General features: G+C 43.9%; 13 protein-coding genes across 25 annotated transcripts; 7 read left to right on the top strand and 6 right to left on the bottom strand.

Moving 5' to 3' along the window:
- Positions 1 to 48,189: 48,189 nt before the first annotated feature.
- On the top strand, positions 48,190 to 91,190 carry GAD2 (glutamate decarboxylase 2). The gene is made up of 16 exons (XM_066629042.1): positions 48,190 to 48,265; positions 49,240 to 49,299; positions 49,572 to 49,721; positions 51,062 to 51,295; positions 64,309 to 64,399; positions 66,578 to 66,690; positions 68,880 to 68,995; positions 70,560 to 70,639; positions 73,974 to 74,028; positions 77,492 to 77,608; positions 78,689 to 78,753; positions 82,945 to 83,023; positions 84,424 to 84,573; positions 89,369 to 89,476; positions 90,292 to 90,381; positions 91,017 to 91,190. Exons 1-16 carry the CDS (start codon positions 48,190 to 48,192, stop codon positions 91,188 to 91,190), a joined length of 1,758 nt encoding a protein of 585 aa, XP_066485139.1.
- Positions 91,191 to 147,401: 56,211 nt separating this feature from the next.
- Positions 147,402 to 206,175, top strand: APBB1IP (amyloid beta precursor protein binding family B member 1 interacting protein). Its single transcript, XM_066629028.1, has 14 exons — positions 147,402 to 147,530; positions 170,175 to 170,246; positions 172,512 to 172,599; positions 172,712 to 173,016; positions 175,197 to 175,274; positions 179,233 to 179,392; positions 180,863 to 180,984; positions 185,710 to 185,784; positions 186,906 to 187,049; positions 191,755 to 191,865; positions 198,515 to 198,613; positions 199,918 to 200,035; positions 200,521 to 200,612; positions 204,398 to 206,175. Exons 2-14 carry the CDS (start codon positions 170,175 to 170,177, stop codon positions 204,914 to 204,916), a joined length of 1,983 nt encoding a protein of 660 aa, XP_066485125.1. The 5' UTR covers positions 147,402 to 147,530; the 3' UTR covers positions 204,917 to 206,175.
- Positions 206,176 to 207,140: 965 nt separating this feature from the next.
- LOC136652130 (protein adenylyltransferase SelO-like) lies at positions 207,141 to 268,402 on the bottom strand. 4 transcript variants are annotated; one of them, XM_066629029.1, is made up of 22 exons: positions 268,166 to 268,402; positions 255,085 to 255,213; positions 252,123 to 252,237; positions 236,060 to 236,313; positions 234,336 to 234,454; positions 232,128 to 232,256; positions 230,311 to 230,375; positions 229,799 to 229,855; positions 228,327 to 228,425; positions 225,634 to 225,701; positions 223,965 to 224,052; positions 221,399 to 221,468; positions 220,748 to 220,820; positions 217,716 to 217,799; positions 216,551 to 216,680; positions 214,334 to 214,378; positions 214,145 to 214,226; positions 213,954 to 214,046; positions 211,323 to 211,402; positions 209,512 to 209,555; positions 207,555 to 207,634; positions 207,141 to 207,328 (listed from the first exon to the last, which is right to left on the bottom strand). In XM_066629029.1, the coding sequence occupies exons 4-22, from the start codon at positions 236,274 to 236,276 to the stop codon at positions 207,206 to 207,208; spliced, it is 1,746 nt and encodes a 581-aa protein (XP_066485126.1). In that variant the 5' UTR covers positions 236,277 to 236,313; positions 252,123 to 252,237; positions 255,085 to 255,213; positions 268,166 to 268,402; the 3' UTR covers positions 207,141 to 207,205. The 4 variants fall into 4 exon arrangements, 3 of the variants coding, with proteins under 3 accessions (XP_066485126.1, XP_066485127.1, XP_066485128.1); XM_066629030.1 differs by lacking the exon at positions 217,716 to 217,799; XR_010794559.1 differs by lacking the exon at positions 207,141 to 207,328 and having other exon boundaries at positions 207,613 to 207,634; positions 211,309 to 211,402.
- On the top strand, positions 238,437 to 263,653 carry LOC136651327 (all trans-polyprenyl-diphosphate synthase PDSS1-like). Its single transcript, XM_066627611.1, has 12 exons — positions 238,437 to 238,496; positions 242,515 to 242,579; positions 244,739 to 244,859; positions 244,988 to 245,118; positions 246,252 to 246,393; positions 247,132 to 247,238; positions 247,330 to 247,444; positions 249,371 to 249,451; positions 249,557 to 249,670; positions 252,152 to 252,232; positions 253,567 to 253,749; positions 263,147 to 263,653. Exons 1-12 carry the CDS (start codon positions 238,437 to 238,439, stop codon positions 263,651 to 263,653), a joined length of 1,707 nt encoding a protein of 568 aa, XP_066483708.1.
- Positions 268,198 to 277,801, top strand: LOC136652136 (all trans-polyprenyl-diphosphate synthase PDSS1-like). 2 transcript variants are annotated; one of them, XM_066629045.1, is made up of 11 exons: positions 268,198 to 268,409; positions 269,425 to 269,489; positions 270,082 to 270,202; positions 270,351 to 270,481; positions 271,722 to 271,863; positions 272,670 to 272,781; positions 272,876 to 272,985; positions 274,732 to 274,812; positions 274,961 to 275,074; positions 276,441 to 276,521; positions 277,348 to 277,801. In XM_066629045.1, exons 1-11 carry the CDS (start codon positions 268,275 to 268,277, stop codon positions 277,486 to 277,488), a joined length of 1,233 nt encoding a protein of 410 aa, XP_066485142.1. In that variant the 5' UTR covers positions 268,198 to 268,274; the 3' UTR covers positions 277,489 to 277,801. The 2 variants fall into 2 exon arrangements, with proteins under 2 accessions (XP_066485142.1, XP_066485143.1); XM_066629046.1 differs by lacking the exon at positions 268,198 to 268,409 and adding an exon at positions 268,504 to 268,666.
- ABI1 (abl interactor 1) lies at positions 277,627 to 376,556 on the bottom strand. 7 transcript variants are annotated; one of them, XM_066629032.1, is made up of 12 exons: positions 376,270 to 376,556; positions 342,757 to 342,924; positions 307,283 to 307,459; positions 302,626 to 302,640; positions 301,793 to 301,893; positions 297,989 to 298,129; positions 294,535 to 294,635; positions 293,090 to 293,170; positions 289,547 to 289,723; positions 286,254 to 286,340; positions 283,531 to 283,716; positions 277,627 to 280,271 (listed from the first exon to the last, which is right to left on the bottom strand). In XM_066629032.1, the coding sequence occupies exons 1-12, from the start codon at positions 376,384 to 376,386 to the stop codon at positions 280,096 to 280,098; spliced, it is 1,527 nt and encodes a 508-aa protein (XP_066485129.1). In that variant the 5' UTR covers positions 376,387 to 376,556; the 3' UTR covers positions 277,627 to 280,095. The 7 variants fall into 7 exon arrangements, with proteins under 7 accessions (XP_066485129.1, XP_066485133.1, XP_066485131.1 ...); XM_066629036.1 differs by lacking the exon at positions 286,254 to 286,340; XM_066629034.1 differs by lacking the exon at positions 293,090 to 293,170.
- Positions 376,557 to 384,411: 7,855 nt separating this feature from the next.
- On the top strand, positions 384,412 to 412,158 carry ACBD5 (acyl-CoA binding domain containing 5). Of its 2 annotated transcripts, XM_066629040.1 has the most exons (13): positions 384,412 to 384,485; positions 386,772 to 386,919; positions 388,101 to 388,221; positions 394,066 to 394,138; positions 396,268 to 396,379; positions 402,693 to 402,818; positions 404,012 to 404,221; positions 405,687 to 405,793; positions 406,838 to 407,099; positions 407,307 to 407,506; positions 408,263 to 408,313; positions 409,595 to 409,704; positions 410,059 to 412,158. In XM_066629040.1, the coding sequence occupies exons 2-13, from the start codon at positions 386,811 to 386,813 to the stop codon at positions 410,069 to 410,071; spliced, it is 1,494 nt and encodes a 497-aa protein (XP_066485137.1). In that variant the 5' UTR covers positions 384,412 to 384,485; positions 386,772 to 386,810; the 3' UTR covers positions 410,072 to 412,158. The 2 variants fall into 2 exon arrangements, with proteins under 2 accessions (XP_066485137.1, XP_066485138.1); XM_066629041.1 differs by lacking the exon at positions 408,263 to 408,313.
- Positions 412,159 to 413,754: 1,596 nt separating this feature from the next.
- On the bottom strand, positions 413,755 to 427,491 carry MASTL (microtubule associated serine/threonine kinase like). Its single transcript, XM_066629022.1, has 9 exons — positions 427,418 to 427,491; positions 424,938 to 425,044; positions 423,946 to 424,090; positions 422,672 to 422,829; positions 420,282 to 421,517; positions 418,741 to 418,876; positions 416,117 to 416,230; positions 415,931 to 416,032; positions 413,755 to 413,978 (listed from the first exon to the last, which is right to left on the bottom strand). Exons 1-9 carry the CDS (start codon positions 427,485 to 427,487, stop codon positions 413,821 to 413,823), a joined length of 2,226 nt encoding a protein of 741 aa, XP_066485119.1. The 5' UTR covers positions 427,488 to 427,491; the 3' UTR covers positions 413,755 to 413,820.
- Positions 427,492 to 432,535: 5,044 nt separating this feature from the next.
- On the top strand, positions 432,536 to 461,056 carry YME1L1 (YME1 like 1 ATPase). Of its 2 annotated transcripts, none has more exons than XM_066629027.1 (19): positions 432,536 to 432,718; positions 438,536 to 438,667; positions 440,459 to 440,621; positions 441,724 to 441,822; positions 443,327 to 443,436; positions 444,284 to 444,434; positions 444,526 to 444,609; positions 446,202 to 446,284; positions 448,080 to 448,170; positions 449,678 to 449,830; positions 450,312 to 450,444; positions 451,745 to 451,807; positions 452,294 to 452,406; positions 453,381 to 453,536; positions 454,300 to 454,451; positions 456,024 to 456,150; positions 456,238 to 456,311; positions 457,847 to 457,933; positions 459,218 to 461,056. In XM_066629027.1, exons 1-19 carry the CDS (start codon positions 432,686 to 432,688, stop codon positions 459,359 to 459,361), a joined length of 2,148 nt encoding a protein of 715 aa, XP_066485124.1. In that variant the 5' UTR covers positions 432,536 to 432,685; the 3' UTR covers positions 459,362 to 461,056. The 2 variants fall into 2 exon arrangements, with proteins under 2 accessions (XP_066485124.1, XP_066485122.1); XM_066629025.1 differs by having other exon boundaries at positions 444,526 to 444,633.
- Positions 461,057 to 465,934: 4,878 nt separating this feature from the next.
- LOC136651326 (phthioceranic/hydroxyphthioceranic acid synthase-like) lies at positions 465,935 to 478,645 on the top strand. Its single transcript, XM_066627610.1, has 6 exons — positions 465,935 to 465,989; positions 467,555 to 467,708; positions 468,531 to 468,691; positions 470,077 to 470,280; positions 472,343 to 472,524; positions 473,120 to 478,645. Exons 1-6 carry the CDS (start codon positions 465,935 to 465,937, stop codon positions 478,643 to 478,645), a joined length of 6,282 nt encoding a protein of 2,093 aa, XP_066483707.1.
- Positions 478,646 to 486,388: 7,743 nt separating this feature from the next.
- On the bottom strand, positions 486,389 to 498,447 carry LOC136651324 (patched domain-containing protein 3-like). The gene is made up of 4 exons (XM_066627603.1): positions 497,686 to 498,447; positions 494,157 to 494,278; positions 490,489 to 490,634; positions 486,389 to 487,929 (listed from the first exon to the last, which is right to left on the bottom strand). Exons 1-4 carry the CDS (start codon positions 498,445 to 498,447, stop codon positions 486,389 to 486,391), a joined length of 2,571 nt encoding a protein of 856 aa, XP_066483700.1.
- Positions 498,448 to 507,518: 9,071 nt separating this feature from the next.
- Positions 507,519 to 523,322, bottom strand: LOC136651323 (mycolipanoate synthase-like). The gene is made up of 6 exons (XM_066627602.1): positions 523,268 to 523,322; positions 521,425 to 521,578; positions 517,875 to 518,035; positions 516,818 to 517,021; positions 515,471 to 515,652; positions 507,519 to 513,020 (listed from the first exon to the last, which is right to left on the bottom strand). The coding sequence occupies exons 1-6, from the start codon at positions 523,320 to 523,322 to the stop codon at positions 507,519 to 507,521; spliced, it is 6,258 nt and encodes a 2,085-aa protein (XP_066483699.1).
- A 27,336-nt stretch (positions 523,323 to 550,658) lies between these two features.
- Positions 550,659 to 576,415, bottom strand: LOC136651320 (patched domain-containing protein 3-like). The gene is made up of 5 exons (XM_066627596.1): positions 575,606 to 576,415; positions 574,872 to 574,993; positions 571,428 to 571,573; positions 567,248 to 568,773; positions 550,659 to 550,766 (listed from the first exon to the last, which is right to left on the bottom strand). The coding sequence occupies exons 1-5, from the start codon at positions 576,413 to 576,415 to the stop codon at positions 550,659 to 550,661; spliced, it is 2,712 nt and encodes a 903-aa protein (XP_066483693.1).
- Positions 576,416 to 576,716: the final 301 nt, after the last annotated feature.

Below are 576,716 nucleotides of genomic sequence, written 5' to 3'. Positions count from 1 at the left end.
TCAGAATACTAGTCTAGTCTAAGGCTGCTGAATCTATGCACTCATCCTTTGTGTTTAGACTTGAAGACGTACTTTCCAACTCTTTGGTTTTTACCTCCCAGTGAACACGTGAAACTGCCTTCCACTCACACAGACCAGTGATCCATCTAACCTAGTATAGCCTTCTCTCACTGGTAGCAGCTCTTCAGAGTCTTGGCAGAGGTCTCCTCTAACTTTGCTCCCTGAGATTTTTTGATGCCTGTTGCAAGGCCCCACTACACTAAGGCCTTCTCCTTTATGTTGCACGATGAAGGGGCTTCTGTGTTTGAAATGGTCAAAGAAAGCTTATTCTAGCCAAGGGAAAAGCCATAGACTGGTTTGTGAGCTCTTTTCCCATTGTAATCATGCACCCAATTATTGTCTCAGGGAAAAACACCCTCCACTGATATATTTGTCTTCCAGCTGCTGTTTTGTTTCTGTGTAGAATTGGAGGTGTTACCTCACCCATGGTTTCTGTGAAGACATCATCCTGTTGGGAAATAATGACAAGACTTAGTTTCACATCAGTATGTGAGTTTCAGGACCCAACTCTGCTTTTTGTTCTTGTTGGTACCTCAGGGCTGCCAAGTCAAAATGCTGCAGTAATAGTTGCAAAATTTCTCTTTCAAGGTCTAGTATCCAGAACAATAGTTCTCAAACTTTTTAGCACCAGGACCCAATTTTTAGAATGACAGTCTACCGAGACCCACTGGAAGTGATGTCATTAACCTGGAAGTCATGTCATGGCTGGAAGTGACATCATCAATTTAGGCTTCAAACCTAAGCCACAATCAGCCAAAGGTCTCATTACCTTTAGTCCCATTACCACACAGCCCTCTCCTCTTTCCAGTGTCCCATCCAGTGTTCCATCTTCCCACCTATTCAGGGCAAAGCACCATATCTCTCTTTCACCATCCTACCCAGCAGCTCTGTAGCCTGTATTTTCAGCTTCAGCTGGGCTAGGTGCTTCAAGACCCACCTGAATTTGACTCCCAACCCACAGTTTGAGAAACACTGGTCTAGAGCTAGCAATGACTTCCAAATCTGCCTCCTTTTGACCAGAATCTCTGCCAACGCCTGTCTCTTTCCTCATAACAAACCTCTTCCAGACTGAGGTGCAAAGAAGTCCTTTCTTAGCCCCTTCTTACCTCAATTCTCCATTTCCTCCACCCTAATCAAGCCATAAACCATCCCATTAGTTTCCTATTTCTCAGTTTACTCATTCTTGTCTTTCCTCTGCACTGTTCCTTCAGCCTTGTTGCTTTTCTTGGCTCTCTGGTCCTTAACTTCCCTGCTGCCTTGGACTGCTTGCCAGTCCTAAACCTACCCTTCTGTGAGGTTTTAATTCTAGGTAAACTGATGATTTTCTATCGCAGAATTTTAGATAGCAAAATGCATGCCATGCATGTCCTGGGCAACTGAATAAGCTCTGCCACTTTACCAGCTTATCGAATCTGAGTTGGAAGGTTCACTGCCCCCATGTTCAGTGTGGCACTTGAAGATGTCCATGCCAAAGCTAATTGGGCTTCTCTGGTACTCACTGATGGTACTACAGGTCTTTGGTATCAGCTCAAATTGGCATTGTATATTCAAGGAGAATGTAATATACTTTTTGAATTTACATTTGAATAATGCACTATCAAGCTACTGCAGGTACTATCAAGCTTACATTATTGCTCGGATTTTCTTTTGAGTCTGTCTGATGCTTGAATAATCAGCTTGTTTTCTTTTGTTCTTGTTTTGAATAAGAACCTGCACCAGAACACCTTTCAGATCACCATTTTGTGCTACAACTGCCATTAATAACTTCATGCCAATAGGCAATGATGTTTCCATCTGTTCATAAAGGGAGAAGAATTGGCAGGAGGCCGGGCCTGTTAAAGGCCCTATTTTCAGGGTGTTATTTAGGCTATTGGTTATAGCAAGATAACACTGGTAATACTGACCATTAAAGGCTATCATAAGACATTCAGCATAAATGTACACAACCAAGAAATAGTAGTAAAAAAAATGACCATTTGATAGTCAACAAGAAGGTGACATAAATATCCCTAGGAGAACTGACTCACAACAACAGGAACTGATTTCAGGCCATTATTGAAAATCTCCATAACCATTTCCAACACCCAGGGCCCAATCCTAACCAACTTTCCAGTGCTAGTGCAGCTGTGCCCAACAGGGCATCTGCTGCATCTTGTGGCAGGGAAGTCATGGAGGCCTCCTCAAGGTCAGAGAACAAACACTCAGGCTTGCATTGTGGCTGCAAAGTTGAATAGGATTAGGCCCAATGTCTTCCACAAATTTCAGCATTGTTTTAAAAGCCAGTTGAGTAAATAAAGCAACTCTGTGTCTTACAAACTATCATTTACAGAACAATTTACTGCCAATTGCTTTGATTAGTCAAGAACTGAAGAAGAGAAAAATTCTGTGAATTCCATGTATTCTTCTTATTCACATTGAGGGTCCTTTCTCCTTATGGTCTTTTCACATTTGTTTCTGACATTTTCATGGTTCTTTTATTTGATTCAGGTCTGTCTCCAATATGTGCTTTTATATTACATAACATGAATTTGGTCCTTAGCATTATACTGTGTTCCTTCCCCCATTGCCTTTTGGTTAGCAGCCACAAGTTTCTTATTGTTAGTACTTCAGGCTGCAATTCATGGTGTAAGTCCCATTGAACTCACTGAGACTTACTTCTGAGTAGACATGCGTAGGGTTGGGCTGTCAAACTTCTTTATAATTCTACTAATATTACTGTAAATAATGGAGAAATCCTTGTGTCAGTAAAAGCAAAATGGTCTGTTCAGTAAAATCAAAGCAAACAGCAAAGGAACCTGTTTAAAGAAGCATTAAGTATTTATGGAGTCTAGGAATATTATCCATGAACTGCAACTTAAGTAATTAATAACAGCAATTTTTTGTCTTTAATATAACCAAATGGTCCCCAATTTCTAGTGGAGATGAAAATAACTCATTCTGAATTATCTCAAGAACCTGTTAAGTACAGCATCCTTGTATTTTTGCTCCACTATATATTTTCTAAGACAAAATACCTGAAATTGCACACATGTGAGTTTGCGTTATCTCTTATTCTAGCAGTTCTCAAAGTGGATTGTTTTAATTTCACATACAGATACCACAAATTCAGAACCCTTTCCATAACCACCTTAGGATTTTCTCATTCCCATATATGGGAGATTTCCGTTCATTCTTTGGCTTGCACTGTTTTTCTGCTGTCGTACCTGCCGAAGCATATAGCTGTATCCCTCTTGATTCTGACTTTGCTTTTTGTTTTTGGCCTGTCAGCATGTGACAGTAAAGGGATCTTTTTTCCTAGAGGCAGTAGGCAGCTGTTTTCAGCATGAACGTGCTGCAGCTGTAAAACTAGGTTCTGTATGTGATCTGTCTACATATTTCCAATCAGATGCATGATTCAGAACTCTCAAATACCATAGAGCTGCCTGCAGAAAGACACAGGCTGGTCCACAGTTGGATTAGTTCAGTGCAAGAAGAATTCAAGTGGGTTTGAAATAATGGCAAAGTGTTTGCTCACTCATAAGGAATGTAATATATAAACGAGTTCTGACCATTTGTCTCCGTATTTCCTTTCAGTACTCGTTAATGGATTTATTATCTAAAATGGTGGTTGGCCAACCTCACTTTGTCCGTTGTATCAAGCCAAACAACGATCGGCAGGCGAACAAGTATGACAAAGAAAAGGTCCTGGTACAGCTCCGCTATACTGGAATTTTGGAAACGGCACGAATTAGGAGACAGGGTTATTCTCATCGTATTCTCTTTGCTAACTTTATAGAACGGTATGCCTTTTCAAGGACAGTTGATATTTGTTGTTCTCCCTAGACTGTGACCATAGGGAACCTTTTTCCAGCCTCATGTTGATACAAGCTTCACATTGACGCTAAGTATGACCTGGTTGACACAGACATGTACAGTTGTGCACCACTTAATGACCATCTGCTTAAAGACGGACCACATATAAGACGGTGGTCAAAGCACAACAAAGAGGCTCTTAATGAGGCAGTCAGGTCTCCCATGGCTTGCATCAGAGTGTCTGTTTACACAACAAAGGGCACAATCCTAACCAGGTCTACTCAGAAGTAAGTCCTATTTTGTTCTTTGGGACTTACTCTCAGGAAAGTGTGGTTAGGATTGCAGCCAAAGAGGCTCTTAATGCAAAGAAGAGGCAATTTATCTCCAGTAGCCAGTGCAGCCAGCTAGTGTCTGGCAGAGAGTGTCTGTTTACATAACAAAGGCACTAGATTGGGCTGAATGTTTGCTTAATGACCTAATCACATAACAACAGGGGTTGGAGAATGTATGCTTGTTGTTAAGTGGTGCACACCTGTACATCAGTTGATTTCTCTTTTCTGCATTTCTGTATACTCAATGAGTGCGAACTGAATGTGTGAACCACTGAAAAATATTGCATTTTAGGTGACACAGGGTGATAGGAAAGTTCCGTCTGCAGTACTTATAGATCTCTGATGGACCATCCACACATGAAAGCCATCACTCAATGTCGCAGTCATCAAGTAGGTTACGTGCATGTGAGAATCAGAATTGAGGTTGAAAGAGCTTTTGAGAACCTCATAAAAACATAAGAAAAGCCCCACTGGATCAGGCCATAGGTCCATCTAGTCCAGCTTCCTGTATCTCACAGCGGCCCACCAAATGCCCCAGGGAGCACACCAGATAACAACAGACCTCATCCTGGTGCCCTCCCTTGCATCTGGCATTCTGACATAACCCATTTCTAAAATCAGGAGGTTGCACATACACATCATGGCATGTACCCCGTAATGGATTTTTCCTCCAGAAACTTGTCCAATCCCCTTTTAAAGGTTTCTAGGCAAGACGCCAGCACCACATCCTGTGACAAGGAGTTCCACAGACCAACCACACGCTGAGTAAAGAAATATTTTCTTTTGTCTGTCCTAACCCGCCCAGCACTCAATTTTAGTGGATGTCCCCTGGTTCTGGTGTTATGTGAGAGTGTAGAGAGCATCTCCCTATCCACTCTGTCCATCCCCTGCATAATTTTGTATGTCTCAATCATGTCCCCTCTCAGGCGTCTCTTTTCTAGGCTGAAGAGGCCCAAACGCCCTAGCCTTTCCTCATAAGGAAGGTGCCCCAGCCCCGTAATCATCTTAGTCGCTCTCTTTTGCACCTTTTCCATTTCCATAATATCTTTTTTGAGATGCGGCGACCAGAACCGGACACAATACTCCAGGTGTGGCCTTACCATAGATTGTACAGCGGCATTATAATATTAGCCGTTTTGTTCTCAATACCCTTCCTAATGATCTCAAGCATAGAATTGGCCTTCTTCACTGCCGCCGCACATTGGGTCAACACTTTCATCGACCTGTCCACCACCACCCTAAGATCTCTCTCCTGATCTGTCACAGACAGCTCAGAACCCATCAGCCTATATCTAAAGTTTTGATTTTTTGCCCCAATGTGCATGACTTTACACTTACTGACACTGAAGCGCATCTGCCATTTTGCTGCCCATTCTGCCAGTCTGGAGAGATCCTTCTGGAGCTCCTCACAATCACTTCCGGTCTTCACCACTCGGAAAAGTTTGGTGTCGTCTGCAAACTTTGCCACCTCACTGCTCAACCCTGTCTCCAGGTCATTTATGAAGAGGTTGAAAAGCACCGGTCCCAGGACAGATCCTTGGGGCACACCACTTTTCACCTCTCTCCACTGTGAAAATTGCCCATTGACACCCACTCTCTGCTTCCTGGCCTCCAACCAGTTCTCAATCCACGAGAGGACCTGTCCTCTAATTCCCTGACTGTGAAGTTGTTTCAGCAGCCTTTGGTGAGGGACCGTGTCAAACGCCTTCTGAAAGTCCAGATATATAATGTCCACGGGTTCTCCCACATCCACATGCCTGATGACCTTTTCAAAGGATTCTGTAAGGTTCGTGAGGCAAGACTTACCCTTACAGAAGTCATGCTGACTCTCCCTCTGCAAGGCCTGTTCGTCTATGTGTTCGTCTATCATGGCGGCATTGCACGTTGTTTCACAAACACTCCATAAATTCCAAAGCTTTTGCTATAGTTCTCTCTACTAGGCAGATGTATGGGAATCAAAATGACTTAGTTCAAGGTGCGTGCGTGCATGTGTGTGTGTGTCCTCTAGTTAGTGCTGAAGAAACCAAATATGCATGATTTCAGCAGTACATTGCAAAATTAGGAATGGAGGAATAATTTAAAAAGGATCATTGGGGCAAACACATACATACAAGGTTTAAAATAAGAATTTTGGAAGCCAGCTGTGTACCTGTGGCTCCACTGCACCATCATTGCCAGTGGTACTAAGTATAGCTTTGTTGTTCACGCTCCTATCCAGTCTTTGAGGCTGTTATAAAGCATGCCTTTATTGGCTTGTTTCAAACATCTTTACTGATGGAACCATTATAATGTCAGAGGATGCTGCCTTCTGCTGAGTCAGACTCTTGGTCATTTAGGCCAGTATTGACTTTCCGGAATTTCAGATAGGAGTCTTTCCCTGCCTTGTGTCAATATACTGGGGCTTGAACCTAAGACTTTATGAAGGCCACGTATGTACATTTCTGCTAAGCTGCAGTCCCTCCTCATGCTGTCAAAAATGCAGCATAGTTATCTTAGTTTTAAGATACCAAAATGATAGTAAACTTTGGGTCCAATCCAACTTTCCGGCACTGATATAGCTGCAATGCAACCCCAATCCCTTGCCTTGAGGAGGCTTCCATGACTGCCTCTCTCACTGCTGGATGCATGCCCTATTGGCACTGGTAAGTTGGATAGGGTTGGTCCCTTTAACGATTAGCATTAAAAACATTGTCCCTATTTGTTCTATTGTTTTATATAGAACTACAGCTCAAGATTACCTTTGAAGACTCGCTTGTCTCCAAAAACCATTAAGATGGCACACATTCAATCAAAGAGCCAATCTATATCCAGAAAAACGAAACTTTATGGCAGTGGTTCCCAAACCTTTTTGACTGGCTTATCTGCTTCCTGTTAAGATAATCTTGATCTAGTTTTTTTTTTTTTCCACCCCAAGTGTCCAGGTTGCTGGGAGGCTGCCTGAAGGTCACTATAGGCTTGTACACTTATAGCGACCCTGTTAAGCAAGACCATTTTTGCTTGGTTAAGTCTCAAAAACATGTTAATGGGTACATGGGGGGAGTAAAGACAGGCGTCTCCCATATCCACAGTTTCTGACTCTGGGAGGGTCCATGGAATGGCTGTCCTGTGGATAAGGGGGCACACCTGTATAGGTCAGTTAAAATGCACCCACAGTTTAAAGATGCAGATGGTTTGCAGCAGTTTTCATCACAGTTGCTTTTTGTATTCAACAACACTGTCTTTTTTCAACTTTTGGCTTGGTGTCTAAATGTCACGCATACAAATGCACAACGGTGTTGACAGCACTGTATCAGTTCATACAAAAAGAATCAGATAAAAGTGAAGGTAAATGATCCGCATTAAGTGCCTTCTGTATGTGCAGGGTTGAAATATATGTTCTTTTTCTCTTAGATACTATCTCCTTTGTTACAAATCCAGTGACAACCCCCCTGTAAGCCCTGAAACCTGTGCTGCCATCTTAGAGAAAGCTCAGCTTGATAACTGGATTCTTGGGAAAACAAAGGTAGTATTTTCACATACTCGCGCTGTACTGGAACATCTCCTACTCGAATCCCATTGAAATAAGTAGGATGTATGGGCCTATATGTTACTGTATTGTAGGATTGTTTTGCCAACACACTCTCCGTTCGTGCAAATGTGAATGAGGTTTGCTTTGTGTTGCTCTGGGTGTCAAACTAATATCCTAAAGAGCAGTATCACTCAGGAAACTTCTAATTAGAGATGACAGTGAAATTTGTCAAGCTCATCCTCATAAATAAGCCTGACGGGTTCCTAATGATAGCCAGAAAGAACAGGTAAGCATCCTGATAGAACTTTTCCAACCTGGAATAAAATCTGAGTCAGAAAAGAATTCCTTACTTGTTTCCCAACTATCTTCCCCAACTTGCGGCCCAATCACAGTGGGCCGCAATATCTGCTATCTTCAACTCAGTGCCAGCACAAATGTTGCACAGTGGGCAGAAGTGTGGTCTGGAGGTTGAGCTGTCACCTTGCCTGAAAAAACTCAGCAGGATCAACTTGGGTTTAACCTTGGATGGGAGACTAAAAGCAGCAGACAAATGTTGCACTACTGTCACATGTGACAGAGCCGCTGGCAGAAATGGCCTGAGGCTCCATGCACACACCAAAATTCCCTGGACGCTCTGCTGATCAGGTAAGGTGACGGTGGAGAGGCTTGGGGTGGAGAGCAATCCAAAATGGGGGCAGTTCAAGGGCAGGAGGGGAGGATTTTGATGATAGTTGTGCACACCAGATGCTATCCCCCTTTCCCAGCCTGGTCCCACCCCTTCTTCTCCTCAGACTTATGCCAGTAGAATAGCTGGTATTGGTCTGAGGAAATCCATTGCAGTCAGGCAGCCAGAACTAGATACCTCTACCTACCTCTCACCACCCCCACCACAGCATGCAGTGTTCACCCTATTGGTACAGCTATACGCTGTGGACTGGCAGGGGATAGGATTGGGCTGTTAGGTTGGCAGGGGGATAGGATTGGGATCAAGGCAACTGGGAAAGGAAGGAAATCTTTCTCTTTCCTCCACTCTAAGGCGTACTTGATAGCATTCCCGAACAAAAAGATTCCAGAAACTTTTGAAAAATATAGTTGCTACCAGTGGGTGAATTTGGATTGGCTTGGAAAAATAAGCCTAATTATTTCCAGGTTTCTTTTAAATAGGTCAGTATTCTTGCATGAGCTTTGGGAGGTTTCCACTCATCTCTACTCTTCCTGCCCTTACAGATCCTTCCTTGCCCCACCCATACTACATCATACTGCTGCTATGGTTCATTCTGTGCATTGGCGACCATCTTTCCCATTATAATGATCTAGCAGCCAGAGAAAACAACACCTAATTCCTTGTCTCGTCAGGGTCAGAATAGCAGCCTGCAATAGCAAGTGTGACCATCTCCTCTTTTATTTTTCTTTTTTTTTAAAGGTGTTCCTCAAGTACTACCACGTAGAACAGCTTAATTTAATGCGAAAGGAGACGGTCAACAGGATTGTTTTGATTCAGGCGTGTGTCAGAGGGTGGCTTGGTTCAAAAAGGTACAAAAAGCTTAAGGAGAAAAGGGAAGAAAGTGCAGTTAAAATTCAGTCAGGTAATTGTTCAATTTAATATGGGTAATTATGTTTGTGTGTGCATACAAATCAGATATAGAACATACTTGGTGTCAGGACTGAAGCTCACAGGATCTTGAATTGGTCATCTGAGAAATGTTGGATGAGGGTCAACTTATAATCTAAGGCAAAAAATGTCTATTAAGAAAGTCTTCATGGAATCATAGAATTGGGAGGATCCCACAAAGTCATCTAGTTCAGGGGTGCCCAAACCCCGGCCCTGGGGCCACTTGCGGCCCTCAAGGATAACCAATCAGGCCCTCAGGGTGCACCCAGTCTCCAGTGAGCCTCTGGCCCTCCGGAGACTGGCTGGAGCCCATGCTGGCCTGATGCAACTGCTCTCAGCATGACAGCCAACTGTTTGACCTCTCACATGAGCTATTGGGAGAGGGCTCCCTCCACTGCTTGCTGTTTCACGTCTGTGATGCAGCAGCAGCGAAGGAAAGGCCGGTCTTGCTTTGTGCAAGGCTTTTTATAGGCCTTGAGCTACTGCAATACCTTCATTCATTCATGGAAGTTCCATCTCTAATATATTCGTTTATGTAAATTTATTCAAATTTGAAATGTAAATTAATTCTTTTTTTTCCCCGGCCCCCAACACAGTGTCAGAGAGATGATGTGGCCCTCCTGCCAAAAAGTTTGGACACCCCTGATCTAGTTCAACCTGCCTGCCTGCAGCAAAAAATCCTCCTAGAGCAGGGGTGCTCACACTTTTTTGGCTCGAGAGCTACTTTGAAACCCAGCAAGGCCCGGATCTACCAGAGTTTTTTTTACAATGTTCGCGCCATCATAACATATAACATTTATGTGTACAATGTATGTTGGTGTACCTTGAGCCCCACTGAGTATAACAGGACTTACTCCTGAGTAGACATGCCTAGGATTAGGCTGTGAGGCTGCAATCCTAGCCACACTTACCTGGGAGTAAGCCCCATTGAGTACAATGGGCCTTACTCCTGGCGTTTCCTCCCAGAGGCACCTGAGGGGGGGGTTCGGCACTCCGCGATCTACTCATTTTGCCTCGCGATCTACCGGTAGATCGCGATCCACCTATTGAGCACCCCTGTCCTAGAGCATCCCTAGCAAGTACCTTTTGAGCCTCTGCTTGAAGATCTCCAGTGAGAGATCTCACCACCTCCCTGCCCCTCCTCCTTATACCAGTTGCCCAGAAGGAGTGCTCCCTGATCCCTATTGAAGCTTCCGTGTCATGCTTGTTCTGTGACATGAGAAACTGGGAGAATTCATCATTCAGGTCTTACTTCTGCTCTGCCAAGCCTCAAAATCAGAGAACCTGCCTCTTTAAAATCCCATCCTTTACATCGGTTATCTTTATTACGATGATTGGCTTGTTATCTTCTAGCATACACTCTTAAAAGGTGGCATTTCCAGCCAAGTACTGGTGTCTGCTAGGAGAGATCTATGGCAGGTTGCAAAATAAATCCATAAAATGTAAAATATAAATGGTCCAAGTTGATAAGACTAATTAGGCTCTCAAGTGAGCAACCGTATGATGAACTTTAGCACAAAATATGGAGCATCTCGCAGCTACAGATTCAAGCTTCCAGACTTTCAGCATGATGAATGACACTTTGATCCACTAAGCACATTTCAAATGTGATCCCTATTAAACTGAGTGGGCCTTGTGCCAATAGAGTACTTTAAATAGTTTCATCCTGAATTTATAGCACAGAAAACCATCCTCCACCTTATGTTGAGACAGATTGTGCTTTCTCGTTGTGTGCTTGGAGTCCTGCATAACACCATCCATTTATAATCCGTATTCCGAAGGGCTTGTCTTCCTGGGTGGGTGTTTTCCCCCAGTGGGCATGTAGCAGTTGATTAGCAAAGAGCAGTATAACTTCAACGTCTCACCATCTGTTTTTAGCTTTCAGGGGATATGTCACGCGCAAAGAGTATACAAGTGCAAAGAAAAAACAAAAAATGGAACTGTGCATTGCCAGACTGCAGGCTGGTAAGAAGTGACATTTAATTCCTTCAGGTTTTTCTTGAGGACAAATTTATGCAGTCAGTATATGCAGAATTATTCATCAGGATTTGAGAGGAGACAAGTGTTTTCTGCTTTGCTTAATATATCTCTCTCCCTGTGCAAATGAGGGGTCAGGAACCAGGGATTGGAAGTCAATGCCAGGAGTTAGAACCAGAAAACAATAGAACTAGTGCCAAGAAAGGCTATCATTGCCCAACAAAGTTACAACCAGAACAGGAAGCCCTTATAGCCTTTCCTGTTGAAGGGAAACCAACCATTTGCCAGCCTGGGTGAGTGGAACTTTTGCAGCCTAGGGAAATTCTCCCCTGTCTTACACTGGTTGAGTACTTTCTCTCTCTCCATATACACACAGCTGTGCACAGAGCATTTCTATCCCTGGCAGTTCCTGACACATTTCACAATATCAAAGAGTTGGACGGAACCTTGGAGGTCATCTAATCCAACCCCCTGCTCCATGTAGGCAACCGCTCCAGTGTCCCTGACAGGTGGCCATCCAACCTCTGCTTCGAAACCTCCAATAAGAGAAAGCCTATAACTATAAACTGGAAACATGATGGTATTCTTCTCCTTCCATCCTTTCTTGTTTGGAGTTTTAATACTGTATTGTGGCCACATGCTCAGGGAGGAGAGCGGTCCCTTTCAGCAAGGAAAGCTAGGCTTCAAGCATTTGGCTCAAGAGAGCTAAACCAACCAGGATGAGGTCCGAATTCAGTGAAGGGCCAGCGAAAGAGGCCAAGTGGGTGTGATGGGAAACAGGCAGCAGCACACTCATGACTGAGGAACTTAGAAGAAGCATGTAGGGCCAAAAACAGCAGCATAGCAAGAGCAAGCAGAGTATGGCAAGAGCATAGCAAGAGCAAGCCTGGCCTACAGATTTAGGGCTGCACAAACCGGATGGGAAAGTTGCTACAAAAACAAGAGAGAGCAGAAACGGATCCTGATTGAGAGCAGTGGAGCAAGGAAGAAAGTTGACAAGGTGACTTGAACCCTGAAAATCTAGGGGTGTCCAGAAACCCACTTATACAACATTTGTTTGACTTGAAAATATTCAATATTTTGTCTTGGGAGGAACCATGAAATTTGCTTCTAATTTCCTTGTTTCAAAATTTCAGCAGCAATTCTAATAACATTGAAACGCAAGCGTTTAAGCCACTGCTTCCCTCGTCACCTCAAGCCTGCCCTCCACCATTGCCTATAGGATGGTGTCACTGGGAGCAACAAGAAAATTATATTTATTTACTCTCCAAAACAGCCACTTTCATAATCTACACTTTCTGTAATTGGCTTAGTCTACACATGCAGCAGAATGAAGTGGTGGATGAGGTGGCAGAGTCCAGCAGTGTTGTTGGAATGGGCTGTATCATTTCAGGAGCAGTTGGAGGAACACATTTTTTTTTAATTGGCCTCCAATGGGAAGTTCTCCTTGCAAGTAGAAAATTAGCACAGCATGCTAGGCTAGACCATTGGTTTCTTGTTGTTGTTGTGTTTGTTTGTTTGTTTGTTTGTTTGTTTGTTTTTACTGACAGTATTTACATGCGGAGTGCATAAAAAAATCCATCTGTGATCTGAAACAATGTAGTCCATTCTTCCTCAGAATTTTACCACCTCATTCTGCTGCATTCATTCTATAGACCAGGGGGCAATGGGTGGGACAGACCATTTTAGTTTTGAGGGAGGAGAATGAATATACTGCATTTCAGACAGGCAAGCAACTACTTTCTGAGGAAAAAACTAGAAGTACCTCTATCCAGAGCTAATTCCCACTTTGACTGTCTAAACATACCCGAAATCTATAATGGGTTCTATTTAATGTTGTTGGTGAGCAACAATAGCATGAAGCTGCATTCTTATTGTAATTTTTGACAGTTGCAAGAGGATACTTAATCAGAAAGAAAATTAAAAAAATAAAGAATGCAGATAATAAAGCAGCCACAACAATTCAGGCTCACTACAGGGGATACCGGAAGAGGAGGAGCTTCAAAAGGAAAAGGTACTGTTTCACGTTGTTCCATTAAAATTCCATTGGTTCATTAACATGCCACCTAGTGTTTCTCAACCAGTGGTACTGGTTTCACCAGTGGCATCTGGTGGTACACACAGAACCCCTAGGCACCTGCTAACCAGCAGTGAGACCAGCAACACAATGCAACAAACAGTGGTAGGAGGCTTGGCTTGGCAGACAGAGCTCCAAAGCATGCTTTTCACAGCCCTCCCATCCACCCTGAGCCTCTTACTGGTGTTTGTCATATCACTTCTGGCCTCCTAATCTGGAAGTAACTAGCGAAGACGCCATCCCCAGTTACTTCTAGTGGTACTTTCAATAGGTGGACCATGTAAAATGGTATGGTGGGTGACAAATGTTGAGAAACGCTGACCTAGATTGAATTCAGTCATTGGGTTGATGAGGACCATTGGAGATGGGAAACACTCCATTGTTTTGTTAAAATTGTTTTTCCCAGACTCAGGAACCCTTAGAGCCCAATCCTGTGGTCGGCGGCATGGAGCCGTGCCTCTGACCACAGTTGCAAACGTGCCATAAGGCACGTTTGTGGGGCTCACTGTCGGGCTCCTGCCGGTGCTAGCCCAGCACTGGCTGGTGCTGAGCTAGCATGGGGTAGTCACCCAGTTTCCACAGCTCCTGGACCTCAGAGCAGCGGAATGGGATTTGGGGGTGTGGATGGGGACAGTGAGGAGGCATTCCAGGAAGGGGGGAGGCTGGCGGGGGCGGAGAGAGGGCGGGGGGAGTCATTCTAGGGGGCAGGTGGGAGGCGTGTCAGGGGAGGGAGGGAAGAAGATCCATGGAGCTCTGCAGGATCCAGGGCGCTCGTGGAGGGCTGTGCACTCTACACGAGCGCCTTTACCTAAGGTTGGCGGTAAAGTGAGTAGCCCCATTGTGGGGCTGCTTACCTTACTCAGGGGAAGGGGACAAACATCCCCTTCTCCCGAGGTGCCTCCCGTGGTAGCACAGGAGGCACAGGATTTGACAGCAGCCCTTTGGTGCCGCCAAGCCTGGGTGCTCCAGGCTGCTCAGGATTGGGCTGCCCGGTGGTGGCTTACGGTCACAAGGCATCAGATCCACTGTGCCAGCAGGATTTGGAGTTGGGCTGCTTCTTTTGAACTTTGGAGCTGTGAAAACTCCATTTGAATTTAAGGAGTAAACAGGTCTTCATTCAAATTTAAAGCATTGAACTGATCCATCTATTAAGGGGGTGCGTCATTACATGGCTGAGACAAAAATGTGGCTTTCCTAGCCTGTCTGTGGCCTCTTGCCATCATTCCTGCAAATAGCCATGTTACTGGTTTTGCCCTTGTTCTCCTTGCACTAGTGTATATAAATGTGTGCCTCCTGCATGTCTTCAAATAAACAGAAATAGAATATGGACCATGTAACGTGGCCACATAATTGCTCTGGAATGTGTAAAGAAACATGTACATTGATGGTGCAGTAGAAATAAAAACTAAAGTTAGTACAGTGGCACATAAATTAGCTCAGCTCAGTTGATTTCAACAAGCCTAGACTGGGCTGAGTGGTTTATGAGTGACGCTAATTGCCTCTTAACCCATCTGAAATGCTTAGACTTTGAGATACTGAGTAATGTTGCTATTCAAAAATGTGTGTCTTCATTTTTTCAGACCCTGTTGCTTGCTATAAGCAAAGAAAAAAAAAACCTACTTTTGTTTTCATTTTTTAAAATTTATCACATTGACATTTTAATACATAGACACTGCCTTGGGAGCATTTTAAGGTTACAATATATCTGTCTCCTGTAATATCTCCTAAATATATGTCTTTTCAGGGAATCATTTCTCAAGAAGGAGCAGGCTGAAACTGCAGCTACCTCAAGTGAAGAGGTAAAAGCAGAGGAAACCCCAGAGACTGAGGGAAGTGCAGTGGTTGCACAGAGCAATCCTCCTCGAACCAAAGAGGAAGCCGCCGTCATCCTTCAGAGTAACTACCGGGGCTACCGAGAGCGTAAGAAAGTGAAAGAGCAGTGTAAGGGAGGCGTGGTTGTTGCACGGAACTCTGCTCCAGAGGTTGAGGAGGGTGCAGCTGTGGTCCAGCGCAATTCTCCAGATGTGGAGGTTGTACTGCAGAGCTATCCTCCACAAACCGAAGAGCAGGCAGCAGTCATTCTTCAGAGTAACTACCGGGGCTACAGAGAACGGAAAAAGGTAAGGGGGCAGTGCAAGGAAACAGCAAAGGAAGGACCATCTCCACAGCAAAACCTCAAACCATCCAACAGTCCAGTTGAAAACAATCTAGCTCAGGAAATGGAAGCTGGAATAGACCAAGAAGATACAGCGGCTGGTCTTGCTCAGAGCATCTCTTTGGACCAAAAGACATTGGAGGAAGACAAGGTGATGCTACCCCATAGAGGAAGGTCTTCAATTAAACAAAAGCCTCCAGGAGAGCTTCTAGAGGAAGACACAAAACAGGCCCGCTCAAATGATGTCTCTGACAAAGCATCCATCAGACGGGCAAGTGGACCCAGCCAGCAGACAGCTTGGGAAATGAGTGGTACAGATGAGAAAAATCAAACCCCTGTTCTTCCCTGTGACAGCCGCCAAGAAAGAGGTTCTCTGAAACATGGCCGGTCAATTCCCTGTGAGAATAAAACCAGCACAAGGAGAGGCTCGGTGAGAGGCTCTCAGAAACATATTGAAGCCAGCAAGCAAGGCTTGGGAGACAAAGAGAGGGCAGCATTAGTCATCCAGAGTAATTACCGAGGGTACCGGAGAAGGGGGCAGCTCAGAAAAGAAGGAAAATTGCCTTGTGAAAATACACAGAGAGCCCACAGTGAACAGAAAGCCGGAGGGCATAGCCAAAATCCTGCTTCTAAGGCCATGAAAGAGAGGCAGAGCTCCTGCGCTCAGCCTGAGGACCCAAAGAGTGTGATCAGAGATGGTGCAGAGAAAGAAAGGTCTGATTTGGCAGCTTTTTCCAGGCAGGTAAGAAGCTTCTGTGTGTTCGTTCTCTCTCTCTCTCTCTCTCTCTCTCTCTCTCTCTCTCTCTCTCTCTCTCATCAAAGCCAACTGAGTATGGTGCATTAAAGGATAATCCTCTGATAACGCAGGCCTACAAAATTGAGGGTTAGAAAAGTTTTTTCCAAACTTTATGGTGGTTTGATATGAATTTGGGGTGCCGATTCAAAAAATGGCATCCGTTTTGCCCTATCACATCTAGTTTGGGAGATGTAGTATAGCCTTATTAGTGAATGGTTCAAGCAGCTTCCTCATGAGGAAGCCATGGTGTAGGCTTCCTCATGAGGAAGTTGCTTGAACCATTCACTAAAGAGGCTATACTATATCTCCAAAACTAGACATGAGAGGGCAAAACGGATGCCATTTTCGGAATCGGCACCCCAAATATACCCAGGAATTGGTGTGACGTTTAAGGAAGCAAAATGTTTGTTGGCCTGTGTAATCAATTATTGCTGTAGTTCATTCAATTCTTGAAGATGCTTTTAAAGCTTTTGAATTTGAGGTGGGGCATGAAGTTCTGCCTCAGAATTCCAGATTTTAATTCTCCTGAATTTGGAAAGGGGACAGCTCTGTATTCTGGTTACTTATGGGAAGAGATAAACAGGAGCTGTTGTATTTTGATTGATCCTGCAGCCTAATCCTATGGGCACATTCCGCTGGCTTAATGTGCTTTGCGGGTGTTGTAACACTGCCAGAGCTCGTGGCTCAACCACTGCCACAAGCAGTGAGTGGCCAGGTCCGTGCAAATACAGACCAAGGATGCTTGCTGGAGCAGGTAAGGTGGAATAGAGAGGAAATGGGACAAGATGGAGGGAAGACCAGGTCTGGAAAGGGGGTGGGTTTGGCCACAGCAGCACCTGTCAAATCCTAACCCCCTTCCTAGATCTGATCCACTGTCACAAGTCAATGCAGACTTATTCCAGCAATATCTCTGGCACAGGTCCAAGTTGACCCCTGGTGGCAGCTGAGTAAAGTACAAAGCGGCAGTGCAGCAGAACAGCAAGTGCTGCTCGGGAGGGGGAGGGTTTGAGAGACACTTCTGTTAAAGCATTAGTTGTTCTCACACAAGCTGAATTTGTGGACGTTTCTCAGGATGCTTTTGAAAGCTAAATGCTGTGACAAAGTTTTCCACTCATTCTTTTCCATGATTGGTTTCCTCTTTTGAATTTGCTGTGGAACATGACCGGCTTTATTATATTTCCCAGATATCAAAATTATCAGAAGACTATTTGGCACTGCAGCAGAAACTGAATGAAATGATTCTATCCCATCGGTTGAGGCCTGCGATGCTCTCTAACGACAAGCAAACAAATGGTCACCTTTCTACTCGGGTGTGTCAACCAGGTAAAACTCAAACTTGCTAGTGTAAATTTGACTTACTCAGTAAGCACAACTGCTTGGACTGTGGCTCTGGTATAGTGTGGTTTTGCAATCATGGGGAGAATGTCATACTTGGAAGAGCCAGAGGCAGTAATGTGCTCCCAATTCTGAAACTCATGGAAACAAGGACCCAGAATAATCCAGAAGGCCATGCTGACCTGCCCCTTCTTCAAAAGGTAAGATTATCCCTTTGCAAGTCCCCATCAAGTGCAGTTTGAGCCACTGTGTGCCACAGAATGGAGCTACTGCACGACACAGAGGTGTCTTCAAAGCAAAACAACAGAGCAGAACTCAGAATGTAGAAGCTAAATAACATCTCCTAAAACAAGTTAATTGGATGTGTAAGAAGCCTCTTTTCTGAGTCCCCTATGTGGAAAAGCACTGTCCTGTCCTTTTCTTTTTGGGGGATTTTATTTTTTAAGGAAAAAGTTGTGCATATACAGGTGTTCCCCTCCCTTGTCTGTGGGGGGATCCATTCCAGGGCCTCCTGAGGATAAGGAGGAACCCTATTGCCACGCCCCCAGCTTCCTGTTAACTGCTTCCTGTTAATGTTCAATCTAGTCTCTTCAACCATTCAGGCTACCTGCAGCCTGCCTGCACATTGCACTGTAAGCTTGCATGCTTATAGCATAAAAGAAAGGAACTCTTTGCCCTGTCATAATCTAAACAATGTTATGGGCATGGGGTGTATGGAGAGCCCTGGAACCACAGATCTGTAGATAACTAAACTCATGGATACTAGATCTGTGGATCCGGGTTGCGGGGGACGGATGCCTGCACAGTAAGAAATAAAGTGAGTGTTGCAGGCTGTGGTAAAAGGTGGTTTCTGGCTCTGAAAAGATTGAGGTATATCATGTTAGGTACTGGTAAAAAATAATGTTATAGTCAGAGGGTCCATAACTATCCAGACAATCAGAATGGAAAATTAGCTTTATCCTTTAGATGCAAAGAATGAAGTCAAATGAAAATGTACAGCTTAATTCCTCACTATTAAAGCAAATGAATAGCCTCGTTTAGACATTTGTGATCTACATTATCTGGGCAGATGCATAAGGTGACAACTTTTCCAAAACTGTCTCTGGAAACAGTCTTCAGGGAGGTCCTTCACTATGCATCAAGAAACAAGTTTCTTCTCCAGCCTCAAATTTTGGACATCATTTTTGACTACCAAATCATGGCCGGATATTGACCTCTATCAGATGCCACATTCCCAATCCTCCTGTTTGAAGGATCATCAAGAATGTGCAAGCCACACTGTGGGCAAGAAAGCATCGAATTCCAATGCCATGGCCCTCATTCAGTTTGGAGTCCTACAGGCATGTTTTTAGTAAAAGAAAAAGGCATCAGGAGATGCATTCATGCATCTCTCATGTCACACTTAGTTTGGCCCTGTGCCTGCTTAAATGTCAATATTGTGGCTTGCCAATGCTAGCACATCCAGAAACCCAATTCCTAGTGCAAGCCCAAGAGGATGAAATGTATGTTTTCATCTACACTTAGGAAAAACCTCTCCTCTCACACACAAGTATTGCATTATTGCTTCATCCCAACGTACATTCTCTTAGCTATTTCTTACCAAAATTGTTCATGTCATTCTTTTTGAAACTCTTATGAAAATAATGTGACAAACGAAAGCATGATTTGATTGAATTCAATGGCTGTTTGTCCAGCACTGTAGAAACACATATTGGGCAATTCATTTTTAAAAGATCTAAGTGCCCTTCTAAAATATCTTTTTTTTGTTTAAGTACTGTTTTCTTGGTATCTAACTTTCTGAAATACTTGATTTTAATTTTCTTTATCTGCTTATGGGGGTTCGTCATTTTGGAGTGGTAAGGTCATTGGGAGTTCTGAAATACAAAGAAAACCTATCTCTTTTTTCACGTGTGTAGCTGCTTTTCTTTGCCTGACAAGGGCACAACATAATTGCTTTTTGGAATGGAAACAGAAGCAACAACGTACAATTATTAATAATAATACTTTTTGCAAAGTACAGCATAGTTCGGTTTTTGCAAAAACAGCATAAGAGCCCCATAGGCTCACACTCGTTAGTTATTCATATTTTGAGGTCAAGGCGTATCACGTGAGGAAATTCACTTTTTGAATGTTAGTCTGTGTTTTGTTTTTTAACAGAAACAATTCACTGCTGATCTTTGTTGGGAAGAGAGAGTGGCCGATGTTGGCTCCCTTTCAGAGAAAAAAAAGTTCAGTTTTGTATTATGAAGACTTTCTAGCATAATCATTACCTCTTACAAGGAATTGAAAGGGGAATAATTTTGACCTCTGTTGTGCAATTGGGGCATTTACCACTTGGTGCTACTGCTGTATGACCCCCTTCCAGTTCTGTGGGGATTCCATTGAATTGAATGGTGTCATGAAGGAATGTTATGCAAATGCTTTACTCTTAAGCACTGATATTTTCTTGAAAAGGTTGACATCACAGACTAGTGTAACCAAGGGATTTAGGTAAGGATATCTAAGAAAGGAAACTTTATAGAGAAAAGAGAGAATAAATATTTTGTAATTTTTGTACGTTGGTATATACAGTCAGCCCTCTGTATAGTCTGTTCCAGGACCCCTGTGGACACAAAAATCAGCAGTTATTCAAATCTGCAGGGGAGGGCCACAAAGCATCTCTGAACACAACCAGAAGTACCTTCCAGTCACATCTGGATGTGTTCTGAGGCATTGGGAGGCGCAATCTCCTTGCTCCTCAGAAGGCCTCCTGGAGAGTTCTTAGAGGCACTTTGGTGAAGTGGGAGTTTGACAAAAAACTGAAAGTGCCTTTCAGAAGCCTTGTGCTTCAGAAGGCCTCTGGTGAAAACCGGAAGTGCCTTCTCGATGCCTTCAGGAGGCTTTCTGAGGCATTCTGACTTCTAAAAGCAGTCTATCCGTGCAGTGCTAAAAGTTGAAGGAAGTGAATCAGATGTTGCTCCTGTCTTTCATCTTACATTTAACTGTATAAAACTCACAGAGAAGTCCTTGGAACTTTACAAGCCAAGTTGGACTCTCCTTCAGAACTCCTGAGGACATCAGCATGGCATCTTCCCACGACACATAGGCCCACCAATTGTGCAGGAAGTAATCTGGAAAATCTCAAGCCATTACCATGCTGGCCCTAAGAAACAGACCATTCATAATGGCAGAACTGCTGCTTGTTCCACAGCCACCCTGGTCAGTATTGGGAAGAAATGTAGAAGGAGTGATGGGGTGCAGGAATGAGTGCTCTCAGCTTCTCAGCTAATTGCTATAAGATGTATGCTTTTGTAGGTTCAGGCACCCAAGCCCACTGGACTGGTGCCATCCCTATAAACCCTAAAAGAAGCCAAATTTCTGTAGTGCTTATCCATTTTCCTTAATACAACCAATAAAAATAAAAATTTTCTCCTTATTGTAGTAACACAGCCCATGCCATTGATCACACAGGTCTACACACATTTGATTGTCTTAAAAGTTAGACCAGCGTTTCTCAACCAGTATTTGTACCACCCCTGGTACTTGAGGTGATGTCTGGTGGTAGTCGCAGGACCTCCAGACCATCACCACCTGGCAGTGAGACCAGCAATGCAACAAAGAGTGGCAGAAGGCTTGAATAGGTGGATAGAGCTCCAGCGTGTGCTTTTTGTGAGCTTCAAAAGCCGTCTCATTTGCCCAGAACCTCTTACCAGCATTTGTTGCATCACGCCTGTCAGGGCCTAGGAGAGGGGGGTAAAGGGGGTAATTTGTACCTAGGCCCAGGGTCAAAAGGGGGGCCCAGGAGCCAAAGGAGGGGGCCCAGAAAGTTCCTGAGATCTTACGTTTTCCTATCTACTCAGACTTGCTACCCGCACGGGATGCTGGGGACATTACCACGACTGGGGATGCTGAGAACCCTACTGATGCCACATGGGTTAGTAGACCTGGGCTCCAGAGATTTTTCCAGCTGTCTCTACCCTCTCCCCATTCTGTTTCACCCCTCTGCTTTGCAAAGGTACCCAAAAGAAACTTTGCACCCCCTGATAAAATTCTTCTCAGAGGCCCTGGTGCCAGTAGATGTGGTACGTGGGGGACAAGCATTGAGAAACACTGAATTAGACCTATTATTGGATATTATATTTGGGGCGCTGACTCAAAAAATGGCACCGGTTTTGCCCTATTGGCTCTAGCTTGGGGGTATGGCATAGCCACCTGATATGCTGAATCAAGCAGCTTCCTCATGAGGAAGCCATGCCATCTGCGTTCTCACGAGGAAGCTGCCTGAATCAGCATATCAGGTGGCAGTGCCAAAACCAATGCCATTTTTGGATTCAACGTGCCAAAAATATCCTAAATGTAGGTATCCTTGACAACTAAAAAAACCATTTTTTTTTCAGTCCTGTGTCATAGTTGAACGTCATCTGCAGCAAACACAAAATTGCAATAGGGAAAAGATGCCTCTGTGTGTGTGTGTGTGTGTGTGTGTGTGTGTGTGTGTGTGTGTGTGTGTGTGTGTGTGTGTGTGTGTGTGTGTGTTGACTGCTAGTGACTCCTGAATATGCCAGGCGCTATCTCCTATTTCAATGTACAGTTGTATGTTCTTTTTATAATTGGGCCCCTGCCTAGTAATATAAGAATCATTGTCTAAGAAGCATTGATGACATGATAGCAGTAAATTAAATGGTATTCTGACCTTTTCTTAATTGATGAAGGGAAAAAATGTTTACCTCTCGTAATGCTTGTTCTTTTCATCCAGACCATCTATCAGAGGTAAGGATTTGTCTCAGAACAGAATATTAATTAAAAACACTTCTCCTCACACCTTCTTTTCTATACTTGAGAAAAGCAATGATTTCTGAGGGAAATGTACTCACCAAGTTGAATAGTCAAGGTCCTCTTTTCCAATAAAGGCATTAATCAGCAAGTGGCAACGACCGCTGATCTTTTGTTTTCTTTTAAGTCAGTTGGCATTTCGATTTCTGCAATTACTATAATAGTTCAAGTGATAATTGTACATGTTTCCCGCGGTTTCACTTGTTCAGTCCGTCATTCTACAGCTGTGATGTGTGAATCCCAAAATAGTACTTTGTATGCCAAACAGAAACTCTTGCCTGCCATTAGCTATAAATAGAGCTGCATTATTCATTCTTGGCAGCCTTCAGCAGCTCCAGCAATAAGTTTTGGGTTTTGTTATATTTCCTGTAGATTATTTTTGTTGACCACCCAAGGTGAAAGGGTAAGCAGGAAATCGGGCTGATGTGTTGCAGCTGAGAATGTTAATGTTTTTAAATAGTTGTGTTCAGAAAAATGGCTCTTGGGGAGCGTCATCTGACACTCTGCTGCAAAGGGGCATAGCAATGCATGGAATTGGTTTGAAGAATCCTAAATGCAAGGAGGCCCCTTCTGCTCTTGAGCCTAGCCCTGTGCTGGCCAAGGATATTTTCAGAATAATTCTAACTAGCATTTCAAATGTTCAGAATGTTATACGTACATGATCACAGTAGTTTTTGCAAAGGGCTGCAAGAAAGGCCATTATAATCATATTGCAGATAAGGCTGGAAAAGAGGCCTAGTTCAGACATCACATATCCATTCTAAATCCCATAGTTTCTGGGATTCAGAATGGGCCATGTATCCAAATGCCCCTTCCTTCCCTTCTCTCTTCATGAGCCTCTTTTAATGCAATACTTCCTGGTTTGTCCAATCACAGCTTGTTGCAACAGCCAGACCAGGAAATAGTGGTTTGAGCATTCTCAACAAACCAGGATTGAAAATAGGATCAAACCATGGTTTGCAGTTCTGATTTGAAGGGAATGCTCAAGCCATCATTTCCCAGGACAGAGGAGATGAACCAAGTCTTAACAAACTAGTAGGTTGTCTGTGAAGCTGAGAACATCAATGGAAGGGAAGAAAAAGCCTTCAAGCCTGTTGTTTGTTCCTTATCCAATAAACCATGGTTTGTTGAACCAGGAATGTGATATCTGAAAGAAGTCATAGTCTTGCATAAGACCATCCAATGAACCTGTGGCTAGAGCAAGATCTGAACTGAGGAAGTTTCATTTCATAGCTCTGATTCCTAGCCATTGCACTACGCTTGTTTTCTAAAATGTATCTTATTTTGAATATATATTCAGGGCCAAATCCTATCCAAATTGCCACTGCTGAAGAAGCACTCAAACCACTATTTCCTGGTCTGGCTGTCACATGGATTGTGCGCTGCATCCTACAGTGGGAGAGGGCAGTCTCAGAGACCTCCTTAAGATAACATTTGTTCCTTTACTTTGGAACTGCATTGCAGCTCCATTAGAGCTGGAAATTTGGATAGGATTGGACCCTTAGTTTAACACAATGAAATGGTTTTAAGTGGGATTGTACTCTGTCTATCTGCTTTAAATTAAAGATATGGTTCATATTTGCTTTCTGTTTGCTAAAATGAATTAATTGCATTGAAATCCTATTGTCTAAAGCAAATTGTCTGCACCTTGGTTTTGAAAAGCACCTTTGTTCTTCCAAAGGGAAAGCGTTAAGAGATAATTGTCCATTCATTAAATTAGGAGCCGCTGCATTCCAGATAAGAAGCTAGAACAATAAATGTAATCATTACTCAACCACATTGTAAAATAACATTATTTTTCTTGGTCCTCCAATATATCAGTGACCTTTTCAAGGCTTTATTTAACACACATAACAAAGAAAAAAGTTATACAGCTAATTTTACTGGTGCTTACACTGATGTATTGCTGATCATTTATGGTTATAAATGTTTGTGCCATTTTCTTAATTAAAATGGTATTATGAGGTGTTAGAATAACACTTTCCTTACCACCAGGGAGGAAAAGCTTTAGGGAGATGTTAGCGATTATCTCCCTCCTTCCCCTGCCCATGTGTGGAATGGGGCAGTGGGCAAACCATGATTGATCAATAAGTCATGTTTCAAGATCAAACAAAGGTGAATGCAATAGCTAGCTGTGGAAGACACCATTCAAGTGAGCAAATTGACTTAGTGCTAGGAGCATCACGAACTGGGAAGACCTGGGTTCAAATCCTGCCTCTACCATGAATGTTACCAGGTAACCTTGAGCCATTCATTCTTTCCCTCAGCCTAGCCTACTTCATAAGGTTGTTCCACCGGTAAAAGGTAGCAATGGGGGTAGAGAATCAGGAAAGCCATCCTGAGCTCCTTGGTGGTTAAAGCAGGATAAAAAAATAATAAAGAAATGTAGCCTGCAACTACAGTGGGGGAAAAACCCAGAGAGCGCCACAAAATGGATGTCAAATATCATGTAACCATGGCCTAGCTCTCACTGAGGTGGTAAACCTGTGTCTGGGCTATACTACTGCAGACTACAGATGGGAGCTATAACATGATTGAGTGGTCCTCTGTATGAAGGATCATTCCCTTTTGCCAGGTTCCCCCTGCAAATTTAAATGGTACATTCAAGACATGTTTACTGCCTTTATGAAAAACAAGCCCTGACTACACGTGAAATGATTGCATCAGAAACCCCACTTACTAAATGTAAAATAAGTGTCATGACAATATAGTATACTGGCTTGGCCTGCCCCTTTCCCTTTGAAGTGGGCTTTTGAGCCAGCTCCATTGCTTTCACCCTTCTGCCTCCCTGGTACCACCACCAGGCTTGCCCTGCCATCCTTGTGTCTCTGCAAAGGATGTCCAAAACAGTTCATCACCCCTCCACCTGGGCCAGCCAGGGCTCTGTAGCCTCATCAATCAACCGGGAGAGGCGCTGTGATGTATCTGAACCAAGGCTTAAAAATACAAGTCTTGAGTCAAGTCAGTGTGCTTCTTTTACTGACAAGTCGAGTCATTGAAGCAACTTGAGTGAGACTTGAGTCTGACTTAATAGACTGGAGCAGGGGTGCTCACCCTTTTTTGGCTCGAGAGCTACTTTGAAACCCAGCAAGGCCCGGAGATCTACCAGAGTTTTTTTTTTACAATGTTCGCGCCATCATAACATATAACATTTATGTGTACAATGTATGTTGGTGTACCTTGAGCCCCACTGAGTATAACAGGACTTACTCCTGAGTAGACATGCCTAGGATTAGGCTGTGAGGCTGCAATCCTAGCCACACTTACCTGGGAGTAAGCCCCATTGAGTACAATGGGCCTTACTCCCGGCGTTTCCTCCCAGAGGCACCTGAAGGGGGGTTCGGCACTCCGCTATCTACTCATTTTGCCTCGCGATCTACCGGTAGATCGCGATCCACCTATTGAGCACCCCTGGACTGGAGTCTACATCACTGGGCCCAGTTCATGCAATCTTGTTGTGCGTAATCGGCTATTTCCTCTTTACAGAAGTTTCTCTGCTTAGCGCATCTCAGAGCATTGTATTTTTCTCATTAAAAAGGGACATCTTTTATTGATAGGCTTTTGTTGTATGTGGATATTTTTTGCAGTTGTCTCCAAACCAGTAGATTCTCGCCCTGTGCAGAGATCCCCAAGAAGACCTCAGAAACCCAAGATGCTTAACACACCTGAAGATTCTACATATTACACTCTAATACATGTAAGTATAACAGCCAGAATATATGGTTAAAATCTGTCGGGTCGAGCTCATTGCTCTTCTTTTGTAATGAGTGGGTTCTACTCAGAACTTCTGGGTTTGGGCCATAAACTATCTCTTGTGATTTAGAGTGTAATGTATACCTAACCAGAGTCAATATAATAATTTCCTATGACTTTCAATAAATCTGATTTGTACCCTGAACACCCAGTTTTAGATGTAATTCCACACCCAGAATTCCATTATTTTTGCGTATATACACAAATATTGCATTGTATACTGCATCATCTTTCCACACAGTAAAACAAATCTTGCAAGGGTTGGACTGAGGGTCCCCTCTATTTGTCTTGAAAGTCACCTATCCATGATAGCTTTCCAAGCTTGACCTGAGTGCAACTAAATAAGGGAAAGGATGAAAAAGTGATCAAATGTGTCAAAAGCACATTGAAGAGGCTGTTTCATGAGATCCTCTTAAGAGCAATTAAGAGCACTCGCTAGAGGCATTTGCATACTATTGACCTACTTAGCAGCAGGTGACAGAATGCATTTGCTTAGTCAGGCTACTGCAACTGCTGGCACCCAACAGAAATTATAGCAAAGGGTTTGAAACAAACAAAAAACGAGAGCAGGTACAGATGTTATAAAAGAACACAGAGCTTCTGCCACTTCGTATCTCTTTGCTCTTTCCTTTAACACCTACGAAATGCATAGTGTGACATCCATGCACTTCCTCACCTCCACCAATCAGTGAAGTGAGTCAGAGGAGAAAAAAAACATGGCTATGTCACATCATATATTGTGCCGCAGTAGACATTTCAAGAAAGTGACAGCAAGCCATGACAGCTCCATGACTGTCCCATACTGGAACTGAACAAAAAACAAAAGTGGCCTCAATCTCTAGAATACAGACAGCAGGCAAAATGAGGTTTAGGCCAGGGGTTAGATCAAAGCAACAATGAATAGGGTACTGGCACAAAAAATTACTCCATTCCTTTCTTGATTTTCAACCATGTAGATCAAAATTTTCCATCCCAATAACAAAAGGAACAACAGCAGTCCTTTAATCGGTCTTAGGGCCCAATCCTATCCATTTTCCTCCATCCCCATCAGTGCAGTGGCACCAAAATGGCAACTGCTGCATCCCATAGGAGGGGAGGATAAACTTTTGCATCGGGTTGGGGTCTGCTTTGACTCATAAATAGCTGGCATAGGTCTGTGTGGACCCACACTGTGGGTTTGGGTCCGAGAAGGGGGATAGGATGTTGGTGGCACTAGTGTCACCAATCCCGCCCCCCTCCCTGGGCCTGATCTGCCCATCCCTTGTTCCCTGCCCCTTTCTGCGCTCCATCACCTCCTCCTGCCATCTCTGTTGACTTACCTGGTCCTGCAAGCGGCAGGGAAAGCATTGACACAGGTGTGAAAGTGCAACCTTCCCGCTATTACTCCTGGCAGAGCACCGAGTGGCATGCTGTTGGAGTGCCTTTTACAACTGGTGCTGACTGCTTTACAGCAGTCAGTCAGCACCAGTATAGGAGGCATGCTGCCAGCAGGCAGCACACATAAGATTGGGCCGTGAAATAAATACCTTAAAAAGTGGGACAAAAATCCCCATTCAAAGACTTGCGTGTTTCAGCTGTTTGCTGCCTCCCCACTTGCAAAAGAAAGAATAAAGGCTCCTGGTGCACATGTATGGATTGTAGAAAAGGCCTGTAAATTCATTTGTGCATAATATGCACCGAGTTTGTCCAGGAAGTGGCTACAGCTCAGTGGAAGAGTACAAGTTTTGCATACAGAAGGTTCAAGGTTCAATCCCTTCCATCTCCAGAAAAGAAAAATTCCCAAGTGAAACTATTGCAAATTACTGCCAGCCTGTGTTGACTTTTCTGAGCTAGTTGAACCAGGGAAAGTCTGACTAGGTATCCGGCAGCTTCTGATGTTCCTAACAACTCCAAAAATTATTCTTTCAGAAATCAGTCCAGGAGGAGAAACGGAAACCAAGAAAGAACAGGTAATTTTTCTTCTGATTGAAATAGAATGTAGTAGTCAGAAATGTTGGTATGACTGCAATCCTGTACACATTTTCCTGGGAATAAGCTCCATTGAGCACACTGGGACTTACTTCTGAGTAGACATGCCTAGAATTGTGCTGTGTTTAACTGCATTGTTAACTGATATTTAAGGCAAGGAATATTGCTTGGATCATCATTGGAGAATAATATGTGTAGGATCAGATTCTTGCCCAATGAAGGACAAAATTCATTACTGAATTGTGAAGGGTCAGTTGATTTGTACATCAGTGTCATATGGGGCTGGCCAAGGTCTCCTGGTACCTGAAGAGGTTTGAAAAATGCTGTGTCCATTCACCTGGTGGTATGCAGTCCAGAGGCATATCTAGGGTGTAGGGACATGTGCCCTGGGCACTGCTTGAAGGGGGGCACTGCTAAATAGCAGCTTCCCAGCTGACTCTTGGCTTCCGCCAAACTGCTGCAAACCTGCAAGCGCAATGCTGTTTTCAGGGGCCTTTAGCAGCTCAGCAAGAGCCAAAAGTTGACTGTGAAGCTGCTGGAGAAGGAACTGGGGTGGCAGCCACTTTGCAAAGCTGCTGCCTCCCTTCTCCAAACCCAGAAGTGACATTATGACATCACCCATATATACCTCTGGGGTATATATACCTCTGATGCAGCCTCTGGGGATATACCTCTGATGCAGCCTTTCTTCCTCCCACTCTCTGGGTTGGAAGAAGGGAATGGAGCAAATGAGTATGTGCGAAGAAGAGAGTGGTGGACTAGAGTGAGATGCTCCAGGCTGCCAGTCTTTTCTCCTACGCACTTCCTCTTCTTCTCCACCCCTCTTTTCCTTTTCCAGTTTAGTGGGAGGAGCAGAAGTGGAGCTGTGTGAGTGGATGAAGGTGGGCACCCCCCCCCGTCAGTCTTCTGCCTGAAATGGACATCTTATTTGGCCTCATGGGTGGGTGAGTCATTTGGCCGTAGAGTCACAATGACAGCACAAATTTAATCAATAATGTAGATTAAGTTTTCTTAATTGAAGTCTCTAAAACCCAACGAAAGTTATCAATGACCCTCAAAAGCCCAGTTCAGTGCATATCAACTTAAATGTAGTAATCCTGCAGAAACAATTTATTGAAAAACAAAAGAAATCACTGATGCACTTACTGTTCATGGAAAGGTGTAACTAGGAGTCCATTCTGTATGTTTTTCCCTGCAGAGTGGAATCCGGTGTCTTGTAGGTCATTTTATATTCTAACTACTCATCCCACCGTGACGAGATGTCAGCTCATAGCTAGTGTAGCAGTGTCCTTGCACAAGGAGCTGCCTGACCAGCTCTAAGTGCTGACACAGCAGAAAACGAGAAATACTCCTAGGAGCAGATTGTCAAGTAGTGCAGATGTTTAGAAGTACAGTTGCTCATTTTGGCTTTGCCTTCCCTCCTGATCCAAATATCTGTTTCGGATTATCAGTAGCCAGTATAGGGATAAGAATCATCCTCTTGTTGCTGGTGGGTGTCTGGAATGTCCTTATGTACAGACGGAGCTGGGTTGAGAACTGAAGGATTGCAGTAAAACGGACAGGGCAGTGTGTCTTATGTAATATCAGGTGTGCTTGTTGTGATGGTGGCAGGCCTATTGTTATGGAAATAGTCCTCCAACTGCAGCTTATCTCCCTGAAAATCTGACCTTCCAGGTGCTTTTCTCCCAATTGGAAGTGAGCTCAGTTTATAGAAAAAAGCTCCTGACCCCAGTATAAGGAGACAAAACTAGAGGGATGCAAGTGGCAAGCATGAGGAAGCTCCTTTCATCGCTCTGCGCAAAAAAAACACCACATCTCCTAGTCTTACATAATTGGGGTCAATCTGGGCTTAGAACAAATGGAGTTGCAACCATGACATGTAATTGAGAGCCATCAGTGTTGAGAGGAAGTCATTTTGCAGCTGGTGAAGGGCACATTCACCCCTTTCTGGTCTCCTGATACAGCAAATCATAAAGCTTGTTCCATTGCGCCAGCACACTTTCACCTTTTTGTAGCCCCCAGTAATAATGTCCACTGGCATCTACCAACAGCCAAGGGAGAAGAAAAACTGACACCACAAATTGTCTTGGTGGATTTCCTATGCTGTAGCCAGATCAAATCCATGTCTTTTTATATATGCTCGCTGGCCCTGCTCTGAAACAGTTAAGCGTACCAACTGTGATTATCTCTTTGTTCCATATTGATCAGCCTAAGCCATTCATTCATTTCTAAGCCTGACGCACCCCTGATAATGTCACATTTCCACTGATATCGCAAAACGCTGGCATCTGAATTTAAATGCCTTGCAGCTTTCGGCTTGGCGGCAGCCTTGCCTACAAAATTGCCATGTAGAGTGCATATTGGTGTTAAATGCATAAATCCTGGGAAGTAAGGGGCTTATAAGGGGAGCACTAATACAGTCCTAATTATATCAGCAAGAATGGCATTGCGGAAAATTGCCCAGTAATTGTAGAGCTTTCAGGCTCAGTAGAGCTCTGAAGCACGCAGGTGCAGGGTTCCTGCATGTCTTTCCAAAGCTGCCTCCCCAGGCACGGTGAAGGACATTATAGATGGTTGGTGTTTTTTGATTGTCTTGTGGCAAGACCTGGGGCTTGGATATTTTTATTTTAAGATTCTGTGTTTCCCTAGTCCATGCCTCCAGCACTCAAGGGCTGTGTTTTCAGGGGCTAATAGAATTTTGAGAGTTATGTCGATCACCTTTAAACAAAACAAAAAAACACTCACAGGGAAAACAGCAGCTCAAGATTCATTTCTCCTAGACAGTAGTTGCTATCTTTGCCCAAAGAAGTGTGAGGAATGCAGAATAAGTAAAATAGCACAATAATTATTCATCAGATCAGATTTTCTGTCTGATTGAAGCATAATGTTTGTTGTACCTCAGGAGCTTGCCTGCTCTTTTCTTGTTAAACATGGCTCAGTAGAAGATACTTGATTTAAAAAAAAAAAACCTATCAAGAAAATCTTAACATCCATACTTACGAGAGCCAGGGTGGTGTAGTGGTTTGGGAGGTGGACTTAGACCTGGATGATCCAGGTTCTAATCCCCCCTCGGCCACAAAGCTTCCTGGGTGACCTTGGGCCAATCACTTTCTCTCAGCCTCACCTATCTCACAGGGTTGTTGTGAGGACAAGAAGGGGGGGGGGAGCAGCCGTGTAAAACCACTCTGAGCAAGGGTGGTATAAAAATGTGAAAAATAAAATAAATACTGCTTGAATAGTATAGTGCGAGGCACTCTTGGCAATCCTCACCATTCCCAGATACAAAGAAGTTGGGGGAAGGCACTCCCCATTTGTAACTCAGAGGTATGATTTCTGTGTTTCACATGACAAGAAATGCAGGTTCTGCTTAATCATGACTCCAAACTCTATACCCAAATCTCCATTCATAGAGTTTTGGACTATAATGGCTATGTAGAGCCCCATGTTGAAAAAGCATGTCAGGTGCAGGGGACAAACAGAGCAGTTGCTTTCATATTCTGCTTGTGGACTTCCTGGAAGTATCTGGGTGAACACAGGATCCTGGATTAGATAGAACTTTGGTCTGATCCAGCAGGCTTGTTCCTATATTATTACATCCATGTTGCCTAGCAGGAAAAAAATAACTAGAAAAACTTACTGGGCCTTACCGCTGCTTCAGATTGTCTTGGACTTTTATCACACCTTGGTTTAATTTAGAAGTAACTACAGAAAATTCTTAGTATCCGCTGGGGTTAGGTTCCTGGAAAACTCAAGGGATACCAAATCAGCAGATATGGAATCATTGATCCTATGTGATCAGAGATGTTGTGGGGTAGCTAGCCTGGTCAGGAATGCAAGTAGAAGATAGCATCAGAATGGTGTGGATAGTGTCAGAATGCCTGCCACAGATAGCTTCAGGATGACTAAGGATGCTTCCAAATGGCTGTGGATAGCTTCAGAATGGCCAAGGATAGCTTAAGAACGGCCACCCGCAGATTCAGAATGGCCAAGGATAGCCGAGAACAGGCCGTGGATGGTGCAGCAGTAACAATTGTGTTCATGTGTGTAAGCGAATCCTCAAGAACTGAGTGCTCAGTTACCGAGTGTTGACTGTATATCTGTAATCCTAACTAAACTTTCTAGAAAGTTAGAATATTGTGGAACTTACGGCTGCCTAAACATTCATAAAATTACTGCACATTTGTGAAAATACAATGTGCAAAATTTCTAAAGTAAGCAATGGCCTTTGGAGCTGTTTGAGGGCCCAATCCTATCCAACTTTCCGGTGTAGCTGCAATGCAGCCCCAAGGTAAGGGAACAAATGTTCTGTTATAACATATGCCCCAGGCCTATATGAATTTACAGGCTGGATAAGGCAAGGCTAGGCCCTGATGTCTTGGCCTGAATACATACAGTGTAGCACTGTTGCATCATGGGATTGGCTGATGCAATACCCTGCAATACCAAGTCACAAGACTATGAGTCATACTGTCACCAGATCGTAGCCCGCTTCCCATTGGCTAGTGCCAGTATATATTTGAGCCTTTACAAGCTCCTGTGTGGGAGATGTTATGTGGAGTGCCTGCGGGAAGCTACGTTGGTGGAGTTGGTGATCAGAGATTGTGGAAAGTGCTATCTTTGCTGTTCTGCCTCAGCACTGTACATACTGTACATACTTCAGTAAAAGGACATCTGGTGGTGGAGCACTGCCGTGTCTGTGCCTCGTTATTTCCCGGGAGTATCTGCCTGACCTTGGGTCTCTGGAGCAGCGGTGCTATCTGCGTTACTCAACATGTTCCCATACCTTGAGGAGGCCTCCATGATTGCCTTCCCACCACAGGATGCAATGCACACCCCATTGGCACAGCTACACTGGCACTGGAAAATTGGATAGGATTGGGCCCTGAGATGTGCCTCCTATATTTGTTTAGATGTCTTTATTTTGAAGGCTGTTTTTCTCAGTGCGTTTTGTTCTGTGACTTTTTTGGTTTGTAGATATAGTCCATCAAAGGTATTGCGTGATCACTTTTGTATCTCTTTTGGCTGATGAGATGGTGTGGATTGTGATTTGCAACTTGTTCTGATTTTCTTTTTTGCTGCAGTCTGGCTAAAGTGCTGGATGTAGAAGATCCCTATTACCAAGAATTTTCACCCAGCGATGCCTTCTCAAAGGATAACAGAACCAGCACAAAAGAAAAAAAGGCACCAGCAGAACCTAGAACAGCAACATTAAAAGTTAGTGAAGGGTGAGTAACGCCAACCAAAAGCTGAACATGTTGAAGTTTCATTGGGTTAACTGAGAGGGGAGACAGGTGCTGCCCATCCTTCTCTTCCAGTGAAATCAGTGGGGACGTGGGAGTACTTAACTGTACCTGGCTTGTGTCAGTTCTGAGGAAGACAAAGTTGTAGCCAGCTTCAGCTATGAATGTTCAAATATGTTTATGTCCTGCTTTTCCAAGGTGCTGCTGGCAGCTCACAACATAATTTCAAAACATTTATTTAAAAAAGAATCAATATAAGGGCCACATTAGATGTGTGTGCTAACACATGTTATTAAAGCATGCATCCTCTTGGAAGTGTGTTTTTTGTTGTTGTTGTTTGGTGGTATTTAAACTTTACAATGGGGGGGATTCGAATACCAGTTGGAACCAAGACACATGGGAAGGTTCACTCTTCTCCCTTGCTTTGATCCTGTGTAAATTTTCCCCTAAAGTGGTAATTTGCCTTTGAAGTGACTCATTGAAGTGGATTTGAGAAAATATTTTCTTCAAAGGCAAATCGCAGCTTGGGGGGGAGCCGGGGGGGGGGGAGAAAGTGATTTTTCACCTTTAAATTGCTGCAGAGAGCAAGGGCTAATCTTCCCTCTCCCTGCATAGCCCAGTGCTAGCTGGAGTTGTCATCCCACCTACACATCTCAGTCAGCTGGTCTTAACAACAACAAAAAAGAACCTCTGGTGGGCAACAAGCGTTGATAGCACATGTTTGCCTGCACCTTTCATGTGACCCTAAAAGATAGACTGGTGGGGGAAGGATTATAAATCTTTCAACCCAATCCTATTGGGCCCAGCTGCCAGCAGAATGTGAATTCTGCTGGCAGCAACTGCCTTGTAACTGTCATAAAAGGCACTCCAGCAGCACACAAAGTAGCATGTTGCAAGAACACCAGCAGGAAAGCTGGAGCATTCCCACATACGCCAGTAGATCACTCCAGACCTGCTAAAGCAGGTAGGACGTTGGGGGAGGCAGAATGGGTTGGGAGAAGGGCAGATAGGTCCAGGAAGGGAGTGAGTTTGGCAGCAGCCGAATTCTAGCCCTCTTCCCAGACCTGATCCCATGGCACAGGGGCACGTGGACCTCCAACAGCAAATTTGCCAGTGCTGACTGAGTAGGCTTACTCTACACTATGGAGGCTTGCCCTGGGTAAGGGAACAGAGGAGACCTCCACAACCGCTCCCCTGCAGGATGCAACAGTAAGCATTTTGGTGTTACTGCATCAGCGGTGGAGGAGAATAGGATTAGACTATGAACCTTGTAATTTTGAAGCACTCAGTGAAACATGGAGTGTCTCTTTTTGTGAGGTAGAGCATATGCACATTATGTAATGTAGAACAACTGCAGCATATGCTAGAAGGAGGGCAGGGGTAGGTAGAGACCCACAACTGAGATTTCAGCCAAACCCATGAAGTGCAGTGCTGCAAAGAGAAATACAGCTGCAAAATTAATATTTTTCTCCATGTGTTAGTGCCTTGAAAGACCTTTTCTGTGGGTGACCTAGTTTAGCATGCAACCTTGAGTTAGGGACATTAATTACCTGGGAATAGGGATCAGAAAATATGAACTAGTAAATTACTGTTCCTTTTTTGTCCACATTTTGTCTTTTGGGGATGCCTTGAAAAAGTTTTGTTTGTGTGAATTCCTGTACCACAGGGTTTAGTCCCCTCCTTCAGTCTCTAGCAACTCAGTCTCTGAACAAGAAATGGATGCATCATCTCCCTAGTATTTACATGTGTATATGAAGACTCACTCCCGAATCGGCCTTTTCAGCCACACTAGACGCTGTTCCAGAACCACCTTTCAGAGCGCGATACCATAGTCTTTCGTGACTGAAGGTTGCCAACTAGTAATGAAGACTAAATGTGCTACCCTCTACAGGAGTGCTTCCCAAATTCCTACAAGGGGGTTGGGAACACTGTAAGTGTGTGCACACTGTAAAGAGTGTGTGGGAGAGGGCAGTGGCGTCACTAGGATTCGCGTCACCCGGTGCGGGAGGCCTGCGCGTCACCCCATGCAGTGGGCGTGGCAACGCCCCAGGTGGTGGGCGTAGTGATGTACCATTGCCCCACCCCCACTGGTTTTTTGGCTGTACCTTTTGTTAGAACACAGATATTTCAATATGGTTTGTTTCATTGCATTCTGCATGAAATTACGCATTGATTAAAATGATGGTATTATTCCTCCAAACTCTGATTTTAGTGATTTTGAAAACTTGTAGAGTCACATGCACACACCCGGGTCAACTTACTAGCACCTTATTGCAGCAGTTCTCAAACTTTTAGCACTGGGACTCACTTTTTAGAATGACAATCTGTCCAGGACCCATTGGAAGTGATGTCATGGCCAGAAGTGATATCATCAAGCAAATTAAAATAATTACAAATAATTAAATTAAAATAAAAGAAAGAAATAAGGGGGAGCCAGTCCTGTTCCACCAAGTGAATCTACTCTGAAGTAAGTCCTATTGTGGTCAAAGGAGCTTACTCTCAGGAAAGTGTAGGTAGGATTGCAGCCTGTGAGCCCAATCCTATGCATGTCTACTCTAAAGTAAGTCCCATAGTGGTCAATGGAGCTTACTCTGTAGTCTCCCTGTAATAACAACCCCCCTTATTTTGTAAGAACAACCCCCCAACAACTTATAGGTAAGTTGGGGAAAAACCCCTCCCCCGCAGCAGCAGCAGCATGATCCCGGAGATCACATTGCTGCCTTCCTCCTCCCTGTCCTTTGGGGCAGGGAAGAGTGCTTTCCTTGCTAGTAGGTCACAATCCACCAGTTTGGGAACCACTGCTGTACATACTTTGCAAGGAATAAGCCTTACTGAACACCATTTGGCTTGCTTATGAGTAGAGATGCATAGAATTGTATTGTAAGGCCCCATGCAGTACATAGCCTCCCATTTCGCACACTGGCAGGGCTTATTTTGAGTTGTAATGGCACGATAATCCAGAATAATGCAGTAGCCGTGCTGTTATCACTGTCTGTGAATTTTGAATCTTGGAATTTTGTCTCACTGTAATTATCTGTAACTATATTATTTTTAAACTCTGCTTTAAGAAGTGCTTCATCAGGGTGGGGGGGACTCAAAGTGCTGTGGGGAGCTGCTGCAGGGCCTCCAATAACCTGGTACTGGTTGGGTGGGGGTGCCATCTTGTCCTTCACCTCAGGCAGCAAAATGTCTTGGGCCGGCCCAGTGCATCCCTTTAAATTCTGCACAAGAAAGGAGCAAAGAAGCCAATTACCATTTCCCACTCAGTTTTAGTGATCAGTGCAGCTTTAGTGATTAGTGAAGCTTAGCTGCCTGGAAGCAGGTAGTGGTAGACTTGGCACCCCAGATCTGCCACTCTCCTGCCACCCATGCTTGACACAAGCTGCATCATCCACTTAACGAATGGGCAAACCCTGAATGTAAAGCACAAGCTCTTTCTCGTGCGTTCGCCTTGTGGTTCATGAAACTGTATGTGTATAGCATATTGCAGTCCAATCATGATTTCTTAATAAATTTGCAGTAAGTAAATGCAAAACATCTGATGTTGATGAATGTGACTCGTTTCTCCAGTATTCAATAAAGGAAGTCCAATCTAATGCACAATAGTTTTGTTTTTAAACCTGGATGTAACAAGTCAATTTGGCCAGCACAGCATGTTAAAAATAACTTATTTTCCCATTCCATAATGCAGTATGGAATCCATAAAACTCTCTCCCTCTCCAGGAGAGTTTGAGCCATTGTAAGTTCTTGCGGGGGTGGGGGTGAGGCAGCAGGGGTGGGTGGAAGGCAGCGGGGGTGGGTGGAAGGCATCGCACCGCTCAGGGGACTGCAGGGGCTTGGGAGCACTTACCCAAGCCTCCTGCAAGCCTCCCCAAGGTGCAGGGAGCCCAGTAGGAACCTTTGTTAGAGCTCCCTGCAGCAGTGAATGTAAAAGCGGAGCGATCACACCCTGCCTCCACTAAAGCGGAAGTGGAGTGCAATCACTCCACTGCCTCCTCCCTGCCTCCTCCCTCCACTGCCTCCAGGCTGCCCCCGCCCCTTAAGGGGGCAGAGGCCAGGGCCCACAGGCTGGGGCGTCGCGACGCCCCAGTTTGAAAAGCCCTGCCATAATGGATGGAGTTCTTGGGTTTTCAGTATTTTGTGTAGCTTTTTCTTGCTGCAGCAATCATGTATGAAATTAGTTCACAAGATACTATAGGGATATTTTAGGGGTAAGTCAATTCCATCTTTTCCTGTTGGGTCACATGTGTTTCTATGGCTGTTTTGCTGTTGCTGATGTGGCATTCATATTATATTATTAGGGTTTACGCTGAGTTTTTTGTTATAATGTAAGCCACTTTGAACCATTCAGAAAAGCAGTATATTATTATTTTAATAAATAAATGAAACCCTGGTGCACGTTTACACAAAAGAGAGTCTCTCTGTGTACAAGGGGTCTTACTCCCTAGTACGTGTGTTTGGAATTGCTGCCTAAGGCTGTGATTCTGTGCCCACTTTCCTGACTGTAATCCCTACTGAACATGGGTGTGTGTGTGTGTGTGTGTGTGTGTGTGTGTGTGTGTCTTCCTATTGGACCTATGCAGGATCAGGCTACATAAGAGTCACACTGGCATTTGTAGAGGCCATAAGTAGAGGCATTTGAAAACTGTTATATGTTTTACTCAGAAGTTGATTGTGTTCAGTAAGACTTGGGGCCCAATCCTATCCAACTGCTTATGCAGCCATGCCAACGGGGTGTACTTGGCATCCTGCTGTGCAGGGGCAGTCAGGGAGACCTCCTCGAAGTAAGAGAATGTCTGTTCCCTTACCTTGGGGCTGTGTTGCAGCTGCATCTGTGCTGGAAAGTTGGATAGGATTGGGCACTTCGACTGTAACTGTATCTTATTGGAAACAAACATCTTTAGTCATAAGCCATTTTCACACCAGTAGCCAACCTTTTTAATGCCTGCTTTCAGTCTATCCAAATGTCACTGTAAGAAATTTGATCTTATCTTCCTGTCTGAAACTCAATAAAAAGGAAAATAAATATACTGTAGATACTTGCCTATAAGGCAATAAATTTCTGCCAATAAATCAAGCATAAATCATCTCCACCTTATCTGGAAGGTCACTCAAGGGGTCAGGGCTGTTCAGTCACAATCCTGCAGCAGAGATAATTATAGGGCAGTTAGTTTCCAAGTAACCAGGCTCAGGGCAAGCTGCAGCCAAAGTTAACCTTTTCACTGCTCCTGAGAAAAAAGTAAGTCAGGGCTCAACATTTCCATTTAAATCAAGCAAGCCTTGTTCCCTTTGGCAGGATCACATCCAACCCTTCTTCACCCTCCTTCTATTTTGCAAATGTTTGGCAGAGGTCTGTTTCACATGGAAATGAGGATTGACTTCTAGTGTTTAAAAAACCAAAGTCCAAGGCTACAATTCAGTGCACCATTAACACCCATGAAAGAATAACATGGAAAGCAATGGGTTTACTTCTGAGTAAATCAGGATGCAACTGTGTGTGGCTGCACTTTTTTTTACCGTCATTCCTTGTTGCTTGCCTCTCCACTGTGAATTGAATTGCACACTCCCAGTTATGTGTTATATGTCGTATGTTATATGTAGAACCTCTGGCTTAACACACCAGGCTCAAGAAGGATTTGATTAATGGTTCTACTGATCTGTTGTTCAGAGTGCACTTACTCTGATAGTGTTTTCAAAAAGGTTATGAAGACCAGCATTTAAAAAGTTAATGAATAAAAATGTTTCTTATGATCTTTTACTGTATTTTAATAAATTAGAGGCTGTACAGTTCTTGGGTCATAACTACTGGTAGGTCATTTTTCAGGATCTGGCTTCAGTTAAAATCAGACAAAACTGTAGTTAAAACCTCCTAAGTTTAACCCCCTGATTTATCCAAGGTTAAAGAAAATTCCATAATTTTGGCTCAAAACCTGCCTTTGAATTATCTGTGAGATCAACTTATACTTGAATATCTTCAGTGCCTCTGTGGGGGTCCTTCCATGGGGCAATCAAGTCCCTACTCCTTGTACTCCATGTTCTGAAGTGAAAATGCAGGAAGTTGGAGTAGAGTGCTCAAAGATTATCTCATTATGTAAGTGAGATCATATAGGGAATGCTCTCTAATATATGAGGATCCCAGGTCATCTATAGTCAATGTCCCATCACAGTATTGTGAAACACAGTCACCCAAAATTCTGAAATCGTGAATATCCTTCTCAAAGTCAAGAAAGCACACTGTTCACTATCTAGTCCAGAGTTAAGCATGATTCATTTTCATTCATTTAAAAAAGAGCCCTATGGCACTTTAAAGACCGAACAGATTAATTGTGGCATAAGCTTTCCTGGACTGGAGCCCACTTAATCAGATGTATGAAGTGTTATTCTCAGTTGGCAGATATATACCCAGACGTATAAAGATTTCTTGATACACTATATATATTTTCAAACTGAGGATAAGATTTCATTCACTGATAAAGTGAACTCTAGTTACTCCACAATATGATTTTTTTTCTGTTTGCTGTAACAATCTAAGGGCCCAATCCTATCCAACTTTCCAGCACCAGTGCAGCCTGAAGGTATGAGAGCAAATGTTCCCATACCTTGAGAAGGCCTCTGGGACTGCCTCCCCACCACAGGATGCAGTGATTGCCCCATGGGTATGACTGCACTGGCACTGGAAAATTGATTAGGGCTGGGCCCTAAAATGGTTACTCCTTTAGAACTTACTTCTGTTTAAATCCAGTGGAATAAAAATGAAGATCATTATGGCCATTTTGGAACAGTGGTGGCTGCTCCAGGACTTCTGAACTAGGGTACCACTACCTTGGAATTTGCCACCAGCTGGCAACACCAACTCTGTTGCCACCAGCATGTGATCAGAGGCAGGACTTGCTCAGGACATTGGCTCAGCAAACAACTGCATGAGAGTCATATCCCAGCATTCTTTGTGATGTTGGAAGGGTCTTGGGGCACAGGCTGGTTCATCACCACCCCTAAGCATATTGCTACCCTAAAGAATAACTCAGATTGTTACTGGTCCAGTTGGTTGGGCCTTTGTCCTGAACAAAGATAGTTGTGCTGATGGCTTTGTCCTGAAGTCATATTGAAATACCAGGTGTTTTTTTTCCCCATGTGGATTCAAGGCAGGTCACATGTCTGCATAATTCCTGAAGAGCTGTATTCAGAAATAACCCATTTTGCTAACTGTAAATAGCCTCTATCATCGTCCTAATGCAGGCTGATTGCTTCGTGACTCATCGTCAACACCAAGTGATGATTTGAATGTATGAACAGATGAGCCATTGTAAATCTTACACCACAAGACTCGCATTGTTTCAAACCCAATGTTTTACAATGGGGCTGTTTCACACCTGTCAATTTTCAGGTGTAATCAATGAGTTGGCATCAAAGGGTTGGAAAGACCCTCTGGATCATCTGGTCACAATAGGATATCCTTTATCCAAGACATCCTTGAGCAATCACTATCCAGCCCTGCACTTGTGGTTGGGAATCACAGGAGTAAGGAAGACTGATACACAGCAACTGAGGGGCACCTATAGGCCCTTCCTAGTAACATGATAGACTCAATATTCCTTTTAGTTCCCAGTGCCCCACCTATTAAGCATGCACAGTTTTTATTTGATGTTCCTCCCCCCACTCTGAATACAACATGGTTCTGTCTTCTCAGAACCATGTGTGGGGGGGCATGGTGGGGGGGACAGCTGAGTGTTTTGCTGAGATGGTGGTTAAGCAGTCAGTTAGTAATGTTTACCTAAGTAAATTTTGGACTCTTCTAACACACTTCTGTACTTAACCCCTAGGCCGAAGGTCATCGTAAGCCCACTAGAAGAGAACAAAAGCAAAGATAATCCTTATGACTACCGAAAACTGCTTCGGAAAACCTCTCAACGCCGGCGCCTTATCCAGCAGCATTAGCTGCCGTTGCTGCTGTTTTGGCTTCTCTAATGCAGTCTTCTTTTTTTATATGGTTTTATACTGTATCCTTTCCTTTTTCAATGCTTCTCTCTCGAGAATTTTAAGTCAACAGTGTGCTTGTAGATGGGAATGAGTAGTATTGGAGAGTCTGACAGGAAAAGTCAGATTTATACCATAATTTTTAAAAACAAAAATGAACACCAGTGTGGAAATTATTTTATTAGTATGCCATAACTCATTAAAAACTAGATAATTTCAAGGATAGAAATGATGTTTCTCCTTTTTCATTTTTCTCTACTGCTTGCACAGGGAATGCTCAAAAAGTGGATTTTCTATACACAAACCCTGCAGATTTTCTATACACAAACTATTATTAAAATGAAGTTCTTTCAATTACTGTAAATAAATGAACAAAAAAAAATGAAATCACCTGGGAATGAGGCCAACAGTGGCTGTTCCAAATGTCTATTTTGTACAGAAATAAATGCAAAATGCATCATTTATGCGCGATAAGTTGAACAAAAATGTTTTTTTATTTAACCATTGATTGTGATATGGTTTGCACAGAAACCCTGTGATATTGTACATTGGAATGACTAGTACTTTATATCCTTTGTCAATGTGCGTTCATAGGTAGATATACTGCATTCTTGAATTTTGTATATTTTCCTATTCAAATGCTCCTTCTAGATATGATTTTTTTTTCTTAAAAGTTCTTTTATTCATGATGGTTCAGAAATATGGACTTCTCCCCAATACTGCAAAATACAGGAAAATACAGAATCCTTGATAATCTTAGCTATATTGAAGAAAAAAGGAAGAAATTTTGGTTAACATTCTAGTTTCTACATCAAGGATTAGTAATTGATTTGAAGGTTTTCTGCCCAGGCAGAATGTTTCTCTCCCTTATTCAAATCAAGTGTTCCTCAGCAGACAATTGAAATGACTGGTGTAAGCAACATCTCCATTGGAGAACTGTTCTTTTACACACATATATACACAGATATACCCTGTATTGCCTGCGTTGCCTGACATCTACTCAAGATTTTTCTAGTGAGTAGTAACTAGAAACATCAGTTGAAACAGTTCTCATGTTACTTCTAGTGAAGTTTAAAAGAATGTGGAAAATCCTCTTGTATTGACACACATGTTCCTTTTATTCTTTGCTGTGTTTGTCAATTGGAAGTCAGGAACAAATCCAAACAAGAGCTGCCCTTCCACAAAGATAATCTCTCGTTTTTCCCTCAAGACAGTTTTAAAAGCAAGGAACTGCTTGTTCAGTGAACTCAAGGTTCACTCAGTGAACTCAAGGTTCACATGCTAGCCCCAGCATGCCCCAAGGATCTGCCCTGGGACCAGTGCTTTTCAACCTCTTCATAAATGACCTGGAGACAGGGTTGAGCAGTGAGGTGGCTAAGTTTGCAGGCGACACCAAACTTTTCCATGCGGTGAAGACCAGAAGTGATTGTGAGGAGCTCCAGAAGGATCTCTCTAAACTGGCAGAATGGGCAGCAAAATGGCAGATGCGTTTCAATGTCAGTAAGTGTAAAGTCATGCACATTGGGGCAAAAAATCAAAACACATATAGGCTAATGGGTTCTGAGCTGTCTGTGACAGATCAGGAGAGAGTTCTTGGGGTGGGGGTGGACAGGTCGATAAGAGTTTCGACCCAATGTGCGGCAGAAGTGAAGAAGGCCAATTTGATGCTTGGAATCATTAGAAAAGGTATTGAGAACAAAACAGCTAATATTATAATGCCATTGTACAAATCGATGGTAAGGCCACACCTGGAGTATTGTGTTCAGTTCTGGTTGCCGCATCTCAAAAAGGACATAAATGGAAAAGGTGCATAAGAGAGTGACTAAGGGCACAATCCTAACCCCTTATGTCAGTGCTTTCCAGCACTGGCATAGCGGTGCCAATGGGACAGGTGCTGCATCCTGCAGTTGGGTGTCACTCACGGAGGCCTCCTCAAAGTAAGGGAATGTTTGTTCCCTTACCTCGGAGCAGCATTGCCCTTAGGTCAGTGCTGGGAAGCACTGACATAAGTGGTTAGGATTGCACCCTAAGATGATTACTAGGCTGGAGCACCTTCCTTATGAGCCTCTTCAGCCTAGAAAAGAGACACCTGAAGGAAGACATGATTGAGACATACAAATTATGCATGGGAAGGATGAAGTGGATAAAGAGATACTCTTTACACTCTCACATAACACCAGAACCAGGGGACATCCACTAAAATGAAGTGTTAGCAGAGTTAGGACAGACAAAAGAAAATATTTCTTTACTCAGCGTGTGATTGGTCTGTGGAACTCCTTGCCACAGGATGTGGTGATGGCATCTGGCCTGGACGCCTTTAAAAGGGGATTGGACAAGTTTCTGGAGGAAAATACCATTACGGGTTACAAGCCCTGATGTGTATGTGCAACATCCTGATTTTAGAAATGGGCTATGTCAGAATGTCAGATGCAAGGGAGGGCACCGGGATGCAGGCCTCTTGTTATCTGATGTGCTCCCTGGGGCATTTGGTGGGCCGCTGTGAGATACAGGAAGCTGGACTAGATGGGCCTATGGCCTGATCCAGTGGGGCTGTTCTTATGTTCATATGACCTTGGGCCAGTCACACACACATTCTCTCTCTCTCTCTCTCTCTCTCTCTCTGCCTCACCTACCTCACAGGATTGCTATGAAAATAAAAGGAGGGAAAGAAATGTGTCAGAGCTCACCACCCTGAGCTTGAAGAAAGGGCAGTACAAAAATGGGCCGCTGTGAGATACAGGAAGCTGGACTAGTTGGGCCTATGGCCTGATCCAATCAGGCTGTTCTTATGTCCCTGAGCCCAACTGAGGCAGTTGCCTTGGGCAGTGTGCTCTGCCCTTCATCTACCCATTCATTTTCACTGCTCCTCCTTGCTCTAGCTTACCACCCTCCCACCCTCCTACAGTAGCATGGGGGGCAGCATAGTAAGTACTTCAGGCATTGCAACCTCTCACTTGCTGTTGGAGCCATTCTGGGCAGCAATGGCAGCACCTGTGTTACGTAGCTGCCTGGAATGGCTTGGACAGCAAGTAGGTGAGGCTACCCCCATGGAACATTGTGCTGCCTGCCCCCTCCCAGCTTAGCACTGCCTCCACACTTTCTCTTCTGCTCTCACCCTCTCTTCCTTTTCCAGTCCAGGGAATTGGTAGACCAGAGGCTGTTACATCACCAAGTAAGTGGGGGCTTCATTTGACATAGGACCTCAAGTGCCAGGAGGTCTTGGGCCAACCAACTGCACATGCATAAGGTCTCTACCAATTGGTGACACTGATCACACATACAGATCTTACATGTGTTCAATTGTGTACCCATAAAGCCCATTCTTACCTTCAGCTGAATCCTGTATATGGAGGTTGGGGGCAGGGGCAACAGACACATGTTGGCCATTGTTGGGTCCATTGGGTGTGAATGGATATGATGGTGAGAGCAGATGGTCACTATGGCAGTACAGGCCTTGATGTGACTGTGCACAATGCAGAACTGAGGGAAATCTTCCAGGTGTTTGCTAAAGCGAATATGTGTATTCTTTAGATATTAATGGTTTCATAAAGCATTATATTGTTCATTATATTAAGGTTATGATAAAACACATTCTGCCATTCCACATTCCATTCTGCTATTCCTATACCCACCTCTTAAGAGCTCCAGCTCTTAAGCTCCAGCTCAGCTGCCTGTAGAAGAGACAGAAAGGAGCACCCTGAATTGGAGACCTGGTGTCTTCTCTGCAAGTATTTTGCCGGCTTCTAGTCACTCCAGAGTTGGTACTTAATACCTCCAGCATAGCTTGATGGAGAGACTAATACATTTGTCTCTGCAGTTCATTAACTCACAAATGTGTTCTTCAGCCAGCCAGCTGAGGCCCCTCTTCATGCCACCTGTTTCCTGACATACTGAGCCAGAAGTGACTATGTGAACAGGGCAAAAATGGGGCAGGAGGCCCATTGATAAAGGGACACTACATTCTCTCTCTCTCTCTCTCTCTCTCTCTCTCTCTCTCTCTCTCCTGTATTAGATGGCCCTTCTATTGACTACACAGGGCATACAGAAGTACATAGTCCCAGGTTCTGGGACTATACATTGTCCCAGGTTGTGCCACCTGACTACCACCCCTAGTAACCTCAGTGTATGTTCTGTGGACTTGCAGTCTACCAGTGGGATATTTTTGATGCATATTGACACATGAACTGCAAACTGTTACAGCTTTTACCCACCAGAGAGAGAGAGAGAGAGAGAGCCAGAACTTTCCATGTCTATAGCCTTTCCTCTTGTCATATATACCCTCTTTGTTCAAAAGCTTTCCTAGTTCTACATTTATTCAAGATCTTTCAGTCAACTCTCTCGGGTCTTTTTCAACTCCAGCTTACCGACAGAAGTTACTATGAATTAATTGCTATTATTGTGTGGTGTGAATCAGATCATGAGTGGCAGCTCAAGAAAAAGGATAGAAATAGAAGTGATGGAAAATTCTAGTCATGCTTTAATGCAGTACAGATGTGCCCAACCCCTCTCCCGGCCCCATGTTAGAGCTGAAAATGCTTGTGGGACAAGGTGCAATGAATGGGATATCAACAAAAGAAAGCCCCTCAGGAGGAAAACTTTGGGGTCCAGCCATGAACTTGAAAAGGAAGGTCTACATGTGACATCCACCATGTGGTTATTGCTTGGGGCTGCAATCTTATCCATACTTTCCTGGGAGTAAGTCCCATTGAACACAATGGGACTTACTTCTGAGTAGACATGCTGCTATCTTCACATCAAGCAATTGTATATAGCCAAAGCCACCCCTCTACTTAACGAAGTAAATGGGGATGTTGTGTCTCCACACTGCTACAATTCCAAGGAATGCATGAAGAAAGCAGCATTTGTTTGGAGTGATGCTGCATGTAGATCCCTCTCCTGGTCATGGAAATTTTCAGCACATTCCTCAGTTTGCAGCTATTTCTGGTGGTGTGGAGAACATGCCACATAAGAGGGGCTGCTGTTTGGCATCATGTCAGATCTATTGTTCCTAATAGAATGTAGCTTAGCAATGGGGCATTCAGTTGCAAAGTAATCCTAGGAGCAACCAGTACAATATTACTATTTTTATTAAGAATATTTATAACCACTTTGCAACCCAAACAAGTTGGCCAAGCAGATTACAGAGAAAATCAAATTGCAAGATGGCTCCCTGTCCCAAAAGGGCTCACATTCTGCAAAGACATGTAAGGGACATCAGTGAACAGCCACTAGCAAAGAGACTGCTGGGTGAAGAGGGAGAGTTACTCTGTTCATCTGATATGAGCCCCATTTGAAAAAGTGCCTCTTTGCCCTGTTAGCAAGGGTCAAATTTTCCCCTTCGCTACAGCTGTTGTCTCACTGGGCAAAGCAACTGGTCTTGCAATCCGCATCACCCTTACTGGGTCTGCAGTCATCTCCTAGCAATCTGGATAAACTGAATTAGGAGATCTGGATATACCATCAAGCCCTGAAATAAGTGTTGGGGGGGGGGAGGGTTAGCTTAATAAGTGTTGGGGGGGTTAGCTTCCAAGAGGTGGGTTGGCTTTGGCTTTGGGTGGAGGAGTGCATCCACCCAATTTTGCTTGATAGTTTCTCCTTAAAATCCTGCTGCACATTGGCTGGATCTTTCCTTCCCCATCACTGGGTCTTTTTCTATGATCTGACCTAGAAATGCTGTTGAGTCCAAACGACCTCGTATGTTTGGATCTCTGAAAGGATGAGGTCAGATAGGAGTTGCGCAAGGCAGGCTGCTTCTGACACTTCCCCTCCCCGCTTTGTGGTTGGCTCTCTTTGGTGGTCGACTACGTGTGGGCAGAGACGAGTCATCCCCCGCTCCCCCAAGAAACCTTCCATAGATTGGGCACATATTTTTTTTAATGGTTTTCTTTGTGACAGTCCAGGCATGATCCTATGCATGTCTCCTCAGACGTAAACCCCATTGGGTTCAATGGGGCTTACTTCCATGAAAAGGTGTCTAGGATCGAAGCCTTCCAAAGCTCTGCCACCGCCTCTGTCTTGGTCCCAGACAGACCTCCGTTGGCTGTGCATTTTGTCCACTTGTGGAATCCCAGATGTTCTCATCACCAGGCAAGGTCATGGATGACATCTATGTGCTCTGCCAAATATGATGAGAGGCTCCGCTGCCCCCCCTTTCCCGCCTGGCAAGACTGGCTGGAACAACAACTCAACACGTCTCTAGCCCCCCCCTCCAATTCCTGAATTCCCCCGCGTGTGTGCACGCAAGTGCCGCCTTCCCACGGTGCCCAGTTCCCTCCCTTCTCCCCTGCTACACACCAGCACCAGTGCTTTCTGTCCGTTTCTCCCCCTACAGCCCCCCACCCCGCCCCAGTCGCCCGCTGCCTTCCTTCGCTGCCACTTCGAAGGGAGCTGCGATCGAGGCGCGGGCAGTCGTGTCCCTTCCCCATCCACGTCGTCAGGACACCCAGGGCGCCCCAATAAGAAGGCTGCCTCCCCGCGCCCGCCTCCCCACTCCCCTTGGCTCTGGAAGCGGACGGCGAGCGGATCAGCACCGTGGACAGTGCCTGGCGGATCAGCACCGTGGACAGCGCCTAGTGCCGCCCTCCCTTGACCTGGCTGTCTGGAGCCCCGCAGAAAGCCGCGCTCCGCTGCTCCTCGTCTAGCCCTCACCCCCCTGCTGCCCTCGCATCCACACCCGCCCCGGCCCTCCCACCACCCCTCCTCCCCCCCCCGCGCGTCTCTCTCTCCCCGCTAGCTCCGCTCCATCCACACTCGCATCCACGCACCCTTCGCCTGCTCCTCGCCAGCTCCGCAGACCAGATGGCAACCCCCGGCTCAGGTTTTTGGTCCTTCGGGTCTGAAGAGGGATCCGGAGACCCTGATAACCCCGGGCCAGGTAGGAGCTTCCCGGGAAGACGACCACCTCTGTCCCCAGGTGCCTCGGCCGCTCACCTCTTTCATCTCACTCTTGATCGCCTCTGGCGTCGTCGCTCCTGCTGCCTGGGCTGTCCCGACTGCCCCTGCCTGAAGAAGGCGCCCCCCACCAAGAATGGATTTTTACCGGGTCTCCAACACCGACGTGCGCACCTGCTCAGCAAGAGATCCAAAGGAAGGCGCAGCCCCCGGGCTCAACTGGCCGCTATGGAGAGATTGGAAGCACCTCGGGGCAGGGGCTGCTCGCGGGCACTGGATGACTATCGATCAGGATCTTACAGGGCTGAGACGCACCTAAGCACAGCTGACCCTGCTTGGGGGGGGGGGGTAGAGGGGCACGAACCGTGAAAGAGAGCGCTTAGGATGGCATGCAGCTCCTCCTGGAGTTGGGAATTGTGAGGGTGTTTGCAAATAGGACTGCTAGGGCTGGTGCATTTATTGGATGCCTTTGTCCAGCTTCATCCCGAGGGCTTGGGGCGGGTAACAACAGGTGTGCAGTGCAATCCTAAAGGTGTTTATTCCAAAGTAAGGCCAACTGATTTCATGGGGACCTGCGCCCATGTCAGTGTGCGTAGGATTGCAGTCTAAGAGCCCAATCCTATGCATGCCTACTCAGAAGTAAGTCCCATTAGAGTCAATGGCGCTTACTCCCAGGAAAGTGTGAATAGGATTGGGCTCTTACAGCCCTGTCTACACCTGTCTACTCAGAAGCAAGTCCCACTGTAGTCAATGAGGCTTATTCCCAGGAAAGGGTGGAGAGGATTGCAGCCTAAAGCCATCACCACCACTCTTACCTGAGCAGGGAACAAAGCACCTTTCCGTAATGGTGACCTTGAGGTGGATTTGGGGAGGGGGAGTGAAATTGATTTCTGGTGGTCTCCACTCGAACCAGCCCATCTGATTCTCTATTTTTGTTTCTCCCCCCCCCCCCCCCAGCCAAAGCTTGGTGTCAGGCTGCTCAGAAGTTTACAGGAGGCATTTCAACCAAACTCTGTGGTAAGCGCTGCTGGCAACAAAGTCTGGTCACCAAACCAGGAGGAGGCTTTAAATAACGCGGCGGGGGGGGGGATCGCGTAATTCCGAAAACAAAAGCTCCCCCCCCCCCCAAAAAAAATAAAGCGTTGCGACCCGAGGACGTCTAGAGTAAGTGGAAGCTTCATTGAGAGACCCGAGCTCGCCTTGAAGGCACTGCGATGGGGGCCCCCTCGTTGTCGCGCTCCCGTCTGGCTGTGCTCCTGAGGCTTCGCCCTTTGTGTGTTCTTTGTTAGCTCTGCTGTACGGCGATGGGGACAAGCCCATGGAAACGGGGGCCAAGGAGGACCCCAGCTCTGGCGCCAGAAAGACCCCCTGCAACTGCAACAACAAGCCCTGCTCTTGCCAGAAGGCCAATATCAATTATGCTTTTTTACACTCCTCAGGTAACAATCCTAGAGGTGGAATTGGGGGGGGGGCTGCCTGACTGTATCTAGGGCCCCAGCTATCCGTTGGTATCATTTTCCAGCGTGGAGCTTTAGGCAGGATGCAATGCCATCCTGGTTCAGTCAAACCCGTGAGAACGTGGCCATTGACTTCAGGGAGATGTGGTCAGTGTCCTTTTCGCTGGCAGAGGACAGTAAACAGCGCTGTGGAGCCAAACACTGTATCTTCTTTTTTGCCAAAACAGACTAGGCAATCCATAGACATATGCCTATATATGTTGTGCATGTTATGTACACACATATATACGTGCCTATATATGTTGTGTGTGTTATGTACACACATAACCCCTTTGGGATAAACATTTGGGATAGTATACATATAGCCACAATCCTAACACACCTACATTTGTCCAAGGAATTGAATGAATAAGAGGGAGAAGGAGTGTGTGTGTGTGTGTGTGTGTGTGTGTGTGTGTGTGTGTGTGAGTGAGTGAGTGAGTGAGAGAGAGAGAGAGAGAGAGAGAGAGAGAGAGAGAGAGAGAGATCTAGGAATTGGAATCAGGCTGTTAAATTGAGAAGTTCTTGCCAAGAAACCCGTTTATGGGCTATGAATCTTTCCGTTTCAATAAATCCCTCCAAAATATTGTAGCTGAATGGCAATCTATATACACAGCGCTTATATGTAAGCGATAAATGGCCTTCCTCGAAATCACCAAGCCTGGCTAGACACTGGCAATTACAGTACTGAGAAGGGGGTGGGGGGACTGAAGAGCAATGGCGTGTAGGTACGTTACCAAAGTTACGATGGTTTCAGCACCACTTGGACGGACAGCTCCCAAGAACTGTTCGAAGTCCATTTGGGGAACCGGACGTTTTCTATAATAGAAGATATACATATCAGAATTATTAGGAGGTGAGGGACTGGAAGCCTCGTTACAAGGTGTCCCACTCCCGATGTATATGAATGCTTTTTATTATTGTGAAGCCATTTTTTTAAATCTACCTTTTGCTTTTAAAATTCGTTTACAGGAAAATAGTTCTTTAAAAAAACACTCTTAAATGTTTTTAATTCTTAAGTACAGAATTAATTCCTAATAATTTAATTCATAGGTATGGAATTGTTGTTTTATAACAAAGAGATCAACGTTTATTTTATATGGTCGGGAAATATAAGTATAAAAATAATGCCATTTCCATTCACTGGTTTTTATTGGTGCTCACACCTCTGAATGAAACACAGTGAAAATGAATTTCGATTGTTGGCCGTTGGTAGAAAAATGTAACCAAGAGACCCGAATATGAAATCAGTCTAATATTTCATCCCTTTTCGAACCTTCTAGATCTTCTGCCCGCCTCGGACGGAGAAATAGCCACTTTGTCTTTCCTCCAAGATGTTGTGGATATTTTGCTCCAGTATCTGGTGAAAAATTTTGATCGATCCACCAAAGTTATTGATTTCCATTATCCAAACGAGCTGCTTCAGGAATATAACTGGGAGCTGTCCGATCATCCCCAGACCTTGGAAGAAATTCTGTTGAACTGCAGGACTGCACTGAAATATGCCATTAAAACAGGTAATAATATGACCTGGTTCATCCATCTCAGATAAAGTCTCTCTCTCTCAAACGCATCCGTTTGTTCTCTGGGTTTAAATAGCCCGGATAATTTACAATATTTTATTGTGTAGATATCTGAAGCCAACAGGAGCAATTGCTGATTTGAAAGAGAATACTGTGCTGGGAGATTGCTCACCGTTTTTAGTTTACCAATCTTGTTTTGTGGGATCACCAGATTGTCAATTTTATTTTTATTTGTGATGATCCGTAGTGCTCAGGTTTAGAAAAACTAGATCACCACCAATGGCCAGATTCAAGGAACTAACTTTGATTTGTGGTCGTGGCAGTAAACCCTGCATCAAAAGTAGCGTGTTTGGGGTTTGGTAGTTTTTAACAGCAGATACACGTTTTTAGAACATACCGTTCTTGTTAGACGGATGTAACGTGTCCCAGGCATTTAAAGCAGTATACAGTCGTCGTCCCCCCTTCATACAGTTGCTGCTACCAGGAGAGGGAGAAAAAAAAATTCGCCATCGTACATCTAAGGGGCCGTAACTAAGAGACCATTCCCCTTTCCTTCATGTTCCAATGCTGCTCAGTGTTGCGGATCGGAAGCCACACCGAATTGACACCGAATTAACACTCCAGGCAAATGAAAGAGAACTCTTTGCCACTGGACAAGAGTTGCCTGGCTCGGGAATAATTCAAATGAGGATTGTGGAACCTACTGGAGGGTAGGGGGTTATTGAGATGGGCATTAGGAGGTGATCTGGGGGTGGGGGTGAGTAGAGAAATAGGGGCAGAACTAGAGGTGCAAGAAACCACCAATGAGCAGAGAGCCCTCTGGAACCTGGAGCTGTGTTTTCACCTAATCCATGGCAAATTTCGGAGCGATGTGATGTGCTACTGATTCTCTGAAATGAGCAGTGGCCCAAGAGACTGGGGCTCTAAAGGCACTTGGGTGAAAAAATGCCAGGTTGGCTGCAAATGCCACTTGGTCGCCCAATTCAGTGGCAGAGAATATGAGTCACGACCCACTTATTGGGGCGGGGGGGTCGCGTTTATCTACCTGAACGGTTGCGAAGTCATCCAAGAGCAGGTGAAGGCCTCAATCCTACACACACTTACTAGAGAGCACACCATGTTTAAGCAAACATTCCTAAAATTGCTCTGCAAAGCTGCAATCCTGTGCATACTTACTGACGTGCACGAGCCTCCGCTGGACTCGGTAGGATATTTCCGAGCAAATACGCACAGGATCAGGACCACATTTTAATGTTAATGAATTAATATTAATATCCTAACATTAGGGGCATTAACATTAGGAGGGGTGAATATAGGGCTGTGAATGTGGTGAGGAAGGGGTTTTGAGGTTTTTATAGGTTTGGGATGCTTGTATCTTTTCAATAGGGGTTCCTTTTACTAGTACTGAGGGAACTGGTTTGGTGTTGAATTTTGCTTGGTGGTGATGATGTATTTGGTTGAAAACCCTCTTCCCTATATACGGCCTCCCCCGCCCATGTTAGCTTGTTACCTTCGAAGAACATCCTTGTCAAGTCCATGTGTCCAAGCAGAGGAGCCATGATCCGTCAGAATATTGTTTGACGCCCTGATTGACTGCCCATCAATGGATCACCCGCTCCGCAATCAGCTGATTTAATGGCTTAAATAAAACAACCTCGTTTTGGACAGGATGCCATAGCCTGTAAAATCAGTGCCTTTTCAAACGTGACTTTGATTTCAGTGAGGCATGGAGCGAACCTTTACAGCCCAACAGGCACGTGCACTTAGAAGTAAATCCCACTGGTGTCAGTGGAACTTACACCCTCAAGTATAGATGTATGGCACCCTTAATTCAATTGTCAAATAGATACAGATATAGAATATAAATTCTCTCTCTCTCTCTCACACACACACACACACACACACACACACACACACACACAGAGACAGACAGAGAGAGAGAGAGAGAGAGAGAGATGGTCACTCGCTTCTCAGCAGCACACATTTCCTGCCTCTGAACATGGTGATTGGATAGGAACTTGAGAATCGGGACCCTTGGAGAGCAGAACAGAGCTGTTTAGGCTTTAAAAACTGGGAGGACAGCAATCACTTTGGAGAAAGACGTGGGAGAGCAAGAGATACAGGCAGGCACGAAGCCCAGTCTGTTGGCAGCTTAAAACCCATTTCTGCCCAGCCCACAGGTGTACGCATTTGATCTCTGTTGCGTCTACGCAACGTTGGACAGAAATGGCTTAAAAGGAACGATTGATTGCGGATTCGGCGTTTTTAGGCTAGAGTTCACTTCATCCGATGATTTTCAGTTGGCAGAAAGATACTGGACACACATGGAGAGTGGTAAATCGAGTCTGTGGCAGCAAAACAGCCCCGGAGATTGAGCAAAATCGAGGGTCTCATTCCAGCTCGGTTCTCCCCAGTTGAGGTATGGATTGAATCTTTGCAGGCGAGGCAGATGCAATTAGGAATCCCAAAAAGCAGGGATCATAGCGCAAGGACGGATTGTAAGCAAACAGCATGGGCAGAAGGAGACTGGGCGCCCTTCTGCTGGCATTCCTGAAGATAGTGGCATAGCTAGAGGGGGTGTAAAGCCCAAGGTTTTACAGGGAGCCTCAGCTTGGCATGCAGGTGGCCCCTTCCCCTCCCCTTTGGAGTCATTCTGGGTGATGGGAGCAAAACGGAGGCGAATGGCTCCACAGGGGAAGGGGAGGGGCCGCTTGCACGCCAAGGTGCGGCTCCCTGCAAAACTTAGTGCTTTGCACCCCCCTCTAGCTACGCCACTGACTGCAGCTTACTGGGTTCGTGACCGTATATATTGCAATTTCCCTCCCACCCACCCCCCAAAATGAGCAGATATACGCAGGCAGCATGTCCAAGGCGTAATTGAACCACCAGAGCTGACTAGGAGAGAGTCCCCTCCCCCCGCAAGCGATGGGTGAGAGATGATCACTCCGAATCAACATGGTGTATCAGACATTATTGACCATTTCCATTAGACGTTTATTATATTAATTCGATTCCGCGTTTATGAACACATATAAATCCTCCTCAACGTTGCCTGTTTGGGAGGGCGGGGGGTCTCGTCTACCCTGTCTGGGCGACAGAGAGAAATGCTGCCATTTTGAGACCCGGCAGTGATGAGCTTTCTGCCAGGGAGTGACTCCCACGCTGGGTTCGCGCACCTCTGGTGCATGAGATGCTGGCCATGTTCCATCTCGCTCCCAACTCTGTCTGTCTGAGAACTGTCGCTCTCCCCCCACACGCGGGCACTCATCGACTGGGCTGTATTCATAGTGCAATCAGTTCCCTAGCTGGGGTTTTAAAGTGTGGGGTTTTTGAGAGATGAGATGGTTGCTCAGCACAGGAATCTCCGCGGCTAAGGGACTTTCCCATGAACACCGCGTAAAGCAACAATCGCGCATAAACTGCATAAATAAACCCCGCATAAAACAAGCAACGCACTGTTCCAACTACTTAGGAACCTATCGGAGTGTACCTTACTTAGGTACCTTAGCGGAGTCAACCAACTTGTTCATTTCAGTCCCTAAATATATTGTCTTTGTTGTGCTGAGCTGTCTTTCAGGCTCTTTCCCTCATTGGTTTGGGTTAAAATCCTACACACACTCCTTTTTAGGACATGCCAGAATGTCCATTTCATTTTTATAGATGATCAGACTCGGTATTTTCTGGTTATCTGGGAATCCATCCGCTGGCAGACAGCCATGTTGATGGATTAACTTGTAATTTCAAGCCACACACCAGCGACAGCAAAACATTTGGATAGAAAAAGGGCAGAAGACCCACTGCCTTTGGAAACCTCGTTATTTCGAATTATACCTCTTCGAAATGGGATGGAAACGACTTCCCAGCAAGTGTAGCTAGGATCGAGTCGTGACGCTGGGCTACAGGGAGACAAGGGCTATTGGAACCAGCAGTGGGCACGCTTTCTTCCGAGTAGCTCCGCCGGTGTAGGACGTCGTGTGAACGCACTACGGTGACTCGGGTATCTGGTAATTCTGGAGTACCAATCGCACTGAAGTCGACCGCTCTAGTTTATGCAGTATAATCTGAAGTGTGGAGGTGACTGGGGGGAGAGGAGGTTACTGGTTTTTTGTCCTCATCCAGTGATTCCACAGTGATCTATTGGAAATCCTATTATTCTGGCTTAATCGTTTTGTGGATCGCAGCCACAGAAAGAAAGAAAGAAAGAAAGAAAGAAAGAAAGAAAGAAAGAAAGAAAGAAAGAAAAATTCAGCATTTGGATCTCCAGGCAGCAGCATTCAGGGACATCTGTCGGAGGTGAAGGTCTCCTCTTCCTCTCATTCTGGTTGGTCTATGGATGGCTTCAGAGTCCTGATCAGCGGTGGAGACTTGTGCAGCCTTTCCATTCCTTACATCCCACTTACACAGGACGTGGCTTTCTGGGGATGTGCACTAAAAGCCACCCAGGAAGAACCAGACACACTCCGAGCCAAAAGCATCACGAGGTGTGGCAAAGGAGGGGCGATCTCGGGCCAGAACTCTTTGGCTGCTCGCCAGCTTCCAGCAGCTCCTCATCTCTCCCGGCATCGCCACGTGTCATCACGTCACCCACTTGGAAGTGCTCTGGAGATGCTTGGCCACAACTGAGGGCTCAGATGGGGAAAGACGAGGGGGAACATTGCATGAGAGCTCCATTGCATTAATGATGTTGCGTGTGTATGCGTGTACACGTGTACTCAATAACCACATATGGTTGGCTCAACACATATACAGTAGAATATCAAACTGGTCGAATACTGAGCTGTTCTAAATGTGATACTGCGCAGGGGGGGCTTCAGTTTTTGTTTAAATATGTCCCATGTGAGAAGAATTCCATGCATGTGATAAAGTGCTAGTGTGCATGTTGACCACATGGACCTGTGGAATGAAGGACTTTAACAGGAAGGAAGCACTCAAAACCTAACAGTCCCCCTTCAAGAATTGCCAAGTGGTACAAGTTCAGAATTCTACAGTTCAATCTATGCAGAGTCTAAGGCTGCAATCCTATACCCACTTTCCTGGGAGTAAGCCGCATTGAACGCAATGGGACTTACTTCCGAGTAGACATGCATGGGTTTGTGTCCTAAATCTCCTCCTCAAACCTAGGGTTGCCCAAGACGGTTTAAGGCTGCAGAGTTTCTACCACCTCGTTCTGCTGCCCACACCTAAGTTGAGGAAGGACGAATGTTCTAGATAACCAGAAGGGTAGCTCTGTCGTGGGTAGGATGAAACCCAGCAGCTCAAGTTTCTTTTTAATAGTCCAGGATAGGGTCCTTAAGTAGCAATCCTGAAATCGCTTCTTTGGACTACAATTCCAGGCGTTTGTACCTCGAACTTGCTCCTGAGTAAGGCTGAGATTCTGATCACGCTCACTGTGCAGAGGGAGACTTCTTTTCAAAGAAAGCATGAAGCAGTCCAACTGCAAATCCGTGCAAAATTGCCACCGGGCTACCCGATCCTAACCATTGACGTCAGTGGGAATTACTTCTAAGTACTGTACGTTCTCTGTTGACTTGCATTTCAACGCATGGAAACAGAGAGTTCCTTTCGTTCACTGTCGTGGCTAAAAGACTCGATGCCACTCAGTGGCGTAGCTAGAGGGGGTGCAAGGCTCTAAGTTTTGCAAGGAGCATCACCGCAGCGTACAAGGGTCCCCTCCCCCTCCCCTTCGGAGCCAGGCTTATGTCTTTTGCTCCCCCTCCCGGAATGGCTCCTAAGGGGAGAGGAAGGGGTCCCTTACACGCTGCGGCGAAGCTCCCTGCAAAACTTAGTGCTTAGTGCTTAGTGCTCTAGCTACACCACTGGTGCCACTGAATGTCAGGTGCCCAAGAAGCGGAGTATCAACTTGGTGATCCTCCTTTGAAATCAGGATGTAATTTACTCAGCAAAGACGCTTGCAACTCGGTCATTCCCATGCATATTTACTCAGAAGGAAGCCCTACTAAACTCGAGGACTCATTCTACACCCAGCCTACTTATGAGCAGACAACGCCAAGATGTATGTGATGACTCCATAGCGCTGCTGTCCATGAAGGCCACTTAGAGTCCATTCCTAGGCATGTCTACTCAGAAATAAGTCCCATTATAGTCAATGGGTTTTACTCCCAAGTAAGTGTGGCTAGGCTTGCAGCCTTATAGCACAAGCCTGTCATAGGATTCCTATGTATGTCTACACAGAAGTAAGCCCCATTGTGTGAAGTTGGACTTACTCCCAGGAAAGTATGCTTAAGGACTGCAGCATCAAATTTAGCATCCTCTAGAATAATAAGCACTACGGATCTTTGTGGGGGCCAAACTTATGCATGTTTCCTGAAATAAGTTCCCCTGGGTTCAATGGAGCTCACTCTCTGGGAGCTTACTCTCTAGGAGTTTCCCTGGGTTCAATGGAACTTACTTTCTGGGAGCTGTCTCTCTCTCTCTCTTACTCTCTGCCCAGCCTACTCTCTGGGCACAAGGTTCCCAACTTACAGCCCAATCCTAGGCCTGGTCAACTTGGAAGCAGTGATGTCTAGGGATGCAGGATGCCAGTGCATCACCCCCCATGCAGTGGGCGGGGCAACAACCCAGGTGGTGGGCGTGGTGATGTACCATCACTCTGCCCCCACTGGTTTTTGGGCTGTACCTTTTGATAGAACAAAGATAAAACACATTCTGCATGAAATTACGCATTGATTGATATATAACATGCTGGTATTATTCCTCCAAACTGTGATTTTAGTGATTTTGGTCACTAGTGGTGTCACACCCCCTCCCAGGGTGTCAACTTACTAACACCTTATTGCAGCAGTTCTCAAACTTTTAGCACTGGGACCCACTTTTTAGAATGACAGTCTTTCCAAGACTCACCAGAAGTGATGTCATGGTGCAAGTGACATCATCAGGCAAATTAAAATAAATAAGAATAAATAATTAAATTAAAACAAATAATTAAATAAGCAGAAGCCAGCCCTGTTCCACCAAGTGAATGTCCTCTGTAGCCTGCCTGCAATAACATCCCCCTCCAAAGCCAGTAAGGTTTTCAGCCCTACCCAGTACCCAGTTCAATTTAAGAACTTCTGTTTAAACCAGATCACTGTCAGGATCCACCTGGCTTTGCAAGTCTCAAAAAAGTTCACCTTATCAGCTGAAGCCTCTGCTTTGATTCTTTTTAGTGGGGGGGGGGGCTTCTGGAGCATTTGTTGAGCTCCAGTTCCATCAGATCAGGACCATTCTGGTGGCTTCACATTCCCCTTTGCCTGGCCTGACCACCAGCCAAGGCACGTTTGCTTACTCGCGAGTAAACACAACAGTGAGGCTTAGTTTTGCTTTCCATAGGGCACAATACATTTGTCTGCTTGGAGGGAGGGACTTCCTTCTCAGGTGTTTTTGGGGGCTGCATTCATTGGATCAGGACCATTCTGGTATCACTGGATTCCTCTCAGCCTGCCCTTTCCAATGGATTAAGGCAAGTTTGCCTACTCATGAGTAAATGCACGATACAGCTCAATTTCACTTTTCTTAGGGCTCCATGCATTTTTTGTTCTCTGGTTTTTTGGCCATAACTTTTGATAGAAAGGGAATATTTCACTCAAGTTTTTTGCATTGCATTCCACTCGAAATTCTGCATGCAATGGTATATAACATGATGGGGTTACACCTAACCACCACTAGTTTAGCACTTCACCCGCCCTTGTGCGTCACCTGGTGCGGTCCGCACCCCTGCACCCTCCTAGCGATGCCACTGCTTGGAAGTAAGTCTCATTGTGTTCAGTGGGGCCTACTCCCAGGAAAGTGTGCAGAGGCCTGAAAGTGTGGTGGCCTTATTATTCTGTTTTGTTGAACAGGCGTGGGAATTTGAACTGGGCAAGGAACTCGAATGGAATGAATGGCATGCCCCGTACAGTTGTACAGACTGCTAGAGCAACCCTAAGGGCTCTCCTCCTCCAACCGCAAAGAGGGTGGCTTGGCTTGTTCTTTATCGCCCTACTCCCGGTTTCCATCAAGCAGTGGCCTGCTTGATAGTGATTGGTCGGTGGACTCACAGGGAGTAGGCTGTTTTGTTCTCTGCTGGATGAACCCAGGCTGCACTGATGGAGCCAAGAAGGAGCACTTGGCTCCTTCAGTGCTCCTTGCTTGCTCTAAGTTGTGGCAATGGTTTGGGGGTATAATTAACTTGTGGTCTGGATCACCCTGGGTGTTGACTCTAATCTGGGAGCAAATCAACCGGCTTAAAAAATTAGCTTAGTTGTTGTGACTAATTACTGGAGAGGGGAGGAAGGAATGCTGGCCTCTGAGAGCCCAAGCCTATCCATGTCTACTCAGAAGTAAGTGCCATTATAATCAATGGGGCTTGCTCCCAGGTAAGTGTGGAGATGATTGCAGCCAAAGTTCTCATAGGAAGCCAACATGGAATCCTGAACAAAGAGCAGGTATGGGTGGATGGATTCATTGCCTGCTCTTGGAGAATTGATGCGGGTATGGGCCCTTTAGGAGTGCTAAAGGGGACATAGATGGGGTCTGGGACATTAGGAGGAGGAGATCTCCCTAGTTCTTACTAGGGCTACAAGTTTTGGTTAGATCAGGTTAAAAGGCATTCTTAGACTTAGCTCATCATCATCATCAATAATAATAATCATAACAACAACAACCACATAGGACACACAGAAATTACTATCAATCAACTGCAAAAAGCAGCGTTACTGGGAACAGTATTTCTAGCAGGGGTGTCAAACATAAGGGCCAGGGGCTGAATGCAGCCCGCAGAAGCTTTTTATCTGGCCCTCAGGCTCTTAGCTGCTGAGCAGTGCTGAGGTATTACTGCTGAAAGGTGGCCTGCATGATAATTGGGCTCTGCTGTATCTTGAAATATGATCAAGATTTTCTCTTTTGTCATTTGCAGCTAATGTGTTCCTAAGTGAGAAAAAGGTGCTTATTTCTGGTTATGACCTATTTAATGACATCACTTCTTGTCTATTGACATCACTTCCAGCCCTCAGAGGGCATCATAAATGCTATTCGACCCAGTGTATGAAATGAGTTTGACACCCCTGATTTATAGAATTAAAATCAGGCATTGGGAAGGACTCAATGTCTGGACAACAACAACAACAACAACAACAACAACAATAATAATAATAATAATAATAATAATAATAATAATAATAATAATAACAGTATTTATATACCGCTTTTCAACTAAATGTTCACAAAGCGGTTTACAGAGAAAAATCAAATAACTAAATGGCTCCCTGTCCCAAAAGGGCTCACAATCTAAAAAGATGCAAAAAGAATACCAGCAGACAGCCACTAAAACAGACAGTGCTGGGGTGAGGTGGGCCAGTTACTCTCCCCCTGCTAAAAAAAGGAGCACCCACTTGAAAAAGTGCCTCTTACCCAATTAGCAGGGGTTCACCCAATTAGCAGGGGTTCCCAATTAGGGATAAAACAAACCTACCTGACTGTATGAAAATCTCATAATAATAATAATATCAAGCCTACAAGGCCAGTCTCATTGGCCAGTGTCACCTCTTTTGAGGCAAGTGTGAACCCATCCGATGCATATCTACTCAGGAGTAAATCCCATTATAGTCAATGGAGCTCACTCCCAATTAAGTATTGATAGGATTGCAGGGGAAATGTTCCACGGTTAGGCTAGGAACAGGTAGTAGTAGCTCAATGGCAGAACTTCTGACTTGCATACTTGCCTACTTAATACATTCAATACCCAGCGTACTATGGAATGTCAGGTAGCAGAACTGGGGGGGGGGGGATCTGTCCCAGAGAGCCTGATAGTATTGAATTGGACCCATCACACCTTTCCTCCTGCTCTTAGGAACCTCTGTTCAGAATGGTCAGCATAATTAGGCTAAAGGAGCAGAGGCAGAGGGCTGGACTTTGACTCTGTTTATAAAAGGCTAATGGATTTTACTGCCTCCTTCCTTTGCCTTCACCCACACAGCCTGACTGCTGAGGTTTTTTTTCATATTGCGGGATGGATGACAGATGAACCACAATGCTGAATTCTTTGCACCATGTGCGTGTGACTGATAATCCGGTCACTGGAAATGTATCTAATTACTTTCCTCCTGGTTTTTTTTAATAGGCCTATTCCTGATAGCAGCATCTTGTGGTTCAGCATATAGGCAGCAATGATTGGTATTTTCCAGGTGTTTTCAGTCAGCCTCCATTAACCAAATGCTCTTTAAGCTGCTGTTAAATCTTTCTTTTGCTGGTTCTGAGGTCCAGGCAAGGCTTTATTTCAGATGGAACTGGAAAGTGGGTTTTTGTATTGTTTTGTTTTTTCTTGGCTCTAACAGCTTCAGAACCTCCACAGATCCACAAACCCATAAAGGAAAAATGCTAAAAGCCCATGAAAGTCGCCATATAGATTGAGAATAATTTCAGATCCTGACTCAATATCTTCCCATTTTTCAACCCAGCAACAGTGCTGACTTTAATCAAGTTTATTTGGAATCACAATTACCAAGGCATTTGGCTATTTATAAACATGTGGCCTGTCGCAGCAGAAATAATATGTCTTTCTGCCATCTGGGCAATCTCCGTACCATCTTCAGCCCCTTCACTCATGCACGAGGCAGGCCGAGTTCCATTTCCTCATTTTTGCCCTGTCTCTTATCATCATTGGCTATTCATCACCGAGGTTATTATAAGCTCTGGCAGGCTCCTCAGCTGGTGCGCCTGCTTCTGCCTCTGAAATATAGCATCCATTGACAACGGGTGGCACATGAACAGGAAGGTCTTCAGAGGCTGTTGCTTGAAGGCACCACTGAGTTCATTTGCAAGGGAATGAGGAAAGGCAATCAGAGCCAATGCTGTGTTATTGCTTCAGTTTTTCTTAGCTGGGATTAAAAAGAAACATGCTTACAGCGATCCTGCTTCTGCTTTGGTCTAGATTAGACATTATGCTAAGCCTTAACAGTGAAGGATTTTGTAGAATAGCAGCCCAGCCCTTTGTGCCCCAACTCTGCTATAATTATCTTAGCCTGTAGCTATGCCTTACCTCAGTGTTTCTCAAACTGTGGGCTGGGACCCACTAGGTGGGTTGTGAGCCCATTTCAGGTTGGTCACATAGAACCTAGCTCAGCCATCATTGAAAATACAGAGCTACTGGGCAGGGCAGGCTCCCTGTGGGGGAGAGACATGATGCTTTGCCCTGAATAGATGGGACTCTGGAAAGGGGGGAGGATTGTGTGACTGGAGAAGGATCCAAGTCTGCATTCCACTTTGACTTCCAAGCTGGAATGTCTGAATTCTGAGCTATGAAAAATAACAGCATGAGCATGCTGTGTGATGGAACCGTTAGTTAACTGCAGCTTAGGTTTGAAGCCTAAATTGATGATGTCATTTCCGGCCATGACATCACTTCCAAGTTAATGGCATCACGCCCGGTGGGTCCCAACAGATTGCCTTTCTAAAAAGAGGGGCCCAGTGCTGTAAAGTTTGAGAACCACTTTCTAGGGAGTTACGTCTAGGGCATCACATCCTAGCCTTAAAGCCTGCACTTTATCAGCCCTGACAAATTCATAGGCAGCTTTTCTGGGTTTTGGTGGAAGATAATAAAATTTGAGCAGGACTTTGGTGATTCCTCTAGGACAGGGGTCTCCAAACTTTTTGGCCAGAGGGCCACATCAAATATCTGGTGTGGTGTGGAGGGCCTGAAAAAAATTGTAAATATAAAATTTAAATAAATAAATTAGAGATGGAACTTAGATGAGTGAATGAATGAATGAATGGGCTCATTCATTCAACCTCTCTGGCCCTCAGAACACCCTCCAGACACAATCAGAGCACAGTTCTGGTCATGTTCAGTTGAGTGGGCCAGGGGCTTTCAGGGGACAAGAGGTTGGCCGCGGGCCGGAAGGAGGCTTGCTGTGGGCCGCATCTGGCCCCCAGGCTGGGGTTTGGAGACCCCTGCTCTAGGGGTTCAGACACATAGTATCTAAGCTACTGTTTGATTCAATATCGATTCAATATTGGTCAAGGCAGGGTGTCTGTCTTCAGTATCAGATTCAGTATTGGTTCTCCAATGGACAAAGTGGCATGAACATAGGGCCTTCACAAGTTTTCTGGTAACCTGTCCTCTGAACTGGTGTCCAGGACACTCTTTGATGTCAAGACTAGTGAGTAATTCAAAGTATTTGCCCTGCCAGCACACCTTTCTCTGCAATACACAGTACACCTCTCACTTCTGTTTGTGGCACATTGAAGGCTAGACCACATGGACTCAGAACATAAGAGCAGCCTCACTGGATCAGGCCAATCTAGTCCAGCTTCTTGTATGCCTCAGGGAGCACACAACAAGATTCACGGTTGGGGGGGGAGGGAGCTATGAAGTCTGTGTGCATGAGCAGGGCTGCAAAGTTGGCTTAGAAACATGGCTTCTGAATGTGATTCCACTACTTTTTAATATGCTGTTATCTTTGGAATTATTCACTCATTATGTTGTATACGTGTACAGATGTCTGTACATGCATACCCATGTCTGTGTGCATGACCGTACACGTGTTCATTTTAAAGTCAGCTTGGTGACTGGACCTCTCAGAAATAGAGTATGTTGCTACTGTACCCATTTTCAATGTAATGTGTGTACACATCAACTATTGAGTGTGGTGTATGCAGATATAGTACAGTGTGTGGCAGTGAAATTGCTAGTGGGCCACACCAGGTGATGTGCACAGGGGGGGGTGTGTGACACCACCATTCAACAAAATTTTTAATCTTTGTATTTTCGAATAATACCATCATGTTGTATATCAATGTGTCATTTCATGTAGAATGCAGTGAAGCAAATTGCACTGAAATATCTCTATTCTATCAAAAGTTGATGTGTGTGGTGTACACTCTTGAACATAACATGTGAATAGGACTTCTGTTTCATACTCTATTTGCCCTTCCCAGCAAAGTTAAACAAACAGTTCTCTTTTAAATCATGTGAATTATTAAGGCAAGTCATCAACATGAAAAATATAATCATTGTTTTGGCTGTTGTACAGGACATCCCAGGTATTTCAACCAGCTGTCAACTGGATTGGATATGGTTGGATTAGCTGCCGATTGGCTCACTTCTACAGCCAACACTAACATGTAAGTGCCATATGTCCTTTTTGCTGCTGCTCTTAATGATGGGCTAACGTTAAACTTAGTTAATACGGTACTGAGTCCAGGCAGTCTTTTCAGCATGTTAGTCTAGCCATTGTGTCTATTGTGCTGTTGCCTGTTTCAAAACAGTGGAGGGAGGCAACAGTGTCAGCAATGGTGGCAATCAGGAAGAGGACCCATGGTGCCCCCATTGTCCTCTTAGTTCACCTGCCACCATCGCCTCTTCTGTGAGTGAGGAAGAGGTGGTGGCAGGTAGGCAGGCGAAGAGGAACATTGTTGTCTCTCTCTCCCTCCCTGCTTGTGGAAGAGATGGCAGGTAGGCAGAAGTGTCCTTTCCTTTGCTGAAGTGGAAGAGGTAGGGTCACACACCTGGCCACTCCCCTTGCAGAGGAGAAGGTGGAATGTGCCTCCCCACGCAAGGGTGGCAGCAGCTGGGGGAAGGTGGCTGTGGGGGTGGTCTCAGGTGCCATTTCCCCTTGAGATGAACCTGGCAGAAGTATTTACATATGTGGTACTAACTGTATAGTACTAGGGCTACAATCTTGTGCACACTTACCAGAGACTAAGTCCCATTCAACCCAATGGAATTTACTGCTGAGTAGGCATGCATCAATGCCTCTTCCCCTGGGGGCCGGGGATAAGAATAGGCCCTCAGTTTGGCTGTACTTGTCGTAAGAGGCGACTAAACAGCCACCGGGTAGATGGGACTCGATAGCCTGGGAAGGCAGCTCATCTGAGAGAAGGAAAACTCTGATCCCAAACCTCCACTGCCTTGTGGCTACATCCAGTTCTGGAAAAGGCTTCAGGAGTCAACCTCGAGGCAAAATCCGGAGCCGGAGTCCTGAGGCAGTTCATGGCTGAACACAGTCACGTTCTGGCAACTCCTGCGACGCCGCTGGAACCAACCGTATTTGCCTCTGCCTTTCCATTGGACCATTTCAGCGACGTGGAGAGGGGGGATTTGCTGCATGGGTAACAGCCTATCCTCCATACCTACTTTACCCAGGCTTCACGCACTGGAGAGGACACTCTGTTCCAGAACCACTATTCAGAGCGTGACACCATAGTCTTCCGAGACTGAAGGATGCCAACAGACAGGCATGCATCAGCTTGTGATAGAATCTACTTCCATTATTAGGTCTCATTATAATGAAATCCGATACACATCTACTCAGAAGTAAATTAAATTCAATGGGACATACTTCCAGAAAAGTGTGAACAGGATCACAGCAGTAGAGATTCATTTACTTATTATTTATTTACATTTTTCCCCATTCTCTCCTTCCTCCAAAAAGTTTAGGTTGGTGTGCATAATATGTGAACGTTGGTATGTACAGCATTGTGGCTAAGAGACTGAGCTGTGAATCCAGACTTTCCCAGTTCAAATCTTACCTGTACCATGAACTCTGTAAGTGGCAAGCTTCTCCCTCTCAGCCTGTGATATTAGGACAATACTTACTTACCTAACAAGGTTGTTGAGAGGACAACATCCTGAAAAGACACACGAAAGGTTTTGCATACTCAGGAAGTGCTGTGCAAATGTGAATGATGATGATTTACTCCTTCTTCCCATTGATCATCACAACAGGCCCCATAAAATAGAGGTGATGTCACCTCCAGCTTTGGAGGCACCCTGGGAAACCACAGGGCTCTTCCAATGGCATGCACCCCCCAAGCTACTCCCCCATAATGTCTGGGCAACAGTTCTCGTTCACCACTATTGCTGTATTTGTGAGTGTATTTGTGTGATAGAGGAGTTCAGTTCACTGCTGCAACCAGCTCCCCGTTGCCTCTTGGAAAACTCCCAGCTGGTCCCCAGAATGACTCCTCCCTGCCTCCCCCCGCCCCAGCTTTCTTCTCGGCAGTCCAGACAACCGCCAAGCAGCGGAGACCGGGCACTCACCTAGCGCGAGCCCAGCGCAGGTCAGCGCTAGGCTAGCACGGGCACTCGCCTGGCGTTAGAGATCGCAAACGTGTCTTACGTTTGCAACAGTGCATGCAGGTGGTAAGCCCAGGATTAGGCTCTGAGTCTCTGCCACTCTGCTGACAGCATATCATATCAGTCTTGTAATGTATGTCCTATCTGAAGTCTTTGATGATGAAGTAGGAATTATGAAGATGTTTGCACTTCACTAGAAAATGATGATCATTACTACATTTCAGGTTCACCTATGAAATTGCGCCCGTGTTTGTACTTTTGGAATATGTCACACTAAGGAAAATGAGAGAAATAATTGGCTGGCCAGGAGGTGCTGGCGATGGGATATTTTCACCAGGTGTGCAATTTTTCTTGACGTGCTTATGACTGCTGTGAATTATGATGTGCTTTAATTTGAGGGAAAAAGAGAAGCAGCATGCAGGTTCCATGGGACACACGCCCATAATATTTAGCATCCTCTTTTAGCAACCTAAAATTATTGTATACAGGCAGGACTTTGGCATCCACTGATTTGGCATCCACTGATTTGACTCACCACTGATTTGACTCACCACTGGTCCACCTTTAAATGCCTTGTAACAAGGAAAAGAAAGCACCAAATCCAATTTCCTACCTTTGCACTGCTAAATAATTATAATTTCATTCCATTAGATTCCATTATTCACCCCATCTGGTAGCTGAATGCAGTGTAGCGCCTATACCAATGCATTCTGGGGTGACAATAGAGGAGCAAAAAACCTGGAGGTGGGTCTTTAAAGCTATTTTTTTCACTGATTTGGTATCCACTGCTTTTTCTTTCTTTTTTTAATCCACTGGGGGTTCTGGAATGGAACTGTAGTGGATAATGAGACATATCTTGTATTCATTATATTTGATGGGTGTGGTTATTAAGGACTTTAATAACTGTCCTTGCTGAGTACTTATTTCAGACAAACTGCTTTGGTTTATAAATAGCCAAAGGAAACCAGGAAAACAATCAGAATATACATTGCCCTATGTTTTGAATATCTTCCAATAATTCCATGAATTGTATGAAACAAAACCATTACAGGGTTTTGTTTTGTTTGATTGGTTTTTTTTGTAATGAGAGAAGATATTTTTTGTGCCCTTGATGAATGGAGATAGAAATTGAAGTGTCAAAGGTCAGTAAGTTTATTCATTCTTTCGGGCTATTTCAGCATAAGAATAACCCTCCTGGAACATGCAAAAACTGCAATCCTATACAGTACATCCCAATGAACTTAGTGGGGGTTGCATGTGAGCAGAGAAGCATAGGATTACACTGTAAAGGTCTGATCCAGTCCAGTATCCTGCTTCCCACAGTGGTCAATCAGCTGCTTCCAGGAATCTGATATTTCTGTGGTTGATTGATTATTGTATATTGCATTGTTTTCTATTACAAGCCATCTTAATAATAATAGTTTTAAAAGGTACAGTAAAAATGCCAAAAATTAATAACTGGAAAGCACAGAAGAGGGACTTAAGGACCCTCTTCCACTGTTGTTGTCCAGCAGCTATTTTCAGTCATGACTAACAGTGTTTGATAGACCTAGACCTATCATATGACTTTGTCTATGCTTAATTTCTAATTATTATTTAGAATACTTACATAGTGTTCATACAGCAAAAAAATTGAGAAGATGGCTCTGTGTCCAAAAAGGGCTCACAATTTAACAATCAAAATTGTGATTCTGATCTAGCAACCAGAAGACAAAATCGGATTGTGTTTCACAGTCAAAAAAACTAATAGTCACTGGAAGGGATGCTATGCTGGGGTGAACTGGGGCATATGTGTTGTGTAAAGAAGTATTTCTTTTAGTCATATTTAGTAATAGTAACCTGACTATTCTGCAAATCAATCTCAGCAGATGATCCTGAGTTGTAATATTACGAAAGAGAGAAGAATAAACCTTCTAAAGTTCTCACAGTTTATCTTCTACTTATCCACACATACCTGTGATTTATCAGCATATTTATACAACTACAAAGAGAATAAAACTCTACCTTCTATATAGTATCTGGTTTGTTCCCCAAAATGTTTGACTGTCATGAAAGGGGTTCAAGATCCAGAAGTAATATTCAAGCCTCAGTTCAGAAAAAATTAGTTTTGTAATGGGACAACTGAAACACAAATAGCAGTGCTTGAGGGGTACTTGACCCCATACCTCCCACTCTGTTTCCCAGATTTAAATCACTCCTCACAAGCTAACAGCATCTTTGGTGAAATCAGATTAAATTTAGATCCTGAAAATAGCACTGGGGGAGAGATAAAGCAAACCTTCATCTCTCCAGCGCTGCTTTCGTAATCGCATTTGGAGCCTGCTTTTAATTTTATTTGTCTTGTCGTGGTGAAAGAGTTTGGCAAGGAAAAAAATAAAACAAGAAGTTCCTTTACTGTAAAGTCAAGTGATGGCCTCTCAACTAGAAATGTGTCCGTCTTCGGAAACTTGCATGACTGTTGTAGCTTGTGCTTAAGCAATGTGACTTGGAATAGAAGAAGTAACAGTGTATTACTGTGAACTCCAGGTGGTGCCATATCTAACATGTATGCTATGTTGATTGCACGTTTCAAGATGTTCCCAGAAGTAAAAGAGAAAGGGATGGCAGCTATTCCAAGACTGGTTGCCTTCACATCAGAGCATGTAGGTGTTTCTGTGGTTTTTTTTTCCCCCATCCTGCTAATCACACCATTTGCTAATTAGAGATTTTTTTTTTTTCTAATGTCCTTTTGGGGAATAAGTAATAGCTATATCTTTCCTTTTACAATATATTTTCCCATTTGGAGAGGTCTGGTTTGTCATACAAAGGAGTGTGTGCTATGCTCCGCTTTCTCTGAAATGCATGGTATTGAACAGGGATGTCCTGTGACAACCAAACTACAGTATATGAGATCCAGAATTGGATGACATGACCCAATTATGATCTAATTATAACATGATTGGATCTCCTGGTGTATTTTTCTTTTCATAAATCCATAAGAGAACCTGATTTGGATTTTGACTACTGCATAAGCAAAAGAATGTTTAATCTTTTGCCTTGTATCAGTTTACCAAGGACATGCATAAGTGTACACACATGTGCCCCCCACACACATCCTTGGAGTTGCTATTGGAGGAGAAAACACAGGTACAAGTGCCCAAATGTTTTCCCCTCTTCAGTGAATAGTTACAGGAGCGTGATTTGCATCACATACTAGGCACAAGGGGTTAAACCCTCTCTGCCCCTGACCCAAGTCCCAATCCAAGCTGGGTCTTCCTACAGCTGCTTTTAGCAAAAGAAAAATACATCTGGAGATCCAATCATGAATCTTGCACATGATGTGTAATTTTAGCCCTGAATCTGTTAGTTTATGTGGTGACCTTTGTAGCTTCCATGAAACTCCCATGAAATATGTTGTGATGAGATCAATAGTGGCAATGCGATAGTATTAAACAACAACAGCAATACTTAGCATCTTTATAGCCCAAAGTTTTTCAGTGGTAGGAGCCATAGCTCATTGGAAGAGCATCTGCTTTGCAGGCAGGTAATCCCAGGTTTGCATCTCGAGATAGGGAAAGAACACATTCCTGATGGAAACCTTGGGAAGTCAGTGCCAACAATGCTGGATTAGATGGACCAATGGCCTGACTCAGTATAAGACAGCTTCCTGTGTTTCACATACATTGTTTTGTAGTAATCCCCATAACAACTCTCAAGGTAGGTCAGTGTTATTACTATCCCCACACTGCAGATCGGGGAGGGGGGGGCTGAGATTGTAAGCAGGGAGGTTGCCTTAAGGTCACTGAGTGAGTTCTTGGCAGAACTGAGATGTGATTTAATGGCCTCCTAGTTTGCTGCTTTAATGCTCAGCTATTAGTCCAGTAGCTCTCCAACATATCAATTCAGAAAATGATTTCCATTCATTTTCAAAAAGCACATGTGTCAATGCAATGAATAAGAAGCAGCCATGGCTAGTTTGATTATTAAATGATATTCAATGGCTGATCAGAAACCTAATCAGCGGTGGTTCTAACATGCTAGTCATCAACAGGCTACTAGAAATGTCCCATTCATTTCCCCAAGGCTTGCCCCAGAGACTTGCATAAATGTACAATTTCTACATGGGCCAGGAAATATTTCTGGTGGATTGTTCCCTTGGGTACTACGTCCCAGTTCTTTTGCAGTTGAAGATGCAGTGTTGCTATCCACATCCATGTGCTTTTTCAGAGTCATTTTTCTGTGAAGAAAGGAGCAGCTGCCTTAGGAATTGGTACTGACAGTGTGATCTTGATCAGAACTGATGAAAGGTAAGCATCTCCTTAATCACTGTGCATAGGAATAACCATTCATTGAATACAGTAGGAATACTTAATGGCCCAGTTCTATGGTCAATTGACAGTTGTGGAACTTGTATTCTGCTGTTGTAAATGCAGCAGCGCTGCTGTAGATGGTGTGCTGCTTCTGGGAGCTTCAGAGCTGCCAACGCAAACAGTTGGCAGCTCTGTGTGCCCGCCACTGACACACCTGGACTGCACCAAACTAGGTAAGAGAGTGGAGGAGGTGATTCGTGTGCAGTTCAGGTTGGAGAGTGGGGTGGGCAGAATTAGAATTATCCTTATAATAGAATAAAGTTGCAGTCTTATGCATGCTTATTTTGGGCTAAGGACCCAATCCTGAAGTTCCAGTGCTGGCCGTTCCACTGGCACTGAGTTTCACAAATATTCCATAAGACTCAGGGGCAGAAGAGGGAGCGGAGCTGGGTGGGAGGGGGCAGGAGGGGGCAGGGACCAGCAGAGCTGTGCTCCACCAAATCTAGAACCCTACATCAGGCCTCCCCGCAGAACCCAGGTCCTCTTAACTCTGTGCTGGCTAAGCCAGTGCAGACTTGAGCAGACCCATTGTGGATCCTACTCACTTACTCAGCGGAAGAGGATGAATACCTCCTTCCCCTGAGGAGCTGGCGGCAGCCCAGTGTGCTCAGGATGCAGTGGTCGCCATTTTGGCACTGCTGCTCCTCTGGGCACTGGGCAGCTCAGGATTGGGCAGGACTCCCCATTGATTAAAATGGGACTTACTTCTGAGTAGTCACATATTGGGATTGGGCTGTAAACTAGTTAAATCAATGATAAAATGAGAATGCAGTCATTGAATCTTCTTTGAGGTCACCGAGCCTTCTGAAAACTAAGATCCAATTGCAAAGTACCACAGCTGATGCGTGGTATTTAAAATGACTTCTTGTCCACACATGACTCAAGCTGATATACAGATGCATAAAATGAGGGTCTCTCTTATGCTTTAGTGGAAGTGCAAGTGCACCCACTTAAAGAGGATCACATTAAACATATCATCTTAATAAGCAGTTTGGGGACTTCAGTTCTGAGGCGGAATCTGTACATTCAGAAACATCGCGTGGTACAGCCCTTCCCAGTGTTGAAAATTCTTGTCTCTGAAATGCTTAGCCTCTCAGGGAAAAGGATTTTGTGAAGCCTCACTATAATGTGCTAATTTTTCAGGTGCAGAGCATTTGCAGGATTTAGTCAATCATGCAACTCTCCCACCTGCATTCTGAAATGGTACAATCTCCAGAAAGCTGGTGGGATTCTTTTGAATATGTAGCTCAGCTCTCATTAATGTCTCAGGAAAATAAAGTTTCTGTATGTCACAGGTGTTGAGCTAAGCTTGTAGCCCAGCAGTACAAATTACACATTATTACATGTTTAAAAGTAATGTGCCCAGGACTGGTTTGCTCTCTTAGACAAAATGAGTAATAATAATAATAAATAATAATAATAAACGTTATTTTTACCCCGCCTTTCTCCCCAAAGGGACTCAAGGCGGCTTACAACAGGTTAAAACAGATTTAAAACATAATTTAAAACAAATGCAAACATATTAACACATATCATAAAAACAGCAGTCAGATAAAAAATAGTCAGGTAAAAAGAGCATAGAGCAACAGCAAATCATAAAAGAATCAGACCTGTAAAAATATTAAAAGATGTTAAAAAGGCCGAGAACTCAGAAGGCTTGTTTAAACAGAAGGGTCTTCAGGCCTCGCCGAAAAGTCTCAAGAGAGGGAGCCATTCTTAAGTCAAGGGGAAGGGAGTTCCATAGTGTTGGTGCCACTACTGAGAAGACCCTATTTCTTGCCGCCACCCCACGTACCTCCCTAGGTGGCGGCACTTGCAAAAAGGCCTTCTCTGATGACCTGAGAGGACGAGCCAGATTGTACGGGGGTAGGCAATCTCTAAGATACCCTGGCCCAGAGCAGTACAGGGCTTTAAAGGCCAAAACCAGCACCTTGAATTGGACCTGGAAACGAATGGGCAGCCAATGCAGCCGCTGGAGAAGCAGACTGACAAAGTCGAACTGCCTACCTCCAGAAGCCATGGTGACCCTGTTTGGGTTGGAGCCACAGTATGCGGGGGGGGGGGGGGGAGAGATTTACCCATTGCATCATGTTCCCACCAAAAATCTCCTTCCAAAGCTTCTCTTTGCCCCAAAGGTACTATTTGCTGCAAATAGTTTGGGGGAAAATGGTAGCTTTGGGAATGATTTTTTGGCAGGAAAATGGCATGGAAGGAAAGTGTTACCCTCCCTGTATTTATTTATTTATTTATTTATTTACACATACAGGTATTTATATACCGCCTTTCTTTGGTCATCAGATTTCTCCTCAGACTTTAATCCAAGGCGGTTTACATAGACAGATTGTTCTAAACCCCCGTAGGGATTTTTACAATTGAATAGTTCTAATCTTTCATAGAACTCCTCCTTGCAGCTGGATTCCTTCCCAGTCTGGCCTCTCTCTGGCCCTTTGCCTCCCACACCCCACTTGATGGCAACTCCTCTCAGCCACCGAGGATCAGCTCATCAGTATATCATATCAGCGTGTCGTCAGTTCTCGGGTTCTTCCGGTTGTTTCAAACTGGCAGCCTCAGATCTTCAGGCATACAAGGCGTCAGCTCTACCAACTGAGCCAGACCTCCTGCCCAGTCTGAACCTGGATTATGGCCCCAAAGTTTCATTTTCTTTAAATAGAGAGTAGGTCAGTCCTGAGCACATTGCTTTAAATTATAAAACATGTAGTTTGAGCCACAGCAGCTATGAACATCACAGCCCACCAGGTTCTTGATAAATACCTGGATTTTTCAGCTCTCAGTGGATTGTTAAAACAGGGGGAGTATCAAGTACCTTGAGGGCATCAGTCAGGGAGCCATGAGTTTGACATGTCTGCTTTACAGAGAAATTAAAGGAACTGTGGTCTGTAGAAGACGAAAGGAAATCGTAAACCATAATTCCACATTAATTTGCTTGATTCCCTTCCCCTTCCCTAAGGCTAAGGGTTAATTCACATAAATGAGAGGTCAGGGTCACATATGGAGAAAAAAATTCTTTAAACCTTGTCATTTGATGCAAATTCAGGCAATAAGGCAGATATTGCATGATGAAATGCATTGCTCTTCTGCAGATGGTTAGTTCAGTATCTGTTTCTGAAGGCTTCTGTGTTCTGAAGGTGAATAGAATTTGTCATAGATCGGTTTAATCATCATCTTGGCTAATAAACTTGACAAGCAAGTTGACTGAAAAGTGGTGGATATCTAATCCAAGTCTATAATATTTTATTTTTGTTTATTCCAGAGGAAAAATGATCCCATCTGATCTTGAAAGAAGAATTGTGGAAGTAAAGCAAAAGGCAAGTACATCCCACTTACAGTAGGAATCCTATGGGAAAACATGGTAGGATAACCCTACAAACCATATGTAGGAAACACAGTTTTTCAACTAAGGGGGAGGGGTGACCAAAATCACCAAAAAAAATTTTAAATCAGAATTTGGATTTCCAGTGGCCTATTTCCAAAGTGGGAAAGCTATTCAGTTCCTGAATCTGTCCAAATGTGTTAAAGTCGCTCCCCATCCTTACATTCTAGAGCAGTGGTTCTCAAACTTTGAGGGAGCTTTTACACCCTCAGTAAGTTCTTGCGGGGGACAGACTAAGGGGGATGAGGGGGATGCTTTGAGGTAGGCAGGGCTGCAGCAGGCTGCAAGAGGTGTAGGGAGCCTTGCGCAGCCCTGTGCAGGGCTCCCTGAGGCTTGGAACATTCGATAAAAGCAGGTGCAAAGCACCTCCTGCAAAACAGAAGTGCTTTGCGCCGCTGTTAGCAAATGTTCCAAGCCTCAGGGAGCGCTGTGCAGGGCTTCCAGCACCTCCTGGGGATCAGTTGCTAACTCCCTCCCTTTCCCCCACCCCTTAAAGGGACAGGGGAAGCATTACACGAACCCATCAGTCGCGACCCATCATTCTGAGAACCACTGTTCTAGAGTCCTTGAACCTGTTCAAGAACTCTAAGTTACAGAAGCTAATCCCAAGAGTTCAACCAATCTTCTTTTATATGCCCTGTGTAAAACTGTTCCCCCTCATTCATTTGATGGGGGGGATAAGTCCAAAGCTCAGTAGTATAGCATGTGTTTTACCTCTAGAAGGTCCCAGGTTAACTTCATCTCCAATTAAAGGATCATTCTCAGGGAAAAAGTCACTGAAGGTCAATTGAAGGGAGCAGTGCCTAGTGGTTGGTACTCAGTGCACTCCTTCCTTCTTTCTGGTTCCCAGGTTTATTGGGTGAGTAATTGAATCAGGGGGAACTAGTAGAGCTATCTAAGGAGAGACAGGCTGTCTGGGAGAAACCACTCTTTAGGAATGCAGTTTTTGTTTTTAAAATAAAATTATAGTAGTGTCCACCAGCAGTGGCAGAACCCATGGGTCAATGGGCAGGTGGCTGTATGGGAATTGTTTGAAAGGAGGAAAGGCACCTGCAGGGGCATGTCCCAGCAGAGGAAACAGGGCATTCCTCACAGGGTAGTTAGCAACAGAGCCGGGAAAGAACTTTCTCTGCCCAAGACCTTGGGATGCCACTGCCAGTCACAATAGACATGGACAAAATGAACCGATGGTCAGATTCAGCTTCACATTTGGACCACGTGAGCACAAATTGTGGTTTTGCACACCAGCAGTCAGCAGAACATCACGGAGGTTTGCAGCCAAGTGTTAAATACCAGCTTGTGCTCAAGGAGAAGGATTCTCAAACAGCTTGTTCACCCTCAGCATGGCACAATCTGAGAATGAATAAAAAGAGTAGTTATAGGAATCCACTCATAGTGCAGTTGTGCGTCCTAATCCTTGGTTTCAGCAACTGGAAGCTGAAGGCCGGTGTTAAACTAACTGCCATTTTGTTGGAATTTTTAAACTGAAGTGATCCCTGCTAGGATCAGATCAAGCAGGGTAGTTTTAAAGAACTATAAACACTTTGGGGAGGACTGCTTATAGAAGGTTCCCTGCATCTTTCAAAATCTGATCTGTCTAGCTTCAAGCACTTTGGTTTGTATGCTGTCCAGCTGAGGCCAGCAGAGTGATGCCAGACTGTGTAGTTTACTCATTCCACAGAGCTCAGAACTGAAGAGCAGACATGGCCTTTCCAGATGGTTCTTTTATGATGTGTCAGGAAAACAAAACATTGATATGTTTCTCACCTTGGCAGTTTGCTGCCACCTGTGTGCCGGACCGGTAATGACATTGGCAAATAAAAGGACGAACAGAGAATCTAAATTGCAGTTGTGACGTCTGTAAGGCCAGAATTATATGATGGAAATTTGCTCCCCCTTCCTAGTAACATCGAATACAGCACATCATCATCATCATTAACAACAACGACAAGAGTTCTGTATGAGACTGATAGATTGGGCCATATTAGGCTGTACCTTACCAAATTCACCAGTTACCAATTTGTTTTCTGGTTCAATTCAAAAGAACATAAGAACATAAGGAAAGCCCAGCTGGATCAGGCCAAAAGCCCATCTAGTCCAGCCGCCTGTATCTCACAGTGGCCCACCAGATTCCTTAGGGAGCACAAAAGACCACAAGAAACCTGCATCCTGGTGCCCTTCCTCGCACCTGGCATTTTGAGTTAGCCTACTTCTAAAACCAGGAGGTTGCACATACCCATCATGGCTTGTAACCCATGATGGACTTTTCCTTCAGAAATTTGTCCAAAGGTATCCAGGCCAGATACATCACCCTGTGGCAAGGAGTTCCACAGACTAATCACATGCTGGATAAAGAAATATTTTCTTTTGTCTGTCTTAACTCTCCCAACACTCAGTTTTAGTGGATGTCCCTGGTTCTGGTGTTGTGTGAGAGGAAAAATAACACCCCCCCCATCCACTTTATCCATCCCTTACATAATTTTGTATGTCTCAATCATGTCCTCCCTCAGGCGCCTTTTTTCTAGACTGAAGAGCCCTAAATGCTGAAGTCTTTCCTCGTAAGGGAGGTGCCTCAACCCTGTAATCATTTTGGTTGCTCTCTTCTGCACACTTTCCATTTCCACTACATCCTTTTTGAGATGTGGTGACCAGAACTGGACCAATCCTTACCATCAATTTGTATAATGGCATTATAATATTAGCCTTTTTATTCTCAGTACCTTTTCTAATGATCCCAAACATGGAATTCACCTTCTTCACCAATTCAATGTGTTGGTCTTGACCAGTAAACCCTTAGACCAGTAGTTCCTAAACTTATCCTGGTCATGGCACCATTGGTCATGAACCATTTAATGACATCACTTCCTGCCTAATGACATCACTTTCGGCCCTCAGCAGACTTCATGAATGCTATTCGGCCCTCTGAATGAAATGAGTTTGACACCCCTGGCCTACAGCCTTCTTTATGTACCCTGTCATAGGAGTTATGGTGGGTATGCACAAGAGCAAGAAAGGGGTTTTTCACACATTGTGTCGTTGCAGTAGATGTCATGTGGATAAGGGAGCAAAGAGGTACAGAGCTCTGTGTCTCTTTCAGTGGCTCATTCTGCCCCTGAGTATCCCTTCACAATGTAAATCACAGATGTTACTTATGAAACAATCCTATGCGTATCTACTCAGAAGAAAGTCTCAGATAAGTAAGTTCTAGTCTTTTCCATGAGGCGTTCTCTCAGGAAAGAACGTAGGACTGCACCTTCAACGATGATTTTTGGTGTACTACATGCCTCTTTGTTAAGCCACAATCAAGCAGGACTACTGCAGATACTTGGTTGCATATCGTTGCTGTTATGTCTAAAAAATAATATCTTCATTGCCTCCCTTTCCTGGTTTTCCTGTAGGGATTTGTTCCCTTCTTAGTGAGCGCTACAGCAGGAACCACGGTGTATGGGGCATTTGATCCACTCATAGCTATTGCAGACATCTGCAAGAAGTACAAGATCTGGATGCATGTCGATGTGAGTATTGCCTTACTATCTTTACGCACTTTTGCAAGAGTAAACCTACAGGCAAACCATGCTGCTCAGTGTAGAAACTGGCTGCCGAGCAGAGTCTCTACAAAATCCTGAGAAACTGACAAGGAGGGATTTGGACCATCCCTGTTCTTTGTCAGCATCATCTCATATTCAGAGGTGTAATGCGAGGTTTTGTCTGTCTGTCTCTCGAGATGTGCTTGGCGTATTACATAGTACAAGGAGATAGGTGTTGTTTTTTACCCTGAAGAGCTCACAGCAACAGTGGTGCTGGGTTTTTTTTTACAGGCCTCTTAAAGGCCTTAATCTGCACACTTGTACACAGCCAATCCTGGCTGAGCAAATTGGGAGGGGGGGGGTATCATAAGTTAGCCTTGTCTGCGCATGCATGCAGGTGAACTGGCATTTTTTAAAGTCATCTAAGCTAGTGGCCATTCTTCCATTTAGGGCGCAATCCAGAGTTGACGTTCGGCTCCTGAGTGTCGCAAACATGCCGTAAGGCACATTTGCGCTAATTCAGGAGTCAGCTGGGCCTGTGTAGAGGCTTGGGCTGAATCCGGACCCTTAACCGGCCAGGGTAAGTTTGCACCAGGCGGCACTGGGCATGGGAGCAGGTGGCGTTTTTGGATGGGAAGGGGGGAATGGGAGGCGGGTTAGGCCTAGGTGGGGGCTGAGATAGGCTTTGGTTGCGCAGGCCTCATCCTAACCTGGGCTAAATATAATAGCTGGCGGAGATCCAAATAGCTCCATAGGGCAGACCGGGGCACATCACAGGGTAAGGGGAATATCTCCTTACCCCGAGATGACTGGCAGTCTGTACCTAACCTATGTCGGCCTGGTTATTCTAGCACAGGTTACGATTGGGCTGTTAGTGGTAGTAAATTTCAAAGGTAGAACTGGATAACTGTTTTATCAACATTCACATTTTACAATTTTCTCTCCATCTTTCTGGCTGCTTCCCCAGTTACACAGAGAGCAGAGCCCAAAGTGACTCAAGCATTTGGATATAAGCCCCAGAAATCAATACAATAGAGCACAATTAATGGTTATTATCTTCTTTTGCAGGGAGCGTGGGGCGGTGGGTTGCTGGTGTCAAGGAAACACAGATGGAAATTAAATGGTATTGAGAGGTAGGCCTTATGGAAATAATTATTAAATACTATTCATATATTGCAGTAACTGACATTAATGTATCTGCCAAATTAAATCAATCAAGGCATTTTTGTTAAATGTTGCTTTAAACCATTTTTCAAGTTCTGATCACTGTTGAAATAATGGATTCGATCTTTGCAGAGTATAAATATTCTGGCACTATTTCTTTGATCTCTATTGCTGTCTCAGTGTCTCTTTTTTGTGACCTACTACAATGAAAGCTAAAATGGCCTGGTTTTTTGGTTTTTTAAAAAAATCTTATAGGTGATACATTCAAGTGTGTAATGAACAAGGGTAAGAAAAATGTGCAAATCCAAAACAGAGCAGGAGGGAGATTTTGAACTGTAGCCAGAAAAGCTTGCAGTTCCTACAGTTACCATGGAAATCCAGACACATGGGCTTCACAGATTACATTCGTTGCGCTCTAGCTCCTTTCAGTTGTGTGAACTAGCAGGGATTAGCAAGAGCTGATACAACATCTGGGCTGCCAAGGTCAAATGTGCTGAAAAACTGCAAATTAGATGCTCAGAATGTGATCATTCTGGGCATCTCTCATTTCTCCCCCCCCCCCCCCCCCCCCGTGAACTGCAGATTTATATTCCAAGCCAGGGGTGCCCAAACCCCGGCCCGGGGGCCACTTGTGACCCTCAGAGGCTCCCAATCAGGCCCTTGGGGTGCCCCCAGTCTCCAATGAACCTCTGGCCCTCCGGAAACTTGCTGGAGCCCGTGCTGGCCCGACGCAACTGCTCTCAGCATGAGGACAACTGTTCGACCTCTCATCTGAGCTGTGGGATGAGGGCTCCCTCCACTACATACCATTTCATGTCTGTGATGCAGCAGTGGTAGCAAAGGAAAGGCTGGTCTTGCTTTATGCAAGGCCTTTTATAGGACTTGAGCTATACCAAGACCTTCATTCATTCATATAAGTTCCATCTCTATTTATTTATGAAAATTTATTCAAATTTTAAATTGTAAATTAATTATTTCTTTCCAGGCCCCTGACACAGTGTCAGAGAGATGATGTGGCCCTCCTGCCAAAATGTTTGGACACCCCTGTTCCAAGCCATGCTTTTAAAAATTCTGTTTTACTGATGCATGGATTGCAGTGTATGCTCCGTTCCTTGCAGAGTTAAGCCAGCCTAATTCCTCAGTTGGCTTAGGTGTGCCTAACTTTGCACACCATTGCACACTTTGTGAACAGATAGATGTTTTTTTAAAGTATTTTATATTATTATATATTGAGTGGGTTCTTTTTACAAGGGTATATTATGTGATGATTACAAGATGTTAATATGCTTACATGTGTACATTATCTTTTGAAAGCCACACACTCAACCAGTGGTGTAGCTAATGATCGTGTAGCCCAGTGCCAAGCTCAAAATGTTGCTGCGGAAGTGAAGTCACAACTGGAAGTGACATCACGCCCGGGCTTTTTAAAAAGCGAAAATTGGGAGGAACCCACCTCCTCCCCCCAGCAGCTCACCACCCACTTGCTCTGCTGCCTCCCCCCAGTCAGCGACATAGCTAAGGCATCTATCTGCTACCTGGGGGTCAAAGAAGATTTGTAGCACCCCCATACGAAATCAAATTTAATTAAGTAAATAAATAAAAAGTGTGCCCCTGGTTGGTTTGAGACACTGTGCTAGGGTGAAGAGGGACAGTTATTCTCCCCTGCTAAATATAACAGGAGCATCACTTGAAATGGTGCCTTTTACCCAGTTAGCAGGGGTAAATGTATTATGACACATGGAAATGTGAGCTGACTCGTATTAACACCTTGTTGGTTTCATGCTGTATCATGATAACATGACATTGCAACATGTCAATAACATAATATGTCATTGGCTCTTAGAACAATCAGTCTCATAGATTGGTTTTGAGTTAAGAAAATTCACTTTTTGTTCCGTAAGGTAGTTGGGTTTTCATTTTCTGGTTAATTGGCCATAACGTTTGATAGAGTATGGATATTCCAGTGCAGTTTGATTCATTGCATTCAGCATTAAATTACCTTTTCAATGATATATAACACAATGGTATTATTCATACATACCAAGATTTTCACAATTTTGGTCACTAGTGTCAAGCTCAGCTTGTTGCCCCCCTGAAGCTTGATGCCCGGAGCACCTGCTACCCCCTGCACCCCCTTAGCTACACCACTGCGACTCAACAAGGTGTCCTGTGAAGCTGCTTATGTAGAAGGCCATTTTACTGGATGGTTATTTAGCAGCGTCTGACTATCCATCCCAATATGTAACTTTAACTACGCTTGTTAGTAGTGCATTTACTGCAGCAGTCATGCTTTCCTGATACAATAGCAATCTATGTCAACTGGAATATGAGAGTCTGTGATTATATGTAAGGAAGCAATTTTTGCTCCCTTGTGAATTTGCACACATACAAGCACATCATTAAGTTGTCATTGCCAGTAAAACTTTCTCTCCAAGATCTTGTTGCAGCCAATAAAAAAGAGAATGGCAAGTAGCTAAAAGGCAGCATGGTTTAGTGGTTAGAGTGTTGTATTAGTTCCAAGGATGCCCAGTTTCAAATTTTCATTCAGCTGTGAAGCTCTTTGGTGACTTTGGTGTTATTATCTCTCAGCCTAAGCAACCTCACATGATTGTGAAAATACAATAAAGGGAGAGAGCATGTATACTACCCTAAGTTCCTGGGACCACCAAAACAAAGCTGCTGCCAATGCCACTGCTATCCCCATCTAGGGTGGTTCCTGAGGGGCATGTGCCCCGGGTGCCATACCGAGGGGGCATGACTGTCCCCAGGCTCTGCCCAGTCACCTTGGGGCACTGCAGGCTTTGTTGCGCCTCCTCCTGGTTTTGGGAAAAGCTCCGAGGCTCCCCAGGAGTCTTCTCCCGTTGGAGGCTCTGCAAAGCCCCGCCCTCGGAGGAACATTGTGCCACCCCCTGCCACTGCCGTGACCCAGATCACCCACTTCGTGATGGGCTAGCCTTGCTGAGCTCTTCTGAGAAAGGGTGAGATTAAAAAATAATATAAAATAAGAACTGGGAAGTACTGCAATTTGGAGAATTCTCTGTTCATTATCATGACAATTCCACCAAAACATTGGACAGTATTCAATAAATCAGTGGCTCCCAAACTGTGAGTCGTGGCTCCCTGGGGAGCTGCAGAAAGCAGCCTGGGGACCTGCGAAATCCTCACAAAAATCCTGCTGCCCTCTACAATGTATAGGATTGTAGCCCTAATGGGGAACCATGGCCAATGGCCCAGCAGGTCAATGGGGCTGCCAGTCGAAGACGTTTCGGAACCACTGCAGTAAATTCTCATTTATTTAAAATCCTCATTTATTTGAGGAATCCAAAATCTTGATAGGGACTGATTTTTTTTAAAGGGTTTTTCACTTCTTTATTTGGATGTGAATATTAGGAGTGCAAAACAGGTCTTATGTACATTCAAATTGTGTCTTCTTTTGGCAAAAGTTATAGCAGTTCAGGTCCAAGCCATTGTTTCTATATATTGCCAAAAAAAGAGCAGTGATTGAAAAGCATCAATTCCAAAGCTCTAAACCCCTCTTCAAGCATGTGTGTTATACATATGTGTATCCATACCAGAGTACAAAATATAAAGTGAACTCAGGTGGGTGGGGAAAGTGTCACTAGTTGAAAAGACCAAGTATTGGAACTGGGTTCAAATGTCCACTTATCTAGTGGACAGTTGTCCATCATTTGCATTGTCTCAGCCTCAGTTTCATAACTATAAAAAGGACTAATAAACACCTCATGTGTTATGTGTGGGCATCAGTGAGAATGCACATCTTAAAAGTACTGTATAAACAAAATTAATATCCAGGGTTGAGATAACAGGGAAGCCTTATTCTTCTCTGCACAACCTTGTTAAGTTTCCAAAACAAAGTCCAAAATCCTTAAATTAAACTCCTTAGTCCTTTCCAAAGCACATACACTGTCTGAATGAATAAGTTTGAATGATTTGCTCTTTGATGTTCATAAAGGACCTGATTATGACACCAAACAACAGTTCTGCTTTTTTTTTCAGTTCAGTTTATTTTAAGACTTGGTTGTAAAAGATATGAAGGCCCCATTTTTTTAATGTTGGCTGCTTGAATTTATTACTGAGTTTTTCTCTCACTGTAGTCCATCATTGTAATGTCTCTTTATAACTTTTGGTTTTTGTTCCAGGGCCAATTCCGTGACATGGAATCCGCACAAGATGATGGGGGTTCCCCTGCAGTGCTCTGCCCTGCTCGTTAGAGAAGAGGTATGTTTCCATTGAGTCATTTCTGGCGCCTTGCCTTTGAATGGGCTGGACGCTTCCATCATAATTGTGACACAGCTAATACATGCAAATGTGATGGAGATTGCATCTGAAAGCAAAAAAGGAAGCTGTAGTCACTTGTTCAAAATCTCAGCAGGGTTGCAATAGCTGTTTGTCAAAGAAATTAGAATGTATTTAATTCCACTCTGCTTAAGAGTGGCTATGGTTTCTCAAACTGTGTTTTGGGGAGCTCTCAAGTTCCTCATAAGCTTTTGTTCCTCAGTGAGAAGAAGGGTAATAGGGAGGGACTAACTTCCCTGAAAGATAGTTTGCCTGTTACAACTGATCACTGACACTTGAGTAGTATACATTAGACGTTGTCCCTGCTTCTATGAATTGTAGGGAAACCCATTAGGGCAGGCCTATTCATGAGGCAGACTGAGTCGGTTGCCTCAGGCAGCAGATTGATGAAGGACATCCAGCTCTATCCACCCACTCACATCATCATCATCTCCTCCTCTTTTCACTCCCAGACCCTGTTTTGGAAAAGGAACAAGAGCATGGAGTGGAAGAGGAAGTGTGGAAGAGAGGAGAGTAGTGGGCTAGACTGGATGAGTCAGAGATGCTCTAGTCCACTATTCTCCTCTACTCTTCTACTCCACTCCACTCCCCTCTTCCTTTTCATATCCAAGGAGTGGGAGAAGCAGAGGCTGGCACGTTACCAGGTAAGGAAGAGCAGCACTTTGTATGCTGCAGGAAGTCCTGGGCTGGCCCTGGAAACCATAATGCAAAAAAAGTAGTTCAGCAGATCATAGGGTCCCAGCACCAATACAAAGATGCAGCTTTGGGATCCTGACGCAAGCACTGGAATCTCTGCTGCATCCATTGGCCATCAGTGTTCCTGCTCTGGCATTTGCTTCCGCATTTGCCACAGACCATCTGCTAGGAGCTGCTCAAGTGGGCAAGGGGTGTGGGTGAGAAACAGGACCAGTAGTGTAGCTACAGGGAAGGTGGCATGGTAAGCATTGCAGGCATTGCAATGTGCTGTGTAAACGGCCCCTCCCACTCGCCATTGAAGCCATTCTGGGCAGCAAAGGCTTGCAGGACAACAAGTGGGAGGGACCACTTACACAGCGCATAGTGGCACCTGCAATATGTACTATGGCGCTGCCTGTATCTATGCCAACGAACAGGACCACAGTTGTTGAGGCTATCACAGGTATGTCTCAATCATTCCTTGTAGCATGGCCCAGGAGGGGGAGTTGTGTGTTAAGCAGGGTTTGGCATGCAGTTTCCAAAGCTGTCAAACAGCCTGTGTTCTACTTGTCCTTCAGAGTCTCTCTCTCTCTCTCTCTCTCTCTCTCTCTCTCTCTCTCTCTCTCTCTCTCTCTCTCTCTCTAAAGGGGCTGATGCAAAGCTGCAATCAAATGCATGCTTCCTACCTCTTTCAACAAGATAAGCACTACGACCTGTCCTATGACACTGGAGACAAGGCCTTGCAATGTGGGCGCCACGTTGATGTCTTCAAGCTATGGCTGATGTGGAGGGCCAAGGTAAGAATTTGCATAATGCATTCAGGGCTGAAGCAAGTACGCAGGAGGCATTGCTCCTTCTAGTGCAGAACTTGTAAAGTCAGATGGGCAGTGACACTGGGCCACCCACAGACAATGTATGAGTTCCTACACAGTCAGGTGATTCTTCAGGTATACAGAAAAAATGCACTACTTGTTTGTCAGATAAAAGGAGGGGAAAACTTCAGATAACAATCCAGTGAGGACCCATGCTCAGTGCCTGTAAGGGTATAAGGAATACTGAGGACAGTTGAATGCCAGGACAAAACAAAGGTGAATTATCTTCCATAAGCTCCTGTCAACTCATAGTATCCTGGAAAGGAAATTAGGGTGATGGGATGCATAGCATTAGATTGGAAAGATCCTAAGGGCTGGCCTTAGGAGATGCAGGGCCCAATGCAAAACATTTTTCTGGGCTCCCCGCCCCCATAGGTCCCCCTATTCCCCAGGATAAGCGGTGGTGTAGAGACACCTGGCAGCAGCGTCACCACCAATTGATTCTGGGTGGAGGGATTTCAAGCCAATCAGACCCAGGGGTGGGCGGGACAAGGGGCCATCCAGGGGCAATACTTCATTCACCCCACTTTCCTCATGATGCTTCAGAATTGAAGATTCCATGCCAGAGCACCAGCTGCAGAGGCAAGTGTTGGCTGCAGCTGCAGGTGCTCTACTTGTCACCCCCGTGTGGGGCCTCTCCAGGTGCAGGACCCAATTAGGCCAAATTGGTCAAACTGGCCCTGGGAGGAAGGAAAGGACCTCCCCCCCTTGCTAATTAGCAATAAAGCATTAAGGTCTGATGTTCAGCAGCCAAACTGCGGCTTTATAATTATTTATGGGGTATAAACTGAGAGACCACTGGATTAAAACATAAGTTTAATGTTCATGGTGAGTAAATATATTTAGGAACGTAAATGCTTCTTCATTATTGCAGCTCTCGGGAGGCTCTCAAACATCTGAAGGTTATCATGTGGCTCTTATGTTCAGCAAGTTAGGCCAGCCCTACTATCCAGTACAGTGGGAAAGGTTTCAAAAAAGGGTGGGGAAGAAAAGTGGAATCCTTTTTCATCCCTTCCCCTCACCATGAACCCTAAACAAAAACCCAGGCTGATTTGAGGGCTCAATCCTAACCAATTTTCCAGCACTGGCATAGCTGTGCCAGTGGGGCATGTGCTGCATCCTGCAGTTAGGGGGCAGTCACAGAGACCTCCTCAAGGTAAGGCATGTTTGTTCCCTTACCTTGGAGTTGCATTGCCCTTACTCTGGTGCTGGAAAGTTGGTTAGATTGTGCCCTAAATGTTCTTCAGGGCTCAGGTTGGACCTGTGCCCAGCTCTCTTCCATGACAGCCACTGATTCCCTTTCCCCCATCAACTGGTAAGGCTTCTGTGGCTTACTGGGCAATGGGAAAGGGAGCAGCAAAATGGCCAGCCTTGAATAGTAGGAGGACTGATGTGAAGGCTGCTCCTCTTTTTGTCACCAAGTAAGCGACAGAATGCCTACTGGGGGGAAGGGGAGGCAGCTGCCACAGTGGAAGCAAGTTTTCCTTCATGCCACCACTGTGAGCCATGGCCCAAAGGAGAACTCTCCACCAGCCATTTTGGAGCTTGACTTCCTAACAGCCAGGCAGCTAAGGCCCGAGATGCAGCTCTTTCCGTTGTGCTGCTGACATTGTGAGCTGCGGTGAAAAGGAAAGTTCTCCTTTGGTTGCCTGCATGAGCAGAAAGGGTTGGTGGTGCTGGCACATGCATTCTCATGCACACATATTGGGAGATTCACAGCATGACCTGTGTCCAAAGGTTGCTACCAAACTGGCATCAACCTGCCCCATGTGTTTGGATCCCCTGGCTATGGGTTCTACATCCTGAATCAACCCTCTCTTGCCATCATCACCACCACCATCATAGCTCTTTGGCAAAAGCAACAGTCTTTCAGTCTCAGCCCAGTCATTGCAGTCGGCCACCGGCAAGGAGTGACATGTTGCAGTTGCTAGGCAACAGGATGGCTATGGGCAGACCAGGCTGCTGTCACACAAGCTTTCTGAATGAGAAACAGGCACAAGCCCGGGAGTAAACAAATGAATAATAATTGTCAATTAACATTTTAGCCCTGAGGAATCACGTGCTGTTTTCAAGCCTCCGCTCTGTGACATCATGGAGCTATTACAGCTCGCACCTCAACCCTACTGATTTGGCAGCATAATGATTATGTTTTAATGTAATCAGGCTAAAAGCTTTTGAGAAACACAGCGGATTTCGCGGTAGGAATTCTTAAAACGAGACGTGGCAAAATTGGGACTGGAACACCTGCTTCCATTTTATGCAGCAATTAAGAACGGGCATATTATTGATGTGGGGAAACTAATTAAAAATCTGTTCTTTTCTGGGACATATTTGTAAGGAATCTCAGAGGACCCGTTTATTTGCAGTTTGAAAATGTTGCCAAATAAATGTTTCCTGCTCAATGAATTCAAGTTGCCATACCAAGGTTTCCCTAAAAAAAAAAATGAATGAATAATCGCCTGCAAGAAATGCATATTTCACGTTATTTCAGCATCCTAATGTTGGTGACCTTGGACCAGTTTTCTTTCGCTATAGGTCTTGCTGCTTTGTTGCCTGAATATTTTTGAAACTTAGTTTTAAAAAATGACAAAAGCTATAGACACTGTTTCAATGAATATAGAATGAATTTTTTTAATGAGGTGTGATAGAGGAACGATGACCAGTGAAAGCCTAAGAGCCCAATCCTAACCATGTCTACTCAGAAGTCCCATTATAATCAATGGGGCTTGCTCCCAGGAAGGTGTGGATAGGATTGCAGCCTGACTGATGTAGCATAAGCAGGGCTGGCCCATCCGTGAGGGCAACTGAAGTGGTTGCCCAGGCAGCAGATTGAAGGGGGGGGGGTGTTCCCGTCTCTGTTAGCCTACAGTTGGGGCTCTTTATCCGTGGGTTATGAACCCACAGATTTGACTCAGCACAAGTTCTGGACCCACACTAGAAGTCCTCACCTGACCTCTGCAGCCGAACCGAAAGCACCTTCTGGTCACGTACAGGAGACTTTCTGAGGCCGTGCATGGCCTCTCCAGAGGTGTTCTGAGGCATGGGGAGGGGGAAATAATCAAAATAAGGTAAGAAATAGAGATATTTTGTATAGATTTTAACATAGATGAGGAAGAAAATAATGGAATTAAGATTGGCTGTCAGAGAATTATTGGAAATACAGTAAGAAATAAATAATTGTAATTTGGGACTTCACTATTGCTGTAATTTAAGAAGGTGTTTTTATATCTTTGATTGTTTCTTTGTTTGCTTTGTTTAAATAAAAATAATTGAGGGGGAAAAAAACACACCTCTGGATGTGACCGGAAGGTGCTATTCTAGGTTCTATTGGACCCCACCTGCAGCTTTGATTATCCGTGGGGTTCAGTATCCATAGGAGTCTGAGAGCCCATGGATATCCCACTGGGCATGCTGTGGATACCAAGGTCCAACTGTACTTGCCTGCTCAGGCCCCCCTTGTCCTTCTACCCATTGGATTTGAAAAGGAAGAGGAGGACAAAGAGGAAGATGAAATACATGCCCAATCTCGTCTGATGTCAGAAGCTAAGCAGGGTCAGGCCTGGTTAGTACTTGGAAGGGAGACCGCCTGGGAATACTGGGTGCTGCAGGCTTATACCATAGTCTTTCGAGATTGAAGGTTGCCAACCAACCAACCAAGGTTTGCTGAGCTAGAACATTGGAGAGTTGAAGAAACAGAGTCTTGCTCATCATTGCTTAAGGCAACTGTACTTGGGTTGCTACCTCAGGATGTCTTGGGCCGGGACACAAAAGTCTACTCCACGGAGACCCAACAGCTTGATTATGAATGTGGAAATAATGATGTCAATCTGGAAGAGAAGATGGCTCTGCTGCATTAGGGCTTCCACTGCACAGTTTTTATGCATTATTCACATTTTGAGAATTCCCTCCACACCGCATAGAACATGCATTACTGACTTAGGGCCCAATCCTATCCAACGTTCCAGTGCCAGTGTAGCCGCAATGCAGCCCTGAGGAAAGGGAACAACTGTTCCCTTATGTGGAGGAGGCCTCCATGACTGCTCCCCTACTATAGGATGTAGAGCATGCCTCGTTGACATGGCTGCCCCAGTGCTGGAAAATTGGATAGGATTGGACCCTGAGGGCCCAATCCTATCTATCCCAAGCCATTTATGGTTCAATAATCAGTATCTTGAATTGACCTTGGAAACAAACCAGAAGCCATACCTAATGTAGGTATTTTTATCTCTCCTATTGATGTTAAAAGCTCTCAAAGTGGCTTACAAAACCAACACTGCAATCCTGTGCAAGGCTACTAAGAAGTAAATTTTACTGATTTTAATGGGTATTACTTCCAGCAGGTAAGGGCGTATAGGACTGCAACCCAAATAACCCAGAACTTTTCATCATCTCTGAAAGAGGAGGTCCGCTCTCTGACTGCTCCCCTTGTTGCACTTAGATGAAATGGCTGTGGTTTGACCATTAATTGGTAGACATGTCCTTCCAATGTCTGTATAATTTCCTTTTAAAGCCATCTGAATTCTGTGCATGCAGTCATACAGAAAACACACCCCTCTTTTGTATTCTCTGCCACTTTGCTCTTTGGGAGTAAAGCGCTGCAGGTGTAAAAACCAGCACAACACTTTGAAATGGGGGTGGGTGGGAATCGTCAACTGTTCAGCCTACTTCAGGATACTTGCTTTAGTTCACTTCAGCCTCTCTCATTCTTTTTTTCCCAAAGGGCACTACAGGATTTGAAGCACACATTGACAAGTGCTTGGAACTTGGAGAATACCTGTATAACAAAATAAAGAACAGAGAAGGTTTTGAAATGGTGTTTGATGGAAAGGTATGTTTTTACTGTGGCTTTGAATAACACATTCATCACAAATCACAACTGAACTGTGGTTTTGTTAATAAGGAAACCTTCCCTGCACTGACCAATCAGAAATGGTCTAAGAAAATGGTCTTGGTACTAAAGGAGTTGTTTGGAAACAAGGGCCAAACCATGTGTTACCTTAAGGCCGTCATTAGCACTAATAGGCTTAATTTCTGTTTCAAAAACAATAGCCAGATTGGAATTGTGGAGGGGGGAGGGGACTTTAGCCTTCTCCTGCTACCCACAGTCCCAATCTGGATGAAGCCTAACAGGAGATAGTGTTTCACAAGTTTTTAAAAATTTCCAACTGATGCCGGTAGGACCTTTTTTCTTTCTTTCTTGAAATAACAGCTGCATAAGGTCCTGATCCAGATTGAGACTGTGGCACAGGATAATCAGAGCTGGCTACTATATTTGAAAAAAAAGAGTTAGTTTGACCCTTGTTGTCCAACCTACTACCCTCAGAGGAATTAACCCAAGTATTGACTGAACAATCACACTGATTCTTGAATGAGTTGCAAGACTGGTAGAAACTGGCCCAGCCTGAGGCCAAATGCTGCTTGACTCAGGCACAAATTCTCCTACTGTTTCAGCTGTACTGAACCACCTCAACCACAAGTGTGCCCCCTGAAGGCAGTGATCTGGTCACCTACCATATTGACAAAATAAGTCTGCAACCAGCAATAGTTGTCATGGGAGGAGCTACTCCTTTGAGAAGGGACAATATGAACATTAGTGCAGTTGAACTGTATTTAAAACTTAACATATTATTGTGCTTCTTATAGCCTCAGCACACAAATGTCTGCTTCTGGTATGTGCCTCCCGGTTTGCGGAATATGGAAGATAATGAAGAAAGAATGAACCGTCTTTCAAAGGTAAAAAAGACAAAAGGATTTCTTTTTCAGATCCTGAGAATAAGCTCTTGATACCCAAAATCAGCCTAGTCCAACATATAACTGGAGTGGCCCCATAACTAGTTTTTACCAGCCTGTACAGTTTCGGTAAGCATGTGTTGACTGGCTGGATATTGATTCAGGTATGGAAAACAGAGGCTGCAACATAGAGATACAGGTCAATGCTAGTACTCACAAAGGATTGCTCTGATAGTGTACACAGCTTGCCTTAATGCAATATGCATATTCAGACTTACATTAGAGGGTAAATAAGCCTACCCAATCAATGATTTTTTACAATCAGTAATTTAAAGAGAAAAAAAGTCTTTAAAGGCGTATGCTGTAAATCTAACAGTCTCAAAAGCAGCTTTTAAAAATCAACTCAATTCAATGAAAAGTGCTAAAGCAGTAATACGTCCCTGAAATTTCCCCATCACCTGCCTGTGGCAGCCCCTAATGGAGGGAGGGGAGACAGCGGAATGTTTTGACATCAGGGCACAGGTGAGTTCTTCTAAGTGTCACGGAGGGGAAGTCACATGTCTTGTTTTAGGCAGAGAAATAAGCTCAGCCAAGGGACTACTCAATATTGATTTGCTTCTCATATTGTGCCTGTGAAGGTGGCCCCAGTAATTAAAGCCCGAATGATGGAGTGTGGCTCCACCATGGTCAGCTATCAGCCCTTGGGAGACAAGGTGAACTTCTTCCGCATGGTTATCTCCAATCCAGCAGCGGCTCACCAAGACATTGATTTTCTGATTGAGGAAATAGAGCGCCTCGGGCAAGATTTATAATCATGTGTGGTCTACCAGACTCTTCTGAAACCTCTCTAGGTAGACAATTAAGTTGTCACAAACTGTGGTGAATGTATTTGTAGTTTGTTCCAAAGTGAATCTCTTTCTATATTGTGGCGTCAAAGTAGAGTATAATTTAAAATTGAGAACATTGCTCCTTTTAAAAGTCTTTCTCTTTGCCCCTTCAGTTTGTAAATACCTCTTTGCCAGCTACATAATACTCAAAAGACAGCATTCAGATCAGGATTAAAGATATGCAATCATCCCACCCTCCCGGTTTCTTAGTAAAACTGACACTTTATGTTAACTGTAGCCAAGCAGAACTTTGCCACATTTGTCCCCAGAATGGCCACAGAATAAAACTAGGGGCAGTGTGAAGCATAAAGCAAGAGAATATGCTTTAATATGAATTCGTTATGCCTTTTTTCTTAGTATATTAGAACAGAATTTCTAATTTACATATAACATTTCAGATGTATTTAAATACATATAATTTTGCAAATGAAAATATATATATATATAAAAAAGATCCTATTTTGTAAAATATAGATTTTTATTTTATATGGGTCATCAAGACTGCAAGGGCAAAATAAAATATATAGAAATAATATCCTTTATTTTCCTTCACAAGAGGTGTGTCAAATATATTTAAGAGTGCTTGTTCTGAGACATAATAAGCCCTCGTAAATTCTTAAAGCGAAATGTACATCTCCTGGGTTGATTTTGTCTTCAGAGAAGACAAAATAAAAATAAGTTTAATGACAGTGAAATTACAAAACCTTGCTGATCCTAACAATATTTCCCATTTGGCCTCCCTAAACGCACAATCATTGCAGAGTGCTAACCAAGACTAAACTTGGGGTTATATTTGGAGTCTTCTTCAAACAGGACCACAGTTGAGATTAACTGCTTGTGCCTCTAGCAACTTTTATGAGTTGCAGATGAGGGAGAACTTGAAGCTTCTTACCATAGCAATGGCGGGGACAATTCAGTCTACAAAATGTACCTGTAAGGAAGCCATCTGCCAATATTGCTATCCTTCATATGGGAAGAAAGCAGAGCTACACTGGATTCACAGTCCCAAAATTTACCAAAGGATCTCAGTTAGCAGCCAGCTAGGGTTTAGGATTAGGAGATCTTTTTGCAATCCAAAACACAGATTCATAGAAGGTACTGGAGTTGTAGATCCAACATAGTGGGGTCTTGCCCAGCCTGCCTGAGACACTCCCCTCTAGCAAACTGGCCCCTCTACTTATGCAGAATCAGAGGATAGGATTACCTCCAGAGAAGATTTTAGTCTATGGTGTATTCTTAAGCTTCAGTTTACCTCTGTACAGTGTTCATGCACCAAGTGACCACCAATGGCCACTTCTTATAAATGTTGCATGTGAATTACTGAGGTCAGTATCTATATTTCTGTTAAAATTGAATTTTCCCCCAAAGGGGGGGAAAAAAGATGAAGCATGATGCATATTGATGTTCCGTTTTTTGTAGAAAACTTGCATTGGGAGTTTCCACAAAGACCTTCTCCATGCATCCAGTATAATCCTTGTAACCCAGGGGGTATCTTAATCCATTATCAAGGGCCTCGATAACTCAGGAGGAAAAATTTTTATGACTCTCTACATGCACTTAAGACAAAAGAGAGAGGGAGAGAAAGCAACTCTTTGGCAGCAGGTGCTCCAATTCTCAGCCCAGGGTCTAAGCAGAAAAAGAGTGAGAGAAGGGTCTCTTCCTACTTTAAAGGTCTGTTTCTTTAAAAGGGGGGAAATGGAGGAGTATTCCCATTCACCCCCCCTCCCCCGACAGCACTGCTAATCAAAGTAGAAGACTTCTGGTACTGTTGTAGGTGGGCCATGATGAATTCACATTTCTTTTCATGCCCCAATTAAATGAGAACTGAAAACATTATACCACCCAACACACATTTTGGTATCTTTAAAGTTAAACCTATTCTTAAATAAATTTAGGGTGCTGATTCCAAAAATGGCATTTGTTTTGCCCTATCAGCTCTAGTTTTGGAGATAAGGCATAGCCACCTTATAAGCTGGTTCTGCCTGTTATCTACACATCCGCATCTAAGGTGGATATGCCATATCTCCAAAAGTAGAGCTGATACTGCCAAACGGATGTCATTTTTGGAATCAGTGCCACAGATATATCCAAAAATAGGTCTAACTTCCAAAGTTGCAGAACAATTTTGTTGTTGTTGTTAGGCAGTGTTATTTATTATTAGCACAGGCCAATTCTATACTGTACATCTTCATTTGGTAGCAAGTCCTTCTAAGATCATGTGCATAGAACATCAGCCTTAATTTGTATCCTACCATACTCTTCCTCATTTCAGCCTCACAACAGACTCATGCATAACTTGAGAGAGAATTGTTTCCAGAGCTAACCAGTCCATGGCTGGGCAGATATCTGAAGCTGGTTTCTCATATCCAAATTCAATAGAGTAGCCATATTTCCATCTGCTCCCAGAGGTCTCCTTAGCAGAATAGCTGAGCTATAAAACAGCAGTCTTTGCTTTGATGTTCTGCTATGTGCTCCCTAGGTGGCTTTCACCAAACCACTCTCCCTCATACCCCAATTGTAATATTGGAATACATACTGACCTTACATGGTTGTTGTGGCAAAGGTATGTGGAGCACTTTGAACATTTAAAAATATCATATAAAATGGTACCATAATTTATCATTAGTGTGTCAAGCCACCGTCCATACACAAAGAAATGCTCTTCTAATTAAGAGGACCATTGTTTGGCATGTTGGACCCATCTAGACTTTAACATGCTACATCTTATGCAGAATGGGTCATACTTGCGGGGGGGGGGGGGGAAGATATGTACTGATTTTCATGTCTTTGAAGTTGTCTCTACTTGTAACCCTGACCAAGTTTTGGGTTGTAGCTTTAACTAGAATGGAAATGGCCACCGGAGTTTGTAAAGCAGTACTGTTTTACACTCTCTCCAAATACTTGAAGTAAACAAGTGCGGTGTCATACAATTTGATTGACAATACGTAACTTTGGGTCCTGGCTCATAGTAATGTTGCAAAATAAGAACAAGGAGATAAACTGTGTGTCTGTAATTGTGTTGCCTTTTAAATTCTATTGATAGTATGGTTTTTGTCACCTCAAGACTGAGGCTGTGCACTTTAGATTTAAAACTATACTGTGTTGCCAATCAACATGTATTGCTGTATAAGCTTGTACAAATATATTACTGAGATGTCCTTATCTGTGTGGTAGCCGTACTGAATCTTGATGTTGTGAGAACCGCATCCATTCTGGTTTCTCTATTGCTAACCTGCTTTAGAACACAATTTCTTCCACGCTAAGCTGATTTCCATGAATGCTATTTAATTCTAGACACTAAACTTAAGGACTAGGAAGTTAACAACTCTGTCAATGAGATCCACGGCAACTCGCTCCAAGTTGTCACCCTTTTTCAGACCACAATGGGGCAGTAGAGAGTTCCCACACATATGGGCTTTCCTCACTCATGTCAATGGAGGGGGCAACCGTGTGGGTTTGATGCAGTGTCTTCATGGATCAGGGCAGCTGAGCACCACCCATCCAGTGCTGTTGTTCTCAAATGACAGTAGTGCAACCACCACTAAAGGAATGGAAGGCTGGCCAGCCGTAGCACTTGGGATACCAAAACTGTTAATTGCTAGACTAGTTTCCAACTCATTGACCAACATTCCTGTTTCCACCGAGGGAAGAAAGGAACAGGGATGGCGGCAAACTTGATTACTCACCTGAGGGCATCCTGCATGTGCATTCTAAAGAAAAAATAAAGCTAATTACCATCAGTGTAGATATTACTTCTGTGTGCCAGTCCAAAATCTTCACCTGCTATTTCCACGTGGACAAAAGCAGCAGGGTTTTCTTTTCCATGTTACTCTGTTTGTTGTATCTGGAGAACGAGAACTACATGGCAACCTGTTCTTCTTGTATTTGATTAAAGTATTTTATCTGTGGTGTCACTTGGAACCCAAATAAAAGTGTAAAATGTGGTTATGTCATGTCTGTGCAGGATTTGCTCCCTCCTTTCTTTTACATTACTGGCCTGAAAGACCATAATCACCAGGAACATCTGCCATTCCGTGTTTCAGCAAAGGTCATGAGGACTAGAGTGTGTCATTCCAGCTGTCGTCTTGTAGTAGCTTCACCATAAGACATGCTCCGCTAAACGTGATAAGCGCAGAAATAATGGCATTCTATTGTCATCACTTCCTGAAATGTTTCTATGCACACAGAAATTGTTTAGCGGTTTCATTATGTGATCATTTGACAAAGGTACATAGCAGTTTTCAGAGATCTTATGTATGTTTGTTCCTAGCCTTTTACAAGCATTTTCTTTTTTATTTGTAATTCTCCCAAAGTCTTTTTCAGCAGTTGTCCAGTGTGGTGCAGAACAGATGACAATCAAGCAACAGTCCTAAATCCTCAGCCATTCCACAAACATTATGCAGTCTTCTCCCTGTCTGAATGGGTTGCCAGAGCCAGACCATAGTATACCACCATGAAGTCTGTGTGATCAAAGGCAACTCTAAATCCAAAACCAGTACAGGCATCCCCCTGTATTCACGAATCCCATATACGGGGATTCACTTCTGTGGTTCTCTGCCCTCTCCAAGCTCATTGTACTTAACAATCTTCCTTTGCAGCCTTTCCTGTTACAGAATGCTAGAGAAGCAGAATGTGAGAAGCAGTCAGCCAGAACACTAGAGGAGGGAGACAGCCAGAATGCTGAGGAAACAGGAAGCTGTAAAACATTTGCAGCCCCATGGTAGGAGGGAGCTCTGGGGCTGAGCCAGTGCCAGTAAGCACTGGGCCTAGCACTGGAAGGATGCCGCTTGGAAGTGAGTGAGACTTCTAGGTGGTAGTGCGGGCTTTTGGGTTCGGGGAAGAGTTCCAGGGTGGTGAAGGTGGGACTGGCCTGGGAGGGGGGTGAGACAGGCAAAGACTTCCTCTGCAGGATCCTACCATGTCAGGCTGAAAAGCCCAACACAAAGCTTCCTCAGTCAGTGCCAGCAAAACAGCCAGCACAGGCTCAAGGAAGCCCATTGCAGGGCCTGCACCCTTACTCAGGGGAAGGAGACAAGCATCCCTTTCCCCCAAGGAGACCTCCAGTGGCTTCCTAGTACCCACAGGATACAGTGGTTGACATTTTGGCACCTCTGTTCCTCTGGGTGTCAGGGAAGCTTAGGATTGGGCTGTTATGTCCCCAAGCATTCTGGTTGACTGCTTCTCTCATTCTGCTTCTCTAGCATTCTGTAACAGAAGAGACAAGAGAAACAATGAACCACAGTAAGTATATGCAGGAATGTATCCCCCACAGATATGGAGAATACCTGTTTTTTTTGCTAAGTGATTCACACTTGCTTGCCATGTGATTCAAAGCAAGCTGGTGATTGGCCCTTTCCCCTACAACACCTCTTTTCCTGCCACTCCTTAGTCTGAGCAATGTCCTTGAAGGCAGGTCAGTGATCATAAAAACTTGATGCACAAAGGAACATGCCTTACACTGAGTGGGACCCTGGGGTTCATCTAGATCACTATTGTTGACAGTGACTGGCTGTGACACTCCAAGGTTTCAAACAAGAATTTTTTCCTTCCTGGAGGTGATCCTAAGACCTTCTGCATGCAAAGCTTGAGCTCTTCCATTGAGCTATAACATCTCCCATTACACTGCCTCAAGCAACCTCTCCTACAGCCAGAGCCTTCATTTTCCCCCTGGCCAATAACCCACCAATCAGATAATGTTCCTGGAGTCCCAATCCACCTGAGTCCATGAGAGCTATTGTGGTATAATATACAGTACTTGGACTGAACTTTTAAAGAAGCCTTCTAGTTAGTCTCTTGTCTAGCTGAGTATTGTCCACACTGCCCACAGCAGATTTCTAGGAGGTTCAGATGGGGAGGGGGTCTTTCTCATTCCTACCTAGAGATACAAGGTATGACCCTGGGATTTTTTTTGCATGTGAAGCATGTGCCCAGCCATTGAGCAATGGCTCACAGAGCTGTGGGTTCAAACCCCCAACCAGCCACACTGAATTACCTTGCCAATCTGAGTTGTGAGACCTTTTCTCAGTCTAATTTGCCTTGTAAGGTTGTGAAAATGAAATGGGTTAATAATCCCTGTGCATACCACCCTTAGCCGAAGAGGATACAAATGTCATAACCGCAATATTATTAGCACTCTTCTGTTTAAAAAGGGATTTGATATGAGCTACTTTAGTTAGCTGCTTGAGCCCTTCAATTGACAGTGTGTTATACATGTAAACAATAAAGTTCAATTAGGAAACAGCTGGCAGGGGCTTAGACAGCTGAAATTCAATAGCCATGTTAGGGTGTTTTGTTTTGCTTTTCCAGCAGATGCAAAAGTTTGGATCTCAGGCCCAAATTAAGCCAATTCCAAAGCTATTATCTAAAAGCATGCACACAAGCTTTAGATAATTATCACCTTTCAGGAGAAATGAGTAGGAGTCATTTATCTCCTGCTACTCCTTTGAAATGGCTAGGAAGGGGGGGAAAGCAGCACAAAGGGTATAAATGGAAGTTTGAGCTGAGCAGTGACTCAGAGCAGTCTGTCTCCAAACCTCACCATCTGTTTGCTCTTCTTTTCTCGAAAGGTTCTCCTGTTGCCAAGTACAATAAGAAAAGAAAAACAAAACAATATTGATCATCCACGACATGCTGAAGGCAAATGTGTCATATCAGATGGCTGGTGGAATTTCCTTTTATCTGGGATTATTTACACACCTACTGCAACAGAAAGAACTTGCCCTGTGGTTTGCATGGCCTGACAAGCTTGTGTATCAGATGACCCAGTGCTGGCTCCAAGTTTGAGAGGGTCCTGGACAAAGTACAGGTTGGGCATCCCTTTTCCAGTAGTCCAAAATTCTGGAACATTTTTTAGAGCCAACATAACTTTTTAAAAGACTTTTTTGCCTAAAGAAATAAAATCACAAATTGTGTTTCACACACAAACCTTGCCTCATGCATACAATTATTAAAAATATTGTATGAAATTACCTTCAGACTATGTGTATAAGGGGTATATGAAAGATAAATGAATTTTGTGTTTAGACTTGGGGCCCCATCCCCAAGATCTCTCATTATGTATATGCAAGTATTCTGAGATACAGAAAAATCTGTTAGCTAAAGTGCTTCTGGTCCCAAGAGCTTCGGATAAGTGATGCCCAACCAGTACTATCTGATGGGCTCCCTCTACGGGTGCCAACCCTCCAGGACTTGCCTGGCATCTCTGGGAAATACACAACACAAAAAGTGGTTTAACTCAGATAAAACAATACATCATCCCAATCCTGTGAAAGAAAAAAGATACGGAAAATTAAAATCATTATGAACAGCAGTCGTTGGAATGCTTTGGTTCCTCACTTTAACACACCTTTTAAGAAACATCATCCACAACTTCCTGGTGATTACATTTTTAATCTACTTTTCTTCTATAACAGAACGCAGGAAGGTGAACATGGGGTCCCAAGAAGTTACTCATCCATGCTTGGACCAGATCTAGACCCGCTTAGGTTCAGCAAAGTAGGTGCTCATTCTTGCTCTGGGACCAAAGATAGCTAAAAATATCCCTTCAAACTGCGGTTTTCAAAACTCCCAGGTTTTCAAACTCCCCTTTGAGTTTAAGGGGAAACTGTCAGGGAGTTTAAGGGGAAACAAGGCCTGTTTCGCCTTAAGGGGCAGGGGCAGCCAGGAGGCAAGGAGGAGGCAGGGGGGCTCAGGGGGGCTGCAGGGGCTTGGGTGCACTTACCTGAGCCCCCTGCAGCCTCCCAGGGGTGCGGGGAGCCCTGTGTGGCTGTCCGCAGGGCTCCCCGATGCTTCACAAGTGAAAGTGGAGCGATCGTGTTCCACTTCTGGTTTAGCGGAAGCAGAGAGTGAGGATTGTGAGGAGCTCCAGAAGGATCTTTGCAGACTGGCAGAATGGGCAGCAAAATGGCAGATGCGCTTCAATGTCAGTAAGTGTAAAGTCATGCACATTGGGGCAAAAAATCAAAACTTTAGATATAGGCTGATGGGTTCTGAGCTGTCTGTGACAGATCAGGAGAGAGATCTTGGGGTGGTGGTGGACAGGTCGATGAAAGTGTCGACCCAATGTGCGGTGGCAGTGAAGAAGGCCAATTCTATGCTTGGGATCATTAGGAAAGGTATTGAGAACAAAACGGTTAGTATTATAATGCCGTTGTACAAATCTATGGTAAGGCCACACCTGGAGTATTGTGTCCAGTTCTGGTCGCCGCATCTCAAAAAAGACATAGTGGAAATGGAAAAGGTGCAAAAGAGAGCGACTAAGATGATTACGGGGCTGGGGCACCTTCCTTATGAGGAAAGGCTACGGCGTTTGGGCCTCTTCAGCCTAGAAAAGAGACGCTTGAGGGGGGACATGATTGAGACATACAAAATTATGCAGGGGATGGACAGAGTGGATAGGGAGATGCTCTTTACACTCTCACATAATACCAGAACCAGGGGACATCCACTCAAATTGAGTGTTGGGCGGGTTAGGACAGACAAAAGAAAATATTTCTTTACTCAGTGCGTGGTCGGTCTGTGGAACTCCTTGCCACAGGATGTGGTGCTGGCGTCTAGCCTAGATGCCTTTAAAAGGGGATTGGACGAGTTTCTGGAGGAAAAATCCATTATGGGGTACAAGCCATGATGTGTATGCGCAACCTCCTGATTTTAGGAATGGGTTAAGTCAGAATGCCAGATGTAGGGGAGAGCACCAGGATGAGGTCTCTTGTTATCTGGTGTGCTCCCTGGGGCATTTGGTGGGCCGCTGTGAGATACAGGAAGCTGGACTAGATGGGCCTATGGCCTGATCCAGTGGGGCTGTTCTTATGTTCTTATGTACTTTCATTTGTGAAGCATCGGGGCGCCCTGCGGACAGCCACACAGGGCTCCCCGCACCACTGGGAGGCTGCAGGAGGCATGGGTAAGTGCACCCAAGCACCCCCTGAACGATCCTGGGGATCGTGCCGCTGCCTCCTTAAGGGGAAACAGGCCAGGGCCCACAGGCTGGGGCATCGTGATGCCCCAGTCTGAAAAGCCCTGCCTTCAAGGGTAAAGCATGCCTCTTGACAGGGTCTCAAACCTCCTGGTGCCTGAGGCAGCATGCCATGTGCTGCCCCCCAAATCAGGTAATGTGCTAGCACATGCCTGATCTTGTCTGATCTTGGAAGCTAAGCAGGGTCAGGCCTGGTTAGTACTTGGATGGGAGACCGCATGGGAATACTGGGTGCTGTAGGCTTATACCATAGTCTTTCGAGACTGAAGGTTGCCAAACAACCTGTTCCTCTCACTTTCTGGATTGGAAAAAGAAGTGGGGGGGGGGGGCAGAAAGAGGAAGTGTGGAGGATAGGACAGTGGAGGGCTAGAACATTGAACACCAGCTGCTGCCTGAGGTGGCCACCTCTGTTGATCTCATGGATGGGTTGGCCCTACCCCTTTCTTGTGACTGTAAAGTGGGGTTGTTAATCTGGGCAATTTATCACCATGGGAGATTACCATGGGTGATCTACCTCAAAAGGTGGTTGAGAACAGCGTGGGACAATTTTCCACTAGATTGCGGTTTGTAATCAGTTATTCTGTGCAATTGACCCTGTCTTTATATAAATTCACTCTGAGTGTTGCACAATTCTCTATAAGGTTTAATAAAAATATAAAAGCAGACTATCTGTGATGACCTGAGGCTAGTGGACGTTCCCCCTCTTTATCAATAGAAAGTTTGAAATCTTCCTCCATCTTAAACAATTAAACCCATTTCAGAACACGGGCGGGAAAAGATGAATAGAGAACCACACGCACCATCATTGATATTTTCCACAATAATGCTGAACTGGAAATGCAATCTGTGGCTTCCCCCCTGCATCCGTCCAGCCTATGTGGTAGCTAAACAGCCTCACAAATTATTCCATGACAAGTGGATGATAAATCATGGCACTTATGAAAAATGGCAAGTGACTCCACGTCTCACTCTGTCCTTGTACAATACCTCAGGCAGAGATGAATTATGAAGCGCAATCTGAGTAACTTCTATGCTCCAGCTGGCAGTTCTGCCACATCCTAGTTTCCCTGCTTGTGAGTCACAGAAATGTTCACATTAACCCATTTTTGCCCAGCCTACAGGTGTACACATTTGATCCCTGTTGCGTATATGCAACATAGGGCAGAAATGGCTTAAGATAAAACCATTAAAAACGACAGCTTACCACCAAACTGCCAGTTTATGCAAACACTGTGTTGAGCACGTTATTTTCTCTTAGGGCAATATCACTTTGCTTGAGAATTTCCTCACGCCTGACCATATTTAAATCTCAAGATAACAAGACAAATCATTTCTGCGGATGGGATTTCTTCTGCTATGCCTGAACTGGCAGATATGCAAATCCAAATAAGCTGTGGCTAAAATTACCGGACACAAGTATGCGCTTTGATTGTTTGTTTGTTTATCTTTTCCCTTGATGGGGTTCATCAAGGGAATGAATGAAATAAATGAAAACTTGTGCTGTGCTATGCATTTCTAAAAATATATTGTAGGTTCTAGTTATCTCTCTAGGATCACTTGCATGTGTAATGGAAATGCGCAAAATCCCCCAAGGAGATAGAGTGTGGTGTCAACAGTAGCCCCTTGCTCTGGCAGGCGGGCATAGGGTTAATCCCAGGACTAGCGGTGGGTCTGCTGCACAGCTGCAGCCACTAGAGGCAATTAGGTTATTAAGGGATAAAAGCAGCACCTGATGAAGGGAGAGTTTGGTGGGTAGTAGGAGGAAGAAAGCCTGAGGAAGAGAAGAGGACTGAGGATCTAATGGCGGATGGATCGATGGATGGATGAACTTCTGAGTATCTCTGCTGGAGATACTGAGATTGGTTTGTAGCATGCCCAAGACCTGCTGAGGACCAAGGTGTTGCTGTAGTGGCTGGAGCAGCTGCTGGCAGGAGAGAGGAGGAAAGAGGACCTCTGCAGGCTGAACAGGCAAGCTGCCCTAGTGGTGTGGTCCAGCAGTGCAGAACTAGGGTCATTGGTCAGAGGAACGTTATATGAACTGGTGGGTTGTGACCCACCAGTTTGAGAACCACTGTTCTAAGCTGTGTTGTAGCTGAAATACAAGTTTCTGCTTTGTTAAGGCCTTAGTGCATCTGTCTGATTTCTGCTTCTGGGAACAGACTTTATGGAAGCTGTCCTATTAGCAACTACCAAATTAGGTACTGATTAATTCTGCTATTCACTTGCTTCCTCATTTTGCTGGAGCTACAAGTTAGCAAAGAGGACTAGGGCCTGACTCTTTCTTAAAGAGTTTTTTCTATTACAGTAGTACTCTATTATTATGACATCAAAGTACCTGGTCTCAACTGCCACCCACCTGAGAACTGGAGCACAGTCAAGGGGGAGCAGGGATGAGCAAAGCTCCAGGACTTCTCCTATAGCAGGGAAGTGACATCAGCGTGAACACTCAGATACTGCCTTTGAAACTTTTTTCAAAGGAGAAGCAGCAGCAGCATCTGACTCAGCAGGAGGTTAAGTTTGCCTTGCTGCATATACCCAGTTGTATCGCTAGGGGGTGCAGGGGGTGCTGGCTGCACCGGGTGAAGCACACTGGGGGTGACGCACACTGGGGGGTGACACACTAAAATCATGGTGGTTATTAGTAATCCCATCATGTTATATATCGTTGGATGTGGAATTTCCAGAAGAATGCAATGCAAAAAACCAGAGTGAAATATCTTCTTTCTATCAAATGTTATGGCCAAAAAACCAGAGAACAAAAAATGCATGGCGCCCTATGGAAAGTGAACCTGAGCTGTATTGCGCGTTTACTCGTGGGTAGGCAACCTTGCCTTAGTCTGTTGGAAAGGGCAGGCTGAGAGGAATCCAAGGACACCAGAATAGTCCTGATCCAATGAAGGCAGCCCCCAAAAACACCTGAGAAGGAAGTCCCTCCCTCCAAGCAGACAAATATATTGAGCCCTATGGAAAGTGAAACTAAGCTGCACAGTCATGTTTACTTGTGAGTAAGCAAACTTGCCTTGGCTGGTGGTCAGACCAGGCAAAGGGGAATCTGAAGCCACCAGAATGGTCCTGATCTGATGGAACTGGAGCTCAACAAATGCTCCAGAAGGCAGTTGTCGTTCCCCCCCCCCCACTAAAAAGGATCAAAACAGAGGCTTCAGCTGATAAGATGAGCTTTTTTTGAGACTTGCAAAGCCAGGTGGATCCTGACAGTGATCTGGTTTAAACAGAAGTTCTTAAATTGAACTGGGCACTGGGTATGGCTGAAAACTTTATGGGTTTTGGAGGGGGGGTGTTATTGCAGGCAGGCTACAGAGGAAATTCACTTGGTGGACCAGGGCTGGCTTCTGCTTATTTAATTTTTTGTTTTATTTATATGTATTTATTTTAATTTTCCTGATCATGTCACTCCCACCATGACATTATTTCTGGTAGGTCTTGGACAGAAATTCTAAAAAGTGGGTCCCAGTGCTAACAGTTTGAGAACTGCTGCAGGGAGTTAGTAAGTTGACACCCTGGGGGTGTGTGTCACACCACTAGTGTCCAAAATCACTAAAATCACAGTTTGGAGGAATAATTCCATCATGTTATATATCAATCAATGTGTAATTTCATGCAGAATGTGTTCTATCTTTGTTCTGTTAAAAGGTACAGCCAAAAAACCAGTGGGGGTGGTGTGATGGTACATCAACAACAACAACAACAGTATTTATATACCGCTTTTCAACAAAAAGTTCACAAAGCGGTTTACAGAGAAAATCAAATATCTAATGGCTCCCTGTCCCAAAAGGGCTCACAATCTAAAAAGATGCAAAGGAATACCAGCAGACAGCCACTAGAACAGACAGTGCTGGGGTGAGGTGGGCCAGTTACTCTCCCCCTGCTAAAAAAAAAAGGAGCACGCACTTCAAAAAGTGCCTCTTACTCAGTTAACAGGCTGAATCACTATGCCCACCACCTGGGGTGTTGCCCCGCCCACTGTATGGGGGATGATGCACTGGCATCCCGCACTGGGTGACATGAACCCTAGTGATGCCACTGCATATACCTATGCCATCATCTTTCCCCAGGGCTATCTGAGAGACAGTATGTAGCTCATATTACTTTAAGGCTACAATCCTATACAAATTTACCTGGGAGTAAGCCCTACTGAATATAGTGGGACTTACTTCTGAGTAAACATGCAGAGGCTTGCAATATAAGAGCAGAAACCTAGGTATGTCTACGCAGGAGTACATCCCACTGAAACTGGATGAAGAGGTTCTTCTCTTTCATAATTGGTTGGCAGAAGATTCAGGACAGGCAAGTCCTTCTTCATACAGCATAGAATTTTATTTAAAGCCATTACATGAGATGGCTTTCAAAGAGGATTCAAAAAAACCACGGAGGATCATTCTACCACTGGCAACTAATAGCGATGGCTGTATGAAACTTCGCTGTTCAGTTGCAGGATACCTCTTTAAGCAATCAGTTTTTGACTGGAGGTGTGGGGAGCTACAACATCTCTCTAAGTAAAAAATCTATTGCCACATTTAAAAACTCAACCGTTAACAGTTTCCCCTTCCTTAAATTGCCCTTAACCTTAATTAAGTGGGAAAAGCATGATTAGAGGCAATATTTCTGTCTTTCAATTCCTGATTATCAAAGATAGCGAGGTGATTGGTTTTTCTTGTGGCATTTTTTTCTCTTTCAGTGGTTCTTTGAGAGAGAAAGAAACAATTCTGCAGATCTAGCAAATTCTGGCTATTCCTTACTGTTAATTGTGCAACTTGACCTCTTAAGCTAGGTCTACTGTCTGGAGCAGCCATTTTCAACCAGTGTACCATGGCACACTGGTGTGCTGCAAATGGTCTGCAGGTGTGCCGCGAGAGTCATTTGTTAATAGGGCCAATGGGGTTGTGAGCTCCCCACCAACAGTCCAGTGTGCCTTGTCAATTGTCAAAAAACTGATGGTGTGTCTTGACAATTTTAGTACCCTGTCAGTGTGCAGTGAGATGAAAAAGGTTGAAAATCACTGGTCTGGAGATTCATTTGTAACATTCAGTGCTGGGACAGGCATGTGAAACAAACAGTCCCTTCCTAGGCAGGTCTACTCAGAAGTAAGTCCCATTGTGTTCAATGGGACTTACTCCCAAGAAAGTGTGCATAGAATTGCAGCCAGAGTTGCCTGGTGTATGGTGTGTACAGCAGTTCTACTAATGTGGTTGTATAACAGATTTTATGAGGATGCACTAAATAGGTTTCTAATGCTGACACAAAAGGCACGAAAGCTTGTTGTCTTTCATGTTGCACTATCTGCCTGTTTACAGTGGAGGCCTCTGGAGGCCAAAATGTCCCGGTGGGGCACAATGGTTGCCATGTTGGTGCTGCTGCATTGCCATGTGGGGAGTTAGGGCCCAACCCTAAAAGCTCATAGCCCCAGTGTTGAGCTCTAGTGCCAGTGCTGTAAATGTGCCATAAAGCACATGGCGTACACTGCCATGAGAAAGGTGAGACTGTCTGGTAGTGTTGTAGGCTTCCAGGCAGGGGGAGGCATTCCAGGAAGGGGTGAGGGTGGGAGAGGGGAAAGAACTGGACCAGGAGGAGGGTGGGACCAGCAACAGCCTCCGCCGGATCCTATCTTCCATATTGGGCTGAAAAGCCCAACATTGAGCTTCTCAAGTCTGTGTGGGCAAAATAGCCAGCGCAGACTTGAATAGCCCCATTCTGGGGCCTCAACTTTACTTGGGGAAGGGGACAAACATCCTCTTCTCCCTCTGGCGACTTCCCAGCATCCACAGGATACAATAGTTGCTATTTTGGCACCACTCCAGGCTCTGGGCAGCTTAGGATGGGGCTATTAGTTGGGATTGGGCTACCCATTTCCCACAACTGTTACACATGTGTGTGTATTTGTATGTAAGGGTCACCACTTAGAGATTGGGGTCAACATATTGTCTAGAAAACCTAGAGCAATTTTTAAGGCTGCCAGTGCTTCTGTACAGAAATTCTGATTCAAAGTACACTTGAGCTGAATGCTCTGCTGCAATTGCCTAGCATTACCCCTGCATACTTGAAGTCTTGTTTGCTCTTTCCATCAGTAGTCAAAGGAGTTCACTGTCAAGAGCCACAGGAACTCTGAATCCAAATAAACTGAGCAACCTTGGCTTAAAGATGCAGCTAAACCGTTCAAGCATAGTACAAAAGATCCCAGAAAGAGCCAGTGATATGTAACATGGTATTTGAGGAACTGACCCCAATCTCCCAGGTAGTGACCCTTATCAGGCATGCCGCTACTACAGAAAGCTCAGTGAGCTAGAGGAAGAGATCCCAGTTTTGATAAAGGTAGCAAATGTAGCTTCTACAGGAGAAAATACATTGCTTGCTATTGATTCAGCTTCATCAAGTCTGCTCAAAAACCTGGAGGACAGAGTCAGGTGGATTCTTGGAAACTGGTGTTTTAATCCACCTAGTCTTTCTCCCTGTGAATACAAGTGTATACATTCTGGATTTGCAATTGGGGTAGGTTGCTTACACATTTTTGTGTACTTACTGAGCAGCAAGACAACATCTGTCTATAGGAAACCGTTTAGAAAATTGCAAGACTCCCGTTGCAAGACTCCCGTTATCAGTGACTGTACAGATAAATCTGTTCATCGCTGGACTGGGAGATGGGGTCGAACTTGTGTCATCTTGTCAGGGAGTGGGAGTACACAGAAAGTGAAGTCACAGAGCCCCATAGCACAGCAGCCTTAGTAGCAGGTAGCTGTGTTCAAGCAATCTTAAGGTAACATAAAGGTTCTGAGTGTGCCAGTCTCTGTTCCAAATTCTGCCCCTGCTCCCAAAGATGCTATTGGTCACAGAGGGGAAACATGGTGAAACAATAGCAGGAGACAGGGGAGTGCTTTACCATTTTGCTCCCACCACAGATCCGATCCACACTAGTTGCAGTAGGAAACAAGCTTCAAAAGGCTTTCAACTGACACTTTTCCCCCTACTGTAAGTACTGTAGATAGTACCTGAAATTTTTGCCATGTAATCAAGCTCCAATTCTCACTTTGCCTTATCTCCGGGTCAATCAGAGGGCAGAGCCTTTCAACTCTGAAAAAGATTCCTTTCTCCACTCAGCTCAGGCAGGCATCTCCTTAGTTGTATAGTAATTTTCCTGGGACATTCCAGCCAAAGTTAACCATTTATTCTCCTTCCTTCTGCTGCAACCTGGTTCTGGTTCTGCTTGGCAAATGCTTGCAAAGCAGGTCTGTTTTTTGAAACACCAGGATGGGAATCCTCCTTTCCATCTGAAGCAGGCTACAATTCAGTGCACCCTTACTTAAGAATAACACCCATGGAAAGCAGTGGGTCCACTTCTGAGTAAAAAAGGCTGCAAAGCCCTCAACCAGACTTCATGTATTTATTACAGTGTTTTCTCTTTTCATCCGTTTGAAGAACAGAAGACTCTTCCTTTGCACTGTTTTGCACCAGAAGTGTGCTGAGAAATTCTGGGTGATTGATCACTTTCCATATTATGTTTCAGTTTTTTTTTACTGTGTTGGTTTTCAATCACTGGTTCATATATGTATTGATTACCAAAAACTAGCTATTGGTGGGGCTTTCACAGCCATCTAGCTACCTCCCTTCCTGCCTTGCTGGTCCTTGCAAGGCATTCTGGAGCACAGCCTGCATTTTTCTGCTATTCTGCCATTCTTTTTCAAGTACCCCTAAAGGTCCTGTTGAGTGTCCCTGGGAGTACGTGAACACCAGGTTGGGAACCACTGTTTTACGGGTATGTAGTTTACAGTGCACTTACTCTGACAGTGTTTACAAAAAGGTGGTGAAGACCAGAATTTTAAAAAGAATAAAAATGTATCTTATGATCTTTGACTATGTTTTTAATAAATTAGAGGCTACAGTTCTTGGGTAACAATTAGTGGTAGGTTATTTTTCAGGATCTGGCCTTGGGTAAAATCAGACAGAACTATAGTCAGACACCCCCCTAAGTTTAACCCCCCACTTATTTGAGGGTCATAGAAAATTCCATGATTGTTGGCTCAAAACCTGCCCTCTGCTTATCTGTGGGGTTCACTTATAGGCAAGTATCTACGATAGTTCACAGGGAAAGTGTGCAATATGGAGGTGAAATGTTAAGAGCTCCCATAAATCCTGAAGCCGTTTTGCCATGTTTTGTGTATTCTCTCTCTCTCTCTCTCTCTCTCTCTCTTTCTCAGGGGGGATACAAAAACAGTCCAACATACATACATTTTGGCTCTAAGAATTTAGGCACAGGGGGAAAAACAAATGTTTAAGGCGCCATAACTTCTGTATCATGTAAGCAGTCAATTATACAGTCTCATCTGTTGAACTCATATTCAACCTATCTTCATGCATAGGAAGGGATAGGGAAATTAGAGTGGCAGCCCATGGGTCCCACACTTTCATGACCACAATATGGTCATGGGGGGGACCCACACTGATTGAGTTGCCCCAGGCCCCCCCCCCTGCCCTCACCGTGCTAGGGATGGCTATTCCTCCATGCCACTCAGGAATGGGGGCTAGGATCTAGCATAAGAGCCGGGACCTCGCCCTGCCTGCCTGTCCCTGCCTTCCGCCTTCCCTTCCACCCCCTGGAACCCCTCCCCTGCCTCAAGGGAGAAGGGGAGCACACCCTTGCCCAGTCAGCCGGGACCTGCCTTGCTGGGCAGGGCACCTGGCTATGACATTGGGAGCCCACAGCTGGACCTTCCGATGTCATCTGCAGAGCTACAGGACCCAGGTGGGCAGAGCCAGCCCACCCCCCAAAGGCAGAGACCAGAGCAGAGGCAGCAGCCTTCCCAGTCCTCTCAGGAACAACCCTGGCAGCTCCAGGTGAGAGGGAAACAGAGAGAGGAAGGGGAGGAGTTGTGAAATCCCAGGGGAGGGCAGTTCCAAAGACACACCCTTTTTGTACCATTCCCTGTGAGGGGAGGGGAGGGGCCAAAGGGGAGGGGTCTGCCCTTCATAAACCTGGAGGCCAAGGAGGACAAGGCAGTTGGGAGTTAGAAGAGCAGGCAGGAGGATCTGCTGACAGCAGCTCTTGCTCCTGACTCTGGCAAATGCTGCCCACCCAAAGAGGGGGAGCTGGGTGATACAACCCCTCTTTCTTCTGGGGAACTAGCCTGAGGCCTCCACAAGGGGGTCCCCCACAGAAAGGCTGGGCGGGCCCTCCCCTCCCCCCACAGGGTGGCCTCACAGTGCCATAAGGCATGTTTATGGCACCCTCTGTGTAGGGACCACTAGTACCTGTTGGCACTGAGCCCAGCGCCAGATGCCGCCCAGAGCAAGGAAACAGCTCTGGGAAGTGGTAAGGATTGTTGGGATGGTGGGAGGTGTTCCAGGGTGGGAAGGGAGGGAAGAACCAGGTAGGAGGGGGTGGAACCTGCAGAGCCCTGCTCTGCTGAATCTAATGCACCATGTAGGACTGAAAAGCCCAACACAGGATTACTGCAGTTTGTGCTGGTAAAATAGCTGGCGCAGACCTGAGAGGACCCAATGAGGGAATTGCACCCTTACACAGGGGAAGGGGACTCCAATGGCTGTCGCAGCACCCATAGGATGCAGCGGTAGCCATTCTGGTGCTGCTGCTCCTCTGGGCGCCAGGCAGCTCAGGACTGGGGAGTCCTCTTAGCTCTGGCACACATCTGTTGTAGCCTCTCAAAAGAATGCAGTGCACCACTACCTCCCTTGGGTTCAGAGTGCCACAATCAAGTAAAAATAAAAGTGAAAAAGAGGGCTCTTCAAGCTAATGGTCTTGACATGGTCAAAAGGTGTATGGAATTTGGAAACCAAGTGGTGTTTCGCTGTCAGATGAAAAAAATCCAGAGAGACAGACTGATTTCCAGACTACAGCATTTGGCAAAGGCTTTGCTGCCCTCCTAGTACTGGATACTCACAGATGTTAAACATCTGTATAATGCAGAACAGAATTTTTGGCACCCCAAAGGCAACAGGAGTAATGTTTCATTCGTGTAGACGTTGGAAGGAAGTGGGGTCTTTCCAAGCAATACTGCCTTACCCACTCACATTTATCTTTATCTTTCATCTCAACTTCAAATAACAGCTGGTTTCTTTACCTGAAAACACCCCACCCCTTTCTGGTGGTTGGTATACCATTATGTTTTTTTCTTGTGTGAAATCCTGAAACACAACATTCTAGGTTGGCATTTTTCAGCTGGAAGCAAATACAACACAACACAAAGGAATGTAGTGGCATATACAGCAATAATGAAACTGAAGTAGAATTTCAAATTTTCCTCTAAGGAGGCCCAACGTCTGGCACACAACAGCTCTTTACAGGACCTCTCCCAGGGTCCACTAAGTAGAAGACTTTTCTTCCTAACTCCTTCCTTGTGGAGGTACACCATTTGGAGAAAAAGCTGTCCAATTTGACCCTGGTACATCATTCTTAGCCTAGTCATTGTCTAAAGCAGGGGTGCCCAAACCGCAGCCCTGGGGTCACTTGCAGCCCTCAAGGCCTCCCAATCCGGCCTTCAGGGAGCCCCCAGTCTCCAATGAGCCTCTGACCCTCTGGAGACTTGCTAGAGCCCACACTGGCCTGATGCAACTGCTCTCAGTGTAATAGCCAACTGTTTGACCTCTCGTGAGCTGTGGGACGAGGGCTCTGTCCACTGCTTGCTGTTTCACATCTGTGATGCAGCAGCAACAGCAAAGGAAAGACTGGCCTTGCTTTGTTCAAGGCCTTTTATAGGACTTGAGCTATTGCAAGACCTTCATTCATTAATATAAGTTCCATCGCTAATATATTCATGTATGAAAATTTATTCAAATTTGAAATGTAAATTAATTCTTCCCCCCCCCCCCAGGGCCCCTGTCAGTGTCAGCGAGATGATGTGGCCCTCCTGCCAAAAACTTTGGACACCCCTGGTCTAAAGCATAGATGTCAAACTCGTTTTGTACAGAGGGCTGAAGTTAGCATTCTTGGTGCCTGCTGAAGGTTGAAAATGACATCATTAAGCAGAAAGTGACATCATTAAGCAGATGACAGTCAGAAACAAGAACTTTGTTTTTGCATAGAAACTAATTAGCTGCAAATGACAGTAGAGAAAATGTGCAAATTTTGTTCATATTTTCAAGATATGAGGGAGCCCAATTATCAAGCTGGGAGAGCCCAAATATAAGGGGGGTCGGATAAATTGCTTCCAGGGGCCACATTCAGCCAGCAGGCCTTATGACACCCCTGATCTAAAGTTTGGGAGACAGGCTCACAATGCAGAGCCAGATACAGAAGTTAGGATTATATACCATTTTTCCCAGAGTGGTTGCCATTCTAAGTCTAACTTTTATGGACTGGAATGAATTGGACTGTAGTTCATGAAAGCTTTTTCTACACTACATTTGTTGGTGTTGAAGATGCCACAAGATGCTTGGTTTTGTTCCTCTTTTGTGTTTCTTTCCTAAACAGCCTGTTTTTAGTGATGCCCTTTTCTGCCTATAATAAAATGAACAATTTTTTTGGTTATAGACTGATGAACAGATAGTAATGTCATAAGCCAGGCTAAAGACTTGAGAGAATGACTAGGTTAAGATGTATTCATTGTTTTAAATACTGTTGTATCTCACCTGTGGTATATTTAATGAGACTTTAGGTGGTTTGTAATAATGGAACAGTCCAGCTCTCTTCAAATAATTGCCTGAGGTGGTTCATTCCTGATGGATAGGGCTCTTGTTATGATCTTCCTCTGTACGTGAAGGCACTCTTGTAAGGCTGTGAGTCACTGAATGGGTTCCTGTGAAGCCTTCTCTATAAACAAAAGTTTTCAAGCCTACCAGACTCTGCTGAGTGCTGATCTGAGAGCAAGACCTATCAGGGCTGGAGAACCTGAGTACTCCACCATTGAAACCCACTGGCAAAGAGGAAGACATCACCTAAGCTCCAAGGAGCTTAGTCTTGCCCTAATGAGGAGAATAAAAAGGAACATAAACTGTGGCAAAAGAAATGCAAGATGGTGATACGGGAGGCCAAGCGAGACTATGAGGAACACACGGCCAGCAGCATTAAGGGGAATAATAAAAGCTTCTTCAAATATGTTAGAAGCAGGAAACCTGCCAGAGAAGCGGTTGGCCCTCTGGATGGTGAGGGAGGGAAAGGGGAAATAAAAGGAGACTTAAAGATGGCAGAGAAATTGAATGAGTTCTTTGCATCTGTCCTCACGGCAGAAGACCTCGGGCAGATACCGCTGCCCGAATGGCCCCTCCTGACCAAGGAATTAAGTCAGATAGAGGTTAAAGAGAAGATGTTTGAGACCTCATTGTAAATTAAAGATCAATAAGTCACTGGGCCCTGATGGCATCCACCCAAGAGTTATTAAGCAATTTAAGAATGAAGTTGCTGATCTCTAGACTAAAATATGCAACTTGTCCCTCAAAATGGCCACAGTGCCAGAAGATTGGAGGATAGCAAATGTCACGCCAATCTTTAAAAAGGGAAAGAGGGGGGACCCGGGAAACTATAAGCTGGGCAGCCTGACATCTATACCGGGTAAGATGGTGGAATGCCTCATCAAAGATAGAATCTCAAAACACATAGATGAACAAGCCTTGCTCAGGGAGAATCAGCATGGCTTCAGTAAGGGTAAATCTTGCCTCACAAATCTTTTAGAATTCTTTGAAAAGGTCAACAGGCATGTGGATGCTGAAGAACCCGTGGGCATTATACATCTGGACTTTCAGAAGGCATTCGACACGGTCCCTCACCAAAGGCTACTGAGAAAACTCCACAGTCAGGGAATTAGAGGGCAGGTCCTCTCCTGGATTGAGACCTGGTTGAAGACCAAGAAACAGAGAGTGGGTGTCAATGGGCAATTTTCACAATGGAGAGAGGTGAAAAACTGTGTGCCCCAAGGATCTGTCCTGGGACTGGTGCTCTTCAACCTCTTCATAAATGACCTGGACACAGGGTTGAGCAGTGAGGTGGCAAAGTTTGCAGACGACACCAAACTTTTTCGAATGGTGAAGACCAGAAGTGATTGTGAGGAGCTCCAGAATGATCTCTCCAAACTGGCAGAATGGGCAGCAAAATGGCAGATGCGTTTCAATGTAAGTAAGTGTAAAGTCATGCACATTGGGGCAAAAAATCAAAACTTCACATATAGGCTGATGGGTTCTGAGCTGTCTGTGACAGATCAGGAGAGAGATCTTGGGGTGGTGGTAGACAAGTTGATGAAGGTGTCAACCCAATGTGCGGCGGCAGTAAAGAAGGCCAATTCTATGCTTGGGATCATTAGAAAAGCTATTGAGAACAAAACAGCTAATATTATAATGCTGTTGTACAAATCGATGGTAAGGCCACACTTGGAGTATTGTGTCCAGTTCTGGTCGCCACATCTCAAAAAGGATATAGTAGAAATGGAAAAGGTGAAAAAGAGGGCAACTAAGATGATTGCTGGGCTGGGGCACCTTCTTTATGAGGAAAGGCTGCGGCGTTTAGGCCTCTTCAGCCTAGAAAAGAGATGCCTGAGGGGGGACATGATTGAGACATACAAAATTATGCATGGGAAGGATAAAGTGGATAGTGAGATGCTCTGTACACTCTCACATAACACCAGAACCAGGGGACATCCACTAAAATTGAGTGTTGGGAGAGTTAGGACAGACAAAAGAAAATATTTCTTTACTCAGCGTGTGATTGGTCTGTGGAACTCCTTGCCACAGGATGTGGTGATGGCATCTGGCCTGGATGCCTTTAAAAGGGGATTGGACAAGTTTCTGGAGGAAAAATCCATTATGGGTACAAGCCATGATGTGTATATGCCACCTCCTGATTTTAGAAATGGGCTATGTCAGATGCAAGGGAGGGCACCAGGATGCAGGTCTCTTGTTATCTGGTGTGCTCCCTGGGGCATTTGGTGGGGCAGCTGTGAGATACAGGAAGCTGGACTAGATGGGCCTATGGCCTGATCCAGTGGGGCTGTTCTTATGTTCTTAGGGTAGCATACATGATTCTCCCCAGCCCCAATTTCCACTTTACCCTAACAACCCTGTGAGGCAGGTTAGACCAGGGACAGAACACCAGAGACACTGCACATTAGTCCAGGTCTATCACTGCTGCACCTTCCACAGTATGAGAAAAACAAGCCCCTTACCCAGCTCTATTGAGTGGTTTTCACAAACTAAGAAAGGCGGAACTTCAGGTTTTATTTACAGATTCAAAGAATCTCCTTTGTTTGCGCAGTCCCTTGAAATAAAAGCAGAAGTCCTGCATTTCCCAGTGTGCAAATACTACATAATGGACTATGGTAAAAAAAGCAGATCAATGCAGCTCACATCTGCAGGGAGCTGGAGGAAGGTGGCAGGTGGGGTGAAGGTCACCCTGAATCTTCCACCCTTTCCGAATCTGCCACTGATACAAGCTGCTGGATGGGCCTGAGCTACTGAACACAGACACTAGCCCAAAGTCAACCTGCACTTCATGGCCAAATAGGAATTTGAGGTCAGGCATCCCTAGTCCTACACTAATATAACCACTGCACAACCCTAGCATCTGTACTCTCACAACTTTTGACTTGGAATAATTCAAATATTTCCTAAAGGATTTCTTGCAGAAATACCCATGCAATGAGAGCAAAGATGGAGGAATTTGGCCATGCCGAAATGCAAAAGATTCCAAGCATCTTGATCTTTTCAAAAACAAAACAATTTGGTTTATGTGCGTACACTGCGCAACACAGGTGAAAGCAACACAGCCCATTCCTAAGGCAAAGATTGCAAGGTTTGCCATGTCCATCTGCTGGTGGTAACAGATGGCAGCACTAATTGTCGTTCAAACAATTCATATTTTAATTTTCTCAAGGGCAAACTAGGAAAATAGTCATGAGGCTTTTCTTTAAGCCACATTTTTAGGGTTGCACGTTATTTGCAGTGAGATAGGTGTGTGATGGTCATGTGTTTGTCTGCTAGTAATAAAGGAAAATAGAAACAAAATGAAATGTCACCCTTTACACTGCAGCAGGGTCTTGTTTTTTGATTACATTCAGATTTTGCCTTTCCTCTAAGGAGCTCAGGGTCAGCAGTGTCACTAGGGTTCGCAACCCCCCCATGATGAACATCCTTCCATGCAGTGGGCAGGCCAATGCCCCAGGCGGTGGGTGTGGTGATTCACCATTGCCTCATCCGGCTGGATTTTTGGCTACAACTTTTGATAAAACAGAGATTTCAATGCAGTTTATTTCATTGCATTGCTCATGAAATTACACTTCAAGCAATATATAAAATGATGGTATTCAAAAATACCAAGTTTTAAAATTTTTTGGCTAATAGTGGTGTCACCCCTCGCCCCTGTTCATACCCCCTGCTATGGCCCACAGCCCCTAGTAATGCCACTGCTCAGGGTGGCATACATGGTTCACCATCTCATCCTCACAACAACTTTGTGAGATGGGTTCAGCTAAGATAGAATGAGAGGCCCAGTTCAGATGATCCAACAAGCGATACTTTAACTGGGAGCAAGTATAAAAAACAGCCCAATCCTATCCTCTGCTAGCCTGAACAGTGCAGCGCCTCTGGTGCAGCATTCCCTGCATCCTGCAGGCTGGCTGGGGACGTGGCTTCTTAGACAGGGGTGAAGATACTAAGGCAAAAGTACAGAGTGGCCGGCTGTAGTGGGCTTCTCAAACTGCTGTTCTGTCATTGACAGAGAGAGGAGCATCCATGCTTCACTCTCTGCACACAAGGTTCAACTCAACTGTACCCTTAATGTTTGCAAAGTAAATCAAATGTATAGAGAAAGACATGGTTACCTTTAAAAAGGCATCTTGTTAATTACTCCTGTAATACAGGCCACTGTAACTCATGTTGGGCCCAACTGAGGGCCCATAACATAATAGCAATCCACAAGGTTTACATAGAGAAGGTCCCAGTTCAGTCCCAAAACCAACTTTGGCTAATGAATCTGTGGTCCATAGTGTGAAGGGAAGCCACAAAAAACGGCAATAAGATGTTGTAAGCAGGTTCTGTGTTCTTCACCAAGCGAGAACGTCCTCATCAGGCAATGAAGCCTCCCAAGGCCTTACCAACAGCAACACAGTCAGCAACACAGTCACGGCAGGGAGTGTGGAAGGGAAAGTTCAGGTGGGGCACGTGGGGGGAGAGTGGAGGAAGTGGAAGTGGAGTTGCAGAGTGGAGAAGCTGGGGCTGGTGACTGCAGAGGACAGGAGTACAGCTGGAGGAGAGGCAGGGAGGAGAGTTAGAGCACCACAGAAAGGAGGCAAAGTTATCTCCTAATTAAAGAAATCTTAGTTGATTACAGAGGATTTGCCTCTGTTTTGGTCTCATGGCCCAGAATGGCTTCAAAGGGGAGGGAGACAGACCACTTGCAAGCCAAGGTGACGCTCCCTGCAAAACTTAGTGCTTTGCACCCCCCTCTAGCTATGCCACTGCATACATCTACCCAGATGACAGTCATTTTCTAGCCTGACTTTCCAAACCAAAAGGCACAGCCAAGATGGCTTACAAAGTAAAATGATGTGCTAAGCTACAGTTATTTACAAACACTAAAAAGAGAAAAACAGGAAAGCAAAAATAGCATTCAAGAGCCAGCAAGGTAACAACTTAACTCAAGTTAAGTTAAGGGGCTGTCTATTTGCCCCCCCCCCACTGCAATTTATGCAATTGACAGCTCAGCATCATGCAAGTTGGTGGGGATAGGGCTGGCCAACAGCTATCTAGGGACACTTATCTTGGCAAAGTAGCACAGAAGAAAAGGACGCTTGCCTTGGTCTTTTGCACTGCTTGCAAGAGGGCTGGCTTCTCACTCAAACTGAATGCATGGCTCAAAATTTTCTGCAGTTATCCAAGAGAACTGAAAGTAACACTCACTCTCTCTCAGCCAGTGTAATTCCCCTCCTGCCCAGATATATTTTCATCCCACAAATCAGCAAAAACACATCAGTCTGAATTTGTCCCTGGAGCAGAGGAAATTCCCAGGGCAGCTTTTATAGTTTCAGTTTTTCTGGAAGGGGAGAATATGGAAAGCTGATGGTGGATTCCCCACATGATTACTACCAAAACTGTGTTTTTGTATTTAGGCACAATGAATTAACTATGTCTTACATATAACTCAACTTTCAGGCTCCCCTTCCCACCCCTCTTCCTTCAACCTAGACAAAACCCAGCTGCTGGCCTGTGAGTCTGCCACAGAGCAGGATATTACCTTGCTGAACAAACCTGCCACATTACTAGTACCTGTATGAATTCAGTAATCCAGGTTCAACAAAGAATGCAAATTGAGCAATATATAGATGTAATGGAAAAAAATAATTAGGCAAACAATTGATTAGCCAGTTAAGAAGAAGAATTTGAATTGATAGCCCTAGTAAATCATGAAACAATACTACTGACTGATAACCCCATAAAAGTAAACTTTTTCCTCCTTGGGCTCAAGACTCCCTTATATGCTCTTTCCTGAGCTGCCATCAAGTAGATTCTGTTTTCTCATTACAGCTCATGGAAAAAGAATGATGCCCCTTGCACAGAATATTCAATTATTGGCATTGTAGAATAGGATCATAAGAACGGCCCTGCTGAATCAGGCCAAAGGCCCATCTAGTCCAGTTTCCTGTATCTCACAGTGACCTACCAAATGCCTCAGGAAGCACACAAGAGATCTGCATCCTGGTGCTCTCCCTTACATCCGGCATTCTGAGGTAACCCACTTTTAAAATCAGGAGGTTGCACATGCACCTCATGGCTTGTAACCTGTAATGGACTTTTCCTCCAAAAATTTGTCCAAAACCCTTTTAACAGCATCTAGGCCAAATGCCATCACCACATCCTGTGGCAAGGCATTCCACAGACTAACTAAACATGCTGAGTAAATTACCTAGGTTCAATAAATGACCTAAAAGGCTAAATGAAGTTGCCTTCCAGGACTTTTAATGCTCTTATAAGAATATAAATAAAATACATTTGTTTCAAGTACCTTTATTTATTTGGCACAAGACAAAGCCTTCTTCCTTGCTTTAAAAATAAAAACCTTTCTTTGACCAAACAAAATATTTTAAAGTGTATACTAAATCCTTGTCCTTTTTTTTTCCCTTTCCGAAGCGAAGACGAGGACTTCTATTAGTGTCAGATGCCAAGCATCTGTAACCCTTATCTGAAGCCACCTGCTTTCAATCTCTCAATATTCCCTGAAGTCTTTTGCATTTACTCTCAGCCAAGGGCTGCAGTCAGGCAATTTCAGTGTGATTACCAGTTTAAATCACTCCATACGTCATATTTGTTTCAAAGCGATTAGAAGATGAAAAGCTTCTATGCATATAGCACAGGAGGTTCTTTAACCAGACTTGTTTGAAATATAGAACAACCGAGAGAGATAAACCCTTATGTTGTGGTACAGGGGTGCCCAAACCCCGGCCCTAGGGCCACTTGCGGCCCTCAAAGACTCCCAATCCGGCCCTCAAGGAGGCTCCAGTCTCCAATGAGCCTCTGGCCCTCCGGAGACTTGCTGGAGCCCACACTGGCCTGATGCAACTGCTCTCATGACAGCCAACTGTTTCAACCTCTTGCGTGAGCTGTGGATTGCGTGCTCCCTCCACTGCTTGCTGTTTCACATCTATGATGCAGTAGCAGCAGCAAAGGAAAGACCGGCCTTGCTTTGTGCAATGCCTTTTATAGGACTTGAGCTATTGCAAGACCTTCATTCATTCAAATAAGTTCCATCTCTAATATATTCATTTATGTAAATTTATTCAAATTTGAAATGTAAATTATTATTTTTTTCTTGGCCCCCGACACAGTGTCAGAGAGATTATGTGGCCCTTCTGCCAAAAAGTTTGGACACCCCTGTTGTGGTAGGATACACACCTGCCCTAAGTAAAGGTTCCATAAGCAAGGACTGTTCCACATATTATAAAAATCCTGTACAGAAATTACTCCTATGTAGGCCTTATCAGACAGCAGGGCTGACACACAGGATTGTGTTTTGTAAAGTACATATACGTGTCAAAAACATGTAGGAATTTTGTAATGTTTGAAGCACATCTTCCTGCTACGGCAGGCAGCCAGAGGTCCAGCTCCACCGTTCTCTCCAGTGCTTCAGCAAAATGTGCTGCTGGAAGTGTGCTTTAGCCAGCACTGATGGAATTCGTGTTCTGCCAACTGAACATGTACCTGTACATGTATAAACGAGAGTGAGATGATGTTATAGACCAGTGTTTCTCAAACTGGGTTGGGACCCAATTTCGGGGGGGGGGGGGTCTCATTTCAATGTTTTGTTTTACTATATTAGACTTGATGCTACCATGGCATGTGATTGCATTTGGGGAAATGTTACAGGCCTGTACTTTTAACAGGCTATTCTTTTAACAATGATAGTAAATGGGACTTACTCCTGGGTAAGTGTGAGTAGGATTGCAGCCTCAGATTGTTAAAAATTTTCCTGCTTGATGATGTCACTTCCAGCGGGTCCCGACAGATTCTCATTCTAAAAAGTGGGTCCCAGTGCTAAATGTGTGAGAACCACTGTTATAGACACCACTGTGCAAAAACACTAATGTTTCAGAACTTGTTCTTGTATCCATGCTATGATGGAGCTGATGTCTTAAAAAGGGCCGCATTTGAGAAATGGTGTGATAGAGTTAGTTGACTGTTAAAGTTAGGGCTGCTTCTCACGCTGGCCAGACTCCAACCAGGGCCTAAGAGAGGGGGGTAAAGGGGGTAATTTGTACTCGGGCCTAGGGCAAAAAGGGGGGCCCAGGAGCCAAAGGAGGGGGCCCAGAAATTTCCTGGGATCTGACATTTTCCTATCAGATCCCAGATTTGTTGCCTGTACGGGATGCTGGGGACATTACCCTGACTGGGGATGCTGGGGACACTACCGATGCCACATGGGTGGGTAGACCTGGGCTCCAAAGACTTTTCCAGCTGTCTCTACCCTCCCCTCATCCTGCTTCGCCCCTCCCTGCCCCTATTCTGGTCACCTGTCACCACCCTCCCCTGCTCTGTTTCACCCCCCCTTTGCAAAGGCGCCCAAAAGAAATTTTGTACCCCCTGATAAAATTCCTCTCTGAGGCCCTGACTCCAACACAGAATGAAGTATGTTTAACCTAACTGATTTCAAAGACCTTAAGCACACTTAAATTCCTCGAGTCAGGGCCATAATGTTTGGTACTCAGTTACAGATGCCTAAATATGAAACACAAGTGTGCGGCTTCATTGTGGGTTAGAGATATAAATCATCACTTTACAACGATAAGCTGCTTTGAGCCTGAATATCTTAAGGATTGCCTTATCCCATGCACCCCCTATCCCCTGCACTTTGTTGAATAGCTAAGATCCTGATCCCCTGCTGGGTTCCCCTGCTGACTGAGGTGTGGTGTATGAAGGTAAAGAGCAGGGTCTTTTCAGTTATCGTACCAATGTTAAATCCCTCTCTAGAGAGCCCCATATTGCCTTATCATTGTGTGTTTGGCAACTGGTGAAGACCTAGATCTTCTAGGAGGTGTGAGGGGGACAGTGCTAGACCTATAACGATTTTGTGCAGCTGATGAGAGAAATCTTTTGAATGATTGTTTTCTGACTCCTGATTGAAAGTTAGAGGGCATGATCTAGCACTTGTTGAAACCCACACAGTTGTATTTTGTACTAGCTGAAGTTTCTAAAGCAGGGTTTCTCAAACTGTTGGTCAGGACCCACTAGGTGGTTCACGAGCCAATTTCAGGTGGGTTGTGTAACATCTAGCTCAGCTACCATTACAGAGCTGAAAATACAGTTACAGTTACAGAACTCCTAGGCAAGTTGAGCCCCTGGTGGGATAGAGGCACAGTGCTTTGCCCTGAATAGTGTTGCTGGAAAGGGCAGAGAACTGTGTGTTTGGAAAAGGATCCAAGTCTGCTTTGACTTCTGAGCTGGAATATACAAAATAACAGCAAAATAACAGCAAAATGAGCAAAAAGAGATGAGCAAAATAACAGCACAAGCACACTGCGTAATGGGACGTTTGGCTGATAGTGACTTAGGTTTGAAGCCTAAATTGATGATGTCACTTCCAGCCATGACCTAACTTCAAGGTTAATGACATCATTTCTGGTGGATCCTGACAGATTGTCACTTGAAAAAGTGGGTGCCAGTGCTAAAAGTTTTGAGAACTATTGTTCTAAAGAATCTTCAAGAGCAGTTCTATACACAGACCGTTGCAGTAATCTCGATGGCGAGATTAAGTATAGTCTGGTCAACTCCAAACATTACCAAATATGGCCAACTTTTTGCAAATCTGACTACTGATAGAATTTTGCAAGTGCTTTAAATTGGGTCTGTGCTCTTTGGGGTCAGAAAGAATGCAGCTTATTTGAATTTCTCTGGGGCACGGAATGGAGAGTCAGTGCTTTATATGATCCCCTGTGTGCCGATGGCCTTTAGCCTCTGCCCATTGAGATTACCCCTTACTTCTTTTACCCACCACAACAGTCCAGCAGCATTGGATCCACCATTCTTGTTTTACCTGTTTGCAAGGAGTATAAGATATAGTGGCACAAGCATAGGAAACGGTCAGCAGCTGTAATGAGTTCCAGATCCCCCAAAACAAGATTTGGTCATAAGTTTAACTAGCAATTTTGAAAAAAACCCAAATTGCATCCATGCTTTCAGGACTTGAAGGAATGTCTTTTAAGATGCGAGTGTGTTGATGTCACTGAACAGCTAAAGCTGTATTTGCAAAGATGAAAAATTAGCCAAGAGAGAATCATCTAGAAAAATGGCTGTGAGCTAAATATTGATCCTCTGCCAGCTTGCAGCACAATTCTATGCATATTTACTCAAGAGTAAGTCCCATGTGTTCAGTGGGGGTTATTGCCAGGATAGTGTGCATAGGATTGCAACTTTAGTGTCACCAGAAGTAGCAACAGTTGTTTTGTCCATCACAGCTTTGCAACTGGGCCTGCTGCCCTCGTCTCCTACACACGCTTGTACATTTAGAAAGCTGCATGCTACAGCCAGTGAGGAAGGAGGCAAGACACCACAGTGCTTTGTTAAGAGAACCACACTATATGTTAAAGCCACAGCACTACCCTCAAAGTTCTGTCTAGCTCTGCAAAGAAAAATGGACATGACACAATTGAGGCATTTTTTTTGCCACAAATGCAAATCACTTTGACTCCAAGATAATTATTTTGGTCCTCAGTTCTGGTGAAGATGGATCTCTAACAATTCTCAGGAGCCTTCCAAACAAATTCCTGTGATTCTTTCTCCAAATAACCACATTTGAAGGGTGTTACTGAGCAGTCTATATTTAGAGCGTAGAGTTGCTCATGAGATTGTCACCTCTGCCTAGCCAAAGTCAGGGTATCTGTGCCTTTCACAAGAAGGAGAAATGTGACAAGTGAAGTGTATTCATTTTAAAATATTTATATCCCACTTTCTCATTAAAATAAATCACCTTGGTTCATTCCAGCATGAGGATTCAATGATGGGGTAAAGATTCACTTGTTGACAGTCTGCTGAGAGAGTAATTAAATACAGAAGTCTTCCTCGTACCATTTCGGCAGATTTTCTCACACTCCCCGGTACAGCAGATTGTGCTCCTTCTGTCACCTCGAGCCGGACACATTGGAGCACATCCTGATTTATTGCCCAGCGCATTGTCCACTTCGAAAGTTGTTTTTGGATCCCTTTTTACGACATCCTCCTGTCCCATTTATCGATCCCTGTTTTGCTTTGCTAAGTGATAATCAGGCAGATTATTACCTTAGCAGTTGCCAGGTTTTTATTCCTAATTATTAAAATATCTTCTATTTCTTAAATTATTTTCTATTTCCCCTTCCATCATGTACATCTTTTCAGTGGTCGATTATTATTTAGTGACTGTTGTAATTTTATATGCCAATAAAGGTATTATTGTATTGTATTATTGTAATACAGAAGTCTAAAAACCGGTCATACAGGCAATCTTATGGTCCTGTTCTACCTATGAAGTTATGCCAGCATAGCAGTGATGGTGGCAGAGTATCCCTGAGACACACCAACAGAAGGGACATCCATCAAATCCTGTGAAGCTCAGACTGGCTTTTGGGAAGCATCAAATTGCACTCAGTGGCATCTGCAAGCATTAGAAAAAATGACAATTATTCTAAAATAGTATCTTTATAAAATCCTCCTAAATGGACAACACAAGAAAACATGCTTCTTCTATGTATGACTACAACCTCATATCAGACCACAGACAGTAAATAAATCCATTTGTTTTATTTGTCTTCTCTTAATGCAATATTAAAAAGTTCAGTGGAGTCTGTGTAGTATTTTAGGATCAGAGTTATAGGTGCAGACAAAAGCAATATAAACTAATATAGTTTCAAAAAGTACTGTACTAAGTTCTGCATAAATGCCAGCAGAAAGCATAAAACCAAAACATCAGTCACGATTTGCATATTTTAAATTAACATACTTAAGATAGTTCCCATGTTTGCATACTTTAACAAATATATACACTTTGTTAAACATAATAAAATATATTCAAATAAAATCTGTAAAATGCCACAAATATTTAGAAACACCCCCCCCCCAAAGACTAATACTTTGCCTGTTATAAAATGGCAGCTGATAACAAACCAAACCTCCTTGTTCATTCACATAAAAAGTTTCTCATTTTTCTTAAAGGAAAAATATCTCAAATGGCTAATGTTTAAAAAAGGCAGACTTATAGTGTAATAAATGTCAACTTTTGTATACATCACATTAATTAGCTTATTTTAAAAGTGGGGGCACCAGCCTTCCCTGGGGTATAACATGTACACATGGACGGATCATCATAGTAATAATAAGGCCCAACAGGGCATGTACACCCTCCCTCCCTCCTCTGAGAAGGTGTGTAAACCCTGAAGCATGCTGGTCACTACCCAAGGTCAAAGCTGTTGTGTCTCCTCTTTCCCCATTCAATCTTCATCAACCAATATGGGAAACAGATCATGATTTACTTTCTGCTTCTAGGTTGTGATGAACTAATACAACTCATATAATTCCATCTTATAACCCTAGACTGGAGAGAGAGGGCTGAATGGGAAAACAAAATGTACAGGTCAGTCCTCAGCATCAGGGATGTTCCGTTCCCAGAAGCCAATGAAATCTGCAGTCTATTTTTTGAGGTGCGGGGAGGTCTCATATGACCTCTCCGTACCTTAGAATGCCTGCTGGAGCCTTCTGGCAAGCACCTCTGGTTTTCATGAAAACCAGTACCTGTCAGGAGGTCCTCTGTGAGTCCTCAGACACAGGTTCAGAACTCGTGGTGGATCAAATCTGTGAGTTCTGAACCTGGGGAGAAAGAGGACCAACTGTACACTAGTTCCCATTCCAGGCAATGACCAGAAGGGTTCCATTAGTCCCTAACAGTGATTCCCAGGCCTTAGTTTATAGTTATGGAGAAGCACTTTGGCTGCACTTACCAGAGCCTCCTGCAGCCTCCCAAGGGAGCGGGGAGCCCTGTGCAACTTTCTGTAGGGATCCCCAAAGCTTCAAAAGCGGAAGTGGAGCGAGCATGCTCCACTTACAGTTTAGCGGAGGTGGGGTGCAGTCGCTCCGCTTTCACTTTCAAAGCTTTGGGGAGCCCCGCAGAAGGTCGTGCAGGGCTCCCCGCTCCCTTGGGAGGCTGCAGGAGGCTCTGGTAAGTGCAGCCAAGCCCCTGCAGCCCCCTGAGTGGCGCGATCCTAGGGATCGCGTTGCTGCCTTCCCCCTGCCCCTGCTGCCTCCCCCCGCCCCCGCAAGAACTTAGAGTGGTTTTCAAACTCCCTCCCGCTGGCCTGTACTGACTTCCTACCCATCTGAACTACATGGGTATTTCAATGGTAGCTCTATTGAAATGAGCAGATCTTAAAAGTGCTAAACTTTGCCTAGATTGTCCTCTAACTTTTTCATTTGCACGTATACACACATGGAAACAAGTCATTTCGTTACTAGGCGTTCAACCTTCCAACCTTCATTGTTAGTTCTTTAGTTAATGTGTTGCTATGGTGACCTTCAGCACCAAGCAACTTGCCCTCCCAACATGAAGGGATGCTGTCCTTAAAAGAATGACTGCATTTGTGAACCACTAGCAATGCTGGGTTTTTTTGTTTTTTGTTTTACAATACCAATTTCACTGAGCAAAAAATTGCTTTGTCAGAGTGGGAGTCTAATCTGGAACTGAAGGTGCTATTACTTCCAATCATATACAGACCCTCTCTCCTAGGTAAGCTAAATGTTCTTTCCTAGCTTAAATACTTGCCCTGCCAGGATTTATCTTGCATAAACCATTTCTTAGCATGGATTATATTTCTATGTGTTTATATAAATTATAAAACTGGCCACTAAAAACTGTACAAATATCAAAATTACTTTTCACCTTATTATTACAATACATTTTGATTTTTTTTTGTTTCTTTAAACTTTCTGTTCTAATTGGGCTAACTTCTGAAATTCTGCAGTAAGGAGAAAGATGAACAGCAAAGAATCTTCTTAGGATGAACGCATACTCTAAGTGGCAAGGGAGCTGCTTAAACATGACTGGATCTGACGTTCCTCCGTAAGCACATGGGAGAGCCCTACTGGATCAGACCAAAGCTCCATCCTCTTGCTTCCCACACTGGACAAGCAGAGCATGAGAGGAGCCCAATCAGGAACTTATCTTTAGAGGCACACAGCCTCTAGGGTCCATGAGAGGCATGCAGGGGATACATCATAACTGGGCCCAGGGCCAAAAAGGGGGCCCGGAGTCAAAAGAGGGGAGCCAGAAATGTCCAGGGATCTCAAAAAATACTGCATTTGCATATACAGTATTGGGTGAAGACTGGCATTCACATTTTGTGTAAGTCTACATAGTTTTATAGTAATTCATATAAATTATGATCCAATGATTGTATGAAATTATTATCCAATGGAGAAGGGGCCCAAAAGAAACTTTGTAGCCCCTAATAAAATTCCTCTCTGAGGCCTTGACAGCCTCTGAATGTAACAAGAAAAAATTAAAATAAAATAAGATGGAACAAAATATATAATTTGGACTTAGTGGATGCCACCCATCACCTTTACTTATTCCTTCCATTTGTTTAATCCACAGTTTTCTCCTGGAATAGCTAAGATGAAATCCATAAAATAGATAAACTGGTTCCATGTTCATAAGCAATGTAGTTGACCCTGCCACGCACACAGTCAAGAGAAACAGACATCCTTGTACCATTGTGAACTTCAAAAGAGGAGTGGAGGCTAACACTGGTCCAGATACTTCCTTCCGGCATTTGGCCTCCAACTTGCTGGGCTATCGTTGTAGGCTGTGCATGATCACTGAGGAGCTGATTTAGAGTCACTCTGAGTACACTGCATGAGTGGATCAACTTTAAATTAAACACAATGCTGGCAACTCCCCTTTTGGTAAATACAAAATATTTCTGAGCGTGTTGTCCAGTAGAAACTAATTGTATATGTTTCTCATTGGATGAGACCCGACTGAAATCCAGTAATTTGTTCCTGACAGCACCAGTAGGTAGCCCTGTACTGGAGACGGAGGCCGTAAGAGCAGTGGAAACTGCCGATGGGATCCAGATGAGGCTTAGCGTGCTAAGTCCAGAGCTGTCCCCAAAATAGCGAACATTGCATTGAGCTGGAGAAAGAATCTCAAAGCTAATCAGATCCCCAGCTCCAACTTTAGTGGCCCCAGAGACAGAGATGGATGTGTCTCTATAATTGACACCAGTCTTATGCACAGTCACTAATTCTGCATTGGTGCCATTTCTGTTGAGATAAGAAACCAAAGAAAAACCTTCACGGACGCAGGTGTGACCCATGGAATAGAGCGCTTGGCGGAAAACAAACTTCACAACACCGGTTTCTGTAAACTTGACAGCCCTGCCATCATGGGACAATGTCAGCATGTAAGGGTCAGAAAGAGAAGTTAATTTAAAGGTGGGTCGATAGTTAGTTTGGTAGTGCATTGCAGTTGACATTTGCGCCGTCATGGCAACCGCCCCCGTATCATGGGACAACCAGAACAAACTGAGAGGTGTGTTGAGGTCATAAATGTTCAAGTCTTTGGTTTGGTTGCAGAACTGATTAGGGCTCTTTAAAACCACGGAAAGGGTTTGGCTTGGTTCCACCTCCGCCACACTGCTTAGACTAACGCTCTGGACAATTTTTCCTTCTGGCTGTTCAATGCGAACTCCACTCAGCTCGTACCCTTCCTCACTGTTGTTGAATTTCAAAGAAAGCTGGAGAAAGTTTCGGCAGTTATGTTTCACTGCGAAATTGACGTCAGTCCACATTAAGCCGTGCTGCTTGAACACTAAGCTGTTCTCTTCAGTCATCACTATGTCACACTTTTGCTTGCCTTTGATCTTCAGGTTTAAACCAGGATAGATTTGAGAGCTGCCGGGCTCTGCCAAGGGCAAGACAATGTTTGCAGCCCAGGATTCAGACAGCTTGCTTTCACTGGCTCCTGAACAAACGGTATCACTGACCATGGAGCAAGGGAAAGAAACCACTCCACCATCACACGTGAGACAAGCTTGGCATTCTTGCAGCTCTTTGTTAAAGAAATACTCCTCTCCACACAACCCCAAAGCAGCATCTTTTTCTGCAATTCCAAGACACCGGAAGCCTCCTGTTTATAGAGGAAAGGACATTTCAGTCACAGAACTTTATTTCCTTAAAACATTCATCCTGCCTCTCTCCAGGCACAAGGACACATGTATAAATTGCAATGGCAACAAATGGCAAGAATATATCAGCAATATGTTTTAATGCCTTATTGTCTAGGACTAGGTTACTAACTTTTCCTGGCAGGGCTGCTCTGCTGTTTCAAAAGCTGAAATTCAGCTGGTAAAGTTTTACCCATCATTATATCTGAATGCCATGAGATGCTTCACTTTCTAGATGCAGGTATCTTGTTGTCTTGTATGCTCCCAGAGCCACCTGGTGGGCCACTGTGAGATACAGGAAGCTGGACTAGATGGGCCCTTGGTTTGATCCAGCAAGGGTGGTCTTATTTATTTATTTATACAGGTATTTATATACCGCCTTTCTTTGGTTGTCAGATTTCTCCTCAGACTTTAATCCAAGGCGGATAATAACATAGGCAGGCTGTTCTAAACCCCGTGGGGATTTTTACAATTGACTAGTTCCAGTCTTTCATAGAACTCCCTGTTCCAGCTGGATTCCTTCCTGGTCTGGCCTCTCTCTGGCCCTTCGCCTCTCACGCTCCACTTGACGCTCCACTTGACACTTAGGTTTGGAATGTCTGCCTGTCACATAGTTCTTAAAAGGCAGAGGAGCCCTGCCAAGGGAAAAAAATGGCATCCCTGTGTATGTATCAGCAACCAATCAGTCCATCATTCTCAATGTATCTCTTCAATATCATATGGACATTCATGAATATGTTCTGTGATCCTAACCCCTACACAAGGGCAGCATGACCTGGGGTGCTGTCCACTGCTGGCACTTCTCCTGTGGCACTCTGGGAGAAAATTAAAAAAAAACCTCTCTGGCTAGGCAGAGAGGTTACTGCACTCCTTGAATGGTTTCCTCAGATCCAGAAGTGCAGGAATTATGGTTTTATTTAAAGGGACCATGCAAAAGAAATTTGTTAATTTACTGTTAAAAAACTGGAAGCACTGCATTCTCAGGTTTCAGAAAACTGCATGAGGAGCACAATACGGAGGTAGGTTACAACCCACCAGTTTAGGAATCACTGTTCTAAGGATTGCAAAGTATCACTAAAGAGTTCTGCCTATCCTTTTAAAAGTTGAGGCCCAAAAGGAGGATTCAACCACTGTGCTCCCCTGCTTAAGATGACAAACATTTCTTCTGGATGTACTCTTGTGCAGACTGACATGCAAAAATTAAAGACTTGTCACTTTATTTCCATGTCTGGCAAAACTTTGTCGACTACTTTTATGCATCTCTGGGGGCAATACCTAGGTCAGCCAGGTTGGGCACTGGCTGGCAGGTGGGATACCAGTTTCTGCACAGAAGACAGAGGAGAGTGCTCTTTTGCACTGCCATTACATCCACTGCAGCTGCTCTTTCTCCCTCCCAGTATTGATAAGTACTTCTGTGGCCTCCTGGGTGATGCAACAGGTGCAATGGACAGCATGCCCCTTCATGCTGCTACTGTAGCAGTGGCACAAAGAGAACTCTTGTCCAGAAAAGGGGTGGGGGGGGGAGAGCATATGTAAAGGGGAGGCCACATGTCAGCACATGTAAAAAGTGTATGCCTAGGGGGTCTTCATCCTTCATTTACCCTCTTCACTTACTTCCTTGCTACAGTGATAGAGAAGGGTTAACAAAAGGTTACTGAAGCCCCAGGTTGAAAGACATAGCAGCTGTGTCCTCTCTGAGGCTTTAAATGGATATACTCGTGAGATCTGCACCGAGATCTGCACTGACACCTGGCAGTCATTATCATTCCTCTTGCAGATAATACAGACAAACCTTTATAGGCTTGTTTATAGCCTTGTATCTGCAGAACCAGGAGCTTTACATGAATTATTTGTACCAATCTGTCAGCATGGCATTTCTCAGAGATCAAGCCTGATTAAAATAATACAGTACATGGCCCAATTCAGATGTAGTGTGGGGAAAAAGGTCTGTCGCTATGTGCACAAGAAACAAGCCTGAATTCTTCCCCCTCCTCCTCCTTCTTCAGTACAAAAGGAAGCCATTTAAAGATTCCCACTGTTGCCTGTAACAAACTGCTGTTCTGCACTTTATCTGAATGCGGGAAACTGTGGTTTGTGCAAACTACCATTGATTAACAAACCAAGATATCAAACCAGCCACAGACTATGGTTTTCCTGTGGTTTGTACAAGCCATAGTTTCTGATAGTCAGACACAATTGTGAACAGAATCTTCCGATCTCCTCCCCTTGTGTGTGAAGGCAGAGGGAAAGAATTGGGGAGAGTGCAAGGCTGAGGCTCACCATGGAATGTTTTCACCGCAACAAACCATGGTTTGGTGTGACATCTAAACTAGGCCAATATAAAGAGGACTATTCCCTAACAAGCAAACAATTATTTTAAACTAGACCAATAAAAAGAGGACTATTGCCTAACAAGCAAGCAATTATCCTAGAAACTGTTAACATTCTTTCTACTTCAATGCCACTTCATACATCATATTTTTAGATGCACAATAAGCACACATTTGTGTTTTCCATTCATTCTGTGTTTTTCATTCATTCTCAGAACACAATTTACCTGGGGTATTCAGGCATTTTATCCTTTCTCCACAGATGGTTGGCGATTCAATGCACTCATCTCTGTCCTACAAATAAGAGAGCCAAGTTCAAACACAATATTTTCTATACCTTTCATCTCCACAATAAGGAATTTAGGATCAATTATACAGACTTGAACAATGTCAGTGTTCGAGAGTTACAAGCATGCAGTCACTGACTTTGATGTTTCTATTCAAAAAGTGCTACAGTTTGATAATACATTAGTTTTATGTAACAAAGTGCAAATGAGTAAGGGTGGCTGCGTCAAAATGTTTGCAAAATGAACATTCTAGTACAAAAGAGGGCATTCCGGAGGACCCCCAAAATGGTTCCCAAAGCTTACAACAGGCTACAGTTTGGTGCTTTTTCATGCCTGACTCGCTTGACCAGGGGTGTCGAACATAAGGAAGCTCCTTATCCAGCCTGCATGACAATTGGGCTTGAGCGCAGCCCCTCATTCTGAGTCAGCTCTAGCTAAATCCATAAGAACAAAAGAAAAGCCCTATCAGATCTGGACAAAGGTCCATCTAGTCCAGCATCCTACTTCCCACTGAATCCCACCCAGCCAGCTCTTGGAATCTAATAAGCACGAGAGAAAGGCATACAATACTTCTGTCCTGCCAGTTGCTTATCTGCAACTGTTATTCAGAAACATACTGTTGCTAAGCCTAAAGGTAGCACATAACCATCATGGGAAGAGTCATTGATTGTCCTGCCCTCCATTAATCTGTCCAATTCCCTTTTAAAGCCATCCAAGCTATTGTTCATCATTGCATCTTATGGCAATGCATTCCACAGTCTCATTATGCACTATGTGAAGAAGTATTCTTTTTGTCTATCCTAAATCCTCCATCAATCAGTTTCATTGGCTGACTGCTTGTTCAAGTACTATGAGAGAGGGAAATTTCTTCCAAATGACCCCTAGCATGGAATATGCCTTCTTTTCAGCTCCCATGAACTGTTGTTTTCATTTTCCACCATGATCCCAAAATATCTTTCCTGACTCATCGCTGACAGTTCAGATGCCATGTATACGTAAAAGTAAGATTTTTGCCCCAATATATATCGCTTTACACTTATTTGTACTGAACATTTGGTTGCCCATTCAACCAGGCTGGAGAGGTTTTTTTGGACCTTTTCATCTGCAAATGTAGTCGCTTGGCTGTTTACCCCTAACTTCAGATCATCTGTAAACAAATTAAAAAGCACCAGTTCCAATGCAGATAATTGGACAACCCCACTTCTAACCTCCCTTCACTGTGACAATTTCACATTTATTCCTGCTCTCTGCTTCCTGAAAAGTTAACCATCTATAAAAGGAACTGTCCTCTTATTCCATGACTGCTAACTTTGGTGAGTTACGTACTTTGCCAAAAGCCTTTTTAAGGCCCATGTATACAGGGTCAATCACATCCCTGTTGATACTCCCATGTTAGTTGTGTGAAGTATTTTATCCATCCTGAACAAACTGTTAGTCAATTTCATAGCTCTAATATTATGACAGAGAAAAATGTCTCCACAGCATTTATATTTTTTTTCCAGCCTCTGTTATATCGCCTCAGCCTTTTGAGCCACAGCTTCTGAACACTGCGATCTTTCATCATTAATAATTGGGTAGCCCGATTCTACGTAACTCCCCACTTGGCGATGCAGCCACACCAACAGGGCGCAAGCTGCATCCCACAGCAACTTTCAGTCCTTGAAGGCTTCCTCGGGATAAGGCAGTGGTTCCCAAACTCACCCAGCCAACAACACCCTCCTCAGGCTCCAGACCCAGAAATGAGTGCTGATGATGCACAATGTACTGACAAGATGACATCAGCGACACTTATTTCCGGGTTGCACCTCCTAAAAGCCCCCCACAATAGTGCAAAATGGTGCAGGGAGGGAGGATAGGCTCTTCTCAAGCTAGTGAGCCCAGCCCACCGCTCCAGACCTCCACACAACACTCAAGAGTACACTCATTCTGGCAGTGTAGGGTCCTTTTAGGGTGACTGTTCCCTGTATCCTACAGCTACTGCAGCTATTTCCAGAGTTCCTTGCTTCAGGTCATCCTTTGAAATTAATTGCTTAAATCAGGGGTCTCAAAGACACCCCTGGCTTAAATCATAGGATTAACAAATCCTGGGAGTAGGCATTTTCTGCCTTGCTTTCTATTGAGTCCTGAATTAACTGTCTTCACCCCAAGGAAGGTAGTCTTCACCCTAAGGAAGGCATCATCTAACTACCACAACAGTCTTCAATTCAAAAATAGATATCAATACTTATTTTTCACCACTGTGAAAATGATCAATTAATTCCTATTGCTTACTTCCTTTTTTTAAAGCAGTCACTGACCAATCCCAATGGTGTTATCTGAACATTGTTACATATTTCAGTTACAAGATCAGCAAATTTGTCAGGAGGGTATATAGCAAACAGCTCACCACCAGAGTTCATAAACTTCATGGATCTGCAATCATTCTTATATAACACAAAGCAAAAGGCAGTCTAGGGGCAGCATGGCGCACCGCAGACAGAGAGAAGACTAGAAGGCTCAGCTTTAAAGTCATTTTAGTAGTTCATTTGAATCATAAACTACAAGGGTGCAATTAGTACATGTGTGTTGTGCATGCAGACAAAAGCCCAAGTGTTAGCAATGCAGACATAATAAATGTCTTGTTTGTGCAAAGAATAATACAACTAAACCCAAGAGTGCACAATGCAGAAATCTGGATAAAATCTTGATCTTTCATCACTCTGAATGTGGCATCTCACTGGGTCTCTGCTGCATCTATTTGGAGAAACTACCACTTAAATGTAAAGCATGATAATATTTCACCTGGCATATCCGATCAGCACTTGCAGAACACTCAGACAGTTGGAAAAAGCCAGCAGGGCACAAGGTGCATTTTTCACACTGTGAGGGTGTCTTCTGAAAATTGCAAAATTCATCACTTTCACAAAGGCCACAGTCCAGTAAAGGTTCCCCAACATCAATCACTTTTGTATCCACTTCTACTTTATGCACAGAGTATGACTTCTTGAGATGATTTCTGACTTGGTTCTGAAGGCCTTGGAGATTGGCTTCAAAAAAATGTTGAATACCCTCTTGCAAACTCCTCAATGACATTTGCTTCACCGTGTCAAAAAGCATTCCATACTGGACCTTTATCAGATCCATCTGCTCATACATTTTCCTTTGTTGTTCAATCATTTCCCGCTGCTGGCTGACCAATGTATTCTGTTGTTCTGAGAGTTTTTGCTGTAAATCCACAATTACCGCCTGCTGGCTCTTTAGCATTTCAACAAACATCTCCTGTCCTTTCATGAGCTGAAGTTGTAGAACAAGTGCATCTTCCGATGGAACCTCATTTTCCCCTAAAATACAGACAGCCAGGAACTTTCAAAAACTTATAAAAACCAGCATGCTTGTATTTCCCAAAATTCCATCAGACTTTCTCCTAATGAAATTCTAGATCATCAGGGTGTATCACATGAGCATTATCGGGGCTTTCAGATCTGTGCTGGTAAACAACAACAACATTGATATACCAAATGGCATCCAAGGGCAAGAATTAACCAAAGGAGGTACATTTTTAAAATGGAAATTCCATGTGAGGAAATGGCCTCATCTCTAGCTATACAAGCCAAACCATCTTTTTGCATATGATTACACAAAAGTTTTCTCAGGCATAATTGCCCGTTGAAGCATTCAGCATAAGTCAAAGCTTGCAGACCACAGTCTTGGGAAGCAATAGCTTGTTACAGACCAACTCCAGCTTACTAATTTATTATTTTGGCATGTGATTTGCCTGTTCTCTCCCCATTTCCAAGACTATTACCTTGACAACAACCACCAACATCTCCCCAATTGGGTTGGGTGATAAGATTTTAGTCCACCCAAACACCTATTCTGAAAGATACATGACAGAAACCAGGAAAACCATGCTGTCTTTTTATCTCATGGAATACATATTCTCGATTAGAGTTGGAGCCTAACCCAGAGCCAATCCTGAGCTGCTTTGTGCCATGAGAAGCCACTGCATCCTGCATCTAGGCAGCTGCCAGCAACTCCTCAGGGGAAGGAGCCATTCGTTGAGTAAGGGAATGGCTCCAGCACAATTTAGCCAGCACACAGTTATGAGGCCCTATGTCAGGCTGGGAGGCCCGACATGGGGTTCTGGATCTGGCGGAGCAGAGCTCCACTGGTTCCAACCTGCTCCCTCCCCTGCCCAACCTCCACCTCAACTCACCTCTCTACCACTTGGAGCTTGTCCCTTGCTCTGGGCCACATGCAGTGGGCCTCCAGCTGGTGATGGCTCAGTGTGGACTGGCGCTGAGCCAGCGCTGAGTGTCACAGGCATGCCTTACTGCATGTTTGCAACACAGCACCAGCAGAGGGCCAGCACTGGGGGTTCAGGATTGGGCCCCGACTCAAGTTAGGGGATTGGCAACTCAAGGGCATGCTTTCTCTGTAGTAGCGCCATAGTTATAGAATCCATCCCAGGGGATTTATGAACTCTCTCTTCTCTGACAACCTTTTGGTAAGGACTAAAACATTTTTATTTTTGTTTAGCTTTTAACTGATGGTTTTTGAATTTTATTTATATTTCACATTTTTATACCACCTGTCCTCCAAGGAGTTCAGGATGGTATACATTGTTCCTTTCTCCCTTTTGTCCTTACAACGACCCTGTGAGATAGGTGAAGCTGAGAGATAGTGAGTGGCCTAAGATCACCCAGGAAGCTTCATGGCTGAGTGTGGATTTGAACCTGGATCTAACTCCCAAATCACTACACCATATTGACTCTGTGCCTCCAATAACTGCATGTTGGATAAAGACAAACATTGTTTAAAATAACAGCCAGTGATAGACCTCTAGTCCAAGAATATGTTTAATGTAATCTCCTTTTAAAGCCATCTAAATCAATGGCCATCACCACATCTTCATTGGATGAGCCCGAGTTCTAATATAATTCCTCTATTTTCTCCATACTAGCCTTTATAGTTCAATTTCTTATCCCTTATTCTCTAAAACTAACATAAAACATTTCTGATTGTGCCTTTTCCTCCAAAATTATATTTTGCTACAAAAATCCTGGGACTGGGTCTTGCCCATTCCCACTGTGGGGAAAGGTTTGAACATGCCTTCTTCTTACCTTACTCTACTCACTTATTAACCAGTAAGCTTATTAAATAAAGCTTACTCTACCCACTTATTAACCAGTCCGGAAGCCAACAGCATTTGGCAGCACAGATCTTTCTGTCATCTTATACACATTACTTACCTGGTTTAACATCACAGGTAAGCTGAACACCCAGAGCAGCACCACCCAGATCTGAGGCTGTGTAGGCTAGGTCTTCCCCAATGAACTGGGCTGCCCTCTCTGTTACTCTGAACAGAATAGGCTCAGGGCAGCCTTCCCCCTGATCTGGGGGACATGGGATGCTCTGCACCACAGGCCGAGGCTTCTGGCGAATGCGCAGGGGCAACCTGCATTCAATGCCCTTGCAGTCTCTTACGGTGCCATTGGGAGCGCTAGTGGTACAGTCTCCCCCTCCAGAACAACTCTCTCCTGCATCCCTTGTGGCCACAGATGTGTGTCGCAGGCTGCTTCCCATTAGGGGTTGCTGCTGTTGTTGGAGGGAAGGCAGCAGCTGCTTGCTATCAGGCTGTCCACGCACAGATGTAGCAGTGTGAACAAAGGCACGGGAGGGGCGGCTTGCCCTGCCTGAGCATCGGGGACCCTGGCATTGCTGCCTGCGGGGCTGATGTTCGGCCTCACTGTTACTGCTGCATGGGGGGCTCGGGCAGAGATCAGAACTAGCACAGCCTCCACCTCCAGTCAGCAACCACAGGCAAAGTCCTAGCCAGCAGTAGAAGGTCCAACATTGCTGAATCTCCAGCATCTCCAGTTGCACCTGAAAGAGGAAGAGTTCTAGGGTCAGTGGGAGCAGGGAATGAGAGGCTCATGCAGCCAGGAATCCTGGTTTCTTTAATGTTGTGGGTTCCGTAAAGCCAAGAACTGTGGTTTAACTGCTGTTCCAAGCCAAGGTGAGATTGGAGCTGGGTTTCACATTCTGGTTTGGGAGTCAGAGTAAAACCACAGTTTCTCTTTTTCTTTGTCTCTATGATCCCCACCTAGTTCTAGGACGTGAAGCGGTGATTTTAAAAACTCTGATCTATCAGACTCTAGGGGACTAGCACAATACAAAAACAAGAGGTTTGGTCAACACATGAAGAATGGGGTGAGAGAGTAGATTTCACCACTTCAGATTCCAGGTGGATGATGTTTTTTGTTTAATGTTCTTTGATGTTTGTAATTATAAAAATATAAAAAAGAACACAAGCAAAGGGTTTGGCTGGACCCTTTCTTCCAAGGGAGCCGTCAGTGTGGGGAAGCATCCAAAAGTAGTTGCCCCACCAGAAGTAGCGTGGTCCTGTCAATCAAGCCATCTGGTATTATTTATTCATTTCATATATTTGATCCCATTTTTTGGCCCCATCAATGTGATCTCAAGTTGTACCCCAAAGCCAATGTTGTGTCTGGTCATGAGTGGATCAAGTGCCAATCTCGTTGGGTAGCCTTGGGGCATGGGACCATCTCTCCCTGTCTCTCTCTGCTAGCCTCACAGGGTTTTGGGAAAGGAACAGAAGAAGACACCTAAAAGGCCTTTGCTGTAAAATGGTTTTGCATTGATTAAATCATAAAAAGGAACTTTTTTGAACAAAACTGTATGTTTCTTCAACATGCAGAATATTCAACTGGTTGTTCAATGCAGCAAATGTAATGGTTCAGAAATTCAGAACTACATGAAGCAATATCTTTATTTCCGTATAATGGAACAGGGTGGAGCTAGCCCCGCTTCAAGGTAGTGAATGAGGCCGCCATATGTTTTATTAACAGTAGGTAGCAGATAACCAAGTTCTGCAAAAAGAGAAACACATTCTCTAGAGGGGAAAAAAACATGAGGGTAGGTAGAAGCATCATTGAAAACTGATTCAAGTTCAAATTCAAAGTGGCCTGGGCAAATGAAAGAAGCATTTGTGGCATGCCTGGCATTGATTCCACAGATGCTGTCCAATACGGGCCTGGGACACAAGCGCAAATCCTATTATCACAAAACCACTCGCACGCGTGCACAAGCTCCTGCTGGTGCAAAAAAGCCAGCACGTTTGTTTTTTTCAACAGTAGTTGTCAGTGATCTGAGTGCTGTGAATGCAATTTCTGAATGAGATTGTTCTTGAAGCAATCTTACCTAGGATTATTAGTGGTGCCTGCATGGGCAATAGCCCTCTTCAAGCCATCAAATGTGTATAATCAGTGCCAGTAGTAGGAGTGGGATGGTCCCTGCTGTAGACCTTCACACACTGATCAACTCAGGGCCAAATCAGATAATACTTTATGAGCTGGCCCATTGGTAGAGGGGAACATGCCCTCCCACTCAGCAAGCCCACTAGCTCCTCCTACACCATTCCTGTAGGTCTGGAATATGCAAATGCTGCCTACATGCATAAAATCCAACACATGTAGCCTAAAATTGCGCAGTTAACTTCCAGATTCTATGAAGGAAATTAACTACACAATTTTATTCTACACACAGATTATATGCATGTAGGTGGTACTTGAATCTTCCATCCTCAGGGGGACAGAATGAAACACCAGATGGGCAAGGGTGGTGTGGCACAGAACATGCAGTAGCTTCCATGCAATGGGCTAGATCAAGAAAAGCACAGTCTCAACCCCCCTCCCCGAGCCGGTATAAGTCCCTTGTGCTGGCTCCTGAGTATCGCAAATATGCTGTAAAGCACATTCTTAGGAGTGGACCTCAACAAGTGGGAAACCCTGGCCTCTGAGCGGCCCGCTTGGAGTCAGGCTGTGCAGCATGGCCTTTCCCAGTTTGAAGAGACACTTGGCCAACAGTCTGAGGCTAAGAGGCAAAGAAGGAAGGCCCATAGCCAGGGAGACAGACCAGGGACAGACTGCACTTGCTCCTGGTGTGGAAGGGATTGTCACTCCCGAATCGGCCTTTTCAGCCACACTAGACGCTGTTCCAGAACCACCTTTCAGAGCGCGATACCAAAGTCTTTCGAGACTTATGGTTACCAACAAGTAAGTAAGGTTACTCAGGAGCAGACTAGGTCAGTACATGGGCATGCGCTGGCCTAGCAGAGCCAAATTTGCACCGGGACAAGGTGAGTTTGTGCTGGCCCAGGAAGGTTGGCACAGGGGGTGGGAGAGGGGAGTGGGAGGAAGTGGGACTGGCCGCGGCAGTGCAGGCTAAATCCTAACTCACCAAAGCAGGGCCCATGAGAGGGGAATAAAGGCGGTAATTTGAACCCGGGCCCAGGGTCAAAAAGGGGACCCAGAAATTTCTTGGGATCTTATGTTTTCCTATCTCACCTGGACTCGCTGCACACACGGGATGCTGGGTGCGCAGCTTCTGCTGCTGCTGAAAGCCATATGGGCTGGGCTAAGGCAGGCATACATGACACTCTTTAACACAGTGTCAAATCCAGGAGGAAACTGGCCCGCTACAGTAGCTCTTTGGCTTGTAGATTCGCTTAGCACGAAGGAGTGTCTAGGAGCTCAGGGATACAGCTGCAGGACTATAGCTGATGCAGAAGTCAGTTTTGGTGTACACAGGACACTTTCCATTCCAGTGTGAGCCTAAATACGATGATGCTAATTTTCAGCAATGATTTTCTATATTTAAAAGATGTCAGGGAGACTTAGGGATGTGTTTGGTTTTCCATATTACTGTATCTAGCTGCTGATGCTGTACAGGCAGGTAGACCTGCTCTGCATTCGGAAGCCCAGGAGACCAGTGTGCTGAAGATTTTTCCAGCTGTTCCACCATCCTACCCCTGCCCTGTTTTGCTTCCACCCACCCACCCCCGTTCTGCCCACCCTTGTCACCACCCTCCCCTGCTCTGTTTCATCCCCTCCCCCTTTGGAAAAGGGCCCAGAAAAACTTGGTGCCCCCTGATAAAATGCCTCTCGGAGGCCCTGCACCAAAGTACATCTTTTGAATCCACAACACCCTCTCCCCAGTTGGGGAATCCAAGTTGCAGGGAACTTTTCCACTACCCCCTTTAGAATAAAGATTTCCCTCTCTTCCCCATAGGAGTTCATGGTCAAACTTTTCACAACTTTTCCAGCAAATGCTGGATCCAGCCAGCCTAAAGAAAGAACTGAAAAGGGTTACCTAAGAAAGGCGCAGATGAAGGAGGAGCAGGAATCTCAGCCTTTAGTCCTCTTCAGATCCAGGTTTCAGATCCAGGCAAGGAATCAATGACCCAAGAATCAACAAGCAAAGTCTCTGGCCCCAGCAGCAGCAGCAGGGAGCTGACCTCCTCTGAAAACCTGGCAGGGAATGTGAATGTGTAGCATTCCTTTTGGCATCCTGAGCATCAAATTTCCTAAGCACCTCCCTTTAACTCTGTAGACTCCAGGCAGTTCTGCAGGCAAAGGGTTAAAGAAGGGACGGACTGGGTCTCACTGCAGCTCTTGTTCTTCGGGGATGAGCTGCAACATGAACAGTTTTCATAACTGCAGACTTCATAACTTCAGGGGACTGGCAGAGGATGGCGTTGGGGCAAGAGGGAAGATCCCTCCTCAGCCAGACCAGGAGGCAAGGTGCTTCTTAGCCTAAGGGACTCCCCATCCGGCTCTGACACGCTGATCTTGGCTTCAAATGATGGGAGAAAAGCAATTGATCCCTTCCAGTGCTCCTACACAGCCTCTCCAGTAACACCAAAAAGCAGTGATCTCACCAGACTGGTTCCCAAACTTTTTAGCACTGGGGTCCACTTTCTTAAAACGACAGTTTATCAGGACCCACCTAGGTTTACCAGACTTAAAAAAAAAAGTGGATCTATAAAGAAATAATATTTTTTTTAATTAACAATAACCAGAAAAAAGACCCTGAAACATTTAACTCTCTATATTTACACATTCTTGCAAACTGCAGGAACTGAGCACCAGCACCAAAGCAGCTGCATCAAAAAGATGCATCCTGCATCCTTCAGTTGGGGGGGGGGAGGAATCAGACAGCTTGCAGGAGGTAAGTGAAAAGTTGCACTTACATCCTGGTAGGCTGCCAATCACCAATCTGTCTCATTGGACATTCACCACCTATTTTGGTTACAAATAACCACCCTAGGTGTAACTAGGGTGTAGCCTGAGGGGCACCTGCCCCAAGCACTATGCCAGGGAAGAACACATTGTGTACGGCAGTCACTTTGCTGCAACTGCCCAGAATGGCAGATCGCATTTTGCAACCTCCCTAAAGCACACTGTGCCACCGGAACATGGCATTCCAGTGTGCAGAAAGTATTGTATTGGCAGCCTTCAGTCACGTTCCAGGACTGTGTTGTTAGGAACTTTGTCCTGCCAGGTGATGCCGAGAATGCGTCGGAGGCAGCGCATGTGGAAAGCGTTCAGTTTCCTCTCCTGTTGTGAGCGGAGAGTTCATGACTTCTGTACTGCAGCAGAAAGTGATGTTTTGTATTTTTATTCAAAATTAACATTACAATTATAAATTATAACTATAAATTATAATCACTCGACTGGCACAAACCTACCTCCTCCAGGCACAGAACCGGATCTGCGAGGCCAGCACACATTCGTGCACTCGCTTATTCTACTCCCAAGTCATCAGGAATGTGCTTTGCAGCATGTTTAGAACGACTGGGAGTTTGCACAAGGGAGCTGGCACATGCCAGCTTATGGGGGGGCTTAGGAGTGCGCTGCCCATTGTTTAACAGTAGCAAAAATCCCCTGGGGGGCTGGGGATAAGAATAGGCCCTCAGTTTGGCTTTACTTGTCGTAAGAGGCGACTAAACAGCCACCAGGTAGATGGGACTCATTAGCCTGGGAAGGCAGCTCATCTGAGAGAAGGAAAACTCTGTGCCCAAATCTCCACTGCCTTGTGGCTACATCCAGTTATGGAAAAGGCTTCAGGAGTCAACCTCGAGGCAAAATCCGGAGCCGGAGTCCCTGAGGCAGTTCGTGGCTGAACACAGTCACGTTCTGGCAACTCCTGCGACGCCGCTGGAACCAACCATATTGGCTTCTGCCTTTCCATTGGACCATTTCAATGACATGGAGAGGGGGGATTTGCTGCATGGGTAACAGTCTATCCTCCATATCTACTTTACCCAGGCTTCGCGCACTGGAGAGGACACTCTGTTCCAGAACCACCATTCAGAGCGCAATACCATAGTCTTCTGAGACTGAGGGATGCCAACAAGAAGCAAAAACAAAAATGCCTTGTTCCTTAGGACATGTTTATCTTTGAATGTTTCCTTTTGACATGTAAATAGGAGCTGCTAGGGGCAATCCAGATTGGGACTTTGATAGGAGAAAAGGGCTTTGAAAGGCTGCAGTCCCAATTCAGATTGAGGCTCCATACAGCTGTTCTTTATATTAGAATAAAAACAAATATGCAAGGCCAAATGATGTGATTAACACCCTATCTAGTCTGGCCCTAAATTAGGCTGGTGGGGGAAACTTGGAGTAACTTTTTGTCTGAAAAGACCATGAGTTGTTTGGGTACTGCCAACACATTTCTGGTCTGATCCTGTGCCAGAAGGATCTGTCCCTTAATTTTATGTCAACCACCTCATCCCATCCCAAGCTGTTGCACATGGCTCTGGATGGTGAACATGGGGGGGGGGGTCCTTTTTTGCAACCTTGAAGTCAGCCCACCCCTGCTTTAAAATCCATAGCTTGACTCACTTGCTTTACTTACTTGAAACTATTTGCTCACATTCTACATTTTGAGAGCTGAGGCTAGAACTCAGCTCACATCTCTATACAACTGTGTTTTAGTGCATTTTAAAGGAAAGTTTTTTCTGATTAAAGTGGCACTTGGCCAAATCCTAGAAAAGTCCATAAGAAGTATCTAACTTTGATATGAGTTGGACCTGTCCCAACAATGGCAGGTTCATTTAACTCTTTAGAATAAGTTAGATGGTACCAGCATGCTCATATATACATTCAAAGCCAGAATCTTACATGATCTCATTCACAGCTAATTTTTTTGTCTTGGTTTATTTGCCATCAGAATCCAGCAATCTGACTCCTGCATGAAATGCCACAATTCTTTATATTCTTCTCTATTCTGCATCCCCTCCATCTCATCTTGTTTCCATATGGTTATGCAAAACGACTTTCAGACACATAAATGAATCACTTTTTTGAACTTGCTTCCAATAATTTGGGGTGTATTGACTCCATATGAGCTTCAGAGTCTGGGCTCAGATCCCATTTTCTCCAGAGGAATGTAATATTTCTGAACTGAATGTAGATGCAATCTTTCCTGTTCAGACAAACAATAGAGCACGGAAGCAACAGAAAATTTTAAAGGGTCCCACTCTCACAAAGATGTAAGAGGGCATGCCTCATTGTAAGTCATATTTGCAATAGCACTAAAGGTAAGGTCCAACGCACTCAGATGCTCTTCAGAGATGCAAAATGTGTTCTCTTCCTATTTGCCTGACTCATTGCAACTTATCTTCACATCTGACCAGCCAAAATGTAGACAAAATCCTGGTGGACCAAGATTTGATGAACAAGGTCTCACCGTTATACATTTTCATCTGAATACAATGCATATGCTGAGGCAGGAGTAGGACTTTGAATCTGTGCAAAAGCCCAATCCCGTGTGACATGCGCTGGCTCACCATGCAGTGTGGCAAACATGCTGTAAAGCATGCTTGCAGCAATCATCATTGGCCTAGCGCCAGAATAGGCTTGGTGCGAGCCCGCTTTGGACCGGCTCTGGTGAGAAGCCAGCCAGACACCACCTAGCCCTCCATGTGAGGGCCAGGTGGTGGAACAGTAAGTCGGGGCAGGGAGGGAGGCATTCCAGGGTGGGAGAAGGCAGGGGGAAGGTATGGAGGGGGAAGGGAGTGGGGCAAGAGAGGACAGGACCCGTGGAGCTCAGCTCCACAGGAACCAAAGCCCTGTGTCGGGCCTCCCAGCCCGCAGCAAGACTACCTTAGCCAGTGCAGAGACGAGTAGCCCCATTACAGAGCTTCTTACCTTACTCGGGGGAAGGGGGCAAATATCTGCAGGCAGGCACCAGGCAGCTCAGGATTGGGCTGCAAGTCTTTCATGGTACATCTGTATGGATAAGAGACTCTCATTGGTTAGTCAGCACTTGGGTTAGATGTTTGCACAAGCAATGTGTTTCCACCCTAACAATTTGATATCAAGGGCCAAGCTAGATGTGATGTTTAAGCACAAAATTGTCCCTTATGTAGGAAGAATGAAGTGGCTTTGACTTTGAAAGCAATAGGGTGTAAAGTGCCAAACCATCTGTGGCTTAGGAATGCCTCACTTCAAAATCTATTATTTTTTTTCTTCAGTTCACTTTTAAATGGCAATGTCTGCAGTGTCAGGTAAGCACTCATTAGAGCAGACACCTACATAGGGCTCTTTCATCAGTAAATTTATTGTTTCTCGATTGATGGGGTTTTTCTAATGCAACCACCCTTCTCCACAATTTCAGAATGTCCAGAAAAATTAATTCCAAGTATTTTCAAACTTCCAAAGAAGTTTCTGCTTCTTTGACCTAATGAGAAAATCTGTGCAATAATTTATAAAAACTTCTGCAGGAAAATCCTTCATAATTCGATAGGCTTTCAAGCAGCCTCTGAAACAGTCGACACTGATATTTGCTGCCGACTGTGTCGCTTCTATGACTTTGGAGGCTTTATGATTCCAGTGTGGCTTTCTTTCCAGACTCAGACACCACACCTCACATTGATGACTAGTACAAAATTTCACTGATTGGTTTTGAGATATATAGTTATTTCTTATTACTGCATACACAGAATAAACATTCTGGCAGAAAGGCATATTAATTGCAAACGTTTTGAACAAGGAATGCTCTGAAAGGCAGTTTTGCTCCTTTTCTTCAGGGTAGATTTTCATCAGATGGTTCAAGAGGAGTGTTTGTTTTGGCCTCTGATATCAGAGATAATAGCAAGCCATTGAGAAAGCGATTTTTCTATTGAAAATACAGTTTTGAATACGCTTGTCCCTAACTTTGGTGTACAGTGTTACTCAGTGCAGCCACATAAATTACAGAAAGAGCATGGGGAGTAAAATGGAAGTAAAATATGGGTGCATGTGAGCAGTGGCGTCACAAGGGTTTGCACCATGCGGCGCAGACGGCCAGCTCATCACCCCTATCTATGATGGACGTCCTCCCATGCAGTGGGCGGGCAGTGCCCCAGGTGGTGGGTGTGGTGATGTACTATTGCCCCTCCCTCCTGGCTTTTTGGCTTTAACTTTTGGTAGAATAATTTCAACATGGTTTGTTTCATTGCATTCTGCATTAAAGAATGCATTGATTGATATATAACATGGTGGTATTATTTGAAAATGCCAAGATTTTAAAAATTTTGACCAGTAGTAGTATCACGCTCCCATGCACGTCACCCGGTGTAGTCCACACACACACCCCCGCACCCCACTAGCGACGCCACTGCATTTAAGAAAAATTGACATGAGAACAATACATGAGATAATGCATCTGCACTGCGTCAACAGTGCATGACGTAGGCCATGCCTTCAGTTCAAATTTCCATATGTGTTAAAGCATGAATGAATTTGTAACAGCCGGGTGTTATCTTAAACCAAAGGCTTTTAAATTATAATGGCATGCATGCCTCGGACCGAGCCTCAGACAGTCCCAAACTTGTGCTGGATACAGTGCAGGCCAACCAGCCTGCCTGTTTCAGTGCAAGTTAGGACTGAGCTGTAAAACTGCTCACCATTTCATGCTGATGTGTGGACAGGGCTACTTGAGCTTAAAGTGGTGAAGTGAGGCAAGCAAACTAATACTGTACAAACTCAGATACACTTTTCTTGGAAGTTTCAGACAGTTCTAATGCTACAAATCTATCTCTGGGCTGAGCCTTGATGCAAAGGCTGGGCTGAGCCAGGACTCGATAACGGAACTGCACTTTTTATGCTGGGCTCAGCCCTACAGTATGTGATATGTTGTAATCGCAGCCAGTAGTCACTGGGTAACCACAGCTGGTTCTCACACATATCTGGGATTAGGGCAGGGTTTCCATGTAAGAGAATGTGGTTTTCAGGCAAGCTGAAGCTCAACTCAGACACTTCTCTGTTTAGAAATTAATAATTGACAGTCCCTGACTTGAAAAGTGGTACTAGGTTCAGGGCTGGTGCCCAATTGCTGAGGGTTCAAACGAGTTGGAGATTACCACTAGTACTGAGTAGTCAGGGAACTCATACCAAATGATCACTACCTCCCCGTGTGTGCACACACACATTTTTACACACACACATATATGGTTGACATTTCTTTTCCTGCTGCACATTATAAATCAACCACAGCAATTTCCTAACAATGTTTAGCAAAATGTTCACTCTCAGCATGGGTTGTCAGGGCAGATTCAAGACCTTCTGACACTCAAGGCAGTGTGTCAAATGCTGTTGTCCCGTCCCCGCCACCCCATATTGACCAGTATCTGCTCCTCCCACTGCCTGGACTGGAAAAGAGGGAAACCGAACAGAACTTGTGAAGAGGCATGTAGCCCACCAGTCTCCTCTCGCTCACCTTTCTACTCCAGCCCGCTGTTCCTTTTCCAATTCAGGCAGTGGGACACGGAGGAGTGGCATTGGGTGGAGGTGGGGGGTAAGAGAACAGATAGAGATGGGCATCTTCCACCAATCTGCTGCCTGAGGTCTCACCAATGGGCCGGCCCTATTAGTTGCACTTGCTCTAACAACTGCAGTTCAAATATATTTACAATATATCATGCATATGTACTGGAAAATGCATTGACATCCCCCCCCCCCCCACACACACACACATTCAGATAGTTAACTTCTAGGATGCAGGAAAGATGGCTGAAAAATGAAGAATAGGGGTGTACAGTGTGTGTGCTAACAGTTTTTATTCAGAAGGCAAATCTAACATCGACACAAAGGAAACTGTAGTCCTGCTTTACAGTGATGATAGGTATAAACAGATAGGTCCTGTGCCTTGTAAAGAGGGCCAGCTGAATGAAATGAGAATAGTTTTCACTCAGGACTATTTGGGAGAGCCCCACCCACACATACACACACACTACAACTGTATGCAGAATGAATGTGCAAAGGGAGAGATTGCATTTCTTGCCCACTACCCCATTTCATCTAGACGCCTGCATATGTATAAGTTGTGCATAGGCTTTCTGCACATGATGGGGGTGGATCCTCAGCTGCGCATGCTTTGTCTGCCTAGGCATAGATGCTGTTCAGGGGATAATCATGTTGGAAGAGGAGAATGCATGATCCTGCTGTCCTTTCCACATGTTTATTCTACAGCTTTGTTGTGTGAATGGGGTTTAGGTAAGCGACAACAAAAACGAATGAGAGATGCAATAGTACAGTGGGTGGCAGGGATCACCACCCCAACCTATGTGAATTCATGCACAAACTTGGACCGCACAGGAGTGCTAGGATTGTCCATCCTACGGGACGGACCTGAAGACTCCAGGAATCACCATCAATTTCCAGACACCTACCAAAAGCAGTCCTTGGCATTTCAGTGGGGCCTCTGCTCCACTGATATTCAACACTACAAGAAGTTTAGGGTGGGGGTCACTTCCAGAAATAGGTGGAGTCAGAGTTGGCAGTCCTAATAGAGCAGGACCCTCTGCACATTTTTGTAGGTCTTTTGAACGCCTGAAAAGGGCAGTAGACGCAGCGATGAGAAATCAAGCATCTCTCTCAAAAGGGGCAGAGCCAGGCTGCTTCTTGCTTGTTGCCCCTCTTTGGAAAGCAAATTCCCTTTTTATCTCATTCCTTTCAGCAAAACGTCTGGGGAAATTTCCCTTCATCTATCAGCCCTGCCCTGCCTTGCCCTCCCACTCCTACACTGCTTCGGTGTAGTGCGTTCAGCTTGTGATAGGCCAACACCACTTCCTTCCTTCCTTAGTGCGAAAGAGAGAGAAAGCCACCTCGCTCAGGAGAGGGGTGCTTCTTGTATGCCGGGGAAGGGGCTGACCGGGCTTAGTTTGCTTGCCTGACACAAACTCCCTCGCCTCGGCCTCTGAAGAGAGCAAGGCCGGCAAGGTAAGCTCAACGGCTCCAGGAGCTCTGCGCGCTAATGGTTACGATGGTGGAATCTCAGCACATGTGGGTTGCTTATTATTTTGGGGGGGCAGGGCTGTTACAAGGACCTGTGGGGAAGGGGCTTAGTTGGAAAGAGCAGCTCAACTTGAGAGGGGAATTCTCTTCTCTCCCATGAAAGGAGGAAGGGGAAGAAACACGTTCAGTGCAACTGAAAGAGAGGCTCTTTGACAAATGGCACTGCTTGTCACCCTTGTTGGTTAGCTCGAGAACCTGTTTCCTGCACTGTTGTTCCTATTCCTGGGTGCAGCCGTTGTTAGAACGTGGGAGACTTGGATCAGAAGCAACTTGCTTCTAACCCTGGCCTGGCTATGAAACTCACTGGCTGACCTTGGTGCTGTCACCATCCGTAACCTAGCCTACCTCGCAAGGTTGCTGAGAGGCAAAAATGGGGTGGGGAGTTGCCCTGTATACTCTGCCCTGAGCTTCTTGAAAGAAGTCAGGGAGGATATACTTAATGTGAGAAATTATATGACATGGATCCTATGCTCAGGGATGTTCAGAGTTCTTCCTTCCATTCTTGAATGATGACTGGAGAGGGCATTTTCTTAAGCCATTTTGTGGACGATTTCTTCTTCTTATATGCTTATTTCTGTAGCTTTTTTTTTTTTTTAAGTGGATTATGTTGTTGGGTGGATTTTAATTTGTTAGTTTTATTCTGACTGTCTTAGGGCACAAGCCTAACCAGGTCTACTCAGAAGTAAGTCCTATTTTGTTCAATGGGACTTACTCTCAGGAAAGTGTGGTTAGGATTGCAGCCTTAGTAGTTAAAACATTTTATGCTCCATCCTTCTGTCAACTAAGGGCACAATCCTAACCTAGTTTCCAGCACCGATATAAGGGCAATGCAGCTCTGAGGTAAGGGAATAAACATTGTCTAACCTTGAGGAGGCCTCTGTGACTGCCCCCCAATTGCAGGATGCCGCACATAGCGGTACAGGCTATGCCAGTGCTGGAAAGTTGGTTAGGATTTCGCTCTAAGTAAGGCTGCAATCCTATGCACACTTGGAGTAAGCCCCTATACTTCCTATACTCCTGGGAGTAAGCCCCCTGGAACACAGTGGGACTGATTTCTGAGTAGACATACCTAGAAGTGCTCTGTAAGCTTTTGAGCATGTTCTGAGTGCCTTTTCCTCAGTGGTGAACAATTGCTGCTTCTCCCAGCCCCCTTATTGATTTGAACTTCCTGACAGTCTGTGCTTCAGCTGCACTTATTTTATAAATTAAGCTTTGCCTAATTAACTAGAAAGTTGGAGGGGGCAGGAAGCGATCTCTCCCACACTGGTTTGAAAAAGATTTTGTGCGTTACTTTAGCGTGGTTTTGCCAACTCTGCAGAACTTCCTGCCGCAGAAATTGCAAGAACGGGTGTGTAGGCCACACCAGCAGCCCTCTTGCAACACAGGGAAGCAAGACAGTTGACTTCTACAACACTCACTGGAGAATTTTGAACTATAAAAAGGAATTGTCAGCACACCTCGTTATAAGAGGAGCCATTTCCCCCCCCCCCACCCCACAAACTTCCCCTTTCTGCAGTGGATGTTCCCTTTTTGAGTGCCACTGAATTCAAGAGATCAGCTGCTTCAGCTCTGCTCCTTCACTCAAACACCTCCAGAAAACCTACGAGTATATGTGTTCCTTTTCGTGTTTTATTCCACTTTTATTCAGCCTGGATAGGAATGAATGATGATAAGCAGTGGAGACGGAGCTTTTCTCTGCTTTCAGAAGGCTGCACACTCCCCCTCCCCCCTATTTCTACTAATTTTTTTCCCTAAAACCTTAAGTTTCATCAGTTGGAGTCAGGTTCAAAATAGTGGCAGGTGGGGCAAAGGAAGAAACCAGACCAGGATGACCAGATACAATGGAGGAAAGAGTGCCTATATTGTGTCTTACAATGCAATCCTACGCCTATCTACTCAGAAATGTCTCATTGTGTTTGATGGGCTTACTCCTCGGTAAGTCTGTATAGGATTGTAGGCTGTTTAACTGTACACTGGAATAACCCTCAAATGAATACAGATCTCTATGTGACTACAAATCGAGAATTCCAACACACAATTTAAAACTTGACAGCAGAAGGGGTTGTTAAGCTGAAATAGAGTGTAATTATTAGTTTAACGTATTAACTAGTAATTACACTCTATTTCATCTTATGGTATACTGACAAAGTGCTAAAATTGTCAAGGCACTCCATCAGTTTTTTTTTGCATTTGACAAAGCAAACCACGCTGCCAGCAAGTGGAGGGCTCATGTCTCCCAATGGCCTTACTAATAAATGATCTTCCCCAAACTCCCATGACACACCTGCGGGCTATTCGCAGCACACCAGTGTGCCATGGCCCAGCAGTTGAGAATTGCTGCATTAAACTGCACCCAAGTACAATCCTGCCCTCTCTGTGCCCGAGTACAGTTATTCACCCATTCCATCCAATGAAAGTACAATATGCGCACAAGAATTGTTGAGTTGTAAAAATGAACCCCCCCCCCTTCCCCAGACAGTCATTCAGTTGAAAATATGCTGTAGCGTATAGGGACACAATATGTACGCAGCTGGGCAGGCAGTGGCCCATTAGAGGATCCTCTCAATGGTGGTTTCTTGCTCCTGGAAATGCAGCTGGCCCTTTCTTTATACTAGTGGTTCCCAACCTTAGGAGCCCACGGACCACTGAGGCAAAAATGGGAATCATCGTGGACCACATGCAATGCCAGCTATGGGTGGTCTGTTTTCCACTCTCTCTGGTGGTCCGTGGGGAAGTATCTCCCAAGTGAGCACTCCCCCACTTGTTACCAGAGAGGGTGAAGAATGGACCACCCACAGCCACAGGCTTAGGTGTCTCCATCCTCTCTAATGGTTCATGGGGAAGCATTTCCCAAGTGAGTACTCCCCCACGGACTATCAGAGAAGGCAGAGAACGGACTGCCCATAGCCAGCACTTCAGTGCCGGCTGTGGACAGTTTGTTCTCTGCCCTCTCTAGTGGTCCGTGAGGGAGTGCTTGTTTGGCAAGATGCTGAAAGTGATCAAAAGTGATTTTTTTTTCCTCCTAAGACCTCAAGGACCACTTCTCAGGGTCTTGTGGACCACCAGTGGTCCACGGCCCACAGGTTGGGAACCAGTGCTTTACATTGTATATTCTTTGCCCGTTGGGCAAAAAGGCGGGGTAATAATAATAATAATAATAATAATAATAATAATAATAATAATAATAATAATAATTCTTTGCCATCCCTTGAAGACTTGACTTTTTTTTGGTCAGAATTTCATTAATTATTTCTAAATCTTCAGTAAGTTTTGGTAGACCTCTGTCTTTTTTTTCTGGTTTTATCTATACATTAGTTTAATGTAAACCACCCCAAGACCCTGTTAAGAAGGCTAGATATAAATGTTTATAAAATATTTAAAATTATAGATGTTTAAAATAAACACATAGTCTTAGTGCTGAACAAAGAACGGGTTAAAGGTGACCAATTCATACTCATATTTTCCAAGTGAGGAATGCTGAGTGATGAAGCTATGAATGATAAGCAAGGCCAGCCATGGGAGATAATTTTTATGTTCCTTGCAGTTTTAAAGAACAGCAAATTGAGTCAGCATTCTTAAGCTCATAGTCCCATTTTGCAACTGGGGAACCACAGGCCAGGAGAAATACAACTTTTAACCGTGGATTGGGCAAATAGCAGTGCAATTGCATATACGTGGGCAGCCCGATCCTATAGTCAGGCAGTGCCAGTGGCCTGCGCGCTGCCCTGGCAATGGATGTTGCAAACATGCCATAAGGCTCGTTGTAGTTACCAGGAGATGAACGGTGCTGATCCTCTGTGCAGGTGGGTTGAACTTCAAGAGCCCATGGCAGTGAGTAGATTGCCAAGAGGCAGGAAGGCATTCCCGGGCAGGGAAAGGGTGGGGAGGGAATACACTAGATGGGGTAGGCAGGCCGGGGGGGGCAGGAACAGCTGCTGTCATCTCCTGTCCCCACTCCTGGACCTTGGGGCAGTGGCCAGGGATAGGATTGGGCTCTTAGAAATACTGTACATAAGAACATAAGAACAGCCCCACTGGATCAGGCCATAGGCCCATCTAGTCCAGCTTCCTGTATCTCACAGTGGCCCACCAAATGCCCCAAGGAGCACACCAGATAACAAGAGAGAAATTCCCATTTCTCTCCCATTTCTGTAAGTCCCATTGCATTCAGTGGAGCTTAAGCTAATACTTATGTATATGCTAAGTGTATTTAGATTGCAACTTTTTTGTTGCAATTCAGTGTCAGAAACCCTTTCTGCACATTACCCATAGATTTACCAGTAGATTCTGATCTATCCTGTGCCCACTGCTGGATTATTAAAAAATAAAAGGTATGGTATGTCCATATGGAAATTTCTTGAAATGTTCTTATCAGGTACCTGGACAGATCTACAGAATTTATGACCCACTTAGGAGGCCAAATTCAGTCCATCAACAGTCACTTATTGATGACTTGATTACCAGGTGCTTCATTATTCCCATCTTTGTACTCACATGCAGCAATTTTATCTACACTTATCTTGGAGTGTGGATAAAATTGGATAAGCCTAATTGACTATAAAGGGATTTATTTCTGAGTAGACATGTGTAGGCTTGGGCTGTGAGGTGTGCAGCAAGAATGGAGTGTGTTTATCAGTCACTCAACAGGCCATCCACAATATAAGGACGCCACTGCTGGGCTGCAGTCTGCATTCTAATGTTGGATTGTTAAGGTGTTTCAAAAAGACGCATGACCTGTGCTAACCTCTTTTGAGGTTTGTTTCAGAAAACAAATGCAGTTTGTTTCCTTTCAGAAAACATTTTGGAAAGTGATTCTGGTTAGCAGAAATGTTAGTAAAATAGCTTGGTATATTTCAACAAAATTGCTGTTTCCAAGGTTCAGTATTTTTGTGCGGCTGTTACAGTACATGAATTATGGACTGGGCTGGATTTAATGTAGAATGAAAAATTGTAAACAAAGCTTTTGGCCTCTGTATAGCTGAGTAAATACTTTGCCGAGCCTTGGTTAGCAGAAAGCTGATGATGCATATTTTCATTCAGCCATGAGTACTCTCCTTCAGCAGAAAAGGGAGAAGTTAGATTCCATTTCCTTGTGCCCGCTGGTACTGTTTCTGTTTTCAGAGCTGAGCAGCCATTAAGCAATGAGAAGGTGTGACAACAGTTTTGGAGTGTCCCTACAACGCTAGGGAGAAAACTGTGGCAATGCCAGCATGTCCACCTTAATACATTTTGAAGCTTGTACAGATTAGATAATTCTTATTTTGCAGTCCTTACATGCAGTGGGTTTCAGTCTACGCTAGTCTACCTTGTGTCAGGATGAGCTTGGCTCATACATGTTTTTATGACTAGTAACAATAGTATCTTCAGAAAAGAAGTACATGTTCTCTGCCCTCTCTGAACTCTTTCTGGCACTCCTGGCTGTGCATTACACCACACTGAAAGTACAAGTCTTTTTCAGCAGCTCTTGTTTGTGCAGTTAATATCGGTACCTGGTTTCCATGGTTTGATGCATTCAGACAGAATGGGCTTGCTGTTGACTTGTGATTACAGTCAGACCTCGGTAGCCATGGGGATCTGTTTCCTGACACCACGTGGATACCAGAACCTGTGGATCCAATTCATAGAACCTCCAGACATGGAGCTGGACCTGAGCTCCAGGACACGACTAGAGATGTTCTCCGGTCATCATCCAGAGGCCTCTACAGGCCTAAGAAAGGCCTCCAGTGGTGCCAGAAAGGCACGTCCAGTTTTTGGAAAAACCAGCACTGTCTTTCTATCACCTCTGCGGGCCTCAGAAAGACTCCCAGATGCGACCAGAGAAATCTCTGGTTGCATCTGGGAGCTCAGGTCCAGCCTCCATTGTGGGTCCCAAATCCCCGTATAAGGAGGCGGGACCTGTTTAGTGACACAAGAATGAAAGTACAGAATACAACCTAAGTTTCAGAAAGCTAGTTGCTTCTATTAATTATGACGAAGATTCAAGAAAATCAAAGAGGTATTTCTTGAATCCTTCTTGATTTTTCCTGCTTTCTTATGGTTGTGAGTGTTTTTAATAAACTTAATATTAGGTGGAAATATGTGGGAACAGGGTACTAGCCTCATCTTAAGCCTTACCTTACGTAGCCTTAAGTACTGATATTAGTTAGTTGGCAACCTTCAGTCTCGAAAGACTATGGTATCGCGCTCTGAAAGGTGGTTCTGGAACAGCGTCTAGTGTGGCTGAAAAGGCCGATTCGGGAGTGACAATCCCTTCCACACTGGGAGCAAGTGCAGTCTGTCCCTGGCCTGTCTCCCTGGCTATGGGCCTTCCTTCTTTGCCTCTTAGCCTCAGACTGTTGGCCAAGTGTCTCTTCAAACTGGGAAAGGCCATGTTGCACAGCCTGCCTCCAAGCGGGCTGCTCAGAGGCCAGGGTTTCCCACCTGTTGAGGTCCACTCCTAAGGCCTTCAGATCCCTCTTGCAGATGTCCTTGTATCGCAGCTGTGGTCTACCTGTAGGGCGTTTTCCTTGCACCAGTTCTCCATAGAGGAGATCCTTTGGGATCCGGCCATCATCCATTCTCACGACATGACCGAGCCAACGCAGGCGTCTCTGTTTCAGTAGTGCATACATGCTAGGGATTCCAGCACGTTCCAGGACTGTGTTGTTTGAAACTTTGTCCTGCCAGGTGATGCCGAGAATACGTCGGAGGCAGCGCATGTGGAAAGCATTCAGTTTCCTCTCCTGTTGTGAGTGAAGAGTCCATGACTCGCTGCAGTACAGAAGTGTACTCAGGACACAAGCTCTGTAGACCTGGATCTTGGTATGTTCCGTCAGCTTCTTGTTGGACCAGACTCTCTTTGTGAGTCTGGAAAACGTGGTAGCTGCTTTACCGATGCGTTTGTTTAGCTCGGTATCGAGAGAAAGAGTGTCGGAGATCGTTGAGCCAAGGTACACAAAGTCATGGACATATTACTGATATTAAGTTCAATGGAATAAAATGAATGCATGTGACGGGTGGTGGCAGTGATGGCTGTCTCCAACCTACGTGTATTTCTGAAGAATCCTCATTTCTATAGCTTCACATGCAAAAGGCCCTTTCCAACTGACTGAGAATCCTGCTTTTCCTAAGTTCCTAGCTGAATGGAATAAGCCCTCTGTGCCTACAACTTGGGGAAGGTTAACCTGACACTCCCCAGTATTTCTATTCTAATCTGAATCCCCATTCCCTGAAGCTTCAGTACCACCTTTCCAAAACCATGAGAGTTAACAGATCTTCCTCTTTGTATGTTGTATTGTGCTTGAACATTTGTCATTCTTCAAAGGAAAGGGACTCACACCCATTTTTAAATGGGAAACACCCCATTTTCAAATTTAGATCTTGACCTCATGCATCAGTGGTGTTGACATTTCAGTTAACATGTGAAACTATACAAAAACTTAGATGAGTAATTGAGAGAAGGGCGATTCATGTTTATCAGAGTATGTTTCCGGAGTGTGTTTGTATGACTGAACGGGAGATTTGAGTAGAAGTTAAATCAATGCAATAATCTTATAAAACAAAAAGGTCACCTATGACCTTTAGTCCAAAGAGGGCTTTGGGTACAGACAATATGGCTACATTATAACTGAAAGGAATAGCAGAATCAATATACAGAATAACCACGGAACAGATACCACAGAAGATAAGTGGTATATCCCCATCAGAGAGCTCAGATTCAAAACTGTAATTCTTAGCATGCAATCCTATACTCCCCGCCCTCCCCCCGTCATAAATGACTCAGTAAAATCATTTCATTGGTGGCTGAGACTATAAGAATGAGGATTAGGTCTGCACACACACACACACCCCTCTGGGACTTCCCCAGAAATGTCACTTCCAGTTTCTCCATAAAACCAGAAGTCGCGGGTGAGCAGGGGGGCATGGACATGATCCATGGATATGTGAATCCACAGATACAGGATCCAAAGAGGGGGCCCCTGTAATTCACACAGGCTCCTTATCTCAAAAGAAAAAGTTTGTTGTTATAAGCCCTTCCCACAAGGAAATGGGAGGGGCACAATACCCATGGCATTCCAAAGAAACATTAATACATGCATCTACAGCAGTTACAACATAAAAAAGCTAGCTTAACATAAGAACATAAGAACAGTGCCACTGGATCAGGCCGTAGGCCCATCTAGTCCAGCTTCCTGTATCTCACAGCGGCCCACCAAATGCCCCAGGGAGCACACCAGATAACAAGAGTCCTGCATCCTGGTGCCCTCCCTTGCATCTGACATAGCCCATTTCTAAAATCAGGAGGTTGCACATACACATCATGGTTTGTAACCCGTAATGGATTTTTCCTCCAGAAACTTGTCCAATCCCCTTTTAAAGGCGTCCAGGTCAGATGCCATCACCACATCCTGTGGCAAGGAGTTCCATAGACCAACGACACGCCGAGTAAAGAAATATTTTCTCTTGTCTGTCCTAACCCTCCCAACACTCAATTTTAGTGGATGTCCCCTGGTTCTGGTGTTATGTGAGAGTGTAAAGAGCATCTCTCTATTCACTTTATCCTTCCCATGCATAGTTTCGTATGTCTCAATCAAGTCCCCCCTCAGGTGTCTCTTTTCTAGGCTGAAGAGGCCCAAATGCCATAGCCTTTCCTCATAAGGAAGGTGCCCCAGCCCAGCAATCATCTTAGTTGCCCTCTTTTGCACCTTTTCCATTTCCACTATGTCTTTTTTGAGATGCGGCAACCAGAACTGGACACAATACTCCAGGTGTGGCCTTACCATCGATTTGTACAACAGCATTATAATATTAGCTGTTTTGTTCTCAATACCTTTTCTAATGATCCCAAGCATAGAATTGGCCTTCTTTACTGCCGCCGCACATTGGGTCAACACTGTCATCGACTTGTCCACCACCACCCCAAGATCTCTCTCCTGATCTGTCACAGACAGCTCAGAACCCATCAGCCTATATGTGAAGTTTTGATTTTTTGCCCCAATGTGCATGACTTTACACTTACTTGCATTGAAACGCATCTGCCATTTTGCTGCCCATTCTGCCAGTTTGGAGAGATTCTTCTGGAGCTCCTCACAATCACTTCTGGTCTTCACCACTCAGAAACGTTTGGTGTCATCTGCAAACTTAGCCTCCTCACTGCCCAACCCTGTCTCCAGGTCATTTATGAAGAGGTTGAAAAGCACTGGTCCCAGGACAGATCCTTGGGGCACACCGCTTTTCACCTCTCTCCATTGTGAAAATTGTCCTCTGACACCTACTCTCTGTTTCCTGGCCTTCAACCAGTTCTCAATCCATGAGAGGACCTGCCCTCTTATTCCCTGACTGTGTAGCCTTTGGTGAGGGACCATGTCGAACGCCTTCTGAAAGTCCAGATATATAATGTCCACAAGTTCTCCCGCATCCACATGCCTGTTGACCTTTTCAAAGAATTCTAAAAGGTTTGTGAGGCAAGACTTACCCTTACTAAACAATGACTAAGAGACCCAGAGTTGGGTGTCTTCAGTCCATCAGACAGCATGCTCCACTCAGTGTTGTAGCACTCAGTTCAAAAGCACACGTTCTAATTTATAGTCCCAACAGCCAATGAAGTGATTTTACTGAGTCATGCTCATCCCCCAAGCTGGCATTGCGCACCATGTTACATAATATTAAGTTAGATACACCTGTGTGATCTCTCATACTGGTCAGCCTATGGTCTTATTCCTCCTGAAAGGCACAGAAGTATTTAAGTCCTTTAACTGTCAGAAAGACAGGCTAATTTACTGTACATTAAATTTCAAGGAATCCCCCAAAACTCACCACTTCCATGACACCTGCTCATGCAGCCATGCCAAAAAGGCGTTCCGTATCCAGTGGGGGGGGGCATTCGGAGTCTTAGGCAAGGAGATTTAAATTCCCTTTCTCCTCCATAAGCCTCCACTCCACAATGGATCTCCTAGGGCCTCCACCAGCTATTTCACTGGTGCACCTCTGAGGAGACAAAGAGGGTGGGGAAGCTTGAAAAAGAGGGGACAGGTGCATGCCTTCTGTGGTAGCACTCCCAAAATCCCCACTGATGGAGTGTTCTGCATTCCATTAGGAGCCATTTCATGACAGTGGAACTGTGTTCCACTGTTGTAAAGCCCTGCGCACACCAGCCCAAGCCTAGATGGGATGCGGCCATTAAGAAAACAACCCCTGAGTTGGGGGTTGTTGGAAGTTTTTTTTAACCTTTTTCTTCTTTATTCAGTATAACTCCCCTTGTAGCAGTGGAGCTGCATCATCAAGGTGCACACTGTATCCTGTGGAGGAGTTTCAGGCCTCAGAGTTCTCCTCTGGGTAAGGGAACATTTGTTCCCTTGCCCAGGGTAAGCCCTCGCCACCTGAATGGGTCTACTCAGACCTGCACTGAGTGCACCCAGGAAGGCAAATTGCGGCCAGGAAGGGGGATGTGATACTGAAAGCACCCTCCATCCACCCTGTTCCTTCTCTCTCTGCCCTGCTTTCTTCCATGACTGGGAGTATACCACACTATGCCATATTACACAGCAGGAGCTGGGGCTGAAGAAATATGACTTGCTTTTGGCCCAGATAATAAAGCGACAGACCCATCTCTTCAAATGTGGATCCTTCTCCAACCAAGTGAAGTCAGGAATGGAGGAATCTGATTTAAGCACCAAAAAGGTCATGAGAATCTGTGAGCAGGTAATCTGTGAGCCTGAGGAAGGTCAGTGGCAATACATGATTGAGCCAGGCCTGTGTTTAAAGAGATCTGTCTGCCACCCCCTTGTGTCGGGCCACATTGTGCCAGGTCCAGTCACAGTCATATTAGTTGCAGGCTCTCCAATTTGAAACTTAGTCTTAGACTCTATGCAGCACATTCTCCAAAGTCTATAAAGATTTTACATAGTAGTGTTTTTCCATTAGGTGGGGGAAAAGTACCTGTAGTTTTATGAATTTTGGGGAATACTTTAGCCAGCCAACAGAGGGATTTTAAAACGAGTGGAAAATATCTTCTACCACCTGAAGATGGGATTTGTTTGTTTCTGGAGGTGGACTGCTTGCCTCTAGGTAGTTCTGCCAGCATGGCTTCTTTTGACTTTTCTAAACACATTAATAATCTCTAACTTTGCGAACAGAAAAGGACTACCATATTGCATTTTTACTTCTGTTCTCTGCTCTACAGTGTTTGCTTTGATTCACAGTGGAGAAGAAATGGATTTATTTTCTAAAAATAGGGTACAGTCACGACTGGTGCTTCTTCATTCCAAAAGCCTGTTAGATAACCACATCATTCTCCTGAATGTGGAATAATTATCTAGTCTAGTTAGTATAAATTGTAGTACAGTGAGAGCCCAATCCTGTGCTTGGCGGCACGGCTCCGTGCCGCCGAGCACTATCGCAAATGCGCCATAAGGCACGTTTATGAGCATCACTGCTGGGCTCTTGCCCGTGCTAGCTCAGTGCCGGCCGGTGCTGAGCTAGCGCAGGGTGGTCACCCAGCTTCCGCAGCTCAGCGGTCTCCTGGACCTCCGAACCGTGGCAAGGTAGGCGGGAGCGGGGACAGGGGTGGGGAGAAGGCATTCCGGGGAGGGGGGAGGCTGGCAGGGGGCGGAGAGAGGGAGGGAGGGAGGCAGGTCCGCGGAGCTCTGCTCCACAGGATCCAAAGCACTTGCAGAGGGCTCCACACCCTACACGAGCACCTTTACCTTACTGCCTTTTGGTCGGCGGTAAAGTGAGTAGCCCCATTGCAGGGCTGCTTACCTTACCTTGGAGAAGGGGACGACAGTCCCCTTCTCCTGAGGTGCCTCCCATGGTAGCCCAGGAGGCGCAGGATCTGGCAGCAGCCCTTCTCGGCGTCGCCGAGCCTGAGCGCCCCGGGCAGCTCAGGATTGGGCTGTGAATGTTTTCCGATGGCAGGAAACTGGCTAGAGATGCCCATGTGACTGAAATAGCTTGGTATCTAAGGAATGGTTTGTTTGTTTAAAATATATATCCTGTTTTTCGAACGAGAAGTTGTCTAAGGTGACTGACAATGTATATACTCAACAACCCCAGTGCAAGACGTATTAAGATGCAGCAACAAACTGCATTAAAACAAACTCAGTGCAACTTCAACTAGTTACACTAGCTATTAAATGTTTTACAACAGCAAAATTTAAAAATGTTTTGGTTTGATGATGAAAGTTCCTTAGGGAGAGGGGCAAGAGAAAACTTCCTTTGGAAAGGTATCATGCAACTTGGGCCTGCCGCTCTCCTCTAGTCACCTTCAACTATTTTGTACACATGCAAGCTGTCTGTGGGCGTGTGAATTGGTTTGTGGGTGTGCTTTGCAGCATGATTTCCACCACTGTGGCAACTCCAAGAAGACTTCAGATTTTGGAAACCGCTGCAAGATGTTTCCACGTTCTTGCTGGTTTACATAGCACTATGCAAATGAAGGCCTGAGCATGCCCACATCGGGTGAACGTGCGGAAAAACATTGGCAGGAAAAGAGTACTGTGTGAGCTGGCTTTAATACTGGCCATTTTGTTTCATGTGCAACTGCCTGTGAGTGACTCAGTCACTCAGTGAGTGACTCAGTAATGAAAGCAATCTTTAGTCATTGTGGTTCCTTTTCGTTGCAGTCGAATTCATCCCAGGCCTACCGTTTGCCGCTCTGTGGTACACTTCCCCTCTGCTCCCCTCCCCCAAAGACCATTTCATAGCAGGGCTTCTGCACCACCGCAGGTGGCTCTTGCCTCTCTGTTTTCCTCATCCTCTTTGCCAGACTTCAGAGAATGAAGGCTATGTGTCAACAGATCCGTTACCAGTTGACGCTGTTGTTTGCACCATTGAGAAGGCGCCCTGCAGGGAGACTTGATGAGAACAGTTAACTAACCGGTCATCCAGCAAGCCACATGAGGGGCGTGGGAGGATCCCAGCTACCAATGGGAGAGAGAGGCTTAACTTTATAATGGTTAAACAATCATCTTGCAAACTCCTACTTCAAGGAGAGAATTGTGTCTTAGAAAGTGAGTTGTATATCCTGTTGAGCTCACAAGTTGAGAGAAAACCTGGATGTGGCAAGACAAAGGAAGTGTCTTTGATAAAGACCTGCAAGGTAGGATTTGAATAAATAGATGGATTTTCATTTTGAGATAGTGCCCTCTTAATTTGCATTCACTTTGTTGGTTGTATAGACCAGGGGTGCCCAAACCCCGGCCCGGGGGCCACTTGCGGCCCTCAAGGCCTCTCAATGCGGCCCTCAGGGAGTCCCCAGTCTCCAATGAGCCTCTGGCCCTCTGGAGATTTGTTGAAGCCTGCACTGGCCCAACGCAACTTCTCTCAGCGTGAGGGCGACTGTTTGACCTCTCACATGAGCTGTGGGATGAGAGCTCCCTCCACTGCTTGCTCTTTCACATCTGCGATGCAGCAGCGGCAGCAAAGGAAAGGCCAGCCTTGCTTTGTGCAAGGCCTTTTATAGGCCTTGAGCTATTGCAAGACCTTCATTCATTCATATAAGTTCATCTTTAATATATTCATTTATGTAAACTTATGTAAATTTATTCAAATTTTAAATGTAAATTAATTCTTCCCCCCCCAGCCCCCAACACAGTGTCAGAGAGCTGATGTGGCCCTCCTGCCAAAAACTTTGGACACCCCTGGTATAGACTGAAGGTAAACTGAAACGTGGAAAAGTTTAAAATTGGAGGAGAGAACAAAACAATTACAGCGGTTTTAAAACACACTAAACAGGGAATAGGCCATTGCCTGCGCACTGTTCAGGTGGCCAGAGGGAGCCTCAATAGCTTCTTCATACTCAGTTGGAAACTGGGTAAGCTGAACATTGTAAATGGAGATCAGGATCACACCCACCATCCCTGCTCCTGAATATCATGTGTTCATGGGTGGACAAGGTACACATGCAGGTGCTGTGCACACAGAGCTAAACAGAGCTTGTGGGCTCTGAGTGCACAGGGAGTTTGGGAGTGCAGTCCCCCTTCTCCCTATGCCACACTTTAACTGGCCTGCGGTGCAGTTCAAAGGATAAAATCCAGTTTAAGCAATATTGCAGGGATTCAACTAAAGAGATAATTGGGAGATCAGAGGAAGCAGAGACATGTTCAACTGCCCACACAATCCTATGCATTTCTCGTTAGAAGTAAGTACCTTCTTAGAAACACCAATGAACATTGTGTTCATTGAGGCTTCCTCTCAGGAAAGTGTGAATAGGATTGCAGCATGCATTTGTGCCAGACCCCTTGTTTACAGGATTCACTGTAGAAATGCTTTATACTGCAGTTGTGTGCTTGCTCCAAGTTAGTCTGTAGCAGCAACAAACAGAGCAGCAATTTTCAACCCTTTTCATCTCACGGAACCAGCAGTGCAGTGTGCCTTGCCAATTGTCCACATTGGTTGGTTGGCAACCTTCAGTCTCGAAAGACTATGGTATAAGCCTACAGCACCCAGTATTCCCAGGTGGTCTCCCATCCAAGTACTAACCAGGCCTGACCCTGCTTAGCTTCCAGTTTGTGGACAATTGGCACAGCACTGCTGGTGGGGGGGTGGCGGGGGGTCACATCCCCCATTGGCCTTACTAATAAATGACCTCCCCAACTCCCTCGGCACACCTGTGGATCATTTGCGGCACACTGGTTGAAAATTGCTGCTATAGAGTCATAAAAACTAGCCAGTTTATTGTAGCATAAGATTTTCTGGATAAAAGCTCATGCTGCACTAAGGGCCCAATCCTATCCAGTTTTCCAGTGCCAGTGCAGCTGTGCCAATGGGGCATGCACTGCATCTTGTGGTGGGGCAGCAGTCATAGAGGTCTCCTTAAAGTATGGGAACATTTGATCCCTTACCGTGGGGCTGCATTGTGGCTGCACCGGTGATGGAAAATTGGATAGGATTGGGCCCTAAGTTGATCATCTTTAAAGTGCCACAAGACTCTTTGTTGTTTTTACTCCAGATAACTGTTCTTTTGAACCAGTTGAATATGGCACAATTTCAGTGCAGACACTGCTAAACCTTTTTCCCATCACTCCCATCAATCACAAATGTCTTTGTTTTTCTTGCATCGCAGGCCATACTTCTTTTTGTTAGTTTCAGGTAGCCACTTGTACATTCAGTATTCAATAACTTGACATCCCCGAGCCTGGTGGAGAAGGAAAAGCTCTATTAGCACTATTAAGGAGCTAATTGCAGGTTATGTGAAAATGGAGCTCTGATGCCATTTAAGACAAGATTAAAGGAAGGCAGCTTCAGTGGAGGTGGAACGGAATTTTCAATAGGAAAGCAATACAGGAAAGGAGCACTTTTTCTTTAAGGACTGGGAGAATGGCCCACATTTAACATAAGATTCTCGTCTACATTTCCTCTTCCGTTTCTTTCCCCACTGCTTTTCCAGTCTAGCTAGTTTGAAAGGCAGTGGAAGTGAGTGAGTGAGTGAATGAACAGAGATGAGGATTTGAGTTCTGGTTTGCCTCTTCAAGTTGACTAACCACAAAACCACATTGGGTCTTGCACACTTTTTGAAATTTATGAATTGGTAAAACAGCAATCTATTCCTTGCCTGCTTTTCCCTGTTGATTTAACTTGGGATTTGCATTTCTGTCCCCTCCCCTGTCACTAGAAGTGTGGACTGAAACTAGCAGCTGAGTGCTGTGCCTTTTATGACACACTACAAAATTGAGTAGCTTGAGATTCTTTCACATTGTTCAGCTGTGACTTCCTTTGTTTCTAAAGTTATTTGCAAGGCCACAATAAATGCAAAAAAAAAAAAAAATCAAGCCAGTGAAGGGGCCTGCACTAGTCAACAGAAAAACTGTAATACCTTCTAAGGCATGCTGCAATCCTAGCCACACTTTCCTGAGAGTAAACCCCATTGAACAAAATAGGACTTACTTCTGAGTAGACTTGGTTAGGATTGTACCCATATATTAATCAAGCCCTTGCGCTAACTTTCATGTAATTACTGCACACCTGTTTCTTATCATTGGTGCAATTCTAGGTTTCAGTTCTGTCCTCACTGTCAGTTGTGTGTTTCATGGTACACACCAGCATGTTAATAATTATGCTGTGATGAATCCTATTACAGTCCTCAAAATTGCTGGAGAAATACATCTCTATGTCATGCTGACTTTATTCTAATCCCCTTCTGTCCCCACTGGACCCAATTCCTCTCTTGATGATTGTTGTTGTTGTTGTCATGTGTTTGAATGTCTAGATTACAATTTCCTGTGCATTGTTCCTGCACAACTCCTACTATTTCAACAGCATATTTCACTCCTGTATTCTTTCAGGTCGTGAAAGTCTTGATTACAACAGAATCTTGCTTAAGGTGATGTGTTTTTTTTTTCCTGTTGAAAATTGCACAAAGCTTCCACTTGTTTTCTCGTTAATAATCAAGAACTTGAGTCCCTAAGATATACTCTGTAGAGAATCACTTCCTCTTTTTAATCGTTTCCATGTTGAGAGCCATGGTAATGAAATGATCTATAGATGTGTTTATGCCTAATGCTTTCCAGTGGTGCTTCTGCAGCCAGAATTCAGCTGTCACTTGTGACGTTGAAATTCCTAATGTCACTCTATGTATTAAATGAGCCTTACAAATTTTGAAATGACTTTTTCCAGCAACTACCATACAGAAGGAACTAAAGCTTTTTTCCTCTCAACACCATATTTGGTATTCCTCTTAAAATGGCTGCAATTTCCACTTCTTTGGAGCTGGCATGGATCCAGCAAGGTTGTTCTGTTTCTTTAGTTGGATTTGTATTGCTGTAGAATGAATGGTTCCACCACTGAATATAGCTGTTAAAAAAGGAAGGAAACTGGCACATGCCCAACCAGTGCCAGTGACATTTCTAACATGGTGCAAATACAGACACCACTGTTGCTGTAGCCATTGCACCCGTCTACAATGCAGATTGGATGACTGACACACCCAGGGTGCAAATCACGTGCAACTAATTTGTGTTAATACTAATGAAGCCAAACCCAAACAGGAAGTACTTCAAGATACTAAAGACTCATCCAGATAGCCTTTCTTCGTGGAATCAGGAGTAGTCCTACAGTCTTGTGTACAGTATTTATTATAGTCTACTGTTTACGTGATCTCCTGTCCAAGGGATTGATCAGGGACATCCCTGCTTTCCTTCAGTAATACAGCAGCATCAGGTCAGGCTGTGCACTGAGCTGCTATCTCCCACAGTCTAGATTTGCAGGACCTTTGATGGTTCCCATCTGGTAGTATGTCATTAGGAGTCAGCCAGCTCAGGCACTACCCCAGGGCCCACCTTATCAGGTTGACCTCTGAACCTTCAGTACCAGTGGTGGTAATAATAGCACCCAGTGTGCAATCAGGGGCCAAATAGTGGGCGTATAGGGTAGGTGCCAGTACAGGGCTTTGTCCCATGCCCTCCAGCAACCTAGTGCTAGAACCAGTCCACATGGTTGATGGGAATTGCTGCTGGCCTAGGTGCATGGCTGGCTCCACATACTTGCAGAATGTGGGATGGTCCTCCCTTTCTGAAATCCCCCATTATATTCAGCAGTGCCAAACTACCCGAAAGATCCTCTGCCGTCTTGTCACCCATCAGAAAGATTCAAAATAAAACTGTTGCTCTCTTGTTTTCATCCTGCTGCTGCACAGCTTCAACTCTACAAAGCCTGTCCTGACACCTTCCTTGAAAGAGGTACAAGTTCCACAATATTAATCTTGCAAAACTGTATCCAAACTGAACTTCAGGTTGAAGAAATTTTTTATAGTCATTCATAAATAAGAACAAGGAACACAGGCAGAGTTCTTCTATTACAAGTGCACAACTGAGCTTTGTGTTGCCATCAGCATAAATATGAATCCTCAAATATCTCTAGATCTAAGATGGCCAAAAGGTATGTTTTTATTTGACTTCACACTAATCCATTTTGGAGTGTCAGAAATTATCACTGCTGATAAAGTCTTATCCAGTGATAAGATTTCAAAGTGCTGTTTTTTCTAATAAGAATCAATGCAATTAAAAAGAAACACAACTGTCTCTTATATTGCTAAATTTTTCTCTACAATTGAACCCCTGAGTGCTAAGTGTTATACCTTAAGCATTGTACAATAAGCATAAATTTAATAATGTCTTGAAGCGGCATAAGAAAGGGGAAGTACATTTTCTTGCCAGCTTTCACATGTACAGTCGAGCACTTTGCTGGATCAGCCATTAGGCTAAATCTTGTATGGTATGATGATCTGAGAGCACTTCTATGTTTCTAAACATTCTTTTCACCTTAGAACAGGGTTGCTGTTCCCTTAACATGGGAGGTGGTGGCAAGCACTGTGTTCCCAATTCTTAAGGAATTTTGAAATACTGTACTGGTAATTTGCTCAGCAAAGTCTGTCCATGCTACACTGTGAAATGGTCACTTGTGGAAGTGATAGTTCCGCTAATAGTTCACTTGTGTGAACTAGTTCACTTGTGGAAGTGATAGTTCTGCTAATCCCCCAGCACCTTAACCCATTTCTGCCCAGCCCACAGGTGTACACATTTTATCCCTGTTGTGTATATGCAATGTTGGACAGAAATGGCTTAATAAAAAAAGTGAAGATTGCCTATATGTCTGCCCCCCCATGAGAGAGAGAGAGAGAGAGAGAGAGAGAGGAGAGTGCAGTGTATGGCTCAGAGATAGCTGTGTGTGTGTGTGAATTTAGGCAGAGAAGAGAGTGTGGTGCATGGCTCAGAGATAGGAGCTATCTCCTTCAGTGAAGATAAGAGATGCTTTGATAATGGGCGAACTTACTACAATGAAGAAAATGGATATCCAGTTTAGAGCCATATATCTTATGGCACCATACTGTGTGCTGATGCAGTGGCTCATTTAATGGGATGGCAGGAACCCAGCACTGGCACAGGGAGACCGTCCATCTCTCTTTGTGTGGCTGCTTGAACCTAATCACATCCCTGGTAGACAGCAGAAGCTATTGGTGCACAGCATGCAAGAAACTTTCTTGTAGAGGGAGTGAGCTGCTGAAAGTTCCTCCTGCCCCTCCAAATGCCTCCTGGCCGTTTTACTGTTTTTCTCTTTTTCCTCGCACTGTACTAAATGGGTTTCAGTGAAATGTGACTCCGTTTCTAATAACCAGTTCTGCCTTAGTTGCCAAGGCCAGGATGCCAGTTCAGACGCTGTGGTGCAAAACTTTGTTTATGCTGCTAAAAGTAAAACAGCTCCTAAGACTATGACTGCCCAGATGATAACCACATATTTGTCTCATAAATATTAACCAGCTTGAACTGCGTGTTACTTGGCTACGCCTAGGGGGCCTTGCTGACTGTTTTCTCCATAGCAATTACCATATCTGCTTGGATCACTGGTCCATTCAGTTTTTTCAGTAGCCTATTGCTTCCTTGCTGTTCATTTATGGTAATTGGAGTGTTTTGCAGTGTGCTAAAGTATTGAATAAATTTTGATTTTCTCAGTGTATGGATGGCAGCCACAAACTGATGGCTTAGGCTATTTTCTTTCTAGGGCAGAACAGATTACTCTGCTGTCTATTAAAGCAGAGGCTGCTTAATTTTTCTTCATGATCTCCAACGTGTTAAAAAGCTGTTGGCCAGGAAAAGCTAATTAGAATTCTCGGGGGGGGGGGGCGGTCAGAGTGCTGAATAAATAGCTACTATTATTCATCAAGTCACAGATTTTCTTTGCCATGTGAAATTATTCTGACAGCCTGATTCTAATCATGTATCTTCAGAAACCTCAATTTCAGTGGGACTTACTTTCGGCAGCAAGTAGGCTTAGACATGGCCTGTGAGAGGAATTATCAGGGGGTACAAAGTCTCTTTTGGGCGCCTTTGCAAAGGGGGAGGGGTGAAACAGAGTGGGGGAGGATGGTGACGAGTGAGCAGAATAGGGGCAGGGAGGGACAAAGCAGGGTGAGGGGTGGGTAGAGACAGCTGGAAAAGTCTTTGGAGCCCAGATCTACCCACCCATGTGGCATCAGTAGTGTCCCCAGCATCCCCAGTCATGGTAGTGTCCCCAGCAGATAGGAAAATGTCAGATCCCAGGAAATTTCTGGGCCCCCTTCTTTGGCTCCTGGGCCCCCCTTCTGACCCAGGGCCTGGGTACAAATTACCCCCTTTACCCCCCAATCCTAGGCCCTGGGCTTAGACTGCTAACCTGTGCTTTTTTTTTTATTCTTTTACCCTTTAAAAAAAAGAACAAAACAGTTTTACCATTCTTTTGAAATGCACGAATGACAAATATCAACAAGATATTAAATTATTTGTCAACCATTTTCCCATAATGATAGCATATAGAACTGCAGGTATCAGAACAATTAACTTTTTCTCCTATTTTACAAAGGCTTCAGCTAGGGTTGGGAAGGCAGTAAACCAGTGGTTCTCATACTTTTTTGCATCAGGACCCACCTAAAAGTAAAAAGTTTCACTTTACCAGCTGCTCAAGCCTCTGTAGCTATAATGTCGAGTGGGCAGCATTGCTCCCCACTCATGTAGCAGGTTGTTTAAGACTTGATGTACAAACTACTCCTGAACCACCAAAAATTGGGTCATGACTCCATTGGTCAGGAGGCCTGCACTGTATCCAGCACAAGATAGGGGCCCAGAGTGCCTCAGCCGGAGGTAAACTCTTCTCCTTATACCTGGGTAAGCCACTGCAGTCTCAGTTGGTCTCCTTGGTCTTGTGTCCCTCTGGCATAAGTCAGAGGAGAGTGAAGCAGCTTGCAGCCACTCCACGCTGCTTGGAATGGGGCTAGGATCAGGCATATCTGCTGGGTCCCAGCTCCGCCTGCCCGCCTCAGGGACTGCCCTCCCCTGTCCGCCTCCACCCCAGAACACCTCCTTCCTGCCTCCTCCCTGCCCATCCCAGACCCTTGCGTCAGCTGAGCTTGGCCAACGCAAGCCTGCCCACCCAGGTTGGCGTGGAGGCTAAATCCAGCCTCCGCGGGCCAGCACACATCCCTCTGCCAGTCCAGCCGACTCTAGAGGAGGCACAAACGTTCTCTACGGCACATTAGTGACCCTCCTGGGCCGGCGCAAGGGACTTGCACTGGCCCAAGGCACACTTAGGGTTGTCTCCTTAGGGAAATGGCATTATTGAGTAAGGGCCCTAGGTACCTGAAGGCCCATGATAACACAGCTTTGCTGAAGCAAAGCATGTGTGATGTGGTCAGTAGTTGGGAGACCACCTAAGAACTCTGTGATAGGTCACTGTTAGACTCAGTAATAATGATTAAGAATACTGTACCTGTGGAAAATTTCAGTGTAAGTTCTCTGCACGTTGTTTTTCCATGTGTCGAGTGTCCTCCAAGGAATGAAACTTCTTCAAAGATTGACAAAACCATGCACAGTCAAAGAGAAAGTTTTGGATTGTGTAGGCAGGACTGATGCCATCATTAGGCAACTAGGCAGCCGCTAAGGAATAGACCTCAGAGAGGTGCAGTACTGAGGGTCACTGTTGTTGTACAGAAGATTAGCTTTTTTAAACCATGTTAAAATGCAACTGACAGTTTATATATTTATTATATATAATTATAAAATATAATTATATTATATATAATTATAATTATATATATATATATATATATATATATATATATATATATATATATATATATATAAATTTTACAATAAATGCCACAAGAATGCTGTGGAATGTAAGTAATTACAAAGTCTTGGGGGGAAAAAATGGGAAGAGTGTATGTAGTTAGCTTTGCCTAGGGTGCAAAGTAGCCTGGCACAGGCCCTGTGTATAGGGGCTTATTCTGTTGGAATCTGACCCAGAGCCTGAGAATATTTTAGGCAGCTTGTCAAGTCTGTGCTGTTCCAATGAATCTTTGGTTTGGAATGCTATCTGGCCCAAATCTAGCATCCAGTTGACATGATTTGTTGCTTATTGCTTATTTGTTGCTTATAGCTTCTATTGACAACTGGTAATTTTTGGGTTGCATATCTCATATTTTGTTTTAATTCATGCATAAAATATTCCCTTGGAGGAGAAAAGTAATCCAGAGACCGGGAGGGGGGATCAGTAACCCATGCTGTATGATGGTCACATGATAGGAAATAACTCTGAGAATTGGTCTTCCAAAATGTTTTACAAATGAAATTGATTCAGCACTGGTTGGGAAAAATTTATCACTAGTTAGAAAATTCCAAGTGGAAATCACTGTATGTATGAATATCTTTTACAACTCAGGCTGGAATCCTATCCACGCTTACCTGGGAGTAAGCGCCATTGACTATCATGGAACTTACAGCTGAGTAGACATGCATGAGGTTGGGCCTTCAGACCATTGGCTAACTAGGTCATTATTGTCTATTCCCTGGAGTTCTCCAGGATTTGAGGTAGGATATTTCCCAGTATTACCTGGACTTGAACCTGGGACTTCTGCATGCAAAGCAGGTGCTCTGCCACTGAGCCAGAGCCACTTGGTGTAGGATAGCACGTCTTGAACCAGGAGTGACACACTGAAAGCCTTGACATCCAAGGAGAATCATAGGCCAAGGCACTTTGCTTTCTTGTAACTGACAAGTTTGTGATGTTCTTAGTAGACAAAGTGATGTGATGTTTCGTCCTTGACTGATTTTTTTTTTCCTTCAGATGGAGGAAGCCTGTGATGACATCGATCAGATGTTCAGCGACTTATTGGGAGAAATGGATTTACTGACGCAGGTAAAGCATGCATGGTTTTAGAAAACGAGTGAAGGAGTTGAGAAGCAAGACACTTATTTTCCATTTCCCCCTGCAATTCCTCAATGTATGTTCAGCAGAAACTTAGTATCAGCTTTCTTTCCCCAATTTTTTCAACATTCAGAGAGAGATCCTGGCATCTGGGTGTTAAACTGTATGTATGTATGTATGTATGTATGTATGTATGTATGTATTTGATTATTACCCCACCTTTTTCCCTAAAGGGCACTCAAGAAGGCTAACAACCAATTAAAATTCATCACAGATAAATACAAACTATAAAATGCACATTAAAAGCCAGTCAAGAGCAAGCAGTTTATCTGAATCTTGGTAACCAACCAGCTCACTTGCCTGTGAAATGGCAAAGATGGTGGCATGTAAACACCTGCAGTGCAACCAGTTTCACTCTTAAAAGACGTTTGCACCAGAAAGTATCAGAAACTCTTTTCTGTACAGGCCGAACACTGCATTTTTAAATGAGGAAGGGCATTGAAAAACCTGGCAGCCCAATCCTAGCCTGCGGTGGAAGAGGCAGGTCAGTAGGCCTGTGCTGTATCCAGTGCAGGGTTGGGGCTGGCTGCGGCTCAGTATGGGGCAAAGGGAATTAATTCCCTTACCCCGGGTAACATGGCAGCAGCCCCAGTGGGACTACTCAGAGCTATGAAGTGGCGCAGATCTGAGCAGCTCTGTGCTGCACCAGGTCACCCGAGAGTGGGATTAGGATCTGGCCCCAGGCTGCCTGCAGGCCTACCTAGTGCCCACCCTTCCCTAGCCCTGGAATGTCCCAGTTCTCCCCCCCCCGACCCTTTGTTCCTTTGCCCAGGGGTAAGCCTGAATGAGTCTACTTAGACTGTGCTAGCAATTTAGCTGGTGCAAGTTCAAGTGGATCTGGCAATCCACTCGACACCACTGATATCTTATCCCACTTCCTTGCTTCAATCTGCCCCTTTCCCCACCCTGTTCTGCCCCCTTCCTGTCCAGTTCCACCTACCCTCTGCGTTGACTTGCCAGTGCTCCTTTCCTTGATCCTAACTATATTGCATTTAGGATGGATGTTTTGGAGATGCACCTTTGTTCTTATTTCAGTGTGAAAATATAGTTAAAACTACTACTAAGAAGGCAGAAGCCGTAGCAACTGTTCAAACAATGAATGAGGGGAGCCTGAGGAAAGCTGTTAATGATGCTGTCAGTGTGTCTTGGCACTTGTTAAAATCTTAAGCCAACTAAATGGAAATGATGTACAATAAATTCTTTTCTTTGTCTCTTCTGTCATATTTGATTATGTTAATCCTTGTTCAGTGCCTAGTATAAAAATACTGTATTGTATTTCTATTCCTTGATTTTATCAGTTTCCTCTTTCATTGCATGAGGAGGTCGTGTCTTTTTTTTTTGCATACTTCCATTCCTACCATTCCTTTTTTTTAGTCTGGGCAGATATGCAACAAGTCTACTGAGAGACAACTTGGAGGAGTCAAATTTCCACATATGTTTGTGAAAGAATTCCTCCATCAGCTGATTCTGCCTGAGCCAGATTTCACCTCAGTGAGGATTACAGACAGTAGGATTTAAAAATAAATAAATAATTGTGCACACCTAATTTTTCACTAGCCTAACCTTAAGGACCCGACTTGACGAGATGCAAGAGATTCTAGAGGGGTAGCTATGGGGCAGCCCAGTCCTGTCCTTGGCAGCTCTGCCAGTTGCATCAGTGCCAAAATGGCTGCTGCGGCATCCGGTGGCACCGCCAAGGCTGCCAGAGGTCTCCTTGAGGGAAGCCCCAGGCCCCAAAATGGGACTTCTCAAGTCTGCAGCATCTGCACACTCCATGTTGCTGGAAATAGGAGCACTTGGATTTCTTCCTGTTTTGATATAGGGGAGGGTGAAATAGTGATTTGGTCCAAGCTTCTCCTTCTCCAACAAATCATCATTCTTGGGACTACTTTACAAATTATGGTAAAGATGGGTTCTTATTTTTCACAGTTTGGAGGAAAGGGGCATGGTAAACCTTCACTTGGGAGTCATAACTCCTAAGCAGATATATCCTACATGCTTTCAGATGTTTGTATGGAAAACAGCATTTGTAGAGAGAGATTTGTGAAGTCGCAGTCCTCATAAAGCAGTTCATGTTCTGAAGAAAGAAATCTGCCTAGCCTGACTGCACACATGTTTCTGACCCTAGGGACAGAAGAACTAATTTTGACATGACTGGTACTTGTAGTAATGCTCACTTTTGTTTTTTGCTTTCAGAGTTTGGGCGTGGAGACTCTCCCACCCCCACCTGCAGAGGCATCAAATGATGACTTTAATTTTGCAGTTGGTTTCAAAGATTTAAATGGTAAGTACCACTGCTTTGGTCTTGGAGGAAATTTTAATGCCTTGTCAAGTGTGCCAAGAGTACTAGTGGGACTGGAGACCCTCACTTTGGGGGAATTTTTTTTTTTCCACAGAATCTTTAAATGCTTTGGAAGAAACGGATTTGGATGCTTTGATGGCTGATCTTGTAGCTGACATAAGCGAAGTGGAAAAGACTGCATTCCAAGGACAGAAGGCTGTCTCGTGTGATCAGCCAGCTGCAATGACACAGCCTCCTGCAAATGTTGCCACATATGGGTATCAGTCAGGCCTCACCAATCTTGCTATTGCACGTGTTGTGGATGATTTACCACCTCCACTTGCAGAAGTAGACTTTGATCTTCTTCCGCCACCGCCACCGCCCCCACCTCCAAGCCCACCACCTGAACCACTTACTCAGGTGAGCAGACAGAAGAACCTCATTTCAGATCGCTCCTAGGGCTCTTGTTTTTGTTTTGTAAATATGTTCATAAAAGCAATGAAGAATCTAGAATATGCAGGTGACAGACCCTGGTGTTGAAGTAGTATGAGGTTAAAGTAGTATTTTATTTGGCAATGATTAGACGGGTTCATGGAAATATCCAGCTATTCAGAAATGTTGTTTGTCCAGAAAGAACAAAACTAGATATAACCTGCACAAATTATGCAGGGGATGGACAGAGTGGATAGGGAGATGCTCTTTACACTCTCACATAACACCAGAACCAGGGGACATCCACTAAAATTGAGTGTTGGGAGAGTTAGAACAGACAAAAGAAAATATTTCTTTACTCAGTGTGTGGTTGGTCTGTGGAACTCCTTGCCACAGGATGTGGTGATGGCGTCTGGCCTAGACGCCTTTAAAAGGGGATTGGACAAGTTTCTGGAGGAAAAATCCATTACGGGTTACAAGCCATGATGTGCATGTACAACCTCCTGATTTTAGAAATGGGCTATGTCAGAATGCCAGATGCAAGGGAAGGCACCAGAATGAGGTCTCTTGTTATCTGGTATGCTCCCTGGGGCATTTGGTGGGCCACTGTGAGATACAGGAAGCTGGACTAGATGGGCCTATGGCCTGATCCAGTGGGGCTGTTCTTATGCTTTTATGTTCTTATGAAACAGTATATTGGTTCTTAATTTGAGGCTGTGGACCAGGAATTTCAAAGACCCCTGCAGCACTTTTCCATATTGCCTGAGATCTTGATGAGAATGCTAAAATTTTCCTGCTGAGGAGACAAGTTACTTGTCAGTTACAACTTTCAAAATTAAGCTGAAATGTAGCTTGCCTCTTCAGTACACAAGACGCTGCAGGAAAGACGATAAAAAATGGAAAGAATAATATCTATCAGGAGAGGAACACGTTACGAAGTGAAAAGCAGTTGAGGAAAAAACCTTTTAAATGTGTGTGATGGCCATGAAAATATGGTCAGCCACAAAAACTCCCAACTAGATTAGTGGTATTCAGTGCAGCAAAGTGTAAGAACCTCTTCATATTAAGCAGTGGTTCTTACTCCTTTAGCACAAGGACCCACTTTTTAGAATGAGAATCTGTCAGGATCCACCAGAAGTGATGTCATGACCAGAAGTGACGTCATCGAGCAGAAAATTTTTTAACAACCCTAGGCTACAATCCTAACTACACTTATCCGGGAGTAAGTCCCATTTACTATCATTGTTAAAACATCTTCATAGTAGCCTGTTAAAAGCACAGATCTGTGACAGTTCCCCAAATGCAGTTACACACCATGTTGGCATACAGCCTAACATACTAAAAATAAAATATTGAATGGGGGCCCACCTGAATTTGGCTCATGACCCACCTAGTGGGTCCTAACCCACAGGTTTGAGAAACGCTGATATAAAGTATTCTGATGGTGGGAATGCAGCTTGTTTTGGGAAGTGAGGGAAAAGATTGTACTTTTAAAAACAATATGCTGAACATTGGAAGCAGTGACAGAACTTTCACAATTAAATTAAAAAACAGAAGAAGAAATAGGTAGAGATGTGATTTTTTCCCCCGGTGTCGATGAAATAAAAACACATATCACCACTTTTTGCACTTCTGATTTTCGTAAAAGAAAAAACAAAACATTTTTTACAACTAATTAACTGTGTAATGACTGTGGGCCCAATCCTGTCCAACTTTCCAGCCCTGGTGCAGCTGTAATGCACCCCCTAGGTGAGGGAAGAAATGTTCCCTTACCTTGTGGAGGCCTCCATAACTACCCTCCCACCACAGAATGCAGCGCAAACCCCATTGATATGGCTACACCAGGGATGGAAAGTTGGATAGGATCTGGCCCTCAGGCTGCATCCGCTGACACTATGCCACCTACATCAGCTACTTAGTACACTTTTAAAGTTATTATAATTTATAATTATAATTTTATAAAAATGTACCCTTGGAATAAAAGCACAGAACACCACTTTCTGCACTTTTTCCTTGGGAAAAAACCAAATCTGCAAAAAAATAAAAACATCTAAGAACACCTCTAAAAATAGGTGTGTTGATGAAATAGTAAGGAGAGGAGCATCCTTGCTGGTTTTGTCAGGTTTGAAGAAAGGCATCACAATCCTACTTTGCCCTCTTTATTGCAGGAAGAACAAGAGGCTCAAGCAAAAGCTGACAAGATTAAGCTTGCACTAGAAAAACTGAAGGAAGCCAAGGTTAAAAAGGTAACGTTTGTGAAATACTGGCATCCGCACCTTAACCTTAAAGTGCTGTTGTTGTACTGCAGTCTGCATTGTCCCATTTCAGGTATGTTGATGTCTGCCTTTTAGACAAAGATTTGTCACTCAGGACCCAATCCTAAGGAGTGCGTGCTGGCTCACCGCTGGCCCGCAATGTCACAAACATGCCATAAGTCACATTTGTGGGCCCTAGTGGCCCATAAGTCACATAGTGACCCCTGGCCAGTGTTGGGCTAGCACCAGTGGAGCACCGGAGTGCCGCCGCTTAGCAGTCATCCGGACTGCTGAGTAGCAGACAGGTAGGTGGAGGTGTGGGGGGAGGTGGAGAGGAGTCTGAATTCAGAAATATTGGGAAACTATTTGCCCTCCCAGCTAATTCCCAGGGGGTGGGAGAAGAGTAGAGTAGAGTTTATCTACTCATGCCACCAATTGTTCATGCCATCAATTGTTCATCCTTGAGTAAATGCCTCCTGGCTTGATAAGAGGTCTCCTGCCACGTGAGTGAAGTCCTTCTCTTTGATCCTCTCACAGTAATAGGCCTGGAGACAGCAAGCCTGGGAGTGGCATGTGGGGGTCTGGAAAGGCTGTTTCTGGACGCCGTTACTGCATGAACTGTGATTTGCAAATCAACCTGAAACCATGGTTTAAGATCCTAGTTTGTTTTCTTCACATTATTGGTTGGCAACCTTCAGTCTTGAAAGACTATGGCAGGGGTGCTCAAACTTTCAACTTTAGGGATGCTGGACCTTTAACAAGTGTATAGAAGAGAGAATTGCAGCAGGTGCAACTTGTCATCCCACAGATGACAAGCTGCACATGCTGAAATTCTCTCTTCTATACACTTGTTAAAGGTCCAGCATCCCTAAAGTTGAAAGTTTGAGCACCCCTGGACTATGGTATAAGCCTACAGCACCTGGTATTCCCAGGTGGTCTCCCATCCAAGCACTAACCAGGCCTAACCCTGCTTAACTTCCGATATTAGGCATGTGCAGGGTAACATTTGCTGCATATGCCATCATTTGTGGGCAAGCTTGTGTTCAAATATAGTGTAAAACCATGGTTTGGTTAAATCAATCATGGTTTTATGTTGGGTCTGAAACCAGCCCAGACACAGTCTTGATGGTAAGCAGAATGGTTTTATATTGACACAGGAATTTTTATATCTGCATTTAAAAAATTCATTCATTCTATAGGCCACCTTTCTTCAGTTTAAATGAACCCAATGCAGATTACAGAATTGCAATTAAAATAACCAACACAGTTGCCCAAAACCTTGCATGCATCCGTCTTTAGTATAATAAAGACTGACACATGCAAGGTTTCAGGTAACTGCATTGGTTACCAATTTACCTTTGATCCCAAAGCAGCCTCTAGTGTAAGCTAGGCATGTTAACCAGTCATTAAAGCAATGTAACTTTCTTAACTGTCAAAATACAGATCAAATGTGGTGCAGAACAATTTAGGGCCCAATCGTATATGTTCCTAGCACCAGCGCTGTGCCCTCGTGCTGGTGCTGGGTGCTGTAAACATGTCGTAAAACATATTTACAGCTCCTGGAGAGCAGGGAGTGCTGGAGTTGGGCTGGCACTAGTCAGATGTCAAGGCCCAGCACCATCAGGAGATGAATGCACTGCTGCTGGAGATAAATGAAACTGCCAGGTGATATTGCAGCCTCTGGGGGATGGGGTGAGGGTGGGGGAGGGTGGAATGAGGGTGAAGGGAGGAACTGGTGTGGGGGGGGTGAGTGGGACTGGTGGAGACTTGCTCTGCCAGAGCCTGAACTTCGTGTAGGGCCAGAAGGCCTAACATGGAGGCTCCTGCATCTGCTCCAGCAATTTTGCCAGCATGGATGCAAAGAGACCCATTGCTGGGGCCAAGGCTTTCCTCAGAGGAAGGGGACCGTCTCCCCTGAGGAGACTTCCGGTGGCTTCTCGGCACTCACTGGATACAGTGGTAGGTGCTTTGGCACCGCTGCTCCAGCGGGCACCAGGAAGCATAGGATTGGGCTGTTAGGCCTCTGAAGGATCAATGCTTCATGCTAATGATGTGCTCAAAACTAGGAACTAGTGTGTGATCAGTTTAAAAAGATATTATGTATCCTATAGGGACATGCTGCTGTATATAAGGAAAACACAGCATGTTTGTTTAAAAAAATAGGTGAAACAAATGTACACACAACTTTTAGAGCTATAAAAATAGAGAGCAAAGAGTGATGTGCTATGAGGTTAGCATTCCACGGACACTGTAAAAATGTTGTTACCATATTTCTAGGCAGTCAAGAACCTGCTTAACTGCCTCACTTTTTTTTCCAACAGTGCTGGAGATTATTAATGCCTAACATATTTTTTTAATACCAGATGCTACCCCCCAAAAGGGAATTAAACCATTTTTAACTAGTTTAAACCATTAAACTTCTTTATTTTTCAAAATGAGGGCAAAATGTCTATGTATTATTTCTTGTCTGCAGTGCCGAACCTGTTTCTGTAGAAGTTTTAAACTGAGCCTTTGATGAAACTGCATTGAATTTTCATGTAGGGAAGCGGTCTTTATTTCTCCTTATTACCAGGCAATTTGACTCTTTCTACTGCTCTTCTCCATATCTATCTAGGAAGCCATTTTCAGTTTATGCCTCATTCTTTTTCCTTTTTGCCAAAGATTGCATATTGCTTATTTTAAAATCATGAAGTGATAGAAGGGAATCTCTAATGCTGCTTCCAAATATAATATATATTAACAGGTTATAGTGAAGACAAACAAATGGAAAGCATTTCTTTATCAATCCCGTCCCACGCTTCTACTCCATAATTTTTCTACTGGGGATCATGGCATTGTCTCTCTAGGTCCTGAACTAAATTAAGAACTAAGAACAAAAACTATGAATTGGCAGAGATGCTTCACAGCCTCCAAACTCTGGCCCCTCGGCTGGATCTGATGTGCCCAACAATTGTGTCCAGGCACAGTGCCGATGTGCCAAAGCCTTACTGTTCTGGCATGAAATGACTCATTTGCACCAGGCAGCCGCTTCTTCCAGGAAAATGGGGTGTGGATCCTCCTGGGGTGATCAACAGCATTCGTGGCTGCCTGGTGCAAAACTTTGCCAAGTCATGGCAGAAAAAAACAGGTTACTTTGCGCCAGAAGAGTAAGGTTCCACCCCTGCCACGCTGTGCCTGGTCGCGATCGCCGGGTGCACCATGGGCCTCGATTTGGAGACTGCTGCTCTACAGCACGTTCAGTGTTATTTTCAACTAAGGACAGGCACCACAAGGCCTCTCCCATGTTTTCTAGGCCCAGTTACTTCCTGCTTCTTTGGAAAGGTAAGTGGGTCTAGGAAGAGGGCACTTCAAGCTCCACCCAAACTTGAAGCAACCTGGGTTTCAGATGGTCAGGATTGTTTGAATGGAGTGTGTTTGTTCACCAATTCTAAGTTCAGCCTCATATTTTTAAATGGCTGCAGGATGGGTAGCTAATTGACATAAAAAACACATCTTTGTCTGCTTCTGTGCCTTTTATCAGCAGCTTGATCTGCAGCAATTCAATTCATGAAGCTTTTCATGGCAGGGATGTTAACTACTGGAACCTGCTGTTATTTGCAGATCAATCGGCTGTTAAAGCTGGTTTAAAAAAAATGACAACCCTTTTGCTATGCAAACTGTGTCCTTAACAGTTTATCAGAGAAAGACAGGATAGTACCCCTAGGATATTTCACTATGTTTTTGGGATACTCTTTACCCAAAGCATAAATTAGCTCTTATAAATGGAAAGGGCGGGTGGACTGTTCATTGGTGATGCTCCCTGAATGTATTATTTTCCCAGTCCAATTGTGGACACGCAATGCTTTTGAATCAATAGTGATCCTTCTTATCAGGCCAGGCAGATTCTTGACCACATGAGCCTTTCAGTCAGTGCTGAAATTAACTGACTCATTTATTATTCTTTCCTTAGCGTGTTGTCAAGGTGCACATGAATGATAACAGTACGAAGTCTCTGATGGTAGATGAGCGGCAAGTGGCACGTGACGTCTTGGACAACCTCTTTGAAAAAACCCACTGCGACTGTAACGTGGACTGGTGCCTTTATGAAATATACCCAGAACTACAAATTGGTAAAGCACCTAGCAGCATAGGATTTCTCCTTCTCACGTTGTATTTGCACAACTTTACCAGGGAGACAACTTGCTGTTGTTGCATCATGTGACATTTTACAGTCCAGAACCTATTATATATGTCTATATTAAATAGCAAACCCCTCGTCCTGGTGGACCACATCCTGACCTTACAGTTGCCTGTACTGGAAATGTGCCCTCCCATATGCACATGCTTGTATATTCAAGCATGCATATACGCAGTGTAGCATTTGACAAAAATCAAAATACAGTATATACATTTTCTAAAATTATAATAAATTATGCTTGCCTTTAAAAAAAAAAATCAAAGTAGCTAACAAAAGAGTAACAACCATCCAAAGAAACCCAAAAATTCGAAAGACCAAATTTTTTAAAAAGACATACAATATAAAATACAGAATTGAAATTAAGAAAATTACAACAAAACAATTCAATGCTCTGAGGGAAAACAAAAAAACCTCAGCAAAGTAGCAAGAGAAGAAATGCAGTTTGGGAATTCCAGAATCCTTTTAAGATAATGCCAGGATAGTGTAGTGGTTCTGCTGTTGGGCTTACTTATTTATTTACAAATTTATACACTGCTTTATCTTTTATTTTTAATGGGCATTCAAAGCAGCTTAGACCTAGAAGTTCCAGGTCCAAATCCCTGCACAGCCACGAAGCTTCCTGGATGACCATGGGCCAGTCACTATCTCTCAGCCTAACCTACCTTACAGGGTTGTTGTGAGGACAAGAGAAGGAAAGGAACTATGTACACCACCCCGAGCTCTTTGGAGGTATAAAAGTGAGAAAAATAAAAACAATGATCATAGTGAAGTTCACACCCTTGACTCCAAATCCAAGGGTCTTGCATCTTGCACTGGCCTGTCGCAGCTCAGTCATGGGAAGAAGAGAACTGTGGAGTAGGATCTTGTACGCACTTTGAAAAGTCTAGGGAATTTTAGTGCAAACTAAACTTTAAAAAAGAGAGATTTAGGAACTTCCTTCTGTTTTGGAGAAGCCATTTTTGTTTGGTCTAGTCAGTGTAACATAGTTCTAAGGACGTGAATGCTAAGGGGAAAAAAATATTACTTTGAACCCTTTTGGCCAGAAATTATGTCTCAATTAACCCCTGCTAATTGGGTAAGAGGCACTTTTCAAGTGGGTGCTCCAAAAGGATATAGTAGGGGGAGAGTAACTGGCCCACCTCACCCCAGCAGTGTCTGTTCTAGTGGCTGTCTGCTGGTATTCCTTGGCATCTTTTTAGATTGTGAGCCCTTTTGGGACAGGGAGCCATTTAGATATTTGATTTTTCTCTGTAAACCGCTTTGTGAACTTTTAGCTGAAAAGCGGTATATAAATACTGTTAATAATAATTAATTACAGAGTATTATATTTAAGGACAGGAATGTGCTGTGGTGGTGTTTGTATATGAACACATCTTATGTTCACTTTTTTGTTTCTCTCTAGAAAGGTTTTTTGAAGATCATGAAAATGTGATTGAAGTTTTATCAAACTGGACTCGGGATACTGAGAATAAAATTTTGTTTTTAGAGAAGAATGAAAAATATGCTGTGTTTAAAAATCCTCAGGTAAAGTAGCATGATATGGACAAAGCAACCTTCTGTACGTGCATAGGGTTTACCACATGCAGTGATAACTAGATATTTAATTTGCAATCCAGTTTAGAAAGGTTATAGAAAGCCCTGTGCCAGAGTTGCTAACTCAAAGGAGAAGGAGGCTTGAACGCTGCACTGGCTTCCAGGTAGCATTTGCAGTAATGGTTACTTCATCTGTGAACTCTGCTAACTCCAAATGACATTTTGGGCCCAGTACTATCCAACTTTCCATCTCTGATGCAGCCCCATAGTGCATAACATAGTACATAACATAGTGCATAACATGGATTAAATAAGCCTAGATTCTTGTATGGTTGGAGTCCCCATGGTTATCATGTGCATAAAACAAGAAGCCCCATTTCACTCATTCTGTACACTGTGGACTCTAGTGATTGTGGGGAGAAACACTGGCAGACCTCCCCAGCCCCGTGCCAAAGGTCCGCAATGGTGCCCCCCGCAGGATGTCGCCACCTCCCATGCGCAAATCCACACCCCCCCCCCAACTTACCGAAAGCTTATGGAGCTTTGTGCGATCCCAGGCTGCATCAGGGAAGCTTCCCCGACACTTTAAACGGTGCTTCCGGAAAAATGGAAGCACAGTTTCCAACCCCATCGGGAAGCTCAGAGAGGCTTCTGTGGGATCCTAAAGGCACACGGTCAGGGCATTTGCCCCATCAAATGAATAGGCAGTCCGCCACCATGGAGAAGGACATTTTCTCCCATGTGATAAATGCACCACCTGATATGTTAAGTATGGTATCCTGTATTCTGAACCAGTAGGAGAAGTTTCCCTTCTTGTACGTTTGAGCAGGATGAGATACTGGTACTGTAGGAAAGCAGTAATGGGATGCTTTGCAGCTCCTGTGTGGATTGACTTGTTTACTGAGAAACCCTGTCATGGGAGAGCAACAGGGTGTGATGTTCTGATGCTTCTGCCCTTGACTCTGATGTAACTTTAGTACATATTGCAATGGAAAAACTAAGAGATGGGGCAAGGAAATCAGAGTTTCTCTGGAGTTTTCCCAAGATTTACATGCCAATAAACTGAAGATTTCTTGCAATACCAGTATTACCTAAGGGGAAAACACCTGAGTCCTGCCCAATAGAGGTGCTAGTACAGGGAATGTAACTTGCGTCCTTTGCTAAGAACCTTTGAAGACTTTGCTTATTTCTTTTTAAGATGTGAAGAAGCCCATCCACTGGTTAGGCCTTCAATTGGAATGCAGAAGGTCTTACAAAAGAAAGAGGTTTTTCACTGCCTTTTGAAAACTGAGTAAAGAGATTGTCAGGATCTGCTTGGGGAGGAGTTCCACAGCAATGGGACAACCATTGGAAAAGCCCATTCTGGGCCCAATCCTATTCAACTTTCCACTATTTGGTTGGCTAATTAAATGGCCAGCCCTCCTATAGAGAGGTAGCGGTGGACCAGGGAGAGAACTTGGTCTCCCTGGCCTATCCATTTTGGCTTTTTCCTGGATATTGGCCAGTTTGGTTCTCTTTCATTTGTGTGCATCAAGCTTGAAATTGGTAGTTATCTCCCAGCTGAGTCCTGGAGCATCTGGGATGGGAGCAACTGGGCTATTAAATAGCCTGCCCCAAAGTTCAAAGCTCATATGGAAGCTTGGAGCCTTTCCTCACTTTCATTTTCAGTTGTTTCTGCAGAGCCAAAATAGGCTGAATCGGCAGAGAAAGCTCTTCTTGAGCTGATACTGCAGAACAGAACAGCCCCATCCTTGGACAGTTGGACATCAACTTAGGCATTTCTAGTGTGGAAAACAGACACTGACTCTTCTATCCTGAAAACAAAAGAGAAACTGTTAGCATTTTTTATTCGTTTATTTAAAAAACACTATTCCGCATTTTTTTTTAAGAATCTCTGGACAAGAACTACCATCTTAGCTAGACCCAAATCACTAATGGCCCAATCTATCCTCCCCACCCCCCACTGGGGCTACCACACCATAAAGGTGCATGCTGTATCCAGCGGGGGAATGGAGCAGGAAGCTTTGGAAGGGAATGAAGATTTAAGCCTTCTGCCCTGCAATGGGTCTCCTCTGACCTGCTCCTCTGACCTGCTCTTTAGCTTTTCCGCAGGATGATTTCTCTAAAAAAGAAACTTGGTTTTACTTGTTTGTATATTACCCCCAAGATACTCTTCACTGAATACACTGAACTGATCATGCATGTACCTTTAAAACATGTTTAAGTGGCTTTTAAAATATATTGTACAAGAAATGGTGTTTTTCTTTTCTTTCTACTAGTATACTATTTTTCTGACGTTTATCACTCAACCTGTTCATTACAGACATGGTATATTTTCTGAGGGACATTAAGACTATGTGTTTCATAGAATCACTGCCAATGACTCAGTGAAAGGGAAGGTCACAAGCCCATGACTAAAAACTGGAAAATTCTGGTCAACCTTCTTTAAAATATCTTTGATTAGATAAAACTGAACTTACTTTGTAATGTGACTGTTGGCTCAACTGTATGGGTCGTTTCCACCACCGAAACAAATGTTTGTTCTGGTGGTGTAAACAGCACCAGCAAGTGTGGCTTCACTGCCGCCACAAAGAGTGAGCTGTTGGGTCCACGTGACACTGGACAGTGGCCTCCTTCCACCAGTGGTTGAGAAGAAGGTGGAGAGGGGTGGAACCGGGAAAGGGGGTTGGGGAAGACCCAGGAAGGGTGGTGGTTTCAGCAGCAGCAACGCCTGCTAACCCAGGGCCCAATCTGGCTTCACCAGTCAATGTGGACTTGTTGTCCCATGGCCGGTCAACCAGTTGATGATGGTAGCTGGGGCTTCCCCCAAGAAGGCCTTGGCATGCTGAAACTCCCTCTGTAGGATACAGCGGATGCCACATTGATTCCACTGCATTGTCATATGGGGAGTTAGACAACCCAATCCTTGATGTGATCTTTTTGAAGATTAGTGAGCAAACTTTTGCAGCTGATTCACATTGCCAATTAAATCTCCCTTGCCCTGTATATTATTATAATAATTTATGTTAATGTTCCCCAGGGTGTAAGAATATTGTCCATAGTGGCCCGTGCTATAGGTACCATCAAGTTTAGGACTGGGGTGACCAAAAGGCTGCACACCCAAATTCTTAGAAGCTATATTGAAAGTGAACAATCCAGCCTCTCTTTTTTTAATGCCTTGCCATGATCTTGGAAGCTCATAGTGACATGGTCTCATTTTTGATAGAAAAAAAAAGCTTCATTTGGTGTTTAGTCTGTACAGGGAACAGCAAGCCAAAGAATCTTTCAATGTAATTGGCTGGATGTTGTGCAGTTAATAGGGAAGAGCCAGGTGCAATCACTCAACAATGAAAATACAGATAATTACTACACAGCTGCTTCATTCACGGCACACCAACCTTCCTGTGTACAGGTGGATAAAAGATGACCAGGAATAAATAACTGTATACTGCAAGGCTGTAATATATGCTCAGGAAGCTAGAATCAAGAAATGTTTAACAATGATATGTTCCGAGAGACTTTTTTAACCTTCACTTTGGTCTAGCTATTATCAGTTCTGCTTGTTATGCCGGGTCTTGTAAGAGACAAAACCTGAAAGAGAATTGAATGTCACCTTGTGAATTTGTGTCTTAGGCACTAACTATTCTGTAGTTCATCAAATTTAAGTAATCATTTGGTTAAAATGAGAAGAGGAAGTGAACATAAACGTAAGAGATGGTGTTTTTGTTACAATTCCAGGAGAATCAACAAATGTATTAAGTGTTCTGCACAGGCACACAATCTATCTTTGCGTTTAAAAAAATTGCAGTCAAAAAATTGCAGTGATATTTTTGTATGGTGCAGTTTGCAACAGTGACATGTTGCACTTTTAAGTTTTGGGGAGAGCGGGGAGAGGAGTCTTAGGTGCACAAAAATAGATGACAAGTGCTGATGAGACTCAAGATGGCACATCTGTCTTAACATGAGTGAGAGAAGCAAGGTTATATGCTGGTGACAGAAAGCAACCTTGTCAGTTATCCTTCCTGTTTGTCAATAGCAAAATGTAGCCTGCCAAGTCAGGGTGGTCTGCTTCCCCCCTGTATAAATGCCAGATGCTCAAATGTAAATTGTTGTAGTTCTTTGTTTTTCATTTAGGCTGTCAGCAGCTGTTTTGAATTTGTGCAGTGGTAATCATGGCAAAAGTTTGGACTTGTGCATACACCTGGACAGAGACAGGCAAACAGCTTTATGACTTTTTGGAGACAGTAATGGATCTAATGACACAAGTTTCCTGTGCAAACCTCTTCCAGGTTCTGCTCTGTTTCTAGGACAATGAATTGTCTGTCCCGCTTCCTTCCATGGAGAAGGAAGATCAGTTCATCAAGATCAATTCCACAGATCAATTCATTACACACAGTTGGCCTAGAAACCTGCAGAACCTGGAAGAATTTTTCAGCTATTTTTCAACTGCTGTGCTCCAAACTGCCATGGCATATCTGTGGACCTTCTGTGGCACACCAGTTGAAAATGGCTTAGAGCTTACGTGAGCCACCTGAGTAAGAACCTGATGACAGACTTGAACTAGGCATCTACAGAAACGTTCACTTGTTTGTTAGGCCCAGTATCTGCCCTCTCGCACTTATTATTTTGGGCAATAGGCTAAAAATATTTTTTTAACAAGAGAGGGATTAATGGTCATTTTCTTATACTCGGAACTCTTCTTTGTATTTTAATTAGAATTTCTACTTGGCAAACAAAGGAAAAAATGAACGCAAGGAAATGAATGAGAAAAGCAAAGAAGGTCTGCTGGAGGTAAGCCAGGTTTTGGGTGAATAATAGTGCAAACTTGGTTATGAAGCAGACTCTTCCCTTTAGAAGCATTTTGGTTCTTCTTTTGTGGCCGTACAAAAACAGGAAGTTCTGGGATAACAGTTACTCCAAAGGCCGTGTGTAAGTTCTTAAAATGCTCCACCCACCATCGAGTTATAGCCAATACAACAGCTAGTTAATGCATTCTGAAACAATTGGAAAATAAGCAAGTTCATGGACATAGTGAAATTACTGTCTTATCCAAAGGTACCTAAAGAGAATCCTCATTTAAAACATTGTAAAACTGCTCCCAGCAGGAGGAGTTATGATGACATAGCTGCCAGCCAATCAGCACTGCACAGAGCTAGTTTTCCTGAGAAACGTTTGGTTATGGTTTCTGCTGAACTAGATAGCTGGGAGGTATAGGTCTATACCTATCTATAAACAGAGTGGTGGGTGTGCTTCCAGTGGTTTATTATACATGCCATCATGTATCTTATCTAGTTGCCTTCTGAGATAACAGTGTGCCCTGCAGGTATCCACAGGGGATCTGTTCCACAGACCCCACCCCACATATATGGAAACCGTGGCCAAGGAGGACACCTGTCTTCATGCTCCTCCACCCATTAACTTGTTTGACAGACTTACCCCAGTGAAAGCATCTTGCTTAACAAGGTCTCTATAAGCTTACAAGCTTATAGTGATGTTCAGGCTGCCTCCTGGCAGTTCTGGGTGCTTGAAAAAAAACTAGATTGATCTTAACAGGAAGCAGATGATGTGTTAAGATCAATCCACTTTTTCCAAGCATCCAGGCTGCTGGGAGGCAGCTTGAACATTGCTATCAGCTCAGAAGTTTATAGTGACCTTGTTAAGTAAGATGTTTCCACTGGGGGAAATCTGTAAAACAAGTTAATGGGCTCTTGGGGGGGGCATACAGGGGCCCCTTGCATCTGTGCATACTTGAAACCGTGGATACAGGATCTGTGGGTATGGGGCCTGCCTGTATGCTTTCTTTGTGATCATGCGTTTTTTCCAGGGAAAATGTGGCCAGTGTCTTGCTTCTGGTATTAATGGGGCTACTTATGGCCACTCCTGTTTTATATAACCCAATTCTCTCTCCATAGGAGAGCTTCTGCGGCACATCTGTCATTGTGCCAGAACTTGAAGGGGCCCTTTATTTAAAAGAAGATGGAAAGAAGTCCTGGAAGAGACGTTATTTTCTTCTCCGAGCTTCTGGAATTTATTATGTACCCAAAGGAAAGACCAAGGTCAGGCAAGTCAAAGAAATCCTTTCAGGCAATAAAGCAATTCTTGAAGATGAAAGTAAAGAATTCCTGAGGTGATGCTTTGAACAGGGCCTGGTGCACCTAAGAGGGTTCCTTCTTTGGACAGAAACACTTGTGCAAATATTAGGATGTCCTTATCAAACTGTTTTTGACATTTTCACCTACAACTACCAGCCTCCATTCTTTCTTTTTTGTAGTCAGATAAAAACATTGTATTTGTTTTTAAAAGCCAGGTTTGAAATGAAACTCTCTCTCTCTCTCTCTCTCTCTCTCTCTCTCTCTCTCTCTCTCTCTGGGATTTAACAAAATAATGTGGCTTGGACTACAATCTTATCACACTTACTTGGGAGTAAGCCTCATTGACTATAATGGGACTTTTTTTTTGAGTAGCCATGCATAGGTTTGGGCTCTTGGATTCTAATTATCATGAGTAGAGTTCCACTCACATGGTGGGTTTAATGCCACCTTCCTATTGCAGCCCCTCTGCTTCCCCAGAACTATCCCTGGAGCTCAGCGTGGACCCCCCAGAATGGTGATCAGATGCTGCTGGAGGTAGATAATCTAACATTTGGGAATCCTTCCCCTTTCATGAGTGGAACTACCTTAGCGCCATTGCAAGCACTCCACCAAACCCAAGCCTGTATGTTAAATGTCTGAGGGCCAAACCAGACATGATGTCAAATGCATTGTCATCTATAGGGATTAATTTTTAAGATAAAATACCCAGGCATGCAGGAGTCCCATGTATGTTGGCTATGGCATGAGGACAGGGGGGTGTTTTGCTCTTTTTCTCTGCTATTTTCCCACCCAAAACTGTCCCTTAAGCTGTAGCTGTTTTCCAAAGCTGCTGTTGTAGTACAGAACCAGGCTACAAAGTTCTCAGTCAGCATGACTTTCCTCATAACCACCCACACAGTTCAAGCCCAATATAGTTAAAGCCCATTATAGGTATGCCAAGGTAGCCCTTCATTTTTGGGGGTTTTCCTGATATAATGCCCCAACCCTACCCCCAGCCACTTGTATCGATGCAGCCATGGCATGGAGATGCACACTATGTCCTGTGGTAGAGGGGAGCAATCAGGAGGCCTCTCCCTTACCTCTAGGTAAACCCACTGTTGCCGTAGGGATCTACTTGGATCTAAGCTAGCCCTTTAGCTGGTGCAAGTTTCAGTTAGACCCAAGGGGGTGTGGCAAGGCCAAGTGGGGGCATAGGATATTGGCAGCACCTTTGCTTCTGATAACCACCCCCTGCCCATCCTGATAGCCTCCTAGCAGCCCCAATCCTCCCCCTTACCAGCCATCTTCCGTGTCAAATTACTGGCACTGGGGGGAGCCTTTTGCAACTGCAAACCAAGCTGCACTGCTGAAACTTGAATACTTGCTGTGTGGATGGGGGTAGGATTTTGCAGTAATTGGCCCAAACAATGTAGGTGCCTTGTTCTTCCAAAAGATGATTTCATGGAAATGTCCCTACATGGCTTAGGGTCACAGCAGCAGCTACACTGCCAGCAAATTGTGTACTGTGGGCCTGAACACCCAAAGGAGAGTGATCAGGGTGCAGAACATGCATCTAGCTGAGTTGGGTTTTTTTATATTTGCCTACAGATTCATTTATATCACTCTTTGCACATCAACCCTCTTCTCAGTAATTGCATACATATACAGGTCCAGCCTTTTTATACACGGATTTTTTTATACACAGATTTGACTCAACACGAATGGCCGCTGCAAATGAGAAGGAATGTGCTGATCCCTGGAGAAGGGGAAAAATGTATCCCTTTAAAATCAGTTTTAAAAACTGAACAGCCCTTTAACAACAGCCTCCTTAATGAGAGAGGGAGGGCAGCAGGCTAACAATCCATCAATCCTTCTCTCTCCTTCGGACCCCTCCCTTCCCCCAGCATGTGAAAGAAACATGATCATTTTGCACTGGTGAAGGGAGGGGCTGAGTGAAGTGCTGATGGATTGTCTTCTTAATGACTCCTATCTTAGAGTCTAAAGGTCAGCAAGGCTGTTTTTCAATCACTGGAGCAAAGAAACTTTCTTTTTTAAATTGATTTGCTATAGTGCATTTTTTTTTATCCATGTGAGTGCTTGGAAGGGAACCCACACAAATAATTATTAGTCTCAACCTGTACCCTATTATTAGTCGAAAACAAAACAAAATCATTTACAGCCCAATCCTAACCAGCACTGGTGCAGTGGGGCTGCTTGGCCCACACTTTATCCAGTGCTGGCAAGGAGCAAGCTGGAGATCTCCTTGAGGTATGTAAAGCTCCAGCCTGCTCAATGGGGCAACTCAAATGTGCGCCTGCTAAATAATTGGTGCAAGTTTGAACTGCTCCATGTCAGGCTTTCAGGTCCAGGAAATGGAATAGGATTTGTTAGCCGCCACCACCAATCCTGCCCCCTCCTGGCCCTGATCGGTCTCCACTGTCCCCCCACCATGTAACACCCCTCCCTGCCCTCACCCCACCCCTACACTTCCCAGCGCTGCTGCCCTTCGCAGCTTCCACACTGCCCTGCACTTCCCCCTGCTGTTCAGTTCGGTGCTCTTTGGGGATATGGCACCAGTGGGACAGTGCAGACCTTCCTGCTGGTGGCGCTACTGAAGCGTAGGATTGTGCCATTACTCGGGCACACATTACGTTACGCATTTGCATTTAAAGATCTGGCTGCAGCCATATTTTGTCTTAGGGTGGTATACTTATCACATGCTAGATGATAGTTCTGTTATTGTGATTCCTTATAATATTTCATCTGCCACAGAAGCTGTCCCTAGGAAACAAGAACTTCCTTCCATGCGCGACAACAGTCTAGTAATAATTGTCTATGTCGGATCAGTTGATTTTTATTTCTTATATTAGATTTTCTTTATGAGATCCATTGATTTGATTGGACTTGGGGCCACCTCTTATGAGTAGAGTTGTCCAGAAGAGGGCTGCATAGAAGCCCCCACCTATTTCTGCTACCCTCCTCAAACTGCTAGCCAGTGATGCCCAATCCTATTCATGTTTACTCAGATGTATGCCCTATTATACTCAATAGGGCTTACTCCCAGGAAAGTGTGCACAGAATTGCAGCTTTAAACTAAATGTGGATAGTGTCCCCTGTCTGGCAACTCAGATCTGCAGGCTTAGAAATATGCGTATTGGTTTGCTTAAAGCATGTCGAAACACAGGAAGGTGAGATCACATTTCCACTAACATGGAATATCTGGATATGTCAGGCATTTTACTCACGAACCCTTAGCTCAGAAAATAGGTGCATTACTAGAATAAACGTTGTTGCCATAGCAACCCATTAAGAACAAGCACTGGTTATTTCACAGCAGTAGACAAAAGACTGTTTGAGGTGAGAGGACTATTTGCTCCTTTCAGGCAGCCTGGAGTAGAATTACAGATCACGTTTCCATTTATGTACAAATAGATACATAAACTTGGAACACAAACCTGAAAAAAGTAATTTTAGGAAGCTACTTAAAAAAAACCTCCACATTGATTTTTTTTTTTTTAATGTGATGAGAACAAGGTTTGTGGTTTCTTCCACCCTTTCTCCTTCCTAAATCCTGGAAGGAGAAAGACTGGATTGCCCTTTCAATGGCCCATTTCCTGAAAGCCTTTCTGGAACTAGCTGCAATCTGTGTGTGTTCCTTATTTTTCACATTCACCGCCCTCCCATGTTTTGGCCAGCAGCGTAGCTAGAGGGGGTGCAAAGTGCTAAGTTTTGCAGGAAGCTGCACCATAGCATGAAAGTGGCCCCTCCCCCTCCATTTTGCTCCCACCCCCTGGAATTGCTCCAAAGGGGAGGGAGTGGGGCCAACTGCAAGCTGCGATGAGGCTCCCTGTAAAATTAGCACTTTGCACCCCCTCTAGCTATGCCACTGGTTTTGGCATCTTCAACCAGAACCCATCAACCAGTTCTGTAAAGCAAAACCAGTAGAAAGAAGGCAAGCTAAGTTTTCACCCTGTTTTTAATTATGATAGAGGACATATTGGAGACTGGATGTGTTAATAACCAGTCTAGTCCCCTGAATTGGAGCCTTCTGACCCTGTCCTATATATTGTGCTATAATTAAAAGTGTAATCTCTGAGAAAGAGCTTAGACAAAGGTACCAGCAGTAGTAGATGCTATGACAGGATTCCCCACATCCCAGGATTTGAAGGCTCTGGTGCACTGCATACTCATTGCCCAGAGAAACAGCAAGCTGTAGAGATGTTAACTTAAGTGTATTCATGTATTCACACAGCAGACACTCATTCTGCTGTGTTGCCAGCCCTGCATCCGTTTCTTCTGAAACTGGGAGCCACCAAAAATATCTAGCTTCATTGGCAGTATGTCTGCCATCCTGCAAAGGAAACAGAAGCTTGATTAATTGTGCTTAAATGCACTGAGATCTATTTAAGAAAGTTCATGATATTAGAATAAGGGCCAAGTAGGTTGTCCCAAAAATTAAAATGCACCTTCTAATGTGAGTTTCTAACCTACGCAAAGAAATGAGACAATTGCCCAGGTGAGTCCTTGTCATTTTTCACGTAAAGCCTCAAGTTTAGCAATCGTTCTGCTTTCATCACATCTGAAGATTTTGCAATGGAATCATTATCAAATTCACATTGATTTCTGTTTACCCTCCTGGGTTAATTCCTCATTGCAATACTTAATCATATGTTTGCTTTCAATTTTGTAGACATCTCGGGATTTGGCTTGCTTCATACAGTTTGAGAATGTAAATGTTTATTATGGTATTCAGTACAAAGCGAAATATAAAGCACCCACAGACCACTGCTTTGTCTTAAAGGTATGTATAGAATCTCACACACTGTACTGTCTTAGAAATGGAATTGCATTTAATTTGTCTTGCTATTAACTAAGTAATGGCATTTCTTCTGTTTCTGGGTGGGAATGATCATGAAATAGTGGTGAGAGACCCAATTAGATGTGGAAAGCTTATTTGGATTTCTACCATTTTAAAGTGTGACTCGCAGCCCAGGGGTAGGGGGACTGATTCAGATAGGGACTGCAGCATTGGAAAAGGAGAGATCATCCATTTTTCCTGTACTATTTTTCCTCTTAAAATTGTCCCTGTAGCTGTGAGGCTCCCTGCAAAACTTAGCGCTTTGCACCCCTCTTTAGCTGTGCCACTCAAGGATAGGATTAATGCTTGACTGCTTAGCTTGCCCCCTTTTCAACTGACCATGCTGGGCTGGGAGTGTGACATTTGAACCAGGGCTGTATGTTATAAGCAAACTTTTGAGCTTCATCTTACCTGTCTGACAGTCCAATTCATGATGTGCATTTAGTGTCCCTGCAGACAGCCTAAATTCCTTAGGCTGCCATTATATTCCAGTTCTCCAGTCACTTCTCTTCACCGTCTCGGTCCTACTTCTTATGCCATCAATTTCAAAATCTCTGGTGCAGGGTGTGTGCAAAATAAATCTAGTTCAGGGCACACACCAAAGGCAGGCTTTCAACATTTTATTTTTAGGGCACAATCCTAACCAGGTCTACTCAGAAATTCAATTTTGTTCAATGGGGCTTACTCTCAGGAAAGTGTGGTTAGGTTTGCAGCCTTAACCACAATCATAAATGCTTGAAATAATTCTTAGGACTGATTCTCCTGTACAGCTTTGCATCCCAATTCCAAGCATATCTAACTGGGAGAGATAAAGCGCCATGGATTTTAATGAAGCTATCAAGTGTGTGTGTCCAGCTCTTTGTTTCTTATGCAGCCCAGATAGATTAGTACAGTGCAGTATTTGCAATCTTGCTTTAGACCCAAATCCTGCAACAGCTAGCATCTTATCCTAAGCATACTTTTCCAGGAGCATCTACTGCTGTGTTGAATCCAAGTTATAGGCATTCTGGAACATAACATTTCTTTGGGAGACTCACTCACGTAGAATCTTAGCCCAAGATTTAAAAAAAAAGAAATCTTCACAGTTGACAGTAGCAAGGTAATCTATATGTAAATTGGCTCGCTTAGTCAGTCTGTTGTGTCTCAAATACCAAGAGAATTTAATTATGCCTTATTGGTGCAGGTTTTGCTTGAGTAACCTGAGAGTAATGGTGCATAGTATGGAATTAATCTAGGGTGAAAGAATTGGTGCCCTGGGAACAAAATGACACAATGGCATCATCATTGTGCTATTTCCATGGCTTTGTACATCTGCCATTGTGGCCCCTCCAGCTGGGTTTTCCTCATAAACTGTAGTGATGCCTTTCAGATGGACTCTTAAGAAAGGTGTTGCCATGTTCTTTGCCGTTCAAGGGCTGGCTTACATGAACTATTTACTGAATAGAACTTGCAGGTTTATGTAAACTGGAGCATAATGCTGAAATGCAGGATTTGTCTTATGTCCCAACATGCCACCTCTTGCAAACTGGTCTGATCAGAGGAAATAATCTCTATTGATGATAAGAGGGAATGATCTCTATTGACGAAAATGACATTACACAGTGAAACAGTTCGAACTGCAGTGTATTGCATAGTAATAATGTAAATGCTCTCACCTCTTACAAAGTCAGTGGAACTTTATTCTTGCTGCAGGGCAGTGTGTACCTGTAATGGTAACTGGTATTCAAATTAGGTTTCAGAGCTAAAATCTGGGATTCTCAAGTCCAAACAAAGCCCTGGTTCCAGCAGAATAAGGAACTGTTAGGAGGTATTAGTACATAAGAACAGCCCCACTGGATCAGGCCATAGGCCCATCTAGTCCAGCTTCCTGTATCTCACAGCGGCCCACCAAATGCCCCAGGAAGCGCACCAGATAACAGGAGACCTCATCCTGGTGCCCTCTGTTGCATCTGGCCTTCTGACATAGCCCACTTCTAAAATCAGGAGGTTGCACATACACATCATGGCTTGTAACCCATAATGGATTTTTCCTCCAGAAACTTGTCCAATCCCCTTTTAAAGGCGTCCAGGCCAGACGCCATCACCACATCCTGTGGCAAGGAGTTCCACAGGCCAACGACACGCCGAGTAAAGAAATATTTTCTTTTGTCTGTTCTAACTCTCCCAACACTTAGTGGATGTCCCCTGGTTCTGGTGTTATGTGAAAGTGTAAAGAGCATCTCTCTATCCACTTTGTCCTTCCCATGCATAATTTTGTATGTCTCAATCATGTCCCCCCTCAGGCGTCTCTTTTCTAGGCTGAAGAGGCCCAAACGCCGTAGCCTTTCCTCATAAGAAAGGTGCCCCAGCCCAGTAGTCATCTTAGTCGCTCTCTTTTGCACCTTTTCCATTTCCACTATGTCTTTTTTGAGATGTGGCGACCAGAATTGGACACAATACTCCAGGTGTGGCCTTGCAGTAGAGCCTCAAAGTAGAGCTTTCAAAGATGCTCCAGAACACACTAATCTATCTGTACAAATGATAAACCTACTTATAGTTAAACAGAAATAATCTAGAATTGTTTTAAAATGGAATTCTTTACTCTCCAAGGAAGACACAAACACAACCCTCTTGTGTAGTAGTACTGTAATTGTTTCAGGCAAGGCTACTGAAAACATGAAAATAATAAAATGCAGCAAACTACCAGAGCTGTTGATCTGGTGAACAGTACAGGTGGGACCTGTGTATCCTCTTTTGGTCTGTGTTGGACCTAGAGGTGGGCAAGTGGGGCAAATTCCCCCAGTGCCAACCCTTTGAGAGTGCCTCCACCAGCCTCACCCTCCCGCCACCTGTTTCTCTTTTAAGGTGAAATAAGCCAGCAGTTCCGTCAGCTTCTTTCACTAAAAGAAACCCCTCCTCCCAGTGGAGGAGGGGGCAGGCTGCCCCTCCCCTCCTCCTTTATAGCACCAAAATCCAATTTCCCACCTTCGTGCTGTTAAATAATTTTCATTTAATTCCACTAGATTCCAGTATTCACTCCATCTAGTGACTGAATGCGGTATTGTGTCTATGCAAATGCATTCTGTGGTGACAATAGAGGAGCAAGAAACTTGGAAGTGGACAGCTGTTTTTCCGCTGACTTGATATTCACTGATTTTTTTTTATCCACTGGAGGTTTCGGAATGGAACCCTAGTGAATAATGAGGGACAACCTGTATATCAAAGCCAGTCTAGGAAATCACTGAATTAGTTGATGTTCATAGTTTACATATGAAGCTGCTATTCGCAGAGTCAATTGGTTCCTCTGGATTCGTATGACTGCAGCAGCACAGATTGGCCGTAGCAGTTCTCAGGGGTCTCAGACAGAGGTATTTTCACAACTCTATCTGCAGATGTCATGGACTGGATTAGGGACTTTTGGGTTTCGAATTGCTTTGCTGAATTTCTGGGAGTTCATTTATAAGAGTCCGTTTTCCACATGGCATATCTTTTCCAGGTGATTATAGAAGGGTGGTCTTCTGAAATTCCTCCTAGATTATTGGTTTTCCCCAATTACCTTCATAATTATTGTTAGTGTGTGCTGTGAGCCGTGAGGGCATGCAGTCCACACTGCAATTGCAATTATTTATTTTTGTTTAGGACCAATCACACCCATAACATGATATGCACTAGCTATTATTGCTACTTTTATTTTGTTGAAGCATATTGTTGTGGATTTGGGGGTATTACGGATGACTGTGAAAGCTGGTGCACTCTTTTTCACTTGGAGAATTAGAAGTTGCATGTGGGCCAGTGGGTTATCCATGTGCCATGGTGAGGTGATGTTAATACATTGTCTTATTAAACTTCAAGAATATAGATAACCACATACAGTGCATCACAACAAGCAAAGTGTGAACAGGATTGGTGGGGCAGGAAATACACTCAGACTGACACAAAACAGCCTAGTAGTTTTGGGATGAATGTGTGCATACAGAATTGAAACCCAGTGGATTAAAAGTTCCAGCAGAGTATCTGAATTTAGAAAATAACACACATCAAAGTGATATAATCACAGTTGATAATCTGGAAGAATCCTGAATGTCCAGTATGTTTTGAGAGCACAATTATCGCATCCTCAGAAACCACAAAAGGATGGTGACTCATAATATATACTAGAATAAGGCACCCCTGACTTCTGGGCACTAACCCTGATAGATTCCTTAGAACTGTTTCATACCCCCTTATACGGAAAGGCTTCTGTGTTAAACTAAGACTATATCATTGAATTAAGCACACTCTCAAATCTGTGTATTGCTTTCTGAAGGAAGTCCCTTTAGAAAATCTGTTGTGAAGACAGTTATTTGGAAGATAAGGAAGATCTGCAAGGGTAGATGAAATCTGTGTTTCGGTTAAAAGATATCCTAAAGAAATGGAAAAGTATCTGATGCCATCTGCTGGATGTAACTGATTATTACATGTAAGAATGGGTGCATTTTTGAAAGTGTTTCTCTCTAGTTGGCAACCTTCAGTCTCGAAAGACTATGATATCGCGCACTGAATGGTGGTTCTGGAACAGCGTGGCTGAAAAGGCCAATTCAGGAGTGACAATCCCTTCCACACTGGGAGCAATTGCAGTCTGTCCCCGGTCTGTCTCCCTGGCTATGGGCCTTCCTTCTTTGCCTATTTGCCTCAGTCTGCTGGCCAAGTGTCTCTTCAAACTGGGAAAGGCCATGCTGCACAGCCTGCCTCCAAGCGGGCCGCTCAGAGGCCAGGGTTTCCCACCTGTTGAGGTCCACTCCTAAGGCCTTCAGATCCCTCTTGCAGATGTCCTTGTATTGCAGCTGTGCTCTACCTGTAGCGCGCTTTCCTTGCACAAGTTCTCCATAGGGGAGATCCTTTGGGATCCGGCCATCATCCATTCTCACGACATGACCGAGCCAACGCAGGCATCTCTGTTTCAGCAGTGCATACATGCTAGGGATTCCAGCTCGTTCCAGGACTGTGTTGTGTTTCTCTCTAGCCCAGTGATTTTCAACCTTTTTCATCTCACGGCACACTGACAAGGTACTAAAATTGTCAAGGCACACCATCAGTTTTTTGATAATTGACAAGGCATACCATGCTGTTGGTGGGGGCTCACATCCCCTAGTGGCCCTACTGATAAATGATCCTCCCTCAAATTCCCACAGCACACCTGCATACCGTTCGCGGCACACCAGTGTGCCACGGCACAGTGGTTGAAAATGGCTGTTCTAGCCCACGGGTAAGAAGTAGTATTTGGCATTCCCATTTAACTAGCTAACATTTCAATTAATTAAAAGTAATAAGAAATACCAGTCAATGACTTCTACGCAGTGATAGAATACTTGGTTAAGCAATTTCAAATTTGTTAAATTTTTGTTAAAAATTTTGTTAAAAATCTTTGTTAAAAATTTGTTAAATTTTTACACCATGCTTCATTTGTGGTAGCTATCCTGTGGCTTCACCCCTTATTCACATGATCACATACCTTACAAATTTCAGTTGTTTCTCTCCACTGAACAATTCTTACTATCGTACATGCCTGAAAGGTATTTCAGTTTATATTCTTCCACATGCATATGTAACTTGTATGTAGTACTCTATATAAGTACACTGGAGAAAAACCACCAAGTCTTTATCTGGAGATAATGTTATTGCCACACAGATTAAAGAATGTGGTAGACCAAGTACCATGGACACCATCAAGCTGTAGTTAAGCACTTTTAAATCCAATTTATTAAAATTTAAACTTGTGTTTTTATTATCAGATTGAAATAAAAGGGCCTTACAGTGCAATCTGTGCATGTTTACTCAGAAGTAAATCTCACTGTTCAGTGGGACTTATTTCCAGGTAAGTGTGTATAGGATTGTAGCCTTAAGAGTGCTTAACTTTGGCTGGATCATACTCTGTGATTTCCTTATCTATGAAGCCAAACTGAGTGGGTTAGACATAACTTCTAGAGAAATCATCAAGTAAAATTTGCGCAGAAAGGATATGCTTTTGTTGAGCAGTAATGAAGACTGACTTGCAACTTTCATAAAGAACAGGTAGAAGAAATTCCAAATAAATAAAGTGCCATTCAGTATATTTGAATGTTAACTGGCCCAGATCTTAGTAAAAAGAGATTGGAAGACTTGGACTGCAATCCTGTACACACTTTCCTGGGCATAAGCCCATGGAACACAATGGTACTTACTTCTCAGAACATTCAAATAGAATTGTGCTATGAACTAGAGATCTTTTGGCAAAGGGTTTGTGCTTCTCAAAAATGTGTTCTTGTTTGCAAACTACAGATACGGTACATTGAATTTCCAGTTTGGACAACTGCTTGATGTAAAGCCACCATAGGTATCTTCCCCCTCCCCACAATTAAGCAATACGTGTTAAGTTCACTCATGACATGTCTCAGATTTACTAAACTGAAAGTCACATTGTAGCTGTTCCAAACCAAACTGCTGTCCTCATATATGAATTTTGAAACCTGCAGCAAAACGTTCATAATCCATCGTATTCTAATGTGCAGCATTTTGTGATTTGTTCACAGGTGCATGTCTTAATTAGCCAATCTATCACTTCTTTCTACCTAATTTTGATGTTCTTATTTCTCAGCACCCCCAGATTCAAAAGGAATCACAATATATCAAATACTTGTGCTGTGATGACCGGCAGGCTCTCCATCAGTGGGTAACTGGTATAAGAATTGCAAAGGTGAGAAGGAGGAGCTGTGTGTTTTGATGATGACATGAAAACAGCATGATGAAATCCAAGGAGCAGTTGTGCTGAAATGGACTGCAATGGCCAGCAATACCCACAAACACAGTCCTAGTGCTGCTTCTGTAGATGCACCATAGAACTTGCACTGGAATTGCAACCCAAAGAGCGATTTATCAACAGTTGCTGTAGGAATTCCCCACATTCTGATCTTTGGGGCTGCCCAAAGCCTTCCACCCATTCTCGATGTTAGTACAAAGGTCCTAAGGCCTGAGACAAATTATCTCCCTTCCCAATTGGCTGTGCTTTTTCTTGCTGCCGCGTTCCTTTTCTGACAAGTGCAGCTGGTTCTGACTTCAGTGTAGATTTTTGTACACACACCTCTATGCTTCAGGCAGATTTGGGGTTCTTCTAACCATTCCTATATTGTACTGAGCTATACTATACAGTGAGCTACAGTAACCCACCCCAGCCTGCTTTGGAAGGCACTACAGCTTTTGAGCTGCATTGAATGTGTGGGGTCACTCTGGACATAAGAAAAAAATAAAACAAGTAGGTACACAAGAGGCATCTGCCAACCTGATGGCTACCACATTTCAAATCCTAGTTCTTCTTAAATGATACTTGTCAAGCGTTACATATGCAAAAAAGCGGCATTCTGGTTTAGGTTACTATTCATGGAAGAGCTAATGCCCTTCTCTTAGGCAGTGTGAAGATGGCTGAAATGGTTTGATCTCATATTATTCTTTGTTGAAGGTGTGGCCCTCTTTCTCCTCTGCTTAGCTCTCTTCCCCTGTCCCCATAATGAGAAAATAAGACTGCTACAGAATGTGCCCTAGTTCTGTCAGTCACTGCCTTGTTGCATTCTGGGAAACCAGACTTAATTTTCTGTTATGTCAAATACACATTGATACGATCTACAGGAAGGGTTCATTCAAAGCACTTGGTTTTAAACTGATTTTGAACTGATGGATTCAAGTTTTTTCCATTAGACTTCCATTTATCAGACTGGGCTGCAACTGCAAAGAGAAAAGTCACTGTCTAAATGTGTATCAGATGCACACCCATGTCCCTGTGCTAACGTGGGTTTAACTAAATCCCTACTACTGTGGGTTTACAGCTCCCTAGCTCTGCAGAGACTATAAGAGATGCTCTAGGGCAGCTTTGATATGCTGGATACGATTCTCTGTAGGTAACTATCAAAAAGTAGGAAAAAATGTTTTCCTTCAGTTGGAAGCATTTTCTAGGATACTGATGGTCATTTACAGGATGAAGTCTAAAATGCTGGTATGTGTTTACAGTATGGCAAGATGTTGTATGATAACTACAATCGTGCAGTGCAGAAGGCTGGCTTGGCCTCTCGATTGGCAAAGCTAGGAAATACCGAGTCCACGGCTACTCTGGGAACATCCTCAAAAGGTACTGATTTACATCACCTCTAAAATGTGCTATAGAGAGAGAGAGAGTCTTGTGACATGTTTTCTGCACTGTAATGTATATATAGACTAGCCACATGTTTGCACTTCCCAGTTTCTACTTCAGTTCAACATAAACCAAACTAGATGTCAAAGCACCATAAGCAATTCTCTGAAAGCAACAATTTCTGGGTAACCCAGAGTAAACTGGAGAATTCATACAATCCCTGGCCAGTTTCTTGTTCTAGCTAAAACCCCAAGACTTTCTTCTGGTCTGCTTTCCCTTGTTCAGTTGGCCAGGAGTCATATTGTTGACAGCTCCTTGCAGACATATAAACAGCACATAAAACTTGTGAAAGGGCACTCTAGCACACTAAAAAGATCTGTGATGTAGTGATCTGATAAATGAGAATTGGTTTCTTTTCACTTAAATTCGGTTTTCTTGTACAAACCATAAACAAGCCTATTTGTGTTTATTGCATATCCTAGGTAGTACTCAAGCCAACGGACAGGTTCCTCAAACCATAACCCATACCACAATAGACTCTTCAGAGACTGGGAAAGCTGCTGAGATACCACAGGTAAAAATCAAAGTTAATATAAGTATATATGAGAATTGCCTTGCTAGGTCAGGCAGTGCTATAAATCTCATGGTATTTGGTGTCCCTGTTTCGTGTTGTGCCTGAAGAGAGTTGTGAGACCCATGTGCACACAGTTCCAGGAGAGGGCCCAGACCTGTGGTTTATGCCCTGCATCCCTTGATACTTATGAACATTACTGAGCAATGTGTGATGTTTGAAGAGACAGCACAGGTGATTCTATTCCATCTCCTTGCAATGAAGGAATGTGTACATTTCCCTTCAGGTTTTATGCCGTTTCTGCATACCTGCTCAATATAAACAGAGTGGGACTTGAGCATTTAATCGTCACAGAAACAGTTCCACAGATGAATACATACAAAAGCAAGAAATGCTTAGGAATCACTTGGAAGTATGAATGCATGGTAACCTTTTAATGGCTACCAGCTGCTACCGTCAAATGAAAGAAGAGCACATTTATTGCCTTGCCAACTGGACTCTTTTCGTCTTAAGAATCTGGCCTAGCAAACACATGGCAAAGACAAACTCACCCTAATACCCTGCCAGAGCGAACATGCATCTAATGAACTGCTAGCTTAGATGTAATTTTCCTTTAACTTTTGTGAAAGATGCTGTGGAAGAGATCTAATGTTTCATATCTCCACTCTGTCTGTGTATACTGTGTGGCTAGAGGTTAATAAGCTCCAGTCATCTTTTGTTAGAAAAGAATATAGAGGGGGGGAAAACGTGGTTATGGCTAGTACAAAAGAAAGAATGTAGAGGACCAGCTTGTTCCTGGCCTTTGCAAAATTCAGGCAAGGCTCATTTCCAAACATCAACTTCTAAAAAAGAGTGCAGACGGAAGATGTTAGTTCATCTGTAGTGCACTTATTGGTTCTATTGGTTCTGCCATAGTTCACAAGGTGGAGAGAGAAGAATGCAGGCTATGGGACGAGTTCAGCAAAGCATTTCAATGAGCCCTGCAATTTTCTACTTGGTGGGAGCGAAGTCACAGAAGTCTTTGACAAACAGCTCAGTAGCTACACTCCCTCTATTTGAGCACTGCACTAGGTTCATCATGAGAGAAATGCAGCAATATGCTGGACAGCTTTCTTCTAGTATTAAGGGGAGAAACAGATAATGAAAATGGATTGCCCAACCGGGAGTTGTAGCATAGGGCTTCGTTTTGTTCTTGCAGTGCTCTTTAATGGAAGCCAAGGAGCAGGGAAGTGGCATTGAGTGAAGCGTGGGCAAAGCCTCCACTATTTTTTTTTCCAGGACTGGTCTAAACTCACCAAAGAGACAGATGTCTTATTACACTATAATTACCACAGCAGGACTTTGACTTGTCACTCCTGTGCACTAGTCTCAATATATCCTGGGAGTTCAATTTTTTCTAGGATACAGTGAGGACCCAATCCTGTGGTCCGTGCTGCACCTCCACGGTGTGGATCACAGTTGCAAACTGGCAGGTGCCAGTGTTCCGTGGCTTGGCGGTGCCTGCGACCGCCGGGCTGCAGAACGGGAAATGGGAGCGGGTATGGGGGCATTCTGGAGAGGAGGAGGCCAGCGTGATGCAGGGAGGGGGCAGGGAGGCCGGCGTGACACAGGGAAGGGGGCTACCAGAGGCGTGCCTGGGGGCGGGCAGGAGGCGGATCCTAGGCGCTCGTGAAGGCTGTGTGCCTTACATGAGTGCCGTTACTTTAGCGGCGACCTTTTGGTCACCACTAAAGAGAGTAGCCCCATTGCGGGGCTGCCTCCCTTACCCGGGGGAAGGGGACCGAGGTGCCTCCCGCAGTAGTGCGAGAGGCGCTGGATTCGGCGGCAGCCCTCGCAGTGCCACTGTGCTGCGGCTCCCCGGGCAGCTCAAGATTGGGTTGCCCGTTAGGATTGGGCTGTGACTCACAAGTGAACATGAAATCTGAGCTTAAGTACTGGTCATTACAGTTAAATTCTACTGGACAGTGCAGGTGCTTATGTAAGTATCTGGCTAGCTTTTCATGGGATAAAGTTTTCTAGCTCCAAGCAGATAAATTTCCCATTTGTAATCCTCAATTTATAAGTAAAATTCTCAGACTAAAGCCTTTCCTCCAAATGGTTTGAGTCTGGCTTGGGAACACTCCCCTCCAGCTCGGGACTAGTGTGCAAATGCAGCTGTAATAATAAATATAAAATGTCAAAAAGAAAAGTCACTAATCCAAAAATACCATTTCCCCGAAAATGACCTACTCCGAAAATAAGACCTAGTGTTTTTTGAGAATTGCTGAAATATAAGACCTACCCCGAAAATAAGACCTAGTTGTGATCAGGGCCGGGACGGGGAAGGGGTCCTCGGGCGGGGGCAAGTGGACAACGTGACCAGGAACGCTGCACTCCCGTGCGCACCACCTAGAAAGCGCCTGCTGTGCTACCTTGGGCAGAGGACGTTGAGGAGGAGTTGAGGTGGGAAGCAGCAAGCGAGGCAACCCTGCCTATGGGCCCTGAGGCTCTCCACACTTTCCAGGGAGTAAGTCCCATTAACTATAAAGGGACTGACTTCTGAGTAGACAGGCAGGCACGCATCCTCCTGGGCGTTGAGGGGACACCCACTCCACACCTTCTAGGGAGTAAGTCCCATTAACTATAAAGGGACTGACTTCTGAAAAAAATAAGACCTACCCTGAAAATAAGACCTAGTGCTTTCCTTTGAGCCAAAAAAAATATAAGACAGTGTCTTATTTGCGGGGAAACATGGTAATTGATTACAGTATGTGACTGCCATCCATGCCTCTATTTTCTTAGCCAATATCTATTTGTAAATCTCTTCTGCATTATATCCTACCTATACTCATTATACTATACTCTCCCCTTTATAGCCAACTCCTTTTAAAATTACAACATTAGTATCTTTTTTGGAAAAAGCATACACTTTACAAGTGACGTGAGGTCTGATGTGATCAGGAAATTCTTTAGGGATATTGTCTCCTTCAGAACAAATGCTAACAAATCCTGTTAAAGAACAGTAATGTGCTATAAAGGCAGGAAAGCGGGTGGGGGGGGCGGGGGAAATGAAATTATCATGTTTTAATATCCCTGAAAAACAAATTTAAAATTAGCTATTCTCAGTAGTGGTCTGGGATTCCCCTTAAATTGCTAAAGCTGCAAGGCCATGCACTTGAGAGCACTTGAGAGCAAGTCCCATTAAATTCACTACAGCTTACTTCTGAGTAACATGCCTAGGCTTAAGCTAGAAGAGTCTTTAAAATTTCATGTCCAGCATGGGAAATGTGGTCGAAACTAACAAATCTCAGAAAGCTCCTGTGCCTAGTTTCTTCTTTGTCAAACATCAACCAGGAAATGGTACTAATGTAAATTTTGAGCATTAATTATAGGACAAAACTAACATAAAATATTAAAGCATAGGAGTGAGATCATGAGTGCAAGCTTTTAAATGTTTGGTTTTGTCTTAATTGCTACTAATAGATTTTGGAAGCTTATATTTTGATGGTTTCTCTGTTGCGTGGCAGATGGTGTCACCAGCAGGACTCTCCTAGTTATGCATTTTTCCTTTCAATACTGAATAGCATCCAGAGTTATTCTTCAGAACAAGAACCCCATCTTAACCCATTTTGCCCAGCCCACAGGTGTACACATTTGATCCCTGTTGCGTATATGCAATGTTGGGCAGAAATGTCTTAATCTAAAGCAAGCAGCTCTAGATGTTAAGCCATTCTATTGGGTCGTAATTCATGCTGTGTCTACAAATTTCATAACAATATTTCATTGTGAAATGTTTTCTCTGTTAAAAGGTTAAGAAACCAGAGAGCACTATTGATGCCAGTCGACCACCATTACCTACCACACCACAGCTGAGAAAGCATCATAAATCTGGTGGGTTATGCCCACCACCACCGCCTCAAAGACGATCTTCTGCTATTACTATGTCATTCCAACCACCTGGCGGTAATGAGAGAGAAAGGATGCCTTCCCTAATGGATTCAACAGAATTTCCACCACCTCCTCCAGTGACACTCCCACCCCCTGAATCAGAGGACCTGCCTCTGCCACCACCGCCACCACCCGACTTGTGTGAAGCACCTCCTGATTTTATTCCTCCCCCACCACCTTCCTTTGCTGCTGGTGGTGGCACCCCAGAACTACCACTACCGCCACCCCCCTCATTCTCTGCCCCCGGTCCACTTCCACCGATCAAGAAAAAACCACCACTACCCCCTAAAAGGCAAGAAGAAAGTGCCCAGCAAGCAGGGGGAGAAGACTTCATGTCCGATCTAATGAGAGCTTTACAAAAGAAAAGAGGTGACACATAATGAAACAGTTTAAATATTGGGGTGGCTTGTGGTTGTTGAGAGATTACAGAGAGGATAGCTTGGAAAGATCAGCCAGAGCTTTTCCTAGTGGGGACAAGCATGTACAAAGAGGCACTTATCCTGATGTGTGTTCCCTTTACCAGGGACTTATTGAAACGGTGGCTTCCCATGCTCCTGGTCTAATGCTGTAGAGCCCAGCTAGAAGCATGGGAATTATCTTGGGGAAAGGCAGACTCCAGAAGTGTAGCTCTTCCTGTTGCAACAAAATATTCAAAACATCACCTGACAAAGGTTCACTAATTTATTGCCAGGAAGGAAGTGCAACATCAGATTTCCCCTGGGCCATTGCATGAGTAGACTGCACAGCCTATTCTTGCCCTGCTGAAGGTCTTGCCAGTTGTGAGAACCGGCATAGGCTAAAGCACTCTACCGAAATAAGAGGCAGAGTTCTGAAGTGGTACTCTCAACATCTGAAGTGAGAGCTGCCTTGATAATTCTGAAATTCCTTTTGTGTAATGACTGGAAATCATAAAAGAATTAGTTGTGACCTTTTGTTTTTTGAGTCCCCTATTTATAGAAAAAGTATCTTGTAGAGCTTAAAATACAACTTTCCATTTTTGTAACCGCATATGCAGATGGAGAAAAACGGGGAAACCATTTGGTGGAATTTTTAAAATATACCCTGCAGTTCATCCTACGCGGTTGCCATCCCCCCCCCAAATCTGCCTCCACATCACCAGTTTTCTTCCATACAGCAACTGATGATGAAAAAGATAGGCTCATTTCATCCTCTTTGCCCTCAAAAGCTCCCCACCACTGAATTATTTTTTCTGTGCAAAACAAATTGTGCTGAAAGTTATTCTTGAAAACTTGGTAAAAAGTGGAAGATGCTACCTGAAATTTTATTATGCACATGTCTTGTCCCATCCACATGTATTTTTCTTTAGTGGTTTTGAAGCTAGGACCTCCCACCCAGAATGAATATTTTCAGTGATAATCTCCCAAGTTACATATTATTTATGTGTTTTAATGTTAGACTAAACCAACTGGAGATACAATTTTGGGTTCTTCCTCCTACTTAGTCTACTAGGTTTATCTTATGTGACACCTAAACATTTTAGACCTTGTGATTCTCTGAATATTTTAATGTAATTTATCCCTTCCTACACTTTTTTGTCATTTATGATTCATCTTAGTCCTCCACTGTTCCTTCTGACAGTATTCACTGCCAACTCCTCAATAAATCCTCTTCTGTGTCATCAGAGTGTCAGTTAATCAGCAAACACTACAGTTATATTTAAGCTTGTAGCCCTCAAACCTTTGAAGCCTTTGGAAAAGTAGACATTTGTCTCTTGGAACTTTTTTATTTGATTTCTCAAACTTTTATATGTGAGATTATGGTAATCAGGTTACTAAAGCTATTTGCAATTACATTGGGCTTGTTTAAGATGGGTACCAGCAACTGGCGGCACAAGGGTTAAATCAGACCCTTGTCACTTGACTTTCCAACTTCATATAATGGCTCTCCTGCAAACTAGTTTGCCAATCAGAAATTTAGGCTGCAGTCCTGAACAAATCTGGGAGCAAGTCCCATGAAATTCAACAGAGTTTACTTCTGAGTAGATATATGTAGGACTGTGCTGTTAATCACAAGGAAACGACACCAGGAATGAGTTTTGCACTAAAGGGTATAATAAATAAGTCAAAGTGGTCCTTGATGTAAGCACACCTGTGCTGTATACCATAGGCATGGCTGTGACTGATTTGCTCATATCATCACATACTTTCCACTTCAGACTGTGAGCTTGTGACCTTCTGCATGAAAGTACTCCTTAAAACATGGCTGGTTGAAATTCTTTTATAGTGTGTTTCAATCCTGGTTTCTAGTTTTAATTATCTGATGGACCCTAAATCTAGGGTGCTTTTTATAGAACAAGCCCATTCGTTGAATGATGAACAGAGTTGACAGTAGTTCTTATGATCGTGGGGCAGTAAGGGCAAAATAAGACTGGTTCTTAGGACATTCAAAAGGTGGAATGGAGCAGTAAGGAAGTGCTAAACTCTGCTTCAGTAGAAGCTGTTCAACACTGAGAGGGAGACCACTGGGTTTTCAGTAAATATAGACGCAGCCAGAACAGAATGGTCTTGAAAGAGGAAGGGGGGAGTGGAGACACTGAATGACACACACAATATACCTTTTGTACAACTGAGCAAAGACCTTTGTTGATGCTTTGGTTTTTATTAGAAAGACCGGTCTCTCTATTTTGTCTTGCTTACAGGTTCTTTTTGTCAAGATGAACAGCTCACTTTAATCTCTTTAGCCCAAGCAGGAGGCCGTTGTGCATAACCAGCCCTTTCTGCCACCGTTTGCATCTGAAACGGATGTTGCAAAACCTGCTGCAAGAGGCGAACCTAAAAGCAAAACAGAGAGAGAGATTAACTACAAAGCAAATCTGGTGTGTGCTTTCTGCATCCTATAGCACATGTTTAAACCATTGCATAACTCAGTTTCTGCACAGCCTGTAGCTGGATCTGTCTGCCATGAATGTACGCTTATGCTTATGTATCTTATGCTTTAGTATCTTAAGCAAAAGAAGTTAAAGAAGGCCATAAATGTGTACATATAAGAACATTTTACCTCAGAAAAATCATTTCTTTCAGCCTTTTGGACAGCTGATTCTGCCATCCAATTTCTGAGCACATACCTAGGATTAATACCTGCAATCAAAAGGAAACACCCAATTGCATATATAAGCATGAGCAAGGCAGTGCATTAGAAATTTACTGCAGTGAAATTCAAATCCTTTCTTTCCACAACTATAAGACAGCAATGCAAGATTTCAAAGGACTGGAAATGAATAGGGACAAGTCTACCAGCTGTCATTCATCAAGATTCCATTGTCAGAGTCGCTGGCATTCAGCATGACGTTGCCTGCACAGGAACAAAAAGTCAATTTCCTCCCTCCTTGTCTAGTCCTTTAGTTGCTGCTGGGAAGGGGCAAGGAGGAGTCGGCCATAATGTTCCAACTACAAGGCACCTTGAGAATTTTCAGACCCATGAGTACTGAGAGCAGTCCTAAGTATCAGCCAACAGAAAGCAAATTTACTACGACTGCTTGTTTTTCTATAGAAAATAGCAGGAAGTGGCATTGCTAGCATGCCTCTAGCATGCTTAATCCCCCCACCTTATATACAGCCCCATGGAAATGATTAGTGAAGTTACTCTAGGGCAGTGTTTCTCAAACTGTGGGTCGGGAGTCAATTTCAGGTGGGTCCCCATTCATTTCAATATTTTATTTTTAATATATTAGACTTGATGCTACCATGGTACGTGACTGCATTGGGGAAAACATTACAGACCTGTACTTTTAACAAGGTGCTATGTATATTATTTGAACAATGATAGTAAATGGGACTTACTCCTGGGTAAGTGTGGGAAGAACTGCAGCCTCGGATTGTTAAAAATTTTCCTGCTTGATGACATCACTTCCAGTCATGACATTACTTCTGGTGGGTCCTGACAGATTCTGACAGATAAAAAGTGGGTCCTGGTGCTAAATGTGTGAGAACCACTGCTCTAGGGACTTAGTAGACAATCTAAGGACACAAGCAGCAAATCATGTCACTGTTCTATGTAGACCAGAAGTCTGTACCTTGTCTTCCTGTGGGCTCCCCAAGGTTTCAGGCAAGGCCTATCCCAGTCCCACTCCTTGAGATCCTTTAACCAGGTATGCCAGTTTGTACCTCATACATGCAAAGCAAAAGATCTACCGCCAATTTCACCCTTTTCCATGGGCCAATTTACACCAGGTTTTTTCCTTCTATTCATATTGCATTTTGTCTCTGGGAAACTGCATATCGAAGCATACCACCCAAGGCTTGGACTGTTGACAAGCACACTGCTGGGGGCAACATTACATTTTGAAGGTCTGTGCCCAACTGCAGTGCGAGCAGCTGCATGTTACTAAGAGGCAAATGGAAACCAAAATGTGACCTGGGCTGAACTCACAATTAGGCCATCACAGGCAAAATGGTTTGTGTATCTTTCCTGCTGGGTTCGTTAGCAGCACTGCTGTGGAGAAGGAGGGTTGCACAGTAGCACTAGACTGGTCTTTGGTTTTCATAACTCTTGAGTCCCAATGTTTAGTACACAAGAGGAAACTAGTGGTAGTAGAACTGTGAGAACAATATGATGAAAAATTATGCTCTGTGCTGTTGTACTGCTGTAGCTAAATGTTCTGCAGTTCTTAAACTGGTCCATTGTACCCCAAAAAAGCCAAGTGGAAGGAACTATTGATTTTAAGGTACGTGCTTCTTAGCAGTAGGTACTAAGAAAGCGTATCTATAATTTATGTGATGTGCTATCAATACCAGGTCTTGCAACGGAGAGCATATATGACATTATTCTACATAGGTGTAGGGGGAAGTACTATACATCATCAAAGTGTGAAACTCACAAGTGTTTAGTACATCCAAATATTTGGAAGCCCAAACTGCTCTCATAATCTCAATTACATTTGTATTGGAAAAAAAGATCAGCTGTATAAACAGGACATGCTTTTAAATTTTTGAAAAGAGAAAAATTCTTGACTCACCGATCATTCTTCTGCTTCGCTCTGAATATGAATCACCTGTGTTCCTACAGTACACATAAAACAGACAGATTTAGGAAGCTCCTTTTATATCATAGTTCTGCACTGCAAATGCTTTTTTTTTCAAACACATATTAGTGAAGCATTCAAACTTACATGTGAACTGACACCAGAAATATACAAATACCATCCAGAGTTCATAGTGGCCATGCACTACTTTATAATCTTCATAATCAGAAATCTTGAGAACACAGAAGAATCTGCAGTACTTACTGGTTCAGATACACCATTCAAAATTCTCAGGGAGAGTAATAATTGTTTTTATTATCTTTTACTATGTAAGCCATCTAGAGCTCAGCCCCCCCCCCCAGATCTGTGGGTCCCATATCCGTGATTTCACATACCTGGTTCACCAATTTCCTCCCCACAGTCATTTGTGATATCTGTTTCTGACAGCCTTTCTGTTGCTGTCTCCTGTACTCTGGTGACTGGCTGACTTTATGCTGTCTGCAAACACTAACAGGAAGCCAGTTGAAGTATTGCATTGTTTTCAGCCCTCCAACCCACTTCCGATTAGCACTTCCTGCTTCCTGTTAGAATCTGCAGGCACCACAGAGACAGCCAGACACAGGAGATAGTGATAGGAGGGATGCAGAGACAGATACGTCATCTGCACAGGGGTGGGGAGGTAATTTGTGAATCACTTCTTATAAGGTTCGCTACTATCCATAGTTTCCGTTATCCACAGGAGATGGCTATATATGTATCTTTTAAGTAAAGAAATTGTACCATTAGAACAGAGTACCAGAGTACCTCATACCATTAAAACACCAGCACCTGCACACATATATATGCATACTTGCATATAAAAAAGCATACTTTTGGGGGGGGGGGGAGGGAGTTTGGATTAGTAAATCTGGGTAGAGAATGTTCTATAATTGTCACTAAGTATGTCTTTTCTATATACCCTTTTGCATGGACTTGGTTGGAAGTGTGGTGTGGTCCCAAGGATGTTTTCAGTAGAACCTCAAAAACAAAACAGTATGGAGAAACATGAGCCCTTAAGTTATACTCTACACTAGATTCCTCCAGAAATTCAACATTTTCCAGATTAAGCACATTTGCAAACACTTGCTTTCTATGAATAAATTATTTTTCTCTCATTGGTTTGTACAGAATTGGTTAGTAAATTTTTGTTGCAAAGGCCAGGAGAAAATGAAAGGAATGACTTGAGACTCCTAATTTGGTTAGTAAATTTTTGTTGCAAAGGCCAGGAGAAAATGAAAGGAATGACTCCTACTCCTAGCTTCAGTAGGAGTACAACTGGATAAGGAGTCAAGGAGGTATGCTAAATGTGAGCAGGTCCTGTCTTTAAATAAAAATACTCAGTGAACCATATAGGACAAAACACAAATCCTTGGATTACTTTTTCTTAAATACTGGTATTTAATCACCCCAGCAGTGTCTGTTCTAGTGACTGTCTGCTGGTATTCTTTTGCATCTTTTTAGATTGTGAGCCCTTTTGGGACAGGGAGCCATTTAGTTATTTGATTTTTCTCTGTAAACCACTTTGTGAACTTTTAGTTGAAAAGTGGTATATAATAATAATAATAATAATAATAATAATAATAATAATAATAATAATAATAATAATAATAATATAAAGGTAAACCCTAAATCTATCTGCAGAATTGTTCAGCCCCTTACAAAATTTCTAGGGGGGGAGGGTCCAGTGAGCTTCTTTTTCTCCCCCACCCCATCAGTGAGTCATGCACCTGCAGTTGCCTTAAATGAACATACCTGTATTTATTTACCTTTTTAATCTCAAGAGGTACATAGCAACCCAGTTGGCAAAGAATTTGTGTTTAGCCACATCTTGAAGAGCCCAAAATTCCTACATGAAAAGAGTTGACTACTTAAAAATAATTTTTTAAAAACACTCTGTGACATATAGGTTACATTAACTGGGTGACCAGAATATTCCTAATAACCTACAACATGAGTGAAGAGTTCTTCACACTAAAGTGTTCTTCACTTCCAAGTTCTAAAGTGACTCAAAACTCTGCTGCTTTTTCCTAAGCTCAGGATTCTAAGACTTGCTTAACATTCACGTGCACAAGATATAGGTAGGAAGGAGTAAAGCTGTGTGCAGAGACCACCTGTTCAAAACTACTTCTCTGCCAACATGCACACCAATCCTACATTTGCTACTCAGTGTCTGGTTTCGGCCTCAATGAACCTGCACTTCCATCTGTAAAAGAAACTCTGACTTCAGTCTAACCATTCTTGACTTTCAGCCCAGTCCTATCCATTCCCCCACCATAGCATGCAGCCATACTAAAAAAGGCTGCGCTGCATGCTGTGTGGGGGGGGGGGGGAAGCTGATCAGGAGGTTTGGGAGAGGCAAGGGGAAATATCCTCCTTAATCCCCCAATAAACTCCTTGATCACTACTTTTAGGAACTTACCAATGAAGATGTTATCTATCTTGAGGAGCAAAAGCAGGCTGAAGATGACTGCCCAACTGAAGTTGTGTCTTTCACAAGGCAGCACCCAAGCTGTTGAATGAGACCTTTAAACTCTTGAAAGCTGCCATGACAGTGTTTCAGAACATGGAATGCAGCACCAAGACCAACAACATGATCTTTTAACACCTGTGCTTGTCCCAGGGAAATTTACCAAAGAGAAAAAGAAGGCAGCTGAACAAACTTTTCAGGCAGCCTCCTTCAAACAACCACCACGGCACCCTCCTTCTCCTCAAAGCAGCCCTTCCAAATTCCATGATTCAGAGGACCCTAAAGAACATGTACCATCTCCTTCACATTTTTTGCAGTAATTTGCCTTCCCTCCCTAAACAGCAAACACTAAATGTGACACTACTGTATTACTGTATATGTGACTGGTAGTTAATGAGACATATTTTTAATCTGAGTTGGTATCAGAAGGAATGTAACCCCCATTATATCATTGTCCCTAATCAGTCTCAAATGGCATCTTTCCAACTTATAGCACATTTTCTAGGATTGCAATATGTCATATGTATGAAAACTCCTTTACTTAAGATTGATAGAGCAGCAACTAACAGGCCTTTGAGGCCCAGAAAGAAGACAATGAAATCCCCATAATCTTTGGGGCCGATTGCTGATTGCAAACGGGAACGTTAAAATAGGAGTAATCAATATCAACCAGGCCAGTATGAATCAAGTCCATCACATCACACAACAAGAAAGGAACACACAAAGGAAGTCACATGCTCCTTAGGGACAGAAACTTTGTGTTGATACAATGACCTCAGGACTCGAATCTATAGCCAACTGTCACAACACAATCACAAAGTTTCTCAGAATAAGAAATGGAAGAAAACAGAGGAAGATAACTGAAAAACAGAAGTAATTTGGAAAGTCTGCCTACAAGTGAAAAGAAAGCATTCAAGTCTATTGTCCTGGGATATAGAAATGGAAAAATGCTGCTTTTGACAGAAGCAAATGCTGTATTGCCAACAAAGAATTAGATTTTGGCCACGGATTCTCTCTGGAAAGAAATAAAACTGTCTGCAAGGGAACATAACTTGCCATCAGCAAATTATTTGCTCAGGAAAAGGTAGTAGCTATGTTTATTTTTTTAAGTTTGGTCTCTCTATAAAAAGTACTATGTTGTTTTAAAAGGTCATGTTTTAATAACAAAAGATATTACATCTTGCTTTTCTGTCCCTGAATTATTGCTCCTTCTTAGATGATACCATCTACAGCAGATTCGTTCCAACCGCTCAACTGAGGCATGAAAACAAAATACCTTCAAACAAAATATCAGTGAACTTGCTAGGCTGTATGGAGACATGATGATAAGGCACGTTCCCTTGGTGGCACAGACTTGATTCCAGAACTACTGGAATCTGCACACACTGTAGATGTGCAGAAAATTAAGTGTTGCGGGAAAATGTGCCCCAACAGTCCATAACAGTCTAAAAAGAACCCTTTGCAGTAAAAAAAAAAAAAAAAACTGCCATAGATCGGGTTTTACAAAAACAGGAACTGCCTGATTCTTGCTAATGGCAGAAATATGTACAGCTTTTCAGACCCAATCTAGAATGCAAGTGCTATACTCCGGCAATGTTTGAAATCTACCCAGTTCCTGAATACTTTCCCATCATGAAAACAGAAACTGAAGAAGACCCACAATGGAACAGGCAGCTATTCTACTACTACTACTACTACTACTACTACTACTACTAATAATAATAATAATAATAATAATAATAATAATAATAATAATAATAATAATGCCATGCTCTTCTTCCAAAACTTAAAAAAACCTGACCCAACTTTGAATTCTTCATATCCTACATATACAATTCAATCTTAATCATGAATATTTTCTTTTAATATCACTGTGATCAATACAAGATTAAAAACTATTCACATACTTGTAAATGCAATGAACCAATACCTGAGGAATGCTGAGCTCCTTCAGCTGGTCTTGTGAAATCTCACTAAGCTGCCGAAAAGTCATTGTAAAATCAGCTTTTGTATCTTCCATGAGCTAATAAACATAGAACAATTTTTGTCAGTGTAACCTTTTGGTACCAGGTCAGACAGTGGTTCAAACATTTAACCAAAGGGGGGGGGGGGAAATCTCACTTTTAAAAGGAATGCAATCAAATAGCCATCATCCTCACTGTCACCCAAGAGGCCTAATTTTGCTTTGAACAGCTCTGTAAAACTAAGAGGAATGAAATAAATGTATTAATATGACAACACTGGAAATATCTTGACATATTTTAAAATGTGTATACTTTGTTTAAAAGAGGAGCCAAAACAATTACGTACTGTTTATAATATTGCTCAGGGTATCCCTCAAGTATCTGAGAAGCCCTATTTGAAAAAGACGTGAAATGCTATATTAAAAAAAAGAAAGAAAAAGATGTACGCAAAATTCACAGATTGGTATGCTATTCTGTAACACTTTTTAACCAATCAGAAAGTTTGTATTGTTAATCTGAAGAAAACCCTGACTTTCCAACCAAATTAAGCTTTTTCTGTTTACATCAATTTCAAACAACATCATGGATTCCTTTCACATTTCTGATGCTGTCACTGCTATTTAATCAATGAAATGTTTATATACTGCAAGACTGAGCATGTGTAGTTTAGAAAACACTGGATATATGTTGCTTCTCTATTTTAGCTGGGCAGCCCAATCCTAACCTGTTCAGGAACAGGCAGGCTGCCTGGCCTATTTAAATCCTGCCTGGCCTGCACTGTATCCAGCATTGGGGCTGGCTGTGGCTCAGCCTGGGGCAATGGAAATTAATTCCCCTTAACCCGGGTAATGCAGCAGCAGCCCCAATGTGACTACTCAGATCTTGGCAGATCTGAGCGGCCCAGCACTGCACCAGGTCACCCAGGAGTGGCGTTAGGATCCATCCTAAGTGCCAGATCCTGCCCCACTCCCTGCCCAGACCCAGGCCACCCATGGGCCCACCTGTCGCCCACCCCCCCTTGCCCCAGAACACCCCGATTCTGCCTTCCCCCTGTCCTCCTCAGTCCCCCATGTGGCCTGACTCGGCCAGTACGATCTCATCACACTCAGCGCAACAACACTAGATTTGGCCTCCCTACTCCTGAGGTGGCGGCATTTTTGCGACTTCCGGGGAAGTTCAGGATTGCACACTAAATCATATCACCCTCAGGATGTAATCTATTCACTAAGTGAGGCAATACTGAGCATAAGAGAAACCCAAAGGACTCAATAGCTTGGTTTAGACATAACCAGAAATGATGGTTTCCTGCTCCATAATGCACCTTGGTCAGCCATAAGTTTATGCACCTCTTCTCCCTCCCTCACTTACCTCTTCTGCTCAGGCAGCCAGGAATCCTGGTTTCTTTAAGCCATGATGCTGTGGCTTCTGTAAAGCCCAGAATTGTATTTTAACTGATGTTCCAAACCAAGATGTGGGACCAAAGCTTGGTTTTATATCCTGGTTTGGAAGCCAGAGTAAACCACAGTTTCTAGCTTCACATGAGCCATGAAGTTGTGGTTTAAGAAAACAAGGATTAAAACATCATGGTCCCACAACAAAGCTAAGGAGGCAATGAAAGGAGGGAACTTTCCAGGACTTATTCACACAGCAGGGAACCATGATTTCCAATTACATCTAAGGGCCCAGTCCTATCCAACTTTCCAGCACCAGTGCAGCCATAATGCTGCCCTGAGGGAAGGGAACAAATGTTCCCATACCTTGAGGAGGCCTCTGTGACCGTCTCCACACCACAGGATGCAGCACATGCCCCACTGGCACAGCTGCACTGGCACTGGAAAATTGGATAGGATTTAGCCCTAAGTTGGCCCACTGTCATGACCACAGTTCAGTTCCTCTGAGACATTTCTCCTTCTGATAAAAAAGCCTAACACTAGAGCAATTACTTTATACTTTCCACCTAAATCCTCAATGCGTGGCCACTACAACATAACTGGTGAGCCCTAAAGCATAAGAGAAAAGTGTGACATGGAGACACTTAAGGGACTGTTAATTGTCTTGAGACAGTGGCATGCTTGTGACAGTACTAAAAATGTTTTTCTTTCTTAAGAAAACTGATGTGACACTGCAAATGAAAACATAATATATGAAGATATTGGTGCTCAAAGGCATCTTTTCTACATGGGTTTCAAAGCTATGGCTGGAACAAACTTCATTAGAAAACCTCCTGCTGGATATATCTGGCTGATGTTTCCATTTTTGCTTTCCACTTTGGCTGATAACTGCAAAACCAAGGATTCAATCCAGTTTATGAAAAATACTTAGGCCTAGACTCATTTTTGGCTGTCATGTTTGGCAACCCATGTTTGCTTCTCTTAAATATGAATTTCTAGAACATCTTCCTTTTTTTGCCCAGGTGCTTGCTCTTAAAAACACTCTTGATTCTCTCCCCCGCCCCCCAAATTCTTCCAAAGAGCCATCCTCTCTTCTGCACATGTGGTCATTAAAACATGTCTCATCTCACTAGCTCTTTTAAGTGTGGAAGACATTTTTAAGGATTACTTACAGCTGCTTTTGTCTGATATCCAATAAAGGGTTTAGAGCCTGAAACAGCTTGTTCAGATTAAACATTCCAACATTTGCCTGGTTTCCTATTTTATACCGCCTTTCATCATCTGACGTGTTTGGGACAAAGTCTGAAACAAAATGATATTTTTGTTCAACAGAGTATTCAGAATAAACAACCAACTTTGAAAGATTTAAGTACGCTCATTTTTCATGTTGATCCAAGCTAACAAAATCCTTTAGGCACTGAAATATTTTACTCGAGTTCGCTAAACACAAGGATATTTGTTTATGCTGGATTAGCCCAAGGTCTAATATTTGCCAAGGGGAAGAATCATTGTTAGCTTACAAAAGTTTACAAATGCCAGTGTGTTATTTCAAATGCAAAATAAATTCAGACATTTAAGCCACTAATATTTTCCCTCCACGAAATACAATGTTCAGTTAATGTTCTTGCACAAAAAATAGGCTGCTGTAACATATCTCAGAATTCCAAAGAGTTAAAAGTTTTAAAAGTTACACATTAGTGGCTTTAGGAGCCAGCCTTCATTAGCAAGGTTTGAACAATTAACAAAACCATTTACAATTCTTATAGCACTAAGATTAACATAATAGTTGTGCATGTACATACAGTATAAAGTATACACATGAACATATAGAAGGGCTGTGTTTATACCTTGCTTCCAAAAGCATTCCATGCAAGTCTGGAATGTGCTAATTAACATGGAAATTAGTGTCATGAGAATTCCAGCTTTCAATTTCAATTACTGTTTCAGTGTTTATAATTGCAAAGGAAAAACTGGAGTGTGCATGCAACTTCTTATGAAGGTTCAACTATAGGGCTCCAGTATGAGCAGATCTAAGTTGCTCTGACCAAAGCTGGTACTTTAGGTTTACATTTTCATTGTCAGCACACACCTTCTATTTTATATACTGCTAAAATAAGATGGGGCTTCAATACACTCCAATAGCTACTGGCCATCTGTAGGAATCACTACAATCCTGCCAATTTTTTTTCTGCTCAGACTTGGGTAAAACCCAGCAACCATGTAAACTATGCAAACTAGGCCTACGTATGTTGCTGTTAAACTGCACAATTCATGTAGAATTCAATATTTCACCTCCAATAAATATCAATCTTTTATTCACCCAAAGACTATACTCACCTGGGTCATAGGAGTCCATAAAACCAAAAGGGCCATAGTCGATTGTTATGGACAACAGGCTGAAGTTATCTGTATTACACACACCTGATTTAAAAAAGGGACATCAAAACAGCAGCGTCATGCATGAGAGGAAGCTGCCGCGTGGCCTAGTGTAAATCAGTACTGCTCAGCTTTACCTACCTCACAGGACTGCTGTGAATATAAAAGCATATTCCTTTGCGCACCAGCCTGACTGCCTTGGAGGAGGGTCAGTATGCAAACAATAAATGGAAAATGTGCTGAAATGTCTGATGGGTTTCTGACAAAATCAGACTCACAGCCCAATCCGAATGAAATTCCCCTGTGCTGGCACAGGAGTGCTGGCATGGTCTAAGTGCCTCTCGCGGGGGAATTTTGACTGCTGGAGGTGTCCTCACGGTAGGGGGATATTTGACAATGGGTCAATGATGCCACTGGCACAAGTCCACATTGAGCCGTGTTAGCAGATCAAGCCTGGGAAGGGGGATAAGATATGGCATGTGCTAGTGCTGCCGATCCTGTCCCCATCACCCTCTCCCCATCCTGGTCTTACCTGCTTCAGTGAGTATCCTTCTCCCCACTGGCATAAGTAAGAAGGCTCTGGCCTTCCTGCCAGCATGTGTGGCCTTTGCGCTGTCTCAAAGTGCTTTACATCGCTTTTGTGAGAGTGTGAAGACCATGTGCGCCAGCAGAATATGCATTCTGCAAGCACACCTCTTCCTTAGGATTGAAGCCTCAGTCTCTTTTTCCACAGCTAACAAGAAGCTGTTTAGACTAATATCAGCCACTAATATAGAAAATTGCCGTATACGGAATCAGATTCTTGGTTTATGTGGTTCAGTATTTTCTACACTAACTTTCAGTGGTTCTCCAGTGTTGTAGGCAAGGAAATTGCCTACCTGGAAATTCCAGGGATCTAGAACCCCCAACATGCAAAGTATGTGCTCTTCTACTTGGGTAGGGTCCTTCCTCAATATCTCACTTTGTGCGGGGGGGGGGGGGGGAGGGTAGTCATGCTACCCTACATGCTTGCACATCCTGAGATTTTCTTCACTGTCTGGTGAAACTGCTGCAAGACTTTTCTCCTCCTCATGCAACTTGCACTGATAAAGGAGGGAAGCTAGAAGAGAACTGCAAATATTAAAATGGAACCTAGATACAAGGCCCATGGAATTATTATTATTATTATTATTATTAACAATATTTGTAAAATGCTTTTCAACAAAAAAGTGCACAAGTGGCTTACTGGGAAAAATCAGATACTCTGCATTCTAAAATTAGGAAACATACAGCAACTCCTCATTTAAAGTTGTTTCGTTATAAGTCTAATATTATAATGCCATTGTACAAATCTATGGTAAGGCCACACCTGGAGTATTGTGTCCAGTTCTGGTCGCCGCATCTCAAAAAAGGCATAGTGGAAATGGAGAGCTCTCTCAAAAGAGAGCGACTAAGATGATTACGGGGCTGGGGCACCTTCCTTATGAGGAAAGGCTACGGCGTTTGGGCCTCTTCAGCCTAGAAAAGAGACGCCTGAGGGGGGACATGATTGAGACATACGAAATTATGCAGGGGATGGACAGAGTGGATAGGGAGATGCTCTTTACACTCTCACATAATACCAGAACCAGGGGACATCCACTAAAATTGAGTGTTGGGCAGGTTAGGACAGACAAAAGAAAATATTTCTTTACTCAGCATGTGGTCGGTCTGTGGAACTCCTTGCCACAGGATGTGGTGCTGGCGTCTAGCCTAGACGCCTTTAAAAGGGGATTGGACAAGTTTCTGGAGGAAAAATCCATTATGGGGTACAAGCCATGATGTGTATGCGCAACCTCCTGATTTTAGAAATGGGTTATGTCAGAATGCCAGATGCAAGGGAGGGCACCAGGATGAGGTCTCTTGTTATCTGGTGTGCTCCCTGGGGCATTTGGTGGGCCGCTGTGAGATACAGGAAGCTGGACTAGATGGGCCTATGGCCTGATCCAGTGGGGCTGTTCTTATGTTATGTTAAGCCGTTTCATTAAAGTTGCTAAGAAAAAAAATGATTCTTTGCCGGGGCCACTCTCTGTGTGGATTTGCACATTCTCCCCATGTCTGCCTGAGATTTTTCTGACCTGGGAAGCTCACATTTATTTCACTATTTAATACTAGAAGTGCTTTTGGTTTTTATTTGGAAGTTTGGTGATGTTTTTGTGACCTGAAATGTGCTGTAGGAACTTAATTCTTGTTTACATTATATCAATTGACCTATGGTAAAACTGGTTTCATTATAAGACATTTCTCTTAAAGTTGCAGTTCTCAAGACTTACTGTATATCATGACATCAACACAGGAGTTAAATGTTACACAAGAGGTAGGGAAGGAACTCAATAGGAAGTTGCCCTTTTCAATGGTAAAATCCCATGTTTCCTACAAGATCTATGTTTGATGAACAGTGTAGATTTTGCAATACAACTGATACTATTCCACTTTTCTACTTAAAACATTTTCTGTATCTTAACAGAAGTGTTTAGAGCAGAGCAGTGTTTGTCAACATTTATCCCCCACTGTATCACTTTGCATGGTCCACCTATTGGAAGTACCACTGGAAGTAACTGTCAGTGTTCAGAAACACTGGTATAGTTTTTTAAAAGGTAGTTATAAGTAGTTTGCTATATTATTTCTTCAACATAATGAGCATACAGTGCAATCCTATATATTTTTACTTGGAAGAAAGTCCCATTATGTTCAAGGAAGCTTACTTCCAGGTAAGCAAGTATAGGCCTGCAGCCTAAGTGTATTCACTTATTAAGATGTATTTTCCTGATCCAAGGTTAATTTGGGAAATCCATATTTTGGGCAGTTTTCAGCTATTATGATTCCCCACTAAATATGCTCACCATATTATGTCCTGCTGGCTTTGAGGACAGACACAAACTATGTACTATTTATAGAGCCACTAAATTGTAACAGAATCCAAGTAGTTTACATCCTTCACCTCAAATAAATGTAATATCAAAAATATTTCTTACCGTGAGCAAAGCCTACTGACATCCATAAGGCAATCAAATGTGCAGTTTCAGATACTACTTCAGAGAAAAATATCTGAAATCAAATACAGTTTCACCATGAAATCTTTTAGCAAAAATGTGACTGGGATAACATCACCATGTACATAAAAAGGGCTTCACAACAATGATTTGTAAACTATCATTCTGAATTAAGTCTCAAACTAGACATGATTTGGTAGTAGTCCCTGTGTTTTTCCTGCAGTTACCTACAGCTTGGGAAGGAGATTAACCCCCTCTCCTGTGTCCCTGATCTTTAATGGAGTCATGTTCATGTGCTGTTAATTAGTAATTTTTTTTAAAGGAGATCCTCACCACAGATCTCCTGCATTTCTTCAGCTCTGGCCTGAAGATAGCAAAGATAGCACCACTTTTTCGGTAGAAGTGGTGAACCCTTTTTGTTCTTTATATGTTGCTAAATGTACACTAAACAGCAGCAGAAACAAACAGCACTGTGTGGTCTTTTTAACTGGAAGAAGCAAAGGAAGGAGAGGAAGCTTTGACACACAGAACAATATGTACACAATAATTTTCTCTTAACTGTAACCTTGTGCCTGTACAAACAGCTTGAACTGAAAAAAAGTGTTTACAGAAACATGATGCTTTGTAATTTACCAGGTATCTATTTGAGTCATTCACATTTATTGATGGAAAGTGTTCGCTGATGACAAGATCCAGCAGTGTCCTGAACAAAAAATTAAAAGTTTTCTGTTAAAGTCTATTTCAAAACACTAAGGCTGCAATCTTATATATATTTACCTGGGAGTAAGGCCCAGTGAACATAATGGAATTTGCTTCTCAGTAAACATGTAAAGGATTGGGCTGTAAACTGACTATTTCATTCAAAGACTGTATCTGGAACTTGAGAGATGTTCTTTTAGATAATGGCTTTTTTAAAAAAGCTAAATTAAGTGGCATGAAACTTACATTGTTCAAGAACTGCTGTTTTCACAGCCAAATTATACATATGTATCAAGTCTTCAGCATACATGGCTCTTTGCATAGTACGTTATATATCATTCAGATGGCCCACTTAGGGCGCAATCCTACCCTGTGCTTGAACAGTGCAGCCAAGAGCCTTGCGCTGTATCCAGTGCAGGATAGGAGCCCAAAGCAGCTCAGCCAGAGGCAAGGGGAAACTTTTCCTGTTACCTCCAGGTAAGGTACCCTTGTCCCTATGGGTCTCCTTGGACTTGTGCCACCTCCTGAGGTGGCACAAGTCCAAGGAGAGCAGAGTGGCTTGAAGCCGCTCCGAACTCCCCATGAATGGGGGTTGGGATCCGGCATAACTGCCAGATCCCAGCCCTGCTCCCCACCCGCCCCTGGTTGGTATGTACTCCTGGCAAGCCCTGGGGCCACCTGTAAGTCTCCTCAAACATACGCTACCATTTAGATGGATAATATCCAATGAGAGCAAAGGGATAGGGAGCAATGAAACAGATAACACTGCTTACATCTATACTTATACATACAATTATTGGAGCTGAAAGTTCGTAGATGGCCAAGGTAGCCTAGGTGCTGACAATTGTTAGCACTGAAATATTTTAACTTCCCCCCCCCCCCATGGGTTTGCATATGAAAAATGTGATGCTGGGTCTTGTGAATTTAACATTTCCAAAGTTTTACATTTGCATTCACATATAAATGCTAATTATCCACATACATTTGCCTAACATATTAGTGGTCAGGATCCAGACAACAGCTTAACCTCTTGGTTCTCAAACTCCTTGAAGTTTAAGATCTGAGGTATGTGTTGCAGGGGCAGGGCAAAGGTAGCAGCCTGATCCCCAGGATCACGCCACTGCCAGGGCTGATCAAGGATGATTTTCATTTACTTGAGCCAGCTCCTGCCTCCTCGGGTTGCGCGGAGCCCTGCAGATGCTTCTGCAGGGCTCCTAAAGCCTCTAAAAAAGTACAAAAAGTCAGAACCCACTTCCCATTTTCGATTCGAAAAAAAGGAAGTGGGTTTCATTTTTTTAAAAATGTTTAGAGGCTTGGGGGGTCCTGCAGAGGCTTCTTCAGGGCTCCTCACACTCCCAAGAGGCAGGAGCTGGCTCAGGTAAATGGAAAAATCACCCCCTATCAGCCCTGGCAGTGGCACAGTCCTGGACATTGTGCTGCTGCCTTTCCCTTCCCACACCCCTTAAAGGAACAAAGGCAGACCTTCTCAGGCTGGGGCGTCGTGACGCTCCAGTTTGAGAACTTGTGGCTTAATCAGTTCTGCATTCTCACAAATGTTCAAGGTCTTGTGTTGTTGTTTTTTAAGTGCCACATGGCAAAGGAGTTTTGAAACTGAGGGAAAATGTGGGCCTGAGTTGTTGAAAGGAAAAACAGAAATCTCACTGGATGAGCACAAGCCCTTTTGTAGCTCATTAGTAATGAGTCATTAGGTAAGCTGACAATATCAGTGATTTCAGTTGCTGTAAAAGAATCTGGAGCACTTGTAGTCCTGCATCATTTAAGAAAATGGTTTAAGTTTCAAACAATGGAGAATTTTATTTGTATTCTTTTCAATTCACTGTGCTCCAAAGGAAAATATGTTGCCTTATAAACATAATAGTAAAAGACAATGAAATTCAGACCTGTCCTAAGTCTGTTGAACTAATCATGCAAATGCTCAGCTCAAAGGCAACTCATGGTAAGCATTACATAAAGCATATATAATGGTCCTTTCTGAAGGAAAACTACTCCCTCTCATTTTTTTTTTACAGTAAATACATGATTGATTTTGAGAAAAGGAAGCAACTCAATGTACAAGGCCATCATTAGGGGGGAAAAAAGCAGGTTAGCGATACCCCTAAACTTCAGGGTGACAAATTCATCCAGCATGTTGATGCCTAGGAATGTTGACATATTTTCCACAGGACTGGTATGTAAAGTTTCAATTCTTTTTCCCTTATTTAAAGTGGCCAGAATCCAAATGAACAAAACACTGCCACACATAGCCATGCACATAGAAACGAGTGTTGCTGACCTTCCCTTTTGGTATTGTCCCCTGTGCTTCCTAGAATGCCAACCCAAAGAGCTCCATGACTTTCAGGAGCGGCTGGATGTGGAGTTGGTGGTAAGAAAGGAAGGGTTGAAAAAAAGCCCTAGATGCAGTTGGCCTTTGGGTCCTGGCTATTACATAATATAGTCTGGATATAAGAACAGATTTAGAGTAATGAAGACAAATACTAACCGTAATAACTCCAGTTCTCCAGAAAAAGCTAAAATTTCTAACGATCCTACTCGAAACCATGATTTGGCAATACGAAGGACTATTGCGCCTGAAACACAAATATACACAAACATTAATAAAAATACATTTCAGTGTGTATATGGACCTCCTCCACTTACACATTTCATTCATTTGGAAGGAAGCCGATGTTTGCATGCAATCAAATGTACAGACAGATGTGTTCTCTTCATTGATGGGAATAGGAGGGCCTTGCAAAGAGGAAAACTTCTGCAGTTATTTATTTAATAAACTTATATCCTGTCTTTTCCCCCACTTACATGGGTGCCCAAGGCAATGGCAATGATGGGCACAGTTCAAGTAATACGCCAATTCTATTCCAACGACCAAACGTTTGAGCAGTGTTTTTGCATTGCCCAAAGAAAGCAAATTATTTAGCTCCCCATTTTTGCATCTGAAGATTTGCTAGGGTAATAAATATAGGGAATTAACAATAAAAAGAATCCCTGAAACAAAATATATGACATAGAGATGAACAGTTTAAAGCACTTCAGAAAAAAAAGGAACAAAAATGCAAGCTGAAAAGCACCATTTGTTACAAAGGCTGGACAACAGTGCAAGCCTACAGCTGGCTCAAATTCTGGATGACAGTCAAGACCACACCCAGTTCTAGCTTTCAAACTCTGATTAGAATTTCATTTAAAATACAGAAGATTGCAGTGTCTTGGCTGCCCAAAAGCAGAGAAAATGTACAAAATGTAACTTTAATCTGTTCTAGTTCATCTGCTTGCTACCAATTAATTTCCGGGCCCAAAACCTTGAAGGTTTTGACCTTTAAAACCCTATACCGCTTGGACCCAGGGTATTTGGGAGACCACCTTCTTCTGTATACTCTGGCTTGTCCTCTCTGGTCATCAGAAACAGGTGTTGTCACCAATGGAGGTGGGGGGGCAGTGACAAGAAATAGGGCTTTCTCAGTAGTGGCACCAACGTTATGGCACTCTGTCCCTTTCAGTGTATGAACCGCTCCCTCCTTAGAGGCTTTCTGTTGGGATCTAAAGACATTTCTCTTCAGACTAGCCTTCTGAGTTTATGGTTGTTTTAATACTGGACTGTCTGTGGGTTTTTATGGGGATTTTTTATAGGGTTTGCCCTTTTTTATTAAGAGGTGACTGCTGCTGGTATGTGTTTTTTTTTAAGGTGTTTTAAGGATGTTCCAGGATGCAATCCTAACAAACTTTCCCTTACCTTGAGGAGGCCTCCATGACTGCCACCCAACTGCAGGATGCAGCACAAACCCCACTGGCACAGCTATGTCAGTGCTGGAAAGTTGGTTAGTATTTGGGCTTCAGTGTTATACTTATGAATTATTTTAAGCTTGATAATTTTATGGCTCTGGCTTTGGGTGTCCTTCAGGGAGAAGAACAGGATGCAAAACGAGTAAGTAAATAAGCGGAACTGCTCTTGTGGCCTCAGGCACAATTGTTAAATTAAACACCAACTTAACTCCAGTAAAGCCAACAGCACCCAGTGGTAAAATCATGATTTTTGATTCATGATAGTTACATTATAGAAACAAGAAGCACAATATTTGTGCATAATTTAAAAAAAAGATTAACTGGGACAACCACAGTGTTACCAAATAATAATTTGAAATGCAGCAGACAATTACCTCTTTCTTTCTTAATATTCCCATTGTAGAACCGATCTCGCCATACGTCATCATCACTTACAACCAAACTGTGCAAGAAGAGAAATTGAGCAGTTAGCATGAAAGAGTTCAAAGCTTTGTCAGTGCAGCGTACCACAAAGTTGATTCATAACTGCATTGACAAAGAATGAAAGAGAATATGGACAGTCAAACACAGACAAGCCGACTCCCTCACCATATTGGGTACTTACAAACTCAGGGACAAGTCACAAGTCCTTGTACACGGAAGTTCTGCACTCCCATGTTTGAAGAAACTGCACCAGGGTCAAGATAAGGGCCTTTGTGTGTGTGTGCAGAGGTGGCAGCAACGGACCCAGAGTGCCACTAGAAGGCATCTTGGGTTGCACTGCCCCTGGATCTATTAACGGTATCATGATAGCTAGGTGCTGTCTCCAGGTTCAACAGCAGCATGCCTCTGAATACCAGTTGTGAGCTAGCAATGATGGGAAAGAAGTATGTATTTTTCTTCTGCATGTGGTCTTCCCAAAGGAGACTGATGGGCCTTTGGCCTGATCTAGCTGGGTTTTTCCTTGTATTCTTATAAAAGACTAGAACAGTACTTGTAAGAAAGTCACCAGAGAACAAAACATATAAAACCAGAAACTGATAACATGCAACAGGTATCTTGATACTGCATCAAGAGATAACCTGGAATCTTTTAAAAAGGTGCTATTTAATCTAAATATATTAAAATTATATTTTAGTCATATGAATGTGTGTGTGTGTGTGTGTGGTTGTGGCTCTAAGTGCAGACCAGTTTACACTGAGGTTTTCTTTTCCTTACAAATGTATACAGAGGAGATACTGAGTAGGAAAACCAAGCAGACAACTCTCACAAATGAAATGGTCCTAAGTCTCACAAAGAACCCATATCAGCATGATTCTGTAAATACCAAAGCCCTCTTTCTAATCATTCAGATAAATATACCACTTCCTGGTAGGGTTTAGGCTAATTGTGGCCTCTTTTTGGGTGAAAATAAATATTCTTTGTTCCAGGTATGACGTGCTTAAAATGTATCATGAATATTTATCAACTAATGCCCCTGTGTACTGCTGCATAAAGCTAATTTTCTGCACGCCATTCCAGAAACCCAGGCTATGTGATTGAAGGTACCAGATGAAAATATTTTTTCTCATCGGCTCATCACTCCATGACTCAAGCGTCCTATTGGGAACACATGCACACAGAGCTAATGGAGTGAGCCCACCTACAGGGCATTCCTGGATAAACTACATGCTCTTCTGCCAAGACTCAGCAAGAACTTCTGTCAATGAACTGGAACAGTTGGGATACAATGGCTTCCCATTGGCAACCATCGAGCTATCAGCTGGTGTTTTTTGAGTTAAATATTTATGAAAAGGAGTCTGGAAAGCTTTCTAGAATACAGCACCCAGACCCACCCCCGTCCCCAATTTCAGTATGACAAAGGCTTCAAACACAACATACTAAACAGCAGAACTCAGCAGAACTGGTACAGAAAATTAATGCTGAATACTGACTTTGAACTGAACAACATGTAACAGCAGCAACCAAGTAAAGCCATTATACCAACTAAAGCTTTCATGCTGATCCAGACAATCTTATGGTTTTTTTGCATCATTCACTGAGCTTGTGAGACCTTTTGTTAAAGCAATGAAACCAGGCTGCCCAGCCAGATATGTCATTTGCCAAGGGTTCACTCCGGCAGAGCAAATGTTTTCTCATTATGGCTGTGGAAAGTTATACAGACTCTTGGTGGAAAGAAAAACCAGAACAAGAAAGGGCTATTCTGCATTATCACACAGAAAATCTCTGCTGCATTTTAACTGTTCCGCAAACAATTGCAGACATTGACATTTCATCAGTAGCATGGTATCCCGTAACACAGACTGGTGTAATAGGAGAATTGCAGGGCAGCACTATATGCTGTTATAAAGCTATATGCTTTTATATTGCTGTTTGCCATTCTTTCTGAACCCACAACTTTAGGGGGGGGAAACTTGGGGGGGAATATATATTCATTGCAATAAAATGGAATGGCAGTTAATGAATGAGGGGGACAAAGGGTGCACCCCATCAGAACACTGGACACTACACCTACACTGGACACTACACCTACCAGATAATAAAAGCATTTATGCAACCATCATTGGCACTGTGTTTACAAAGACTGAAACATCGCTGCAACTTCAAAGGCAGAACTATGTGTCACAATGATAAGTGCACGTTTCCAAACTGCATGTTTGATTTCATAATACAAGTACAGCAGGGTTGGGCAGAGATACTTCTCAGAATCAAGTGACAAGCAGAAGGAGAAGGTGCTTCACCCTTCCTGTATCCACAAATTATTCCTTGGAAATCTCAACTCCTAGAGGCTTTTTCCCCCTCAGTAAGGCTTATGTCCAGCCTCAGAGCCCAGCTGTGGGTAGGGGAAGAAATGGCTGGGGAGAACATTAACAGAGATTGACTGACAGGTGGAGAAAAAGTTAAAACCATCACTTCTATCTCCCCTGCAAATACCTGTCCAGCCCTGATTTCATTATGATGAGAAAACACAGGATTGGAAACTGTAAAAGTACTTATGAAGTCTTCCCCTGTGGACTTCAGTGCTGTTGTACAGGCTGAAGATCACAGCCTTGATGAAGATCACAGGAAAGAAAGAACAAACATGGACCTTGCTGCCCTGCTTGTAGGAATTCCAAGGAAATGCATGGCCTCGCTCCCCAAGAACTCTCGAACAGAAGAGTGAAGCACAGCTCTCCCATCCCCATTCCTAAGAAAAGAAGAGAAACAATTCATGTGTTTCTGCAGATTAGAGAAAGAAAACTTGACGTTTATTTCTAACCACTGTTCAGTGGAATACCAATGTATTCGTTTCATCCTTCAGCCAAAAAAGGTTCACAGAAGATTACATTAGGAGGGAGAACACAGTAATATCTACAATTAAGACGATGGGATCACAGTCCAAGGATGTAAAAAAAGTCAAATACATGTGAGTCCATAACGTTCTTCCTTGTCTTGACCAAAGGCAAGGCAGATGTGGCCACTTTCAAGCTGAACTCATTATTTGCAAGAAAAAAAAGTCACTTTTTCTAAGTTTGATCTATATTTGTGACATCATAATGGGATAACAAATCAAATAATGTAGCATATCCTAAATTTTCTAAACTCTGCAGATAAAATATTACATGCTGTAAGGAACATTGCAAAGTTTCTTTCTGAAGGGTATTAACTGACATCAGAGGAGTCTAAAAGCTTTCGTCAGTATGTACATGCTTAGAGCACTCAGATCATTCTCAAGAACATTTTGATATGTCAACAGGCAGTGTTAGGGAACAATCCTAGTGGGGGCCAGGAATGACAGATTTCTCTGCATGTACTGTTACCCTGCACATGCCCAATCTCATCCGATCTCGGAAGCTAAGCTCTGGATGTGGAGGAGCAGAGCTCCAATGGTCCCACCTCCCTCCCACCTCCCCCCACGCCCCCTCCTACCTCTCTACCACCTGGTAATTCGGGCGACTGTGGACTGGCGGAACAGCAGTGGTCCACCAGTACTAGCCCAGCGCCAGCCAGCGCTGAGGGCTGCAGATGTGCCTTACGGCATGTTTGCAACAGTATTCGCTGGGGGTAAGCCGACACGCACTGTTTAGGATTGGGCCCTAAGTTCCAATGGACACAAAGGGTCTTTCTTCTGAGTAAACATGCATAAGCTTGAGCAGTAGCACTCCAAAATATCAGTAAGAGTTTAGCTTCTAGCAATTCATAGTCAGAGATATAGAGCCTCCAGCAGTATACTCCAAGGCCCTCCCTGATGAATACCTACTATTGACCTGCCCTCCTTAATTTATCTTGTCTTCCTAAAAAAGCCTCTTATGCTAAGCAGTGGCTGTCAAAATTTACAGCAACCTTCTGTAGCTTCTGAAGGCTCAAGAAATGAACCATAAGCTACAGTGGAAGGTAAAAATTTAAGGGAGAAAAGAAGTGTTATTTGTGACAGATTATTCTGTAAACTCAGATTGCCTTTCTGGATGATTGTTTTTGAAGGGATGAGTCACTGAAATGAAAGCTTTTGATGTACAACAGGAACCAAGTCAAGAGTCACAAGGACAGAACCCAGAATAATGCACCAAAGATGGGACAAACCTAGAGTATGGTGTCCTTCCTGAACCTTTAAGCTGCAGCTCCCATCTATCACCAAACCTGCAAAAACAATGTAAGCATTAGAACTTTGGAGAACTGGTGTAGAGTATGAGTTGGGAACTCTCTGGACCAAATCCAGGGATAGAGTCTATTTGTCTGTCAGTGAGTGCGTGTGCACCTGGCAGGATGACAAAAACAAGGTGAATGGAACACTCTGAACTTTTCAAATGTATGTACATCCTGCCTTTCTACCTCTGAAGAGGCCCCCAAGGCAGCTTACAATTTGTAAGAAGCACAATACCATAATAAAATAATAAAACTCTTAGACTAGTACTAGTCTCTACAGGAGCCAGTGTTGTGTGCTCCCTCTGGTCTGGGCACACCTTCTTCCTTCCACCCGTCAGGGCATGCAGATTGTTGTTATTAAATGCCCTTTCAGAGATATTTGTATCAGTCCCACACTGCTGAATGGTAGTAAATCATTTAGATTATTTTAAACCTTAAAAAAGCACTACCTGTTTGTGTAAACGCCAATCAGGTGAGCTCTCCCATCACCAAGCTGACCTGCCCAGCTACCAAACTAACAACAAAAGGGGAAAAAAAAACACACACACACCATTATTATTCTCTATTATTTACATCACACATAGAACTGTGAAATCATTCCTCAAATTGGTGAAAATGGAGTTAGTTCAGTGAGACCCTATGTTAGAAAACCTAATTCTCCAAGTTTTCTGTAAGCAGGTTGAACAGAGGTAGCAATAGTTTGGGATACTGATGGGAACGATAGAAAACAAGAGAAGAAATTCATGAAACAGTGGCAGGAAAGCAGAGCTCATTTTCACATGGAGGGGCAAGGGACAGGCCATACAATTTGACTAATGGTGCAAGCCTATGCATGACTGCTCAGGTATAAACCTCTCAGGAAAGTATGGATAAGATTGCAGCCTTAGGGCGCAATCCTAACTGGCAGTTATGCCGGCATAGGTGGCCCTGGAGGGTCGCAAATGTGCCGTAAAGCATGTTTGCGCCTCTGTGAGTGGGAGCCGCGTTGGAGCATTCAGATGCACTGACACACGGAGGGAGGCAGAAGCCTCTGCCGCAGCTCCCGCGCCGCTGCTCATGTTGGCGCAAGCACGCAGACATAAACGGCAAAGGTAGGTGTGGGGGGGCGTGGGGAGGGGGCATTACTGGGTGGGGAGAGGGCTGGGACCCAGCGGTTATGCCAGATCCTAACCCCCGTCCCTGGGGTGAGCAGAGCGGCTTCTAGCCGCTCCGCTCTCCTCTGACTTGCGCTGCCTTTGGAGGTGGCGCAGGTCTGAGGAGACCCATAGGGGCGTGCAGCCCTTACCCAGGGCTAAGGGGAAGAGCTTCCCCTTGCCCCTGGCTGAGCCGCTGCTCGCTGCAAACCCGCGTTAGATGCAGCACAAGCCTCCTGGCTTGCCTGCTCCAGCGCAGGTTTGGATTGTGCCCTTAATCTTTCACCTTTGATAGTAGTTGCTTTCAGCCTCAACTTTTTTAGAAGATATTGGTATGAGCTTTCAATTTCCGGCAGAGCCATGAGGGATCGCAACTTGTTCTTTTTTCCCTTTCTTTCTTTTCATAAAGGCAAACTTTATGCACAGAAATTTAACTTGCACAGAAACTTGCACAGAAGTTTAATAGATGCACTTTACTGAAAGCCAAAGATTTCTCACACATCGTGAGCTATGTCCTAAACCACTGACCCTGAATAATATGCAGATGAAACTGCCTTATCACTTCCTCATGTCATCCAAAGCACTGCAAAAACAGGTCAGGTTGCAGAGGGGAAAGGACATGATCAGCAGAGAAACTGCATGTCATGGGATGAACTTATTACTGTTGATAAGGAATCAGAGCCTGACATGTTCTTAGAACTCACAACCTGGGTGTAGGCCATCCCACATTAAAGATAATGTAACGCTGACAGTTGCCTTCGAGAGGAGAGGGAAGACAAAATGAAATTGAAAATGAAAAGGACCCAATTCATTTCTTGAAGTTCTTTTTCTCTCTAGATTTCAGCATCTCTGTTGTTCTACCAATTCTATACATATCTAAACTGTGAATGACCAGTGCAAAGAATGGAGAGGAGTTCCCTTAGAAGCTGCTAAGGGAAACTGTGTTTTATTGGACTACTGTACACTGGTATGAACAAAACAATGCCTTATGGTCTGCCCTTCTTAAGGCTGGAACACACAAACAATACAATTTAGCTGATGATACAAAGTCCTTTTTATTATTTTTAAACAGAAAAGTTCATGACATATTAATATTGTCACCATGATGTAGGAAAGGAAGCCTTATTACTGACCTGATGGCCCCCGTATCTGTGGGCCAGAGGAAGAGATTCCAAGAGTATTTTTGTGCCACTGACAAGATGTAGAAATTCTTCTGTCTCTGAGACAGAAAAATCAAGGTCCAAAATGTCTTCCAGAACTTCCTGAAGGAGGGTGGAGGAGAAATAAAATAGAAATTATTGCTCATTTTTCTGTTAAGTCCCACAAAGCTCTTGGGTAGAAACACAAAGACACAGAGCAATTCTAAGTGGCAGGAGTGCTGGCGCATCAGCCTCTATGCTGGTGTGAACTGTTGTAAATGCACTGTAAAATGCTAAACGACAACTTGTGAACAAGTAGCACCGGCAGGGTGGCCTTCACTGGCCCACCAGCACTGGATCGGAGCCCTTAACCACTGGCGGAGGTATGTTTGGCAGCAAGGGATGGGGCATTTCTGAGAGAGGGAGGGTGAAACAAGTGGCAGAGCAGGCCCGGGAGGGGTGAGATTGGCGGAAAACTCCTCTGCTGTATCCTATCCTCCCTCCCGGGCCTGACAGCCTTACACGGGGCTCCAGGTAGTCCCATAGGACAGGCTGGGGCATTACTCAGGGTCAGGGGAATAACAGCCACTTAACCCAAGTACAGCACCAGTTGGCTCCCAACTAGAGCTGGATACTGCAGAGGCCATGTGAACCCAATGCACCAGTGCTAGTTAGGACTGGGCCACCTGTTAATTTTCACTGAACTCACTGACATTAACCCAGCACAAGTGATACATGAGGCTGTCTGCCAACTTACATAAGAAAACTTACCTTAGTTAATTTTCACTGAACTCACTGACACCAAAACAGCACAAGTGATAGATGATGCTGTCTGTCAACGTTCTTCCCTCCACACATCAACAAAGGTTACCTGTTAGATGCTATGCAAACAGTGCAATTCTACGCATGTTTACTTAGAAGAAAGTATAATTCGGTCAATGAAACGTATCATTGGGTTCGTTGGTACCATCAGCACCACTGGAATCAACAGGTTCAACAAACCATTAATTGATTTATTTTGCTATGGGCGCAATCCTAAGCCATTTCCCAGCACCAACATAAGGGTAATGCAGCTCCAAGGTAAGGGAACAAACATTCCCTTACTTTGAGGAGGCCTCCGTGAGTGCCCCCCAACTGCAGGATGCACCACACGTCCCACTGGCACAGCAATGCCAGTGCTGGAAAGTTTGTTAGGATTTGGGCCTATGTGATCTACTTTTGGGGAACTACTCCTTGCTTTGTGAGCTACTCCTGCTGAAAAGTGGTATATAAATATTCTTAATAAAATAACAACAACAACTTACTCCTAAGTAAGTGGGTAAGGGAATGCAGGCCTAATTACTCTGAGGGGTCTGTGACTCTGTGAGGAGCTGAGTGCCCCCTCTGCAAATCCTCAGTACTGGTTAGGGGCACATGGAGACAAGACTTGAAAAGCCTGAAACCCATGCAGTGGTCTTAGAATTGTTTGCTATCCTTTTCTTGTTGTGTTAATTAATGAGATGAGAATTGTAATGTGCCTTGTACACAAATAAGCCACAAACCCAAGAAAGAAGATGCACATGCCTCTAGAATCTCATTTGATGTTTTGGTCACAACTGCTGCCAAAGGGACATGAACAGTTCACCTAACCCTCGCGTCCGTGCTTCTGGGCCCTTACCCCCCCTTACTCAGTTTTGAAGCCAGTTACAGTCAATGTTACACCACCAGCATTTTCTCTAGCAACAACAAGCACATCTAACTAAAAACTCTGCATGTGAAAAGACTTTGAAATCTTTAGGGATCTCTACATATGTGCTAGTAGTGATCCTTGAAAGGAAGCTGAATGTTGAGTAAGGAAGCCTCAAACACCCCTTGCAAAGTGGGCTGCAAAATAATAATTCAAATCATTTTTTTTGCATGCTCAGATTCTTAACACTCTACAAACAAGATCCAAAAAAATTATTTAAGTTACATAAAGCAGAAACACTATATGGTACAATCAGTGGCGTAGCTGGAGGGGGGCAGAGCAGCCAGTCCAGCGGGGAGGCTCAGCGGGGCAGGCAAGCAGCCCCTCCCTGTATGGAGCTGTATGGCTCGGTTTTGCTTCCCCCACAGGGGATGGCTCCAAAGGGAGGGGCCACCTGCCCGCCCCGCTGACCCTCCCCCCAGACTGGCTGCTCCACCCCTCCTCCAGCTACGCCACCGGGTACAATAAAGACTAACCTTTGAAACAGCTACAAGAAGGACTCTGGATTTTAAAGGAGTAGGATAGACAACGGAAAAAATGGAGTTTTGTACTTCTCGAACGTAATTTTCTTGAATATTGTCAATGGGAAGCGTAGCTAGAGGGAACAAGAAGAGTTATTAAATTTTATAACTATTTCTTTATTTTCTTACTTTAAGTGGTTCAGTTTGTTTTCTTTCATACAAACAAGTTGTAGTTACAAACAATCATGACATTAGAATTCATCACAGTTCTAACTTACCCTCTCACATTTTACTGACGCACAAGAGGAAGGTCCTAAGATCAATTCAGCATTTCCAGTTAGAACGGATCTCAAGAATTAGGACTAGAAGCCCCTTTCTTGAGATCTTGTCAAGCTCTTGCTAGTCAGTGTAGACAACACTGGGCTAAACGGGCCAATTCCATATAAGACAGTTGTATATATTCACCTAGAGCCAGGCTGCAAAATTTACACTGCAATCCATTTTGCTCAGCAGTAGGTCCCGTTATGTTGCAGGGGAAGAGGCATTCCATTCAGAAGTCTAGGTGATGCAAGTTGCATCAGTGTGGTTTACAAGGGAGAAAGGACTTCTGTACCCTCAGTCTGCCGCTGCCACCAGTCTGCTGCAGATTGGAGCTACCTTGATCCACTTTCCACCCACTAAAAGTGAGCAGAACTCCTGTCTCTTCTTTTGCAGCCTGTTATATGATAGAAGAGGAAAGCAAGAAGCAGCCATTTGGAACACTGCAGGAAAGAGAAGTTTCCTTGGGTCCTCAGAATGCCTTTTAAAGGCATAAGAACGTCACTTCTGGTTTTCTTCCAAAACTGGAAGTAGATTTTTTTTTTTTTGCCTCTAGGAGGCATTCTGAAGCCTGCAGAAGCCATGTTTTTCTGCAGATGCATGTGGCCTCTGTGGGCTTCAGAAAGCCCTCCATAGACAACCGGAGCATAGCTCCAGTCACCTTTGGAGGGTTTAAGGGGCTGAAAACTGCAGATTTGCTTATCTGCAGTTTTTGGTAACTGCAGCAGGTCCAAGAACAGAATCTCCACAGATACCGAGGCCCCACCTGTACAAACTTTGTGCTGATATGAGGGGCTACATGGAAATGGGTTGCCAAGGGGTACGCAAGTGAAACAAACTTGGAAGACACTGGTGTATAGGATTGTAGCCAGGCAGCCCAATCCTAAACTGCCCTGAGCACCGGACCTGCCTTGGCACCAAAATGGCTGCTGTGGTATCCTAAGTGCACTGGGCAGCCACTGGCAGCTCCTCAAGACCCCAGGTAAGGAAAGTAGTCCTGCAATGGGGCTACTCGATTCTGCGGCAGCCCTTGGACTGGCACCGAATCAAGAGCCTCCATGTCTGGAGGTGAGGCCTGACATGGGGCTCTGGATCCAGTGAAGCTGAGCTCTGCCAGTCCCACCCCTCCCACCTGGCTCCCTTACCCACTAAGCCCCTCCCCTGCCCTCTCCCCACCTCCCTCCACACCCTCCCTCCCTCTGCTACTTGGTGGTCTGGGCAACTGCCAAGTGGTGAAGCACTGACTTCCCACTGGCGCCAGCCCAGCACTGGCTGGTGCTGGGCTAGCTCTGACACTGGGCCAATGGTAAGAGTTGCAAACGTGCCTTACAGCACATTTGCGACAGTGTACACTGGTGGTAAGCCAGTGCGCCGAGCTCAGGACTGGGCTCTTAGTTAATGCAAAACAGGTTGTAAAGTACCTGTGAGTTTTTCTGTGGAGAGTCTCCATCCAACAAAATTGGGCAACTTTCTTTTTCTTTCACAATAGTCTTGATGTAGATTTGATGTATTTATGTAATTAGGCACAAGGCTAAAATTACTAGCAGCAGTTATGGAGTCGAGGAGGCAGCATCCAGATTGACATACCAGCAGCATTAACCAAGTGATCAATGATGGAACTACATAATGCCTTGGCATACCGAGTTCTCAAAGTTTTCTTAATGATAGCCCAAGTCTGTATGGAAACAAAGATTCAAAATAATCATAATGAGACAAGGGCAATTCCTTTGTATATTTCATCTGCAGGAAGATAGGCCTTACCACAATCATCTCCACTCCCCTCTCTCCAGAATTTCATATACACACTGCCAATTCTTTTTCAGTTCAAAAACTCTTTCAAAAAAATTATTTCATGAAATTTTGGCAGTAGATGTAATACTGAAAATGGTTTTGAAATATTTATGTTTTGGTAACATGAGGCACAAGTGACAAGGGTATGAGCCACCCAGGGGAACACTTGGCTAAAAAAGCAGGATATCCATATTTTAAGTAAAGAAATACCGAAAATAAGGCCCCACCTGGGCAGCCTTTGCATAAGAGCATAAGAAGAGACCCACTAGATCAGACCCAAGGACCATCTAGTCCAGTTTCCTTATCTCAGTGGCCCACCAGATGCTTCAGGGAGCACACAAGACAACAAAAGACCTGCATCCTGGTGACTGCTCCCTCTTGCAGCTGGCATTCTGAAGTAGCCTGCTTCTAAAATCAGGAGGTTGCACATACCCATCATGGCTTGTAACCTGTGATGGACATTTCCTCCAGAAATCCATGCAATCCCCCTTTAAAGGTGCCTAGGCCAAATGCCATCACCACATCCTGTGGCAAGGAGTTGCACAGACTAATCACATGCTGGGAAAAGAAATACTTCCTTTTGTCTGTCCGAACTCTCCCAATGCTCAATTTTAGGGGATGACCCCTGATTGTGGTGTTGAGTGAGAGGGAAAAGGAAGCCTTTCATGGAAACAGGTGCCTGTTGCTTGAAGATGTTGGCAACCTTCAGTCTCGAAAGACTATGGTATCGCGCTCTGAATTGAATCTGAATCTGGTTGAAGATGTGGCTTTCATAAGTGATGTTATCCCAGATACTCCTCCCCCCTGCCCTTCACCTGTATGCCTGCCAGACAGAAGCTCCAACAGGTAAAGCATTTGTGGAACTGCCCTGAGAAGAAACTACCTGTGCGGTTTCTGCCTATCATGCAGCTGAAACCTGGGCAGCCTTGCACAGAAGCAGGTGCCTGTTTGGTGAAGCTGTGGCTTCCATAAGTGATCCCAGAGATCCCACCCTACACCTTCATGCCTTCCAGGAACTGTGCATGGAACTGCCCTGAGAAGCTTTACCTGTGGGGTTTCTGCCTGCCATGCAGCTGCTCTGGCAAAAGTGAGAGGAGGCTTCCCAGGCTGCCCCCACCCAATCAAGTGCTGCCAGCCAAGCCTCTCCCTTCCTCACCTGGAACGTTCCACCCTCGCAGGCATCTCTCCCTCGCACCAGTCCTGCCCTGTTTCCCCATCGCAGCAGGCAGCCTGCACTTCGCCTTCGGAGCCGCAGAGGGCTGGCAGCAGCAAGGTCCAGCCTTGCCCGGAGGGCGCATCCACTCATGGCCTCCTGGTGGTCCAGATGCAGCTGCATCTTCATTTCCCGGGCAACGGTGCTGGCCAGGTCTGGGCGCACCTTCAGCTCCAGCACTAGCAGGAGGCAGCTGAGGCTGGGGACAAGGGTGAGTGGCAGCCATGTGAATGGGAAGGAAGGGCGCTGCGGCTCCTGCCTGGGCTGGGGAGGCAGGGGCTTGGGGAAGGGAGGAGATGTGAGCCCCTTTGGGGGGGAAGGGGAGATGAGAGGTGAGGAAGCAGATCCCTATACATGAGGGGGGGGGACACGTGAGTGAGGCTGGGTCCAGAAATACCCCCCCAAAAAATCAGGGGGTCCCTTCATGACATCCTGATTGTCAGGAGACTCAGGCTAGACCAGTGTTTCTCAACCAGTGGAGCAGGTACCACCAGTGGTACTTGAGGTGGTGTCTGGATCACCACTCACAGAACTCCTGGACTACTGCCCCTGACAACTGAGACCGGGAACATGACAGAACAAACAGCACCGGGAGGCTTTGCTTGGTGGGCAGAGCTCCAAAGCATGGTCTTCCACACTTGAAGAAGCCCTCCCGTCCACCCTGATTGTCAGGAGACTCGGGCTAGACCAGTGTTTCTCAACCAGTGGTTGCTGTGGAAGTCTTCCTTGGATCAGCTGGACCTTTGGAAATTTCAGGCCAGGCTCCAAAAGCACATCATGGGTAGAGTTCTGTAATGCGTCATGATGGGTCATCTCCACGTTATTTTGGAAGCACTAGATCGGCATTTCTTAATGTTTGTTCCCTGCTGTACCACTTTGCATGGTCCACCTATTGGAAGTACCACCAGATGTAACTGGCAATGAGATCATCACCAATTAGCTCTGGGTTGGGAGACCAGATACAACATGACAAACAGTAAGAGGCTCGGGGTGGTCAGCAGGACTTTTTTGAGCATACAAAAAGTGTGTGCTGAAGCTTTGCCAGCAAAGTCAAGCTTTCTACCACTGTTGCGTTGCATTGCTGGTATCGCTGCCAGGAGGCAGGTATCTGGATGTCCTGAGTTTACCACCAGACAAAATCTCAAGTACTGTCAGTGGTACAAGTATCACTGGTTGAGAAACACTGCGCTAGATTAATTCGATGCAGTTTTTTTGGGAAGTGCTTTATTATTTGGATCCTTTTAAACCAGGCTTTGGGATAGAAACTTCCCTAGCTGCACCATTCACAATCTTTGTCACAGGCAGGAGAAAAGGAGATATCCCTGTTGATCCTTCTGCACCAGCTGGCAGCTTTCGATAACATCCATTGGTCTTCTGGACCATCTGGCAGGGTTGGGAATGGGGCACTGCTTTGGAAGGGTTCTTCTCCTAGTTATTGCGCAGGTTGCAGGGATAGTGCTGAAAGATTACTGCTCTGACTTGTCAGGGTATGTTCTACAGTTCCATGCTGTTATGTACAAGAATCTGGGATATTTTTACAATGGTGATGATATCCAATTAAACAGTAGCACAATCTAGTACTGCAAGTCCCTGATTTGCATCTGGACTGCATTCCAAAGAATTCTATCTAGTAGTCAGAACAGCGCTATTGCACCTGTGTAACTCAAGACAGACTGTGCTTGTGCGAAAGCACTGGTGTGGCTGCCTGTAAGTCAGGACATCCATAACCCAAGGACTGCCTGTATCTGGAATCAGTCCTTGGCTTGATGAGAACCTTTTAGATGTAGGCAAATTTGACATGAAAATGCATATCACATCAGGGGAAACCAAGTAGTCTATAATATTTGTTTGCTTGCATGTGATTGTGTTATAGGACCAGGCATCCCATAATCTGTAGTGCATTACACTGGTGCTACTAAAGTGGTGGTTGCCCTGGATAAAGAAGAACCTTTTAAACTGGTGTCCTCTTGGGGGGGGATGGAATTAGTCCAGTAGCAGGGAACCTCGGAGAACTCTAGGGGGAATTGCTAAACAGATGTGTTTCCAGAGGACCTCGGCAATGAGGAACTCTTCATTGTCTAAGAAGAAGACATGAAGGCTGAGAGCTTGAACTCGGGGGATCTCTAGGGACTGCAGTCACAGAGGAAACCCCCAGATATTGCTCTATGCTGGATCACATCGTATACTGGATGCCATTGTCGGAGAAGATTCGGAGAAGACAGATTCGGATAGCTGGGTACCCCCCCCCCACGGCCTAGATACAACAACATGACAGCGCAAAAAGCTTTAAACTGTGAGTAACCAGTTCATTAAAGGGCTATAAAAAGAACTGCAATCAAGAGGTTGGAAGGAGGGAAACATAACTTTAAGATTATTTACATTGGCTGGTAGCTACCCAGAGGGGAAAAGAGCGAACCTGGATTTAAAGAAACCCTTGCTGGAGTATTTTTTTCTTTTTTGTAATAAGGGTGACTGGAAGAAAAGGTAGAGATAAGACAAGAGAAATAAGGGAAGATTAAAGATCACCCTGCTGAAATGGTATGCATGGAAAAGAAATAAATTACTAACCTTTAAAGGCTGAAATAACTTTTACTTTCGCTTTCCTAGCAAGAAGGCTCGATTCAGGCCTGGTCATTTAAAGACATACTATCTTAATTTGACAGTGTTATTGACCTGGATTACTGATCCACCCCTTTTGGATATTAAAAATTAAGGATTACCTTGGACAAGAAGGGATGCAAGATAATAAGACTTGGATGACTCTTTAATTGTTTGACTGATTTGACATTGTTGTTGACTGGAAGTGGAATATTGACTTACCCCTTTTGGATATAAAAATTGGAAATTAACCTTACAAGAAGGTGAAACAAGATAATGAGAGTTGGTTGATTTTTTTAAATTGTTGGACCATTTTATCTCTGTTTTTTACAGCCAGAGGTATATTGGCTTGATTTGATATTGATAAGAATAGCATTCAAAAATTTAAAGGATGTTAGTCAAAGCCAGTCCTTATTAATGGATTTGTTGTGGGATTTCAGAAGTGAAATGAAGCAACAGGTCAGAAAATTATCTGAACAAATGAAGCAAATAAACTCCTCCCTGACAAGCATGCAGGAACAGATTACAAATAACAGACAAGAAAAAAGAATGGATCAAATGTCGGATGAAACTAAAGAAGTGGAGCTTTTTGAAATGAGACAGGAGATGGAAAAAGCAACTGTTATTATCAGAATTAAGAATTTTAAGGAAGAAAAAAGAGGGAACTTTCAGAGAGCACATTGTTTCAAGAAGAGGAAGAATTTTTTGATCAAATCCAAAAAGAAAAGAATGAAGAAAAAGAAGAAAAGAGGGATCAAGAAATACAAGAGAGAGAAGAAGAAAAAGAAGAAGTGGAAGGAGCAGTGGGAGGAGCAAGAAGGAAAACACCAACAAGACAGAGAACAAAGAAAGTACTAAGACAGAAAGTGAAAATGGCTGAACAAGTAGATTTTTTTTTGTAGATATTAATGGACCGAATTCTCTTTAGAAGTGAAGAGTATTCCATTAATTATATCAAATCAAAGCAGATGTAAATGAAAACAAATTTGGAACACAAATATTGCGATAATTAAAGTGGTATTAAGATAACTAAAAGGGTTATTTTTTAAAAGAGAAATTATAAAAAATGTTTTATAGATGGTATTTAATTCCAGAGAAAATAGTAAAAATGTACCCTGGGTCATCAAACAAATGTTGGATAAGTAAAGAATTGAGGGAACTTCTTATTATATGTGGTGGATATGCGAAAAAGCAAAGAAATATTGGAATATGATATATAAACTGTTACAAGAGATATTGAAGTGTGTATTACCATTCAAACTGGAAACATTCCTCTTAAATGCGACATCAGAAATTAAGAATCAGTTAAGAAATATTTTATTCTAAATATTAGTTTAGTGGCAAGAATAGTGTATAAATAAAAGCCTTTTTATGATTGGATAATTTTAGATAAAAAATATTGTTTAGTTAAATTATTAATCAGTAGATTAACAAATATGATAATTTTTGTATTGATGAGTGATTTTGTTTTTAGACATTATCGATTTTTTTTTACTAATGCATGTTGTAATCGATGCCCAATACCTTCATGTGTAACCTGTGTAGTCCCAGCCCTAAGTCTAACCTATTTTCCTTACCTGTATCTGTAATAAATAAATAAATAAACTTGGTTGCAAAAAAAAAAAAAAAAAAAAGTGGTGTCCTCTTATATTTAGTAGGGGGAAAGCAAATGTCCCTATTCACCCCAGCATGGCATCTTTTCCCATGGCTGTTGCTGCATCTTCCCATTGCTCTTCTGCATCTTTTTTTAGACTGAGAGCCCTTTGGGGATAGAGAGGCATTTATTGATGTATTTTGCTATGTAAACTGCTTTGTGAAATGCTTCTTGTTGAAAAGCAGTATATAAATATTTACTAATAATAGTAATATGGTGTAGATATGGTACTGGTGTCTGGCACATTGGGGGGGAAAATGTGGTATGCCAGAATATTGGTAGCACTTTGTGAATGACATTCTGCAGGACACAAATACTGTATTATGTAGTGGAATAGAAGTTAGCACTTGTCCATTAACCCATTTCTGCCCAGCCACAGGTGTACACATTTGATTCCTGTTGTGTATATGCTATGTTGGGTAGAAATGGCTTAAGTGGGCTGGGATCTTAGGAAGAATTACTGCATTGCTTGGCTTCTCTTCTCCAGGCAGGGGAAAGGGGTATACCTGTGTAAGTCTTATCTAGAAAGAGATGGAGTCAGTAGCTGGGCTGTTTCCAAGGTTGCATTAGGCAATTCTGAGAAATTTGACTTTCTTTTGTTTCCTTTTTCTCCTCTACAGACATCAGACTTTCTAGAGGGAAGTTTGGTTCTGTCATTTCCAAAACTACATAGCCTATTTTGTCGGTAAGTTGGACTCTGCATTACACGATAAAATTCAGAGTGTATTTTAGGTAGCCTGGCTAAATATTTTGTTTTGGAAACTTGCTTGCTATGAGTGCCATTATAACTGTGTATTAACTGATCTACTTGATCACAATCAACTTTATATTAATTGATCTATTGGGTTCATAATCAACTTGTAATGAATTTGTTTTTAATGGCTGGTGATATACGTATGTCCAATAGTCAAACACCTATCTTCTATTTCAGATAACTTTGGCTTGATTTGCTTTCAATTCTCTAGGCTGCTCACTAATATCTAGGCAGTTGTGAATCTGGTCCCTCGTCTGGCTTGGTTCCCACCAGTTCTTCAGGGGTAGGGGGGTCCAGGCAGGCAGAAAAGGGCAAAGAGCAATGCCTTTGCAGCAACAGCATAGGGCCCAGTAGTGCCTACAGGATGATGTCACACCAGTGCACATGTGTTAGTGAATAACAAATTCCTCTAGCCCCTTAAGTGGCTCTCTCTCTCTCTCTCTGTCTGGCTCTCCAAGGGGGGCCTCCTATAAGGGTTTTCAGCATATATGCAGAGAAGGATATGCAGGGAGGAGAAGAGAAGGATAATAAAAAAGCAAGGCAAGGTGCGGAAGACAGAATAAAGGGGATGGAGGCACTCAGCCAATGTATTTCCATGAGCCCCACATTATACATCAAACAGCCACATGTTTGATGAGCCGTGGTTTGGCCATGGTACAAGTGTGAATTATACCATAATAAATTTAACACTATATAAAGTATGTATACATTTTGGGGGGGACAGCACTCCCTGTCATTACCTCAAACAAATCCTTCATCCCAAGGTACTAGAACTCGCATCAACAATCTTCTCTGCTTCCAACCTCAGAAATCTTGGTTACTTCATTGTGAACACCTTATGCTAGTGTGCCATATGAAAGCCAGTAGGTGGGATCAAATATTTGCAGGTAGAAATCTACCATTTGTCCTTGAAGATTTAAAGAAAACAAGAGGATCAGTCCCTTCTGGTTTAATGAATGTATAGATTGGATTTGGTAGTCCCCATTCTGCCCAGGATTAGGAATGTTATCTCATCAGAGTTGGCCCCAAAAAATAGGTGCAAATTTGACATCTTAAAATTCAAAGTACAATTCTGCTTTGGCATGCATGGGGGTTCCATTCCCGAAACTCCCGTGGATGCTGAAACCTGCAGATAATGAAATCTTCAGTCCAGGGCATGCCAGACCTCTGAACACAACTGGAGTTATGCTCTGGCTGCATCTGGAGGGTTTTCTGAGGCCTTAGAATATCACTTTTGGTTTTCCAGGGAAAACCAGGGAAAACCTGAAGTGACTTTTTAAGGCCTTGGCCTTCCGGGGAGGCTGTGCATGGCCTCCCTGGGCCTCAAAACACCCTCTAGAGCAGTGTTTCTTAAACTGTGGTTCAGGACCCACTAGGTGGGTCGCGAGCCAATTTCATGGGTGGGTCCCCATTCATTTCAATATTTTATTTTTAATTATTAGACTTTTTATTTATTAATTTTATTTTAAAAATTTTATTAATATTTTATTTTATAATTTTAATTTAATAATTTTTATTTTAATTTAATAATTTTATTAATATTTTTGATATTAGACTTGATGCTACCATGCTATGTGACTGCATTTGGGGAAATGTTACAGACCTGTACTTTGAACAAGCTACTGTGTATATTCTTTCAACAATGATAGCAAATGGGACTCACTCCTGGATAAGGATGGGTTGGATTGTTAAAAAATTTTCTGCTTGGTGATGTCACTTCCAGTAATGACATCATTTCCGGTGGGTCCTGACAGATTCTTGCTCTAAAAAGTGGGTCCCGGTGCTAAATGTGTGAGAACCACTGCTCTAGAAGCAACTGCAGATACTTGAATCCATGGATAAAAAGCACTGACCTGTAGCAGTTTCTTTCAGTTTGTTAGCTTTTCTACTGCAAAACTAGTTTTTCTGGCTTTAAGGTTCTTTGCAAGCTTGATTATCATGATGAGCTGAAAATGTAAAGGGTCATGACATTTCTTCTTTTGCTCATTCAGCTATTTAAAATGGCAAAATTGAATACCTTTTTGGGAATAAGCTAATTGCAATATTTTCTGTAAAACAAAATCATTGCCTGTTAACTGTCCCATTGCCAGGTTTTATCACGTAACGGCACAAACAGACAGCTACAGAAAAGTGGTTAGTGATGAAAAATATAAGGATCCTTTTGAACTTGGGAGGAAAGACTTAAAAAATTTCTATGATGACATTAAAAAGGTGAGTGGCTTTTGTGGACTGATGTGAGGAACCTAATGGATTTCACTTCAAAAGACACTCACATCCAATTATCTTTATATTTCCCAGACTTACTGCTCAGCTTTAGAACTACTTTTTATTGTTTACAGGAGTTACGGGTATCTACTGATGAGCTAAAGAGAATGTGTGAATATTACTTTGATGGAAAAGGGAAAGCTTTCCGGCCAATGATTGTGGTGCTAATGGCAAGGGCGTGCAATTTTCATCATAGCAACTCTGGGTGAGTATTCATTATTTTTGAAGGTCTTAAGAGTTCACATCCCCTTTCTGTGACCCAACTGCATCAAGAGGTATCAGCTGGTGGACCTGTGTGGAACTACGTTGCTTGCATGGATTGGGATGCATCACAGATGCATTAAGTGGCAGCAAAGTTCAGTAATCAATGACACTGTTGTACACCTGATTCATAAGGAAATACGCATAAAAAGAGATGAGAGGACTTAATAAGTACATGTGCTTATCTTACAGGTGGCTGTGCTGGCACTTTCGAACAGGCACAGTGCATCCTTTGCTGGTGATTCTGCCCATACACGATAGTGTGACAAGAACCAGCTGTTCCAACCTGTGTCTCTTTCAAGTTAAGCCATTTCTGCCCAACACTGCATATACTCAACAGGGATCAAATGCATACACCTGTGGGCTGGGCAGAAATGGGTTAAGTATGGTGCTCTGGAACTAATGTCTCCATAAGAAGGGGACTTGCAGCCCAATCCTGAGCTCTCATGGTACGTGGTTGCAGCAGCACCAAAAACAGCTGCTACTGCATACCACGTGCCAATGGCAGCTGCAGGCAGCACTTTGGGAGAAGGGGACTTTCATCCCCTTCTCCAGGTAAAGGAAGTAGCCCTGCAATGGTGAGGGAAGAGCGTTCGTGTTGGGTGCTGAGCCCCACACAAATGCGCAGGATCCAGTGCAGCAGTGCTCCACTGGCCCCACCTCCCTTCCTCCCCACTCCCTCCCCCTGGCCCACCACACCTCCCGCCTCCCTGTCACACCTCCTCTCCACGCTCTCCCTGCCTCCCCGGAACGCCTCCTCCCCGCCTCCCCTGCTTACCTTACCACGGCTCTGGAGTCCATGAGACCACCAAGCAGTGGAGGCCAGGCACATGCCCAGGTAGGCGCTTGTCCAACGGTAGGCCTCACAAACGTGCCTTATGGCACATCCACAATAGTGCGCGCCGGCAGTAAGCCAGTGCATCGAGCCCAGGATTGGGCTTAGTGTAGGTTTGATTATGGTGAATAAGGGAGTGACCTGCAGAATAAGAGGGGCAGCACCACTGCCACAATGGCAGTTTCTCTTGAGTGTGCTTGAATTGTTTAGGTATCTCTCCCTCCTCCCTTTTTCACTTGCAGGGATGTGAAGACTAGCCAGCGCTCTATAGCTGTGATTGCAGAAATGATCCACACAGCTGCTCTATTTCATGATGATATCATTGATGATGCAAATTCACGAAGAGGGAAACTAACAGTTAATCACATCTGGGGGGAAAGGAAGGTGAGTGTGTCCATGTGGAAGACACATTTTTGTTTTCTGAGGATGGTTACATAAGAAGTTGAAAATATCTAGAAAAAGTATACAGTCTGTGAGGATGGTCAAGCAAGCAAACAAGTGAAGAGGGCATGTTTAAAACTATGCTTTTGAGGTGAATACAGTAGTTAAGTTTATACTTGTTTGTTGGTCATTTCATGTGACTCTTAAGAACATAAACAATGCTACAGGGATGCGAGTGGGGGCAGTTCCTCCTCATCTGCAGTTTCCAGGATCTGTGGGGCAAAGCCAGAATGTATCCCCCATAAGTACTGGGGGATACCAGTATATACCATCCTAAATATTTTTAAGCATAGTTCAAGGTATTCTTTTAGCATGTGGTTTTAAATTTATTTTAATACAGGCATCCAAATATGGTAAAGGGCGCAACCCTAACTTGCACTGGAACAGGCAGGCTTTGCCATTCAAACTGCTTCTGGACCCCCAGATCCACTTCCTGCCAGCTTCCGGTTGCGCCCCAGAACGCCTTGTAGAATGCTGTGCAGCAACACAGTAAATGGGGTTTGCTACTATCCACATTGGCACTGGAAACATGTACTCTGTGGATATGGGGGAACCAACTGTACGGTAAAGGGGGAGCACATAAAATTCTTTAAATTGAAAATGTTCTTTCTGTCCTGTGTTAATATAGCTCATGCTGCAAAATACAGAAAGGCCTTCTTAAAGCACATTCTTCTCTTCCAGGCAGTCCTAGCTGGCGATTTCATCCTCTCTGTGGCATCTCTAGCTCTAGCACGTATTGGAAACACATCCATTGTTTCTGTATTAACGCAGGTGATTGAAGACCTGGTGGTAAGGCTTTTTAATAACATACCTAGAAGCACCTAAGAAATGTTGTCCAAGTATCTGTTTGAACAACCTTGTTGACCTCATTTTATCTTCTATAGGTGAATTTCTTCAGTTGGGTTCCAAAGAAAATGAAAACGAGAAATTAGCTTACTACCTTGAGAAAAGCTTTAAGAAGACTGCAAGTCTCATAGCGAACAGCTGTAAAGCAGTATGTACATTCCGTCTTTCCTGTTGTTAATCTACCATGTTGCAAGGTGGGATTTGGAGCTGTGTTGTCTTGCAGCTACCTAACTTGCAGGCCTAAGGCCCTATTCTTTCTATTCAGCTCTGTCATACAAAGTTGACATGCCCCCCCCCCCCAAGGCTCAAAAGGAACAAAGCAGGTCTACAGAACCCTTTTCTCAGAAAAGTTGTTGGGGGAGATACAAAAAGCTCTTTTGTTGATGTCCCACTTGCCAACGGTCAGCACTAGGAAAGTGGCATCAGTTGCTTGCATCCTGTGTATAGTGAACTCCTGTCAGAATGAACACTTCAGAGCTCCTCCTCATTATGGAAGAATTCCTAACTGAATCCTTCAATTGTTTTGTTAGCAGGATCCTAATGAATGCGAAGTTGAATGTTTAATCCTGGTCTGACTCTGCAGCTGCCATCGTTGTTAAACTGTTTATTTCCATGTTACTACTTTAGACAATTTTCCTAAGAAGATCTTAAAGACGAAATTTTAATTTCCCTCAAAAATTAGTCTGGTGTAATGTTATGTCCTGCAGAGATTTGTTCAAGTAACTTTGCTGTTATATGATTTCTTTGAAATGGCAGGTATGTGCTGAGATGTAGTGTCTGTCAAGGGATGTGCCCAAGCTCATTGAAGGGAGTTACTGGAGGAGTACCCCGGACAGGAGGCTTTTTCAAGGCCCGGCCCCAGCAGCCTGTTGCAAAAACAAAGAAGGTGCTGAGTCACTCAGTAGCTGCAAAGTGATTGCATGCTGCGAGACTGTAGACTCAGCTGGAAACGGGTGGGGCCAATTAGCCCAAAACTGCCCTCACACACACACTTATTGGCCAGCAGTGTTATAAAAACAAAGTAGCCACCGCAGGCCAGACCAGGATTGTTGGATGGATGGACTCTGTCACTCTGTCTCTCACTCTGTCACTGTGCTCCACATATTTATTGTGAGAGTGGGTGGCTCTGGTTCCCTGTGCGGGACCCACGCTTACTGCCTGAATTGGAATGCAATGTACCTGTAAATACAAATTTGGTGAAGGACTCTGCTGTCTGTACTGTGTGTTCCTCATCGCCGATGCAAGCCTTCCGGCGGAGCTGCTACACACATAATCCCCGGGAACTATGCCAGGCTGAGCGACCTTGGGCAGTGAGAGTATGCTCTCTGCATCCACCAGATGCCAACAGTGTCATGGACAAGTCTCTGGTATTTGTAGAGAACATAATGGTTTCTTGATTCTTGAGAATTTGATGGCTTCTCTGTTGCCCCTTGGGCTAGCTTACGGTTTGTTTGACTTCCAAGGTCCCCACACCAAAAATTTCACAAATAGTGACTTGCAGCAACTTCACAGTGTAGAAAATGACTTCCTGACTTCATCAGGTTGGATGAAGATTACCTGTTAGGTCCCTTCCAACTCTATGATTCTAAGATCTCTTAAGCTGAGTTCACATGGAACAGTCCTCATGATGACACACTGACTTCCCATGCTCACATCATGTTTTGTGAAGCTGTTGTCCTGTTGAAAGCATTAAACTCTAGCATTCTTATGGAGAAATAAGTTCTAAGGTGCTCTATGTCGGAAGAGATTTGTGACTTTTCATCCAGTACTTCAAGTACAGTGGGTGTGCTTAGCACAATAACCTTGACTTGTATCAGGCTTGATGGATTCTCTGATTGTTAGTTAACATCTAGTTTGCAGCCATAAATATCCCTGTCTCCAACCTATCTTTGCAGTATGACGTGCAGCTACAATATAAATGTTTAATACAGTCCATTTCTATACTCCTGAATATGGACAAGGATTGGAGGTGGCCAGGAACACTGATCTGTCTCACAGCATATATAAATTACCATTAATGCACTGAATGTACAAATAGGAGATACTAATGAGGGATTTCTTGATTCCTTTTCAGGTTTCTATGCTAGGCTGCCCTGATCCTAAGGTTCATGAGATTGCATACCAATATGGAAAAAATGTTGGAATAGCATTTCAGGTAATGCATGTGGATAAGGAAAAAATTATATAAAAACTTTCACTGCAATAAATGTATCTACTTGTTGAAGGAAAATAGTGTTATATAATTCTTGTTTCTTTGCAGTTAATAGATGATGTGCTGGATTTTACATCCTGCTCTGATCAGCTGGGAAAGCCAGCATCAGCAGACCTTAAACTTGGCATAGCCACCAGTCCGGTCTTATTTGCTTGTCAGCAGGTATGATGAACCAAGATGCTGTGTACCTTGTCTTCCCCCCACAATAACTTCTAACATTTAAGGAACTGTGCAAAAATATTTGGTGAGAAATTGGGGGGGAGGGGAGTCATGCTACACAGATCCTTCTTTATAACTAGAAGCAGTAACTACTCAAGGAAAACCACTCGGCATTTCTCTCCGTCACTTATTGTCCTCAACATACACAGAGGATGCAAAGCTATTCAGAGTAGCATAATCAGTTACAGAAATTGTAAGTAGAACAAGCAAGTATTTGTTGAGTGGGTGATCAGTTTAGAGTTTGGGACAGAGTTCCATTTATTTGAGTTTTCTCTGCCAACTGCTTTAGATGTTTGTTGAAAGGCAGTATATAAATATTTTAAATATGCCAGAGTCCCTGGAAATAAGCCTGGGTTTACATGGAGACAGGATGGTGTAGTGGTTCTGGAGTTGGACTTAGATTTAGAAGACCCTGGTTCAAATCCCCACTCGACCATGAAGTTTCCTGGGTGACTTTACCTCAGAGGATTGTTGTGAAGGACAAAAGGAGGCGAGGAAGTATGTACACTGAGATCCTTGGAGGAAGGATGGTATAAAAATGTGAACAATAATCATAGCCCCTTGCTGAATCAGGCCAATGTCCAGAACACCTTAGCAAACGGACCAGAAAGATGCCTCTGGAAACTCAGAATTGGGATGAGATGTTTATGGCCATTTCCTTCGGCTTATGTTCTATCAGACCCATAGACATTATATATCTGGACTTTCAGAAGGCGTTTGACACAGTCCCTCACCAAAGGCTACTGAAAAAACTCCACAGTCAGGGAATTAGAGGACAGGTCCTTTCATGGATTGAGAACTGGTTGAAGACCAGGAAACAGAGAGTGGGTGTCAATGGGCAATTTTCACAATGGAGAGAAAAGCGGTGTGCCCCAAGGATCTGTCCTGGGACCGGTGCTTTTCAACCTCTTCATAAACAACCTGGAGACAGGACTGAGCAGTAGGTAGCTAAGTTTGCAGATGACACCAAACTTTTCCAAGTGGTGAAGACCAGAAGTGATTATGAGGAGCTCCAGAAGGATCTCTCCAGACTGGCAGAATGGGCAGCAAAATGGCAGATGCGTTTCAATGTAAGTAAGTGTAAGATCATGCACATTGGGGCAAAAAAATCAAAACTTCACATATAGCCTGATGGGTTCTGAGCTGTCTGTGACAAATCAGGAGAGAGATCTTGGGGTGGTGGTGGACAGGTCGATGGGAGTGTCGATCCAGTGTGCGGCAGCAGTAAAGAAGGTCAATTCTATGCTTGGGATCATTAGAAAAGGTATTTAGAACAAAACGGCTAATATTATAATGCCATTGTACAAATCAATGGTAAGGCCATACCTGGAGTATTGTGCCCAGTTCTGGTCACCGCATCTCAAAAAAGACATTTTTTTGGAAAAGAGTTTTACGAAGACATCTTTTTCTCTATAGCTCTGCTATCTTAAACAGTATATTTCATTGTTTAGTGATCCACCTTGAGCCCTCAGAATTAAAGTGAAAATCAATTATGCAACATAGTATTTGGTAACTAGTACTGGAGTACTAGTCGCTATATTTTGTGACTTGCATACATTCTATCAACATCTCTGTCTAACAGCAATTACAACAGAAAGGTGTGTTTTTGGGGAGAGGCACAGCTAACCGTGTGTTAAGCAATGTATTGTGTCCAGTTCTGGTTGCCACATCTCAAAAAGGACATAGTGGAAATGGAAAAGGTGCAAAAGAGAGCGACCAAGATGATTAATGGGCTGGGGCACCTTCTTTATGAGAAAAGGCTATGGTGTTTGGGCCTCTTCAGCCTAGAAAAGAGACACCTGAGGGGGGACATGATTGAGAAATACAAAACTATGCATGGAAAGGATAAAGTGGATAGAGAGATGCTCTTTACACTCTCATGTAACACCAGACCCAGGGGACATCCACTAAAATTGAGTGTTGGGAGAGTTAGGACAGACAAAAGAAAATATCTCTTTACTCAGTGTTTGGTTGGTCTGTGGAGCTCCTTGCCAAGGGATGTGGTGACGGCATCTGGCCTAGATGCCTTTAAAAGTGGATTGGACAAGTTTCTGGAGGAAAAATCCATTACAGGTTACAAGCCATGATGTATATGTGCAACCTCCTGATTTTAGAAATGGACTATGTCAGATGCAAAGGGAGGGCACCAGGATGCAGGTCTCTTGTTATCTGGTGTGCTCCCTGGGGCATTTGGTGGGCCGCTATGAGATACAGGAAGCTGGACTAGATGGGCCTATGACCTGATCCAGTGGGGCTGTTCTTATGTTCTTATTCCTCTAAAGAAACTGTAATCTCAAAGGTTTCTCTTAGTAGAACAAATAGCTAGAGACTGGAAAAGAAAGCATTCAACAGAAGGGATAAACTGAACCATTAACTGTTTCTTGGAGAAACTTACTTTCTCTCCTTTTGCCTCCGTGTTCTCAGTTTCCAGAAATCAATGCCATGATAATGAGGAGATTCAGTTTGCCTGGTGATGTTGAACGTACCCGAGAATGTGTACTACAGGTATGCTAAAAGGAGCATAAAACAGACAGCAATTCCTACATTTAAGCAATGCTAAATAGCGGCATTCATTATAATACACTTCCAGTGTAGATCTGTCTGCTTAGAAATAAATTCCATTTTATTTAATGGGACTTATTCCCAGGTAATTACAGCAGCGTTTCTCAAACTGTGGGTTTGGCCCACTTGAGCCAGTTTCAGGTGGTTCACATAACACCTAGCTCATCTGCCATTAAAAATACAGGGTGCAGAGCTGCTGGGCAGGGTCCCAGTGGGAAAGAGGCATGGTGCTTTGCCCTGAATAGGTGGGGTTGCTGAATAGCAGGGAGGGCTCTGTGGTTTCGGAGAAGGATCCAAGTTACATTCTGCTTTGTCTCTGCATTCTGAGCTGGAATGTTTGAATTCAAAGCTATGCAAAATAACAGCAGGAGTGTCCTGTGTAATGGGATCTTTGGCTGATCACAGCTTATGTTTGAATCCTGATGATATCACTTCCAACCATGACATTTCTAAGTTAAAAACAACACTTCTGGTGGGTCCTGACAGACTGTCATTCTAAAAAGTGGGTCCTGATGCTAAAATATTTGAGAACCACTGACCTATAGGATTGGATCCTTGGATAGCAGTACTTCATTGGACTTTAAAATGCTCAGGTATCCTGTTAAGTCAAGAGGATGTCCCTCCATATTCTGCCCTTTTGAAAGACTAATTAAGGATTTCAGATTTGGCATTAAAGCTTGCAAAAGAAAATGCATTTCAGAAATGCTGACAAGTTCCATCATGTTGTGATCATCTTTCCAAAGACTTGAGCTTATTGCAAAAGTCCTCTCCAGTGCAAGGAGTTGTTCTATCTGCAATAACAGATTTTCATCATAAATCTTCGGCAGATGATTGAGCCTCTCCAGTTAATGTTCAAATTATGTTGTGTTGGGTGGGTAGATGGGGGGCATTTGTGTCACTGCTCGTGCAACTTAGCTTTGGTTCTGTGGTATTTCTGAAATGCATTCAGCTCTGTAGGATCCTGAATGGATCCTACCTGAAGCTTCCCTGACAGATACCAACTATTCTTAGGGTATGGCATGAAGCATAAGAAGCAGAGCCAATTCAAGCACTTGCCAAGAGGCAGTTTGTCTGCATCCTATGTCCATAATCTTGCACTGCCTTGAGCTATGCAGAAAAGTGGTTTAGGATATTAGCCTGCAGCTTTAAAACAACCCAAGCATATTCATTCAAACTCACATTTCAACTGTGTTTAAAACATGGTAGTGGAGGGAAATGCAAAAAATGTAGTCCTGCTTTAAAATCTTGGGTACTTCTTTATTTATTTATTTTTTTAGAGTGATGGTATACAACAAACTACCTTTCTTGCTGAACGATACAGCCATCAGGCAATGAGAGAGATCGGCAAGCTCAGGCCATCCCCCGAAAGAGATGCTCTCATTCAGCTGGCTGAAATTACACCAACTTGGACTTTGCATCCCAAGCCTGGCACCACTACCTCCCTCCAGCCTGCTGCAGATGTGAGCCACGTTGATCCACTTTCCACCCACTAAATATGAACAGAAAATGGATCACCCACCATCTGACCTTGCTCCTACTGTAGTTTCATCAAACATAGAAATGCAGGACTTCTGGTTTGATTTACACAGATCAACAAAGGAACTCCCTTGTTAGTGCACCCTGTTTAAATCAAACTGGAAGTCCTGCACTTCCAGATTTTAAGAAACCAGGCCATGAGCAAAGTAATGGGCTACTGTTTTGTTCAGAGGCAGCAGTGGCTGACCTGACGCAGCAGCAGGTGGCGTTCCAGATTACAATGCCAATCAATAGGCCCTACTCTCAGGTAAGCGTGCACAAGATTAGTATTAGGCTGCAAGCCCATGCACACTAGGAGTAAACCCCATTGAACATAGTGGGCTTACTTCTGGGTAAATATGTATTGGATTGCAATGTTAAGAATAGGTACTATCTTTATTGGGACCAAATAAAATATCACAACATTGGGAGCAAGTTCTCAGGTCCCCAAGAACTTGTTTTCAGATTGGTTTCAATGGAAATGAAGCATGGCTAACCCTTTCTGGATTTCAGCGATTATGTACTGCAGCAAACTGTTCCAGATAAAGTAACCTCAACAGTATACATGTGTTTCTTGACAATTTTATTGTACAGTCATGCAGCACTCAGTGACAGGGATGTAGACAGGCACCCCCATCACCAAGTGAGGCTTGATGCTATGCGAAGCTTCCGAAAGGCAGGGAAGCCAAGTTCCTCTCCAGAAATTTCCCAGGAAATCGAAAATCCCAGGAAATTGAAAATCATGTGTTTTTGGCTGGAACAGCCAGTCTGAGCCTCGTAGAGGCAGCGCGCGGATGTGTGCTGCCCCTGGGAGGCTCAGAAAAGCCTCTGGAGGCAAGGCGGGGGGGGTGAATAGGGACCAGTGGCAGCCTTTGCATATGCTGGCTGTCACATCACTGCTCACCTGTATTCTGAATCGGTTGTATGCAAATTAAAAATGGTCCAGAGCAATCCTATGCATGTTTACTCAGAACTAAGTCCCACTGTGTTCAGTGGGGCTTAAGGAATCGTGTATTGGAATGCAGTCTTAGTGCAAAACAGGCTGTAAAGTACCTATGCATTTTTCTGTGGAGAGTCTCCATCCAAGATTGACATACCAGAAGCATTAACCACGTGATCAATGATGGAACTACATAATGTCATGGCATACTGAGTGATAGAAGTGTTCTTAATGATAGCACAAGTCTGCTGATAGTCCTTTTTATAGTTTTTAAAGAGAAAAGTCCATTACAATATAAATATTGTCACCATGATATGGGAGAGAAAGCTTTATTACTGACCTGATCGCCTCCTGTATCTTTGGGCTAGAGGAATAGATCCTAAGAGTTTTTATGTGCCACTAGCAAGATGCAACGATTCTTATGTTCTGGAGATAGAAACATCAAGGTCCAAAATGTCTTCCAGAACTTCTGAAGGAGAGGAGGGGAGAAATAAGAGAGAAATGAACAAGATTTAAAAAAAAAAAAACCACTTAAGAAAACTTATCTTAGTTAATTTTCACTGAACTCACTGGCACAAGTGATAGGTGAAGCTATCTGCCAATGTTCTGCCCTTCCCATGTCAACAAAGATTACCTGTTAGATACTTAGAAGCAGCACAAACCTAGGCATGTTTACTCAGAAGTAAGTAACATTGGGGGTCAATGAAACTTACTTACTCCCAAGTAAGTGGTATGGGATTGCAACCCTAGTTACTCTGAGGGGTCTGTGATTATGTGAGGAGCTGACTGCCCCCTATGCTAATCCTTTGCATGCACAGGAATCGGCACTGGTTATGAACGTGGGGAAACAAGACCTGATCAGGCTGAAACCTAGTCTAGTCTTAGAATTGTGTGCTATCCTTCTCTTGATTTAAGCCATTTCTGCCCAACATTGCTTATATACACAACAGGGATCAAATGTGTACACCTGTGGGCTGGGCAGAAATGGGTTAATTAATGAGATGAGAATTGTAAAGTGCCTTGTAAACAGACAAGCTACAAACCAAAGAAATAAGATGCTCTTGCATCTGGAACCTCATTTGGTATTTTTAACAGAAATGCTGCCAAAGGGACATGATCAGTTCAGTTTTTAAAGTAGCTTTTCTCCTTGGCAGAAACAAGCAAACATATTAAGGGAGATCTGGGTAAACTTGTTCTTCATATATTCATTTTCCTTTTGGGGAACTTGGTCATAATTATAGAAAAAGCAGCCCCCTACGAACATTGCAATGTCTGGAAGATTTTAGAAGCAGGCTACCTCAGAATGCCAGATGCAAGGGAGGGTACCAGAATGCAGGTCTCTTGTCTTGTGTGCTGGTGAGCCACTATGAGATACAGGAAGCTGGACTAGATGGGCCTTGCCCTGATCCACCAGGGCTCTTTTTATGTTCTTATGACATCAGAGAGTACCCAGGGATCACATGACCCTTCTCGATTCTTGGCCCTTACCCCCCTTACTCAGTTTTGGAGACAGACATGGTCAGTATTACACCACCAGCATTTTCTCTAGCAACAGTTAGCACATCTGCTTCTGAATGGACATGCGAAAGTACTGATAAAATAAAAGGTGGAGGAATGCCTATGGAACAGAGGAGAAGATGGGAAGTGTGGAGTGTGCAAATCCAAGGGTTCCCAATCTCCTAAATCTGATTATGAAACAGATCTGATCATGAAACATAGAAGGATTATATCTAATCCACACCTCTGAATGAGTTGTAACAGGGGGGAAAACTCTGTATATAAATAGATGGTGGATTATTTTGGGATCTCTACAAATGTGCTCGTAGTGGTCTCTGGAAGGAAGCTGAATGTTGAGTGAGGAAGCCTCAAACACCTATTGTGAACTTGTTAACAAATCAACCTTTTATCATTATTTCTCTTTAATGCCTATGCCATGTTCTTGCCAGTATAAATGTTACAGCTGGGTAACAAAAGCACTTGCTTTATGTGCCAATGCTAGGATGACAGCCTAGCATGATGAACTATTTCACCCAGAACTCATACACACAAAATGGACACTAGGACACTGCCTTTCTGAGCCACAGACTAAGTTCCTGAAGAACTCTGATCAAGCCTCTGACACTGCTGTTCCTTCCAGTCACACCCTGAATGAAGAGGGCCTTCACCGTGAGCCTGCTGTATTTGCATCACTGTGGGCCTGCTGTATTCCTGGTGTCCGTATCCATACATTTGACCAACTGATGATCAAAAAAATATTTTAAAAGTTCCATGTAGCCTGTGTAGTCCCCCACCATTTCATAGCTCTCTGTGCAGCTCTTTGTGGAGAGAGAGAGAGAAAGAGAGAGAGAGAGAGAGAGAGAGTTGTTTCTGCAACTTTTGCCTTGTGCCATTAAGTTTAGGAAATTTTTGCAAATTTACATTATTTTATGCAATTTTATAAGTAGACTTGAGCATCTGCAGATTTTGCTATCTGCATTTAGTCCTGGAACCAAACCCCCAAGAATACAGAGAGCCCACTGTAATATACAGGTGTGCACTGCTTAACAACTATTTGCTTAACATATACATATACATATAAGGATTACATATACAATGGTGGTCAAAGCACAACAAAGAGGCTCTAAATGAGGCAATCAGGTCTCCCATAACCTGCAGCAGAGTGTCTGTTTACACAACAAAGAGGCTCCTAATGCAAAGAAGAGGCAATCTATCTCCAGCAGCCTGTGCAGCCAGCTAGTGTCTGGCAGGAGTGCCTGTTTTTAAAATGAAGACACTAGATGGGACTGACTGTTTGCTTAATGACCTAGTCACATAACTAGGGGGATTGGAGAACATATCCCTGTCTTAAGTGGCACATACCTTCTCTCTGTATTGTCCCCACTGAATGTAACCTCCTTTTTCACTTCTTGTATTTGCATCTCTCTCCAACTGAATGTCAATTCTGCAGTTTGCTTGTCATAACGTAAAGTATCTGCATTTTATGTGTTTAAATACCACAATGTAACCTGCTTGTACCTGCTTTTGCTATGATGCAACCCTAGTCCCATAAATCTCCCTGGTATGTGAGCATTTGCCTTTTATTTGTTCCAAGTAACCAGTCTTGGACAACATCCCCTGTCCTTCCACATTCTGATTTTCTTTAATTATGGGCCAAGAACAGGCACATGAGCCCTTATTCCGAAGCCATTCAACCTCCAAGTCACGCATTTGCACACGGAATCAGTGGGCTCCAGACCCCATTTTTCCTTCCTGATATCATAGTTAATGAGCTTATCCCCAGAGCTGCACATTGCAGCAATCTAAAACTCCTTAAATAGAGAAGGATTTTGAACAGAAAATGGTCATTCGTCCTGTGTCCAATTGTGTGTTGCAACTGGACAGAATCCATGCTGCTTTGATTCCCTGCAGGAAGTTCAAAATACCCCTTCAGAAAAGCAGGTGCAGCGAGGATAGAAGAGCAGTGACTCCTAAACATGTTTTCCCTTAAAGTGGCTTCCCCCCCCCACCGATTTCTTCAGATGGCACCAAATACACTCCGTATAATTTTAGACCAAAGAAATGTATCTTTATCATGCAATAGTTCTGTTTGTATTCTTTTATAATAAAACTGATCTCTGAGTAATATCTCTCTCAGTCTCTTTCTTAATGGAGGCGAGTTTGCTGCAATACGCTAGTCTGTTATTGCTACACTGTTGCTACACTGTTCCAACAGAGCAGTGTACTCCACTAGCAGCTCAATCCTATGCTCACTGGCACCTAGTGAGGCAGTGCCACTGAAACGGCCGGTACTGCATCCTGTAGGCACCAGTTTAGCACTGGGAATCTCCTCAGGGTAAGGAAGCGTTTGCTGCCTTACTCCGGGTAACGCCGCCATGGTGCCAATGGGTCTCCTTGAATCTGCACCTGCTTTTGAGCGGGTGCAGATTCAAGGAAGCCTGTGTTGGACTCCCTGGCCAGGGTGGGAGCACAGGATATGGCAGCAAAGGCCACCATTTCTGCCCCCCTCCCGTGCCCAATCCTCCTCTCCCCTGCCCAGATCTGCCCTCCCCCCACCCCAAACGGCCACATTGACTGGTAATAAACACACCAGTTTTCCTACTTTACTAAACAAATGACCAAATCCTAGGAATGCTTATAGAAGTGAGAATTGTTGTGCAAGTTAGGAATTAGTAGCTTTATTAGCATTATTTATAAAGAATGGTATTCCATTGTCAGGAAATTATCACGTGATCTTTCAGACACTCATCAAAATTGTCCTCTTCCCATAGCTTTTAGTAACATTTAAAATTTGGAGACTTGGATTATATGCTCTTGTAACTAGCATTTTAATGTTGCTCTCACAATGTTTATACTTCTACACTGGTTTCCCCTTAACTGTTGTGTGAGCCACTCAGACCAAAAATCAGAATATAAATATTGTAAGCAAAGAAATACAGAAAACAGGACCCCCCCGGGCAGCCTTTCATGGAAGCAGGTACCTGTTGGTTGAAGCTGTGGCTTTCATAAGTGAAGTTATCCCAGAGATTCCTCCCCTCCGCCATACACTTGTATGCCTGCCAGATAGAAGCTCCAACAGGTGAAGCATTCATGGAACTGCCCTGAGGAGAAACTTTACCTGTGGAGTTTCTGCCTGCCATGCAGCTGTTCTAATAGAAGTGAAAAGAGGATCCAGGATCCACCTATAGAGTCAGGTCTTCCCAGCCAAGGCCTTCTCAGTTGCAAGGGAAGAAGGTAGCCTCTCCCTTCCTTACCTGACCTTGTATTCCACCCTTGTACTGCCTCCTTCAGCACCACCCCATCCTTCCCTCCTTTGCCTCAGAAGCTGGAGAAGGCAGTGCTGGCCCTGTCCTCTTTCCCTTTTTCCATTGCAGCCTGCAGCCTTTTCCCTGGATTTCTGGCCTGGAGTTCAAGGCCACCACGACAACCATGGGCGTGTCCCAGAAAATCCTGGCCTCAACACACACAGCAGGACAAGTGTTGGACTCGGTGCTCACAGATCACCAAGGGGGTGGTGATCTGGAATGGGAAGGAGACCGGGCATACTGAGGGCCCAATCCTAGCCAATTTTCCAGTGCTGGTGCAGATGTGCCAATAGGGTGTATGCTGCATCCTACAGTGGAGGGGCAGTCACTGAAGCCTCCTCAAAGTATGGGAACATTTGTTCCCTTATATCAGGGCTGCCTTGTGGTTGCACCGGTGCTGGAAAGTTGGACAGGATTGAGCTCTTGGTCCTCCTTTTCCTGCCCATGTCCCTTGCTACTCTTGCTGTGTTGCTCCCACTCCGCAGGCAGCTGTCTGACAGGTGGGGACACAGAGGGACATGCCAAAAGTCACTGACCGCCTAAAATTTCTATCCTGTCATATCTCAAAGCACTCTCAATATGGCTAGGGAAATGCTCAATCCTTACAATAACACAACAGAGTAAAAGGAAAGAACAGAGCCAAACTGAGCTTTGATTGATTCAGTTCCCACTGGATTGTATTCAAAGACAGTCAGTCCTGACCAATCCCACTGGACTGAATCAAACTTAAGTTCATCACAATTTACTGGTCTTAATTATATGATAAGAATAGGCCCTCAGTTTGGCTGTACTTGTCATAAGAGGCGACTAAACAGCCACCGGGTAGATGGGACTCGTCAGCCTGGGAAGGCAGCTCATCTGAGAGAAGGAAAACTCTGATCCCAAACCTCCACTGCCTTGTGGCTACATCCAGTTATGGAAAAGGCTTCAGGAGTCAACCTCGACGCAAAATCCAGAGCCGGAGTCCCTGAGGCAGTTCATGGCTGAACACAGTCACGTTCTGGCAACTCCTGCAACGCCGCTGGAACCAACCGTATTGGCCTCTGCCTTTCCATTGGACCATTTCAGCGACGTGGAGAGGGGAGATTTGCTGCATGGGTAACAGCCTATCCTCCATACCTACTTTACCCAGGCTTCGCGCTCTGGAGAGGACACTCTGTTCCAGAACCACCATTCAGAGCGTGACACCATAGTCTTTCGAGACTAAAGGATGCCAACAACAATCTAGTCAGAATCAATGGTCTTTGGCTACAACACAGTGTGCTTAGTTATACATTCAATGGTTTGTTTTGACGAGGTTGATTATTGTTTAATTGCTTGCACTGCACTGTTCCAATTTTTGTTGCGAGCTGCCTTTAGCACAGTACAGAAGGGGGGCCTCCATTCTCTTAATAAGTAGTGGTAGGTTTGATAACATGAATCCTCCACTTTGTCTCCATAGTGAACTCTGAATACGGAAGCCTTCATACGCTGATGAACTTTTCCTCCAGAACACTGTCCAGTTCCCTTTTAAACACATGTCTGGGCCAGATGCCATCCCCGCATCCTGTGGCAAGTAGTTCCACAGACTAATGGCAGGCTGGGTAAAGGAATACTGTATTTAGTGTCTGTGGCGGTGCAGCAGAGAGCGCTCCTTGAACCCTCCCGACGTCTTCTTGCTCCGGAGAGCTGCTGCGGGCTGGCTGGCGAGAAGCTGGTGTGGGCTGACAGGCACTCCCTTAAGGGGCGGTGCCTGGGCAAACCCACCTGTAGGTGCACAGCTAGTCCGCAGGACCTTCCCAGTCCAGCACCAGGTCTTTGAGTGCACACCTGCTAACCTCCCCCGCTCTGAGTTCTTTTGCCCTTGGGGATGGGAGGAGGGAGCCAGGACCCAACCCCTGTGTTCCCCCCAGCAGCTTCCAAGGAGGGGGAGGCTGGGTTGAGCCCCCTCTGCTTCCCCGGCTGCAGAAAGGAGAAGCGGTGCCCATCCTCCCCTCTGGTCCTCATCCTCCCCTCATGGCACCACGCACATGTGCCCAGAAACAGGAGACGGGCCTGGGGCCTCCCACCAGCATCTTCCTAAGGAGCAGAGCTGTAGAAGCATCACTGAGGAAGAGCCAAGGCTGTTGCCCAGGGGGCTATGATCCTTGGGTTCTCCAGGGGCTGCTGTGGCTTTTTCTGCCCTTGGGTACTGCCCATTAACCTTAGCCTGACCCAGGGGTGGATCCAAAGGGCGTCCATGGGTGCATGCCCCCCAACTGCTGCACTAGTGGGAAGGGCACCCGCCACTATGGGAAGCACCCCAAGCCCAGCCGGGTGCCCAGGTCTACCCAGCTGGTAGATCTGGGCTACAAGTATGGGCAGGAGCCCAGGTCTACCTATCTAGCAAACCTCAACTATGGAGGCCAATCTATCTGGGCTTCAAGTCCAGGGAGAAGCTCAGGTCTACCTGCTCAGCAAACCTCGACCACAGAGGCTTGGGCATCTGGGCTTCAAGTCCGGGTGGGAGCCCAGGTCTACCCACCCAGCAAACTTCAACCACAGAGGCTGGTTCATCTGAACGTCAAGTCCAGGCAGGAGCCCAGGTCTACCCACCCAGCAAATCTTGATGACAGAGACCAGTTCATCTGGACTTCAAGTCTGGGCAGGAGCCCAGGTCTACCCACCCAGCAAGCCTCGACTACGGATGCTGGTGCAGCTGGACCTTAAGTCTGGGTGGGAGCCCAGGCCTACCTGCCCAGCAAGCCACAGCGGCTGCTGGATCTAGACTCAAAGTCCAGACAGGAGCCCAGAACTACCTACCCAGCAAACCTTCAAGCAGTTCAACATCAAAGCAAAATAAATTTTTAAAAAATGATTGACTGTTGGTTGACTATGCCAATACTGTTTAAATACCACAATGGTTCAAATGCCCTGAAGTCACTTAGAAACAAAACCTTCTATTTGTGATCCCATACATAGAGCTGGTCACTGGGATGAGCTATTCAGCGGTTGAGTACCTGTTTTACATGCAGAAGCCCCAAATTCAGCCCCTACTATTTCTAGGTAGAGTTGGGAACAACTCCGTCCAAAATCCTGGTTTGCTGCTGCCAGTCAGCAAAGATAGTACTGAACTAGATGAACCAATGGCATGACTGAGTAACAGGCACCTTCATGTGTTCATTTTTGGCAGAACTGACTTTCATATAATGGCCCACTATAGGGATCCCTGTCTTTAGAAGACCAGCCAGAACCTGCTAGCCCATTGGTTCTCAAACATTTAGCACAGGGACCCACTTTTTAGAATAAGAATCTGTCAGGACCCACTGGAATGTCACGACTGGAAGTGACATCTTTGAACAGGAAAATTTTTAACAATCTTAGGTTGCAATCCACCTACACTTACCCAGGAGTAAGTCCCATTTACTATCATTGTTAAAAGCATATACATAGCCTGTTAAAAGTACAGATCTATAACATTTCCGCAAATGCAGTCACATGCCACGGTAGCATCAAGTCTAATATATTAAAAATAAAATATTGAAATGAATGGGGACCCACCTGAAATTGGTTCGTGACCCACCATTTGAGAAACACTATGCTAGCCATACTTCATTCATCACATCCTCTTTCTTTCTGCAGACAAGTTACAGAGGGTCTGATGAAAGGTGTGGATTCCTCACAAGCTGCACAATACAGCGCCATGGAAAAAGCCATAGCGATGGAAGTTCTGAAAAACCAGGAAGAGTTAGCAAGCAGCCACACTGGTATGCAGCAAAGCAACGCCCCAGCAGAACTGTCCATCAAGTCCAAAGTGATATTGGTCTCCCCATGACAGTCCACCATGCACAAAGCTCTCCTGTCGTCATTCATCAGTCTCGGCATTCATCAGCACTGGTCAGCCACGCCCCAAATTCTCCTGCAGCAAACAGCTCACTCTGGTCACCAACAGCAAACCATCCAGCAAACCCCAGCGTGCCAGAATCGATAACGGCAGCTACCACCAACACAACTCAACAAACGCAGACCCCTCACTTGCCCCAAGTTTCAGTGAATGGCTCCACCATGCAAAGCCTTTACACTGAAGAACTCCACAGCGCCAGTACCAGGAACAGAGCTCTGTCCATTGAGGTACAATGCTCCTCTTAGACCAACCCGTAATGGTCTTTACCAGCTGAGCATCATTCTGCATCCAACTCAGGTTAGTATTGCTCCTAAATATCAGGTTCTGGAATTCCATGTTTAATTTATTGCTTCTTCGTCACTAGTTAGAGGAAAAAGAATCGCCACTTTAACTTGTTATTGTTTTCATGACTACAGACTTTAAAGTTGGCTGAAAACTGCCAGATTATTTCTCTTTAATGACTATGCCATGTCCTTATAACTGCCAGTATAAATGCTGCAGCCGGGTAACACAAGCACTTGCTTCAAGTGCCAATGCTAGGATGCCAGCCTAGCATGATGAACTATTTCACCCAGAACGCGCGCACACAAAACGGATACCAGGACACTGCCTTTCTGAGCCACAAGCTAAATTCCTGAAGAACTCTGATCAAGCCTCTGACAGCACTGTTGCTTCCAGTCACACCCTGAAGGAAATCGTGGGCCTGCTGTATCCATGGGTTCTGCATCCACAGATCTGACCAACTGAGGATCAAAAATGTATTTTAAAAATTCCATGCAGCCTGTGTAGTCTCCCAGCATTTCATAGTTCTCTGTGCAGTTCTCACTGGTGCGGGGGTCTCTCTGCACCATTTGCCTTGCGCAATTAAGTTTAGGCAATTTTTGCAAATTTACACAATTTTATGCAATTTTATAAGTAGACTTGAGCATCTGCAAATTTTGCTTTCTGCATGGAGTCCTGGAACCAAACCCCTGGGGATATGTCAAGCCCACTGTAATATAATTTGTGTGACCTCCTCTCTGTATTGTCCCTTTTTTCCCTTCTTGTATTTACATCTGAATGTCATCTCTGTATTTAGTCTGTAATACTGTAAAGCATCTGCATTTTATCTGTTTAAATACCATAATGTAACCTCCTGCTTGTACCTGCTTTTGCTATGATGCAATCCTAGCCCCATACATCCCCTGGTATGTGAGCATTTGCCTTTCAATTGTTCCCAGTACCCAACCTTGGGCAACATCCCCTGACCTTCCACATTCTGATTTTCTTTATTTTCTGCCCAATATTGCATATATACAACAGGGACCAAAAGTGTACACCTGTGGGCCGGGCAAAAATGGGTTGTGGACCAAGAACAGGAACATAAGCCCTTATTTCAAACCATTCAGCCCACCAAGGCCTAAATCCTAACCCATTTTCTTGTACTGGCATAGCTGTGCCAATAGGAAATGTGCTGCATCCTGCAGTTGGGGTGCACTCAGGGAGGCCTCCTCAAAAAAAGGGAATGTTTGTTTGCTTGCCTAGGAGCTGCATTGTCCTTATGTCAGTGCTGGAAAGTGGGTTAGGATTGCACCCCAAGTCACACATCTGCACTCTAAGGACACAATCCTATCCATACTTACCTGGGAGTAAGCCCCAAGGACTATAAAGGGACTTACTTCTGAGTAGACATGCATAAGATTGGTTCTAAATAAATGTACTCCAGACCCCATTCTTCCTTTCTGATATCATAGTTAATGAGCTTATCGCCAGAGCTGCACATTGCAGCAACTCTAAAGCTCCTTAATACAGAAGGATCTTGAACAGAAAATGGTTACTCGTTTTATGTCCAACTGTGTTTGTTGCAGCTGGACAGAGTCTTCATCTGCTCAGAATCTTTGAGTCCCTGCAAGGAAGTTCAAAATACTCCTTCAGGAAAGCAGGTCTTAGAAACCTTTTACAATTCCTCTTTCTCACCCCTACCCCATTTTCCCCTTCTCTCCTCTTGTCTCTAGTGGTTAGCAGCTGGGTAGAAGAGCAGTGACTCCTAAACATTTTTTTCATTAAAGTGGTCTCCTTTCCTGATTTCTTCAGATTGCACCAAATACACTCCACATTGCAAACCATAATTTTAAGACAAATAAATGTATCTTTGTCATGCAATATTTATATTTTTATTCTTTTATAATAAAACTGACCTCTGAGTAAAGTCATCTCTCTCAGTCTCTTTCTTAAGGGGAGAGGCTTTCTGCAATATTGGCAACCTTCAGTCTCAAAAGACTATGGTATCGTGCTCTGAAAGGTGGCAGGTTTGTTATCCAGCCTTAAGACCCCTTGTTCCAGCGGAGCTGTGTACTTTACTGGCAGCCCAATCCTATGCTTGCTGGCACTTCCTGACAGTGGTGCCAAAATAGCCAGCGCCACAACCCGTGAATACCAGTCTAGCGCTGTGAGTCTCCTCAGGGTAAGAGAGCATTTGCTCCCTTACCCTGGGTAATGTCATCATGGCACCAGTGGGTGTCCTTGGATCTGCACCTGCTTTTGAGCGGGTGCAGTCTCAAGGAGGCCCTTGTTGGGCTCTCTGGCTAGGGAGGGAGGGAATCACAGGATATCATGGCAGAGCCTGCCACCATCTCCACCCCTCCTCCTGGGCCCAATCCTCCCCTCTCCCACCCACTTCTGCCCTCCCTCCACCTCAAAATGCCACACAGGTTTCCTACTTTTCTGCACAAATAACCAAATCCTAGGAATACTTATAGAAGTGAGAATTGTCCTGCAAGTTAGGAATTAGTAGCTTTATTAGTATTATTTATAAAGAATGGTGTTATATTGAAAGATCAAGTGATAATTTCCTGACAGACACCCATCAAAGCTGTTTTTCCCCTTAGCTTTTGGTGACATTTAAATTGTGGATATTTAGATTTTATGCTGTTGTGTATTTTATCGTTGCTCTAAAATATTTTATGTTGTGTATTTTAGTGTTGCTCTAGCATTGTTTATACTTGTACAGTGGTGTCCTGTAACTTGTGTGAGTCACCCAGGGGGAACACCTGGCCAAACAGCAGGTTATCCATATTTTAAGCAAACAGGGTGACCAGATGACAAAACCACCAAGAGGACCAGGCACCCAAAATGGAGGACATGCAAGAAAAATGTACGACATGATAAAACAAAAGCTAAAAACACTTGTATATTGATTTCATGTGGTGATTTAAATACTATATTGCTTATTATTAAATTTAAAACTATATTACATATAATTTATTAATCAGAAGGCTATGTGCTGCCTTCAGGGGGGCCCACTTGCCAGTAAAAGGAGGGCTTTTAAGATCTTTTCTAAGATCTGGAAAAGGTGCAAAAGAGAGAAACTAAGATGATTACGGGGCTGGGGCACCTTCCTTACGAGGAAAGGCTACGGCGTTTGGGCCTCTTCAGCCTAGAAAAGAGACGCTTGAGGGGGGACATGATTGAGACATACAAAATTATGCAGGGAATGGACAGAGTGGATAGGGAGATGCTCTTTACACTCTCACATAATACCAGAACCAGGGGACATCCACTAAAATTGAGCGTTGGGTGGGTTAGGACAGACAAAAGAAAATATTTCTTTACTCAGCGTGTGGTCGGTCTGTGGAACTCCTTGCCACAGGATGTGGTGCTGGCGTCTAGCCTAGACGCCTTTAAAAGGGGATTGGACGAGTTTCTGGAGGAAAAATCCATTATGGGGTACAAGCCATGATGTGTATGTGCAACCTCCTGATTTTAGAAATGGGTTAAGTCAGAATGCCAGATGTAGGGGAGGGCACCAGGATGAGGTCTCTTGTTATCTGGTGTGCTCCCTGGGGCATTTGGTGGGCCTCTGTGAGATACAGGAAGCTGGACTAGATGGGCCTATGGCCTGATCCAGTGGGGCTGTTCTTATGTTCTAAGACATGAGGCTAAAAAAAGAGGACATGTCCTGGAAAAAGAGGACATTAGGTCACCCTGTAAGCAAAGAAATACTGAAACTAGGGCCCTATCTGGGCAGCCTTTCATGGAAGCAGGTGCATCTTGGCTGAAGCTGTGGCTCTCCTACAAAAACCAAGTTATCCCAAACAGATATCCCCCCCCCCCTTAGGGCTCAATCCTGTCCAACTTTCCAGTGCTGGTGCACTTGGGGCATGTGCTGCATCCTGTGGTGGTCCTCAGAGCCCCAACCTATGCTTGTCTACCCAGAAGTAAGTCCCAATACAGTCAATGGAGCTCACTCCCAGGAAAGCGTGGACAGGATTGCAGCCTTACACCTGCGTGCGTTCCAGGCAGAGGCACTTCTCAGCCATGGAATGGGACTGCCGAGAACACCTGTGGGGTTTCTGCCTGTCGTGCAGCTGAAATCTGAGCGGCCTTCCGTGGCAAGAGGTGCCTGTGTGGTGAAGCTGCGGCTTCCATAAGTGAAGGGACCCCACAGACTCCTCCCCTGCGCTTGTACGCAGGCCAAGCAGGAGCTCCAACAGGTGCAGCATCTCCTGCGCAGCCTGAGGAGACCTTGACCTGTGGGGCCGCTGCCTGCCAGGCGGCTGGAACGGGGCCCCACCTGGGCAGCCTCCTGGAAGCAGGTGCCTGTGCTGAAGACGACTCCCAGAGAGCTGCAAGCAGGCAGGCAGGCAGGCAGGAGCCGCCCTAAGGAGCAGCTTGGCCTGCGGGCTCCTGCCTGCCGGGCAGCGCTGCTGCAGAGGCGAGGAGAGCTTCCCAGGCCCCGCCCAGCCAGGCAGGGAGGAGGCCGAGCTGCCCTTCCTTACCTTCTCCCCGCCTGCCCTCTGCTTCTCCCGTCGCAGCCCCAGGCCTGGGTTTCCGCGTCCGGGGCGGAGCTCCGGCCTGGCCTGGCCTGGCTTGCCGGGAGGCGCCCTCATGGCCTCGTGGCGGTGCCGCTACTGCTGCTCCCGCCTTGCTCGGGCCGGCCCGTGGAGGCCCTTCTGCTCCAGCGCGCACTGGAGGCCGCCGGGGCCGGGGCCGGGGCCGGGGCCGGCGGCGCAGAGGACGAAGGTGAGCGAGCGAGCGAGCGCGCGCGCGCGGCGGGCGAATGGAGGTCACGCCCGGGCTGCTGAGGCGGCGGCGGGAGGGGAAGCCCGGAGAGGCTGGAGGGAGGGAGATGGGAGCTCCTTTCAGGGGGAGAAGCGGACCCCAAGGCGTGCGGGGCACCCCTGAACATGGGGGTTCGTGAGTGGGGCTTCCTCCTGGAGAAACTGGCTGCAGGGACCTGTTTCTCTTCTTCCTGCCACTTCCAGAAATACATACTCCTGGTGAATAGCCTGTGGAACTCCTTGCCACAGGATGTGGCGCCAGCAGTGACTCCCCGCAAGTCTGCGGAACTCCTTGCCGCAAACTGTGGTGATGGTAGCTTCTTTCTATGGTGGTTAGTCTGTGGAACTCCTTGCCACAGGATGTGGCACCAGCAGTGACTTCCCACAAGTCTGCGGAACTCCTTGCCGCAAACTGTGGTGATGGTAGCTTCTTTCTATGGTGGTTAGTCTGTGGAACTTCTTGCCACAGGATGTGGCACCAGCAGCGACTTCCCACAAAGTCTGCGGAACTCCTTACCACAAGATGTGGTGATGACAGCTTCTGTCTATGGTGGTTAGTCTGTGTAACTCCTTGCCACAGGATGTGGCGCCGACAGTGACTTCCCGCAAGTCTGCGGAACTCCTTGCCGCAAGATGTGGTGGAGGTGGCGGCAGCTACTTTCTGTGGTGATTAGCCTGTGGAATGCCTTGCTACAGGATGTTGTGATTGCAGCTGCTTCCTACTGCACTGTATATAGCACAGACCAGCTGGCCTGTCGGTTCCAGCACAGGCTGGGATTGCACCCTAAGTGAGCTGTGGTCTTAGGAGCAATTGCTGCATTGGTTGGCTTCCCTTCTCCAGGCTGGCAAGAGGACTGTGCCTGTGTAAGATGGGGTCTTCTCTGGGAAAAGATGGGGTCACAGTGTTGGCAGTTGAGCTGTCTTTCCAAGCCGCATTAAGCAATTCTGTGAAATTTGGTGTTTTTTCTTCTCTGCAGACATCAGATTTTCTAGAGAGAAGTTTGGTCCTGTCATTTCCAAAAATACATAATCTATTTTGTCGGTAAGTTGGACTCTGCATTGCAAGATAAAAATCAGAGTGCATTTTAGGTAGCCTGGCTGAATATTTTGTTTTGGAGACTTGCTTGCTGTGACTGCCATTATAACTGTATAAATTGATCTATTGGCACATAATCAACTTGCAATGAATTGGTTTTTAATGGCCTGTGTCATATGTCCAATAGTCAGGCACACATCTTCTGTTTTAGATCGCTTTGGCTTGATATACTTTAAAATCTCTGGGCTGGTTACTAATATTTAGGATGCATCCTGTTGGGAAGTTCTCCTGCACAAGATCAGTATCTTGTATGTATGTATGTAAGGTTGGGTACCTAACCACTAGGTCTACCACTGAGTATTGCATTCCTTGATTGTTGTAAATATTATAGTGTATGTTTATTCTGAAATTATTAAAACAAGATCATTCACTCTCTGTTCTGAGAGTCAATGGAAGACATGCTATGCGTTTTTTTACTCTCTTTCTTGTAACATCTAATTCAAACATTTGAAAGTGACTTTATACTTCGCATATTTTCTTTAAAACAAAAGCTTTGTGTGTTAACTGTTCAAATTCTTTCAAACAATCCCATTGCCAGGTTTTACCACATTACAGCGCGAACGGACAGCTACAGTAAAGTGGTTAGTGATGAAAAATATAAGGATCCTTTTAAACTTGGAAGGAAAGATTTGAAAAATCTCTATGAGGACATTAAAAAGGTGAGGGGCTTTTGTTGAGAACTGAGAAGATCCTAACTTCAAAGAGAGTCACTTCTCTTTCAAAACTTCAAAGAGAGTCGCATCCAATTATCTTAAGGTTTCCCAGGCTTATTGCCCAACTTTAGAGGTGCTTTTTGATTGTTTACAGGAATTATGGTTATCTACTACTGAACTGAAGGAAATGTGTGAATATTACTTTGATGGAAAAGGGAAAGCTTTCCGACCAATGATTGTGGTGCTAATGGCGAAGGCGTGCAATTTTCATCATAGCGACTCTGGGTAAGTTCTGATTGATTGCACAGGTGAACACACACTTTGCTGTCTTACATCCCAATCTTATCCATACTTTCCTGGGAGTAAGCCCCATTGACTCTAGTGAAACTTACTTCTGAGTAGACAAGCATAGGATTGGGCTGTCAAAAGCCTACGCTGTGGCTTCCTCTTGAGAAAGCTGCTCAAACCATTTGCGAATGAGGCTATGCCATATCTCCAAAACAAGATGTGATAGGGCTAAACTGATGCCAGTTTTGGAATCAGCACCCCAAATTCATGTAAAACCACCAAAAACTGAGAAGTTTTTCTGGCCCTCAATTTTGCAGGCTTCTGTTATTTGCGTAGGTCTTCTAACCCATGCTAACTGGGCAAAAAGGCACCTTTCAAAGTGGTTGCCATTTATATTTAGCAGGGTGGAGCATCTTTTCCAGTACCTGTGGCTAGTGTCTCCTGATTTTTTTTTTTTTTAGAGCTTGGAATAGGGAACCCTTTTGGAATAGGGAACCATTTATTGACTAAGGCGCAATCATAATCAACTTTTCAGCACTGACCTAGCCACAGTGCAGCCCCAAGGTAAGGTAACAAACATTACCTTACCTTGAGGAGGTCCCCCCATGACTGGTTAGGGTTGCACCCTTATTTTACTATGTAAACCACAAAGTGGTTGCTAACTCCTGCTGTTGAATGGGGGCATATAAATGTTCTTAATAATAATAAGAGTTCACATACCATTTTGTGGCACAATTGCATCAAGAGGTATCAGCTGGTTGACCTGTGTGGAACTATATTGCTGGCATAGATTGGTTGTTTAGTACAGATGCATACAGTGGCGGCACAGTTCAGTAATCAATGACTGCTCATTGTTGTATATCTGAATCGTGAGTAAATGTGTATAAAAAGAGAGGAAAGGACTTGGTTAGTACACCTATTCCCCATGTTATGGATGGCTGCATCGACAGTTTTGTGCAGGAGCAGTACATCCTTTGCTGGTACTTCTGCAAAGGGATGATAGTATTGGACTGGCAGGAACCAGCTGTTCCAACCTGTGTCTGTTTCAAGTTAAATATGATGCTCTAAGACCTAATTCTATAAGAAGGGAACAGTGTAGGTAAGGTTAGGGTGAATAAGGGAGTGTCCTGCAGGATAAGGGATGCACCACGCTGGTTGTGGTGGTTTTTCCTATATTACAGCACGGTGTCCTTTTTGACTTGTTCAACTTCCTCTTCCCTTTTTTTTCACTTTTTAGAGAGGTGAAGGCTAACCAGCGCTCTGTAGCTGTGATTGCAGAAATGATCCATACAGCTACTCTAGTTCATGATGATGTCATCGACAATGCACGTTCACGAAGAGGAAAACAAACAGTTAATCACATCTGGGGGGAAAGAAAGGTGAGTCTGTCCATGTGGAAGACCCATGTTTGTATTTCAAGGGTGCTCACATAAGAAGCTGAAAATAACCACATTATTTAATCTCCCATTGAAATGCATGGGATTTCAAAGTGAATGGATTTCACACGCATACCATATGCAGATTTTCATTCCCAAGGAGAAACACAGCAACAATTATATATATTTTGAAGCATAGTTCGCGGTATTTTAGCATGCAGTTTTAATGGTATTTTAGTACAGGCATTAAACTATGATTAAATGTTGGAAAATTTAGCCCTCTTTCATGCTTGACTTCAACTATGTGCAGAAGGGGTGCATTAAGATTGTGTCTGTTGGCCTTGTCCCTGTGGCACAGCATACCGACCCGACCATTGATTCCTTAGTGTCCGTGCATTGGAAGTCATGTTGAAATGATTGCCTGCTGCTTAGGCAGCAGTTGCACACAGTATGTATCTGTCTCCCTGATTTTGAGGTCTATGGATTCCACGAGGACTATTCCATCAGCCTCTATGGCAGTATAAAGTCCAGTGTGAGAACATCTGGCAGGCAAAGTGTTGAGAAGGACAGGCACAATGCTGATTTTCCATCATGTGTAGGCTCTCCACAATCTTGCCCTTAGATTAATGTAATAGAAAGGAACAAGAAATAACTTCTTTAGCATGAGCCACTAAAAGCCTTGCTTGGCCTTTAAGCATGTAGCAGTTAAAGTGTATTCCTTTTATGCCCCTGGCAAATATATTATGTTAAATATTATAGCACATGCTACAAAATACAGAAGAGCCTTTTTAAAGCACATTCTTTTCCAGGCAGTCCTCGCTGGTGATTTCATCCTTTCTGCTGCATCTCTAGCTCTAGCACGTATTGGAAACACAACCATTGTTTCTGTATTAACGCAGGTGATTGAAGACCTGGTGCGTGGTAAGGCTTTTTAATAACATACCTAGAAGGACCTGAGAAGCGTTGTCCAAGTATCTGTTTGAACAACCTCGTTAATTTCTTTTATCTTTTGTAGGTGAATTTCTTCAGTTGGGTTCCAAAGAAAACGAAAATGAGAGATTTGCTCACTACCTCGAGAAAAGCTTTAAGAAGACTGCAAGTCTTATAGCAAACAGCTGTAAAGCAGTATGTACGTTCCGTCTTTCCTGTTGTTAATCTACCATGTGGCAGGGTGGGATTTGGAGCTGCACCCCCCCCTTTTTTGCAGCTACTGAACTTGCAGGCCCAAGGCCATTTACTTATCTTCCCATTTCTCGAGATCTATTACAAAATGTTGGCATGGCCTTCTAATGCTCATAAAGGGACGAAGCAGTGCTGCAGAACTCTTTTCTCAGAAATGTTCTTGGGGGAGATATGAAACTATTTCCTGTTGAGCCACTTGCCATTGGGCAGCACTGGGAAAGGTTGCAAAACAGAGTTGACATCAATTGCTTGCATCCTGTGTGTAGCAGAATGAACACTTTTAAAACTCCTGCTCACTCAATATGGAAGAACTCCTAATTGAGTCCTTCAATTGGCATGTTAGCAGGATCCTACTGAATATAAAGCTGAATGTTTAATCCCGGTTTGGCTCTGCAGCTGCAGCCATTTGTTAAAACTATTTTCATGTTACCTGCAGATATGCTCACTTGTATTTCTGCTTAATCTACAGCAGAGACCCACAGTGACACTTGGAAAGTGGAATATGCAAGATTTTATAATCCTGACCTAATGGATTATAAGCATCTCTTTAAGCAAGGCTCTAGGTTTCTGTGAAGTGATATGCATTTGATTTATTTTTTTTGCCTTCAACACAGCAGGAGCCAACTATCACCTTTAAGTCTTGTTTAGTGGTGTGGGGCTCAAGGAGACTCTTAGTTTGGGCCACTGTGAGATGTTAAGAGGATAAATGCAGTGGACTTGCAGGCTTGATCCAGCAGAACTGCTTTTACAGTCCAGACTGGAAGCTGGAATGTCATTCACACATCTTCACACAACCTATTTAGCAGCAGTTCTTGGGCACTAAGTTTTGTGCCTTTGACAGTTTTCCTAAGAAGTCCTTAGACTTTAAGATGCAACTTAAAATTCCCTCAAAAATTAGTCTGGCGCAATGGTATGTCCTGTAGAAATTTGTTCATGTAACTTTACTGTAAAGCAATTTATTTGGAATGGGTGTTTGTGTGTGCAGAGAAGTAGGATCATGGATAAGTCTCTGGTATATGTAGAGAGCATAAGTCGCTGCAGCTTGGGTTAGCTTACAGTTTGTGGGTCTCCCACAGTTATGACACCAAAGATTTAGCAAACAGCAACTTGTAGTGGAAAAAATGACTTCCCTGCTTTATCTCTTAAGTTGAGTTCACGTGGAATAGTCCTCGCTTTGACACAATGGCTTCCCCTGCTCATATTTTGTTATGGAAGCTGTTCACAGTTGTTGAAAGCATTAAACTCTAGTCTTTGTATGAAGAAAAATGTAGTGATGAGTTCTAGGGTACTGCATGCCAGAACAGAATTGTGACTTTCCATCCAGTACTTCAAGTAGGCAGTTGCATGGTTTAGCAACAATTCTTATCTACCCATTTATCAGGCTTGATTGTTTCTCTGATTGCTAGTCAACCTCGAGTTTGCAGCCGTAATATCCTGGTTTCCAACTGTCTTTGCAGTATGATGTGCAGCTAGAATAAATATTTAATGCAGTCAATTTCCATTCAGAGCTTACATATAAATTCTGCTGTTCAGCTGGGCCTCATGTTCCTGAATATGAGCAGGGATTGGGGGTGGCCAAGAGCACAGCTAATGAGATCTGCCTCACCACTGTCCTTTATATATTTACCATTAATGCATTGCATGTACAAACTGGAGATACTAATGAGGGATTTCTTGATTCCTTTTCAGGTTTCTATGCTAGGCTGCCCTGATCCTAAGGTTCATGAGATTGCATACCAATATGGAAAAAATGTTGGGATAGCATTTCAGGTAATGCATATGGATAATGGATAAGGAAAAATGCTATCAAGCTAGCGACAGCCATGGCTGGAAATTATATAAAAACGTTCACTGCAATAAATGTAACTAGATTCTTGCTGAAGAAAAATAGTGTTATATAATTCTTGTTCCTTTGCAGTTAATAGATGATGTGCTGGATTTTACATCCTGCTCTGATCAGTTGGGGAAGCCAGCATCAGCAGACCTTAAACTTGGCATAGCCACCGGGCCGGTCTTATTTGCTTGTCAGCAGGTATGATGAACCAAGATATTATGTACCGTGTCTCCCCCCCCCCCCCCGATAACTACTAACATTTAAGGAACTGTGCAAAAACATTTGGTGAGAAACTGGGGGGAGTCATACTACACAGATCCTTCTTTATAGCTAGAAGCAAAACCACTTGGCATTCCTCTCAATCACTTATTGTCCTCAATATACACAGAGGATGCAAAGTTATTCAGAGTAGCATAATCAGTCACAGAATCTGTAAGTAGAACAAGCAAGTATCTGTTGAGTGGATGGTCACAGTTTGGGACAGGGCTCCATTTATTTGAGTTTTCTCTGCCAACTGCTTTGAATGTTTGTTGAAAGGCAATATTCTTAATATGTCAGAGTCCCAGTAAATAAGCATGGGTTTACATGGAGCCAGGATGGTGTAGTGGTTCTGGAGTTGGACTTAGATTTAAAAAATTCAGGTTCAAATCCCTGTCTGTCTATGATGCTTCCTGGGTAACCTTGGGCCAGTCACTATCTCTCATACTAACCTTACCTCATAGGGTTATTGTGAGGAACGAAGGAGGGGTGAAACTATGTATACCACCCTGAGCTCTTTAGGGGAAGGGTGGTATAAAAATGTTTAAAAAAATTAGCATCTTGCTGAAGCAGCCCAAAGTCCAGAACACCATTGCAAACAGAGACCAAAAAGATCCTTCTGAACACTCAATTTGAGCAAGAAGGTGATGGCCATTTCCTTTGGCTTATGTGCAGTGATTGTGAGAATGCTATCAAGCTTTGGAATTGATTTTTATAACGATATCTTTCTATAGCTCTGCTATCTTAATACTTGCAGTGTTTTGTGATCCACCTTAACAGCCATTTTCAGCCACTGTGCCATGGCACACTGGTGTGCCGCAGATGTTCTGCAGGTATGCTATGAGAATTTGGGAGAGGATCATTTGTTAGTAGGGCCACTGGGGGATGTGAGCCCCTGCTGTCAGTGGGTGTGCCTTGTAAGTTGTCAAAACTGATGGTGTGCTTTGACAGTTTTAGCACCTTGTCAGTGTGCCATGTGATGAAAAAGGTTGAGCATTGCTGCCTTAATGAAATAGTGGAAAATCAATTATTCAACATAATAATCTCCATCTAGTACTGGGAAAAAATCTCTCGATTATTACTTGCATATATGCCATCAACTGCTCTGTGAAAACTGCCTTTACAACAGATAGGTGTGACGACACAGCTTACTGTATCTGTGTTGAGCAATGTACTCCTTAAGAAGCTGCAGTCCCCAGTGTTGCTCTTAGTGGGAAAAATACTATAAAGAGACTGATATCACTTCTGTTGAATGCTGAACTGAACCCTTAACTGATTATTGGAGAAAATTACTTTCTCTTCTCAGTTTCCAGAAATCAATGTCATGATAATGAGGAGATTCAGTTTGCCTGGTGATGTTGAACGTGCCCGAGAATACGTATTACAGGTAAGCTAAAACAGACAGAATTTCTACACTTACAATGGTAAGCAATGGTAAACAGTGGCATTTAGCATAATAGTGAAAATCTAAGCATGTCTACTCAACTAAATCCCATTGTATGCTGTGGGGTTTACTCTCAGATAAGTGGGATTGGTGCCTCAGATTGCAGGCTTTTCACTTTAAAATGCATAAGATACCCCCTATGTATTCTGCCTTTTTGAAATGCTGATTATGGATTTTAGCCTTGGCTCTCTTTTCAAGCTTTAATGGCACACAAATCAGATGTATTTCAGAAGAGACTTCCAGCATGTTGTCTTTCTAAAGATTTGAAAGAGAAGCTAAGTTCTTCTAATCAGAGGCCGCTCAAGTTCAAGGAGTTATCTCTGCAGAAACAAATTTTCACCATGACTGAACAATTAATGTTCAAGTCATGTTTTGGTGCGTGGGTGGTTGGGGTCATTTGATACTTTTCAACTTAGTTTTGGTTCTGTGGTACTTCTGACTTGCAGTATATCCAGCTCTGTTGGATTCTGAACAGATCTTGAGGTTTGCCTGACAGATACCAGCTATTTTTAGGGTACAGATACTGCATGAAGCATAATAAGCAGAGCCGGTTTAAGCACTTACCAAGAGGCAGTTGGCCTGAATCCTATATCCATAATTTTTTGCTGTCTTCAACTATGCAGAAAAGTGGTTTAGAATATTAAAGTTCAGCTTTAAAAAACAGTGGAAACAATTTGTTCAGATACACTTTAGCTAGCTTAAAACATGAAGAAAAAATTAGAAATGTTGTGGTCCTACATTAAAATCTTGGTCCTGTTTTTTTTTATAGAGTGATGGTGTACAGCAAACTACCTTCCTTGCCCAACGCTACAGCCATCAGGCAATGAGAGAGATCAGCAAACTCCGGCCATCCCCTGAAAGAGATGCTCTCATTCAACTGGCTGAAATTGTACTTTCCCGCAACAAGTGACATACCTCCATCTGATGGTTCTGGCAGCTATTTACCAGACTGTGCCTAAAACTACACCTCACAACATCTTGGTGTGCTTCCAGTGCAGTTACCAATTTTTTTATTCTCACTTTATTCTTGAAATAAATATAACTTAAGTTTATGAAGTAAAATCTTTTATTGAAGGAAGCCATACAAAATGCTAACAAGACCAGTATGTTAAAGTGGTACTGATTTTTAGTGAGGGGGTTTATTTTTTGTGGGTTTTGTTTACATTGTTCAATATTGACACCCAAGGCCACAATGAGAATAAATACAATCAATGTGTTGAAAATCGCTTCTGTAATCTCTGCCGTGTTGGTTCTGTGCTAGGACTCTGAGAACTTGAAAGAGATCTAAGTGCCTACATTTAGAATTTCAGAGTACCCAAAATATTAAAGGAGAATGGTTTATTATAAAAGACTGTACATAAATTTTGTAATTAAACAGATTATATACAAATTAAAATAAGATGTTCCAATTTATAAAGGAAATACAGATAGGTTTTACGGGTTGCTAATTTCAGAAACAGCATAACAATTAGGAAAAAGGTAAGAAAGCATTTAATATAATTAAGTTCATTTAAGGTAGGAAGGCAAGGGATGCTTCAGTATTAATGTCACACTAGAACATGAGTGATAACTGCAACCACTGACACAGTACACTTGCTTTTTCATCATTTTAAATGCTTAATACCCATTAGGACAGTGCTGAAGTCCAAAAAAATCTTTTCTACACATAGTAAAATCCCTTACTAAATCAATTCTGCCTTAGATAAGCTAAATACAAGTTTTGTAGAATATGTCACCTGGCCTTGTGCTCAAACTCAAAATGAAGGTGTCAAAGTGCAAGTGTTGCTTTTTAAGAATAAGAGCAATATAAACTGCGATTGCTTGTGTCTCTTATGTAAACTAGTATGATTGGCTTCTTACTGCTGGGTCCAAGTTTCCTAGTGTATCACCTTGCCTCCATTTGAGCTCACATGCTCCTCATAGATGTCTGTTGCAGTAAGGTGTTTGAATACAGTGATCTAGACAAATCAGTAGCAAATCCTTTTCAAAGATACTGAAGGGCATCAGAAGTTTCAGAAGGGCATCACCCTTTTAAGTTTAAATGATCAAGGCTTTTAAATGAGGCAGTAAATAAGACATTTGATTGTTCATTTGCACCCTGCAGTGTGTGGAATGTATTAAGATAAGCTAGGAAAGTTTGTTCTTTAAAGTGCACTACCTCATAACTAGGGCCATTGGTGTCACTTCAGATCTAGAATTGTCAAATGTGACAAATATAGGCATGCCTGATAGGCAAACAAAAGGCTATACAGTTAACCCCTGTGTGTTACAGACAAGCACAGCACTTACATCTTGCAGGAGCACCCAAAGATGTAATTAAATTGAAGGCAAAACAGGCACCACTTTATCCCACCTCATGCCTGATGATCAGCACTATTGGCTTAGATATCTCTGAGCCAAGAGGGGTGCTCCTTGTAGGCAGGAAAAACCATAGATTTCTTCTGCATGCTGAGCTGCAGATCCAAGGACAGCATTTGATAGACTCAATGATATGCAAGTGCAGTTTCCTGTGGCCAAGGCTCTTACTGTAAAATCCTCCATCCCCAATGTCTTTTTGCCCTCTGTTCTATCATTTACAATTTAACATAGTGACTACCTGAAGATAGGCTGGCAGTGTTGTCCAGAAACTGTTGCCACCTCCTGCCACAACTAAACCAAATTGTACAAATTTTTCACCAAACTTGCAGAAATTTGATTTGCTTGATGTTCAGTTTTGAAACTAGTTTTAAAAAGTGCCCTTGCTGATAAGGGAGTGAGGGGAATTTTGATGAGTCAACATTTTAAATATTGCTTTACAAGGCAAGCCAACAAAGTAATGGACAAGACCTTTGGTTCACTTATGTCTTTATGAATGAAAAACTCAATGCAAATTTACTAATAAAAAACTCAGATACAAATTACACATACATCATAAGACCAACCATCTTTGATTCACATGAACACCTTAGAGACTCCAATGACTCACTGGAATAGACTTTTTTTTTAAAGTGAAAGAGTACTCCAGGTAAAAGATTACAACAAATTGGAAGCATCTTGGATTTTTGAGAAAAAAGGTATAATTCAATACATAAGTCTGTATGCATGCTTTTAAACAAATACTATAGTTTGAGGATGAGCAAGAGTCTAAACAAAGGTAAATGACCAGCACTATCAAACTTTTCAACCAGATTTTTAATGTTAGTTGTTAGTTCACCATGCTGCACTGAAAAAAAGGTAATGGCACAATTTGAAGTCATTAAATATTATATACCCTACTTCCCCAGAATAGTTAGGCTGGTCATAAAATCAACAATGCATAAGTAAATAAGCATAATCAGTGATAAAACAGTTGCTCTTTTTACAAACTCTGCAGAGACAAATGCTTACAGATGAACATTCAATCATACCATTTAAACAGTATGGCCTGAAAAGGATGGGCACGTTTTTAAAGAGTATTAAGACAACTGTTAACCTTTTAGTTATCCCTTGTAAGTAAATATGGCATGATTGAATACAAGACCTGACCTGAAGAGAGAACTTAATCCGCATAGTGCATGATTGATTCAACATAATTTCCCGGGAACAGGCCAGTCACTCTGTTACAAACTCCTTCATACCAGCCGTCGTCATTCTTCTTTATAACATAAATGATTGCACCCTCCATGAATGACAGCTCATCATCCTTGTCCTTTGTGTAGTCGTATATGGCAACAACTGAGAATTGGATAGAGAGAGAATAAAATTACTTTGTCTAAACCAGCCTCAAAACAGTTTATAGGGGCTTCTCCTATTTCAGAGCCAACTTACCACAAGAATTACAATATGAGCAGGGATGAACCAGACTAAACCTGGCATTGACAGTAGATACTCATAGTACTGAACTTTTTGCCAAGTAATCAAGCTCCAATTCTCACTTTGCCTTATCTCCTGGTCAATCAGAGGGCAGAGCCTTTCAACTCTGAAAAGTTTCCTTTCTCTACTCAGCTCAGGCAGGCACCTCCTTAGTTGCTATAGTAATTTTCCTGGGACATTCCAGCCAAAGTTAACCTTTTATTCTCCTTCCTTCTGCTGCACCCTGGTTCTGCTTGGCAAATGCTTGCAAAGCAGGTCTGTTTTTTGAAACACCAGGATGGGACCTTCCTTCCCAGGCTACAATTCAATGCACCATTACTTAAGAATAACACCCATGGAAAGCAGTGGGTCTACTTCTGAGTAAAAAGAGTTGCAAATATCTCATCTCTCTGCTGTGAATTGAATTGCACACTCTCAGTTATGTGTTATGGGTTGTATGTTGTACGTAGAGCTTCTGGCTTAACACGCCAGACACCTTAAAGGTGGATTTGATTCATGGTTCTCCTGCAGGGGTTCCCAACCTTTTCCACCTGCATATCCCTTGGCAGCCCATTTCTATAAATTGTACCTTTCCTATTAGCAAAATGTTGTGATTAATAATACAAGCCCTCATCTTCTCCATATGAAAGCCCAGAGTTCATGTACTCATCACATATTTTCTCTCTTCATTTGTTTGACGAACAGAAAACTCCGCCCTTGCACTGTTTTGCACCAGAAGTGAGCTGAGAAATTCTGGGTGATTGATCACTTTCCATATTATGTTTCAGCTTTTTTACTGTGTGGGTTTTCAATCACTGGTTCATACATGAATTGATGACCAAAAACTAGCTATTGGTGGGGCTTTCACAGCCAACTAGCTACCTCTCTTCCTGCCTTGCTGGTCCTTGCAAGGCATTTTGGAGCACGACCTGCCTTTTTCTGCCATTCTACCATTCTTTTTCAAGTACCCCTAAAGGTCCTGTTGAGTGTCCCTGGGAGTACAATAACAGGTTGGGAACCACTGTTTTACTGGTATGTGCACTTACTCTGATAGTGCTTACAAAAAGGTGATGAAGACCAGAATTTAAAAAAAATAAAAATTATCTTATGATCTTTGACTATGTTTTTAATAAATTAGAGACTACAGTTCTTAGGTAACAATTAGTGGTAGGTTATTTTTCAGGATCTGGCCCGGGGTAAAATCAGACAAAATTATAATCAGACACCCCCTTACGTTTAACCCCGACTTATCCGAGGGTCATAGAAAATTCCATGATTGATGGCTCAAAACCCGGCTTATCTGTGGGGTCGACTTATAGGCGTGCGTCTGCGGTGAGTTGCCACTAGCGTTGCATCTCTGCTGTTTGAGGGGCAATCACTTGGCTGAAGAGCTAATGTTTTGTAGACACAGTTTCTTCCTGTAACAGGGCTAGGAGAAATATCTGCTTAGGGTCTTGGATAGCTCAGCTATGTATGTTTCCAATGAATAGGAGCTGCCTTATGCAAAGTCAAACTTCTGAGCCCTCGAGCTCAGTATTGCTCTGCTGGTAGCAGTTCTTTAGGGGTGTCAAGACACGAGCTTTTTGCAATTGTACCTGGGAATGCCAAAAGATTAAACCTGGGAGGAGCAGGTGCTTTGCCACTCAGTCATGGCCCCTTTTATTTATCACTGTGCAACAGAAGTAAAACCCAATCCTGCCAATTGGAAATGATGCAACCTCTAAATCTGGATTGTCCCTTGTTTTAGATATACACCCTTCAGACATGTTGGAGAATGTGCACAGAGGCACCATCATAATATTTGAACATAAAGCATGTCTAGACAGGATTGGATTGATGAACTTTGCTTCTGTCATTCAATTCCAGCAACAGTGGTATTTTCAATATCAACTTTCCTATGTACAAAATGTACAGTGGCACTTACTAAATGCACAGATCAACATCCATATAAAGATTAAAAATCTAATCTTTTAATGGAGCTATTACTGTTACAAAAACTTTTGTACATTAAGTTGGTCCTTCAACCAGTTCCCAACCAAGTACTAAACTGTCTTATTGCTGTAGTCCAGGGGTCTCCACACCCCAGCCCAGGGGACAGATGCAGCATGCAGCGAGCCTATATCCAGCCCGCGGCCAGCCTCTGATCCTGTGAGAGCCTCTGGCCCAGCTGACCAAACACAACCAGAATTGTGCTTGTGGAGTGGGGGAATGGGGGTCCATTTAAAGTGTGTGCTTTATTTCTTAGGCTGCGTTTGCTCTTGGAGAAGTCCTGGACATTTGAGCCCATTCATTTATTCATTCATCTAAGTTCCATCTCTAATGTGTATATTTAAATTTTATATTTAATTTTTTTTCCCGGCCCTCAACACGGTTCCAGATATTTGATGCGGCCCTTTGGCCAAAACCCTGCTGTAGTCCAATATTCAAAGGGCAAAGTGACCAAAAATTCCTGATATTGGTGGCAGTTGCTTATTTTAATGCCCTATTTTCGGGGATTGATTATACCGAAACAGAGAGGTTATGGGTCCTAAGCTAAACTTAAGGCAGACCTGGAAAATTCCAGTAGGAAGGGGTGTCTTCCTACTCTGGGACAGTGGCACTGTTCACAGAGAGTTGTGAAAAAGAAGAGGGAGGGAAGGGGTATTCTTATTCTAGCCACTAGTGGAGCTTGTAATGTACATGCCTATGGGCACTGATAACTTCTGACCTCTTTCCTAAATGAAAAATCACCACATGCCAACAAAACTTTTAGGGGTTATTTAAAACATTTTCTCTTTCACTCCAAGTCACAAGGCAAAGCTATTCCTCAAAAGGACAAAGGGTTGTCCTCTGAAACAAACAGGATAAATACGATCCAATTTGTAAGCTGCTTCCCATAATGAGGTCTTATTAGCCTCTCATTCCAAAAGCAGGTATATATTTGCACTGAGATGTACAGGAATTGGTTTCTTTGTGCTTTTGGCTTGGTTTCGGATTCGGTGTTTTAAATATGTTGGTGTCATTTTTAATTATAAACTGCTTTGATTACCTTTTCAAAGACAGGAAGATGGAATATAAAACATGACAAATGAGAGTGCTCTGTACACTCGATTAAATACTGCAAGAGCAGGTGCATGGAAGCAAGAGTGTGTTTCTCATTTACCTTTCTCAATATAGTTTTTAGGGGCCCAAGCTGGGTCCCCATCTGCATACGGGTCACTATATTGCACGACTGCAGCCTCTTCATCCTCATAATCCACTGGCGGGGGAGGTGGTGGTGGTGGAGAATCATCAAACATAGGCATCTCATCAGGAGGTGGGGGTGGAGGAGGAGTCGGACTATCAGCAACTAGAGAGAGTCACCAAAAAGAACAATCCCATCACATTCTGTGCACATGCCAATCAGCCTGTATGTCTTCTACGAAAACAAAGAGCATGCACTACTAATTCCATGCACAGCTTCTGTATGTTAAAATGCTACAGGATACAAATGTACAGTTTGTTAGCAGCTATAGAGCTAGAGATGCTGGTTTCAAAGCAGACACTTAAAGGCAGAAGCTGATCACTAGCAGAGGTCAGAAGGGATACTCGCTCCATCACTGTCTCGGGATGCCAAAAGCAGCATCGGTTCATATCAGAACGGCTGAGGTGACAATTGCTGAATACTGTAGTTCCAAAGCAAACGTGTCAATCTGGTAATTCCAACACTTTGTTTGCGTACTTTTACTTTGAGTTAAGCCATTTCTGCCCAATGTTGCATATACGCAACAGGGACCAAACGTGTAACCTGTCGGCAAAAGTTCCAAACTGAACCTAAAGAGCCATTGGTAAACAGTACAAGTTCCGGTTCAGTCATGATCACATATTAGCATACACTGAAATTCAGGAGAAAGATAAGTCTGGCTCATGTAATCTGCAGGATTCCCTTCTACTACTTATACTCTTCCCCCACCCAGAACCTTATAGGATGTGCTGCACCACAATTCTATAAAACTCAGCCACAGGCTGTCTGTTGGGACCACTGCCCTTCTTGTGACAAGACTGCATATACTCAGTCACACATCTCAACACATACAACAGCTACTATAATAAATCAAAGACCCTTCACTGTGCCTTCTCACTTTCTCCTTCACAAAACAGTAACAAAGTGACTGTACCATTACCCAGTGATATTCCATCAGGCACATTAGAATAAATATGTGATCAATATATTCACGTATATATGCCAGAACAGAATTTTTCAAGTGCAACACAAGGAGACATTACCAGTGGACCACATCCTACAATGTATATAATCCATGTAACATACGAGACAGGCACACAAAGACAAAATAGTTTATGAACTGAATCCACTCTTCATGGGACTGGCACGAGAACTTCAACAGAAAATGTTTACATTCCAGATTTTTCTTCAGCTAAAGAATGCTATTTTTAAAAAATCAAGCATTTTCATCTTATTTCAACTAATGAAAATTTAGTGCACCAAAGAGCCCAGCCCCAGTATTGATGTATACTTTTTAAACTAGCAAGGGGAAGTGAGAACCCAAAGGCTTTCCAACCAATGCAGTAATTTAGCTACAGCGTCTGTTTTCCAACACACCCCGGACCAAGTTGGAATAATGGAGACAAACAGAAAAAAATACACAGTAAACCTCAAATCCAATATAACTTCCTTTAATTACTGAAAATTTAACATATCATTTTAAAAATACAGCCCTGGATTCAGCTACCCAGGACATATGGGTATATCACTAAGAAGAGAGACAATTTGCATAGACAAGAGAAGAGAAGAGCATATGGGTTAACTCTTTATGTGTGTTCCTGTTTATGTGTAACTTGTTCCTGAGACCCATATGCAAATTAAGTCAACATGCAAGTGCAAACAACTTGCAGGCAAGAAACTGATTTAACTGTGATGTTGGTTGTGGATGGCAAAAGAATTTATCCTTTCATATCTCTGTCCATGTGGCCAGAAACTTAACTGCTTCATATACAGTGGTAAAACACCAAGGATCTGTGTCCTACATGGGGACTATGCTGGCACGCTGCATGTAGATGAAACAATTGGGTTTTAATGAGATGCTGGTCACCTGGAACACTGCACTGATAACTTTTTCTTACATGCCTGATGTCACGTTTAAATTATACCTAAACTGGTCTAAAACAGACTAAAATGTCCATGTAAACAACTTGTGGACAACAACAACCTGGGGAAAAAAAACTGTCACATATCTGTGACTTTTCTGTCTTGAGCCATTTCTGTCCAACATTGAATATACGCAACAGGGACCAAATGTTTACACCTGTGGGCCGGGTAGAAATGGGTTAACTGGCTGTGATCCACAGAGATATAAGCACTGCCCAAACTACCCCTGAAAAAAGAAGCCTGGGAATTTGAAGCAAGGAGAATTGCCACAAATGCCTAAGCAGCTTTCCCTGCCAACCAAGTTTTCCTCCTAAAATGACTCTCACTGCTAAATCCCTAGATCACATTTTCAACACTTCCCAAAAATCAACCTTAAGGGAGAAAAAAAATCCATCACGGATGTTACACACGCAGCCACACACACACCCCTTCTGAGCACAGCCATCATTCCAAAAATGTGAATGCTAAGGATCATGTCAAAGCTGTAATGTTTAAAATGAGAACATAAAAAGAGAAGGTCCCTCCAGTTCCATGTTGGCACTAAAATGCAAGATGGAATTAGCATCTCACAAAAAGAACAAAACACACACACACACTTAAGCACACATGAAACCCATAACAATAAAACCAAGAGAAGAATCTGACTGGCCTGCCATGCATGCTAGAAGAGAGGAAGAAAGAGAGAGAGAGAGCGAGCGTGTAGGATCTACTCTTTGGAGTAGCTGAGCTGCCAAACTTACTGTTTTCCTGCACCCTGGCCACGAAGCCTGTGAGAGGTATCTGTGGAGTCAACTGAGGCATAGGGGGAGGGGGCGGAGCAATAGAAACTGGAAGCAACACACACCGTAACAGGGAAGTAAAAACGGATACAGGAAAAGGAAAAAAACACACACAAAAAAAACAAAAAGCAGCTGTCAGTAACAATGGACCACAAAACAAGATATGCAATGAACAACAACAGAAATGCACACAGCAGGATCTCCTTCAAGTTTGCTTTCCCAACATTACCACTACTGCTGAACTTCATTTTTAGCCAGTCTGAAAATTCAAGAAAAGAAAACCTAACAGGATGAGGGCTGAAATCTGCACTTCCTCTTTTGGAGATGCCATTTGGTCTTCTTAAAACTCTTTTTTTCTATTTCAAAGTCAGAAGTCCCAAATCCGACAGCAAAGTCTTGCTAGAAAGGAGAGAGCATGGCAGAAAGTGTTGTTTCAGTTTTGGCAGTGAGCAGTAAAATCTCACAAGTGAAGCAGGAGCATGATTAAGAATGGCTGTATTTATTGTTTTTAAAAATGATTCCTGAAAAAGCAATTTATCTTTTTCAATATCCATTCCAGCCCTCACAGTTGAGTGAAATGCCACAATTCAATTTGAAATTTGACTGGCTAAAAGATACTGTACAGTATATCCCTAAAGGGATTGCCAGACTAGTAGAGACAATGTTATAGTATATCCCTAAAGGGAAATACTGTAACATTGTCTCTACTAGTCTGGCAATACCTGAAGAAATATATTGAGATATATTTGTCAAGGACTTGGATTATTGGCATTTCAGTGGAATAAAAAAAATGAAGCTTTTCCTTACTTTCAGCTCCGTAAGTTATTCTTTCAGCATTCTTGCTCATCTTTCATGAATTCCATACAAACTCTGTGTTTTCCCAAGTATCACAGGGAGGGTTCCCTGCTGTTAATATAGCAACCATGACAGAATATATCTTGGAATTATATGTAAAGGCTAAGCAAAGGAACATGTTTCAGATATGACAACAGTAAAAGTTATATAAACTGTAATGATAAATTTGTGTTTACAGAATCCTTATATGAGGAGGCCTTGCTTGAGTGAATTAGTTTTTCCTTCCTGAAGCCTATGAATGTGAAGGGATAGCAGCGTAATTATTAAACAAATGGCAGTAATCTAAAGAGCTTAAAGGGTGCAAAAAAGCTGGCTATTGCTTATGAATGTGTATGCCCCTTAAAATCCCCAACCTGCATAATATGGTATGCACAGGAACACAAGCCTCCTCAATCTGATCTGAACCTACATTAGATGGAGACCGAAGCTGTATCTTATTAACACTTTGTCTCTAATCTCTAGAACCCACTTTTGTGCATTTGTGACCAACTGTGCATCACCTTAGTTTCCAGATCTGAATTGACCTTTGGGTACACACCATTAGCAGGTTTTGTCGTATCAGAAAGTTTGTTTCGGAAGGTGTTAAATTAGAGAGCAGGATGGATCCAAAATATATAGGAATGAGAACGTTTTTTTTTCTAACCTTTCACCAAATTTAGTTTCAAAGCATTTTGAATGTTCTGTGTTCAGCAGATTAATAAGGATAGGATTGCAAATTTGAAACAGGTTCTAAACTCCTAAGTATGCAGTAATTGTAAACAAAGCCAGAGGTCAGTATTCGCAATCTGACAATTTAAATCCCATCACTGAGCTTGCTTCCAAACAGTCTATGTGACAGTTTCCCCTATGTGACAATGTAACCGAAAATCACCATAATGGTCTGTTTTAAACAATTTCATTTCCAGGACTTCTCTCTCTCTCTCTCTCTTTCTGCCTACCTCTCCCTGCAAATACAAACTAGGGGAAACATCTAGAGTAATGCCTCTTTGAGCAGAAGTGCATTCTGTGATTCCATGATCCCTCCAAGAATGGATGGCACACTCTGCTCACACAGGCTCCCTTCTGCTCATGTGTGAGCAGAATGCTCATTCCCATCTCAGAAAGAGCTTTCAACCATGGAAGCACAACTCTGGATCCCATCCTCTCACTGCCTGCTGGCCGGAAGAGCACAGCCCAAGCAAAACCTGAAAGCTACATTGTCATGACTGGGATGTTAAATTACACATTTCAGAAACAGAAGAAAATGGACAGGTTACAATAGTTACAGGCAATTTTTAAAAAGTGCACCAGGTCCCTTATATTTAGGGCTTTTGTCTGTATTTGAACAAAGATCTGCACTTCAAAATAAAGATGAAATTACAAACACTAGACAAACAAGACATTTAATGAAGATCCTTTCACTTCACTGAAAACTCACTAAGTGTCACTGAAAGTGACACAGCTATTTCTGTATTCTTAGATGTGCTTTACATCTGATCATGGAAGGGGAATAATTAACACTGCAAGTTTATTTACTAGTTCTTAAAACTAAGATACTTCCTCCAAAGGTCCTGTCTGATCTCTTCCACTACATGGAGGAGAATGAGAAAACATCTACCCTTCCTGACTATCCAGCATGCTAGCTCCACTCAATGTCTCTGCACATCAACATGGGAACATTATATTCAGATAAGGCCTACATGTGTACAAGCCAACGCATGTAGGCCAAAATGGCACAGTCAATTTCCTCAATGAAATCTAGCCATGCAATTTTGGATTGTACATGCATAGACCATATCCAAATGTCAAGTCTCCATGGCAAGGGGACATTCCTTCACACACCCCCTCCATATTATCTAATCTGACACACTTGATAATTTACAGTTGTCTTTAACAGCAGCAATACTATTATTGCAGCAAGAGACTGAAGGAAAGGCTAAAAAACGCTCTAGATTTTCACAGTTGCTTTAGCACTGTGAATGCTTGTTCAGTGCAAAAGTCAAGGAACAGAAATGATTACTGCTTTAAAAACTTCATCTTTTGAGAGATTTCTTGTCTAGTCAAATGTAGTTTACAGTATTACTTCCCATAATGCAGGAGATACATTACTAGACAGTCAAACACAGTGGGGACCACCACTATAGTTAAAAACACAGCAGGAAACTAGTACCAATTGGCCCCTCGCTACCCAGGGGAGAATGCATGGGAGAATGCATTATCCCATTAGCTACAATAGCTACCAATGACGCCAAAACAAAGAGCACAACAAGAGATCAGCTCTAAAGGAAGTGGCATTATGGAAGGTATTATTTATGTTCTTTGTCACTGAATCAAACCCACCACCATGTATAACCTTCATATTTGTTTTTTGAAAGCAATTCCAAGATTTCTGCACTCTGAAGCACAACCCAGAAGCTTACTTGAGTTTTGAGAATAGAGAGGCCCGCCATTAACATGAGGTTGAGCAGAAAACGGCGCAGTCACAGAAGGGTTCCGCCTAAATCCACCAGAAGAGGCCGAAGAAGTGGTAGAGTTGTGTCGGGAAATCTGCCTGGTCATTGTGCCATACTGGGAACCAGGAGCTGACCCAGGAGCAGCTGAAAAGCAGGAGCCAAAAAGGAACCAAGAAGGAGACTTAAGCAACAATAATAATACATGGGAAAGAATGCAGAGAACCAGAACAAGGGAAGTCCACAATGCAGCAGTGCACGTGAAGCCCAATCTTCGCAGAGGAGAGTCCAGGGAACAGAAAATTAGGAAGCAGTCAAAGTGTGTCAGGGAGGGCACTGACCCTGCTTTAACAGACATAATTCTGTACAGCAGTAAATACATACATAGTGCTATAAAAACCACTAAGATAGATCCTTGAGGCTTTCAGAGAGGCTGCAGCCAGTTTAACATTGAGGCTGCATCAGAAATACAATCCTGTTACCTACATTTAATTGGATCAGTATGGATGCAGTACAGTACTTTCTACGAGGGTCGCCCAGAAAGTAATGCACCACATTTTTTTTTCTCAGCCTACAGTAATGGTACGAATGCGAAACTTTAGATATACATTATTTGAATTTCCAGGAGTGCGCACACAAATTTTTGGTTTCTTCAGATAGCATAGCTGCAGCAGTGTTTCGAAATGGCATCTGTAAGTGATGTACGTTACAAGCAGCGTGTCATTAAATTTCTCACTGCGGAGAAAGAAACTGTTGGGAACATTCACAAACGTTTGTGTACAGTTTGTGGAGAATCTGCAGTCGACAGAAGTACGGTAAGTCGCTGGGCACAGAGGGAGAGGCCATTAGAAGGCGGTTCGGCAGAGCTCCAAGATTTGCAGCATTCGGGGCGGCCATCCACGGCTGTCACACCTGACAAGACGCAGCTTGCTGATGTGCTCATTCGTGAGGACCGACGCATAACGACTAGGCAGTTGGCGCTGAAGCTGTCAATCAGCAAAGGAAGTGTGGATGCAATCATCCGTGCTCTTGATTACTCAAAAGTGTGTGCACGATGGGTTCCGCGCTGTCTTATGGTGGACCACAAATCTCTCAATAAAAACATTTCTTCTGAGTTGCTGAAACATTTTGAAGATGAGGGGGAAGCGTTCTTGTCCAGGATTGTGACAGGTGATGAAACCTGGGTTCACCATTTTGAGCCCGAAACAAAATGACAGTCGATGGAATGGAGTCGTCCTCAATCTCCACAGAAGAAAAAATTCAAAGCAACTGCTTCCGCCGGTAAGGTCATGATCACTGTGTTTTGGGACTGTGAGGGCGTCATACTCATTGATGTGATGCCAAGAGGCAGCACCATTAATTCTGAAGCTTATGTGAAGACATTAACCAATCTCAAGAAGCGCTTCCAGCGACTTCGGCGCCATAACAACCCAGGTGAATGTTTGATTCAACATGATAACGCTCGACCTCACACAAGTTTGAGGACTTCGGAACACATCACTAAACAGGGTTGGACTGTGTTACCCCATCCACCCTACAGCCCTGACCTAGCTCCCTCAGACTTCCACTTGTTTGGGCCATTAAAGGATGCCAATCGCGGAAGACATTTTGAGGATGACGAAGAGGTGATTCGCACAGTGCAGAAATGGCTTCGTGACCAGAACAAGGAGTGGTACCGACAGGGCATACATGCCCTTGTGTCTCGCTGGAGGAAGGCCATAGAACTGGATGGAGATTACATGGAAAAATAGGGAGTGTAGAAGAAACATCATTCTTTCTTGTGTGTAAATTTCATTGTGTTCAATAAATAATTGTTGAAGAAAAAAAATGTGGTGCATTACTTTCTGGGCAACCCTTGTATATTAAGGGAAAGAAAGACAACTTGATGGAACTTGTTTTTTTCCTAAGTTATCACAAATATGATTAGCTCCCTCAAATGCATTGGGGCTTCCATTCCTTCATCGAGAAAATCATTGATCTGACAGTGCATTTCAAAAAGGGAAAAAGTAGAGAATGAGATAACATAGGGCAAGTTTTTTTTGTTTTAAGTAGTCTTGATGAACTAACCCTCCAATTCTTCCAAACTGCACTGTGAGGCAGCAGGCCTGGAAAGAGCTTTCATTGACAAATCAGAGTCATCAGCTGTCTTTGAAACTAATCCAAAATATGCAAGTATTGCATAATTGATAGGTTTCAGATTAATGCAAAAGAAAAGGCACATTAAAAACCCTACATAAACCACGATCAGCCAAGTCTGTTTACAGTTCTGTTAGCCTTTTTCTTAGCTATGACAAAACATTTCATTCTTTGAATTCAAAATATGGTAGCTTGTCACTCTAATTTGCTAACACAGAAGGTCTTTCCAGCCGTCTTAAAAGACAGTTATGTTCTGAAATAAAACATTACTTTGTGTGATGTGTGTACCAATATGTATGTTTTATCGATACCTTATAAAAGCTATGCAAAATCTATTTCACTTAATACTAAGATATTCACAAACATTATCTGGGTCAAAGCCTCTCAAGTTCATGTCAGGTAGGAGGCCTACTGCTTGCACAAGTATTACTAATATTTATTTTGCACCAACAAATCAGCTTGTCCAACTATTGGACAAACGTTGGAGTTTATAACAAAATGGATTCTAATTCTTTGACACAACCATGATCTTCTCACCCAAATAAAGATATATTAAATTGTTCAATTATTGCTGGACATGAAAACCTGCAAACATATACAAAGCAGCTTGTGTTAAAAATAAACTTCTGCTTTTAATGTCTGTGAAAACAAAAGCATGTCAGAAACCAATAAAAATGCATCTTCTTTCTATGAAAGTATTTTGTCAACCAAGCACTGCCTTGCATTGCCAAGACGACACAAGTTCACAATTGTCTCTGCTGAATTTTGTGTCCTATGGGTGCATGTTTGTGGCAATCAAACGCTCTCAGTCATCCCTTCTGAGCATCGATAAAATGAGATCTATAAGCCAAAAAGTTTCAATTTTAGACGTATTGCTTCATTCGCATTAATCAACCCAAAGAATCCCTCTATTATGCATCGCCTGCAAAACATTTGATCCTGATTAGAACCATGATGTCCCGTGGAAAAGGACTTTGCCCCTAGACACCACACCACTCCCATGTGGTTGCTGTTTAAATAAGAGTTAAATGTGACACAGCACTGATGCATTTAGTGCCATTATTAGGTAGGCTTGGGTAGCAAGGGCTGGAAAGGCACAGCAGGCCTACAAGATTTTTGGGAATAAGACAATTCTGAGCTAGATAGATTACGGCTCTCCCTTCGAATCAGGCAGGTTCATGGATTTATTTAAACCTTCAGAGGCTTTCACCACAAAGAGTTAGTTGGGATTAGACTGGTTAAATCCTCAAAAACTATTCTAGCAGGTAAACATACACACAACAAAACTCAGAAACGTATGCACCCATTAGATGGAAGAGGAAGAGAGTTTATTATGTCAAAGGACTGAAGTTATTCCAACACTCTCACAGATCTCACCTATCATACAGCCCATCGCAAGTGGTGGGGGAATTGGTGGTGCAGGCGGAGCTTCAGGACAAGGAGGAACAGAGATGTGTGCTATTAAAATAGTACACATTGCCAAGTTAGGCTTTAATCCAGAGCTGAACCTTTAGAAAAGATACTGTGGAAATTCTGGAGGACGCAGGTGCCCATTTGCAACACAGTGGACAGTTACCTGTAAATACCCTACAAGAGACACTAAACCACAAGGAGAGCCCTTCCATCTGCAGTGTTTGGCTAAATGATAGGAAATTTTACCATGTGCCCAAGAGGAGAATGCTTGGGGGAGTAATTTTTTTACCCAGCGTGTAATTAGTCTGTGGAACTCCTTGCTGCAGGATACGGCGATGTCAACTGGATGCCTTTAAAGGGGAGTTGGATAAATTCCATCACAAGCTGCGTGATGGGTTTGTGCAACCTCCTGGTTTTAGAAGTAGGCTACCTCAGTAGGCCAGATACAAGGGAGGGCACCAGGATGTAGGTCTCTTGTGTGATCCCTGAGGCATCAGGTGGGCCACTGTGAGATACAGGAAGGTGGACCAGATAGGTCTTTGGCATGATCTAGAAGGACTCTTCTGATGTTCTTATGTAACATGACTGAATTCCCTTCACCTGTATGTTTCAATACTATTTCCCAGTTCTCCACATGCTTATATGTTCCCCTCCCCAGAGCATGTTTACTTATATTGGATTGCACATGTTAGTCTAAGGTGAACAAAACATAGACCTTGATTCAATTAAAGTTTCCATATTTACAGAATCTGGCATTAACCTACGCTACCACCAGCACACCACAGGCTGATTACCTTTTATTGTATTGGACTTTTGCAAAGGAAAGTCTTAGGCACTTGCAAAAGAATACAAGAGTATAAGAAGAGCCCTGCTGGATGAGGTCAAGCTCATCTAGTCCAGTTTCCTGTATCTCACAGTGGCCTACCAGTTGCCTGGTGGATCTTTAAACAAGCATGTTTAAAGATTCAATAGGAAGAAAGCTCATTATAAATAAAGAAGACAAGACAAGGTGTCAGAGTTCTAGCGGAGAATAAGTTCCATCACATCTCTCAAATTCTGCCAAACCAAGTGGTGTGCTGCTGCCGCCCCAGAAATAGACTCCATTAGAGGGCTAAAATACTGAAACATCCCCCGCCTTGGGCTTAGATTGAGATGCTGCCCTGGCATTTTTTGTTTTTTGAGTTGTAAATGATGTTTACAGGTACAAATTGATTCAGGTACAATGATTTTTGGGCTTAGATTGAGATGCTGCCCTGGTATTTTTTGTTTTACGAGCTGTAAACGATGTCTACAGGTACAATGATTCAGGTACAAATTGAAAAATAAACTCATACATACGAACTGTACCCATGGACAGAACAATCACACTAGAGGACAGAATACCACTTAAGAAGCTGCTCAGCGAATACCTTGGCCAATAGTTGGTGGTGAAGGTGTAGGCACGGCAATGGGAATGCCAATACTGCTGCTTCCACTGTTTTCTCGACTCCCACTTCCTCCGCTACTGCCACTATTTGGAATACAAGAAGGTGCAAATGGGTAAGCAGGCATCTTGCAGAAATGCTTCTTTTAATACACGTGACTTTCAAATGAATCAATAGTGGGACAAATTACCTTAATTTTATGAAAAAGCCACAGGCTATAAGTCAAGTCTATCCAACAGACAGACCCCGTGAGAGAGAGATCCCTGCTACTTGCCAGATCAACAGAGCAGAAAGCATGAAATTGTAACAGATACAGATGTAATTAGCGAGGTCACTAGATGCTCACACCCAACCCCAGTTTTAGCCGTCTGAATATTTAATTTAAAAGTGTAAACAATAATCTGGGAGCTACAGAACTGGTAGCCTAACACAATGCTGCAAATGGTTATGTATTGGCAACCTTCAGTCTCGAAAGACTATGGTATCGCGCTCTGAAAGGTGGTTCTGAACAGCGTCTAGTGTGGCTGAAAAGGCCAATCCGGGAGTGACAATCCCTTCCACACCGGGAGCAAGTGCAGTCTGTCCCTGGTCTGTCTCCCTGGCTATGGGCCTTCCTTCTTTGCCTCTTAGCCTCAGACTGTTGGCAAAGTGTCTCTTCAAACTGGGAAAGGCCATGCTGCACAGCCTGCCTCCAAGCGGGCCGCTCAGAGGCCAGGGTTTCCCACTTGTTGAGGTCCATCCCTAAGGCCTTCAGATCCCTCTTGCAGATGTCCTTGTATCGCAAATGGTTACAGGCACCCAAAACTAATTAAGGGTGATAAACTAGATGGTGAAAGTTTCAAAACATAAGCAATTTGCAATTTTGATGTAATGCAAAATTGTGTGGAAGGGATTGTCACTCCCGAATCGGCCTTTTCAGCCACACTAGACGCTGTGCCAGAACCACCATCCAGAGTGCGATACCATAGTCTCTCAAGACTGAAGGTTGCCAACAACAATGTAATGCATACTGGAGATGTTTTCTTGTGCCCTTAAAATTAAGGCAGCCTCACAAGTTAGGACTGTTGTGGGACACATCAGTGTAATATGGAATACTATCTTGTGGTGTTGGTGAATTGTAGTCAACATCTCTCCATTCCACTACGCCAGTAGACCTAATGATGGTCCATATATTCCTAAGGGATCTTATGGTGGTCAAATGCATTTTGTGATGGAAAGAAGTGAAACTTGAATGTGGTTCCTAATACAGCAACCACAGTCATGGGGATGGATTTCCATGTGTGGATCCATCATGGGAAGGATACAATAGTCTGCAACAGAGAAGGGGGAGAGTCTATGCTCCCAATTTAGTTGCCCAGATGGATTTGGGCAACTAACCTGTTCTCCAGGTACCAGCACCAGGGGTGCTCTGAGGTGCTCGCAAGTGGGTCAGAAGCTAGGGGAAATCAACTCAAACCAGTCAGAAAACACAAATAGAATGTTAAATTAATCTGTTAACATTTGCACTGGGAATGATAATGTAACCAGCTGCTTACATTTCTAAGCATTTTAAAAACATACTACATGTACTTGTTCCACTCAATTACTGCATTCATAAACAAAACAAGGCAAATAGTCAAGTGCCAAGGTATATAAAACAAGCCAATAACTCAAGTGCACCACGGGAATATCTGAGATTGCAACCAAGAGCAGAGATTATTCTCACAAAAATCAGTGCTCCACATGCCAGAGACCTTGAACTTGTTGCCATGGTTGCAGCTGAATTTCATACCATAAGCCATTCACGAAACTGAGGAGTCCATTACTGCTGCTTCAAATAATGGATGCATAAAGGGGGGGGGGGAGAATGACAGACATTTTTGTACCAGTGTTCTCTGGATTATGCATCCATTTTAAATAAGACGGTGTTTGGACTCACTGCAGGCTCTCTTAAAAACAGAACTATTATCATTTTTCAAGATTGGTAATGAATGTCAGGTTCATAAGCTTCCATTAAGCTAGTCAATGTCACAGTTTACTTAATAAAAATAACTGCTTGTGAGCCTTTAACCACTGACACAGCACAACATTCTACTATGCTGAGACATGGTACTCCAAAGTTTGACTGACATTCCTGGGAAGCAAGTTTGAAATAAGAGGACGGTTCTTTCAAACTTGCAGAACTCATTAATCCACTAATGTAGTACATTCTGGATAAGCTTCATTGAGAATAAGGTAACACATGTTTACAGGGCAATACTTTGTGGCCAGCATACATACAGGCATCCCCTCCCCCCAATATCTGCAGTTTAACTTCTCAGCAGTTCACAAATTCCCACCCCCCCATCACACAAATGACTTACCTTTGTTTGACTGCAGTGCTCCTATCAGCCTACTCTGTGCTGCCTGCAAATGCTAACAGGAAGCAGGAAGAGAAGCAGGTTGGAGGGCTAAGTGGAGCATCACACTTAGACTTCATAGAGCTTAACGTTGCATTGTTTTCACCCCTCCAACCCACTTTCTGTTAGCGTTTACAGGCAGCATAGAGGGACAGGAGAGCTGCAATCAGACAAAGGTAAGTCATTTGTAAAATGGAGGGGGGGATTTGCGAACTGCATCTAGTAGGGTTCACCACTATCCACAGTTTCTGGTATCTACAGTGGCAGCAGGAACCTATCCTTGAGGGATATGGGGAAGGACATCTGTATGAAAAAATAGCACCTGGGACCTTCTGGGACTGTACAACTTCAAACTGCAAGGTGGCCTGCATGAATGCTGCTCTACATAAAGTTTGTCCAATGGAAAACTACTTTCTGAAAGAAGTCTAAGTTAAAATCTGTTTCACTGACATGCTAGCCTTCCCTGAGGTGAGGGGAGGGTTCTGTGTAATCTAGGCAAGCATTTGAGATGTACAGTCCACCTAGAAAGGCAGTGGAACTCCACCACTGAATATTTGACTCTGCTATGAACAGCCACAGAATTCTGGCTAGAACAAAAACAGAATATTCAAACTGTTTTTTCCCCCCTTTGGTTTGTGAATTGTTTGTCTAGATGACATTACACTTTGAATTGCATTAAGTTCAATTCAAGAAGCTCACCATTTCTCCACTTCTCAAACCATCCATCATAAAGAATCTGGACTCCCCACAAAGCATAAAAGAGAGAAAATGAATGATGGGTTTGGCAATATACTATTGCAGTCTCACAACAAAATGGGGCAGAAGCGGCTCTGAAAGTTTGGTTGTCTGATCTTGCAGCACTTGATTTTAATTCCAGGGGCCAGTTGTGTCAGTGATGTGGTATTGGTTTATTACATTTTTAATCTCTATGCTCCTCCAAGGAAGTAATAGTAGCCATCTCAGGATGCGCAGTGATGGCATCACAGGAGTTGTCAAGCTCCAAGCTCATCACCATAGGCGTAAAGTGATCATCACCATAGTCGTAAAGTCTTGGATCCTACCTATGTGTTCTAGGCCTCTGGTTCAAGGATGCTGTTCTTCCAGGGCTATGCTGGCTTCCAAGTCTTGCAGGACTGGTCATGTAATCATTGGGGACTGTCGGTGGCTTAACTGGCTCCAAAGTCTTATAAGGAGTGTTACGTCTATAGAAAAGTAGGAGGACAATTGGGGAGAGGGAGGAGAGAAAGAGACACACATCTTAGTCTATCATAATAACAACAACTTATACATGAAAAAATATAATTCTAACGTGCACCCACAGTACAATTTAGCGCGTGCCATCTTAGAGCCACAGCATCTGAAACAGAATCTTGCCAGTGGGAAGCTGTTTAAAAGATGCCACAGTACAAGCTACCACTGTTATTGAGGGAGGTTAACACATCTGGAGTCTGTACCAGACAATGTACAGGTGTACACCCTGTGTTTACTTCTGAATAATCAGAGTGCATCAATATCCATCAAAAGTAGGGAGAGCTTGACTTCAATGGGATACCTACTGCTGGAATCAGGTTTAAAATTTATACAGATACAAAACCTATGCATATACTGTGTCTATTATCTATAGTGTCTACTATCCTTATATCTTTCCACAATTATGGAGCTTGGAACAGCTTTGATAAGAAATCTCACTTATGCAAGAGCAGCTTTGAAAACGTAACAAGAAGCTCAATAACAGTCTCAGCATTACTTTACCCCAACGCACAGATGGGAATTCATAGTAAAAAAGGGGGGAGGGGGAATACAAGGAGAAGTTTCTGGTCCAATATGAACTACATGTAAGAAACTAAAAGGCTCAATCCCACAATCTCCAGTTAAGGCATCTCAGATGGAAGCAGTGGTGTCACTAGGAAGTGTGGGCCACAGTGGGTGACACGCACGGGGGGGTGACACCACTGCTCACCAACATTTTTAAAATCGTAGTTATTTTTGACTAATACCATCACGTTATATATCATTTGATGTGTAATTTCATGCAGAATGCAATGAAACAAACCACAATGAAATATCTCTATTCTATCAAAAGTTATATACAAAAATTTAGAGGGTGTGAGGTGATGTGCATCACCACTCCCACTGCCTGAGGTGTTGCCCCACCCACTGCATGGGAGGAGGTCCATCATGGGGGTGACATGCTGGCCTTCTGTACCAGGTGATGCAAACTCTAGTGGCACCACTGGATGGAAGAGCAAGAAAAAACTGTCACCCATCATCACAGAGAGCTGCATGTGAGACTGAGAGTACTGGATTGGATGGAACATTGCTCCAACTTGCTTTGCATCAGCTGCTTTGCATCCTTGTACTTTATGGGATGGAAGGCCTTATTTGTTTGTTTCTAGAAGAGGGAGTGCTACCCCTTATGCCTAACTACATTTGCTTACGACTTCCCAGCAACCCAATAACATCTTACAAAAGGTTTCCTGTGAGATTCTAGACTAGATGACTTTAGAAGCAGGCAGGCATAAATCCAAAACATTACAAATTTTTTCAGGAAGGTTTGGAATCACAGTTGTAATTGTTTATAAGGCAGTTTTTTAGCAGCTTGGTAATGTCCTAATTTATTCTGTTAAAAAAAAATGACATCCCAGTAGGACTCTACTTCATTTCAGCCATCTTGTAAAAAAAAACAGGGAAGCATTCTGAAATGATGGGCTCTCTCTCAAGATAATTTCTACCATCCACAAAGCACAAAAAAATGGGTTAAAAATATGGTTTTGCAGTGCAAAATATGATTAATTCTGAAAAAGTAAATTTGAGTGTCTCAGTTCTAGATGAGACCGAAACATAAGTATGAGAGACTGCGAAGTAAGGAACAAAAACATTTTATTTGCCAACTGCATCCATGTCTTAAAGCAAATGGGACACACACAAGTGTATTTAAACTCTCGGGGCAGGAAATGTATGATTAGACTCATTTTCTGAGGTTTAGCATGTACATATTATATAAATTTTTGCATTATTATTGAAATTTTCCCCTCCAAGAAAGATGTGGCTATGAGGACTTCAGAAGAAACATCATATGCTGGAAAGGCTATCATAGCAAAATGAAGCAAGTAGGGTTGCATTTTCTTTCAAAATCATAACTTTCAATAGGTTAAAAAAAAGTCCTTGGTTAAGAGGCAGACTATTTTAGACAAAGGGCATATAGCAAAGTAAAATGTCTTCAAATGAGGCAACCGCCCTAAAAGTAACACAGGTTTAGAGCCAGATCCAACAGGTTAACAGCTGGAAAACAGAGATATTTGGAACAAAAGTGGTACTTTGGATAAGATGGTGGATAGCAAAATAATGGTAAATGCCATGAAATGGTTATCACTGCAAGAACATCTAGTATGTGGGACTGCACATAGGTTATGATAATACAAATGTTCAAGCAAAATGGAATTATGAAATCCAAGATTTCCATTACAGGACATTGCAGCTGACAAGATCTAGCTATTGACCCTATATAAATGCAGGTGATATTTGGAACTCAACAGCTATAAACTTGCTTTGGAAATGACTAGATCTTTCAGTGACCAAGAAAATAGATTTAAGGTTGCAAAGCAAGAATGGAACCCCAAGAGATATTTTAAAATAATTTTCAGAAATGTAATAAATACTTGTAGTCATACTGTATAGCACCAATATGGCGTTTCACATACTAATCACTCTGATCCATAAGGTTGTGGTAGTCCATGGCAAACGGATGTACTGGTTGTTCTGGCTACACAATTCCTGGCTGTGAAACTAGTGCGGTTGGTCTTCCAACCGCACTAGTTTCTTTGTGAAAAGTTGGTTTGTGGGAGACTGACTCAACATATGTATTTTTATTTTTAGATCTGGCCTATTCACATCCTGCAACCTAACTTACCACCCAAGTAATTCACTATCTCCAAAGTTCATAGTTCAATCGTAAGAGTTCAATAAAATACTGAGTTCCCACAAACCTCTCAAGCTAAATTGTGTTATTGGTATTCCCTTAGAGTTAAAACTCTTAATTTTTCTTTTTCTCGTACTCAGTAACAGCCAATGTTCTGATCCATGCAGGATTTACTCTTTTACACCACACAATGCCTTTATGACAATGACTAGCTTCCAACATGAACACTCAGATCCCCTACCACCGTGCAACTTAGCCCACTCAGAATTTCTATTTGGCAGCTGCTTCTTTATCAAAAATGTAACAGTTTTTAAAAAGGCACTTACTCCCAGGTAAGTGAATATAGCAGTGTTTTCAGACTGTGGGACAGCACCCACTAGGTGGGTCACAAGTCAATTTCAGGTGGGTCCCCATTCACTTCAATATTTAATTTTTAATACGTATATTAGACTTGATGCTACCATGGTATGTGATTGCATTTGGAAAACTGTTTCAGATCTGTACTTTTAACGGGTTACAATGTATATGTTTTTAACAATGATAGTCCATTGGGCTTACTCCGGGGTAAGTGTGGATAGGACTGCAGCCTAGGATTGTTAAAAATTTACCTGCTTGATGATGTCGCTTCCGGTCATGACATCACTTCTGGTGGATCCTGACAGATTCTCATTCTAGACAATGGGTCCCAGTGCTAAAAAGTTTGAGAACCACTGATATATAGGATTGTAGCCCCAATCAAAATAAACTGAGGTAACTGTTTATGCAACATAAAAACAGCCCCACAAGATGATGCTCAAACCTAAAATTAATAGTGATATATTTGTGACTTGCACAGACTCCTTAAAAAAAAAATAGACCACCCCCAAATACTAGAAAATGTTGAGACATGCAATCAAAACTAGGTTCTTTGCCAGCACAGCAGCAGAATGAGAAGCCTTCATCTTACCCCAGAGTTCCCCGGCCTGACATGGGAGGACTTGGTGGTTTTTGTGTAGGCGGATTTGTTCTCGACAATGTGCCAGTTCGTGCAGGCTGATTGTTTCCATGCTGAAAAATCCAGAACAATGATTCAGGTTTCTTCTTCTTTTTTTTCTTTTCTTTTTTTTTGCACACTGAAATAGCTCATATTGCATGTAGATAAAATGCATGAATACACTAATATGAATTGAGGATTCCCAGATAGCTGTTAAACTACAGCTTCTTTTATGGCATACTGAATTAAACACAAGAAGAGAAATCCATATCTAAGCTTTTTAAAAAAATTCTCCACCCCTCCTTTGTGATTTTGTTCCCAAAATGAATGAGAAGTTAAATTGCACTAAGTATCAATAATAGCTTATGAGTCAAATCTTATTTCAGTGAACATGTCGGATCCACTGAAATTCATTTTGAAATGATGGTTTACTAATATGGTACATTTAGTCCAGCTATCTCATTAGCACAGGCATGCATGTGTTTCTGGGAAACCTTATCTAAAATGTAAGTCAATAAAGGATTGGGGTGGGGGGGGGGAAAGCATCTATCAAATCAAAGCAAAGCACTATGTGTGTTAGAGAAATTAATGTTATCTATGGATAAAATGCATCTGTCAATATATCAGCGATATATTAACTGTCAGTTGGAGCTGAAGTTCAGCACATCTAAATAAAAATAACCTATGGGGGGAAAAAAAAGAGCAGAGAGAAGTACAGGAAAAAGAACTAGCTTTTAGATGTAGTGGCTCAGCAGCCTCTATTGTCATGGGGTGTTGTGGGTCAAATGAGAAATAACTCTTCTTACCTTGGCTTTTAGCCACTTACGTTGGCAAAAAAAAAGGAGGAAGAAAAGTAGAAATTAATGGCAAATCTGTTACTATTCATGGCACAATATTTGCAGCATTTTCTTTTTCCTCATTGTAATTGACAATTGCAGTCCAGGTAGAAAAATAGAACTCACTTGTGACCACAGAGGGTGAAGAATACGGTTCCACAAAAAGGATGTACATTTTGTCTATCTTAATTCAATCATGTGTGTGTGTGTGTGTGTGTGTGTGTGTGTGTGTGTGTGTGTGTGTGTGTGTTGTCATCAGAAAAACAACTGTGACGCACTGTCAGAGTTGGCATTTGACAGATTAAATACGTATATTTAAAACAAGTCTGCAAAAACCAGAAGTCAGTACCGGGGAAGGAGATGATAATGCACGCACAAAATAGTATTTTTTGGACAATGCCTGCTTGGACCTCTGCCTGGTGAAAAGTCATTACAGGAAATCGCAGCCATAAAAATAAAGCTAATCTCCTATCTTTGATTGCTCAGTCTTGTAGAAGTCTTTTAAAAGCAGTTCTTACCAAGTTTTAAGAGTAAAAGACAAAAGGATTTTCTTCCCTTGTGGAAGAGATTATATATCAAACGCTTTGGGTATAAAGCCCGATCTGTGCAGCTGTCCTCTTGCACTGGTCACTTCTTATAGCTGTTTTTGATCTCTCCTGGTATGCAGCAGAAATTTCCAGGACTGTGACTGGGTTTTTTTCCTAGAATCCACTATCTCAGAAATGGCTACCAGCTCCTTATAGGCTGGTTCACACTCTCAGCATTCTTGTACCTACAAACATTACCAGTTGGGTGAATGCGATACTGTGAAGCAGTTCTGTATCAAATACCCGTCAATGCTGTGAACATATGAAGCTGCCTTATTCTGCCAGACCACTTGCCTATCTAATTCAGTACTGCCTGTACTGAACTGCAAAGCTGTGCCAATGCTCCAGGCAGATGTCTTCCCTAATGCTGCTACCAGAGTTTGTTTTTTAACCCGGATATCTCAATGGTCAAACCATGACCTCCTTACATGAAAAGTATGTGATTTATTACTAAGATATGGCCCCACCTGAATACCATTTGCATCTCCTGTCCTCTGTAAGTTTCATACACTACACTGTATTTTGACCTTTTTTAAAAGCACTAGAGCTTTGGGGGAATAAAACTCAGTGGGGAAAGTGGGAACCAAGCGTCAACATAGACAATTTGACTAAGTCCAATCAGTTAACTGAGCCTCTCCTTTCACAACCCCCCCAAAGCAATTTATGCAAGACTTTTTCTTCCTTGAATGCATTTTATTGCATCTGAAATGATTTCAGATGATCGTTAAAACAGATTAGTTGTGTGACTGTGTTTAACAAAGCTTACAAAATGATAACCTTATAGCTTATAAGCTAACCTTATAGTTTATACAAAATGATAACCCTTCAATTAAAATTGAAATGATTAGAATTATTTTTTGGTCTCCAAAGTAACTGTGTTCTTAATGTACCTTTTCAAAAGATTATTTAAAAAGTGCCAGGACATTGAACTATACAAACTTTTTAGGGAAAGTCTTTAGTTCCTTAAAAAAAGTGACCATGCCATATTGTGAGACTGGTAGTCAAGAGAGTAGGACTCAATTCCACAAATGTCCAGGAGGGAGATGGAAATGGGAAAAAGATTTAGTTAGATGACTTGACCACAGTTATCTAGTGAATTTGGGGGAAGGTGGGCCTACTTACTTGTTTCCCTACTCTCCCATTTTAATCTCATCACATTCTGCTATGCTTTCACCACAACCTTCAGCAAAAGTAGATGCTGAAGACAAATACACCAAGCCACTTCAGGGTATCTGAGTGCCATATGCTGAGTGCAATGCCCACTGTGAACATGGCAAACAGACATTTGAAAGGATTGCCTTTAAAGACACAGAAAGCAGAAAAGAAAAAAAGAAAGCAATTTCTGATCTGGAAAACTGAATTCAAACAAGCATTATGTCTGAAAAATATTGGATACAAATTCCATTGATGTTACTTAATAAGCCCAGAGATAAGTCTATTGTATAAATCTCAACACTACCTTCAAAATCTAGAGACACACAGATTAATGAAGTCCAAATAGACAGGCCCCCCCCTCTCTCTTTCCTTGTTTTGCCTGCATCATTTGCCCCAAAATGCAAAAAGCTTCAATGTCCAGACAAACATCAAGGTCCTTTTTTAGGTCCTTGTACAGTATTGAGCCAACACTAGAAAATTATCTATAGTGGAGGGCCCGCTCTATCAATAGCTAGAAAATCAATTTAAAAACCCTCTCTTCCACCACTTTGGACCTCTGCTGATCTCAAGTGCTGTTTTAGGGTTTCAGGGGGGGCCCATATCCATGGATCCTATATCTGTGGATTTAGTTATGTACAGATCGGGTTCGGGCCCCCCCCCCCCCACACACATGCCCCCCTGCTCCCATCGCCTCTGGAGGGGTCTGGATTGTGAGGATGGGCATTCACCCATATCTGTGGTTCAGGTATCCATGGGATGGGGGGGCATTCTGGAACTAACCCCCCCTGTAGATTACAAAGCACACCTATATTATGTTGTGTTATTATTTTCTTTACTCTTTGACTTTAATTTGAGATTAAATTTGAGATACTTTGGGAACTCCTTGGGGCCAGAAGGAAGGATACCAATACATTAATAGAATTTTTTTAGAACTCAGCAAAAGAAACCAGTAGTTCCTAGATTCTCTCTTGTACAAAGAGGGTAGAAGGAACTCACAAAATGCCACTTGTATTTTTAATACATGATGCTGGAAGCATTCCTGAGGTGTAAGGGCTCTTGTGCATGCCACAACAACCTCATATATATATGCGAATGGTACACAAGTGTACTGTGGGAGTTTGGGGGAGGGTTATTTGTAGGGCTTTGGGGGATGCAAGTCCCCTCCAACAGTGCACTATACCTTGTTAATTGTCAAAAACTGATGGTGTGCCATGAGAATTTTAGTGCCTTGTCAGTGTGCCGCAAGCTGAAAAAGATTGAAAATTGCTGCTCTAAGTCATTGATTCTCAAACCAGTTCTCCCATGGTGCAGAAGAGTAGCACAAAATATGTCTCAGGAGAAATGGGAGCATGAGAGCGTTACTGGTTAAGCACTGACTTTCACTTCCTGGAAAACTAAGGGGTTACTAAGATTGGTTACTATACTTGGCTCTGCTAAATGACCAAGATACCAAAGTACTGAACACCCCTTCGTTCCTTGACTATCTGATCATGTCTTCCTCTCTTCATTCAATATAGAAAGAGCAGTTGACTAGGAAGCAAGACACAAATTACATTCATTTGGAGCACAAGGCAGGATCCAAATTATTTAAATAAATCTGTAAGCTTCATGGCAGTCAGCTCTCTCCCTTCAGACTAAGATTATTTATGTATAGGGCCCCCCCCCCGATATCTGCAGATCCTGTATCCACGGATTCACTTATCCACAGATTGGGTTCAGGCCCCCCTCAGTGCAAGCCCAGTAGAGGCAGAGGATATCTGCCCCAGCCTCTGCCTGGCTCACACTGAGCTGCAGAAACATGAGCTGCAGGCATGGAGAAACCAGAAGTTATGTTTTTAATGTTTTTATAAGGCATTGGGAGGTCTGATGAAGCCCTGGAGAGGAGGCAGTCCCTGGACTGCAGGAATGGGCATTTGCCTGTATTCATGGCTGCAGATAATTGTGGACAGTTCTGGAATGGAACCCCCCGCAGAAAAGGGGGGCACGCTGGCACTTGCATATTGCTTGCAAGTGTTCCAAGTATTTCACATGCATTATATCATATGCAACATTATAGATCTGAAAACCTTACAACAACCCAGTAAGGTATGTCAGCATTGTTGTCATGTTGCAGATGTGAAATGAGACTGAAGGAGCGTGGCTCACCTAACTTGTCCTAGTGAGTTCACAGTAGAACTGAGACTGGAACAGGGGGCTTCCTTATACTTTCCCAGATCAGAGAAAGGAAGAGATCAGGGTGCATGTCACACCCATATTTTTAAAGGTCAGTTAAACTCAGACTGTAGCAGTTTTAGCTATTCTGCTCCTATCTTCTGGATTCAAGCAAGAGTAGGCATATCTGGTAGGCATATGAATCAGCGGGAGAACAAAATCTGAGGGAGAATTATTGCTAAATCATCTTTACAGCCCTTTCTTATGCATGTTTTTTTCAATAGAGTTCAACAAAACCTGTTCTCTCTTAAATATGTTTAGGATTGCAGTTAATTTGATCCAGTATACAGGCAGATCTAAGCTACATGCATGTGACTGACCATGAGGCTCTTCACATGTTTGTACCACCAAAAAGATGGTCAGCACTAGGTTGGAGGGAGCCCGAAGAAGAAAGTAAGTGGGGGAAAGGAAAAGAGCAGGTAGCTTGGTTCAAAAAAATTGAAACCATGGTCTAAGCAGGACAGAAGAAATTGCCTGTTCTCAACAAAAAAACGTACATAATTATATCTTGTTTTATTCATTCAGTCTTGCCCGACTCTTGGCGAGCTGCACAATTGTATCTACTTGTCCAATTTTAACATTCTTTAACAGCACAGAGCTACTTGAGACAAGTTAGAATATCAACTTCACTCTCCAAAACTGAAAGTGGGTAGGCAGAAGTTAAGAGTTCTTACCTTAACACCATGGCCCACGTCATCCAACACTGTGTAGTCTATAGGTTTTCGAATATACCTTACAGGACGTTCCATGTTCGCTGGTGCGATGATTTTGTGTGTTCTGGATGTATTCTTATTGGTTGTCAAAATGCCAATCTCTCTGCGGGCAACTTTCTCTTTATGTATGTCCACCGTCTACATTTAGAAGGAAACAAAAACCACAGATCTGTAAAAATGATCAGACTCAGACCACCTTTGATTTACAAACATTTTAACAAAAGGCATGCAATTCAACCTGTGTTTTGCACTAAGCTTCTTCACTATTCATTTCTCCTCAATCTGTTTGATTTGGATCAGAGGTCTCCAAACCCAACCCACAGGCCCTCCAAAGGTTTTTATCTGGCCCGTAAGTGTAGTGGAATCATGGAAGATCTGGAGAATAGGTAGATGTGGTATCAGCAGTGGCCCCTTTAAGGATGAAGGCTTGGGCATTCAGCAGGGAGTGTGCTGCACAGCTGCAGCCACTTGAAGGCAATAGGGCCCTCAGGCATAAAAGCATCTGATGAAGGGAGAGCTTGGTGTGGGTAGCAGAAGGAAGAAAGCTTGAGGAAGGACAGACTGGATTAATGGACTAAGGAATTGATGGCTAATGGACTGATGTGTGAATGGACTTTGGAAGCTGCTGGAGCAGAAACTGCTGGAGACACTAAGACTGGGTTTGGCTGCTGTGCCCAAGACCTGCTGAGGACCAAGAGGCTGCTGGCAGGAAGGAGGACCTCTGTAGGTTAAACAGGCAAGCTACCCTGGTGGTGGGGTCCAGCAGTACTGCAGGGCAGAACCAGGGTCATTTTTGAGGTAAGAAGGGGAGCTAATTAGCTAAAAGTGGGCATAATTCTCCAGGTGGAGCTTGGACTGGGAATCTGGCAGAACAGCAAGTTCCCTAGCCTCTCAGGCCCAAAAGATGCACTTCCAGACATATTCTGCATTCAGCCACTAGAGGTGCTGAATGCAACACAATCTACTGAAAGAAACTATTCCATTACATTGTATTACATTCAGCACCTCTATCTAGTGCTGAGTGAGATATACAACACTAGGAGACCTGGAATATAAATTAAATGTCTATGTTGAACATATATTGAGCAGAAAATGAAACCAAAAGTTTGTTTTTATCTGTAATTGCTTGATGGTTTTCCAAAATCTATTTCCCCTTCTTCCTATGCAAGTCAATTTTGCCCCCTGCCCCCCCAATCCATTTGCAAAATCCATTCCCCACTTTTCTTGTACAAGTTAATTTTGCCCTCTGCACCCCTCCTCCTTCCACTTATTTTGTATTCTATCAAACCCTCAATACATCTGTTCTTCATGTAGGTATTTATTTATTTTATGGCCCTCAATACCGTGTCAGATATACAATGTGGCCCTTGTGCTGAAACGTTTGGAGACCCCTGATTTAGATGCTAAGCCCTGAGCCTCTCGGCAGTTTATATCACTGAGATCTGGGCTAATCCCCTTTGGACAGGGCAGGCTCAAAATCTAAATAATTGAAAAACTGGATGTACAACAGTTGGTGCACTGTTTCCTCTAGTACAATCCAAACTCCCCCCTTTCTTCCTTAGACTAGGGTAGTAGTCTACCCAAACTTTTTCAGGAGGTGGCTCCCTTGACCTATTGGTCATGACTCCCCATTAGAGCAAAATCCTATACATTGTATCCGGTGGCGGGTTTTTTTGTGAGGATTCAGAGGTCCCTCTGGCTGGTTTCTGCAGCTCCCTGGGAAGCCATAGCTCACAGTTTGGGAACCACTGGACTTGGGAAAATCCCTGCCACAAGATTGTGTCTGGAATCCTGCTAGGAACCCAGCACCCTGAATTCAATAGCCAAGGCTCAACAGAACAGACAGAACAGTGCACCTGCAAACTGAAGGACTGTTCCATCTTTGTGCCATCATCAGCCATCCATCTCCTACTGTGCAAGACTTCCAGAGTTGGGCATTCAGAGCATTCTCATTTTTTTCCCCCTCAGACAGGGAAATCAGAGCTTTGTTTCAAAAGAGAAAGCACAGGCAGACAATAGATGGCCGTGGTCCATTATTCTGTCAACTGCAGGAACATAAATTGCAAAAAGTGCACTATGTGGGCTAACGCAGAATTAACATTGAGCTGCGAAGGTGGATTTTCCCAAACATCTGCTATGAACTCACTGGGCGGTGTTAGGCAAGCAGCTACTTCTCAACCTCATCTCTTCAATGCCAATAATTTGACAATGCAATTTCCTTATCCTTACAGGGTTGTTGAAAAGGATTACATCACTATAATACCTGTGCAGCACTTTGAACGCTCAAAAACAAAAAAACACTATACCAATCGAAACTAGTATAATCGGCAGCTCCAAAACATGTCAATCAGCTCAGGAAGAAATAAAGAAACCTGCACAGCATCTTCTATTCCAAATGCAAAACAGAATGCATAAAAATTACAGAAGTGATTTTAAAAAGCAAGAAAGGAAGGAAAACGTAAAGATTAGGAATTTTTGCTTCATACTTTTCTGGAATCCTCAGCCCGATTAGCAGAATTTATACCCTGATATCCCAGGACAATTTTTTTTGAGAGAAATGCACACAGGCACACAAGCTGATGATGTATTTCACTTTCAGCTTCCATTAGGAATTACATTTCCAAATTTGTCAATGAACTTCTTCTACCACTACAAAGCCTTGCCCATTAACCTTTGCTTAGAAAACTGGGGATGTTAATTATAAAAAGGCAATGCTTGTGTTTACCAGACAGTGCTAGGGATTTAGTAATATCACTTCCAATTAAAATTAAATAGGGAAGATAAATGATTAAGCTCCTTTTACTGGTTAGGCAATCACCACCAATGCATTTCAAAATGCTGAATTAAATTAGTCTGTATCAGAGGTGTAGGAAAACTAGCCGATCTAGTGGAGAACAGAATGGTTTTCATTACACTAAGACACAAACTGCAGATTGTGGGTTGAAAGATTTCTCTAACCAAAAGACACACCTCTTGCCAGCGTTATGCACACAGGACCTCTTTTCAGGGAGCATAAATTGCATTGGTCCTAGGCCAAGTTTCATTCACAAGTGATGGTGCTTATCTTTAAAGTCCATACATACAGCATAGCCTCATACATACATACATACAGCATAGCCTCATTAGTGAATCATTCAAGTAGCTGCCCCATGAGGAAGCCACTTGAACCATTCACTAATGAGGCTATCCCACATCTCCAAACCTAGATGTGAAAGGGCAAAGCTGATGCCATTTTTTTGGAATCAGCACCCCAAAAATACCCAGGAATAGGTCTAAGACAGCAAAATGTATGCTGGGCTGTGTAATTTTATTAAATGCCAGTAGAGAAATTTATTAAGTAACAACCCAATCCTATTCATGTCTACTCAGAAGTAAATCCCATTAAAGTCAATGGGGCTTACTCCCAGGAAAGTGTAGATAGGATTGGGCTGTAAATGAACTAAAACCTACAGCAAATACTGATATATACAGGAAAGAAGAAATCTAAACACCTGCCTTTTCCACTTGTGGACTGGCAGTGATTAGAGGGTTGCCACTGGCAAGCAAGGCCAGATAAAAATAGGCCAGATAAAAATATTCTTAAAATAAAACTAAGAAACAAAGTCAAGAACTTGTGTTTTCTTGCAGTGATTTTGAAAACAATACATGCAATCTCTGGGTTTTAGAGATAGCCTGTGTCTGAATGCCAGATGGAAGGGAGTGGTAGCAGGATACAGATATACCTTGTTGTCTTCAGTGCTCCCGAAGGAATCTGGTGGACCACTGTGAGATACAGGAAGCTGGGCCAGATGGGCCCTTGCCCTGATCTGGCAAGGTTCTTCATATTTTCTCCTGGTTGAGTGAGGATTTGATCCCAAACCCCATAAATTTCGGCCTAACTGCTACCAACTGGCTTATAATTTTTTCCCCTCATAAAATGTCCTAATTTCATTCCAGCCCTTCCTTAATTGGAAGAGCTACCCCACACTTCCAAATTCAAACACAAAAGACACTGAAGTTCACACTGAAGAATGAAGTTCCAAAAACATAGCTGCCAACTTGTACAGGGTAACGCCAGGTCACAATTCACTCAAAAAGGCTCAAGAAAAACCAAGTCTCACTCCTTAGCCTTGTGAGAAGATAATTGTCAAATACACGAAATTGCCTCACAAAACAGGTTCATTACAATCAGGTGGTGCTGCATTTAAATGGCCGATAATGCTGGCCTTATGAGAAGGAAATGCAGTTTTCATAGCGTAGCTAGAGATTTATAATAACTGCTGCCCTTTAGGTAGCTACATGTTCAATGAACTGAAACCCCACAAAACATTGAGCAGAGGCTCTCAAAATTTTGCAGTGAGGATATTTATTTTTTTTAATCAACTGGAAGACAAAAATCAGGAACAGAGAAAGGGGATATTCCTCCCACTGCCTAGCATCAGATTTTGATTCAGTTTTCAAACATGTAAATCATGGAGAGTTCCTTTTTCACTGCAGCAATTGCATGTAGAACTACATAAGGGCATCCCCATATTCTCTTCTCAAATGCAGCTTCTCATGCTGTATCAGGCTCTGCTCTCAAGTTCTTTCAAACCTGGAAGTCTTATGGGCAGAATGCTTTTATAAAGGAGACTTGCACTCACACGCAGTTCCTGCATAGCTTTTTATATTCCATGTATGGATGTGCTAAGACAGACTATCTTAACACTGTTGTGTAACTAGATGTCCATACCAACACAAGGATAGAACGTATTACAACAAATGTTTAAGTACAGAAGAGAATGAGCTTCACTGACGGCATGCACATACAGCATTTGCTTGCACAGAATTTGTACCCGTTGCTGCAGCCTGGCAAGCCGGTGAAGCTACGTTTGGTGACCACACTCTCTCCAATAAGAAAAAATCTGTTTGCCTAGGAATGGGGCAATATTGAATTTTCCCAGGAGAGGAGAAAGCAATTTTGTTCTAAGCACACAATAAACTGAGCAATCTGACAAAATAGGAATCTAGGCTCTCCCACTTATTTGGACACACACACCCCAACACTGGTTTTCATGGCATCTTTGCTTATTAGATGCCCCAACCAAGTTTGCATTTCAGATGCAGAACACAGAAGGCCCCTCTCAGTTTGGATGGCATCAGATACATCAGATAAATTTCCTTGACCATAGATTTCCAGTATTGGAACTATTCTGGGGCATGCACCACAGCTAAAGCTGCTTTTTCATTTTCTTCAAGCACCTGCAATGGGGGTCCCAAGTAGTCTGATCTGGCTAGATGAGTTCCTGAAAATCTTAAACCTATGGGCCAAACTACATGTGGCATACCATGTGTTAAGAGACATGCTTAAGCCTGCTAATGTCTTTTTAACAAAAAGCAGCTGGAGGAGGGATTAATCTCAGCTTCATGTACCACTCTCCTGCTGAAAAACTGTGTGCAACCTCAGCTGTTGGGTGCAGCCAATGGTTGCAGGCAAATAGCAGCTTGGGGGAATTTTCAGTGAAACAATGGCACATGGGCAAAGAGTTAACCTCCCCTTCCCCTTGCAGCTGCTTTTCATTAGGAAGAGAGGGGGCGAAAGGTTCCCAAGCGTAAGCATTCCTCTTGAAAGATGTTCTATACAAGCATATAATTGGTCCAATGTTGTTTAACTGTGTCAATGATTCCGGAGACTCAAGTCGTATTGCCTTGTTTCAACACATACAAGTTAAGATAGCCTTTTTAATTTTTTTAGCCAAAGCAAAACTGACTTTCAGAAGAGAAATAGAATGTGAGAGTGAGAGGTGGAAAGGCATGAAAAAATACTGGGGGAATTCAAGCAATTATAAGAGCGCATCCAAGCATTTGACCATCATGCTTCATACTCTGGGAAGATGTTAATCACAAAGCATGTGTGGGAGAGTTTTTGCCTCAAGTTTGCCAGTGCTCACAGGAGCGTTTGGTTTGGCAGAAAGAAAGATGAGACTTCTTAAAAACCAAAAACTGCAGAGAAACTAGATGGTACCCTGCTATTGCTTAAGCAGTATTCTACTGATAGCTCAGAGACATTTCACACAACCAGTCCTAGACCAAGTTTACATCTCATGAATTTCTCAGAGACACAAAATGCCTCCAAGCTGTAAATACATGGGCTAAAATAGCATTTATAATCTGGCTCAGGATTCATACAGGAAAGGAAACTGGATTTGTGCGCTGATACTCCAAGCTTTCCTTCATTTGCTTTGCACATTACAAATGATGCACGGTGAAGCCAATGTTACACACCAGCATTTCCCACAGTAAACGTGCAATGTGTGAATCTGTCTTTAAGAGAAACATACACGTATCTTGAAACACTAGTATAGAAGCACCTGGGGAAAACAGGGTCAAATTTTTCAGCCATGTTTTAAAGGTGCATGTGCATTCATGTATGTGCAGCGTCACACACCCACTGCAGAAAACAATGGGAGATGGGGCCAGGGGCCGGTGGTGAAACACCTGCTTTGAATGGAGAATGATTCCAAGTTCAAGTCCCCGGCATCACCAAGTAGGTCTGGAAAAAAATACCTGTCTCTAAAATCCTAGTGAACCTCTGCCAGTCAGTATAGACAAAAATTGAGCTACGGAAACCAATGTCCAACTCAGTATAAAGCAGGTACAAATGCCATAACTGCATTTCTTGCAGTACTCAATGTGCAGAGCTATAAGACATTCCAGAGACATTGTTGGGATATAACCAGTGGGACTTCATCAGTGGCATTTTACAGGTGCTAGAGAAAAGAATACAATTACCACCCTGAAAGACTATGCACATATCTTTTGTGCCACATGGACACATGTCTGAAAGCTGTAATTGGCAGTGAAATTTTTTTCACATAGACATGGTTGTATATATTTTCTCCCTACGTTTTGTTGTACACAGAACTGCCCCAGCAGGATATGGTCATGACTAACTTATCAAGATGCTATTAAACTTTTAAGTTTGAAGAACCATCATATCTGAAGCTGTGATATAGTAAACGAGTAAATTGTATACAAATAAGGGTTTTGTAAATTTTAAATGAGGTAGGTATCTTCCTTAATGAATAGGGCCCAGGCAAGTAAGTAAAATAGTTTATTTAAAAGACTAAAGGATCAAACAAAACAAGGGGTGGGTGTCTTTGCAGAAGGTCAAAGAGACACATCCAAAAAAATGAAGGAACAAAAAGGAATGGCAGGTAGAGTTTTTTTAAAAATGAATATAACAAACCACCAATGCATATAACAGAATACTTTTCCCGATTCTCTCTTACCCACACTGTCCCAGGTCTGGTCTCTACCAAGGATGAGATGTGCCCCTTCCACTAACAACATCTGTTCCTTAGCCATGAGCAGAACATCACAAACAAATAATCCTGCTTTCTGACATTATAAAACCTAGACCTGATTATATCATGGGTTTGTCTGACTGGTTTCGTCACAACCACAGAACCCCTGTACTTGTCCCTTGACTTGGGGTGGACTGCCAAATCAGGTGGCAATGCCTACCACAACAGAGGGCTACTTAGGATCTATTCTGAGGAAAAGTCAGACTATGAAGACAGAATACACAGTCAGAATACACACAGCGAAGACAGAAGACACACACTCAGCCCTAATATATGACTGTCTATAATTGAACTGAATTCAAAAAGATTCTTGCAGTAGGGTGTCTCAACAGCCTGATTTAGGAAGCTAAAGCATCACAGAAGCTCCTGTCGGATTGAAAGAGTGCAAAAATAAGTGAAAATCAGAAACTGAGATGCTGAGTTCTCAAACATAAGGAACCTGAATCTGCAATTATCACCAGCCCTGCCAAAGTCCTCTCACCCTCCTGTAAGAAAAAAGACCTGCTGGAAGGCCACAGTTACAAGCTACAACTCTGTCCTTTCAAATTCTATTGTTTTATTTATTACATTTATCCCCCACCTTTCTTTCACCATGACATTCAAGATGGAATAAATGGCATTTCCAGTTGGTTGTCCATCCAGGCTCTGATCGGACCTAGCTTCAGCAAGGGGGCTGTATCATGTTCCTCCCTGGGACCCAAATTCCTGAATTTGAATGCCTGTCAAATTTTTGTCAGCTGTCGGCTAAGGGGTGAGGCTTCAAACACCCAGCAGGCCAGATCTGCTACTTAGAAAATTAGTCTTGACGAGGTCAAACCTGGGGTTCTCAATAGTTGTCACTAAGAGCATCCCTGATCCCATGCATCATTATTCTGCCAGGTAACAGCTTCTTGCTGCCAGCTGACTCCTTCCAAAGCTGTCTCTTCTAAACAGGCAGCAGTCCCTTGTTCAGTGTCTCACTGGATCACTGCATAGTTGGAACAAGAAAACATTTAGCTGACAATGCAATATCAGATTCTAATTCAGATTAATCATTCACAGTTAAATCCATTGAACTTGGAATCCTGTCCACAAAGTGACTTGCAACTAAACTCTATGGAGAATACACATGGATTTCAGGGTGAAGAAATGAAACAATGGCAAGGAATCATTCACAGTTTCTCCTACAAGAATTTCAACATGGACAACAAGAATTTTCCTTGTCCCTCTTTAGATCCCCAGTTTCACTGTCTCTATACAACAACTCTTTAAAATGAATGTGTCCTTGTATTGTCCCTGCCATTCTGTAGTCGGAGTCATATTATTGGCGTACAGAAAACAGACACATTACTCTTCCAGTAAAAGTGCATCTAACAAGATTTTTTAGATCCTAGTTAATGCAGTGGGCATGTTCTTACCATAAGCAAATATGTTATGAACTAAAAGGATCATGGGCTTACACAAGGTATCCCCACCCCTTTGCTTTTTCCTTAATCCCTTTACAGGAAACTGAACACAGTACTGCAAAGCAATGACATTGTAAGAAATACATACAGGTCCATACATTTTTTTCTGAAGAAATGTTACAATATTGTTTAGTGCACCAGATAGGATTTAAGGATATAACCATACTAACCAAAAGAAAATGTTAAATGACCAGTTTGATAACTTTTTTCCTCCCAGATACAGCATACATGCTTAATGGAATATCACTCTGAGATTCCCCAGTCCTGGGGGCACTTTCTCCAGGAGCATCAGAGGGGTAGGAAGGTTTGCTGAGAAGCCTAAGTTATTTTAGGTCTACCCATTGGAGCCGAAATTCTGGTTAAGAACACATCTCCCAAAGAGGAAGTAGAGTGCAGTACTATAAACAGATCCCATCATCATCATCATCATCATCAAGCAAGGTATTGGCACTGTCATTTCACCCACCCCCCTCTAAAGACAAAGTACTTTAAAATCCTATTAACTCATTTGCTCACAGGTGTACACATTTGGCCCTTGTTGCATATATGCAACATTGGGCAGAAATTGTCCAAGTATCAGATGAGGCATGTGATATAGTTCTTCAAAATTTCCATTTTAGAGGTGGAAAGTAGACATGTCCAAGGTGGCCAACCAATTCACTAATAGTGGGAAATCTCTTTATGTAGCAGAAAAGCCTGAGTTCTCAATATTCTTTATAGTTGTGTTTTTTTTTTTAATACCATGCTGTAGAATGCGAAGTCAGTACTTGCAACTGAACTCTCTGATGGACTCATTTGCCCTGATGATTGTAATTTTGTCCTCCTCCAGTTGAAAAGGGTAAAACAACAGAGCTAACAGGGCTAACCAGATGCTGTCAGAGTTAATTCAGTTTCAGTACTCAGGAAGCGAAGAAAACTGTGCGTACCCAAATTGTTCCTTTGCAGAATGTAGCTCCTGTGAAGTACAACCCTCCTTTTTAGCCTTAGAGAAAAACCATTTCATGATTTGTTACCATGGAACAGGGAAACGCCACTTAGATGTCAGCAGGTTAAGAATTTTCACTGGCATTAAAGTAAGACAAATCAGCCAACTTCACTATTCCTGCAGTTCATCATACTCAGTGCCAGCTCTTCCTACGTGAGTATTCTCACACAGGATAGAAGCCGCTCAAACCTGCTCTGATTAGCAGTAACCAGCTAGGTCAAAGATCTAAGAAAGGGAGCAGACACTCCTTCCCCTGCAGGGATATTCCAGACACCTTTCTTGATTTTTTAGACTCACTTAAAAAAAAAAAAAAGAACAAATGTGTGATAACAACAGGAAATGCAGGCAGACTGTATTCCACCAGTTTCTCAGAAAAGTTAAGCATGACCCCAACTTCCTTGAACAACAAGCTCTAGGCATTTATTCAATACAATAACTAAACATATTGGGTTGCCTGCATTTAGTTGCTATTACCATACCTGTGCACACTTATGCCCTCTCACCACAAAATTGCTGGCTATGGGCCTGACAGCCTGAGACCTTAACATCCTACCCTAACTTCTCAGCACAGGAAGAGCAACAGCACATAGAACAGGCCCTACTGCAAAAGATGCTCACTTAGTACTACACACAGCCTTCCATTTTACCTGCTGGTCTATGGGACTAAGGTGGCAAAAGCAAGACTTTGTGTATGCATGGAAAGCAACACTGAGGGTCCAATCCTATCAAACTTTCCAGTTCTAATGCAGCCATGCCAATAGGGCATGCATTGCATCCTATGGTGGTGGTGGTGGTTAGTCATGGAGGCCTCATCAAGGTATGGGAATGTTTGTTCCCTTACCTAGGGGCTGCATTGCAGCTGCATCAGTGCTAGAAAGTTGGATACGGTGGGGGCCTTGAATCTTGCTCAAGAAGTTCTTGAGGATGCAAGGATGTGCTACACAGAACATGAGGTTTTTATTCAAGATAGTATTCCCATGTTGCCTTCTTCCCACTTCCTCTGTAGTATCATCTTGCTCAGCAATGTCAAATGTCATTGTGTTGCATGGTTTGCCCACACCCAGGCAAGGATGCGGAGTGGGGCAGGGAGTACTATACAGGTTGATGACCTCACAACAAAGAGTTTCACATAATACAGAAGGGAACAGAAGAATTAGGCATAGGACACCATTTGAAGCAGGTATACATTATGTTAGAAGTCAAAAAGTTGCATTTATATAGTTTAGCTACACAAAGATCTGGTAAATTAAAACAGGAGGAAAAAAACAACCTTTCATGTTGTATCATACAGGTATCATGAAAATATGACCTTCGAGCCTTGAGTGTATTTTAACAGAAAGCCAAGAAAATATTCATAGCAACAAAATATGGCACCTGCCATATTTTTCGGTGGTGGCACCTGCACTATGGAATTCCCTCCCCTTTGAACTGAGAGCAGCTTCCTCATTATTTACGTTCCGGCGTGGCCTGAAGACTTTTTTATTTAGGAAAGCCTTCGAGGTACTATCAGGGCTGTTTTTATAAATGTATAAATATGTCTTTTACTGCGTGCTTTCAATCTGCTGCTATGTATTTTATCTTGTTTTAATTGTTAAGTGTTTTGTATTTTTAATGTTTATCTGTTGCCTTGTATTTTAATCTGATCGTTAGCTGCCTTGGGTGCCTAAATAAATAAATAAATAAAAAGTAAGCTATCAATTTAATTGCCTTCCCAGGTCACAGAACAAGAATTTCATACTGAGCCTTGTACTAATCAAACTTCAGCCATGCTTACTAACACTACAAAGCAGACACTGAGTATAGCATCCAGAGTTAACCTGCTTTGGTAATAAGAGCCTCTTCCTCTATAGCAGGGGTCGGCAACCCTTTTGGGAAGAAGGGCCAGACATTTGGCAATTATGCCATTACCAAATGTCCATGCTGCCGAGCACCCAGATGCAACTGGAACTCAGCTTGGGAGGCAAAGCAGAGCTGCTCACAGAGTCCCTGTGCTTGGGTGGGTAGCTCTGCCATGCCCTATCCAGTATGCGGTAAATTGGGTGGGAAGCCTTGCCTCCCAAGTCAAGCTTCTGCAAGGGCTGGATGACTTTGGGTAGTGGGTCAGATTTGCTCCACAAGTTGTCGACCTCTGCTCTAGAGCAAGCTACTCAGGATGCTGCCCTAAGACTGTAGTCTACGATTGTGATCCTAACACAGACAGAACTGGTTCCACTGAGCTCTATAGGGTGGCTTCTGAGAAGATGCATAGGATAGGCAGGTAAATCTGATAGGCATCAGAGCTATAAAATGGAAAGAGGGTGTGCTCACAGCAGCTCAACATTGATACAGGGCTCCTTTAAGAGTGCCAAGTGCTTCATATGAATTACCTACATCAATACTTAACTCTGCAAGATGTATTATCCCCATATTGCAGTTGGGAAGATGAAGTGAAGAGGTAGCTGCTTCCTAGTGAGTTGGTGATTGTGGTGGCGGCAAGATTTCTACTAGGGTAGCGGTTCTCAACATTTGTCCCTCATTGCACCACTTCGCATGCTCGACATATTGGAAGTACCACTAGTAGTAACCAACGATGATGTCATCGGTCATTACTTCCGGTTTGGAAGGCCAGACACAACGCCTGTAAAAGGCTCAGGGAGGACAGCAGGGCTTTTTCAAGTGTGCAACAAGTGCACTCTGGAGCTCTGCCTGCCAAGCCTCCTACTGCTGCTTGTTGCATAGCATTGCTGGTCTCGCTGCCAGGCGGTGGGGCTTTAGGGCTCCTGTGAGTACCGTGAGACACCATTTCAAGTACCACCAGTGGTACTCGTACCACTGGTTGAGAAATATTGTACTAGGAAGTCCTGATTCACAGTCTCTCAGCCACAATGCTATATCAGCTGTGCTACCACAGCAACCTAAATTAGCAGAAATGGATGGGGAAGTGTGATTACATGGTCAGTCCTAAGGACACTTCCCACTCATTAAATACAAAAGTATATACAAACAGATGCAGCTGGAAGATTGGAATGTGACTGTGGAACCAAGAGACACAATGGCAGCATAGTTTTGCATAGCAACTTCTACACTCTAATTATTCAAGATGCCTTACAGGTTCAGAACCTAACAGGTTCTAATAAACCTGTTAGAACCAGAATTTGCATAGAAAGCGGTTGCTTTGCTTTTGCAGGCCAACAGCTTGCACACTTTCCAAGTAGTAGATGCTGTTTGAAAAGCCAGCTAGTAACAAATTGTTATTTTTCACTCTAATATTAGAAACATTTCATGAAAATAAGGATATGATGAGCACAGAACTATTTTTGTACAGAGTTAACATTCTGATACGGGCCCAAGTACAAAAATAAATTCTGGGCACAGAATTTAGTATCTTGAGAAACTCCGATATAAAGGCTCTAGTCCTTATGGTTGCAAATGCATCACAAGAAGGGATAAGTGAAAATATATGCACAGTGCCTAGTAGACACTCAGAAATGAGAGGCAGAGTAGAGTTGGAATTCTAGTGGTCAGGAATGGGGTTCCAGCAGAAGGTGCTATATGTCCCCTATTGGGTAGAAGAATAACTGATGCAAAATTAGCAAACATGCACGTTTTGTCCATTTTTATCCTGCCTTTCGCCAAACACAGTCTTGAGGCAGATAAATGTATAGTACAAGAAAAACATTTGCATAGTTTGAGAACACAGTTCAGATTCTATTGATGCTGCTGGACTGTGTTGTTGCAGAATGTTTAATTTTTTCTTTTTAGGTTCACACTGTCCCTTTTTAAAAAAAAATGCATTTCAGAAATATCAGTCACTCCTTAGTTCATACCTATTCTATTCCTATTTGACTACGCTTCTATTGTTTAAACATGGTTTCATTAATAAATTTTGACAAGTTGTCCCTGGACTCCTTAGCTAACAATTACAAAGGTTAATTACAGCCTAGCCTTTACCACATCTGTACATCTACACACACACGCTCTATTTCAGTCCTGAATAGTCCTGTGGTGAATTCCTTCTTCTTCTGAATTATGCCTACCTAAACAGAGAAGATTAGATTAGTGAAACTCTAATCTTGAAGCTCTGAAAAAAAGATTCATTCTAATTTGCATATTTTCCCCTTGTTTATCTGTAGACAAAAGAAATTCCTATGTGCCTTCTCATACACATTGAAATTGATTTCAATTACATTTTCCCACTGAAACAAGTTTCAGAAACAAATGAACAAACAATTACACAAATTAAAACTATCTCCAACATGACTGCTACATATCCCAAGACAACCTTAATTATGTGGCATTAAAGCTTTCGTCAAAAACTCTCAGATGATTAGTTTTAGCATAAGAAATGTGCTATGCTATGCTAAGGACAGTGCCCTTATCTGTGCTAAGCCACATATTGAACAATTCAGGAATCTTGCAGGGTCAGGCACCAATGGCCTATTCCTGTATCACCTGGGATGCTTCCTGGAAAAAAGAATCCTAGTTATTTCAAGTCAAAATACAGGCACCACAGATTCTAATTCTCCTGATTCTGGGAGTCTATCCAGAAGAACAAATCCTGAGCCACTGTCTGCTATTCAGGCATGGCAGCATGTACACTGTGTGTAAAAAAATTCTGCTTGAGGCAAACAAGATTATTCACCAAGAAATACTGGACTTTGAGCTACATAATGTATTCCACAATTACTTCTGCTCCTGTTTTGGAAGCTGTACAGTGCAAAAAAAATTTGGAAAAATTTCAGTCTTATTGAAGAAGTCAGCTCATCTTCCCTGTAAATTTTCTCAAAATGCTGGGCTTCATCCTTCTAGAATGTGCAGATGCCATTTGAACTCTAACAACAGATTAACAGTTTTAATGAAGGAGTCCAGTTCTGTTTAGATTCTGTCTCAAACCAGGGTCTACAGTAACCAAGCCCAGGTATTTTACTATCTGGGCTAGTGGAGAAAGATCTTAAACAGGAGCAGTTACAGGCCTTGTCAGGGAAAAGAGAGGTGAGTCCTGGGAGAACACAGGGTAATCCCTGGACCAGCTGGGTCTGTGACAGCGGCAGCAGTTAGTTCCTGCTATAGTCATAGCTATGGTTATAACTGGCAAAAAGCCTGCTGATGCTGCCATTTGTCCATTCCAGTGTTTTGCTATAACAGGTGCATCTGCTATGTGGATAGCTAGCAGAGTTGATCCAGCTGAGTTGATCCAGCTGTGGCTGTCACTAAGCCATGCAGCAAAAGAGTCCCTTCTCTTTCCACCAGCCTAATACATCCAAAACGCTTGTCCTTCAGCCAGGTACATGTCTACTGTACACCCCCAGACTTTAAACAGCTCCTTCTCATGTACTTTCCATTATTCATGCCTTCACAACCAACTAGATCACAACCAACTAGCCCTTTAACTCAGTTGCCACTTCTCAGCCTCTTGCCATTCCAAAAAGCAATCAGTACACTTGCTTGCTAAGAACAAAAACAGAAGCCTGAGTCATTTGAAAAAGATGCAGCTAATTGAAATAGATCAGCAGATTTTAGAAAGAATCAGTCCCCCATGCCCAAACTGAGACTATTTACCCCACCCCTGGGGCTCAAGGACTGCCAAGATTTGGGATGTGTAAGCAATGTAAATGCACACAGGAGACCAAAAAAATTTCATCTGGTGGAGAAACTGTGGATGGGTTCTGCTTTAGATGACGGAAAGCATTCAGTCATAAGTCAGCCAGCTAGCAAGTTGACTGCAATGGAATAAATTGATACAGAAGGTGATTTTGATGTGTCATGTTAATACTTGCATCATTTCCTTTCTTTGTACAAGGCCACTGGGATGAAATTCTAATTCTCAAGTACAGTCAACTGCTTGCTTCCTCCTTTTGAATGAATTCAACTTACCCAGGTTCTTATAACACAGAACACTATTTTCGTCTGCAGTTGCACAGTAAAATCTTGTTCCAATAGAAAGCCTTTCACTTGGCAAACACACAATCCAGACTAGCTAGAGGTCTAGCCCTGAAATCTACCAGAATGGGAGACCTCCTGGGAACTGTGTGTGGATCACTACAAGCTCCTTAGAGAAAAAGTGTAGCAGCATATTTTTATTATTAGCAAATTAAGATACAGACCTTCAAATTTTGCTGGCTGTACACTTTCCCGGGCAGTCCATAGCTTGTGTCTCATCAACATATCTTGCGTTCCCACCTCACTCAGACCTGTACTCTACTATAGGTGCTTTTAATATGGATTAAGCAGGTTAACCTTTAGCAGTTTAATACATGAAAGAATAATCTTAGACCGGCCTAAGAAATCCCCCTCCCAACACTGACTTCTGATTGAATATTCCAAGGAGGGAGAGAGCATTCATAGAATGGTCATATTAATGACCAAAAAACTGGACTGTGATGCTAATTGAAACTTCTCACTGGGCAATAAATAGGAAATAGCCATAAACAGAGTCAAAGTGTTGCTTCATCTAGCTCAGTTCTGTCAACACAGAGGGACACCAGCTCTCCAAGTTTTCAGACAGGAACTGTCCTATCTAGAGAGAACAGACCCTAGGATCTTCTGCATGCAAGAAGTACTCTACCACTGAGCTACAATCCCTCCCCAAGTGCTCCCCCCCAAGTACATGTACAGAAAGAATTTAATTAGGCTGTAACAAAGACAAACCAGGAAGCAAATACACATAAAGGCAGCAAAAAATACCAAGAATGTCCTCTCCCTCTTATCCTGCCACATTGCTGAAATGCCAGGGGAGATTTGCTAAAGTTCAACTGAGTACATAAAATGGAACTTGCAACATACGAAATGGGAAGGTCAGCCAAATGCCATCAAGACTATCTTGAAAGTAAGGATAGTATTGTGGACGAACATGTCATAATCTGTCATAGTTGTGCGGATGAAGCAGAAGACAGGAAAACAGGAAGCATGAAGGCTATTTCTGGCTCTAATATCTTGCCCGGTTTGGGGCAAACGCTCAACATCTTTAACTGCTTTTTCACCAGTATTGTAGAATAGACTCAGATAGGTGGACATTAGGGTTGCCAAGCATCCAGCATCATTCTAGGTAGTTATGGAATAGAATTGCATTGTCCAAGATATGTTCCCAGGATGCCAAGTGCCCAGAATTTGGTATGTTCCATTCCAAAGATAAAAACATATATTGTATCATTAACATTGAAACAATAGCAACAGGGCAATACATTTGATGCCCAAGCAGCATCTGTGTTACAAAAAAGGATTCAGTCAGTTCTTGTCATCCATTAGGGTTAAGTTCCAGGAAACCCTAGCAAATTTACAGATAATGAACCTTTGAACCTATGGGATCAATGGGATTAGGTACAAGGGATACCACTGGCGGGGAGGGGAACCTTCTGCAATCAGAAGAATCTAGCAGAGACCATCATGAAAGCAGCAGAAAGTCCCAAAAAATCTCTGAATGCTGCAGAGAGCTTCCAGAAGTTGCAGGGGCCTTCAGAATGGTCCCAACCAACGCAGACCTCTTTAAAATGGCTGGCGGAAGCTAAAGGGGTCTGCACTGAACGCAGGTGTCATTCTGAAGGTCCCTGCAGCCTCCGGAAGGTCTCTGCAAAGCAGATGATCAGGACAGAGGCAAGGGTAATGAGAGGTAGGTAGCAATTCTGCCCCTCGCACATAGCAAAATCATAGCAAAATCATGAAGAGAACTGACTGAAATTCCACTTTACGAAGCAAAAGGGGAGGGACTAAGCAATATACCCAAATTTAGGCACACACCCAAATGCAATATGACTGCACATATCCAGGCTTGCCCCAGAACACATTGCAAAGGGAGAGGCCTCTGTATAACACATAAGAGGTTGCAAGGAGCTCAAAAGACTGCCTGGAGCCCTCAACATGCAGCAGTTTCACTGCACATCAACAGGGGAAGCTTTGGGTTGTTTTCCTATACTTTCTACACAGACCCCTAAGATCTGCGGGAACTGCAGATAATTGAAACCACAGGTGCCTGATCTGTGGTACAGGGGAGGGGGCTATATAGAGAGTGAACTTTCTAGGGATAATTTTACTAATAAGCAGACACAGATAGCTCCAGAGGGAAGGTTCATAGCTCAGTGGTTAAACACGCTGTTTGCATGCAGAAAGACTCAAATTCAATCCCTGGCAGGTAAGTAGACTGGAAGTCACTCCTGTTTCACATTCCTGGGGAGCCGAGGGCAGTCTGTGCAGACAACACTGAGCTAGTATAAGACAGCCTCATGTTTTCCAAATATTCCTAGAAGCTCCCCAAAAAGGTCCAGTGCATACATGGTGTGTTTCTGGTTTCTGCCCTTTCGTGGGGCAGTCATGGTACAGGGGGGGCATACACAGAACATTCCAGAAGATCATCCAACCTTCAGGAATGGATTTGGAGAAGGAGTAAAAAAAGTTGCAACTAGATGAGATGCTAAAAAAGATCCCACATACACACAATAGATTACATCCCTTTGGATTCCAACTTCTGTTAATTAGGCCCCTGAACACAACTTGGAATAAGCTAGTGTTAAAAATATTTAGACACTGCTCTGAACGAGATTAAAGGAGGGGGGGGTATATGCAGCACTTGACTGTTAAATGTTATGGAGGGCGATTGCATTTAATAATAATAATAATAATAATAATAATAATAATATAATACAGGTATTTATATACTGCCTTTCTTGGTCGTCAGATTTCTCCTCAGACTTTAATTCAAGGTGGTTTACATAGGCAGACTGTTCTAAATCCCCGTAGGGATTTTTACAATTGAAGAAAGGTTCTGTCTTTCAAGAACAGCACATTTCAGATGGATCTTTTCTGATCTGGTATCACATTCTGGCCTCCAGTTGCCTCCCATGGAGGCTGACAAGCTGCTCTTTCATCTCTCACTTGAAGGGTGGCCAAGACGCTTCTTTAGTGTAAGCAAAGAGCAGGTGCAATAACTCAGCTTGGCTTGTCAGCTGCTTCAAGGTCTTGCCATTCAGGGTACCCATGGCCTTGAACTCATGACCTTCAGATGTTATCTTCAGGCAAAGGAAGGCTCTACCCTCTAGACTAGACCCTCTGCCCTTTGCAATGCATTTCTTAATTTCAAGGTTGATTATAACACAGAGATTTCTAAGGGAATACATCTGCATCCAGTTTCTTTTCAAGAACTGAAAAGAAGTGGCTCAGAGTAAAGAATATTGAAACACAAAACTTGGGCAACCTAGCTGCATAAACACACACTACAGTGAACAGCCCATTTGAAACACATGGAAAGTCACTTTGCTTTCAGCAGCGGCAGCACCCAACAGAAAGGAGAAAGGGGTTAGAACACTGTATCTATGGGCTTCATCTCTTTATAATGTCTCCCAGAAGCTTTCCATTCTGCTACTAAATGAGCGCTGATTGTGCACCAGCTGTGCACACTTTGAATACCAACTTTTTATGCAGCTTCAGACAAAATTTTGTATTTGTGGAATTTAGCCCCCTATCACGCATAAGAGATATGGGTGTACACAAAATGATGTGAATGCTCTGTCCAACCATTTTAAGGGACTTTTCTATGAAAACATTTCCAGAGGTCATGCACTTTGGTTTATGTTGACAGAACCCACAAATCACTTTTTCCTGGAATATTAGCCTGGGTTAGTCTGTGCGAGCACTTGGAAGGAATTCTGCAAAGTGGAGTCCTGGGCACAGTAAAAATAAAATTACTAAAGCTTCAACTTTTATGTTTTAAATATAAAACACATTTATCATTTTTGAAAATCTTAAGAATCCTGGGCTTGTTGTACTCACGACAACATGCTAGCAAGCAACATTCATTTGGGGCAAAAGTTCTTTAAGGTTTTGAGAACAAAGTGAGAAAATAAACTGCAAAAACAAATCAGATCTCAGTGTGCATCAAGACATGCACAACTGCATAATCACAAGTGTGTGTGTGTGCGTGCGCACCCTGAAATCTAATCACACATTCCATTACAGCTTTATTTCCTCTAGTTATACATTAGTGAGAGATCTCTAAATGTGGGAATTGTTTAAACAGATGATCTAGCAACAGAACCACAGCTATCAGTACTCTTAAGAGTGTCTGAAAAGTGCAGGAAAACAGGTTGTATCTTAGTTTACAATGTGCTACACTTGATCACCAGTTAATTGTCTATTGGCAATACATGTCAGTTATATTAAAAATACCTTTGAGGTTTCTCTCTTTTCAACAATATCCCAGCAGAGATCGAACAGTCAGAGGCTGTAACTCAGGAGTAGAGCACAGGTGTCACATACTAAAGGCCCCAGGTTCAATCCTTGGCCTCTCGAGGTGGAGTGGACTGGGGAAAAACTGCACCTGAAGCCCTGAAGATCTACATACTGTTGGTTGGTGTAAATAATACTGAGCCAGATGGACCAATGATAGAAGGCAGCTTCATGAGCTCAACAGGTCACCAGCCAATTCTGATCCCTTCTGAGATTATGCAGCTGCTCTATAAGGTGGCAAGGAATCAAACAACACACCCTATTTGTACCACTGTTTAGAAGAAGTACAGAATAGAGACAAGTTGCCACTACATTGGTAACAAATTAAGGGAATGTTACCTCATGGAGCCATAAGATCCAGTGGAGGTGAAAGAACAGAAAGCCAAACGGCTTACTAAAGGCTTTCTAATTACTAATGGAGAGCCAAAAGGCTTACTAATTCCCTCCTTTGTTGATAAACAGTTATAGTAGGAGATGGCCCCACTAAGTACTATATAAAAACATGAAGAAATCACAATAGGAAACAGAGACAAGAAAACAGGGTGCCTGGGAGAATCCAACGGAAGTTGCAAAGAAAACTAAGTAATTGAGATGCTAAAAAATGAAAACCCAGCGATCCCACTCCACGGAACCATTTGTGCCACTGCTGAAATTATCTAGTTTTTTTAATCAGCGTCCTCTTGCCCAAAATGGTGGTGGATGGAAACGTGCAACACAGATCCACAGCTTTTAGACAGCATCCATCTAAAATCTTCACTGCACAAGAATTTACTTGCTGTGGAGAAATCCCAGGACTGCCTGCAGGCAGCAATCCGCAGAAGCTGAAAAAATAGATTGTAGATTATATTGTAGATTGTATTTATTCATATCATTGGTGCAAGTAGTGCTGGTATGAGGTCCTACACTCTCAAAGGATCTGACAAGGTGATTATATTTTCCCCAACTCCCTTCACCTTAATTCTTTCCTTTGTTACTCCTTCCTTTCCATCTTGGTTTTCTTTTTATTTCCTTTTGCTCAGTGTTTGCTTTCATGTTTCTCCCTTTCTCCAAAAGGCACAAGAACTCAAGCTCCGGAACAGTTTGTGTTGAATCATCTTCCAGCACCCATGACTAGAATACTAACATTATACATGAACATTTACATGCTTTGCAATCTATTCAGGACAAAGCTTACTGTAAACTAAACGCTTCTTTCATTTGTGATTTTTTTCAGTACCTTACAATGGGGACAGAACACCACATTTATGTTCTGTAAAGAGTAGCTTGCATGCCAAAAAGCCACAGGCAACTTCTGTACAGAAACATATGTGCAAATTGTAGAGAGTAGCAGGTGGCTGTAGAAGAAACCAAGTCAGAAATGGGGGATAGCAGGCTCCTAAAAATAGATTCCACATAAGTTGCAGATATTTTCAAGCAAGTTTAAATCTTCAAGGTATGAGATACGAGTACAAGAAGTGGCAAGCCAAGATCTTTAATTCAGAACACACGCAAATCATTTTCCATTTTTTGGTGAGATTTCCATTTCTACATAACTTCATCGTTACAAAGCAAACCAAGAAAGGCAGGCTAAAAGAGTACATCGAGGGACATTCAGCATTCAGTTGGACCAATGGAGAGCATCTGAATACTGAAATACTTCATTTTGGACAGGCTGCATTAGAATGCAACATGAATTTAAAAGCCAGAAACAAAAGTACAAACCCCACAAACAAGGAATTTTAAAAGCTGCAGCATAAAAGCACTAAAACCACAGTTTACCACTAAAGTTTTGCCCTCCCACGCACTTATGAGGAACACCACAAAGCAAACAAGTCACATTAAGCTGGTAGCAATTATTTCCATTTTGCTAAAGGGAAATTAAGGCAGCTGTGACTTGACAGAGGCCAGCAGCCAGAGGATTATTATACTCATTGGGCTACACTGGTTTTCATGCATAAAATGGAAGCTGAGGGTCAACACAGAGGTTCTCCACACAGCGGTGGCTGTTTGAACACAGCGGTGCACCACAGGGATTTGGGGTTTCCCCTGCACCACTGCAACTGATCACTGTGTCACAGCTGCTTCCTCAGCACCTGACCGTGAATAGAAAACTGAGCACAGACTTCTAAATAGACTACTGAATCCCAATACTGAATACAATACTACTGAATCCCAATCCCAATACTGAATTCAGACTACTGAATCCCAACTGCATCAAATGGTGAACCATCCAAAACATATTTCAGTTAACAGAATATAGACAAGTGTTCATGAGCACTGCATAATTACATTTTTTACGTCACTTCACTGTATCTGCTTTTTAAAAAAATCTTACATGGTGAAAGGAGTTGGCATACTTCCTCCATTTGGAGGGCAAGTCAGAGGAGGCAGTTTCCAACTAATAAAGTTTGTGCCATTTTATATGGACTTTGGAGATGCAGGAAGTTTCCGGGTTCAGGGATTAAGTTACGCTATTGGCCATGTCTGGTGTGATCATAAGGTGGGGCTATGTAGAACAAATTTCAGCCTGCTGAATTAATTCCCACTTGAGGTTAATGCTGCTGCCTCTACGCTGGCATTCCACAGGGGTGTAAAAACTTTTTTGTCTCACCAGGCACTTTTTTTTTCACCCTTGCTCTAAAGGTTCTCCTAGTTTAATTGTTTTCCTGCTGGTTGTTATTTGGTTGTTTTACAGATTTGAATTTATGCTGTTTTATTGTGCTGTATTATGATGTTATAAGCCACCTTGGGCTTTCCTGCCGGGTTAGAAAAGGCACAGTAGAACTGTTTTAAACTTTAAAAATGCAGTGAACACATGGGAAAATGTGAAATAGGTTTGGAGGCTAAGAAATTATTTATAGCATAAGCTCTCATAAGTTACAGTCCACTTCATCAGATAGTAGAAGTGAGATCCTAGCTGGAAGACACGGGAAAAGCAACTGCAGCCATTATTACTCTCAAGTCACAAGAGCCAAGTCATAACAAAAAGATAGTTCCAAAAAAAAGGAACTAAAAGCATTACTTCAGGCTTAGAAGCTGCAACACCCAACACAGCTGTTGCAAATGCCTTGGTTATTTGCCTATTGTTTCAACAGCACTGTTTTCAAATAAGCTGCTGGGTGCTCTCAAATGGAAGCTGCATACAGCCATCCAGCAAGACCCAAGGACAACTGAATTCAAAAAGCTGAACAGGAGTAGTTTGGGGCCTTTGTATGAGCTGTTTAAATCGCTGTCATTAAGAGTGCTGAGCAAATGCATACAAAGTACAGTATTCAAATATTTGACTTGACTTTGCAAACCTATTTGGATGATGTCCTTCAATTCATTTCTACCGCACTTGTAAAGCACACACAGTTCTTCATACTTTTGATCTGTTTTCATTCTCAAAGAATGAAAAGAATAGGCATTCAAGGGGATACCAGTGTTCAATAGCTGCTGTCTGCAAATTTTTTGAAAAGACTTTTATGCAGCCTTTCTCCCAAATAGTAAACAAGGCAGCTCAACACAAGTAATAAGAACCATAGCATTGTCGGACAGAACAGAGTATACAGCACCATACAACAGGGGAGAAACAGAGCAATCTGCTCCGCGGCCTGCAGAGAGAAACCAAACACAGCGATGAAACATGGAGAAGCAAACCAAACACACTATAATACATTAAACCTGGGGTGTCCAAACTTTTTGGGAGAAGGGCCACATCATCTCTCTGACACTGTGTCAGGGGCTGGGAAAAAATTAATTTACATTTCAGATTTGAATAAATTTACATAAATGAATGTATTAGAGATGGAACTTATATGAATGAATGAAGGTCTTGCAATCGCTCAAGACCTATAAAAGGCCTCGCACAAAGCAAGGCTGCCACTGCTGCATCGCAGATATGAAACAGCAAGCAATGGAGGGAGCCCTCATCCCATAGCTCATGCGAGAGGTCGAACAATTGGCTGTCATGCTGAGAGCAGTTGCGTCAGGCCAATGCGGGCTCCAGCAAGTCTCCGGAGGGCCAGAAGCTCATTGCTGTCTGGGAGCTCCCCGTGGGGCTGGATTGGGAGTCCTCAAGGGCCGCAAGTGGCCCCAGGGCCAAGGTTTGGGTACCCCTGTATTAAACTAAAACATCAAAATTGAACTACCAAAAGGTCAAATAAAAAGACAGAACTGTAGACTTTGCCTGGCAACTAAAAGATAGTCATGATGGCTCTAGGCCAGTGTTTCTCAAACTGTGGGTCATGACCCACTAGGTGGGTCGTAAGCCAATTCAGGTGGGTCCCCATTCATTTCAATATTTTATGTTAATATATTAGACTTGATGCTACCATGGTATGCGACTGCATTTGGGAAAATGTTACAGACCTGTACTTTTAACAAGCTACTATGTATATTTTTTTAACAATGATAGTAAATGGGTAAGTGTGGGTAGGATTGCAGCCTAGGATTGTTAAAAATTTTCCTGCTTGATGATGTCACTTCTAGTCATGACATTACTTCCGGTGGGTCCCAACAGATTCTCATTCTAAAAAGTGGGTCCCAGTGCTAAATGTGTGAGAACCACTGCTGTAGGCAGATCTCCCTTGGGTGACATTCCACAGTTGGGGCATATCTCAGAAAAAAACACCCTCTCCAGCAGTCCTCAAACTAATCTCTGCACACGAGTACCCAGAAGTGTAACAATCTCAAGTGTAGATACTCAAATTATATGAGGATGGGTTGTTTTAATGCCTATTTGAATGCAAAATTCATCCAATTGGTCAGTAGAAAATGACTGCCCCTTTTTCATAGATTTTACTTAAGGGGAAGCAACAGCAGAGTATTGCCCATATGCAGCCCTACTCCCTATACAGAGCGGGTGGTGGGAAACTACCTCTTAATATTTACTTTCACTTTCATGATTGTACATGCAGGAAGATAGACCATATGCCAGACAGCTTCATTTTTCACAAGAACACCACAAACAGCTCTGACCAACATCACAGTTAGTACTTTCTACTGGAGTACAGAGGCTGCCGATCTGAAATCCCTATAAATAGGCATCGCCAAGAATATTTTTAAAACTGTACAAGCCTGAAAGTCAACTTTCTACAGAACCCATAAAGTATACTTTATTTCAAGAAATGGGGATAACCTGCTTTGACTTTTATCCATTACAGTCTTGGAGCAAGAACCCAAGAACGGGGACTACCACCAAGTCCACTGCCTGCATTGTGGGGGAAATGGGCCTCAGTGTGATCAGGCATGATACCTTACAAAGGAAGTGTCCAGGGGCTTCCCCAGGCCTCAGAATGCCTTATATGGTGATAAAAGTCACTTCCAGTTTCCCTCGGGAAACCAGAAGTGGTGTTGTTGTTTTTTCACCTCTCCAGGCCATTCTAAAGCCTGCAGAGGCAGTGGGCAGATGTGCTCTGACTCTGCAGGCTTCAAAAAGCCCTCTGGAGAGGACCGGAGCACAACTTTGGTTCCCTTCAGAGGGAGAAAGGGGTGGAAAATTGCAGGTTTGATTATCTGCAATTTTTGGTATTAGCAAGGAGTCCGAGAAAGGATTCCTCCCAGATACTGAAGCTCCACCTGTAATATTTATCTTAATATTCCCCAATTTGAACACAAGCTGTGTTTTAAAAATGACGAAACGCTACTCTAGTTGACAGTCATCTTAAGATACTAGTAGAGTGCAGGCTTGGAACAGGTAGTGTGGAATAATTCAGTAATTCTGGCACACATCTAATCTACAATAAACTTTTTTATATTAGAGTAGTAGGAATTTGAAATTTTGAAACAGTTGACAATAAGGATCAGCAGGTGGTAGTTGGTGCTGCCAGTTTATTAACAGCTTTACTACAAGTTTGATTGTAGTACAAAACTGGAATAGACAAACACTCCATTTTGGGAATCAGCAATACTAGGAGTTTACTTCTAATGTAAAGTCTTTTGTCTGTTTCCCAGATGACAAAAGCTCTCTTTAATCCCCCCTTTCCATCAACTGCCTAATTCCTCATGTGTGTCCTAAATACCTTTAGATTATTTTCCAAGTTTCCAATCAGTTCACCTAAGGGCAACTGGCTCTTAATCAGAGATTTGTACATCTGGAAATGGACTTCTGTGATGCACATCCCTTCCCCAATTTTTGGACAGTTCTAGCTCCCAAGAGGACTTTGGGAAGCTCTAGCCTCCCAAACAGACTGCCTAGTATCCTAGGTGCTGTAGCCATTACCCTGAGAGATTCCTGTGCACAGCATGTGAATTTCTGTCTCCATGCTTACAACCAACTGAAAAACCATACTCCAACCTCCTGTTGAGATCAGTATGTTCCCACTGCCTAGGTAGCTAAGCCTACCTATCTAGGTAAAAGGATGAGATGGAACAGTCAGGTGGCTTCCCCCTCATCCTACCCAAGGATCTTATGACATAAGCACAAGGATCATTGGGTATGATCCAGCTTGGATCCTTCAGAGAAAGCATCTGTGTGAGGCCTAGCCCTCATCCGAGGCCTAGAAATCAGGGAGGCATCTTCACACTGACCTTGGAGTAAGCACCTGATAATTATTTTGCACTTAAGCTTTCCTATAATTGCCTGCAGGTGGATTTTGCTAAATCAAGTCAAGGCACTGCTGATACTCAAGCTGTTTTCCAAGTCTGCATATTTTATTCCTTCCTCTGTGCAATTAGCTTAGCCTTAGTCCATTGTTTTTAATTACTTCCCCTTTCTTCTGGGTTTTAATAAGCTGGTCATATTGTGAATCCTTGCCTGGCTAGTCCGTGTTCCCTAGAAACTTAGTGGGTTGTTCAGTCTCTCGAATCACTCTCCTGGGAAGGGTGGTCCTTTTCAGACAGCCTCCCACCTAGTTTCCCCAGTATGGAAATGGGGACTATGAATATCTACCGACCCTTGCTACTTCAGCTGCTGGCTCACTAAATCAATGAAGAAGTGTGCAAGATGGGGTGCGCTGAGTGCCAACCACTAGGTAGTATTCCCTGTGGCCAGTATCCAGTTTCCCTGACACCCTCCTGATAGGTTAAATTTTTTAGGGGTGGGGAGTGTCACTTTCTTTGAGTCTGTCATTTTGTGTGTGTGGGGGGGGAGATGCTCTCTCTCTCTCCTGAGAAGATGTTAACTGTTCCAAGCTGGGAGTGGCAATACTAGACCACAACCATTTTAAAATGGCCTGCAGAAGGACATTTGGAAACTGAGTAACTAAGGCATCTCTGTGCCTTGTTCTTTGTACTGTCATGGGACAAAAAAGTTGTTCTCTTAGCTAGATTTAAAATACCTTATTTCCTTTTTGGTTCTGTATTCTAAGTGATCAGATTTCCTAATTAATCTGTGTTTATTGATTGCAAAGATGGGCATATCTAAGCACTCCATTTTATCTTTATACATGGGAAAGCATTCAGGCATGCAATCCCATTACTTGGATTCTGAATTGGAACAGTTCAAGAAGAGCTATACCATGAGTAACTGCAGTGCATATGAGCTACCATTCAAGCAGAAAGCTAATTATTAATCCACAACTGCTTTCCTTACCTTTCTGCTTGCAGAGACTTGATTATATAAATAACATAGGGTGACGGTAAAGGGGACAAATATACAGAAAAACCGTTTTCTTAACACAATTTTTAGAATATAGTGTTCATCATTTTACAATCTGGCAGGAATGCTAGAACAAAAATATAATTGTCCCCTACGCAAAATTCCCATTCAACACAATTTTCATCCTTTTTCTTAACATTGTGATATACATACAAATCTGATTATGATCTATGTACAAGAGGAAAATTTATTGTAATGCAGGATAAAGGAGCATCAAAATTCAATTTTTAAACAATGAATATATATTATCCCATCTCTGTGAGATCCCCCCCTCCCGGCAGCTTACAAAAACTCAAAATGAAAACAAACAAGTTATTTATTTATATACACCTATCAACTTCCAATGTTACATTAAAATATGAAGCAACTCTTTCGATTTTCACAATCCAGACAGAACATAACTCTTGATCAAGGACAAACCGACAATAAGAATAGTTAATTATAGACAGAGTACTCCTCTCAGTACCAAACCAAACTACAAAATGCTCCTTAATGCTGTGGGTAAATCTTCAGGCTGAGATGTTTTGCCAAAGGCACATCATTTAATATTTATAAGAGACATAAATAATTGTCTGTATCGTTACATTAAAGGGAAACTCCAAGATTTATACTTCATTGTTTACTTCCCTTGAAAGTTGCTCTTCCCACAGTGTCATCATGACCTATTTGGTGAAAAAAGTGCTTTTCTACTGTAGCCTGTACCAGTACCAGGGAATATACATTTGTACAACAAAAAATAGGGAGTTTCAGAAATCAACCATAGGACTTTCAGTCAGTTGCATGGGAAGATATTCCACATGGAAGGCTGGCTATACACATGGCCACAGGATTCCCACAAAAAAGGGAAGGTCACATTAATCAGGTTTTTGCTCATACAGACATCAGTACCAATCATCCTCATTATTTTATGCGTAAGAGAGAAAGAAATGCCTTGCAGGCTACCTCCCAGCAGCCGGAACACTTGAGAAAACTCCACTGAGGTCAACAGGAAGCAAAGTTACTGCTATCTAAAGAAGTTCTTATCTGCTGGGATTGTTTTATAAATAGTTTTGTGTATTGGTGAGTTAGGTCCTAAGGAAGCCCCAATAACAAAATCCTATCTTGTAACTTATTTATTGGATTTTTACCCCGCCTTTCTCCCTGAAGGGCGTTAATTTAGGAGGCTAATTTAGACTCATTTCTTCTTGTTCTATTAGCCTGGGCAGCAAGAATGCACTGTCTCCATCATCACTGGGGTATTTGAAGACTGTCTTTACATCCCTGGCTTACTCTTCTATTTTCTGTAGAGTTCCTTTAACCTTCTCATTAAAAATGATAAACAGGTTTATATTCTTTGTTAGTCCTCCTGTAATTTTTACAGATCTGCCCAACTGCTTCTTCAAGTGCGGTAACTTATGTGGAAGATGAAACTCCCAAACGCAGCTCAGCACACAGCTAAGGAAGTACAGATCAGTATTAATGCTTGCTGCTTTTGAGACACGGCTCTTCTACTGAATGCATTTGCCTTTCCTGTAAGTGTCCTGCATGAGGCCATTCAATTCATATTAGCTGTGCTGCTGCTTAGCCAACTCCTTCTCCCCATCCCCATTTCCAACTTCATGATTTTTGCCTCTGTATTTCTGTTCAGTATAGTTACTGTATGTATAGTTCTTCCCAAAGCCCCAGGGCAGCTTACAATATGGAAAGAGAGAAAAAATACAGCACGTTTATGTTTTTATAAAACAAAAAATTAGCAGAAACCAATATGCCCACCTTCATTCACTTCCTGTCTGGCCTTTCCTTCTTAATGGAATTCAAGGTTGCATATCTGGGGTTTCTAGGTGGTCACCTATCCAAGACCTGCCTTCAGCTTCAGCATGGTGGCTATAGGCTGTTGTCCTAGAACACTACACCTCTTCCTCAAGTGACCACTCTATCCTGAGAATTTTTTGACCCCCCCCCCCAAGAGACTGTTCATACTCCAGTGGAAGAAAAGAATGACAGACAGCATTAAAATGCTGTTAACATCTAACCTCTGCAAAATAAAAATACCTTGATGACTTTTCCGGTCAGCAATGAATGTAGACAACAGGCAGTCAAATAATGGAATGCTCAATCACAGGGATCATAGAAAATATAATTACACCGCAAACTTCCTAACCTATTAAATATTTGAGTAGCAGAAGAACCTGTTTAAGAGCAGTCATTAGAAGAGTTGTGATTTTCTAGCCGGGTAAGAGTTGCTTACCCTTTGGTATCAGGGCTCCAAGACTAACATTTGTTTTCTAGTCTCATCAAATCTTGGATTAGGACATGGTCCATAGTAGTCCCCACATGCTGCTTTCACATGTCTGCTCTTGCCCAGTTAAGCTTTCATGTTCAAGACGAACAGAAATTTCCCATTACAAGGACACCCATATACAGCTCAGCATTGCACTGCCAAGTGAAGCAGGTTGCCATTCTGCCTTGGTTACAACAAACCATAAGGAACCCAGAAAGAAAATAGCTGCTTGCAGTTTGCCCACATACCCTATTGTGCAGGATGAGGTGCCTGGATTAAAAAAGGACCACATGAATATAGCAAGAAGGTGATTATGTTAAATGCTTTGGATAAAGTGGTAAAGCAATGCTTAGTATTCATTTTTATAATTTCATCTCATTTCAATACCACCCATTTTCTAAAGTAGTCATAAAAGGCATTGATAAGCCACAACTACTCTTTAAGTTCTTAATGGAAAAAGAGCCATTTGATCCATGGATTCAAAGTCTTGCGTTTCGAAAAAAAGAATTGAAGATTGGTCTACAAATGCAGGGGAGGAGAGATGGAAAAACACACACAATTATACCACAGGACGAAGGGCCCAATCCAATCCGACTTTCCCACACCGATCAATGTAAGTAAGCGTAAAGTCATGCACATTGGGGCAAAAAATCAAAACTTCACATATAGGCTGATGGGTTCTGAGCTGTCTGTGACAGATCAGGAGAGAGATCTTGGGGTGGTGGTGGACAGGTCGATGAAAGTGTCGACCCAATGTGCGGCGGCAGTGAAGAATGCCAATTCTATGCTTGGGATCATTAGAAAAGGTATTGAGAACAAAACGGCTAATATTATAATGCCATTGTACAAATCGATGGTAAGGCCATACCTAGAGTATTGTGCCCAGTTCTGGTCACCACATCTCAAAAAAGACATAGTGGAAATGGAAAAGGTGCAAAAGACAATGACAAAGATGATTACTGGGCTAGGGCGCCTTCCTTATGAGGAAAGGCTACGGCGTTTGGGCCTCTTCAGCCTAGAAAAGAGACGCCTGGGGGGGAACATGACTGAGACATACAAAATTATGCATAGGAAGGATAAAGTGGATAGAGAGATGCTCTTTACACTCTCACATAACACCAGAACCAGGGGACATCCACTAAAATTGACTGTTGGGAGGGTTAGGACAGCAAAAGAAAATATTTCTTTACTCAGTGTGTGGTCAGTCTGTGGAACGCCTTGCCGCAGGATGCGGTGACAACATCTGGCCTGGATGCCTTTAAAAGGGAATTGGACAAGTTTCTGGAGGAAAAATCCATTATGGGTTACAGGCCATGATGTGTATGTGCAACCTCCTGATTTTAGAAATGGGCTATGTCAGAATGGCAGATGCAAGGGAAGGCACCAGGATGCAGGTCTTTTGTTATCTGGTGTGTTCCCTGGAGCATTTGGTGGGTCGCTGTGAGATACAGGAAGCTGGACTAGATGGGCCTATGGCCTGATTCAGTGGGGCTGTTCTTATGTTCTTATGATGCAGCTGCAACGCAGCCCCAAGGTAAGGAAACAAGTTTTCTCTTACTCTAACAAAAGGCCTCCATCACTGCTCCCCCACCACAGGACAGAGCGTATGCTCCAATGGCACAGCTGCATCAGCACTGGAAAGCTGGATAGGATTGGGGCCTAAATCAGTTCTTACTTCTGACATTTCAGAACATTTGGTGGTTGTTAATACTGGGTTACATATTATAAAAAGAGCTCTTTGCTCAAAATCAGCTTTTGACTTTAAGAATTATATACACCCCCACAGCTGACACCAAATTGAGCTACAAATGCTTCCCCCTTCAAAAAAAAAAATCCACCCTCTGACACTAGTTGATACTGTAAATTATGCAACTTTCCAAAGCTATATTAATAATCTTAGTCATCACAGCATCATTCTATTTCAACAATAATTGATGCTTTTCTGATATCTTTCTCCAGATTATCTCTAGGAGGACAAGAGAAAAATCTTATCCCCAAAATAACCAGAAAGGTTAAAAATGACCACCACAGAAACCATAGTTATTCTATTCATTTTCTAGCTCTTCAAATCACAGGCATATGAAAGCAGATATTCATTTTTATCACAACAGATCATAAGCAAAGGCTTTCAAATGATCCAATGCCAAAAAAACATTAAAAGGCTACAGAAGATATTTCCTTTTGTTCCTTAAACTCATGCTTAAAAGTTGTTGACATCAGGCAAGACATGGCATGTTCCAGAAATAGCATCAATTAGAATTCCTTCATGGTGATTTGCTCAGGCCCAGACATCTTCCAGAAGTGCCATAAGAACTTCCCATTTAATCTGGCTTTCAATGATTAGGATTCGGGTGGTTTCAAAAAAATTATTCTTTAAATTTTAATTGTAACTGTTCTAAGCCCGTCGACTGGATTACAAATTTAAAGAAGAATTATCTTCACTTGTCCTCTTGCCAATTCTTTAGAAACATCTACAACATGGAAGAAGGTTGTTAACTTCAACTCTGGAAATCCTAGTATCTCCTGGAGCAGATTCTCACTTTGTTGGGCAGAGAGATAACTAGGTGCATAGAATTTATATCCTATTTTTCACCCCTAACCTTGTAGATTAATCAATAAAATGGTTAATGCTAAACTCACCCACCCAACCCGTTATTGCAAAGAAACATCTTTATATTGTACATTTTTTTAGTTAGACAAATGTAATGAAGGACTTTGTTTAATTAACATGGAAAAAAGACACTGCAAAAAATAGATACTGTACAAATTATTCAATTTTTTAAACTCACTTCAAGAAGCTTACAGAATTGGGATTAATTTCCAAAAGAGCCACAAGCAGCCTTGCTAAATACTCTCAAAAAGCTTTACAAAGCATGAATTGTTCACAAACTTTTAGCAAACAGTTCATGTATCAGGTGACTGAATAGCTTTCTGCAAAGCAAGGCCTTCCACTCCAGCTAAATGGAACAAGGGATTGCACATCTTGTATCAGCAAAGTTTGCAGACTATGACACAATTAGTATTAACACTAACCCAGTAAATCATAAAGACTAAGGGCCCAATTCTATCTCTCCGCAGCACCTGGTAGTGCAGTGGCACTGAAATGGCCGCCACTTTATCCTATGAGGTGCCAAAGGTCTCCTCAGGGTAATTAGTTCCCTTACCCCATATCAAGAGCAGATGACCCCAATGAGTTTACTCAGATCTGCACCAGCCCCTCAGTGCAGAACCCAGGAGACCCGTGTCAGGTGGTGCAGCTCTGGAAGGGGGAACAGGATCCAGTAGCAGCCTTTGCTGCTATCCCCTCACCCCCCCTCCCAGGCCTATCCACCAGCCTGCCTGCCCTCTGCCCTGTTCCACCTCCTCCCCACCGTCCCCCCTACCCTCCCCGCCACTTTGCGGGGATACCCACAGCTGGACACTCATTGTCTGGGTCCTTTCAGCACTAAGGCCCAGAGCTGAGTGGTGCTAGCCTCTCCACTGGGGCCACGTGCTCCACACCAGCAGTGAAGTGCCTTACGGCACTTTTGTGACAGCCATTGCTGGGGCAGTGTGTCGGCCGCCAGCACAGACCCAGCATAGGACTGAGCTACCCATTAATAAGACCGCACACAAATTGGCAATTTGGATCTATGAAGCAGCTGATAGCAAACCATTTTTAGAGATGCACTGGAAGCAGTGGTGTAAAAAGTTGATATGTTTCTGCTTCTTGATGAAAGACACACAACTAGGGATAAAGGGAAAACTGATCTTATTTGGTACCGACTACAAATGCCAATGGAATTGCTAATCTGCGGGGAGTCTTCAGTCCTTGTGGGAATGACCTGAGGAAAAAATTGAAATCCCTTTCCACAAAATATTTGCCTAATTAGTTGCAATGGTTTATATTACATTTTTTAATCTTTATTTTTAAAAGCTGTCAAACATTTTAAAAATCTCATTAATGTACATTAACACCAAGTGAATATTCTGAAACAATGGGCTGCATCCTAAGCTCTCTTTCCTCCTGTAGAAGGAGTCCTTCTGCAAGAGAAATGAAACCTTGACACAACCCACGGCTTTTTGAATGCTTCGGTGCATATACAACATTTCCCATTATTTCTTTCCCAGTTTATTCAAACCAGGGTGTTCAAAGGGGCAACGTTTTTGAAACCTTGATGGCCACACTGTGCAGTTCAGAGTGTCCAGAGATTGACAAAATTTGATGAAAGAAAGCAAGTTGAAAGCTACAAAAAACAAGAAGTTCTTATCTGAAATTCAAAGTCAGTGAAGCAGATGCCATTGATAGACATGGGTGACCTAATGGTCAGACTTCAATGTCAAACCAGAAGCAGCAGTATAGAATAGCAAGGTTTTTAAAAAATAAAACCTTCTTCCACCTTTTATTTTAACACTATCCATCTACTACTCGGTCCAATGGACCCCTTTAAAGTTGTGGGTGGAAACAGATATGCAATTAATTTCAGTCTGACTCCAGTTTAACACGAGTTTGACATTACTGCATTCCAAAAAAATGTGATCTAGCACATACCTATTTGGATACACTGGGCTCTATATCTTAAAAACATAAATTATATTATAGATACCTGGCAGAGTGATTTTCTGATTAATCAATCCCAAAGACAGCGGAGTATTGAAAGTATGCTTTGTTTTATTTACCACTCTTGTCATACTCTAAGGCAGGGGTGCCCAAACCCCAGCCCGGGGGCCACTTGCGGCCCTCGGGGTCTCCCAATCAGGCCCGCGGGGAGCCCCCAGTCTCCAATGAGCCCCTGGCCCTCCAGAGACTTGCTGGAGCCCACACTGGCCCAACAGAACTGCTCTCAGTGTGAGGATGACTGTTCGACCTTTCACCTGAGCTGTGGGATGAGGGCTCCCTCCGCTACTTGCTGTTTCACATCTGTGATGCAGCAGCAGGAGCAAAGGAAAGGCCAGCCTTGCTTTGTGCAAGGCCTTTTATAGGCCTTGAGCTATTGCAAGACCTTCATTCATTCATATAAGATCATCTTTAATATATTCATTTATGTGAACTTATGTAAATTTATTCAAATTTTAAATGTAAATTAATCATTTTTTCCCCCCAGCCCCCGACACAATGTCAGAGAGATGATGTGGCCCTCCTGTCAAAAACTTTGGACACCCCTGCTCTAAGGAATCATTAGCTTACAATTAATCATAACTGTATGCATACCATAATCTAGTAGCCACACAGAGCTTTCAAAACATCTTGCTTTGCTAGAAAAGTTCTTACACAGTGTAGATCCCACCAATGAATTGGTTCAAAAATAATGCCAAGCTATGTCTAATGCAACATGAGTAAGACTCAGATTTATTCCTCATTGTCTATTTGGCAACAAGGTGTAGTTTGTCATTGCTGCTGAACAGAAAACTGTAGTTTGCGCTGGTCCTCCCATCCAGACCTGCAAACCTCAATCAAACTGTGGCTTACTCTGGTTGGGAGGTCAAGCTTTGTGGGTCTGGATGACGTGGCGAAGTATAGTTGCTGCACAAGGCAGGAAATAGGACTGCATGAGATTAAAGCTCAGTCACATAATGCCAAATCCTGCTTTGGGGTTACATATGAACCATCTCAAGGTATCTCATCTTTAGATGTTAGAAGACAAGTGTCTCCTTAACATAATATCTTAATACTCTGAAGAAAGATTACCTGGGAAATATGATTGATTGAAGACTCCATTCTCCGGAGCTGGGATGCTTGAATGTCCAGTAGCTGGAGTACATTGTTGGCCAATGCATTGATCTGATAAGCAACACTGGCTAAAGATTGAGTTGTATATGCTTTGGTCTCTTCTAATGCTTTCCTTTTGTCAGGAGCCTAAAAGAGAGGAGAGAAAAGAAGAGAGATCATTATTTTTCTAAGTTCAGAGAAAGAGGAGAAACTCTTTAAAAATTTAGATCACCCAGAAGACCTGATTACTGCTCTGCAGTCATAAAAGGTAGAACTAATAACCTGCATCACATAGAGAGACGATAGAATAAAAAGATGGAAGCATATGGTCTTGTTTAAGAAACTCAGATACTGGCTCAGTAGAAAAATATCTCCTAATTCACTGAAGTGACACGTATAACCCTCACATATTGTTCACTTTAGGCACTGAATGAAGGGCAGAATAAAAATTCCCAATACAATTGATGTGTAGATTTCTCCTCTTCCTTAACCTCAAAGCAATTGGGGAAGGTTTATTTTCCCTACAACTAGCTGTTGCTTTCTGCAAGAGTTGTCTAGAAAGCTCAGTCTTACAGTTATAGTGACTGGGCACCTCTATAGGACATACTCAGGTTGTTGGCAACATTCAGTCTCGAAAGATTATGGTATCGCGCTCTGGATGGTGGTTCTGGCACAGCGTCTAGTGAGGACATACTCAATAGTAGTCTAAAACAGAGAAGACTTTTTTTCTCCTTTTCATTAGAGATGGGTTTTGAAGGCTTCACTCAGCTACGCACCCCAAAATAGCATTTATTAATTTACAAAAATAGACAAAACTCAAGCATCTTCCCAATGTTACATAGAAAAGAAGTTCCAGTACAAAATAAAAAGGTGCCTAATCTTCCCCTTAATTTTTTAACAGGCCATTTCTTCAGTAAAATTTCAGTGCATAAACCCATCTTAATGACCTTTTTAAAGAAGTATTCAAAAATTATTAGCTTGGAGATAGATGCTCATTTTGACTGCCCATACAATTATTGCTACAACCAGAAGACTCCTTAATAAAATTGACCACACCAAGTTCTTTGCCCTCCAAAGAAAGAGAATCACATTTTCATCTCTGACCTTAATTTTGGCCTCTAGTTGCTAAGGTTCTATATTTAAGTAAATGGGCAGCTCTACTGTTTAAGTCTTATTAAAAGTTTCTTCAAGCATGTTGAGCTTCATTTAAGTCTTCTACCCATCATCCAAGATATGCCATCAAAAACTGTATCCATATCCTTGTGATTAGTAGAGACATCCGTTGTTTTCACTCCTTCCTTTATCACATTTGATTGAAGTTTCTAACTTTCTAGCTCCTGTCAAACAACTTTTTTTAAAAAAACAGGAATGAAAGGCAGAAGAGATTTGAACATTTCAACAAATCTGCTGCTTGGTTGCTGGAGGGGCTACATATAGCTGAGCATTCAAAATCAATACTGATATGAAAATAGGTATCAATAGGTATGAAAATAAATGGATAAGCCAGTATCACCTCTCCCAAATTGCAAATGGATAAAAGGACAAGGTTTACCCAATGCTACCTAGCAAGTTCAGGGTTGAGGTGAAATATGAACATGGCCAGCAGCATAGTTGGTAGGTATCATTGGACAGATGCTAATGGCCCAGTGCCTGGAGAAGTTGTGACATCAAAAATGTCATTAGCAGAAAAATTTGGAGTATTCAACTGCAAGGTTGCCTTATGCCAACATGCAAGAGGGACCTTTGCATTCTCAAATTCAAATGGCAGCTAACCTGAAAATGTTAAATTCTCAGAACTCATCGCTAGACACTGTGCCACTTGGGCTCAGAACTATCAAAATGTTATCAAATCTCTGAACCATGATTAGATCAAAGGTTTTGCTTAAGGGCACGTGCTCTTTCCCTCCCCCTTCTGAACACAAATGTCTCAACTCCTTTCTCTTTTCAGAACTAGGGTGCAGCACTATGTTAAGTAATCAAGGTCTGCAAACCATAATCTGACATTAGCTTGAAGCTAATCATGGCTAGCGTTAAATTTGGTATAGGAATGCCATGAAGTGTGCCCCATGGCTAGCTCCAAGAAGAAATTTCCAAGAAAGGAAATTCAATAACAAGATGGGGGAGGGTGCACAAGCTCAAGCACGTGGTAATTAGGAAATTCTTTCATTAGGAAATTGAGAATGTCAAACGCGCGCTTGAACTTGGAGAACATTTCAGTCAAAGACCTTAAATCAGACACAGAGAAACTGAAAACAACTGATCAGCACACAGTTTAGAAGAGCCATGCTTTCCTTCTCAGGATAGTGTAAAAACAGTTCAGATTACCACCAAAATTCTACTGAGGAAATCATACCCAATTCCCTTGCAGAGCAGCACTTTATATCTACCAAAGTGCTTCTGTCAAAGGAGTAAATATACTTACAAATTGAAATGAGCAAACAGGAAGACTAGCTTTCAGCAACTTAAAAGGAGGGGGGAAAGACTCCGCACTAGGCAACCTTTACTCTTAGAAGTAAAGCAAGCACAACAGAGCCAGGAAATGCTCCTTTCAGCTGGCACTCAAGCCAATCTTCGTACTTCCTGACTTCAGTGTGTTCATACTTAAGCCTTAAATTGCACAGTATAAACACCTTCATCTCAATTTTTTGGCTCACCATCACAATATCAATGAATTTGAACACTGAAGCAGTAAAAGAGGTGTGCAAAAAGCTTCTTCTGTTCACACAGAAGCAAAAGGAGCTGGAACAGCCTGATTATAGGTCTCAAGGACTATGCAACTGCCACAAACCATCTATTTCCACAGCTGCTCCTGACACAACAAACCAGGTTCTTCCATGAGATATCCAAACAACGTTTCAGTAAAACAATGTTTGTACTATCAAATCAACATATAACTGATGGTAGAGAACATTGCTGTCTCTGTACCTCCTAGCTCTCAATTAACTCCTTGCTTTGTTAAAACAAACAATGATTGTAAGTTGGGTGGGGCTCTGCCAGCCCACTCATCCTGCCCTTCGAGATCTGAATAGCCTATCTCAGTGATTCTCAAACGTTTTAGCACTGGGACCCACTTTTTAGAATGACAACCTGTAGGTATCCACAAGAAGTGATGTCATTGACCTGGTGTTGATGTCATGGTTGGAAGTGGCATCATCAAGAAGGAAAATTTTAAACACCCCCCCCCAATATGTCAAAATAAAGTCAATTAAGTAAGTAGTTTACAATAAGTTTAAAAAATGTATTTAAAATAAAGAAGAACCCTCCTATCAATGATAAAAGCATATATATAGTAGCCTGTTAAAAGTACAGATAGGTAACATTTCTCCAAAAGCAACCACATAGCATGGTAGCATCAAGTCTATTAAAAATAAAATACACATTGAAATGAATTGGGAGCCATCTCAAATTGGCTCATGACCCACCGTTTGAGAAACACTGGCCTAGCTAAATAGCTAGACACATTTTGCACCTAGTAGTTACATCTCCAGAGGGAACGTATTGGGAATGTATTTTTCATTTACCACTTGGTCCCTGAAGGCACCTTTGTGCAGTCTAATTAAGTATCTCCTGTAACCTGGTTCCTTCATTTTGGTACTCAGAAAGTATCTGCTAGGTGCTTCGTTGCTGTCACTTATTCCGGTGAGTAGGGCCCCGTGAGGATGTGGGGGGGCCCACAAAAATGTTTTCTATTGCGGCTCGCAGTTCCTAAGGCCAGCCCTGCTGGCAAGCACCCAGTTTTCAGCCTTGTATGATGGAATGTCAAGAAATATTTAAGGCATTTTTGTTTCAAGTCTTCTGGCTGCTCTGTTTTATATGAAAATAAGTTTGCCACTTATATAGTGGATTGGTTTTGTATTTGAATATATTACTTTATTTTGTGAGTTTTTTTTAAAAAGGGTAAACCTCTTAGAGAGCCTTGTGATCAAAAAGCAATACATAAATGTAATGTTCGGAAGTGTAAGTTCAGTTAGAAGGAAGAATTACAAATAAGCAGCTTTTCTCACCTCACCTAGCTAACAGCCAAGATAAACAGAGCTTTTCATTTCTTAATAGCCTACCAGCTGTCTAAGATGCTTCCCACCTGCAGAAACAATCATCATTCTTCAAGAATATTTATATACCACTTTCCAACAAAAAGTTCACAAAGCGGTTTACAGACACAATCAAGTAACTGAATGGCTCCCTGCCCCAAAAGGCTCACAATTAAAAAAAAAAAAACTCCTACAGAACACCAGCACACAAATAAAGATACTGTGCTGGGGTGAAGAGGAACAGTTACTCTCCCCTTGCTAAATATAAGAGGACCACCAATTGAAAAAGTGCTTCTTTGCCTAGTTAGAAACACTCCTTATAGGTCAAAACCTTTGTGAATGTGTATTTTTAACTGCAAAACCCACATGAGCATGTAAAATGTCAAATTGTTCGTGCAACACACATACACAACCCAAGAGATTGTATTTAGCCCTGCCAACTCTCCATGAAGTCATGCCTACTTTGCACTGACTGTTGAAAAGCAAATTAGATTACTTTAATCAGTTTACGTATTACTTAAACGATCTGTCCTCATTGCATCGTACTTTGCACAGGATGCTGTAACCTGCAACACTATTGTCTTCCTCCGCACAGTGTGCTCACTTTTCTGCAATTCACTTCCCCTAATTCACTTCTCTTATTACTTAAGTTTTCTGAGAATTCAATTTACACTTCCTGGCAAGCAAAGAATTTAGGTATTTCCCTGCTTTCCCTGGCTATTCTGTCAGCATTTTCAGCCCATTCATTTAAGACTGAGGAATAACATTCACTCCCACTGTTTTCACCATAAGCTGGTTTATTGGACTATGAGGGGGGCCGACAAGAGCCTCACGGTTTCAAGGGCATAATCAGAGCACCACTGTTGAAATAAAGTTATTTTCAGTAAGGAATTGCAAGGGAATATACTGCCACTCTCAGAAGTGTATGTGCGCTGCACAGTGTCTTAAATTTAGTGGAAAGTCTGGGATCCTCGAACTCAGTCTTATTTTTCAAAAATTAAAAAAAAATGGTTTGTCTACTATTGTAGAGAACAGTGATTCCCAACTTTAGGTGCCCGCGGACCACCAAAACAAATATTGGAATTGTCATGGACCACATGCAACCCCCTCCATCCTCACCACACAAAACAATTGGTAGCCCATGAGGGAGGTCTCAGCAAGACACTGGAAATGCCAGCTGCAGGAAGGGGTCCATTCTCCGCTCTCTCTGGTGGTCCATGGGGAAGCATCTCATTGAGGAGTGCTCCTTCACAGAATACCAGAAAGGGTAGAGAATGGACCAGTGGCATAGCTAAAGGGGTGCAGGCAGTAGCAACTGCACTGGGCATCAAGCTTTAGGGGGGCAACAAGCTGAGCTTGACACTAGTGATCAAAATTGTGAAAATCTTGGTAAGTATGAATGATACATCATGTTATATATCATTGGAAAGGTAATTTAATGCAGAGTGCAATGAAACAAACTGCAATGGAATATCTGTATTGTATCAAAAGTTATGGCCAATTAACCAGAAAATGAAAACAGGACTGTCTTGTGGAACAAAAGATTGATTTGCTTCACTCCAAACAGACCTATGAGACTGATTGTTCTGAGTGCCAATGAGATGTTATCATGATATATCATGGAACCAATAACGTTTTATCTATTTACTTAATTAAATTTGATTTTATCATGCGGGGGGAGGGGCTACAAAATCTTTTTTGACCCCGGGTAGCAGATACATGCCTTAGCTATGCCACTGACTGGGGGGGAAGAAGCAGAGCAAGTGCTTGATGAGCTGCTGGGGGGGAGGAGGTGGGTTCCTCCCAATTTTCATGTTTTAAAAAGCCCAGGCACGATGTCACTTCCAGTTGTGACATCACTTCCAGGACAACATTTTGAGCTTGGCTACATGATCATTAGCTACGCCACTGGAATGGACCCTACCACAGCTGGCACTTCAGCAGGTGCTGGACCCACCAGAGAGAGTGAAGAACGGACTACCTACAGCAACAGCAGACACTTCAGTGGTCCGTGGGGGAGACAGTGAACGTGCTCAAAGGTGATCATCTTTCTTTTCCTGAGATCTCGCGGACCACTTCTCAGAGTCTCACGGACCACCTTTGGTCCCCAGACCACAGGTGGGAAACCACAGGAAGAGAACAATCCTGCCACAGTGTCTTCATTCTGTTATAGGCTCAGAATTCAGAAAGTGTCTGTGGGCAGTGCACAGTTCCCTCTACCATTCTCTAGCCCTTCCATAGTCTCCATCTATATGTTTCTCATTTCTTCAGAGAAATTTGCATTGACATTGCCATTTAATCTTGGTAATAACCACTTGCCTGGTTGCCTGAGGCATGAAAACATCTCTGTACGCAACCTGCTGGGTGTGGCATCTTACTCCCTCCTGCAAAAAGTGGGAATGCACAGCCTAGCAGGCAAGATTTCTGAACACAGTGTTCTGTACTCTAGTAGTGGCGGCAGGAACCCTTTCTCTTCTCTTCCCCTTCCCTAAGTGGAAGAGAAGCCACCTACACACATGCCCAGTCCAGAACAGAATCTTTCCAGTCCGCAGTCTGCATACTAGGCCACCTTGCTTTTCTTCTTCCGGGGCTGGTGGAAAGGAAGTCTCGCATGCTGCCTCTCAATCAAACTCCTTTTAAAAATTCCAGTGTGCCAGTTAGCAAGGTTTCCCTTGCTTTCTTTCTGTCCCTTCTCCCCTTCATTGCTTCTCTTCTCCTTCTGTCAGGTAGAAAGACAGAAAGAGGATTTGCCCAGGCAGTACATCTGTGCCCTGCTTTTTTCCCTTCTCCCCCACACTGCCACCCAAGAGAGAGAATGGAAGCCTATATGCAGCCTCCATAGTGATGCTACGGCCCAGCCTTGTAATTTTGTAAGTACGGCTTGTAAGTACGGCTCCCAGTAATGCAAGGCCCAGCCTTGATTTTCCCCTTCCTAAACTTCCTAAGCAGTACTTCCCAAACTTTTGAGCACCGGGAACCACTATTTAAAACGACACTCTATCAGGACTCACCTACGTTTATGAGACTTTTAAAAAAAGAGATCTAAAATAATATTTTTATTTACAAATAATAACCAGAAAAATTACCTTCAAACATTTCATCTTCCTATTTTTACACAAGCTTGCAAACTGCAGGAGCAATTAGCAGCTTTTGGAATAGCTTCAAGGCTTGAGGCAATTAATTATCATTCACAACCCACCTGAAATTGGGTTGTGACCCACAGTTGTCCTAAAGCCTTTCATTTTTTGAAGGCAAACCCAGATGGACAAGAAAAACTGTCCAGAGTGATGGTTGTAAGTACCCAGCATCTGATTTAACTGAGCTGTGTGCCTAGCTATAGAGATCCCTGTGGTACCAACAGCACGCAATAGGAGAGGCCACCTCATTTCAATGAGATGCCATGTGTGTGCCGTACATATAGCTATGTTCTTCTTAATTGCTTGGAGTTGCATTTAAAGGGAGCAGAGGTTGAAGAGAAGCAATCATCATTGGCCCTGCATTAGACAAAACAGCTTGGAGTTGTTCCTCCAGCTTGGCTGGCAATGCTGAATGGAGGAAAGGGGTTGGGTTCTAGCTCCCATTCTGGGCAAGGTGGGAAAATTAATGTTGGTGTGTGTGGTGGAAGACGGAATTGGGGGGGGGGGGAAGCTAAGGCAACCAATTCGGTGGTAAACAAACAATTCTCCTCTAAATTTGCGAAGTTGCTGCAAAGTCTGTCATTGTGATTGGTTATCATATTTTGGAGAAGGCAAAACCTGGGGCTTTGTAAAATAGTAAAGACCAGCACACAAACTAAACAATTCACTGAAAGCAATTCAGGAAATTGTTTCCAGAGAATAGGACCTATGGTCTATCACAGTTTTCTGGGGGTGGGGGTCGCTGCAATCTTTCAAAGGCTGTGCAAGAGGGGGCTTGGATCCAATCCAGTAAGGGTACTGCCTTATTAAAACTGAGTTCTTGATATAATCCTGCACAGCCTCTTCTCACTGTCTTGTCCCACAGCTCCTAAGGCACCCCCTGTACAGGCTGCTATCTCACAGGGATCCCAGGATTGGATTCCCATACTTTATTTGGGGGGTTATGGCACAACAAAGGTTGAAGACCACTGGTCTATCACATAAATCAATTACTAGGCAATTTTCTTGCCCCTGAAGAGCCAGCAGCCAATTGCTATAACACAGGCCTACAAAATTGAGGGTCAGAAAAGTTTTTCCCAAACTTTATGGTGGTTTGATATGAATATGGTTCAAGCAGCTTCCTCATGAGGAAGCCATAGTGTAGGCTTCCTCATGAGGAAGCTGCTTGAACCATTCACTAATGAGGCTATGCCGTGTCTCCAAAACTAGATGTGATAGGGCAAAACGGATGCCATTTTTGGAATCGGCACCCCAAATATACCCAGGAATTGGTGTAATGTTTAAGGAAGCAAAATGTGTGTTGGCCTGTGTAATTGTTGCATTAACATGGCTTCAACCAGAGTGGGAAAAGGTGACTGCTCTGTCACTAAGAAAGTCATTCGGTTGGACAGACTTTGACATGGTCCACTGTATTCAATGGGGAAAGTTTCTGAGCTCTCTCATTCAGCAGGAACCATCTGATTTAGAGAAGCAGACAACAACTGAAAGGGTGGGAGGAGGAGAGCGAGAGAAAAGAGAAGATAGCAGGAAAAAACAAAGAGGTTGCAGTCAGTTCATTTATCTTAAAATGTTTTTCAAGACTAACCAAAAGAAAAAGTCTGAGTCACACTCGCTGTTTCCGACATCCTTATTTCTCTTGGAATAAATGACTTTTAGCAGAAATACTCATTCAAGGCACCATCCTGAAGAATGCCTGAGTTTCAACCACCACCACCGACTATCAGAGCCTGTTCTTGGACCATAGTACCAAGTATTGCTAAGAATCCTTGCTGGCAGTTCCCAGCAACCTCTCCCATCAGGCACTCTGTAGCGCCAGTAGTGGCAATATACAGGGGTTATACTCCAGCAGAAGAATTCTCCAGGGTCTCCATGAGCAACCAGAAATACCACTCTAGTGCCATTGTCTCTTCCTTGTGAGTTTTAGAACACACACACCCCTACCCACCTTGGAAGGCTGGTCTGCTTATGCACCAATTTTCATTTTCAGTTCCAGCCTTTCACATTTCCAAACCCCCTTTGAGTTTCCGTTCAGCTCAGTCTAAGCTTTCTGCAATAATGTGTCCCAAAGGTTTAATTATCTCCCTCACACTAGATAATGTTTACCTTCTATGAGCCAAGAGTCCAATTTGCAGCGACTGCTAAGAACCATAAATCCAGAGGTCATTTAAAATAATTATGGGCAATCTATCTCCTGGAGGTGGGCATTTGTGTGCTGTGCAGAGAGACTTTCTAGAAAACTGCCTGATTTTCTGCTCATGTTTCACGAAGCTTTTAAATATGCTTAGCAGGAACCCTGCTTTGCCATTATGGCCCACGAGCCATGACCTCAATGCATAAGATAAGAAGGTAAGAATGCCAGGTCAGCAACCACAACAGCAGAAGCCACAGAGTTCCTCTGCACCAGAGGGAACCAGTCAAGAGATAAATATTTAAACGAAGCAGAACAGAAATGTAGCTACACAACGCTGCTATTAAATGCCGATTACAGAAGGATTGCTCTGTGGCGCCTGTATTAGGGAAAGAAGTACCCAGGGCCAGGTCCCTGTTGACACCAAGGAACATTAATGAACCTTTCAAAATGTCACCCCAGCCACATTAGAACTGCTCAGAGCATTCCATGCAGCTGCGGTACTATTTAAATGGCCCAACCTTATGGGTGGGGGCAGATCACAGAAAGTATCCCACCAGGAGGCAGTGGCACAAATGGATGGGGTGCAGGGGTAGCAATTGCACCAGGCTGGAGGCTGCCTGGGGGTCTGGTTGGCCCTGAAGTGACCCCCAAACAATTGTTGCTCATATCTCTTGCAAAAAAATTAATGTGGCTTCCAACAGGCAAGGAGAGTATCAATACAAAAAGCAACCAAATGACCGTGATTGGGGCGCTAAGAACAGAATCTGAAGTGTAAACATTTACATTTTGCACAGCGTCTGCACATCTTTAGTAACTGAGCTGGAATGTATAAAAATAGAAATATTCAAAACAAATTTGGGGAAGGCACGGGAAAAACTTTAGCAATCTTTAGCTTCAGGCACAGCATTATTGAGACACTTCATTGAACATCTCATGCCCTTTTAAAATTTGGCTACTGCAGTTTGCATCATTTTCCTGTCTAAGAAAAGCCAAGAAGAAGATGATGGCAGGATATTTTCAAAGTGTAATCATTTCAGATAATTGTTCTGCTTATTTATCAAACCACTAAAATGAACACAAGAAAATACACTTGATCAAGTATTATGTTGTCGGTTTCTGCCCTTCAAAGGGCCAGCAATCCCTCTTTATGTGTGGATAGGAAAAGACTTAATGGTTTAATACAAGCAAAATGGTTTTATGCCTGTGATACTGTACTTTTACTTTAGGAAACCTATTCATTTTTAAAACACTGCATGCACATGGAGGCATGGAAGAAGGCATAGATTTCAATGACACAAATTACTTGTGAAAGTAATCATATAAGGCAGTGGTTCTCAAACGTTCTAGTGCTGGGACTTTTTAGAATAACAATCTGTTTGGGACCCACTGTAAGTAATGTCCTGGCCAGAATCATCAAGCAGGAAGAGCAGTCATTGTGATGCCAAAGCTGGTTACTTTCCTGAGATTGCAGCGATAAGTAGGGTTATTTCTTGGCCATTTTCCAATAGCAAAGTGAATCAGAAAGAAAAAAAAATTATCTACAACATTAACACAAGCAAAATAACCACACAGTCCTCCCCTTTTCCAGCATCCCATCTTTACAATGGTGGCCATGCTAGGTGTTATATGACCCACCTGAAATTGGCTCACGACCCACCTAGTAGGTCCTGACCCACAGTTTGAGAAACAGTAAGGAATTCATCCTGAATAAAATGCAGACTGGCACACCAAAATACTTAATGGTTAGTGCTAACCATGTTCTGATGTTTCAGGTCTCCATAGCACACTGCTAACCATGGTTTAGCTCACAAAGCAACATCCTGCCACTAGAGGATATACATAGGGACACATCAGCACCTCACTTTTCACCTTGTAAATGAAAAGACTGTTCTAACTATGGGTGGATGCAATGCAAACTATGGCTAGCAAACTCTCCAAACTGTGGTTTCACATCCTAGTTTTTAGCCAACTGTATGTACAATATTTACACGTAACACTTAACCAAGGATAAGGAAAATAAACCATAATGAAAAACAATATCTATATAGGATAGATGCAACGTATCCAATACTGCTTCCTCCAAGAACATAAATACAGGTGCAGCCTTGGTATCTGCGGAAGAACCATTCTTGGACAACCCCCCAGGCACCAGAATTGCAGATAAGCGAATCTGTGATTTTCAGCCCCTCATGCCCTCTGAAGGGGATCAGAGCTGTGCTCTGGTTCCCTCCAGAGTGCTTTCTGAAGTCCACAAAAGCCACAGGCATGAATGGCCTGGAGAATGGCAAAAAGAATGGCCTGGAGAGGCAAAAAAATGCCACTTCCAGTTTCCTGAGGGAAACCAGAAGTGATGTATTTATGCCTTTTACGGCATTTTGAGGCCCAGGGAAGCTCCTGGAAATAGCGTTTTTTCGCCTCTCTGTGCCATTCTGAAACCCACTGGGTGGACTTCAGAAAGCCCTCTGGAGGGGACCAGAGTACAGCTCCAGTTGGGGCCCAAGTCTAGCTCAGTGAGTGTCTATGGACCCATGTTGAGCCAGATCCTCAGATACAGGATCTGTGGATATTGGAGGCTCCACCTGTAAATAAATTTTATTAACTGAAAAGGCAGGCGTGTACTGCATTTATTAAAACGGGATTGTGTAAGTGTTATATCTTCTCCCCTTTCACAAAAAAGGAGAGATTAACGTGTAGAATGTATTGCATACAAAAACCATTTTCACTTATTTACCGATGCTAAGTAAAGGTTGAAAGTTAATGCTCCACTTAGCTCAATAAGCAAAACAGACTTGAGTTCAACAAAAGTAGGTTAGAACATGGCCTGGGCGCAATGCATGCCAGTGGACCTTATTACAAAAACGATCAACATTCCCCTTTCCCATCAATAACAAGTGACCAGAAGCAATTACTTGCTTCTGTATTTGGCCAGTTTATCCAGACAAATCTGTCCAGCAGTGCTGTTATCTAGTATCTGACAATGAACAGCCATCAGCAGTCTCACTGAGACCAGAAACCAGACCATGGGCCTTCACATTTATGATTAAGTCTGAGAGGTAGAACAAGATAGTTATAAAATGAAACCTTTGGAGAAGACACAGGTATGTTTATAATAAATCTGTAATAATGGAGAAGCGGGTGTGGACTTACAGGCCACTAATTATGCATGAAGCTAATTCTCCAAGAGCATTACAAAACACTCTTTCCCTATAGACTGTCTAGATATTATTGATTATTTTTTTTCCTGTTGCTCTTGTTGTCTGTTACTAATGGGGCTTGAAATTAAAACAGCTTTATGTTTACTTTACTTGTAGACTACCATCAATAAAACAAGCTTGAGCCTAGGAACTGAGTTTGTGGAACTGAAACCCATAGAAACCCACAGAGAATTGTAGGGAGGACACAGGAAACAAAATATCATGCATTTCACCAATAGCGTCATTTAATATGATTCATAAACACCTGATCATTTTTTTTAAAAATGCCTGCATTCCACAGCTGTATGCAGTTTTTCATAGAGAAGTAAATGGAAGATGTCCTCACAAGAAATGTCACAAGGGTTACATCACCCCAAGATAGACCTCCTCCCATACAAGATCATACAGAATAGATTACATCATCAAATGCACAGCCTAAATGTGGTGACATCACTAGGGTTCGTATAGCTCCCATTATCTTTATTTTTTAATACAGAACAGTACAGGTCACCCAGCGAATCAGTAACCAACAAAAAAAGTGGCCAATTTGATGACATTCACCCAACTGAATAAGAGTTCTAATGTTAGCTCTGATACAGGGAAAGGAGAGCTGATTCATAAGAATATTTTAGTGGTTCCCTGTCATAACACCTCCTCATGAACTCTCAGAACAATCAGTCTCTTGTAGCAGTTTTGAGTTAAGGAAATCCACTTTTTGTAATATAAGGCAGTTGTGTTTTCCTTTTCTGGTTATTTGGCTATAACTTTTGATAGACTACAGATATTTCAATGTTGTTTGCTTCATTGTACTCTGCATGAAATTATGCATTGAATGATATAGAACGTATTATTCAAAAATACCAAAATTTTCACAACTTTGACCAGTAGTGGTGTCACCCCCTCCTCCTGACTGCATCACCCAGCACAGTCTGCACCCGCTTAACGACGCCACTGGGCCTCAGCAAGGAACTCACCAGAATGAGCTGAATTATACACAAACATATTTTACTCACATTGAAGTAACAAGAAATGTGTCAAGGCATCACTGTGCTAGTTCATAACCATAAAATAGCTACTTTGAATGCCCGGGAGGAAGATAAAGTGGAATGTAAATTTGTAAAGAAATAAAATGCTAAGCCTAAACATACATTATGGACCAACAGTGACTTAAATTGTTGTCATTTATTAAAAGACTTTTAAGCAGACACCATTCAGGAGCCAGAGTTGACTCCAGTTCAGAGTAAACATCACTAAACGGTAAAATTAAGCACAATCCTTCTAGAATAAATACCAGCTTGCCAGATTAAAAATAAACTTTTGCTCTTAAATCCTGAGTTATAGAACTCACGGAATTTTTTTTGTATGTTGAAATAGGTACTAGAATGGCTAAAACCACTTTGAGCTCCCAAAAATAGAACAGCATCCATTAAAAGATAAAACTTTCACATTGCTAAAATGAAGGTCAGACTCCATTAGCGGTTTACCCTCTACTCTAGCACCTTCTATTGCTGTATTTTCCTACCTACACTGTAATAAGAATTTTATGTTCTCTCTGTGCTGAGAAGACATCCTTTGGCTTTCTTAGGGCGCAATCCTAACCCCTTACGTCAATGCTTTCCAGCACTGGCATAGCAGTACCAATGGGGCATGTGCTGCATCCTGCAGTTGGGTGGCAGTCACGGAGGCCTCCTCAAAGTAAGGGAATGTTTGTTCCCTTACCTCAGAGTTGCATTGCCCTTATGTCAGTGCTGGAAAGAGCTGGAAAGCACTGACATAAGGGGTTAGGATTGCACCCTTAACCACATTATACAATACAGAGCAGTTTTAAGTCACTTCTGCCCAATGCTGCATATACGCAAAAGGGACCAAATGTGTACCCCTGTGGACAGGGCAAGAATTGGTTAAGCAGAGATGTGCCAGAGTCACTCCCCCAACTCTAGTCAAGTGCAGAGCCCCTTACCCCCAACTTGAGTTGCAAACGAGTCCTAACAGGTGGCTTCACGACTCACCCAGTGCCGTTTTTACAGTTACTTTGCCTTGAGTTAGAGTCTTCAAAAAGCAAGCAAAGCTGTGAATCAGGTGTGGCTTTGCAGAAAAAATGGAGGTGTTGGTAGGGATGGGGGGCATATTGGAGTTGTCATTCACACTGCCCTGATGTTCACATCCCACCTGCTATCAGCAATATGCTGAAGGCTGTCAATTTTCAACCCTCCCTTTTCATTTCATTGATATAAACAAAAAAGCTCACTCTGCTGTTATTCAAGTGAGTGCAGCAGTGCAGAAGCGATTGATTCCATGCGAGTCCCCAGCAACGACCCCCCCTTTCACATCATGACTCCTCATTCTGCCCTTTGAAAGGAGTGCCAAGCACAGACAGACCTACAGGGAGACATACGAGCTCGGCAAGGCAGGAAGGGATGAGCAGCGTGAGTAAGGGGACAGAAGTGGCATGCAAGAGGGAGGGTTGCTTGCAGCAGCTAGGAGGCTTACAACCCAGACATTTGCAGCTCTACTTTGAAGATTCACTGCTGTCCTTGGGGCTTCTTTCCAGTTAACTGTGGAAGGGGGTAGGACAGCATATTCATTCTCCCTTCCCTCGTCCAGAAAGAGACACGAAAAAATATCTGGCCATCCGATTTGCCCAATCATTATCTTGGTCCTTCCGAGATGGACAAGAGAGCCTGCCGCTCCCCTCCTCCCATGTCCAGGCTATTCATGCCTTCTTCTGGTCATTCCCCCCAGCCTTGTGCAGCCTTTCACCCTTCTCGAGCGAACCCACCCTACTTTCACCAAGTCTATTGCTCTCACCTCTTTGAAGGCGGCTTCTGGATCGCCCAAGGGGTCTTTTGGAGCACCACAGAAAAAAAGAAAGCAAGCAGAGACATACAGCAGACAGGGCATTTGACTTGAGTGTGGACACTTGAGTTATAGACTTAAACATTAACAAAAAAAAACACACAAGTCAGGAGTCACTTCTGGGTTCAACATCACATATAACTCAAGTGCATACAAGTCGCAAAAAACGTGTTCTTACTCGAGTTGAGTCTGTAAGTCACAAGTGCCCATCCCTGATCTTAAGTACCACAACTGTCACATACTGAGGGCAGTTTCTTTTAGGTGCTTCATGTCCAAGTGCCATAAATTTAATGGCGTCTCCCTTAATTGAATCATGTGGCCAATCTGCATTCCACAAAATACTGGTAAGTGCCTATCGACCCCTCCTGTAAATAACCAGAACAGTAATTTCTATTATTGCACAGGATTTCTATTATCCCAAAGGTCAGTGGCGTAGCTAATAATCATTTTCACGGTCAGTCCCATTGAAATAAATGACTTCCTTAGCCATGATGAACTAAATCTTGAATACAGCCCATAATCTGAAAAAACAGTCAAGGGCAGTAGTTCTCAAACTGTGAGTCATAACCTGATTTGGTGGGTTTCAGGGCAGATGCTAGTGGGAAGCTGCAAGGCATTCTGGGTCACACTGTGCCCCAGAATGCCTTATGGCTTCTGGGTAGTGCTGGTGCACAACTCATTTCTTTGGCCATGGTGGTCACATTGCATTCCAGAATGCCTTGTGGCCTTCCTTTCTGCGGTATGACCCAGATGCCACAAAGCATTCTGGGGCACGACTCAACCGCCACAGCCAACAGTGTGGGGTGTGGTGGGAAAAAGTTTGAGAACTGCTATTCTGGAGAATTCAAAGCTTTGTCACTACTTTGTATTAGCTGATTCAATAAAAAAAGTATTGCATTGCTGTTCTTTTAGAGTTTCTTCTAAGAAAGTAACATCGCAACATGTAATTTTGGACATGCAAATTAAGTTTATGCAAATATAACAACAGGCTTTGTCATCTTTGACTGTAGGACCTGAGGTTAGCAGTGTTCATATACTGCATTGAGACCAAGCAGAATAAATAACTCCAGTGGACAAATAGGGAGAACATGCTGAGCTAGTTATCCGGAGACCACCAAGCACTTAAGGAAGCTGCTGGCACAGCTGAACCACTGTTCAGAGATTACAGAGCATCACTATGTCACTGAGCACACAGCAGACCATCATTCATTTATCAGCTCTTACCAGTACAGGACTGCATAAACACCAAAGTACAGCTATGTTTGAACAACAGTACAAGCTGCTGCATTCATCCAAACTGTAACACATTTAGTAGATTTCAGGAATACTGTCTCTCCTCTAAAGCGGCGGTCTCCAAACCATGGCCTGCTACGTCACATAAAAGCCATCCAGGTGTGCTATGGCACTCTCTGTTCTGCACCACAGCCACTTTTCTTCATGCCTGATTGTCTCACAGCCTTGCACCAAGCAGCCACTGCCCCCAGGAAATTGGAATGCAAAGGCATCTGGAGCAACAAGCATCGTAGTAGCTGCCTGGCGCGAGACCGCAGCATGTAACGGACAACGCCATGCTTTTTCATGATGCCAGATCCAGCCCGATGGCCGTGGTTTGGAGGCCCCATACACTCAAAATAGAATGGAAACCTTTAAACCCCTGATGGTCATATCATTAAGGAAAAGAAATATTTTGCTCAACAGCTATGATCAAACTATAGTCCATGGTTGCTTCTTTACAAGCTTTCAGAGCAGAAGAGGGGCAGATGAATGCGAAACTGGGTTCCAAACACAAGGTGATCAGCAGATACCGATTCAGGGTTGCAATTAGCATCCTGTCAAAGACATTTTGTCCTCCAAAAAAATGCCTTCCTGCTTTTGCTTCCAACTATAAAGAGTTCCCACTGCTGTGTGTTACACAAAGTTATTACTTTCCATTACAATGAATGCTGATTTGGGTTTGTGTGTGTGTTCCCTCATGTTTCATTATTGATTTTGCTATGTAAACCGCTTTATGAACCATTTAGTAGAAAAGCAGTACATACATATTCTTATTCTTGTTGGCATCCTTCAGTCTCGGAAGACTATAGGGTCACGCTCTGAATGGTGGTTCTGGAACAGAGTGTCCTCTCCAAATCTTAGCTGGCAGCAAACTTCAAATTCAGTTTGCATATGCTTCCTGTTAGGCTAGATGGCAACAAGACATTCAAGTACTAGATGGCTGTTAGATAGAGGAAACAAGAATTGAGAGGTATACTACAGGAGTGAACAGAACTGTGCAGGGTAAAAGGACTACCTGATTGATGCTTGGATGGTGTACATGAAGATCAAGGTTCAAAGCTGGCTATAAGCAAGTGTGTTTATGGAGATGGGACATCTACGGAGTCATGAGGAACATATTGTGGAACAAGAGTGATTTGTGTTCAGAAACATTTTCTGCACCTGATAGGCAGCTACTGTGGCATTCTGGATTGACCGAGGATAGGAATTAAGTTAATAAGATGAGTCCAGGGAGAAGACTGCTGTCACCACCTCCAGAGCGGGGATTATAAAGGACAGGAAGAGGAACAGAGAAAGCACTATGAGGACTGGCTGGAATTATCAGAAGCACTTCTCCTGCTCTTCTTACTTTCCTCCCAGTTACTTTTTTCTTATTTTGCTATTTGTCAAGGCATTTATCCTCTCATTCACCTTGTTCCTTGCTGCTGTGCACAATCCCTGTAACTCCCTCCTTGTCATTTCACCCATTCCACTCACTCCTCATGTTTCTGTACCAGTGGTATTCAGCCTTTTTCATGTCACCAGCTCAATCAAAGTATGAGACTGGTGACCCAATGTTGGTCCCACCACCATATATCCACCCTCTCCCTACCCCTGTTGCCATCACTCCAGCACTGTTCATTGTAACCAAATGTTCTTATTAGAGAGAGCAGAAAGAGTTACCACGAATCCTGGTACTAGTGAAAGCCATTTTAGCACAATAGCTAAGAACCTAAGCAGGGCTGAGACACAATCTCCTGGCACCTTAAGGAGTACACCAGATGCCTCCCCCTTTACCTGGTGGTGATCTAGTCCAGCGGTCTTCAACCTTTTTTCATTCCTGTAAGTTGCCATGGCCCCACAACTGATACATTGTGACCCCCATTGGGGTCATGCCCCCAAGGCTGAAGAACACTGTTCTATACCATTTCCCCACCACCGTTCCAAAGGTGGAACTTGATTATATTTTTTTCACAATCGCTTAATGGAATCTGTGAGTGACTACAGAATTTATTTCCAAATTGGCATGACAATTGCATCCACTGCTTCCAGTATGCATTCCACATTCGTGACGTTCAATATAAAAGCAAATTCTTATTCAGTTTTATACAGCACCAACTTCAGCTTCTGTCTTGCCTTTGATGTGCAAAAGGAACAAGACAGGGGCTAAGAGACCAAAGGCAAAGCGAGTGAGCCAGTGAAGCCTCAGTTACAAGCCAAGGGTTGTACCGGCATCTATTGGTAATTTCAAGTAGCTCAAAGGTTCCTGACTCTCAATTATTCAACAACAAAAAAGGCTCTATTTTTCTAAATCAGGTGGCTGAAATGAAGGAAGCTGGGGAGGGAGGGTGAGTTACAGGGTGGCGAGTTAATTGCTGGTGGTGAAAATAAATTTCTAGGCTGAGTGTAAAAGCCTTCCTAGGTATGTTCTAAAAGGCATCCTGCTTCTTAATTCTAAGTGTATGTAGCTCCTTCCCATCACCATTTTCCATGTGATTCCAGTTAATGGACCTCAGAGTTTAACAAAAAACAAAGTACAGGCATCCCCCGTATCAGTGGAAGATGGGTTCCTACTGCTACCACAGACACCAGAAATCATAGATAGTAGCAAACCCTACAAGTAGTTCACAAATTCCCCCCCCCCATCGAGAAAATGACTTCTTTGATTGCAGCCCTCCAGTCGGTGCGCCTCTCTGCTATCTGCAAACCCTAGCAAGAAGAGCTCACAGCAAGTGGGTTGGAGGGTTGAAAATGTGAAGCTTAGTAACACTTAGAAACTCCACCCATGCTGTGTGATGCCAATATTATTGCTACTGTGTTCATATTCAGTAAGACAGTTTGTGACATGCCCAACCTTTTCTCGCTGTTCTTCCAACGCAAACAGGTTTTACTATTGTTTTTGCTTGTTTTGCTCTGTAGACAAAATAGAAGATCATCTGGAATCAGTCCTGGGAGATGCCTCTTCAAAACACTGAACTACATCCCTGTTTCAAAAGGTCTGCTGCCCAGGAAGACTAGAAAGGGAAATACAGTAGGCCAATTTTTTTTAAATATACTTTTTAGATTACACTTGTGCTTCTAGTACACTACTGCAGTCAGTAATAATTGCCAGAGTTTATGATTTGCATAACATGCAACCTAAAAACACCAGTGCTAATCCGGTCTTTGGAAGTCGGTCTCCCTTTCAGGAGTTAGGAGCAAAGGAAGTCTAACAGCAAGGCATCTGGATACACCTGTTGTGCGATTCCATTACTAAAAGTGGTATAACAAAAACACTTCGCAGCACACCACATTAGTTTGATTACTACTGGTAACGCATGGCTGTATATGCACTTCCAATTGTTAAAAACAGGAGCATGCCAACATACTATTGCCAGAAGTTATGAGAAAACCAGAGCACTTGGGGCACTGTCATCTATAAATAGAGAAATCTATTCCTACAAAGTAGCACTTAAGCAGGATTCTACTGCAGCTTTTAAAAAAAAAATAGTGCTTGCAAACACAGTAACAAATTAACAACTTCAGTTTACAATTGAAAACTCTGCAAAATTGTTAATGGCATGGAGAAATTACACTCAAGTAACAATGAGCCTTATTTGCATACTATTAAAGGCACACACACTCATTAGCACCATCCTTGGTTGATCACCCTAGAAAAGTATGCAAATCCAAAAAAAAAAAAAATCCAGTTCTGGATATTCTATTTATAAACTGAGTCACTGAACAAAAATAATTCCTTAAGGAATATCTAGTTGTGCACTGCATACCGCATTTTCTGTCCTGGGCCAAGATTAGTAATTCAACAGATGTCAAAAAGTTCTCTGCTAAGGAAATTTGGGAGGTCAGAGTGAAGGATTTCTGTGGGGAGATGCAATGGATTTTAAGCAGGAAATATAAGAAGTTACTATCAAGATGCATACAGCCTAGCTAATGAAATACAAATGAGACAAATTTATCACAATCATTTACGAGAAGGAATGATGATAGTCCCACCCAGGTTACAAAGCATTTGGAAGAAGCGGAATTGGAGAAGTTGGGTTCTCCTCCCAATTGTAGTGAGTCACACATAGTCACTAATCTTACCCTTTACTCATCTGAAAGTTAACTACAGCACAAGCAATCACACAGAAGTACTGGCAGGCTACAAGCATCCCAGTACTTGCCAGGAATGACAGGCAAAATGAGTACATTTTCTACTTCTCCCTACAATGTCTCTCTATTCTTTTGGCATCAACACACCTTAGCTTAGTCACACTGTGTATAACCTTCCAACTTGAAATCCCAGACTAAGTTTTCAAGCAAGCGCTTACAAGAGACAGACTTCAGTCTCCCTGAAACCATTTCATGGTCTGGGGGCTGTTCTTATATGTTAAAGCAGACTAAACGAAGACAGCAAAACATCTCAGCTTGCATTCCCCAGCTCTCTCTCTCTCGCACTCTCTCCATGTAATAAGACAGGCGTTTGACAGCAGACAGTCCCACATTTCCAGGGCTTTTCCAACAGTACATCCTCAGAACAGAAATTCAGCCCCCCTTTGACTGCTCCTGAAGGAAGACAACTCTACAGCCACAGAAGGAAGTCCCTGATGAGTCCCCTGCCAGAGTCCCTGACGGGATCTTGTACTTCTGCCAGAACAGGCCCAAGACATTTTGGTACGCAAGGCAAAATGTCAAATCAAACTTCATCCACAACAGTGAACATGGGACATGCAGCTCTCCTATGCAAGATAAACAAGAGCATTGTTGTGCACTTGCAGATTTCCCATTCCTTTTAATGGGGCTTGTGCACAGAAGAATTTTGAGGTCTGTGTGCATCAAGTTCTTGAATAAGTTCATCTAAGACCATCAGAAATTCAGGCTGACTCCTGGGCTCAGAATTTTTCAAGGTAATTTTTTTTGCTTGTGATGCACATGAGAAAGAATAATGGAAAACAGAGCTTAAAAGTGTGAATTTGACTGAGCCAGGTTTGCACAGCTTGCACCAACTTCATAAGATCAGGCCCAGGGTCTATCTAGTCCAGCTTCCTATATCTTACAGTAGCCCACCAGAAGCCTCAGGCAGCACACAGGACCACAAAATACATTAACTTGCATCTCGCTGCCTCAGACTTCACTGAAGTTTTTTTTTTCCAAATTGCCCCCAAATTACCCCTGCTAATTGGGTAAGAGGCACTTTTTCAAGTGGGTGCTCCTCTTTTTAGCAGGGGGAAAGTAATTGGCCCGCCTCACCCCAGCACTGTCTTTTCTAGTGGCTGTCTGCTGGTGTTCTTTTTGCATCTTTTTAGATTGTGAGCCGTTTTGGGACAGGAAGCCATTCGTTATTTGATTTTTCTCTGTAAACCGCTTTGTGAACTTTTAGTTGAAAAGCGGTATATAAATACAGTCAGTCAGTCAGTCAGTTAGTTAGTAACCCTGTGAATGCCCCGATATCAAGAAAGCTTTTAAAACTTGAAGCACAGAGAGGGCTGGGGCACTGCATATGTGAAACCATACTCTGCCATCCCAGGCACAGAAGCAGGGGTTCAGCTTACTTCTGCCTGGAGCAGGTACAGATTCTGCACACTAGAGCCAGGTGGTCATGTTACTTTCACTACCAAGCTGCCTCCAACAACCCCACTGCCCAGTGAGCTCTTCAGATGGCAGCTGTGGTGGCTGCTAGAGCCCGGTCTAATCATTTCCTCCTTCCCCATTCCATGGCAGTCAGCAGCAGAGCCCTTATGTGTCTGTTCTTTTTTTCCCCCTCCACGAACCTGGTCGCATCCCTGCATGCACATTTTTAAGAAAAGGCAACACTTCCAATAGTTTAAGAAGGAGGCAGGGGGACACTGTGAAAAAAAAAAGTCAGGCAAGAAGAATGCTAATTGGGGATCATCAGGATAAGATAAGGGCTGAGGTGCAGACTGCACCAGCTTTTCACACACAGATCATTGAGAATGAACTGGCAGATGTATCCTAAAAGAACAACTCTTTCAAGCTAGGCAATGGGATTGAACAGAGCAGTCATTGATACCAGGAGGGGGTCAGAATTCTAAAAACACGAAATACAAACATCAATTCACTTTTTAAAGAGGAATCTACTGCATGGATACAGTACTAAATATTTCATAACTTTAAAATATCTTGCTCACAAGTGCACTACAATCTCTTCCATACCACTGCACAAAATCTAAGGAGACTTTTACCAATGAAAAGGGAATTTTTTTAATGTATGAAATGAATGCGTTGTCATTAGAAAGTGTTGAAGTTTATGTTCTTAGGAAACAGCATGAGGATTTTCTACAATTTGACATGTCAAAAGCTCCAAAAATTCCAAGCTAAAATACTATTCCCCAATTCATTTGTTTATTCTCTCACATGCACATACAGAATTACCACAAGGCAGATTCTAATGTACAATTTACTGTTAGTAAGTCATTAAAAAAAAATTGGGCTTATATATGTCAACAAAGGGTCAATTTAATTTCCTTGTTATAACTTAAAAAGAAAATCTCTTGGATAATTGGTATTTAATATATACCAGCCTGGAAAAGATCCTTAAAAATGAGCGACACTTATGTTGGAAATGTTTACAACCAAAGGAAAATTTTATTCACTGCTGGTGGAAACATAACAGAGTTCAGCTTTTTTTGGAGAAAGATAAAGTATTACAGGTGAAACGACTGGTTCTGAATGACTGAATGCTCTGGTCATGCTATTGGGTTATTTGAAAGAGTTCATCCAACTGAAGCTCTATGAACTTATTTGAAGTTCATTGACAGCAACATTCATTATTGCCATGAACTGGCACAAGGTAAGCACACCTTCAGTTAAAAAAAAAGGGGGGGGGGCTACATGACATGGGTACATTGCAAAAAATGGTCAAATTAACCATTTACATACACCTGCATAATGGGAAACGAACAAGTTTTAAACAGCTTTGAGAAACTAATGTTCAATACAGTATATACGAACAGCTGGTTTAACATGAAAAGAGAGGATTATGGATCTTTTGCTCTTTGAAAGTTAATTGAACAACAAATTAAACCAGAAAAATTTTATATTTGTACTTTTCAAACATAGCATATTTTTTTTGGGGGGGGGGACACGACCATTTAGCTTATAATAATGACAGATGCTCAGGTTTCCCTATACAAAAAGCGCTAAGCCAATCCCTCCAGTTTTCCTCTGTTGCCATCAACTGACTTGGTCACTGGGTAGACAAGAGAGTTTCTTTCTTTGGACCGCAAACAACAGGAGGGGAACTCAGCACAGAAATTTCCTCATCAGCAACGCCTCCATGAAAATCAGGCCAGGCATTAGTGTACCATCAGCAGCAATCAGACATTTTGGTCAACCACACTCTCCCTTACGGGCTTAAAGTTAAAGTTGTGGTCTGCAGTCTGTCTGCAAGGAGTTAATAGCATTCTTGGAACAGAGCTACAACTGCTTTATTCGCAATCTAGTTAATGTAGACAGACATGGAGGCCCCGACACATGCTAAGCACAAAGGGAAAGGGGTAGCCTTGAGCAGAGTCTCTCAGCCCTAAGATAGGTAAGGTGGCTCATAATGTATAGTAGTGGTTGTCAAATGGAGAGACCGAATGGCTTCCCCTGACCCCTTCACCAGGAGGTAAGAGCAAAACTTTGCTTCTGCACCTACTCCTGCTGCTATCAGTGTCTGCCAAAAGTCTGTTGCCATTGCAAGGGAGATGCAAACATTCCCATTTTGAAAGAAACTAAGAGAGAGAGAAACTAAGGAGGGGGAGGTGGCAGCTGATGATCAAACAGCCAAGCAGGGCACTGCTTGTGTACATTTGTCTGGCTCACAGTGCCACCGAGTTGAGGTTACCAACGCTGGGAGAACTGGGTGATCATCCAGACATGCCGAGCGCTGAAGTCGCTTTTTCAGCCGGGCCCTGTAACGTGAACACAACACGTGTGGAAGAAGGTAGGCTCCAACTGGCAGGAGACACAGAACAGGTTAGTACTTGCACGCGCTTTTTGCACACATGCTTCCCAGCTTCCCTTTGCAGCAAAACCTCAGCATGCATTTCTCTCTCTAGCAACAGCAGCATTTTGATGACTTTGTCAGCCAGGCACTTCCAGGGAGGAAATTCTGAGACCAATTTGGCACTTGGAGCCTGACTTGCAGCTGTGGGTCACATTCTAACAGAGCAAGGAAACATGCCTAACTCCATTCAACCCAATTATTTGCAGGGAGAAAAATGGAAATACTTCCAAGCCTGACCCCACCTCTTGTAATGTACAAGTAGTGTAATGGGAAGCCACAGACAAAGGCCAGTAGATCAAGGGAACCATGGGTTGAAAACGTTTGGGAATCATGCCAAACTTTATGGGGTCATGCCATCTACTGAGGCTCTGGGAAAGCAGGTGGGTAAGCAAGAAGGTTTATCAGTCTATTCCAGTTACCTAGATCTTTCCACCCACTTGACTGGCAATGGGCTGCAATGAGCAGAATCATGCCCTTTCTATGCACCAGGTCAGAATCAATTCAAATAAAAAGACATATCACCAACAAACCATGCTGAATTCCTAATAGATGTGGTTGAAAACCTAATCAAGGCCACCACCAACATTCTATTCGGGTCTCTATAGATTTATAGCAGAAAAAACAAACAGCAGGTTCTCAATTTGTACCCTGGCTGTAAATTAATTACCTGACTTCATCTCATCTAGATATGCTTTTATCTTATTTTCACAGGTCTGAAACCTGTAAAACAAGATTGGAAATTTAAGGCAGATTTACAATTATTTACCTCTACAATCTCCCCACTCATCAAATCCTCAAATCCCCACATTTGCATTCGCTTCCCTTTATTTATATTCAGTTCCTCATGCCTTCCCACAGCTAGCAGCTGACACACACTTTTAATTTCCTCAGTACTGCAGATTCTTTGAAGCTCGCTACCTCCTTTCAGCCTCTACCACCAACATTCCCTTTTCATTCCTCTCAAATACATGCTGATTACCTAGAAGGCTAATCTGACACAGAGGGCTAGCTAGGTATACTACTATCTGGAATTCTGTTTGCATCACCGCACATGATAGCCAGAAGCCACTTTCCAGTACAATACAATATTGGCAGTTACAGCTTCGGCAGTCAGGAGTCTAGAAATATGACTCAAATCCATTTTTCCCCCAAGATTTGGACATATCCTTATAGTTATTAAATTTGGACTTTCAGAATGAAACCTGGCAGCCTGAATGTTTTTCCCCTTCAAATCACACTAACCGGAGCAAGGAACGTATGATATCAAAGGGATCTTTCAGTGGTAAATGCCACCAGCAGATCGTCGTCATGCACTTTGATTAAAGAGGCAGTTGGAGACAACACCTGTTCCATTTCACACTCCACACTACAGAGGAGAGACAGAAAACAGACAAACTTCTTTTCTAGAATACACTCTGCTTTCTCATGCCCAAACTGATCTATCAGCATTGATTCCAGGTTTGAGAGGGCCCTCAGCAAGGTACAATCTAGCAGGCCCTCATCTCGATAAGGATTATGGTATACAGGGGTCGGTCTGTCCGTCCCCCTGTATCTGCAGATCCCGTATACACAGTTTCACTTACCTGCGGATCCACACACACACACACCCCTGTACCCATTACCCATTTTTCTTTACTAGCAAGGAAGCATGTGTTTTCTTTCTTCACAGAGAACAGTTCCTGTTTACCTGAGTAATGCAACATGCAGGCAGCCTGCACGCTTAAGGAACAATCAGAATATCAACAAGAAGCAGGAATTGTTCTGCTTCCTGTTAATATTCAGTTAATCTCCTCCCTGTAGCATTGAGGCTCGCTACCTGCAGGTCACATTCCTCAGTTAAGCAAGAACAGCTCGATGAAAGTGTCAACCCAACACGCGGCAGTGGTGAAGAAGGCTAATTCCATGCTTAGGATCATTAGAAAAGGTATTGAGAATAAAACAGCTAATAATATAATGCCATTGTACAAATTGATGGCAAGGCCACGCCTGGAGTATTGCGTCCAGTTCTGGTCACCACATCTCAAAAAAGATATAGTGGAAATGGAAAAGGTGCAGAAGAGAGTGACGAAAATGATTACTGGGCATCTGGTGGGCCACTGTGAGATACAGGAAGCTGGACTAGATAGGCCTTTGGCCTGATCCAGCGTGGCTTTTCTTATGTTCTTAAGAAACTCTTCCTTTGTTATGAAAGAAAATACATGCTTCCTCTGCTAGTAAAGAAAAACTGAGGTAATGTGAGCGGGGGGGCTGCAGTGTATTGTAATTTATATACAACAAATTCCCCCATATCTGGGGTTTCCATATCTGCAGGGGGGCTGGAACAGAAACCGTGCAGATATGGGAAGGCGCTGCCTGTACTTATGCCAGCTTTAGCAGGCCTATCTTGCTCCTCATGGCAGCCAGCTGCCATTTCTTCCCCATAATGCTCCTCTCCTGCTCCAAACACAAACACCATTCTTTGACATTGTGAGAAAAGGAAGCAGCCACTATTCCACAGCATCCCAATGATGCTATGTCAGAAGCATTGTGGAAAGATCCTAATCTTCCCTGGAGGATTCAAGAGCAGTCATCAGTTGAAACAGCAACTGCTAGGGCCCTGGCAGCGTCTCAAGAATGTTCTATGCTGACACAGGGCCTAGGGTGCATCTTGAATTCATGAGAGCTCCCAAACCTTGATCACAGACATTCTTGTGTACGTTCTCATATCAAGGACTATGTCACAGTCACACACTGGCTGTAGCTGTACGCTTGGTGGCAAACCTAGGTTTGCCTATCAGGGATCCCTGATGAGTGAGAAATAGGTATATTCTTTCATTCATCCATTATATTTTTTGGAGTACAAATGGGATTAAAAAAAGCTCAAAGAGGTCAATGTTTCTCTTCCATTTCACCCTATTAGGCAGATCAGGTTGGGATAGTAACTTGCCTGAGGTTCAGCCAATGAAATTCAAGAATGCAGTCATGAGCCTGGGACACCCTGGTCCTTGTGTAACTCTCTAACCACTGTGCCTACACTGATTCTCATATGTATGTTGTATTCAGATTTACATTTTGAAGTGTACAACAAAAATGTGCATGCATGCAATGGTCCTTTGTGCACTATGCTACAGCAAAGCATTTTGCATGAATATTTTAATAAATTTATGCTAGTGAAATGCTTCCACTTTAAACAGATTTTCTAGTACTGCAGCCTGAACCGCTGTGACATTTTACATAGGGTTGCCTGAAAAAGTTGGGACAGGAAAGTCCTCATAATTCTACAAGCATTGGAATTCAGTTGAAACTAATTCAAACGCCATTTGAAGGGATTTCCTTCCCAACCCCCAGGGCGCGTGCACATTCAAACACCACACACACACACACACACACAAACACACAGTCTTGCATTGCCTTGTGTCTCACATCCTCTAATCCTGGGGCAGCACCACCAAAGATATTGACACTACTAGCAAATCAATCCTCTAGAACAGTAATCTCTACACTAGTCCAACTGCAGAACAGATGGCTTTGTACAACTGCTGGTATAACTCTGTCTTACAGTAAAAATCAAATCAGTATTATCAACTTGTTTATCACTTTATATTGAATTGGGCTAAACCCACATAAAGCAGCAAAATTAGGTATTAGCCTAAAAAATGCTACTCAGCTCTTTCTTGTGCACCTTAGCATGACAAGACACATCCACTCCCCCATCAAACTACACCAGTTTCTGATGTATTTAGAAGCATGAGTACACTTAGCTAAATTACCGTATTTTTCGCTCTATAAGACGCACCTGACCATAAGACGCACCTAGTTTTTAGAGGAGGAAAACAGGAAAAAAATATTCTGAACCAAATAGTGTAATAAAATGTCTCTCCGCTGCTCTGTTTCCATGCTCCTTAGCATATTTTACTACCTCTAGTTTAAAAGGAATTTTATATGCTAGCCTTTTCTGCTTTATCATCCTTGCACTGGTAGAATGAGGTACTGTAGTATTTTTCTGCAAGTGCATTGTCACTAAGTGATGAACATTTGCATTACCATTGAGCGCCTGCATTTGCATTACAATTTGCATTTGCATTACCATTGAGCGCAGGCAGGACCCTGGTCAGGGGCAGAAGCACTGAGAACCCTGAGAACGCCTGCAGCTTTGCAGTATTCGCTCCATAAGACGCACACACTCCCCCCCCACTTTTGGGGGGGGGAAGTGCGTCTTATGGAGCAAAAAATACGGTAATATCTACAAAGCAAAGTTTTCCAAGTCAGGGTAAAGCACACGTGCTTTAAAACTATTTGAAAACATATTACACCACACAGGTTAGTCAAAATTTTACTCAGGTGCGGGAGGGAGGGGGGAGAAGAGAGAAACACACACCAACAGGTCAAAACATGTGCTGCAGTTACCACACCACTGTATTTGTCATATTTCCCATGAGTAAAACCAAAAGCAACCTCGCCTTTTTCAAGCATTTGTATCAGCAGCTTTCTTTGGGTGGAGTAAGAATACAGTACACAGAAGAATAAAAACAGGTTAACCCTTATCACTGTGAATGGAAAGCAGCTTAGATTTTAGCTACCAGTAGTAACAAAAGCTAAAAGCTTGCTCTCCTCCAGCACTTTCTGGGGCTATTTAATGCAGTCTAAATAGGAAAAGACAGTTTTTCCTCAAAATAATATTCAAACAGCATTTTAAACCTAGTAAACTACAGACAATTCTAATTGCAAAATGCTGGGGGGCAGGGTAGAACATGTTGGTTGGCTATAATCAGTACTATAACAGCATAGATGTAGGTACAGTTTACTATTGCCAACACTGCTTTCCCACAACAGAGGTTGCCCACAACCTAAATTAGATCAATGTTAAATTGAAGTGGAAAAATGTGCAGTAAATAGCACACAATCCTGAGATGGCACAGGCACACCAGCAATGTAGGAAAAAAAAACTCTATTCCCTTGAATGGACATCATCCCTATAATCTGTTCTTTGCACAGGCTGTGGAGTTGCAAAGAGCCACGGGTAGGCTTCCCCTGGGTGTGGGTGTTCTCTCATGAATGGTTTTCACATTAGATAGCATGTACCTCTTTCCTTGCTTTTAGCTGCTTGAAGTGCTAAAGTCCATGAAGCCCTTGAAGTGCTAGCCTTATGTTCTCCCAAGTATTTGCAGAAGCAGCAGCAAAGTGGCGGTGGGGGACAGGGAAGTGGCACAAACCAATATCAGAAAAATCCTAGAAGTTCTGATGCACAGTGAGCTCAACGCTCTATTGTAGGAGAATAATATTTAGTTACAGAAGCCTTAGGGGAGACATTCTGAAAGATCTGGCAGGTTTCAAAAGAGGATATCAAGCATGTTTCCGTATGTCACAGTGCAGCTTCGCAACAAACGAGTTTTGGCATCCTACTCACCTAAAGTTTTCATTTAAATTATCCCAGGTAAATGAACCACTGAAAGAGTGATCTACAGCCCATACTAACCCAAGGAGAACTCTATACCCCCCCTCCCCCACAACAATACTCCTTGATATTTAAGAAGTTACAGTACTGATGTGTAACATCCAAAACCACTCAGTTCCCCTTTTGGAACATATCACAGTGTCTGCAGTTTTCAAAAAAAAAAAATCACAGTTTTGTTGGTCCATGTGAAAGAAATCCAAAAGCCACAGTTTAGTAACACCTTTATTAGGACCAGCTAAAATGAGAAAAAGCTGTAAGGAGCAAACATTTTGAGTTCTCTGAACTATTCATTGGCCTGCATGTTATCCAAAGCATTGGGGGAGGCGGGGAAGCTGGCCATGGCAGAAGAGCTCCAAAGCCTGCAGTTTATAACTGTCTTAAGGTAGAGCACAGGAGTACACAAACTGAATTTGACTAACCTCACTAAATGCTAGACCAGGGGTGACAAACTCATTTCATACAGAGGGCCAAATAGCATCCATGATGCCTGTTGAGGGCCAGAGGTAATGTCATTACACAGGAAGTGATGTCATTAAACAGGTCAAAACCAGAAATAAGCACTATTCTTGTGTAGGAACTCATTAGCTACTAATGACAGGAGAGAAAATACAGAAATCTTGATCATATTTCAAGATATGGGAGAGCCCAATTATCCTGCAGGCCATCTTTTCAGCAGTGTCACCTCAGCATTGCTCAGCAGCTGAGAGCCCGAGGGCCAGATAAAAAGCTTCTGTGGGCCGCATCCGGCCCCCGGGCCTTATGTTTGACACCCCTGTGCCAGTAATCTCCGAATGTGCCAAGACAGTTTTCCCCCCCACTGTTTAAAAGCTACTAACTACCACATATTTTTAGAGGCATCAAAGATATAAAAGGATGCAGGTCTCTTGTTATCTGGTGTGCTCCCTGGCACATTTGGTGGGCCGCTATGAGATACAGGAAGCTAGACTAGATGGGCCTATGGCCTGATCCAGTGGGGCTATTCTTATGTTCTTAATAGCGTACTGTACATTTACTTGAAAATACATGTATTTTTTTCTGCCTGCCCTCATTCCTATGGAAACAAATAGGAAAATACAGTCATACTCAGGGGGAAACACACACTATGAAGAGAGCCACAACTACCTGCAAATTTGGGTTACTTAAGGCCTAACTAGAGACAACTACAGCAATTGTGTGTTTAAACAGGGATCTGACAACCAGTCAAGTGAGAAGGAGGGGGTCTTTTTTTTGTACAGCAAAAGAGCTGTACAGTTAAGTAGTGAAGAATCTTCCCCACACCCACTGCTTACATTTCCACAGCTTCTCTATGCAGGCTGGGATCTTCTCTCCCACCCAAGCATATGGCAGTAGCAGGGCTCATTCAAAAAAGATCAAGGACAGAAGGCTGTGAGGAGGTACAGTGGAGGCAGGGGAAAATTCTGCTCTCATCCATATACCCTTTTTGCTATTCAAAAGCAATCTGTCTTCTTCCATCCTGTGTGGCTGGGGCAGACCCATGCTGACACACAAGATCTGCCACAGAAACAACTAGTTTGGTCCTTCTACTTGCAGCAGAAAAGGTTTCAGGATTAGATGACAGAGAAGCAGGCCAGGTGAAAATAATGTAAGGGGCCAAGAGATTGAAAGTGTGTGTGTGTATGTGTGTGCGAGAGAAAGATTTCTCCCAGAATGAAGCATATGCCGCAGAAAGTCATGAGAAAACAGGAATGAAATACTACAGAACTTTGCACACCAATATTGTAGAAGGTTATTAAATAGTGCTTAGAAACAAGCTGTGTTAAGCATGGACTAGAGCTAGGCAAACACGTACAGTATGCAACAGGTTCCAGGTTACTTCTCTATGGACAGAAATTATATAAGATTATGTTTCTGGTATCTTTTTCCAAAGAAATCCTTTCTGCCACAGATTTGCAAAAACAATCCATGCAGACTGTTTGTCCATTTGAACTATGCATATTTGTGTAGTTGTGGAGGTTGCTGTAAAAAAGGCTAAGTAAACAGGGCTTTGTAGCAACCACACACACAAAAAGAGTACAATACTTGTAGGAATGCTGAACACAGTACCAGGAATAAAAATAAGATTAATTTCCTTAATATCAATAAGTCTTGGCAGACCTAGTGGGTTCTCTCTCACTGGTTTTCTCTCATGTGGTGCATACAGTAACACTATACAATGTTTGTTATGGAAGAAGCAGGGCCCATCAATTTAGAAGGGTATCCATGCATACTCAAATATCATGCTCTCTTTTTATTGACTATATACCCTGCAGATCACTTCTTTCGCACACCAATCATTTCAGCAATCTAATATCACCATACCATCATGCCAGGAATGCAATTCATTTCGTCTCAGTAAGACTGGCGTGCCAAATATTAAACAATGTCCACAGAGGATTCACTTACATGATTAAATTACATGAATTCATTTGTGGGCATGCACATGCAAAGAGGCATATGTGGTGGGGGCTTCCCCCTTCCTCTATAAATTTAGGATTTTCCCCCCACATTGCAAGTCAAACAATTCTTTACAGTTCACTCCACAGTCCATTTCACTACCTTCAGATGGACATACGTGAAAAATGTGAGACAAATAAGTCTCCCACCTAAGTCTCAACCCTCCTGAAGAGAAAAAAAAAAAAGCCTGATATTACATCCTCTATTTCCAGTTAGAAACCACCTATTTCAAACAGTTTTTTTTTTTAGATGCCCAGATAAGGAAATATAGATCCCATCCAAAACCAAAAGAGAAACTAATGGGAAGAACTGATTCTCAAGCTTTTTTGAATCACGACCCATGGACCAGGCACTAAAATGGTCAAGGCACACCACCAGTTTTTTGACAATTGACAAGGACCACCATGCTGTTGCTGGGGGCTCAAAACCCTCAATGGCCCTAATAATAAATGATCCTCCCCCAAATTCCCACGGCATACCGCTGGACCATTCACGGCGCACCAGTGTGCCACGGCACAGTGGTTGAAAATGACTGGACTAGAGAGAGAGAGGGAGGGAATAAGGAGATCATACCCTTCTTAGATGCCCTGTACCTTTTTCCCCCAGGCCCTGCCTCTGGATACATTCAGGAAAGCCTGCATCAAATGCCTCCTGATAAATAACCGTAAAGGTACACCCTCTGGTCTGAGCTCCATCTCCCCCCCCCCCATTTCCCCCTTTCAGAAGCCGACTTGGGGGAAGGAGCAGGGGAAGGCTGAGGTGGGGGGAGAGAAAGCCAAACTTCAAAGGCAGAAGCCAGGGGAGGAGGCTGGTGGTGGGGAGTGGGAGCTACAGTGTATCCGAGGCTGCTGCTGCTGCTACTGTGGCTGCCTCCCTGTTGCAACAGTCATTGCCCACTTCCTGTAGCCCTGCGAGTGTGGCTGCCTTTCCCCTCCATCGAGGGAAGGGAGGGGAGGCTGCTGCTCTCCAGGGGCACTGGGCGCGCCAGCCCCTCAGCCCTCTTCTGCCTACCTGGATGTAGTTGTTCTCGCAGTAGTCGGCGACCCTGGTGAGGTTCTGGTAGCTCTCCAGCAGAGCCCGCTTGCCAGAAGGGATTTCCTCCTCTAGTAACATCTGCAGCTCTGCCATTTTCCACCCCTCCGCATCGCTTCCTCCTGCACTCAAGAGGCAGGCAGGGGCTCCCCCAGGCTCAGCAGCCCGCCTGCTATTGTGGGCTTCCTCCTCTCCTCACAGCCAGGAAGGCTCGGCTTGGCTTTGCCTTCCCCACCCACCTTCTCTTCTCTCTCTCTCTGCCTGGCCTGGCCTTCCTCCTCCTCCGCAGGAAAGGGCCATCGCAAGGCAGTCTGGGAGGTGTAGTCTTGAGGCTCCCTACAGCCCCCCCCTACAATTCTAGGCATCTTTGCGTTCCTGCGCTCTGCTCCGTCTCTTCCAGATGGACCTGCTGTGCGCAGACCCCAATGCCTTTCCCCTGGATTAGAGACAGACAGCGCAATCCTATGCCTGTCTACTCAGAAGGAAGTTCCATTATTTTCAATGGGGCTTACTCCCAGGAAAGTGTATGTGCGCAGGATTGCAGCCTGAGAGCCCAATCCTGTGTGAGTCTACTAAGAAGTAATTCCCATTATTTTCAATGGGGCTTACTCCCAGTTGGGGGGCACTCATGGAAGCCTCCTCAAAGCAAGGGAATGTTTGTTCCCTTACCTTGGAGCTGCATTGCCTTTATGTCTGTGCTGGAAAGTGGGTTAGGATTGCGCCCTTAGTTGATTTAATGATGCTGCTAGTTTATATATTTATTGATCAATATCCTGATTTTTTTACACCCCCCCCCTTTAAAATAGTCTGTAAAATAATTAAATAAAGAGCCAAGCTCTTCTAGGAGTCAAAGGTCAGACTCACAGAATGAAGGAGAAAGAAATAAAACTGAGCCAAAGGAGCCAGGGAACAGAAAAGGGAGAAGAGGGATGATCAGCATTTCTTCTGATCCTCTTCCCAGCTAAACAGATTTTACCAACTCTGGGCCCAATCCTATCCAACTTTCCAGCACCAATGCAGCCACAATGCAGCCCTGAGGTAAGAGAACAAATGTTCCCATACCTTGAGGAGGCTTCTGTGATTGCCCCACCATCACTGGATGCAGTGCACACCCCACTGGAAAATTGGATAGGATTGGGCCCTCTGATGGCAGTCCTTGTGGTTTGAAGGTGTGCTGCTTCATGCCAGACCAGTCAACAATAAAAGCTTGGCCATCTAGAATTGGTTTCTGGATAAGCAGGCCAGTCTGACTGGTATTACTGACACTTGGCTGGGTGGAGAGGGAGTGCCAGCTCTGCCACAGGGTTTCAAGATACAGCAGCAGCCTCAACTGGTGGTTCAGGGAGGCAGCATCAAGGTGGCCTATCCTGAATCCCTTTCTCTGCCCTGAAATAAGATAGGATATCTGTCCTGATGTCCTATCTGGCAGTGTTTGAGTTTTGAATGGTGCTTGAGGCAGGACTGGGATTCTACTGGCATAGTGCGGTCCCCCAGCCTGAATTATCCAGGGTGGTCTCAGACTGGAGTCTCCTAGGCTGTTAGTCTTGGAGGACTTGGCAATAAGGCCCCTGCCCTAGGGACTACTCAGGATTTAATGGACACCAAGGCAACTGTGGACATGGCTCAGGTAATATCAACATCCATGGATCCAGCAGGCCATACACTTGACTTTTGCCGCTGTGCAGGTAGATGGTGATATGATAATGGAGCTCTGATAATGGAGAAGATTTACTTCACTCCTTTATCATAGCCCGGATCACTACTTCTGAGAGTAATGATCTAAACCTGAACCCTGAAATTATCTGGGCTCCTAAGCTCTGTGACCTATTAGAATGAATTCCTGATGATTCTGCTTTTTTATTTTGATTTTTCCTAGCAATATGGCTAATTATCCTGCTGAGGCTGTACTGTATTTTTATTTTATTTTTCACATTTTTATACCTCCCTTCTTCCAAGGAGTTTAGGGTAGTGTACATGATGCTCCCCCCTTTTGTCCTCATAACAACTCTGAGAAGTAGGCGAGCCTTTGAAATAGTGACTGGCCTAAGGTAACCCAGGAAGTTTCATGGCAACTTCCTCTCCAAGGAAATGTCCAGGGCTGTCAACACAACCACTCCTGAGCACCCTTTCTCCAGTCACAGAGCCAGGAGAGCTTGTCAGAGGAGTGGCCTAGTTTGATCACTGGTACTGTATGACACAGTGTAAGGCAGCTTCAAATATGGCCAGATACTAAAATGTTTACTTTTGAGGTAGGTCCTATTGATTTCAATGAAGGAGAGATCAAGTAAGCCAAGGTTCAATCTGACTTGTAATGGAGTTCTTCTGTTTAGTACATATTTTCCTGTGGTTTGGGTATGGCTTTTAAGCACTTTTACACATATTCCTAAGGACGTTTTGTGAGCATCCTTATATTTACAGGCCAGTCCTAACTTGCATTGGAACAGCCAGGCTGAGTGGCCTGAACTGTATTCAGCACAAGGTACCACCAGGTGCTGGCAACTTGTAAGGGGACATTTTTCCCCTTACCCCAGCCACTCCTGTGGAGCTACTTGGACCTGCGCCAGCGATTTTATATAAGGTTGCAGGACCTGGGAGTGGGGTCAGAATTTGGCCTGTGCTGCTGCAGTCAATCCCATCCCCCTCCCAGACCTGTATCTGCCTCCCAGTTTGCCTTCCCCCAGCCAAAAATGCCCTCTCCCCACCTCAGTTCCACGCTCCCACCACCTTCTCCCATCTCCCATGCTGGCCTGCCTCGACCTGCACAAACTTAATTTTTCTGGGTCAGGATGCGGAACTGATAGGCCAGTGCACATCCTTGTGCCAGCCTTGCCAGCTCCTGAGGAGGCACGAACACACTTTATAGCACATTCATGACACTCCTGGGCTGGCACAGGGGTCCTATGCCAGCCAAATGTGCAGTGTGGATTGCACTCTTACAGTTGCAGCCCAGTCCTGTATGCATTTCCCTGGACATAAATCCCTCAACATGCAATGTAGGCTGCAATCCTAACCTCACTTTCCTGGGAGTAAGTACCACTGAACACAATAGGACTTATTTCTGAGTAGACTTGGTTAGGATTGTGCCGGAAAAATGTAGTCATATATAGCCCAACAAGAACAACCCACCTATGAGGCTGATGGAAGTCATTGCCTCAAGTGGTAGATAGCAAGGGGCACCCACCTACCTCTACTGCCTACGCACTTGCCTTCATTGTGCCTCTTCCCCCACACTTTGCTCAGTTGATTCAGAATGGAAGAGAAGGATGGAGCAGAAGAAGAAGTGTGGAGGAGAGTGCTGAGCTAGATGTCCACCACTTTCCTGTCATCAACACTTCCTTTTGAATCCAAGGAGTACGAGAAGGAGCAGCATAGGCTGGTGCACTGCTGGGTAAGAGGAATTGGTGTTTGGCCCATTGCTTCATATGCCAAGGGTATTGGCACCCTGTAGTCTATACATGAAACACAACACCTCTTGTTAATCTGAAGCAAAATAAGTTATTGATATAATGTATGTATTTAATTAAGGCTGCAGTCCTAACCACACTTTCCTGGGAGTAAGTTCCACTGAACCCAATAGGACCTACTTCTGAGTAGACCTGCCAAGGATTGTGCCGTAATTTACACAGGCATCCTGCATGTACAACAGTTACATCTTTAGGCCTTTTCATCATGAAGGAGAGAAATAATATAAAGGCACTAAAAAAGGTGTCTTGTTTGGGGAAAATATGTAGAATCCAGGTACTCAAAACATTCCAAGAGTTTTATAACGAAGCATCTTCCATTTCCTACAAATACCCTTCCCTAATGTTACCAGGGCTGTGACTCTAAGATTGGCACAAACACATTTTAGGATGGCAGCCTTGATTATGAAACCTCACCATCTGCTTTGCTTATGGCTTCATGCTGATTGATTTTCATATGGAAAGAACATCAAAGGGATCGTGACAGGACATTTGGTTTCAAGGCACTCCCAGAATCCTCAGCTTTTTCTGCAGAAATTACAAGCGAGAATACCAATTAGGGCATGTTGCAAAGATGGTAATAATGTGTAACTGACCTCAGTGTATCCTCCTTAAGGTTGGAGTCCTGAAACCAGGAGTACAACCATTTCAGATTCAAGGGGCTAAGTTCAACCACCAGTAGCCCAATCCTATCCCCAGCAGCTCTGCCAGGTGCAGTGACACCAAAATGGCTACCACTGCATCCAGTGGCACTGCCAAGGCCACCAGAGGTCTCCTTTCATCCCCTTCCTCTGGGGAAATCCCCAGGTCCCATAATGGGGTTTCTCAAGTCTGCACCAGTTATTTTGACAGTGCAGACTTCAGAGACTCTATGTTGGGCTTTTCAGCCTGGCACAGAGGATAGGATACAGCGAACCCATCCTCTCCCAGCCAGTTCCTTCTGCTGTCCTGCCCTCCTCTCGCCCCATTCCACCCACTCCCTGCCTCTCACCTGTCCTGAAAACACTCACCACTGGTCGGTGTTGCAGGAGTGCCAGCAGGCCCTCCACACAGTGCTGAGGCTCTGATTGGAACTGGCCCAGCGTTGGCAGCTCATTCTCTCTGGGTGCTGCTGACACATTTGCAACACCCAGCGTTAGTGCTGGGGCTTAGTGCTGGGGCTCAACCCACTCAGGATTGGGCCCTCAGTGTACAAAACTAGGTGTGGAAGGATCTACTTCCTTAAAGGTTTTGGCTCTGGCTTAGGCTCTGGCTCATGCCCTGGTCTCATGTCAAGGTTTGGGACTGGGTCTAAGGCTGATGCTTCTGGCCTGCCAGTTCCCCTTCCTCTTATTTCAACTATGAACTCAGGACAGGGGTCACGACAAGCTGTGCCTGTGCCTACACTCAGGTCTGGCCTGTCCATGTAGTCAACTGAGGCAGCCTCAGTAGACACCCACCTTTGCCAGCCTGCCCACCTCTACCACATTGTCTCTCTAGCCCAGCCATTCTCAGTGGGAGCCATATGGCCCTCTGGGGTGCCCCTGAACATTTGAAGGGGACCACAGACTGAAAAAAAATAATTCCATGTTAATCTCTTCATATTGTATCCTTATTTGATGGGGGAGGGCTGCAACCTGAGAAGAGCTTCAAAGGGGAGTCCCACAAAAAGGTTGAGAATGGCTGCTCTAGCCCACCATCACCCTGTCTTCCACAGGTCTATTTCTATTTTCTGTTCCACTGCTCCTCTGCTGTTTTTCAAATCCAAGGAGCGTAAGGGGGAGAAAGAGGAAGAGCAGCAGAGTAAAGGTGATAATTTTTGGTATGCCACATCAAAGGTACCAAGTTTTGGACTGACCCTTGGATACCCATGGCATATTGAAGTTATCCAGTTTTGACCTAATAATGAAGTGCAGCCTGCATTCCGATTGGATTGCCAAATACCAGCACCCTTACTCACGCTTTGGCATATGCAGGTTTAAACATGGTCATTGCATGCAGTAATATACATGGTGCCATAGTTTGTATGACACACCTGCAAAACAATTGGAAACGTCTCAGGTGAAGACTAATGTTAAAAATGTGCTTTCCTGGTATGGTTGCATTTTGAAGTGCAGCGAAATGCATTCTTTTGCTGCTTACTTTGTTACAGGATCCCATGAAAACATGCCTGTTTCTCATTCCTCCACTTTTCCAACGATGTAAAATAAGCTGTTGTTTAATCTGATAATTGTGGTGAGGCATGTGTTGCTGAGGCCTCCAAGTCCTTCTCTCTGCAGCTTTAGTGCTCAGAGTTTTGAGCCTGCAGAGTTCTGTAGGCACTTCCACTCGCTCAAGGTGAATGGCAGGCCTGGGACAGGAACACACTCTTTTATGACTTCCTGCCGGGTGTGCTGGCTAGGGGGGCAATACAGCCCACTAGTTTGCCTGTTGCCAGGCAACCAGAAGCATGTTGCAGTCACAAGAGCAAGAACACTCCAGACAGTCATTGCTAAGCAGCCAAGCTGGTGGGGAGCCCAAAAATAAAACCAAGATTGCCGGTCTGAGAGAACAAAATAGAAGAATCCAAAATAAGCTGTGTGACAGCACTTCATTATGTAACTTTCCCTTTCTCCCCTAATCAATCAATACTTTAGTTGCTTGCCCTCTCTTTGAGGATTGCCCTATCAATCCTTCAGTGCCTTCCTTTTCCCACCCTCTCTAGGTATTTGTTTTTTCTTAAAATACCAACATTAACTCTAGACACTCTGTATTTTTCTTTGTGAATGTGGCAGAATGTAATCTGCCTGGAGATCACAGTTTAAAAATCTGAAATGTTACTGAGCTGTCTTGGAGCATAACATTTATCAGTAGCAAGTAGGGGAGGAAAATATCCTATGCAAAACAAGGTTGATTTTATTCATTTTTTTTCCCCTGCACTTTAAGGCGCATTGCTCATTCAATGTAATATCTGATCATTGACACAGATATGTGTATCACACAAAATCTTTGGCTGTGGTGTATTTATTAGAAATTCTGCAGCAATTACTATGTAGCAGGGCTTGGAATGAAACTTCAGAAAGATCTATTACAAAGCATTAAATATAAATGATGTTGTAGATATAACATGGGAAAGGTTCCTGTTGAAAAACAGAAAAATACTTTAATATGTTCCAGTTATCCTCCTTAAGTACTAAGGACAGTTCATATTTTCTTTCCTTGCAAAATCACCATCTCTGTTTTGTCCCTATTGTTAGCCTTTTCAGGATGCCTTGGTAAAATGTTTTGTGGGAGTTGCTAGCATTGTAATACTTCTGGCTTCAGGTTCCATTCTGGCCTGTGGGAAACAGCAGATGCCCCTTGTCTCTGGAGTGCATGTGTGTGAATGCATGAACACTAGCAGCCTAGTTAGAGACACTTCTAAGCATGCAACTTGACTCAGTGGGTGGGTTATTTATTTTTTTAATGTGGTTTGGAGGGCCTGTGAAATTGAGTGGGGGTAGTGAGAGGCTTTAGGACTTTGCCTCTGTTGTGATTTTACTCCTGATAATGTCCCCCAACAATGGAAGCTGATTACAGTTCAGCATGGAGCATGATTGGAAGCAAAACTGCAATGGGAGCAAGGCCTAAAGCCCTCTCCCAGCCCCTTGGCCACAGTTCTTCTCTGTTCTGCAGCCCCCCCCCCCCAGCTGCTATTTAATAAAAATGAGCAATCAATCAACCAGGCCACATTACATGCTTAGAGGTGTGTCTGACTAGGCCCCATGGCAACATTTAACATGAAATCAGATCTTTCAAACACTGCATTTCACACAGGTATACTGTGTTGATAATCTATCTGAGAATTACACGTTTCCTTTTTACCAAAAGAGCATATACTTTAAAAAGCGGTGGGTGCGGTGGGGTGGGGTGGACAAAAATGGGACCGTTTCAGACACCTTTGTGCAAGGAGGAACTAGGGTACATCTCCCTCCTAACCCAGTGCCTCATCCTTGCTCTCTATAGTCATAGGGAGAGGGGGGGAAATCTGAACCTTAACTATCTGTATATGGTGATATCACAATAGCTTATCAACCATGTGATTAAAGGTAGTTTAGACATTCTGCCCACTCCTGACTGTGTAGCAGTGGAGATGGCACAGGAGGTGGGGACATAGGCTCCCTTATTCCTGATCAAATATCCTAAGATACATTAAGTTCACACTTATTCGGTTACAGCAGTGGTTCTCAAACGTTTTAGCAACGGAACCCACGTTATATATATGAACTATTGCTGTAATAGAATAGGTGTGGACATTATATATATAATGTATGTATGTATGTATGTATGTATGTATAATGTGGGCTATATATAAATGTACATATATATGTGTGTGTGTGTGTATATGTGTATGTGTATATATACATACATGTAGACATACAGGTATACGTATACATAGAGAGAGAGAGAGTTCAATAGCATTATATCATGGGGAGGCGAATCTCCAGCAACAGCTTCAGCCACAGTGGACAGCCATATTCTAATGCCCGATTCTCTCACAATCATATAAACAGCACACAGGCACAACCATAGAGAGCAAGAGAGACAGAGAGGAACTTGTGGAGGGGGGAAAAGACATGGTTGCCATGGCGACCAGGGTCAAGGTTCTCTGAGGCAGGAAGTGCAAGAGACTTGTAAACTACATTTCCCAGAATGCTTCTTAGGAGGCGGGACAAGAGTGAGTGGATCTCTGCTGTTGGAAGACGACATTAACAGAAGCTTGGGCTGGGGGCAAAGGTGAGTGCAGGCTGTCACCCCAAGGTAGGAGCAGCAGGGGTGGTTTGCTGTTGTTGTGATGGTTTGTTATTGGGGGGGAGCAGCTGCCCCTGCCTGGCAAGGTTGCTCCTGCTGTCCAGCCCTTGGCCTAGAATTAGGGAGGACATTTTAGTCTGGAAAGTTGGGAGGAAAGACCAGGGATGGTGGTTTGCCCTTCCAGCTGTCAGGGTCTGCTGGTGGTCTTGGGTGGTGTGCCTGGGGAAGCATCTCCTTCCCCGTTCCCCACCCTACAGTGGGTAGGGTTGTATAATAGTAGTGATGGGGGTGTGTGTCAAAGACATGGTGTTTGGGGATCGGGTGCAGAGGCTTTGCAGAGCTGATATGATGATCCCACTGAAAAAATCCAGCATCAAGGATCCAGGATTGGCTCAGTGATTGTGTGATCAGGTTGCTGGATAGGATGAGGTTTGGAAATTTCTCTCTGTGGGGAGGCAATGGGAAGGGTGCTTGTGCTTGGCAAAGGGATAAGCACTGCAAAGATTGTGGGGTGCTGCATTTCTGGGAGGAAGGATGACCATATACGATGGAGGACAGAGCACCTCTACCTTTAACCACTGTATAGAAGAGGGAATTTGGGCAGGTGCAGCTTTTTAAACCCTTCCATGTTGAGCTGCACCTGCCCCAAATCCCTCTTTATACAATGGTGAAAGGTCCTTTGTATCTTATCACCCTGCCTGGAAGGGAGACAACAAGGATTTATTTATTTTTTTTAAGACCTGGATGAGACCAGTTTGTTGGGCTGGGAAAGTGGACAGGCAACAGGGGGCTCCTATGACTGAAAGTTCATAGTGTGTTTCACCAGTTGCTTTGCAACACACACTTAAAAGCCAGTTTTTGACTATACTTATATATCATCAGTTGCTCTGCCACACTTAAAAGCCAGTTTTTGCACCCCATCACGGTTAGGACACCAAGTGAGATTTACAGGTTGACTTCAACACTACCCTTCCCCCCTCCCAGTCTCTTAGCTTCCCATTCTCATTTATAGTGCAGCACCTTAGAAAAAAAGGAGTTCAGAATCTGGAGGGCTGCTGCTATTGTGACTACTAGGCTGCACACTGGTTTGGAGGAAGCCCCACTCAACAACACTAAGGGACTTGGAGCATGTCTGCTCAATAAACCTATGCTTGTCTGCTCAGAAGTAAGTCCCATTGTAGTCCATGGATCTTACTCCCAGGTATGTATTGGAAGGATTGCAGCCTTCCTTTGGAGTAGACATACCTAGGAGTGAGTGTGCATTGATGATGAGCTCTCTGAGCCATTTCAGTGATAGTTCAAGCCTATACACTTCTACTCAGAAGTACATTCTGTTATAGCCAATGGGCCTCACTCCCAGGTAAGTGTGGATAAGATTGCAGCCTGAGTCTGCCCTTCTCCCAAATACAATTATTATTGGGAAGCCAGCAGCCCTGTTCCTCATCTGAATGGCACCTGACATGCCAGCAAGCAGGCACCAACCAGCCTTGCAGGGCACAGCCTGGAGAGACAGGAGGAAGAATAGTACTGGAGACAACATATGGTGGTAGTGGAGGGGAGAGCCCAGGATGACCAGATGTTATAACCACAAAAGAGGACCAGGCACCCCAAAATGTAGGACATGACAAAATAAAAGCTAAAAACACTCCTGTATTGATTTCATGTGGTTAATTTAAACACTAGATTACTTATTAAATATAAAACTATATTAAATATAATGTATTAATTACAAGAAGGCTATGCGTTACCTGCTCACAGGGAAAAGGAGGACATTTAAGTTCTTTTCTGGGACATGAGGCTAAAAAAGAAGACATGTCCTGGAAAAAGGATGCCCGGTGGGGGGGGAGAGCCTGGGGTTCACCTATGCCTCTGGTCCTTTCTCCCAAGCAATGCAGACACCATGGGGGTGGACTGTGTTGAGGGGAGGGATTTGGGGCTACAATCCTCTCCACTCTTACCTGGAAGTAAGAGCCATTGACTATAATGGGACTTACTTCAGAGTAGACATGCATAGGCTTGGGCTGTGGGTCTTCTGGTGGGGGGGCCACAGCCCCCCTCAGCACAACCATAGAAGGCGACTGAAGGGGGGGAGATGGAGGTGTGGAGGGGGGGCCACGGGAGCCTTGGCTGACTGGGGGAGCAGCGGGGGGGGTAGAGAGAGGCCGAAGGGTCGTAGGGAAAGGAAGGTGCGGCTTCTGTGGGGGGAGGGGGAGACGAAGCCCCCGCTCCCTCCTGGCTCCCCAATGTCTCGGGTTCCTTTGACTGCTGCAGGCTCCTACACGCTTCGGCCCGGCTGAGGGAGGAGGGGACATGGCCGAGACGGAGAGCGGCGGCCCCGGCGGAGGAGGAGGCGGCTGCTCGGTGCACAAGACGCGCTTCGAGGCGGCCGTGAAGGTGATCCAGAGCCTGCCCAAGAACGGTGAGGAGGAAGAGCAGGAGTGCTTGCTCTCTCTCTTGGACAGCTGTGTGTGGTGGGTAGGTGAGGCGGGGGAGGCAGACTCTCCCCCAGGTAGGTGAGGCAGAGCCTCCCCACTGGAGTCCTCCGTAAAGCTCTGCGCGTGGGTTGTGGGTGCTTGGGTGCCTCCCACAGAGGACTCCAGTGGGGAGGCTGTGCCTCACCTGCCTCACCTACCTGGGGAGAGGCTCTGCCTCACCTGCCTCCACACCCACCACACACCTGGTGAGAAGGGAGAAACACTGGATTTTCTGCTTTCTTTTGGTACTTCCAGCACCTTTCCCCCTTTGTTAAAACAATAACAACATAAGAAACCAATTTCCCCAAAATTACAGCACCAAGGTGTAATTAGTCCGTGGAAGTCCTTCCCACAGGATAACCACAGTGGTCTGAACAGTCCCTGTGGCACCTTAAAGTTGCAGCGAAATGCATTGCATGATGAGCTTCTAGCAGTTTACATGTTCAGAAAAGCCCTCTTTTCTGCCCTAAGCCTCTTGTGGGTGTTCATTGCATTGTGTCTGGTCTCCCAATCTGGAAATAACTGGATGACAGTGAAGACATTATCATCATCAACTTCCTGTGGCACTTGCATGGTCCATCTCCTGAAAGTGCCACCTTCCTGAAAGCACAGTGGGGGACAAACGTTGAGAAATGCTGAGATCCCTTGTAGTCGTGTGCTTCCTGAGGCATCTGTTGGGCCACTGTGAGATACAGGAAGCTGAACTGGATGGGCCTTTGGCCTCATACAGCAGGGCTCTTCTTATGTTCTTATGTTCTGACTTTTAAGTCAGGGCAGTTACTCTCTAAAAACTGTTGAGGATTGTAGTGTGCATGCATGGGGCCATGGTATTGCTGGATTGACACAGGTTTTCATGAAACTGCAACTTCAAACTTTTAAATTGTAGATTAGTTCAAACTGTGGTAAACATTATTTAACACTTCACCCCTTTAACTCTTTCCCCTCAAGGTTAGTTATTTATAAAGTACACAGTGTTTTCCTTTACAACAGTGCAGGCCCAGCTGAAGTGTACTTTTGTTTTTGTTTGCCTGCCAGGTGGCATCCTGTTTGTTCTGCGTTTACACAGAAATTCTGTGTTTAAAAGTGATCTCTTATGACACTTCTCACTCCAATTTTTTCCCCCTAGGTTCATTCCAGCCAACAAATGAAATGATGCTCAAGTTCTATAGCTTTTATAAGCAAGCAACTCATGGACCATGTGACATTCCTAGACCTGGATTTTGGGATCCTATTGGTAGATATAAATGGTAAGTATTTTCAAGGGAGGATTATATTTTAAGCTTTGATACATAGAGTACTACTTAAGTTTAGATAAAATCCTTGGAAATAGAGATCATACTGGTGTGTGTATCGCCAATGGTGAGGGGTGTTTTCTTTTTCTTTTTTGTTTCTAAATGGAGGCATTGTAGAGATATAGGTTCCAAGTGTGGCACCTTTGCTTCTTTCAGGATGGACCTGTGCGTCTTTGTCCTGTATCCTACCCTACCTAACAACTCATTATCACCTGTCGTGCTACCCCTGCTATTTCTTTTAAAAATGTTTTTGTTACAAGCTATGGTGTGGCTTCTGGAATTGGTATTGGATAGAGAGGGGTAGACATAGAGCCTGGGAACTGACTGAGCAGTGAGGCTGGGGTCAGGAGAAAAATAGAATAGCAGTGGGAGTGCAATAATGATGAACGGGAAGACTTGGCAGGGGATTTTCTGAGGCAGTTGAAAGAAAAGAGGAAGATGGCTTGCCCAAAAGTTCTGTATAGGCAGTTATTTTTCTGAGTCTTGAATGGTATGGTAGAGCAGGGTTAGGTAGGGCATCTGTCATACTCCAACAGAACGCTGACTTTTGGTGCCACTGCTGTGCTGCTAACCTCTCATTGCCACCAGTTTGTCAAAGGATTTTACAGCAATGTGTATGCAGCATAGGTGCAATCGTAGTATAGGTCTGGTACAAATGCAGCATCAGTATAATTCTTATGTAAGCATGTCCCTTGAATGGAGCTGGAGATGGTGAAGTTTGGAGCACAGGGCTCTGCACTGTCTGTTTACACTTGTGACAGAGCTATCATTGCGTGTGGGTATGTGGGTACGTTTTATTAATTTCTCCTGGTCTGTTACAGTGCCTGGTCAAATAAGTCCTTTTTGTGAATTCTTGAAATAAAATAGAGAACTTGAAGAGCTATCCAAGTCTGAAAAAGTGTGTTGTGACTTGCCTCTTATGATTTAGTAAAACTCCAGGTGGGTAGACTGGGCAAAGGGTAAAGTTTGCATCTACCAGGAGGAAGGCATAGTGACAAGGTAATCCTATGACTGTAACTGTACTGTTTCTGTCCTGGCTGGAAAATAATGCTGACTCTGGTGGCATTGGAGGGATTGTCTTGTGATGATGTGAAACTTCCTGGGGCATGGTTTGCAGGGCATTAGAAATAACCAGAAATTGTTAGTCCAAGGTCATTGATGCCCGCCCATGAAGGAGCTGCCTGAATGGAGAAGAAACCGAGTGCTGGATGACTCCCCTTCCCTTGTGGTCTTGAAGTGTGAGTAGCGATAACATTACAACTTAGTGGAGAGCATATGTGAGATGTCCACTGCCAGCCAAAAACTAGAACTATAAAGGAAGAAGAAAAGAGAGCGAGGAGGACTTCTGGACTGAACTGACTCCCATCAATGATACCATCTCAGAGGATTTCATTCTGTTTGGGCAATGTTTTGTGGAGCATCAAGGCAAACTGGTGCATGATCTGGTGCAGAAGCAACAGGAAGCCTTGACTGACCTAGGCCAGTGATTTTCAAACTCTTGGGGAGAATTTGAGCAGCTCTAAGTTCTAGCGGGGGCAGGGGGAAGGCAGCAGCACGAGCCCCAGGATTGCGCCGCTCAGGGGGGCTGCAGGGGCTTGGCTGCATGTACCTGAGCCTCCTGCAGCCTTCCAGGGGTTCAGGGAGCCCTGCGAGACCTGCCGGATTCCCTGCAGCTTCAGAAGTGAAAGTGGAACGATAGCACTCCACTTCCACTTTAGCGGAGGTAGGGTACGATCGTTCCACTTTCGCTTTCAAAGCTGCGGGGAGCCCTGCAGAAGATCGCGCAGGACTCACCACACCCCTGGGAGGCTGCAGGAGGCTCGGGTAAGTGTACCCAAGCCCCTGCAGTCCCCCTGAGCAGCTCGATCCTGGGGATCACGTCATTGCCTCCTCCCTGCCTCCAGACTGCCCCTGCCCCTTAAGATGAAAGTGGCCAGGGCCCACAGTCTAGGGTGTCACGAAGCCCCAGTCTGAAGAGCCCTGACCTAGGCTGCAATCCTAACCTCACTTTCCTGTGAGTAAATCCCTTTGAACACAATAGGACTTACTTCTGAGTAGAACTGGTTAGGATTGTGCCCCTAGTGTGAGACCTGTGCTGGACTATTGTGGCCTGTCGTCTTATGTCTTTAATAGTCAACGTAGGAGGGGGCATGACTTTGGTCTATGCCGTGACCCCAGTGAGTCTGTATGTTGAGATCCTACGGTCTGGTTCAAAGTGTATTGTGGTCTCTCCCAGCCTGGAATTGCCCCAGCTATGACATCTTAAAGGCCACCATGCTTAACCAATACAAAACAAATGAAGAAACCTATTGATCATGGTTCCATTGCAACAAGAAGTGGAATCGAACCTGGTCATTAGTTGCTAGATCGAGGATGCTGCCTTACAATAGTTGAAACCCTCAATGAACAAGGAGATGAAAATCATACACAAGGTGATGCTCAGTGTCATTTGGACCTGGATCCAGAGAAGCAAGCCAGAAATGGGGGCTTCTCATGTTTTAGATTTAGAATATCACTGCTCAGCAAAGGTACCATAAGAAATAGACACAATAACTTCCTTGAGACTGCAAGAGAGAATGTACTAATCAGTTGTGAAAATGGTTCTAAGCACTAACATAGAACAAACCACAGCAGAACTAATAGTGTGGCATGCCGTGCAATGGTGTCACTAGGTGGGGTGTGAGGCGCACCAGGTGACACGCACGGGAGGGGGGTGACACGACTACTTGCCAAAATTTTTAATATCTAGGTATTTTCAAATATGTTATATATCAATCTATGCATAGTTTCATGCAGAATGCAATGAAATAAACCTCATTGAAATATCTATTCTACCAAAAGTTATAACCAAACAACCAGTGGTGATACATCACCACACCCACCGCTTGTGGCATTGCCCTGCCCTCTGCATGGGAGGAGGTCCATCATGGGGGTGATGCACTGGCCTCCTGCACCGGGTGATGCAAACTCTAGTGATGCCAGTCTTTATGTGAATGATGCAGCTCTGTTGCAGGGGAGAGTAGCTGTGCTGAGCCCTGGGAGGAGTGAAAATGTCTGTGTCGGCAGCAGCAAAAAGCAGGGGGAACAAAGCACAGTTCAAAAGAAAAAGAACAACCGCCAGGCCTGGTGTATCACCTCGTTTGATGTTCATTTTGAGTGAAATCTTTATTCGAGGCTTATCTGTGAACTAGTTTGGAATAGGAGCTGCAAAGTCTATTTAAAACGATTTCACTTGGGAAACTTCAGATGAAGAGAAATGCCAGTCCTGGCAGCTGTTCTTTTTTTTGTTTTGTAAGCCATGTTAATTGTGCATTCTAGCACTTGCAAGGGAGTATGTACAGTGCAGATGAAACATAATAAAGAGATAAAGGGAAAGGACTGTGAAATTGATGGGAGCAGTGCTGTGTGAGGAGAGCATAACCTTGCTGATTAGCATTCATCTTACACATTTTGTTAAAAATTGCATGAGCATATGGGGAAGGACTGTAGCTCAGTGGTAGTAGAACACATCTTGCATGCAGAAGGTCCCAAGTTCAGTTCCTGCCATCTGCAGATAGGGCAGAGAAAGGCTCCTGACTGAAACCCTGGCAAACTGTTGCTAGTGAGTGTGGAAAACACTGAGCTGAAATGGCCCAATGGTCTGCTTTGCAAGGCAGCTTTTGCGTTCTATGCCTGTAAGAACTATATTGTGTGTGTGGGGTAGAGACACTTCGTTGTAAAAAAAATGTTGAGGAAAAGTCCCTAAAAACAGTATATTGGGAAATATTGTGAAATGAGCAGGAGGAGTGTGGGCATGAGCAGGAGGTGTGTCGCAAGTACCTGCTGTACCTAATGCATTCATTCAATTGTTGAATAACAATTGAATAGTGTATGTGGGAGTGAGGGTGGAGAAAGCTGAATTTCCCAATGCAATTTGTTCAGAGTGTTGGAAATGAGCAGCTTCTCCATGATAGTTGTGAAAGATGTTTGATTCTTCCCCACAACAGATGTACTAATTTGCAGAAAGCCTTTTCAATCCTATGTTGCACCTGTAAATGCATTGTATACATAAAGTGCAAAAAACTCCTGATCTGAAAGATCCCATCTGGTTTAAAAAGAAAAAAACTGATTTCTGTCCCTCTTGGTTTGTGGCAGTGAGGAAATAGATATCTACATATCTGTAAATGTATCGAAGTTCAAGAAACTGGCTGTGATTTACTAGGAGGCATATCTTTCTAAAACAGTATTTCTCAACCTATGAGTCATGACACCCCTGGGGGTTGCGATGCCTCATATTGGAGGTTCTAGGGACTGGAAGGGAAGGGTATCTGCACTTCCCAAAGGCTACTTTGGAAGTAGGTTGCCAGTCAGTAAGACAATGCCACCTTCGCCTGTCTAGAGCCAATCAGTAAGGTGATCCTACCTTTGTCTGGCAGGCATTAGTTGGTACAATTAGTTGGTACAATTAGTTGGTACAAGTTGCTAAGACTTAATTGCATTTCGCTTCATATCTCACCAAGAGGATGGGCATGCTGGCTTCAGTTCTACTATGAGCGTACTTTGGTTGGTGCAATCGCTGCCCACTGCTGGAGGTGGGGTTACACTCTAGCTGGGCGAAGGTGGCATTGCCTCACTGATTGGCACCGTGCTAGGAGGTTCTCAGAGTAGCCGTAGATGGTAGAACCCTCCCAGCCCCTGCTCATTCTTGTTTGCTCTCTAACACATCTATTGTAAACTGTATTGTATGGGTTGTGAGTCTCATACTTTTTTTTGTTTTGGGTTGCAGCACGAAAAAGGTTGAAGACCACTATTCTAACATAAGAAGTTCCAGCCCCATTTTATAGTTGCCCCCTTCCACCTACCTTCTTGTTCCTCTGTTTCTCACATCCGTTGATCCCTTGTGTTTCCAGTCTTATTTCCCCAGTTTATTGTAAAATAATTGGAACTGATTTTATATTTTCAAAGTATTGTGTATCTTGACTCAAGCATGAAAGTGAAGAACAAATATATGCTAATTTCCCAAATTTCTTCCAGTTGGAGATCTTGGAATCTCTAGCTATAGTTTTTTAGCACAGTTCAATAGACATCCTAGGTACAATTTTAGCTTTCTGGTATTCTAATTGTAATCAGAGATAGCAATCAAAGTTAGACTCCAGTTTCCAAAGCTTACATCTTTGTACTGTGGTCTCTTTCGCTTCTGTGGAGCTACAATCGGCCCTCAGCATCCATGGAGGTTCCATTCCCAGAATCCCTGCAAATGCCAAAACCCACAGATAATCCAATCAGTGGGTCGGGGCCCTTAACTGACCTCTGGACGCAACCAGAAGTGCCTTTCTGATATCTCCAGGAAGTGTTCTGAGGCCTGGAGAGGCCTCCCCTGGCCTCCAAAAGCTTGCTGTTTGCAAACTGAAGGTGCTTCTGGTCACATCCAGGAAATCGGGTGGGGCCCTTCAGAGAGAGTTGGGAACCTGCAGTGAATAAAATCTGAGGGTTTCAAACTCACAGATAAAAAGGACCCACCTTACACATACATACATAAATGACTCCAGGACTATGGCCTACAGTTAGATAAGAAGTGGAAAGGGAAAGAGATGGATATGAGACCATTTGTTGGTGGATCCATTAGCAAAGCCCATGTTAAAATTCCATTCTGTATCCATGAATTCCTACTCCTCTTCAGAATCTTAGTGCACATATATGCTCACAAAACTGGATGAATTATGACAAGTTTCTGTAGCTGTATAATCAGAATGAATCAGTCTTTTAGAAAACTATCTAATATTTAAATGTTTTGAGAATGTTTTGTGATATTCATTGTAGGGATGCATGGAGCGCTTTAGGGGATATGCCCAAAGAAGATGCTATGATTGCCTATGTTGAAGAAATGAAGAAGGTAGGAATTGCTGGATACATACTGCAGAAGTAAACTCTTTTTTCCAGTAATTTTATTTCTAGGCTTCTTGAAACTTGATATGCTTCTAGCAGAGCTTGAGAAGGAATTTTGTGAATTGTTTGATGAACTGTAACCTGGGTAGCCGAGCTGTCATAAAATACTGACAGCTTTAGGGGAATTTGTCTTGTGCAGCAAAAGTGATCAGTGCATTGTGGAAGTTATGGTAAGCAGACTGCAATTCCTTGCTGGAACTGGAGCTCGTTCTCAGCAAAACAGAGATCAGGAGAGAGACTGTTCACCACAGCTTTTTAAATTTGGGATCTAGGCTGGAAGAATTTTAGCTCTCCTGAGTGTTTGTTAAAAGAAATGCATTACCAGACCTCTAGATGTCATGAACAAGCACACAGAAACCTATGCTTAGGTTTATGTATAAAACATTCAGTTGATTCCCCATTTAGTGTGAGTGTATGTTGAAGTCATGCAATCCTGAAAGGCCAGGATAGATAACAGTACTTCATACCAAACAGCCACAAACAGTTAACATGCTATAATCTATGCTAGATTAGTACTGCATAGAAAAAAGTTATGCTTTTTAAAAATCCATGTTTAAGAGCAAACACTAGTTCAGTAAGACACTATGCATTAAGTAAACGCATTGTTGAGACAGAAGTTCCCCTGTATCCTCGGGGATTTGTTCCAGGCCCCCCTGTGGATATGGGGGAACCCTCTCTCAGGCCCCCTATGCCCATGAACTGCCTGTTAACAGTGGTGTGGCTAAGGGGGTGCAGGGGTAGCAGTTGCACTGGGCATCAAGCTTTAGGGGGGCAACAAACTGAACTTGACACTAGTGACCAAAATTGTGAAAATCTTGGTATGTATGAATAATACCATTATGTTATATGTAATTGGAAAGGTAATTTAATGCAGAGTGCAATGAAATAAACTGCCCTGGAATATCTGTATTCTATCAAAATACAGATATGGCCAATTAATCAGAAAACGAAAACACAACTGCCTTATGGAACAAAAAGTGGATTTGCTTAACTCAAAACCGACCTATGAGACTGATTGTTCTGAGTGCCAATGAGATATTATTATGATACAACATGGAACCAATAACTTTTTATTTATTTACTTAATTAATTAAATTTGATTTTGTCATGGGGGCGAGTTATAAAATCTTCTTTGACCCCAGACAGCAGATAGATGCCTTAGCTATGACACTGACTAGGGAGAGGCAGCAGAGCAAGTGGGTGGTGAGCTGCTGGGGGGACCAGGTGGTTTCCAATTTTCACTTTTTAAAAAGCCCAGGCATGACGTCACTTCTGGTTGTGACATCACTTCCGGGGCAACATTTTGAGCTTGGCACTGGGCTACACAATCATTAGCCACGCCACTGCCTGTTAATGTTCAGTTAGTGTCCCTTTAGTGTTCCTGCAGTTGTATTCTTCAGTTCAGCAAGGAAATTACTTTGCTAAAGCAAGAAATACTCATGCTTCCAACTCGATTTCATAAAAACTAAGGTACCATAATGGGTGCAGGGGTCCCTTGTAACTGTGAATACCATATTCGCAGATATGGGGGTTATACTTCTGCTGTTGTACTTTCTGACCACATTCGCAGATATGGGGGTTATACTTCTGCTGTTGTACTTTCTGACCACAGAAGTTACTGAAACATGGAATGGCTATAAAATGAAGATGCTATCCATTTTATACCATTGCCTAAAAGCTTTCAAAATTGGTAAAGAACAATTTGCTGAACTTTTACATGTGATTGGCATTTGACACTGTTTCATCCTTCAGTGGTTAGAAAGAAGTTCTGCTGGAAGACCTTTTGGGAGGGGGAAAAAAACCTTCTTTGGCTGTGGATGAGATGGATGTTACTCTCTTGACAAGAGTTTTGTTTGCCACATACATCATTTCTTAATATGTAAAACATATTGTACTCTCTGAAAATTATATGGCTGTAACCGAACACGAGAAGAGGCAACAATATTTGATAAGTTAAGGATTGTAGAAAGTGTTGTAGCTAATAATTTATTTCCGTGAAAATACTGCAATGACTGTCAATCCTGTCAGTAATTGAATTATCAATATGCTTTTCAAAAGCATTCTGTATTTCTACAGATTCTTGAAACAATGCCAGTGACGGATAAGGTGGAAGAACTGCTACATGTAATAGGTCCATTCTATGAAATTGTAGAGGATAAAAAGAGCAGAGGACCTGGCATAATATCAGGTTGGGATACAAAGCTTCTGTTTCTACACTACCTTATTAATTTCACATTGCGTTAAAATATGCACGGTATAGTTTTGTTTAACAATTTTAACAGAATTTTAACAATTGTGTTTTGTTTCTAACAGTTTTAAAGGTAAATGTATCTTCTCTCTTCTTTCTTGCTGCATACTAGTCCAGCTGTAGAAAGCTCCTAAGTAGCTAAAGGCAAGAGCTCTAAAACTATCTGCAAATGCATCTGCTTCCTTTGTTCTGACATGCCTATAAAGTTTACCTGCAAAAGTATTGCAACTCACAAAACTGCTACAGCTAGAGGTTTTTATTTCCAGTGAGTAAGAAAAGACTACAGCCTAAGAGTGCAATCCAGAAGAATACTTCTGAGCATACCTGATTAGGATTGTGCCCTTAGTCTCTTTAAATGCAGGTCTGACCTGTTCATGTATAGATGGGAGGAGTGTGATGATTTTTAAACAGCAAGAAGAGACACCTAGATTTTGGGGTATTGAGCCTGCCAGTGCCAGTAGTAGGTTGCTGGGGGTCCCATGGCAAAGCTTTGCATTGGGCCCCTGAGAGTGTATTGGGTACTGAAAGAGAAAATTGAGGAGTTGGTCTGACCTGGCTTGCACTCTTGGCCAGTGCCTGACTTGGCTGACCCTTGATGCCAAATCTGCCCATAGCTTGCTTCCCTGCGGCCAATTTTCTGGTGAAACGTTTCTCTCTCTGTTAAACTACTGGCTGAGAGAAAGGTGCCTATCACCTGTGCCTTTGCAGAGTAGTACGTACAAATAAGGTTCCATGCCCCTCACCCATGTGACCTTTTTGTGACCTACCCCTGTTTTTTTACATGAATAGGACAGACCCACACTGAAAGAGCCATGCCCGCAGTTATGTTTAATTTGGCACTAAAATCACATGATTGCTCAGACTGTATAGTGGAGAACAGCTGACCCTGTAAAGAAAAGCAAAAGTCAACAACAAGCCCTTCATATAAAAAATGGTTTGGGCACAGGTGAGATGGATGTGTACCTTTTCATAATAGCTTTTACTATCCAGCAGGTGCCCATGTATAGTTGCAACCTTTGGGGAAGGTCTGTGGCTCAGGGGCAGAGCATATGCAAAAGGTCCTAGGTTCAGTAGTCTGAAACAGTGGCAGTCTGTATTGATAGCACCGACCTAGATGTACCAATGATTTGGTTTGGTTTAAGGCAGCTTCCTATGATACCGTAGTCCTAGTATCTCCATTGTTGTTGCTAATTGGTGGGATAACATTTGTATAGGAAATAAAGGAACTTCTATGCAAGTTACGTGCATGACAGGAAAGATTATATTTTGATTAAAATGGGAATTAGGCCCCTGGACAAGAGGAGGATGGATGCGTGCACAGTACTCGATCACAGTCTTCCATAGTTTAGAGCAGGGATCTCCAAACCTTTTGCCAGAGGGCCACATGAAATATCTGGTGCAGTGCTGAGGGCCAGAAAAAAATTTAAATAAAAAATTTAAATAAATAAATTAGAGATGGAACTTAGATGAATGAATAAATGAGTGGGCTCATTCACAGCCTCTCTGGCCCTCAGAACACCCTCCAGATACAATCAGAGCACAGCTCTGGTCATGTTCAGTCGAGTGGGCCAGAGGCTTTCAGGGGACAAGAGGCTGGCTGCGGGCCGTATAGAGGCTCACTCCGGGCCGCATCTGGCCCCTGGGCTGGGGTTTGAAGACCCCTGGTTTAGAGCAGGAGTCTCAACCTCTGGCTTAGTGGTGCACCAAGATCATGGGCGCTGCAGTGGTGAAGCTTTACCGTTCTGCGCTGCAGCTTCCTATCTTCGTGCTTGATCTTTACAGAAATTCGCGCTGGGCAGCTTCTTTTGCTGCACATTGTCCCAGAAGGCTCTGCGCCCCAATTTCCTGGGGGAAGCGGCTGCTCAGTGTGAGTTTTTGCAGAGATTGGGCATGAAGATAGGGGGCTGCAGTGCAAAATGCTGAGGTTTCACAACTGCTGCACCACACCCTAGATTATTGTCCTGGTGCACCAGTCTGGCTTGCAGGCTGGAATTTGGAGACCCATGGTTTAGAGCAGTGGTTCTCATACTGGTGCGTCATGACCCACCAACCTGGGAAGCAGTCCCTGGCCGTTTAAGGGGCGTGGAAGGATCTGCAGGATCGATGCCAGGAACCAAGGGGCTTTTTTAACTTACCCCTTCCTGTGTGAGTCTCTGGGGGGGAGGGGTGCAGGGAGCCTGGTGGAGCCCTCTGTAGGGCTCCCTGCACCTCAAAACAATGAAAAAATGCAGTTGTGACCCACTTCCCAGGGATCGCGTTGCTGCCCCTACCCCACAAAGACTTACCAGAGTTTAGAGGTGGTTTAGAGGATTATCCAAATGCAGCTTTAGTCTTTATCTTTAGTTAATTTTTTTCAAATATAAAAACAGTCGATTTAAATATGTGTTTGCCAGATTCAGTGTGAGAAGGCAGGTCTGCCTGAACACACATAGGTGTAGGGTTGGAAAAAGCACAGCTTGCATTTGCTGGGTTCTGCAAAAGGATTGAGCAATTCACTGCTTAAAGCTTTGTGGGGCATGAAGAGGAAGAATTTCAGGTTTGAGGGTGTTATCTGAGAAATGCATGTTCCCGGAAGCTAAGCAGAATGACTTGCCGACGAATTACATTTTTGTGTAAAATGGAACAAGTCTTTTCAGAAGTACTTCTGATCCATATGTGGAGTTTCCTGTGCATCCAGTTTTAACAGCACTGATGAGACCAACACAAAAGATTAACATGGACTATGGACTTGTAATAATGTGTTTTGTGGCAGGGCAGGGAACTATCTAATAAATATGCTGGCCAGGAGTATAAACATGGTTTTTCTGCGAGTATCTTTGTAAGGTATGGATGATTGTTGGGTTTAATTATAAATGAATTCAGTTTTACATCAAAACAATTTAATTGTACAATGGCCAGAGTATGATGAAGATACAAGCCCCTGCGATATCCTTCCTCCCTTCCTGAGCCTGAATGCCTGACACATGGCATCCCAGAGGAGAGAATTTTATTAGGATTGAGCTCTAAGAAAATGCCAACAGGAAGAAGGAAGCTTCCTGTTTGCATTCTGACTGTTCCTCTTCTAGCTTACTATAACAGGCTGCAAAGAATTGGGAGTGCTTGGCAACACTTGGGTCCCCTTTTATCCTTTTGGTATCCCTTTTGTTATTTGGTGGGGGTGGAATCTTATCCCCCACAGATACAAGGGGATGCCTGTATTTCAGTGAGCCCAGGGACTTTGGACTTCATTTTGGCTTTATCAATAGGGCTCTCCCACCACACCCTGCCACATGGCAAACTGCTCTTGTGGTTAAGGGGTATTGAAAAGCATTTGTTGCTTCTCCCCCCCAGAAAGAAATTAAAATCACAAAGACCATTCATGAGCAGCTATTAGGATCATTACTGTGTTATAGCCACCTCAAAGACATGCACATGTAGAAACCATTGCTTCAAATAGCAGATCTCTGCTTCATTGTTTCCTTGAAAAAAAATATTGCATCTGTACTTTACAAATAAAAACGTCATGTTAGCAGCGCATTTTGCATATTAGACACTTGGTGTGAAGTTTAGCATTCACAATTGAATATTATATAATGTTTGGAATCACACCAGTGATGTAGCTAGAGGGGTGCAAAGCGCAAAGTTTTGCAGGGAGCCTTACTGCAGTGTGCAAGCAGCCCCTCCCCCTCAGAGCCATTCTGGGCATTCACCTCTGTTTTGTTTTACAGCCCAGAATGGCTCCAAAGGGGAGTGGGTAGGGGCTGCTTGCACATTGCTCCCTGCAAAACTTAGCACTTTGCACCCCTCTAGCTACTCTACTTAAAGATCAGCTTAAAGAAAACACAGGTCATGTTTCAGGATGTGGACGCACCTCCCAGCATTACAATCTCTGCGCATGAACTGGAGGTTGTCCATGACTTTGTGTACCTTGGCTCAACGATCTCCGACACTCTTTCTCTTGATACCGAGCTAAACAAACGCGTCGGTAAAGCAGCTTCCACGTTTTCCAGACTCACAAAGAGAGTCTGGTCCAACAAGAAGCTGACGGAACATACCAAGATCCAGGTCTACAGAGCTTGCGTCCTGAGTACACTTCTGTACTGCAGCGAGTCATGGACTCTCCGCTCACAACAGGAGAGGAAACTGAACGCTTTCCACATGCGCTGCCTCCGACGCATTCTCGGCATCACCTGGCAGGACAAAGTTCCAAACAACACAGTCCTGGAACGTGCTGGAATCCCTAGCATGTATGCACTGCTGAAACAGAGACGCCTGCGTTGGCTCGGTCATGTCATGAGAATGGATGATGGCTGGATCCCATAGGATCTCCTCTATGGAGAACTCGTGCAAGGAAAGCGCCTTGCAGGTAGACCACAGCTGCGATACAAGGACATCTGCAAGAGGGATCTGAAGGCCTTAGGAATGGACCTCAACAAGTGGGAAACCCTGGCCTCTGAGCAGCCTGCTTGGAGGCAGGCTGTGCAGAATGGCCTTTCCCAGTTTGAAGAGACACTTGGCCAACAGTCTGAGGCAAAGAGGCAAAGAAGGAAGGCCCATAGCCAGGGAGACAGACCAGGGACAGACTGCACTTGCTCCTGGTGTGGAAGGGATTGTCACTCCCGGATTGGCCTTTTCAGCCACACTAGACGCTGTGCCAGAACCACCTTTCAGAGCGCGATACCATAGTCTTTCGAGACTGAAGGTTGCCAATATATATAGCTACTCTACTGAGTCCCCACATTTTTCTTTTCCCTGCAAACTATACTGCTGTGTGTCTTTAATACTCCAGATTCCCTTATGGACCTGCTCAGGGTAGCCTTCCATTTGCTGGGAATTTGTTGAAGTTTTCAGCACTAGACTTTCAGTAATATAATTAAACTTGTCTAAGGTGGACCATAATTCAAATACGTGCTGCTTTGCCTGAGAATAGGCATTACTCTTGCCAGTGAAATCTTCCTTTTCTGTAGCAGTACAATTACTTGGGTGTTGACACATAATAATTGCAATTAGGGCAGATACCGAGGGCAGGTAGAGTGTGAACAACCTGTTTCTCGACCCACAGCTCAATTGGTTCATAGCGCATACTAATGGGTCAGTTTTCTTAGCTAATTCAGTTTCTTAGCTATTTTTGGACATGGGTTTTCCAAATGCATCCTGAAGTTCCCTTACTGCCACTGCTGATCAACTTGATCACTGGTTGAAAAGTCAGCCACTATAGTATAAGTCTCCTCCTCTGAAGAACATGTATTTTGTATCTTGATTCCGTGGGTTTAATCCAAAGATTTCCTTGCTCTGAAGGAAGGCATCTTTCTTCTGAAACGAGAGAACCTTTCAATAAAACACAGTGTTTGTTGTGCTATATTATTAATGTAAAATGAAACTTTCTTTTAAAAGATTGTAAATGTAAACAGACATGTTGAGTTCCAAGTATTAATTCCTAAACTCAGATTACATGTTGTGTAACCTATTACACCCAAGTTTTTGGCACGCTTTACAAGTTATGCTAATGCAGGTGACAATCCAGAAGTCTCCACCAGTTTCCCTGTGGAATAGTAACTCCTGCATAAATTTTATTTTAAAAATAATAATAAAAGCAGGCAGATGAATTGTATGCAGTGGGCTGGATCCTAAACTGCTATTTCATAACATGCAATAGCAGTTGGTTTGCACAAATGGTTGTGTGTGTGATTTTCATGTATTCCCCTTGTAGCCATTTGTGACCGATGTCATCAGTTCTAGTGGGTCCCTGGAACTGGTACAGATTTTTAGGGAATACAGAATGCTTTTGTGCTGAGGAGGGGGTGGGAATGCTCACTTTTCATGAATTTCCTTCCTCATGAGTGCTGCTTTTGGATCCATCTAAATAGGCAGCCCTCTTATTTTTAAAGGCTAGAATTCGAAATAGAGAATAATTCTTGTTTGAAGTCAAGAAGTGACAATGTCTAATAGCTCACAGTAATTATTGTGTACATTTGTGATCTCTTTTATTGTGCATCATGTTAAAACAGTACGACTGTAGGAATGTTCCCTTACCTTGTGGAGGCCTTCTGAACCCCCCCTCCCCCGTGGGTCACAGCATGCACCTCATTGGAGTGGCTGCACTGGCACTGGAAAGTTCGATGCGATTGGGCCCTAAGTCATTCTTCTCCTATTGCTCATGATTCTTTGGATCTAAGCCAATTTGTCTGGAATTAAACCAAGCAAATGTTAATAACCATTTGATTATTCAAAAGCCTCAATTCATACAGCAGGCATTTCTTCTGATTCATTTTAGATACTAGCATTGCCATAACTTCCATGCCAGCTGTGAATGGCAAATCTGAAAGCAGTGACAGTGGAGCAGAATCGGAGGAAGAAGAACCTCAGGAAGAAATAGAAGAATTACAGCTAATTGGAATAGGTATTTTTATTTCTGAATTGCACCCACTTTTTCACAGCTCTTTTGCACTTTCAGTCTTGATCAAGCCGACCTTGGCCTCAGGGTAATGCAAGAATGTATTGTCCAATCGAGTTGGTAAATATACAAAAACACATGGTTCATGGAACCAGTTAGTGAAGCATACATGGAAGTACTTTCAGTTTGTTAGATCATGCAGATTACAGATTTTGATAAATGAGTGACTCGCATCCCTGGAAGAGTGGAGTTAGTTAAAAGAAAACAAAATAGCATGTAGGGCTCCAATAAAATCAAACACATCATTAGGTTATATCATGTGAAATATAGGTTGTGTGGTAACAAATGAAACTATTGCTACAAATTGCAACAATGTTCAGGTGAAGCCTCTTTATCAGCGGATTTTACATCCATGGATCTGGTTCAACACGGGTCCCCCTGACCCCTCTGAAAGGGACTAGAACACAGCTCAGGTCCCCTCTGGAGGGCTTTCTGAAGCCTGTGGAGGCTGCATACGTCCACCCGTGGCCTCCATGGGCTTCAACATGGTCTAAAAGTCCCCCCAAAAACACCTTCCGGTTTTTAGCCAAAAACTGGAAGTGCCATTTTTATGCCCTTAAAAGGCATTAGGAGGGCAGTATTATTTCTTGCATCTTTTTCATTTTCAGTATTTGCTAGGCATGTAACCATTGGTTTGTCCTGTCAGCTAAGAAAGCATTATTCATTCTTTTTGTCATATTTCATGAACTTCTCAGCAAAAAAAAGGAGTTTGTCAGCTCTCTTTTTGCCTTTTTCTCTTTTCTCAGTTCTCTGGAGGGTCTGGGAAGCTGGAATCCCCTCTGCAGGCCTCCCAGCAGCTTCAAAATCTTGAAAAAAAGAGAGAAAACCCACTTCCTAATTCAGGATGAAAACCGGAAGTGGTTGTGTTTTGCAATTTTTTTCAAGATGTAGAAATTGCCAGAAGGGCTGCAGAGGGGGTCACAGGCTCCCCAGACTCTTTGGCAGGCCATTACGCCCCCACCAGTAAGTGGAAAAAACTCCTCCCTGCCTGGCAGCAGCATGATCCTAGTAATCGTGTGCTGCCGATTTCATTTCTGGTTTCATTGTTGGGTCGCAACCCAACCATTTTAGGAACCACTGTACTAGTCTATTTGGTAATCCAATTCTATTTGAAAATATGTTGCCTTGTGTTTTTACAGAAGATAAGACTGTGGAACAGGAGTCAGTCACTGCTAAGGGGCTGGACGATGTTGTTACTAATGGTTATGATGATATCCCTAATGCTGACATGCACAGTGGCATACAGACTAAATCTGCTTTGAATGGCATTGGTGTGGATGAAGAAATCAAGAAAAAAGGAAAACATCTTGATCTACCTATCATATCTGTTTTGGGTTCCTCTCACCAAGGTACTGTTCACATGACTATTTGCTTAAGTGTTTGTTAGGAATTTAGTAAAGACTACCAAAGGAATGTTGATGGGTAGTTTATAAAGACAATCCTTCAGTTTTTATCAAACCTTAACAGAAACAACTGAGGGTTCAAACCTTACTTTTTGATGCTTAATTCTGAGTTGTGTGTTTTATATACTGTGCTAGTTCACACACCAGGGATGGGAACGCAAGTCAAGTGACTCGAGTCCAAGTTGCGAGAACACATGTTTTTCGCTGACTTGTGCGAATTTGAATCAAGCATGTCAAAGACTCAAATTTGGGGCTACTGACGCAGGAACTGCCATGGATTTGGGCGACTTGAGTTGCCCAGACACGGCTTAGGGGTGCTGCTTGCTTGACATGCAGAGGGTTCTCCCATGTGCAGGCTGTTTTTATTGGAAGTGTTTCAGGGTGGGGGGCAGGAAAGACTGTTGGCAGGTGGGCAGGGAGTGGGAGTCGGGGCCAGGATTCAACAATTATGCAGGATCCTGACCCTGTTCCCTGGTGGTCCAGGGCAGTCCCGGTCTGCTTGGATTTGCACCATCTTGTCAAGTGGCACAGTTCCAAGTAAAACCATTGGGGCTGCTGCAGCGTGACATGGGGTAAGGGAAAAGGTTTCCCTTTGCCTTGGGTTGCACCACTTTTGGCCCCAAACTTGTGCTGGATGTAGCGCAAGCCCGTTGGCCTGGCTGTTTCCAGTGCAAGTTAGGTTTGTGCCCTGAGAAATATAACTTCCTTATCTGAACATGTTACTTTGAAATAGGTTTCACTGATTTTAGCTGACATATTTACTTGAATGTATGAGGCAGCTCTATTTACATACTGTAACAGAATGTTTTAAAAGCTGTGTACTGTGTTTCTAATCCAAAATGGTTCTCAATAATTAAAAAAAACCCAGAAAAAAATCCCATAAAATTTAGAGTCTTTTAGTCATATACAGTCTGAAGTATGAACTCTTTTTTTTTTTTTTTTGCCAAAATGGAGATGCACGTACTCCATCTGGATTGAACTATGTGTATTTAGGATCAGGGTACTGGGAACTGAAGACAACACAATTTTCAGTAAGATGGAAAAAATGGACAGGGCACTGACTTCCTGCAATCATGATTTTGCACCAGAATAATAATTTTGTAATGCCTTTTGTGTATATTCTTTTTTTAAATTCAGAATAATTAAGATAAACTTTTCCTCGACAGAACGTATAGTCAGTTACTGTTGTAAACAATAAAGGATTAATTCACTTGCCCTTAAGCAAATCACTTAATGTTTTTAAAATGGCTGAAATCATTTTGTTCTGAGACTATTCACTTGCTCAGTTCAAGTTTATGATTAAATACTGCTGTGCTGATTAAATGTGGTTCAGTAATTGCTGCTTTTATCCATGCTAGAACTGGTCTACTTGTATTTGCTAAGCATTTCGGCATGTGTCTGTTATATACAGGACTTAATGAAGGTGCTGCTGAAGAAGTCCCTGGAATTCAGCATCTGACAAGTGATTCAGATAGTGAAGTTTACTGTGATTCTATGGAGCAGTTTGGGCAAGAAGAGGTAAAAAGCACCAGCTATGCAAAGCTTTGTACTATATAGGAGGCATCTAATGGCCAGAATCCAAAGAGATGTGAAACTAGTTCTGTGAGCCCAACAGCTCTAGACCTGAACTGCCTTCCCTGGGTGAACATTATCTCAGCTTCCCCTCCTGCATGCCAAATTGCTTTTGAACCTGAAGTCAGTTTCAAAAGGGATCTGTGATATGATACTGTATATGGTCAGTTGCTGAAAGAAAAAGCCAAACATTTCACTAACTCTCTTACGTGTATATTTACATTTACACCCAGAGTTTCTCTTCTGAAAAAACAAAGGAATGTGCTTCTAATGCAATGTTTTTGCACACTGTATATGTTGGTGAATGATTGGCAATGATACAGGGTAGACGTTAACAGTATAGGGGACCTTAAAACAGGAGATGTCTGTTCACCTACTGTATGCTTTTGATGATATGGTTTCATGTGTACTTGGCCTTAACCTGGATCCCTATCTACCGCTTCACTTGGATTTCCAGACTAAATTCTTCTGACAATGAAAGTGAGAGCTACAATAGGAAGTAATCATGTGTGAAGCCAAACAGAAAAACCCTGTTACATGCGCACTTGTCTGTCCTCCTGCTTGGTTTGGGATCAGTTTAGTTTGATTCTGATTGTTCACTTTAGTTCTATACCCTGCTATCTGAACATGCTTTTCTCAAACCATATACCTCCTACAGAAATAGCTACATCCTGCATAACTGCTTACTGTATCTGAATTTTTTCAAAGCATTACCCTGTTTTGGCCAGAAGCCTTATCTGCTTGGAACAGAATCTAATAATTGTCAATAGAGGACTTGATACAGGGCTCTTTTCTTGTGCTGCCAGCTGTCCCACTTGTTGCACGGGAGACTGGTAGGCAGAAGATAGACCAAGAGCTTGTAGTCCACAAAAGAACTCCTTACAATCCCTGTTTAAGTTTCCCAGCTTTTATAGGGAAGGTTTTTTTTAAAAAAAAAAATTGGAAACCAGTTTGGTATCAAGTGTAATAGATGCTTCTGTTAACTTGTAGATCTTGGAAACTAGTACATCAACCAAAGAAGCTTCAAGACATCCCTTCCGTTTCTCTGAGATGGATCATGGTAGTCTGCTAGAAACCTCTGGTTTTCTTGAACTTGGAAACTACAAAGCAGAAGGTGTAAACGAAGCTGTAATTGAAGGAAAAGGCGAAGTCAAGCGTGGTGGTGAAGATGGCAAGGCCAGTGATGGAGGTCCTCACAAAGAGAAGAAAAGTGGTGAAAAAGTTGATTTCTATGGAATCAGAAGAGGGCGAGGTACTGTGAGAATATTTGCATTGCTACTTCTTATGTAGATAAAATAAGTCTACTGCCATTTTAATATTTAAGAACATAAGAACAGCCCCACTGGATTTCTGTGATTAAGTGAACCTTAGATCTCTTTTTCTGTTTGATTTAAAATTTATATACATATTCCTAATGCTTCTTTTTAAAGGTGTGTTTTGCCCCTCTCCTTTAATGTAGGACATAGGATGCATCCTGTGGGTGATGGTGCCCAAGGTGGACAGATGGGCAGTGGAGGAGATGGAGAACGATGGGGTTCAGACAGAGGACCAAGGAGCAGTCTCAATGAACAAATTGCCATAGTACTCATCCGATTACAAGAAGACATGCAAAATGTTTTTCAGAGATTACATGCACTAGAGACACTGACGGCATCGCAGGTAAAACTCACCAGAGCTAGTAGCTTAGAAAAGTTACAATATAAAACAAAAATTTTTTACTGGATGTAGTACATACTGAGAGAAGACAGACTTTCAGTATAATCCTGTGCATGTTTGCTCAGAAGGAAGTCCAGTCCTACTGTGTTCAATGAGATTTACCCCCATATGAGTGGGCGTAAGATTGCAGCCTTAATTGTTCTCATTCCAGTCTGCTCAGCTACTCAAACCATTGAATTAAGGAGATGTTTCATGTGTAATACTTTTAATTAAAAAAGAGAGAACCGCAGCACAAAAGTATCTTGTGAAATTTCCACAAGTGATACCCCTGACAACACTGGGATCTATTCCACTGCACGAAACAGCATAAAGAAGAGGCCAGCATTGTAAAGGAGAGGCCCTGTGCTACCCAGAATACATAGCTTCCATTAGTTACAATATGTCTGTCAACTGGGGATGAAGATGCTGTAATGAAACAGTGCTAAAGAAGATATATATATATTTGTCACAGTAGTGTCAGACTTAGTTAGGAATTGGAACATGGAAGAGCATTTCTAGGAAATAACATTAATTCCTTGCTGGAGGGAGGTTTGAAGTAGTGAAAAAAAGAGACTGTGGAAGGTGGCAGAAGAGTTAATTGCTCAGTTAAATTTTTTACACCATATTTTTTTAAGGGTGAATATAGTGTTGTCCCAACACACATGCTTGTAGCTTCACATTGGTACATCAAATTGGATTTTTATTGTTTTGTATTTGTAGGCAAGAACTGCAACTCTACATTCAAATAATCAACCTGCCTCGCCTGTTAAGGTGAGATGTTGTTTACTTGTAAGTCAATAACAGAAGAGAAAAAAATGGTGAGATCGAATTGTTGCCTTCCCTTGAAGGAGATAATGAAGCTTTTCATAGCACAATAAAATGAATCTATAATGCAGCATTTAAACAACTTTTCCTGCTAAATTGGACCATTTGCTCTTTATATTTATTCTTATTTTCAAAAATATATACAGTCGTGCACCGCTTAACAGGGATGTGGACCAGCATCTATGTTGTCAAGCAGGGCTTGTCACTACACAAAGCCTCTGAAGGCAAGGGGAAAGTCCGCTCGCCTCCGGATGCTTTGGAGGCTCAGAATGCCGGAATCGCGCGAGACCCAGTTTCCTCTGGGAAACTAGAAACTGCATCTCTTGCACAATTCCGGCATTCTGAGCCCCACAGAGGCAGTGCATTCTGCCTCTGGGAGTCTCAGAAAAGCCTCCAAAGGCAACGGGAGCAGAGCTTCCCTCAGCTTCGGAGGCGTGACCTCCTGACCAGCAGCAGACATCACATATGCGAACTGTTGTGGGCAAGAAGGTTGTTAAGAGGCACACACCTGTATAAAGATGTTCCTTTTAAAATGAGTAAAACAAAATGGTACAGCTCCACCAAAATTCCTGCTGTCTTAACCAAAAGGTATCTGAAACAATAAAAAGCTTTAAATGCTTCTCAACACTAAGTCTCATGACATCTGCTAAGGGCTGGAAGAGATGTCAGCAGGAAGTGATGTCATTAAGCAGGTGATGACCATCAATACGCACTTTTTCTCACTTAGGAACTCAGTAGCTACAAATGGCAGAAAATACGCAAATCTTGATAATCAAGGTATAGGAGAGCCAAATTATCATGTGGGCCACCCTTTCAGCAGTGATACCTTGGCACAGCTCAGCAGCTGATGATGGTGCTGGGAGAACCTAACTGTCATGCAGGCTGGATAAAGAGCTTCCATGGGCCACATCTGGCCTGCGGATCTTAAGTTTGATACACCTGCTTTAGAGGAAGTAGACTCATGGAGCAGCCAGTAAAAATGTCAATCTGAGTTCATAGATTTATGTTCTATTTTCTAATTTTATGTATAATATTTTTAAAGGCTGTCTGAGAAATTTCCATGAAACAGCAGAGGGCACAGGGTTGGACCTGAGGTTTCTTGGGCTCACAGTGGCAGCATCTGAACTGTCTACAGTTTGATATCTGTAACTCCTACATATGTAGGCATATGTATAACACTTTCAGTGACTGGATACGTTTATGCTGATAGCTTTATTCTGTGTTTAGAGACCATCATGGTGGCCCTTTGAGATTTCTCCTGGTACTTTAGCCTTTGCTGTTTTGTGGCCCTTTTTTGCCCAGTGGCTGGTGCATGTATACCTTCAAAGAAGGAGAAGGTAAGGCTAAAAATTATTGATGTTGACATTTATTTCAGCACTTGCTCAAACCAACCTTAGATTGGCCTTTTTTAATACAGCATCAGAGCCCCGTTGTACGGTAAATTTGGGCACTTCAGTCAATAGAGGTCACATTAAAGAAATTTGTAAAATAGCCTTATTTCTTCAGCATCAAAATGCATAATGCAAGTAAATGACAGGTCCAATATTGTATTTAACTCTGAATGGCCAATTCTGTGTTCCACATTGCTCTTTAAAACTTGGAATGAGAAAGGAACAATAGCATGAATAGTTCTGCTGTGGTGTCTGGGAGAAAACAAGAGGAATTAAGTGGTTTTTTTTTTTCTTTTTCAGAAAACAGAACTGAACATTCTCTTCCTGACTTTGCTTAAGGACTGCTAATATGGGGAGACTTTAGAAAGTGGAGTAAATCAAAACACCTTTAATAACTGCAGGCTTCAGGATGACTTAATCTTCCATCTGTTGTAGTTTATTTTCCCTTTGCACTACCTGATATAACATACTTGAATGATCCATTGCTCTTAGGATACAAGTAGAATAAATACAACGATCCCATCCTGCAATCACATGAACCTTAAGTGTGATTGTTTTGGAATGTACTTACTGGACAAAGTCTGTAGAGCTGAAATATTGCAGCTTTTCCTGAGCGATTCCAACTCGGAAAAGAAGAAAAGGTTACCAAAACACGTGCAAACAATTTGTAAACATTTACCTTAACATTTATTTATTTTAAATAATTTAATTTGTAATTCACACACAACTTCCCACATGCATACAACATGCCATAGATGAGGACCTTGTAAGTCGAGAACAGTTGGCATAGTGGGATTATGACTGCACGTATCATAGCTGAAAGGTTTGGCTTATTGTTGCTACATCTATACTGTAGTTTTTTTTGTTTGTCTTGAAGCAAATAGGGAATCATCTATTTGACTGGATTGTACTCCTCATATGTACCCCACCTGTTGGTGGGGGATTTTTAAAACTCTTAATCAAGTGACTTCTGTGTTAAACAGCAGCCTGAGATGGCCGGATACGATTCAGAAGGTATCCTCTCGGGATTGCAAACTAGAGAGAACACATACCTGGCACCCTGGGCCCATCTTGAAACTGACAGGGCTTCAAGTATAGTTAATTCACTGATTTCGGTTAAGCCGCCTATGTGTTGTATCAAGAGGCAGTAGTTTTCAGTTTTAAAATATTTTCTTACGAAAATTGTTAGTTTTAACCAACTTACATAACTTAATCACAAAAACGGTGCTAAAAACTAATAGCATAGTGCTGTCTCAGCATGTATGCCAAAACAGGTTTCTGCAGTTGGAGTGGTGCAGGTATAAAGGCTGCTGTAGAATTTCACATCCAGACCCTAGGAGTGGGTGAATGGACTCCTGGACCTGTTATCCTTGGGGTGTACTCTTCTTCTGCAAGTAATACCTACAGACAGCCATCACAAGGGCTAGGTAATGGAGGTCTAGTGCTCACTTGAGTTATAAATCAGTGTCTGTTATACACGTGAAATTATAGGTGATATAGGTGAGAGCCTGTGTGACTGCATATTCTTTCATACAAAAACAATGCAGGCAGAAAATAAAAGGGCAGTTCTACTCTAAACATGCCAGTGGGTCTGTGGGATTTTGCTTTATTATCTATAAGAACTAGACCTCAATGTCACTCAAGAGGGGAGGGAAAACCAGGTAGCCCCTTCCTGCTCACCTGATGGTTGACTCAACACCCTTATCCTGGTCTACTGTATGTGCTCTGAGGCAGCAGCTGCACCACATTTCTTTACTGTTTTTGTAGTTCTGGGAATGAGGCCATTTCCCCATAAACTCTACAACTATAATTTGTGGCCTTTTCCTGTACCCCAACTAATACTTGTGGTAGTTCCTGCCTGTTCTAGACATCTTCAAGACAATTTTAGCAAGTTACATTTTTATTTACTGCTTTTATTGATCAGATACATATTTGAATACAACAGCCTGTTAAGTGTTTTCAGGAAAAATAACTGACACAGAGCTTTCTTATGAAGAGGAGACTAATTACAATTAATCCTTTGTGTGAAAGATCAGCATTGGATTAAGCAATTTGCCTTTCATTTGCTGTGTAGAAAAGAAATTATGCCAGACCTGTGAAAGTAAAGCTGCAGTCATTAAACTGCTTGGTCCCAAATGGGTCTAGTGGAGTAAGTAATTTCTAGATCATAAACGTTTGCATTGTGTAATTCTTGAGAGTTATACACTCAGTAAATGTTTTCGCTGATAAGGTCTCAAGTTTGGAAAGCACTTTTCATGTGTTATATGCTGTATAAATAATGTAATTACTGGAGTTCAAGAACATGATTTTAAAGTTTAGTTAAAAAACAAGTTCATTTTAATCTATTGTAAATAACATGCAACGAATAAAGAATGACATATATACCCGAGGACACTTAAACTGTTGGATGGTTAGTTGTAATTTTAGCCAGGTTGCTGCTTTCAGACACACATAATTGACACAAGACTATTGAGGGCCTACATTGCTTTTCTTGTGCAGAAGAAAACTGGGGGTGAGGCTGTTTGTAAAATGCTATCTCCCTGCATGGGGTATTTTGCAACTGTTGGCTGTGAAGATGAATGAGCAAATCCTCATGCCTTTTTTGGCAATCAAACACACTAACTACATTTACCAGTACTATATGGAGGTAATATTACATAGGCGGAGCTGCTAAACTACTTCGTTAGAGCACTGGCAGCACATGATACCAGACGGAGTACAACTAACAACATATACCTACGATTGCTCAAGTCTGCTCTATTGCATTTTCTTGCCTTAGCCCTAAGAAAGTGCACATATAACTGTAGCATTCAGCTGCATTTTTTATGTATTTTGGTGATGTAATGTAGACTGGTAGAGCATAAAGTGTGACAGAGCAATTCCTGCATGTTAGGTAGTCCAAGCATGGTCATCAAAATGCTTAAGACAGGTCCTGAAGTATAAGTAGGCTGTAGCTACCTTAATTTGTTCATAGTAGCCATGTCAAACAGGTTACATCTGTATCACACCTATTTGGCTGTGACATTCTAGTCATGATTATGGACAGCCCTTGAAGACAGAAAAACACACTAGAAGCAAGCCTTGTATTAGAAACAAATTCTCATCTACAATAAGTGAATGCAAACACTAAAACAGGTGGTTTATAATGATCTGTACAGTCTAATTCATGTTGGCAGTATCTACACATTTATTTTAAGTGTTTAAAATACATATTACAGTATTCAATTGAAATCTGGCTTACTGAAACCAAAATTCTCAACTTTTAAATACATGTTTTTCATTTTTGTTATTGTTTTTATAACCCAGATATTTAAATGACAAAATGGAGCCTCCAATTTTTTTTGTATTTAAAACTATAAAAGGTTGCTTCCACAATCAGTACTCTTCACATCTTTTCAATATAATAGTTAAAAACTTACTTGGAATTTTGTCCCTGATATTCATAGATAAGCAGGTTAAAGAAAGCACAGACACTGATAAGGGCATCAACATTTAGAACACTGATAGACATTAGCAGCAGAATAGGCATTACATAATTGACCGGAAGTGCCTGAAATCTTTTGGGTAGTAGAAGAACTGACATGCACAGTGATAAGAAAATCTTTGGGCTGCACTGGAAAAATTTATTTTTTAGGTGCAGCTTTAGCATGGTCTAAATCAGTTCCAAGTAATTTAATAATGAAAATTCAATGACATACTCTGAATTACAGGCACATAAGATAAACACATCAGCATACATTTAGTGTATCACCGATTATACTTTACTGCAAAGACAGCCCTTCTACCCAGCTGTAGAAATACTCCATAGCAGCAGAAAATCACATTTTGAGTGAAAGTGGCATACCAGCTTTATACACATAAGATTTATATAAGGTGCAATAAAAATAAGGATCAATAGCTGTTTGCAATTATAAACTGATCCAACACAGTTTATAAAGAGAAAACAATTAAAAGCAGATCAGATTTTTAAAACAAAATTGTTAGAAAACCAGGTAAACTAGTGTTGAGAGGAAGCTTTATAAACGTGCAATCCTCTAGGAAGGAGAATTCAGTGACTTCATACTACAAGCTAAATCCAGATACAGTCAGATGCTGAGCATTATTCCTAGCTTCAAAATAGGAAGTGTCTGTTTCATCATTTGGTTGAGGTATGAAAGGCATAGGCTGATTTTGCAGATTGTCCCAGTCCACACCATAGAAGAGGGGATGAAGCTTCAGCTCTAGAATAAAAGTTTGAACACAGACATTAAGTTTCTTTCCATCCATTGCACTTTCCAGATTCTCTCTCATTGCACTCAGTTTCTATTTCTAAAGTAGGCAGCTAAGCCAAATCTGCTCTCAGGGTGAAAATTAATAATTTTCACAAATTATAAATAAGCAATTCCATAATGTATGAAGTTTAGTCTGAGGCAGGACAGCCATCCAGTAATGGGCAGATGACCAAATTCACATTTGAAAAAAGAAAAAGCAACAATTAAATATGATGTAGCAGACAGAGTTTGGACTGAGGAAACTGGACTTTAGTCCCTTTTCAGCCTTGAAGCCCTCCTGCAGAGCTTAGTTGAGTTGTCCTCTTAACCAAGGAGTTAAGCCAATCCCAAAAACTGGTTCAGAGAGAGATGTGTGTGTGCACTGCAAGCATAAATGTTTAATGCATGGACTGGTCCGATGATAAAAATGTGAACTAACCCTTTATTCCTTTGCTTGAGGCCTCCTTGGGTGGATGGACCTACAGCTTTTCCTCTTTGGCCACTAGCTGAGATTTTCTTCCCAGAATAGGATAACTGCATAGCATTACAATACTTAGAATTTGCATTGCACTTCAGATGTCTTATCCTGATGGAATCTTTAAAGCAGGGGTCCCCAAAGTTGCTGTGATCACAGTGCACTTCTTTTGTGGCAGCCTCTTTTTCCTGGCTGTCCCATTAGCCACCATCTTGGATTGTCCGAGATCTCATGCACACCAAGATGGCAGTGCCCAGGAGTGCTAGAAGAGGCCACTGGGGACTTCCCATGGTGCCCTTAGGTGCCACGGTGCACAGTTTGGGAACTACTGCAGGTTCTGGTAAGTAGTATTATCCTTAAATTGTAGCTGAGGCTGAGAGGGGGAGGCTTGCCAAAGGCAACATGGTGAGAATTCATGGCAGAGGTGACATTTGAACTGGGGACATCTAATTTACTACTACTGTATTATGCTGTAACAAAGTGGTTTACAAAGCAAAAGGAATGCATTTGCCTATGGGTGCATACCCCTGGGGTCTGGGGATAAGAATAGGCCCTCAGTTTGGCTGTACTTGTCGTAAGAGGCGACTAAACAGGCACCGGGTAGATGGGACTCGTCAGCCAGGGAAGGCAGCTCATCTGAGAGAAGGAAAACTCTGGTCCCAAACCTCCACTGCCTTGTGGCTACATCCAGTTATGGAAAAGGCTTCAGGAGTCAACCTCGACGCAAAATCCGGAGCCGGAGTCCCTGAGGCAGTTCATGGCTGAACACAGTCATGTTCTGGCAACTCCTGCGACGCCGCTGGAACCAACCGTATTGGCCTCTGCCTTTCCATTGGACCATTTCAGCGACGTGGAGAGGGGGGATTTGCTGCATGGGTAACAGCCTATCCTCCATACCTACTTTACCCAGGCTTCGCGCACTGGAGAGGACACTCTGTTCCAGAACCACCATTCAGAGCGTGACACCATAGTCTTCCGAGACTGAAGGATGCCAACAGATGATGGGTGCCATCTGCCAGTACAAGCTGAGTATAGGGGAGAGTGGCCTGAACACAGCAATGTTAATTTCAGTTATTTACTTGCCAGATTTAAGCTAGGTATGGGTTTGATGTTATTCCTCATGAAATGTATTTACTGAACTAAACTCACATTTTTAATGGTTAGGCTCCCTACTCTCAGCCTAACCTACCACTGCTGATGGTTGTTGCAGGCTATACTTACTTACTTCTAGTTCCTTAGAGAAATAACAAAATGAGAAAGCTTCCTGTCCTTCCATTAGAACTGATGAAGATGATCTGTCAAAGGTTAATGCTTAAACCTTCCTAGTTCCTAAAGCATTTGCAATAGTAGTTCTCTGTATCAATACACTATTTTGTTAGAGTGTGGATTTTTGAAATGCTATGTGAATGTTGTCTCTTTGATACTTACAACTACAATATATACTAACCCTTGAGTCCAGCTCGCTTGGTACTGTCAATGGTTAAAAGCATATCTATTGAATTCTGAGCATTATCTGACAACTTCTCTTCACCTTCAGGCCATGGAATATCTGGAAATACATAGGATAAATACTGTGAGGCATACAACAGACAAACCACGTTTAAACTCTGGTTTTGACAAAGAAAGTAATTACCCCTTTTCAGAATGTTTTGAAATACTTGTTGTGGTGTTTCATCATTGAATGGAGGTATTCCAGTTAAAAATTCAAACAAGCAAACTCCAAGTGCCCACCAGTCTACTGCAGGACCTGAGGGGGAAGACAGTCCACATGAATTTAAAAACCAGTTCCATGAGATTACATAGGGTTAAGTGTCAAGAAATGAAGACAGAACCCCAGGAAGGTGCTTAGCATCTGAATGCCTTTTGCTTATGAAATCAATACATACAAAAAAGAAATTATCAACTTCTTTCTGCTACTCCTAATGTTAATATTTACATAAATATTCCACAACGAAAGGCAGAGTGAACAGAAATAAGTTCTATTCCCATCTCAAACCCTCACAAAGACAGTCCACTAATGGTTTTTTTACTTCTTTACATTCTTTTCTAAGCTTTAGAGGGGAACCAGGCATTTCATTTAAAGACGTATTTTGAATTGAGTAATGAACACATTCATGACTTAATCACTTGAGAATCTGCGATCAAGAGTTGTGGTGGGTTTTAAAAAAAATTATCTGAAGTGCACTTCTCTACTGTAGAAACTGGCTCCAGAGATGAGTTAGTTCCTTGCTATGCTGATATTAATGAGGACAAGGCATAGTTTGATCTAAAAACAGTACTGTTTCCCCCCAATAAAATCTTTACAAAGCGGTTTACAATAAAATATTTCCAATAATTTCCTTCTTGACAGTTTTCGGGTTAGAAAAGTCACATCACAAGCAGGCGAAGCTGCCCAGGCACTACAACCCATTAATAAGCAGCATGCATCCTATAGCTGCTGCACTGCTAAAGCTTTAGCCAACTCCACCATGTCAGAAACAAAGGAAGAAATCTGCTGTGAAACTTGCTTGCACTGAAGACACAGAAACATTTTCCTGGGTTTTTCAGGCCTGATTTGGACAATGTAACCTGCTCATGCAAGCGGTGATAGGGGTGTACAGGTACAATGGATAAACTGGCAACAGTGGCTATTGGCTTGCAGTTAACATCTATAATTGCAGAAGTTGTTGCTACCTAGTAGGGATCATTTGATTCACACGTTATGTTTGTATATGGGAGCAATCAGTGCGGGGCAATAAAAAAACTCGCATGAGCAAGAAATGTAATGTCCAGACCAGCCTATCCATTTTATGTAGATTATCGCAATAGTTCCCCCCCAATAGTTTCAAGTTATCTTGAAATTACATGCCTATAATTCAATTTACATTCTGATTTCTAGTAAAGTTACTCCCAACAATCAGTACAGCAAGTAGCATTTCATAAGTGCAGAAGAATGTGAATGTCTGAAAAAAGCATGAAAATGTCAAAGACTAATCAGATCACAAATTCTGTACAAAGTGTTGAAAAAAGTTATATTGATAAGATTAATGTAGCACAAAAGGGCACAAAGTTTCGAGGCCAAGCTTGCAGATTTTTACTGCTAGACAGTCTTTGGCCAAAAGCCATATGGCAGATTTATAAATCTAGTCCCCCTCAAGTATCACTATCTTTTCTGTATTTACAGCTTCCACCTGTAAGTTCTGTTTCTGTCTTTCCCACCAATCTGTTCTGCCTCTCAGGAAGATCTGTGCACATTCCCCAACTTCTTCATTCAGACTTAACTTCCATGATAGACTGGTCTCTGTTGACATCCCTGAACAAGTCAAGAACTGCATTCATCAAAAGGACTACCATTTGGCCACCTCTCCTCTAGTGTTTTTAAAAAAACTCCTACTTATAACAAGACTGTGCCTTATGTTTATTGATCAGGAGCTGGATCTCAGTTTGTGTGTACTGGCTTTATTCTGGCAGGAGCCAACTTTAATTCCACAGAGTTGTTCAGATTATCAATTCTAATTGTGATACTACTGCATCTTAACCCTTGTACCATAAACTTGTAATTCTCATCACAAAAAGGGGTAGGAAGAATTGCCAGGTTTCTATTCCTATTCTCTATTAGGAAAGGCTAGAAACATTAAGCTTTTGCTAAGGGAAAAAAAGCCACTTTGCATTTGCTGCAACCATTCTGTAGAAAGAGGAACAATGCAATCCTAGTTCCTCCATGGGGTGCATCGTTTGTGCAGAAGCAACATTCCAAGTCATGTGGATTTCTTGCTTTGTACCTTTATTCTCATTTTTGACCTGAGCAGTGTGATCTAATTATACTTTGACCACTACAGTGGACTTACCAGAGGTTTGAACTCCTGTGTGTAAAGAAAAAAATCAGGTAAGCACTTTGATACATCTTCAATGAACTTTCACTGATGATTCACATGATTAAATGCTCTGACAGTTAATACAGTTTCTCTCACAAATTCCCCAGTGCCTGGCACTTTTCAAAAAAATCTAAGCTCAATAACAGGATTAATACTGTTTTGCACACAATAAATATCTTATTGTTTAAACATTGTTTAATCAGTCATTCTGGTGATAATACAGACTATTCTTTCAGATCATCTGTCAGATACGGAACAGGCTTGACAGAAAACTAAGGTGAACGTTTAGGTTATGGCTCCATTGACGTGTGTAAAGCACTCTAAAAGAGCCAGGATTTCATTGCAAGGCTGAGAGAATGCGTGTAACAAATGAAATTATCCTTTAATTAGTTTTGTAGCTTACCATGAGGTTTTGATAAGAGCAACTCGGGTGCCAAGTAGTCTGGTGTTCCTAAAATGCGTTCTCCCACTACTGGTGCAGCCCCTCTTCGGACACTTTTTGGGGTCCTGAATGGTGTATCAGTATTTCCCTGAGGGGTCTGATGTCAAAGAATAGAGGTTACTCCAGCCACATGTATCAAACAAGCAAATGTTTTATTCTTTCAAAATGGTTGCTAGTTCAACTGCTGAATTAGGATCTAATCATACCCCTCAACAATGAAGTAAGTTTTTCATATTTAGCATCTTCAGTACTTGCATGATTCCCAACGGTCATTACCACCTCATTCTGATGAAGACTTCTAAAGTGAAAAGTTTTTTTGGCTTGTCTCCCTCCTTCTACACCAAGAGTTCCATATAGGGATTCCTGAATAGTTTGCTATTTAAAGCACATGTTCAGTTTTAAAGAAATCATTTCAAAAGCATCAGACCTCTTGCTACTCATAAGCAGGAAGTCCAGAAGGAGGTAGAGATTCTGAGCCAATGCCATTATGAAGTTTGGTCAACCACCCTGGTGGAAAATTTTGTACTGGAGATATAGATGATGAGTCAAACCCTACAAGAAATGCACTCACAAATACGGAAAGGTTCCTAGGGCTCCTCAGTGCCTGAATGCAAGGGTCACCTTGAAAGGTGTTCCCTGAATTGTCTCATCTTTCTAAAGTGGATCTGCCAGCAACTATTCACCTTCTTAAATGTATTCCTTTCAGTGTTGTATGAAACTAACAGAAGGAACACAAGCAACACCCTCTGTGGACCAGTTTAAATGTGACTGTCCTAGCAATATGTATGATTAACCCATAACATTTAACATGGACTACTTATGTTTGCTGCCCCATGTTTGGACAGCAGAACCCTTCCAATTTTAAGATGCACTATTTGCAAGCAGCCACTTCTTCCTTACTCAGAGCAATATTTTTGCAAAATGTCATGCGAGAGAGTGGTGCATGGACAGGAAAACATGTGTCGGGGTAGCCAACCTTTCAACTTTAGGGCTCCTGGACCTTGCTATATTGGAGGGAATTTCAGCAGATGTAGCTTGTCAACCTAAGCCAACCTAAACAAGAGCTTTTAGCACTCCACACATTGTTTAGGTCAAGATCTTGGCAAGTTTTCCAACGATAGTTCTTGCCATTGTAACCTTGTAATTCTCTTGGTTATATAGATTCACTGTGGTATAGTGGTACATAGAAAACTGAAAAAAGCTGAGACATATTTACTAATACATGTGAACCCCAGCTACATTCATTTTTCATATTTCCCCAATCCCCCAAGAGCCACCCTAGACAGGACAGAGTTCCTACAGAACTTGTTTTTTATCTAATCAATATTGCTTACACTACCACGTGTAAAAACTTTCTGCCAAACGTCACCTGGGGCTTTGTGCCACATTGACAGCATACATGTAAGGTTTGTGCAACTTCTGACCCATGTAAGGAAATTCCTTGTGTGAACTGGTATGTAGTCCTTCGATGCAACATTCAGTGTGTCTGTGTTAGTACCCACCTGGCACACTCTGTAGGATCTCTCTTTTTGTGCAGGTGTAATAGCCATAGGATACGACCCACTACAAGCAGAGATATCCATTCCTTCAATAGAAACTGCGCTAATTCTTGATGGTTCAGATGTATTAGACATATTAATTGGACTGTTGTAACTACGAAAGGCAACCACGTTTTTCTTGAAGACGCCCAGCGTTTTCATAACTTCTACTGATGGAGAAGGACGAACATCTGTGTGTGCTTCCATTGCACCATTCAAACTCTTATCTTGCTCATTAGGTAGTGGTTTGCTCTCCTGTACAAGCCTTTCATCACCTTTTCGTAAAACATTTAAGCAACAGAGAGACGCTGTTGACATGTCCTCAGTTTTCAGCTCCTCAAAAGTGAGATCTTTAATGCTTCCATCTAGAGTGGAATGATGTTTTCCTATGTGACTCTCTGCCACAGACACTTCTGGAATAGAGAGATCAGAGTCCACACTCATGCTTGCTAGAGGCTTTTCATCATCAATACATATAAAACTGAAGTTCATGTGTTCATTTTTTGCATCTTTTCCACAATCTGCATCTAGATCATGCATAAGGTTCTTAGGTATTAAAGGGGCTGCTGATTTTCCATCCTTGTGTTGTTCAGCATAACTGTAGCCTGTTGCTTGACTTCCGTTCATACATGTTTCTGGCAAGCTTCCATCACCAGCAAGTTTTAAACAACAGATTTCAGCTGTTAACCCGGTGCCTTTTTTTTCAGGAATTCTACAGCCACGTTTGTATTCTGCACTGCTTTTTTTGACAAGGTGAAGTTCTTGAGTAGGGCTTGCATCTATTAATTCAAAGCCTCTTTTGACACCTGGCTTCTCCAATGCTGCCTCCTCTTTCCTTTGTTTGACAAGAACAGCAGAGTCTGAAGTGGACAGGTGGCAAACAGAAGATTTTGCTGCCTCCTTAACCAGAGCTGGTTTTTCTGTACAGTGCTTTTCTTCCCATTCTTTATATTCTGAAAGACATTTTCGGACCAGGTCTTTCAGGTCAGAAGTCCTTAAAGAAGTGTCACATAAGTCACAGCGCTCAGTCCTTCCTTCGTGCCTACTCTCAGAGTTGTTGCTGCTGATGGGAGAGATGGCAGACTCAAGTGTCTTTTGCTTCAAGCCTTTAGTGTCATTGACAAGCAGTAAGCCTGTATTATCAGAATTCTCTGATGCAGTCATCTGGCCTGTGTCAGAGCAGAGCATGCTTTCAGCTTCCTGTAAAACAAGAACACTTGGTTGTTTTCCACTGCGAATGTCCATCAGACATAAAATCATGTATGCTGTACCTTAAACTTAGCAGCGGAAATAAAGCACATCACTACCACAAACGCATTATGTTATATTTACATGTATAACACTGCATCTGGAAGAAAGTTATATGAAATCACACAAAGAAGTCTAGGTGTCTGTTCCAATAATACTTTTTCCCTGACCCAGATCCTTTATGTATGGTGAAATCTGGAGTGGGTATCAGGTTCACATGTATATACAATCACACACAAAGATACATTCATTTGTACACTTTATCCAGATCCTGCTTGAAAGCACAGCTTGACTCAAAGGGTCAGAGAAAGCGTGAGTTCAACAAACAACTCTGGAATTCAGATGTTATACTCTATATGCAGTTAAGGGAAGAAGGTGTGAGTCTGAGAACTGCTCCCCATCATTTAAACCAGGGGTGACAAACTCATTTCATGCAGAGGGCCATACTGCACTCATGCCGCCTCCTGAGGGCCAGAAAGGATGTCATTAAGCAGGAAGTAATGTCATGAAGAAGGTCATGACAAAAAAGCACTTTTTTCTCACCTAGGAACTCATTAGCTACAAAGAGAAAATATGCAAATCTTGATCAATTATTATGCAGGCTGCCCTGTCAGCAGTGATAGCACAGCAGTTGAGAGCAGCTGATGGTGTTGCTTGGAGAGGACAAGGGCCAGATAAAGAGCTTCCATGGGCCATATCTGGCCCCCAGGTCTTATGCTTTGACACCCCTGAATTAAACTAACCCTAGGATGACTTTGTACCTACCTTGGAAATGGTCTGAAATGGAACCTCTGTGCATTGTTTGGAAACAAAAAGTGCAGTGGAAGAAATAAGCAAGGCAAATGCACCTGCTCATCAGGAAGTGGTATCCAGATCTTCCAGGACAGGAAGCTACCAATTGGTCTACCTAGCTGAGTATTCTCTCCCTACATTGTCACGAAACAGTTCTCCAATGACGCCAAGTACTTAATCCAGGGCCTTCTGCATGCACAGACCACTAAGCTATGACTCCTTCCTTTGGAGGCAAATTATGAAGGCCTCTGAAATGCTGCACAAATTCATTATGCACGTTTAAATCAGATGTCTATGAAAAGTCAGAAACTGACCTGTACATCTTTCTCCCACCCAGGGCTGCTGCAGCACTCTGACTCCATGCTGGACAACTGGGTGCGGGAATGACTGCTAGCACTGGAGGTTCCAAATCTTTTTCTGGCTTGAAGCAGAGTTGGTGTTAGACTCCTCACAGGTATTACAGGAGTTATAGCTGAAGAATCAATGTTTGTATGAAGAACATGTACAGTATTTTGATCTTTTTAAAAATCAAACTACTTAAAGCATACTAGCTAGTTTCAGGGGGAAAAGAAGATCAATAGCACTGAGAAAACTGAGGGCGCAATCCTATCCTGTGCTGGAACAGGCAAGCCAGGAGACCAGAAGCAGCTTGAAGCTGCTCTGTTCTCCCTGGGGTTGGGATCCAGCAGTTATGGGGTTGGGATCCAGCAGATCCTAGCCCTGCCGCCCACCCTCCCCTCACCCAGGAACGCCTCCCTCCTGCCTACTTTTTGTGCTTGTGTCAGCCCAGCAGGGCCAACGCAAGCATTCAAGAGGAAGCTGGTGCAGAGGCTTGCGTCAGCCTCCGCAGGGCAGCGCTTCTCGGAGCGCTGGTCTGGCTTCCTCTCAAGGAGGTGGAAACATGCCTTATGCAGGTCAGGATTGTGCCAACAGGAAGACAAAATGCTACATATAATTGACCTCCCTAGCTACAAAGTGCCCAGCAATTATTTCAGATGCTTTGTCCAACATTTTTACTGCAGTTTACTATATAGGTAGTAAATACAGTAATACAAATATTACAAGAAAAAAAGGTTGCTATTCTGTAAACAGTGCTCCTTAATTACACTTGCCACCTTCACCATTGCCTTCTAGTGAGGATAACAAAAAGAGCTTCAGCCTCTCTCTCCAGCTTGGCGCTAGGAAATGGACAGAGATTACTCTGGAGTTATGGTGAACATCTGAGAGTGTAGCACAATTACTGAGAAGTTCTTTTCAGCCCCATCTCCAAGCTGGGAGAGAAACCTGGACTTGCCATACTGATGCTGGGCTTCTAAGCACAATGCAAATCATGACCACTAGTTCTACAAATCTCCTTCCTGTTAACATATCCTTTGAGTATATAAAGCTGTCTTGGACTCAAACTATCAAGCCAATTATCCCAGAACTACTTGGCCTGGTGGAGGCTCTCCAAGATCTCAGTCTCTTCTAGCCTTAATACTGAAGGTGCCAGGGTTCAAGAGTAGAACCATGTGCATGAAAAGCTTCTGCACCATCAATAAACTATGATTCTTCCCCAGACTTTTGTTCACTGAGCTTTGATACTTACAGGCTCTCAGTAGCTTACTTGATGCAGAGACACAATCTTTGCAGCTCACAAATGCTGGGGAAACAAATGTTTGAGATTGCTGAGATGTGTCTGCACAGATAGGGCTTGGACTAGGCGCGTGTGCTTTCGATCCAACAGGGGTGTACTGATAAAATAAGAAAAGCTTGTTCAACAGACACCATATAACTAAATAAATTAGAAGTCATATAACAATGTACTATGATTTCTCATATACATTCTGGATGTAACTGGATCTTTGCAGCAAAGTGACTTTGCAGCTTTGCAACACATTTTACAGGTATAAAGATGCAAGGTGGCTGCAAACAGTTCCTTCATAACATACATGATTAAAAATCATAACATACATGATTAAAAATCCCAGAACACACAGTCCAAAATAAAAACCACAGTTTTTATTCACAGTTGGTTGAAATTTTCCTAATTCCCCAGAAGATTAAGAGCCTCCTCAAGGAATTCAGTACAAATTTTTTTTTAAGGCAACCAATTACAGGTTGAGTCTCATTATTCGAGTGGGTTCCTTCCAAGCACTCATGTGGATGGCAAAAAACGCACTATAGCAAATCAATTTAAAAAACAAAGTTTCTTTGCTCCCGTGATTTAAAAACAGCCACGCTGACCTTTGTGATGTAAGATTAGAATCATTAAGAAGACAATCCATCAGCGCTTCACTCAGCCCCTCCCTTCACCAATGCAAAATGATCACCTTTCTTTCATGCGCAGGGGGGGGGGAAGGGAGAGGTCCACTGCGGAGAGAAGGATTGACGGATTGTCAGCCAGCTGCCCTCTCATTAAGAAGGCTATTGTTAAAAGACTGTTCAGTTTTTAAAACTGATTTTAAAGGAGTGCATTTTCCCCCTTCTCCAGGGATCAGCACATTCCTTCTCATTTGCTCTCTCTCTCATTTGCATTTTTTTATCCATGTATAAAAAATCCGTGTATAAATAAGCTGGACCTGTATTTTGATTACTTACAAAACCCAAGGAGCTGATTAGAGACAACACTTGTCCTGGAGTGCGGGAATAGTCTTGCTTAGGTTTAGGCATGGATGGTGTGGTGAGGATATCCATCATGTTTATCTCTGAGAAGATTTTAAAAACATATGACAATTCAGTAAAAGTTTTTAGAGTCTAGTGACAGAAAAGACTTAGCTCTAATGATGTGCTATGTGCACATACCTGTAGAGGTCACTACAAGCCAAAATACAGCATTACTTTACTCACATTGCATAAGACTTACGGGTAACGCAAAAAAGCTGAGGACAGCTTCATATAATTGTTTTGTCAATGCAGGCAGCCCTGACCTCTTCCAAATACACAGGCAAAAACAACGAAATGTAACACGTGGACATTCTGAATATAGTTGGCAGGAATGCTCCCTTCATGCCTGTTGGACAATCATACCCATGAGAAATTGTGCCAACCATGAGAAATTGTGCCAATTGTCCCAGATCAGAAATGTCTGCTGCAATAAGCCCCTTCTGCCTCTTTTTCTGTGGAATGCCACCAGCAGCCAAAAAGGATACAACATAAAATAGTCCCAAAAAGTTACAATATATTAAAAAGGCGTTATTATTATTACTAGCTTATGAAACATTGTGACTTGTCCATGTGCACATACATACATAAGCTAGTCACATAGCAAGTCTGGGGAGGCCAATTTATTCACTTTGAAAACAAAAAGGCCTTCTTGGACACCTGGAAGTGATCCTTACTAACCATAGGTGGCCAAACATGTGGTTTGTTTTATTATGTGATTTATTCACACAAACACACCCTTAACCTCTTATTTTTCTTTTGTTTCCTTTTTGCATGTGCTTTTTTTTTACTGTTATTGTATTGTTATCAAATGGATGATGGCCGGATCCCAAAGGATCTCCTCTATGGAGAACTCGTGCAAGGAAAGCGCCCTACAGGTAGACCACAGCTGCGATACAAGGACATCTGCAAGAGGGATCTGAAGGCCTTAGGGATGGACCTCAACAAGTGGGAAACCCTGGCCTCTGAGCGGCCCGCTTGGAGGCAGGCTGTGCAGCATGGCCTTTCCCAGTTTGAAGAGACACTTTGCCAACAGTCTGAGGCTAAGAGGCAAAGAAGGAAGGCCCATAGCCAGGGAGACAGACCAGGGACAGACTGCACTTGCTCCCGGTGTGGAAGGGATTGTCACTCCCGGATTGGCCTTTTCAGCCACACTAGACGCTGTGCCAGAACCACCTTTCAGAGCGCGATACCATAGTCTTTCGAGACTGAAGGTTGCCAATACAAATACAAATTCAAGTAAAAAAGCTTATTTTATTTACTATATTTTAAAACCACTTTTCTAATACAATTGAAGCAATTAACACAATTTAAAATGCTACAAACTATAAAACCTCCCAGAATGACTTCCTAAAAGTTCATTCCAACAAATGTGTGTAAGTACAGAATATTTGCATGCACTAAACATAAAAAAAGGCCCAGGTGTGGCAGAGAGGGGGAGAAGGAGGCACTTCAGCCAAGCCTAAAAGTCTAATGGACCTGACTTGAAGCCTATTACTAGAAAAACAAAATCTGAAACTAAACTATAGAATCATGCTTGAGAATATATATGAATACTTATCACCATGTACTCATATAGTATTTAGATTTTGTGAGATTTGTCGGAGCCAATCAGAAACAGTGTTAAAAATAACAAGCACATTCTGAACAGTGAACAGCTGACCTCAAGCCCAGAGAGAGAGAGAGAGAGAGAGCGCACACACTTACATAAGAAACCCTAGAACTTGTAGATTGAAGAACAGAAAAGCATGCCAATTTATGTGAGATGCTCTCTCAAGAACTTCAGGCCCCACAGTTTTAGTTCCTAAGAGCTATGGTGTCAGTGCCACTGTGTGAACCACTTCTGTGGCTGCATAATGGTGCATCCAGGTTGAGCAATGTTGTCATAGCCAGGTTTCTGGGAAAGCCAAACTCTGAGCTGTGCAAAGCTCAGTTTTGAGCTGCATGCCCCACAGCTTTGAGAGAACAGTGCCTGTGAGCATTTCATGTGCATAGTCTTGAGGAGTCAATATGGTATGATAGAAGGAGAGCAACAAGCACCATCATTATCAGAGACATTGAGATCCTAGGATCAGTGGATGCCAGTGCTGCTAAAAGAACATACAGGTTCCCGAACATACGCTAGCAAATGAGATACACCTCAGTGCTTTTATATGCTCTGGAGACCAGACCCTAGATTCTAGGGAGCAGCGTCCAATGGGTTTTTATCAATTATATATAATTAATAAGCATACATGCCATACTGTCATGTTTATGTAGCTATAAACACAAATCAGGGATGCAGAAATATAAGAAGCTTAAACAAACTGTTTTGCAAGTTTGTATCAGATTCAGAGAAATATACATTGGCACTGTCAGTAAACATTAACATAATCTGAAAATAAGTGAAGAACCCAAGTCACTGTGAGAGCACTCACCTCTATTCAGAGTAACTCTGGACAGTCCAAAGTCTGTTAACTTAATGTGACCTTCATTAGACAGCAGCATGTTGTCTGGTTTCAGGTCCCTACAAATATAAAGATGAAATAAATATTGCACATATAACTTATTGAAAGCAGGACACCACTGAGGAAGGTTACTCCCCACTCCCCCAACATTCTCCATGTTTAATTCCATATGATTAATCATCAACAGCACATTTATCACTGCCAGCTCAGTGACTCCAGACTGAATGATTGTGATAAATAAATGAGCATGTCTACTTGGTAGGTAACTCTGAAGGGACAAATCCCTCTACTTCAAAAGGGGGCCTGTTTGTATAGTATAGCAATATTCCCATAATTCTTATGGCATTAAAAAAATCATATAACCTTTTAGAGGGCAAAGGAACTTTGAATATAATCAAGAACAGGCCCCTGGATCTTGCTACACTTCTTCCACCCCGGACATCCAAAATAGCATGCTTAATAAGAGACAAGAAACATATTCAACAAGTTGCTCAAACAAAAATCACAAGATGATTCTTTCCCTCTGGGCCCGTCTTGCATTTGTGCCTGAGAATTTGCCAGAAAACAGAATGCCATGGGAGTGTTAAGATCACTTCATCAAGCCAAGAGAAACAGAATGTTCCAGTCTTTGAGGAGCTGGATGGAAATTACAAAGGGAGTAGCTGGAGCTTATTAAAAAATGGTTGTAAGGGGACATGGAAGGCAGGAGCATCAGTTCTGTCCTGAGGAGCCACCTGTAGCCTCTCCAGATTAAACAGGTCCCCAACTGGTAGTAGTAGAAATTGCATAAACCAACTTTACCTGTGGATTATTCTATGTCTGTGAAGGTAATCAAGAGCCAGCGCCGCTTCAGATACATACTTCACTGCCATTTCTTCATCAAAATAACCATATATATGAAGGAGAGATTTAACATCTCCACCAATGAGATACTCCATTACCTGACAAGTGAAAAGCGTCAGTGTCAAACTCAGTCATTTCTTTCATAATACCAAATTTGGAGTTTGTCAGGTTTATGTCTGATAACTTCCATCTGTTTCTATGTTTCTGCAACTGCCTACAATTGCACTGAATTGTGTTCAATGGTAGCTACACACCTTGTCAAAAACGAGGGCGAAGCCAGAAACAGCCAAAACTGTTTTGTGTATGGCCACGCATGTATCAGCTGAGCTCAAAGCAGTTTGGTGCTCAGTTGACCCAGAAGTCGGCAAAGACATCACCAACCACTGGGAAGATGCCACCATGCCACTGCACGGCGCATGGGGGCCTCCATGCAGTAGTACTAATTTTTAGAGGGAACACTTCCCTTCAGATATTTGAAGGATACACAAGGATATTTGAAATGTGAACACACAAGGATATTTGAAATCAGTTTAGGGATCCAAACTATTCCAAATAGCTCTCCTGAGCAAAGTCCAAATGGTGGTGATCAAGAGGCATCGGAAAGAAAAAACAAGAAAATGGTATTTTCAAAAACTACAAAGAGGGAGTTAGGCCACAATTTAAAGGAAAAAGAATGTTTCAAAACTGATTGAACTTGAACATCAGGTGTCGTCTTGGATACTGGAAACAATGTGCTTACCAAATAGACATTGTTGGCAGACTGAAGTGAGTAGTATAAGTGCACAATGAAAGGACTTTTACTGAGAGCCAAAGCATCTCTCTCCGCTTGCACCTGATGGACCATATTCTTATTGATTAGGTCAGCTTTTTTTACTACCTGTAAAGCAATGCATAAAGACATTGATACACAGGATAACAAATCATTTCTCACTTTACTTTTAAGACTACAGGGTATTTTAAGTCTTAAGGAACTTAAGGAAAAATAAAGTTAGTAAATTTTGGGGGGGTTTAGAAATATTTGAGCATCCTCACAGAATCTCTTATTCAATTCCACCACCTAAAGTGCAAGCAAAATTCCCTAATGAATTCCCTAATTCCCAAAACCCACCACCACCCTAATAATCCAACTCATAAGGTTGTTATATCTGACCAAATCGCAGTCCAATCCTGAGCTTCCCGATGACTGCTGGAGCAGCAGCATTGAAGCGGCTACCACTGTATCCAGTAGAAAGCAGTCGGAGGTGGGGGTGGGGAGATGCGTAAACAGCACACACAATTAGCAGGGTACATATACTACTTTATTATTATTATTAACAGTATTTATATACTGCTTTTCAACAGAAAGTTCACAAAGCGGTTTACAGAGAAAATCAAACAAACAACTAATAGCTCCCTGTCCCAAAAGGGCTCACAATCTAGAAAGCTGTAAACACTTTAGCTGTGTTTACTAAGTCAAGCAAATAAGCTAACTGAGACCACAGTTTAGGACACCTGAGAATTTTCCAGAAAACCTGCATTGCTGGTGAAGCTTGGCCTTGCCAAGCAAAACACCACGTCTTAACAGCCTGGCAGGGACAAGCCCAAACGTATTTCTCACCTGCACAAGACAGTGAAAGAACAGGGCCAATTTATTTCAGTGACAGAGACAAAAGGTTCTTTTTTAAAAGTAATCTCTCACGGTCTCTGACACAAACCATGAATTTGCAAGAGGTTAAGGAGACAAATATAGGGGTAATTGCATCTGCTGATCCTATACCAACAACCCGGTGCACTTTTAACCCATTCCTGCCCAGTCCACAGGTGTACACATTTTACCCCTGTTGTGCATATGCAATGTTGGGCAGAAACGGCTTAAAATTAAATAAAATGAGAACTTGGATGAAACACAGAAAGTGATGTTATGTGTATTTATTTCAAGTTCTCATTTTAATTAATTCTGAACACTTTAAAAGTGCACTGGGTAGGTGATATAGGATCACAGCAGATGCAGCCATAGAATCATTTCTAACTGGAAAAGTAATCTAGTTTAATTTCGGTAAACTATCTAAAACACCAAAATGCAGCGTTCTGTATTCTTAACAAAAAAGACAAAACAAAGCACACTGCTATTTATACAAAGTGGTGGTATCAAGAGGTACTCTTGAGAAGTGGTCACAAGTGTCCAGACTCAGACACCCTCCCCAAATTATCCTCCACACACAAACACAGAGCTTGAGCTCAGGGCCCATGAAAGGGGTAATTTGTGAAGGGAGTCCTACTAGTGCTGAGGGGAGTCCCTGCCTCATGCTGTGCGTTCCAGCTGCCTTTTGCTTTGGGGAACCATTATCAGGACTGCCGCTCAATGTGATGATGGTTCTGCCTCCCGGCTCTTGCCCTTGAGTGTCAAAAAGGGAACCTGGGAGCCAAAGGAGGCAGCCCGGAAATTTCCTGAGCTCTTACATTTTCCAATCTCACCTGGGCTTGCTTCCCATGTGGGATGCTGGGGGCTGCCCAGCATTGGGCCGAGGAATGTACAAATGACCGTCCTTCACACAGTGTTGATTCTGGGAAGACACTGGCCTGCTGCAGTAGTTCTTTGGCTTGTGGAGCCACATACCACGAAGGAGCGTATAGGAGTTCAGGGACACAGCTGCCGCAGAAGGCAGTTTTGATCCATTCTAGTGTGAGCCTAAATACAAGGAAACTAACTCTTTGCACTGGTTTTCTATATTCAGAAGACTGGGGAATGTTTGGTCTTCTGTATTACCGCATCAGCTGTCACTGTTGTGGGGGCAGGTAAACCTAGGCTCTGCACGGGCAACCTCCTGATTTTAGAAATGGGCTATGTCAGATGCAAGGGAGGCACCAGGACGCAGGTTGTGTCTGTTGTCTTGTGTGCTTCCTGGGGCATTTGGTGGGCTGCTGAGAGATAAAGGAAGCTGGACTGGATGGGCTAGGGCTGTTCTTATGTTGAGCACGGCAGCTCCAAAGACCCTGCTGCTGCTGCCTCCCCCCCAGTCCTGCCCCTCCCCCTTTTGAGAAGGGGTCCCAAAGAAACAGCGCACCCCTCTGAGCAGCAAACGCCAGAGGTCAGCTGGCTGAGCAGCGTCCAGACCTAGGCTCTGGGACTGCCCTGGCGAGCCCCCTCTCCCCCCCCCCGGAGGGGCTCAACAGAGACCCTCAGCCCAAGCCTGCGCACGCTTCCCTGGGAGCAAGCCCCATGGACTGCAACGGGACTACTCCTGAGTAGCCAGCACGGGGCTGGGCGCTGAGCCCCCCAAGGCCCTCTCAGGGGCCCTGCTCGTACTGGGGCTCCCAGCTGCGCCCGGCACTTGCGGGGGCTGCGGGGCGCTGACCTTGACGGCATAGAGCTTGCCGGCCTTGCGGCCCAGGTAGACCTTCCCGAAAGCGCCGCGGCTGATGGGCTTCACAATGGCGAAGTCCTCGATGGAGGGCGGCCGGGGCACCGCCAGGCGGGGGGCGTCCTCCGGGGCACCGCCCAGGCCCTCCCGGGGCGCCGTCTCCGCCGTCCCCATCGCCCCTGCGCTCCCTCAGGCCGCCGCCGAAGCCCCAGCCTCCGCCCGCCACGATTCAAAGGGAAGCCCCGCCCCCTCCACTCGCGCTGACGTCGTGCGTCAACCGAAAGAGGCGCAGATCGGGCGCGGTGCCCACAGAGGCAGGGAAGGAAGGGCTTCCGGCTTCCTCACCGCACTTCCGGTCCCATGCTCAGAGAGTTCACCATAGAGATGAATCACCAGGGCGGTGCTGGCAGAGTTGGGACAGACGGGGGGGCAAGGCAGTGGCCGGTGGAACTCCCTGCTACATGATGTGGGGGAAGCCACGAAGCAGGGGTGGATAGAGGGACGTTGTCTTCCCTCCCACAGCCCCAGGGCAGCCGCTCAAAGGGAGTATCAGGAGAGTTCGGGCGGAGCAGGCCTTATCAACCGCTTCGCCTCGGCACACTGGTGTGCCCCGAGTGGCCCACAGGTGTGCCACAGGAGTTTGGGGGAACTCCTGAGCAGGGCCAATGGGGAGGTCGGAGGCCCGGCGGCGCAGAGCCCGCGCCCGCCTGCTCAGAAGCGGGTCCCACTGTCTGCAACGGGGCTTCCTGTGCGCAGGAAGCAGCCCGGGAGCGTCCCTGCCGCGACGCGTTCCTCAGCGATCACGTGGTCCGGGATGACGTGCGACCTGCCCATTGGCTGGGCGGGGGGAGGGGGCCCGGAAGCGCTATTGTGAGGCGACGCGTTTCCGGGAGGGCCGCTCGCAGGCGCCGGCTCTCGGAGGCGGCCATTTGGTGTGCGTGTGGAGAGCCACCGAGACTCCTCCCGGGCCCCGGAGGGCTGCGCGACAGGGATCGCCGGCCGCAGACCGAGTGTCCGCCTGCGGACCCGCCCGCGCGGCTGGGGGGCGGCGAGGATGTTCTCGTTCTCCACCACGGTGCAGCCCCAGGTACGGGCCAGGGGGGCGTCGGCCTGCTCTGGGGGACGCTGGAAGAGCCGGGGGCGCGGGGGCACTCGCAGGCTCGGGGCTCCGGCCTCTCCCGTGCCAGGACCCGCATCAATCCAGGGAGGGGGCTGGGCTCCTTCTGCTGGGCCTGCCCCCGGGACCCGCCCCCACTCTCTGTCGCCCTCCTGGGATCCTCCCCCACTCCCTGCCCTCCTTGACTACCTCTCTAGGATCCTCCTCGCCCTCCCGGGACTCTCCCCCCACTTCCTGTCCCCCCTTGACCCCCTCCCTACCTTCCCTCCTAGGATCCTCTCGACCCTCCCCCCACTCCCTGCCCCCCTCCTGGGACCCTCCCCCCACTCCCTGCCCCCCTCCTGGGACCCTCTGCCCCCCTTGACCCCCTCCTGGGACTCTCTCCCCCACCCCCCTTGACCCCCTATCTCCCTCCTAGGACTAGTTGAAACAGGGTCTAAGAATGCACCGAGGCCTGCCAGATCCTGCCTTTCATAGTAGTCAGCCAGGTGCCCCCCAAAGCAGGGCCTGGAGGCATGAAGCTTTCCTTCAAATGTGTCTCCAGGTGTCAGGTGTTTGGAGGTAGACTGCCCCTGAATAGGGAGGCTCTGTTTAGCTACAAAAGTTGTAACTGAGTCATTGATCGACCTGTTCCTCACAAATGTTTCCAGAGCAATGGTTCCCAAACTGGGTTGGGACCCACTGGTGGGTCACAACCTGATTTTTGGTGGGTCACATAAGGGTGATGGCAAGATCAGTTAGCAGCTGCTATAAACCACTTGCCTCAAGCCCTGAATGCATTCAGTAACCAGATAGCTGCTAATTACTCTGCAAAGAGGCCAGCTCCTGAAGTTCACAAGATAGTTGCGAACTGCTCTGCAAGGAGCTGAGCTCCTGCGGTTTGAAAGCTTTTGTAAATATTGGGAGATAAATGTTTGAGGGTTTTTTTGGTTATTGTATTATTTTTATTATCCTTGTAAGCAAGCAAGCAAATAAAAATTTCTTTCTGGATCTGCTTTTATTTCAAGTCTGTTAAACGTAGGTGGGTTCTGATAGAGAATCATTTTAAAAAGTGAGTCTTGGTGCTACAAAGTTTGAGAACCACTGCTCTTGAACCCTGTTAAAGCCATCTAAGTTAGCTGCAGGAACACATTTTGAGCCCACAAATTTCAAAAGGTTCACAACATGATGTGAATCTACATACTTCAGTCTCTTCTGCGTTTCCTGCTAATCAATTTCGTTAGGTAACCTTGAGTTCTAGTATTATGAGAGGAGAAAAACCTCTATCCATCTGCTTCTATTCATATTTTTATAAATCTTTGTCATTCCACCCCCTATCCGGTACTTTTTCTAAATCGAAAAATAGCCAAACACTTCAGGTTGTGGGTATACAAAATCATAAAGTGGTACCCAGGTGTAGTTGATGGCTTCTGTTTAGAGCAGCGTTTCTCAGTGTTTGTCGCCCACTGTACCACTTTGCATGGTCCACCTATTGGAAGTACCACTGTAAGTAACTTGTAATGATATTATCACCAGTTACATCTGGTCTGGGAGGCCGTAGGGCACACAGCAAACATTGGTAAGAGGCTCGGGGCAAATGGGGCTTTTAGAAGCACATGAAAAGCACATGCTGGCGCTTTGCCCACCGAGCCTCCTAGTGCTGCTTGTCGTGTTGCATTGCTGGTCTCACTGTCAGGCAGTGGGGGTCAGAAGGGTCCCGCATATACCACCATCTCAAGTACAACTGGTAGTGCAAATATCACTGGTTGAGAAACACTGGTTTAGAGCAGTGCTTCCCAAACTTTTTTTGCATCAAGACCCACTTTTTAAAACGTCAATCTATCGCAATCTGCTAGACAAAAAAATAATAATGATCAGGTTCTTGTCTCCCAAGGGTGCTAGACACCTTATATATAGTATGTGTGGACGCCTGCTAGACACTCCCTAGAAATGTAGTTGTCTCCCCCAAACCTTACAGTCATTCCAGGATACCCAAAACTGCAGAGCAAGATGAGCAGTTAGGGACTTTCAGGCCAAAAGACTGAAACTTTGTTCACATGTAATCTACAGCTTGCCAATTTTTAGAGAAAATGGGAAAATGTGACATTTAAACTTGAAGGTATAAAGATTATCTCATACCACAGGTAAGCATTCCAGCTAACAGTTTTCTTCTGCAAGAAGAACTGGGCAAGGGTGCTTGCAAAGTTTTTTGTTTTTAATGTTTCAGAAACTTTTTGTGACCCACCAAAAATTGGCTCATGACCCACAGTTTGGGAAATACTGCTTTAGAGGGATATTGTTGGACACTCCTAGATTGGATTGGTATGTAATGAGGTGAAAACATGTCATGAGCATATGAGAGCTTGAAGTATTTGAACATACAAACATGTTTTATCTTGAATTGGAGACCATTGGATCGAAGAATGTTAGAGCTGGAAGGAACATTGGAGTTCATTTAGTTCAACTACCTGCTTACTGCAGGCAGCCAAAGCATTCCTGGCAAGTGGCTGCCCAGCCTCTAGTTTGAAAACCTCCAGTAAGGGAGAGCCCACAACTGTTGGAACTGTCCTATCAATGCAGGACAGCTCTTACCAGTTAAGAAATTCTTCCACATGACAAGCCTAATCTACTTCCTTATAGTTTTAACCCAGTGGTTTTCAAACTGGGGCGTCACAACGCCCCAGCCTGACAACCCTGTACTGTTTACCTTTAAGGAGTGGGGATGGGGGAAAGGTAGAGATGTAATGCCCAGCATTGTGCCTCTGATCAGGGCGCTGGGGCATGCTGCCACTCACTGCTGCCTCCCGGGGGTTGGGGCCTCCTGGGGGTTCGGGGAGCCTGGTGCCAGCCTCAGCAGGGCTCCGCGCACAGAGCCCTCAAGAAAGCAATCACAACACTTCTGGTTTTGTGATCGAGAAACAGGAATGGTCGCAATCGCCTTCTGGAGGGCTCTGCGCTGTGTAGGGGGCCTTGGGTGCTGGGTTCCCCTGACCCCCAGGAGGCTCTTGTAGGCAGCAGTGAGTGGCAGCACTCCCTTGCACCCTGATCAGAGGTGCAATGCTGGGCATCGCGTCTCTGATCCCCCCCCCCGCCTCCTGAGGCAAAGACTTAATGGCTCTCAAACTCACCCTGAGAATTTGAGAACCATTGGTTTTAACCCATTAGTTCTATTCTTGCTCTCAGGAGCCTCAGAAACAAAGACTTCCTGTGTGGCAAGCCTTTCTGTACTTGAATACTGCTATCATATTTTCCATTATACAAGGGGATTTTCCATTCATACAAGGGGATGTATGATGGTATCAAGCAGGCCCTAGGTCCAACACAGAAGAAAATTGCCCCTCTGAAGTCTGCCACAGGCGAGGTCATCCAGGATCGGGCGCAGCAGATGGAACGCTGGGTGCAGCACTACTCTGCGCTATATTCCAGAGAAAATGTAGTCACCGAAGAAGCACTGAACAACATTGAGTGCCTGCCTGTGCTGGAAGAGCTTGACAGTGAACCAACCCTAGAAGAACTTCACGTGGCCCTGGACTCCCTTGCCTTTGGCAAGGCACCTGGAAAAGACAGCATCCCTGCTGAAGTCCTAAAATGCTGCAAAGAGATCATCGTCACTGAGCTGCATGAAATCCTCTGTCTCTGCTGGAGAGAAGGTGGAGTACCTCAAGACATGAGGGATGCAAACATCATCACGCTGTACAAGAACAAAGGTGACAGGGGTGACTGCAACAACTACCGCGGCATCTCTCTCCTTAGCGTTGTAGGAAAGCTGTTTGCCCGAGTTGTACTAAAGAGGCTCCAGGTACTTGCAGAGAGCGTCTATCCAGAATCGCAGTGTGGATTCCGAGCCAACAGGTCCACCACTGATATGGTATTCTCCCTTAGACAACTGCAGGAGAAATGCAGGGAACAACGACAGCCACTCTTTATAGCCTTCATAGATCTCACAAAGGCTTTCGACCTGGTCAGCAGAGACGGCCTCTTCAAGATTCTCCCCAAGATTGGATGTCCACCCAGGCTCCTCAGCATCATCAGATCTTTCCACAAGGACATGAAGGGCACTGTTGTCTTCGATGGCTCCACATCAGACCCTTTTGACATCCGAAGCGGAGTGAAGCAGGGCTGTGTTCTTGCACCAACCTTGTTTGGGATTTTCTTCGCTGTCCTGCTGAAGCAGGCCTTTGGAACTGCAACAGAAGGCATCTATCTCCGGACCAGATCAGACGGAAAGCTCTTCAATCTCTCCAGACTGAGAGCAAAATCCAAAGTCCAGCTGAAATGTCTGCGTGACTTCCTCTTTGCCGACGATGCAGCTGTCACTACCCACTCTGCCAAAGATCTCCAGCAGCTCATGGATCGTTTTAGCAAGGCCTGCCAAGATTTTGGACTGACAATCAGCCTGAAGAAAACACAGGTCATGGTTCAGGATGTGGACTCACCTCCCTGCATTACAATCTCTGAGCATGAACTGGAGGTTGTCCATGACTTTGTGTACCTTGGCTCAACGATCTCCGACACTCATTCTCTCGATACCGAGCTAAACAAGCGCATCGGTAAAGCAGCTACCATGTTTTCCAGACTCACAAAGAGAGCCTGGTCCAACAAGAAGCTGACGGAACATACCAAGATCCAGGTCTACAGAGCTTGCGTCCTGAGTACACTTCTGTACTGCAGCGAGTCATGGACTCTTCGCTCACAACAGGAGAGGAAACTGAGCGCTTTCCACATGCGCTGCCTCCGACGCATCCTCGGCATCACCTGGCAGGACAAAGTTCCAAACAACACAGTCCTGGAACGTGCTGGAATCCCTAGCATGTATTCACTGCTGAAACAGAGACGCCTGCATTGGCTTGGTCATGTCGTGAGAATGGATGATGGCCGGATCCCAAAGGATCTCCTCTATGGAGAACTCGTGCAAGGAAAGCGCCCTACAGGTAGACCACAGCTGCGATACAAGGACATCTGCAAGAGGGATCTGAAGGCCTTAGGGATGGACCTCAACAAGTGGGAAACCCTGGCCTCTGAGCGGCCCGCTTGGAGGCAGGCTGTGCAGCATGGCCTTTCCCAGTTTGAAGAGACACTTTGCCAACAGTCTGAGGCTAAGAGGCAAAGAAGGAAGGCCCATAGCCAGGGAGACAGACCAGGGACAGACTGCACTTGCTCCCGGTGTGGAAGGGATTGTCACTCCCGGATTGGCCTTTTCAGCCACACTAGACGCTGTGCCAGAACCACCTTTCAGAGCGCGATACCATAGTCTTTCGAGACTGAAGGTTGCCAATACAATTTTCCATTAGCTACATCAGTGTTCTTCTGGCACCTCACTGAAAACACTTAGGATACGCAACTCAACAGAGAATACTGAATTACTCGATTTGGGCTAGTTTTAAATACTGTGGGATTTGAGAGGTCACATTTCACATTATAAATGAGTTTATAAGGAAGAAAGTGTAATGTTCCTTAAAAAAATTTTTTCCTTCAAAAACCTTATTGCCATGAGCTATCAAAAACCGGTTTACTTTCTAAACCCAAGATACCAGTGAAAAGCTGCACATTTCATATCAATTTAAAAATGCAAGGGAAAGGTTTTGATGGTGAAAATGTAAACAAAATCAAAGAATGGAATCTTAGTCTGACAAAAGTACTTGTGACATTGTTAGGTTTAATTTGTGTTTAAAAGGTGCTTTGAGATACTTGGAAGTCATTTCATACCACATTAGTATTCCGTTTGTACGTTGTGCTAGAGTTCATATAGACGTTTAAAACGGAAGAATGTTCATATGTTGAGTTCATATAATTGTTGTTTTATACCAGGTAACAGTTCCTCTCAGCCACCTCATCAATGCCTTCCATTCACCAAAAAATTTAGTTCCATCTTTCACTGCAACATCTACCCAGTGTGTGCAAAGGGAAGCCACACCTGAACATGATGTACAGAACACAGAGGTAAGAATTCTTAATGATGTTTAATGATGTATTCAGGTACACCTAGTAGCTTACCATGATTTACGCTTGCTTAGTCTTAAAGGAAGCATTAAAAAGGAATCTTATTGTGCTAACTTTGAGTATTTAATACTGGCCCTTTTTGTACAACCCTCTGTATGTTCAGCAGGACTGTACCATGCTCCCAATATACATTCGTTAAGTATGACTTCTAGAAAGGAGCACTTGCATGTGAACAGCTGTATGCATGCAAGCTCCCCTCACATACTTTCTCCTAGATGCATAGCAGTAAATGGACAACGGTTTGCACCATCAAGGTCAGGGCCAGCAGGTTCGATTTCATTCAGCCTGTTCAGTGAATCTGTGGAAGACTTGTGTGTAAAGGAAAACTTGTGCTATTTGGGAACGGTCTTCAACCCGTTTTTGTGCCACAACCCCAATAAAGTATTAGAATGGGGACCCACCCTCCCATCCGCCCCATTTCCCCCTACATCTTGTGTCCTCATAACAACTTTGAGCAGAGCTGGAGGGCAAGACAGCAAGAGAATATGTGCAGGATTATATCAAGAACTCAGTTTTGATAAGACAGTACCATTATTGGATTAGATTCAAGCCCACTCTAGCACAGACTGTGGAAGGTTGCTGCAACTCCCTAAATGAATGGGGTCATGACCCCACGGTTGAAGAACATTGATTTAGAGTATTATATGCAAAGCACCATTCACTCCCTTTGAAATATAAGTATTTGATATGCAAATACTTTGTTATACACAGAGTTCAGTTGTAATGTATGTTCTTTTCAGTTCTAGTAATAATAACAGTTACTAGTCTATATTGAGGCCAAGGTCTGGTTCAAACAGTTCAGCCACCATGAGCCTAAGAAAGTCTGAGCCTGTGATCTTTGCCTTTTCCCCTCACTTATATCATGAAACTGTAATGGGAGAATCCTGGTTAGTTAAATCGCAGTTCTGCATATTATCAGAAACTGGGAGCTGTGATTTAACTGTGTTTTATGAACCAGGATATGAAACTGGGGCAGGTTTCATATTCTGGTTTGTTAGACTATTAAACCTGGCGTCTAGCCTAGACGCCTTTAAAAGGGGATTGGACAAGTTTCTGGAGGAAAAATCCATTATGGGGTACAAGCCATGATGTGTATGCGCAACCTCCTGGTTTTAGAAATGGGTTATGTCAGAATGCCAGATGCAAGGGAGGGCACCAGGATGAGGTCTCTTGTTACCTGGTGTGCTCCCTGGGACATTTGGTGGGCCGCTGTGAGATACAGGAAGCTGGACTAGATGGGCCTATGGCCTGATCCAGTGGGGCTGTTCTTATGTTCTTAAACCACCACTTCAGATTTGGATGACACATAGAACTGTGATTTAAGTAACTATGATACTTTTATCAAGTCAGTGGTAAGAAACAGGAAGCACAGAGCCTAAAACTCCTTGGGCTTATATTCACAATGCAATCAACTATGTTTTGTTGAATCATCTGAGACAAGCCTATATGCAAATTCTATTTATTGTACTTTTTATTTGATTCTGATTTTTTTAGTTGCTTGGGCTTGTCATTGTTAGAAAAGGTGGGGTATACATTTCTAAAAATAAATACCGTGGCAAGCATAACTGAGCAATCAGTGGGAAAATGACATTTCACAATCCAAGAATAGTTCTGGTCTAGCTTTACTTCTCAGAAATGTTTTAGAATAATGGAATCCTGGTGGTTGGGCTAATTTATGGGATCATGTCATGTTCATAAACATTTAAATAATTTTTTCTATTCTTTTCACAGCCAATACTTAATCTACGAGATCTTGGACTATCTGACTTGAAAGCTGGCCAGCTTGATGAATTAATGGACAGGCTACTTCCTGGCTATTGTATAGAAAACAAAACCTCTTCCCACTGGCACACATCATATATATCTTCTCAGTCTTTCTTTGAAAATAAGTATGGTATGTCTTATGGTATTTTATTGGCATACTTGAGAAGTTGATTCTTTTTTAGTTCCAGGCAATATCGTTCCATACTTCTTGAAATATTGTTCCACTGAGACACTTGTGTTTTGCATCATTTCTGTGACTGTCTTTCCTGCTCGATCCTCTAATGCCCCCAAGAGCCCAAGCTCCATGATAGTTTTACAGTTGGACCTCGGTATCCACGGGGATGCATTCCCAGATACCCATGCAGATACAGAAACCTGTGAATAATGAAATCCTTCATTATGGCATGAAATCCTTCATTGTGGTTCAACCAGGGCTCCAGATGTGTTTGGAACCTTGTTTGGTCGTGTCTGGAGCAGTTCTGAGGCCTATGGAGGCTGCTTGCAGACCTTGGAAAGGCCCCCGGAAGTGTTGGAAGGGGATTTCTGGTTTTCAGTGAAAAATGGAAGTGCACTTTAAACACATATGAGGGCTTTCTGAGGGCCACATGCAGCCTCTGCAGGTCTCAGAAAGGCTCCCGGACATGACCATAGAACACCTCCAGTCACATCCGGGAGCTCAAGTCTGGTCTTCATTGCAGGTTCAAAACATGCAGTTAGTCAAAAATGTGGTCCAGATCCGTGTGTATCGAGGTGGGACCTGTATTTCCCAGTATCCATTAAGTTCTGCCTGCAATTCTATATCTTTTCTGTTCTTGATTTTTCCTCTTCGATTCCGAACTCCTAATTGTGTTGCACAAATGGATACTGTTGGAATTGATGATGGTGTTAGTGAAGCTAAACATAGTAGAGTTATGTAGAGCTTGAAGCACCGATAATGAAAATCATTGCTGAATTTTATTCTTCCACATTTGACCCTGCAGCTGGGTATCCTTACAGGACGTTTTATGTGAGGATAAAGCTCAAAATTAAGCAAATATGCCCTTGTTTGTAAAGTGGATCATATTGACCAATTTAGTTACTTTAACACTCTATAACTGTCTTAATGCACGTACACCCTTCTTCAAGTTTATAGTCTGCATGCTAATTGCTGGGGTGTGTGTTACAAATCTAATGATAAGGTTTAAGTACTTTCAGATCAAGTAAGTTTGGTTTTTTTTATGATAACTTTTTAGGTTTTGCGGATGTGTTTAGTGTTTTGCGTTCATCTTATCTGTACAGACAGCATCCTAGTCCCCTCCAGAGTATATCTTCAGATCTTCAGCGCTGGCCAGGTATGAAGCAAGAAATTGCCCCTTTATTTTAAAACTCACTTCAACTGAGGAAAAATGGTAAAAGTTGCAGGATCCAGCATCTCCAGGAGTGAAGGGTTTGCCAGTTATCGCAGTTTGCTGAATCTGGGGAGGGAAGGTGCTGCAGGTGCCACCGTTGCCATTTCCTTGCTCTTGCTGCCCACTTGGCTGCAGCTGAGTGGGGAAGGCGGGATGACCTCATTCTTTGTCTCTTTGGTGCTGTCTTTTTCCTTTCTTTGAAAATGATCAGGAAGAGCAGAGCATGCTGGGCTCTTCCAGTTTGTATTTTAGAAACTCTCATCCAAAGACAAGCAAAGAGCCGGTGTTATTGGGGATGTCAGGTATGAGTTTGTCCTGCCTAGCATCTCCCTGCCCACTCAGCTGCATCCAAATGGGTAGAGAGTGATGAGATGGTGAGGGAGGCACTTGTTTTCCCCCTTTCTTTCTCCAGTGCCACTGAAGGGGAAGGAGACTACCCTTTTCTGATTCTCTTCTTGCTTACTTTTATTGAGCTGGAGCAGGATTGAAGTCCTGACCAGAGGGGCTCCATCAACGACCAGTTAGGGGAGGGGGGCTCTAATCGGTTCAGTTAATTATTTTTTTTATTGTAAGAAGGGGGATACCGCAACTGTTACTGAAGTTGGATTACATCAAATTGATAATGATTATACAGGTGAACGTAGCTTAGCGACGTTCTGACCAGCAGCATGCCACGTATGCGACAGTCCATTGCTGATCACTGTTCCTTTCCCCCAAGCCGCTGAAGCTGAGGGGAGCTATGCTCCCCTTGCCTCTGAAGGCTTTTCTGAGTCCTGCAGTATGCGTCCCTCCAGGGAATTTCCTGGGCCTCAGAATGCCTTATAAGTTGAAAAAATGTCACTTCCAGAGGGAACTGGAAGTTGCATCTTTTCAGTCATTCTGAGCCTCTGACATGTGCTGCCACTGTGGTACTCAGAAAAGCCTCCAGAGGCAAGGGGAGCACACCTCTCCTCAGCTTTGGAGGTTTGGAACAGGTGATGTCGATTAACGTCAGTGTCACTTGACAATGGGGCTGCGGGAACGCGTCGTTAAGTGACACACACCTGTATTACCATTCCTTTTTGTAATATTGCCTCTGTAGTATACTCCTTGAAAATATGATTAGAATCTATGTATTTAAGACATGTCCAAGGGTTTGTATACGTACACTGGGATTGACGAATCCTACCTCACCACTTTCTAATGCAGCTTTACAAGCTGATTTGGAAGCTATCTTTAGTTTTGTAAGTAATCGCCATGAAGCACAGAATGCTGTTGCTTGAGAAACTCAAATCTATAGCATATGTGCCGCTCCAAGTACAGAACTAGTTATATGGTTCTTTGAATTCTGCCACTTTGCACTGTTTTTAAAATTTGAGATGCATAACCCGGAAGAATGTACAGAACGTAAAGCTCTTTGATAGTTTTCATATTCTCCTAAGATATAACATATTCTTTTGTCTTTAAGTGTTCATTCAGACTAGGGGTTTTAAAACACTGAAATCAAGAGCAAGAAGGCTACAGTCTACATCAGAACGACTAACAGAAACAGAAAATGTAGCTCCTTCTTTTGTCAAGGTTAGTCCAGAGATTTTCACATTGTGATCATGACCTGGTTTGTTACACTTAGGGAGCAATCCTCACCCCTTATGTCAGTGCTTTCCAGCACTGGCATAGCGGTGCCAATAGGACATGTGCTGCATCCTGCAGTTGGGTGTCACTCATGGAGGCCTCTTCAAAGTAAGGGTATGTTTGTTCACTTGCCTCTGAGCTGCATTGCCCTTATGTCATTGCTGGAAAGCACTGACATAAGGGGTTAGGATTGCGCCCTAACTCTCAGAGCGTTGTATTCAGTGTGTATTGTGTATTATATTAAAAGGCTGGTGAGACAAGTCCCTATTCTGAGGAATATGTAGTCTAACGTTGCAAGACACCTGTAATTGATCTAAAGACAGAAACTGGGAAGAGACAAGGGACTTGCGCATCAAGATGTGTGTACAGTTAGGTTAGTTATATTATCAGGGAGTTGGTGCGGGAGAGGATGGGTTTATAGAAAGTTAGCTGAAACAATATGGTAAGTAGCGAAAAAGAATCCCCTGAAACACTTGGATGAGTCTCCAAATAACATTTAAGATGTTAGAAAATATTTTTTCAGACCATGTAATTGGACCTTCAGGCCACTTTCCCCCTCTTCAGTTGTAGGATTAGTATGCTATTTACTTCTTAACATAAGAATTCAAAAGATTGTTATAAAATAGAGAAGAAATTCTTCATGGTTATTGGAACTTCATGTGTTGAATGTAGAGCTTTTTATATATTTAGGCTTGACAGAAGTGAACATATTACTAGAATCATATTATTAGAATATTACTTTTCTTCATGAGAATCAATTGTTTAAAAAGTAATATATTTCTTTTAATCATAGGGCCTTCTGCTGAGAGACAGAGGATCTGAAGTCGAAAGTTTAGACAAATTGATGAAAACAAAAAACATACCTGAAGCTCATCAAGATGCCTTTAAAACTGGGTTTGCTGAGGGCTTTTTAAAAGCCCAGGCACTCACACAACGTACAAATGGTCAGTTGAACTTGTTTGCTCTCAGATATACATATGTTTGTGATTATCCAGGAAGTTGATCTTGTTTTTCTTGACTTTTTCCCCCCCACAGATTCCTTAAGACGAACCCGTCTCTTTCTACTTGTACTGCTACTGCTTGGTATTTATGGTTTATCGAAAACCCCATTTTTATCTGGTAAAGGCTCCTTTTCTGATACTGGTTTGTTAACTTTTCAATCTTTTTGAATCTTTCGCTCTTTCCTTGTGCATTGTTTCTCCTCTATCAAAGATGTGTTTTTAGATTAACTATACTTACTGACTGAAATCCACAAAACAGTTGTTCTTGGTATACACAACTCTGAGAAGGGTATACCTAAAGTTCTTTCAATTTTTCATATGCTTTTTTCTTTTCTCTGAAATCCAGTTCTAAAAGCATTTTTTAAACTAGGAGCATTTCATTCAGGCTTTCTATTTATATTTTCTTTCTTGCTTTCAGTTCTTTTAGCAGCTTGTGTAGTTTTGTTCCCTTCTGCTTTTTCAGTGTTTGATTACTGAAGACAGTTCTGCAGGGGCAGTTGGCTTAAGAGCACGTTTTGGGAATCTTCTCCAACTTTATATAGTTTTCCCTCTAAGCAGCCCAAACGTATTCTGCATTCCTTATAGAATCTGTGAAACACTGAAAATGTAGAAATCGGGGGTATAGGTGATAAAACCCAAAGTCGCCTAAAGAGGATCCCAGTGTGAGATCCCAGAGCACCTTGCCCCGCCTCTGCCATCTTCGTACCTTAACATCTTAGAGCTCCTGCTTGTTCCTGTCCAGCTGCATCTTGTAAACGCACAGTGTGGGATGTGGAGCCTGCAGATGCCACCTTCTTGCCCACTTTTTGTGGCTGGGCAGGCAAGGAGGAGGCTGAGGCCTCCTTTTGATCACTCATGGGAGAGATCAGGACAGGATTGCTGTACTGCCCTGCTTAATATTTCTTCGCCATTGCTGCTGTTGCTCGTGGCAGCAGCGCAGTAGGAAGTGGTGGGTTGACATTGCCCTGATTCTCTTGCTTGCTCTCAGTGAGTGAAACAAGGATCAGAGAGCATGGGGTGCTCTCTGGCAGGTGACTGGTGACTAGGTGGCAGGCAGAAGTGGGGTGTGCACAGCTATTGTCAGTTTGCTGCCTTCTTCCATCAATCAAAGTGGCTGCTTCAGCCAGAGTGTCTGGGTGGTCCCTGTATGATCCAAAGTCAGATGTCAGATATTGAACATTGTATTACGCTACATTTTTTTTTTTAAAGAATTCTGCCCTTCTTCCAAGAAACTGAGTAGCATACTAATGTCTACTAGCATAGACATCAGTATATGCAGGCCCTAAACCACTTAAGGTTTTTGGTATCTGGAGTAAAGCAAGCATTTGTTCAGTTAGGGCCCAGTGAATAATATGAGAGCATTGCTGAAGCTAAGAGCTGTGAACGTAATGAGTTTGCTGGATGGAAGACTGAGCTGCAAATCAGCACTTCCATGATTTAAATCTCACCTCTGCCATGAATTTACTGGGTGGCTTGCCAGTGATGCAGGGCTGATGATACTCATCTGACATGGTTATTATAAGGATTCGATCAAGAAAATAGGCGTGAAGTGCTTTGCGCATTGAGAGAGCACTATGTTAATGCTAAGTTTGAACATCATCGTCATACATTGACCAATATATTATTGTTGAAGGGGGGAAGAGTTATCAAAAAATTATGTTGGCTTCATGGCATTATAGTAAACAATTCATTTTTTAAATTTGCCTGCAGTTCGTTTTCGAACAACTTCTGGACTTGATGCAGCGGTGGACCCTATTCAGATGAAAAACGTCACCTTTGAGCACGTCAAAGGGGTAAGCTAGATGTCTGTTGTTTCGCTGAATTGGAATAGATCAGATGGAACCTGAAAACGAAGGAAAGAAAATATGATTCACATCAGCCTGTTTCAGTTTTACTTATAATTTGCTAATGGTGAATTTCTGTGAACCTGGGGAGCCAACCCCACCATATGGGGAAACCACTACCTTATTTTGGGGTGGTCCTTCTTTGCTTCTAATAAGTGCCCAACCATCTGAGTTCACTGTTTAAAAGACAGGAACACGTATGAAGAAAACTTATTGAAAGCTGTAAGATAAAACTACACTTGTGCATCGCTTAGCGACAGGGATGCAGACTGGCACCTCCGTCACCGAGTGAGTCTTGACGCTATGCAAAGCCTCCAAAAGGCGAGGGTAGCCACACTCAGAGGCTCAGATTGCCCATTTCGGGCGAAAAGACGCAGCTTCTGGTTTCGTGGAAGGATGATGGACCAGCAGTGGCCATCGTGTATGAGGGCTGTCGCTGGCTGGAGTGTCACTAAGTGACAGTCACCGGTATTCTGTAGATGAGTGATAGATATACACTTGTACTGTGAAGTGCTGCTATGTTTAGAGGTGTCTGAATGACAGATACAAAGTACACAATGAGAGCAGGGAGCAAGCCCTTGAAGCCTTGGATCACACCCCTCTTTCTGACTCACATGCATGAACATCACTGATTGCTCTGTTGTTCAACAAACACAAGTATTGGGCTTGGCCTGCAAAGATACAGGTATGCGTCTCCTAATAACATGTTCTAGCCAACAAGTGATCACATGTGTGATGGTTCCCATACTCACCAAGCTAGCTTCCTTTCCTCCTTCCTTGCTGTCGAACACACTTTGCACTTTTGCAGCCACCTCCCAATGTCTTCTTTTCTGCCTTGCCATCTCATTAACCCTCCTAAGGCAGAAAGGTAGGTAGAAGGAGGTGGCTGCCAAAGTGGAAGAAAAGCATGAACGTAAAGTAGGAGTTAGCTGGCTGAGCCTGCAAGGCAGAAAGGAAGGGAGCTTGGTAGCTCCCTTATCTGCAGTAGTGCAAAGGAAAGATTTGTGTGCTTCCTCAGCCAGCTGCTTCCTGCTTTGCCACAAGGCATTGTGGGTGCTTCTAGAGGATGACCAATGCTTAATGGTGGGGTTCATAAAACATATACCTGTAGTTGCATAGATCTCTGGGTTGCTTTCATAGCATAGTCCAGTGCACCTGGGTGTCTGTGTCCTGTAGAACTTTGAACCTGAGTGACAGAACAAACTGCTTTGGAAAACACAGGAATTTCAAGATTATGCTTTAAAACATCTTTCCCCACTTTTTTCTAAGCCAGTGGGAAGCATACCAAAAAACCATAAAACATCAAGCAAAATAAACAGTAAAATAAAAAAGCAATCCAAGTAAATAAAAATTACAAAGCTGGGCACCTAACTATCAAGAGCCAATGCAACATACAGAGTAGAAAAGAGGATATCATTTAAAGATTTGGTGGCACAAAAGTGTTGCCCCCACCTTCAGAACATCAGCAAAGCAGGGGCTATTTGAATTGCAGTCAGGAGAGTCACAGTATTACTTTAGAAGATTTCTATACTGCCTTTCCTCAGTCTACTGAGAAAGTAGTGATATAACACAGGGTTTCATATTTCTACTGGAGAAATATGAGCCTTTGGGTGTGCTTATGGCCACAGTCCCAAGAGTGAATTTTAGTCTACCTGATAGATAAGATCACATTATTAGTAAATTTTAGAGGTTTTTAAAATGCTGGCACAACTTAATATATTTTTCTTCACTTGCATGATTATAGGTGGAAGAAGCTAAGCAAGAGTTGCAAGAAGTGGTTGAATTCTTGAAAAATCCTCAGAAATTTACTGTATTGGGAGGCAAACTTCCAAAAGGTAAAAGTGAACTTCTGACTGGCAGCTGCTTTAGTGTGTATATTTAGACCATGTGTTATGTAGTTTCAGCTGTTTTTTGTGAGGCATGTAATGTTCAGTGTTGCATGACAGTTATTCATGGGTGGTATTGTTACCTCATTTTGTCCAACATAAGTCACTTTTGTGCATGCTGGAGCAGATGATTTTCACTTATTCTCCCCTCTTTCAGCAACCCCCTGTTCTGCATGCATTGTTGCTTCAGAGAGTCCTGTGACCTTCGACTGCTTTTTGGGGGGCTGTAGGTGATGGTGGGCTAGTTCCTGAGCAAAAACATCCTTCTGCACCTGCTGTCATTAGGATATAACCCGATGTGTTTTAATCTAGCCCATATCTTCTTGGGAACTGAGTAAATTCCAATTTGCAAACAGTAAATCTGGATACAGTTATCTCCTGTTTGGTGTTTTTTCACCCTTGGAAAACTAATCATATCCCGTGTGTGTGTGTGTGTGTTGGTTTGTTCAGGTTCTTTCTAGCCGGCCTTTCAAGCTCACAGCAAGATTCCCAAGGTAGCTTTCACAATGAAAGTAAATGTACCAAATCATCATAAAATTATCAGCGTAAAAAAGTAAAAAGTTGCCTAAAATCAAAGGAAAATGACATTAAAAAACCATAGAGCAATAAAATTCCATAATAGCAGCCATCACAGTGAACCATATTCATGTGGCAGCTATCATATTGCAGAGTTGGTTCAGCATGTATATTCATACAGTTTTCCTACATTCTTATAAGAACAATGGATGTAAAATACAACAGAATTAATTACAAGCACTAACTGCTTTGTGAGGTGGAGAAGGAGAAAAGGAAGGCAGCATGTTGAAGCTCCATCATTACCACCTCCAGTTGCTGCTGCTTTTATCATGAACCTATTTCCTTTCCCCGTGACCATAGAAACACCATAGCCCTGGAAGGCAGAGGAGAATTATGTTTTTAAACACCCTTTTTGGGTTTACTTGCCCTCTTTTCATCTCCCACACCATTTTTTCCCTTAAGGACTGAGTTCTTGAGCACAGAGCTACTATTATTTTGTGTGTGTGTGTGTGTGTGAGAGAGAGAGAGAGAGAGAAGGGGGGAGGCTGCTTTGGGCTGCTGATACAGAAGGGAAAGCAGATTATATATATTTTAAAATGTATAAATTCAGTTTTTTCAAAAGGACCCAATGCGTTTTGAGCTTGTGCTCTCCATTATCTCCAGGAATGGATTTGACGCTAGCTCAAAATGCATTGGGACTATTTTTTCTTAATAAACTTGTTTCTTGCCTCCATTTGGATTTAATTGCTGGTTTATTTCAGTGTTGTCCCTTTCAGTCTGCTTTCTTAGAGCTAGGCTGAAACCTTGATCAGAGCAGTGTTTTCTTTTGAGTTGTTGTTCTGGACTTGGGACACAAATGGCAGCTTGCTAACTTGTTGCTATGTGAAAGGGTCCTGATATGCTTTGGTATTCTTTTATATCCATGCCATTCTTTTACCAGGTATCCTTTTGGTGGGACCACCTGGTACTGGCAAAACTCTTCTTGCCAGAGCTGTGGCTGGAGAAGCTGATGTTCCATTCTATTATGCCTCTGGATCTGAGTTTGATGAGATGTTTGTTGGTGTGGGAGCCAGCCGTATCAGAAATCTGTTTAGTAAGTTCAACTTAGTTTTCTTTTCAGCACTGTCTGCTCTTGTGAAGAAATGTCAGGAGTGCATATGCGCTTTCTCTAACATCTAGCAATTTAATCACTGAACAAATACTTTGAGATCTCTTTCTATTGGAATAAACAATGAGCTAGCAGAAGCCACGAAAATTCAGAAACACACTTTTTATTGCTTGCATTATAATTGGAAATGTAAGTTTTGTCTGACCAGTTGCTCATTAAAAAATATTATGGTTTGTTCATTTGGAACATCTATCATATGGCTACTGTCTTCTGCCCAATTCAGAGAGACGGTTTTTTTTCCTTCTGACTTTCAACCCACATTAGGAATAGTGACATTTGTGTGCTGTTTTCACTCTCAAAAAGTGGTGATAGAGATAAGAAAAAAGTTCATAAGTTCACCTTGGTGGTGTGCAGAAAATTAAAAGTTGTATTTACTATGAAGAATTAATTTGACTTCTGTTTTCAGGAGAAGCCAAAGCAAATGCACCTTGTGTTATATTCATTGATGAACTGGATTCTGTTGGTGGCAAAAGAATAGAATCTCCAATGCATCCCTACTCAAGGCAGACTATAAATCAATTGCTTGCAGAAATGGATGGGTAAATACTCATTTTCTTTTGAAATCAAGTGACTTTTAGTTCCATTAGAACTGCAGATGTAAGGAGAATGTTTCTTCGTTCACCATTACTGCTGTTTTACTTATGAAACATTTTTGAGAATTATTTTTACTAATAATACAAATGCGGTTACTGAGGCCAAACTAAATTGTGCAGGGTTCAGGATAGTGGGGGGAAGGATGTAGTGCCAAAGCAGGAAAGAACAGGGAATTCAATATGCGGTTCAGGAAGACTAAGCCATTTAAGATATAATCTACAAACTTGCATCTTCCCCACTGCACATCAAGATAAATAACCAAGTCCCAGGAAACCCCTAGGATGCCACATAGCCCAGTGACCAGGACACACCAATATTGATGTGACTGTTCCTGTTAGCTTCATCTCCTGGTGAAGGAACACAAGCCTCCTCCTTCCTGTTCTTCTCAATACTAGAGCACAAAACCTGCTGCAGAGAGATTGGACTTCTGCAGAGAGGTTGGACACAGATTGTCTAGGTGACAACAGAGGGTGATTAGATTGACTGTGATATGGGCAATTGCATCAGTGCGGTGGGTTGTTGATTGTGCTTTAAATGGGTTGGTGAAACTGAGTATAACCTACCTATAAGTCTGCTTGGTTTAGATATCAACATTAGCTGCTACAGATTCAGGTCAGGTGAAAGAAAATACTTCATGCAACACATAACAAATGTACAGAATTTGCCACTAGAAGGTGTGGTGATCACCACTGGCTCAGATGCCTTTAAAAGAGATTAGACAAATTCAAAGGTGATGGCAATGGCTCTGCTCAAACGTAACAAACCATGCCATTATGAGGATGAGTAGGCACAGACCTTAGGATCACATGCTCCTCCTTTTCCCCTTGGGTATTGACTGGAATTGGAAGCTTTCATAGCAGATTGCATAGCATAGAGGAAGGAGATTGACTGGAATTGGAAGCTTTCATAGCAGAGGCCATCTTTCCTAATACTAATGACTGGGGATAAATAGGGTTGCTTATGAGCTTCCCAAAAGCATTTGACTGGCTACTTTTGGAAACAGGATGTTGGACTAGTTAAATATTTGATCTGATCCAGCAGGAGGATTCTTAGTTATTTTCTTCTGACTGCAAACTTACGAACAAACTAATGAATCCCTGCAAAGCTAGGGGACCTTACAAAGCTATGCAGTGTTTGCAGTGGTCATGGAAATCCACATAGAAGTGTGGGCTGCAGTTACACTTGTGTGATTAGAAAACAGACTTACACTCTATGTATATTAATTAATCTCTCTTCTCTTTGAAGCTTTAAACCGAATGAAGGGGTCATTATCATTGGTGCAACAAACTTCCCTGAAGCATTAGATAAGTATGTGTATCTGTGCATATAAGCATGAAATGTAACTTTGCATGGTTTGATTTTGTTTAGTATGTAACATTGAACATATAGGCAGGTGATGGCTGTATGTAAGTAATCAGAAGGACTTGCATCCTTCTGTTCATATAATCTCTGGAGGCAGCAGTAAAACACATAGCCCCTTTCTCAATATCCTTGCTGAGGCAGCAATATTAGGTGCAGGTCCTTAATGGAAAACAACAGAAATTGCAACATGACAGTATCTGTGGAGTGCTGGTTCATTAAATACCACTTTTCATGGGATTTCTGAACTTGAGGATAGTTGGGAGGAATTGCATGGAGGCCATCTGCCTGTGTGAACCAACCTTTGGTGGAATCCTGGAACACATTGGCTGCTGTCCTCAGCAAGTCTGTTCTTCGTTCTTTTTACATCAACTATCTAGCAATGATTTTAAGCCAAATGAATGTTTCACAGGATTGTATTTTTTCCCCAATTAGTGCTTTAATACGTCCTGGCCGCTTTGACATGCAAGTTACAGTACCCAGACCAGATGTTAGGGGCCGAACAGAAATTCTGAAATGGTACCTTAATAAAATAAAGTATGACCCATGTGAGTATAAGCATCTATCTGTTACTTTTTGAAAGAAAAATAAAATTGCCATTAAACTGGCCATGTGGTATGTGTGTGTGAGTGTGGTGACAGAAGTGCTGAATCCTGTTATCAGTGGGGACACCCATATTTAAAAGAACATAAGAAGAGTACCCCTGGATCAGGCCAAAGGCCCATCTAGTCCAGCTTACTTGTCTGACAATGGCCCACCAAATGCCCCAGGGAGCACACAAGACAACAACCTGCGTCCTGGTGCCCTCCCCTGCATCTGGCAATCAGAGGCAGCCTGCCTCTAAAACCAAGAGCTTGCACATACCTACTATGACTTGTAACCCGTAATGAACTTTCCTCCAGAAATTTGTCCATTCTTAAAGGCATCCAAGCAAGATGCCATCACTACTTCCTGAGGCAAAGAGTTCCACAAACTAATTACACACTGGGTAAAGAAATTTTTTCTTCTGTCTGTCCTAACGCTCCCAACACTCAACTTTCGTGGATGTCCCCTGGTTCTGGTGTTATGTGAGAGGGAAAAGAGCGCCTCTCTATCTACTCTGTCCATCCCCTACATGATTTTGTATGTCTCAATCATGTCCCCCCTCAGGCGCCTCTTTTCTAGACTGGAGAGGCCCATACACTGTAGCCTTTCCTTATAGGGAATTTGCCCCAGCCCAGTAATCATTTTGGTTGCTCTCTTTTGCACCTTTTCCATCTCTACTATGTAGGTCAAGAGCTTAAACTCTGAAAGGGACTCATAATTGCAAAACTTCTCCTTTTCTTGCAGTTCCTACCAGTTTGGAACTTCTTTCTGTCACATGTGTAAAATCTCTTGCTGTCCATGAACTGTCTCCTGTGTTTTTAATGCCAGGAACTTTATTCAGCCATCTAAACAGTTGCCCCAATCATTTGATTCATGTGTCAAATCATCTTTCTTAGGTTGGGGCAATATAGAACTTAGCATATTCTTTTTCACACAGGCATTGATCCAGAAATCATTGCAAGAGGTACAGTAGGATTTTCTGGAGCTGAGCTGGAAAACCTTGTGAACCAAGCTGCACTAAAAGCAGCAGTAGATGGGAAGGATATGGTCAGTATGAAGGAGCTGGAATTCTCAAAGGACAAAATTCTTATGGGTAGGCCCCTTTTCCTCTTCTAGAAAACATGGGATTATTTTAAATGTTACGTTGGTTCTAATCCAGATTTAATTTCAGCTTGTTAGCCCCCATCCAGATCTTCACTGCCTCCAGACAGCACTCCAGGACCTCAGCCGCCACCCTGGAGTCTGGAGGAAAGGAGAGATAGAGCTGGGTGTCATCGGCATATTGGTGGCACCCCACTCCAACCCCCTGGATGACCTCTCCCAGTGGTTTCATATAGATGTTAAATAGCATGGGGGACAGAATTGAACCCTGTGGCACCCCGCACCTCAAGGGTCAGGTGTCGAACAGGCATCCCCCAGCACCACCATCTGGGACCGATCCTCCAAGTAGGAGCGGAACCACCGTAGAACAGTGCCTCTAACTCGCAGCTCGTCCAATTGGCCCAGAAGGATACCATGGTTGATGGTATCAAAAGCTGCTGAGAGGTCCAGCAGGACCAACAGGGACGCACTCCCCCTGTCCAGTCCCCGGCGTAGGTCATCCACCAAGGCGGTTTCCGTCCCAAAGCCTGGCCTGAAACCAGATTCGAAAAGGATCCAGATAATCCAAATAAGGATTATCCAAATAGAAATTTGAGGAAATCCAAATAATAGAACCAGGGAGAGTAGATTTTTGATTTGTTGAACTTCTTACGTGAACAGTATGTAAATAATCAGGAATACTACCCCTAGTATAAATATGTTGTAATTTATCTTTCATTTATGCCGTTTTCTTTGTTGCTTTTCTTTAATTTCAGGCCCTGAGCGTAGAAGTGTAGAAATTGACACTAAAAATAAAACTATCACAGCTTATCATGAATCTGGGCATGCCATTATTGCATATTATACTAAAGATGCAATGCCAATCAACAAAGCAACAATTATGCCACGAGGACCAACACTTGGACATGTGAGGATTTCAGATTATACAGAACATCCAATTATGTGCACCCTTTGACCATATTATTTTATTTCACATTTTTATACTGCCCTTCCTCCAAGGAGCTCAGGGTGGTGTACATGGTTCCTTTTATCCTCACAATAACCAAAAATAGAAAAAGGGGATTTCAGGTTTTTGTTGCAAAACCAGAAGTGCCTTTTATTTCTGTTTTTCTGTATTCTAGGTTAGGCTAATAGTGACTGGCCCAAAGTCGCACAGCAAACCTCATGGCTGAGCAGGGATTTGGATCTGGATCATCTAGGTCTAAGTGCAACACCAGAACCACTACACCACCCTGCCTCTTACAGATTAATGCTTTCCATTGTTGAAATATCATTGTTATTTTGAAGATCTGGCACTGTTGCAAAAGATCTGGTACTGTAAGGCATGCTTGCAGGCTTAGCGCTGGCTGAGCACTGGGGGATAGCCAGTGCTCTGCCGCTCAGTGGTTGCCCAAACTTCAGGGCGGTGGAGAGGTAGGTGGGGGCATGGGGCGAGGTGGGGGGAGGCAGGCGGAGGATGGAACCTGTGGATTTCAGCTGCGTAAGCTGTCATGGAGCTCTTTGATTCTGCGCCAGCCCAAGGGTTTCCACAGAATCAAGTAGCCCCATTACTGGCATTACTACTTTCCTTACCAGGGGGAAGGGGACAAAGGTCCCCTTCTCCTGAGGAACCGCAAGCAGCTATCCAGTTGTGCATTGGATGCTGCTGCAGCTATTTTCGGTGCCGCGGCAGCCCTGCACCCCAGGCAGCTCAGGATTGGGCTGTTGGACATTTCATAGCATCACTTGGAGTAAGAGACTGCAAAATTATGTAATTCTTTCATGAACACATAAGGAAAAAAATGTTCCTTGAATTTGAACAAAGATTACAATTGGTTCCCTGAATTGAAAAGTAATTGTCCCGTATGCTGTTCCTTATTGTATTTCTTAATTCTCCAGCAACTGTTCATACAAAATATTTAAACAGTTGCGATGCATGTTCTGGTCTTCCATTTTTACCAAGTTATTGGAACTTGTAGTACACTCACACCATCTTCTCTTCTTGCCTGGAAGGATTAGAGACCTGATTGGGCAACAAAAGAGCTAACAACCATTGTGGCATTGTGACACATTTCCTGACTGAGGTCTCATTTCTGTAGAGCTGCTGTTTACTCAATCCAGGCTGGCTTTCGACAGCAGGGGGCTGGATTCTGACAGGAAGGCCTGTCAATCAGCAAGTGTAGTTTCCAAGTTTGCTCACTAGGGGACAACTGTTGCTCTGCTCAAGTGAATGGCAAATTGCATGGCTATGGTCTGCAGTCAGAACCCTTATGAAAAGCTTTCATGTACTTTGGCAGGAAAAAAACCTTGGGAAGTTCGACTCTTGTCAATGGTTTTTAGCAGAGGAGCATCAACAAAAGAGGGTAGTAGCAGAAGACTCAGGAGCATCAAGGCAGTTGGATTCCTATATCTGCTGTTTCAAGCTGATCAAAGCTACTACCATGAGCAACGTGTAATCTACTGTTGTTGCGAAGTCTGCTCATGCAATTTTGCATTTTAGGTGTCTTTGCTGCCAGAAAATGACAGATGGAGTGAAACCAGATCCCAGCTTCTTGCTCAGATGGATGTTAGTATGGGAGGAAGAGTTGCAGAAGAGCTTATATTTGGAGGTGATCATATCACCACAGGTTAGTAAACACCAGTAGGAAATTATCTCAGGATAATAAACAAGCATTGAATACTCTCAAATTTATGGATTTTTTTTTACTCTTTAGGTGCTTCTAGTGATTTTGACAATGCTACTAAAATAGCAAAGCTCATGGTGACAAAGTTTGGAATGAGTGAGAAGGTAAGATCTCATTTCATCTCTCCTATTTCAGTTTTATATATTGCTGTCTCTGACTTTTTGTTCTTTGTGAATCCTTCTGAAACTGGACTAGATCTTTTGCAATTGCTGTTAATCTGTCTTCGGATCTCTTGGAGATTTTCTTGCCTGGCTTTCCACAGTATAGCCCTGGTATTCTCCTTGCCACAGCTATGGAGGGGAAGTGGCTTCCAACATACGTTTCCTCCACTCTGTGGCTTCCCTAGCCTTGGGAAGCAGGCAGCTAAGTTGTCCTCTCCCTATCACTCACAGATTTAGCATATTGTGTGTTCTTATGAGAGAGCCTCTGTTTCCTGCAACATGTTCAAGTTCCTTTGTAGGACCAGGTTGCATCTCTGTCATCAGGGCAACACTCTTCCCTGCTGCCCAGACTAGTGCTTGAGGTTCTGCTACTTTGGTAACTGCCGGGAGATTCCTATCTCTCTTTGGCAGTGGCCACCACAGACTCCTGGCAACTGGTGAGTCAACCAGGTCATCCCCACTGTAGGGAGTAGGGACCAGATAAGGGTAGGTTTAGAACTTGAAATAAATCTGTGCATGTCGCAAAATCAGCTTAATGGATTTCAGAAAGTGTAAACTTCGTGAGTGAGACTTAAAGTACTTAAAACAGAAGTTTTGTCTTTGTACAACCTGTAATGAAGAAAGTAAATAAAAAAACAGACTGAAAAACTAATTACTTGGGCTTTACTTGGAGGATAGTGTTTTAAACAATGTGGTGTATATGAAACAACTTTCTCAATAAACTGAACCTTTCAGTTGCTTCTCAATATAGCAAGCTTGTATCATAGTATTGTGTTCACATCAGATAAAGGGAGGGAGAATCCAAGTGACATAAAACAAGCTTCCCAGTGTTCTGGGCTCCATTCCACAGGGAGAGCACCGGAAAGGCTTTAGTTTCAGTGCTTCTCCCAAGGTTCACTGGTATTTCCTTGGGGCAACCGGCACATTTCTCCTGCCTTGCAACTATGTTTGAGTAGAGGCATTTCTCTTAGATACACAGGTGATATGTGTTTTTGAAGACTTTTAAAGGGGCAGCAATGTAAAGTCTGATTAATAGGCAGTAAAAATTAATAGAATGCTTAAAAATAATTGCATACCGTTACGGTTCAGCCAACTAAAGCATCTAACTGGTAACTAAGTCTTTTCCTTCCCTGACTCATATTCAGTAGACCTGTGTTTTTTAACAGGCATTCATATGTATGAATATATGTTCATGTATGAATTTTTAAATTGCACTGGTTTTTATTATTTTTGCACCTTGTATTTTGTTCTTATGTTGGCATTTTACTTTTTCCCCCTCTGTTGTACACTACCTTGAGCAATCCATTTATTCAGAGGGAAAGGTGGAGTATAAATCAGTGCCTGTAGTTTGGATGTGGGGGGATCCTGTTGCAGTTCAGTGGATGTTACTTGCATGATGTTGAAAGGTTAAATCAGATAAAAATGTCTTTTTCGAAGTGCTGTAAAAGTAAATGTCTTGCACTTTCCATTTTTGTTAGCTTGGTGTCATGACCTATACGGATACAGGAAAACTCAGTCCTGAAACTCAGTCTGCAATTGAGCAGGAAATAAGAGCACTATTAAAGGTAAGAACTTTAATACTTTAAGACAGTGTTTTCCAAACTATGGGTCAGGATTCACCAGTAGGTCAGGACCTGATTGTTGGTGACTGAAACCGAAACTGGCAGACTGATAACTGACAAGGAAAATATACTGGATGGAAAGTGAAACTGAGCAGCATATGCATGTTTGCACATGAGCAGGCAAACAGGACTCAGTCTGCTTGAAGGACAGGCAGAGAGGAATGCAATGCCACCAGAATGGTACTAATCCAATGAATATGAGGCTCAACAAATGCTCCAGAAGGCATTGCCTCAACCCACCATAGTAAAAAGGATAATAGCAGAGGCTTGAGAAGATGGTAAAGTGAAACTTTTTTCAAAAAATCACGTGAAGCTAGGTGGGTCTTTCTGTCATTTTAAAAAGTGGGTCCCAGTGCTAAAATGTTTGGGAGCTGCTGCTTTAAGAATTTTGGGTTCCCTTTGAGGAGAAAGGCAGAATATAAATTGATATATAGAAGTAAGAACTGAGTGAATAACTTACACACTTCAACTTCTTTGTCTTTATATAGTAAACCATATGGTGTATGGCCAGTCTCCTTATTTGTTAGGTTAACAGCCCAATCCTAACCCTTGATGGCACAGAGAGGCCAGCTGGCCAGCCTCGTATCCAACACAAGGTTGGGGCCGAAAGCGGCTCAGCTTGGGGCAAGGGGAATCACTTCCCCTTACCCCATGAAAAGCCATAGCAGCCTGAATGGAGCTACTCAGATCTGCACCACCTCAGGAGATGGTGCAGATCTGAGCAGCCCTGGACTGCCCAGGGGTTAGGATCTGGCCCTGCTCACCTGCCGCCCGCAAATGGGCCTGCCCCCCTGCCCTGAAATGCCTCCTCCCTGCCCCCTCCCCACCGGCCTAACTCGGCCTGTGTGGGCTTACCTACTCTGTCAGCCCATCAGAGCTTGGGCTGGCATCTGGAGGCTGGTGCATATCCATGTGCCAGCCTCCCTCCTCCAAAGGTGGTACGAAAGTGCCTTATGGCACTTTCGCAACGCTCTTCGGCTGGTGCAGAAGATTTGCACCGGCTGAGGACACTCTAAATATTCAAGTTCAGTGAAACTGAGTGTTGTAAGTCACTTCTGTAACAATTCGTTAGCAATAGAGCTTGCTGACATCATTTTGTTTTTCATAGCTAAACAAGAACATTTGTGACTTTATTATAAATTTTGTGAGAGGTTTATCCTAGCAGCACACCATCATGATTTCCAGTGTTGTAAAACTTCTTAATGTATTTGTATTTCTCTGTGACAGGATTCATATGAGAGGGCAAAGAACATCTTGAAGACCCATGCAAAAGAACACAAGAACTTAGCAGAAGCGTTACTGACTTATGAGACTTTGGATGCCAAAGAAATTCAGATTGTTCTAGAGGGAAAAAAGCTAGAAGTTAGATGATAACTTCCTTATCAAGAACGCTAACGAATACAAGAAATGCAGTAGTCTACTTATGCAGTGTAGCTTTCTTTTCGCGTGTGGTAATAATCACATTTCTTAAGGATAAATATTTGTCTTGTGAGTTTCTGTTTCATTTTACTTAATTTTGTCTTTCCGTACAACAAGACACAAGGAGCAAATGCAGTTCTCACAGATGTAGACATACAATCTCAGGGCTGAATCCAGCTTGTTTGGAAACCTCAAATTCTGAAGCTGAATAGTATGTTCTTAATAGATCTTCCTTAGCTGACTGTGCTCCACGTGGATTGGCAGTCGAGCTACTGAATACTGTGGCCTGAGACACCTTGAAATGCTGCAGGGTTTGCAATAGGCAGAGAAATGACCCTTTAGTCTTGCCAAATTCCAGAGGGCAGTTTATGAAAGCTTCACTCATCATTTAGAAAGGCTGTGGGGCAGAATTAAATGATGTGTTGAACAGATCATATAAACCACAGAAAATGGGGGGCAGGCATCCCTGACACAATCCTGAGCTACATGTTTTTTTCATTGGCCTTCATACCTGTGCCCAAGATCCTTCTGAACACAGTAAGTGGGCAGAGAAATAATAGGGCTTACCTGTTTAGATGCCTTTGGACCACACTGTAGAACTTAGAATTTTTTTTGGGGGGGGGGGTCGGGTCATGCAGCCAAGAGACAGTGTGCTGCCATCTTTGAGGCAGTATTGGGAATATATTTCCAGTTTTATTTAAGCAGTGTGGCATTGTGACAGCAGGGATTTGATGCTGCTCACTATGCTGTTAGATGTTTGTAGAATGATGTTATTTTGGCTGCTTGAGAAACTTTTTGGTTTTCCCATAAGGCAGGTGGTGTTCGGTTAATGAGTGTTTTAGAAGACTTGCCCCTTTTAGTCACCTTCCCTTTTCTAATAACGTACAGTTTTTGTGGCTGAAGAGTTCAAGGCCGTTAGCCCATATTTTAAGTAAACGTTGCCCATATACTGGGAGTGAAATGTGTTGAAACATCTTCTGTACTTGTTAGAACCGGGGAGTGGCATCGGGGACGACTGCTAGGACTTGTTTTCTTGGAACTGTTTTGTGGAAGGACTGGCAAACGGTTTGTTTGCCACAACTTTAATCCCTACACTTCCCTTCTATAAACATCCTTTTTAATAAGATACTTTTGTGCCAGAGATAAATGGGTGGGTGAGAACTTGGGTGAGAGAAATGAAAAGGAAGTTACCAGTCAACTCCAGTTAAAACTAGGGCTAATATGGCTTTTTTTTGTTACAACTAATAGTGCAATTTTTTTTTGAACTGGTAGAGAATGATTTTCTTTTCAACAAAACAAGGATTTCCAATGTCATTTTTTCTTCTTGCTTTGTCTTTCACTCAAATTAGCAGAATATGGAAAGAGCCTGAGATGGTTTCTTTAAGCAGAATACCACTGACTCATTACAAACATACCCCCCTTTTTTCTTGTAGTAACATGCAATAAAATGTGCATATGTGGCATGCTTGGCACTTTTGAGAAAAAAATAAACATTTTGTTTTCTTTTAGCAGACTGCTTTTTTCCCTTCCCAATCCCTCCCCCAGTGTAAATTGCTCTGAAGTATAATTCTGGTTTCCCTCATATGTAAATTGAGGTGTATAAAACATACCGAATGTGTAAATAAATTTAAGAGTTGTTCAGAAAAAGGTGTAATTTTTTTAATGACTTGGATTTTCTAAGAACTTTTTCTGAGAACTTGGTGTGTTTGCTGCTACTTCTCTTGTTCATTAGGTATATGAGGTTTTTTTAAATGAAAAATTGAATTGTTGAAAAATAAAATACAATTTGTTCACCATTTAAGTCGGTATTTAGAATGTATAGGTTCTCATAACTCTTGGAAAGTGAGTACTACCTTTCTGAGGCTATGTGTCTTTGATATTCAGAATTAACCGATTAACATTCTTATATATCTGGTATGCATGCAAACATTTTCTGATCCCATGTAAGTAATTGGTTTATTACTAAATCTAATATTTTAGTTGATTTTATTTCCTTATAGTGGAGTAGAAACACAATTATGCATATAAAGTTCTTTGCAGGATTTCAAAAATTATTCCTTTATGGCCGTATTGTTAAAGACTGCTTGCAGACTTGTCGACCAAGTTGTAAACAAGACAGAGCTAGCTATTGATATTATGAGGTTCTTGCCACTCACTCACTGAAGGTGTGGATGTCTCCCAAATATCTTATAGTGATCTGTGCAAGGAAAGGCACAAAGAACTCTGCTTGTATATGTACTATAGCCTATTCTAGCTTATAAATAGAACCAGGGGCAGGAGGTCTGGTCTAGAGGGGGCAGGAGGTCTGGTCTAGAGTGTTGAGCCTCCGTTTGCCTGAAGATAACATCCGAAGGTCGCCGGTTCGAGGCCACTGGCACTGTGATTTGGCGAGACCTTGAAGCAGCTGACAAGCCCAGCTGAGTTATTCCACCTGCTCTTGAAGAGATGAAGGAGTTGCTTGTCAGCCTGCGTGGGAGGAATCTAGAGGCCAGAAAGTGATAACAGACCGTAAAAGATCCATCAGAAACGTTGTGGTCCTTGAAAGATAGAACCTTTCTCCAATTGTATAAATCCCTACGAGGATTTAAATAGCCTGCCCATGTAAACTGCCTTGAATTAAAGTCTGAGGAGAAATCTGACGACCAAGAAAGGTGGTATATAAATGCCTGTATTATTATTATTATAAATACAGTTTAAATGAAGTATTGAGCACACAAAAGACCAAGCAACACATTACACTGTGTGTCATTGACCCTGTTCTGATCGATCATTTTCATACCCTCTCCCCACCTAAATAGCAGCTGGGAGGGGATCCAGATGAACATAAGGACTAGGCCTTAATCATTTGCCTTCACTGCGTATTTGTCCCAGGGGAGAAGCTCCAAATGGTGCTAATGGCAGCTTCACTCTCAGTGCAAATCGTAACAGGTAGGCCCAATCTAGACTGAGACCATGGCAAAGACAAAGGGTTAAAGCCCACCATGCTCCTAATTTAGCAAGTGTCTCCCATCCCTCCCACTATTTTGGAAAGGAAAAGTACAAACTGATAGGAAAATATCTGAGAAAGTATGAGAGTGGGTGTAAAGATGAAAAAAATCAGTCGTTCCTTACCTGTTAATTTAACATAAAACATGTATGTAAACACAATTAGTAATCACTATGGTGAATGTATACTTTTAGTTAAGCAGTGAAGAAAACCAATTGTTTTGGGGGGAAAATATCTGCAGTGAGAATGTAATTTCCAAGGCTGAAAGTTCTGTTTCATTGTATGATGATTAAAGTACAGGACTGACAAAATTTGATTGGGAAAAGCTAATATGGTTTGTTTAGGTCAATACGAGTCCCTGAGTTAAAACTGCAGTGTTACTTGTTTGATTATATGAGACTCAATTTGCTTAAGTAGTGTATGCCTACATATAATCACCTTGGTAGTATCATAATTAATGTTCAGTGGATACTTGGGTAAAACAGTCTGCATAACAACATGAAGTAATCACATAAAGAAAAAAATCTTGTTTCTACAACAAAAATACATTATCACTTTTATCACTGAAGCTCAAATACAATTTCATCATATTAACAAAAAAAGAAAATAAAAATGGGGTATGAACACAGCCCTGGTTTACACTTCTTGTCACCAGAATGTTAGTTAAGGAGCCAGAGGGTGATGATTAAACTGTTGAAAACCAATTTAGCACTGCCTGCAAAATTGCAAACTGCTTCACCTGCCAATCAGGAACATATAACTGGTATAACCAGATGCAGCCTAGCCTGAGCTTGTCTAGAATATCTGAAGGCCGGCCAGGAAACTCCTAGGGTAAAAACTACTGTACAGAGTATTCCATGTGGTAATTCTTTTATTCTGGAACTGTGCTGGGGGAACTGTTTCTTAACCCATGGAACCTAACAAATCAGGTAGGTCTTACTGAAGCAGATCAAGTGTTTGTTCCAGTAACACACCAAACAGCATGAGATGTCACTTAAGGCTTACTTTACAGATGTCTGAGTTAATTTGTGTGTATGGTATATTTAAAAGTTACTTTTCTATCTGTTGTCTCTAGAATTTAGAAGTACGCCAAGTATTTTTCTATGTGAAACAGTATGCGAATCTTGTTCAATGCGTTTTGTTTCTATACATATATCTGAGTATGTATGATTTTTTTTTAATGTGGGAGTGATTTATAGTTCTAGGTTGATGGTGGAATTTGGTCTTTTCTCCTGGAAAGTGGTAGAACCTATTTCTGAAATGGTATTCCAACAGTACAATTCTTGCTTGTGTAAACAGAGTAGTACCTTGTAGAGCCACCGTCCAGGACCAGTTCAATTCTTACTGTACATTGTTAGAAATGTTCCTGTATTTCTTGCTTTCTTTTGTATTCAAAGTTTATTCAACGTGTATTTCTAGTGTATGCAAATATTAAGCTCTTTAAAAGCTTGGCATTGATGCACAGTTACTGTTTTGTGCATTTCTCAATGCTTGTATGTTTCATATGGAAGCTGCTTCATTTACTCCTACACCAATATTAAGCTGATTTTGCAATGTGCCAGCTAGGATGCTTTTATTAAAGGTGGAGCTGCTAATTTTTATCAGCCTTTCCATTTATAAGATCACCTTTTTTTATCTTTAAACATAACCATTTTTCCCTCAACTTCTATCCATGTTTCTGTGAGAAAGTCCTAGTGAACACAGTGGCACTTATTGTTGGATCAACATGCCTAGGATTGCACTGTTAAATTATGACAACCTCTTCTACGAGGTTATATACGTATATCTCATATATATATGTTGGACATGAACCAACCAGTGCAGTTTTTGTTTCGTGGGAGTCATTCAAGCACTTATTTAATTTTCCTATTGAAACAAACTGGATTCAAAAGGGCTTTCATTTTAGCTGGTTTGTGCCCAAAGTGAATGATCCCTTTAGATTTAAATACTGATTAACAGTTGCATGGAGACGCAAATGACAATTTTAAGTTTCCTTATGTGAAAGTTGTGCTGAAGTCAAAGGGACTTAATTCCTCATGATATCAATCTGAGTTTTTTCTGAAAGGTTCTGCCAGGTTGGAGCACAACTTGCCTTAGTGGCTATGAGTGGAATAAGGGAATCGCCCACTTGGCACACGCTATTAAAAAAAAAATTCAGATGAACCTAGACTTCCTATCTCATGTGGCAAAGGAACACACTATTAATGTGGAATGCACAAAAAGGTATATATAAGTTGCTGCTGCAAAACGTGGTGGTCATTAGTTTTGATGACTAAAAAAAAACCCAGAATGTTAGACAAATTATGGAGATGTCTATTGACAGGTATTAGCCATGATAGTTGAATGGAGCATCCATAAATGCAGAATAGTGGAGACAAGCAACAGATAAGGATTGTTGAATTGACTCCTGTTTTTAAACTTCCCAGAAGCCTGTTTGACATAGCCAAAAACAGAATAATGCTGGATTAGATGAATCATTGGTTTTATCCAGCAGGATTACTATTAAAATGTCTTGTATACCTGGGAACTGTGGAAGGATCTTCGTTACACCATGACTACATTGTTGTTAATGTGTAAAGGAGAGGCCCTGAGTGTTAGCTCTGAAAAGAAGATGCTACCCTTCGAAAAAATATTTCTTTTATTTTGAAAAAATCAAAAACGAATAATTGTGTTGTGTGTCCCTTTTAAGTTCTAATTACTATTTTGTATTAGTCTTGCTTATTTTTATGGTAAATTGCAATATTTGGAGTGGACCCTACTGGAAGTCTTGTCAAATACATATTTTTAAAAATCAAATCATGTGAATTGTTCCTATGTAGTCTTAGCCACCTTGGGTCCCTTGGGGGAGAAAGGTGGGGTATAAATAAAGTAAATAGCAATAAAAATAAAGTTAATAATAATAATGTAAAGAAGGGTGGCTTTTTTTTTAGACATTATGGGCCCAATTCTATCCAACTTGCCAATGCTGGTGCAGCTGTGCAAGTGGGGCTGCATCCTGTGATGGAGTGGGCAGACACTGGGGTCTTGTCAAGATATGGGAACATGTGTTCCCTTACCATGGGGCTACATTGTGGCTACACCGGAGCTAGAAAGTTGGATAGGATTGGACCCTATCACATCTGTCATGAGAAGGTGCCTAAATGTTTCAACATCATGTTGGTCCATGTGGGGTTATAATTTTTCAAACGGCTCAACATATGGATACCTCAATCATTTGCTGTTCCCACAATAGTGCCAAACAATCCTGGCAGCTGTTGTAAACTCTCCAAATGATGGGAGGTTATGTTTTGTGGTGAGCAGTATGGAAATGTGGCGGTCCTACACTTTAATCTGACCTCTAACTAAGAAAACTTTTATTTCTTTTTTCTCACTTGAGTAACTAACTAGACATTTCATTTCTGTGTAGTGTCTGGAAAAGTGAAATGTCATTTTGCAGAGTGACAAGCAAAAAGCAAATATTTGTAAGCTTGTACAGTATTCATTTTTCACAGAATCCTTGCCTTAATTATGACTGGCATGAATAGAAAAATAAGACAAAAATGGCATCTGAGGATGAAATTGCCATTGTGGGAATAGGATGCAACTTTCCTGGAGGTAAGCCTTTGCTAAATCAAAACAATTGTGCTAAGAGTGAAATAGGACAGTGGTTCTCAGATGTTTTAGCACTGGGACCCACAATTTGTTGGGACTCACCAGAAGTGATGTCACTAAACCTGAAAGTGATGTAATGGCCAGAAGTGACATCACCAAGCAGGAAAATTTTTTAACACCCCCATATGACAAATTAAAATTAAATTAAATTAAATTAAATTAACTAAGCCCAATCCTGAGCAGTGCCATAAGACATGTTTGCGAGCCCTTACAGCAGGCCCAGCGAGAGTGTGAGCGCGTGCTGAGCCAACTCTGGTGCTGGGCCTGCATTCTGCTGCCCAGCAATTGCCTGTACCGCTGGGTGGCAGAGAGGTGAGTGGGGGAAGGGGCCGGGAGGAGGCATTCTGCAGTGGGCAGGGGGCAGACATGGAGGGTTGAGAGAGCATGGTGGGAAGGGGGCGGGACTGGTGGAGCTTGGCTCCACTGGATCCAGAGCCCTATTTTGGACCATGTGGCTTGAAAGTCGCCGCAGAATCAAGTAGCCCCATTGCAGGGCTACTTCTCTTGCTTGGGGGAAGGGAACAAAATTTCATTTCTCCCAGGAAGGTGGCAGCGGCTGCCTGAGGCACATTGGATGCTGTGGCTGCTATTTTGCAGCAGTGACAGCCCTGCGCTCTGGGCTGTAAGTAAATTAAAAGTTCATGATAAGTATAAGTTTACCAATTTATTTAAAATAAAGAAGAACCCTCCTAACCCTCCCAAGCTGTGGCTGATCTGTTTTTTAAAAATTCACCAAACACCCAAAGGCTGCAATCCTATTTATGCTTACCCAAGAGTGAGTAAGCCCCATTGACTATCATTGTTAAAAGCATATACAGAGCAGCCTGTTAAAAGTACAAATCTGTACATTTCCCCAAATGCAGTCACATACCATGGTAGCATCAAGTCTAATAAAGATAAGATATATTGTACATTGAAATGGATGGGGACCACCTGAACGTGGCTTGCAACCCACCTAGTGGGTCCTGACCCACAGTTTGAGAAACACTGATATAGGAGGTATAAATCCTTATTTCTGTCAGTTCTTCAGGTATTCTGGACTGCATTGTAGGTGTTTTCAGAAGAAGATGGCAGTACTAGATATTTAGAAATGTTGACCTTTAAGTTCTTGCTAGAATGCTTTTAATAGTTTGAGGCCACACCACATTTTAAGAATAATTTGACCTGATGGGCTTAGGGTGCAATCCTAACCAGGTCTACTCGGGAGTAAGTTCTATTTTGTTCAGTGGGGCTTATTCTCAGGAAAGTGTGGTTAGGATTGAAGTCTTAGTTTTTGTTTAGTCAATAGCAGCAGGATTGAGCCCCCTTGAACTGAGGCTTTACTCAAAATAGATATTGCTGGGAAAGTTCAGATTTGACTTAAATTGTTTTACATTTGAAATATTATTTCTCATGAAAATTGCAAATGGTTCGAACAGGTTTTTTTGTGTGTGTGTGAATAAAGACAATTTATTTTTGTAAATAAAGACAAGCAGACATTCTTTTTCTTTTAAATCTTCATGCAATAGGTGAAGGGATTGACTGTTTCTGGAAAGTGCTGGAGGATGGCCGAAACTGTACTACAGAAATACCTCCAGAAAGATTTAGCATGAGAGTTTGGCATGACCCACATTATAATGAACCTGGTAAAATGCACACAACGCATGCTGCTCTTCTCGATGAGTAAGTCTTACAACATGCTTGTAAACCATTCAGCTCTCCAAACTTGCAAATGGGGAGTAGGGCGTGCTTTTCTTCTGAACTTAGTGATTCATGTCCCTGGTTCTATATAGGAACCTTTTAAACATCTCTCTTTAAAAGTAATGAGCTGCTTTGGTTGCTCACAGAAAACCTGCACACCATGTGAGCTGGTTTGGATTGAAGATCTGAGGCAGAAATGTTATACAATGGGGAAAAAATGTGTGGGTGTTGCTGATCCTCAACTTCTTGGTGTATGTGGGGGGCAGGACATGATATCATCCTGTTAGTATTTCCTCACACCCTGCTCAGCTTCATTGGATGCCACTCACAGAGGGAGGAAAGGGCAAGGAAATGCCATCACAATGACATAATGGAATGTAAAACCAATAAAGAGGCTTGTGGCACCTTGAAGATGACAGTCCACCCTCTCAGATGCAGGAAGCAAAATTCTTAGTAGACAGGTGTGGGGGTGGGTGGGTGTCGAGCAGCAATTTTCAACTGGTGTGCTGTGGCACACTGGTGTGCCGCAAAAGTTGCGCAGGCGTGCCACAAGAATTTGGAGCACAGTGGTTGAAAATGGCTGAAAAGCCTTTCCAGGTTCTGTGGTTCTGTTTGTAGGGCAACTACCTGCAGTAACAAATTGCCTGTCCCACTTTCTTTGCCAGCTCTCCAGTGGAGGAATAATTTCAATCTATAAAATTATTACAGCTCATTTTAATATCAAGCTTGTTGGATTAAGCGGCTTGTGCATCACACTGTGTGTGGCACATCTTCTTGTGTCTTTGTTCTTATTTTTTATTTTAGATTGAATGCATTTGACAATAAGCTGTTTGGCATTAACAACGAGGAAGCCAAATGTATGGATCCTCAGCAGAAGCTGCTCCTGGAGTGCACCTACAGAGCACTGGAAAATGCCGGAGTCGCAACTGAAAATATCAGTGGCACCAAAACTGGGGTTTTTGTTGGTGAGCAAATGGTTTCATGGAGAAGATTTGCCCAAACACATCATAATAGTCCTCGCTTATATATCTGCTTTAGCCACGCAACAAGGGCTTGTAACACCACAGTCCAGTGGCTTGCGTCTGTTGTGTCTCCATAAAAGGTTCTTGAGAGACCTTAGAAAGTTGCTCTCAATAAGCCTTGATGGACACGAAGTACTGGGCCACGTGGGCGGCTTATAAGTTTGATACGGCACAATGCAACTTATTTATCAACAATATTTGAATCCTATTTGCAAAGCTATTTATCCTTGTAAGAATGCCACTGTGGTGTGATTTTTGTTTTATTTTATAGATTTATGTGCTGCCTTTAAAGACAAATCTTCATAAAGTGGCTTCCAGAAGTTTCAGAACAATCCAATATTCTTGTGTCTATGTTATGTAAAGTAACATAATAAAATAGAAAGAATAGCCACATGATATCTATTAAACGCAAGATCAAATCACCCACAGAAGACCATGCAATTTTTTTCAAACATGTAACTGCCTTTTAAAGATGGAAAAAGAGGGGGATTGATGGGTTTTCCTGGGGAATAAATTCCATAACCATGGCACCATCACCAAGAAGGCTCTGTCTCAGGTGCCCATGAAACGAAATTGAGCAAGCTGCAAAGGTTAGAGAACCCATGTAGGGTTATATGGGTGAAAGCAGTTCTTAGAATAATGTAACAGTAGATGGAAGACAAGATGGGCTTAGTGACTAGTATTTGGCAATTGGCAGTCATCTCTTGCTCCCCACTTAGCCCTTTTAACTGGGTAAACTGGGGGAGGGTGTTTACTAGGAAAGTGTCGTTCTCCTGCCATCATTCAAAGCCATTCAGAAAGAGTATCTTGGGAAAGCCTCCCTCCCAATTTGTCAGGGAGACCCAAACCCCATTGCAATCAGACAATAGTGGGGCAAGTGCAATCTGAGAGTCATGGCAACATGCTCCATCTAAAGTGAACTGAAAGACCAGACGACACAGTAAAAATATAAGACATTTATTAAAAAGTACACTATCAAAGCTATTAAAGGCAAAATACAAGTCTGCCCACAAATTTTCTGCCTTGTTTTCATGTATTGATGAAAACAAGGCAGAAAATGGGGTAACTGGAGGTTTTCACCACAGGTAACCTGATCCTAAATCATTTAAAGACTTTAAAGATTAAAACCAGAACCTTTAATTGTGCCCAGAAACAAATGGGTAGTCAGTGCAACTTGCACAAAACAGATGTAACGTGCTGTCCACTCTGTCTTTGTCAGCATTCTGGCAACTACATTTTGAAGCCATTATAGTTTTTGACCTGTGTTGGACTCTGAATGTTTGTCTTACCTATATAGATCTTAATGTTTTCTTTTTCTGTATTTTCAGGTCTGACGAATCGAGACTATGAATCCATAACGGACAGGGCAGTTTCAGAAACAAACCAATATGGCGGCACTGGAGCAACAATGAGCACAGCCGCTAACCGGATTTCATTCACTTTTAATCTGACAGGACCATCACTTACCATTGATACTGCTTGCTCATCATTCCTCACTGCTTTGCACTTTGCCTGCACAGCCATTAAACAGGGTATTGGAATTTTGAATGAAGATTATGAATGTCCATTTTTAGACTTGTCAAGATTTCTAACCCATACTGTTGGAATGGGACTTGGAGGTACTACTTCATGGTGACTTCAGGCCTTCCTGAAAGATCTCCTGCAGAAAATGGTGCTGTGAGACTCCTTTGGCATATGGTAACCCACAGCATTAAATTCTATAGCCCATGTTATTGAACATTGACATGAAGCTTCTGGAGGAGATCATCTGGGAGTCTGGGCTTGGATGTCACCAATACGTATATGATACCTGGCTTGACATTTTCACTCATTCTAATTTAGGTAGGCTGTGGAAATAGTTCTTACAGAAGTAAGGACCCAATCCTATCCAAGTTAGGACCTATCCAAATTTAGGACCCAATCCTATCCAAATTTGCAGGTTGGATATAGCCATGCCAACAGGGTGTGTGCTGCATTCTGTGATGGGGGAGCAATCACGAAGGCCTCCACAAGGTCAGGGAATGTTTGTTCCCTCATCTCAGGGCTGCATTGCAGCTGCATGGTGTTGGAAAGTTGAATAGAATTGGACCCTCTATTGTTGTAATTGCGATGCTGTTAGCAATGGCATAGCTAGTATATTTGACACCAAGGACAGACCATTCCCACTGCCTTGCCCTTGGCTGCTCAAAGCCACAGGTATACCTGGTCTCTGCCTCAGGGTACCTCTGATATTTGAAGTGATGGGTAACCCTGTGGTTGTCTTTGAGCTCTGGAGCTCTCAATGGGGAAGAATTCGCCAGCCAGCCCCTAGAGTGACAGGCACAAGATTCAGGCACCCCCTTATCGCTGGCACCTGGAGCAGACCACCTCCCTGCCCTGTCCTTGGTATACTGCTTGCTGGCAGCTTCCTTCAGTGTCTAGTCATTAGGCTGGAAAGCCAGAATATGATTGTTTAAAATAAATTACAACAGGCTGTATCCAAAGGTTCCCTTCCTCTGGTAGAAGGGAACTTTGTATACAACCCAATGTCAAATAAAATGTGAAGTTGGTCCAATTTTCATTTACACTGATTCTTTGGAGGAAAGAAGGGCAGGGAAATTTGGATATAAGGTTGGTTTTTATGCACACTGTCATGTTAAGGTTTGATGTGATTCTAAATGCATAACTAACATTTCTGTGTGTGTGTGTGTGTGTGTAATAGCAAATAGCACATGTAGAGCAGGCACACAATGAAATGACCTGAAACTATGATGGGGAGGTGGGGGTTTTATTACTTTGCCCTGGGGCAATTCTGATCCTGATAGAAGCCCCCGCTCCCCTGTTTGCTGTTTTTAATGGGCTTTTAATTGTAATTTTCTTCCAAGGCAAGAAAATTTCAATTTTTTCCCATCAGAAATGTGCGACAGCTTGCAATCAGGATCAGAACCATGGCAGGGCAGAATACTAAAGTCCCTCTATCCTTCTGCTGTGGATTCGGGCAGTTTTGTCCTGCCCACTTGTGCGTGCTATTCCCTTAAAATTTATTTATTTATTTGATTTGTAATCCGCCTTTCTCCCCGGAGGGCACCCAAGGCGGCTAACAACATTTAAAAATAATAAAATACATTAAAATATATCAAATACATAAAAACAAACCATAAAAGCAACCTGTAACATAAAAGCAACCAGTAGCAATAAAATCAGCAGTAAAAACAATTAAAAGCAGCCATCAGACATCAAAGGCTTGCTGGAATAAAAACGTTTTCAGGCCTCACTGGAAGGTTAACAATGAAGGAGCTGTTCTCAACTGAAAGGGGAGGGAATTCCACAATACAGGCGTCACCACCGAGAAGGCCCTATTTCTGACTGCCATCCCCCTCACCTCTCTTAATGGCGACACAACCAACAGGGCCCCCTCTGATGACTGAAGAGGACAGGCACACACACACACCCCATGGAAGTGTTGTTCATGTGGTTAGGTCACTTCTGATTTGATCCCAGGTGCTGTCCAGAGAAATTACCATGTCATAGAAAAGCAACTTCTTTGGCCAGGTGAAGATCGTGCCGTTTTTCCACTTTTCATGACTTCCAGATTGTTTTGTACATTTGATGCAGGAGACTGTGAATCAGTTCTCTGTGGAGGAGTGAACTGCATCATGGATCCCTGGAAATTTGTATCTCTGAGTAAAGCAACCATGATATCTCCTGACGGAATCAGTAAGCCCTTCTCTCGACAGGCAGATGGTTATGGAAGAGGAGAAGGCTGCGGCGTGCTTTTGTTAAAGCCCCTGAAAAAGGTAAGGTGTTTATATAGTGCTCCCTATTTCTTCAAGTAGGGAGAAATTTTGAACCAGCTCTAGTTTCCTTTGGATAAGGGAGCAACAGAGACTTGGTGTGTCGTTGTAATCTTTGCTTTATTTACAAGTATACAAGCAGGGCATAAGTGGAAGCAAGGAGGCATTCCTTTGAGACAGCAGATCAAAGGTTGCTCCACCTTCCACCAACTCACAGCTTGATCACTCTCAGTCTCCAAATTAGCCCAACACTATGTCACGCCATTTATCTCCTTCTTTGTGTCTTCAAGTTCTGATCAGGATCACATTCAAAACCACAAAGAGATTCCCAACTATCAAGAGACTGTCTCCTAACCATAAGTTCTCATTGATAAAGAAAAAAAATCAGCCAAGCACCCTAAACTATCAACCTGCAGCAAATTGCAAATTATTAAACTATCAGTCTGCAGCAAATAATGAGGCAGCCAGTATCCGTGACAATATAAAGCCACATAGCCTTTCTAGGATGTCCAGTATGAAACAAAGATACACAAAATGCTGAAATAATTAACCATGCACAGTAGCATAAATGTATCTTTACCTTTCTCCCCCAAAACAGGCACAAGAAGACTTCAACAAAATATGGGGTGTCATCAGCACCACTGCAGTCAATCAGAATGGAGGAGCCACAGACATCAAATCATCTCGTGAAGAACAAGAAAAGTTACTGCTCAGCATTTATCCAGCATGTGTTGATCCCTCAGCTGTGCAGTATATTGAAGCACATGGCACAGGAAACCCTTCAGAAGATGCCACTGAGGCAGAAAGCCTAGGCAATGTCATTGGCAAAAAGAGGTCTCCTCAAGTGCCCCCTCTCAAGATGGGCTCCGTTAAAGGGAACATTGGGCACACGGAGTCCGCTTCTGGGGCAGCTGGGCTAATCAAAGTGCTCCTGATGATGCACCATGGGAAGATTGTTCCATCCTTGCACTTCTCGGAGACCAACAGCAGCATAAATACAGAGGAATTAAATCTCTCCATTCCCACAATGGTCGAGAGGTGGGATGACTCTGGCGACTTGGGCAGAGTAGCCGGGATCAACTGTTTTGGATTTGGCGGGACCAACGCCCATGTGGTTGTCCAGCAGGTTAAGCAAACCCAGGTTCTTCCTCCAGTCAAAAGACCTGTTGAGCTGTTTGTCATCTCTGCAGCTTCAGGCTGTTCTCTCAGAAGGACAATGGAAGACACTGCTAGGCACATCAGTGCAGGTGGCTCAGTAACCCTCCCAAGCCTGGCCTATACCTCTGCATGCAGAAGAAGCCACAGAAACCACAAGTGCAGAAAAGCCTTTGTGGCGTCCTCTCTCCAGCACCTGGAACAACAACTTACATCTGCAGCTGGAATAGAAATTGTTCCAGCAAAGAGGCCTCCGCAACTGGTTTTTGTGTTCTCTGGTAACGATTTGAATTTCAATGGGATCTGCAAAACCCTAATAAGATGCGAGCCAGTATTCAGAGACAAATGTCTTGAAATCAAACAATTATTTCAGCAACTCTCACCCAGAATTATGAAATTAACAGAAAATGAACATGAGGATTTATCCAGGTCTGAAATTGCCCAGCCCTTACTCTTCACGCTGCAGGTGGCCTTGGTTACTCTTCTGCAACACTGGGGAGTGACACCAACAGCTGTGGTTGGCTATTCAGTTGGCGAGGTGGCTGCTGCCCATTTTGCTGGCTGTATTTCCTTGGAAGACGCCGTCAAAGTCATCTATCACAGGAGCAGGCTGCAGGCTATGGTCCCGGGAGGCAGGATGCTGGTTGTGGGTAACGTCCTAGTGGGAGAGGTGTCGGGGGCCCTTGGGGCATACTCAGGCAAGGTCTGCATGGCCGCATTCAACAGTCCTCAGTGTTGTACATTGTCGGGTGATGCAGAGTCCATCGATTCTCTTCAGAAGGACTTAGCTGAACATTTCAGCAAACAAAACATTTTTTTCCATGGTCTAAATGTGCCAGCTGCATATCACAGCCACATGATGGACCCAGTACTGTCAGAGTTGGCAGCCAGTCTATCAGAATTAGAAGGCAGGAAGTCAGAAATTAATCTAATTTCCACAGCAACAGGGAAGGCTGCTTCAGAGGGTGACTTTGTGACAGGCAATTACTGGGCTAGACAGATTCGAGACCCTGTTTCTTTTGCACAGGCCATAATAACTTCTGCAAAAGACAAGGAAAAGATTGTATTCATAGAAATAGGTCCTCATGAAGCATTGCAGACATACATTACTGAAACTTTAGGAAAACAAACCAGAGTTTTACCTTCCTTGCAGACAGATACGGAATACACCGCACTTCTTAATCTGATGAAAGATCTGTTTGAAATGGGATGGAACGTCAACTGGCAGCACTTCTATGAAGGGTATCAAAGTGTACCATCACCCTATCCCAGGTATCAGTTTGATCACAAAAACCTCATGTCACGGCTGAACACTACGCAACAAGCAACTCACAGAGCTGCAAGCTCGAGGCATCCCTTAATTTGCAGTACAAACAATGACAGCACAGAATTCATTTGTTCAATCTCTCCAGCCCTGACCCCATGTTTGTATGAACACAAGAACCATGGTGTTGCTTTGGTTCCTGGTAGCTTTTTTGTGGAACTTGCTCTGGCAGCTGTGATGAGTTGCACAAGACCAAAAGCACCCTTAAGTCTCAATCAGTTGAATATAAATTTTGCTGCACCGTGTGCTTTAAAAGAAAGTTCCCATGATTTAAAGATAAAGGTGGAATCACAAAGATTGTCAGAATTCAGGATACTATCTGGATCAGCTAGTACAGTTCATGTCTCAGGACAAGTCACAAAGAATCCTGAGACATCAATTGAAGAAAAGATCATTTGCCTTCAAGACATTTTTCAGAGGTGTACGGCTGTTGTTAGCAAGGATGAAGTCTATGAGGAATTGTCACACCTTGGATTCTTCTATGGTCCTACTTTCAGACAGCTAAATGATGTTTATTATTGTGAAGAGCTGAAAGAAGCTGTAACAACCGTAAAAGTGAAGGGACAGACGTCAGAAGACATGTATGAGTATTATATCCATCCAGTACTCTTGGAGTGTTTTCTGCAAATGACAGGACTTCTGGCTATGACTATTTCCAAGACCAAAGTGATGCCTCTTTCTGGCATAAACAGCCTTGTAGTTGCTAGACCTTTGGAAGAGGAAATGATCATATATTTGAAAACAAGCAAGTCCACAGAGAATTACATGGAGTTCTGTGGGTGCTTTGCAGATAAACACGGCTCTGTTTTGGCAGAACTGAAAGGCGTTCAGATCCCCTTTGTAAAGGACATTCCCAGAGAAGAAAATGATCTATTGTTTGAAAATAAGTGGAAAGAAATAACCTCTGATCAAACAATGCAGAATTTACCCAAAGCACCCAGAGTGGTGGTATTTGCTGACAAATTTGGAATAGCGCAGCGACTCAAGAATTACTTGCACAGTGAATCTAGATTTGTTCCCTATCAGGACTGGGACAAAATGCTGACAGCAAAGAGAACAGACCGCCGTGCCCAAAATAAAATTAACCTGGAGCTTCAGGGCTACCATGATGTTCTGTATCTGTGGGGAATCCAAAAACTGAATGAAACTTTACCAGATAAAGTGGTGAAATACTCAGTAAGGTGCTGTGAGGCATTACGCCAAGTGGTTATTGCATTAAAGGAGAAGAAGGCTAATTGCTCCATCACAATAATCACTTACAGGACATCAGAAGGGAAAGTAGACCACATAAACACTGGCTTTGGCTTGTATGGCATGACTCGAACATGTATGCTTGAAGTCCCTGAAATTGCATTTCAGATTATTGACATCAGCTCAACAAGCGCAATAGACATCTCCGCCTTAGCAGACGTTTTAGTCAAGTACAAAGCACAGGATTATCCCGAAGTGTGGATCAATGAAGGAAGAATTTACAGTGCTGAAATTAAGCGCATGCAGTTTGAAGCCTCCGCCCTCAATTTGCCATGCCAGCAACTTCAGATTCAGAACTCAGGAATGTGCTTTTTGTATACATCCGATCCATATGGCACAAGTAATCTCTCGGCGAAAGTTGCCAACCCACGTGCTCAACTTGGTAACCACAGCGTTGAGGTCGACATTGAACAATTCAGCATCCATTCAGAAGACTATTTTCCTGTTACTGTGTCCAGCTGTAAATTTGGAAAAACCTTGTACTGGAATTCACACACAATCGATCAGCACAAACTATTAGCATTGGACTTCACTGGCACTGTAACGGCAACAGGGGCCGAAGTGAAAAAAGTCAAAGTGGGAGACCATATTGTTTCATGCTATCCAGTCCCTGCAGCTTCAAGAGTTGTTATTCCAGAAACCGTTTGTTTTAATACTCAGAAATTTCCATGCTTTAGAAATATGCCATGCCTGTCATTCTTCTGGGTAGCAAGGGAGGTTTTGCATCGAACATTGCCTATGCCCAGGCATGGTGAAATGCTGGGTGTGATTTCCACTGAGCCGGAGTCAGTTTTGTGCAAAGTGCTTAATCTTTCCGCCCAGGAAGTAGGATGGAAAACAATCATGACAAGCCATCTGACTGGTCTATGGCAGCGTGTTAATCAGTGCCACGCCCTCATTTTTTTACCTCCACTAAATGGAATATTTAAAGAGAGCCTAACCTGTCTTTTCCACCTGCGAGACATTGTATTGGTTTATGGTAATGAACAGCCAGAATGCCTTCGGCATCTGATTGGGAGCGATAATGAAAATATCCACATCCGTCCTGTCAACCTGGTCCATATTTTTCAGAAAGCATCTCTGATACAGACCCACAAGGAGATCTCCTGGTGGCTTAAGTCAATGAACACGAAACAATTAAAACATCTCACATTTTCCCCTTTTCAGCAAGCAGGAAAGTCTGAAAGGTCAGTTACTGCTCCATCATATTTCAACTGCAAAAGCATCCCAGTTGCAGTGCTGAAAAGTGAGGGTAGCGAGACCTCAGATATACCAGTGACAGAGCCTGGCAACAGACTGTTTAAACAGAATGCTGTTTACATAGTCACTGGGGAATTCACGGGGCTTGGCTTTGAAACAGTAAAATTTGTAGCTCAGAACGGAGGAGGCCGTATCGTGATCCTTTTACCTGAAAAACTGAGCCCTGAGATGCAAAAGGAAGTAAACGCTCTTCAAGATCACTGTGAATGGTGCAGAATAATCAGCTTGCAATGCAATGTGATTTTCAGTTCCGAAGTTGAGAAGGCCATCAAGTCCATCAGTAAAATTTTTCCCAGTTGTCCAATCAAAGGTGTATTCCACACTGCTCTGGTTTTACATGATGGATGTCTTGAATCCCTGACCATGTCTCACTTTGAGGAGGTTTTGAATCCCAAAGTAGCAGGAGCCCTCAATCTTCACTGTGCTATGCAAGGCAGGAAGCTGGACCATTTTGTATGTTACTCGTCTTTCTCGTCATTCCTTGGTCATGCCACACAGTCAAACGATGCAGCTGCCAATTCCTTCTTAGACCTCTTCTGCCACTACAGAAGAAACAGTGGTTGTTCAGGACAGTCCATTAACTGGGGTCCCTTACAGCTGCCTGGTTTGCAAGATCAACAGCATTTCCAAAATATGTTACAAACCCAAGGTGTAGGAGTTCTGCAAGTGAATGACATTCATGAGTATCTTAAAAGAATTTTAATCCTGAACAATCCTCAGCAAGCTGTGATAAAGCTCAATTTTCAAAGTTTAGCACATGTTTTATCTCAGAATTTGTCACTGAGAAGTCGCTTTTTCAGCCTTGTTTCTGAGGAGACCAGTAGTGACACTCCATTCCAGAAATCATCTCTAGGTGAACCTGTAGATTACATCATTTCACTTTTGAAAAGCCTCAGTGATACAAACCCTAGTGAACTTTCAGTGGGTACACCACTTTCATCACTGGGCATAGATTCTACAGTTGCTTTTACTTTACAGAATCGCATCCTTATGGAAAGGGGAGTGGAAATACCTCTTGTTAAACTACTTGATCCTCACTCAACTGTTCTAACTTTAATCTTACATTTGAAAGAGAATTTGGAGACAATAAATTCTCATGTAGCTGAGGAGTCTGATGCTGGGAGTTGGTTGTAGAAACACTGTTTCTGGTGTCAACCCAAAAGAATCATCATAAGAGCTGAACTTCCCCAGTATTTTGTTCAGTTCAGATCTCAAAACACCTTGACTACTCCAGCAGCTCCCAAACTGTGGGTTGTGAGCCAGATTTTTGTGGGGCATGGCTAATGCAGGCTTTAGTGTTGCAAGGCGTTCTGGGGTACTCTCTGGCCACTGCAACACATGAAATGCTAAAAATTGAATTGCAGGCTGGTGTCAGCTGCGGTGCTGCAAGGCATTCTGTGGTGTTACCTGGCTGGTGCAAAGCAATCTGGTGAAAAGATTGGGCAACACTGATGTACATATTTTATACAGGACAGTAATTGGGCAGGGGTGATGTCAGTGTGTGGCACCCTGGGGCAGCTTCTGGGGCCAAATACTTGAGAGGGCCCCAATACCAACTCCTGTCATGACTTCCAAAGGAGAAATAAGCCCGCCCAGCAATCAGTGACTACTGGCTGAGTGAGGGCTCAATCCTATATAACTGTCCAGTGCTGATGCAGCTGTGCTAACTGCATCTTGTGGTAGGGGAACAGTCACAGAGGTAAGGGAATGTTTGTTATCTTAACTTGGGGCTGCATTGCGGCTGCATCTGTGCTGAAAATTTGGATTGGACCTTGAGTCCCTATCATGGCAGATATAGGAGAAAAATAGAAACCTGCCTTCCCTGTCATCCCTACTCCTGAGACCGCGGGAGCGATGAGGTGAGCCATGAGAAGTGACTTCACAAAGGATCTCCTCAAACTTGGAGTCAGCCTTGTAGTTGGGGATGCCTAATGCCAACCCTACAGCTGATCATGCAACAGGCAGATTGCGGTAGCACAGCTACAACTGCATCCTGTGTTTGATGGGTTAAGTAAGTCTGTTGTACTATGTTTGATGGGTAAAGTAACACTGGTTCCCTCTATAACACAAAAGGTTTTCATTTAGCTAAATTTTCAATAATGAAAATGTGTTTGTGTAAACAACAAATGTAAATGTCCATTAATAAATTATATAAATTCAATGGGTTGTTTTTTTTAGCATTAGCCTGAGGGTGAAATATAGATTAATTGTCCTTTTCAGCAAAGCTGAAAAATATTAACTTGTAGTTTAGCCCAGTGGTCTTCAACCTTTTGCATGCTACAACCCAAACAAACAAAATATGAGACTCGGGACACCAGTGTCGATCCTGCTCCCCCTCCCAGGACCCTATCTGCCTACCCCAGGGGTTGGCAACCTTAAACACTCAAAGAGCCATTTGGACCCGTTTTCTGGTGTAAAAACACCTCAGGAGCCACAAAACCCTTTTGACATCTGAAATGAAGATAACACTGCATATATAGTTTGTTTTTTTTACCTTGATGCTCTTATAGGTCCCATTTTTATAACGTAGCCCCCTCTTGTAGCTTTTAGTTAGTTTTGTCATACATTCTTGTCCTGTGTTTTCAGATGCCTGGTCCTCTATGGTGTTTTGCCTGATTCCAAGGCCATTCTCTGCCTGGAGAATTATGCCCACTTTAAGCAAATTAGCTCCCCTTCTTTCCCCCAGCAAATGACCCTGGTTCTGCCCTGCGCTCCTGCTGGACCCCACCTCCAGGGTAGCTCACCTGTTCAACCTGCAGAGGTCCTATCTCCTGCCAGCAGCCTCCCACCACTACAGCAGACCCTTGGTCCTCAGCAGGTCTTGGGCACAGCAGCCACACACCAAACTCCAGTGTCTCCAGCAATCCCTTAGTCACAAAGTCAGTCAGAGTATCCAGGGCAGAGTCCAAGGTCAGATTCCAAAGTAAGTCAGTCAAATCAGTCAGAGTATCCAAGTCAATAAGGCAAGTCAGTCTCCTCTCCAACCTGCACTCCTTCTCCAGCCCACACCCCCCCTTTCTGCCTCAGGTGCTCCTTATATCCCTGAGGGCCCTATTGCCTTCAAGTGGCTGCAGCTGTGCAGCACACTCTGCTGGATGCCCAGGCCTTACCCTTAAAGGGGCCACTGTTGACACCACATCTACCTCCTCACCAGATCTTCCAAGATTCCAATACATATGTTGGTTATGACATCTGCTTATCTTACATGGATACTAAAGAACTCCCCCCACCTTCCAGAGGCACCCTGCTGGAAGGAAAAAAGGACAATGACTCCAGAGGTGGGGAAGAGAAGAAGCCAGAGCTGGGGGGGAAGGTGGGGGGGCAGCCACAGGCCAGCTTCTGCCCTGCCTGCCTGCCTGCCCTCCCTCACTCAGGCTGCAACCCTCTCCACACTATCCTGGGAGTAAGCCCCATTGACTACAATGGGACTTCTGAGCAGACAAGTTGGTTGGAGCTCTCAGGTTGCAGTCCTCTCCACACTTTCCTGGGAGGAAGCCTCACTGACTACTTGTGAGTGGACCTGCATAGGAGGGGGCTGAGGCTGCAGCCCTCCACACCTTCCTGGGAGGAAGCCCCACTGACTACTTGTAAGTAGACCTGCACAGGAGGGGGCTGAAGCTACAGCCCTCCACACCTTCCTGGGAGTAGCCCAGGGACTACAGCGGGGCTTGCTCATGAACAGACCTGCCGGGCACGGCTCCAAGGCTGCCATCCCAGGCACCCTTTCCTGGGAGTAAGCTTCATCCACTGTAACGGGGCTTACTACTGAGTAGACACACAGGATGTCTCCTCAGCTGTGGAGGAAAAGCCTCTCCTTGCACTGAGTGGGGACCTGCACAGGGAAAGGCGGGCTGCAAGGGCTCACAATGGCTGAGGAGGAGGGCATCCTGCTGGAGAGTTGGGAAGGGAAAAACAGGGAGCTTAAGCCTGCAGAGCAGGCAAAATTGAAAAGGGGAACCAATGTGGAGCAGGTGGGGGTGAAGGGAGAGGAGGACAGTGAGCTCAGGGGGCGGAGGGAAGCAGCCTGCCCTCCCAGCACAGGTGCCTCCTGTTACCCCCTTTTCCACTTTCACCAGGAGGACAGCAGACAGCTTAAAGAGCCACAGGTTGCTGACCCCTGGCCTACCCCCTTCCTTCTGCTGCCCACTATCCACCCTGTAATGCCCTCCCAGCACTTTTCACTATAACAAAATATTCTTATTGGGGAGAGCAGAAAAATTTACCATGAAGCCTGGCAGCAAAAGCTACATTTTAGTACAATTGCTAACAACCCGAACAGGACTGGAGCACAATCTCTTGGTACCTGGTTGTATACACCAGTTGCCTCCTCTTGACCTGGTGGTGTTCTAGTCCAGTGGTCTTCAACCTTTTTCATTCTGGTAAGTTGTGACCCCATTGGGGTCCTGACCCCAAGGTTGGAGAGCACTGGTTTAGCCTAAGTAATTTGAATGAATATCCAATGAGTCTTTCTGTAATGCACACATTGTTTTTAGAAGCTTTTTTGCAGTAATCTATATACTGTAGAATAGATATTAGTCTGTAAAGTGAGAAATTTCTGCCAATAAATGGTGTTAATTATCTCCTTGCCTTATCTGCAGATCACTCGGGTCAGGGCTGTTCAGGCACATCTTGGCAGTCAGGAAAAGCCAAGAGGACAATGCAGAGATAATTATAGGGTAATTAGTCTCCAGGGCAACGAGGCTGCAAGCTGTAGCCAAAGTTCACCTTTTCACTCCTCCTGAGAAAAAAACAAGCCAGGGCTCAACACTTCCATTTAAGTCAAGCAAGCCTCGTTCTCTTCGGCAGAATCACACCTGACCCTTCTGCACTCTCATTCCAAATGTTTGGCAGATGTCTGGTTTTTAAAACACCAGGATGTAATTCTCATTTCCATCTCAAACAAAGTCTGAGGTTACAGTTCAGCACACCATTACTTAAGAATAACACCCATGGAAACCAGTGGGTCTACTTCTGAATGCATCGGTTGCAACTATGGGTAGCTGCTCTTGCTCACTCATTCCTTGTTGCTGTTGCCTGTCTCTCAGCTGTGAATTGAATTGCACACTTTCAGTTATGTGTGATATGTTGTATGTAATATGTAGAGCCTCTGGCTTAATGCACCAGGCACTTTAAAGAAGGATTTGGTTAACGGTTTTACTGGTAAGTTGTTTACGGTGCACTTACTCTGAACTTACTTATTACAGTGACTTACTATGTGCACTTACTACAGTGTTTACAAAAAATGTTGTGAAGACCAGAATTTTAAAAGTTAATGAATAAAAACATATCTTAGGATCTTTTACTATATTTTAAATTAATTATAGACTGTACACTTCTTAGTTTACAATTACTGGTAGGTTATTTTTCAGGATCTGGCCTCAGGTAACATCAGACAAAGTTATAGTCAGATACCCCCCTAAGTTTAAACCCCTACTTATCCAAGGGTCATAGAAAATTCCATGATTTTTGGTTCAAAACCTGCCCTCAACTTATCTGTGAGATTGACTTATACTTGAGTATCTATGACTCATCAATGCCCAGCCCAAGCCCTGCAGTTAGAGAGCTGCTCTGGTGGTTCACTTAGGCACGGTGAGAATAGCATAAAGGCTGAAGGCATGTTCTGGAGGATTCTCTTCAAGCTGCGACTCACATGCAAAAATAAACATTCTCCGACCAGACTAGAAGTCACTGAACTTTCACATCATCACTCCAGACCATTTGAAATGCAATGCCTGTGTCCAGCTCTCATGAGAAAAAGTTGCAGCAGAGTTTGCTATTTTGTCTGAACGCTGCATACTATTACTTCTGCAAAGCATACTTTACCAAGTTCAGATGAAATATCAAACAATGGTTTGCTGTAAACCAGTAAAGGAAATCTCTAATTTTCTCCCCTCATATGCAGAGAGGGAAGTGTGCAAACTTGAGGTTGCCTATTCCTTTTTTCCAAACTATACAGAAAATACCAAGCTGTGTATTTCATTTGATTGCTTTGTTATAGTATTAAGATCACACACCAAGGTTTTGTTTCTCTCGTTACCTAACTGTAAAAATATTCCAGACTTGGTGGCATGAAATGGGAGAAAAATACAGCAGTTAGCTTCCGAAGCAAGTTAGCTTCCAGGAAAAAAGTAACATTTATAGTCAGTTCCAACTTCATTCTGCCTAATGCCATTGTATCTTATAATGCCAAACCAAGGTATTCAGTTCATGTAATGCCATGGTTTGATATTATAATGATGCAGCCAATATTTCTCAAAGGGATGAGCAGTAGAATCCTACAGCTTGCATGCTCCTACCGCTGCATGGCCTATGCTATGTCCAATGAAGGAGGCTGCTGGAGGTCACTGTGAGGTAAGGGAATATTTTCCCCTTACCCCATGTTGGGCCCCAGTCTACTCTATGGGACTACTCAGATCTGTGCCAGTGGTTTGCACCAGTGACTTCCACTTGTGTTTGGGAGGTATTCTGAGGAGGAGGGAGGCTGCATGCGACCTCCCTGTGCCTTGGAACACCTCTAGACACAACCAGAGTTGCCAACGCAAACCGGAAATGACTTTTGGTTATATCTGGGAGGTCCTCTGAGGCCCTCCAACCACAGATGCCAAGCCTGTGGATAAGGAGGCCCTCTATATAGCACTTTTTCAACAAAAAGTAGTTCACAAAGCTATTTACACAGCAAAATATATCAATAAATTGTTCCGTTGCCACAGGGTTTAGTCTAAAAAGAGATGCAGGAGAGACACCAGCTCTAGAAAATCCACCCTGGAGGGGTGAAAAGGGACAGTTGTGCTCTTATAAGGAAACACCACTTTTAAAGGTGCCTCTTTGTCCAGCTAGCAGGAATAGTGCTGCAGTGTCTGTGTGAGAGAGTTCCGTTGCATGCATTTGAGTGATTAGACTGAGAGTGGTCAGGGTGTGTGTAAGTACAAGAGGGTCCCCATATTTGTGGATCCTGTATCCATGGTCTTACTTAATTACGGATTGGATCTGTGCTCCCCCTGCACATGCCCCCTCTGGAAGTGAGAGGAGCTGGACTCTGCTCACCTCTGGAGGTAAGAAGATCTGTGGGATCCAGGCATCTGTGGTTGCCTGCAGAGGCCATGCATGACCACCCGCGGCTGCTGCGGGCCTCAGAATGGCCAAAAAGGTAAAAACCAAAAAACCGTGACTTCCAGTTTTACAATAAAACTGGAGGTGGCATTTTTAATGCCTTTTAATGCATTAGGAGGCCTGGGGAAGCCTCCCTCAAAACCCCCTTTGGGGCTTCCCAGGGCCTTCCAAACCTTATAAGGCAGTAAAAACATCACTTCTGGTTTTATCGTAAAACTATAAGTCATTTTTTTTTTGCCTTTATGGCCATTCTGAGTTCTGCAGCAGCCGCGGGTGGTTACATGCAGCCTTTGGAGGCCTTAGAAGATCCTCCCAAAGGCAAGGGAAGCCTAGCTCCCATTGCCTCCGGGGGGGACGGGACAGGGACACACATCCCCTGGTATCTGTGGTTTCAATTGACCACGGGGGGGGGGGGGTGTTCTGGAACAGAATCCCCACAGATACCGGGGCATACCTGTATGCATGTTTGGCTGCTATATACACGACAGATAAAAGAGAGGTCTACTGCTGTGAGTTGTGTATGAAAGAAAACTGACACTGAATAGAAATCATGTATGTATGAAAGCCAGGCATTAGAAATGAATAAGAAAGAATATGGGAGGGAGAGAACAACAACAAAAAAAAAAATCGCAGGACACCTTAAAAATGAAATGGCAATCAATTTTCCCAAGAAAGTAATGAAGTCAGAGGTGGGTACAAGATGCTTGAGATGATAATCAAATATTTATAATACAGTAACTGCATATTGGAAATTTCTAATGAATTGGCATTTCTCATTACTATTTGTCCACACATGCAATCCTCTGTTATTTCATGAACAAATAGATGGGCATCAACCAGTTCCTTGTTTCATTTAACTAAGAACAGATTAAGAAAAACACACACAACCAGATCTTTGGAAGCACTTTTGTTTATTTACATAGACTATATTAAATAAAGAAAAACATAAGAACATACCAACATTTGCTGTATAAAAATTAAAAACTAGATGTTAAGTCTTTCTGAAACTAGCCCAAAATTTTCAGTCTGATTAAGCTTAGATGCTTGATGTATTTATATGGTATTTTAAACCTTCTCCCATTTAGAATCATTTTCATAAATAAACCTAAATTTTACAGTGCTGGTGAACATTTCTGAAATGGTTTAGGTGGTTGTTTTTCAATGTAAATAGCAGGTACACAGGGCCTCAATACAAATTGGGACTTAAATAGAAGGGCTTTAACTTTGGCCCTGCTGTGGTCCTAATCTGAATTGGGTCCCTGCACAGCTGATATTTGTCCTGTAAAAAAAAATCCCAATGGCACCAATGAGAGTTTTCCTTGTGAGGCAAGTCACTTTCCCACATTATGGCTATTATGATTTATGTTAAAAAGCTAATAGACACACAGGGAATTCCAGAAATGTTAACTTCAGTACTGCAAAACTGAGGTTTACTCATGAAGCTAGATGTTCTGAACAGAAGGTGGAAATCATATTAAAACAATAAATGTTCATTTTAGCTTCTAATACTGGTGTTGCTATTTACATTAATATCCAAGTAGGCACACACATGCACATACAGAAACAAGACCAAGTGGCAGAGACGGCAAATCATCGAATTGCGCCCTTAGGGTAGGTGGCAGTCATGAGTAATGGAGCCTTCCTGAGCAGTCTGGATCTACATGAATTGGAAACAGTTGTGAGTTCTCCACTCAAACAAGGGACTGTCCCATAAATGTAACATTAAGACTGGGTGCATGTTCAAAGTCCCAAGAAATCCTTCATCTGCTACCGGTTCTGTGGCGACTCAGTACAAATGCCAAAGAAAGTTAAAAATACTGGTATAAAAACGAGTCCATGAATAGCTCCAAATGCCATAACCAGAAACATTATCTTAAAAAAGGTTCTGAAAATGTAAGTGGCTGTCACAGATAGCACTACCACTCCCACGATGGTGGAAACAGCTCCCTGCACAACAGGGTAACCAAGGCGGTATAGAGCATCCACTGCTTTGTCATTGATTTCAGGTTCTTCACTAGAAACAAAGGCATAAGAAATATGAGCAGAGAAGTCGACTGAAAACCCTATGCAAATAATGAGGTTGATCATGGATATGGGATCTAGGCTGACATCCCAATAGGCCATGAAACCAGTCACACCAACAATAACAGATGCTATAGCAAAAGTGACCCACAAAGAGCACAGAGGATTGGGAATGAGCAGCAAGGAAATAATTAACATAGTCCCAGTAGCAATCCCAACAGTTTGAAGAGTCTTTTTAACTATCACAATGAACTGATCAAAGTATATAAAAGCCGGATGAAAAACTAGCATTGGTATCTTGCACTTTCTAGCATAGCGTCTTAGTTGAATTAAAAGGTTTTTCTCATCTAGTGCAGTCTTAACATTGACAGTCTGTACGTAAAACCGTGATGTTTTAATTTCCGTGTTGCTAAAAATAATGTCCCACTTAGATTCTGGAGTTATGTTAAACAGAACAGGTAAATTACCAATGAAAGCAGAACGGTCATTTAAATTTAAAGATAAGCGACTAGCAATAGTTTCATACATTCTCAACCATGATTCTGAGAATTTCTTGTCCACAAACTTTGAGTGTTCTATTGAATCCATACATTTCTCAAGATCTGCACGAACAGATGAATCCCAATAAGCTATACTTTTAGTAACAACCACCATAACCCTTAGACCATACACCTCAAAATATTTTTCTGCCCAGTCATAATACCGAATGAGATAAGAATCATCACTCACTGTGTTTCGAAGATCTATACCTTCTTTAACTTGAGTGCACGCATACACACTACTAGACAAATATAAGGCATATAGGATTACAACAAACGCCTTTGTAAAGGGGTGCATAAGGAAAGGACCGTAATGATCTTTAAAGAATCCATTCATGGGGTGTTCAATCTCTGCTCCAGTGGCCTCATCGAAAGAGCCTCCAATGCAACACCTGTTATACACACGACCACGAGAATCCTGAGGCTCAGTTTCAACTTTCATGAACGTGAGCCAGTGTCTGTTGCTTTCTTCTCTTCTACCATTTAGAGCAAGAATAGCGCCCAAGAATGTCAGGTTGTATACATAGCAGAACACGAAAGCTGTGCCTGTGTAGACGCAGAATGACTGAACCGATGGGAAGGCACTTGCAGTTCCAATATAGAAGGCTAAAACATCAGTAAGAGTGGTGATGGTAACTGATATTGCTGCCTCTGCATAAGTTTCCGCCATGCGATCTTTAACGCTGTCCTTCACTTTAGTATGCTGCCAGCAAGACACCAGGATGAACATATCATCAACACCAACACCTAAAGAGGGTGGAAAAACAGTGTATTGGTGTGATGTGCTTATTCGAAAAGGGCAATGTATAAAAGAGAAGCAAGCTTTGCAATAAATAACAAACAACACAGAGATAGAAAAGAACCAACAGATGCGAATGAAGAGCACAGGAAAAAAACGTAATCGTCATCTGTACAGAGATCTCTTCTAACTACGGAATCATAGAGACGTTTCAGACAATCATAGAGACAAATGTATGACATAGACATACATTTCTTACCAACATGCCACTTAGGAAAAGTCTTGATTAGGATTCGAAGTTGAGCCAAATCTGAGCTTGCATAATTTATTATTATTACTTTAATGCCATTCAGGCTGATGGTGCTTTATGAAACTGAGAACTGATCCTTGGCCCTGGGGGCTTACAATCTGGAAACTGATATGAAAGCGACAACTAAGGGCCCAGTCCTATCCTTGAGATACACTACTGTATCTCTACATGCATTGGCACAATGGCAGCCTCACCAGGATAGAAGTCTGCCTGCCATAACACAGATGCTGGTGCAACATGAAAAAATGCTGCACCACCATAGCTCAGGACATCAACGCTCAGTACACCAGCACAATTCTGCTGGTGGAAAGGACAAAACAGGGAAGAGATTGGGGCATGGTGGGATGAGGAGGAGGTGACATCAACCTATCCCCTCAGACAACACACATCCTGAACCCCAGAAAAACACTACACCAATGACGGAGCTGGTATAGGTGAGAGTAACCCTATAAGACTGCTTGTCCTGTCACTTGTGTACTCTGCCCACTCTCTTATAACAAAGCATAGGATACAGACTACATTTGGCAGTCAGTCACATGACTTGCACCCAGGGCCGGCCTTAGGGCAATGTGGCATATGTTGTGATACTGAGCCCTGCTCTCTGGGGCCGTCCGCACTGGGGCGGCAGGTGGATCTCCCATTGCTGCAGCCAGCATCCAGGAAGGGCAGTGCAACAACTGGAGTGTGGGCTTGCTTGCCCTCCACTGGGACTGCTTGGCCTGAAATGGGCCTTCCAGAAGTAGCTGGCAGTGATATTACGTCACCACCAACTGTTTCTGGGTGCCATTTTGCCCATAGCACACAAGCATCTGGCTCACCACAGCTGCAGTTGCTGTGGCTGCTTGGTGAGTGAGTGCCTGGTGCACAATTGGGCCCCACTGCTCCTGGAACTGGCCCTGCATGCACCCCAAAAATAAAGCCCCTGCCAGGGAGAGGACAGCCCAGATTATCAGGCAAGTGGCATATGACTATATTTATATGGCCTCTCAAAGGGGAACTATTCAGATGGGAACCATGGTGAAAGGACACTTGGTATACAGAGGGGGCCCTTCTCATAACTACTTGTTCCTCATAAGATGGATGAGAAGATTGTTCTATAAGACCTGTCCCTTCAGAATTTTTATTGCAGATATTCTGCCCTACTAGCACGTCATTGACACCCAACTGGAATATTTACCTTACCACCCCAACATGGTAAGCAGGACAAGGCACCCATATGGGTAAGAAAAGGGGGGAGGAAAGGAATTTCATGCCACAATGTATTTATGATGCATCTCCCTCTCATGTCTCCATCCTGTCCCATTCTTACCCTTTAGGATTACCAAAATGTGTCTGTCAGTTGTGTTGCCTAACCATCCCTTCCTTTTGTAACACGTAAGAGCCAGGAGTGTCTACTCTCTTCTGGTGAATACAAGGGACTCCAACCATTGCTACTGCTAGACATCTGAATCCTTGTTGTTTTTAGGACTGCACCACTGCCACAGGGAGTTGGTCCTCTGCAGCCCCAGGGAAAAAGTAAGGTTCTGAGCCACTATGGGTTTGATCCCCAACAAGGCATTTCTGAATGTACACTCTGGTGGCTCCTCTCTCCCTCACAGAGCATACATCTTATGCCAGAGAACAGGTGTGACTGACACTGTTGTCAAGTCCATTACAATCTCTGTTTCACCTTGATCTTTACAGGCAGCTGTCCCACAGGTGAACACACCATACAAATCCCAAGGAAAGCCTACAACCTGCCTGAAGTGACTAGTGTGTGCCCAGCTGCTGTTCAGTGAGGCTGCTGTCCGACTACTTTCAGTCAGGCCCCTGTGGCTTTGCAAACTCTATGACAGACAATGAACCATCTGGTGCGCCCAGACCTCACAAGTACCTGTTCCTTGCCTGTCTTTTGGACAACCTGCAATGCGGCTGCTAGGAAGAAATAGTTGGCAATCCCACCTGCATGTTTCTCTTTCAGATGTTGCTCTGTCACTGATACAGTACATTGCATTGCCTGTCACTGTTCAATAACAATGCAATCCTAAACATGTCTACTCAGAAATCAATCTCACTGTATTCAATAGGACTTACTCCCAGGTAAGTATATATAGGATTGCACTGTTGAGATAACATTGAAAAAGAAGAATGGAGAACTCTAACATTCTTGTTGGAGTCAAGGAGGTATATAAATGGGTGGATGTTCTCTTTCATGCCTGTTTAAACACTCCCATTCGGAGAGAGAGGCATAGAAATTCATGTATTTGGTTGTACTTACCAAGTATCAGAAAAGGAGCATGTGCAGCTGTGAGAATAAGGGGCACCCCACATAAGAGCAACAATCCAAAGCCACTGAGCACAGATAAGGCTGATGTCAGTACCCCAAATGCTGCAACCCACACTTTTGTTCGTACGGAGTCCAGCCTGTCAAACATGAAAAAGAATCTAACTAGATTGGAGTTGCATGACACAGATTCCAATTATTCACTCCCTCTTTGAACAAAAATAAGAAAAAATATCTTCACAACCACAAGACACAGAAATGTCATGGTCTTTACAAATGAAAGCTTACATTCTTATGAATTTCATTCCAGGCAGGGAAAACATCTCGAGCTGCACGTGAGCCTCACTGTAGGGTGTCCATTTCAAATCATGACAAAAATCTCATCTGTGCCACATCTCTGATTCATAGGACAATCCAAAACTGAAGATCTGACAGCACAGCGGTTCCTGAGCCGACTGAGGGTGTTGTCAACATCTGTACACCCGGAGAGTAAGCAGCACCAGTGGGGAGGTCTGCACTGCCCCATCGACACTGCATCCAGTCCTTCTGCCAAATAGGGCATGTAGGGTCGCTCTGCGTTTCAGGAGGATGGTTTGGAGATGGGGAGGTAGCATTTTGTGGTGATGGAGGGCAGAACAGGGGGCAGATCAGGCCCAGGAGGGGAAGGGTTCAGTGGAGCAGGCCTTCACTGTATCCTAACCCTCCTCTCGGATCTGCGGGCATTACACTAGGCCTCTCAGAATTGTACTTGCTATTTAGCAGGTACAGATCCAAGTAGCTCCAAGGGAGGGCTGTGGTGTTACTCAGGGGTAAGGGGAAAAATACCCCTTTACCCCAAGGTGGCCTCCAGCCTGCTCCTAAGCCGAGTTGGATACATTGGAGGCCATGTGGCCCTGTTGCACCAGCACAGTTTAGGATTAGGCTGCCAATTTCTCTGCAATAGCCTCATGGGACCATGGCTTGGTTTGTTGGGTGCTGTTCTTCTAGCCTTGAATATCATTATTCCCTGAACAGAATCATCCACCTCTGTAAGATTAGGCAAGATATATTTTACTTTGGAACAAATCAAAATCTCACAAAAATTTGAGAAGGCCTTATCCCTAGCTACAATCCACACTTGTCTTTATATATAAGAGACAATCATAGGCTAACTAAGATCAGAAGTGTTAAAGCACATCCAGTCCTTCAACAATACTAGAGACTCTGGAAGCATTATAAATTCACATATTTATTGTGTTTCCTCCAAACTTGCAATTAATACTAAGGTAGATATTGTGAGAGTGAAAACCACATGAAGTTTTGCCCCCCCCCTTGAATCACATTCTGCCAAAAAAAAAACACACAAGCTTCTACTGCATTTAGATCAGCAATTCTGACTGTGTGTGAATAGTGATTCAATTTATTGGAATTGGGAAAAGCAGGTAAGCTACATTCACATCTACATTTTTTTTTAATAAGCAGGTGCTCATTCCAAGTGCAGAATCAAAACTGATAGTCACAAGTTTGTTATGCTTTGTTTGGAAGGAGGTATCTCCTTTCAGCAGTAGAGACTGCTTTCCTTGTTAACCCCTAGTTCCTTTCCAAGACCAGGGACACAGCTGTACAATTATGTGCAGATATAGATTCAGGGCTGGCTCCAGAGGGTGGACATACCCAGGTATGAGACGGGGGCCCAAAACGCCTATAGGGCCACCCTATTGCCACACTGCTCCACCCTCTTTATTTTACTTCTCTGCATTATTGCACCACTGCTGACCCATTTTCCGGGACATACACAGCAACAATATATGAACTTGTTGCTTTCTGACACAAGTCCAACATCTAATGTTGCGAGATTCTTTGCTTTGCTTCAGTGATACGTATCAGGACATTGATACTGAAAGTGGATTAAATTCAGTAGAGTTGCTGCCTATGATGGGAAGTTTGCCACTGGGAATGGGTGCTGGGTTTGGGCTTTTTTGAAGATAGAGATTATTTAGCCCAATGTTTTAATTGTAAAATTTTATATTTTGTGTACTGACATTTTTAAGTGCAGTTTTATATTTTATGTACTGGTCAGTGACCATAATAAAAGATTCATTCATTCATTCATTCATTCATTCTCTACCTCTCTAAGAGTCCAATCCTAAGCTCAGCACTCAGGCATGTCTGCGAGGTTTACCGCCAGGCTAGCCTGTGCTAGCCCACTGCTGGCTGGCACTGGGCTAGCGCCAGGCGGGCTGAGCCACGGCACGGTAAGCGGGGGCAGGGTGGAGGCATTCTGGGGAGGGGGAAGGCAGGCAGAGGGCAGAGAGAGGGCAGGGAGGAGGCGTGATGGAGAGGTGGGAGGTGGAGAAAGGGCGGGTGGGAGGCGTGCTGGGGGGAGAGAGGTGGGTCCTGTGGAGCTCCACTCCACCGGATCCAAGGTGTTCATGTGGGGCTCGGCACCCTACATGAACACCTTTACCTTATTGCCAACCTTTTGGTTGGTGGTTAAGTGAGTAGCCCCATTACGAGGCTGCTTCCCTTACCTGGGAGAAGGGGACAAAAGTTCCCTTCTCCTGAGGCGCCGCCCACAGCAGGCTTTGGCATGCAGGATGCAGCGGGAGCCATTCTCAGCGCCGCTGCAGTCATGCACCCGGGGCAGCTCAGGGTTGGGCTGTAAGGCGGCAACCTTTTTTTAACTTCTGTTTTTGAAGAAGCGCTAGAGAGCTTTTTTTTAAGGTTCCAGCAAGCTCAGGGCATGTTCTTTTTTTAGGTTCCAGCGTGCTAGCCATGCTAGAATTTCTACGAGCAAGCTCAGAGCTAGAAAAGATGGCCGTCACCATGCTTACCTCACTTCCTCCTATTTTCATTAGAAATGAACAGAGAAATCTGTCAAAAACATGGCAGCCTCCATAATGTATTCAGTATATGGTGACAACATGGCAACCTCCATACAATTCATTTCAATGAGGGGACGCCAGTTTGTTGTTTTAAAATTAATCACACTGGAAGCATGCTAGTAGCACGATGGAAACATCACTTCGGCCAATTCTCCTGTCTAAAAAAGAACGAAGCCTAAGTTTACTTAAAAAAAAATCCAAGTGTTGTGATAACTCTAGATTTTCTTACCTTTATGTTAACTCTTACTCTGATTCTATGTGAGAATATGTGTGGTGTGAATCACCACAACCCTATATTTTCTTAAGCAGGTTCAGGTTGTCATGAATCTCATAGCAGCCATGATATTTTACCCAAGAGCCTTCTAGGGCTGCTAGGAGAATTATTATTGGCCCCTCTAGGGGAGTGAGAAGCATTAGGCCAGGAAAACCAGGCAGCTACTTGAAGCATGCAAAGTTGGGCTGGGAACTACCCAATAAGAGAGATGATGTATGAATGTGTACAGGGACTCTTGAGAATCAGGAATGAAGTTCTTTCAAGTGTACAGCTGTTGAATACATTAACAAAATATAGCTGAAACTTATATGCTTATCTGTTCTTCAGCAAATAACTGCTATTTGTCAGCCGCTACATTTTTCTGATGCAGCTAAGAAATACCATGTGCATATGATTAATTTGCTTAACAGAAATGCAGTGTTGTGGACTTTTTAATTTGTGTGTAAGGCTGAGTAACAAGAAAGACACAGAACTGCAAAAAAAAATAAATTACGTTAGTTCAATTCTCTTTCCCAAGCAATTACCTTGCACATGAAAGAACGGAGAAGACTATTGTTAAGGTATATGCAGTAGAAAAGAACGGAATAACTGTCCTTGCACTTTTCTCAAACTCTTCCTGTCTGGACAGGGAAGTATAATGGGCCACCTGCCAGGATACAAGAAAAAAAAGACTCTCCTGTTAAATGTTTCCTCTCTGTAATAACATACACTCAAAAAATCAAGATGGAATACTGTATAAATTGTAGGTATGATCAGGTCATTGATGGTTTCCCCAATACAAGTGAAAACATTTGGCAGGGGCTGAAAACCCCTTCTTTGTTTTCTCCCCTTCATTTCTATTAGTCCCAGTTTACTATGGTTTTCTCTCAGTCTGAGATATCGTTTATTTTTTTTGCTATTATTAGTTTTTTATTATTATGCTGATTTTATTGTTTTATCGCTGACTTTTAACTCTATGGCTGCTGTGTTTGTTTTAATATAAATATTATGGTTTCTATTGTATTTTAAGATGTTGTAAGCTGCCTTGGGCTTCTCGATGGGGGGGAAGGCAGGATATAAATATTTTATATGAATCAATGCATTAGCATTAGAAGCTTGAAAAACAGGCAAATTTTTGTTGTTGAAAAGCCTCCCATATGACAAATAATATGTTTGCCTGCCCCATTTTTCCTCAGTTGTTTTATAAAGAGGCTATTCAGTTTCGTGATCTGATGATTAGCGCATCTAAAAGAATAGGCACATCTAAAAGAATGTGTTAAACTGCCTTGATTTAAACATAAGATGAAATTCATCAAGAAGTAAAGCAGAAAGAAAATATATTTAGTCATAAGCCAACCCTTCCGGTATGAGAGAGAGAGACAGAGCACATAGAAGAGTTCACTCAGAGTTTCATTCATTTGGGATTTGCAACACTTCTTCATTAACCTGCATGGCTTTCACATGCTGTTGGCAGCTTCTTTGGTGCTGTACGAAGATGCAACTGTGTGTGCTACTTTCCATGAGTCAGTGTTCTTCAAACTTGGGGTTGGGACCCTAATGGGGTCATGAAGCTTCAGTTGTGGGGTTGCAGCAACATATGGGAATGAAAGAGGTTGAAGACAACTGGACCAGAGCACCACCAGGTCAAGGGGAAGGCATCTGGTATACCCTTCAAACCAGGAGATTGTGTGGAGAGGGTGTGGTATGATAGTGGGGTCCCCAGTCCCATTATATATTGGGGTCATGGCACGAAAAAGGTCTTTTCCCCCTTCTTTTCCCTCTCACAACACCAGAGCCAGGGGACATCCACTAAAACTGAGTGTTGGGAGAGTTAGGACAGACAAAAGAAAATATTTCTTTTAACCAGCGGGTAATTATTCTGTGGAACTCAATGCCACAGGTTGTGGTGATGCTGTCTGGCCTGGATGCTTATATAACGGGATTGAACAGATTTTTGGAGGAAAAGTCCATCACAGGCTACAAGCCATGATGGGTATTTGCACCTTCCTGATTCTAGGAGGAGGGTGTCTCTGAATGCCAGGTGCAATGGAGTGGCACCAGAATGCAGGTCTCTTGTGTGCTCCCTGAGGCATCTGGTGGGCCACTGTTGATATACAGGAAGCTGGACTAGGTGGGCCACTGGCCTGATCCAGTGGGGCTCTTCTTATGTTCCTATGTAATTAATAGGCTGACGATGAGCCTGACGATCAGCCTGAAGAAAACACAGGTCATAGTTCAGGATGTGGACTCACCTCCCTGCATTACAATCTCTGCACATGAACTGGAGGTTGTCCATGACTTTGTGTACCTTGGCTCAACGATCTCCGACACTCTTTCTCTCGATACCGAGCTAAACAAACGCATCAGTAAAGCAGCTACCACGTTTTCCAGACTCACAAAGAGAGTCTGGTCCAATAAGAAGCTGACAGAACATACCAAGATCCAGGTCTACAGAGCTTTCGTCCTGAGTACACTTCTGTACTGCAGCGAGTCATGGACTCTTCGCTCACAACAGGAGAGGAAACTGAACGCTTTCCACATGTGCTGCCTCTGACGCATTCTCGGCATCACCTGGCAGGACAAAGTTCCAAACAACACAGTCCTGGAACGTGCTGGAATCCCTAGCATGTATGCACTGCTGAAACAGAGACGCCTGCGTTGGTTCGGTCATGTCGTGAGAATGGATGATGGCCGGATCCCAAAGGATCTCCTCTATGGAGAACTCGTGCAAGGAAAGCGCCCTACAGGTAGACCACAGCTGCGATACAAGGACATCTGCAAGAGGGATCTGAAGGCCTTAGGAGTGGACCTCAACAGGTGGGAAACCCTGGCCTCTGAGCGGCCCGCTTGGAGGCAGGCTGTGCAGCATGGCCTTTCCCAGTTTGAAGAGACACTTGGCCAACAGTCTGAGGCTAAGAGGCAAAGAAGGAAGGCCCATAGCCAGGGAGACAGACCAGGGACAGACTGCACTTGCTCCCAGTGTGGAAGGGATTGTCACTCCCGAATTGGCCTTTTCAGCCACACTAGATGCTGTTCCAGAACCACCTTTCAGAGCGCGATACCATAGTCTTTCGAGACTGAAGGTTGCCAACAATGTAATTAATCTGTGGAACACCTTGCTGTAGAATGGGGTGATGGTGTATGGCCTGGATGTCTTTAAAAGGGGATCAGACAAAATTTCTGGAAAGTCCATCATGGGTTACAAGCCATGATGGGTAAGTGCACCCTCCTGGTTCTAGCAGTAGAGTGTCTCCAAATGCCAAGGCAATGGAGTGGCACCAGAATGCAGGTCTCTTGTTGTCTTGTGTGCTCCCCAAAGTATTTAGGGGTCACTGTGAGATACAGAAAGCTGGACTAGAGGACCTTTGGCTTGGTCCAGTGGGGTTCCTCTTACGTGCAGAGTGAACACATGTAGAAAGGAGCTCATAATCTTGTTCCTTCCTCTCTACATTTTCAGCCACATAGTCAACCCCACATCCATAACTGATGCATCCACCATCTCTCTACTCCCTTCCCCCGTGTGTTGGAGCAAAGGTCTAAAAGATCAGAGCTCCCAATCACTTGGGGAGGCTTTGCATGCATGTAGGGTAGTGTTTCTCAACCAGGGGTATGAGTGCCTCTGAATGGTTTAGTTTCAAGGGAGGGCACCAGGATGCAGGTCTCTTGTTGTCTTGGGTGCTCCCTGATGCACCTTATGGGCCACTGTGAAATACAGCTAGCTGAACTAGATGGGCCTTTGACCTGATCCAGCCAAGCTCTTCTTGTGTGTGTGTGTAGGCCTGATCCAGCTGGGCTCTTCTTGTGTGTATGTGTGTGTAGATGACCCTTTGGCCTGATCAGTGTGTGCGTGTCCAGTGTGCCCAGCCAGTGCCTGATCCAGCTGGGCTCTTCTTGTGTGTATGTGTGTGTAGATGAGCCTTTGGCCTGATCAGAGTGTGTGTGTGTGTGTGTGTGAGGGAGGGAGGAGGGAGGGAGTGATTCTTGTTGTCTTGTGTGCTGCCTGAGGCCTCTGGGCCAGAGGGTGCTGGACTGGGCCTGACCCAGGGGCTCTCCCTGCCAGGGAGGCGCCTTTACCTGGACGTGGCTGAGGTTCAGGTAGGCGAGGATGTCGGGCACGCGCTGCAGGAAGGCGCCCAACCAGAGCTTGCTGGCGCTGCGCTGCGCGGGCTCGTCCTCCTGCAGGAAGTAGAAGAGCCGCAGCGCCTTGGCGGCCAGGAGGGGGCGCGCCTGCTCGGAGCCCCCGGCGGCCAGCTTGACGCCCCCCAGGAAGGGCGGGAGGAAGGCGCGGCCACCGAGGGCGAGGGGCCAGGTGAGGCCGGGCAGCAGCGCCTCGATGCTCTCCGGGCGGCCCTGCAGGGCGTCGAGCAGCGGGTTGGGGCTGCTGCAGGCGCCGCCGCTGCGGGCGCAGAGCTGGGCGAAGGAGCGCTCGGGGGTGCTGAGCGCCCGCACTGCGCGGTCCAGCGCCAGCAGCTCGGCCAGGGCCTCGCGTGTGAGCAGCGAGTCGCGGTCTCCGGCGGCCACGGCCAGCAGCGACACGAAGGAGCCCTCGCTGATGAGCCGCTGCGCCGAGAAGCGCTCGCCGTCGCGGGTCGGGTAGTGTGCGCGCACGAAGCGGCGCTCGCCCTTGGCCGGGCTGCCCACGGGCGTGTACTGCCGCTCGATGTCGTTGTACTCGCGCAGGCTCAGGTAGTGGAAGCCCACGCTCAGCCCGCCCGACAGCGCCAGCGGCAGCAGCAGGAAAGGCCACGGGTGGGCGCCCACCGCCGCGCCCAGCGCCCGCAGCGCCCGCCGCAGCGGCCCCTCCACGCAGCTCGTGCGGAAGCGCCACCGCCGCATCGCATCCCCTCGGCTCGCCCGCCTTGCCAACCGCCTCAACGGTCGTCCTCGGAGCCCCGCCCGCCAGAACGGAGGCGGGGCACGGCTGGCGCTCAGGAGAAGGCGCGGGAGGGGACCGTTTTGGCGGGAAAAGCCTCCCGGAGGCGTAAGGCGGACTCTGCGAGGCTTTCCCGCCAAAAGTGGCCCACGGCCCCTCTCACCACCTGAGGCGCGGTGGGCGGGGAGGCAGGTGAGGCAGAGCCTCTCACCAGAGTTCTTCCAAAAGCACTGTCGCCCTGGGAGACGCCCAAGCACCCACAACCCTCAGCCATGGCCTCCTCACCAATCACAGTGTGAGGTGCACAAGCACTCTCGACCCTCACACATGGTATCCCCACCAGTCCTTCCAAAAGCACTGCCACCCTGTGAGGTGTGCAAGCACTCATGGTCTTTGCACCAGGGTCCTTCGCAAAGTACTAACCTGTGAGGCGCGCAAGCACTCACAACCCATGAGCATAGCCTCCCCACTGGAGTTCTTCACAAAGCACCACCACTGTGAGACATGCAAGCACACACAACCCACACATGGCCACCACACCAGAGTCCTTCCGGAAGTATCTACACCATGTGAGACATGCAAGCACTTGTTATGCAGGATCAAAAGAGACCACTGACACCAAACTAAGTTTAAAGCTTTTTATTAGAAATGGAACCTAAACCAAACAAATGGAAAGAACTCATTTCAAATTCCCCCAATTGAGAGAGGACCTGAGGCAGTATTGGTTTACTGTGGGCGTGGGGAGGACTGCTTCAGCCTTCATGCTACCCTACTGCCTCAAAACAACCCTGTGAGGTAAGAGAACTGAGAGATAGAACTGAGAGATGACTGGCCCAAGGTTACTGAGGAAGCTTCATGACTGTGCAGGGATTTGAATCTAGATCTTCCAGGTCCAACTCCTGAACCACTTCACCATCCTGGCTCTCACAGCTGCTGACATCAATGGTGTGCCTGCAGCAGCCTTTCGGAGCCATGTGATCTGGAGGATCTGGCAAGTGACACTACATGGTGTGGAAATTGTGTTGCCACCAAGTTGCTGGGGGCCTTGGGGCAAAGGATTGCGCTGCACTGAGGCCCCTCATGGCACACTGGGTGACACCACTGAGGGGTCAGAGGACAGTCTGGTGAGGCAGGCCCTCTGATGGCCATGGGTCTTTGGCCAGAGGCTGACCTGTCCAATCTCTAATGGCATCCCGTTATGAAGATGAACATTATCTCCTACCAATCCTACTACCTTGAGACTGTTTTGAGTGAGTGATGCACATCCCCTAAATCAGGGGTCGCCAAACCCCGACCCAGGGGCCAGATGCGGCCCGTGGCGAGCCTCTATCCGGCCCGTGGCCAGCCTCTGATTCCCTGAGAACCTCTGGCCCAGTTGACCAAACACAACCAGAGTTGTGCTTGTGGGGTGGGGGAATGGGGGTCCATTTAAGTGTGTGCCTGTGTTGGTTCTTGGAGAAGTCCTGGACATTTGAGCCCATTCATTTATTCATTCATCTAAGTTCCATCTCTAATGTATTTATTTAAATTTTATATTTAATTTTTTATTCCGGCCCTCAACACTGTGCCAGATATTTGATGCGGCCCTTCGGCCAAAAAGTTTAGAGACCCTTGCCCTAAATGAATGAATTCCTGCAGATCAAGCCTGCATTAAAGATTAAAACGGTAGGAACACGAGCCTGTATGCATTGAAATGCTACTGAGAGAGCTGAACATATCGCTCCCAGTTTGTGAAGCTCAATACTGCGTGGTTATGTCCCGACCTTGGTTCGTCCTTTCTTTGTCCTGATCTTTCCAGTCCGTTTGAACTCTGATCTTGCAGCCTTAACAAGCTCCAGCCCAACCACCACACCAGTCCAGCAGAAGCGTCACCTGACATCCTTGTTATTAGTTATGCCTGTTTTGTGAAAAATTGCTTGGTAATAAGGAAATCAGGTGATACTTGTGTGCAGGTTGGTGTATTGTAGTGACTAAAGTTAGGAATATATATTTTTTAGGAATATATATTTTTTATTTTAAATTTTCTTACTACACCATATATTTACATGTATTTACACGTACTGTATTACATGTATATTTACATGTACATGTACGAATCGTATTTACATTCCCGTACACGAAAATCTGTTACATTACTGGTTTTATCTCTGTTTCTTACTAATACAGTGTATTATCTTATCTAACTTACATCTAATATACAATTGTTACCTAGCATTAATTGAAAAATGTTGCACAAATGTTTCAATTTCCAGTTTTCTGTCATGTTATTGGAGCAGTTGTTCCCTAGTCCCAAGGCCAAAATTTTTTCCACTTGGTTTCTGACATACTTTCTTTTTCGTATCTACAAGTACTTAATGCGTTTACTTTAAACAATATAAATTCAACCGAATTACTTTCTTTTCCAATTTTAATTTCTCTGTTTCTTTGAAATGTTAATGCTAATAGTACAAACACTCCAATAGTTTATCACAGTTGGTTGTCTTTCATTCCTTTTCCTTTTCTTTGTAGTCTTCTTTCTTAGTCCTTTGAAAGATTCTGTTTCGTTTTGTCCTGAAACAATATTTTCCCAGTTCTGTTTGGCCAAATCTGGCGAGTCCATTTTTTCTGCTAATTTTGTCCAAGTTTCTTTTGCTGTAATACAATTACTAACAAAATGTTCTATTGTTTCTGTATGAGGTTATCCTGTTGTAACTGTTTGTCTTCGATATGCTATCTGAGTACAAGTTTGATCATTGGCTGCCAGCCATGGTCTGGCTGCTAAAACTCCATAAACTTGGTGGTATAACCGCCATCTCAAGTCCCACAGATAGAATGGTACTCTGTTGTCTTTAAAATATTCAATCGGATAATCTGGTTCTCTTAAATAGTTACATAAATTAGTTCTTACTTTCTTTTTTTCTAATTCTGGTTCAAAATAACATTTTTCTAATATATATTGATATGTTTTCTTTTTTGTTATTTTTACAGAAACTCCATATTCTTTCAACATGTCAGCATTTATATTCCACTTTTTTACACTTCCATAAATTTCACATAAATAATCAGGTCCAGTAAGTTTCATTCCCTGAGTGACATTATAAGATAAACTACCAGATTCCCACCACTTGTTACTCCAGTGTTTTCCCTTCCAACTGATGCGAATGCGAACCAATGCGAACCAAAATTTAACATCTGTTCTTCTGACATCTTCAAATTCTAATTGAGCCCATTTTCCAAAGTTAAAGGATAAAAAAGTCACTTAAAAAATTGGCCCTATAGCAGGCAGATCTAATCCTCCATCAACAACAGATCTAAATGCTGTTGCTCTTGCAAGTGGAAAATGGATTGTATCCCTAAAAATTTAAAAATCAAATTATCTGCTTCCTTAATCAACCACTGAGGAGGAGGGTACACCACTGTTATATTCGTCACTATGGGTAAAAGATAAGTTCTTACATAAATTGCTCTTTGGTACACTGTTAGAGTCCAATTTTTCCATATTTTTATTTTTTCTGTAATTTTTTCTAACCATTTTTTCCAATTGACTTCCCATCCATTTTTTCCTACTGAAAAATAGACTCCTAGCAATTTTATATATTCCTGTATTTCCATATTTGTTACTGTTTTTAAATCTGAGTTGATTACATCTTGCATTGGAATAACTCATTTCTTTTTTAGATGCTTTTAAAGAAATTAAAAAACTCTTTTGAATATTTAATTTTGATCCAGAACATTTCTCATAGTTATTAAACAACATAATTAATCTTTCCATTTCTTCCTTATTTTTTACCAGAATGGATACATCATCTGCATGGGCCACCAATTTAACCACCACATGACTTTCTTTTAATGTATCTTTTGCTTTGTGTGTTATATTGGTTTTATTTGTTGACTTTAAATTGTTTTTACTAAATAATTAATCATCGGTTGGATGTAGCCACAAGGCAGTGGAGGTTTGGAATCAGAGTTTTCCTTCTCTTAGATGTCTCCCTATTCAACTTCCTGATAGCCACAAACCCCTCTCGTACCCCTCCCCCTGCATCCTGTCTGCCTCACCACTGCTCCCTTTTCAACTTCCTGATACACACAGGCACTTCAATGCTAGAGTTGGTGCTGATAACAGTTCGTGGCTCACTTGCTTAGGTCAGTTCGGCACTGGGAAGATGAACGAAAATGGCCAACGCCTGCTAGAGTTTTGCTGTCATCACGGTCTCTGTGTCAGCAACACGTTCTTCAACACGAAGCCCCAACATAGAGTCTCTTGGAGTCACCCAAGATCAAAGCACTGGCACCAGCTGATTCTCACCAGACGCTCCAGCCTTCCCAGCATCAAGATCACACGCAGCTATCAGGGTGCTGCCTGTGACACCGACCACTCGCTGGTGTGCAGCAGAGTGAAACTGCAAACAAAGCGACTGTATCACACGAAAAGGGAAGGAAGACCTCGCATTGATACGAGCAAGACCCAGGATCAGAGAAAAGTGGAGGAATTTGCACGAGCGCTTGAGGAATCTCTTCCAGGCCCGGTCGATGCAAACGCATCCAACAGATGGAAACATTTCAAGAATGCCGTTTACAACACCGCCTTGTCCATATTTGGCAAGAAGACCAACAAGACAGCAGACTGGTTTGAAGCCCACTCTGAGGAGTTGACACCAGTCATTGAGGAAAAGAGGAGAGCTCAAGCAGCATACAAGGCCTGTCCCAGTGAGCGCAACCTGCAGGTCCTCCGAGGTGCTCGCAGCAAAGTCCAGCAGACTGCCAGGAGATGTGCTAACGACTACTGGCTCCAGCTCTGTTCCGAGATACAGATAGCAGCTGACATGGGCAACATCAAGGGGATGTATGATGGTATCAAGCAGGCCCTAGGTCCAACACAGAAGAAAATTGCCCCTCTGAAGTCTGCAACAGGCGAGGTCATCCAGGATCGGGCGCAGCAGATGGAACGCTGGGTGCAGCACTACTCTGAGCTATATTCCAGAGAAAATGTAGTCACCGAAGAAGCACTGAACAACATTGAGTGCCTGCCTGTGCTGGAGGAGCTTGACAGTGAACCAACCCTAGAAGAACTTCACGTGGCCCTGGACTCCCTTGCCTTTGGCAAGGCACCTGGAAAAGACAGCATCCCTGCTGAAGTCCTAAAGTGCTGCAAAGAGATCATCATCACTGAGCTGCATGAAATCCTTTGCCTCTGCTGGAGAGAAGGTGGAGTACCTCAAGACATGAGGGATGCAAACATCATCACGCTGTACAAGAACAAAGGCGACAGGGGTGACTGCAACAACTACCGTGGCATCTCTCTCCTTAGCGTTGTAGGAAAGTTGTTTGCCTGAGTTGCACTAAAGAGGCTCCAGGTACTTGCAGAGAGCGTTTATCCAGAATCACAGTGTGGATTCCGAGCCAACAGGTCCACCACTGATATGGTATTCTCCCTTAGACAACTGCAGGAGAAATGCAGGGAACAACGACAGCCACTCTTTATAGCCTTCATAGATCTCACAAAGGCTTTCGACCTGGTCAGCAGGGATGGCCTCTTCAAGATTCTCCCCAAGATTGGATGTCCACCCAGGCTCCTCAGCATCATCAGATCCTTCCACAAGGACATGAAGGGCACTGTTGTCTTTGATGGCTCCACATCAGACCCCTTTGACATCCGAAGCGGTGTGAAGCAGGGCTGTGTTCTTGCACCAACCTTGTTTGGGATCTTCTTCGCTGTCCTGCTGAAGCAGGCCTTTGGAACTACAACAGAAGGCATCTATCTCCGGACCAGATCAGATGGAAAGCTCTTCAACCTCTCCAGACTGAGAGCAAAGTCCAAAGTCCAGCTGAAATGTCTGCGTGACTTCCTCTTTGCCAACGATGCAGCTATCACTACCCACTCTGCCAAAGATCTCCAGCAGCTCATGGATCGTTTTAGCAAGGCCTGCCAAGATTTTGGACTGACGATCAGCCTTAAGAAAACACAGGTCGTGGTTCAGGACGTGGACTCACCTCCCTGCATTACAATCTCTGCGCATGAACTGGAGGTTGTCCATGACTTTGTGTACCTTGGCTCAACGATCTCCGACACTCTTTCTCTCGATACTGAGCTAAACAAACGCATCGGTAAAGCAGCTACCACGTTTTCCAGACTCACAAAGAGAGTCTGGTCCAACAAGAAGCTGACGGAACATACCAAGATCCAGGTCTACAGAGCTTGCGTCCTGAGTACACTTCTGTACTGCAGCGAGTCATGGACTCTTCACTCACAACAGGAGAGGAAACTGAATGCTTTCCACATGCGCTGCCTCTGACGTATTCTCAGCATTACCTGGCAGGACAAAGTTCCAAACAACACAGTCCTGGAACGTGCTGGAATCCCTAGCATGTATGCACTACTGAAACAGAGACGCCTGCGTTGGCTCGGTCATGTCGTGAGAATGGATGATGGCCGGATCCCAAAGGATCTCCTCTATGGAGAACTTGTGCAAGGAAAGCGCCCTACAGGTAGACCACAGCTGCGAGACAAGGACATCTGCAAGAGGGATCTGAAGGCCTTAGGAGTGGACCTCAACAAGTGGGAAACCCTGGCCTCTGAGTGGCCCGCTTGGAGGCAGGCTGTGCAACATGGCCTTTCCCAGTTTGAAGAGACACTTGGCCAACAGACTGAGGCTAAGAGGCAAAGAAGGAAGGCCCATAGCCAGGGAGACAGGCCAGGGACAGACTGCACTTGCTCCCAGTGTGGAAGGGATTGTCACTCCCGAATCGGCCTTTTCAGCCACACTAGACGCTGTTCCAGAACCACCTTTCAGAGCGCGATACCATAGTCTTTCAAGACTGAAGGTTGCCAACTGATCTGATCTAATCATCGGTTCAAATGATGTTACAAGAATTTTCCCACAATGTGATGCTTCCAGTTCTTAGTCAGATACTGGGAACCATAAGCATGCTATGGTTAATTATACTAAAGCCTCCAAGCTGTCCAGGCAAATGGGTAGGTCCACAGTCCTGTTGACTATCTTCTAATCCAGGGCTTTTCAAACTGGGGCATTGCTATGCCCCAGCCTGTGGGCCCTGGCCTCTGCTACCTTAAGGGGCGGGGGCAGCCTGGAGGCAGGGAGGAGGCAGTGGCGTGATCCCCAGGTATCTTACCCAAGCCTCCTGCAGCCTCCCTGGTGGTTTCACTAACTCCTGGAGGCTGCTTACTCCTGGAGTCTTCCTCCTGCTGGTGCTGGGCCTGGTGACTGATTAGCACCAGCCCAGTGCCAGCACTCCCTGCTCTTTGGGTGCTGTAAACATGCTTTATGACATATTTACAGCACCCAGCTGTAAACTAGCGCTAGGGCTCAGCACCGGTGCTAGGTAAGTATAGGATTGAGCCCTTAGCTAATGGGTCTATGTCATGATTATGTACAGTTTGGGCCTAGTGGCATGTGGAACCTGAACCAAAGTAAACCAGTAACAGAGAAGCTTGCAGTTCCTAGCTGCAGGGATGTGAGTGACAACAGCCAACGGAATTAACAATTCAATGGAAGGTGATAATGTAGCACCTAAGCAGACAGAAAGGTGCCCATCAAGGGGAATGCAGCTGTGGATCTCCAGTGGGGAGGGGAGAGCTGAGAGGGCTAGCATCCAGCCCCACTTTGGGAAGGTGCTATCCCCAAGAGTTCTGATTGGGCAGTTTGAATTAGTACAGAGTCTTTTGTCGTTTTTTGGGTGGAAAAGGTGCAACATCCTGGAGGAGAGCCTGATTCACCAGGGCCTTGTGGCCTTATAGGAACCTGGCTGAAAGATCTACAAAGGAAAGCTGACCCAGGTGAGAGTAGGGAATAATAGAGATAGCTAGTTAGCTTTGTTATTTTATGCTGATATGTTTCCTAGAAGCTTTATGCCTCTAGCATTTGCTGCCTTTTGTAACTTGATGTAACCCTATGTATTTATTAGAGTAAAAATCCTTTTACTAAGTTGTTTCATTGTCTGTTGGGGACAAAGGTTTAGAATCCTGCCTAGCCGTTCAGCAAGCTACCAAATACTCATTGAGGACTAGTAACTTGAGGACTGAGGCTTTAGTTAAAGAAAGTGCTCAGTGCCTGCAAGGGATAAAATTAAGCCTAGAGGGTCTCAGTGTCCCTGGACTGAGACACTGGCACATACAGGGCGGTGGCAGTACTACCGAACAGGGGTCATTGAGGGCTCTAGGGTTCGAGAAGCAAGAACTCTGAGCACCCCAAAACCCTGGGAGTCTACGACAGTCTATTAATATCCAGGATATATGGTTTGAAAAGTAGCACAACTGTAAGATATTTCTCAAAACTAAAGAAAATATATTTTAATCATACTGGAAATAAGTATTCTAGAGGGAATAATGTTATGCAGACTAAAAACTTTAAAGGAAAATGCTTCAGAAAAGCAAACTTAATTTTAAAAAATCATTTTCTGCAGGTTTCAGTGAATTCAGTTCAATGGAATTTTGGAGTGAAACACAAATTATCTCAGTATTCATTTCTGTCTGTTGAATTTATGCTAATTAATATAGCTTGACTTTTAGAAAAAGGTAATTTATTTAAACATTTTCAAAAGAAACACATATTGTAAACAATCCATGTAGGCAGCCTTCAGTCTCGAAAGACTGTGGTATCACGCTCTGAATGGTGGTTCTGGAACAGCGTCTAGTGTGGCTGAAAAGGCTGATTTGGGAGTGACAATCTCTTCCACACTGGGAGCAAGTGCAGTCTGTCCCTGGTCTGTCTCCCTGGCTATGGGCCTTCCTTCTTTGCCTCTTTGCCTCAGTCTGTTGGCCAAGTGTCGCTTCAAACTGGGAAAGGCCATGCTGCACAGCCTGCCTCCAAGTGGGCCGCTCAGAGGCCAGGGTTTCCCACCTGTTGAGGTCCACTCCTAAGGCCTTCAGATCCCTCTTGCAGATGTCCTTGTATCACAGCTGTGGTCTACCTTTAGGGCGCTTTCCTTGCACGAGTTCGCCATAGAGGAGATCCTCTGGGATCCGGCCATCATCCATTCTCACAAATAAGCACTCCAGCTTTCTCCTTCAGTATTTTGTTTCTCATTGTATTCTCTCTCAGACTCCAATGGACTTGGATCCTCCATCTAAAAGCAATGCTAAACTAAGCACAGTGGTGTGAGGATCCAGTAATTTCACAAGTGGTATATCTACTTTTCTGTCCTGCAAAATACAGTTCCTTAGAGTCATAGCTAACATAGAATCTATGCCAAGGGATGAAATTAATGTATTTACTGCTATATCACTTCTGTCTATACCACTGATCTGGCTCATCAATGACATGATATAATCTTCAGATTTTACTGGAGCCAGTTCTGAAAACTTTGTTTGTTCAGAAATTTGGAAATTGCTGCCAAATACTTCTGTAGAGATTGCATGCATGCGGTATCTCAACATTGGATTTTGAGCAATGAAAGTCCTCATGTTCAGTCTAATGACTGCTTGCTGAGGATTGTTCAAGATCAAGCTCCTTTTAAGATATTGGTGAAAATCATCCACTTGCAGGATCTCTAGGCCCTTGGCTTCCAAAAGAGCTTGAAGCGGGTTCTGATTTTGCAGTATTCCAAGGTTCAAGGCACTCCAGTTAATAGATTGTCCTGCAAGTCCACAGTTTCTCCTGTAATGGCAGAAAAGGTCCAGGAAGGAATTGGCGGCAGCATAGTTGGCTTGCATTGCATTTCCAAAAAAGGAAGAAACTGATGAGTAACATACAAAATAGTCGAGATCCTGCCCTTGAGTAGCATGGTGAAGATTGATGGCTCCTGCAACCTTGGGGCTTAAGACTTCCTCAAAGTGAGATATTGTCAGGGCTTCAATCATCCCATCATGTAAAACCACAGCACTGTGGAATACACCCTTGATGGGGCGGTTTGGAAAGAGGTTGCGGATTGAATTGATCGCTCTGGTGACATCAGACCCAACAGTTACATTGCACTGCAGACTGACAATCCTGCTCCAGTCATACCGATTTTGCAAACTACTGATTTGCTGTTGATGCTCAGCATTGGGCTTTCTCCGTGAAAGTATTGCAATGCAACCTCCTCTGTTTTGAGCAATAAATCTCACCGTTTCAAAGCCGAGACCGGTGAGTCCCCCTGCGACTATGTACACAGCATTCTGCTTAAACAGGTGGCCCTTGGCTTCATACACTGGGATGTCAGAGATACAACTGTTGTGCATGTCACCCTTCAGCAAAGCAAGAGGTACAGTTTTGCAAGTGAAACGGGACATCAGAGGGTCTGTGTCCTTACAGTTCTCGGTCTGTTGGAATACTGAACAAGACAAGTTCTTCAGTTGCTTGAGTTGCATTGATTTCATCCAGTGAGAGAAAGACTTATGGGTACGTTTCAGAGATGCTTTCTGAAAAATGCTGGCAAGACTGAGAACATGAATCTGAATATTTTCAGGACAACTTCCCATGAGAGATGTCAGCCGTTCAACTTGGTGGTTTCCACTTACTACCACTATATCTTGGAGCTGCGAAAGTTGAGCCAAAACATCTTTAGGTAATCTTTCCAAGGGAGGCAGGAAAATAAGGGCATTGCAGTGAGCTACACTTTGCACCAGACTGCTGTCAAGTCTTGTACATAGGGCTTTCCAGCCTGCTTTCTGGGCTGACAGTGTAAGCACTTGGCACAAAACAGATTCTGGTTCAGTAGAAATAATGCCTAAAGATCCATTATGTTTTAGCTTTGGTAACATTTGATGCAAAATTTCCCAGGCAATCCTGAAGAAAGACACACAAGGTACAGTTTCAAAACATGGGAATTCCTGAGTGTTAAAACACACAGTGTCAGGGAGATTCAGTCTTGAAGATGCAACAACCGGATAACAGGAGATAATATGATCTCCCACCTTGAGCTGTTCCACTTTGCAACCTGCTGCCACGACTGTCCCACTGAAGTCGAGGGCCATAAGCTGATGCTTATCAATTGTCTGTGACTTCCAATATAACGTATTTCCAAAGTTCCAGCTGGAAACGCTAACAGGAAAAAAGTCTTCAGAATGGATACTTATTTTTTCAATTTGCACTTGCACGCTGTGGTTCTCCAGAGGAGCAGGACCATTGTCAGTCCATTCAGCAAATACATCTCTCACTTCATTAGGCTCCGAAGTATAAAGAGAGAACTGCTCAGTGTTTTGAAGAGGCCGTGAACGACAACTGTGGGATGTGCCGCTAATTTGGGTGTGTCTGATTTCAGAGGTGTAAATTCTCCCCTGATCAATCCACACTTCAGGATATTTCTGTGCTTCATATTCTACTAAAACATCTGCTAATGTTGAGATGTCTATTGTGCTTGTGGAGCTGAGATCAATCATCTGAAATGTGATTTCAGAAGCCTCTATCTTGCAGGTCCGTGCCATGCCATACAAAGCAAAGCCAGGGTTAATGTGGTCTACATTCTTGTCTGTTGCCCTGTAAGTGATTATTGTGATGGAACAATGACTCATTTTCTCTCTCAAGGCTATGATAAGTTGTCGAAAAGCTTCACAGCACTTGGATAAATGTGCAACCACACTGTCTGGATTGTTCTCTTTCAGCCTTTGAATTCCCCACAGAAACAAAACATCACTATAGCCCTGTACTTCCAGCTTAATTCTGTCCTGCGCTGCCGATTCTGGGCTTTTGACTTCCATCAATTTTTCCCACTCATCATATGTAAAAAACATAGAATCTTTATGCAAATACCTTTTTAGCTGCCGAGATACCCCATTTTTGTCAGCAAACACAGCAACCCTAGGGGCTTCTCCTGACTTTTGCATATTCTGAGAATGGGAGATCTCCTTCCACTTACTTTCAAAAAGTGAATTGGTTTCTTGAACGGATGTCTCCTTCACAAAAGTGATCCCAGCACGTTTTATCTCAACCAAAACAGAACCGTGTTTATCTGTGAAGCATCCGCAGAACTCCAAGTAGTTCTCAGTAGATTTGTTTGTTTTTAAATATATCACAATTTCTTCTTCCAATGGTCTCACAATTACAAGGCTGCTTATTCCAGAAGGAAAGCCTATACGATGCTTGAATGTTTTTGCAATCATAACCACTGTCATTTGCAGAAAACTGTCTAAGAGTACTGGATGGATAAAATACTCGTGCATTTCTTCTGTGGTCTGTTTGTTCACCTTCATGATGGTTATAGCTTCTTTCAGTTCTTCACAATTAAAAACATCTCCAAGCTGCTTAAATGTTGAACCATACTGGAATCCAGCAAAAGACAGTGTTTCATAGATCTCATCTCTGCTTATGAGCGATGTGCAGCGTTGCAGAACATCTTTAATGCAAATGCTCCTTTCTTCCAAATACATTTCTGAATTCCTTGTGACTTGCCCTGATGCAAAAACGGCCCCTGATGAAGAGAACACTTTGAAATCTTGTACTGCTTCTTGTGATTCCACTTTTACCTTCAATTCATGAGAACTTTCACTCAAAACGCATGGTGATGTAAACTTTATGCTCATCTGGCACATACTTAAGGGTGTTTTTGATCTTGAAGTACTTGTCACAGCTGCCAGAGCAAGTTCAACAAAAAAGGCACCAGGAACAAGAGAGACACCGTTGTGCTTGTGTTCATACAAATACGGTGTTAGGGCCTGAGAGATTGAACACTTCAATTCTGTGTTGTCATTGCTAACACTCAGAGCTAAAGGATGATGAAAGTTTGCAGCTTCTTGCTGGGTGCGATACTCCAAGTAGGACATGATGCTCTTACTTTCAAACTGATACCTGGGATAGCTGGATGGCACACTTTGATATCCATCAAAGAGGTGCTTCCAATCTGGATTGAACCCCAATTCAAAAAGGCCTTTCACAAGCATGAGAAGGGTCTCATATTCTCTGTTAGTTTGCAAAGAAAGAAACACTTCTCTTTGCTTCCCTAATGTTTCAGTTACATATCTCCGTAGTGCTCCTTGGGGACCGACTTCTACAAACACAGCGTTTTCCTTGTCCTTCACGGAAGTCATTAAGGCCTTTGCAAAAAGAACAGGATCCCGAACTTGCCTTGCCCAGTAACTGCCCGTGAGAAATTCATCTGAGACTACCTTCCCTGTCACTGTTGAAAACACCTCCAGCTCAGGCTTCTGTTTCTCCAACACCAGTAAGCTTTCTTCTATCTCTTGCAGTATTGGATCCATCATCTGGCTGTGATATGCAGCCGGCACATTTAAAGCATGAAGAAAAATGTTTTTTCCTCTGAAGTGTTCACCTAACTCTGTCTGAAGGGCACTGATGGAATCTGAATCTCCCGACAACGTGCAAGACTGGGGACTGTTAAAGGCTGCAACGCAGACCTTGCCTGAGTATGCTCCAAGGGCCCCAGACACTTCTTCCACTGGGACATTACCTACGACCAGCATCCTGCCTCCAGTGACTGTAGTCTGTAGCCTGCTCCTGTGATGGATGACTTTGACGGCGTCTTCCAGGGAAATATAGCCAGCGCAATGGGCAGCAGCTACCTCGCCAACTGAATGGCCAACAGCAGCTGCTGGTGTAGCTCCCCAGTATTGCAGAAGGGTGACCAAGGCCACCTGCAGCATAAAGAGTAAGGGCTGGGCAATCTCGGGTCTGGTCAAACCCTCATGTTCACTTCCTGCTAATTTCAGGAAGTCAATGGGAGAGTATTTCTGAAAGAGTCTTTCAATTTCCTGACATTTGTCTCTAAAGACTGGCTCAGTCTTTAGCAAGGCTGCAAACACCCCTTTCAAATTCAGCCCATTACCAGAAAACACAAAAACCAGTTGCGGAGGCCTCTTTGCTGGAACAATTTCTATTCCAGCTGCAGACGTAAGTTGTTGTTCCAGGTGCTGGAGAGAGGACGCCACAAAGGCTTTTCTGCACTTGTGGTTTCTGTGGCTTCTTCTGCATGCAGAGGTATAGGCCAGGCTTGGGAGGGTTACTGAGCCACCTGCACTGATGTGCCTAGCAGTGTCTTCCATTGTCCTTCTGAGAGAACAGCCTGAAGCTGCAGAGATGACAAACAGCTCAACAGGTCTTTTGACTGGAGGAAGAACCTGGGTTTGCTTAACCTGCCGGACAACCACATGGGCGTTGGTCCCGCCAAATCCAAAACAGTTGATCCCGGCTACTCTGCCCAAGTCGCCAGAGTCATCCCACCTCTCGACCATTGTGGGAATGGAGAGATTTAATTCCTCTGTATTTATGCTGCTGTTGGTCTCCGAGAAGTGCAAGGATGGAACGATCTTCCCATGGTGCATCATCAGGAGCACTTTGATTAGCCCAGCTGCCCCAGAAGCGGACTCCGTGTGTCCAATGTTCCCTTTAACGGAGCCCATCTTGAGAGGGGGCATGTGAGGAGACCTCTTTTTGCCAATGACATTGCCTAGGCTTTCTGCCTCAGTGGGATCTCCTATAGGAGTTCCAGTGCCATGTGCTTCAATATACTGCAGTGCCGATGGATCAACGTAAGTTGGGTAAACGCTGAGCAGGAGATTTTCCTGTTGCTCTTGAGATGGTTTGGTGATTGGAGTGGCAGATCTTCCATCCTGGTTAACTGCACTGACGCTGATGACACCCCATATTTTGTTGAAGTCTTCTTGTGCCTATTTGGAAGGAAAAATAAAATGACATTGATCAAGACTGTGGCACAATGGAAATGGCAAACAAAGAAACTCCCAGGAAAGCTAAGAACATAAGAACAGCCCCACTGGATCAGGCCATAGGCCCATCTAGTCCAGCTTCCTGGATCTCACAGCAGCCCACCAAATGCCCCAGGGAGCACACCAGATAACAAGAGACCTCATTCTGGTGCCCTCCCTTGAATCTGGCATTCTGACATAGCCCATTTCTAAAATCAGGAGGTTGCACATACACAACATGGCTTGTTACCTGTAATGGATTTTTCCTCCAGAAAGTTGTCCAATTCCCTTTTAAAGGCATCTAGGCCAGATGCCATCACCACATTCTGTGGCAAGGAGTTCCACAGACCAACCACACGCTGAGTAAAGAAATATTTTCTTTTGTCTGTTGTAACTCTCCCAACACTCAATTTTAGTGGATGTCCCCTGGTTCTGGTGTTATGTGAGAGTGTAAAGAGCATCTCTCTATCCACTCTGTCCATTCCCTGCATAATTTTGTATGTCTCAATCATGTCCCCCTCAGGCACCTCTTTTCTAGGCTGAAGAGGCCCAAACGCTGTAGCCTTTCCTCATAAGGAAGGTGCCCCAGCCCCGTAATCATCTTAGTCGCTCTCTTTTGCACCTTGTCCATTTCCATTATGTCCTTTTTGAGATGTGGCGACCAGAACTGGACACAATACTCCAGGTGTGGCCTTACCATCGATTTGTACAATGGCATTATAATATTAGCTGTTTTGTTCTCAATATCTTTTCTAATGATCCCAAGCATAGAATTGGCCTTCTTCATTGCCACCGCGCATTGGGTCGACACTTTCATCGACCTGTCCACCACCACCCCAAGATCTCTCTCCTGATCACAGACAGCTCAGAACCCATCAGCCTATATGTGAAGTTTTGATTTTTTGCCCCAATGTGCATGACTTTATACTTACTTACATTGAAACGCATCTGCCATTTTGCTGCCCATTCTCCCAGTCTGGAGAGATCCTTCTGGAGCTCCTCACAATCACTTCTGGTCTTCACCAACCGGAAAAGTTTGGTGTCACCTGCAAACTTAGCCAGCTCACTGCTCAACCCTGTCTCCAGGTTATTTATGAAGAGGATGAAAAGCACCGGTCCCAGGACAGATCCTTGGGGCTTTTCACTTCTCTCCATTGTGAAAATTGCCCATTGACACCCACTCTCTGTTTCCTGGTCTTCAACCAGTTCTCAATCCATGAAAGGACCTGTCCTCTAATTCCCTGATTGTGGAGTTTTTTATAGTAGCCTTTGGTGAGGGACCGTGTCAAACACCTTCTGAAAGTCCAGATATATAATGTCTACGGGTTCTTTTATAAGTTTTATAAGCTGTTATAAGCTTTTATAAGCTCTTTTATAGGTTGTCACAAGTCCTTTAATTTCTTGCAAAAGTTAGTAATACTCCTCTTATCAACTAATTACAAGTGTAAGACTGTGTGCAATTAATCATAGATTATACAAGTAAATGGAATATATGCTTTGCCTGAAAATGTGCATTGACAAACCAAGACAGTGGGTGTATTTTTCCTGTTTGCTTTTTTTGTTTCTGCAGTAGAGGCAGAGGTTTATAATGTAAAATTGCTTGTCTACTAAGCATCTTTAGGAGCCCAATCCTAGGCTTGGTGCACCGGCTTAATGCTGGCATGCACTGTTGCACCCTACTGCTGGGCGAGTGCCAGTGGTAACCCAGCACTGGCTGGCGCTGGGCTACTACCAGGCAGGCACCCAACCTCCACCATGCAGCAGTCACAGGCAAGGGGAGAGGTAAGTCCCAAGCAGGGGAGAGGTAAGTGGGGGCATGGGGGGAGGCGGGGAGGAGGCATTCCAGGGAAGGGGGAGGCAAGCAGAGGGCGGGAAGAGAACGTGGAGGGGGCATGTTGGGGAGGCTGGGAGAGGGTGGGGGGAGGCGTGCCGAGGGGAGGAAGCGGGGAGGGAGGGAGGTGGGACCGGTGGAATCCAGAGCCTTCGTGTAGGGCTCGCTGACTTACATGGAGGCTCTTGTTTCACCGCCCACCTTTGGGTTGGTGGTGAATCAAGTAGTCCCATTGTGGGGCTACTGCGCTTACCCAGGGGAAGGGGACAAAAGTCCCCTTCTTCTGGGGTGCCCAAGGTGGCTGCCTTGAGCATGCAGGATGCAGCGGCAGCCATTTTTGGTGCCACTGCAGCCGCGCGCCCCAGGCAGCTCAGGATTGGGCTGTAGGTCTCTCTGTTTACACTTCTTGTGTTTCTGGTTCCTGCCTTTTATGCTAGACCAACCTGATGGTATCCTGTTCTTTCGCACAATTGACAATTGCCTTTAGATGTCATGTGTAAGACAATACAGAGCTAGATAACTTTATAGTAATTTGGTCTTTCATTTCAGAATTTTGATGCTGGTTCTATAAACACTACAGCACCTTCTTTAGTGGTTTCAGCAAAACGACACCGCAGCCTTCTCCTCTTCCGTAGCCATCTGCCGCTTTGGAAAAAGGTTTGCTCAGCCCATCAGGAGAGATCATTTTGGCTTTGCATAGGGATACAAAGGTGCGGGGATCTATGATGCAGCTCACTCCTCCGCAAAGTGCTGCTTCACAGTCACCTATAGGAAAATGAAATTATTTTTCAAATTTCAGTTATTCTGAATTCTCTGTGTTCATCTGGGTCTAGTTCAAAGTGGTTGTTTGAGTATTTGAAGCCCTAAATAGTTGGGGGTCTTACAGGTGGATCCTACAGGGTCTTGACAACAGCAGATCTCCTAGTCTGCTGTTGTAAAAGCCACAGTTCTGGGGTAAGGGGCCCATTGTTGTTGTATGTGGCGGAGGTACAGTTGGAAATAGTATGCAGCTTGGCATGCCTGCTACCAACAGACCTGGCACCCAGGACACCGGGTAAGGTGGTGAGGAAGATCACAGTGATGATTGGGCCTAACCAGAGGTGTGCTGAGGGCGGGCTGGGGTGGATATTGGTGGCAGCTGTAGCACTGATATGCTCTATCCCCAGCCAGGGCTCAAAGCACTCCCTTGGACTCACTCAGATTTACATCAATCAAAGACCAGGAGTAGATCTGAGTGAGGCAATTGGAGATGAGGTAATGGCAGAGTAGGTAAGTATAAAATATCTTTACTTACCTCTTTGCTGCTGCCTGGTCCCCTGCTGTTCCATAACATGCAGCGGAGGCTGTTTTAGCATTGCTGCATACTCTGGGCCAGCCCGGGATATGACTGGGCCGTGAAATGTACTAAGGATTACTTTTTTCCAAACGTTCTTTCCTGAATGCTCAGCTCACCAGATAAGTCTTTGCTACAAGTGTCCAGGCCATCAGACTGAGGAAGACTGAGGCGGCAATCCTAATCACACTTTCCTGAGAGTAAGCTCCATTGAACAAAATAGGACTTATTTCTGAGTAGACCTAGTTAGGATTGTGCCCTGAGGAATGTAGGCAGTGGAGCTTGTGGAATTAATTGCCTAAAATGCCTGGCTGGGCCCACACCCTCATGGTTGTTAGGGAACTAGCAGCCTTTAAAAACATGGCATTGGGAGTGGCTGGCTCCTGGCTAGCTTGGTTTTTATCCTAAGTTTTCTTATTGGCATTACCTTTTATGACATTAGTTAGGAGAAATGATTTTGTATTTTATTGTATGAACGAAGCATAAAAGTTACTGGAAAGCAGTGATTGTCTGTTCTTGTGACAAATGAAATTCCAAGAAAACATTGCCCATAAATACCAAATTACAACAAATGTTATTAGTTAAGAAATTAGGCACCTTGTTTGATTGCGTTTAAGGCACAATGCAATGCATAAAAGAAGGATGAGCAGGCAGTGTCAATGGCAAGTGATGGTCCAGTCAGATTAAAAGTGTATGAAATTCGGTTAGCATTTATGCTCACTGCTACCCCAGTGCCATCATAATGATTAATTTGTGTCACTGCTCCACTGGAAACAATCTCATAGTCACGATTCATCAGACCTGAAAATAGAAAAGATGGGCTTCACGTTAACACGAGATGATAAGGTCAAATGTATGATAATCTGAGAAATAGGCAGTGAGGCAAGGCAGAACAGTGGCTGCCAAGGGTGATCAAGTAGTGAATGGCAGCAGTGTCACAATGGGGCGTGCGCCCGGTGTGGGCCAAACTAGGTGACACCTTCAGAAGGGGGTGACACCACACCACACCACCCTTCGTTTGGCGATCTTCAGCCCACTCTGAGCCCAGCCAACTCGCGCTCTTATGGATTATCCTGTTTTCGCCTGTTACCGGCGAGAACTCGAAGCAACTGGGCCGGGTGTGAACTGACAGTCACTGAATAGAGACTATTCCGAGGCTGACTTTTTGCATCTCAAGCAATGTGATAGTCTGGAAGGTCAGGGAAGATGTGATCCCTTCACTATGTCACCCCCGAACTTCCGGAACACTGAGCTGCTGAAAGTAAGTGCTGCACAGGATGAAACCCGCCCTCAGGATACCTCTGGTGAGTGAGAGATCAAAAGAGACTGCTGAAATTTGGAAACATGGCCAACGCAACCCCTCCCCACCTCCCCCTATAGCCCCTAAAGCCAAAGTGGCACCCACATAATCTAAGATTCCTTGATCTAGCTATTTTTTAAACTGTGCAGGTCTGAGCCTCAAAACAAAATAATGGCACTGCTGCAACTCATTTGAATCTATGTCATAATCTACTTTTGAACCCTCACCCACCTGATCCAAACATTTATAGATTTTGACTTAATGATTTGACTTAATGAAACATTTTTCTCCTGACTTTTCTTAGTCACTGTGATTACACACTAATTGATTCAAGATGCACAGACTGTAACCCACCAATAAAAACCCCTATTTTGGTGCCACTGATGTCCTCTGTGGGTATTCCTGCATCCTCTAGTGCTCTGTAGGTGCACTCCAGGAGTAGCTTTTGCTGAGGATCCATACGTGCAGCTTCCATATCATGGATACCAAACAGCCTGTTGTCAAATGTGTTGAATCTGTTGAATGTGTTGAAAAGGACAGATGGTTACACGTCCACGCAAGTAGTACTAAATATTGTTTAATGAAGGTATACCCCACCACATATAGTGAACTTCCAAGTCAGTTCACAAACAAAAATGCATCAGATAAACATAGAAAATTCCTAACAGTACACCCTTATCTTTGACTTACATTCTAGCAGCAACTGTTACCCTGCACATGCTTGATCTCAGAAGCTAAGCAGGGTCAGGCCTTGTTAGTACTTGGATGGGAGACCGCCTAGGAATACCGGGTGCTGTAGGCTTCTACCATAGTCTTTCGAGACTGAAGGTTGCCAACCATTTGACTTACATTCTTTGAGTAAAGATAGCATCTTTGGTTGAGCTGGTTGAGTTCAAAGATAACCAGGTGTAGAAGATCTATGTTGAGGTCATACTACACTTGCACCAGCATAGTGACTACGAGTTCAATCCTGAGCTCGGTGCTATAAGGCAGGTTTGCGGGCCTTAGCACTGGTGCTCTGCCAGTGGTAGCCCAGCACTGGGCAAACACTGGAGCTCTGCTGCTCAGTGGTCACACAGACTGTGGAGCAGTGGTAAGGTAGGTGGAGGCAGGGAGGAGGTGTTGCAGGGCAGGGGGAGGTGGAGGGAGAACAGGGAGAGGGTGGGGAGGAGGCGTTCTGGGGGAGGGACTGGGGAGGGAGGGAGGCGGGACCGGTGGAGCTTTTCTCCACTGGATCCTGAGCCTTCATTTTGGGCCACCAGCCCGACACGGAGGCTCAAAATTCTACGCTGACCCAAGGGTCAGTGTGGAGTCAAGTAGCCCCATTGCGGGGCTACTTGGCTTACCTGGGGGAAGAAGACGAAAGTCCCCTTCTCCCAAGGAGCCGCCGACAGTGCCTAAGAGGCATGCAGGATGCAGCGGCAGCCATTTTCGGCGCCGTTGCAGCCCTGAGCACTGGGAGCTCAGGATTGGGCTGTACATCAGTAATACACCACTGGCAGAAGGGGCAAAAATGGGCAATGTTGGGAGGAGTGGGGTATAGTAAGGAAATTATGGTCACCCACAGGTCAATCCAACCTCCCCAACAGTAGTCTAACATGATGCCTGCACAGGAGGTTGCGCAGGTTAAAAACACTTCAATTGGTGCTAATGGCATGGTCCCTAATAATTGCTCCCCCACTTCCTCTTTCCTCATCCCTGCAGATCAACCGAAAACAGAACTCTGAGTAGAGAAATATAGGGTGCAATCCTAACCCCTTATGCACTGACATAAGGGCAATGAAGCTCCAAGGTAAAGGAACAAACATTCCCTTACTTTGAGGAGGCCTCTGTGAGTGACACCCACTCAGTGCAGGACGCAGCACATGTCCCTTTGGCTGGAAAGCACTGACATAAGGGGTTAGGATTGCACCCACAGTCCCTCAACTAATTCACTGCACCCTCAAATCCAGAGAACATAAAGCACTTATTTGAAGAGGGGAACACTTTTGACAATTTGTACAGAAGAAGAAATTTCAACTTGATTGCTGCTTTCTTTGACACACAACACTGATTGGTGAATGGTAGCTGAACTGCCACGAATGCTGCGGATTGGCTGTTGGTGCTGCTCTTTCACATTTTTTTTCTTCTGCTATTCTCTGCTGCTTGGAGTGCATAGAGACAGGGGCAGCCCATCCATAAGGTGAGGTGATGTGGATTGCATCAGCAATTGTGGGGGGTGGGTTTGGGATGTCCTTTACCCTGCATCTGCCACCACTGCCACCTCTCTCCAGCTTGCTGCAGACACAAGCCACGTTGATCCACTTTCTGTCCAAAAAGTGTGCAGAAAGCAGTTCAGTGCAGAACTTCTGGTTTTATTTACAGGTGCCATGTGAATGAAAGAACTTCATCCACAGAGCCCCTTTGAAGTCCCACATTTTTATATGAAAGCACTTGAATCCAAAAATCCATAATACCTGATTAAAAAACAGTAATAAAGTAGCAATAAATATAAGTCATTCAATAAGCCTTGAATGTCGTGTGAAACAGGTGAATCTGTCTTTTCAAAACACATAAAGATGCATAAATGTCAGGCAACTCTTACCTTCAACTCCATCTTCCCACTATGGGAAAAATCTGGAGCCTGGACAATGCCATCAGCTGCCAAACATCAATCTAAGATCAGAGCACCTTTGACACAGCATGGTCAAAATATACAGGATCAGGGCCTTCTCAGTGGTAGTGCCCCAATTGTGGAATTTTCCTCCCCTTAAAATTAAGACCAACTCCCTTTTAGCAGGGCCTTAAGGCCTTTTTATTTAGAATGGTGTAATTGCTTTTAATATTTTATTACTGTGAAATTTTAAACTTTGTGGTCACTTACTGGAAATGGCCCAGTTACAAAGTCACAAACTTTGATTGCTCTTACTGGGAGAAAGGTGTGGAATAAATTCTTTAAATGAATGAATGAATGAATGAATGAATGGGAAAGAACTCTTTGAGAGGAAAAGATAATTCTTGATTTCAGACCCTTCAGGGCTGCCTAGCTCATGTGTTTTCACTGATTATAGTTTACTTGCATGGAAATGCCATTGTAACATTGCCCTAGGGACCAAGGGCATCCAGGGTCTTTTGGGCAATGGGGATTGCAGTTTACACCATTCCCAATCTTAAAGGCAATTCCCAATTCCCAATCTTAAAGGCAATAGGATTGGGCTGTTAGAGTCCAATCCTATCCAACTTTCCAGTACTGATGCAGCCCTACAGTAAGGGAACAAACGTTCTCTTACCTTGAGTAGTCCTCCTTGACTGCTCCCCCACTGCAGGATGCAGCGCATACCCTATTGGTACGGCTGCATCAGTGCTGGAAAGTTGGATAGGACTGAACCCTTGATTCCCTCCACTAGGAAGACCAGGAAGTCTAATGTGCCTTTTGGGATTACTCTTTTGGAAAAACTTCCAATACTTATCTGTGGATAAAAGTTATATGTATGTATTTATTGGATTTGTGTGTGTGCTGCTGTGCCATAAAACAACCAAAACAGAATACTAATAAGAGAATAAAACATCAATACTAAATAACAGCATGAAAAACAAGACATGGGGACCAAAAAAAGTTCAGAAAATCACACCAAGTACAGCAGAGAAAAAGCTATTATGCAAATCATGTTTGGGTAAAAAAGGTTTTAGCACCACAGCAGAAAGCAGGAGAAACAAGGCCCAGTCAATAACAACAAAAGAAAAAAGAAAACTTCTAATTATATAATTTTTGATATAATTTAATTTCAGTAGACACAACCATTTCAAAGGAATATATATATTATTTATTTCTAAGCAATTTTTATTTGTCATTAACTTTGCCTGTGCCTTCATGGTAAACACTGTCTGGCCCAGTCAAACAAGGCATGATCATTATTAGTCTTACCCATCAAGAAGTGCAGCACGTGTAGTGAATATTTTCCCTGGTTTGTTGGGGTCTGGATCATACCACTTCTGGGTGTCAAATCTTTCCGGGGGTATTTCTACTGTACAGTTTCTGCCTTCTACCAACACTTGCCAGAAATTGTCAATTCCTTCTCCTGCAGCAAGATTTAACATATATGTTAGCTACCTATGTTCTCAGTATTTGAGGGAGAGGGAACTACCATTTTGCATATATATCTATTTCTCTTGAAAACAGTGGAACTCAGCCACAGTCAACAATCTCCTATTACAATGTTTCTGAAACTGTGAGTCAGGACCCACTAGGTGGGTGATAAGCCAATTTCAGGTGGGTCCCCATTCATTTCAATGTGTATTTTATTTTTGTTAGACTTGATGTCTAACATCAAGTCACATGGTATGTGACTGCATTTGGGTAAATGTTACAGATCTATAGGCTACTATGTATATAACAATGATTTAACAATGTATATAACAATGATTGTCAATGGGGTTTACTCCAAGGTAAGTGTGGATAGGATTGCACACCGTCACCGTCAACGTAATTACTTCTGCGCAGCTGCCTCTTCTGTTCCCCCTTTGAAAACAAGGGGGAACGGAGGCGGCAGCTGAGGCCCCCATGGAGCTTTCCGCGCCGCAGGGGTCTCCATGACATCGGTCTGGGGCTGCATCCAGCGGCTACACTACAGCGGCTGTAGTGGAGACCTCATGCGGAAGGCTCTGTGGGGCCGGGAAGCAGCACGCATCTCCTCTCAAGTTGGAGGGGCGCATGCCGCTTCCCCTGCGCCACAGAGAGACGCCCTCCGAAGCACAGGAGGGGCAATCTGGGCCGGAAGGCTTGCCCTGCGCATTGGAGGGACACCCTCCAAAGTGCAGGAATGGTGACCCGGGCCGGGAAGTGGCACGCGTCCCCTCCGACTTCAGAGGGGGCGCGCGCCACTTCTGCTCTGCCTCTGAGAGATGCTCTCAGAGGTGGAGCAGGGGCACCCAGGACTGCTCCTGGAAGGCAGTGTCTTGGCACCAACTGGGCCACCCCCTCCCCTCTGTCAGTGCCTCTCTAGGGAACCTGTCTCCTATCCTCCTATAAAAGAGGAGGGAAGGGGAGGGGCAGCTCAGTCGGTGCCCAGGTGCTGACAGAGTGGCAGCAAGTTGCCTCTCTGCAGCGCTTCTGGCCGCTCCTCCTGGGGGGGCGCGGGTGGGGGCAGGGCAAGGCGAGGCTCTGAGGCGCCCCTGGAGGGTCTGCGCTCAGGGCATTTGTCCCATTTGCCCCCCCAGGTACGCCAGTGATCTCTAATATATTCATTTATGTAAATTTAGTCAAATTTGAAATGTAAATTGATTCTTTTTTCCCCCGGTCCAGACACAGTGTCAGAGAGATGATGTGGCCCTCCTGCCAAAAAGTTTGAACACTCCTGCTCTATGCCATCAATATTCAGATATCAAGATGATGTTCAAGAAACCACATGGTCTTCTTCTGAGCTTTTGGGTGGTACTCATGAATCATCTGTGCTCTGCATTGCTTGGTTTGGTGCATTTAAAGTCTGAACCAGCAATTATGAAAAGCATAATTGTGGATAACACTCTTTCCCAGGTGAACAATAGAGTGTAGCTGATGTAACAAAATGGCTCACAGCTTACAGACTGCTTCTGACAGGATCCTTGATGTGTGCGCATGTTCCTCCAGTCTTGAATCATCAGTAAATCACCATGTTGCTTAATAATTCCAATTTCTACCTAATCTCCACTACCTCTTTCATGACTTACTGCTAGACTTTGATATCTCTGCCTAGGACTGGCAATTTCATGTAGCAATTATGGAAGCTTACCTCCAGGAAAATGGCATGCTATCCCTACTATCGCTACCTCGTCTTCAGACTTCATTTTCTCACATGTATTCTGCAACTGCAAAATAATTATAAAATAATTGTGTGTGTTTTTTTTCTAAGCATCTATTTATTTAATCTTGTATAAATATAGTCAGGTGGAATCTGAATGATATACAGCTACATTCATTCATATGCAAAACATTTGATCGCTAGAGACTGCCATCCTATGAGTATTGACCTGGAAGTGAAGATTGTGGAACACAGTGAGCATGTTTCTGAGGACATATGCACAGTGTCAGGCTGTCAACTAGGTTAGAATGTGTGAGTGCAAAAGACATGCTCACATCAACATAGCTAGGCTGAGCTTAATTCCCGTCTGTTTACTCTTAGATCCTCTGAGTTGCCCTATTAGCTACCCTAATAGTATTCTTAATTTTTTAAATCATGTCAACTGTCACTGGCGTTTTCTCCAGTTAATGCATACTGCTTGTGACACTTGTTCCAATACCATCTAATATGTGCAAGTAACCATAAAAAAAATTATGGCTGTGATGTTTTCCAAATGTCCTTATCAACTGCTATTAGTGTGCCAATTCAGTATACTAATAAAACCACAAGAGAGCTATCAATATTTATATGCGGTGATTTTTGAATTCCAGTGCACAGGGCATGCTTTTTTTTTTGCTCTTAGGAAGCAAACTCAACCATGTTGTATTCAACTGTTGAATTGAGCTCAACTTGCCAACCCTCACAGTTGATCCTGGGTGACATGTATAACAACTTGGCCTGCTCCATATGACTTATAGAGGTGAAGAGTACAGGGGTAATGGACCCAGTAGAACAGTTCTGCTTTTATCCCTCTCTTCTGGCATGTGGTGGGAGGGTCCAGAGGTGCAACTAGAAGTCCCGGCGCCTGGCGTCATATAACATTGTGATATCACTTCCTGGTTCTCCCCAGAGGAGGAGGTGCTGGAGGTGCCACAGGAGAAGGAACAGGGCGCACAAAGCCACCAGTGCCTCCTTCTCTGAAGAGAACACAGAAGTGACTGCCTTGTGTGTTGCGCCCCTCTGGCAGAGGAGCAGGTACTCCTCAGGCTCCAATGTAGTTATACCTCTGAGAGGGTCTATTAGACATCTGGAAAGAAGCAAAGAGCAAGCAGGTGGAAGATACACTGTTGCTCAAGGATCCACTGTATATGCACATAATTTTGTTGCCTGTTCTCCTTGCAAGCACACTGTGCGCATGCATTCACAAAATGCTCATTTTTGTTATGCAGTTGCTGTGCAGGATCTAGTCAATGCTCCTACAGCTATCATGTCTATTGCAGCAAGATCAGAACATTAAACCAGAATATTCTGTCTCAAGAACAGTGTGCTGCGCACACCCATATCCCCACAGCCTATCTTTTGGTTCTTTGGAGTGCCAGGTACACTGTGATTGTAGAAGTGTGGCAAATCTAGTTTGATTATTGCCTGATCATCACCTGTTACAAATTACACATTTCTCCTCCTCCTCTCCATGCTCACACCATTGAAACATTTAATTTTACTTCTTAAGAGCTTCAGCATTTCCTCATTATATCAATTGAATGGAGGGAGGAGGGATGAACAATTACTTTACCTTCTGCCCCCCCCCCCCCGTTTTAGCCAATACTCTAAGCTCTTTTTAGCTGATGGTGCCTCCTTCCATGTTCCTCAACCAGTCTCTTCATCACACTGAGAACAGCAGGACTGTAGTAGCTTTTCCCCACACTTGGTAGGTAAAAGTGCAGTGGCAGTACACTCTCCTGCTGGTTCAAGGCATTTAAAGGAATATGCAAAGTCTCCCAGTGAAGCAAGAGCAACTCAACACTTGTATGCATGCATTTTTCACTGTTTGTCCCTTTCAAATACATTGATGGAAGCTTTAACTACAAAAGGACTGGACCCTTGCCTGCAAGTACATTAAAAGAGACAAGCAGCAAATATTTGATGTATACAGTTTTCATAACTGACAAGGATGTGTGGGTCTTTTGTACTCAGTACCTTGTATATGCAATTCAAGTTGTGTGAGGAGCTGCCCAGTGGCTTCTAGGCTCAGAAGTTTTAGAGGAGGCCAGTGGGACCCTAGAGCAAGTGAGGGAGGCTGCATGTCCCCGACTGATTAAATGAATTGACTTGAATCTGCCACCATTGCACCTCAGTTCCCTCAATGGTGCATGAGAGGCCAGCATGGTAGGTGGTGGTATTACCTTAGCTTGGCTTCTGTCCTTGCACTCCACAAAGCTGGGCAAGGGCAAACCACCCCCCTCCCGCCTTATTCAAGGTAGCACCTCACCTTGTTCTTCTCAAACCCACAGATCACAGATAGTGGCAGCTGTAGGACTCTGGATCAAACTTTAAAAATTTAAATATAATTTGAAAATAGGAAAAAAATTCTTAAATATGTAAAAAAAAGTGTGACATATTCTCAAATGTTTGTGAATATAAATGAGTTGCCAAAGGTTATAGAACATCCACTCAATATAATGCACTTCAAGCATACTTTTACAGTGTGAGTCTATTTCAAGTTTATTCAGATGTAAGTCCCACTTTGTTCAATTTGGCTTACTCCCAGGCTGACTTACTCCCAGAGTAACTTTCCAGAACATAGGAAAGTGTGTGTAGGATTTCAGCCTTACAGTGCAATCCTATGCATGTCTACTTAGAAGTAAATTCCTGTGTTCAGTGGGGCCTACTTCCAAGAAAGCATGCATAAGATTGCAACCTTGATCTATTTCATCCCACTTCAGTCTTGCATTCTGATGCTTCTCTATACCCTATTTCAACATATGGTTCTTTCATGAAACCACCAGGATCCTAAGCTAACATACCAGATGCTATAATGTGACATAAAAAGCTACGACAGTAGTCACTGGATCATATCACAATTACATTAATTAGTTGGTTAAGGCTCTGTATAACAGTTTCACTTGTGGTCCAAAAATAATCTAATATAAATTAGTAGTAAAGAAGAACTTACCTATTCAAAAAATAATTCTGCCAAGGCAAATAATAAAATAAAGAGAAACAACTATTCTTTAAGCTTGCTCCATCTCCAATATAAGTACTCTGACTGATTTGGCAATACCTGTAAGCATTTCACAGGAAATTCCTTGTTCTTGAAGACTGAATCACCTGCTGCTCGTGTTGAACTGGCATTTGCTGCATATATACTGGAGCCTACATCATGTGATAAAGTTTATTGCACCATTATTTTTTTCTTATGAGTCATGCAGGAAACTATATACAATCCCAGATGGGAATGCAAGCATGTGAAGGTGTGCACAGCAGTCTAGAGAAGGCAAACCCTTTATCACAATTCATAGATATTTCATGAAAATGGAAACATTACAGAAGTCCAGTTTCATTCATTGTGGCACTATACCAGGAGTCTCTAAACCCAGGCCCGGGGGCCAGATGCGGCCCAAAAGTGCCTCTATCCAGCCTGCGGCCAGCCTCTGATCCCGAGAGCCTCTGGCCCAGTTGACCAAACACAACCAGAGTTGTGCTTGAGGGGTGGGGAATGGGGGTCCATTTAAGTGTGTGTGCTTTATTTCTTGGGCTGTGTTCATGCTCGAAGTCCTGGACATTTGAACCCATTCATTCATTCATTTCAGTCATTCATCTAAGTTCCATCTCTAATGTATTTATTTAAATTTTATATTGAATTTTTTTTTCCAGCCCTCGACACTGTGCCAGATATTTCATGCGGCCCTTCGCCGAAAGGTTTAGAGATCCCTGCACTATAAGAACATAAGAACAGCCCCACTGGATCAGGCCATAGGCCCATCTAGTCCAGCTTCCTGTATCTCACAGCGACCCACCAAATGCCCCAGGGAGCACACCAGATAACAAGAGAGCTCATCCTGGTGCCCTCCCTTGCATCTGGCATTCTGACATAACCCATTTCTAAAATCAGGAGGTTGCGCATACACATCATGGCTTGTACCCCATAATGGATTTTTCCTCCAGAAACTCGTCCAATCCCCTTTTAAAGGCGTCTAGGCTAGACGCCAGCACCACATCCTGTGGCAAGGAGTTCCACAGACCGACCACACGCTGAGTAAAGAAATATTTTCTTTTGTCTGTCCTAACCTGCCCAACACTCAATTTTAGTGGATGTCCCCTGGTTCTGGTATTATGTGAGAGTGTAAAGAGCATCTCCCTATCCACTCTGTCCATCCCCTGCATAATTTCGTATGTCTCAATCATGTCCCCCCTCAGGCGTCTCTTTTCTAGGCTGAAGAGGCCCAAACGCCGTAGCCTTTCCTCATAAGGAAGGTGCCCCAGCCCCGTAATCATCTTAGTCGCTCTCTTTTGCACCTTTTCCATTTCCACTATGTCTTTTTTGAGATGCGGCGACCAGAACTGGACACAATACTCCAGGTGTGGCCTTACCATAGATTTATACAACGGCATTATAATACTAGCCGTTTTGTTCTCAGTACCCTTCCTAATGATCCCAAGCATAGAATTGGCTTTCTTCACTGCCACCGCACATTGGGTCGACACTTTCATCGACCTGTCCACCACCACCCGAAGATCTCTCTCCTGATCTGTCACAGACAGCTCAGAACCCATCAGCCTATATGTGAAGTTTTGATTTTTTGCCCCAATGTGCATGACTTTACACTTACTGACATTGAAGCGCATCTGCCATTTTGCTGCCCATTTTGCCAGTCTGGAGAGATCCTTCTGGAGCTCCTCACAATCACTTCTGGTCTTCACCACTCGGAAAAGTTTGGTGTCATCCGCAAACTTAGCCACTTCACTGCTCAACCCTGTCTCCAGGTCATTTATGAAGAGGTTGAAAAGCACTGGTCCCAGGACAGATCCTTGGGGCACACCGCTTTTCACCTCTCTCCATTGTGAGAATTGTCCATTGACACCCACTCTCTGCTTCCTGGCCTCCAACCAGTTCTCAATCCATGAGAGGACCTGTCCTCTAATTCCCTGACTATGGAGTTTTTTTAGTAGCCTTTGGTGAGGGACCGTGTCAAACACCTTCTGAAAGTCCAGATATATAATGTCCACGGGTTCTCCCACATCCACATGCCTGTTGACCTTTTCAAAGAAATACCAGGGCTACTGCTCTCTCTGAGAGTGCTTGACCTTGTTTCCTCACTTTGTAAGAAAACAGGGGCTGTGGTGGGATTCAAATAAATTAACAACAGGTACTATGTCCTAGTACCAGCTAACCTATGTCCTAGGTACCAGCTACTAGTACCTAGTACTAGTAACAGCCTGGAGGCAGGCTGTGCAGCATGGCCTTTCCCAGTTTGAAGAGACACTTTGCCAACAGTCTGAGGCTAAGAGGCAAAGAAGGAAGGCCCATAGCCAGGGAGACAGACCAGGGACAGACTGCACTTGCTCCCGGTGTGGAAGGGATTGTCACTCCCGGATTGGCCTTTTCAGCCACACTAGACGCTGTGCCAGAACCACCTTTCAGAGCGCGATACCATAGTCTTTCGAGACTGAAGATTGCCAATACTATGTCCTAATGACCATTTTAAGACATATGAAAGGCAGCGGAACTTCGAAGGTAAGTTAGTGAAAGCAGGCAAGGCTGCAAAGGGGGTACAGGGGGCCATGGGTGCCTGGATAATTGATGGGCATACTGGGGGGGGGCCCAGTACAGGGACCAAAAGTGTACAGCTGTGGGCCAGGCAGAATCTGGTTTTAAATCTTGCTCTCTTGTTGTCACTGTGCTGTGAAACAAGGCTGCAATCCTACCCACACTTTCCTGGGAGTAAGCTCCACTGACTATAATGGGACTTAATTCTGAGTAGACAAGCATAGGATTCGGCTCCAAGATGGCACTCCTCTCCACACCTACCTGCGAGTAAGCCCTATTGACTATAAGGGGACTTACTCCTGAGTAGACATACCTAGGATTGGGCTCAGCCCTCAATGCATCATCCCTCTTTGGGCCCATTGCTTGCTACCATAACAGGTAAACCTGCAGGCATTCTGAGCCGCGGGTCAGGCGCCCGCTCCCCTCCAGCGCTCATTCGGGAGCTGGTTTTCCTCCTTGAAAGAGCTGCCGCCCCTTGACACGCCTTTTTGCGCGGAACGCCTCCCCCAGAAGTTGCTGGTAAACCGAAGAAGCGCCCCGGACGCACGCGCGTGTTTGCACGAAGTGTGCCCAAGAGTGAGAGGCAGCAGCAAAGCCCTGGAGAGCCGAGAGGCGCACAGGGCGGGGTGTGCAGTCCTCGTTCCCTTCGCGGGAACACCATGCAGGGCAAACGTCACCTGTGAATGGTGCCATCCTCACAGCAGGAGGGAAAGAGGCGGCACACACACCCCACACTCACTCACACACAGTCAGACTTACCCACCCCCACACACCCCCCACATACTCACACTTACCCACACCCACCCTTTCACACACACCCCCCACACTCACACTCACACACCCCACACCCACCGCTCACTCACCCCTCCACACTCACTCTCACAAAGTCAGACTTACCCACCCCCACACACACCCCACACACTCACACACCCCACACCCACCCTTTCACACACACACCCCACACTCACACACCCTACACCCACCGCTCACTCACCCCCCCACACACTCCCCCCACACTCACAGTCACACTTACCCACCCCCACCCCCACCCTCTCTCTCACACACACACACACCCCACATTCACTCACACTCACATTCACACTTACGCCCAGAGGGAATGAATGAGGCGCTACCTCGACGCTGCTGCTGCTCCGAGGGGAGGCCCGGGCGGCTTCGTGGTCCGCGGCGGGTGGAACCGCCAGGCTGCCTCCTCCGGGAAAGCGCTGAGAGGATGCGACCCTTCCCCTGGGAGCCGCTCACAGCACTGTGCAGCCGGGCAGGAAGTGTCGCCGCCGCCGCCCCCGCCGTTCTCACTCCGGTGTTGTGACAGAGCCAGCCTTGTGTGGAAAAGCGAGCCCGACGGGCGCAGCCCCGCGCCACCGACTGCGGGAGCAGCTTCCCGGGGGGGACCTCTGCGGCCAGGGACAGCCCGCGGGGCCTTCGACCAGGAACAGAGCTGCTCCGCCACCACTCCCTCGCCCACCACCACCTGAAACAGCGTCTTGGCCCGCCCGGCCGCCCGCCGGGGAACTCCCCCGCTGGCCCCAGCCGCGAGGCCCGCTCCCCGGGCTGACACGGCTGCCGGCGGGGTGCCCCGACCGCCTCGCCCTGGTCGCGGGGAGAGGCACCTCCCTGGGGGTTGCGGCACGGCCTCCGGGGGAGCAGCTCCACGAGGCGGGGCACCTCGCTGGGGGTTGCTCCCTCCCTCCCTCCCCGCTGGCCCTGGTCGCCTGCGAGGCGGACTGGTGGGGCTTGCCCACCGCTCTCCGGGGGATTCCCGCCTGTCCTCGCCACCCCCGCCCCTCCGGGTAAGACAGGGGCTGGCCCCGCGGCGAGCCCCTGACATTCACCACTCCTGCTGCCCCAGGACGGGCCTGAATGGGCTCGTAACCTATGGTCACAAGTTCTCCTCCAGCAGTGCTCCAGCAGCCCTTTCCTTGCCATCGGCTCCAAGACAAACCGTGGGGGCGATTTGGCTGTATAGGGAGCAAATGGGTTGCCGTGACAACCCCATGGCTTGTCCCACGACCCTCCAGGCACCCAGCAGGGATTGTGTCTACTAGCTGGATCCTCTCTGTACACTGGCCAGAGCATTGACCGAACCTCCACACTTGCAAGAAAATCACCCAAGGTCACCAGGAAACCATCAAGATCCATTAGGAATCGAGAATGGATCACTCTCTGAGGTCCCTCACCCCTGCCGGGTGAGGTGTTGTCATATTATCATTATTCAGAAGAATGTGTATACATAGACTACTTTTCTTCAACAGAGGGTAGCCCACAAAGCTGACTACACAGCTAAATAAATGGACACCCCAATCCTAACTAACCGATGAACCAACGGCATAGGAATGCCGGCACAACCTAAGTCAAATCATGTACATGGCAGTGAGTCCCACTGAATACAATGGGCATTACATCTGAGTAGACATGCCTGAGAGTGTGCTGACAGTAGTGCACCAGATCCATAGGTCACATGACAGCCTGTGCCCACAGGCACAGCCACTGCAGCACAACCTGGCACCAACCATGTAGCACACAGGGACCTTCCCCACACAGGGAAGGTCCCCAAAGATCTGCGCAGGCAGACACAGCACACCAGCCATACCATCCAGTCACACCTGCAAAGCACCCTGTGTATCAGCTGCTTGCTGCAGGGAGGCCTGCTGGCAGCACAGGGCAGGCACATATGGCACCCACCCCCATGCCATAGTGAAGCTGCACATGGGAGGGAGGGGGCATCCTTAGTGCTGTCTTGGCCCTTGCCCTAGCCAGGACAAGCCCAGCCCATTCGTGCCAGGCGAAGCCATGTCTCCCATGGCAGTTTACTGGTGTGATGGTGGTCCCAAGGAGTGGGCCACTACTGCCTGCTACAAGAGCCATAGCATCTGCAGGTGCGGGGGGTGGGGCTGTGGCTCAGGTGCCTATGTGAGGCCTGAAAGACCCTCTCCTTATGGATGACTGCCTTGATGGCCTTCTGATTGCCACTTAGTTGCCAACAGATTGGCCATGGGGGCCCAATGGCTTGTCTCACTACCCTCCAGGCATCAAGTTTGGGGACAGTGGTGGAGCCCATGAGGGTGTGCAAGTGGGGGCATAACCCCACTGCCCTGACTAGTGCTCCCACAACCTCAGTCATGTCATGGAGGTGCTATCTGTGCTGCTTTGTGCGACAATGTCATAGATTTCATAGAGAGCCAGGATGGTGTTGTTGAACACCAGAACCACTATCCAGGTTCAAATCCCTGCTCGGCTATGAAGGTTCCTGGGTGACATTGGGCCAGTCACGATCTTTCAACTTACTTACTTCACAGGGTTGTTATGAGGCAGTGGTGTAGCATGGCTGGGGCGGCCCACCCCACCCCACTCCACCCCCACCCCCACGGCAATCCAACCATTTGCCAGGCTATCCAATGGTGACCTTAGGCCACTATCTCTCAGCCTCACCTACCTCACAGGGTTATTGTGAGGACAAAAGGAGGGAAGGAATCATGTACACTCCCCCAAGCTCCTTGGAAAAGGGGGGTATAAAAATGAATAAATAACCAAATCTCATGAGATTTCAGAGTCACCAGACATGGTTCTGGCTCTGGTTCAGATCCTGGGCACATGCGTGAAAGATGTTAGCCTGATGTGATGAGACTTCCCAACATTGGGTTATTTTCTGGTCCATGTGTAAGTGTGACACCCCATTTTCTGCTTGTTTACATGATGGATTCAGAGCCAGCTCATTCCCTTTCCAAGTGACAGCCTGGCTTAAGGCTCCCGGCTATCATCTGGCTATGTGAGCCCTCCTTTATGGTGAACCTCTCTGGAGCTTGCTGGAGAAAGGAAGGCGGAGTCCTTATCACTCAAGGACAAGACCACATGTGTGTATCGTGTTTCATTTCTTTATATTGTTGCATATGGTTTTTATTGCACTGGATCCATGGAAGAGCGGCATCTGCAGTGGCATAGCTAAGGGGGTGCAGGGGGTAGCAGTTGCACCAGGCATCAAGGTTTGGGGGGCGGCAACAAGTTGAGCTTGACATTAGTGACCAAAATTGTGAAAATTGTGGTATGTATGAATAATACCATCATGTTATATATCATGGGAAAGGTAATTTAAAGCAGAATGCAATGAAACAAACTGCATTGGAATATCTGTATTCTATCAAACGTTATGGCCAATTAACCGAAGATGAAAACACAACTGCCTTTATGGAACAAAAAGTGGGTTTGTTTAACCCAAAACTGACCTATCAGACTGATTGCTCTGAGTGCCAGTGAGAAGATATAATGATGGAGCATGGAACCAATAACTTTTTATTTACATAAGAACAGCCTAACTGGATCAGGCCATAGGCCCATCTAGTCCAGCTTCCTGTATCTCACAGTGGCCCACCAAATGCCCCAGGGAGCACACCAGATAACAAGAGACCTCATCCTGGTGCCCTCCCTTGCATCTGGCATTCTGACATAGCCCATTTCTAAAATCAGGAGGTTTATTTACTTAATTAACTTAATTACTTAACAAAATTTGATTTTGTCATGGAGGGGGGCTATAAAATCTTCTTTGACCCCAGGTAGCAGATAGATGCCTTCGCTATGCCACTGACTGGAGGGAGGCAGCAGAGCAAGTTGGTGGTGAGCAGCTGGGAGGAGGAAGTGGGTTCCTCCCAATTCTCACTTTTTAGAAAGCCCGGGCATGATGTCACTTCTGGTTGTGACATCACTTCCGGGGCAACATTTTGAGCTTGGCAGCGGCCTACATGATCATTAGCTATGCCAGTTGGCATCTGAAAGGGAAACGTGCATGGGTGGGGTGGCCAACCCCAGCAGGGCGGTTGTGCCATTGCAAACTATCCAACATACACCCACATCATGTGTGTCAGTGCAGTCTGGCAGCACCAGTCGGTTTGCTGTGTGTCATGAAGTGTGCAAAGCCACAGGAACGTAGGTGGGACCCGGTAGGTCAGTGACCAGATTGGGGATGGCAGGACTGCACTGCTCACTTTGGTGAGACTACACTTCCCAGTGTGGGGCAGCAGTCTGTGGGGCAGCAACCTGCGGAGAGCAAGGGGGAGGGGAGACAGAACAGAGACAGTAAGGCATAGACAACAGCAGCAACAGTCTCAGCTGTCTCTCAGTCTCACAGGCTTCCCGGCCTGTGGGAAGCAAGGGGAAGGGGAGGCACACAGCAGAGGCATCAAGGCATTGAAAACAGCACTGGCAGTCTCACTTGTCTCTAGGCTTGGAAGCACAATCCTATGTTTTCCCACCTTGAGATAGGTCCCACTGAATTCAATGGGGCCACTCTTAGGGAAGTGTGCATAGGTTTGCCATCTGGGAAGGAGTTATGCAGCACTGGTGAGGGATGGGAGACACACTTGTTTCCAGGCAGGGATTTCCTTCTTGGTGTCTGTGAAGGAGAATGGTGCCACAGGAGTGTGCCTGCAGTGGTGCTGTGGAGGAGATGTGGGCATGAATGCTAGAATCTGTACCTTTTCTTTCGGGGGGGGGGGGGCTCCTGAAACCCTGTGTGGAGGACACCTGTGCAGCCAGGGTGAGTGTGTGAAGACCCTTTCCCTTGATTTACCTGTGTGGATCTGCTGGGGAAGACAGCCTGCAAAAAGAGATCTGAGAAGATCAGCCTAAACGTTACACAGCCTAAATTTAACCAGGTAGTGGTCTGACCATGACAGATAAGAACACCCTCTATTCTCAGCTTATTCTTCTCCTGTACAGCACACAGGAAACCAAGAGGACACTCTGATTGCTGCATGTGTTGGGCCAGATAAAAATTGGTATAGGCCAGTGATGGCAAACCTTTTAGAGACTGAGTGCCCAAGGCCTATAGTTATCATCCCTGGGCCAGATCTTCTTTGCCAGCTCTATTCTTCGTATGATAACAGACACAGGACTCTGAACTCATCCCTCCCCTCAAAGTGCATTTTGCCTTCCTCTTTTACAAGGATGTGTTCTGCACATGCCCAATCTCGTCTGATCTCGGAAGCTAAGCAGGGTCAGGCCTGGTTAGTACTTGGATGGGAGACCACCTGGGAATACCGGGTGCTGTAGGCTTATACCATAGTCTTTCGAGACTGAAGGTTGCCAACCAAGTTCGAGGCAATTTATTAAAGGGCAACAGTTGATCTTATTTTGCTGGAGCTAATATTTATTTATCCAGCTCATGGATCGTTTTAGCAAGGCCTGCCAAGATTTTGGACTGACAATCAGCCTGAAGAAAACACAGGTCATGGTTCAGGATGTGGACTCACCTCCCTGCATTACAATCTCTGAGCATGAACTGGAGGTTGTCCATGACTTTGTGTACCTTGGCTCAACGATCTCCGACACACTTTCTCTCAATACCGTGCTAAACAAACGCATCGGTAAAGCAGCTTCCACGTTTTCCAGACTCACAAAGAGAGTCTGGTCCAACAAGAAGCTGACGGAACATACCAAGATCCAGGTCTACAGAGCTTGCGTCCTGAGTACACTTCTGTACTGCAGCGAGTCATGGACTCTTTGCTCACAACAGGAGAGGAAACTGAACGCTTTCCACATGCGCTGCCTCCGACGCATTCTCGGCATCACCTGGCAGGACAAAGTTCCAAACAACACAGTCCTGGAACGTGCTGGAATCCCTAGCATGTATGCACTGCTGAAACAGAGATGCCTGCATTGGCTCGGTCATGTCGTGAGAATGGATGATGGCCGGATCCCAAAGGATCTCCTCTATGGAGAACTCGTGCAAGGAAAGCGCCCTACAGGTAGACCACAGCTGCGATACAAGGACATCTGCAAGAGGGATCTGAAGGCCTTAGGAGTGGACCTCAACAGGTGGGAAACCCTGGCCTCTGAGCGGCCCGCTTGGAGTCAGGCTGTGCAGCATGGCCTTTCCCAGTTTGAAGAGACACTTGGCCAACAGTCTGAGGCAAAGAGGCAAAGAAGGAAGGCCCATAGCCAGGGAGACAGACCAGGGACAGACTGCACTTGCTCCCAGTGTGGAAGGGATTGTCACTCCCGAATTGGCCTTTTCAGCCACACTAGACGCTGTTCCAGAACCACCTTTCAGAGCGCGATACCATAGTCTTTCGAGACTGAAGGTTGCCAACAACAATGTAATTAATCTGTGGAACACCTTGCTGCAGAATGGGGTGATGGTGTATGGCCCGGATGTTCTATTGTTGCATATGGTTTTTATTGCACTGGATGTATGGCCCGGATGGCCCGTGCCAGGAGCCCCCCGCCTGCAGGAGGACCGGCAGAGGAGCAGGTGGCTGGGCTTGCCCTGGCAGCCCCCTCCCCACAGGCTGCGGAGGGAGGGGGAGGGACCGCCTGGTCCAGCAGCAGCAGCAGGTGCAGCAGCAGCAGTCACGCCTCCCGGACCACCTGCTGCCCTCCCGCAGCCCCCCCCCCGTGCTCTGCCTGCAGGGACCCCGCCGCCCGCTCACCTTCCGGCCCAGGGCTGCGCCCAGGCCACCCTCTACCCTGGGGGTGGGCTGGAGAGAAGCCACTGGCTGGAGGTGCTCTGAGCACATGCAGAGCATCTTCCCTGCACAGGCTCGCCCCCTCCGCAGGGACGCCCTGCCTGGCCCGTGCCGGGAGCCCCCCGCCTGCAGGAGGACCGGCAGAGGAGCAGGTGGCCGGGCTTGCCCTGGCAGCCCCCTCCCCACTGGCTGTGGAGGGAGGGAGGGAGGGACCGCCTGGTCCAGCAGCAGCAGCAGTCATGCCTCCCGGACCGGGCAGGCGGGCGAGCAGCCTGGACCACCTGCTGCCCTCCCGCAGCCCCCCCCGTGCTCCGCCTGCAGGGACCCCGCCGCCCGCTCACCTTCCAGCCCAGGTCTGCGCGCAGGCCACCCTCTACCCTAGGGGTGGGCTGGAGAGAGGGGCACTTCCTCTCACAAAAGCTGCACAGCAGGGAGGCGAGGCGATGCGAGGCTCTCTTCTCCCTCCCCCCACCACCCTTGTCCGGCAGCCTGCGCTGCCGCAGCTCCAGCCTCTCCTGTCCAGCTGGGGCGCTGAGGGGGAGGGGGTGCGAGCGGAGCGACAAACGGCGACTGCGCACGCTCTCACTTCATTTTTCCGCCCGCCCCGACGCCCGGTGAGAGTCACAGAGCTCGCGTGCACGCAGGCACAGGCAGGCGCACGCACCCTCATCGCACTCTAGGCTGCCCCTGTGCAGGCTCGGAGGTGAGCTCAGAACCCAGAAGGCGGCTCTTCATCGCCACCTGCTGGCCAAGCCGCGGAACAGCAGGAACAGCTGGAGCAGCTCTGCGATCGACTCATTTTGCCCTCGCAATCGACCTGTCGATCGCGATCGACCTATTGAGCACCCCTGCCATAGTCTTTTGAGACTGAAGGTTGCCAACATAGTAATATTTATTTGACTTTTGTTGCAGTTATTATGATTGGTTGCTGAGCCATAAAGGGGTTGCTGGCAGTGGGGTAAGAAGGTTATTTGGCACCCGGGCCCATTAATTTTTGGCACCCTCCCCATGACAAAATTATTTTCAGTAATAGTCATGATATGGAATGAATAATAATAATGCCCAGAGAAGAAGCTCAGACAGTAAACATTTTCTTATATATAATATATGTAATGAACAAGAACATAAGAACAGCCCCACTGGATCAGGCCATAGGCCCATCTAGTCCATCTTCCTGTATCTCACAGCAGCCCACCAAATGCCCCTGGGAACACACTAGATAACAAGAGACCTCATCCTGGTGCCCTCCCTTGCATCTGGCATTCTGACATAACCCATTTCTAAAATCAGGAGGTTGCGCATACACATCATGGCTTGTACCCCATAATGGATTTTTCCTCCAGAAACTTGTCCAATCCCCTTTTAAAGGCGTCCAGGCCAGATGCCATCACCACATCCACAACATTAGACATCATAACCCAGAACGAAACAGGGAAGGAATGTCCATCAAGATAAATGCAGTGGGCTTTTGGTCTGTCATACGTACAAAAACAGTTTTGTTGTAATGATAGAGGAAAGGCACATTGTACATTTGTGAAAAATATGTTTGGTTTTCTGGAATGCTTGCAACTTGGTACCGGAGCTCCCCTATTTGTATACCACTGGTTGCTGGGCAATCAAGGCATTACCAAGTGATCATCCATTCAGTGGCATATCAGTGGGTGTGGCAAGTGGGGACATCGGCCCTGGGCGCCAGTTGAAGGGGGGCACCAGGCACAGATTTACCCATATTCTGCTGATGAGCATTTCTGCAGCAGAGCCAGTGGTGAATTTTTGCACCAGTTTCATGGAACCTCCAAAAAGGGGTTAATGAACACTATTTTTCATAGCATCCACCGATGTTTGCATAAATTTCTTGGTGGACCAGGGCTGGCTTCTTCCCCATCCCCCCTTCTCTGTTTAGCCTACTGAATAAATTCACATGGTGGGATAGGACTGGTTTCCAACCCATGATCTCCCCTTCTCTGTGCAGCTTGCTGAATAAATTTGCTTGGCAGGATGAACAGGACTGGCCTCCCACCCCATTATCTTCCCTGCTCTGTTTGGACAGGGGTAAATTTCAGTGCCTTCCATGGGTGCCATTTTCTCTAGGTATGCCACTACATATGCCACTGTATCCAATCACATCTGGGGGTTTGGGTTGTTGTGTAATTAACTTTCTTGCCAGATGTATCATGCAGTTTAAAAGGCATGTATACATCTGCATGTGTGGCATTGACCTACCAAAAGTTGTCCAAAACTTTGTCCAAAAGTTGCTTCTGTACCCCCATCCTGCCACCCATCCTGTATCTCCATCCTGCCATCACACCTACCTATAGGGCTGCAGCCAGGGTGCAGCCACTGAGTGCACTGCCCTCCCCGCCAAGCACTGCTTCATCCTACCTTGGATTTTGTCAGGAAAATTGACTTTTCAAAGTGTCATAATAACATCCTTCTTTAAGCCATTTCTGCCCAACATTGCATATATGCAACAGGGACCAAATGTGTACACCTGTGGTTTGGGCTAAAATGGGTTAAAAGAATGGACGCTTGATAAGAACAGAAACCAGTATAAGTAATTCAGGCCTGACTCACTGGTTTGAAAAATACCAGTGTGAGAAGTGTGGATGGTTATCAAACAAGAACAAAGTGCCTCAGGACAAAGGAGGGGAGGGAGAGAAAAAGAAGTGCTCTAAGAAATGGAAGTGCAAGAACAATTGGACAATCCTCAGTCGTTGGGAATTTGCACTTCCTCTTAAAAGGGGCCTTAATAAGGGATTTTTATACCATCACAAACTATAGCTGCCTGGGAGGACTGTCCAATGTGAGGAACAAGGATCTAGCACATGCCCCAGCTTGTGACTAGCTGATCCAGCCATAGGCTGCAAGGCTGACACCATATTTGTTGCCAATATTTTACCCTCCAGTGATGAATGCAGAGCTTCACCCTAATGGGAACGTGTCTCTCTGTGTATAACATGGTTCCTGCTAGGATGAGCCAGTTTGGCATCTCTGATGTCCAAACCCTTCTTACCTATATGTACATAGGAGCAGCTTTAGGGTTTGTATTGGGCATTCTGGGAAATCTGATGTAACAAGAATCTGGCTAGGATGACTCAGCTTGTACATCTCTGATGTACAAGTCCAAATCACTCTTACCTGTATGTATGCAAGAGTGGTTTAGCTAGGAGGTTGATTGAGCATGCTGGGCAATCTGCTACTGGCTTAGGTCAAACAAAGGGCCAGGCAGATATCCTCTGGCACCCTAGTGGGCTTTGCTAATGCCTTGCTAGCGGTCGAGACCATCCATATGACCATGGCAAAGGGGATATTCATAGGGTTGACCCCATCTGTCCTGCCTTTGAAGCTGAGTCACCCATCAAAAACCACCTTAAACCACCGGAAGCCCATATAAGGAAATGGCTAGTTGGAATCAGGGCATGGTTTCATTCTGGCTCTGACAACAGTTGCTTGTCCATTGCTAACTCCCGGAAGTGCACAGAAACTGTAGCAAAGCAAGTGCATCTCAAGGCAGGGTTCACTGTCTAAGCATACATTTTAAGATTTATTTTCACTTTCCCCTCTAGGTCTGTTTCTGTTGAATTGCATGTGCCTGCTTTTGTTTAAGTGCCCTTCTTCTGTTCCCCCTTTTATGTTTGCCTTTTTAAGTAAACTTATGTTGTCTTTACCTGTTACTGGCCCATTTCTTTTTGCCCAGAACGAAAAGCACTTCCTCCTCATCCCTGATAGCTGCTCATGGCTGGGGCTATTCAGTGCAAGTGTGAGGATAAAGTATTGGTGCTAGCCCGGTCAGTTAGCCTCCTGGATTGCTCCACTAATCACCAGCTTTTGTGCCAAAGTAACTCAAGAGGGAGGTGGGATGAGAGCGGGCACCGCAGTTTTACCCAGACTTGCAAGCCAATTCCTTTTCTGGTGGCAATAGTGGTTTTACTTCAAAGGCATGCTGCGAAGGTCAAGTTCATTGGTTATATGCCTTGTTGCCTTCCCCACACCTCTGCCTGGTGGGCTGCAACAGCCACATCACACCCCCTCCACACCTTGGGAAGGGTATGAATATCCTTGTTGCTTTGAGGCAGGCAGTATTGAATCCACTCCTGAAAAGTTCCTCCCCAGACCCATAGGATCTATTACAATCAGTGGCATAGCTAGAGGGGGTGCAAAGCACTAAGTTTTGCAGGGAGCCTCACTGCTCCATGCAAGCGCTTTCTCACCTTCCTCTTCAGAGCCATTCCAGGTGATGGAAGCAAAATGGACATAGCACGCAACTTTTTGGCAATGGGATGGGGGAGGGGAGGAGGATAGGATTGAACCTGTAGTGCTTTTACTGTCCATTTTGTGGCCAGAAGGTTCTGAGAAAACAGCTAATCTTGCACACTGGCATCCACTGATCTCGGTATATATATGAAGCTGGTAGTAATGAATCAGAGTCCACAATGTCTTTATTATAATGTGAGAAAGTAACATAACCAGGAATTGAAAGTAAAACAAAGAAGGAAAAAAGCAGGGGTACAGTGTACCTAAGGGGGGGGGGAGAGGAAGGAGGATCCATCCTGAACAGTACCTGCAGGCCAGGTCCAGGTATATCTGGATGGAAAGGATTGTCTGGATCCATTTCAGCCTGGTTTCTGGACTGAAACTGTCTGGGTGGCTGGGAGGTAGACACTGCGGACCTCCTCATTTGCCCGTACCACTTGAAGGCTTTCAGTGCCATTAAACAAGCATGCTTCTGGACTGGGTATTTGACTGGGAACTGGAAGCACCACATTGTGGGAACATTCTTGTGCCATCCTTTGAGCCAGGCCCTAACTTGATGGATATTTTAAGGGTTAACCTAACTTCTCTCAGATAAGAAAAACACCCGAAATTAGGAACCAAAGCAGTGACTAGTTTTTTCTGTTATAAACAGGATAGGGAAGTCATGTCAAGTTGACCTGTACACAAGAATGCCACGACATAGTGTTCCCAAAAAGAAAATTTCAGACTCTTGTGTAATCAGAGCTGGGGGCTGGGAATCTTTGTGAGGCAGAGCAATGTGACTTCCTAATTAGGGCTGGAACCATGTACCAAATTGTCATAGAATGCCAAGTAAGGAGGGGGAAATGACATGCAATATCACATGGGTCAGTTGTTTGTTACAGAGTACAAGTAAGAATGTTTGGGTGTGGTTCTCTGAGAAACCAAGGATCCACCATGGGGTAACACTTCTGTATTGAACCTGTATCCATCCTGAAATCTAAAATCTATTCCTAATCTGTAAATAAACTTTCTATACGCTTTTAAAGGAGTTTGTGCCTGTTTAGCATTGACTCAGAGACAGAATCCCAGAATCTCTCTATCAACTTTAGCCACTATAATGCACCAACTTGCACAGAAGCATCACCCAACTTCCTTATTATCATGCAAATTATCACAAAACAGGCATAGCTAATGACAAGGAAGTCAGGTGACAATTCTGTTGGGATGGTGTGTGCTATGGTTGCTAAGGCTGCAAGATCAGAGCTCAAGACCTGAACCACTCCTTACTTTTATCGAATGGTGTTGCAGTTCGGTTTCATGTACTCTCACCTAACGACTGCTTTGGGTTGCAGCCTGGACTGGGGTCACAACATCGAGCTAGCAGATATTTAACTCTTTGATGGTTCCATTTTCCTCCTGAAAACTGTGCCCATCAAGTGACTAGCTAACCTCAGAAGTGCTGCTAAGGCTTAAGTAGATATTTCAGGCACTGTCTTGGGCACCATTTCCCCAGACTGAGCCACAGTACTGCGCAACTCTTACACAAGAGTGGAAGAAGGACCCAAACATCACTATACAGTAAATGTAAAATGGGATTTATTTATTTATTTTCTGCCTGTCCCATGCTGAAACAAATACGCAAGGCAGCTTACAAAGTTCAATATATGATCAAAACCAGACGCACCAAAAGCCAGGGGAGAGTTCTGAAGAGGAGCTCCCTGGGGGACAAATGGAAAGGAGTAGGCCACTGATTGAACCTAGGGCCTGCTACATACAAATTATGTGCACAAGCATTGAGCTTTAGCCCCTCCCCAAAAAACTGTGGCAAAAGAAAAGCTGAAGCACCATATCACTTTGCGAAATGAAACAGATCTGGAGCCTTGAAGCCCTGTCTTCTTTTATGGGGGAAGCAGGGGGAAAGCTGACTTGTGGCTCCTCCACAAATATATATTTGGCGCCATCTAGTGGTAACCTGTAAAAGGTCTCCAAGTACTCTTCAAGCTTCAGCAAGTTCAACTGCTGCTGGAGCTGGTAGCCAGAATAACCCAAGGTATTATTAGCCTTAATACCCCAAGGTGTCATTAACCCTGAAGGGCATAGTCACTCTTGAGCAGTGCCATACAAAGAGTGTGGCCGTGGGGTCCCCAGCCCTGGGTGCCAGGCTGCAACAGGGTGTCCGTGAGGCCATCACAAGATGTTTAAATTTCTTTTTCAAGAAGAAAACTTATTTCAATTGGTATGGTTATATATACAAAGTTATAAAGTGTGTGAGTGTGTGTGTAAGTATACACATATAAATATGCAAACTTATAGTTTGTGTGTGTGTGTGTGTGTGTGTATTCAAAATTCAATAAAAGAAACTGTTCACTGTCTGACTATTACTGAAAATAATTTGGTCGAAGGGTGGGTGCCAAAAATTTATGGGTCCCGGGTGCCACAGCGGCTCCCCCCATTGGGTTTTAGCCCATGTCCCGCCATGCCCCATCTGACTGCGGTATACCCTGCAAGCAAGCTCTGCTTGTTACTGAAGGCAATTGTGCTGAGCCCCTGCACAGCCTTGGGGCCTGCAGGACAGGCTTCTCCAACCGAAGCAGGGGCTTTAGCAGCACAAGCCGTGTCTCTGCAATTCCTTCTGCCAGGCTCAGCTGTGGTGACTGCTGAAGTCACAGGTTGAGTGGCCCAACGGCAAGCTCTCCCTCCAACCGGAAGCCACAGACTTCTGCTCTGGAGTCCTTCTACTTCCCAGTTCTACAGACTCAACATTCCGGTGCAGTGGAATGGTGAGAAGGACCGTTGGGCAACTGCACTTCTGCTGAGGTTGAAAAGTGCAAGCAAAGGAACTGTAATGGATCCCAACACCTACCCCATAACCGCAGAGCGGCGGCCCCTGGTAAAGGTGCTGCGGGCCCTTGGAGCCTCTGTGGGAGCCCACCCATGGCCCTTCCTGCTGCTGCCCTTGTTGCTCTCGGGTGCACTGGGCTCCGGCTTTATCTATCTGAGCAGCTTCAATGCCTACGACATGGAGGGCCTGTACGCACCGATCAGGAACCCGGCCAAAGAGGATCGCCGCTTCATCCAGGCACACTTCCCGACCCGCGATGCTGAGCGTTTCTCGGCTCAGAGGCTGAGCACCAAAGGTGCCTTTGCCACCTTCCTGGCCGTTGCCACCGGAGACACGCTCCTCACCAGGGTGGCCTTCACCGAGCTGCTGGCACTGGACAAGGCAGTGCAAGGGCTCCGCACCCCTGAGCACACCTTCTCCCAGCTGTGTGCCCGCAGCCTTGGCACCTGCAGCAGCCCTAATCCGCTCCTCAGTGCCCTGCAGGGTGAGCCAGCACGTCTCGAGGTGCTGCTGCCCAACCTCACTTGGCCACTTGCCTTCCAGGGCCATGTGTTCCTGGCATCCTTTGTGGGGGGCGTTGTGCTGGGCCCCGGACGAGATAAGCAGGAGCGCCCCCTCCTGGCAGCCAAAGCACTGCGGCTCCTGTATTACCTGCAGGAGGACAATCCTTTGCAGCGCAAGGCCAGTGAGCTCTGGCTGAGAAACTTCCTGCAGCACATCCCCCATGTATTGGGCTCATTGAACTTCAAATCCATCAAGGTAAGGGGTGTCTGCTTTGGGTGTACAGATGCATCCTTGGTATTCACTGGTTTGGCATCCACTGATTTGACTCACCACTGATATGGGGGTCCACCTTTAAATGCCTTGTAACAAAAAGCAGCAAAATCCCATTTAAATAATTATAATTTCATTCCATTAGATTCCATTATTCACCCCACCTTGTGGCTGAATGTGGTATATCACGTCTACCAAGGCATTCTGGGGTGGCAAGAAACCTGGAAGTGGGTCTTTAAAGCTATTTTTCAAAGCTGATTTGGTATCAACTGATTTTTTTAATCTACTGGGGTTTCTGGAATGGAAGTGTGCTTGAGTGAGTGCTTTTCGGCCACAAAACGCCCAAGAAGTAAATGGTTAAATGCTCCCTGCCCTGCACTGACAGTCAGTGACCAATTTCTCTATAGAGATCATTGGCTCCTGCAGTTTTACTCTCAAAAACTGTAGTAGCTGAGGATCTCTATAGAGGTATCGGTCAGCTCCTCACTAGACCGTGACCCATGTAACTTCATGTCTAGCTTGTACCATAACCCATTGGCATGATGCTGCAATTCTCATATGAACAACGAAATGCATTTCTGTCAAGTCCTTTTTAAAAAATGAGTCACCTGTTTGTTGTATTTTTAGTTTTAATAAATATTTATAGTTCTTAGTTGAACTCAATCCTTTTTCTGGGTGGTTTCGAAGATCTGGATCACAGTGATCAATAAAAGTAATCTACTCACTTTCTCTTTGATCTTTTCACATTGCAGTATGTCATTTATAAGAACAAAAATGTTCTCACAGCGCAGTCCTAACTTGCGCTGGGAACTGGCAGGCCAGGAGGCCTGCACTGTATCCAGCGCAATATTGAGGCCAAAACCAGCTCATCTGGAGGCAAGGGGAAACTCTTCCCCTTACCCCAGGGTAAGCAACCACAATCCCAATGGGTCTCCTTGGACCTGCGCCACCTCCAGAGGTGACACAAGTCCGAGGAGAATGGAGCGATTTGGAGCCACTCTGCGCTGCTCAGGGAAGGGGGTTGGGATCCGGCATAACTGCTGGGTCCCAGTCCTGCCTCCCACTCCCCATCCACCCCCAGGTGCCTTTGCTGCCTTCCTGGCCGTGGCCACCAGAGACACGCTTCTCACCTGGGTAGCCTTTGCCGAGCTGCTGGCACTGGATGAGGCAGTGCAAGGGCTGAGTGCAAGAGCACCCCTGAGCACACCTTCTCCCAGCTGTGTGCCCGCAGCCTTGGCACCTGCAGCAGCCCCAATCCGCTCCTCAGTGCCCTGCAGGGCGAGCCAGCACGTCTCGAGGTGCTGCTGCCCAACCTCACTTGGCCACTTGCCTTCCAGGGCCGTGTGCTCCTGGCATCCTTTGTGGGGGGCGCGAACCCTAGCGATGCCACTGCATGTATCTCTGAGCTTTGGATGGTGTTTGAGACGCCTCCCTTCCACCCATAACCTTGATAATCGGGTCCCTTGATGCGCTCATCAACTCATGTAAACATAGCATCAGACTGTAGCCAAGAACAAATCATTGCTGTCATCTTTGCAATTATTTGCTAAAGCTCAAAAAAGGAAAAGGTGTGATTTTGATTGAGTCACAAGTGGAAGAAAAGCAGTTAAATCCTTTCCCTCTCTGCTGATTTCACAGTGCCGATTGCCCCGTACCAATCTGCTCTTAGTTATGGAGGGGGGTACAATATGGATGCCTGTATGTTTTCCCCTTGTAAAGTATAGCAGTTCTGGGAGGGCACAGTTTGCATTCCAAATTTATTACAGGATAAGAGGGTTAATTCCCCCTCCCTTTGTTTTGGGTTACAAATCCAGATTGGTCTGGGAGCAGCTGCATGCGCCACTTCAAAAGATATCAGAAATGAGTCCTGCATCTTGATGCCATCTCCAGTTGGGCCCTTACTTTCCAGCAAAACATATATACTGTCTTTTGCATTGTCATATATGCAGGTGGCTCTGACGTGCATGTCAGGTCTGCAATTCATTTCAGGATAGCACACGGTGTAGTCCTAGGTACTTGTGGTCTAAACGCATGTAACTACTTGGATTAATTGTTTTAATTCCAACTTTCTGTTGAAACAAGGCAACTAACCATCAGTGTAATTAAAATACACATTTCAAAGACTACTTTAAAACAACAAAGCAGGGAGAGAATAGATGGCAACACAAACAATTTGATAGACACAAACAGAGCCAACAATGTCTGCCCCAATGAAAAGGTCTTCAAAAGATAGTGATGGTATAATGCAGAGGAAATCAGGTGGATCTCCTGGGATGGGAGTTCCACAGTCTGGGTGTCGCTACAGAGCAGGCTCTGTCACGTGTTCTTCCTAAACAAATGTCAGATAATGGTGGGACATGCAAGAAAGCCTCTCCAGTAGACCTTAAAGAACAGGCAGGATCATATGAGAGGAAACAGACCTCTCAGAATTCTTCTCCCAGCCTGATCCTGGAAACAGCCTTTGCTGTAGGCCACTGTATAGCATGTTTATCTAAGGATCTGTCCTTATGATCTGCCTGTGTTAGCACTCTTCAGCGATGGATCTCTCTCACATTTATGTTGGGTGGAGGAAGCAGAATCATACCCACTCGCTGTGGCCAAGCCCCTTCAGCATTTGTCTGCAAGAGGTGGAACTGAATGTGCAGTGGGTTTCTAAATGCAGTTTGGAATCCTAATCCATGCCAATCAGCATTCCAAATGGTATGTCCACGTATTCAGCTATGTCCTTGCAAACAAATGCATAATTTGTGCCCAGCTGTCATGGCGAGGAGGCCCGATCCTGCTCCACATTGCTCCACATGTCCTGCTCCACATCTTGCTCCACATGTCCACCAGTGACGTGCAGTGAGGTCCAGGCCCAGAGAGGCACAGCCAGATGAATACACACACTCTCCCTCTCCGGGGCCGATCTTAGAAGCTGTGGGACCCAATGCAAAACATTTTTGCGTGTCCCCCCTGCAGTAAGGGGGACTTATCCTACTCACCAGGATAAGTGGTGGCAGTGAGGCACCTGGCACCAGCTGCTTTGGGGAGGGGATTTAAACCAACTGGACCCAGGGGGGAGAGGATGGGAGGGCTGTCCAAAGGCAATGCTCTGCTCACTGTGCTTTCTTCTCAATGTCTCAGCATGGAATATTCCATACTGGAGTGTCAACTACAGAGTGAGGTGCTGGCTGCAGCTGTGGGTGCTCCACTCACTGCTCCAGTGTGGGGCCCCTCCGGATACAGGGCCCAATTTGACCAAATTGAACAAATTGCCCTAAGGCTGGCTACCCTTCCCCCTTAAACGCAATGTCTCTCATTCCCTTCCTTGGAAAAAAATCACACACACTCTCCCCCCCCCCCCCCCAATAAATCAAAAAGCTCACCTCACCTTTCCCCACTTGGAACTAGGGAAAGCTCAGCAACACACTCCCTGAGGCAAATGAAAAGCTGCCTCTCCTGGTGCTTTAGATTGCCAATCAATTGCACAAGTTCCCTGCTTTTCTCATGGCTTTTTTTAACAGAACAGAGGCAGCTCTTCCTGCTGCCTCCCCAGAGATTGCTGACACAGGGCCAAATCCTATCTAATTTTCCAGTGCCGTTGCTCCTGTGCCCTGTAAAGGGGAGGCAGTCGCAGAAGCCTCCTCAAGATATGGGAACATGCATTCTCTTACCTCAGGGCTGTATCGCAGCTGCACCAGTGCTGGAAAGTTGGATAGGATTGGGCCCACAGGCACCCTGTCTGTTTTTCATTGGAAGCCAGCCATGATGGATGGCAGCTAATTGGCAGCTGGCTGCTTCCTTATGTTTTGTAATGGGCATGTCTGTGCTCTGCTTAGCTCACTGACTGTGCTGGAGAAGAAAGGAGCAGCACGGAAAGGCAAGGAACTTTTTCTTTTACTTGTTGGGTCCTTGTGCTTTTTTATAGGTATTTCTATACCGCCTTTCTTGGTCCTCAGATTTCTCCTTAGACTTTATTCAAGGCGGTTTACATAGGCAGGCTTTATTTAAATCCCTTATTAAATAGGGATTTTTAAAATTTCAAAGAAGGTTCTTTCTTTCAAGAACCACTACATTCAAGGTGTTTCATTCCGATCTGGCTTCACATTCTGGCCTCCATCCTCCCACGCTCAGAGCAGATGGAATAGCTCAGCTCAGCTTGTCAGCTGCTTCAAGGTCGCACGGTGCCGGTGGCCTCGAACTGGCGACCTTCAGATGTTATCTTCAGGCAAATGGAGGCTCAACCCTCTAGACCAGACCTCCTGCCCAGACTTGTTAGGTCTGGTGAGGCTCTGCCTCCCATGACTATATGTCACTGATGTCCACTGAATTGGGAGGGGGCATTTTGTGAACAGGGCTATTGTTGTGGGTAAGCATTCTGCATTTTGGAAAGCGGGTCATTATCTTAGAAGTTTCTGTCTCAGACCAAAAGGTTGGCGCACAGCCCTCCACAAGTGCCCTGGATCCTGCAGAGCTGAGCTCCACAGATCCTCCTCCCGCCCACCCCCTAGCCCGCCTCTTCCCCGCCCCCACCAGCCTCCTCACTCCCTGGAACGCCCCCCCCCCACGCCTCCATCCACACCCTCGCCTCCCGTTCCACAGCCTGGTGGTCCAGGAGACCACTGAGGCACAGAACCTGGGCCATCGCCCAGCGCTAGTCCAGCACTGGCCAGCGCTGCGCTAGCACTGGTGGGAGCCCGGCGGTGAGCCCTGCAAACATGCCTTATGGCACGTTTGCGACTGTGGTCGGTGGCACGGAGCCTCCGACCACTGGATTGGGCTCTTAGCAACAAAAGCTTCAACCCAGAAATCCTCTTTATAAATAATAAATCTAATCCATCTCTAATAAAACTTCTCTAATTATTACAAATTTAATAGCATTTTTTGTGTGCAGGAGGTAGGGATGTGGGTTGCATGTGATCTACAACAATTCCAATTTTTGCCTCAGTGGTCTGAGAAGGTTGGGAACCGCTGCTCTGGAGCCTACTGTGTTTCATTCCACTGGCTGTTCCATTGTTCACTCCTGCCTTGCCAGCCACTGTGGATTCATAACCCACATGTGTTGCATTAAGTCACCCCAATTCCAGCTTCCATTAGAGCATGACCATGTCAACCAGCACCCAGGATGGTAACACCCCCAAATTCCCATTCCTTTCTGGCTTCTCTTCTACCAAAACTACTGAGACAGCGCAGAGTAGTCACTAACCTTCTGGTCCAGCTCTCTCTCTCTCTCTCTCTCTCTCTCTCTCTCTCTCTCTCTCTCTCTCTCGGTGTCTCTTCCCTTCCAGAAAGGCAACCTGGCTCTCTTGCCCTGGTTCCTTCAAGTCTATTGCTTCATTGCATGCTAAAGACGTGTTTCACAGCCCTTTGTCTTTGAGCCCTCTCTTCAAATTAAATACCCCTGTGGCTGACTTCCTTGTAGCCACAGAGTCCCTGCAACACAGTGCAGCTCTTACACCTTGCAGAAAAAGACACGTAACCTTGGTCCGTGGTACAGCCTTGCCAAGGACCCATCAAGTCCCCACTATCCTTGCACTGCCTTGTCTAATGTGAAGTCAAATTCACTACATCCCAGTATTTCTTCTTTCTCTTCCTTTCTGCACATACTGGGTAGTTGGGGGTTTGCATGCGTGTTTGAGCCTTTTCTAATTCTTGTACCCAGTGGTTCTCAAACTCTTAGAAAGAGTTGGCTCTAAATCGTTGTGGGGGCAGGGTGATGACGATGACACAACCATCATGATCGCGCCTCCGCCAAGGACAGAAGGGGTTTTATGGCACTTACCTCCGCCAGTGATTAGTGTCAGGCCTTCTTCCTGTCAAAGCCTCTTGAATGAACCCTCAAGCCCTCAGAATGTCAAAAATCTCATTTCTTTCTTTTTGATGTTCATTCAGAGGCCTGGAGTATTGGTCAAGAGTAGAGATAAAACCAGAAAAATTCAGAAAAAAACAGGTTTTTTTCCATTTTTCTCCTGAAGACTTTTTTGTTTTTTTCCAAAAAATTGGAAAAATTGAAAAAAAGAAAAAAGAAAGAAAAAAATTTGATAATGGAAAGTTTTATTTTAACATGATGAATAAAATATTTTAAGACAAGCTGTTCAAATATTTTCCAAATCATTTCTAAAAAAATATGTATGGTATCAGATTATTCTAATTTATGTGCACTGAGGACAAGCAAGTCCTAGGTTACAAACTGAACTTTCCAATGCAAGAACAAGATGCATTTCTTCCTTTAGGAGGTGCTGCCATTGTCACAAGAAAAGAAAAAGGTTTCAGTTCTGTTTTTGCATGTGGGTGGGTATGTTTGGTTCTGTTCTGTCTTCTTCACTAGGCCTCAAAGCATTGGAAGAAAATACAGAGCAATAAAAAGGACCTGAAAGTATATACTTAATTTAAAAAGGTAAGAGTTTACATTTATCTGATTCCAGAAAACTGAGAGCCTGATCCTGAGGTCCGCGCTCGGGGCTTACCGCTGGGCTCCCACCAGAGCTAGCCCGGCGCTGGCCGGTACTGGGCTAGCGAACAGCTGTCGCCTGGGTTCCGCAGCTCCGCGTTTTCCCAGAAAGCCGGGCTGCGGAATGGGAGGTAGGTTCGTGGCTGGGGTGTGTGGGGGAGTCATTCCAGGGAGGGGGGAGGCCGGCAGGAGGCGTGGCCAGGGGCGGGTGGGAGGCGAGTTGGGGGAGGGGGAGAGGCCGATCTGCGGAGCGGATCCAAAGCACTTGGGCAGGGCTGCTCACCCCATACAAGCGCCTTTACTTTGGTGGCGACCAAGTGGCGTAAGAAAATTACGAGAAGACCAAAAAATAGGTTTTTATGAAGAAGATATAAGTTTTGATAAAATATTTTTGATCGATGAGGGGAAATATATAAGAAAAATGTACAATTTTCTCCTGGAGATAAGAATGGAGGATGAGAAAGTTAAAGATGCAATGGTGCGTTGGGCAAAATTTTTTGGATATAATATACCGATGGACAACTGGAACCAAATTTGGAATACAAACATTAAGATAACTAAAGCAGTGTCTTTTAAAGAGAGTTTATATAAAATGTTTAATAGATGGTATTTAACGCCAGAGAAATTAGCAAAAATGTACTCTTGGTTATCAAATAAGTGTTGGAAATGTAATGAGGTTGAAGGAACCTTTTATCATATGTGCTGGACATGTGAAAAAGCAAAGAAATACTGGAAAATGATACATAAACAGTTGCAAGACATATTGCATTGTGTATTACCATTCAAACCAGAAATATTCCTCCTAAATGTGACATCAGAAATTAAAGATCAATGTAAGAAACACCTTATTGTACATATTGTTACAGCGGCAAGAATATTGTTTGCGCAAAAATGGAAATCTACAGATGTGCCAACCAGAGAAAATTTAATAGATAAAAGTTAGGAAATAGCAGAAATGGAAGTTTTAACAGAAAGAATGAAAGAGAAAGATTTAGATAGAGTAAGAAATTATTGGAAGTTTTTTTTATGATTGGATAATTTTAGTTAAACAATATTGAGTGTTTCGCTAAATTTAATTTTTTAAATTGATAAATATGAGAGCCTTTGTACTGACGATTATGTTGTTTTTTTGTTAACTGAATGATGCATGTTGGAATCTAGGGCCAATACCCTCATGTGTAACCTGTGTTGTACCTGACCTAAGTATAACCCATTTCCTTTCCTGTATCTGTAATTAAAAAAAAAGGGGGAAAAATTGTCCATAGGCATATTTTATGTTCCTAAAGTAACAGAATGACTATCAATCTGGAAAAGAAAAAAAAGTGCTAATGTAGCATTTTTTTCAATTTTTCCAATAATTTCCATTTTTTCCCCCCAAAACCGGGAAAAAAACGGTTTTTTTCCAAGCTTCAAAATTTACAGAAATTTTACAACTCTAGTAGGGAGGGACTAGCTGCACCCCAGCACAAGCGGGAGAAGAGATTCATGGCCTGTTTCTATACTCACCCCTTGCAGTGTCCATTGCCACGTGGAGTTAGCCACTCAGTGCTTCCAGCCAGACTGTGGGTCAGTCTGGTTCAGTGTCAGCCAGAATACAGTGTGTGTTAGGAAGAATAAAATGTATTGGTTTACAGAAGAGGATGTAAGGAAAATATAAGTTCATTAGCTCAAAAGATGGTTACATATATTGGTGATGTGTTGGGAAAAGTTACGAATAACGTTTTGTTGAGATTCCAGACAGCATCAGATGGATTCCAATGGGGCAAGTACCTGGACATACCTGTGTAGTTCTTTACCTGGTGGTGAAATCCAAAGAGCACTGGCTTTCTACAGACATACATACATAAGACCCTTATTGGCACAGATAAATGAAATGTAGTTAGAAAACACAACTCAAACAAAAAAATAAAGTAAAACAGGCATAATCATCCAACACCCATGTCTTGCATTGGCTTTCTATTGGGAGTTATAGCTCTTTGGCAAAACAGATTCTAAGACTGGACAGCTTGTATCTCATGCAGACCTCCTTCTCTCCCTGCTATTCATAAAAGAGTTACTTTTTGTTACAAAGACAGTTTCACCATCTGGGCCATTTTGGGCAAATAACCTTGCCATTTTGGAAATTATTATTATTATTATTATTATTATTATTATTATTATTATTATTATTATTGTTATTGTTATTGTTATTGTTATTGTTTTGGCGTTTTGGGGTGGGGGAAGGATGGTCGAAGGGCATTCCTGGGGCTGGGTGAGCTGGGAGTGGGAGGCGGGGCCAGGATCCGGCACTAACCCTGTTCCTGGGCAGCCCAGGACAGTTCCAGGCTGCTTGGATTTGGCCCACCTCTTGAGTGACACAACCTTTACTACTTGCCCAGTAGATACATGGTGCATACATGAATTGATGACCAAAAACTAACTATTGGTGGGCTTTCACAGCCAACTAGCTACCTCCCTTCCAGGCCATGCATTCTGGAGCACGGCCTGCCTTTTTCTGCCATTATTCCATTCTTTTTCAAGTACCCCTAAAGGTCCTGTTGAGTGTCCCTGGGAGTACATGAATACCAGGTTGGGAACCACTGGTATGTTGTTTACAGTGCACTTTGATAGTGTTTACAAAAAGGTGGTGAAGACCAGAATTTAAAAAAGAATAAAAATGTATCTTATGATCTTTTACTGTGTTTTTAATAAATTAGAGACTACAGTTCTTAGGTAACAGTTAGTGGTAGGTTATTTTTCAGGATCTGGCCTCGGGTAGAATCAGACAAAACTATAGTCAGACACCCCCCCCCCAGGTTTAACCCCCAACTTATCCGAGGGTCATAGAAAACTCCATGATTGTTGGCTCAAACCTGCCCTCAACTTATCTGTGGGGTCAACTTATAGGCAAGTATCTGTGGTAACTACACACCTCAGGTGGTCAAAGTGTGGTTTGGTGGTCTTTCTGGGTCCAGAGACTGGTTGTGAGAAAAATAGCCACTGAAGGTTAGGTGGCTTCCTTTCTGTCCTGTCCCCCCTCCCCCAAAAGCAGGGCTGAATGTGTTCAGAAAGCAAGCCATTGAGAAAGGAATAAACATTCCCTGGTTTTTCAGATTCTCTGGCTCTTTGCATTACTCGTTTTTAATGGTTAATAAAATAAAGCATCAAGCATGATGGGTGGCTTGTAGAATGTGGGAATCAAGCACAGGGTGACCAGATGTTGTAACCACAAAAGAGGACTAAGCACCCCAAAATGTAGGACATCCAAGAAAAATATAGGACCTGAAAAAATAAAAGCCAAAAACACTCGTGTACTAATTTCATATGGTTAATTTAAACACTATATTACTTATTATTAAATTTAAAACTATATCACATATTATTTATTGCATATAATTCATTAATTACAGGAGGACTATGCACTGTCTACAGAGAACCACTTACAGGGAAAAGGAGTACAGTCCTTTTCTGCGATATGAGACTAAAAAATATGACATGTCCTGGAAAAAGAGGATGTCTGGTCACCCTGATCAAGCATGATGTGTGGTATATCGGAATGTGGGAATCAAGCATGAGTGTGGCCTATTGTTTGGCCTATTGTTTGGCCTAAGACTGAGCATGCTTAAAATTTCAGCCCTTATTCAAGGTAAGTGCCTGGCTACAGCCTGGTTTATTTATTTTTGATATTTTTATACAACTCTTCCACCAAGGAGCTCATGATGTACATGGTTCCTCCCTTCCTTTTGTCTTCACAACAGTGACATTGCATGATGTCCCAGGATATGATGACCCAGGGCATGATGATGCAGCGACACCATCGCGTCACCCCCCATTATTGTGTCAACCCCCCTTCCCAGATATGGCTTCGATTTAGAGCCAAACAGGTACAGGTGGAAGGTCCCTTCAGTGGTCCACTCTGAACACTGGGGTGGCAAGCGCTGTGCACCCCCCCTCCTCATCGGAGAGCCCAGCAAACCATTGGATTGCCATGGGGGTGGGGAGGACTGCTCCAGCCATGCTACGCCACTGCCTCAAAACAACCCTGTGAGGTAAGAGAAATGGGAGATAGTGACTGGCCCAAGGTCACTGAGGAAGCTTCATGACTGAGCAGGGATTTGAATCTAGATCTTCCAAATCCAAGTTCTGAACCACTACACCATCCTGGCTCTCACCCCTGCTGACATCAGTGGTGTGCCTGCAGCAGCTCAGTAGAACAGGCTGCCCCTGTTCTTCTGTGACCCCAGCAGTCACCACAGCCAAGCCTGGAGGGGGTCATTATAGAGATGCAGCTTGTGCTGCTGGAGCCCCTGCCTGAGCTGGAGGAGCTTGTCTGCCTGCCCCAAAGCCGTGCCAGAGCTCAGAGCAGTTGCCAGCCATTGGTGCTAAGGAAAGTTGACTGGTTTACCCTGCAAGCAAGATGGGACCATGGCAGGCTGTTGGGTTAAAGCCTGATGGGCTAAAGCCTGCTGTGGCTTCTCACTTAAGAGCAATTGTGCCCTTTGGGGTTATTGAAACCTTGGGGTAGAAAAGGAGATTGATTTCACTGAAGCTTGAGAAGTGGCACCTTTTATAGGTAGCCACTAGATGGCCCCAAAGATCGATTTGTTGGAGGAGGGCAAGTTTCCCCTTCTTCTAAAGGGGGATAGGGCTCAAAGGTGCCTGATCCGTCCAGTGGCGTCACCAGGTGTGGGATGCCAGCGCGTCACCCCCCATGCAGTGGGCGGGGCAACACCCCAGGTGGTGGGCGTGGTGATGTACCATCACTCTGCCCCCACTGGTTTTTGGGCTGTACCTTTTGATAGAACAAAGAAAGAACACATTCTGCATGAAATTACGCATTGATTGATATATAACATGCTGGTATTATTCCTCCAAACTGTGATTTTAGTGATTTTGGTCACTAGTGGTGTCACACCCCCTCCCAGGGTGTCAACTTACTAACACCTTATTGCAGCAGTTCTCAAACTGTTAGCACTGGAACCCACTTTTTAGAATGACAATCTTTCCAAGACCCACCAGAAGTGATGTCATGGTGCAAGTGACATCATCAGGCAAATTAAAATAAATAAGAATAAATAATTAAAGTAAAACAAATAATTAAATAAGCAGAAGCCAGCCCTGTTCCACCAAGTGAATGTCCTCTGTAGCCTGCCTGCAATAACATCCCCCTCCAAAGCCAGTAAGGTTTTCAGCCCTACCCAGTGCCCAGTTCAATTTAAGAACTTCTGTTTAAACCAGATCACTGTCAGGATCCACCTGGCTTTGCAAGTCTCAAAAAAGTTCACCTTATCAGCTGAAGCCTCTGCTTTGATCCTTTTTAGTGGGGGGGGGGAGGGGAAGGCTGCCTTCTAGAGCATTTGTTGAGCTCCAGTTCCATCAGATCAGGACTGTTCTGATGGTTTCACATTCCCCTTTGCCTGGCCAACAGCCAAGGCACATATGCTTACTCACAAGTAAACACGACTGTGAGGCTTAGTTTTGCTGTCCATAGGGCTCAATACATTTGTCTGCTTGGAGGGAGGAACTTCCTTCTCAGGTGTTTTTTGGGGCTATATTTGTTGGAACAGGACCATTCTGGTATCACTGGATTCCTCTCAGCCTGCCCTTTCCGAGGGACTAAGCCAAGTTCGCCTACTCACAAGTAAACATGCGATACGGCTCAGTTTCACTTTCCATAAGGCTCCATGCATTTTTGTTCTCTGGTTTTTTGGCCTTAACTGTTGATATAAAGGAGATATTTCACTCTGGTTTTTTGCATTGCATTCTGCTTGAAATTCTGCATCCAACAGTCTATAACATGATGGGGTTACTCCTAACCACCACGAGTTTAGCACGTCACCCCCCCGTGTGTGTCACCTGGTGCAGTCCACACCCCCTGCACCCTCCTAGCGACACTACTGGATCCGTCTTCCTGTTCAAGCTTTGCAATGCAATATGATGTTTCAGCATTTCCAGTCTCAGTTCTTTAGGGAGGGGCAATAGCTCAGTAGTCATGCATATGCTTTGCAAGTACCAGGCCTCAGGTTCAATCAGTGGCAGGTCTACTCCCTTCCATTTGTTCCCCCAGAAAGTTCCTTTTCAGAACTCTCCCCTGGCTTTTGATGTCTCGGGTTTTGACCATATACTGAACTTTGTAAACTGCCTTGGGCATATGCTTTGGCTTGAGAAAAGTGTGATATAAATTCTACAAACAAACAAACAAACAAACAAACAAATCCCATGTTACGTTTGCCACAGCAACTGTTACACTGCACATGCCCAATCTCGTCTGATCTCGGAAGCTAAGCAGGGTCAGGCCTGGTTAATGGGGCGATGGCCTGGGGTGATGGCCTACAAAAACTATGACCCTGAAACATCTACTTCAGCCTTAGCAGCACTTTTAAGGTTAGCTAATCGCTTCAGGGCAGGAGTCACTTCAATTTTCTGGAAGAAAATGGAAACAGCAAAGTGTTAAATATCTGCTACTTCCATGCTGTGACTCCAGTCCAGGCTGCAACCCAAAGCTGTCCTTATAAGAGTACAAGAAACCACCAAACTGAAACACCATGTGATAAAAGCAAGGAGTGGTTCAGGTCTTGTCTTTGCAATGTGGAAGCCAGTGCTGTTCCTCAAGTTGCTCTCCTGGTTTGTCAGCAGCTGCGCTCTTGCACCCTCACAGTTTGCAGCTCGGTTTGCATGGAAGAGGTGCCAGTTTTAGTCCCTGGTAGGTCTGCTTCTGTCCTTTTGCTCCTTGGGATAGACAGATTTGTAAGCTGCATTTTTTACAGCTCCATCAGTGATGTTTTTATAACAGGAAAGAGATATCCTTCAGCACATGCAAATTAGGAATGACTGCACTGTTTTACAATGGCCTAAGGCTAGGATTTCACTGTAAGTTCTGAAGAATGGGGGAGGTCGGAAAGATGGACCTGGTCTCAGTTAGGGTTGCTGACCTTTGAATCGGCTCCTGTAGCTGTGCCTTTTGGAGCCATGTGATCTGGAGGATCTGGCAAGTGACACTTTACATGGTGTGGAAATTGTGTTGCCACCAAGTTGCTGGGGGCCTTGGGGCAAAGGATTGCGCTGCACTGAGGCCCCTCATGGCACACTGGGTGACACCACTGAGGGGTCAGAGGACAGTCTGGTGAGGCAGGCCCTCTGATGGCCATGGGTCTTTGGCCAGAGGCTGACCTGTCCAATCTCTAATGGCATCCCGTTATGAAGATGAACATTATCACCTACCAATCCTACTACCTTGAGAATGTTTTGAGTGAAAAGAGTGATGTACATCCCCTAAATCAGGGGTCGCCAAACCCTGACCCAGGGGCCAGATGCGGTCCATGGCGAGCCTCTATCTAGCCTGTGGCCAGCCTCTGATTCCCTGAGAGCCTCTGGCCCAGTTGACCAAACACAACCAGAGTTGTGCTTGTGGGGTGGGGGAATGGGGGTCCATTTAAGTGTGTGCCTGTGTTGGTTCTTGGAGAAGTCCTGGACATTTGAGCCCATTCATTTATTCATTCATCTAAGTTCCATCTCTAATATATTTATTTAAATTTTATATTTAATTTTTTATTCCGGCCCTCAACACTGTGCCAGATATTTGATGCGGCCCTTTGGCCAAAAAGTTTAGAGACCCTTGCCCTAAATGAATGAATTCCTGCAGATCAAGCCTGCATTAAAGATTAAAATGGTAGGAGCACGAGCCTGTATACATTGAAATGCTACTGAGAGAGCTGAACATATCGCTCCCAGTTTGTGAAGCTCAGTACTGCGTGGTTATGTCCCGACCTTGGTTTGGCCTTTCTTTGTCCTAAACTTTCCAGTCCATTTGAACTCTGATCTTACAGCCTTAACAAGCTCCAGCCCAACCACCACACCAGTCCAGCAGAAGTGTCACCTGACATCCTTGTTATTAGTTATGCCTGTTTTGTGAAAAATTGCTTGGTAATAAGGAAATCAGGTGATACTTGTGTGCAGGTTGGTGCATTGCAGTGACTAAAGTTAGGGTCAGTTCAAATGATGGCACAAGAATTTTCCCACAATGTGATGCTTCCAGTTCCTAGTCAGATACTGGGAACCATAAGCATGCTATGGTTAATTATACTAAAGCCTCCAAGCTGTCCAGGCAAATGGGCAGATCCACAGTCCCTTTGACTATCTTCTAATTCAGGGCTTTTCAAACTGCCTGTGGGCCCTGGCCTCTGCCCCCTTAAGGGGCAGGGGCAGCCTGGAGGCAGGGAGGAGGCAGCGGCAAGATCCTCAGTGAAAGCGGGGCGATCGCGCTCCACTTCTGCTTTAGCGGAGGCAGGGCGCAATCACTCCACTTTTCCATTCACTGCTGCAGGGAGCCCTGCCAAAGGTTTGCACTGGGCTCCCTGCACCCCGGGGAGGCTGCAGGAGGCTTGGGTAAGTGCACCCAAGCCCCTGCAGCCCCTTGAGCGGTACTATCCTGGGGATCACGCCGCTGCCTTCCACCCGCCCCTGCTGCCTTTCCCCCGCACCCGCAAGCACTTACAGTACCTGCTAACCGTCAGGTACTACATGCCCAAATATGTTGCCAAAAAAGGAAGATTTGGGACTACATAGTAATTTGACTGCTCATATGGGTCCAGGGTGGAACTCTTCAAGAGTGGATTCACTACTGCCTGCTACTGAGCAGTGGGAATATTCACAGTCTTCCTTCTAAGGTGCGGTAGAGGTGTGGTACAGCTGTTGCAGATGTGTGGGGAATGCAGCAAGTCACATAGATGGTAGCCTGAACTTTCCCACTTGCTCTTGAATCATCTTCTAACAAAACCACTATAGCTACCAGAAAGCCAACACAATGTTACACACATGGGCCTTAGTGTGAAAGATCTCTATTAATCACTGGAGATATAATATTGGCAACAAACATGGCATCAACCTTGCAGCTTGTGGCTGGATCATCTAGTCCAGTGCTTTCCAAACTGTGGGTCACAACCCAATTGTTAGTGAGTTGTGAAAGTGACAAGCTGATAGCTGCCTAGGAAAATGCATGGAGCCCTATAGAAAGCGAAACTGAGCCAAACTGCATGTTCACTTGTGAGTAGGCAAACATGCCTCTGCCCATTTCAAAGGGCAGGTCAAGAGCAATGCAGTGCCACCAGAATTGTCCCAATTTGATGAACATAGGTCCCAAAAAACACCTGAGAAGGAAGTCTCCCTATGAAAAGCAATACTGACAGACATGCATGTTTATTCCTGAGTAAGTAAACGCGCCTTGGTTCCTTTTGAAGGCCAGGTGAAGGGGAATGCAAAGCCACTAGAATGGTCCTGATCTGATGAATATGGAGTTCAACAAATGCTCCAGAGGGCAGTTGCTCCTTCATAGTAAAAAAGATAAAAACAGAGGCATCAGCTGGTAAGGTGAAACTTTTTAAATGTCTTGTAAAGCTAGGTGTGTCCTGATAGTTCGTCATTTTAAAAAGTGGGTCCTGGCACACTAAAACGTTTAGGAACCACTGAATCTAGTCACAAGCTGGGGAATGTGTTTGATCCTTGTTCCTTATGCTGGATGGCCCTCCCTGGCAGCTATGAAGTTATAAAATTACACAGTCCAGCACACATTTTGCTTCCTTAAACGTTACACCAATTCCTGGGTATATTTGGGGTGGATTCCAAAAATGGCATCCGTTTTGCCCTATCACATCTAGTTTTGGAGATATAGTATAGCCTCATTAGTGAATGATTCAAGCAGCTTCCTCATGAGGAAACCTACACCATGGCTTCCTCATGAGGAAGCCGCTTGAACTATTCACTAATGAGGCTATACTATATCTCCAAAACTAGATGTAATAGGGCAAAACAGATGCCATTTTTGGAATCAGTACCCCAAATTCATATCAAACTACCATAAAGTTTGGGAAAAACCTCTCTAATACTCAATTTTGTAGGCCTGTGTTATTTATTAAAGTCTCTCCCTAAGAGGAAGAGCAGATACCTGAAAATTGGAGATTGTCCCATTGTTCTTGCACTTCCATTTCTTAGAGCTCTTCTTTTTCTTTTCCTCCCCGCCTTTGTCCTTAGGCACTTTGTTCTTGTTTGAACATCCACGCTTCTCACACTGGTGTTTTTCAAACCAGTGAATCTGGATGGAAATATCCAAACTGTCTTCTGTTCTTAACAAGCTGCATTTCTTTTAAAGAAGGATGTTATGTCACACTTTGAAAACTCAATTTTTTGTCAAAATCCAAGGTAGGATGAAGCATTGCTCAGCAGGGGAGGGCAGTGTACCCACTGGCCCCACCCTGGCTGCAGCCCTATAGGTTGGTGCAGGGGTGCCAAACATAAGGCCTGGGGGCCAGATGTGGCCCGCCAAAGCTTTCTATCTGGCCCTCAGGCTCTCAGCAGCGGAGCAGTGCTGAAATGTTACTGCTGTAAGGGCAGCCCACATGAAAATTGGCTCTCCCATATCTTGAATAATGACATCACTTTCTGCCTAATGACATCACTTCCAGCTCTCAGCAGGCATCATGAATGCTGTTTGGCCTCTGGTATGAAACGTTTGACACCCCTGGGTTGGTGTGATTGGAAGGGGCAGGATGGAGATGCAAAGCAACTGACTGGACAATGTCACACAGGCAGATGTACATGTGCCTTTTAAGCACATGGTACACCTGGCAAGAAAGTTGATTATATGACAACTCAAAACCCCCAGGTGTAACTGAATGATCACTCGGTAATACTTTGATTGCCTAACAACCATTTTATGGCTCAGCAACCAGTCATAATAACTGCAGCAAAAGCTGAATAAATATTAACCCCAGCAAAATAGTTTCAACTGCTGCCCTTTTATAAATTTCCTTTAAACACTTCCTTGTAAAAGAGGAAGGTAAAATGACATTTGAGGGACAGATGAGTTTAGAGTCATGTGTATAGAAAGAATAGAGCTGCCAGATGATCTGGCCCAAGGTTTTATTAACATGCTTAATTGGCACAGTAAATGCAGATCAATAAGGAAATTCTGAAGAAATCAGTGCCATAAGGTTATTTTATGGTAGATCAGATATTTTTGTTCTCCTCCCAGAGCATTCAGTGTGCTGAACATGAACATATTTGACTTTATGAGAAGTTTGTTTATCGAGTAGCTCCAATTTTGTATGCTGCTTTGATTGACAGCAGCTCTTTGGAGCAGAAACTCCCAGCATTGAACCTAGACAAATGCACACAGGGAAGCAGGTAAACCTGATTGATATCATTTTTGGATGTTAACCAGGTTTCAACAATGGATTTAGGAAATTAGGGGCGGGCAGTCATCCAAGTTCTCGGTTTTGCACCCTTGGAAATCAATGAGCTAGCTCAAAGCCAAGTTCTTTGTTTATCAGTCTATTGGGGAAGAAGATGCTCAAACAATAAACAGAAAAGGACATCAGCATCTATCTTCAAATGTCTCAGCAGTCCACAGAAGCCTCTGAGGTGCGAGAGAAGTTCAAACAGATGAAAAATAGGAAAAAAGAGGAATAGTAGATATTTTCACCACAGGCCCTCAGTCAATGCCTGGCCTGGTTGACTTCTAAGGCCACCTGTGCCTCCTCGTGAGGTGTTTTTGTCTTCATTCAGAGACATGGTAGAGATGGTTTATGAACACAAAGTCTGAGTCAGATCATGGGTGAAGGGGGCTTGTCATGATGTGAATTGTTGGCTTGAATAATATTCAGAACTTGCCCTTCTCAAATATTTGCCCAATCCACACTGACATCATGAGGCCATCACTATGCATTTATTGGTACTTCCTAGATCAGTGGTTCCCAATTTCCTACTCAGACTTTGAGACTGTTGAAAGTATGGGTGGGGAGGCACCACTGGTGCTGCAGCAATCATGGAGCCACCAGAACCATGGCAGCTCTTTTCAGCCATTGCAACCCACTTCCGGGTTGTGATTGAAAAACTGGAAGAGGGTTGCAATAACCAAGAAGAGCTGTTCTCAGCAGTGGAGAGGCCCGCAGAAGGGGCTGCAAGCCACCCACACCCTGTCAGAAGCCAGCGTGACCCCCCAGATAGGTGTAAAAGTCCCTTGGTCCCAGCGCCACTGCAATTGTGTCGTCGGGCACTCATTTCTGGGCCACTGCCCTTAAAGGGGAATGGCCCTCTTCCAGTTCCCCTACTGGGTCAGTTTGGGAACCACTGTTCTAGATGGGGAGCGTGGTACTCTGGTGGTTATTGGTGTATGGCAGTGGAATTGCCAATGATGCTGGAAGTGTGTTGGTTATTGCTTATCACAGTGGTACCATTTTGCTGTAGGATATGCACAGTACTGAACTATGTTAAGGACCCAGTCCTACTGGTGCATGTGCTGGTCTTGCATGCGCTGCCAGGGAGATGACCAGCATGAAAGTGCTGAAAAACACTTTGTGGTGACCAGAAGGAGGGAGGCACCAGCATGGAAGCACAAGGGCACTCTGGGGTGGGGAAGAGATTCAGGTCTGGGGGGGGCAGTAGCAGAGGCTGCTGCCGGATCCTATGTCCTGTCCTGAACTTGAAAGCCTTACGAGGGGCTACTCAGTTCTGCACCAGTGATTGATCCTGCATGGATCCCAGTATACCCAGAGTGGCTGCTGAGGCTTGACATGGGGTAGGGAAACAAATGTTCCCTTACCTTGAGGCAACCTCCAGTTGCCTCCCTTCCCACACAGGATTACAGTGGCAGATGTTTCAGGCAGTACTGTCAGTGGCGTAGCTAGCGGGGGTGGAGGGGACGGTCCGCCCCGGGTATCACCCTTGGGGGGGTGACACCACAAATGCCCCAACATCACTAACACCACGGAGGTTATGAGTAACTCCATCATGCTATATACTGTTGGATGCAGAATTTCCAGCAGAATGCAATGCAAAAATCCGGATTGAAATATCTCCTTTCCATCAAAAGTTATGGCCAAAAAACCAGAAACAAAAAAATGCATGGAACCCTATGGAAAACGAAACTGAGCCATATCGCACGTTTACTTGCGAGTAGGCAAACGTGCCGTAGTTCATTGGAAAAGGCAGGCTGAGAGGAATCAGTCAAGCCAAGTCAGTCAAAGAGGAATGCAAGGCGAGCTGCATGGTCCCCATCTAATGAAAGTGGAGCTCAACAAATGCTCCAGAAGGCAGCCCCCCCAAAGAATAAACCAGAGGCTTGAGCTGGTAATTGCCGCCTCTCTGGCAAGGATTCTGGCCCGCCCCCTCCTCCATCAGGGGAGGATTTTTTTTTAAGTGAAAGAAGCTGTGGAGTTGCTGGCTTCTTTCACTAAAAAAAAAGACAGGCGGCAGGGGAGGGCAAGGCTGCTGGAGGTGCCCCTGGAGGGTCAACACTTGGGGCATTTGCCCTGCTTGCCCCTCTCTTGGTCCACCACTGGTCCCAGACCACAATAATAGTTTATTTAGCTATCAGAAATGAGAACCAGAGGCAGAAATGCTATGCCATATGATTTGTGATTCTATCAAAATTTTTTGCATTTTTTCAATCTTAATAGAGTCTAAGCAATATTGCACTGCAGTGTTGCTTGAACCATCTTAGGAAAGAAGCACCCCATATAAATGTTCCATCAGAATTATTTCAAAAGCACCTTCAGGAAAGAAAATGCTATGTGAGATTAATAAGCCAGCCTATGAATGTCAAATGACTAACAACCCAGTCCTGAGCTGCCTGGCAAGCAGGACTGCAATGGCACCGAACATGGCTGCTGCTGCATCCAGTGGACCCCAGGCAGCCACTGCTGCCTCCTCTGACTCCTCCTTTTGTCCCCTTCCCCCTGGTAAGGTGAGTAGCCCTGCAATGGTTCTACAGCGATTCTACAGCGATCCAAGGGTCAGCATAGAATGAAGAGCCTCTGGGTCGGGCAGGTGGCCCAACATGGAAGCTCAGGTGGCTCAGGAAGCTCAGGTGGAGCAAAGCTCCTTTCGCTCCTTGGACTTGTGCCAGCTAGGAGCTGGTGCAGGTCCAAGGAGATTGACTGCAGAGCTGGAGGGGCAAGGGGATTTAAATCCTCTTCCCCCTCCAAAGCCTCCTGATCTCCCCACCCCCCTGCTGGATACAGCGCTTATCTTTAAGGCATAAGAAGTGCCCCACTGCATCAGGCCAAGGCCCATCTAGTCCAGCTTCCTGTATCACACAGTGGCCCACCAAATGCTTCAGGGAGCACACAAGACAACATATGCAATCTGCATCCTGGTGCCCTCTCCTGCATCTGGTAACACAGGCCAACACACATTTTGCTTCCTTAAACATTACACCAATTCCTGGGTATATTTGGGGTGTTGATTCCAAAAATGGCATCCATTTTGCCCTATCACATTTAGTTTTGGAGACATGGCATAGCCTCTTTAGTGAATAGTTCAAGCAGCTTCCTCATGAGGAAGCCTACACCATGGCTTCCTCATGAGGAAGCTGCTTGAACCATTCACTAATGAGGCTATGCCATGTCTCCAAAACTAAATGTGATAGGGCAAAACAGATGCCATTTTTTGAATCGGCACCCCAAATTCTTATCAAACCACCATAAAGTTTGGGAAAAACTTTTCTGACCCTCAGTTTTGTAGGCCTGTGTAATCAGAGGCAGCCTACCTCTAAAACCAGGAGCTTGTACATATCTACCTTGACTTGTAACCCGTGGCATGACTGCACAGTGACATGACTACATGGGGGGGGGGGAAGGACTGGATTGGGCCATGAGTGAGGCTTTTCAGCTGGCATAAAATAAAGCCTATGATCCATTTGTTGGGATTTAATGTGGGTTGTTTGCTTGCCATTTGGAGAGGTAATCAAAACTAGTTAGAGATGGATAAATTTTTCCATTTCTGTCTCAGAAATAATCTCAGTTGGTTTGGTTTTTGCAAGTAACCCATTTCAAGTCCTGCATTTGGTTTGACCTCCTGATTTTACCCTGCTTTTCCTCAGAGATTTGTCTTGATTGTGATGGAAATAATACTTGGTAAGAAGCAGAAATCAGTTTAAAATGTTTATATCATCTTTTTGATTTATTGTAAGTTGCATAGGAAGCTAAGAATGTTAGATTAAATTTATCCATTTGAATAGGCTCTTTTTTTGTTTTTCATTTCAAGGAACAACTCAGATGTAACTAGGTTACAAAGGAATCTGCCCTGGTCTGAGTCAGACCACTGATCCACCTAGTGTACTGTTGTCACTGATCCGCACTAACTCTCCAGAGTCTCAGAGCCCAATCCTGAGCTCTGCCATAAGGCATGTTTGCAAGCCCTAATGCCAAGTGAGCGCCCGTGCTAGCCGGCGCCGGGCTAGCGCCGGGCAGACGCCCTGCCTCCATCGCTCAGTGGTCACACAGACCGCCGACCAGCAGAGGGGAAAGCGGGGGCATGGGGGAAGGCGGAAGGAGGGTGGGGAGAAGGCATGACAGGGTGGCAGGAGGTGGGGAGGGGGCAGAAGGTGGTGTGTCAGGAGGAGGGAGTTGGAAGGGAGGGAGGCGGGACCGGTGGAGCTTCACTCCACTCGATCCAAAGCCTCTGCATCAGGCTCACAGCCTGACTTGGAGGCTTTTACCTCACCGCCGACCTTTTGTTCGGCGATGAATTGAGTAGCCCCATTGTGGGGATACTTCCTCTACCCTGGGGAAGGGGACAAAAGTTCTCTTCTCCCAAGGTGCTGCCTGCAGCTGCCTTGGGTGCACAGGATGCGGCAGCGGCCATTTTCGGTGCCGCCGCAGCCGTGCGCCCCGGGCAGCTCAGGATTGGGCTCTCAGACATAAATATTTCTTTGGCCAGACTGAAGGTGCTAGGGATTGAGTCTGGGACTGTCTGTATGGAAAGGAAGTCCTTATTCACCAACCCATGGTCCTTCTTCCAATGGTTGACTTGAAAAAAGATTGTTTGCAATGGGGGAAGACTGATTGAGTTAAATTTTTAAAAGACTGCTTAAAAAAAAAAAACAGTCTCTAAAAGTAGCAGAGCATACTGTCACTTTTTACAATAGCTTGATGCTTCACCTAAGATTAAAGGCAAACCCCACAACATTTTGTTAAGATGAAACTGTATAGCACAAGCACCTGAACTGTCTGCGCCCCACTGTACATTACATGCACTATGACCAAATGCATAAAATGTATAACAAAACAGTGTACTATTTTTGAGTTCTTTAATATACATTACACATTACATTATATTACAGATATAACCCAATTATCCATGGATTTTTCACCCGTGGCTTTATCTCAACATGATAAGGGCCTTTAATTTAAAGGAAAAAGTCATTTAATAATAGCCTCGTTAGTGTGGGAGAAGGCAGCTGACTGAGGGTCTGCATGATGCTTCTGTTGTGCATTACAAAGGTCAGCAAGGCTATTTTTAAATTGCTGAGCAATGGGACATTGGTTTTTAGCACAATTTTTGGTGCTGGAAACAGAACCCTCATGGATACCGAGACTCAACCTGTATATATTACATATACACTGTAGAGAGGCATTCTATATCCATGGGTACAATTGTCTTTAATGCACAAGGTAACATGGCTATGGCATGTGTGGTAGGATTGAAGACTTCACATGCAATCTGGATCTGGCCAGGGCCAAGAAAAATTTTCTTGGTTTCCATTTAATTGTGGTTTCACTATGTTTACAGGAGTCAGTTTCATAGTCTTCTTATCAGCAACAGCTGAGTTTTCATAACACAGCCCACTGTTTTGGTGCTGTCTACTTGCTGAACGACCACAAAAGCCAAAGAATGTTAAAAACACAGGAATAAAAATGAGTCCATGAGCAGCTCCAAACAAGATAACCAGAAACATTATCTTAAAAAAGGTTCTGAAGATGTAACTGGCTGCCACAGAAAGCACTACTACTCCCAAGATGGTGGAAACAGCTCCCTGCACTACTGGGTAACCAAGGCGGTAGAGCGCATCCACCGCCTTGTCATTCACTTTGGGTTTCTCACTAGAAACAAAAGCATAAGAAATATGAGCAGAGAAGTCTACTGAAAACCCTATGCAAATAACAAGGTTGATCATAGATATGGAGTCAAGATTAACATCCCAGTAGGTCATGAAACCAGTCACACCGACAACAACAGATGCTATAGCAAAAGTGACCCACAAAGAGCACAGAGGATTGGGAATAAGCAGCAAGGAAATAAGTAACATGGCTCCAGTAGCAATGGCAATATTTTGAATTGTGTTCTGAACAATCACAATGTATTGATCAAAAAATATAAAACCTGGATGATAAACCAGCAGTGGGATCTGGCAATCTTTAGCAAGACCTCTCAGCTGGCTTAAGAGATTGCTCTCATCAACTGCAGTAGTGACACTGGATGTCTGGATGAAAAAACGTGAAGCTGATATTTCTGTGGCATTAAAATCAATATCCCACCTTGATTCTGGAGTTATGTTAAATAGAATTGATAAATTACTTATGAAAAAAGCACGGTCATCTAAATTTAGAGACAATTTACTGGCAACAATTTCATACGTTCTCAACCATGACTCTGATAATTCCTTGTCTACATAGGATATATTTTCTAGCGATTCCATGCAGTTCTCAAGATCCGCACGGACAGATGAATTCCAATATTCTATACTTTGAGTAACAACCACCATAACCCTTGGACCATACACCTCAAAATATTTTTCTTCCCAGTCATAATACTGAATGACATAAGAATGATCACTAGCTAGATTTCGAAGATCTATACCTTGCTTAACCTGAGTACACCCATAAATACTACTACCCAGGTACAGCAGATACAGGACAACCACCACAACTTTACTCCAGGTATGCATAAGGAAAGGGCCATAATGCTTTCTAAAGAATCCATTCATGGGGTGTTCAATCTCTGTTCCAGTGATCTCATCAAAAGAGCCTCCTATGCAGCACATGTTACATGCATGGCCATGAGAATCTTGAGCCTTAGTTTCAACTTTCATGAACGTGAGCCAGTGTCTGTTGCTTTCTTCTCTTTTACCATTTAAAGCAAGAATAGCCCCAAAGAATGTCAAGTTGTAGAGGTAGCAGAAGATGAAGGCTGTGCCTGTATAGAGGCAAAATGATCGAACTGACTGGAAGGAAGTTGCAATTCCAATGTAGAAGGCTAAAACGTCAGTAAGAGTGGTGATGGTAACTGACACAGCCGCCTCTGCGTAGGTGTCAGCCATGCGATCTTTGACTCTGTCCTTCACTTTAGTCTGCTGCCAGCAGGACACCATGATGAACATGTCATCAACACCAACTCCTGAAGATTGCAAAAAGAGAATGAAGGTATCAGTACCACATACTGCATGAACAGGGAAAGATACAACAGAGAGACATGTTTTGTAATTAACAATCACTGCCTTAGGAATAGAAAAGGATTGATAGGTTTAGGTTTAGTGTACTGAACGCAAGTTTTATCATGAATTTAATGAACTTTTATGAACTTTTCTTAAACATTTTCCACAGAATGATAGGAATTAGAGCCACCTCTTCAGCAGACATTTGTCCTCTGAAGAAACAAACATACCATGCATTCAACGTATTTAATGTGTGTGTGTGTGTGTGTGTGGCGGGGGTTTTAATCCAGTATACTATACTGGAGATCAGACAGCTACTGGTGCTCAAAATCTAAGGTAGTTCCAAGACAGTGATATAGCTAGAGGGGGACGGCACAGTAAGTACTGAAGGCACCACAATGTGCAGTGTAAGTGGGCCTTCCCACTTGCTGTTGGAGCCATTCCAGGCAGTGAAATGCAACGTTTGGTTCAGCCTTTCCTGCACAATGCATTTCATTGCCTAGAATGGCTCTGCCAGTGAGTGTGGGCGGACATGTACATGGTGCATTGTGGCACCTGCAGAACTTACCACGCTGCCCCCGTGTAGCTATGCCACTGTTCTGAGACACTAGTTGGTGCATTCAACTCTGTCTCTTGCGGAAAATGCTGAACACACATGGCCAGTGGGCAGAGCAGTGGCCACAGCTAGTGGGTGTGATTCTGCTTTCTCGCCCATACATTCTTTGAATGTGGGAGAGATCTGTCTCTGAAGAGTGCCAACACAGGCAAACACATTTCCTACATGTTTTGAAGTGACTATGGCTACAATCCTATCCACACTTTCCTGTAAGTAAGCCCCACTGACTACAATGGGACTTACTTCCGAGTAGACCTGCATAGGATTGGGCTGTAAAATAGGGGCCCCTCAATCCAATCTGGATTGGGCTTGTAGTCCAAGACAAAGGAGGAGGGTTTAACCCTTTTCCCCTGAGCCAAACCCCCACACTAACTGCGCCCTCCCAGAGCTACTATCAGTAACATGGCAAATCATACAGGTATCAATATTGTGCCTCAACATTACCCTCCTCCACAGCTAAGAGCAACTTGGTGGGAGGCAATTTGCACTGGGATATCAGCAGGAAAGATTAACTGCTCTTCTTGCACTTTTTGACCTCAGTCAAAATCATACCTTTCCATTTTAAGTTTTAGTTTTAGCAAATAATTAAAAAAACAAAACAAAAAAAAAACATAACTATGATGTTATGTTTAGGTTGGCCCTGAATTATGTAAGGCAGTGATTCTAAAACTTTTAGGTAGATTTACTCCCCAAGGAAGTCTTTGATGGGGAGGGGCAAGGGCAGCAGTGCGATCCCAGGATTGTGTTTCCTGGAAACAGGAAGTGCTTTTCAATCACTCCCTTTGAACTCTCTAAGCATCGGGAAGCCCCGCAGAGGGGCTCCCTGCACCTCCTGGACCTCGCACACGCCATCTGAATAAAAGCACTCCCCCTTCACTGCCCTTAGTGACACAAACCTCGGGATTGTGCCACTGCCTCCCCCTCTCTGCCATCCCTTAAAGGGATGGGGAAAGCTGTACACAAGTTGGTGGGTCGCAACCCACCAGTTTGAGAACCACTGATGTAAGGAAATCAATAAGTAGTTTAAGCACTCTGTAGATCTAGGAACAGACAGTGTTTGACACAAAACCTTGCAATCTGTGACTAGGATCCAGAGGACAGTGAATCCAAGAGAGCGGAGACTTGTTTCTCTGAATACTAGCCTTCATTCCACAAGTGCTTTGAAAACTCAGGATTTCAAGCTATTGAAAACAAACAAAAAACAAAATAACAAAATAACACTAGACTAACACAAACCACTTGAGTAATCCTGAGCAGCTGTAAATTCAAATTATGGCTTCCATCTGCCATTGCACAGCAAGCCTGTCTGTAGTTCCATTTCCATCTCAGATGTAATCTTCTAGACCAGAGATTCTTAAACTTTGTGGTCTTGGAGGCCATTATGTTCCTATTGGGGAGCCTCAGAGCTCCCACACACGTGCAGAGTGGTGCAGTGCTGAGCCCAGAGCCGAATATGGGCAAAGAGTCAGAACACAAGGGGAATGAGGAAGGAGAGCCATGGCCAAGGGGAGGAAGGAGGGACACACAAGCAAACCAGGCAGGAGGCAGATGGTAGCCACTTAAGAGTGTGCTTGTGGAGCCCTTCCAGTGATCAGGGAGCCCCAGGGCTCCTAGGAGCACACTTTGAGAAAAACTGTTCTCTAGACCAGCGATTTTCAATCTTTTTCATCTCACGGCACACTGACAAGGCACTAAAATTGTCAAGGCACACCATAAGGTTTTTGACACTTGACAAGGCACACCATGCTGCCAGTGGGAGGCTCACTTCCCCATTGGCCCTTCTAATAATCTTCCCCCAAAGTCCTGTGGCACACCTGTGGGAATCATGCCAGATTAAAATGCACTTGTCACTGGTGAGGTGATGAACAGATTTCTTAAGGAGATGTGAGGAAGTAAGACATCTCAAGTGCTTAATTAGATAATATCCGCCCAAAGCTCAGAGGATAGAAAGATACACACCTATCCATCTGTATGTGTGTGTGTGTACCTGATCACACTTACCAAGTATAAGAAATGGTGCATTTGCAACTGTGATAACAAATGGCACCCCACAAAAGAGCAATAGTCCAAAACTGCTGAGAACAGCTAAGCCTGATGAGAAGACTCCAAATGCTGCAACCCACACTTTTGTCCGTACACAGTCTAGCCTGTAACACAGATGAAAACGTTTCATGTTAGATGGGCCAAGTCTCCCTCCAGAAACAAAAGTGCAGCCCAGCATTTTCTCAGTCACAACAATCAGAGAGATAATTATTTTAGGAAATGGAAGGTTGTTTTCTAATAAATCAATCAAGTGGTTTTTGGCATTGAAACCACGAAGTGAAGAGCCTGTTTTGTTCCTGAATTACATGCAGGCCTTAATCTGCATGGGGGGGCACTTATGATAAAGATGGTGACACATTTCTGACTCCATGTTCCTGCCCTGGCTTCAGGCTGGGCTGTGGTGTACTTTCCTGGTTCTGCATTTCCTGTTAGCCTTGAAGACTGTTACTTCCTTGGACAGAAACATCCACCTATGCAAGGTTCAGCAACACATCATTTAACCTTTAAGAGGCCCACATATCCCAGAAGCTTGTGGGAAGGCAACTTTGCCACAGTATAATCCATGCTGGAAGACTTTCCTTTTGCTTAGTAAGCACCACTTGGGATGATTGTTCCCCACACCCATGCCATCTGGCATGACAACAGCGATAGATTTCTGTGAACAAAAAAGGCCATGCTTCTTGGCTCCTGCAATCACACCTTTGCCCATCACCCAGTCCTTCTGAATAGACGTGGAACATCCTCGCCTGCTTCACAATTGGCCTAAAAAACCGGATTAGTTTCAAACACAATTAGGTCAGACATTGTTGGCTATTGACAGTGACTCCATTCTTTGAGATTAGGATGAGCAGGTAATGGCTCACTCCTATGCTGGGTTTACGGTGGCGGATCTCATGATAGCGCAAAAGCAGCTTTGGTGTTTGGCAGATGTGGCTCCCAGCACAAATGCCCACGCAGGGGAGACTGGCCCACAGAACCTCTACCATCCTCTGTTGCTGCTGGGAAGTCAGCAGCAAGGACGGGTTACATAAGAACATAAGAACAGCCCCACTGGATCAGGCCATAGGCCCATCTAGTCCAGCTTCCTGTATCTCACAGCGGCCCACCAAATGCCCCAGGGAGCACACCAGATAACAAGAGACCTCATCCTGGTGCCCTCCCCTACATCTGACATTCTGACATAACCCATTCCTAAAATCAGGAGGTTGCGCATACACATCATGGCTTGTACCCCATAATGGATTTTTCCTCCAGAAACTCGTCCAATCCCCTTTTAAAGGCGTCTAGGCTAGACGCCAGCACCACATCCTGTGGCAAGGAGTTCCACAGACCGACCACGCGCCGAGTAAAGAAATATTTTCTTTTGTCTGTCCTAACCCGCCCAACACTCAATTTTAGTGGATGTCCCCTGGTTCTGGTATTATGTGAGAGTGTAAAGAGCATCTCCCTATCCACTCTGTCCATCCCCTGCATAATTTTGTATGTCTCAATCATGTCCCCCCTCAAGCGTCTCTTTTCTAGGCTGAAGAGGCCCAAACGCCGTAGCCTTTCCTCATAAGGAAGGTGCCCCAGCCCCGTAATCATCTTAGTCACTCTCTTTTGCACCTTTTCCATTTCCACTATGTCTTTTTTGAGATGCGGCGACCAGAACTGGACACAATACTCCAGGTGTGGCCTTACCATCGATTTGTACAACGGTATTATAATACTAGCCGTTTTGTCCTCAATACCCTTCCTAATGATCCCAAGCATAGAATTGGCCTTCTTCACTGCCGCCGCACATTGGGTCAACACTTTCATCGACCTGTCCACCACCACCCCAAGATCTCTCTCCTGATCTGTCACAGACAGCTCAGAACCCATCAGCCTATATCTAAAGTTTTGATTTTTTGCCCCAATGTGCATGACTTTACACTTACTGACATTGAAGCGCATCTGCCATTTTGCTGCCCATTCTGCCAGTCTGGAGAGATCCTTCTGGAGCTCCTCACAATCACTTCTAGTCTTTACCACTCGGAAAAGTTTGGTGTCGTCTGCAAACTTAGCCACTTCACTACTCAACCCTGTCTCCAGGTCATTTATGAAGAGGTTGAAAAGCACCGGTCCCAGGACAGATCCTTGGGGCACACCGCTTTTCACCTCTCTCCATTGTGAGAATTGCCCATTGACACCCACTCTCTGCTTCCTGGCCTCCAACCAGCTCTCAATCCATGAGAGGACCTGTCCTCTAATTCCCTGACTGTGGAGTTTTTTCAGTAACCTTTGGTGAGGGACCGTGTCAAACGCCTTCTGAAAGTCCAGATATATAATGTCCACGGGTTCTCCCGCATCCACATGCCTGTTGACCTTTTCAAAGAATTCTATAAGGTTTGTGAGGCAAGACTTATCCTTACAGAAGCCATGCTGACTCTCCCTCAGCAAGGCCTGTTCTGGGAAGGACCATAGGTTGATTGGGATGGGGAGTGGGAGAGGGCAGAGGGGGCACATGCTGGTCTGAGTCTGAGGTCAGCCATTAGAGAACAGGCAGTCCACAGAGAGGTATGTAAAAGTTTTTTACTCACCTCTCCTGGGCTGTTTGGTGCCTCCAACACCCACAGCATGCGCTCCATCAGCAGCACTGCATGCTCTTGGCTGACTGGGTATAGGATTCAGCCCTAAGGCTCTTTATATCTACACCAAAAAACTATAGGCAGGTGTTCTTGTCAGGCACAGAGTCCAAGCTGAATGTTGGGTAATAGTCTGCTGTGAAGGAGACTCCTTCCCTGGACAGCAGAGATTTCCCTGTTCCTTGTTATACCTCCAAACCCTTTTTATGAAAGCAGTTGCAGGTGTACAGCCCCTGATGTGCAAATCACACCCAGAGTGATGCACAATGGTACTGCTCATAGCAATTGGAATTATTAGACACTGTGAGAACAAATCTTTGTAAGATCAGGACAGCCAAATATACAATTATTGACTACTTAAATGAAAACATGTTGCAGCAAATGTCAGCTATTTATTTTTCACATTTTTATATTGCCCTTCTTCCAAGGAGTTCAGGGTGGTGTACATAGTTGCTTTCCTCCATTTGTCTTTCCAACAACCCGGTGAAGCAGGCTGAGAGTGACTGGTCACCCTGGAAGCTTCATGACAGAGCAAGGATTTGAACCTGGATCTTCCAGGTCTAAGTCCAATACCATAACCTCACCATCCTGTTTATTCTGCCACTTTTAATATTTTTCTGATGCAGCTGAAATATTCTTTTTTTACATACAATTGCTTTTGATTAACAGCAAAGCAATTGTGGATTTCTGGAGGTGTTTCCCCCCCCCCCAAATTTCTTACTTTTGAAGAAAACAAACATGTGATTAAAAAAAATAAACATTCTCCGCTCTTCTAAAATTAAGAAACAAGAATTACCTTGAACATGACATGATTGAAAAGAATATTGTCAAAAAATACGTGATGGAAAACAAAGGAACAATTTCCTTGGTATTTTTTTCAAACTCTTCCTGTCTGGAGAGTGAAGTGAAATAAGCCACCTGCCAGGGTGAGGAGAGAAAAATATTTATTTCTTAATATGTTTTCCAATTAACATTCTCTCTTGATGTTTAAAGCAGTTTAAAAGACAGCTTACAAATGATTTGTACTCATTACAGATAATGCATAAGATTCTTCACTGCTTTTTCCAATGGAATTAAAAAAAATTAAATTGTAATTAGAACCTTTAAAATGCCATACTTTCCTTCTGCACAAATTACATAATCCAGCTTTATGGTAGTCTGCAAAATCCCTTGTCCAGTTTCTCTGGATTGTTCTACCAGCTGAGACACAGAAATGAACATTCAGCTCCCTTTTTATCTTAATATAAGTGACTGTGAGCCCAATCCTTTGCATGTCTACTCACAAATAAGTCCCATTCTAGGCACTGGGGTTTACTTGTCAGCCCAATCCTGTGCACACTTTCCTGGGAGTAAGCCCCATGGACTATTATGGGACTTACTTCTGAGTAGACATGCATTGGATTGGGCTCTAACGCCGTTCTGCGCCCGAAAAGAAGCGCTGCCACTGCAGCAATGAGCACCCACAGGCCCACGGGGAAGGGGCAGTTTCTCCGGGCGCTTTTGCTGCGCAACATTCGAGGCGCCCCTTACCTGCACGTGGCTGAGGTTCAAGGAGTGCAGGACGTCGGGGATGCGCGCCAGGAAGCTTCCCAGCCAGAGCCTGCAGGCGCTGCGCTGCGCGGGCTCGTCCTCCTGCAAGTAATAGAGGAGGCGCAGCGCTCTGGCTGCCCGGACGGGGCGCGCCAGCTCGGCTCCGCCGGCGCCCAGCTCGACGCCCCCCAGGAAGGGCGCGAGGAAGGCGCGGCCCTGGAAGGCGAGCGGCCAGGTGAGGCCGGGCAGCAGCGCCTCGATGCGCTCCGGGCGGCCCTGCAGGGCGCCGAGCAGCGGGTTGGGGCTGCTGCAGGCGCCGCCGCTGCGGGCGCAGAGCTGGGCGAAGGCGCGCCCGCTGGCGTTGAGCGCTCGCACCGCCTCGTCCAGCGCCAGCAGCTCGGCCAGGGCGTCCCGGGTGAGCAGCGAGTCCCGGCCCGCGGCGGCCACGGCCAGGAGGGCGGCGAAGGCGCCCTCGGTGCTCAGCCTCTGCGCCGAGAAGCTCTGGTTGTCGCGCGTGGGGAAGCGCGCCTGGACGAAGCGGCGCTCGCCCTTGGCCGGGCCCCCGAGCGGCGTGAACTGGCCCTCGATGTCATTGGCCTCGCGGCTGCGCAGGAACATGAAGCCGGAGCCCAGCGCGCCCGACAGCGCCAGCGGCAGCAGCAGGAAGGGCCACGGGTGGGCGCCCACGAGCGCGCCCAGGGCCCGCAGCGCCCGCGACAGGGGCCCCTCCAGGCAGTCCGTGCGGCAGCCGCAGCCGCCTGCCGGGGCCGCCCTCCCTGCGCCCCCCGGGCTGCGCTGCTGCTCGGCCATCCTTCCCTCCCTGGAGGCACCAGCACCCTGGGCTGCTCCAGGTTTTCATCGGGGGCCACCTGGACGGCTCTACATCCTTGTCTGGCCGCGCAGAGGGAACCGAACACAGAAAGAGGAAGAGGGAGGGGGAAATGGCCCCTCCCTGTATGTTCGCCCTGGTTGCCGCTTGTTTGCTGTCAGCAGGGGCGGATCTAACTCTGTTCGAACTCCGTTAGAGTTCGAACTCCGTTAGAACTCTGTCTGTTCTAACTCTCCCAATGCTCAATTTTAGTGGATGTCTCCATAACACCAGAACCAGGGG

The sequence above is a fragment of the Tiliqua scincoides genome, chromosome 5, assembly GCF_035046505.1.
Source record: "Tiliqua scincoides isolate rTilSci1 chromosome 5, rTilSci1.hap2, whole genome shotgun sequence".
Taxonomy (NCBI): domain Eukaryota; kingdom Metazoa; phylum Chordata; class Lepidosauria; order Squamata; family Scincidae; genus Tiliqua; species Tiliqua scincoides.
The sequence above is the reverse complement of the archived record's forward strand: the minus strand, read 5'-3'. Positions and strand labels throughout refer to the sequence as shown.

What these genes read in the sequence shown, in the direction of transcription:
- LOC136651326 (XM_066627610.1), top strand. Translation starts at nt 465,935, where the DNA reads ATGGCATCTGAGGATGAAATTGCCATTGTGGGAATAGGATGCAACTTT. An exon ending in CTGCACAGCCATTAAACAGG is followed by an intron (nt 470,281 to 472,342) that starts GTATTGGAATTT and finishes CATTTGATGCAG; the next exon opens with GAGACTGTGAATCAGTTCTC. An exon ending in TGTTAAAGCCCCTGAAAAAG is followed by an intron (nt 472,525 to 473,119) that starts GTAAGGTGTTTA and finishes CCCCCAAAACAG; the next exon opens with GCACAAGAAGACTTCAACAA.
- LOC136651324 (XM_066627603.1), bottom strand. Translation starts at nt 498,447, where the DNA reads ATGCGGCGGTGGCGCTTCCGCACGAGCTGCGTGGAGGGGCCGCTGCGG. An exon ending in TGAACCTCAGCCACGTCCAG is followed by an intron (nt 494,279 to 497,685) that starts GTAAAGGCGCCT and finishes GTATCCTGGCAG; the next exon opens with GTGGCCCATTATACTTCCCT. An exon ending in TGCTCCTTTTCTGATACTTG is followed by an intron (nt 487,930 to 490,488) that starts GTAAGTACAACC and finishes CACCCTCTTTAG; the next exon opens with GTGTTGGTGTTGATGATATG.
- GAD2 (XM_066629042.1), top strand. Translation starts at nt 48,190, where the DNA reads ATGGCAACCCCCGGCTCAGGTTTTTGGTCCTTCGGGTCTGAAGAGGGA. An exon ending in TGCTTTTTTACACTCCTCAG is followed by an intron (nt 49,722 to 51,061) that starts GTAACAATCCTA and finishes CGAACCTTCTAG; the next exon opens with ATCTTCTGCCCGCCTCGGAC. An exon ending in TTGATCAGAACTGATGAAAG is followed by an intron (nt 70,640 to 73,973) that starts GTAAGCATCTCC and finishes TGTTTATTCCAG; the next exon opens with AGGAAAAATGATCCCATCTG.
- LOC136651323 (XM_066627602.1), bottom strand. Translation starts at nt 523,322, where the DNA reads ATGAAGTCTGAAGACGAGGTAGCGATAGTAGGGATAGCATGCCATTTT. An exon ending in CTTAAACGCAATCAAACAAG is followed by an intron (nt 515,653 to 516,817) that starts GTGCCTAATTTC and finishes ATTTTCCTATAG; the next exon opens with GTGACTGTGAAGCAGCACTT. An exon ending in TGCTGAAACCACTAAAGAAG is followed by an intron (nt 513,021 to 515,470) that starts GTGCTGTAGTGT and finishes CCTTCCAAATAG; the next exon opens with GCACAAGAAGACTTCAACAA.
- MASTL (XM_066629022.1), bottom strand. Translation starts at nt 427,487, where the DNA reads ATGCTGCTGTCTAATGAAGGTCACATTAAGTTAACAGACTTTGGACTG. An exon ending in AAGTAAGCTACTGAGAGCCT is followed by an intron (nt 422,830 to 423,945) that starts GTAAGTATCAAA and finishes TTGATTCTTCAG; the next exon opens with CTATAACTCCTGTAATACCT. An exon ending in CAAGCGAGCTGGACTCAAGG is followed by an intron (nt 413,979 to 415,930) that starts GTTAGTATATAT and finishes CTTTTATTCTAG; the next exon opens with AGCTGAAGCTTCATCCCCTC.
- LOC136652136 (XM_066629045.1), top strand. Translation starts at nt 268,275, where the DNA reads ATGGCCTCGTGGCGGTGCCGCTACTGCTGCTCCCGCCTTGCTCGGGCC. An exon ending in ACATCTGGGGGGAAAGAAAG is followed by an intron (nt 271,864 to 272,669) that starts GTGAGTCTGTCC and finishes ATTCTTTTCCAG; the next exon opens with GCAGTCCTCGCTGGTGATTT. An exon ending in TAGCAAACAGCTGTAAAGCA is followed by an intron (nt 272,986 to 274,731) that starts GTATGTACGTTC and finishes ATTCCTTTTCAG; the next exon opens with GTTTCTATGCTAGGCTGCCC.
- LOC136652130 (XM_066629029.1), bottom strand. Translation starts at nt 236,276, where the DNA reads ATGCCAAGGCATTATGTAGTTCCATCATTGATCACTTGGTTAATGCTG. An exon ending in ATGACTCAAATAGATACCTG is followed by an intron (nt 220,821 to 221,398) that starts GTAAATTACAAA and finishes ATTTGATTTCAG; the next exon opens with ATATTTTTCTCTGAAGTAGT. An exon ending in CCTGAGCAATATTATAAACA is followed by an intron (nt 214,227 to 214,333) that starts GTACGTAATTGT and finishes CATTCCTCTTAG; the next exon opens with TTTTACAGAGCTGTTCAAAG.
- ACBD5 (XM_066629040.1), top strand. Translation starts at nt 386,811, where the DNA reads ATGGCCGAGACGGAGAGCGGCGGCCCCGGCGGAGGAGGAGGCGGCTGC. An exon ending in AGCAGTTTGGGCAAGAAGAG is followed by an intron (nt 405,794 to 406,837) that starts GTAAAAAGCACC and finishes GTTAACTTGTAG; the next exon opens with ATCTTGGAAACTAGTACATC. An exon ending in AGACACTGACGGCATCGCAG is followed by an intron (nt 407,507 to 408,262) that starts GTAAAACTCACC and finishes TTGTATTTGTAG; the next exon opens with GCAAGAACTGCAACTCTACA.
- ABI1 (XM_066629032.1), bottom strand. Translation starts at nt 376,386, where the DNA reads ATGGCAGAGCTGCAGATGTTACTAGAGGAGGAAATCCCTTCTGGCAAG. An exon ending in GCGAGAACAACTACATCCAG is followed by an intron (nt 342,925 to 376,269) that starts GTAGGCAGAAGA and finishes CCTCTCTTTTAG; the next exon opens with GCTCCTGACAAAAGGAAAGC. An exon ending in TCTCTATTCTCAAAACTCAA is followed by an intron (nt 286,341 to 289,546) that starts GTAAGCTTCTGG and finishes TGTTGCTTCCAG; the next exon opens with TTTCTATTGCTCCGCCCCCT.
- LOC136651327 (XM_066627611.1), top strand. Translation starts at nt 238,437, where the DNA reads ATGCGTCATGATGGGTCATCTCCACGTTATTTTGGAAGCACTAGATCG. An exon ending in TTTCATCATAGCAACTCTGG is followed by an intron (nt 245,119 to 246,251) that starts GTGAGTATTCAT and finishes TTTCACTTGCAG; the next exon opens with GGATGTGAAGACTAGCCAGC. An exon ending in ACATCTGGGGGGAAAGGAAG is followed by an intron (nt 246,394 to 247,131) that starts GTGAGTGTGTCC and finishes CTTCTCTTCCAG; the next exon opens with GCAGTCCTAGCTGGCGATTT.
- APBB1IP (XM_066629028.1), top strand. Translation starts at nt 170,175, where the DNA reads ATGGAGGAAGCCTGTGATGACATCGATCAGATGTTCAGCGACTTATTG. An exon ending in AAATGGATTTACTGACGCAG is followed by an intron (nt 170,247 to 172,511) that starts GTAAAGCATGCA and finishes TTTTGCTTTCAG; the next exon opens with AGTTTGGGCGTGGAGACTCT. An exon ending in ATACCCAGAACTACAAATTG is followed by an intron (nt 179,393 to 180,862) that starts GTAAAGCACCTA and finishes GTTTCTCTCTAG; the next exon opens with AAAGGTTTTTTGAAGATCAT.
- LOC136651320 (XM_066627596.1), bottom strand. Translation starts at nt 576,415, where the DNA reads ATGGCCGAGCAGCAGCGCAGCCCGGGGGGCGCAGGGAGGGCGGCCCCG. An exon ending in TGAACCTCAGCCACGTGCAG is followed by an intron (nt 574,994 to 575,605) that starts GTAAGGGGCGCC and finishes TCACCCTGGCAG; the next exon opens with GTGGCTTATTTCACTTCACT. An exon ending in TTGGCTTTTGTGGTCGTTCA is followed by an intron (nt 550,767 to 567,247) that starts GCAAGTAGACAG and finishes CACACACCCCAG; the next exon opens with CCACGAACCTACCTCCCATT.
- YME1L1 (XM_066629025.1), top strand. Translation starts at nt 432,686, where the DNA reads ATGTTCTCGTTCTCCACCACGGTGCAGCCCCAG. An exon ending in TTTCTTTGAAAATAAGTATG is followed by an intron (nt 440,622 to 441,723) that starts GTATGTCTTATG and finishes ATAACTTTTTAG; the next exon opens with GTTTTGCGGATGTGTTTAGT. An exon ending in TAAAATAAAGTATGACCCAT is followed by an intron (nt 452,407 to 453,380) that starts GTGAGTATAAGC and finishes TTTTTCACACAG; the next exon opens with GCATTGATCCAGAAATCATT.